This window comes from Maniola jurtina, chromosome 14 (genome assembly GCF_905333055.1).
Source record: "Maniola jurtina chromosome 14, ilManJurt1.1, whole genome shotgun sequence".
Taxonomy (NCBI): domain Eukaryota; kingdom Metazoa; phylum Arthropoda; class Insecta; order Lepidoptera; family Nymphalidae; genus Maniola; species Maniola jurtina.
The window spans coordinates 9,792,313-10,279,899 of record NC_060042.1 but is presented as its reverse complement, the minus strand read 5'-3'; the positions used below and the strand labels follow the sequence as shown (position 1 = coordinate 10,279,899).

At 36.6% G+C, this 487,587-nt stretch overlaps 14 protein-coding genes and 3 long non-coding RNA genes across 29 annotated transcripts; 7 read left to right on the top strand and 10 right to left on the bottom strand.

Annotated features, from left to right (window-relative positions):
• The first annotated feature begins 346 nt into the window (after nucleotides 1-346).
• Nucleotides 347-3,348, top strand: LOC123871656. The gene is made up of 5 exons (XM_045915571.1): nucleotides 347-571; nucleotides 1,628-1,794; nucleotides 1,907-1,927; nucleotides 2,653-2,819; nucleotides 3,149-3,348. The coding sequence occupies exons 1-5, from the start codon at nucleotides 400-402 to the stop codon at nucleotides 3,342-3,344; spliced, it is 723 nt and encodes a 240-aa protein (XP_045771527.1). The 5' UTR covers nucleotides 347-399; the 3' UTR covers nucleotides 3,345-3,348.
• A 130-nt stretch (nucleotides 3,349-3,478) lies between these two features.
• Nucleotides 3,479-9,013, bottom strand: LOC123871658. The gene is made up of 4 exons (XM_045915572.1): nucleotides 8,774-9,013; nucleotides 8,508-8,692; nucleotides 4,967-5,130; nucleotides 3,479-3,675 (listed from the first exon to the last, which is right to left on the bottom strand). The coding sequence occupies exons 1-4, from the start codon at nucleotides 8,943-8,945 to the stop codon at nucleotides 3,480-3,482; spliced, it is 717 nt and encodes a 238-aa protein (XP_045771528.1). The 5' UTR covers nucleotides 8,946-9,013; the 3' UTR covers nucleotide 3,479.
• A 1,268-nt stretch (nucleotides 9,014-10,281) lies between these two features.
• On the bottom strand, nucleotides 10,282-15,313 carry LOC123871655. Its single transcript, XM_045915570.1, has 5 exons — nucleotides 14,997-15,313; nucleotides 13,282-13,469; nucleotides 11,303-11,469; nucleotides 10,588-10,806; nucleotides 10,282-10,318 (listed from the first exon to the last, which is right to left on the bottom strand). Exons 1-4 carry the CDS (start codon nucleotides 15,166-15,168, stop codon nucleotides 10,611-10,613), a joined length of 723 nt encoding a protein of 240 aa, XP_045771526.1. The 5' UTR covers nucleotides 15,169-15,313; the 3' UTR covers nucleotides 10,282-10,318; nucleotides 10,588-10,610.
• Nucleotides 15,314-42,628: 27,315 nt separating this feature from the next.
• Nucleotides 42,629-219,184, top strand: LOC123872202 (voltage-dependent T-type calcium channel subunit alpha-1G-like). 5 transcript variants are annotated; one of them, XM_045916386.1, is made up of 37 exons: nucleotides 42,629-42,773; nucleotides 62,733-62,849; nucleotides 135,328-135,734; nucleotides 181,626-181,737; nucleotides 182,412-182,545; nucleotides 183,026-183,123; nucleotides 194,190-194,361; nucleotides 197,629-197,905; nucleotides 198,217-198,309; nucleotides 198,464-198,696; nucleotides 199,082-199,196; nucleotides 199,856-199,951; nucleotides 200,569-200,722; nucleotides 201,488-201,684; nucleotides 201,766-201,949; nucleotides 202,029-202,239; nucleotides 202,361-202,570; nucleotides 203,503-203,620; nucleotides 205,864-206,019; nucleotides 206,143-206,277; nucleotides 206,574-206,744; nucleotides 207,559-207,765; nucleotides 208,034-208,329; nucleotides 208,427-208,587; nucleotides 208,739-208,878; nucleotides 209,293-209,401; nucleotides 209,525-209,667; nucleotides 210,121-210,269; nucleotides 210,645-210,837; nucleotides 211,125-211,274; nucleotides 211,390-211,551; nucleotides 211,647-211,865; nucleotides 214,793-214,985; nucleotides 215,069-215,638; nucleotides 215,737-215,966; nucleotides 216,186-216,350; nucleotides 216,519-219,184. In XM_045916386.1, exons 3-37 carry the CDS (start codon nucleotides 135,505-135,507, stop codon nucleotides 216,957-216,959), a joined length of 6,624 nt encoding a protein of 2,207 aa, XP_045772342.1. In that variant the 5' UTR covers nucleotides 42,629-42,773; nucleotides 62,733-62,849; nucleotides 135,328-135,504; the 3' UTR covers nucleotides 216,960-219,184. The 5 variants fall into 5 exon arrangements, with proteins under 5 accessions (XP_045772342.1, XP_045772339.1, XP_045772341.1 ...); XM_045916383.1 differs by having other exon boundaries at nucleotides 216,186-219,184; XM_045916385.1 differs by lacking the exons at nucleotides 42,629-42,773; nucleotides 62,733-62,849; nucleotides 203,503-203,620 and adding exons at nucleotides 200,948-200,986; nucleotides 205,077-205,242 and having other exon boundaries at nucleotides 135,620-135,734; nucleotides 216,186-219,184.
• On the bottom strand, nucleotides 48,310-59,984 carry LOC123872204. The gene is made up of 3 exons (XR_006797426.1): nucleotides 59,972-59,984; nucleotides 55,149-55,157; nucleotides 48,310-48,357 (listed from the first exon to the last, which is right to left on the bottom strand). It is a non-coding gene; the product is annotated as an uncharacterized LOC123872204 (long non-coding RNA).
• LOC123872203 lies at nucleotides 118,837-121,144 on the bottom strand. The gene has a single exon (XM_045916389.1). It carries the CDS (start codon nucleotides 121,059-121,061, stop codon nucleotides 119,139-119,141), a length of 1,923 nt encoding a protein of 640 aa, XP_045772345.1. The 5' UTR covers nucleotides 121,062-121,144; the 3' UTR covers nucleotides 118,837-119,138.
• LOC123872205 lies at nucleotides 139,302-147,888 on the bottom strand. The gene is made up of 3 exons (XR_006797427.1): nucleotides 147,810-147,888; nucleotides 139,499-139,501; nucleotides 139,302-139,311 (listed from the first exon to the last, which is right to left on the bottom strand). It is a non-coding gene; the product is annotated as an uncharacterized LOC123872205 (long non-coding RNA).
• A 21,068-nt stretch (nucleotides 219,185-240,252) lies between the features above and the next one.
• Nucleotides 240,253-248,817, top strand: LOC123872206. Its single transcript, XR_006797428.1, has 3 exons — nucleotides 240,253-240,303; nucleotides 245,774-245,782; nucleotides 248,807-248,817. It is a non-coding gene; the product is annotated as an uncharacterized LOC123872206 (long non-coding RNA).
• Nucleotides 248,818-272,438: 23,621 nt separating this feature from the next.
• On the top strand, nucleotides 272,439-279,467 carry LOC123872192 (luc7-like protein 3). Its single transcript, XM_045916367.1, has 9 exons — nucleotides 272,439-272,767; nucleotides 273,385-273,580; nucleotides 274,091-274,188; nucleotides 274,726-274,877; nucleotides 275,444-275,581; nucleotides 275,790-276,026; nucleotides 276,611-276,849; nucleotides 277,159-277,241; nucleotides 279,074-279,467. The coding sequence occupies exons 1-8, from the start codon at nucleotides 272,663-272,665 to the stop codon at nucleotides 277,203-277,205; spliced, it is 1,212 nt and encodes a 403-aa protein (XP_045772323.1). The 5' UTR covers nucleotides 272,439-272,662; the 3' UTR covers nucleotides 277,206-277,241; nucleotides 279,074-279,467.
• A 1,039-nt stretch (nucleotides 279,468-280,506) lies between these two features.
• Nucleotides 280,507-281,967, top strand: LOC123872193 (charged multivesicular body protein 6-A). The gene is made up of 2 exons (XM_045916368.1): nucleotides 280,507-281,010; nucleotides 281,584-281,967. The coding sequence occupies exons 1-2, from the start codon at nucleotides 280,708-280,710 to the stop codon at nucleotides 281,899-281,901; spliced, it is 621 nt and encodes a 206-aa protein (XP_045772324.1). The 5' UTR covers nucleotides 280,507-280,707; the 3' UTR covers nucleotides 281,902-281,967.
• Nucleotides 281,968-286,127: 4,160 nt separating this feature from the next.
• Nucleotides 286,128-308,153, bottom strand: LOC123872190 (zinc finger protein 271-like). 5 transcript variants are annotated; one of them, XM_045916363.1, is made up of 23 exons: nucleotides 307,688-308,153; nucleotides 307,388-307,609; nucleotides 305,409-305,556; nucleotides 304,894-305,018; nucleotides 303,820-303,894; nucleotides 300,809-300,964; nucleotides 300,170-300,376; nucleotides 299,717-299,875; nucleotides 299,188-299,324; nucleotides 298,473-298,570; nucleotides 297,882-298,020; nucleotides 297,485-297,636; nucleotides 295,027-295,194; nucleotides 294,102-294,329; nucleotides 292,825-293,005; nucleotides 291,960-292,104; nucleotides 291,804-291,826; nucleotides 291,004-291,171; nucleotides 289,034-289,201; nucleotides 288,537-288,691; nucleotides 287,928-288,075; nucleotides 287,512-287,581; nucleotides 286,128-287,017 (listed from the first exon to the last, which is right to left on the bottom strand). In XM_045916363.1, the coding sequence occupies exons 1-23, from the start codon at nucleotides 307,745-307,747 to the stop codon at nucleotides 286,889-286,891; spliced, it is 3,261 nt and encodes a 1,086-aa protein (XP_045772319.1). In that variant the 5' UTR covers nucleotides 307,748-308,153; the 3' UTR covers nucleotides 286,128-286,888. The 5 variants fall into 5 exon arrangements, with proteins under 5 accessions (XP_045772319.1, XP_045772318.1, XP_045772320.1 ...); XM_045916362.1 differs by lacking the exon at nucleotides 291,804-291,826 and having other exon boundaries at nucleotides 291,937-292,104; nucleotides 307,688-308,152; XM_045916364.1 differs by lacking the exon at nucleotides 291,804-291,826 and having other exon boundaries at nucleotides 291,937-292,104; nucleotides 304,942-305,018; nucleotides 307,688-308,152.
• A 3,237-nt stretch (nucleotides 308,154-311,390) lies between these two features.
• LOC123872212 (extracellular serine/threonine protein CG31145) lies at nucleotides 311,391-399,737 on the top strand. 2 transcript variants are annotated; one of them, XM_045916396.1, is made up of 12 exons: nucleotides 311,391-311,611; nucleotides 343,200-343,232; nucleotides 372,548-372,889; nucleotides 379,388-379,630; nucleotides 385,223-385,347; nucleotides 387,583-387,661; nucleotides 393,829-393,921; nucleotides 395,661-395,904; nucleotides 396,307-396,387; nucleotides 396,676-396,788; nucleotides 397,154-397,294; nucleotides 397,813-399,737. In XM_045916396.1, exons 3-12 carry the CDS (start codon nucleotides 372,681-372,683, stop codon nucleotides 398,000-398,002), a joined length of 1,518 nt encoding a protein of 505 aa, XP_045772352.1. In that variant the 5' UTR covers nucleotides 311,391-311,611; nucleotides 343,200-343,232; nucleotides 372,548-372,680; the 3' UTR covers nucleotides 398,003-399,737. The 2 variants fall into 2 exon arrangements, with proteins under 2 accessions (XP_045772352.1, XP_045772351.1); XM_045916395.1 differs by lacking the exon at nucleotides 311,391-311,611 and adding an exon at nucleotides 336,935-337,049.
• A 16,749-nt stretch (nucleotides 399,738-416,486) lies between these two features.
• LOC123872211 lies at nucleotides 416,487-418,459 on the bottom strand. The gene has a single exon (XM_045916394.1). It carries the CDS (start codon nucleotides 418,307-418,309, stop codon nucleotides 416,510-416,512), a length of 1,800 nt encoding a protein of 599 aa, XP_045772350.1. The 5' UTR covers nucleotides 418,310-418,459; the 3' UTR covers nucleotides 416,487-416,509.
• A 1,636-nt stretch (nucleotides 418,460-420,095) lies between these two features.
• LOC123872213 lies at nucleotides 420,096-429,560 on the bottom strand. Of its 2 annotated transcripts, none has more exons than XM_045916397.1 (4): nucleotides 429,393-429,560; nucleotides 423,381-423,501; nucleotides 422,503-422,602; nucleotides 420,096-421,950 (listed from the first exon to the last, which is right to left on the bottom strand). In XM_045916397.1, the coding sequence occupies exons 1-4, from the start codon at nucleotides 429,432-429,434 to the stop codon at nucleotides 421,776-421,778; spliced, it is 438 nt and encodes a 145-aa protein (XP_045772353.1). In that variant the 5' UTR covers nucleotides 429,435-429,560; the 3' UTR covers nucleotides 420,096-421,775. The 2 variants fall into 2 exon arrangements, with proteins under 2 accessions (XP_045772353.1, XP_045772354.1); XM_045916398.1 differs by having other exon boundaries at nucleotides 420,096-421,893; nucleotides 429,393-429,555.
• Nucleotides 429,561-435,038: 5,478 nt separating this feature from the next.
• LOC123871601 lies at nucleotides 435,039-441,805 on the bottom strand. Of its 3 annotated transcripts, XM_045915492.1 has the most exons (4): nucleotides 441,706-441,805; nucleotides 437,499-437,622; nucleotides 436,302-436,556; nucleotides 435,284-435,348 (listed from the first exon to the last, which is right to left on the bottom strand). In XM_045915492.1, exons 1-3 carry the CDS (start codon nucleotides 441,742-441,744, stop codon nucleotides 436,303-436,305), a joined length of 417 nt encoding a protein of 138 aa, XP_045771448.1. In that variant the 5' UTR covers nucleotides 441,745-441,805; the 3' UTR covers nucleotides 435,284-435,348; nucleotide 436,302. The 3 variants fall into 3 exon arrangements, with proteins under 3 accessions (XP_045771446.1, XP_045771449.1, XP_045771448.1); XM_045915490.1 differs by lacking the exon at nucleotides 436,302-436,556 and having other exon boundaries at nucleotides 435,039-435,348; XM_045915493.1 differs by lacking the exons at nucleotides 436,302-436,556; nucleotides 441,706-441,805 and adding an exon at nucleotides 441,426-441,529 and having other exon boundaries at nucleotides 435,039-435,348.
• An 8,690-nt stretch (nucleotides 441,806-450,495) lies between these two features.
• LOC123871774 (pupal cuticle protein 20-like) lies at nucleotides 450,496-457,165 on the top strand. The gene is made up of 4 exons (XM_045915713.1): nucleotides 450,496-450,708; nucleotides 452,959-453,224; nucleotides 455,255-455,500; nucleotides 456,134-457,165. Exons 1-4 carry the CDS (start codon nucleotides 450,694-450,696, stop codon nucleotides 456,291-456,293), a joined length of 687 nt encoding a protein of 228 aa, XP_045771669.1. The 5' UTR covers nucleotides 450,496-450,693; the 3' UTR covers nucleotides 456,294-457,165.
• A 1,866-nt stretch (nucleotides 457,166-459,031) lies between these two features.
• On the bottom strand, nucleotides 459,032-463,379 carry LOC123871775 (pupal cuticle protein 20-like). Its single transcript, XM_045915714.1, has 4 exons — nucleotides 463,306-463,379; nucleotides 462,089-462,228; nucleotides 460,245-460,487; nucleotides 459,032-459,177 (listed from the first exon to the last, which is right to left on the bottom strand). The coding sequence occupies exons 1-4, from the start codon at nucleotides 463,318-463,320 to the stop codon at nucleotides 459,138-459,140; spliced, it is 438 nt and encodes a 145-aa protein (XP_045771670.1). The 5' UTR covers nucleotides 463,321-463,379; the 3' UTR covers nucleotides 459,032-459,137.
• Between the last annotated feature and the right edge of the window lie 24,208 nt (nucleotides 463,380-487,587).

Genomic DNA, 487,587 nt, shown 5'->3' with positions numbered 1-487,587 from the left:
AAATTTATAACACCCCCGACAATTAGTGAAGGTTACAGTAACTAGAAAAGAGCTGATAACTTTCAAACGGCTGAACTGATTTTCTTGGATTGTAGCTAAGAACACTCTTGATCAAGCCACCTTTCAAACAAAAAAAAACTAAATTAAAATCGGTTCATTAGTTTAGGAGCTACGATGCCACAGACAGATACACACGTCAATCTTATAACAGCCCTCTTTTGGGTCGGGGGTTAATAATTAATATTCTAAACGGGTAATCTGTACAGTTAAAGTGTGTTGACTTTCAAAGATCATCATATTGTATTGTTATTACTTAACGGCATATACACGTACCTTTCAAGGGCGTGTTGTAGATTTATTAAATAGTATCTGCTATAATTAAATTTTTAAGTATTAAATATGTCTGGTAAAAGTGATCTGTGTAAAATTTGGACTAGATTTGAGTCTAAAAAGCAAGATGGGAGTATTATTAAACTACGAATACAAAGTTGGCCGTTACAACCAGAAGATGATGTTTACGAATTTATGATAAAATATTTTGTTCCCGACGAGGCTATTCATAAAGCTGCAGGTAGGTTTATAGTATTTAATTGATATGAGTGAAATTATACAGGAACAATTTCATTTTTGTTTATAGTTGCCCTGGCATCGCAGTGTGCACAGGCCAGATAAACAGATAAAAATTAAGAAAATATTATTCGATAAATATTAATGCATCCTCCGAATAATATTTTCAAAATATATTTACTGTAGAGACATCGTCCAGTTGCAATTTATATATAAATACATAATTTTTAACTCTCATTTATTTACTTTTCCCATTTTATCCTATTTTTAAACAACAAACAATAAAATAACAAAAACAACAGAAAAAATAACAGAAACACAGAAAAAATAACAGAAACAACAGAAAAAATAACAGAACCACAGAAAAAATAACAAAAACAACAGAAAAAATAACAGAAACACAGAAAAAATAACAGAAACATAGAAAAAATAACAGAAACACAAAAAAATAACAGAAACAACAAAAAATAAAATAACATCAACAACAAAATCAATAAATAACAGAAACAAAAGAGAAATAAAATAACATAAACAACAAAAAACTAAAGTAACGGAAAAAAAAACATTGAATAAAAATATGATAAAACGGATCCATATAATACATAATATTATTACCTATGTAATTTTATTTGACTAACTGTTGAAAAGATTTTATTGAAAACTATTTTGTCAATACAATGGACGATTTTTAATTTATTTACGTGGTATTGCAGAAGTTAGTTAATACTTGTAGTTCTATTAATCAAAAAACCGGACAAGTGGGAGTCAGACTCGCGTACCGAGCGTTCAGTACTCAGGTATTTTTTTTTTGTGATGATGTACGCATTTTTTCCTTTACTTGTGCTATAAGACCTACCTACCTGCCCATGATTCTAGGTCAACGGGAAGCACCCTTCAGGTTTTCTTCACGACACGACAGATGGACAGACAGACATGCAGACAACAATGTGATCCTATAAGGGTTCCGTTTACCCTTTTAAGGTACGGAACTCTAAAAACAGTTTTTTTGTCGTACAAAATATATATTTGGTAAATTAATTGATATTGTGTATTGTTATAGGCATAGCAAAAAGTCAAGAAGCAATAAAGGAGTATCGGGAGCTAATGAACATACTTTTTAAAGTAGCTCCGCTCCATGCCACGGTTTGTTGCTTTGACACTGACACTACTACTGTAGAAAAAATTCTAGGTGCGTCAATAGTCCAGTTGATGAAGAACACTGATAAACTAGAGTCAAATTCAAATTCAAATTCAAATTCAAATTATTTTTATTCAATTAAACTTTTACAAGTGCTTTTGAATCGTCAAAATAATCTACCACTGGTTCGGAATGCTGTTCCTAGAGGATATAACAAAACATGTAAGTCATAGATTTAATTTTTTGAACGATCTTTGTAGCAAATAGATCGCTACTGAAAAATCAATCGTACTAGCTCTGTATTTATAAATACTTACCAAAATAGCTGGTTATAGCCTAGTACCTATTCGAGGAGTCTGGGGTCTAACTTTTCAAAGTTGTGTGCAATAGCAATTAAAAATATCACTTGCTTTGATAGCGAAGAAAACATTGTGAAGAAACTTGAAATATGCCTTAAACAATATTCTAAACGGTGTGTAAAGTCTGACTGCTCATTCTGAGAGACACCCGTACTCAGTAGTGGACCAACGATGGGTTGAGATGACGATGATGACCAAAACTTGGTATTACTTGAAAATTTCTTCATAATAAACAGAAATTAAAGTGTAAAAAACGTATCCAGTTAATGTACCTACCTTGATAATTGACAATCTATTTAATAACTAGCCGATGCCCGCTGCTTCGCCCGCGTGGATTTAGGTTTTTCGAAATCCCGTGGAAACTCTTTAATTTTCCGGGATGTAAAGTAGCCTATGTGCTAATCCAGGATATTATCTATCGCCATTCCAAATTTCAGGCAAATCCGTCTGGTAGTTTTTGTGTGAAGGAGTAACAAACATACACACACACACACACACACACAAACACACACACACATACAAACTTTCGGCTTTATAATATTAGTGTGATACTTAATTTCGTTAGATTAAAAAAAATATGTTTTCCAGATGGTCTTCAAGACCGCAGAAATGCAAGAATTATTGCACGCTGCAAAAGTATTAGAAGGTTATCTTGAAGGAAAGGCAGGTTATGAGACTTTTTACTTTGGCAGAGGGATCAGTGTACATCCAGATTACAGGAGATTGGGTATAGCAAACGAGCTTATAAAAGTGCGGTAGGTACCTACCTACCTTTTTTGCATTCAATATGCATACCTACCTAATATTATAAAAGTGAAAATGTGTCTTTCTGTCTGTTTTGTAGGTAGGTATAGTGATAGCTGTTATAGCCTTCTACTAGATTAAATATAAATAATATAATTATCAATCATTATTATAATATGCACCTGCCTAGTTGTCATCAATTTATATTAACTGGTTGTTTGTTGATATAATATTTTAAGGGAAGACTCTGCCTCCGAAACACAGTTCTCACTTCCTCAGGAGGCAGGGCCTCATTTTACTTGTTACTACTTTTTGTGTGTTAATAAAGATTTTTTTCCAGAAAATTGATTTGCATCGACAATAATATTCCAATGGCATGTGCTGGGATGTCAGCGAGGGGAACCCAAAAGGCAGCTGATAAAAACAACTGGAAGACATTATCAGAAGTGTCTTTAGAAGAACTGCAAGAGAAAACTGGGCTTAAACTAGAGAAGAATATAATAAGTCACAAACTCATGTATACTACAATAGATTAAAGTAGGGTTCCTATAAGTACGAAAAATCGATCAAACTTTATATAAATAAATAATATTTCTGAGAAAACAATTGGATCTTTTATTTCTTTACTCTAAAAATTGGTATAATTTTTAATAGCTTTTTACTTAATATTGCTAGTCTGTGGTCGTATACATTAACTTGAAACTTGGAACCTTCTTTTCGAACTTCAATCCTGTCAGTTTTTCCAATTCCTCTGGAGATATCTCAGTTAAGGTTTTCCAATTATTCTTTGCGGCTGCCTTTTGCGATTCTATGGCGGTCATCCAGGCGCAAGCCATGGGTACTTTATGCTCAATACAGATAAGTTTTCTGAAAAAAGAATGTTTATCACATGTATTATCACACTATCCACACTATAATATTACAAAGGCGAAAGTTTGTGAGTATGTGTGTGTGTATGTTTGTTACTCCTTCACGCAAAAACTACTAGACGGATTTGGCTGAAATTTGAAGTGGAGATAGATAATATCCTGGATTAGCACATAGGCTACTTTTTATTCCGGAAAATTAAAGAGTTCCCACGGGATTTCGAAAAATCTAAATCCACGCGGGCGAAGTCGCGGGCATCGGCTAGTGTATAAGTAAATACTAGATAGGTGTGCATGTTTTGCCGTGAGTTTTTACTGAAAAACTATTTACGTAAAAAATTGTTGAAAATTTTGTTTTCTGTTAATGTTGCATCAACTTTCATTTACGTTGTACCTTCATCTTATCGCTGAAGAGCGATTACATGATTATATATTTAGGTATTTCTCGATAATGATTTAAATATAATCTTTCTTCCTTCGTCCGCATGGACTATACAAATTTCAAACTCCTACTTTACCCCCTTAGAGCTGGATTTCAGCCCAATCCATCCAGTAGTTTGAGCTGTGCGTTGATAGATCAGTCAGTCAGTCAGTCAGCTTTTCATTTTATATACTTACTAGAAGATGCCCGCGGCTACGCCCGCGTGGATTTCGGTTTTTAAAATCCCGTAGGAACTCTTTGATTTTCCGGGATTAAAAGTAGCCTATGTGCTAATCCAGGATATTACCTATCTCCATTCCAAATTTCAGCCAAATCCATCCAGTAGTTATTGCGTGAAAGAGTAACAAACATACACACACACACACACACACACGCACACACACACACACACATACAAACTTTCGCCTTTATAATATAAGTGTGAAGTGTGAAGTGTGATTGGCATATCAAATATGTCTACATTTAAATTTTGATGACTCTATATCCTATTTCAGGGTTCCTGTCTCCTCCCAGTCTAATATAAGTGTGAAGTGTGAAGTGTGAAGTGTGATGTGATGTGAAGTGTGATTTAGATATTATTTAATAATTTTACTAGCTTTTTTTATGTTATCACGTTTATTTTAACTAACATCATTATATATTCGTCATCATCAAGTATGATCATGTAATAATTTTACCATACCACATAGGAAATATCCAAGCCGTGGGTCTGTGAGAAAGAAGTTTTCTTAAATAATGTCCTACTAATCTGAGATTTACAATGTTACATTCTAATCCCCAGCGATAGAATTATAAATCAAATGGGACAAATCGTACCTTAGGGAAAAATAAATCACTTGAAAGATCGTACCTCACTCTTACAAACTCATTCGCCAAGCCCAGTCCTCTATAGTCGGGGTGGACTGAGAGCCCTCTGTCACCGTAATAAGTCTCAAATGATTTGTCACCTACGTACTCTTCCAAGACTAGCAGAATGTGGAATAAATTCTTTATTTCCTTAGTCTTAAACTCCATCTGAACAAGTGTAAAATAAAAATTTGTAACACCCCCGCCAAGTGAAGGTTACAGTAACTAGAAAAGAACTGATAACTTTCAAACGGCTGAACCGATTTTCTTGGATTATAGCTAAGAACACTCTCTATCAAGCCACCTTTCAAACAAAAAAACTAAATTAAAATCGGTTCATTAGTTTAGGAGCTACGATGCCACAGACAGATACCAGATACACACGTCAAACTTATAACACCCCTCTTTTTGGGTCAGGGGTTAAAAACTAAAAGCGTCAATATGCAACGATGGACGCTACGGTTACCTTACCCAGTGCCTTAGAATAATAAAAATTAAATTAAAAATTTAAAAAACCCCCGACACATAAACCTCTAAAAAGTAAAAAAATAATAGGTAAGTATGTATGGGCCCTTTAAGAATAGTATAAATAGTAAAGTTTTATCCAAGCGCTCGTTGCGCCAGGGGACCGCTACCTATCGTAAACTATGAAAGTCATCTGTTGTAGAAAGAATAGTCTTTAGCGGTCCCCCGACGCAACGAACGCTTGGATAAAAACTTTACTATTTATACTATTCTTAAAGGGCCCATACATACTTACCTATTATTTTTTTACTTTTTAGAGGTTTATGTGTCGGGGGTTTTTTAAATTTTTAATTTAATTTTTATTTCACGCTTTTTAAACTTTTATTCATAAATTACCGTTTATTTGTGCCATTCTAAAACCCAATTTCTATAATAATATAAATCCAATAAGGCAGCTAATATCTCTTCAAAAGTAACATCAATGTTATGTTAATTATACGTTCCATGAAATATTTTTGACCGAACATCACTAAATCAAGAATTATCTGAATGACTCACATAGTTTAACACGACCAAAACGAAATATCTCTTTCTAACATGTCGTTGCTTTAAAAATGTACCCATTTTACGTAGTCGTATAATAGTTCACTTTTTTTAAGATATACGATTAAATTGAAATCGACTTTCATCCGATGAAATAAGGAATAAAGTGGTTTGTATGTCATTTTGTTTGTTATTGCATGTCAAATTTTTATTTGACATAACTTTCAAAAACCGGTCAAGTGCGAGTCTGCCTCACACATGAAGAGTTCCGTACAAGTTTTTTTTTATGTAATGACAATTCAGTTGTCGGATTTTTCTGTTTACTTGGGCCACAGGAGTAGAGTGCTTGGGCTATAAGATATTGCTACCTGCCTTTCATGATTCTACGTAAACGGGAAGTACCCAATTTATAAGTTTTGATTCTCTTGAAAGATGACACACAGACAGACAACGAAGTGGTGAAGGAAAACATCGTCAGGAAACCTGCATGCTTAAGAGTTGGCCATAATGCTCCCTCAAAGGTGCGTGAGGTCTGCCAATACGTGCTTGGCCAGTGTGGTAGCTTCTCATTCTGAGAGGAGACTTGTGCTCAGTAGTGAGCCGGCGATGGGTTGATCCTGATGATGATGAATTTAAACGTATTTTGTCAAAGTAAATAAGCTGAGTTCAAGCAGATAAAATATAAAGAAGGTGCGCCTAATGCATCATCCAAACCTGCGCGACAAAGCGACTACGATGCGGGAACCTCAGCCGCGCGGAGGGTCATCGCCTCCTACGATATTTAATGGTGCCATGCACACCTGCGCGACTACATCTTTTGTTTTCTACAGATACCTACTGAACCCTAAAAATAGTTTGACTATGGTTTGGGTTTGGGTTGATTGTTCGTGGCCTTTGGTTGACTGTTGGATATTATAATTGAATTGATGTTTTCTCGTTTAACTGTGATTATAATATTTTATAAATAAGAAACTCCGCGCCTACGATCCAAAGTATCGGAGTTTTCCAAAACATTATTTTCAAATAAATAATTATGTATCTAAGCAACGTCCATCTTGACAGCTTGACATTTGCCAATTGACATAATATTATGAACCTCTGTTACAATAGTGAAAGATCCCAGGGACACCAGCCGTCACGTATTTTCTGACGAACGAAATGTGGACGATTGAGTAGTGTTAGTATGTACTAAGAACGCATGCCTACAGACCTGCTAGCTTGCTTAGACGGCCAATTTTCAGGTATCAGGTAATCAAGGTACATAAAAACATTACTTACGTCATGTAAATTCTCCAATTTTTTTAATTTTTAGCTGATTTTTTTTATATTAATAATTAATTGACATAAGTAAACTATAAGAGAGTAAGAGAGAAGTCAATATATCCTAATACATGTCTTACTCAGTCTCATGCGCGTAGATAATGCCCTCGCGCTCAAACCCACAGAGGCATTAAAATTGAATTTAGGGGATAATTGGATCTGGATCGGTCGGTCTGTCTTCTTGTAAAAGGTTTTAAAATAGTTGTCTGGTGGACATATATAAAAATGGAGCATCAGAATTTACGTGCAGTTAAGTAATTACTTATTTTGGGAGCTTTAAAGCGTCTGCAAAGCAATACGGCCGACGCGGGAAGTGTCTGGGAGTATTGGCGACATATTTTTAAGGATATTGCCTAAAATATACGTAAAAATCAGTTTGGAGTATTTACGTGAGGTAAGTAATGGTTTTATGTACCTTGATTATCAGATACCTGAAAATTGGCCGTCTAAGCAAGCTAGCACGTAGGCTAGGCATGCTTTCTTAGTACTTACTAACACTACTCAATCGTACATATTTCCTGTGCCAGAAAATACGTAACCTCTGGGGGCCCTGGGATAAAAGTAATAAGAAAACCAGAAAAGAGCTGATAACTTCCAAACGGCTGAACCAATTTTTTTGGATTATAGCTAAGAACACTCTCGATCAAGCCACCTTTCAAACAAAAAAAACTAAATTAAAATCGGTTCATTCGTTTAGGCGCTACGAGGCCACAGACAGATACACAGATACACCGATACACAGATACACAGATACACAGATACACAGATACACAGATACACAGATACACAGATACACAGATACACAGATACACACGTCAAACTTATAACACCCCTCTTTTTGGGTCGGGGGTTAAAAACCCAGCCCAGTGCACTATAGTCGTTACTACGCTTACTTTATCTTTACGTTAAGTTGAAGGAAAAAGGAGGAATAGTCACGTTTAATATAGCTAACATGCTTTAAAAAATTACTGAGAGTATACAAATCTATTGTCAATAAGTACAGAAACTTAATTTACTGAAGGCTTCATGAAATGAGATTCTTCTTCATCTCAGTCATTTATTCTTGGCAGAATGGTTGCGGTTATGTATTTTCCTTCACTCCTGCTCATACAATCTTTCAGAGACTTCTGCTGGTGTACACAGAGAGACAGGCGTGCTCTTGAAACGGTCTTGCTTATATTATATTGGTTTTATTTTATTTGCAAACTCATACTTACACCTCGTACAATATTTTTAAGCTTTTCAGAATTTTTGTCGAGACCCATAATTGATAATCCAATAATTTCACCAACAGTATCCTGATCATCTAGACAACACATGACCGAAGATATATTTGGTCTTTCTAACATACTTCTTTTTATTTTCAGATTTTCTAATATTGCTTCTTCATTTTTAGGGATCCCTATAGTTAAGAAAATACTAATTATTATCAAGCACTTGTTAAGTGATTTATAATCCAGTTGTCAATAAAATTTTAACATACCAGCTGCAACTTGAAATGATTCTTCTTTCATATAGTTATTAAGTAAGAATTCGGTTGCATCATCTATCCGATCCAATGGAAGATCTTGAATTCTTAACTTAACGACACTGTCATCTTTCCGTTTCAATTCAAACCTCACCCAAGTTCTATAGGACTCATGTCTTTCAGACATATCGATATACCTAACTATCGATATAATATCGATATAAATAATTTTCACTGTGTCAATCAAGGATCTCTATGTATACCTACTTTAAAATCCACGTAGTTACTTCTACTTCAGTACGATTTGCACCAATATCTGCAATCACGGATACCGAATCTGTTTCTGCAGATTCAGGGACTATTTACACAGTCCAATTACTAATCGTTAGAGGATTATTTGATACTAGCTGATGCCGGCGACTTCGTTCGCGTGGATGTAGGTTTTTGAATAATCCCGTGGGAACTCTTTGATTTTCCGGTATAAAAAGGTAGCCTATGTGCTAATCCAGGGTATATATACTATCTCCATTCTAAATTTCAGTCCAATCCGTCCAGTAGTTTTTGCGTGAAGGAGTAACAAACATACACACACACACACACACACATACAAACTTTCGCCTTTATAATATTAGTGTGATTACAGCACTGCAGGTACTAATCAATAAGGGCTTCACCAACAATAACAAGAGAACACATGGGTTTTGATATTTGCTTTAACTTTTAGCATATATTATCGTCTCATAAGATTTCTTACAACAAGGGTTACAAGGATAATATTGGTCCACATTTGTACACTACCGTAAATATTCCACACGATACTTGCCTTGCCAAATACTGAAACTAAATAATCATCACAAAAAAATATCAATTCGTTATCATCACCTACTATTTGTACTTTGCTTATCACCATGTTTTATCTCATGAATTTGTAAAATAGATATCATAATGTTTGAATATTTCATAATGGCTTCTTAATCGTTTATATGGATGCTGTTACTATGCAGTGATGATAGTGTGCCCTTTAGTCCTTCTTTGTACATACATCTTTCGTTTACACCTATACTTAGGAAGAACGGAACCCTTATGGGATCACTTTGCTGTCTGTCTGTCTGTCCGTTTGTCGTGTCTGTCAAGAAAATCTATAGAGTACTTCCCGTTGAGCTAGAATCATGAAATTTGCCAGGTAAGTAGGTAGATCTTATAGCACAAGAAAAGAAAAATCTGAAAACGTATTCGTGATTAAATCACAAAAAAATGTGTTCATGAACAAATAATACCTAATTAGTATTTTCAATTTTCAAAGTAAGATAACTATACCAAATGGGGTATCATATGAAAAGGATTTACTTATACTTTCGAAAAGAGATTTTATTTATTTTTATGCGTTATAGTTTTTAATTTATTGTCCACAATGTCGGAAAAAATACTCGAGTACGGGACCCTCGGTGCGCGAGTCTGACTCGCACTTGGCCGGTTTTCTCTTATAGGACAGGAAGGAAAATTACATAGTCATAGATAACATTTGTTATCAACAAAATATAATATTTAAAAAGTATACCTATTTAAGGACTTCGTCTGTGATGGCGTTTGCTGGCGCGCGTGCTGTGCTTGTTTGGAGTGTTTTTTTTGTTAAGAGTGGCTGGTTTTTGTGTTAGTTGGTGTTTTTTGGTGGTGGGACTGACTGGGAAGCGCTCTAAAGGGGCGCTGCGCGTATGTCGGCGGGCGCCGGCACAGACGGAGTCCATACTTGTATAAACTCAATAACTTGAAAATATCACAAACTTGACATTGGCTAATCAGAGTAAAGCCAGATTTAAAGAAAAAAAAAAACCTATTTAAATATGATTTAATATTAATCTACTGTTTTATACATGAATTTAAAAGTTGGTAGATTCTTATCGAACGTGAAGCCAGTCTTCTCTTCCAGTTCCTCTCGGGGAACTTCTGACATGGTCTTCCAGTTGTTTTGTTCTGCTGCTTTTTGGCTACCGATTGCTGACATCCAGGCACACGTCATAGGGATGCCAGTATCAGTGCACAATAACTCTCTGAAAAAAGATACAGGTTTTGCTGTAGAATAGAATAGAACAATATTTTTGTTGAAATAAACTTTCACGAGTGCTTTTGAATCAGTTTGAATCGTCAAAATAATTTACCACTGGTTTTCATGAATGCCGTTCGTATCGAGAATAATCAGAACATAGAACAAATACTACATTTAATGCATTTTATATTTTACCTCAAGGATTATTTTGGTTCTCTATTCTTGTAGCAATAATTTAGGTCTCCAAATGAAAAAAACCGGCTAAGTGCGAGTCAGACTCGCGCGCCGAGGGTTCTCTGCTCGGGTATTTTCCCGACATTTTGCACAATAAATCAAAAACTATTATGCATAAAAATAAATAAAAATCTGTTTATTTTCAAGCTACGGAACCCGTTGGTAGGCCAGTCTGATTCACTTAGTGGGTTTTTTTACATTTGCTCTTAAATCTTAAGGTGCTTTTCCGTGTTCTTGAAGAATAAAATTAATATTTAAAGACGCACCTCACTCTTACAAGCTGAACAGCTATACCCAATCGTCTGTAGTCTGGGTGTACAATAACACCTCTGCCATAGTAAAAAATGTCATACTTTTTCATATCTTCACCATAACCGTCTAACACTTTTGCAGCGTACAGTAGTCTTTGCATTCTTTCTGACTTTATCTCCATCTGAAATATTTTACTAAGTCCATTATTTAATCCTCCCGGGCGAAGCCACTGACATGAGCTAGTTAAAAAACACAAAGATAAAACAGCTAAGTACATCATTATGATCTGTGTTATTCAAACGAAATAATTATTTAAGGGGGCGTCTCATTTGACGTGTACAGTGTGGTACTTTATTGACTTATTCATTGAATTCACATTGCTCAATTGCTTCAATTGGTCGCTGGCTGTTACCGTATCTCAAATGCAAAGCCACCAATCAAGCAAAATTGGTAATTTCAGTAGGTAGGTACATACACACACCTTTGAGAATATTATGGAGAACTCTTAGGCATGCAGATTTCCTCATGATGTTTTCCTTTACCGTTAATGCAAGTGATGTTTAATTGCCCGAAACACACAACTCTAACGATGATGGTCTAGTACAGCTTAAATGGAATCTAATTCTTCATACTATGGAGGTCCGGTTCCACCAACATTATAGAACAACTAGCTGATGCCCGCGACTTCGTTCGCGTAGATGTAGGTTTTTTAAAATTCCCGTGGGAACTCTTTGATTTTTCGGAATAAAAAGTAGCCTATGTGCTAATCCAGGGTATAATCTATCTCCATTCTGAATTTCAGCCCAATCCGTCCAGTAGTTTTTGCGTGAAGGAGTAACAAACATACACACACACATACAAACTTTCGCCTTTATAATATTAGTGTGATAGTGTGACAGCTGTACAGTAATGTATATTATGATCTTGAATCCAATGCAGAAAGATTTAGAAGCCAACGCATTACCCAATATTTACATCACTAATGGAAAGAATAAGGACTCTCAACAAAATATGGCGCAGTCTATTTTTTTGAATAGACAGGAGGTAGGTATGGCTTGTTGGATATTTGGCATTAACTCCAAAGAGATATAGTCATATGAGGTACATTTGCGTTTGCCGGATGCTTCCATTTCCGCAGTGTCCCCCACTTGGTTCATCTCCCTGATACGAGACGAGGCAAATGTAATCAACACATTGGAATGGACATGATATTATACAAGTACGCTGGAAGAGGTATGCCATACATAATGTCAATTCTGATGTTTTCCTTATAACTGAATTAAGAGCTGCATCTCTTTTTTTTCAATATTTGTAATAAAGGATAGAAAATGAATTTTAAAGAAGACTCTAAGTTTTAGTGCACTCTACAAATTTTAGCAATAAGCTCACGACTGCCACCTGTCACGACTCACGAGGTTTGATATTCTAAATTATATTAGGTTTGTCTTTCCTTTTTCCATTTACATTAGTAATAAAAAGAAGCAAATACAAAGAAGAAATGCTGATTAGCAGCATTAGAGGGCTGCGCTGGTATGACCTCTATTCACGCATTTTTTCACTCTGGATAGTGCTGAAGTCTCGCATTTTCAGAACGATTGAAAAATGTACTTCTTTTTTTCATATTTTATTACAGTGAGTCAGCCCTTGACTGCAATCTCACCTGGTGGTAAGTGATGATCCATTCTAAGATGTTAGCGAGCCTACTTGGTAGGGGTCTGGCAGGTTTTATTACGCATTCGGTTTCTACATACATCTGCCTCGCTTAGTGGCGCGCCTTTAAGGTGATAACTAGCTACGGCCATGACCTTCTCTACCAGCCCACCAGAGACTGTTTAGAAATTATAAATTCCCAAATCATTTGTAAGACCATGCATACCGCTCACCACAAAAAATCAACTAAAAGATGGGCGATCTTGCAGCATTAGCGGTTTTTGTGCCTCCTGAAATCCGATTGTGCATTATGTTTGAAAGGTTGATGAATCACAACACTTACGCCCTTTATCAAATCCTCAAATTTATCAGTGTTCCTCATTAGCTGGACAACTGAGAGCCCCAGAATTTTTCCGACAGTATTAGAGTCGTCGTCAACGCAGCATACTATGGCATGAATTGGTACTGCTTTGAAGACAAAGGTCATTAACTCTCTATACTCTTTTAGTGCTTCTTCATTTTTTGATACGCCTGAAACAAAAAAGCAGTAAGTATAGGTTGAAGATAATAATTAGTGACAATTATTAACAGGGCTCTCTCCGTCACTCGTTTCATACAATCGTAGTTCCAATTTCATTTGAATACTAAGCAACCAAAGTCCATGAAATTTTGCACACATATTTTAGAAACTAATATCTGTGTCTGTGGTGTTTTAGATTTTTCAAAAAATATGTAGTTTTAAAATTACAGGGGCTCAAAGATTTGTATGAAAATTTTTAAGACCGCGTAACTTTGAAACTGAACATTTTAACAGAAATCTGGAAAACCACAGACATAGATATTAGTTTCTAGAATATGTGTGCAAAATTTCATGGACTTTGGTTGCTTAATATTCAAATGAAATTGGAACTACGATTGTATGAAACGAGTGACGGAGAGAGCCCTCTTAATAGTAATTAGTACAATGTGAAATACGCGCTACAGCGTCCAGGTTAGATAGGATCATCCACCCCTTTCATACGCATATCCTCTTTCACGCAATCAATCCACCTTTTCTCTGGTCGTTCTCTACTCTTTTTTCTTTCCACATGTCTATTTAACATACCTGGCACGGTATGGGCATATTATGCGGAGGGAAAGAAATCATATTACTAGAAGACCTTTAATATGACTTCTTTCCCTCCGCATAATATGCCCCTCACCTTTTCTACCACTGGCGCTACTTTCAAACTTCCCCTTAGATAGGACTATAGGATTAAGTATCGGATTATAGGATTAAGTATCGGATAAAAATATTTACTAACAGAAATCTCAATGTACCTATAGATATTCTGGTACATAATTAAAAATTATCCTTCCTTCCTTCCTTTTATCCTTTTTATCTTTTTTTCCTTGGTTTTTTTAATATTCTTACCTAATTATGTGTTTAGCTCCTTAAATTCTATTAATTTTTTTACCATTTCAGCAACCTTGATAATTATAGACTGCAAGCATAAAAACTACTAACAGCTAACGTTGAGAATTATATTTTAGATACATTGTTTCAAGGTCAAACATTGAATGGAGCTAAAAATAACAAATCTTGAAAATTTATCTTTTACCTAAAAACTGTGTTAAATCTGCACTATCGTATATTTGCATGGGCACAAAATGTTTATATTCTAGCGATGCCTTTTTATATGCTTTTCACATGAACTCCTAAAAGATTTTTAATTTGACTCAATTGTGTTATTAGCATTTATTAATTCATATTGTTTAAGTATCAAAGCAATTTTATTTTTTAAACCTACCTCATCTTTTGTTTTTTTTTTATTTATAAATCTTGCCCTCTACTTCATCCGCGTGGTTTAAAAAAATCCGTGGGAACTCTTTGAGCATAAAAATTAGCCTATGTGTTTACTTTTGAGCTGCTGTTGTGTGTACTTTATAAGCTATCTCCATTCCCAGCCAAACCCAGTAGTTTTTGCGTCAAAGATTAACAAACATACACACACAATACAAACTTTCGCCTTTAATTATTATTATTATAGAATATGTTTAAAGTTTGATCCAATATACCTGAAGCTTTATGAACAGCCTCCTCTGGAACAAAATGCTCCATCAGAAATTCGTAAACATCATTTTCGGGTTCCACAGGCCGGTCTTCGAGACGTAGTTTAATAATACTGCCATCCGCTTTTTTTGACTCAAATCTGGTCCATATCTTACAAGAACCACTCGCATCCGACATTTTTACACTGGATATTTAAATATTTAAACTGTTAGACTAGAATATCTTGAAGAACTATAGATATTTACTCTCAATTTACTGTCAATTCAACGCTCCGAACTATACTCATATACCCATTGACCGCTTATGCAAAACTGGCTACCAAATACCAATGATATAATATCCCAACATGTGATCACACTGTTCTCTGTGTGCGAGAGTGTTTATGTATATTATCTGGCGTTGTGTGACAGTCGTCATTCGAGTATATATTATATCTGTGGCTTGTGAAGACATCGCTTGGCACTCACACAAAGATACTTACGACTACCACGAGTAGTTACTTTTTGTTGTTTAACTCTGTAATCAGCGTTGTATAAATTTTTGGAACAGTTTTAAGATTAACATAAGTCGTTAAATATATGTAGATAGATATAGGTACTAGGTAGTCACTAATTGTATTACAAAGTCGAAAGGAAAAAGTTATTTACTAGAGGATGCCCGCGACTTCGTCCGCGTGGATTTAGGTTTTTAAAGATTCCGTGGGAACTGTTTGATGTCAATTACAGAGACGCAAGCTACCATACTATTTCATACAAATCGGTTAAGCGGATGAGTTTTTGGGAATCCCGTGGGAACTCTTTGATTTTCCGGGATAAAAAGTAACCTATGTCCGTCCCCGGAATATAAGCTAACCCAGTACCTAGTCAGAATCGGTTAAACTGTTGGGCCGTGAAAAGATAGCAGACAGACCAATAGACAGACAGACAGACACTTTCGCATTTATAATATTAGCTATGATATTAGTATGGATACCTACTTACATCAAACCGCAACGAGCAATAAGATCGACGTGATATTTGCATGGGTAGGTATTGTTAAAGGTCTGGGAAGTGAAATAGGCTATTTTTACCCGGGATTTTTAAAAAACTAAACCCTCGCCGACGAAGTCACTGGCATCATCTATTTTATTTTATTAATTATTAGTATAGATTTTATTTAAAAAATAAAATCGATGGGCCTGTTTGCAAGGTTTGATTTGTATCGCAATTACACATTTGTGATAATTGTGCTAGTAATAAATGTATCCTGTCTAATTGCAAATTCTGTAATTTTTCAACGAGACCGCTCCTCACTATAGGTACCTACCTACATTTAATCCTTTTATGTAAATAAGGCGCAACTCACGGTCAAACTTAGCATTAACTGTAGCATTATCTGATACGGACCCATCTCAATTTATTGGGATTACTCTGACACTTTCCTACTTTGTGCTGTTCATTTTTCATAATTCCCTTAGATCCTTAATTTGGGATATGTTTAAAGCCTTCTCAATTAACTAAGTTTATTTCAAATCATTCTCAAATAGTGTCATTTAAAACATAAATTTCACAAGTGTAAATTAAAAATTGATAACACCCCCGACAAGTGAAGGTTACCGTAACTAGAAAAGAGCTGATAACTTTCAAACGGCTGAACCGATTTTCTTGGATTATAGCTAAGAACACTCTCTATCAAGCCACCTTTCAAACAAAAAAAAAACTAAATTAAAATCGGTTAATTAGTTTAGGAGCTACGATGCCACAGATAGATATACAGATACGCAGATACACACACCAAACTTATAACACCAGTCTTTTTGGATCGGGGGTTGAAAACATAAATTTCAAAACACTTTATTACTCTATATACACGATATAAGATAATCATAATATTTAATTATTTTAGTTTACACAAATAAAATTGTTATAATTTCAGCTAGTAAATAATCAACTCTAAAAGCCCTGATGACCCTGAAACCTTGAGAAAATAATTATGCTGATTATTTATACTGCAATGGCTTCCACAAATTTAAAGTAGGTACTTTGATTGTGGTGAATAATCCCAAAGGTAATATATTCAGAGTGGCCACAGCTTGCCTTTGATGAAAATTGTGGGTCTAAGAAGATCTATTGCGATAGTTAGAGGTATTATTACTAAAATAACTATTATAAAGACACGCGGGCATGTGCCCGTGACTTCGTCCGCGTTGAATTGTGCCTGTTTTCCTATGGAATTAAAAAGGGGGAAAGGGGGGATTAATGCTAATTTAGTGCCAAAATTAATCAAGCGATTGAGCCGTAAAAAAAAAGAAATCAAATACGTTTTGATTTTTAACCCCCGACCCAAAAAGAGGGGTGTTATAAGTTTGACGTGTGTATCTGTGTGTCTGTCTGTGGCATCGTAGCTCCTAAACGAATGAACCGATTTTAATTTAGTTTTTTTTTTGTTTTAAGTTCAAACAACAGGAAATCAAGTACAGATTTGGATTACATTAGTAGGTATCATTTATAGTTTTCGGCAATATGAAGAGGCTTTTGTTTTTCTAGTCACGTTGTACATCTAGGTATATTCTGAAAGTAAACGATAAATAGATAAACTTAGAAAATCTTGTTTGTAGGTAGGAAAAAGCTTTTCGAATGACCCAGTAACGGAATGGAATTTTCTAGTCTGTATTGCATTATGTAAATTGATTCTTTTTACGCTCGACTACCTTTATATGACAAGATTTACTTAACGACTGCTTGAAAAAAATGCAAAATTTTATTCTGAAGTAGAGTCTATATGTATGTAGGTACTTAAGCGACGGGTCTGCCCGCGAAATTCAAATTTAATGTAGTTTTTCGCAATTTGTAAACTAATACGACAAAGTAGGCTTATCGCATTCTATTTGCGACAATAACAGTATCATCCCCACCTATTTATATAAAAATCTTAACTTGATAAGGTCCAGTTTAAAAAATTTGCTCTTGTATCGACTAATATGTGAGTTACAGTCGATACCAGAGCTAATTTCTTAAACTGGACCTTTTTCATTCCATTCCATTCAAACAAAAAAACGAATTAAAATCGGTTCATTAGTTTAGGTGCTACGATGCCACAGACAGATACACAGATACACACGTCAAACTTATAACAGCCCTCTTTTTGTGTCGGGGGTTAAAAACAAGTTGTAGCTAAAGTTTGGTCAAAGCTATGTGGGTGCGAAAACTTATAAAAGGATATTAAACTACTATACATTCATGAAAAGTTAATCGTTCGGAGCAAACAGTGCCATCGTTTAGTTCTGGGAATATAGTTTGTGAAAATTTTGTAACTTTGCGTAATGATACGAGATTTACGGTATCACACTAATATTATAAAGGCGAAAGTTTGTGTGTGTGCGTATGTTTGTTACTCCTTCACGCAAAAAGCACTGGACGGATTTGGCTTAAAGTTCGGAATAGAGATAGATAATATCCTGGATTAGCACATAGGCTACTTTTTCTCCCGGAAAACCAAAGAGTTCCCACGGGATTTTGAAAGACCTAAATCCACGCGGACGAAGTCGCGAGCGTCAGCTAGTTTGCGAATTTGCATCCATTTTTAGTGATATTTCCTCTTGTCTCATTATATTTGCAATATTAATCTCATATAGTATATCTCACCCACAAAATTGACTTACATTTACCCGATCATGCATTAAAATAAAGAACATCTCGATTCAGAAATTGCAGCGCTCTCAAATATAATATTTTGAAAAGTAAATTTTTTAAATAAACTCGATGTCAAGGTCAATAACTTCCTTCAGCGTCGCTATTGACCTTTGTCTGTACAAGGACCCTTTGGTATTCAAACCTGGCAATTCATTGGCGCCAAGTGATTTGACATTGTGTTTTGAAGAGTGTAAAGACAAAGGTACGTATATATTCAGTGATTTATAAAGTTAGGTACCTATAATAATATTATTTTCTTTATAATTTTTAGACTGTACAGCATCTGCATTTTAGGCTAATTAATATCTATGTATGTATCTGTATCTGTGTATCTGTCTGTGGCATCGTAGCTCCTAAACTAATGAACTGATTTTAATTTAGTTTTTTTTTGTTTGAACGGTGGCTTGATCGAGAGTGTTCTTAGCTATAATCCAAGAAAATCGGTTCAGCCGTTTGAAAGTTATCAGCTCTTTTCTAGTTTCTGTAACCTTCACTTGTCGGGGGTGTTATAAATTTTTAATTTACACTTGAAAATTACAGTCAAAGAGAATTCTTTTTAACTTCGTAAAGTCAAGCTACTTACTGAAATTTTGCTACCAAAATATCGTAACACAAACCGTCCAAGGTAAAGTAACCAGAAAGTTAAATATGGGTTTTGTTTGCCGCAACGTGACAAACTCTCTATGAATGTAAAGTAGCTTACTCTATGCTAAGATTTCGTGTAAACATTTACTTTCGACTTTGTTGGAAATTTACTTATTTTATTCTGTAATTTTATCCTCTACCAATGTTAGATGTCATAGCTAGGTCAAAATAGGTCAAAATAAATAAATGATTTATGTGCAATACGAGTTAATAATAAATAAACACCGAAGCCTCAAGAGATATTTAATAATCACTACCAAGGGTGTATTTCAATATTTAGGATAATACGTATAAATTAACGAAATAAAACTTGTCCTTTCGTTATTAATTTATTGAAAATCGGTTTTGACGTTGACTTATAAAATATAGAATAGGATAGAATAGAAATATTTTTATTCAGATAACTGTATGTTTATTTGACAAGTTTGTATGTCAATTATCAATTATTTATTTGTAATACACGGGCCATATACCCACAACACATGCGCCACACATGCGCAACACACGCGCTTTACACGCGCAATACACGCACAACACACGCGCAATCCACGCGCAACCCACACCCAATACACGTGTAATACACGTACCACACGACTGCAACACGCACTACACATGCGCAACACACGCGATACAAATGACCAACAAACGCGCAACACACGCTACAAACGCGCAATACACGCGCCACACACGCGCACTACAAGTGCAATACACGCGTCATAACATTTGAGTTCTAGTAATATTATATGCAGCAAAAATAAATTGATTACTAATGACTTTACACCAACCAAGGTGTCACGTTAGCTTCCTTGAAAAGTTACACTAGGGCCTTTGATCATCATACTCGTATACTCGTAATTAATGAAATGCCGGAACGATACCATTTCACAATTTTAAATTAACGAGTAAAATATACCGTATCACTCGTTATACGGTATATATTTTAGAGAAAAGCGAAACGTACAGTCGGAATATAAATCATTAAAAGTTTTAATTGAAATTGAACCGTCGAGAAGCTTTGTAGAGGTCCAAGTAGGAAATTACTTCTGAAAATAAAATTTGTCAGTTTCATATAAGCTTAAGTTATTAATTTGTTTATGAACAAGAAATGAACGAGTGTTATAAGTATTTTTTTTATTGAACTTTACTTTACTAAAGGTCTAGTAACCGTTCAAGCTTCACTTGATTCGACTTTCTAAAAGTCCTTTCTTAGACGGGGGGGGGGGGGGGGGGGGGTTGTTCGTTTTAGAGAAGATCTACATGCAAAAAACGTTTCTAGACCCAGCCGGGATGGGTAAAGTCGATTAAAAGTGAAAGATTTATCATATTGTACCCCTACATAATCGAAATCCCACTGACTCGTACGAAGCGATTTGCTTCCTCGTTTCTAATAGGCACTGCTAGAATATGAGATTCCCTACCGGCTTCAGTTTTACCCGCTGGCAATTATGTATTGGCGCTCCACCTTAGACTGCAACATTCCTGTACCTGTAACCTGTTTGGTGTGATTGCAGTCAAGCGCAAGCCTATATAGTTAAAACCGGCCCAGTGCGAGTCAGACTCACGCACTGAAGGTTCCGTACTCGGGTATTTCTTCCAACATTTTGCACGATAAATCAAAAACTATCATACATAAAAATAAATAAAAATCTGTTTTAGAATGTATACATAAAGCCCTTTCATGTGATACCCCATTTGGTATAGTTATCTTACTTTGAAAATTGAAACACATTTATATTTTTTTTTAATGATGTAACCACAAACTCGCGATTTTCAGATTTATTCTTGTACTTGTGCTGTAAGACCTACCTACCTACCAAATTTCATGATTCTAGGTCAACGGGAAGTACCCTATAGGTTTTTTGACAGACACGACGGACGGACGGACGGACAGACAGACAGACAGATAGACAGACAACAAAGTGATCCTATACGGGTTCCGTTTTTCCTTTTGAGGTGTGGAACCCTAAAAAAGCGACATGAAAACCATTTAATTGCAGTAAACGGAGTTAAAAATTTGATCAGCACTTTTTAATTGATGGCCAAACGAGACCGCCCCCGGTAGCCGCTGACGAGGCTTTGATAGGTTTTCCTTTTTGAAAGCTGTTGCAAAGTCAACTTATGAAATGTGCATCATACGCTGGCGTGTAGGCAGGCAGCTGCTTTTGAAGCTTTACATAATACTGACAAAGGCTTTTACTTTTTATTTGTCAAAGTTATTCATAGTAATTAACAGTAGGTACTTTATTAAAAAAGTCATTGTTTAAGGTTCTTTTAATCTACGTAAGTACCGAAAGAGTGCTTATTAAAGGTATTAAATTATTGATTGTACTTGTTTTATTCCGGTACAAGTTAGTCCTAGTCTGCGATCTTATTAGGTGGGGCTGGTGGTAAGTGATGATGCTGTTTAAGATGGAAACGGGCTAATTTGGAAGAAGCATGGCAGTTTTATTGAATTAAACCCATACTATAGTAGATCCTAACTGGCTCCTAATACATAGTAATAACAATGTACAGCCGAGTATAACCAACAGAATCCGAGCGTGATGAGTAAGTAAATAGCTGTTTTATTTCGTAGTTCTATAGCTTTTTCACAATTTTATCAGCGTGATTATAAGTTTTTACGAGAAGTTATGGAGTTTCTCATGACGTTTTCCTTCACCGTTGAATTAAGTGGTATTTTAATTCCTTAAATTGCATGTAACTTCGAAAAGTTAGAAGTGCATACCCGGACTCGAAGTCCGAACGCCAAATAGAAGGCTGAAGTGTTAAATACTAGGCTATAACCGCTTTTTCCTTGCTTTATTTTTCACTCCTTAACGTTAAATAACTTGTTTGGGGAACCAAACAGTAGTTCAAACAATTCACAAAATTTCCCTCGCGTCCCATTCACCTCTATAGTGATTTACTCGTTTCTGTTCACAATCTGATCATGTAGTTCACTCACGACTTGAAAGTAAGTTGAACCAACTTGATTTATTGAAAAGACTCCCACAAAATATGTAGGACCAACGCTTGGAAGAAAATATTATTATATTAATAATACTACGTACTCCAAAAATATTTGTCTTTTGTAGATCTAAAAGTTCCCGGGCCCTATTTCTTAGAAATAAGACATAATAACGCATTTTATGTCGAAAATGGTTAAAAAATTAAAAATGGTTTTAAATGTGGACGTGATAATATGTATATATCTGAGAAAAAGCATGATGTTATGTATGTATAGCCATAGATGTGGGCAAAGCCGTGGGTACAGCTAGTATATTTTAGTTATTTTATTGCGGAGGTTAGTTTGGAACCAACAGACAAGTATACATAATGTTAGTGAATACGCGACGGTACATTTAGCATTTTAATTTTCCGTGGAAACCGACCAAGTAGGCAATAGATCTGTAATAATACCCTAAGGGTTTCTTAAGAAATTTTCCCTAAACATGGGTTGATGATTTCTGAGGAACAGATTATTTATTGTATGAATTGGACATCGGCCCAATAAGCGTTCCATACAGCCTATTCATACAACCTCTAGACACATTTTAATGGATTAAAAGACCCTGAAAATTATAATTATGGCCTATTCAAATTATTCAAACCTTTTCATATCGCTTCGAAGTATACTTGCGTTAATATAATGGCAGAAACATATTAACACGCCTGGCCACTAATGTTAAAGTTGGCGTTATGAAAGATTGACTGATAAACCAATAGCGTGGCAGAATAGCAACATCAATTCGTACCACCAAATAGATCGATAAATTACCTCTTGCCACCTCTTGCACTGATTCGTCATCATCATCATTATCAACCACAGACATGGATTTACATTTACATCACTGTGGTCAGGCACCACGCTGGCTAAGTGCGGATTGGCAGACTTAACATTCGTTTGAGAATATTATAACTCAAAATTTAAAAAACCCCCGACACAAAAACCTCAATAAGAAAACTAGAAAAGAGCTGATAACTTTCAAACGGCTGAACCGATTTTTTTCGATTGTAGCTAAGAACACTCTCTATCAAGCCACCTTTCAAACAAAAAAAACTAAATTAAAATCGATTCATTCGTTTAGGAGCTACGATACCATAGACAGATACACAGATACACAGACACACAGATACACACGTCAAACTTATAACACCCCTCTTTTTGGGTCGGGGGTTAAAAAGACAACTCTCAAGCACGTTTCCTCAAAATGCTCAGATTCAAGAGGTTCAATATACATCTGAGTTATTTTACTTTACAGCAACATACACCAGACGGCTGACACCACGTCGCCACGTCAAGGTACGAGTGGTAATAATTTTTTGTCCTTTTGCCACGAAAGTTGATTATCACGTTGCTAGTTGCTACTACTGCAATCGTGATTGGCTTGATATACTTGCTGCAACATCAATATAGCAAAAGTGTGCCATCCATCACCAGACCAAGAAGAAATACCAATTTATTATAATACTAGCTGACGCCCGCGACTGCGTCCGCGTGGATTTAGGTTTTTCGAGATCCCGTGGGAACTCTTTGATTTTCCGGGATAAAAAGGATAAAATCCAGGATATTATCTATCTCCATTCTGAATTTCAGCCAAATCCGTTCAGTGGTTTTTGCGTGAAGGAGTAACAATCATACAAATACACACACATACACACAAACTTTCGCCTTTATAATATTAGTGTGATGATAAGTAGATAAGTTTTCTTTCAGTTTTTCCAGTCAGTACATTCTTGCTCCAAAGGAAGAATTTGATTCGATTAAACTCATCTAGCGCGTGGCATGTCAAGTGTGTTTCCGGCCTTATCTTCGCAGAAATACTTCATTGTATTATCGAGGAGCCACGCTCTCAGTGATGTGGGTAAGATCTCTCTAGAATAGATACAGTCGTGCGGAATAAAATATATTGTAAGCCCGAAGTATTCTTTGGAATATATTATTAACCCCCGACCCAAAAAGAGGGGTGTTGTAAGTTTGACGTAGGTATCTGTGTATCTGTCTGTGGCATCGTAGCTCCTAAACTAATGAACCGATTTTAATTTAGTTTTTTTTTTGTTTGAAAGGTGGCTTGATCGAGAGTGTTTTTAGCTATAATCCAAGAGAGCCGTTTGAAAGTTATCAGCTCTTTTCTAGTTACTGTAACCTTCACTTGTCGGGGGTGTTACACATTTTTAATATACACTTGTGAAATTTATGTTTTAAATGACACTATTTGATTTACCACCGTTATTTCATACAAAGAAGGAAAATAAATCATGTCACACTGAATCCATGACTCCGCATGATGACTACGCATCTCGAATTTTCTGTGAAATCATCCATCTCTAAATATGGCTATGCATTCAATATCTAGGATATTGAACTAGCAATAAACCAAAGACGGATTAGTCTCACAAAGCAACGGGCGACAGTTACAACGGCTTTGTGTAACAGCTGCAACTGTTGTGAGACCGCTTCCCATTCATCCAGTATGACACAAACCATTGCTTTGGATTTATACCCAATGCACCTCCAATTACTTACCTTTATCACGGTACACCATAACAGATTAGCTATGTTACAGTAGGACCATAGAATATTTTACAGTCCCTTACAGGTAGAGAAGAGGTTAACTTCACAAAAACGTTTCAATAAATCTTTTGGTCTTGTGACTTCGCAATTAAGTGCAATACAGCTTGCATAGCACTGCAACCTAAAATTTAAAAAGCGCCTCTCTTTCTATCCCGTGAACTTTTATCTCTTTCTCTCATAAAAGATAAAAGAAAGTACCTTCAAAAGGCGCGTCACCCTAGTTAGCAGTAGAACCACAAGTTATACTTTTACTGAACCAATATCAAAAAGATATTTCGAAATACCTACTATATTTTTCCACTATACCACTCGTGACTAGAGTTTCAAAATGAATAATGTATTTTCAATACGTTTTAAACTGCGAAAGCTAATTTAACGTCCACAAAGTTGAAAAGTTTAGAATTCTACCGACTTAAGCAAAGCTTTATTGATATAAGAACTCCGAGTAGTTTCGGTAAGTTAGCTAAAAATCGCTTTAAACTAAAGTTGCGACCAAGCTTGTTTAAAAATTAATCTAACTTGCCTCATAAATTGTGAATAGCAAATTGTTCCTTTTATGTATCTTGTGTATCTGTGTATCTGTCTGTGCATCGTAGCTCCTAAACTAATGAACCAATTTTAATTTAGTTTTTTGTTTAAAAGGTGGCTTGATCGAGAGTGTTCTTAGCTATAATGCAAGAAAATCGGTTCAGCCGTTTGAAAGTTATCAGCTCTTTTCTAGTTACTGTAACCTTCACTTGTCGGGGGTGTTATAAATTTTTAATTTACAATTGTATACTATAAAAAAAACCAGACCACGTTTCTCTGTTTTCTCATTTTCACTAAGTATATCCTTTATGGTACAGAAAGTCGTATTAAATACATTTCAAAGGATTCCCAAAGCTTTTGTACAGAAAATTGTCGTTCTGTTACTACAAAATCGACACGATTTCATTCAGCTTTGATCTTCAAAAGCAATTAGTAATATTTGATAGCCCTTTTAAGGTTTCATCTCTATGTTACTAAGATAAATGCAAAATAATAATTTTAATTAAGAAAATAATTGCCATTTCTTTCACATTACACATTCTTATTACCGGATTAACTTAGGAGCTGACCTGCTGGCGAACAAAATTGTGCAAAATAAAATTCACAGGAGAAGCAAAAACCGAATGAAAGCCGTTTAAACTTTACTGTTACTCTAAAATGTACATTTTTGATCGAACGTCGATCGAAAAGATCGAACTTTGGACTTATTTTTAGGCCGTTTTTCTTGGAAATCAGTTCAATTTTGTATTCAGTGATTGATGAAGATGATTTCGATATTCAAGAATGTTGAACTCAATTTCAGTACAGTTTTAGGCCCTTTGGTATAAAATAAGTCCAGATTTACTTTCAGTGGGTCCAAAACAACAGATTAAAGAAAAAAGTACCTATTTTAATCAGAAGTACTTAGCAAAGGTTGCCTGGTAGAAATTGCTCCAAGCAATAACGCCGCCTTTGCACACAATTGTTTTTTCTGTTTTCTTCTTTCAGAGTTATGATCCTTAACATGTGTTTTTGTGTGCAATAAAGTGTTCTATCTATCTATCTATCTATCTACTTACACCGTTTTATTCGCCATTCCCTTATGTATCGCGTATTTTATCGACTTTGAATCGAGAAAACGTTTCGTTTTGAATGAATTCACTTTGGTTGGGCTTTAACGTGCGGTCAGCATTTTAGTTTTATGTTTGTTTTAAAGGCAAAGTTACGACATACTCTTTAGAAGTTTTTTTTACCATGCACTCGTAATTAAAATTGAAATCATACTTTGCCTTTATTAAAAGTTTTCGACGTAAAGTTGTCTCATTATTAGAATAAGGTAAAGTTATTACAATTTCAACTTTTCACAAGCAGTCAGAAGAATTTTAAAATTTCAACTGTAGTATGCTGTCACTGTAATATTATGATAAAGTTCTGGAATTAGTATTCGTGCCACGTATTTCAGAATCGCGTTGCTCGCTTTTGCCATCAGGCAAATACGAATTAAATACACTAGTATGTATGCATACATAAAGTAGAGTTACGTCTGGTTTCGGCCTCGCCTAGTTACCATACCACCAGGATTATCATCCAACCCCACCATCATCATCATCCTCAGAAGCTATCGCCAGCCCACTATTGAGCTTTTCCTTTTATAATATGTTTAGATGTAGTTATATGTATTGTTAAATAATATTGTCATCGTTGTCGGCTCAAACGATAGATAGATGTCTAAAGCTGGGCATGTCACTTCCAAAGATTTCCACAGAATTTGCCGTGTGTGCCTTTTATGTCCAGGGGCTTCCAGTACCTCTCTTCAAATTTTCCTCGTCCAAATTGGGCTATTCTTGTCATGCAAATGATGGCCATAATATTTTTGTGTAAGAGCCTCCATATAAAGAGCAATACCTATAAAGATTTCTGGTTTTATTATATGTTTAAATGTCTGAGACAATATAAAACTTTACGGTTGGGGTTTCCTTTTTCCACCCTGCGCGATCTGAAAATATATTTACTGTCAGGTTTTTACGACAACTCGGCACTTCAGTGACTAATTTCAAAAGAACTGGGCGGACATATTGTTCTGGAAATCACTTTCCTTTGTACACGTTTTGTACTTGTGGTGGCCTCAATTTCATTTCAAATAAACCTGATTTCGGAAGTTTAGCTGAACAGATTTAGGGCCTACAGGAACGTATCATATCCATTAAAATTGCTTACTAACAGGAAATTTTAGAGTTCTGTTGTGGCCGCGGATCGAAATACTTAGTTATTATTTGGTTACTACCGCTCCAGTGATATTCGGTAGAGTTGGATCCCGGGCAGCACTTCTAACTTTTCGGAGTTATGTGCGTTTCAAGCAAATAAATATCAATTGCTTTAACGATGAAAGACAACATCGTGAGGAAACTTCCATGCCTGAGAATTCTTCGTGATGTCAAAGGTGTGTGAAGCCTACTAATCCGCACTTGGCCAGCGAGGTGAACTTTGTCCTAAAATTTTCTCATTCTGAGAGGTGTCCTGTAGGCTGATGATATGTTGATCATGATGAATACCATTGATCAGGACTTCCTAAGTGAGAGCATACACTTTTACATAAATACTTGAATGCTAGATTCGGTATTCCCGAAGTTTCTTATTTGGATGATAATTTAGCATGACAAAGTGGATAACTCCTCCCATAACTTCTAACTTCCTTATTTTTTACGATCATAAAAGTTTTTACATTTGCCTTTAGGAAAATAAAATAGATTGTAACCACGTACAGAATTTTTATAAGTATATTTACTCCAAGTTACTTTTTACCTTACTTTATTTTCACATGAACTAGCTTTAGTACGTGTGAAAATTAGGGTAAGCTAAAGTGTTTTGGGTCAACTAAGTGCAGTATGCAATTTTACTGTATATGTTACTTATATTATGCTTTTAAACTGCTAAGGTTTTAAGGAAAAACTGTGCCCGGGTTAGAACTCCCAGTATTTTTTTTCGATTTCCTATATAAGAAGCTGAAATCTACTATTTAATCTTCTCAAGTTAACAGGGCTCTCTCTGTCACTTACTCCATACAATCGTAGTTCCAATTTCATTTGAATATTAAGCAACCAAAGTCCATGAAATGCAGACATATTCTAAAAACTAATATATGTGCCTGAGGTGTTTTAGATTTTTCTAAAAATATGTAGTTTTAAAATTACAGGGGCTCAAAGATTTGTATGTGAATTTTTAAGACCGCGTTACTTTGAAACCGAATAGATATTAGTTTCTAGAACATGTATGCATTTCATGGACTTTGGTTGCTTAATATTCAAATGAAATTGGAACTACGTTTGTATGGAGCGAATGACGGAGAGACTCCTCTTAATCTTCAATTATAGTTCAATATCAATTAGTAGTTATCTTCAATTCACCGTACACGTCTCGAAGTCGAATCTGCATTAGTGCAATTAGATTAACAGTAATTGCCAGTTTGCTCAAGATGCCAGGTAAACATTGAACTGTGTCATACAGTATACTCCTAGTATGTATTACTAGTATGAAACTTCTGTAAACAAGTAAGTAAACCTAACTTGGACAGAGTCAACAAATGACTGGAGCCAAATGCTAGAGACGGCAATGGCAACATTTCGAAGCCACGTTGTCAGGCCTTGTCTGGGTTCGCACGCTATGCAAGCTATCTCTGAACCAAATATGATGTCCACAACTTTATCCACGCGGTCTTAAGATTTTTAAGTATCTCGTGGGAATTCTTTGATTTACCAGGTCAAAAAATAGCTTATATCCTCCCTTGGGATGCAAACTATCTCTACCAAATTTCATCAAAATCGGTTAATCGGATGGGCCTTGAAAAGCTACCTGACGACAGAGATGTTGTAGAACAAGTCTACAACATCTATTCTTATCGTTTTGCGACAAAGTACCTAAACAATTTCAAATACAACTCCGTTCACGCTTGACTATCCAGGATATCTTGTCATTTCTTGTTACCACTGAAGTAAATACGAGCGTAATGACGTGGGCTAAGATAAACATGTATTTGGTAAATACCTATTGTAGGAACGTGTGTTTATAATAATACTAGGTGACTAGGCCGTGCTTACGCGTAAACAAAACACAGGTGCCTGCTCTCATGCTCTCCTTTGTAGGGATTTTTCCCTCAATCAGCCCCCCAATTGTCAGAGAAAAAGTATTCATCGTTATCGTAATTGACAACAAATTGATAGGTTGAATTCGCTTTTTGTGTATTGTTTATGTACTAGCTGCCACCCGCGACTTCGTCCGCGTGGATTTCGGTTTTAAAAATCCCGTAGGAACTAGTTACATATGTTACATATACCATCGATATTCTTATGGAAGGCCAGGCATCGTCACAGGAACTAAGATGTCTAGTATATTCATACTACGCTACGTGTAGAAATCTGCTGAGCCTAACGTGATGAAGAGGGGACACGAGTATAAAACCTCAGGATTTAGTTAATAAGTTTGTCAATTAATTTTAGTCTACGTAATTGTAACTTAGATAAGATAGTTTTAAGAATAAAGTTTATTTAGTAAAAAGCCTCCATTTTCTTCAGTCAACCCTGGACGCTGCTGTAATACGTAACTAACTCTTTGATTTTCCGGGATAAAAGATGTTTATGTGTTAATCTAGGGTATAATTTATATCCATTCCAAATATCAGCTGAATCTGTTCAGTAGTTTTTGCGTGAAAGAGTAACAAATATACATACACACAAACTTTTGCCTTTATAATATTAGTGTGATTTATTCGATTGTGTTTAGTCACACCGTGGTAAGATATGAAACACTCATGCAGATGTATCTATCTAGTCTGTGAACACAAGAACTAGTTTGGATTTCAGAACAACCCAAAGTAGTTCACCAATAAACTTCACAGACTGTAAAATATAGGTTCCTATTCTACATTGTGTTTATTCAACCCTTAAAAATACATATTTAGAGAATTCGGCCCCCAAAATTGCCTACATTCCAATATGAATAAAATTAAATATGATCATGAAATTCGACAGGAAAATTTCTTCACAAAGAGCAGTGAGCGTTTCCATATGAGAATTTCAGTTGAAATTAGATTCCATTCCAATCGTTAGCAGCATCGAGTGAATACAAAATACAAAATTAGATTCGGAAGTTCATTGAAGAGTTCGTTGCAAACAAAACAATTATCGAAATTGGAAAATATTTGTAAGGAGAATCAGCTCTCTTGAATTCTTACTCTATATTTATAGAGATTTTATCCTGAATAAACACTTCAATTGATAGTAATAATTAATTAATCTTTTATTAGCTGATGCCTACAACTTAATCCACGTGAATTAAGTTTTTAAAAATCCCGTGAAAACTCGTTAATTTTTCGAGATAAAAAGTAACCTTTGTCACTCTCCAGGTCCTTTACAATGCCCTTGCAAAGAATCCTGTCAATTAAAGCACAAACCAACAAACACACACACTTACGCATTTATAACATGGGTTGTATAAGGTACTGATTTCTCTTGCATCTTTTTCTATAGAATAAAAGTTCTAATACATATTTTTATAATAAACACGTGGGTGGATATGCAAGTTAACAAATTGTTACTTAAACTCTAAAGATGTAAGTATAGGTATTCCACAGAACATATCAATTACCTACCCTTTATTTAACTTCGCTTTAAACTTGTTCGTTCGCGGAACATGCAACAGCTGACTAACTTTTCTCCCTTCACGTACATATTTTTATACAGAACTAAAGTTATCCTGGAAATTACAAAATTCAGCCTATTATGCAAGGGTCTACCCTTTATTTTATCTTGAGGAAAATCCGTCATGGATACCATTGGCCACGGGAAAGCACAATGGTTATGTCGGACTCCTATCGACGAGAACGAAGTTTCATCCCACCGCTGACGATGAAGCACAAGGGACCGACAACGCCTCGTTACTCTGGAAGCGGATGTCCATCGCAGCAGACAACCACTGCAACACTACGTTTCCCTAAACACCGTTAGAAGCATGCCGGAACCACAGAACGCCAACGAACCCGAGGACCACACTGTGAACGACGGACCGCACCCTGTTCATCATCCACAGGTCCTCTCGAAGACTGGGTTCGCGGGGAGGGCAATTCCCTCTCCACGTTTCCCATCCTCACGGGTCAAGTTTGGTGACGGGCGAAGGAGATCCTCGCCCGTCACCAAACTTGACCGGTGAGAAACAAATGGGGCAGTCAGTGATTGGATGGTTGATGGAACATTCATCACCAACCACCCAAACACAGCCACATCCTCCGCTCCTGGGTGCTATGCCCCATGGGTGCATCCTACTGCGCCCTCTGCTCGGGGCACTCAGAGGGACGCGCGGACAACACCCCCGCCCTGTCAGGGCAATTAGCCATGGTCAACAGTATTTCATTACTTAGTAACCATTTTGTTAACCATGTTACTATGGTATACCGGCCCGTTAGTTCGTTCGTAACCTATGCGTTCGCGCGTCGTTCATCCGGGGGAGTTGAAACATTATACAGTTCTTGTTTGAAGGCTTCTGACGTAGTATATATTATTCCCTATATTCGCTATATTGTTCCCAACCATCGCGCATCGCGTCCATTCAAAGGGAACGAGAGAAAAGTTTTTAAGCGGCCATTTAACAACCCCCAGAAGAATATAAACCGTGTTCTATGCAAACGGGAGAGTCGTAAGCCATTGTCAACCACTCGACTGCGACACGATTTTGTGTTCATTATCTCACAAAATTGCAAAATGTTGTATAGGTAGTCAAATCACAAGAAATAGAGATCTTGAGGTATATGAGTTTTATGTACAAATTAAATATACCCACAATAGCTAGAGCATTTCTTCATTTTGTCAAACTATATTATGAAAATATAGCACATTTTTCAAAGTGATTTATGCTCAGTAACTCTGATGTATAAATAGGTAGATATGCTAACAAAATTATTAAGTTGTAAGTAAGTAAGTAACGTAACGTAAGTGAAAAAATTCCAAAATAAAAATAAAACACTTACTATATTTTTCCCTTACCTTTTCCAAATAAAATAATTCGTTAAAGAGAATAAATAGTCGTAAGGTCTAAAGTGGTTCATCGGTGTTGGTAATGTATTATGTACAAGTAGCACTAGTGCATAAACCTGAATAGCAGAGTACAGTGAATATGACAAGAGTTCTAGACATTTTCAAACTGCCTAATTTGTTCGGATGGTCATCTAAAGTGAAAAGTGCATAATTTTGTATGGTTTTTAGGTCCATTTGCTTACTCGTATTTTGTATGTGGTATTTTTAATGACGAATCAAGCTTTTACTTGAATATTAATGAATATAGAAAAGTAAAAGGGTAGGTATACAAAATAATAGTGGTTCTTGTTGGAAATCAACCTGAGAGATTTGGAAGTTCTACATCTCAATGTGGAAAGATTTAAGCCTAATGCGGCTAATTCTGTTCTACACAATTTGTAAACTAAACTAAACTAAACAAGTTTCAATCTAGAACTATCCTTTTTCGCAAAGAGCATTATGAAAGGGATAGCAATACATTTAGACCTGTCATTTGATAGGTAAGGAATTATGTACTACGGAAGTAGCCATATTATCTGTGTTAACAAATAATTTTATGTTAGTTCTGTAAGAGTACAGAAGTAAAACAAAGACTATTTAGCACAAAGAAGCATTTCCCATGTAACTTAATTTATTATTACTTTGTAACTAAAATTTTGGTACATGCAAAATATAAATAAATAAATAATTTAAGAAAAGCTAATAAAATATGTAATAAACCATTATTGTGGAACCTCCTGTTCTCTTTAAATTCATAATACGGAAAACTTTTCGTTTACTCAGCTCTTAAACTGAAATATCTTAACTTTGATTAAAGAAACCGTCTACTTCGATGGAACTCCAACGTTTTTATGGTTTTGTTTTTAATAACGTTGATTACAAGTACTCCATTAAAACTAAGAGAAATGGCAAGAACTTCGCCGTTCTAGTTTGATGCTAGTTTTAATTGTTAAATGCCTCTTAAGAACCTACCCTAATGAAAACAGAGTAATTAAAAGATGAAAGCGACTTATGCGATCATAGATAGAGCCGGAAGTTTGAAGGAAAATACCGATTTCAGTTTGGGTTCCCCAATTTGATATGTTCATTCAATTAAATAAATCTTATTCAGGCATTTATTTATAATTATTTTATATACCTAATTGACTCGTTGATCCAGTTGTTAGCATGTTCGACTACAGATGACGAGGTGCTGGGTTCGATTCCCGGGTCAAGCCAAAAAATAGGTATGGAATCCGGGCTAGAGCCCAGAGTTAAGAAGTTTAGTTTAGGAAGTGCCTCGCAGAAAACGTAAAGCCGTACATTATGTAGGTGTGAGTAAATAAAAATGTGTGTGAGGTATGTGTGAGGTCTGTGTGTGAATAATTTTTTTTCGCAATCTACGTCTGCCTACGTACCTATTGAATTAACGGACCTCTATCAGAGTGCGCCTCTATTCCAATTTACAAACTAAAATCGTATTCCAGAAACTGTCAAAAACAGATACAGGACAAGGCTAGGGTACAACGCGAATGAAAAAAATCTTATTTAGAATCAGCGATTTGAAAATCTACAAGATTAAAAGTGGCTTATAATAGGTAATCTGAAGTTGTTGATATTATAAAACTTTTTTCTACATTTCGTAATAAAAAACATAGATGTGTATATGTGTGTAAACCTGGCCATTTTTTAACCCTCGACCCAGAAAGAGGGGTGTTATAAGTTTGACGTGTGTATCTGTGTATCTGTCTGTGGCATTGTAGCTCTTAAACTAATGAACCGATTTTAATTTCGTTTTTTTTGTTTGAAAGGTGGCTTGATCGAGAGTATTCTTAGTAATAATCCAAGTAAATCAGTTTAGCCGTTTGAAAGTTATCAGCTCTTTTCTAGTTACATTAACCTTCACTTGTCGGGGGTGTTATAAATTTTTAATTTACACTTGTCCATGCCTAATATCCCAGATCAATATTTGGAATCGCCAAACTGATAGTACAGATGGTTGTCTAAAACACATAACAGTCTAGCTTTTCAACGACTGACTGATAATAATGTTACTTCAGTTAGAGCGAGTAGAGCTCACACGAAACCGCAAGGCTGATTCATTCCCTATCCACGTTCACGGCTCGTAACCACTATGTGAGCACCGAGTATTAGCTTATCGCAACTTGTCTGCTACCTACTGTCTCGCACCGTACAACTACCTACGTGTGGATGCGAACTGAAGCAGAACACTCAACAGACTTCAGAGCTTCGAACTTCGAACAAATGAGATAACGTGATAAAGTTATGATTATTATGGGTATACGTTTTACTGAGACGGCTCATGGGGATGCGGGTTGCGGTAGCGACGGGGTAGCGTGTGCCTGAGGGTTGCGGGTAATAGCAGCGCTTGGGCCGGTGTACCCTGGTAACATGGTTAACAATTTTTCTTCATGGGATATTGTTGACCATGGCTAATTGACCTGGAAGGGAGGGTGTTGTCTGCGAGCAGAGGGCGTAGTATACGCACCCATGGGGCATAGCCCCAAGAGCGAAGGGTGTGGCTGTGTGGGGTGGTTGGTGATGACTATAAATGAGTGTTACATCACCCATCCAATCACTGGCTGCCCCACCGGTTTCTCGCCTGTCACATCACACATATTACTATCAAAATGTGTCTAAAATGAATGCATTTTTTTCTTTCTTTAGGACTTGGCTGAGCCACATTTGTAAAAAATGTATGATTCTTTCACAATACTTGAAAATGTTAGAATATGCGAGAGAAAAGGAAACTTAGGTAAACACAGCGCCTTAAAGGGAGTTTTCACCTAACAATTTGTACTAATATGAATGTTTGTCGAATAGATAGCTATAGATATATTAGTGTTGTAGCTAAAGGTGGTTGTGTGTCTATCCTTGTTGAACCACAATACTATTTACTCTCTCTGGCAGAACAAACGGACCACAAACTAAATAAATTTACACTTGCACCTACAAACGATTTTCCAATCAGCAAAAGCGCGAGCTTACCAACAGAATACAAATGTGGTAGGAATATTAAATTCCAACGATTTTATCCGTCGAAGGCTTATAAATTATATTGAATTCGTTTCAGAGAGTCTTTGGGTTTTGTTGTGATAATTGTGATTTTTTGGCCATTTCTAGGTTCGTGTTTGTAAATCTATTATTATATAAACTTTTGGATATAATTTTCATCCCTTTTTAGGGTTCCTTACCCGATGGGTGCCAAGGGGACCCTATGACTAAGCCTCCTCTACTTGTCCGTCTTTCCGTCAAAAAAAATATGTACAGAGTTACAAAAAAAGATACCTATTTACTGTACAAAAAAAAAGTTAAAAAATATACTTAATAATTAAATTAAAAATTTAGTGCATCACTATAATTATTTAGAAGTTTTGTTTTTAACCCCCGACCCAAAAAGTGGGGTGTTGTAAGTTTGACGTGTGTATCTGTGTATCTTTCTGTGGTATCGTAGCTCCTAAACTAATGAACCGATTTTAATTTAGTTTTTTTTTTTGTTTGAAAGGTGGCTTGATCGAAAGTGTTCTTAGCTATAATCCAAGAAAATCGGTTCAGCCATTTGAAAGTTATCAGCTCTTTTCTAGTTATTACTGTAACCTTCACTTGTCGGGGGTGTTATAAATTTTTAATTTACACTTGTTCAGTTTTAGAAGACCCGGGAATCGCTCAACCGAATCGCACGAGGCATAGCGATTACGATTCTGGGGGTTGTTCGTCCGATCGATAACGTTTGAAACGAGCTGCTGGCCGGGTGAGGTACTCACACAATGAGAACATACGTTTCAATTAATGACACGATACGAATTAAGGTCATAGCTCATTAGACCCACCCAGCACCGCCTCGCCTCGAGTGGTAAGTATTCTTTGTATAGAGTACAATGAGTATACTCTCACTACATCAACTCCAGAGGGCCTCGCCCGCGGGCTGACCAGGCGTGGACGGTGAGTGGACCCCGCGGTCACCACCCATTGCTCGCACGCTTGTCTTGCGTTGCCCCGTACGGGCAACAAGTGGACCACGCGCTGCCCACGAATGATTCACATTAGGGATATTCGAGACTTAGTCCTAAGCGCTTAGACTAATCAAAAATTTGTGGACCACGCGACGTTCACTCGTTGACCGCGCGGGGTTCAGTGGTGACAAGGCGGCGTCCACCCCTGGGACCACCTGTCGACAACGAATGAACGCCGAACGAAGAGGCTGTGCTGGTCGAGTGCCGGGTGGCTCTAATGAGCTATGACCTTAAAGCCTGTCGACACTCGTAATTCAGTTCGTAATGTAATTCATTAATCAGAAAAGTGGTTTTCTAAGTCTATAAAACCCATATTTAATACAATATTATAAATGTCAAAGTGTGTCTGTATATCTGCCCATCTGCTGAGAAGAGAGAACTAAAAACTTCCTCCTCTCTGGAAGTCGGTTAAAAAGGAAACTATATTTTGAGCACCAAGTCTATTTCTTTAGTTATTTACTAAAATATGACCGTTACAAACGACGAGTCAGGTCCCATTTAAGATATCTCCTTTGGGAGCGGGCTGTAAAATTTAATTTAGAAAATCAGTTCTTATAACAACAAGGAGCATCCCCAAAGGGCTGTCGCGTCGGTCGGTCTATACTTCACCTCTGTGAAGCATTATTAGATTCGATGGATACTATAGTTACTTGAGCAACCACAGAAATCAGCCTGATTTAAAACTGTGTAAGGTCTGAATAACAAAAATATGCGACAATTTGGCATGCTGATGTGGCGGTTGATTCAAAAAGAGGGCGCTTCTCACTAGTACCACAGTTATACGATGTACACTGTACTCATACCAAGACATCGATCAACAGACCTCATACGAACCTAGGCCAGTCGCCAGTCACGTCGCTTTCTTACTAGATGGCAGTACGAGTACGTAAAAGCTGAAGCTCAAGTAGAACACGCAAATCTGAATCGCACTAACGGAGCGTTTAGGAATCTGCACTATATATTTTAGAAGTTTGAAGATACAACCGTCGTCGGCCTGCTTTGTGGGAGATCTCCCTTTGGTACGGTCGAGCCTGCACACCGCCCCCATACCTCAGCTCGTACATTGCAAATGGAAACACTAATTTGGGAGTCACCAACACGTCGTCCATAAAAATCGGCCCATAATTTAGGCGCTACGACGCGCTACAGCGCTACGTGGAACGCACAGGATATGATACTAACATACATACATACATAGACTTCTAAAATCATAACCCTTCCTTTTGGCTTTGCCGTAGTTGGGTGGAAAACTATGCAGGGGAATTTTGCGTTACCCAGCCCGACCCAGCTTGCCTGGTGTACGCTATCCAAGCAGCATGCGGTAGTTTATTTTTTGCCATACAAATTCAAATTCAAATTCAAATTATTTTTATTCAATTAAACTTTTACAAGTGCTTTTGAATCGTCAAAATAATCTACCACTGGTTCGGAATGCTGTTCCTACCGAGAAAAACCAGCAAGAAACTCGGCGGTTGCTCTTTTCAAATGTACAATTTACAATAATATGCCACATACAACATGGTGCTGTGGAATTTGAGTATTAAGGTGAGTACGACAGTCTGCCGACGATAATATTTTACCTTCTATATAGCAATATGGTATGCCTCAAAACCACATTGTCTAGCTTTGGTGTAAATAAAGTTGTACAGTTATGTGCTCACAACTTAATGAATTTATTTAGCATAGCATACCTACTCCTGTAATTATTTGATCAGAGAGATATGTAGTATGTAATATAAGTAGGTAATCAGAAGTGCTAATGAACTAAGACCTAACATTCAATCTTATTACATAAAGGTGAACGCACACTTATCCGAGCTGAACGCGTCGAACGAAACGAATTTTAGAATTCTGTACATTAAATCTCGTTCGACGCGATCGGCACGGACAAGTATGCGTTCACCATAAACAGAATCCATTGATGTAGGTACCTACCTAATTACGTGCACCAACTAATCGGCATCAGCCCAAGTACAATTAGTACCAATAATAATCTGTGCTAATACTTCAAAGATGAAGACATGAGAAAGCGTAGGCCTACTGAGTACTAACAATAATCTGTGCTAATACTTCAAAGATGAAGCGTAGGCCCGTTGATTAATTACGAGTATAATTGTTTTGCAGAAATATGACTATCTATACTAGACTATAATAAGAATATAATATTATTATCCTATAATATTATCCTATAAAATTATTATCCTATATAATAGCTAACATACCTAGGTCCAGCAGTGGAAGTCCATCGGTTGAGATGATGACTTTCTTGTTTTACAACCGTACAAATAGCGTACAATCTATAGAGTCGTCGAAATGAGAAAAAAATATCTGAAAAGAGTGGTCTATTATATCACATAATACTCGTATCTTCTATTGCGGAAAACTTCGCTATACCCGAGGGACGACAAAATATTTTCCATTCAACAAGTTATTCGGGAAAAATTACGGCCACAAAGTTGGCGTTAATATCTTTTTAAGCAAGAAACATACAGAAGTCAGGGCCGAGGGCGGTAGTGGAATTAAGTTACAGTCAGCAACAAAGCCATAACTTTGCACCCGTCCATTAATCGCTTGTACTGGTGGGTGCAACCCCAGCTTTGTTGCCGACTGTACCTACTTAATTTTTTTCTACCCGAATATAACGGAAAAGCTAAAAGAAAGGGTTGCGATTTAGCAGTCTATGTATGTATGTATGTATGTATTTTTCTTTGTATTTATGTATGTTCTACCGTAGCGCCTAAACTACTCAGCCAATTTTGATAAATGAGTTATCAATCAATTCGTTGTTATAGTTCGGGTTCTCCTACGGATCTCCTCATTTCTGAGGAAACAACCACAGATATGCTAAGGATAAGCTCTAGCTAGGAGATACTTGTAGGTGAATATTCACCACTTTTGGTGAAACTTCAGAGTCTTTATCACCGCCGCAAAGTTGCTGGCTTATCGGTGTTTTATAGGATATATTTCGGAGAATGTGCTCAGGAGCTATTCAATCTTGTCACTCCTTCATCATTTTACTACTGTACCTCAAGACGCTGGACGAGTCTCCATCCCTATGTATGTCGTCAACATTCCTTCCACGCCCACGAAACGCTTTGCGTCATCATTTCTTATACGCATGGCTAGGGTTCGGAATAGTGTTCCGAGATCAGTGTTTCCTACCAATTGTAGGTAATCCGGTTATCTTTGAAACAAGTGTGAATAGCCACCTTTTAGGCAAACGCATCCCTTTCTAGGCCACATCATCACTTCCCATCAGGTGTGATTGTGGTCGAGCGTGCGCGTATAGTAAATAAAAAAGCATTTTCAACTTCTGTGTGTTTAGTGTATTAGAGGTATTATGGCCCGGGGACAACCTGAACATTTTAATGGCCGCGTAGAAGTGGAATCACACGAGCAATCTGGTTTTTAATATCTTTTACGGTCTACGGGCGAGCGCAAACTAACTTCACAGACTTACTTAACGTAAAACTTGTACAATTATAATTGCAAAATGTACAACAGTCCATTTATTAATGGACTGTTTTATTTGGACTGAACTTATTTATTTGGACTAGCAACTGAATACTGCGTTTTTCGGTGGTTAAATTTTAACGGTAATCGTAACGTAACGTTGATATTGTGCAACTGGACATAAAATCCATTTTTAACCCCCGACCCAAAAAGAGGGGTGTTGTAAATTTGACGTGTGTATCTGTGTATCTATCTGTGGCATCGTAGTTCCTAAACGAATGAACCGATTTTAATTTAGTTTTTTTTGTTTGAAAGGTGGCTTGATCGAAAGTGTTCTTAGCTATAATCTAAGAAAATCGGTTCAGCCGTTTGAAAGTTATCAGCTCTTTTCTAGTTACTGTACCTTCACTTGTCGGGGAGGTTATACATTTTTAATTTTCACTTGTTGAAAACTGTGAAAGGTGGTCTACCTATTATGATTGCTATCTTGGAAATATTTATGTTTCGATACTCGGTTCAAAAAAATATTTTTTATTATATTTTAATAAAAATTTGTTCGTAGTCTGAAGTCTGAGCCTTCGCTTAAAGGTATTTCTCTCGTAGCCAGTTGTACCGTATGTGAAATATTTCACGTAATTTGGGACCTCACATTTTCACTTATTCATACTTAAAATTTGCCCAGACATTCAGATAAGGAATGTTTTTCTCTTTACTTATTCAAGCTCAGAACGCACACTGCCATAATGCTGGGTAATTTAAGACACATGATTTACAATTCCTGTCGCAGACGGTCGACAGTACCAAATACATACAAGGGGAAACCAGAACGCTAGCAAAAACTTAGGGCTATTATTATAAGTAGGTACCTAAAAACAATCTAATGCTAATAACCATTTGCCTCGTCTTGTAGTTTTTTGGTTCAGTACTTTCAAACCCGCAATGTATAGCGTGCAAAACTCAGGTCAATGCTCTCACCTACGACGCGGCATTGACTCCGAGTGGCCTATTTACGTAACGTTCTTTGACTCAGTCAGATGATTTATTTACAATTTTGAACTTTTAAAAATGAACTTTTAAAAATACAAGGTTTTTAGGGTTCCGTACCTCAAAAGGAAAAGTAAGATAACTATACCAAGTGGGATATCATATGAAAGGGCTTTACTAGCACATTCTAAAACATATTTTTATTTATTTTTATGTATAATAGTTTTTGATTTATCGTGCAAAATGTTGGAAAAAATACCCGAGTACGCGCGAAAACCCTCAGTGCGCGAGTCTGACTCGCACTTGGCCGGTTCTTCTTTTTTTTCGCGTTATTTTTGGTGGCACCTTATCAGTAATTATCAGTACTATCAGCTGTCTTCATTTTTGCTAGCGTTCTGGTTACACTTTGTATGATCGGTCGTTAGACTGGTATGCGTGACTCATTTCGAACCCGTCCGAAGTTCTTTTTCAATGGGACTTCGAGCGGCGTCGATTTGCAAAGCCCGCTGTGAGGGCAAAGAAGTTGCTCCATAGATCATCTCCCGACGGTTCTTAATGGACTCAACGGGCAACAACAGATCGATCGTCCAGAGCTCCCTCCAGGGCGGCAGTCGTCGACCCTACTCACGTTACCTGCGTCCCGTCCTTCGCTTTCATCCACTGTGCCCATTGCTAGTCAAAGGGACACACGGAGAAACTTCCCCCCTGTCAGGTCATTAGCCATAGCCAACAATATCCCCGAAGAGAAATTATTAGCCATGTTAACAGGGTGCACCAGCCCGAATACTGCTCTGTCCCCCGGACGCATCCAAAAGGGACCAGCAGCACCCAAGCACACTGGAAGGTTACCTGGCTGGCACCCCATCCAAGTTTGGGCTGGCTTTAATATAGGTATTTTATTTGCGGCCAGATGTTGTGCTTAGGTGAAATATTACCGGCAATTTGTGTCCTCATTTTTTCTCTAAGTCTTATTTTCAACATACGAAAAATTTTCTGTCTACGTCGAAGTATGTTCACGAAGATGTCTAAAAAGATTAATTTAAGGATCTCTAAGCTTCATTAGTTATATTAATTACTTATATAAATATGCGTTTCAAAAAATTACATGCTACATGTTTTAATGGTAAAGGAATCAATCGTGAGGAAACCTGCATACCTATCTAAGAATTTTCCATAATGTTCTAAAAGGTGTTTGAAGTCTAACAATCCGCACTTGGCAAGTTTGGTGGACTATGACCAATACTCTTCTCATTCTGAGAGGAGAACCGATAATGATGTAGAGTTCGATGAGTTGAGATTGAGATAATAAAATTTGACTGCCGAGTCATGGACATTTGTGAACCTGTATTCTGTTTCTTTCCCCATAAGGGTAAAAATACATGTTGCCCGCCCAACAAGGTGACGCATTCGTTTGTTGATTCTTTTTTTGAAATTTAGGTTTCCACTCCAATCCAAAACTCCATAAAGAAGCTTCACATCAAAAGCTTCGCTTCAAAAATCTCTTTACGCATAAATAACGCTGGGCGGGCGGCAACCGCCAATACACACATTCGTATAATCTCGATACCTAATCCGCGCTTATTGATAAAGCCCTGAAAAGTTCACTCGAAGCGCGCAAAACGCATAGCTAATCGCGACGCGCGGGAATCAATTCAATTTGTCCATCAATATGAGCTACTTAGCTTACCTGTAGCAGGTATACGGGCTGAGGCAGGGCGGGCGGGAAAACTGGGAACAGTGCAACCGCTGGCTCGGCGACACGCGGACGCCGCGCGCTCTCCCTACACTGACGCGAAACTAGTGAACGTTTTTTCCAAACCCAGTGCCACTTCTGAAACTATTTCGTGCTCTTTGTTTTATGCCGGGAATATTATTTCAGAGGATATTTTATTAGGTATGTATGATAATTTTTTTTTTGTAATTCCTGTGGGCGCTGCGCGTACAAGCGCTTTTTAAGCTCGAATAATTTCATACGAGTAGTATTTTTTTTTAATAGAAAACAATACTTTCACAGAATTTTTATTAATTGCCGCAACGTAAGAAAACCTCTGATTTTCTTGCAAATAAGAAAAAAATATTTTTAAATTCAAATTTCTTAAATTAAAGGTATGGAAACTCAAACCTCTGAAGGATTTCTAAAGATCTGTTAGGTGAAAAAGCGCGGGCATACTTGTACTTGCAAAGCGCAATTAATTTCAGGCAGGCAGTCGGAAAAATCGCGCGTATTTCTTTTTCAGAGTAAAAAAGATGTTTACAATTATTTAAAGTATGTAGGAAGGTAATTTACAGCCGCAACGTGCAAAGAATTCCAGATTCGTTTCTTGGTGAATAAAAATTTTGGTGAAAAAATTAATTCTGGTTTAAAAAGTATTCACGTTTCATAAAGTTAAATTTTTGTGGAAATTCGAAAGCGGAACAGTCCTTAGTGGTGACTTTTGTTGCATATAATTTTAACAATTTGACTTATGTATTATAAAAAATCTTTTGATTTTCATTGCAGACACGGTTTTGTTTCGAAAAAAATTCGAAATACAAAAATTGTGATTTGTTCGAAAATATGAATAATGAATGCTGGCTTGAAAGCATTCATACTTTTGGACCAATTACAATTTTTGTGACCAACATTTTCATTGCTTATACTTAATATTACTTATGTTAGATAAACGCAAATTTTTTCTACAAATAAAGGTAAAATGTGGCACTTTTGTATAATATAATGGACTCTGTAAATGGATTTTAAAATATGTCGAATCGTTAAAAACAAATGTACCGTGAAAAGAATTCCATTTCTGCTTGTAGGTAAATAAAAATGTAACGTTTTAATTCAGGCTTGTAAAATAATCACCGCCAACAAAAGGGGCTTACGTGGATTTAACTTGTTGCATACAGCGCTAATGGTACGCTATTTTGTAAATTACGGTTTAATTTATTTAAAGAGTCCAGTGCTAACTTATGAATGTGCACATTTATGGTTCCATTTAACGAGTTATAGAGGAATATGATAAAATAAATGAAATAGTATTTTAAATTTTTATGATAGTGCTTTACGAACTCGTCTTAGAAATTTCTAAATATTTTTTAATATAACGTAACTGCAGTCGATATAATTTCATTCTGGGTCAATATAATAGTTCACCTATACTATACATTGGCTGTGTACACTGTTTTTTTCACAGGGTGGACAAGAGCTTTCAAAGATAACTCGAACACTCGCGCCCTTTTGGATTGCATTGCATTTGCTTAAGATGTTCTTATTCATCACATTCACTACACATTTTATAAATTAAAGCCTCCCCCGCGCTTATTTCGGGTTTTTTTCTGTTAACCTCAGAAACTACTTGATCGAACTGTTAATTTCAGTAACCGTATTTTAATACGGTTTTCACCAATAGAAGCAGAGATTATCTAAGAAATTAAAGGCTTATAATTAATGAAATTAAGGTACCTACTGGTATGATGATAATTATTGTGAATTAAGTCGGAAAATATCATTCCATCTGATGGCTCCCGTGGCGTGCGCTGTTAAAGTTAAAACGAAAAACAATGTATAGTGGACTAGACTTTCCTCTAACGTGCGAAGCCGGGGCAGGTCGCTAGTATGCAATTATAGTTCAAAGGATAATCAAGAGATCCTCATTGTTTTCCGTTCAACTGTTTCTGACAATACTTGTCGGAAACTTGATACTAAGCGTTTTACAATATCATAGCCGATCTGCTAAATCTACATAAAAGCCAAACCCTAACTTGAGAACAAAGGGCTCCTTATAGGAGAATTCCTAATCCGAGTTTGGCTCGGTCCCAAAACTAAGTTGAGATTAGATGTGACCACGGCCCGGGTAATTTTGTATATTAATTTTTTTTGCTCGATATTACCATGGGAATGATGCTATATTCGTTAATAAAGCTTGGGAGCATTAGGTTAAGGACTCACACAGAGTAATAGCGTGCGTAGAATGTGATTAGTGATTACTATCCATGTTATAAATGCAAAGTATGTTTGTTCGTTTGTTGGTTATGACGTGTCCTTTAATGACGCCGAAAAGCAATGGGTCGGCGTTTTTCACATGTTTATACGCGTAGTTAAAGGTCTGGAGAGTAACATAGGTAACATAATTTTTATCCCGGAAAATCAAAGAATTCCCACGGGATTTTAAAAACCTAAATCCATGCGGATAAAGTCGTGTAGATCTATCTAGATCTTGTCTAGAGACCCACTTCTTAAAACTAGCTTAACTATCTATTTTGGCTGAAAGGGCGCTCGCTGCCTCAGCTTGACACGGCAGTCATTCGACTGCAGAGCGGTGGTTAAATAAGTAGGTACCTACTACAATTGAAAATGAAAAATGAAAATGAAAAATCTTTATTTAGACTAATTAAATTAGAAATCCATAAAAACCACTGTTATTACATAGCTTCAAGTTTTCATTTCTGTTAGCTGTCCCTACTGACTGCCAATTTTTTTTTGTATAATTCCATTATTCGAAATATTACACAGAGTTTGAATAATTTCCACTTTTTTAACTTCGTAACATTGTTATCCAGTTTGAACAGTTAATTAGTACTGAATAGCGACGTAAATGAAAATGTAGTTATTAAGACGGTTACGATGACGCGACAGTGGGAAAATTTTCCAAGAATTTCTCAAATTAACGTTAAGGTATTCTGTAGTTCTCCATTTTATTATTTTTTCACAAAAAATGAAAATTTAAACGAAATTGGTAACAAAATATTTTGTACTAACAAAACAATCTCGTTTATTTCTAGGTCCAATTTTTTGTATTAGTTTTATATTATATTTTCGGTGGTTTAGCTTCGTTTTTTCAGGTCAAAAACTATCGATTGACCTAAGTATTACAGACTTTTTAAAGAGTTGGTAGGTAGTCAAACCCATTAATGCAAAGCCGGGGATCATTGAAGGTTTTCTATGAAAAAATATTTTACTATCACCCAGTGAAGCAGCAATGTAAAACCAACCAAACTCGGTGGCTATCATTCAGTGTTAGACACTGAGTTAGCAAATCACCTAGCTGGAGATCTCTTGTCCGCAATTATCCCTTACAAGACTAATTTTGAGAACGAGAAATGGGGTCCTCTTTGTGATTTCCAAAAGTCCGTTAGTTTTCTTCGTCTAATGGTGGGCTTGAATTTTCTCTCATTTACTAGTCGCATCGCCGGTCCACATCTGCACACGGGTCTCCTCTCAAAATGAGAAGGGTTTAATCCATAGTCCACCACGCTGGCCAAGTGTATATTCTCCTGTATAAACATTCCCAATTACATATAACATAAAATAAAATCACACAGGACGCTGGCAGAGGTTCAAATAATGTGGAAAGACGTTTTCATTAGTTGGCAGATTCTTTCCTTTTCTTTCTATTAATTTTGCCTTCCTAAGATTTATTGCGGTTAATAATTCTCACGTTTTCTTTCTAGCGTTTTTTCTTCCTAGAAAAGAATATACTTGCAAGTATTAGGAGAAAATTTGAATACACTTTTGTTCATAATTATCATAACGAACATATACACGAAACAATGTATTCAATGAGCCGGCGGATGATGTTGATGAAATAACGTACCTAAGGGATAAAAAGGCTGACGCCTGAATGTGGTTGCAGTTGGCACTCTTTGAGAAACGCAGGCTAAGAGCCCGCGAGGGCCATACCGTCGTTATTTTATAAAAGCTGAAAGTTCTCTGCGTGTTCCCAAGTCAGGGAAGAGTCAGCAACTATGAAGTTGTGATAATGGTGGTTTTGGAGGTAACAGGTATAAAAAATCTTACGTCAAAATATAAAGTGCAATTTTTTTATATTTTCTTCAGAATAGTACTAGAAATTACGTCAATCATTGCCAGACACTTGGAGTCGTGGCAACCCAGACACCCTTAAAGTTTCCTGTTATCTCCCAAAGCAATCCAAACTTCATAGTCGCTGATCGTTCTTCGTTGTGTTGGGGGCAAAGAGAAACTTTCAGCTTTTATAAAATAACGAAGGTCTCGCACTCGCTGGCTCTCTCTCTCTCTCTATTATGTTAAGCATTAGCCTTCCACTAGCCAGCACGTCCTTCGATTTCCTTCCGTGTTTTTTCAGTAGCTGTATAGGTACTAAATTCAACTTCAATTTCAGTAATACAAATTCGGTTGTAAGTAAGCAATAATGGTTTCGTATAATACGAACGGTTTAAGTCTCGTAAAATTTTGTTTCGTGCCGATGTGATGCACTAGCGTGCTATAACCCATAAACGTTAGGGGCGGTGTTGTCACGTCCTTCCGCCATAAACCCCATTAAATTTATGTGTTTTATTGACAACATGAAAGTTGCTGCATGAAATCCACAGCTCTACGAAAATTACCATCATATTTGTGTATGCTTAGTACCTATATGCTCTGTATTATATTAAGTAATATTAAATATTAAAACAGGTTAGTACTTACTTAAGTTGGAATAATAAACAGGCCTTAGGGAGTAAAATTCCTAAGCTCTATCCTAGAACACAATAGCTAGGTCAAACTTAATAAGTAGTTAAGTTGTTTAACCATTTAATTTCCGACTGTAAACTCACCGTGTTACTGAAACACAAACTAGATAAGTAGGTAGTTTTGTTTGCTCAAATTTGGTTACATATTTTATCAAACTCAACGTCAAAGCATTTACTCACAAGTTTATAAATTAAAAATTTATAACACTCCCGACAAGTGAAGGATACAGTAACTAGAAAAGAGCTGATTACATTCAAATGACTAAATCGATTTTCTTGAGCTAAGAACACTCTCGATCAAGCCACCTTTCATAAAAAAAAACTAAATTAAAATTGGTTTATTAGTTTAGGAGCTACGATGCCTCAGACAGATACACAGATACACACGTCAAACTTACAATATCCCTCTTTTTGGGTCGGGAATTAAAAATGAGTATCATTGTACAAATTTTGATTGTCATTTGTTGAATTTGTGAAATATATTGTAATGGTGATAATTAATTGCGTACGTAAACTTAAAACTAAAGCTGCCAACAAGTGTAAATTAAAAATTTATAACACCCCCGACGATCCAAAGTATTTGAGTTTTCCAAAACATCATTTTCAAATAAATAATTATGTATTTAGGCAACGTCCATCTTGACAGCTTGACATTTGTCAATTGACATAATATTATGAACCTAACGGTTATCTTACCTTCTTTTCTACAAGAAAACTAGAAAAGAGCTGATAACTCTTAAACGGCTGAACCAATTTTTTTTAGATTATAGCTAAGAACACTCTCGATCAAGCCACCTTTCAAACAAAAAAAAACTAAATTAAAATCGGTTCATTCGTTTAGGCGCTACGATGCCACAGACAGATACACAGATACACAGATACACAGACACACAGATACACAGATACACGCGTCAAACTTATAACACCCCTCTTTTTGGGTCGGGGGTTAAAAAATATTCCAAACGTGCCCTGGTCTAGAAAAAGCCTACAACAAACGCAGTCGGCTATTGTTAGGTACCATTTCAAAATATCACTTAAACTTATTGGAAACTAGCTGATGCCCGCGGCTTTGTTTGCGTGGATATAGGTTTTTAAAAAATCCCGTGGGAACTCATTAATTTACCGGAATTATAAGGATTATTTACATTGTAAAAGGATTTTTCACTAAGTTTACGTAAACTATGATTAGGTTTGATGCATAGTAAAGTGAACGAAGACTATTTTTAGCCGTTCCTGTAATCGCATATGTTTTACTTCCTACAGAAGCACAAGTAATTCTGTAACCAAATTACCGTCCGTGTGCCAAAACAAATTGCTTCAAACCTCTACAAAACATTGATAAAACTAACCAAACTATATTGCTCTAATCGTGATTTGAGTGAATTGTTGGCTTTGAAATCAATTTTAATATAGATTTACGTTATCCTGTTTTAGACAAGCAAAATATGATTATTGATTAGCTAAATGCATACTTGATAATAAAGTCTAATGCACTTTGAATGCATCTACTGCGTTCAGAAGTATCTATGATTGCTTCATACCTAGTCTACTGTCTATTTATAACGATATACCTAGGCGGTCCCATAATGAATTGGCCTAGCTATGAAATAGTCAACAAAATGAAATGAAACCAATTTTATTTTTATATGTAATCTCCACTAATATAAACACACTTTTGACATCTGAGAATTAACACCTCTAAACCTTCATAAAAGTGACTTCAATCTTTGTCTTCAAAATGACTAAAAACGGCCGCCTGCAACTCTTCATCGTTTGAAAATTTCCTTCCTCTTAAGCCCCGCTTTAAATTTGGGAACAAATAATAGTCTGATGGGGCCAGGCCTGGACTATACGGTGGATGTTCCAGTTCCGTGAACCCGCATTCACAAACTGCAGCCTTCGGAACACCGGCAGTGTGAACGGGTGCGTTGTCGTGGAGCAACAGGACGCTTTAAGACAACTTGCCTCTGCGCTTCTCCTTAATCGTGTCTCGCAGTTTATATAGTAATGAAGCATAATATTCGCCGTTTACGATTATATTACGTTTTTTAAATTCTACCATCAAAATCCCTTGAGAATCCCAATAGATTGTACACAAGACATTTTTGTTGGATTTTTGCACCTTTGCCTTACTAGATGGCTTTTCACCCTTGTAACACCATTCCATTGACTCGCGCTTGCTTTCTGGATCATGATATAAGACCATAGTTTCATCACCAGTAACTAGCCGCTCGATTACATTCTTTGGTTTTCGTCACAAAGACCTAAAAACTCGGCTGCACAGCGCACTCGCTCCTGTCTTTGGACAGCTGAAAGAAGTTTCGGAACTCATCTTGCACTAACTTTTTTCATACGAAGATGGTCATGGATTGCACGATGGATGGTACTTTTAGAGAGCCTAAGTCTAGCTGCAATTACTCTAATCTTCAAACGTCGGTCACTTAAAACCTCCTCTTCGATTACAGCAATAGTTTCAGGAGAGAGCACTTCCACCGGTCGACCGTCATGGCCGAAGTCTTCGACCGTTTCTCTCCCGAAGCGAAACTCTTTCACCCAGTTTTTTACTGTGCTATACGAGGGGAAAGACTCCTTGTACACATCATCTAATCATTCTTTTATTTGGGCGGGAGATAAGTCTTCTTTAAACAGAAACTTGTGACGCTTCGATATTCGGTTTTCGACATTTCCAAAAAACACGCGAATCTTGATGTTCAAACCACTGCTGAGCTGAGACTACGCTTTTCATGTCGATGCATGTTAGTATATAAAGTAACACGATAAACGTACTGTCCGATGTAACATAACATGTATCGATATGTTGCTTAGAACTATATCAGGCCAATTCATTTTGGGACCGCCCACGTATATTTATAAAAACACGATTTAGAACTTATGAGGTATCAATTGGACTTTGAGAAAATAATTTTAATACAACAATGTTCCACCTAATTTAAATTTCGTATGCGTGGCTATAGATATCAGCTAAGCGTTTTAGAAATTTCGTTGAAACTCGAAATTCTTTACATGTGTTTTTGTGTGCAATAAAGTGTTCTATCTATCTATCTAACTATCTATCCTTTCTTAAAGCAGACTTTGCAGGATGCGACTGCGACGCGCGACAATATTTGGGCGATTATAATAATCATATTATAAATTCTAAACACATGCGGACGCAGTCGTGGAAAAAGCTAGAAGCAAATAGAAGTAACATATGGATTTTGCAAGCATAAAACAATGCTTACTAAAAAGAATATAATATTCCAATATGTTATTGGATTTATCGATATTCGTACCACACAATATGAACAAGGTTTTGAGGTCAAGAGTGAAAAAACCGGCCAAGTTCAAGTCAGACTCGCGCACCAAAGGTTCTGTACTCGGGTATTTTTTCCGATATTTTGCACGATAAATCAAAAACGACTACGCTTAAAAATAAATAAAAATCTGTTTAGAATGTACAAGTAAAGCCCTTTCATATGATACCCCACTTGGTATAGTTATCTTACTTTGAAATCTAACTACAAATTCACGGTGTTTGGATTTTTTCCTTTACTTGTGCTATACCTAAGAGCTACCTATTTGCTAAATTTCATGATTCTAGGTCAACGGGAAGTACCTACCCTATAGGTTTTCTTGACAGACACGACAGACGGACAGATGGACAAACGGAAAGACAGACAACAAGGGGTCCGTTTTGCCTTTTGAGGTACGGAACCCTAAAAATGTATCTGTCGTAGGCTGATTGAAAAAAGTATGGCTTATTGGAAAAAAAGCTCTCTCTGATGAACTCGGTTATATTCGACCTTAATATAACGAAGCTATTATTCCCGAAGGAATAAATAAAATATAGAGCGCAACGTTACGGGGATATTAAATACCAACTAATATGCCTACTTACAATTCTTGTTTTTTTTTTTTTAATTAAAGGCTAAAGGGTAACGTGCAGTTCTTGCCGGTTCAGATTTATCTATCTGTGTATATTACTTGTCTTCGCTTTAACATTTTATTTGATCTGCCGCATAAAATGTATCCGTGATTAATTTTGGGCGCGAATTAAAAACTATACTTTTACCGTTTACCACGTTGCAACATAAGTACTTACTTACATGTTACATAATCATTTGGATAATTTCTACATCTATATTAAAATGTACCTTAGGTACGCATCTCAACCCAACTGTTACAAAATAACTAAATCAGACAACAAGCGTAAATTAAAAATTTATAACACCCCCGACAAGTGAAGGTTACAGTTACTAATGATAACTTTCAAACGTTTGAACCGATTTTCTTGGATTATAGCTAACACTATAGGACACTCTCGATCAAGCCACCTTTCAAAAAAAAAATTTAACTTAATATCGGTTCATTCGTTTAGGAGCTACGATGCCACAGACATACACAGACACACACGTCAAACTTATAACACCTCTCTTTTTGGGTTGGGGGTTAAAAATTGAGAAAATTTGTGAAACCTTTACTTGATTCTTCACGGTTTTAATCTAGATTCAAATCCGCCGAGATTTTCTTACCTACGAATTGATCAACTGACAAAGCAGTTATATCTACAGTGGATATTTTTCACACTCATTTGTAATATAGCTTAAAATTTTAAAAACCCCCGACACCTAAACCTTTATAAGAAAACTAGAAAAGAGCTGATAACTTTCAAACGGCTGAACCGATTTTCTTTGATTATAGCTAAGAACACTCTCGATCAAACCACCTTTCGAACAAAAAAAACTAAATTAAGATCGGTTCATTAGTTTAGGAGCTACGATGCCACAGACAGATACACAGATACACAAACTTATAACGCCCCTCTTTTTGGGTCGTGGGTTAAAAAAGTAATGTATCATACTACACTTTTTTCAAGGTTTGTTCCAGAGAGATTATCCTCGGCTCTACAGTGCGAACCAGGTTTTCAGGTCAAGAGTGAGAAAGTATTACGATACTAGTTTTAATGTAGATAACTTAGTTTTTGTTTTAGTTCACCACCATGGACGACTTTATCATCCCATAGGCACCAGGGATAATAATATCTCATTCATCCTTATTATTGAATACTAATTACTAGCAACTTCCCTTGACTTCACTCACTTTCCTTAACTGGTTTTTCTTTGGATAAAGGAATCTTCTCGGAGACATATTTTAGTATCTGTAGTAAACTTGAATGAAGTTCCGAAAGTCCTTTCACTTTCAAACGGTGAGATAGTGTTAGACTTTACTTAATCCATACTTATAAATATGAAAGTGTTTGTCTGGATAGGTCTCTCTTTCCGTTTGTCTGCCAGTTTTGAAGATCCTTCCCTTTGATTAAAGCTACGGAGTTTACTTACTCCCGGAGTCTATTTACGGAGTCCCGGGGACGGACAAGGGCTATTTTTGTCTTGGAAAATCAAAGAGTTCCCACGGGATTTAAATAAATCCCTATATCCACGTAGACGAAGTATTGAAAATTATCTAGGTATTTGGTACAGAGATAGCTTGCTGCACCCTGGAGACAGATACATATCTAATAGACTACCTACCTTATGTCCCTGAAAATCACTTAGCCAAGATTTTTTAACCCCCGACCCAAAAAGAGGGGTGTTATGAGTTTGACGTGTGTATCTGTGTATCTGTCTGTGGCATCGTAGCTCCTAAACGAATGAACCAATTTTAATTTTGTTTTTTTTTTGTTTGAAAGGTGGCTTGATCGAGAGTGTTCTTAGCTATAATTGAAGAAAATCGGTTCAGCCGTTTGAAAGGTATCAGCTCTTTTCTAGTTTTCTTATAGAGGTTTTTGGGTCGCGGATTTTTAAAATTTTGAGTTATTTGTTAAAGTTGTATCCACGCAAACGAAGTTTTCATTTCATCTAGTGATTAAATAAAAAAAATATTTGTATAAATTCTTACTTGTTATAAATTTTAGTAAAACAAAATTATATGATGTGAAGTATATCATACGGCATTCATAAATACTTTAATCGTTATGATTTATCCTCTGTACAAAGCCACGAACAAGGTTTTGAGGTCAAGAGGTAGAAATGTATCCACTCTGAACGCGGGTTTAGATCGGCTGTATCCAGGCTCCAGATTGATGAAGTGAGCAGGAACATATTTTTATGGCTGACTGTAATGTTACATCTATTGCTTTAAAATGTCAGCCACTGTATTTTATTAGAGTGCCAATCTTAATAAAACATGTTAATAGTGATGTTGGTCTAAAAATAAATAAACTATTCGAAACATTTTTATCGCATATCTTTCTTTGAATACGTACTATAAAAGAAAAATCTGTCTGACATAATAAAGGGGCGAAACCGCTCGCTGAGTCGAAACTTGACAAGTTCATAACTAAAATCCAACTGAACTTATCTTTATCTTTTTAACCCCGACCAAAAAAGAAGGGTATTATAAGTTTGACATGTGTATCTGTGGCATCGTAGTTCCTCAACTAATGAACCGATTTTAATTTAATTTTTTTTTTGTTTGAAAGGTGACTTGATCGAGAGTGTTCTTAGCTATAATCCAAGAAAATCGGTTCAACCGTTTCAAAGTAATCAGCTCTTTTCTAGTTACTGTAACCTTCTACTAGTAGTACTGTAAGTTATAAATTTTTAATTTACACTTGTAAATGTATGTCACCCAGACCATAATAGCCAAGATAATAGCGATACGATTGACATCTCATTCATCAAAATAGGTTCATTAGTTTAGTCGCTAATGTGGAACTCTGGAGTTTTATGATGAAATTTTTTTTCGATGAAGGCACACTTTTAATAACAAGTGTAAATTAAAAATTTTCAACACCCCCGACAAATCATTTTCAAATAAATAATTATGTATATCTAGGCAACGTCCATCTTGACAGCTTGACATTTGTCAATTGACACTTGAATATTATGAACCTAAGGGTTATCTAACCTTCTTTTCTACAAGAAAACTAGAAAAGAGCTGATAACTTTTAAACGGCTGAACCGATTTTCTTGGATTATAGCTAAGAACACTCTCGATCAAGCCACCTTTCAAACAAAAAAAAGTAAATTAAAATCGGTTCATTCGTTTAGGCGCTACGATGCCACAGACAGATACACAGATACACAGATACACAGATACACACGTCAAACTTATAACACCCCTCTTTTTGGGTCGGGGGTTAAAAATAAACACACTTTATAAACTAAATTCCCTTACCTACTTAACAGGGTAACACAAATTGTATGGCACCTATAAAACCTCACGTAACGCGAAAGCCATTTCTCTAAGCGTGACTGCCGTGGAGCCGCGAAAATTGGAAAAATATATTCACTTATAAAGAACCCTTGCGAGTGAGATCGCTCCATAGATCAGGGGGAAAGGATTCAGAAAAGCCATCTAGGTCTACAAATGATGCGGAATTGAGTTCGGGAGGTGGGATTTACGATTTTGTAAGGATTTGCCATCTTTCTGCAGATTTAATGTCTTCTTCTTCGACTTAGCGTTTTCCATGTAGGTGGGGTCCGTTTTCCTATATTTTGCCGCCCACTTTGCCGATTTACAGAGTTTATTGGCTCTCAGGTCTGCTTTCATGACCTCCAGCTGGTGCTTTCTTGGGCAGCCTCGGGATTTAGCTTTAGGAGCGGCATTGTTGAGACATCTATTACCGACGTAACTTTGTGGGTTCCGTGCTACATGACCATCTGAGAGTTATGTTTCTACGGATTTTTTTTTTAACGGTGAACTAATTTATATATAACAAAGAAATTACAATAACTAACTAAAATATTACAACAAAACTTAAAGCTAGCCTTATCTAATTACTTACTATTACGGATTTTATCTATGACATGAATTTCATCTCTAAATTATTATGATTACGTTCCTTTGCTCTTTTACATTTAAATAAGTAAACATGAATAATTTATGTTAATGTGCAAAAAAGTTAAATAATTTCCTGGGTTTAGTTAGGCAAAACGTTTTGTAAGCGTAAATTCTTGCATTTCGCATCTCAATTGCGGCTCATTTGTCGACATAGTGTAGCCTATTTGGATGCCTTGATAAATAGAGTAATCTAACTCACGAGGGTTCTTTGTGAGTGAATATACCTACTTTATCGTTTCTGCTCCAACGGTAGTCACTATTAGAGCAATTGCCTTGGAGTTATGTTGGACCTAATGCAATAATTTATCATCCTTAAGTCATAGTTGACATGAGCCTTGGTGGAAACGTATTCTTTACTACCCTTTCGGATACACTATGAAGCTTGAAACCATCGACTTCTATAGACTGGAAACGCGAAACTAGGGCCGCCATTTTCATAAGCATCAAGCATAAGTTCATTAACTGCGCTACGATTTTGAATCTGTTTTCCGAACTAACTACTAAATAAATAAAAGTTTATTTAGCTCAATTCCAAAAAATACAAGAATAAGAATTAAGATACATTTAAACTTAAATATTAATTAAACTTAAAACTAGAGAATACTAAAACTATTATTGTGTCTGTGAGCTAAAAGGGCTTTGCCTCAGCAAGATGCTGCAGTATTTGACTACTGCAGCGCTGATTTTCAGGCAGAGCCCTGGTGTCACGACCTGACAACGAAACAGTGCATCTGCATATTAGATGTAAAAAACAACTAAAAAAAAAAAAAAGAATTAGTAGGGTAGAAAAGATATTATATATATTTTATTAAACAAATATAAATATGAGTAGGGTCGACATGTCTTCAGCAAGGAATACGATTATTTTAATTTTTTTTTTTACTAGTAGGTATCATAACATACCTACTCATATCTCCAAAAATGTAGAGCTCAAGATCAAACCCCGAATTTCCCAAATAAGAGGCCTACATTTTAAACATAAGTAGTTTAAGATGTACGCCTCCCTGGCGCAGTGGTAAGCACTGTGGTCTTATTAGTGGGAGGTCCCGGGTTCTATTCCCGGCAGGGGTTTGGAATTTTATGATTTCTAAATCTCTGGTCTGGTCTAGTGGGAGGCTTCGGCTGTGGCTAGTAACCACCGAACCGGCAAAGCTGTGCCGCCAAGCCATTTAGCGATCCGATACGATGCCGTATAGAAACCAAAGGGATATGGTTTTAATAAAAACTGCTATAGCCCTGGTTAGCCCGCTTCCATTTTAGACCGCATCATCAATTACCACCAGGTGAGATTGCAATCAAGGGCTAAATTGTAACTAATTTAAAAAAAAGTTAGTATTTGACATTATTTTGGTAATAGTATAAGTTTCTTGTCTAAATATGGGTCTCTCTTTGGGAGAATAAACGAAACAATATGCAGACGACTACTGTTTCAGAGATTATACTGATATTGATATACCCTTTGTTAAAGCTTATGAAAAGCTAACAGCAAGCGAACGACAATAAGATACAAACAAACGAATGTTTAGCGAGCAAATAAGGCATGAAATCAGTGTTGGAATTTTTCAGCGTTGTTTATAAAAACTTTTTCTATTTTCTTTTTAGGGTTTTATGCCAATGGGACCCTATTACTCCGCTGTCCGACCGTCCGTCCATCTCATATTATATATTATATCATAATTATATATCGTCATATGACAATGTTACGATAAAACTTAGAGCCTAGGCTTAGGTATGTACGAGTAATTACTGTACAAATCATGCCCGCGTGGAATGGTCTCAAAAACACCGTCTGCATTTCCGCGCTGGATAGCCAGGCTGATCCTTTGCGCGAAAAAGCCTGTAGTATTAAAATTCAAAATATGTTTTATTTTAATATCACATCACATAAGCTGATCATGTATCAAGTGCGAAAATGTCACAAACAATCATAAAAAGCACATTCATACATTGATAAATGAGGGGAAACCCTCAATTATTGATGTAAAAAATACGTCGGGGGTAGATTATCGGGAATATTTCCAAATCATTACTCCGTTGACATGGTCCCGTTTAATGGCTGGTGTCAATGACGGTACAAAATTTTACGTGTAAAATGTAACGCCATTTTGTTTCATTATTATTTAATTTTAATTACATCTCTCCTCTCTCCTATTTCATCCTATTTTTAGGGTTCCGTACCTCAAAAGGAACAACGGAACCCTTATATCATCACTTTGTTGTCTGACTGTCTATCTGTCTGTTATTTATTTTTATGCGTAATAGTTTTTGATTTATCTATCGTACAAAATGTCTGGAAAAATACCCGAGTACCTACAGAACCCACAGTGCGCGAGTCTGACTCGCACTTGGCCGGGTTTTTTTATTTATTCCGATACACGTTAGGCATGACGCGATCTGACCTGATGGTAAGTGATGATACAGTCTAATATGGAAGCGGGCTAACTTGGAAGTGGCATGGCAGTGTCATTAAACATATAATACACCGTATCAGTTTCTACACGGCATCGTACCGGAACCAGACCAGATGATATTTAATAAAATATAAATTCCCAAAGACATCCCACTCAGAAAACCACAGCACTCTTGTAACCATAGCGCCAGGAAAGGTCATCATTTTTCATTGCTGGGTTCGCGGTCCTTTCTTTTAATCATTTTATGGAAAGGGGTTTTCTTTTGATATTGCAGATGGCCTCTCAGATCCTTCCACCAACGAAACTTTATTTTTTGATTTTTGATTTTGCCTATACTACCCCTAAAGAGTATTTTGTAAAGCGCAAAGCTAGACGCTCATGAAGGAAGTTCTGAATGAAACGAGCAAAGGGCAAATAGGTGAAGCTGAATGAAGGATCAACGGAGCGAGTATTTTGTCGCATCCCATTTGCAAATACACTTAATCCAACCCGACCGAAGAGACATCAGATGCATGACTTATATCGTTACACGCTAGTGCAGCAGTCGAATACCGCTGCGTTGTGCCAAAACCGATATCCAAACATTATGTTATACTCAAACCGTAAAAAAATTAATAACCGTACGCCACATGGTTCCAATATCCGATTTGACGATCCTAACGGCATTATAATAGCTGGCACGCAGCGATTTTAATAAAATATCGCCAGTCACCATGACTTTCCGAACGTAAATAAAGAGACTACTTCCCCTGATTTATTATTTCCCTTCGTACACAAAAGTGTTCCAGAAAACCTTTTTTAACTGATATTAGATGTTTTTGTGCTATTCTCTTCGCATTTAACTCGTGGGGACAGATGTTAATTAGATTACATAATGTTATGTGGAGCATTTTTGAGAAAGATTCCTTGTCTATAATAAGTTTGCAAAGACAGCTTGCATCCCGTATATGAAAACAGGCTACTTTTATATCGTAAAATCGATAAATTCTGTTGGTATTTTAAAAGATCTAAATCCACGATGAATCACGGGCAATCATCTGGTAAAAGTGTGTACCTATTTAAGTCACAATTCATTTCAAACAACTTTCCAATCATACCTATTTCAATAATGGGTAAGTCAAGAGCACGCAATCTTATCCCAAAATAAAATACTCTATTAATAAACACTTCTTATTCTTATTCTTATTCAAGTATAAATTAAAAATTTCTAACACCCCCGACAACTAGAAAATACCTAGCTGATAACTTTCAAACGGCTGAACCGATTTTCTTGGATTATAGCTAAGAACACTCTCGATCAGGCCAACTTTCAAACAAAAAAAAAACTAAATTAAAATCGGTTCATTAGTTTAGGAGCTACGATGCCACAGACAGATACACAGATACACATATCAAACTTATAACACCCCTCTTTTTGGGTCGGGGGTAATAAAATATATCCTACAATAGGTACATATTCGTTATGTTAAAGAGGAATTTCCCGTAGCCCTAATGAGGGCATAAATTCTATACGAATGATTTGCGGACTCCCAAAGGTGAAATGAATTTGCCCAATACTTTTAGAATAAAGCTTTTGAGGGTCATATAAAAATAATAAAAGCTCATTTTATATTGAACCAGATAATGCCCGGGACTTTTTCCACGTGAATAAATATTTTCAAAAATCTCGTGAGAACTTTGAATCCCCGGGATAAAAAGTAGCTTACGTCACATATCCAATCTTTAGCAATAGCCTTGCAAAATATCATGTTGATTCGTTCGGTAGAGCGTCATTGTAGAAAAAACCAATAAAACAAACACTTTCACATTTATAATTCCTATTAGATTATGCCCGCGAATTCGTAAGCGTGAATTTTGATTTTTCATCCAATCATCAGGGGCAGATTTCCTCGAAATCTTTTTCTATAGGCATAATGCTGAGAGTTTCCTACGGTAGTGGAGCGGAGCGCAAATGGTGTGATGGCACACACACACACATACACACCCACACATACTCACGCACACACACACAGGCAATCACTCGCCCATACATACATATGCCACACACACACACACTGATAACTAATGAATGCTTTAAATGTCACATAAATACCTAACCCACAACAATCGCGTCCAGTGAAATCGATACTGGTGTAACAATATCGATTGACAGCATCTATTGAATTAAACTGAACACAGATATGATTTAACCGGATCCACGCACATGAAACATCCGAGAATGCAATGATAAATCCTCACTCCGCAAAACAAATACAGATTGGATAAACTATAACGGAGTGGCGTTAATGGACAACGCGATAACTAAAAGCACAGTTTTGCGATACATACGTAAAACTGTGCTAAAAGCTTGTGTGCGCGTCACTATCACTATATCACTGGTCAACTAGTACAATCAAGGCTATAATTTTTAACCCCCAACCCAAAAAGAGGGATGTTATAAGTTTGACGTGTGTATCTGTGTATCTGTCTGTGGCATCGTAGCTCCTAAACTAATGAACCGATTTTAATTTAATTTGTTTTTGTTTGAAAGATGGATTGATCGAAAGTGTTTTTAGCTATAATCCAAGAAAATCGGTTCAGCCGTTTGAAAGTTATCAGCTCTTTTCTAGTTACTGTAACCTTCACTTGTCGCGGGTGTTATAATTTTTTTAAATTTACACTTGTTTTAGATAGAACTATATTTACAAGGCTAACTCGAGGTCCATGTAGATTACTTACCTACATGGACCTCAAGTTAGCCATATAAATATAGCTCTCAGGAATCTCTTCAGATTCGTTAACGCCTGACTCACTAAAAAGTTGTCGTTCCATGGTTTAGTGGAGCGTTTTCTCTCATCAGATACTTTCTTCTTATTAGAGTCATATTGTATGATACCGCATTTTGTAGATGAGAACTCTTTAGTAGTAAATTATATCAAACAAAGACAAAACCGCCCCTTTTTTTGCAAAAGGGTTTATTTTTGGAGCTTACACTGATCCGTTTTTAACAAGTCACAAAGTAGAAGTCACTTTTGTCAAACGGACCTTAGTGGGATATCGTCTGACCGGATTCTGAATCGGTATCCTAATTTCTCGACCGGATATTATCCGGATATGATCAGAAGGGATATTTGGGATTTTTAGGTCTCTATATATGACCCATATCAATAACGCTATTCATGTAAGTATCTGGATATTTTTCATGAAGACATTTTTTCTTTTTATTTACTTAGGCTGACAGAATATGATATTTTGTGGCCGATGTTACTTATTCGAGTATATTATATCAATAATCATACCAACTGTAACGTTACGTTATTTCTTTGGTGAATAAAGTTTAGAAACAAAACGTTTAAGGGTTTGAACCATTTGTCTTACAATAAGTTCCACTTAATTTGAGTGCGTTGAACATATTCTTAGTACATTTACTAAGATCGTGTTTGTTGAATTTGATTTAAACTACTATTCTAGTTAATATACATACACACATACTTATATAATAGAGTAGTTGGAATATAGAGAGGAAAACCGTGTCAGCAGGCAAGTTGATGGGGAAATTGTATTTGCAATTGTAGCTACAATAGAATCTATTATATCTTTCAGAGGTTGTTTTCAGGGGCTTACTATTTACCTACAGGTAGGGCAAAAAGGAAACTACTATCGGTACTTAGATTACTTGCACATACAAGTGTAAATTAAAAATTTATAACACGTGAAGGTTACAGTAACTAGAAAAGAGCTGATAACTTTCAAACTTACTTGATAACTTTCAGAGCCTCGATAGCTCAACGGTTGAGGAGCGGACTGAATTCCGAAAGGTCGGCGGTTCAAACCCCACCCGTTGCACTATTGTCGTACCCACTCCTGGCACAAGCTTTACGCTTAATTGGAGGGAAAAGGGGAGTATTAGTCATGATTAGCATAGCTAATATTCTTATTTAAAAAAAAAAAAAACGGCTGAACCGATTTTCTTGGATTATAGCTAAGAACACTCTCGATCAAGCCACCTTTCAAACAAAAAAAAACTTAAAATCGGTTCATTAGTTTAGGAGCTACGATGCCACAGACAGATACACAGATACACACGTCAAACTTATAACACCCCTCTTTTTGGGTCGGGGGTTAAAAACTAGTGGAAATATTAAATGAGCTCTAGGTATCCATATCAATATTAATATTATACTCGTAAATGTGTCTGTCTGTCTGCTTGTCACGATTTATCCGTAAAACCGATTTGACGTTTGGTACAGACATACTTAACTTGCATCCCGAGGCCGTATGTTAAAATTAATGATTTTCTATGGGATTAAAAAAAATCTAAGGACTCTCTTTGACTACATCATCAGTCATCACTACTTACCAACATACTCAAGCAAACAGAAATAGAAGAAATATTTTTTGATAACTAGCATATAAAAAACATTCGGAATGCCTTTCTACCAAAATAATTAGTATGTTGTCGATAAAAAAGCATCATAAGTAAAAGCCCTAATTACACAGGTTGTTAGAGATCTTTTATTTAGATTAAAATCTTCGTCGAGAGATTACACAGCATGTTCCTTTTGGGTAAATAATTGATTTTCCCATTATGGCGCAAACAATTCCGTGCCAAAGAGAATATTTTACGCTGGCTTGCCCAAATTGAGATAAAGTAGTGGTTTTGTGGGTACATTATAAATTCCTATTATGAATATATTTTATAATAACTCGTAATTTTAATGAGGACTGTCCTTTTGCTTTTAAATGTATTCAATCATCGTATTCGTTATCTCCAAGTCAGGGTACACCCTGATATGAAATAGATCCTGGAAGTAGCCAATCCGCGATGGACAATGGACACACCTAGTCCACCGTAGATTGGCCACTTGGCCAACGCTGTGGCAAACATCAAAGACCTTTGAGATTGTTATGGAGCACATTATAATAGTAGCCCTTGTAAATGTTATCAAGTTTTCTTTCACCTTTGGACAAACCAACAAGTCAACAAACCAATAAACTAAAAAACAAACACACTTTCGCATTTATGATAGGTATGGGTAGTCAAATATGTTATCAAAGTTCGTTGTCCCTTGTACATTATGGACTTCCGAAAAGTGATGCTTCCTTATATTCAATGTTAATTGTTGTCTTTCTTTTCGTTCCAGATAACCCCGCATATCGTAGTTTTACAAACTACGTAGGTTTAAATTATACTGCTCTAAAAAGTGGAAAGTGCTCGGAGTGATCAAGATTTTCATAGTTTTTCAGCTCTCCTAGTAGAGGTAAGTTGCCTAAAGGTCCCTGACGGACTTAATTCATATCCATACTAATATTACTCGTATAAATGCGAAAGTGTGTCTGTCTGTCTGTCTGCTACCTTTTCACGGCCCAACACGGTTCCCACGGGAATCTCAAAAACCCATCCGCTTAAACGATTTGTATGAAATTTGGTACCGAGGTAGCTTACGTCCCTGTAATTGATATATGCAACTTTTTATCCCGGAAAATCAAACATTTCCCACGGGATCTTTAAAAACCTAAACCCATGCGGACGAAGTCGCGGGCATCCTCTAGTTATAATATAATCCCGATAGTCTGTGTACTGGTTTTAAGTTTTGACAAACTTTACTATAATAGCCCTTGTAAGTTTAAGTGTGCTAGCTAAAACGAAAGTTTCACTTTAAAATGCTTTTAAAACTTCGTAAAAAAGTACTTCATTTTTCATAGAAAAAAATGTAGGAAAGTATGAAAATCTTCACAAACTTGTAACTATTAAAATTGGATCATGAAACTTGAAAGAATAGTCTACTGAAATTCTTAAACCAATTTTAGACTTGTATTTAAATTTTAAAATTAGAGTAAGGATGGGTCCACACCTAAGCTTTTTTCTAATCAGGATTCATATTGCGAGCCACGATGATCAGTAATTTGCAAGCATGATCGCCGATCTGTATGCTCAAACGCATTAAAGTGTCTACACGTATTAGATTTTAGATACCTACGCGTATTGTGATCACCGACACGATTGGATAGCCGGATGATCGGGCTTAAGAAAGATTGATTCCTGATTGAAATAGGCTATTGCTGCAATCTTCGGCCGAAGCTGAAGATTTAATAACCCTAACTTAACCCTTCAATTAAAGATTGGCTGAAGGTGAATAAAATAATGAGTTAATATTGACTGTTGTTTTAACGCTTCCCTTTTTACCGCACTTTACTTCTTCCATTGCGCTTTCGTAACAGTTCGTTTAATTTTCGGGGGTAGTGGCCGAAGCCGAAGGCTTGTTTGGACCTACTTACCTTAAGCGACGAATACGATGATACGTGATCGTTATGGTTGAGCGAGACCGCTGCAGCGCTGGTGCAAGCAAGATTTTTACATGCATTATCGCAAAAAATCTGAACAATCCTTTTACGGAAGAAATACAATTTCTATTTTTTAATAACATTTACTTTCTTTGCACAGCTAATGGCTCTCAGGCGTGCCAAAAAAAAATAACTATTATTTCTCTCTACAATTACACAAACATATTTTTATCCACCCTACTCAGCAATATTATCTCGATTGCGTGACAAGGTAAGGGCTTAGACACACACAAGGCATCCAACGCGGCGAGGTTCTTTGAAGTTGTAATACCAAGACTGTATGAAGACGTTCACACTGTGAAGAGCATTTTACAAGAAAAACGTCACTAACGTACCTAGGCAACAATTTGTCATATTTACAATATAATCCATACTTCTGTCTCTCTGTGAGTGTGTGTGTGTCTGTCTGCTTATCTACCTGTTCACGACCAATCTATTTAACCTATTTCGACGTTTTGCAACATAGATAGCTTGCATGCCGAATAAGGACATAGACTACTTTTTATCCCGAAAAGTTTAAAGATAGTTTGAAGAGTTTTTGTTTACGGAAACGAAATTTGGTACCTAGAAACGGAGATAAACTAATTTTAATTCCTGAAAATTAAAGAATTTCCACGGGAATTTTAAAAACTTAAATTCAAGCGAAGTCGCGGGTATTATCTAGTTGGTTATAATCTATTGCTGGTTCAATAGTATGAAATAATGGAACGAGAAGGTGTATTGTAAATGTAATCGCTACGGAAGCAAGAGATAAGGCTCGGCGATAGCTCCGACCTAGTTACACTGCCGACGACAATTGTGGAGCTTTCTTTAGATGAAAGGACCGCATCGAATGAGAAGCGACTGCAAGATTTCTCTTTTAAAATATGTTTAAAATGGTTTGACAGACTTTACAAGTGTAAATTAAAAATTGATAACACCCCTGACAAGTGAAGGTTACAGTAACTAGAAAAGAGCTGATAACTTTCAAACGGCTGAACCGATTTTCTTGGATTATAGCTAAGAACACTCTCGATCAAACCACCTTTCAAACAAAAAAAAAAAAATTAAATTAAAATCGGTTCATTAGTATAGGAGCTAAGATGCCACAGACATATGCCTACACAGATACACAGATACTGCATTACATTTTCGGGCGTTGTTGCCCCAGTTGTCGGGGGTGTTATAAATTTTTAATTTACACTTGTATCAACAAGACTTGGCTTCTGCTTGGATATACTATTTAGTGTACTCAGTGTTAATAGGTGCATATTATTTCCTGATTTTATTTGTTGAATGAAAAATACGAACGCCAAAGTAAAACATTGCGTGACTAACTAACTCGGAACTGGGCACGTAAATAAAAGAATACCTTCGTGTGATAGCCATACGATTTTCCTAAAATCAAAATTTTATACAGCCTACTTAACTGTTAAAATAATAGCACCTCTCTAAATATAAAATTTTATATTGGGGTACATTAACACGAGGGGTTTGTTAACATACAATTAAGTATATAGGGTTGGAATGAGGTTGGAATGGGGAGTTGTATTGTCAACTGTGTGATGGCGACAGAAGATAAGGCACAATGATAGCGCGACCTAGTTTTAAAATACTGATGACAATTATTATTATTGTAAGCCGATTGCATATTACATCATGACCTCAAATACCGCTATTTTCAGGTATTTAGGGGGTTACATATTATGGGATTTTCAAATATCCCACTCGAGTGAACCCGAGGGGGGGGGGGGGGGTCAGTTAGTATTTACGTAATCTATAATCTAATTAAAAATAATCCTGGAGGTCAGAAAACGTCAACCACTTTCTTTGAATTTGAGCCAAATTGTGATTTTTGTTAAAGATACCACAGCTCTATATTGTATTGTACTAATTTGCAGGAATGTGATAGCGTTATTCCCAATTTCAGGTCTTAAAATACGAAGTTTCGACGTGTGACTCAAGCGGCTCATGATGTGATGTGCGACCAGCATTGAATAAACTGAAAATGCCATATTTAAAGCGAGAAACCGAGAAACGGTTGTAAGAACTTTCTTGCAAAACTTCTCTCCAATTCGCTCCAAGTTCGAGTTTGTGCCTCAAAACTCGATGTTAATGCAAAACTTGCGTAACTAATGTTAAGCCTTGAGGCCCTCCTTTACTAACAAGAACAGTATATTAAGCTGAAAACCCACTATTTACGGGTTACTGTAACCATTGTAATCATTATCATCAAACCCATTAGCGGCTCACTACTGAGCACGGGGTCTCCTCTCAGAATGAAAAGGGGTTGGCCATTTCTTAGTAGGTATATTTGGATTTCTGTGGCCATACCTCCTCGCTGGCCAAGTGCGGATTGGTAGACTTCACACACCTTTGAAAATATTATGGAAAACATGGACATTTCTTATTTCTTTATGTATGCCTTACTAGTAAAGCATTATTCGCTACTTTTTGGTTTATTTATTTAAGCCACCATTTGTAATATTATTTATCCTGCACTAAAAATAATACGGCCACTGAAAATCAGCGTTGGGGCACCTGTACAGAAATCCTAATTGGTATCTCAAATATGCGCCATTCGAGGTTTGTGTCTGAGATGCCTAGAGCCTCAACACAAGCTAAGTGGCCTAACTATTTCAGGTATTGGTCGCATTAATAATATTTAAGACTAGCCGATGCCCGCGACTTCGCCCGCGTGGATTTAGGTTTTTCGTAATTCCGTGGGAACTCTTTGATTTTCCGGGATAAAAAGTAGCCTATGTGCTAATCCACGATATTATCTATCTCCATTCCAAATTTCAGTCAAATCCGTCTAGTAGTTTTTGCATGAAGGAGTAACAAACATACACACACATATACACAAACTTTCGCCTTTATAATATTAGTGTGACAACATTTTTAAATATTATTTTTGTAAATGTTAAGTTGATTTTTGAGCAGAAGCTACCTCAATGAAGGTTTTTCTTTTTTTCATTTTAAAACTCGCACATGAGTACCCGGCTCTACTTGAGAGCAACAAGTATATTACCCGTCTTCTATTTCCGGGAGAAAACTAGACTCAAGTGATATGAAATTGCGATTCCGGAGAACACTGTTATTATAGAGTTTCTATTTCCGCAAGAAAACTAAAGCTAAATGATACGACAATTCTAAATTCCAATATTTTTTATCCCTTTCCAATTTGGCTCTATTTCCTGATAGTCTATTAAAAAATGACCATAAGGTTGCCTTTACACCAGAGATTATGCGTAGCGAAGGATGTGTACGAAATACGATATCATAATATTATGTGTACGATATCAACCAATAGGATCGTCGGATTTTCATAGCATTGCTTTGCTTACCTTTGGTGGAAAAGAATTCGAAGCATACTCTGCTACTAAGTTAAAGGCAGAAAATTAGAGCCTACTAATATTATAGCGAAAGTTTGTAGGTATGTATGGATGGATGTTTGTTACGCTTTCACGCATAAACTACTGGACGGTTTTGGCTGTTGGAATGGAGGTTACATAGGTTACTTTTTGTCCGGGAAAATCAATGAGTCCCCACGGGATTTTTAAAAATCTATATTCACAGGAATGAAGTGGCGGGCATCAGCTAGTTCTGAATGACGCAAAAAATACCCTGGCATAGAAATCTACTTCAGAGACTATCTACTAATCTAAAACAGACCCTGGTCTTAATTACTGGTGTACAATACCGTGTATTTACTAACGAAATGCTAAGGAACAATTCACTCTTCCTTAAGTTTGTTAACGGTCGGTAAATTTTAAGCAGATGTTGTGTACAGGTAATGCTCCAAACAGTTGACTCCTCGTAAATCCTCGGAGTTACTAAGACTAGATGATGCCTGAGACTTCGTCCTCGTGGATTTGGATTTTTAAAGATTATTCTCTTTGATTTTCCAGGATAGAAAGTAGCCATGTCCGTCCCCGGGATGTGAGCTAACTTTGCACCGAAATTCATCAAAATCAGTTAACCAAAAGCTGGCAGACAGGCAGACAGACACACTTTCGCATTTATAATATTATTAGTGTATTAGTATTTATTAGTTATACTAGCTGATGCCCGCTACTTTGCCCGCGTGGATTTACCTTTTTCAAAATCCCGCGGGAACTCTTTGATTTTCCGGGATAAAAAGTAGCCTGTGTTAATCCAGGGTATAATCTATCTCCATTCCAAATTTCAGCCAAATCCGCACAGTAGTTTTTGCGTGATTTAGTAACAAACTCCAAACATCCAAAAATCCAAACATCCACACTTTCACATATTTTATAATATTAGTAGGATTAGGATTAGTATGGAAGTATGGATGTGAAAGCATAGAAGTAAAATTTTCTCAATGTACAGCGAGCGGTCATTTCTTTTACGGTTATTTATGCAAAAATGTGGAAATAAATTTACTAAGAAAAATGTTCTTGAATATTATGTAGTTTTCTTGAAACCAAGTGCATGCTTGTTGGTCCAACGATGGATTAAAAAGTGATGCTTGAGTATGTATGTTATTGCTTAAGAACTTCCGTCGCTTACCAGGGTACTACATTTATGAAAATACTTCATTTAGTTCAGTTTAGTGTTGCGATCGCTTTCAGTTTGAAAGATGAAAGAAATCTTTTACTCCCCTTTTCCCATCATCCCGCTTTTGAAAAAAATTCAAAAATATTGCCTGTAAGTATAACAGCTATACCAAATAGGCAGAATTTTAAAATCAGTTTAGTAAATCAAAAGATTAGCAAACAAACAGACAAATACTATCACAATTTTATCTCTAGGTACTCAGTGATCACAATGTTTACCTACTTTTTTAAATATTTTTAATGTAATGTAGATTTGATAACGAAACAAATATCCCTGAACTCAGAACCGTAGAAATTGTCAGTCCATCAATTTTATCCTGCCCAAAAAATCCCCGTAAGAACTTCGAAACTTATTATGAAGTCAGCAGATTATGCTACTTAATACCTTTCAAAAATATCGACAACTTGACGGCTTCTTTTTAACTTTTTCTTGACATTAGATAAATATTCCTTAGGCGAAACATTATTATGCAGTACGGCAAAGGGCACTCAGTTTGAAAAAAACAGCCATGTCCGAGTCAAACTCGCGCACCGAGGGTAGGTATCTGCTCGGGGTTTTCCAACATTTTGCACGATAAATCAAAACTGTTATGCGTAAAAATAAATAAAAATCTGTTTTAGAATGCACAGATAAAATCCTTTCATATGATATGCCACTTGGTATAGCTATCTTACTTTGAAAATTGAAACACATTTTCATTTTTTTTTTCGTGATCTGACCAAAAATTGACCTACCTGCCAAATTTCATGATTCTAGGTCAACGGGAACTACCCTATAGGTTTTCTTAACAGACACGACAGACAGAAGACAGACAGATAAAAAAGTGATAAGGGTTCCGTTTTTCAGTCGCAAGGTGAAATTGGCCACCGTGGCCGAATTTCAAATTCGAAATTCGGTCATAGAATATTATTATACCCAGTAATTTTATTATAATACAAGCTGATGCCCGCGACTTTGTATGTGTGGATTTAGGGTTTAAAAATCTTGCAGGAACTCTTTAATTTTGCAGGATAAGTTGCATATCTGCTAATCCAGGGTATAATCTATCTCCATTCCAGACAGCCAAATTAGCCCAGTAGTTTTTGCGTGAAAGAGTAACAAACATACACACATACATCCACGCACACGTGTGTAAGTGTGATAAGTGTGGTATTTAAAAACATACTTATAGTTTTCACGCGATATGTACTAAAGTACATTTTGCTTGCACGATACAGCATACAAAATTACCAGCCAAAGTTCCCACAGGAATAGCGCACCGCTTTAGCATGCCATTACTCTAAAAAAATATGCAAGCTAATATTTCTAAAAGCAGCTGAAGTAGCAATTCTAAATAGCTTTAAAAATAAAATGAAATTTTATAATAATGTACCTACTTACATAATAGCTTTCCGTACGTGCTTTAAAGCCTGAGGCAAACACAACGCGACGACGTGTTTTACGCAATCCTTAATTTTAATACAAGAATACAATGAACTGTATGAATCAATGTTAGCCAACTTAGTGCTTAGACTTATTAATAGATGTTCTTTATTTATTTAAATATTTATTTATTTATTTATTTAAACAACTTTATTGTTATAAAAATACAAAGACAGAATATATTATGAAACACTTAATTATATTATTGCATTTTTGATAATTCAGCGCTTGTAATTCAATTTTAGTGCCTTTAGTATAGCGTTTTACGGTCTAGTTAACCGTTGCTCTACGCTGTGTTCGAATGTTATTTTATTTATTTATTTAAGGTACGCTTTCTTCGTACGTACTTGTAAGTAGTTTTCTTGGCAAAGCTCCTTATAAACCGGGCTCGTATATTACTCCGTCGACAAATTAAAAAGGAATTCTTGAGTATGTTACCCCTTAACAATTTCCTACTTTTGTTAGAGTAGGTACTTGACTTGACTTTTTATGAAAAAGATTATCCCACCAAAAACATTTCATGTAAAAAGGTAGCCAAGACTCACAAGTTCATAATGTTTTCACTGTTAAAAAGTTATGAGATCTCTAGTAGAGCCAAGCCCCTAGCTGACCTTAGATTTGTGCTGGCCATGGGAGCTATCCCAAGCCCAAAGTATATAGCTTTTAAATGTTCTTGACTATATGACATTTATAACAATAAATAACAAATCACTCTACTTACAAGCTCTGATTCTACAAACCCTACATCTTGGTAAAAAAGGACGGCTTGGCCGTTTAATGTTCGTAAAACTAATACATGACATAACATATTTTAAGGCCATAAGGAATAGTTTGTTCGACAATTACTAATTTGTATTGTACTTCGTGATGGTCGCAGAAGCTATTCCGGGCTTAAATGTTAATTCAGATAAAAAATCCACGAACTGTAAACGGCCAAGCCGTACTTTTTTACCAAGATATAGGGTTTGTAGAATCAGAGCTTGTAAGTAGAGTGATTTGTTATTTATTGTTATAAATGTCATATAGTCAAGAACATTTAAAAGCTATATACTTTGGGCTTGGGATAGCTCCCATGGCCAGCACAAATCTAAGGTCAGCTAGGGGCTTGGCTCTACTAGAGATCTCATAACTTTTTAACAGTGAAAACATTATGAACTTGTGAGTCTTGGCTACCTTTTTACATGAAATGTTTTTGGTGGGATTTCATTTCTTTTTGGCAGGTGCCCTAGATTTTTTTTGGATCTATTTCTTGTAGGTACATCATTTACATGGCCCACTCTCTATCGTTACCTCTTTTTTTAAAAGCTTTTATTCAACTTGCAATGTACTCGTATGTAAATATGTTTGTTCGATTGGAATCTTGCAACTCAATTTTGAAGCAGATATACCAAACTTCAGTCTTTTAGGACTTCAGGAAACACAGATACTTGGTACGTTTGATAAATCTGCCACGGACATCTTATCTTGAAAACTTTAGTATTCGAGTAACAGATTTTACAGATATGCATCTCATATACAAGGGGATGAAGGGGGACCCGATTTCTTAATTTATCTGTTGTTCATAATTCTTGAAATTCCTGCTTAATGCCAAATTTCAGTCTTCTAGGACTTCAGAAAGTACCCTAGAATTTGTGACTAGAAGTTTTGACTGTCAATAAATCTGAAACTATAAAAGCTAGACAATTGATACTCAGTGCGTTTAATAAATCTGCCAAGGACATCTTATCCTGAAAATATCAGCATTCTAGCAACAGAATTTACAGATTTGCTTTTCCCATAAGAGGCGTAATGGGGGGGCAATTTCAAATTTCTTAATTTTCCTGTAGTTTGTATGCAATTTCTAGTCTACATACCAAATTTCAGTCTTCTAGCACTTCGGGAAGTACCCTAGAATTACAGACTAGAAGTGTTGACTGTCAATAAATCTGAAACTATAAAAGCTAGACAATTGATACTCAGTGCGTTTAATAAATCTGCCATGGACATCTTATCCTGAAAATATCAGCATTCTAGCGACAGAGTTTACAGATTTGCTTTTCCCATAAGAGGCGTAGAGGGGGGGCAATTTCCAATTTCTTAATTTTCCTGTAGTTTGTATGCAATTTCTAGTCTACATACCAAATTTCAGTCTTCTAGGACTTCGGGAAGTACCTTAGAGGTTTTGAGTAGAGGTTTTGATGATCATCAGTGAGGGACGAAATCGGCGTATTTTAGGTATCAATAAATCTGTAACTATAAAAGCTAGATATTTGATACTTGGTATATTTGGTAAATTTGCTGAGGACACCTTATATTGAAAATTTCAGCTTTCTAACGTCATCCAGACCGAAGTTATGACGGGTCGAAAATACGGCGAAACACTTCGAGAAAAAGGTACGTAGCGCCCCGGCCGCCGTTTGGCTCGTCTTGGCGGGGGCACTGCCGTGCCCCCTGATTAAATACGTTAGCAAGGAAAAAGTAGAAAAAGTGACGTAAAGATTTTTCTTTAATAAAAGTCGTTTCTCTGTTAAAAAAGTGCTTTGGTTTAGCAATAAGTGCTTCTTAAGAAAATTAAAGTAGTAAAAAAAATTGTTTACAGAGACTACAATTTAATTTAACAAAGATCGTTGTAACTAAGGAATTCACTTCCGAAATCAAATTCCGGAAACTCAACACTACAGATTATGGAATCCCAAAATACTGCTCTGAACGGAATAAACAAAGCACTAACATTCACTTTTGATTGATTGACATTACACGTGAGTGTAGGTTTGCATCTACTGACCTTTACTAATATTCTACGCTGGACTTTCGATTGCCGACCTATTTTCGAAGCACCACGATTTTCACCACTTTAAAGGTTATGTCAGGAGTGAGCGTCATGTGAGCATACTCGGATTTAAATGTTAATGATGAAACATCAATCAACATTGTGTCAAGACGAATACCATTTTTTGATTCCCGATACGCTGGGTGAGGCCTTATCAAGCTAAATACTGATAAGATACCGTAAAAAAACTGCTATTTAAAAAAAAAATCCTTTATTTTAAAGTTCACAATATATTGCAAATAAAACATCTAACTGACGTAGAGGTCAACGAACGTTCGGTAAATAGGTCACTCGAAGTCAATGCCACGAAGTGGGGAATTGACCCGAGTTTTACACGCTATATAATGCGGGTTTGAAAAATACTAAATCACTAAACGACAAGATAAAGTTACATCCTGTATAACCATTTCAGTGGTTTTGTGCAAACATAGGTATTATATGGAAAGGCAAAAACTATCCCAATCCTGCAAGTATTAGTACTTAAGCAGCATAACCAGAATTTCGTACGGAAACGCCATATAAACGCATGCAAAGGAGCGTGGCCTAGTGTTTAAAAGACGACACCATAGTCGGTGGAGCATTACGAATCGGTACAAAAAATAACTGCCGTTTTGCATGGCACACCATTTCCAGCGTGTGTAATATATCCATTTCAGCGTTTGCATCTCATACCGATCTCCAGAGCCACAGATATCTCTGGTTGAACCTATTTTCGGAACAGACAAACAGATTCAACCAAGATCAAAACAAGTTTAGGATCAGAATTTCGCTTCGGGCATCTTGCTAATATGCTTCCGGACACATATAAGTAGGTTTGTACATTACAAGATAAAGTTCAAAACTAAAACCTGATTACTCCGCATTATAAACGCTGAAATGTACTTATACATTAAAATAGTTTTTCTGTCGCTGGGTGTATTTTAATATTGTATTTACTATATTTATATATTTTATCAACGTGGAATTTTTTCCTCTTTAATTTAACTCAACACTCGATACGATAGTAAAAAAAACTCTTCTCAACTTTCCGTGACTTCGTCCGCGTGGATTTAAGTACCTGCGTATTAAAAAACTCGTAGGAAATCTTTGATTTTTCAGGATTAGAAGTAGAATGAGTTTTAAATTACTTTTTTTTTTTAAATATTACAATAAAACTAAAAAAAAAAAAAAATTATTGGTTTTTTCAGAACTACGTAAGAGTTTCGAAAGCTATTAAGCAAAGTTAATACATCGGGTTTAGTTTAATTACCTATCGAGCCTATCGCACCCTTATCCGTAATTTGATCGGGGGTGAGTGCTGACCATGACTCTTCTAAACGTTACGACTTGAGTACATAATAAGGTTTTATTTTCAGAAGGGCCAATTAGGGTTACATTTACCGAGTTCAATAAAGAAAGTTGTCAATTTAAAGCGTACGTTTATATACTAGAATAGCTACCTTGCACCAGAAAGCCCAGCGTTGGAAAATCCACACTAGATGGGTAGACGACATCAAACGAGTAGCAGAGAGCCGCTGGATTCAGGCGGCGCGGCGCAGGACCGTAGCGTGTAGAAGTCCCTACAAGAAACCTATGTCCAGCAGTGGACGTCTGTCTGTCGACAATAATGATGAATAATCCCAATATGAGTGTCAGTATCGTTACCATTAGAAGTTGAATCATTGTAAGTTATAAAGAACTAGATGCTGCCCGCGACTTCGTCGTGTGGATTACGGTTTGTTAAAAAATCTCGTGGGAACTCTTTGCTTTCACATAACGTGGGAACTCTTTGCTTTTTCGGGATAAAAAGTAGCCTATATCAATTTCCGGAACGCAAGCTACCTCTGCACCAAACATATAAATCGGTTATATGGATCTTGTATTTCTGGGGTAAAAAGTAGCCTATATTTCGTCCCAAGGATGTAGCTAAAACTGTGCCATCAAATCTGCATACACGCATGCATCAAAATCAGTTAAACTGTTGGGCCGTGAAAAGCTACAGAAGCAGACAGACAAACAGACAGACACTTTCGCATTTTTAATATTAGTATACATATGTTTATTTTTTAATAGGTAGAGAGATATTACAGTTATAAATACGCTAGACTCACTCAAATTTTTTTCATATAGGCATAGCTACGAGTCCAGCTACGAGTAGCTATTACAATTCCTCCAAAAATAGAGCACATTATTGTGCTATTCATTTTTTCATTAGTCTAAAGATATCTATTAATTCCAACATAACGTACCCGATGTAGGTAAGTCTTATATTATGGAGCACTCTTGTAAATATAAAATGGAATTTTTCATTCACATTTGCATTTTATATTCATTGAGTCGGATCGGCGATGTGTACGCTCAGGATTATAACCATTTTTGCTGTGACGTCAATGTTTTTAATGAGATCAACATTACAATCAACTTTTTTACATAGGTATCTGCGTTACTTTTAATAATGATATTTTTTAAATTTAATTTCACGTTGATAATGAAAAAAGAAAAAAACTGTAACTGTAACAAAATAGAAATCATCATAATAGCACAGAATCATTATTATCATCATCCCATAGCGAGCTCCCCAGGTCTCTCTACTACTACTATTGTCATTCAGTATGAGAAGAGTATGATGGCAATAGTCCACCACGCTGGGCAAGTGCGGATTGGCAGACTTCACAGACCTTTAAGAACATGGAGAACTCTCAAGCATACAGGTTTCTTCACGATGTTTTCCTTCGTCGTTAAATCAAGTGTTATATTATTAACACACTCGTGGGTATTTACGTTCGGTGTTTGCTTTAGCATTTCCTGACATGTTGTCTTCTACTTCTGTTGAGGAATCTAAATTTTTAATGGGTCTTACCAATGCCGCCGAATTTTTATACTGTACATTTTGAGTACAGAAATGTATTGCTAGTAAGCCTCTTTTGACTCGAGCGGGTCTCACGGGTAATTTCGTAGTACCTTTCCGTCAACATGTTGACCCATTCATTTATGACCTTACTAAGCTACTACACAGAATATTGGTAAAGGTTTAATAGACTTTTCTACATGCTGGTGGTCTCTTTTTTACTATCCCCTCATAAATACATTACTCTCAGTCCTCTATATTTCACAAGGTCTACAAAGACGCAGGGGTTTCTTATCGGAAACCCATTCAGAGTAATTTCTAGCCTATAATTCATCCGGCAACCCGGTATAAGTACCTGATGCCGGATGATATCCGGTCTATAAAATTATATTATTATATAAAAAAGTAGACGTATTGCCTATGCGTCTGATTGCGTGAAACATAATATGTACTACCTCAAAGTCATTTCGGCGTCAAGAAAGAGGAGTATGATACGACTAACAGTTCAAATTATTGTTTTAATATTAGGAAATGCAAAAATTATCGTAAAATAAATCAAGGCAAGGAGTGAATTAGACCAGTGGTTCCCAAAGTTGACTGGGCTACGACTCATCTGATTTAAGTTTACACACTCGGGACCCACCTCTAGGAAATTTAAGCGTTAGCAATATTAATAAAGGACTTTTGAAATAACAAACTGTTTTAATACAATCTTTTATTACTTAATTATATAAATTTAATGGGAAGGAATTGTTTGAAATGAAATTGTTTCCTATGTTTCGCCATTACAGTTTTGACATCAACTTCAACTTTAGTTACTTTTAATCGCAGTGAGTTTGATAAGTCCAATTTATTTCGGTATTTAGTTTTAATTCGGACGGTTGGTACTATAGGCAGGGCCCACTCAATATTCGCTCGCGACCCACCAGTGGGTCGCGACCCATAGTTTGGGAAACCCTGAATTAGACACCTTCTAGGCGGCAAGCGGGTTCCAATCTAGACCTCTTCATTGCCTATCTTGCAATAAAAAAGCTAAAGACCAAGGGATTACAAATCACGCGTAAGTGGTCTGTTATTGAATTATAAGTATGCTCTATGAGCGAGAACAGATTTCTTACTCCATATGATATGAACGTAAAATGTCTAGGTTGAAAAGTCATGAATCTGGTATTCTGCCCAGTCCATCGTTTGTAGCCAGATTTTTATGCACTTTTCCTCAGAACCAAAATAATATAATTTATGCACTAAATGGCAGAGGATGTTTATAAAACTCTTGTTTACAAGATCGACTTGCAAATTGCTGAAACTTTTTATCGTTCGGCACGTGACGTTATCAATGAGATAAACATGTTTTTGATTACCTTCCTAGCGCAGCGATGGTATGTACATGGTAGGTCTAGATTTTGATTCTTGCTGGGTGTAATTTCGAGAATTATATTAATAACTAGCTGATGCCCGCAGCTTCGCCCGCGTGGATTTAGGGTCTGAAATCCCGTGGGAAAGTTGTCACAAAGTTCCTCTATCGATTAAAAAAAAAATTACGCAAATCGGTTCAGAAATCTCGGAGATTTCGGTGTACATAGGAAGAAAAACACAACTCCCTTTTTGAAAGTCGGTTAAAAAAGTAGCCTATTTTACTCCCTGATCAATCCTCTACTTGTCTGTGAAAACCCCGTCAAAATCGGTCCAGCCGTTCCGAAGATTAGCCTTTTCAAACAGACAGACAGACAGACAGACAGACAGACAGACAGACAGACAGACAAAAATTTTAAAAACGTGTGATTCAGTGTTGGTATCGTTCAAATAACCATTTGAGCTTAATATGAGGTAGTTATTTCGAAATTACAGACAGACACTCCAATTTTATTTATTAGTATAGATATCTAAATTGGATCTGCTGACGGTGGGTCGCTTTGGTCATAGTTATTTACCACCCTAAAGATGTGCCGTCTAGCGATGTAGCATTCTGGGACTGATTAGGGGAATACCCTTCCAGGGTAATCTCCCTAGTTTATTTGATCTTGGACTAATATCAATACTGCTGATGATAATAATCAATCAATCAGCCTGTTTACGTCTACTGTTGGATATAGACTTTCACAAGAGCGCGCCATCACACTTGTTCCTCCACCTTCCTTATCCACCCACTTCCCGCAATCTTCTTAAGGTCGTCAGTCCAGCGGATTGGGGGCCGTCCCACACTGATCTTGCTGATAGTCTCTACTCTAGAATACGTCTGCCTCAGTAGTCATCAGTTCTGCGACAGACAAGGCCTGCCCACTGCCTCTTCAGCTTGCTAATTCGTTGAGCTATGACGTCGGTTACTTTCTTTCTCGTATGGATTTCCTCGTTACAGATTTTTTCACTCAGAGAGACACCCCACTATAGCCCGCTACATATCACGGCGACTTTGCAGTTGTGGACAAGGCCAACTGTCAGTGTCCACGTTTCAGCCCCATGCGTCCCCCCCTCTCTCGTCTGGCTTTACAAAGATTAGCCAATGTCAAGTTTGTAGTTATTTGTAACGAGTTAGTTAAACTATACAAGTATGGACCCCGTCTGTGCCGGCTCTCGCCGACATACGCACGGCACCCCCTTAAAGCGCTTTCCAGTCAGTTTCAACAAAAAAAACACTCCAAAAAGGCAGAGCACGCCGCCCGCTAACACCGACACAGACGAAATCCGCCCCATGCGTCATCATTGGGTATCGATGGATTGAAGACTTGACGAAATTTTCCAAATGCTGCCCAGCCCAGCAGCTGTGTATTCTTCGGTCAGCTTCTTTCTCGAAGTTGTTTCTCCCAAGTTGTATTACATGACCCAGGTAAAGGCAGGGGCGAGCTTTGAACATTGATAAAGATAAAAATGCAAAAATCTGAGATCAGATATCTCAAGGTTGTGAAATTGAATATATGTCATGGCAGCATTCCAGCTATGTCGTATCCTTGGACGAGGCGAAATACAATGGGTTACTGGGTTAATAAACAAATTAACGAAGAAAACATACCTAATGCCAATTTTGCGCTTGTTTTAAACTAGTTGACCCGCCCCTGCTCTGTTCACGAGGAATTTCTGAAAAATCCTTTCTTAAGTCGGACTTTGTAGAGATCCTACATCCTACAAGTTTCTAAAAGTTTAATATTTTGCTCAAACCTAAGGCTCCTTTTGTACACAAATTAACATATTATATTGTATTCCGAGATATTACTAGCTGATGTTTTGGTGGTTGTTTGCATGAATTAAGGTTTTTTGGTTAGAAAGAAGTCCATGGCATTATCCAGCTCTTTAACTATAATATCTATGCAAAAATCAAGTAAATCCATTGTTTCGTAGCAAAGTTATTGAAGGACAAACCATCTGAAAGATAGGAAGTTATTTTTTTGGCCAGAATATCTCACTTTTTTTTATCGTGAATGCGCTGGGAGAGGTTTCACACGAACTGAAGGTTATTGTTATGTCTCAAGCCAAGGCGAAATGCATAACCGTGTTCCAAATTCGTGACCGAACACTTTCAAGCTTATTTAGTAAAAATATTGACAGTAACTTATGGTGAAGATATTGCCAAAAATCCAATACATAAAACCCCTTATCTAAAGTGTTATAAATCCACACATAAAAACTCTACTATTTGTATATATGTATAAACATCACAAATTTGTATATAGGTATAAACATCACAAATTTTTATTGCAAAAACAGCGAACCAACTATCATGGGACATTCGCAGTTTGAATGTATAAAATCCATTTATGATGAAAAGAATTCCATCATACCTACATTACCCTCCCGTAGTTGGGTAAAAAGAACTAATACCATAAAGGCTAGCCATACATACATATCTATGCATACAAACCTACTTAGAATAGTAATAATGTCTTTCCGATCGATTTTCAGCCACGACGGCCAATCTCCACAGAGATCGATCGAAACACGGAAATCCTACACGATCGGAGAGAGATCAGGCGCAGGACCGGTGGCTTTAAGTACTCTCCGAAGCACGGGAATGACACGCCACTGACCTGACCCTTTTCTAAATAGAAAACCCCTATACCTGAATTTTATACCTACACTAGCTGAAGCCCGCAGCTTCGCCCGCGTGGATTGGTCAGATCCCCTGCAGCATCAGGATTGAGGAGTTGGACTCCAAATTTTTTATGAAACAATGTCGCAAAGTTCCTCTATCGATTAAAAAAGAAATGACGCAAATCGGTCCAGAAATCTCGGAGATTTCGGTGTACATAGGTAGAAAAACACAACTCCCTTTTTGAAAGTCGGTTAAAAAAGTAGCCTATGTTACTCCCTGGTCAATTCTCTACTTGTCTGTGAAAATCCCGTCAAAATCGGTTCAGCCGTTCCCAAGATTAGCCTTTTCAAACAGACAGACAGACAGACAGACAGACAGACAGACAGACAAAAATTTTAAAAACGTGTGATTCGGTTATAGTATCGTTCAAATAACCATATGACCTTAATATGCGGTAGTTATTTCGAAATTACAGACAGACACACCAATTTTATTTATTAGTATAGATATCGACCCGAGAATCGAACCCAGAACCGTCGTCCGCAGTCGAACATGATAACCACTAACCCAACGAGGCAATTGGAATGCTTTGTATATTATGTTACGAATGGTATTCAGAGGCGTAGCGTAGCTTATAAAAGATGGAGCAGGTTTTTCGTAGCAAATGTATTTTCCGAACTCTCTGGCGGATTCACAAGTAAATTCTGATAGTAGATCTGTATAAAGCAAGAAATTTAGTGGGATGAATGCTTGGTTCTATTTATACGCTGGTAGTAGTATATTTTATCATACTTTACCTATACTTGATGAATATAATCTATCAAATTTTTGTGAATACGTGATTTCTGTATCACTATTCATTCCTCATCAACAAATGCCAGTCTTTTGCGTTAAAATGCTAGTATTTTTCAGTCTGAAACTTTGCTTGGGTAAAACTTTTTGAATTATTACGAACTGAATTAATGATATTACGTACCTACCTTCCACAGATATAATATAACGTTCATATTAGGTGGCGCATAAAATGCGTGCTCGCTGATGAATACGACAGTAGATACAGAGTTCAGGAAAGTAGGAGATAGTGCTCTACAAATGTGACCCAAATGCAGTCGTTTTAAATCTTCACTTTAACTTCATATTTATGTACATATAAAGTACTTATCTAATTATTTTTAGAAATATCAACTTACTAGTACCACTATATCGCATAAACGTTATAATCTATTAATAATAATTATCAACCAATCGAACAACAGAGCAGCAGAGCGACTGCGACTACATAATACTGTGTGCAGGCGCATGTCTTCATTATTATGAAATGTATCGCATCACAATCAAAAGCAGAACAAAACGTGCGAAAATAACGCAATTGCAGCGTTGTTGCCGCGCCTTTATAACGGCTGCAAATACGCGTAGTTTCCCTACTATGTATACCTAACGGCATAACGCATACTTGAATAGGTTCTTGCAGTAGTGGAGCGAAGGGAGAGGTGTTGAGTGAGAGGTGACGCTAGAGCTCAGTGATTCTTCAATTTTTCCTACCGCAGGAGCCTACTCAGTTATGCGCTACACCTTTAACGTCTACTCAGTTACAGGTGATTAAGATGCGCTTTTAGTGCCAATTTATCGAGTTTAACCCTGGCATTATAACTCTTAACTCCAAATTCTATTAAGATGAAGTAGGCGCCTAAATACACGAGCGGGCTGTTTGATCACCCCAAGTCAACGCTCACCGCTTCCCTTCAAGATGAACGACAGTTTAATCGGCTCTCTGACGATTTCCCGAAATGATTCCGTTCATTGTTAGAATAATTAATTAAATTTTGTATAAACTTGTCAGGTTTCTACAAAGGGATCAAATTCAGTACAAAACTTCAAGACGAGAAAAATTTCTTTATCTTTTTTGTTTTGAGCAAGTTTTTTAGAGAATTTGCGTCTCTGTGAACCAGTGGTGTTTTTTTATGTTTAATTTTTAAAAGACTGTATTAGCGCGGTTACAGTCTTGCAGCCAAAATGTAAATAAATTAAATACAGTCACAAGTGGGTTTTTTTTGAATAGGTGCATGCCCCTTTTTTATTTTTATTTTTTATTCAGTAGAGTGTTCAGTTCAGCCGGTAGGGTGCTAACTAGCATAAATGCCTTACACATAAGTACAGCTGGAACCCAGAATCGGGTGGCGGGCGAATTGGAATTTGGAATTTCGGAATAGGATATTCTTCCTAATTGTATCTACTTACTGTCCGTAATAGTACTAGGTGTTGTACTAAATTATGTTAAAATTCATATTTCCCAATCTGAAAACGTTTATTTCCACAACAAATAAAGCTAGGTCAGTGATAAAATGTTTCATAATAAAATTAGCCAACGAAAACTCCGAATAATATAATTTGTAAATTCACTTTGGATATTTAGGGGAGGGCAATAACGCAGAATTTATTGTATCATTCCGTAACAACTTGTTCGCTTCCACAAATCTGAATCTGCTTTAACCGTTTTAGCACCGATTATGATGTTCTTGGAATATCCAATGCATGCGGCAATGTTTCTTTAATAAATCTTTTTTTTCATTTCTGTATACTACATCCAGAACAATTTACTTGATATTAACATGAAAGAAAACTAATTTATAAAATATAAAATAAATAGCAGAGGGTAGAGTTGTATAATATAATCGGCGGCAATGTATAAAGCACAGTGTCGTCTTAAAATGAGTAAGGCTTAGGTCATAGACCACCTGGCCTATTGCAGATTGGTAGACTTCACACACCTTAGCGGACATTATGGAGAACTCTCAGGCAAGCAGATTCCCTCACCATGTTTTTCCTTCACCGATAAAGCAAATGATAACATGACATATTATATAACTCCGAAAAATTAGAGTTATTCCCGGGACCAACCCCTGACCCGCCAAAAAAGGAGACCTAGAGAGTAAATTATTTTGACGATTCAAAAGCACTTGTAAAAAGTTTAATTGAACATTTTGAATTTGAATATTTTGAATTTGAATTAGACCGAAGTTACTAGGCTCACACTGATTCACATAGAACCGTGAGTCGATGCATTGGAAATCATAGGTAGGTACTTACAGACTTTTGTTTCTATTTTGTACAGATCTGACTAAATATAACTAAACTTGTGTTGGTTCCGAAAATAATCCTCACCTATCGAGAGAGCTCTAGAGATTGGAATGAGATTCGCAATATTCCTGCGTGTAATGTCAGTCAATCAAAATTGACTGGTATCCATTTCTATTTCGGCATCCATTATTTCTGTAAATCATTTATGCGGAATGTCTGTTTTCGTCATATTATTCTGATAATAATACACGAGTACTCACAAAAATAGCTCTTATAATAATAATCTAATCGAGTTTGTTTTACCTATATTTTTTACTCGATTGTGAGAAACCTAAGAGACTTGACCTGACTAACACTGGAATTCATAGTCAAGATAGGGGCTCCTTTAGAGGCCGATTCAAACGGCATGTGTCATATTCAACCTTTATGCAATGCATTTTAGGTTTGCACATGCAATCTATGTTGTGTATGACAAATTCCGTGCGAATTGTCTTTTAAAGAAGCCCCTATCTTAACTATGAATTCTGGTGTAAATGACTAACAACCTACTCGTAAAACGTTGGGATTAGTAAAATTCCAGTTAAGTAGGTTTCTTTTATAATAAAGAAAAGTGCCTTGAAAATTCTACCTCTAAGGGGGTTAAATCGGGGTTAAAAGTTTGTATGAAAATTAAAAATCCGTCAAAAGTCCAAAAGCATCGTTGACCCAAGTTGGTAACTAGATGTGTGACCAAATTGAGAAGTCTGGCCGTCTGCCACGTATACATAGCATATTATCGTAAACCACGCGGTTATTATCACTAACATCTGTCATTATCACAATATCATAATTTTTTGAGTTGAGTTGATATTAAACCTGTCAACTAGAGAACTGAAAATTTCCCCATTACATAATTGTACCCATATAGAATCTACCATTGGCATAGACAGTTGTTACATCATTAGTAACTAATACCACCACACCATCTATTTCTGCTAGAACATTTATTAGGAGAGGAAGTAATTTAGTCTTAACTGTCAGCTTGATGCTAAACAACTAACAAGGTATGTGCTGGACTGTCTTATGTGGAGAATTAATGGTGTGAGTCGTCTTTGAGATACTACAGTATGTAAGGTTATCGCACTGTTTGGATAATGGATGACCTTGTTGTGGTAATAGCTAAAGGCTACGTACCTTCATCTTAAGTGCTACATTTTAAGCCTTAATCCTAAGTGTGTGTTACGAAATTATTCATATACTAATTTTAGTTAAGTATATATTCCAAATTAATTTTTTCTCCCAAACATCATTTTTATTTCATCAGCCATTACATTTACAATGTATTGTTAAATCGAAGTTATCATTTAGTTATTGATGAATTTATTAAATGTATTATAGAAGCAGGCGTTATTTTGCGAAAGTCCATGATATATAAGGAACCAAAAGCTTAATTTGCTATAATCCGCCAAACCAACGAAATCTGTATGGTACGCAGCACCACACAAATTCCAACAGCAATCGGCGCGCGTTTCGCCCCGACACCGGAGCATCCTCAGGAGTTAATTAAGTAAACTGTTACTAAGATCATTGGTAAAAAGTTTGTCCAACTTCATTGATGGGCACTCTCCAGCAGTCAATAAAATTTTATTGGACGAAATTTTAATAAAACACGAACTTTATTCCATGAATATTTCAGTTATAATTTTAAGACCCGTAAGCCGAGGAAAATTCTAACTGCAAGGGGTACTGAAGAGTAAAATAATCGTTGCAATTTTAAATTGTAGTAGACAAGTTGTTGAGTAGTTAAAACTGTGGAAAATCTTCAACTTTTTTCCCGACTACCAGCAAATTCAAAAGGGAGGGTTTTGATTTTAGCATTCTATGTAGGTATGTATGAATGTTTGAATTTATGTATGTTCCACCGTAGCGCCTAAACTACTGAGTTGATTTTGATGATTGAGATGTCAATTGATTCTCTATTATGGTCCGGGTGATATAAGCTAGATTTTATAGTAGCTATATTTATGAACAAATTGAATTAAATTATGAAAAAAACCAGTCAAGTGCAAGTCAGACTTGCACACGAAGGGTTCCGTATCCAAGGCATACCTAACTTTTATATAGAACATCTAGCTATTGTGATTTAATAAATTACATTTGCCGTGGTTTTTTTTTTGTGTGATATAACCACAAAGCGGTTATCGGATTTTTTATTTTTTCCTTTACTTGTGCTATAAAAACATACCTACCTGCTTTTCATGATTCTAGGTCAACGGGAAGTACCCCATAGGTTTTCCATGTCAAATTAAAGAGGAGAAAATACTGAGTTACATGCATACCTAGTGACAGAAAAACAATTTTTATATTTCAGCGTTTATTAGGAGTAATTTGAACTTCATCTTGCAACTGCTTTTAAATTGTCTAGTTAAATTATTTTAAGTATAATAAAAATACATAGAACCAGACCAGAAAGTAATTAAAAATGGTTTCATACGTTCTGTAGAAAATTGTAGTAGGTATTGTAGAAACCTGTGTGCTAGGTACAATAAAACAGACGCAATGTTTTTGTGTCATTCTCTGGTATTTTTCAAGGCTCTATGCACATGTTATGTTTTTATTTTAAAAATACATTTTATAAGCATTAAATTTACTGATACAAAAGCGCATATTCTTCTGAAAAAATATTTTCTCTTAAATTCTCCAGTCACCATTGCTTCATTAGGCTCTTTTCCATGTTCACCGTTATCTTTGTCTTTCTTCTTTTGCTTCTAATGTTCTTTTAATATTTTTTTTCAATTAGTTTCATCACGATACCAAAAAACTAAGAAGTCAGCATTTTTGAATTATTCTTTCAAAATATATCTTTTTTTATAGGTTCAGAAATACAGAATTTAATTAAAGTTATATCAAAATACAACAAGACAGAAATGTTCAGCGAAATTGCTCAAAGCTCATAAACATAATAAACATAATCTCATAAACTCATTAAAATGTTTTCTATGTTTTGTGATTATTCTCACAGTAATATTTTTCAGCTCTGTAATTAACTGTTTTTCAAGTCTTCATGTTATAGCAGGGTGTTACGTTTGCTTTGAGGACATATTAGTGTAAATAATTTTTCATGTTATTTTTAATACCACTGTAGCACCTAATGACAAAATAATTGGCTATTCACGTTGTTACTGCTATGCTATCGAGTGAAATAGTTTGATTTAGTAAGTATTTTAAATAAATTCAAATAATGTCTGGACTCGACGCCATAGACTTGATTCACCTAGGTGAATATATATATACTTATTAAGTAGTATATTACAATAACCTTTAATATTTGAGAATAATTAACTGAGAGTTCTAATAAAATCAAAAGACCATTTTGTGCGAGTGAAAAAAAAATATATTCATACCTATTCTACTCAATGAGTTCTAAACAAAAATAACCCACATGCTAGGATAAGACAAAAAATCCAGCTTTTTTATGTATGGCAGAACCCTAAAAAATAATTTAATTGAATACTTATCTAATTCACTATTCGGGTATGGATTAATGTTCTAAATTCACCAAATACTAAACAGATTGGTAACTCATTTCGTTTACGAGCTATAGACCTGTGACACGCAGACAGACAGGCAGACAGCAGAGCGAACAGAGAGAATAGGGCTCCGTTTATACCGTTTGGGTACGGTACGGAACCCTAAAAATGAAAAATACGACTAAGTACGTTTGATCATGTAATTTCATCCCTACACCCGAAGGTGGATTTATAGCAAACTAGCTGATACCCGCGACTTCGTCCGCGTGGATTTAGGTTTTTTGAAATTCCGTGGGAACTCTTTGATTGTCCGGGATAAAAAGTAGCCTATGTGCTAATCCAGGGTATAATCTATCTCCATTCTAAATTTCAGCCCAATCCGTCCAGTAGTTCAGTAGTTTTTGCGTGAAGGAGTAACAAACATACACACACACACACACACACACACACACACACACATACAAACTTTATAATATTAGTGTGATACAGTGGAGATTTCCAAGTGGAGAATTATTATATTTTTAAAATGTGTCGCTCGGCCTCGGAGTCAGGAACACGTGTTGGGCGTTCACCGCGGAAGCTGTGCCGATAAGAGCACCCATTTCTACATAGAACTTGTTCATGTGTTGTGAACGTCCGCCTATTAACGCTGTAGTAGGAGATAATAATATTTTTCGCCGGAAAATGTAGCTAATATTTTTTAATACCTTTTGCATTTGGTTGAAATTCAAATCTAGTATATAGTTGGAGTTCTTACTTCTATGCTTCTAAAATAGCTGCGGCAGTATTTTCATTCAAGGCGCACTAAACGGGTCTAACAGCGAAATTCGAATTTAATTTGGCTCCTGAATTTTAATTATAAAATTAACACCCCTCTTTTTGGGTCGGGGGTTAAAAACAGGACAAATGAGGAAATTGTGCGTATTAAAGTAAGAATAGTCCTTTCAGCAGACTACGCAAATTACATTTTATATAACTTATAATGAAAGTAAGTTTCCAACATGGTTCCAACCTTCGACCGAACAGTACTTACTACAACTTGCTGTTTAACGATTATTTGCATCGTTAAATCGCGTTACGGCACTTGAACCCTTATCGAGAATTAAGCTTGAACATAAAAATCTATAGGTGCCGTAACAGCTTGTTTGATAGTGCCAATTAACTATAACATAGTTGCTATACCAATGGCCTTATGATAAATGCGACTTTTTTTTCCTCTCGTCTGGCTTTACAAAGATTAGCCAATGTCAAGTTTGTAGTTATTTACAAGTTAGGGAAACTATATGTATAAGTATGGACCTCGTCTGCGCCGGGGCTCGCCGACGCACGCGCGGCGCCCCTCCACAGCGCCTCCCATCCCAGTCAGTTCCACCACCAAAAAACTTCAGTGAAACACAAAAACCGGCTACTTTTAACAAAAAAAAAAAACACTCCAAAAAGGCACTTAATGCGACTTAATTCATAATAGAAAGTATCTAGCATAATTTGACTGTTTTTAAAACTTGGCATCCGTGTTTTGTGCCATACCTTCAGGGCAAGAGTGAATCGGTATTTTCTAGTCAAGCGCGCTCCACCTTAGGCCTCATCATCATGATGTTTGTCATTAAGTGCAAGCCTATCCTACAATGAAAAAAAAAAAGACCGGAGACAAAAATTTTAACCTTAGACTCGTAATTATTTCACTGAGAATTCTAAGATTCTTATGAGTTTTGAAAATGTTTGATCATTTACTCCAGTGTTCATTCGCTGATTTATTCCACTTACAGGCACTTTAACTATACTTCCAACAGAAGAGCCATTAAAGCCTTTTGAGTCCAGGCTTTTCAAGAATTCACGACTTTTGTTTTAGTATTGTGAAATATCAGATACCTACTAGAGATATATTTGACGAACTTTGTGTTTCTTAAAATGAAACATCAAGTGAAATTTCACTGTATAATGAAAATTCTAAATATTCTTATATCTTTGTTCCAGGTAAAACAACTTGTGCCATAATATAAACTAATACTAAATTAATTACAGTCGTATTTCAAAAAAAATTGCCACCACGAAATACCAAATTTTTATAATTAATTTTTTTATAATAATCAAAGAGAAACAGACCAAATTTATATGAGAAAGAGCAGGAAAAGCAGGAAACCCAATAAAATTAATCAAAACAAGTAATTTGATGAAATATTATTATTAATTTAGCTTAGCTACATAAAAGCCCTTATTGTTTTAATACGGAACAAAGGCCTTTTATACAATATCAAAGCTTTGGAGTTGAGCTCGATTATTATTATTTAACATAATATTAATCAACAGAACGACATTAATTCATATAGGAAATCATATTAGAATTTACTGTATTGTATTATTGAAATGCTATTAGTTAATTAAATGAAGCAGATCGGCGAACTCCATATTTGAAATATGCATAAATGCTACGTTCAGACCGCTATAATAATAATATATTTATTATCCGTATAATATTATCATAACATGTTAACATAGATCAATACTATATCTGTGAAGAGTATTGACAGTCAATAATTCACAGAAAATTATATCGAGTACGGGTTTTAGCGCAATTTTCATTCGTGTTCTTAAATTAAAAAATTCATTAAAGCTTATTATATTAGTTTTTTTAATTGCCAAATATTGTTGTCCAATCAGAAATAATATATTACGTTTGAAACATAATTTTAATTTAAAAATCTTCCCACAAAAGCAAAATTTAAAACCTCTCTTGGAAAGGAACTCAATTTTGTTATGGTATTAAAGCCCTGCTACGAAAATATGAATTAATAATTTCAAGCACAACAAGCGGTCCCATTAATATAGGTGGTTTAATTCTTCTTCTCAATCGTACACTCTTGGCAGAGTGATATGAATTCTCCTTCATTGCTGCTCATGCGATTGTCCTGCAGCAGCCTGTAAGCGCAGTGTGGGACGACCTCCAGCTTGCTGGACCGACGACCTCAAGAAGGTAACGGGGAGCGGATGGATGAGGAAGGCGGAGGACCGTGTTTGGTGGCGGTCTTGCAAAGGGGTATGTCCAGCAGTGGACGCTTACAGGCTGATGGAATGGAACTTCTGTTGGTGGCATTACGTGCACACATAGAGACAGGCGTGCGAACACGTAGACGTGTGCCCTCCACTCAACATTGTGCCACGAGGTGGTCAATTATAACTCTTTATCATTTTATTTTAATAAAGAATATTAGCCATTCTAATCATGACTAATACTCCTCTTTCCCCTCCACTTAAGCGTAAAGCTTGTGCCAGGAGTGGGTACGACAATGGTGCAACGGATGGGGTTTGAACCGCCGATCTTTCGGAATTCAGTCCGCTCCTCAACCGTTGAGCTATCGAAGCTCTAAAATATGTGCCCTAAGAACTTGAAAATTCGCAATCGTACAAGCTACAAAAGTCTTTTTCAGTTCTTTGATTCTTAATTACTCGAAATCAATTAATGGATATAATAATGTAGGCGGAAGTCATCGATGGAGGAAAAAAATGTACAACGTAAGTCTTTCCTAATGGAGGATTGATTTCTTTCGATGACTCAAAACAAAAGAATTTCCCTCCGTTGAGTCAATGCTTTTTCCATCACTAATTGGAATCCATTCTTTTGATTGATGATTGGTTTTCATCGTAAATAACTCTCACCGAATATTGCTTTATTTACATAGATATATGTATATTTATGTTTTATTCAGATACAAATTAGCCCTTGACTGCAATCTCACCTGGTCCTAAAGTGATGATGTAGCCTAAGATGGAAGCGGACTAGCCTGGAAGTTTTGATAACCCCCCACACCCCTTTGGGTTCTTCACATCTAGGATAGAAAATATGCAAGAGATCAAAAACAGCGATTGATAAATATAATACCTAAATACTAGATGCTATCCGCGATATTTCACGCTGACTAAGGTTCTTTTAAAATTCCGTGAAAACTCTTTGATTTTCCGGGATAAAAAGTAGCTTATGTCCGTCTGTATGACGCAAGCTATCTGTTTACAAAATTATATCTAATAAATAGCTTAAACGGACGAACCGTGACAAAGTTACAAACAGACACACGAATAATAAGTACCTAGACGTCTCTCAATGAGTACCTACAGTGCAGACTCTGTTGGGGGATTGCCAGTTGACATTGTCGAAAATGGAAACATCGCTATCAGTCGTTATCTTAGTTCGCAAAAAGTACGAAAAATGATAACTAAACAAAATCAAAAAAAACAGGTCCTACTCACGAGGAATCGCGCGGGTCATTATTTCGCCCTCCAAAGTCATTAAAGTTGTTCAGGTTGTAATGAGACTCAATTCAAGGGATGGAAACCAACGTGATTGCATTTTTACGACACGGTTTTTTTTTTGTTCGGACCGTTGAAAAACCTGCAGCTATCTTTTCACCGTTTCGCATAAACTGCAAATAATATTTTCATTCATTTTTATCTTCGAAATATGAAGGTTAGAGACAGGTGGTATCTTCATTAGTTGATTATTATAATTTGATTGATTTTATCTGTCTTATTCATAGTCTTATTAAATAAACTTTTTTCCTTATGAATAAAGGAACCGTGATTTGTCGATACTCTTATTACACTCTTATTACAGTAACACTTCAAAAACTGTCATCAACTATGGAAGTAGGCCAGAAAGCAGGGATTTGCCCTGTACTCTAGAAAAAAAAAAACTGTTTCGAATCAATAAATAATAATTTATAAGTGCAAGTGTCTGTTATGATCATGGCACACTTCATACCTCATGGTGATTTGATTGAACTAAAAAAAATCTAGAATTATATTCTATGGCTATGTTCTATGCTCTTGAATTAGTTACGCTTGAGGATATCGTCCAATCAAAAGTATCTTCAGTTAATCTACCAGATATTCGATATAATTGTCTTGTATTTTAGCTTTGGTTTCCTGATATCGTTATAATCCAAGGCCAAGGGTATCATAAAATTTAAAGCAGATCTGTGTTTCTTTACATTGAGAATATCAGCACTTGAGTCAAAACATCAGAGTATGACTATAAATTTTGTAATTTGTAAACGATTATGTATTTATGGAAATTAATTTAGTTCTGGTCATTGTAAATGTCTATATATTTCATATATCTTTGAAGGTCTTATTTTTCAATGCTGAGGGTTATGACTCTTTTCATTTATAGCATAAGTAATGGCTTTCCTGAATAAGAGCTTACATTTTGACTTTTCAATGCATGCCAACGTGAATTTAGAGATTCTTTATTGATTTCTTTCATTTATTTGCTTAACTTGCTGATGCTGCAATATGCATCACCCTCCTCCCACTGCTAATCATGTAGAAAAAGCCAGCCACCATCCAAAAGCACCATCACCACGCAGCACCACACAAATTCACCAAATTACACTCGACAGACGTTTCGCTCAGGAAGAGACCTTACAATGCACAATGGAAAGCAATTGCATAATGTTGCAACATACAGATTTGTCTGTTTCAGCCTTTCTAATAATATCATAGACTTCCGCAAAGAACCGCCGGCTTCTATACAATATTTGCACTTTTTGTTGATTGTGCTGGTAAAGCAACGTTGACCTAAATCGGTAACTCGACGGGTGACCACGGTTGGACTTTGGAGGTCCAAATTCACTTTCATGCCGCGAGCACATTGTGGCACGGAGAAAAAGGGAGACAAGATTACAGAAACACGTATACGTATACAAGCTCTCATATTTAAGCCAGTTATGACGTATTCTTATTTCTGCTTTCTGAGAGATGCTTATTATATTTTTCCAGCCTCTCAGTGACGAGTGGACTCGTAAGGCCAATTATTTTACGAGATTATCCTATATCATTGGCCCACTTGAGACGAAATTCGAGTACTTACAAGTGTTTCTTACAGTATACCAAACAAGAAAAGTTTAATATAAAGTCAATACCTACGAATTTACGGGGGTTGTGTGCGCACCCTACCCAACTCATATAATACTTCATACTAATATTATAAAGGCTTAAGTCTGGGTATGTATGTTTGTTACTTTTTAATGCTAAAACTACTATTTCGATATGGATTTGGCTGTTTAGAATGGAGATAGCCTAAACTTACTTACATAGGCTAGGTACTTTTATCCCGGAAAATCGAAGAATTCCCCCGGGATTAAAAACTTATCCACGTGGACGAAGTCGCGGGTATCATCTAGTGATATAAATAAAGTCCTAAGTTCAATTCTAGGTAGTGTCAGGATAAAGTAAATTTTATTTTAATACCTAAATGCGCGAAATAATTTTTTTTTGCGGAAAATAGCAACATTGACTACAACCGCTTGCGCTGCTTGATAAGATGTCATATTACTAGGGCGTGTGTGCGCTTTTTTAACCCCCAACCCAAAAATAGGGGTGTTATAAGTTTGACGTGTGTATCTGTGTATCTGTATGTGGCATCGTAGCTCCTAAACTGATGAACCGATTTTTATTTAGTTTTTTTTTTGTTTGAAAGGTGCCTTATTCGAGAGTGTTCTTAGCTATAATCCAAGAAAATCGGTTCAGCCGTTTGAAAGTTATCAGCTCTTTTCTAGTTACTGTAACCTTCACTTGTCGGAGGTGTTATAAATTTTTAATCTACACTTATTTACATAGAACGGTCTAAAGAAAATTATACTGCAGCGTACAACAGCGATGAAGTATGGCCTAAGTATTATAAAAGCTTTAACGCGACTCCTTCGTGTTCATAAAATAAAACAGCATTATGTTAAAACATATCTAACCAACATTGTTTTAAAATTAATCTTTTACCGCCACAGTATTCAACACAGTAGGACAGAAATAAACTAAAAAAAGAACAGCATAAAGCAACATGTGCATGCAAAAAGTTTAAAAATAATGTAGCGTATTTGCAAGCGTAGACCGACGCGGCTGTTCTAAAAATAGGACTGGCCCGCAACAGTCAATACTGCTGAATACATTGATCAAGTGATCAATTGAAATAAGCGATAATATATTGATGCATGCGTATGGGATAACGAGCCTACTTCATAGCGACCCATTATTTTTCTACCAGTATGCTACTGGACTGCATCGCGGGGACCTTATGACAGAATTATTATAGGGAAGATCTCAGAGCCTATTCACCCTGACACCCCTGACACAGAGGCAAAATGAATCGAAGCAACAATCAAAAATTTTAAATAACATAATATTGACCATTATGTCTTCTCCATAAAGTAATGTATAAAAGAAAACACGCACATTGCGCGCATTCTGTTGAATACGGGGTTTTTTCAATGTTTTTTTACGTTGGGTAAAAGTTAATATGCTAATATTGTCACTTTGACTTAGCGTCAGTGTAATTCGATCCTGGAACGCATGCATTGTTTCTCATATGAGTGCGCAAGCATTTTCTAATGTCACAAGTGCGTAATGACGGGTAGAGCCACCATATTAGTACTGAAAGTTTGCAAGCGTTCCAGTTAAAGGCAGAAATCAGGCCACAGCCCTTAGCAAGCGTCTTTTATGCGCGAGCATTGCGTTCCCATTGTGCGTTGTGATGCGCCATTAAATAGGTAATAGTAAATATGAAAATCAGGTCGGAAATCTTGTAGCGCGGTTTTCGGATTGTGCTCTCATAGTTTATCAGTTCTCCATCATTTCGGCCTGCGGTCAGCTACTGCTGAACATAGGCCATTCCCAAAGAGCGCCACGACACCCGATCTCCATCGGCCACCGCTTTCCTCATCGAGCCACTTCCCGTCATTCTTTTATACACCGTAAATCCATCTTTCTGGAGGGTGGCATATACTTACTTACTTTAGCGGTCTCCACTCAAGACCTTTCCAGCTCCAGCGGCCATCTCTCCTATGACAAACATAGCCTGACCATTGCCACTTCTAACTTGCTGATGATATAGGCTAGTTCAATCTTTTCCTTTAGAAAAACTTCTAACATAGCCCTCTCCATAGCAATCAAATCTTCTTTGACGACATTATTTTGTTCGAAAGCTGTCTGGCCTTGTTCTTTCTTACCGTTTTCCTTCGAACTACAAGACCTCGCTAGATTAGACCTTACCATTCTTAACGTTTAGGTTTATCTACTAAACCGCAACTAGAAATGTAAAACAAAAACTTAGCAACGAATAGTTTTTTTTTTTCTCCAGAAAATCCTCTGATATATAAATTTCGTAACGAACAGTAAGCTAATCCAGAATGTTCCTAAAAATACCTCCAAGAATTGTAAGTTATTTCAAGGTCAAGTATAGTTGCAAGGTAGTAGCTAAAACTGGGGTCAAGATCGGTAGCTACATAAGAATTATAGCTTGAGCTGGCGCGGTTACTCTAATATTCTACAATGTTTCATATTCCAAACATACTACTTAAATTATCATTATAAATTCGAAAGTATGTCTGTTAGTTTCTTTGTTCATTGTGGAAATAAGTTTCATCACTACCTGCAGGTTAAAAAAAAATTAATAGAAGAGTAAGAAAACCTATTTCTATTTCTTATAGTAAACTTTCTTTCTTACTTCTAAATCGTTAAATGCATCTACTACTGGCTGGAATGCCTTTCAAATGAAAAGATTGAGAATTCCTTCACGATTAAAAAAACACGCGAGTAAATTCGTGAACTTAAGAGGGGTCTCTCCATCACTCGCTCCATACAAACGTAGTTCGTCTCTCATTGGAATACTAACCAATACTGAAATTGGGACTACGATTTTATGGAGTAAGTGACGGAGAGAGCCCTGTTAAAGCTAGCATAAGTAGGTACTACAAAGTTCAGTTCTCTTTCGATTTCACAACATTGTAATTAATAATACAATTTTAGTTCAATATTAACTACTCGCTTTATGCTTCCAAGTTTATTGTAACCTAACTTCCAATTTCTAAAGTTTGTAATTTAGAAGGCAAGTTTCGATATTCACAACTACCAATTACTCCTAAACCCTAATCGAGTAGGTACCGTTGGAATCGATTTCAGTTGTAGAGCTCGATATAATAGGCGAATAAAACTTAGATCCCTGGCCGCTGACTTGAGTCAGGTCAACATTCTCATAATATATTAATATATAAGAATGCAAATGAATAATATTTAATATCTAGTAATGATAATTTTAATAATTTTAATCCTATTCTTATTGTATCTTTAATATTTACCATTTTATTGTACCTAAAATTGTATTTGCAATACCCTGACAGGGTCTCATGTATTTAGCTTTTAGCTTTAAGCACCCACCATCAATTAATGTAAATGTACATGAAAGCAAATAAATAAATCTGAATCTGAATCTGAGTTGTTAATAAAGTTGCCTTATCGACAGATATTGGATATAGAGAGAGCCAGCGTGTGCAAGGCTTTCGTTATTTCATGAAAGCTGAAAGTTTCTCTGCGTATTGTCCCCAACACAGGGAGGAACGATCATTGACTATGACGTTTGGACCATGGTGGCTTTGGAAGAAAACAGGTAGGTAATAAAGGTTTACGTCAAAGTATAAAGTGATGATCCAAACTCCATAGTCGCTGATCGCTTCTCCCTGTATTGGGGCCAGTACGAAGAGAAACTTTCAGCTTTTATAAAATAACGATGGGCTAGCCCTCACTAGCTCTTAGTCCGAAAAGGACTTTAACAGCTATTTCTCCGCCACGCTCCATACAAACGTAGTTTGGTTCCCATTTGAAAATTGTAGACATTTTTTAGAAACTAATACCTAACTGTCAGTATCAGATTTTTATAAAAATAATTAGTAGTTTTAAAATAACACGAGTTTAAGTATAATATTTAATTATGTAAGAAACTGTGTAACTTTGAAACGAATTAAAGTTAGATCTATCTAGTGAAAGCTGATAGTGGGAAATATACATGTCATATTGAGAGTTTACAAAAAAATCGGTTCATGTTTGAAGGATTATTATAGGCACCTTAACACAGACAAAATTTGAATTTAGAACCACTTAATTTTTTTTAAATCAGTTAAAAACCATTCTCAACAGCGTCCAGCGTTAAAAATCTGATTTTCTCTTGCTTGATTCCACTTTAATTTTTCTTGGACAATCTCTATTATATCAAATTACTGAGATGAGCCATTAATATCTCCAGTGAAAAGTTTTCTTCATTATAATGAACTGAGAGAAAAAATTGTCCACTTGGCTTTTTTTCTTTATAAAAAGTAATCACGCAAATTAAATTAGTGAGAGTGGTACCTGGTATCTCCTAATTGCGTGTATAAAATTAATTTAAGATGTTTCCTCCAGGCTGTTTTCCATCATGGCTGCTTATGGTTGATTCCTTAGATGTAGAGCCTGTTATATCTTGAAGCTAACGCGCGTGATGTCACTGATGCCCCAAGTAACTCTATGATTTTAGATAAAAATAAAATATAATAGTAATATTCATACAAATGTTCTGGCTACTATAAAGTATGGACTGGTAATTTTTACTACTCATACATTTCGGTGCATTTAGAAGATGAAAACTTTAAATCTTGATAAGAGAATTCAGACTCAGGACAAAATGTATAAAACATTGTTGGAAAGCATAAAAGAGATTACTCAGTTATATGAGTTGTCATAAAAGTAATGCTATGTAATGTGGCTTCCCGATTTTTAAGCCATTACTTAGTGTTCTATTTATATAAGAGGATTCAAGAAATTGAGGTTTTTTTCTACTTAGTATTTGAAATTTTGGAGAAAGACTAGCTGCTTTAGTTCTCCCTACTAACATTTAAACCTATTTATTCTTTTTTAATGCTTTTAAGGTTGGAACTGGCATCTAACGACAAAGTTAACGTAGTGGAATAGACAACGTGACGATTGTAATTATCTCACAAACAAATTGAAAGCGTCAGACTATATAGTGTCTTTAGAAAGCTCCAGGCAAAAGTACTATAAAACTCCAGATAAATATTCGTATATTCGTGAATTCAAATATTACTACCTATTACCACAGTAATTTTTAGTACATCGTTAAACTGTGCTATTACCGTTCACGGGATACAGCCCGCTGACAAGTAGACGGACGGACGGACTGCGGAGTCCCGTTGGCAACTTTCGGGTACTTTTAACAGGGCTCCTCCGTCACTCGCTTCATACAATCGTAGTTCCAATTTCATTTGAATATTAAGCAACCAAAGTCCATGAAATTTTGCAGACATATTCTAAGACTAATATCTGTGTCTGTGGTGTTTTAGATTTTTCTAAAAATATGTAGTTTTAAAATTACAGGGGCTCAAAGATTTGTATGAAAATTTTTAAGACCGCGTAACTTTGAAACCGAATATTTTAATAGAAATCTGGAAAACCACAGACATAGATATTAGTTTCTAGAATATGTCTGCAAAATTTCATGGACTTTGGTTGCTTAATATTCAAATGAAATTGAAACTACGATTGTATGAAACGTGTGACGGAGAGACCCCTCTTAACGCTAGCCCAAAAAGTAAAACATTACAATAAGTACCAAGGTATTTGCTATGTACTTAATAGAAAATCTATGTCTTAACGCTGGCCAATTCACACATATTCGCTAAAACAGCTCACGAAGCGTTCCGAACTTATGAGATCATATACCTCCTTATTATTATAGCCACAAATAGAGAAACAAGAAACTTCATGACTAACTACGCCCATCTATATGAATACCTATGTTCCATTACCATTCTATTTGGTTGCACTTCAGCCGGCCGTTAAGGTACAGTAAACCAAATTCGAGATTATAATTTCAAAAATGTGCACGGCAAAACAATCCCTATTGTGTTAGCATGAATCCTAAAATTGAATCATTTTAATATTGACTTAGAACTGTGTTCTACTGGAATAGTTTTTGTATCAAGGAGGGCACTGGGCGCTATACTGTAGAATATTCTTATAAAATAATTGGCATCTTATATCTTCAGAGGCCTGGGTGAAGCTGTCACAACTTCACAGGTAATGGTCTCCTTCAGATAGTTCTTGTTGGTTTTGAAAACTGTATTATATCCATTATATTGTAGGTCTACGTATTGATGTATTTTTATTAGTGGATTGGAGCACAAGTTACTCTAGGTATTAATTTATTTAGACACAAACTAGCTTCCTTGTTTCTGGTTTGCACCGGTTGGGTATAATACGCCCTTCAGATCTCCATTTTCCCCTCCACTTATATCTTAGGTACAGGAGTGAATAGGTATCTTCTAGGCAAGCACGCTCTATCTTAAGGATCACCACTTACCGAGAGGTGTGTTTGATGTCAACCATTGGGCAATCAAAAAAGATAATTATGTAGGAATGCCTAACTTCTTTCTGCTCTATATACCTGTGCACTATTTTTAACCTAGGTATATTTTTAAACTTTCAAAACTCCGGAATCCAATCTATAAATAATTTGATGCACCGGCCTTTTGGGAGCACGAATAGTTTAATGTTTCAGAGGCGTATAACTTTCGGCTTAATGCCCGCGAGGAATGCTATCGAGTTAGTTGTGAATTATTGTAACGCCACATCTGTGAATAATATTATCATTAGTATTTGGTTGGATAGGCAACATAAACTTCAATTGTGGTTTCTCCTCTAAATTGACAGTAAACTGACTTGTTTATAGTGAAAATTAAGATGGCGTTTTGCTTTTGTCAGGTCTTGCCCATGGGTCTTGCCACTATCATCATTAAATCTTATGTCCATCCAAAGAGCAGACCCAACTCTTTTCCAAGCTGATCTATTCCTTCCTCCACTTCAATCTATTGGATGCCTTATCTTTAACTCACCTCACGTGACGTCAAACTTTTTAGTCTCATGTAATAGTAGGTTAGTCCACATAAGAGTCATATCACATTGGCTTACCAAAGCATTTCACGAAAGTTTCCCATGAAAACCCATAAAAGTCGGCAAACCCGAAAATACACTCGGTCAACGTTTACAGGGCCACTTGGCGTATAATTGCTGCGTGCCAGCTTGCTTACTTTTGTATGATTTCATACAAATACCGAAGGATCTTGGCATAATTTTGAAGCAGCGCTTACACTCTTGGCCGGCACTTGGCGAAGGCGTTGGGCCACTGGACTTGGCAGAGCCCAGGAAGATTTGCGACGATTGTAACCGTGAAAAGTTTAATAAAAATCAGGCAGTCATCTGTAAAAAAATTTAACACAGTGTACATAAAAATGTTAAGCGGAAAACAGACGCATAAATACTAGTCTGCGCCTTTTCCACTGTTTATCTTCGTCGGCCGTTACCATGATTCATGGTGAATCCGCCTCGCGCCAAGCTTTCGAAACAAAATGTGCACTCGATAAATCAAGCATTATAACAATCGATGCTACATCAGTTTAACTTGGTGTGGATATATTGTGGGCAGAAAAGTTATTGGACGTGTCAAAGTGAACAAAAGAAAAACGACGGTATACAGTTTAATCTCGAGCTAAACTCAAAACTGAAGGCGCATCACGTCAAGAACTTCGGAAAGTTTTTGCGAAGCGTCGCGTGGAGCGAACTTGTATTTTTTGACCATGTCACGGTTTCAAGCTTCGGCCTTAGGCCCTTTTCACACACACTTGGGTGTCATTATTGCACGTAACGTGTACGTTTTACGGGTTTAGTAAAGTTTTTGTTGGTTGGTTTAAAATATATTGAGCATAGCTTGGGCCCCGATAATCGCGGCAGAGTCGTGTAGAATTGCTTGAGTGACAGCGCTAACACACTTCAGCCGAGGCAAAAGTGTAATATGGAAGAAACTACGCTGATCAGCTGATCGATTGCTGTAGAATGACAGCTTACAATGTCGCGATCGCAGTTACCTATGATGCCTCTGATTGATTGAAGCTCTCTCACTATTGGTTACTAAGCATTGTTGCAACAAGAATACCATAAATTCAGCCAATCACAACAATTGAGATTATAACGATTGTTGATACGTTTTCCGCAATCGATCAGTTGCATTGCGGACAAAACAAAGCCTAGCGAGACTGCAGCGCTTAAAAAAAATTCTGTTTTGCAGAATTCTGTTTTTACCGTGAGATGCAGAATGTGATTTGACGATCTTCTTTGTGCCACAAAGGAAATTACTGTACCCATGCATAGCCACATCCCTAGCACTATCGTCCAGAGCATTTCTTACTTGACAGCATCTAAAGAATCATGCTATATGCTGTTTCAATCATGATGTAGCGCTTTTCTTGTGCTCAAACTTAAAATATGTAGCAACTTTCCAATTAAAGTCTTGGTTTACGGTTTTCAGGTGTGCCTCTGTGAGCAAATTACTGGATACCAAGGCCACCGTTTAGAGGCTATGCCATAAAGCTTTTACAAGCTCGTTCGAGTCTTATGTCAGCAGTAATATACCACCGGTTCTTACAAAATTACTTCTTTATAAGACCTCGTTTACACAAAAGAATTTTGACGCGCTTCAAAAACCTGATGAAACATAAGACAATTTCGAATGAACATTTTGCTCTCGAGGTTCCACCAAGTTTAGGCGCGTATGCGTAACATGTGTCTGTGAACCCACTAATGACTTACTTAAGTTGACTTAAGTTACTTAATGACTTACTTAACTTGGTCTTAAACTTAGTTGATCTTTGCTCTGGTGAATGAAAAAGTTACATGATTTAAGCTATGAAAATAAAAATTAATCTTTTTATGGGTTACATACATGCAAAGTGGGGGGTTTCTGAGCTGCTCGTGAGCGATATGCTCGGTCACTATGCCCGCCTGGTGTAGACGCGGCTGAAGAAGAATCTTATTGTAAAACATAGACATTCTTGAAAATATAATGTAGAGGAATGTAATTAAGAGTTCTGGAAAATACTATTTTATTACGTAAGTAAGTACATAAAGCAGAAATTACTTAAATTTTACAAAAAAAATTGTTTCTACTACAGATGTACAAAGACAAACACTCAATACTAAACGATTCCGTTTGTATGAAGTATGACTACTAAAGATATTGTTAGTATGCTAGATAAACAAGAGGATTTTTTGTAAGCATATATAAAGGAGGCATTAAAAAATAGAGGTACGATATGAAATAATTTTAGTCCACAAACAATCGTAAAACATGAAAAGCCAGTTAGGAATAGTTTGTAAACTTTCATAATGGTCATGTTTAAAAAAAATTAGTGTTCGAAGCGCTCTTACTCTTTATTTTTTAACCCCCGACCCAAAAAGAGGGGTGTTAGAAGTTTGAAGTGTGTATCTGTGTATCTGTCTATCTGTATGTCTGTGTATCTGTGTATCTGTCTGTGGCACCGTAGCGCCTAAACTAATGAACCGATTTTAATTTAGTTTTCTTTTTGAAAGGTGGCTTGATCGAGAGTGTTCTTAGCTATAATCCAAGAAAATCGGTTCAGCCTTTTGAAAGTTATCAGCTCTTTTCTAATTACTGTAACCTTCACTTGTCGGGGGTGTTATAAATTTTTAATTTACACTTGTAACAATGATGATGTGCCTATTTTTTTTAAACTTCGATAAAAAAAATATGACAATACCTACTTAAGTCTCTTTTTAGAAAAAGTTTCCAGACTGCTAAAAAATTTGGGTCGACAACGCTCCACACAAAATAAATCATCGCTCCCCTATTTTAGAGCAGTGCCGTAAAAAGTCGAATATCATTTTGTCTTTTTTCCAAGAAGGCTTTTGGTACCAAATCTGTGGAAAAAATGGCCAAGTGCGTAAGGATCTGAACTGAGGGTTCCGTACGTGGAAGAGTAAAAAAGAATTTTCAACACATAACTATCCTATTTTGTGCTTTGAAATTCAACCTTTTGGAAAATCGCGAACGGTATTCTGTGCCCCAAAATTCTCTTTAGCGTTTTGTCAGCGCAGAAATATTTCAATAACACTGCAACGGAATTCGACGCGCGATTTTCGGTTAAGTTTGTCGCTAGCCTAATAATAAATCTTTGGCATCTGAGTAAAATATTATGTTGCTTATGTTAGATAGGTACGTACTATGTATATTTACGAGTAACTATTTCCACAAGATGTGACCCTACCCTATTTTAGAAACTTCTTTTGGCAAGACATATCGACGCCAGCCAACAGACAACTTAAAAGTTCCGTTAAAGCCCTTCGTAGTCTATCACTCGACAGAAAAATAGTCCTTGAGTTGGGTAGCACCTTTGTGCTCCTGGAGAGGTGTGTAATGATCTTATTTGGTTCTAGCTGGGTCGGGCAAACAGTTTAATCCAGTAGCCCAACCACCAGGCGATGCGTAAAACATTTTAGTCGGTAAATAAGAGAGACATAACCTCCGTGCCTTCCGTGGCAAATTGTGATAATGAAAAGCACGGGAATATATTATTTTATTATATTCCCGGGCGCAATGGTATGAAAGAGTTTCCTCACGAAAATAAGCAGCCTACCATTACGGAACCCTAAAAGCTGATTTTCAGCCCGGCTAAGCCGCCTTTTAAAATATAAATGACGGAGTAATGACAGGATGAAGCCGTAGAAATATTCATGTTGAGATGGTTAGGGTTGGTGTGACCTAGTTACCTACGACATTTATATTGAACGAATGCGTCGAATATGCGACATGGATTTGCACTGAATAGGCATCATACTACAGAATTAATTAAAAAGATCTTGATATTGTCGCCATACAGATGTGCATTGAAACATCAGTACGAGTTATACTAATTAGCATGAAATATGTTGTTTCAATTAATTATTTAGTAGACAATGCCTGCGGTTTCTATCCTCCTGGATTTACGTTTTTTAAAAATCCCGAACGAACTCTTAGATATTCCAGGATAAAAAGTTGCTTCCACTACTATAATTATTATCCAGAGCTTTAGCTGTATCCTTGCAAAGCCATATCATCACAACCAGCCATCGCCAGCTCACTACTGAGCATGGATCTCTTGTTAGAATAATAAGGGTTTAGCCATACTCCACAACGTTTCACAGTCATATTTTTAATTACTTGCAAAATAACGCACATAACTCCGAAAAGTTAGAGGTGCGTGACCGGAATCGAACCCCGGGACTCCCAGATAGGAGGCTGAAGTGTTAACGAGTGTAAGCGACGGGCCTACCCGCGAAATTCAAAAATTTGGTTTTTCACAATTTGTAAACTAATACGACAACATAGGCTTATGGTATTTTAATTGCGACAATAGTAGTATCATCCTCACAGGTTTATATAAAAATCTTCACTTGAAAGGGTTCAGTTTAAGAAACTAGCTCTAGTATCGACTATTCTCACAAATTAGTCGATACTAGAGCTAATTTCTTAAACTAAACCTTTTCAAGTAAAGATTTTTATATAAACCTGTGAGGATGATACTGCCATAATGCCACATGCCCCTTAATTGTTTACGCATCTCTTACAAAACAATCCTCATAAATAAACCCACAATCAACAATTAGATCTTAAAAGGCAAAACCGAGCAGATTATTTGCCAAACATGTGGGAATTACTGGGGAATGGAGATTCAATAAACATTGGAAGTTCTGGTTGTTAAGAGTTTGCTTTCTCATTCACATGACTGCATGTCGGCACTTTGCCAAATGCACAAGTATTTGGGAAATTTAATCGCAAAGTTTAGTCACATCCACTCGTAAATCTTAACAAAAGTTGATTGTTTAATGGATTGGACTGAAACTGTATAAAGATTGTGCACATTTTTAGTAAGTAGAATTCTCATAGCATAAGGTTAACCACACATTGGATGCGATTGGTATGGTCCGTAAACTTATGAATAAATTAGTCGTAAAAACTGGATTAGTTTTTTTCCATTAAAACAGTGCCCACACTCCATTATTTCGGATAAACATAGACGTGGTTTAGTTCTAATTGAAAATATTATTCAATCAAACTCAAAGAAATTTAGTAATATTTTCTAGAAATGAATATAATATGTGTGTTTTCGGTTTTTAGATTTTTGTAAATTTTCAAAATTATACAACTTAAACATAAAAATGTTAAGGCCGTGCATCTTTAAAACCACTCATTTTTAAGGCTATCAGCTGGCAATTTGTAAACACAGATATTTGTTTTCAAACCTTGTTTCAAACGTATCAAGACATTGAGTTTGATTGATTGATGTTGAAACCATAATACGTATGTTTGGAAAGCGCTGAGAAGCGCGCTAGGGAAACTTATCATAATGACCTGGGTTTTTATTCTAAGATAATAACGGTAAGGTGGCAACCCTATAAACATTACTAGGTAAATAGTGTGAACCAGAAAACGCTAAAAAATCACATGCCGAAGTTAATTAATAGTTACTGCTCTCACTATTATATTACTAAACCGGCAATAATTTATTGCGCAAATAGTGGATTTCTTCAGAAATAGCACGGATTGGATGCGGGCAGACTTTGATGTTAGTTTATGCAACATTCGCGGTTTAAACTTGCGTTTGCAACTTTTTAATGTAAGCTTACCTACTCAACTTGCATTTTATGCAACGTCGGGAAAGATATTTATTTATTAACCCCCGATCCAAAAAAAGGGGTGTTATAAGTTTGACGTGTGCATCTATGTATCTGTCTGTGGCAACGTAGCTCCTAAACTAATGAACCGATTTTAATTTAGTTTTTTTTTTTTTGTTTGAAAGGTGGCTTGATCGAGAGTGTTCTTAGCTATAATCCAAGAAAATCGGTTCAGCCGTTTGAAACTTATCACCTCTTTTCTAGTTACTTTAACCTTCACTTGTCGGGGGTGTTATAAATTTTTAATTTACACTTGTCCAGATATAAAATCTTATTTTAGTATAGAAGCAGGCCTTATTTTGCGGAAGTCCATGATATACAAGGATCCAAAAGCTTAATTTGCTATAATCCGCTATACCAAACAAATCTGTATGGTGCAACATGCAGCATGCGACATGCACCGCCCGCCCTTCCACTGATAAACATGCAGGAAAAGCCAGCCACCAAGCAAGCCATACACACCACCACCACCCAGCACCACAAAAATCCCAAAACCACTCGACGCACGTTTCGCCCCGACTTTAGTTCCATTGCATATAATTCGTTCACAGATTGCACGTGTAGAAAAATTTCCCATATAAATTCCGTTACAACAAAACCATCAGTTTAGTGAACTAGTCATTTTATGGATACTGTGTGGTATCCTAACAATATCAATGCAAAGTAGATGGAATGTATCAAAGCAATTCCTTCAAGCGGTTATATTTATTTTAAACCAGTTTTATTTCTGAATTCCGTTCCACCAAACCAAGTCGTTTCATTGATACTGCGTACATATTTACAATTCAAACGCCTGGGAATGCAAATTTGGATTTCGTGTTTGTAGAATTTCTTCCTGTACCTACGAATCGTATTTATAATTTAATCTGTTATATTTCAGAAGGAATTATATCTGCCCAATGAATGAATGAATTGTATAGTAGGAATCTCAGTTAAAATGTATTAGATATATCAAAGAAATTAAATTTACTAAAGGGGAAACAAAGACTGAAAGAAGACGGAAAGTTTTCAATAAGCTTAAGTTACCTATTAGCCAAGTGGAAACTTTCTTTTGTATTTAACCAAGAACAAAGTAGCCAAAGTATGTTCGTTATAACTTTCGAATAGTTTAGCTAGTGTGAGCTTTGAGTGTAAGTAACACCTACTGTATATTATTTTTAATATGAAAATAAACCGGCCAAGTGCGAGTCAGACTCGCGCATCGTGGGTTCCGTATTCGGGTATTTTTATAGTTTATAGTTATCTTACTTTTAAAATTAAAACACATTTTAATTATTTTTTTCTGTGATGTAACCACAAATATACGGTTTTCAGATTTATTCCTTTACTGGTGCTATAAGACTTACCTACCTGCCAAATTTTATGATTCTAGGTCAACGGGAAGTACCCTATAGGTTTTCTTGACAGACACGACGGACAGACAGACAGACAACAAAGTGATCCTATAAGGGTTCCGATTTTCCTTTTGAGGAACGGAACCCTAAAAAGTATCTATGTAAAGTACTTTTTTTTTTTTTAATTTACAGACTAACGCTTGGCTGCAATCAGACCTGCTAGCAAGTGATGATGCAGCTGGCCTAGAAGTTGCCTATTCACTCTTGACTTGAAGTTATATTTAAAGTAGAAGGGAAAACTGGCCCCGGAAGAGCGTTACATGTCCTAGCAGTTCGAATTAGAAACGAGGAAGCAAATCGCTTTGTATGTGTTCGAGGAATTTCAGCTACGTACAGATGCAGACCTTGACGATACCTTGCAGTAGGCACGACTTACGTAAATAATTAAAAACTAAAGTAGTATTTATAAGTATTTATAAATATTTATAATTTATCAATAAACATTTAGATACATATCTACTTTATAGTTAACTAGGTAATTAGGTACTTAGATATTTTTTACAAGTAACTTTTGATAAATACTTAATACTATAAGAACTTTTGTCCTCCAATCACGCCGCAACGGAGAAACGGAACGACGTGATTTTTACATGGATGACAAAAAATACTTTTTATTCCGGGAAAACAAACTTTTCCTGCGGGATTGCCAATTTTCATGCCATTGTCCCTCAATCACGTACTAATATATCCATGTGATTTTTCGCGAGAATATATTATAAAAGTTAAAGACCTGGTTAGTGACGTGAACTTCTTTTAATTCTGAACTTCCGTGCGACTTTTAAAAAATTCACGCAAACCAAGTCCTCTAGTTTTGCCATAAAAAGTAAGATCCCAACCAAATATTGCATATAAAATCAAAAGAAACTCTGAACAAACAGTAAAACCTGCACCGCAGAAGACGCGTAGCGCCACAAACATGTACCCGGCAGCCCGCTCGTCCACTGAGCGCTGTAAACCATCTAACAATGCCCAGATGAATCAGAAATAGCAGGCCAATGTAAACAATGCGGACAAAGCGATCGCCGCTGAAACAGACCCAACTCTTGACCTTCTGGGTTCTGTGCCGGTTTATAATGTACTCCGCTTTATTAATAACTCCCGCTTTCTTACAACTTTTATGCTGTAAAACCTCTGTAGGTATTAATTTTTATTTAGTTCTGGGATGGGACTCTTTATTCTGTTGACTAAAGGCTTAAAGTTTGTTCAAATTCTCTAAACTAGATTAATAGGTCTAAATCTAATTAATTAGTATCCTTTTTCGCAGGGAGTATCGTGAAAAGAATAGTTTTACATGTAATTTTTGTATCATACTCGTACATATTCCAAATTAATTTGTATTATGCCGCATCATTGCATTTTATTACTTCGGCGTAAATTTGCCATTATACACAGGTTTAATTATTACGTGAATAAAAAGAGCTTATATTTTGCCAATTATAATTTATTGGCGGTCAAGAACTCAGCAGGTTGATTCCAAAAAAGTTGCTTCAATCTAATTACAATCTAGATTGCATTGATTGGAAGGTTTTCTTTGCTGCAATGATGCATTTTAGGATATAGCAACAGAGTGTCTGCCAAGCAGATGTGATTGCCCCACGAGTATAGCCAAATTATCTCTTAGGGATGATTTATGCTAGACCGTGCCGGGCTCGAGGCGTGTCACGTTCGAGACACGTCCGACGCGTAGACGATGCACGGATTGTAATTTTATGAAGAAACGTAACACGGACGAGGCTCAGAAGTCTCGGACACGGCACCGTCTGATGTGACCTCATACAAATTTTCAATTGTGTGTCACGGACGTGACACGGCTCGGGCCCGGCACGGCATAGCATAAATCATCCCTTAATCTGTGTTCTTTAAAGTACACCAACCGAATAAGCTAAGCAAAAAGCTTTCTTATTATCTGAAACATATTATCTGAATGTGTTTATAAGTACCTACGTGTCTAACATACACGCAGGCAATAAAATTGAATGGTCTCTGTAATACCGTGTGAGAATTTGTAAGGGTATCGAAGGTAATGGGAATCGTAATGTTTTACTGCCACTTGGATGTACTTAGCCGACCTCATCACGTAGCAGCTACGAATTGTTCCAACATCTACACTAATATTAAAGTGGCTAACGACAAGGAGGGGTTACGATTTTCAGCAGCCTTGCACAATGCCACACGAATTTGTCTATTAAAAGACTCGAAAAAACTGGTTATTCCACTAATCCCCATTGACAATCCCCATCAATGGGGATTTGTGAACTTTTCTGTCACAAATCCCCATTGACAAACCCCATCAATGGGGATTTTTTAACTTTTCTTCCACATAACTCCATTGACACTCTCTAGAACTCCTTATGGAGATTTATAATTCTTACATTATATAGGTTGCTTGTATTTTATTTTTAAAAGCAATGAAGAACTGTGTAAAAAGTTCACATATCCCCATTAGGAGATCTAGAGTGTCAATGGGAATTCACAAATCACCTTTAAGGAGCTCTAGAGAGTCAGTGGGGATTTGTAGAAGACAAGTTTACAAATCCTAATTGATGGGGATTGTCAATGGGGATTAGTGGAATAACCTGAGAAAGAGAAAATGGCGTCGCACGGATTATGCTTGGTCTGCACTCTGCTACAGTGGGGGCTACCTTTTTCAAATACTTCAAGTAATCCGAGGTTTTGTTCACGTGTGATTGTAAATATGAATGGACCTCTGGGCTTAACGCGATCGATTGCGCACACAAGTTGATTATTCGTTCACTAAATCCGTTGTGATTGCGACCGACAGCCGACCGCAAACAAAGAGAGCACGAAATGGAAATTCACGATATCGTTATTTAAGCCTGTTGATTGAATATTTCACGAAAACATATTTCTTCAAAACACAATATGGCCTGCTTATCATTCATAGCCTCTCCTTAAATTGAACGTAACCCGTCTCTCGATTGATTCGCAAAAATCTCGCAAAATTCATGAGATTTTTATCGTTTCATATTTTTTATACGCGTCACATTTGCCTTCCTATGGTTTACAATCGTTGATTTAAACACATCATCGTACTAATATTAAAATGCGAAAGTGTGTTTGCTTGTCTGTCCTTCACGCCCTAACTAAGCAACCAATCGACTTGATTTTTTTAATTAGAAGGAGAAAAGGACGTAGTGTAACATAGGCTACTATTTATCGCGGAAAATCAAAGAGTTTCCACGGGATTTTTAAAAAACTAAATCCACGCGGACGAAGTCGTGGGCATCAGATAGTTTTATTATAAACTAGCTGGCTTTGGCTTTGCTCAGGTGGAAGAACAATAACATCCCACCTTGCGAACTTGTTAATAAAAACAATTTGCTAATCATTTCATTTCATTTCACTGGCTTCACACGCGACTAATTTTCCATTACTGTATGAATAATTTATTCACCAAATCAACCGTGGTTGTCGTCGACAGCCTCGTTAACGAGCAAAAGATTAGCCGACAAATCACGATTTGATTTGGCTCGTACCTGTTGAATGCCTATATTTTAGGACCAGGGATTTTGCGACGGTTGACAAAAATGTTTGTGGTACTTTTTTGGATAAGGCTATAAAGATTAAAATTTACAAAAAAAAAATAGGCAATGTCTTAACTTTTGTCCCAAATAGAAGATGTCTTCAACTTTGTACCTTTAGCTAAAATGAGTTGCATAGATTGGCCGTGGGATGCTAGCAGATAGACGGACGGACATACTTCCGAATTTATAATACATATTAGTATGGATAATATCAAGATAGTAAAGTGGATACTAAAAACCACCTAATTCCAAGCTCATATCGTTATTTGTATAAGTAGGTATAATATGATTCCGATTTTTTGACTGATTAGTTCACTCTGCTGATGTCCAATGTGCTAGAAATCAAAATCTCCATAATTCTACTGATACGGAGAATCCAGTTTCCAGATATCAAATAATTGAGCCGTTCAATAATTCTTGTTACAAAGGAAAATATTGACGCTAACGCTATGAAAATAAACGTACCGCCATTGTTATGGGAAACTGTTATGTTAAATGTTAGTTTTACCGTCCACTGTGTAAACTGTACGTAGATACTGTGAAAGTCTTTACCTATATTGTGTAAACTGCGGGTTTATCACTATAAAAAATCCTAATGATTACAATGGTATACCTACCTAAAAAACAAGACTGTGGAACATGACATGGCCGATAATAATTTTATAAGGCTGAAAACCGCATTAAAATTAGTTCAGTAATAGTCAGAAGTAGAGTCTAGATGAGATAAAAATAAAAATATGGATGTAACTACCATCCAAAATGCCAATTTCTTCTGTTCAACTAAGTTCCACTCTTCTCTTTTTTACGTCCGTACATTTTTCACTTATAAAAAGTTGCAAAGTTGCAAGATATTATGCCATTTGCTTAATGCCATAAAATTTAGTGGAGCAGCTGTAAAAATGAAATTTAATTTACGTTGTTTAATTTCATGAAAAGTCTTGAAATGTTGTAGCATCAAAGTTGCAGCTTGGCAACTTTGTTACCGGCAATATTACTACAAGTGTAAATTAAAAATTTATAACTCCCCCGACAAGTGAAGGTTACAGTAACTAGAAAAGAGCTGATAACTTTCAAACGGCTGAACCGATTTTCTTGGATTATAGCTAAGAACACTGTCGATCAAGCCACCTTTCAAACAAAAAACTAAATTAAAATCGGTTCATTAGTTTAGGAGCTACGATGCCACAGACAGATACACAGGTACACACGTCAAACTTATAACACCCCTCTTTTTGGGTCGAGGGTTAATAACAAGTTAACAATAAATCAGAAAAATCCCTTACACAATCAACTGTCGCCGATACTGTGCAAATATTAAGAATCAAAATCAAAAACTTAAGTTACTAATTAAATAAGAGTTAAGAGTAAGAGTAATTAAGTAGATAGAGATAAGAGTAAGAGTAAGTAAATAAGAGTAATTAAGTAAGAGAACCAGAGTAACTGACAAAGCTCAACTGGTAATAACTAACTAACTGCAATAGGCAGGACACATAGTTTGAAAAACTGGTAAACGGTGATCTCGCACTGAAAAGTGCAGCATTGAAATACCTGCCAATATGTGGACAGACGAGATCAACCGAGTAGCAGGGAGCCGCTGGAATCAGGCGGCGCAAGACGCTAAGTCCCTATACCTACAAGAAATCTTGTCCAGCAACGGACGCTTATTGTTGACGATGATGATGATTCAAAGCACAGAATATTATGTGCTAGTACCTAGGTACTAGGTACCATTGATGTAAGAGGAATTCACGAGATTTTATATCTCCATGCTACGACTCACTCGGTATATCACGAAGCTCACCAAACAATTAATGATCCTTTGCCATTAGCATTTAGCACGTCTGGTATCGCAGACGTCGGACAAAAATAACGCTAACCTATTGTGCTGGTATACAGTACAGGTCGTTATACACATACCGACATAATATGTAGGTATATTATATAGGTGTTAGTTCGTAGGCGGACCATTCAAGACACGCGTTTCAGTCATCACGTCCGGACACCGTTTACTGACTTTTATTTATAGGTATGTTGCTATCCCAGACGCGATTTATACAGAAGTTACGAGTATACGAGTGTGAGCGCCACGTGTCCTATGTACAGCCTATGTGACGAATCTGACAAACATCTTTCTATCTTAATCCTATCGCCACTTCTGAGCCGAGTGTCCTCTCAGAATGAGAAGGGTATTGGCCAAAGCAACCACGCTGGTCAAATGCAGATTAGCAGACTTCCCATATCTTTGAAAACATTATGGAGAACTCTCAGGCATGCCGGTTTCCCCAAGCACGCATGATATGACGCTATGATATTAACGCACATAACTCCGAGTTGGATGCCCGGAATCGAACCCCCGACCCGCCGAATAAGAGGTAAAGAATAAAATAGATAAAGTATCCAGTTTGATATGAAATGAAAGTTCCTTTAACTCAGACTGTATAATTTATTATAGTTAGCTATATAGAAAGAACCCGCCAAGTGTGAGTCAGACTCGCGTACCGAGAGTTCTGTACTTGGGTATTATTCCGACATTTTGCACGATAAATCAATAGTTATCTTACTTTGAAAATTGAAACACACGAATGGTCGGACAGACAGACAGACAAAAGTTTTAAGAACGTGTGATTCAGTTATTCCGTTTTTCATTTTGAGGCACGGAACCGGTAACTCTACTGTTAATCTGTTGTTTACTAATAGGTAATAATTTAAATATAACTTAGTGTTAGTAGTCGAGTTTCTAATTTTCGTTTATCTAGTTTGTTTTGTTTTGTGTACCTAACCATAACTTTATTCCAATATCTTTCTTCACCTGAGACCTGACCTTAATTCAAAGGACTTGTTTCGAAAATATCTACTCAGAAAATACATAATATTTACTAGTAAGTACTTAGTGTAAGTTCTTAAACCTTTAGTTAAAGTTGTTTGACCTTTGAGTACTCTTGACTTCACTTCTGAAACCTTTCCCAAGAAAATGTCAAGTGGACACATATTTTTCACGAGGATTTTCCCGCACAGCGAGTATTTTTCCAGTTCAAAAGCCTGTCGTTATGTAGAATGTAAATATAGGATGGCTTGATGTCTGGTTGAGTAGGTAGGTAGGTACAGTCAGGAACAAAGCTGGGTTTGAACCTATGGACGGGTGGCATAGCTTTGTTACTGACTGTACAATTAATTTATACCTTAGGGTTCCGTACCTCAAAAAGAAAAACGGAATCCTTATAGGATCACTTTGTTGTCTGTCTGTCTGTCTGTCCGTCCGTCCATCCGTCGTGTCTATCAAGAAAACCTAAAGGGTACTTCCCGTTGACCTAGAATCATTAAATTGGGCAGGTAGGTAGATCTTATAGCACAATTAGTACAGGAATAAATCTGAAAACCGCGAATTTGTGGTTACATCATTAAAAAAAATAAAAATGTGTGTCAAACTTATACCAAGTGGGATATCATATGAAAGGGCTTTACCTGTACATTCTAAAACAGATTTTTATTTATTTTTATGTATAATAGTTTTTGATTTATCGTGCAAAATGTTGGAAAAAATACCTGAGTACGGAACCCTCAGTGCGCGAGTTTGACTAGCACTTGGCCGGTTTTTTTTCGCTGAGAAATGTTTTTACGTATTTGTGTAAATATTATAGATATATTTCTGCTTCTAATTAAGTTGGAAGATCTAGAAATACGCGGAGTACCATATTGTATAAGTAATTGAATTAAAAAGCAAAGGAACTAGCGTGGCTTCATTACAACCCTAGTGTGTATCTGTAACCCATTTGCCACGGTTGACCTTTACCGGGAATGTTCTTGACGAGCGTCCGCTTCGGCGCTAGTATGCCTATTAGTCACCAGTCCAAAACAAGTGGCAAGTGGTCCATAATATGTCTAGACCAAACTATGTGAGACGAGTCGTAGCTTGCAAATTGCTTGCTATAAACTTAAACTAAGAGAATTAGAATATTATTATACAATGCTAAACCCCATATCAAATCCGATGATTACTGAAGCTTTATTTTATTTTATTGAAATGGCGCACAAAATAGTTTGTACCTATAAAGTGTTTAAATGTAAGTAAAAATAATAGATCAGGATCTAAGTAACAACGTAGAATGGATATAAACGCAAGTTACCATACTTATAGCTACTACTTCGGGTTAACATATAATTATGATAGTTTTCATCCCGAAGAGCAATAGTGTTCAATCGAGATGCGGTACCAAAATGTTTGTAGATAATAACTCCATAAATCCGTCAATTATGGACCAATACTCACAATTTATTTTTACATATCGGGATAATTTCATGTCCGTGAAGATCTGATGAATAGAACGAAACTCCTCAAATGGGTAACAGCAAATGAATCCCGATCAATGAAGTTTCGCTTGTGCACGTTCTGCTATATGTTCTGCGCTGTTTACTACCGCCACTTAGGTCAAAGGCTGACCAAAATACAGTGATGCAATACAATAGACGCAAAATGGCAGTGACTTAGAAAAACTGACTTCCTTTCATTTGACTGACTCTTTTTTTTTCATGGAGATAGTTCTGACTGACGTCTACAGTCAGAACAATCTCAACAAAAAAAAAAGATTCCGACGAATTTAGCACCTATTCCTTTTTTGAAGTCGGTTAAAAATAGGGCTAATTTTCTCCTAGATTCTATGACTACAATCCTTCGCATCCTTCCCTTGTTACGTAGACATTATTAGATGGCCCAATAGGAAGCAACGCGAATTTAACGGACAAATGAAATATGATTAATCATCTCTGCACGTAACAGACTGGCTGTAATGGAATTGTTAGTTTGTCACACGTATCATTAATATTCGCGGCATCTATTTACACGGCCTCGTTAACATGATGAATAGTTCAAAATATGTGTACATTACAACACTAGATCTGAATTTTATTTTCATTTTTAGGGTTCCGTACCTCAAAGGAAAAACGGAACCTTATTGGATCACTTTGTTGTCTGTCTGTCTGTCTGTCCATCCGTCCCTTGTGTCTATCTATCATCTATCATTCTGAAAGGTAACCTGTGCTCAGTATCAGTTATCGGTTCTACCTATAATAATATATTTTTGTAGTTGTCTTCCAGACATTCGCAGTCGTGTAGTTGTAATAGTATATTTTGTAGACAGTCATGATATCTTATTCAGTTTGATAATCTTTTGAATCTTTTTGAGATTAATTAAGATAAGATAAAGATAAATTTACAACCCTATACGTGATTACACATTAATTTGGTTGTGGTTAGGGTTTTCTATGGTTAAAGTGATTTAATAAAGTCATTTAACCAACCGTGCTTCTTTTAAAACACATTTGCTCCACGAGCCTTTATAGCGGCAATTCTGCGGTTGAAACGGCTGCAACCATAAACCCATATCGGAGCCCAAGTACCACAGTAATGTTAATTGGCATACGTTTATAGTGTTTGCTGAGGCACTTCATCTAATAAGATAAATATTGCGTAAGCTAATATTTCTATAGGTATTTACATTTAAATATAGGTAAATATATTAAATTATAAATAAATATGTTTTTTGAACACATACAGGTATTTACATATATTAGGTTAAATTACAAATTGTAGGTGATTTTATATTATAACAAGTGTAAATAAAAAATTTGGTTAGGGGTTACAGTAACTAGAAAAGAGCTGATAACTTTCAAACGGCTGAACCGATTTTCTTGGATTATAGCTAAGAACACTCTCGATCAAGCCACTTTATAAACAAAAAAAACTAAAATAAAATTGGTTCATTAGTTTAGGAGCTACGATGCCACAGACAGATGTACACAGATACACACGTCAAACTTATAACACCCCTCTTTTTGGGTCGGGGGTTAAAAAACAAAACTCCTATTGTGAAGTAAATAAATAGATGATTTTTTAGATCTAGTTCCGCAACCGATTTTAATTCATGAAATTCATGAAATAGGTACTCACTTATTTGTAAGTTTTACGAAATCAATACATACTAACTACGATTATTCCAATGTCTGACCTTTTCACGGGCCATCCGTTTAACGCCTTACACGAAAATTGGTACAGAGATAGCTTTTTGCATGCCGGACTCGGAGACAGATGGTTACTTTTTATCTCAGAAAACCAAAGAATTATCATGGGATTTTTAAAAACTCTCTAAAGTTATAGCAGAAACATTTTCCCTTAATTCTAAAAACCGATCAACTTTTATATTATTCCAAGGTTTCTGGATAAACGAGCTCGTTCTTCTGAACGACAAAACATTAAGAAATCTAAATCCAAAAACTTTGAGTTATTTCAACAAAATTTCTGCAGAATACATTCGACCGAGAAACTTTTATGGCGGTAATTCCAACGCAATGAGACTCCTGCAACGATATACATATTCCACTAGATGCGGCGCTTCATAATATCAACATATTCCAACGAACATCGATGTCCACACTTCTTTCAATCGTAATCCGCTTTACACGCAATACGTTTGTAAAAATGAAACATACGTGAGAATTATACAGGGTGTAACCAGAACGCTAGCAAAAACGAAGACCTGTCTTCGTTTTTGATAGTAATGATGAGTACTGATAAAATAACAAAAAAAACTGCGATTTTTTTTAAATCCTGCAATTAAAAAGTTCACAAAATGTTACAATTAAAATACAACTGACGCTAAAGGGCAACGAACGTTCCGTAAATAGATCACTCGAAGTCAATGTCGCGTCGCAGGTGGGGCATTGACCAGAGTTTTGCACGCTGTACAACACGGGTTTGAAAAATACTAAATTACTAAAACTACAAGATTAATTAATACTAAATTACTAAGGCAAATGGTTATTGGCATTGGATTGTGTTAAGGTACGAGTAGTATAATAAGGTCGCTATGTTTGTGCTAGCGTTCTGGTAACATCCTGTGTTAATATTCACGATATCATATTTTAATAAGTAAGGGTAGCTTTAGTACCTATTACTCTGTTCTAACTTATCTGTGTTTGTAGAAACGGATTGCGTCTAAAGTGGGCTACGATTAACAGGGGCGCGGACATGTCTATTGGAACATATTGTTACTATGAAGCGCCACATCTAGCAGAACATATCGCTGGACTCCTGCTATAAACTCACATCGAGTCATGAGCACGCACCCATGTAATATTAATTGACATACCTTCACCGTGTTTACTGAAGCACTTCCATTAATGAAATGCCTGAATGGATGCTGTGACAAACAGGGAAATGTTCATCTAATTACTATACTTGTGTGTGAGTTATTCATTACTAACTCACGTATGTCCTATCTGGGAAAACTTAGCGAAATAAGAATTACAATTTTATTGAAACACTTTGGGTACCTAATTGAAGATTTACTTAGATATTTTAAATATGTAAACTTTTTAGGAATTTTCACGCGTGTACTGTTTACGACAGAATTGTATTGGGTACTCTGTACTCTGATCCCTCTTCGTAACTCTGAATCTCATTCTGAGGTTACTGAGTTTCAAGCATAACACATTGCTCGATGCGATAAGTGAATCTGCGTTTTCTTATCAGTATTGTAGCTTTGAGAAAGCTTTTATTCTAAACATAGTAATCGTAGTAGGTATATGTAATGTACGTACATGTTCATGTAAAGTTAGGGATACCTACATCCAGGTATAATGTTAATTAACCTTACCATCACGGTGTTTGCAAAGGCACTCCCGTTAATGAAATACCGTATGAATAGCTATTATAACAGAGGCTGAAATGTTTTCATATCATTGCGCTACATTCTCTATCAAGCGCATAGTGTTATCACGTAGGTACCTATACAAAATAATCCATCCATCCATCCATCAGCCTGTATGCGTCCACTGCTGGACATAGGCCTTTCCAAGAGCGCGCCACCAAACACGGTCCTCCGCCTTCCTCATCCACCCGCTCCCCGCCACCTTCTTCAGGTCATCGGTCAAAATAATATAAGTTTATTTTTGTACAATATAATATAAGTTTATTTTTAAAATGAAAACTATCTCCCTGAGACCGTCAAGGTGTCATGAGCTACACCTCGATTTCAACGACCCAATGGTGGAAGATTTGCTTTAAAAAAAATATTTTAATTTACTTCAGATTACTTCTAATGGGTGGTATTATTTACCATTAATAATATAAAACGTGTTTGTTTGTTGGTTTGCTGCAACAGAACAACGGATTAACGTGGTTTTTTGTTTCAGTTTTCACCCGGAAAATTAAAGAGTTCCCACCTAATTTTAAACCCACGCGGACGAAAATGCGGGCATCAGATAGTAGGTACTAAAATTAACTTTTGAAAATGAAGCATTTTTCTAGGTTTTCAAGTTTTTTTTGGTAAATTGGTTTTAAAATTTCAAAAGAAAATATCTGAAAATTTTAAGATAGATTTCTTTTTCAGGAGGAAATATTATGTGATGAGCCTACAATCTAAGTCATTTCCAACGCCATTAACTTATTTATATCCTTTCGACCGACGACCCCTTTATGGCGGTAATTCCAAACGTAATAACTCCTTCCTCCATAAACTTACTTCAAGTTGCGAGTATATACTGTACGCTTAGTATGAAATTTTACTTCTCACAAACGTTGATTCTATCAACAAAGACCTCAAAGTAAAATGAACCTAATTTTTGATCTGGTACCGGCAAAGCCGTGCCACCAAGCGATTTGGCGTTCCGGTACGATGCCGTGGAAACCAAAGGAGTATGGGTTTAATGAAAACTGCATACCCCTTCCAGGTTAGCCCGCTTCCATCTTAGACCGCATCATCACTTACCACCAGGTGAGATTGCAGTCAAGGGCTAACTTGTATCTGAATAAAAAAAAAGTAATTAGTAAATTGGTTTAAGGTCATAGCACACATATCAACTCGCAAAGGGATCGTCGCCATATCAACTGGAGCCGTCCTCCATTTGATACGTTCTTCCGGTGGGTTCCGGTGGGTTCTTTGTATGAAACTCCATACTGCAACGCACTAATCGGAATCGTAGCGTAATCGCCTCGCCTCGGGACAAGGTCACGAACCACGGTGCGGTGCGTGGTCAACTTGCAGCGGCTACGGCTAGTTGCCTCTACGCTTACGCCTCTCCATAAGTCTCTTCGTCCACGCTTGCCTGTGTGAGGTCGGCGAGCTGTATGCGCGGCGTCATCTAAAAGTATCCGAGTCAACATACTGAAGCTGCTGATCCGCTTTTACATTAGGTTGACGCCTGGTTGATGGCGTGGCGAAAGACGATACGCTGACGTTCCCTTTTGTTGATGCGTGGATGATAAATTAAAGATATTTCTTCTAAAAATGAATTTATTGGCGCGCAGACCGTTTGGGTTTTTAACCAAGAGAAGAGAACAAAAAAAGATTATAAAAACGTAAAATGACAATCTAGAAATATACAAAATTGAGGGTTGTTAAATAAAATATGTTGTATGAACTGACATTGCAAACAGATAACAAATTTATGATTTTAGATAAGTAAGATTTGAATTTAATACATGAAATATATATTAGTTATGTAGTTAATTAATTTAAATTCAAAATATATACAATACAAAAATACATTAGGATAAACAATTATTTATGGTCTTTGTCAACATTATTAAAATATTCGCAACAAAGTGCATTTGCCGAGAATAAGCTGTAGGCGCTTCAACATCCTCCCCTCCGTGGAAAGTGCAGCTTTCAACTTTCTGGATCATCACAGGTAAGTAGTGGACAAAGTTTTACGTATGGTCTTCTGAAGGTGCCTTTGGATGTAGTTACTTCAGCGACGCGTGATACTCCATCTGATCCAGGAAATAATCGGGAAACTCTTCCAAGCTTCCAGCATAGTGGAGGTAAGTTGTCCTCTATTAGAAGTACTAGATCTCCTTCTTTTAGTTTTGCAGAATTTGTTCTCCATTTTGATCGCTGCTGAAGTTCTGAGATGTATTCTTTTTGCCATCGCTGCCAAAAGTGCTGGCGAATTTGTTCGAGTCTTTCATAGCGTCGAAGTCGATTTGGATTGTAATCTTGTAGCGGAGGTGATGGCAACGAAGTAAGTGGACGCCCTATCAGAAAGTGCCCCGGAGTTAAGGAGAGGTAGTCGGTAGGGTTGGATGTGAGGGGGCATAAAGGTCTACTATTTAAAATAGCTTCAACTTGAGTGAATAAAGTTCCTAATTCTTCGAAATTTAGATGGGTGTTACCCATGACGCGACGGATGTGGTATTTAGCGGATTTGACGCCAGCCTCAAAAATGCCACCAAAGTGGGGACTATACGTGGGTGAGAATATGAATTTAATTTGTTCTTCAGTTGCAGAGTCAATGATAGTTTGTTTATTGACCTTTAAAAAGTTGCCTATTTCCTTGGCTGCCGCGACAAAATTTCCCGCGTTATCGCAAAAAATTTCTGTAGGTTTTCCGCGTCTGGACGAAAATCGGCGTAGCGCTTGTAAAAAACCTTCTTTGGTTAGGTCACTGACAGCTTCTAAATGTAAACATTTGAATCTTAGGCATACGAATAAACACAAATATGCTTTGATGACTCTGGACCCACGACCCTTCTTATTAGAGATATAGAATGGACCAGCAAAGTCTATTCCCACAGTTTTGAATGGAAAGTCAGGTGTAATTCTTTGGATGGGTAAGTTACCCATTATGGGATAGATAGCCTTCCCTTGATGGCGCTTGCATGTTACGCAGTTGTGAAATGTGTTTCTAGCAAGGCGTCTGCCGTTAACTGGCCATAATGATTCACGGATTGATGCAAGCAATAGCTGTGGTCCAGCATGCATATGACGAAGGTGGTACTGTTCGAAAATTAATTTAGTAAGATGATGACTTGAGTGTAGCAAAATAGGATGTTTTTTGTTGAAATCATAGTTAGAATTGTCAATTCTGCCACCAACTCGTATTAATTTTGCATCCTTATCAAAGAAAGGTGTCAATGATATAATATTAGAATTATTGCTAATTGGCTTTCCACTTGCTAATAATTTAAATTCCTTTGGAAAAGATTGTTTTTGAGCTATGGCACAAAGATTTGAAAATGCATCATTTAATTCTTCTAAGGATAAACTGCCTGTGAGTTTGTTTGTTTTGTGTCGTAGATTATGAATAAACCGTTTTATGTATGCAAAAGTTCTTTGTAATTTTGATAATTTTGAGTAACGTTCAAATTCTATAATAGAATCTGGAATGTCTACTACCGCAGCTGAAAGGCTTTTAGTTTCTGGTAGGTTCTCCTCAACGCGTTGCGATGGAAGAACAGGCCATTCTGATTCTGGGTTTTGTAAGAACTCGGGACCATGCCACCACATCTGCCTAGATACTATATCCATAGGAGTAACGCCCCTAGAAATATAGTCTGCAGGATTAAGTGCAGTGGGCACGTAGCGCCATGAAAATATATCTGTTGTTTCGGATATCTCCACGACCCTATTCGCCACGAATGTTTTTAATTTTCGACAGTTAGTATTAAGCCATCCAAGAACCACTGTGGAGTCACACCAGTGCACCTGACGCGAAACCGAGCATCGAAGAGATTCGACGACGGTCTTAGATAATTTAGCCGCCAGGAGAGCTCCACTGAGCTCTAAACGAGGTATTGTAGTTGGTTTCATTGGAGATACTTTAGATTTAGAGCATAATAAGTTTACGCTGATACCTTCATTGTTGATGGATCGTATGTAAATGCAAGCCCCGTACGCACTTTGTGAAGCGTCGCTGAATGAATGAAGTTCTATTGTTGTAGGATTGTCACAAAGTACGTTTCGAGGAACTTCGAAATTTGCAAGACTTGGCAATGTATTGGAAAATTCATCCCAAGCATGTTGTATGTCTCTGGGTACGGGATCATCCCAATCAAGTTTTTGAAGCCACAGAGACTGCAATAGCATTTTAGGTAAAATGACACATGGACTTATCAAACCCAATGGATCAAAAATTTTGAATGTAAAGGACAAGATTAAACGTTTGGTTACCTTTGATGATTCATCAGGGATCTGGAATGATATCTGAAGTTTGTCATTCCCCGGAGTCCACCCAAGTCCTAAAGTGGAAGTGGAGGAACTAATGCTTAATTTTTCTTCTGGATTTATGGCATTCAAAATTGATTTGGAATTAGATCGATATTTCCGAAGGTTGAAGCATCCAGACTTAAGAGTATTGGATACCGAATTTTGAATGTGTCTCAGTTCGTCCTCGGTGTTAGCTCCGGTAATGAGATCATCGACATAGAAATCATTTTTAATTATTGTTTCAATTGATTTGTCTGTACACTCGTGTCCTAATTGCCACAGACAACGTGTGCTTAAGAAACTTGAACTTGCTAGACCGTAAGTTACGGTTTTTAGACGCAATATTTTGATTGGTTCCGATTCATGCTCTCGCCATAGAATTAATTGGAGATTTTGATTATCATCATGTAACGCAATTTGTCGATACATTTTTTCGATATCAGCTGTTAGTAAAAATTTATATTGTCTGGCTCGAATTAGAATAGCAAAGAGTGAATCCTGGATATTTGGCCCCACCATTAGAATGTCATTGAGCGCGTAGCCTGAAGGGGTAGGGGCAGATCCGTCATAGACGACTCTAATTTTCGTCGACTCGCTTGTCTCTTTGAATACAGCATGATGACACAAAAAATAGGATAGTTCAGGTGGTTTAGTTATAGGAAGAACTTCTAAATGACCAAGTGCAGCATATTCGCGAATAAATTCGACGTATTGTTCTTTAATCTGCGGATTTCTCCTAAAACGCTTTTCTAAATTTAGAAATCGCTGCTTAGCCATGGAATAGGAGTCACCTAAACAATCTGGTGTATCAATTAGTGGAAGTTGAACACAAAACCTTCCACTTGACAATCGAGTGGTATTGGATACAAAATGTTGTTCACAGGCCTTTTCTGTTTTGGTAAGGCATGTTTTATTTGGAATCTCTTCAATGTTCCAGAATTTTGGTAATAGTTTATGTACACTTTCTGTTTCTTCATTTTGTTTTAGTATTGACTTATTGCATTGAATTTTGTTGGACATATTGACATTTGTATAAATTGGACCGGCAATTATCCAGCCAAATTTTGTGTTTCTTAATTTTGGAAAACTTGGACCTAAGGTAAGTGTATCATTACCTAGGACATCCCAGAAGAGGTCTGCACCAATGAAGACATCGATGGACGAAGGAATGTCGAAATTAGGATCTGCAAGTTTCAAATTATTTGGAATTTTAAAACCTTGTAAATTCATAGGAGCAGCAGGAATCGAACCTGTCAACTCTTTGAGTATATAGCAAGTCAAAGCAACGTTATAATCTTGGTGTATTGAACTAATATGTGCAATGCAACTCTCAGTGATGAAATTTGAAGAGTTGTTGCCAATACCTATAACGTTAATTTTATTAATAGGCTGTGACTCGAGACCTAGAATGTCTTTCAAACGATTGGTTAAAAAAGATGATTGACTTCCGCAATCTAGTAAAGCACGGACTTTTAGTGATTTGTTTATTTTAGGATTGGTAACTTCGACTATGGCTGTAGACAATATGACTTGATTGACTGGTTGTCTAGAAAAATTGACTATTTTTCGGTAGTGTTTGTAGAATCATTGCTATTGTAATTAGACGGTGCTGTTTGATCACACAAAAAACTATTATGGAATTTCTGGCACTTTCGGCAAGGACCAAGCCTGCAGTTACGCTGATTATGGCCTAATCTGAGGCAATTTACGCACAGTTTTAGTCGCTGTACGTCAGCCTTTCTTTGTTCTATACTTTTAGCCTTGAACTTAGCGCAATCATATATTCTGTGGTCACCTTTGCATATAACGCAACCTTTAGTATTGTTATTTGGAGTTAGTGAAGTAAAAGATTTTGTTTGATTGCTAGTGATAGAATTCTGACCTGTAGCAGGGCGTGAAGAGGTGGATGATGTCTTAGACCTCTCCAATCTATTGCGATTAAGTGTTTCTAAAATGTCTGCGCGATCGGTTAAAAATTTATTAAATTGTGTAAGTGTGGGTATATCATCCAAAGAATTACGCATCTCTTCCCACTTAGTAAGTGTACGTGGATCTAATTTGGAGCAAATCATATGAATTATCATTAAGTCCCAATGTTCAGTAGCTTGACCCAAACTAGACAATGCACGTAAGTTCTTAGTAACTGTGTCCACCACAAAGCGTAATGAACGATCAGTCTCGCGTGTAATAGTTTCGATTTTAAAAAGAGCATTTAAATGATGATTAATAAGTTGTCGCTTGTTATCGTACCTATCGCACACTAAGCGCCACGCGTCATTATAGTTAGAAGCAGAAACCTCAAGATTCGCGATGACACGAGCGGCGTCACCTTCTAAGTATGATACCAAATAATGAAATTTATGAATAGGCTTGATGCGCTCGTTGTTGTGTATAAGGGATAAAAATGTGTCGCGGAATTCAAGCCACCGAAAATAGGCACCATCGAATTTATTAATTTGCAATTGCGGTAACTTAAACTCAGCTTCGTAGTATTCGCGATGGCACTGAGACAAGGACGAGTTGCTATGATCGTGACTGTCTTTATGACTATTTGATTCGTTAATAATAGTTTGAGCTATAGCCATACATGTCGCACAGTCCTGCTCAATGGCATCTCGTTCGTTGATTTCAAAAGCTATATTTTCCGAATTTAAAACATCGATTGAATCTTGCAACTGCTCGTATTGAACCGAAAGTAAACGAAATTTCTCTAATTTAATTGTTAATTCGGATATTTGAATTGCCGTTAAAACTTCTTTTTTAGAAATATTATCGACATAGTTTTTAAATTTTGTAATACGGCCCTTAATTGACGTTCTTTTTGTTAATAGGCTCTTTAAATCGCCTTTGTTGTCGTTAACGTTAGTCATTTTGTATAATATTTGTTACTCGAATGATTCCAAAACTAATAACTAAAATAATAAAATTCTCACGCTCCTTGTATAGTCCCTTTGGTGTCACCTGTGAACCGGCAAGCACAGCTCAGCTCCGTGGAACGCGCTGTGTAGCTCGCGGACGCCACGCCACGTCGCGTCGTGAGTAGGTATAGGTACCCAGCCAAGCTGAAATCGTCGGCACACTGACCTTGAGTACTTATTTCAGTACAATAAGCAAAGGAGTTTTGATAGGTACTAATCTGGCTAGTTACGTTAGGTATAAAATATAAATGTTAAAACTGCAATGATGAACTAACAAACAAATTATTGAATATTTTTACTAGTTAGGTAATGATAAATATGTATAGCGAGTTTAATTTTATAATATCTAATTGTTTAGAACACTAAATATCTATAAAGAGCCTCCGGCGCGAAAAAAAATAACGACAATAAAATATGATGCAATAGTTACTATGATGACGTAGGTACTTTGATTTAAAACTGTTTTATTTCACTAATTAAGGTATTATTTCACTCTAATCGCAGTGTATTTTAACAGTAGCCTTTAAGTAAGAAAGGATTTGAACGATATTTTATAGGAATGAGTATCTAGGAATGAGATATTGATGAGACAAAAGAGGTTATGTGTAGGAAAAGTAGGGCACTTATCTGAATAGGCCGGCACGGATGCGAATGCTGATCGGTGCTGACTTCAGCGCAGATGTCCTCCAATTCCAGAAATACGATCACCTTCCCGGCTTGAGCTGCTCTGACCAGACGATTGTAATGCGTTGCTGGATCGTCGAGTAACCGCCAAGTTGCAATTGCGTATTTCTTGATTATTGTTGGTCGTCTCCTTTTGTTTGTAGTTTACAGGTTCGTATTGTTACATTACGGTCGCCAATTGTTGATGCGTGGATGATAAATTAAAGATATTTCTTCTAAAAATGAATTTATTGGCGCGCAGACCGTTTGGGTTTTTAACCAAGAGAAGAGAACAAAAAAAGATTATAAAAACGTAAAATGACAATCTAGAAATATACAAAATTGAGGGTTGTTAAATAAAATATGTTGTATGAACTGACATTGCAAACAGATAACAAATTTATGATTTTAGATAAGTAAGATTTGAATTTAATACATGAAATATATATTAGTTATGTAGTTAATTAATTTAAATTCAAAATATATACAATACAAAAATACATTAGGATAAACAATTATTTATGGTCTTTGTCAACATTATTAAAATATTCGCAACAAAGTGCATTTGCCGAGAATAAGCTGTAGGCGCTTCAACACTGACGTTCCCTTTCCGAGTTGATATGTGTACTGTCACCTTTAACAGGGCTCTCTCCGTCACTTGCTTCATACAATCGTAGTTCCAATTTCATTTGAATATTAAGCAACCAAAGTCCATGAAATTTTGCAGACATATTCTAGAAACTCATATCTGTGTCTGTGGTGTTTCAGATTTTCCTAAAAATATGTAGTTTCAAAATTACAGGGGCTCAAAGATTTGTATGTAAATTTTTAAGACCGCGTAACTTTGAAACCGAATATTTTAACAGAAATCTGGAAAACCACAGACATAGATATTAGTTTCTAGAATATGTCTGCAAAATTTCATGGACTTTGGTTGCTTAGTATTCAAATAAAATTGGAACTACGATTGTATGAAACGAGTGACGGAGAGAGCCTTCTTAAAGTCAAAAATTTATTAGCACTGATTTTAATTTCGAAATTGGAGTATGTATTGGGAAACTTGAGTTTTAAAACAAGGCTATTAAAGTCCATCCTACTTTAACGCTGAAGCGTTCCAATGGTCGAATTCTACCAACATTGTCGAGACGCAAAATCTTGTACTAAGCACACTGGCTATACAGTAACGTTAATTGCCATACCTGGTGTTTGTAAAGCCATGAGATTCTGTAAGAATGGCTGCTGTAACAAGCCATGACAAGTTTAATACTTCAAATACGTAAATAATAAACCCCTTTGCAAAAAAAAGGGTGGTTTTGATTTTATTTTGGCTATAATTTACTACAACAGTGTTTTCAATGGGTAAAATGTGCTACTGGGCATAAAATTTCTTGATACACTTCTTCAAGACAATCTCTCCAATCTTATTTTTAACCCCCGACCCAAAAAGAGGGGTGTTATAAGTTTGACGTGTGTATCTATGTATCTGTGTATCTGTGTATCTGTCTGTGGCATCGTAGCGCCTCAACGAATGAACCGATTTAAATTTAGTTTTTTTTTGTTTGAAAGGTAGCTTGATCGAGAGTGTTCTTAGCTATCATCCAAGAAAATCGGTTCAGCCGCTTGAAAGTTATCAGCTTGATTCTAGTTACTGTAACCTTCACTTGTCGGGGTGTTATAAATTTTTATTTACACTTGTCTATAATCTCTTTATTGTTGCCAAGCGAAATCAATCTTGCAGTAAAAAAAGAGATGAACACGTTGTCGTTTGTATGGACTCCCGCAAAGTAACGGCTGCTTCAATTTATCCCACATTATTGATGCGTGCGGCTTTATGAAATATTTGTAGTGACAATCGATTCAACGGAACAAATGGCCTGACTACCGCTAACACTAACCGCTTTTGTCTAACATTGTGATATATCTGCGTACGGTTTCACGCGGTTAAGTTGTTTATAGGCAGTAAAGCTGGTCGCAAACGTTGAATTGAGCTTTAACTAAGCTATTATGGAAGCGAATAGAGATTATTTGTGGAGATTTCTAATATAATACCTAAATTAGTTAATTGTGCAAAGTAATCGATATTTGATTTCTTACAAGTCTTACCACAAAACATTGATACTTAAGATCATCCATCCGCTTAGTTATGAAGAGTGTAACTATGTGATTATTCAACGAATTTATATCTCTTCAAACAGCCTCCCTCGTGCCCAATTTGTAATGCTACGAAATGTTCACTACATTCCGTAGTTATAAAATTTTTATGCAGGGTTACCACACGTTTTGTTACAAGCGGACAATATACTGTCCAAATTTATAAAGAAACCAAAATAAAAAAACCATTACTAAAGGTTTACTAATGGTTTTTTATTTTAGTTAGATCTAGTTAGATCATGCCCGCGTTCATCAAAAATCTCGTGCAAAAAAGCAGAGTTCCTCTTTGCTTATTTGGGATGAGAAATAGTTTAAATATCACATTCCGGGTCTTTTGCTAGCATTAATTAAATGTACAACAAAACTTTAGTCCACAAGCGCAAAATGCATTGACTGGCTGTTTCCTCAACAAGTTGAAACTCTAAAACTACTGGCGGTTTTCTTCTCTTTAAGTTTAAACTTCGCGTTTCAACGGTTTCTATTTCTAACTTTCTTCAAGATTAGCATCTGGTCTACGTTTAACATACGTTTAAATTGTTTTAAGAAGCAAATTGTAGTGTAACTATTATTATTCACCAGCTGATGCCTGCGACTTCGTTTGCGTGGATTTAAATTTTAGTTTTAGATTTTTTTTAATACTATAAGAGCTAGTTTTTTCAGAATGATCAGGGTCTCTCCAGCTCTTTAATTATGTTGATGCAAGAATTCACGTCGTGCCGTGTTCAGTAGCGGCGTGATAGTAGGACAAACCAACAAACAAATAAACAAACAAACATATACTTTCACAGTTTTTATGGGCATGGGTAAACAATTTTATTCATCCATTAGCACTACCACCATGCACTAGCGACCATCCGTAACTTCGCTCAGCGAATTTTAAATCCTCTATATTCTTTACCTCATAGGAATTTCTTTTTCAAGAAAAGAAACATTACAAAGTTAACCTTTGTGAAAAATTCAGCTTTCTAAGTCCAAGGGTTTGGGCTGAGCGTTGATAGGTCAGACAGTCAGGATTTTTTTTAATATATTAGATCTGCTTAAATTAGCAACATACATAGTAGTAAATGTCTCGATTTTGTTACTTACATCGTAGAAGCCCTACGCATACATAAAAGCGCCATACACGAGAGGTCTTCTTTATGCGCACTGAAGGGAATTATGATGCTATGAACACCGTACTTCGCATGTCTGTGAGCATCTTTATTGCAGCTTTACATGCCAGAATGGGACGTTAACATAAATTTTTTCCGTTCCTCAAGGCAGCCATAATTTGTAATGTTTTCTTCAGCAGACAAAAAACAAAATAAAGATGGTAAACGAGGCACTTAACAGGGCTCTCTCCGTCACTTACTCCATACAATCGTAGTTCCAATTTCATTTGAATATTAAGCAACCAAAGTCACTGAAATTTTGCAGACATATTCTAAAAATTAATATCTGTGCCTGTGGTGTTTAAGAGTTTTAAAATTACAGGGGCTCAGAGATTTGTATGTTAATTTTTAAGACCGCGCAACTTTGAAACCGAATATTTTAACAGAAATCTGGAAAACCACAGGCATTGATATTAGTTTCTAGAATAGGTCTGCAAAATTTCATGGACTTTGGTTGTTTAATATTCAAATGGAATTGGAACTACGTTTGTATGGAGCGAGTGACGGAGAGACCCCTCTTATATAGGAAATCCGCTTGGAGCAGCCGGTTCAACAAGAGATGCTGACCACATGATATAAGTAAAGCGTTTTCATTTCAGCTAATGCCGACGACCGTTTTAATTAAAGATCGATTCTTATACAACATGTTTTGGGTATACCTACTCAGTGCGTGCAAATCAAGTAGAATCTGAAACGAGTCGTGTCATGATACACCTCGTATTATTTGCTTATATCTACAAAAAACAGATCTCACACTGGTTTTCGTAATTAATCCTTGGTCCATGACCTGCCTAAATGTCCATGATCTCCAGAAAAAAAAAAGTTTCAGATTCAAAGTCAGATTTGCGCATGCGAATCGTGTATCGCTTCTCTACATAATATAAGGCACTTCTTTTACAATACTGCGCTATCCCAAAAAATTTTGAGATACGCACGCATGCTTACAATTTTTAACCCCCGACCCAAAAAAGAGGGGTGTTATAAGTTTGACGTGTGTATCTGTGTATCTGTCTATGGCATCGTAGTCCTAAACTAATGAACCGATTTTAATTTAGTTTTTTTTTTGTTTGAAAAGTGGCTTGATCGTGAGTGTTTTTAGCTATAATCCAAGAAAATCGGTTCAGCCGTTTGAAAGTTATCAACTCTTTTCGAGTTACTGTAACCTTCACTTGTCGGAAATGTTATAAATTTTTAATTTACACTTGTAACCATGCTACAGTTAAATTATATGAATATGTGTATGAAAACGTGACCGAAATTCACGAACAAGTCAAACAGGCGTCAACAAGTCTCATAGGAATAAAACGTAAGAGCCTATTATCACATTCTTCCAGACTCGTGCTCTTGATATTATTCGTGTTAAACATGATCGTAATATTTGTTACGAATTCCTATTCGCCCCTTGACACTAGACTTAATATTTTTCAGGATTTTCAGAGACTCTCCTATAAAAGTTATGTTTAGATATTATGGATTTTTTTAGGGAAAGGGTTGGTACAATAGGTAGTTAATATTTGTCAGTCAGTACCTAAATATTTGTGGTTTTCGGGAGCTTTTGATTGCAACTTTCAATACCTGGGATAAAAAATAGTTTGGATCACTTCTGTCATACCTAGTCCTCTACTTGCTTGAAAAAAAAAATTGGTTGTCTGTAAAGTCGGTTTACTGACGATAGTTGAACGTGACAACAAAGGCCGATTGTGCTTCTTTGTCGCTCGTTCCGCGCTCTCGCTTGCACTTCAAGCCTTACATGGAACGCCTCAGAGCGAGGTAACACCGCATGAGTCATGATTTTTTGTGCGTGCAGCCGGCTCTATCGAATTATAAGACGTTGTCACGTCAAAAATCTCTCTTTTCATCAAAAAAGGTTAAGCCGTTTCAGGCATGAGCAATCAGACAGGCAGAAACATTATTTATTCATGGGTTTCTGGGTTTGATACTATATGAACTTATAGGTATGTCTAACCATCCAAATATAGAACAGATATTTATAAATCATAGACAGACAAATCAATTTTGTTAATTTCTAGATGAATGCTTGTAGGCCCTAGGCAACAAGTATTGTATTTAAATAAACATTTCATACAAATTTTGTTTATTTGAAACACATTCATGTGAAAATTTAACGAATCAATCCTGTTTCCACTAAATTGTTTCCAGAACAGGAATTTAATATTTTAGTTTGCTATTTTCAATCAAATTCCATATGAAACCCCGATATTTTATACAACGAATACCTAGGTCACGCGAGAGGATGCATAAAACATACCTGCTGGATATCACTACCCATATTATAAATGCGAAAATATATTTCACTTCTCATGCTCGTAAAGTTCTTCTTTATGCAGGGTGTAAGCGGACTAAAACTCATTTTTATGCTCTCGTGCATAAAAGTATTGGATGGCAATTTCTATAGTACATGACCTTGGCCTTAACTGTGACTCTCTTGAGGTATTATGCTCTTCTGGTATTTATCCGTGTAAGCTACAGCTGGTGTCATGTCAAAAGGCCGATGTGGGTAACTATAACGAAATTTTACATGCTATTGTTTAAATGCCTAACCTACATAATTTTGCATCACCTTTTCTCTAATTCGATGCGTAAGCAACCTACATAATACATAAAGTTTCGCATTTATAGTTTTAGCAGAATATTCAACAACTTTTAAAATGTAGAGCATTTTATACTCAACCATGAATACTTCCACTTGGCGACGATATTACTCCAAAACGATGTCAAATACGGCCGTTATGGCGCACGATATTTCAGGTGACTGTCGTATTTGTCGGCGTAGGAAGCATAAAACGTAGAATTCGCGTACCTACTGAAACGCGATAAAATATGCTCCTTATGTACAGCGGGTTCTGTTTATTTTATTCTTGGTGATGTTTTTTTAAAGCTTTAACTGGAGTGATGTGGTCGAGTTGCGATAGGACATGTCATTCAATTGTGCAGGTCTGTACTCTTTTTGAGGAAATTTCGAAAAGAGTTATCGAGTCAACCGGGGACCCGAAAGCTGGCAGCTACCTTGGGCAAAGAATAAGTTTGGCCATCCAAAGGGTTAATCTTCATCTTAGACCATCAAACACAATGAAATCATTGCGTTTGATGGTTAGTATCCAAATTAAAACCAAACTACGTTTGTATGAAAAACGACGCGCAGAGCGCAAGGGAATCTTCACTTATAAAATGGCATTGTACCAAAATACTAATTCACTTAGTACTCCTTCTCCATACCCTGACCTTAGTAAATATAGGGTAGAACCCGAAACCTTGTTTTTAGTTTTCCCACTGTACTTGCAATACTAAAGTTTTTAGTAAGCATCTCGTTAAAATTCTTCCTTTCCAAAAGTTTAACCGCTTCATTTTAAACAGTTCAGATTTTTACGCAAAGTAAAAAAAATGTTTTGCACTTTTCTGGTCTAAAATTAAAACAGGTCAGGGGTCAGACTCAGATTGCTTTGCATACCTAGTTTTAGGTACTAGTCCGACCGCCGGGATTAGGGAGAAACAAGTTGAGCTAAAAACTAGAAACGAGTTGGCGAGGAATGAGAAGTGAGTGTATAGTTGGAATAATTTTGCCGCTGGGCTATGAGCAAGTAAGGGCGATTACGAGACATACATTATTATTAATCCCTACACAAATCGCGCGATTGTTTTGATTGCCATGAAAGCGTCGCTGAGCGAGTTTTTTCATTGAAACTTAAGTAGCTCTTGTTGCTGTAGCAAACGAGCGGCCGACAGTGTGCATATGTATAATATTATATGTATAATACTAGCTGACGCCCTCAACTTCGTTCCCGTAGATGTAGGTTTTTAAAAATTTCGTATAATCTATCTTCAAATCCAAACAGCCAAATCCGTCCAGTAGTTTTTGTGTTAAAGAGTAACAAACATCCTTACATACGTACAAACTTTTGCATTTATAATAGGATATTAATATATTTATCTCTTTCATTGACACGGAATCAGATATCGATTGTACGTTTCTTGAGCGAGAAAATAGTTGATAGCTAGAACTTCCTCAACGGTGGTGGGACAAGTGCCTCGACTGTCTCTCAGTACTCACCGAAAATTCTGCAATGAGATAATGCATAAAACATAACAAGATAAATGGAGACTTCAAGTAACGACCGGATTTTATAGAGCCTCGGGATGTCATATCTCCATGTTTAATGCTGCCTTTAGCACTGATGTGAAAAATATTACAGCCATATCAGACTGTTCATGCCGTTTTCCCGTATTTCGGGGTTCGAAAACGAAATTGGATGAGCATAAAATAACGTAGGTTATATTCAAACATATGCCATAGAACCGATGGAAAACATGGCGACTGTAATAAAATTGACGAGCACAAAAAACGTGCAAATAAAAATATAAACAAGAAAAAGTTGTTGTTATTTTAGTTAGAATCTAAACTTTCTTTATCTATGCGAAAAATTATATTATACATAACCTGACTTTATAGCTTATTTCGCAACGGCATCGGTTGAGTAAAAAGTATGTAAAATACAAATAGGAACGGTGTCCTAACCCCTTGTTCAAACAATAGTTAAGTTTTGATAAAAATAATTTAATTTAAGTAATTTATTGATAAACTCAAACTATTATTTGTTATACACATAATCTAATTATACATTATATTATAGAAGACTGTATTATGCGAACAATATAATAATATAATAGGCTCTTGATTCTAAAGGTAACAAGATTGTATCAAACAGGAAACAGGGGTTCCGGAAGGGTGCTCCTCGCCTCAACCTTTATCGCTTATGTAGCACAGTACTTGTAGATATATCTTAACTAAACTAACCTTTGATTTTTTACGATATTATCTGGAATTGTTATAACATAAATATAAAAATATTCGAATGTTTTAATATCGGTCGTAAAAATATTTGAAATGGCTTTTATACTATAAAATGTGTAATTAAAATATATTTATAATCATTGATCATTTTTATAAAAGTATACTAATAAACAAATATTAAAAATATCATAATTATAAAAGTAGGTATAGTCAAACTGGCGCCAAAATTTAATGTTAGTTACATTAAAATAATTTGGCGCCTACTTACGCATTAATTTTACGACAGAACTACATACATAGATGATGCCCGCGAGTTCTTTGGAATAGAGTAAGATATTTGCAAAAACCGTGGAAACTTTCGTCCTGAAAATTTTCTGGGACAAAGGTAGTCATGTCCTTCTCCGGGATACAAGCTATCTCAATAGGTACCAATTACCAAATTTCACTAAAATCTGTTAAACGAATGGACCCTGAAAAACTATAGCTATAGACAGACAAGCACACCTTCTCATTTATAATATTAGTATGGATATTAGACGGTAGGTATAGATTATGTAAAAAGAAGTTGAGTTACTGAATCGTTAATCGTTGTTATTTACTATAGGATACAAGTCTGAAACGTTGTTACAAAAATTCAGAGCATAGTATCAGTTTTAGCAAAACGTATTCGTAAATTCATATTAAAAAGGAATTTTCAAAAAGAGACTGTCCAAGAGACCATAAATTCAAAATATTATTATATTGTGTTGAACTCAGAAGTCATTACACTAATATTGGTTCGAATATTCCATATAAATATTATTGAACAATCAATTCCGTTCTTCAAAGAGACCCATTACGTGTCGCTACTCAAGTTTAAGTGCCAAGAAATTCCATAAATATTTTACCGCTTCCTTTGCATCAGAAGCATAGTATAGTTCTTGTTTTTTAGAGTTCCGTACCCGCCCGTCCGTCCGTTTGTCTGTCTGTCTGCAGATTGTATCTCGTGAACCGTAATTGGTAGAGAATTGAAATTTTTTCAGAATAATATGCATTTCTATTGCCGCTACAACAACAAATAATAAAAAAATTAAATGGCCGCCGTGAAAATTAAAAATGTTATTTCTTGTACGATTGTACGAAACCCTCCGTGCTAGAGTCTGATTTGCACTTGACTAATTTTTTTTGGGGTTCCGTACCCCAAAAGGAAAAATGGAACCCTTTTGTTCCATGTGTGTGTGGAAATATGAAAAATGTGTTTCAATTTTCAAAGTGCTCGTAAGAAACCAAGTGAGGTGGTATCATATGAAAGGGCTCTACCTGTACATTCTAAAACAGATTTTTATTTATTTTTATGCTTAATAGTTTTTAATTTATCGTGCAAAATGTCGAAATAATGCCCGAGTACGGAACCCTCGGTGCGCGAGTCCGACTCACACTTGGCCGGTTCTTTAATATTGCTATCTACGAGTACGGGTATAAATCAAAGCGTAAAATTCATTTTAGAAACGAGAGTTTTATTTTCTTTGTCCAAGCTTTTAACATTAAATGAAGTTTTTTAAAAACGCTTGAGTGTTGGCCTTCCTGGCTGCAGCATCAGGTCAAGGTCATCAGACTAAAGTGTTGTCATTAAAACTACATTTAAAACTATGAGTCCAACGAGTCTCAACAAGCAACGATATAGCTCGAGAATTCAATTATTATAAATTGTAATAATAGGGGGTCCTGTCAACACTTTTGTAACTATAATATTATATAAATCAAAAAATCTTCTGATATAAGTCTATATATCTGATCCAAGTATATCTGATGATATGAATCTATTAAGTTAGTCTACTGTTTCATGGGTTATTTTATATTCCATAGAATAGAACACACAGTAACGTAGATTTAATAAAAACTTACGTTTTAAAATAATTTTCGCCAAAAATATGCGTCAGTCTAGTTGTAAATTTTCATACAAAAAGCGATAACTTCACTCTCCCTGTAAATATAGTCAGTCCAATTTTCATTATTTCTAGAAATACTCGTAAGTTTTAATTTTAAAGAAGTATTGCTTCTGTTAAAAGTTACTAGCCCCTAAATATCCATATTTTTGGACCTAAAAACTTTCTTGAGTATTTTTTTTGTAATTTAACTACAAAAAAAACAAAACATACCAAGATTTTTGAATCTAACATGATTTTCTTTTGTTGCAGATTCAATACTTCCACACATTCCACAATCATGGAGTCCGCTTCCAGATCGCTGACTGAACAGTCTACGCACTCTTTACCTATCCAAAGTGACACTTATCTGTACAGTTGAAGAACTTCCGAAGATGGTGAAATAGTAGTGTAGTGTTAAGTGATAAAATGAGCTTATAAGTTAAGTGGATGTCGGGAGAAAGGGAGATGCCTTACTACGGGTATCGCGAGGGTGGGTCGGACTCGAGTGGGGGTTGCTCAGAGTCAGATGGGGGGGAATCGGACTCCGAGGGTGGGTTGAGCACGGAGAGCTCGGGAGGCCAGGGCCTGCCGTTCCCTGGCTTTACTCCGGTCGCCCTCAGGTACTTGACGCAAGACACGCGTCCCAGGAGTTGGTGCCTCAAGCTCATCACGAATCCATATCCTTTTTAAATAGATTTTAGGAAAAAACAATATAAGAAATATTTTAAGAATTATAACAATATAAGAAATATTTGAAGAACGAAACTTTAAGACTTATTACAGTCCTTCATCAAAGGGTCCAAATATCACGGGTTATGCTCAGAGGCCGTAGTGTAAGTATTTTTTGAAGTTAATTAACGTGACATAATATGAATTGGGGTAGATTTTATGTTCTATCAGTTTGTATGGATATGGACGAACCTTCGGACAAAAAGCTCGCGTATTTAAGCGTCTAGATCCTTATTGACTGATACTGAGTTAATTGATTTTTATCACGAAATATACCTACTGCTTATCATAACAATGAGCTGGAAAAAAATTAGTGTTCTTCTAGCTATTCTATTACTTTCAGCAAATGCTGGAGAAAGATCTTCATACTTTAAAGTATTGTATTGCGTGGCACCATGATGTTATTATAAATATATATTTTTCTTTCTTTATTTCGAAAATATTATAGCTATATGATAGGAGTAACAAGTGTAAATTAAAAATTTATAACACCCCCGACGATCCAAAGTAAGTATTTGAGTTTTCCAAAACATCATTTTCAAATAAATAATTATGTATTTAGGCAACGTCCATCTTGACAGCTTGACATTTGTCTATTGACATAATATTATGAACCTAACGGTTATCTAACCTTCTTTTCTACAAGAAAACTAGAAAAGAGCTGATAACTCTTAAACGGCTGAACCAATTTTTTTTTAGATTATAGCTAAGAACACTCTCGATCAAGCCACCTTTCAAACAAAAAAAACTAAATTAAAATCGGTTCATTCGTTTAGGCGCTACGATGCCACAGACAGATACACAGATACACAGATACACAGACACACAGATACACAGATACACACGTCAAACTTATAACACCCCTCTTTTTGGGTCGGGGGTTAAAAATACAACGCAACAACAAGTTTGTATTTTGACACCTCATAGTTCACGCATCGCAAAGCCGCCTTGATGTAGCGAAGGCTGCTTTTATCGCACCTATGCTTTTGTGAAAATATCAAAAGGAGATGTTATTTTGTAATGTCAGGTACTCTCTTTAGACATACCTGCTCGTAATATTATGCCATGTTAGGTACTCTCTTCAGATAATCACATAAAGCCGCATTAAAAGTTATATGACGATAGGTAACTACTAACTAGGTGTATATTGTATCATCATCATCGTCAACCGATAGACCTTATAATTAGCCTTATAATTCTCTTGTATTATCTCTTCGTTTGATGTCGTCTGTCCACCAAGTGGGTGGAGGGGTAGGTATGTTGTTAACATAAGAGTGCCCTCGTATAATATATCACACATTTTCCGGAAGACGATTTTCCCAGGATGTTTATTTTTCCTCTCCAAAGCTATGCTCGTTTCGTCTATGTGGTAAACAAGCAGATTGGTCAAGTTCTCATCCTTTGATAAAATTATTTCTCCATCCAGATTCCCGAACTGTGTCTAGAGTTGTCATATCTAGAGATAGTAATGTTGCACAAAACAGCCTATCTGACTAGTGAATGCATGATCATGATATTTGACATTAAATAAAAATTTATTCATTGATATTATTATGAAGCAACTATTATGGTAATTCGTCTTTGGTATCGTGGGATGGAACGGTTTGGTATTACAACAAAAGAGAAATAACAAGATAGACAGATTAATGTCAATCATTTAGTGTAGAAAAGAAAAGAGTAGGTGCCTGCTGAGTTTCTTGTCGGATCTTCCCTGTAGAGTCTGCTTTCTTAACTGGTGGTAGTTTTAACTCTGCATATTATACTTGAAATAACGAATTATGAATTATGAATCTTTTTTTATGCCTAATCTGCAACTCTACGGTGTAAATAACTCAATGGTTTTGAATACTTCCGTAAAACTTTATCTAATCAAATTGGCTCCCTTTGATGGTAAATATAGATAGGAGATGGCTTTGGGAGACATGACAGATGATCAAACAAAGTTTTGGACACTTCATTATTTTTCTTTCATGAGTATAAAAACAACGTAACCTTCGAAGTTTATCCTTAAAACTCATTAGTCATTCCGTTTTGGCTGTCTCCCTCGCAGCCCTTAATTGGGTTTTAACTAATTAGCTGGTTTAGCTTCTCAGTTATTTAGGCTTTCAACAATTTCCGGACGAAATTTCGATGAATTCGTCAGGAAGCACGGCAGCAACCCCAAGCATAAACCGCTTTCTGACAGCTATGCCGTGACTTTTTCATCGACAAAACGTTACGAATTTTGTGAGAAAGGATATTTGTCGCACTGATCTAATAATATTAAAAATACAATATGCTTGGACACAATTGAAAGCCCCATATACCTACCTATATTATTATAGATGCCACAACTGATCAACACCTCTGCGTAACGGAAACAGTTCTAGAGTTTTATACTGATGTACATTTTACTCTAACTTTACGGTTTTTCGATTTATCGACGTTTCGAGGCTTGAAAACTCGTACTAAACGCGTTACCTCTACTGATCTATGGCTGAGTAATTGCATGTTAGGGTTTACTGATGTGGATTTGGTAAACTTCACACATGTTTGAGGACATTATGGAGAACTCTTAGACATGCACAATGCTTTCCGTCATAGTTAAAGTAAGGGATGGACATCTTAACCACTAGGCTATCAATGCTTCTCTCTCTCTGACGTTATAGTGTTTCTCAAAATCTATTAACGTTGTCGAGACGTGAAAACTCATACTAGACGTACCTACTGATGTTTGGCTGAGCAATTGCGTGTAAGGGTTTACCGACGCGGATTTGAGCGGATGTGCCCGACCATTGGGGATCTACCGACCGTCTTTACTTAGAATATCTTGTTAGCAACGGGTTTTCGTGGACTTTGTTGTGGCGGATTTAGACGGATACATGCAAGGCCGTTATGGTTTGTTTCTTTGAAGATACTGTGCTTCTGTTGCATGAAATTCTGTAGAACGATGATAGGTGTTTCAGATATTTTTGTTTAAGGACTTAATATCACTGAAATCAGATAAGTACAGCTACGCAAAAGTTACATACTTAAGAAATAAAAATGCTCTCGAAATAAACCTTGGGACATAATTGATATTATTTCAAATGTTTTAGACAGACAGACAAACGAACGGCCTAAGTTCAAGTCCAAGTAGTATCTACCAACTTTAAAATAAACTCAGCCACGTGTTGTATGAATTTCATGGAAACACTTAATCGATTGAGAAATCTTATTAAGATTATATGAAGCATAGTTTCATTGAAGATAGTTACCTCGTCATTTCTTAGGTACAGGTATTTTGCTTTTTGAAATTTAAGTGATATTCCGAGGTAGGTATATAAATTGATTCTATTTTAATTATTTTAAAGGCAAATATTTACACGGCAAACATGGTTACGTGATGTTATTAAAATAATTGATTCCACGTTAAAACGTTGTGAAATTAAACATGGCGTGAATTTTATTAAATTAAGTGCAAAATATTTATGTAGGTAATAAACAGTAAAATCAAACGTGACAGGAGAGCATGCAAAAATGACTTCAAAACTAGATTTATGATATCTATACCCCATTATCAGCTTATTTACGTTCACTGCTGGACCACGAGAGAACATAATTACTCACAGGCCTTCGCCTTGCTTATCCGTCCACTCCTAAATACCTGCTTAGGATCCAAATGTCTGAAGGTCACGCTGTACCTACTTATTGGTACACGGTCTCCACTTTAGTACCCATCTGCCACAGGGACCGCCTGCGACAGACCTGCACCTGATGCCCACTTCCAGTTCATAAGCATGTTAATCTCTTTCAATATGTCGACTTTTAGTTTCTTACGGAATTTCTATGAAAGATAAAAAGATATCTATTTAGACTAATATTGGCTACTTTTTAGTTTTTCCCGGAAAATCAAAGAGTTTCTGCGCGATTTTTTAAACCAAATCGACGCAGGCAAAGTCGCAGTATATAATATTATAAATAATAATGTGTAAAGTATGTTCTAAACAGAATAGTCAAGTTCATACGAGTCACTATGAACTAGTTCAAACAAAAATGTAACAGAAACATCGAACAAAATCGCGAACCGTAGATAACTATGAAAGCCAACGGGCGTATAAATTATGAAAAACGAATCTGGTTAGTTTCATTCTAACAACATGTGTACAATGAAAGCATATTTCACGTGGTGCAAGATGTGAGGTTACAGCGATTAAGTTTGCTTTGCCATAAAACATTATTCCAGAAAAAAAACAATTAAGTAGTCATTAATTATAATTACTGATTCGGGATTTCATATTAGTTCTACTTAATGAAACTTTTTGCTCTTTAATTAACTCTGCATTTCTTTTGTCATAGCTCTATATCACAGATTCTTTTGTTTTTTGTGCGTAGGTACACGTGCGAAACTACATGAATCGTATTTTCAAATTATGAATTCCATGACAAGTTAAGACTATAGTATTAATAGTAGAGTGTTGTAATGTACTTAGTATGGATATCGTGGTAAATAACGATGCAATCTAAGAGAAAAGCGTGATTATCAGATGTGGCAGAAATATTGCAGTTTATCAAACTCCATATTCTGTCCCTAAGCGGTATCGTACTGGAACGCAAAAGCGCTTAATGATAGGCCGTGAATACACCTGTAAGTTTCACTCACGGAAAAGCTAACATGATTAATTTACGACAAACTTACTAATGTAAACACTCTTATACACTCACAGTAGTCAATTTGTTGTCAATTAATTACGTAAGCTACTTCCGTTAGTAAAACTTACAGTAATCGCGGCCATAATATGGCTATGCCGGTAGCTTGATGCTACATATATTTTTTTAAATAAAATAGCCAGCAAACGGGCAGGTGGGTCACCTGGTGTTAAGTGATTACCGCCGCCCATAAACATTTGCAGCACCAGAGGAACCGCCGATGCGTTGCCGCCCTTTCAGGAATTTGTTGGTCCGCCCCTTGAATAACTCCATTAACATTAAAAAAATCTCCAAAACCGACTTCAACGCATGCTTAAATTTTAATATTCCTACACCACAATACCAATCTAAAAATATACTGTGCTTACATTCTTGGTGCAGACAGCTGTTTTAATCGAAAAGTACTGGGAAGTAAATGTAAATCTCGGATATCTATGCATGAAACACACTTGCAAATATCATTGCAATATTATGTATTCAAAGAATAGTTAATTAGTCGCTAGACGATACTACTTCGTCCGTGTGGATTTAGTTTTTTTTTTCAATCGCGTTAGGAAGTCTTTGGTTTCTTGAGATAAAAGTTGCCTATATTCGTCTGTAGCATGCAAGCCATCCTTGTATCAAACACCAAAGGTCAAAATCGGGTAAACGGATACTTTCATATTTATCGAATCGATTACTATAGTAGATTGTCACACTAATATTATAAAGGAGAAAGTTTCTATGTGTGTGTATGTTTGTTACTCCTTCACGCAAAAACTACTGAACGGATTGGGCTGAAATTTAGAATGGAGATAGATTATACCCTGGATTAGCACATAGGCTACTTTTTATCCCGGAAAATCAAAGAGTTCCCACGGGAGTTTTGAAAAACCTACATCCACGCGAACGAAGTCGCGGGTATCAGCTAGTAATACAATAAATACGAAAGATCGGTTTCGGCTTGAAAATGTAACAAAATTTATTAGTATACATGAAGTAGGTATGTGATTGTGTGGTATGCAAATCAATATTTCTTCTTCATCTTGATGCCAATCTTCGTAAAAAAATTGATATAATAGTTATTATGTACTGACTATGTCTAGTTGGGTATCCATAACACTGTCACAAAATCAGCAAACTATGTGGAATTTCAATTAGTTGCCCTATGCGTTATTTTATTATATATAGGGGTTCTGCCAACCAACTTCTAGGTAGTCTACGTCATAATCTCTATGGTTCTAGCTAATATTATATCTAATCGCGTTGCAAGGAACCACGTCTGGTCACGAAGATTACACATGCATACAAGTTTTGCTGAAGAGCGCTCGTAACCGCTAAACACATTTGTTTATTCTACAAAGTAAAAATACATGCTGACGAAATTGCACTGACTATGCGATCGATACACGTTAACAAACGACGATAACGTTAGATAAGGATTAAGACGGAAAAACTCTGGTTATGGTCAAACGCGACGTTGGGAAACTCTACTAGGAGACTGATGACTATAAAAGAGCCAATGAAAACCACTGAACACATACGGTCAAGTTAGGGCGATCGCCCACCGCGACTTTTTGCAGCGATACAGCCTTTTGATGACCACCCTGGCGCAGTGGTGAGCGCTATCTCATTGGAGAGAGGTCCCCAGTTCGAAATTTGGAATTTTATAATTTCTAAGTTTTCTCTGATCTAATCAGACTTCGGCCAAGCGATTTAGCGTTTCGGTACGATGCCGTGTACTAACCATAGGGTTTAAGCTGCCATACTCCATCCAGGTTAGCCCGCTTCCATCTTAGACTGTATCATCACTTACTACCAGGTGAAATTGCAGTCAAGGACTCTGTTTTGAATAAAATAGCCACAAAAAGGTCGCGATACAGTAGCGATGCGTTGCTGGCCTGTGAACCTTTGCCCACGACTCAGTATCGCTACTGTCGCAATTCAGAATCTCGTTCAAGATACGCGCGGCTGTATTGATTCAAAAAACCAGCCTTGCAAGACTTATATCAGAGATTAGTAGTACTGCCTATGTCCAGATGTAGATCTCTACCAATTGAGACAAACGACGGCATCAAAATATGGTATTGATTGGAAACTGAGAAGTGGTATAGATAGATGTAGGTATATTCCACAAATTGGAAAAATGTGATCTAAATTATATAGCAGAGGAAAGTAAACTTTTAGGTATTAATCACCTAGTGGATTAGGATGCAGAACTATATGTAGATATTAGAGCTTGGTAGATATTAAAATTACAAATATAAGCAAAAATGTAGTAGGTAACAAGAAAATACCGACCCTACTTTTGAAAATATGTCAGTAGGACACCAATACAAAGAAAACACAACAGATGTTAGATAAATTCATTGTACATTTCTTAACTTCCGTGGAGCGATTCGGGTAGGCACCGAACAATTACTAAGACAATAGCTACTGAAATCGCTTAGCTGCATACTACGGACGTGAAAAGAACAATGCAGGTATTTTTTCTTGTTTTGTTTCAGCGTTTTCAATTTAGCTTTCTTCTGATATAAATCTTGAATGTTTTGCCTAGATTTATGCAGTTTAGAATATTGTAAGTAAATATTGATTATAATGGTTTGTAGTAAAGACTAAAATATGACGTACCTATATATTTGTAGAAGGTAAAATAGCTAATGCTAATGGCAAACTAGCTGATGGCCGTGACCTTGTTTACGTGGATTTAGGTTTTCAAAATCCTGTGAAAGTTCTTTGATTTTCCAAAAAAAACGTAGCCTATGTTACTCTCTAAGTCTTTAAGTACATATATCTACTTATATAAAAAATCACGCAGCGATCCGTTGCTCCGATGCAGCGTAATTTACCGTAATCAAGCATACTCTCGCATCACACTAATATTATAAAGGCGAAAGTTTGTATGTGTGTGTGTGTGTGTATGTTTGTTACTCCTTCACGCAAAAACTACTGGACGGATTGGGCTGAGAATGGAGATAGATTATACTCTGGATTAGCAGATAGGCTACTTTTTATCCCGGAAAATCAAAGAGTTCCCACGGGATTTTTAAAAAACTACATCCACGCGAACGAAGTCGCGGGCATTAGCTAGTTTATAATAAGGTAGGTAGGTGTTAGGTATGTAGGCGAACATAGCAAAAAGCCAAAAAGTACATGACGTGCTGCTAGGTACTAGGTAACTGTTAGGTATAGATTGATTATATTGGTAAGGTTTCCTATACTCTTGATAAGTGGAAATCTATTGTAGTGTTATAATAAAGCTTAACAATTTTAAGCTTTTATAAAATATTAGTACTCGTACATACAGCTTAATAATTAAGCTATATATAGGTACATGAAGTATTAAGTAAATACCAAACTTAACCAAATCGTAATTAAGTAAATACTAAACCAAATCAAATAGTAATTAAGCTAAAAACACGTTTAATAATAGCTTTTACAAGTGAAGTTCGATGTTTTTAATGGTCCTACCAATAACAAATTCTGATGCACAGTTGTTCTAAGTCGTTAAACCGCTGCACATTAAAGATGTTTAAGTGCAAAACTCTGCGAATAAAATATAAAAGTTATAAGTTGAAATGGCCATTGAGTTCAAGCAGTTTCAAGTTATAAAAATATTTGTAGTATCCACCAGATGAGGCACGGTTTAGTTTTATTTATTTTAGATTATGTCGCGTCCTACTACTAAGTACCACAGTTATTATGGTTGTCATCAGAAGACTCGACTTCACTTCACTCATTCTGTTGGCGCTGGTCCTTTAACTTTTTTTTTTAATATAAAAGATTCATAAAGATTTATAAAGGTTTTTTGTATATAAAGATTTACTACTACTATCAGCCTCAAACAAAACCATTCAGGCAGTTGTAAAGAATTATTATTATTATTTATAATCCATATCCATACTACCTAATATTATAAATGCAAAAGTGTGTCTGTCTGTCTGTTTATCTACTAGCTTTTCACTGCCCATCCGTCAACCGATTTTAACAAAATTTGGTACAGGTACAGCTTACATCCCAGTGATGGATATATTATGACTTTCATCCCGGAATAACACAGAATTGAACTATACCAGGTTTTTAAAAAATCAAAAAAGGGTTTTGCTGGCAAAGATGTAGATACGTCCAATAGGTACATACTCGTAGGTTTGTAAGTAAAGTTTCATGAAACTTTTTAATTGGAATAACGCCAGAAAGCGATAGTTTATTTATTATTACGGTTTTATAGACCCAGCGCAGATGCGTGGTGTTAAAATATATCTACGGCATTTCTAAAATTTTCTGGATGCCATTGTTGCTGAGTAATTAATCAGAGCTGTCATCTCTGTTAATTAGAGGTGGGCGATTTTACATCACCATCATTTCACATGATTATAGCAGCAAATGATTTTAAGTGTATCAAAGAATCACTTTCCTTGAAAAATAGCTTGTAAATCACTGTGAAGAGAAATTATAATTTCACCAAATGAAAATGATTTCAAAGTAGCAACATCTAATGCTGCTCTGGTTACTACGCATATTTTTTATTTATTTATTCGTTGACTTGCTAATTATAAAATCAAAATGCCTAGTATCTACCTATCGAAATAACACTAGAATTATTCATAGTCAATATTATATAGGGGCTTCTTTAGAGGACCATGCAGATGACAAGTGCCATATTCAACCTTTATGCAAGGTTGTATATTATAATATGACACACATCAACTGAATGGCCCCCTAAAAAAGCCTCTATCATGACTATGAATTCCTGTGTTTTACTTGACAATAACGGCCGCGCCGCCCTAAAAGCCAGTGTTAGCATAATCCGCCAATCCTAGTGTAGCCATCTTGACAATTTATTCAGAAGAAAACCATCTCTTTTTCTATGTAATTCAATTCAAACATCTCTAATGGGGTGTTATCGTTGTTCTACGGCCCTAGAATAAATTTTAGGTGTGTTTATTATATTTCGTTTTAGACTTAGAGCTTCTTTTTTAGGATTCCGTACCTCCGAAGGAAAAACGGAACCCTGATAGGATCACTTTGTTGTCTGTCTGTCTGTCCGTCCGTCCGTCCGTCGTGTCTGTCAAGAAAAGAGGGTACTTCCCGTTAACCTAGAATCATGAAATTTGGCAGGTAGGTAGGTCTTATAGCACAAGTAAAGGAATAAATCTGAAAACCGCGAATTTGTGGTCACATCATTTAAAAAAATTAAAATGTGTTTCGATTTTCAAAGTAAGATAACTACACCAAGTGGGATATTATATGAATGGCTTTACGTATACATCCTAAAAGAGATTTTTATTTATTTTTGTGTATGATATTTTTTGATTTATCGTGCAAAATGTTGGAAAAAATGCCTGAAAAAGGAACCCTCAGTGCGCGAGTCTGCAGCAATGCGCAGGGCTGCAATTGCTTGTATAGTATAATGGCATATTGTAGTAAATTGAACACATAGAAAAGAGCAACCGCCGAATTTCTTGCTGGTTCTACTCGGTAGGAACAGCATTCCGGACCAGTGGTAAGTTGACGATTCAAAAACTCTTGTAAAAGTTTACTTGAGTAAAAAATATATATTCTATTCTATTCTTTAATAATAATAAATCGTGCATGTCAATAGCAGGGAGAGATACTTTAGCTGTGGGCTTTGGGATAAATGCCTAAAACATTAGCTTTGTAGATTATTTACCTATATTTTCATAGTTCCCTTTACAAAACACACACCAGTCATAAAAGAAAGTAAAAATACTAGCTTATTTTTTTCCCAGATATTTTTTTGACCAGACGAATCCTATAGTAATTAAACTTTATCGTCTCGTGTTTCTGTGTTGGCATTAGGCCAATATCTTAGAAGGCTGTATCATCTAGAATCTACATCAAACATCGTCTTGTATCGAAACCACAATATGTCGTTAGTTATCTACGTATATTATACCTACTATGTATACATCTATACTAATATTATAAAGAGGTAGTTTGTAAGTTTGTTTGCAGGAAGTAATCTCTGGAACTACTGAAACAATTTTGAAATATTTTTCACCAGTAGAAAGGTACATTATTCCTGAGTGAAATCCATATCCATACTTAATATCATAAATGCGAAAGTGTGTCTGTCTGTCTGCTAGCTTTCCACGGCCCAACAGTTTAACAGATTTTGATGAATTTTGATACAGAGTTAGCTTATAATCTGGGGACCGGCATAAATATATGCTATTTTTTATTCTGGAAAAGCAAAGTGTTCCCACGGGATATCGAAAACCTAAATCCACGCGGATGAAGTCGCGGGCCTCATCTAGTAGGTATATTATAATAAAGTTAGCTAGACCAGCTGGAATTAAGTAACTGTAACACAAAATGCCTCACAAGTTTTATGCTAATCTTAGCTAAAAACCGGTCAAGTAAGAGTCGGAAACATATAGTAAGGGGTCCGTCGTACAAGAAATAATACTTTTTAATTTTTTAATTATCAAGCGGCTATTTTGAATTTTTTGCACCTTCGGGTACAAAGCCCTAAAAAACACTTCAAAACAGTAACTTAAAAATTATAATGGGATGTATTAAATTGGATTGAATCCAAATAAGCCATCCTTGCCTACAATTGTTTCCCCCGCCGCGAGCCAAATCGGCTACCGGTCTGCAAATTCGCAATTTTATGCAAATGCAAAATGCATGAATCAGACAACCTTGCGATCGTCGATTTGTCAACAAGAAAATAGCTACGTCGTTTAGTATTTTATGAACTCTGCAATATTTTCACTCACTTACAGTTACAAAGTTTTCTGTTCGATTCCGAAGCTATTTACTGTTTAAAAAAGCTTATTTACACTATAAATTAAAAGCCGTCATGCCTGTTATGTTTGAAGCATGAAGCATGAAACATGAAAATGAAATGCTCAACTGGCATTGAGAGCTGTCTGCGCCTTATCTGAAGAGATGTTCGTTACGAACATTCATTTCTCTATAAGTACAGAAATTACATGATCCATCCATCCATCAGCCTGTATGCGTCCACTGCTGGACATAGGCCTTTCCAAGAGCGCGCCACCAAACACGGTCCTCCGCCTTCCTCATCCACCCGCTCCCCGCCACCTTCTTCAGGTCATCGGTCCAGCGGGCAGGAGGTCGTCCCACACTGCGCTTACCGGTACGCGGTCTCCACTCCAGAACACGTCTGCCCCATCGGCCGTCGGTTCTACGACAGACATGACCTGCCCATTGCCACTTCAGCTTGCTAATCCTTTGAGCTATGTCGGTCGCTTTTGTTCTTCTGCGAATTTCCTCGTTCCGGATTTTATCCCTGAGGGTGATACCCAACATAGCTCGCTCCATAGCGCGCTGAGCGACCTTTAGTTTGTGGACGAGGCCAACTGTCAGTGTCCAATTACATGATGCACTAGATTTATTTAGTGAAATGGTCCAATTGAGTTGTCGTTTAACATCTCGCGGGAGTTAGCCATATCCCTGAGGGATAAGTTATTTTGTAAGCTAAAGGCTAAAGACTAAGACATTGTATCAACAATAGGGAAATTAATACTGGCTTGTCAAATAAATTATTGTATGCCCTGAGACATTGTAATTACAAGTGTAAATTAAAAATTTATAACACTCCCGACAAGTGAAGGTTACAGTAACTAAATTTAGAGCTGATAACTTTCAAAGGGCTGAACCGATTTTCTTGGATTATTGCTAAGAACACTCTCGATCAAGCCACCTTTCAAACAAAAAAAAGTAAATTAAAATCGGTTCATTAGTTTAGGAGCTACGGTGCCACAGACAGATACACAGATTCACAGACACACACGTCAAACTTATAACACCCCTCTTTTTGGGTCGGGGGTTAAAAACTATGAACCACCAGCTACAGCGTCATGTAAAGTAAAACACATAAATAACCGAGCTTTATGATTACTGCATGCCAATGACTTTGGATCTGTTTGTTTATATCAGCTGATGTCACTTCCGGCGCCCGGCCGCTGTTTGGCCGCGATATCCGAACATCTGACAGATATTGCTACTGCATCAATATTGCGATTGCGAATTTTTATCACATTGCAAAACTTTAACAAATAAACTTTTATATGTATATTTTTTTTATCTCGGTACCTACAGTTCGACTTTGCCGATGACTTCAGCCACGCTGAATAATGAATTACATAGCTACATAACTATATAGCTTAGAAAAATCGTGAAAAATGGTACAAATGTTAATGTAAGAGATATTAATATCTTGTATAAGTACCCACATTTTCTTCCTTTAAATCCAAAGATAGAATAGATTATAAAGTAAGTAACTAACTATTGGACTTTGTGCGCATAGAATTTTCATAGTTTTTTATATATTTTCCCGCGGAACTATGGTGTATTTCCCGGATAAGTCTTTATCCGTCTCCAGGAGGAAAGCTAATCGTTTCAGTGTTAACGCAGAGAAAAAATTAGGAGTATGGATTTCAGCAACATTCTTCATGGAATTATATGTTTTTTTTTGCCCTACAAGTTACAACGTAGAGTTCATCTTCACCAGTGTCCGGTCTTTCTTTCATTATCTACTTGAAGAGCGTGGTTCTGACGAACCAGAGCATCGAGTAGATAGATCATCTAATTACATCTTGTTCTGTCGGTGACCATTTTAGCGATTATGTAGAACTTGCACGAATTGGACTGCTTCAGTTAGTCAGACTGTTAGTAAGCAGCTTCTTCCCCTTCTGCTCTCAGTGCTGCCTGGTTAGTAGTCAATTTCTCTAAGCTGAGCATGATGCGTAATGTCCCAGTGTCGCGTAGGCAGCTGTACCTACTTGAAAATTAGGGAAAACGGATTGATTAATCTTTGATATCCTACATCTTCATAGGTCTATGTCAAGAGAAATGAAGAACAATAAATATTTTAATAAATATCTTAAAATAACAAAACTAGTTTATATTTCTTAACATTATAATATGGATATTTTTAACTCTCCAAAATATTCGTTTTAATTAATACTATCCGATTTGCATTTCACAAAAAACTTGAAATGAGTGTGAAAATCTGTTTCCATTCTAAAACTTTTCAGGCAAAATTACTCCGCGCAAGTTTTTTTAAGCGCGGGACGGTCCTTTTAAATTCAAAGGCGATCTCAAAAAAAGAGGTTTACTGTTTGAATTAAAAAAGTCCTCGTAAAATTCAAGCATTTCAATTCTACGGTACGAGCTTATAAATCACACTATTATAAAGGCAACAGTTTGTGTGTGTGTGTGTGTGTGTGTGTGTGAGTGTGTGTGTGTGTGTGCATGTTTGTTACTCCTTTACGCAAAAACTACTGGACGGATTTCGCTGAAATTTGGAATGGAGATAGATATAATATCCTGGATTAACACATAGGCTACTTTTTATCCCGGAAAATCAAAAAGTTCCCACGGAATTTCGAAAGACCTAAATCCACGCGGGCGAAGTCGCGGGCATCGGCTAGTTTAAAATAAACAGAATAATTTTGAATGTTTTATAGAAGCAGGCGTTGTTTTGCGGAAGTCCATGATATACAAGGAACCAAAAGCTTAATTTGTTATAATCCGCTAAACTAAACCCGACAAATCTGTATGGTGCAACATGTAACATGCGAACAATTTTACGCTACCATAAAGACAGATAGATACACTACTACTATTTTACTCGTAAATAGTAGGTTGATCAACAAAAGCCATCTCATACGAGATATTTAGCCTCCCGAGCGAGGCTATAGAATTGAGTATGAATGAGTTTTCACTCGACTTTTCACTTCACAATACAAATGAAACAGTAACACGTGACCGCGTTCTGCTGGTAAGCTCACTCTTATACCTCATCTTATCTGGGCATTACGTGTGATCTAGCCATACATTGATATATCACCTACTACGCAGGTATAAGGTCAAAGGCCTTTTAACAAGACGCCAAATATGTAGACCGATATATTACCCATTGCGCTGGTCTACAACACGATTGATCTGCCAAAAAAAAAAACTAAAATAAAAAAAAACACGTTTGAAAATGGCGCAGTACAGTGATCATATTTTTTTTCGTATTTATAGCCAATGTCACTCGGGATGATGTAAGGATTCTAATGATACCCCATAGGTACCTACATCCAAATTTGTTAAATCATTTAGAAGTAATGATGGAATAAAGAAACTCACATGCATACACCCTGAAAACATTGACCATCATAATCATTGTCGACCGGTAGACGTCCACCGCTGGACATAGGTCTCACACACCACGGTGTGGCGCAGCCCCAATCGCCATCCCCCCCACCTTGACCTTATACCTGCTGGGGACCTTGGGACCCCAATATCTATCGGTGGTTCAAATTATGTGCGCTGCCCATTGCTTCTTCAGCTTCACAACGCATTGAGCTACGTCAGTTACTCTGGACGATCTCCTCATTTCTGATTTGAAAACATTAAATCCTTTCTTCTGGCAGTCGTGTTTTTAAAAAGCTTCGTTTTACTAAAAATTTCATTTCACGTCGAATGCGTCAACCCTGGAGTGTGAAAAACTGCATCCACTCCAAAGTTTTGGAATGAAATGTTGCCACATTGAACGCACGAAATCCTTTCATATTCTCAAAGGCAAACTGTGAAAGAGATTTTATGCCTATCACCCAGTATTTTTTTTGTAAACACAGGGCACATTTAGGTATTATAGGTTGGTAGCTCACCAGATGGAATCAGTTGGATGCTATCAGTCCAGACCATTTAGAAATTATAAAATTTCAAACCGCTGGGAACCCGGGACCTCTCACTAATAAGAATACAGCGCTTGCCACTGCGCCAAAAATAAAAGCCCCTCATGCTTTCAAGTTAGACAAGCTATACCTACAGATGATTTTTTATTTATTTTTTATTTGTACCAGAAAGTTGTAACAATATAAATTAAAAGAAAGAAAAAGTGGACAGGGAAGCACTTATCTCTATAAGAGATCTCTACCAGTGACCCTTGGCAGTGCGAGAGGTTGTAAAGGGAGTAGAATAGGTACAGCAAAGATAGACAGTAATTATGAAAAAAAAATTAGTAGATATTATGTTATAATATATACTTACAAATATTTATATATTAAAATAGACTTACAAAAACATATATGAGGATGTGCGAGTTGTAGGTATGCCATGTTGAGTTTTATTAGTATTTCAGTAAAGAGGTAAAAGATATCGACCAAATAAGATAACTAGCAAGTAGCAACACGTATAACGCGTTGTAAATATTATGTTTATATTATGCTAACTAGCTGATGCCCGTAACTTCGTTCGCGTGGTTTTAGTTTTTTTTTAATCCCGTTGGAATTTATTAAAATATTTTGTTAGTATAGGGTTATAGAGAGAACGGCGGATGGATCGCTTTTTTCTACTCATATTATTTTGTTTAGTTAAGAATTTCTTCTTTTTATTTCATAAAAAGTTATAATGCAGATGACATGTGTATCTATAGCTAAGCCGCAAAAATAACGGAAAAAAGTTATTAGGAAGTTTTATCACAAATTCAACACGAGCGAAGCGGGGCGGGTCAGCTAGTGTTCAATAAAATTACATAGAAGTATCCGTCGCTTAATAACAATTTTGCAAAGCGAATATTTGCCAGTAAATATGTTATACTATCGAATTTCTGAGTGGCATTTAATAGCTCATAGCACTGCTTAAAATATTTGCTAATAATAAATTAGAGAGTAGTATATTAAATGGCGTTTCTATGGCACACAGTGATGGCATACATATAAATCGTGAACGAGGAACGTAGAGATTTTATGTGGAACTAATAAGATATTTATCCTTGGCTTTGGCCGCGGAAATTCGGGTCAAGTTGTAGGTAATTAGGTTAGACCAATTTTTACACGACTACCCAAAAAAAGGAGTGTAATATTTTCAGGTTTCGTGTATGTAGAATTTTTACATCATCGCTAGGAAACTAGGCATGTAACCTTTTCTACAACGTTATTATTTTCTATAGTCTATACTAATATACGTAATATAAAGAGGAAACCTTTGTATTTTTGTATTTTTGTATGTTTGTATTGAATAGGCTCAAAAACTTCTGGACCGATTTCAAAATTTCTTTTACCATTACTTAGAGGGATTCTTCCGAATCCGTATAGGCTATATTTTATCCCGGAAAATAGAAAAGATAAATGTCCACCCGTGCGAAGCCGGGGCGGGTCGCTAGTGTATAATATACGTATGACCTAAAGGCCCTCTCACAATAATTGTGCACCACGGTGTGATTAGTATTTTGAAAAAGTCCTATGAGCAACGCCGGGCGTGTTAACTAGTTAAAGGAATAACCAATGCTTTGCATACGCTCTCAGCACACGGAACGTAAACTTCCCACCAAATGAGCTGGAAAGTTTTGGAATCGCGACCAATTCCATAAATACTTCGATATTCGTTAATTGAGTTCATGGCATTCTATTAAGCTTTGTAATTGCGTGCTGCACGTATTGTGTCATGGTTCTAATCATTCGGAAGTAGTATGAAACAGTGGGTTTAAATAAAAAGAGCAAATCAGTACAATCGCACTAATTTATTTTATCACTTCACTCAACACACTAATAATTACTCTCATATATTTGTTACTAATACACTTATTTACTTATTACACATTTATTACACACTTATTACATTTATTTACACAAACCGGCAGTATTTCAGCTTATAATGCGTACGATACAATAATAATCCTAAAAATGAGCTCGCATGGCTTTATATGGCGTTATCCCCACCGAAGGCATTCGGCAGTTGTTGCTGAGTGGCGTTCGGCTGTCAATGGCGCTGGCGTTGGCGTTCAATGGCCGCTAGGCTATGATTGGCCGGCGTTTGGCTCGGCTTGACTCGGATAGTCTGGTTGGCGTTGGCGCGTTGCGATTGGCTGAGGCGGTGTGGCGTTACATTCGGCCGTCCTGAAACAATGAATTGCTCCCGCAATGGGAAAATGCTTGGTTAGCTTTCTGGTAGGCAATAGCTCAATAAGGTCTTCGGTTTCAAGTTATTTATCGGAACAGTTAGCACTGTTGGATATAAGAACCGTAGGCGCTGTGATATGGCTTTAAAGAGTCTGCTCAGGCATGTACAAGCTTTGTAGCCTCGAAATCCCTTAACACTGCGGGTTCTCTTAATGCCTACCAGCTTGGTTACGAAAATGAACCTGAGTAAATGCTATCAGTGTTTACTTTTGTCGCAATGCTTGTGGGAACTTGCCACTAAATAACTAAATTCCTTTGTTATAATTAAATGAAATATTAATTTTGTCAGTTACATTATCTAGTTAGCTTTATCCTATCGCTTGCTATCCTTTACCGAGCATTTGCCTTGTTACGCATAACCTCCCCGAGTTTACTAATTTAAATCAATAGCAACATGGCATCGTGACCTAGGTAAATACCAAATTATGGATAGCACATTCTTTGAGAGTATTGTCAGTAGTCCAAATAATATCAAGTAAGCAGTTTGTCCAATCATTTTATTCGCAGTCTCGCTAGGGCCTGTGGCACAACGCGTTTAACATGGTCTGGTTAGTGCTTGGCTTGGCTTGACTAGGCACTTGGCTCGTGGTAGTATCATGGAGGTCAAAACATACCTAACTATTAATCAGTCGACACTCGAAAACTCTAAAATGTCTACTAGTAAAAGCATTCTTATAGTCACTTTATAAGTTTGCTAGGATGTTCAAATAAGCCAAATTATGTATAATATTCTACGAAACTGATCGTTTTCGGCTAGTAACAAATTTTGCAAAAGCATCTGTAATAATCAAATTGTACCTATACTACTGATGAGCGATATCCTTTCGCTGTCTTACAAAATGGTTTTACAAAATGTGGTCAGTATGAATTCTACAAAATTCTAATCCAATGCTATTGGTCTGTGATCTAAACTGCAATCTTATCTACTTTAAAACCAAGACGAAACAAAAGAACATTATTTAATTTATAAATTATTATCGTTTTTCAGTTGTACTATTTTTCCACGTTTTACTTTAGAAACATTTTTGAAAGAAAAACCGTCAACAGACTGGCTTGTAGAAAGGAAGTGAATAGCTTCTCGTGAAGCTGTGAATGCTATTACTCTGACTTGAAAAGGAATCTCACTTAAATCCTTGCAGGGAGATCTCTCAACGAGCAACGAGATGAAAGTACTCCTATCGAAAGTAAAACTTGGCTTTCGAAAGTAAAAATTGGCTACCGAAAGTAAAACTTGGCTATCGAAAGTAAAACTTCGAAAGTAAAACTTGGCTACCGAAAGTAAAACTTGGCTACCGAAAGTAAAACTTGGCTACCGAAAGTAAAACTTGGCTACCGAAAGTAAAACTTGGCTACCGAAAGTAAAACTTGGCTACCGAAAGTAAAACTTGGCTACCGAAAGTAAAACTTGGCTACCGAAAGTAAAACTTGGCTACCGAAAGTAAAACTTGGCTACCGAAAGTAAAACTTGGCTACCGAAAGTAAAACTTGGCTACCGAAAGTAAGACCTGGCTGTAAAAAGTAAGACCTCACTACAGAAATTAAGACCTGGCTGCATAAAGTAAGACTTGGCTGCAGAAAGTAAGACCTGGCTGCAGAAAGTAAGACTTGGCGGCAGAAAGTAAGACTTGGCGGCAGAAAGTAAGACTTGGCGGCAGAAAGTACCTAAGACTTGGCGGCAGAAAGTAAGACTTGGCGGCAGAAAGTAAGACTTGGCTGCAGAAAGTAAGACTTGGCTACTGTCTTCACTTCGGCATCTATGTAATTCCGAAAACAGTTCACGATTGAATTTAGGTAATACAGGATCATCAGTTAAATAACAGTTTTCTATTCCATTCCTATTCCCTACTATGTAAGCTACATAACCAGGCAGGCATACTAACACCAACTGAACTCAAGATATTATGTAAAATGTCAGTCTAGTCGGCTTAGTGAAAATTCTTACGGTACGTCCGGTCCACCTGACTAACAATGAACGGCACAAAGCTAAATCATGGCTATAATTAAAAGTGCCACTTGAACTCTCTACTTACATTATGATTGGACCGACAATCTAAAGGTAGAATGATAAAATTGACTCGATTGAAAGCTTGTTGGCAAAAGTACGTAACGTACATGCTGCCTACAAGCACTACTTTTTTTCTAAATGACAAAAGCTTTATCAAAATCATAAGGATGTCTAACTGGTAATAATTATTATTACGTTTCCTCCAAGTGCCCGATTCTGCCTACATTACACTACCTATTTGTATTTACTCATACGCTGTGCCACTGGCTTGTATATTATACGAGACAGTCCCAAAGCCGTGAGTAAGATCTACTTACTATGCTCTCAATCATTCAAAGAATGTGATTTAAACTACAAGTTACAACACGTACAGACTTCGTAAACACTAACTTTTAGTAAAAATAAAAGAACAGTCATACCATACAGCATAAACGCTTAACAGCGCTTATGTGACCCCAAATAGGCGACAATGCGGCGGCTTATAGATACCCATTGGCTGCAACCCTGCATCGTTTGCGCGCCACGATGAGGTGCCTCGCAGTGACGCGCTCGGCATCAGGCACACAGCGCACAGCAAAGCATCAGTGGTGACCTTCGTAGGCGATGACGTTTGCACTTCACGAACTCACCAAAAATTCCGAGAAAAGAAAGATAAGCACAATATTATTGTTTGACTACAAGTAGCTCCTAGTCGATTCATAAAGTACGTCTGCCCCAATTATGAAGATCTATATTCATATTACATAACAATCATAACCACATGAAAATCAATTTCACAAGAAACTCAAAAGTGAACATCATAAAATAATTCGATTTTACATTCAAATTGCGATCGCCATGCTATATGCAAAACTGAGTTTGAGCACACTGAAAGTGTTCATCAACCGATTCTGACGTAAATGATATTATTGTACCCTCAAAAATAATTTATAGGTACCCCACACGTACCCCGTGTTGTCTGTATGACTGCAGCGGGAATATCACTGACGACGCGAAAAAAATAACCTTAAAGGTTTATAGAACCTTATACTATGACTGAGCCTTGTGCAAATAAAAACACTAATAGCGTCAAAGCTTGTTTCTTAAAAACTTCTGGTTGAAATTTGCGGGTAGTCTGAGAACTATTGTTACCATCCGATATACTAGATTTTTTTTTTAATTAATTGCTGCAAAAGTAGGGATTAGGCGTTTAATCAGTATGTATTTGTGTCAGTTCATAACCTCTCAACAACTTTAACCGATTTTGATAAATGATACGTCATTCGTCTTGATGGCGTGTGTGTCAATGGATACATAAAATTCTTTAAACAATCAATGTGGTGGATTTCATACGATTCAATGTAAGAGCCGAAAAAATATGCAGCGCAAACAGCAGTCGGGAGTTTTTATTTTTTTACTATTTAACTTATTGAATTACTTGTTAACTTTTTCGTACCGGTAGCACTCTAGAATTAAACTGCGAATTCAAATTGCGGGTATCTCGGCGAGATGCAACGTGAAAAGTGGATGGTTGAGCGGGTTTTTACCTAATTCGATAAAAAGTTGACTAAATAAATTGGTTGAAATTTTAGCATTAGTATTTACCGCCTTTATTTCATCAGTTATATATATACAGCACGTGTATTTTTGTTAGGAAAACTGTAAATAAAACAATACACACGAATATCACATTCACAAAAATTAAAACTAAAACTCGTCGAGCTAGCTACCTTGCCTTACCCAAAACTAGAACAATTTTTGGTAGAAAAACCCTTACCTATGAAGGAGCTAAACTGTACAACAAAATACCTGCACACATAAAAAAATGTACACTCATTCAATCCATTTAAAACTGAATAATTAGCTGCTCACATTATGAGTAATGCGAATTACTTCAGCAAATGCGCTGAATGAGTAATTCATTAAATGGCGAATATTGTAAACTTTATTTTCTCATGTAAATGACCTTTTTTTATGAGAATACGTCTTTAAACCTAAACCTTTATTATACCACAATCACGTCAGATATGCCACAAATTATAGTTATATTTTTAGCTTCAGCTATCACTCAAACCATTCACTCTATCCGCGAGCGTATAATGACCACCTATCATAACCCGCGTGCCCTAATACTAATTTCATAACCTCAAACCGGGTGTTAGCAATATTAACCTTTCACGGTCATCTCATCAGTAGAGGTTACAAACACGATCAACCCCATTACACTATGCATCAATATCATTAAAAACGGGATTAAAATTTGAAATGGAATAATGGATGGATCATACCTCAGTTATTACGCGTAGAAGTTGAGGGTAGGTTGCCATCGGGCGTAGACACCATGCACGCTGCAGATGAATGTACTTCCGGTTCAAAACTCTTCTAAGGACCTTCCGGGCCCCAGAAGTGGACGATCTTCATTGTCGCTTGATTTTTACACGGTGATTTGTTTCCCTCTTGCGGAGGAACAAAGTAGCCGGCATGTATTTGCCGAATCGTTAATTGGCGCGATTATGCATCATAACTTTCTTTATTAATCCCACTTCTGAGATGAAACAGTGGGTTTAAATAAAAAGAGCAAATCAGTACAATCGCACTAATTTATTTTATCACTTCACTCAACACACTAATAATTACTCTCATATATTTGTTACTAATACACTTATTTACTTATTACACATTTATTACACACTTATTACATTTATTTACACAAACCGGCAGTATTTCAGCTTATAATGCGTACGATACAATAATAATCCTAAAAATGAGCTCGCATGGCTTTATATGGCGTTATCCCCACCGAAGGCATTCGGCAGTTGTTGCTGAGTGGCGTTCGGCTGTCAATGGCGCTGGCGTTGGCGTTCAATGGCCGCTAGGCTATGATTGGCCGGCGTTTGGCTCGGCTTGACTCGGATAGTCTGGTTGGCGTTGGCGCGTTGCGATTGGCTGAGGCGGTGTGGCGTTACAAGTACGAGTACTTATGTAATAGGGGAGGTAGGGTGTTGTAGGACTTAGAATTTACGTCTAATCATTGTTTAGAGTTAGGTATGATTTGTTTTACGACATGCATGGGCGTTCGTTTAAACGATTTTGACAAAATTTTGTAAACAGATCCTCGCATACCAGTGACAGACATAGCCTACTTTTAGCCACAGAAAATTTATTTTTAAAAACCTAAATTGTCTTGGACGAAGTCGCGGGAATTATTTATATTTTGTACGGGGATAGCTTGTATCTAGTACCAGCAATGACTTGCTTAGAAAGTCATTGAGTACCAGGAACTTATCCCATATAAGTTCCTACTTTTTAACCTGGAAAATCAAAGAGTTCCCACGGGATTTATAAAAACCTTAATCCACATGGACGAAATCGCGGGTATGATCTAGTTAAAAAGTATTTTTGTCACAGAATAAGAAATTTTTCTCAAGTATCGGGGCGTCAATTCTCTCTCCTTAACCTAAAAAAATAAGAACCTCTTTACCTATGCGAAATAAAAAATAGACAAGACCGTTGGCCCAGTTTTGTTTACCCTCTTCCATCTAATGACCTGTGAAATCCGCCACCCACCTTCGGACCTTTTCGAGCCGTGAAAAAATAACTACGCAACCTTTTATCTTTCTTTGAGCTCAGAGGAGGTGTTTTATTATGTATCTGGCTAAGAGTTCATAAAATATTTGGTAGCCTATTGCCTGATTTAACAATGAATGTTTAGATAGTGTGTAAGATTAGTAGCAACTTGTAAATAACTCCCAAACAAAGCCCTTCTTTCAACTTACTACATTGCTTCTCTACCAGAATTCTTTAGATACGTTGGCACATAGACTCTTAGTTCAAGTTAAGATGGGATAGACATCTTCTAGGCAAGTGTGCTTCATCTTAGGCTGGATCATTACTTACCATTAGGTCTGATTGCAGTCAATTACTATAGTAAATATATTAATATATTTAAAAAAAATTTATACACCTCGTTGCTATATCGGTGGCTGGTATTGTACAGTAAACAACACTCATTTATTCACATCACAAAGAATGAATTGAAAATTCTTATCTCTGATGAAATTTCTATAAAGATCTGTCGCGCAGAAAGACATAAATCAAGTTCTTACTGCGCGGCGCAAAGCGACTTTCCTGTGGCGTTCTACAAAACAAAGTCGCCTTTTAAGTGTTTTGCTGTCACTTCGTCTTCACGGATAGAAATACATTACAATACAATTTCACGCAGGATTTTGACGTCACCTTCAAGGTCAAACAAAATGCTGAGCTCTAAGACTGCCTCTATAACTCAAATTCGTTGTATGAACGACGCGACACGCGACGTGAAGATAGCAAAATCAAAACCCATAGGATATCAACTTCTCGTTTATCTAGAACATAATATCTAGAATCACGAAGTTTGGCAGGTAGCAATGTCTTATAACACAAGTAAAGAAAAAAATCTGAAAACCGTAAAATTGTGGTTACATCACAAAAAATGTAAGTCTTATTTCTTGTACGATTGTACGGAACCCCTCGTATGCGAGTCCGACTCACACTTGACCGGTTTTTTGGAAAAGAAGAGGAACGATTGCTCAGGAGGGAAGTGGAAGTGAGGAAATATTGCGGGACACATCTGTCACACAAAAACTCGTAAATCAACTCAATCTCGGAGCACGTATAACGAGTTTCCTCAGGCTTTTCCTTAAGAGGGCTCTCTCCGTCACTCGTTTCATACAATCGTAGTTGCAATTTCATTTGAATATTAAGCAACCAAAGTCCATGAAATTTTGCAGACATATTCTAAAAACTAATATCTATGTCTGTGGTTTTCCAGATTTCTGTTAAAATATTTGGTTTCAAAGTTACGCGGTCTTAAAAATTTTCATACAAGTCTTTGAGCCCCTGTAATTTTAAAACTACATATTTTTAGAAAAATCTAAAACACCACAGACACAGATATTAGTTTCTAGAATATGTCTGCAAAATATCATGGACTTTGGTTGCTTAATATTCAAAAGAAATTGGAACTACGATTGTATGAAATGAGTGAAAACGAGTGACGGAGAGAGCCCTGTTAAGCATCACCGTGAGCTTTTAAGTGTATGTAAAACATGATGGCATCTTATGCTATTTTGTGGCAATCTCTGTTGTTATACAAAGTCGCAAAAATGTTATATTATTATCGATCTAATAACGCTGGGCTAGTAGATATTTTGGATTTTATTCTGTTTTTAAGTTTCAAAATTGACTCAAACAGGAATTGAATCCTTGATTTCCTTCCATTGCAGTGAGTATATACTAAGCTTACTTCATTGATTAGGACACATTATTGAGTGCCATCCTCGAAGTAAACTTTGTCAGTCAATGCGAAAAGGCTTTATGTCTATAGCCACTTTTTTAATTTTTAACCCCCGACCTAAAAAGAAGGGTGTTATAAGTTTGACGAGTGTATCTGAGTATGTGAACACTATTCACAAATGTAAATTAAAAATTTATAACACCCCCGACAAGTGAAGGTTACAGTAACTAGAAAAGAGCCGATAACTTTCAAACGGCTGAACCGATTTTCTTAGATTATAGCTAAGAACACTCTCGATCAAGTCACCTTTAAAACAAAAAAAACAAAATTAAAATCGGTTTATTAGTTTAGGAGCTACGATGCCACAGACAGATACACAGATACACACGTCAAACTTATAACACCCCTCTTTTTGGGTCGGGGGTTGAAAAAACCGCGTCCTTAGCTAAGGCCATAAGTCATATCAAACCAATTTACTAAGGAGGTTTACATGGCATATCGTCCAACCATAATAGAAATGTATAGAGATAGTCATATAAAGGAACAAGTAAAGTCTAGCTTTGTAAACTTTCAACAGATATTAAATCCATTTCGATTATTCCTTTGGAATCCCGCTTATTTCAATAAACAATCTTTAAGTATATTGTACGGGCGTCTGGAGCGAAATCACAAAAGGTTGAATTCGAACGATGACAGCCGATCCTTTGTTCCCGCAAGCTGCTGAGCCCGGCTCCGATTGTTTCAGTCTACGAGGCGACTTTTGTGTTCCTCTTTCAAAAGGGCTCTCTCCGTCACTTACTCCATACAATCGTAGTCCCAATTTCATTTGAATATTAAGCAACCAAAGTCTATGAAAATTTGCATGCATATTTTAGAAACTAATATCTGTGCCTGTGATGATTTAGATTTTTCTAAAAATATGTAGTTTTAAAATTACAAGAGCTCAAAGATTTGTACGTGAATTTTTAAACTTTGAAACCGAATATTTTAACGGAAATCTGGAAAACCACAGGCATAGATATACGTCCCTTAGTTCCCGTCTACGATTAGTTCCCGGAACGTTTCTACAAAATTCCATTGAGTATAGTATGATTGGTTAGTATTGAAATGAGAGACGAACTACGTTTGTATGGAGCGAGTGACGGAGAGACCCCTCTTAACTCTTTCTATTGTTACGGATCAAAAATCCTTTCGATGATGCATTACATTATTAGATACGTTATTTTAATTTCGCTTTTTGGTATGCTTATTATATTTCGGTATATTTATTAAGGTTATCGGCATTGGACCCCAAATTGGTTGGAATTGTTTACCCCAAAAGAGTATATTGTGATACCTATAAAAGAATATAAAAAGTTCTCATAAAAGCTATAAAGTAAAAGTAGGTTTGTTATTTAGTGAAAATAAAACTTGCTAAGCAAATTGCCTGTGAATAAAGCAGAGTATAAAAATATACTATATTATTTCCATTATATTACGCGGTTATGCATATCGGCGCAATAATGAGACACGTAATTCATAGATCGAATGACGAGTAGAATCCTCAATGACGCATCGTACGTCGTCGACGTTTCCGAACCCCACCGCCACGATAGTATTTAAAAGCGAAGCGGTCCAGCGGAGCGGCATTCTATTATCGACAGTCGAAGTGATAACACGTTGAATTTCTCTACTTGTTTAATTTATTCGGTTTAGTTTGACAGTTAATTGTAACTTTGGTTTAAATGTTGAGTTTCTTAACTTCTTTCAATTTGTTCGTTTTAGTTTGACGGTTAAATGTAATTTCGGTTAAAATATTGTAAATTGAATCTTATTGTAAATCGAATCTTTGAAAAGAGCAACCGCTGAGTTTCTTGCTGGTTCTTCTCGGTGGGAAAGGCGTTCCGAACCAGTGGTAGATTCATTTAATGATTCAAAAGTATTTGTAAAAGTTTATTAGGATAAAAGTAATATTAAAGATGGTTAAAGATTGATAATAAACTGTGATGAATAATAACAACGGCGCGAGTTTTATTGGAGCAAGTTCTCCTACTCTTACATCAGAAGAAGGGATGAATCAACGCCAATTACCATCATCGCCTCGCTAATAGCAACGGCATTTCTGGATAATACTTTAGAGACATAGATTGAGAAATAATGAATAGATTTTAGCCGTTTATTTTCAAACTTCAACCCTGATGTGAAAGAAATGAATATGATTTAAAATACAACGAAGTGCGACTGAAAGCAGCTAGCGCTCATTTAGGAGCAGTAAAATCGTGGGAATGTTTGCTTAAAACCACGACACGGAGTACAGTACCAGTTTTAGAACAATCAATCCAAGGAGTATAACCTGAGTGAATTGGCATACGTATGATGTTGGATAAGTGAAATAATGGCTGAAGGTATCCAAAGTCTGGAACGTGATACAAACCTAAGATTTCAAAGATAGTTGCCGACAGAAGATGACGTGCCTGGCGTGGTGTGAGCTGTTTTATTTGTCATCATTTCATTTATTATTATCATAATCTTTATTTATTTTTCCAGTGGTAGGCCGCTATTAGAAGCAGATGTGTTTTGTAAAGCTTCACAGGTGTATTTCTTTGAAAACATTTACTTTACTATTTCGTGGTCCCAAGATGATAGTAGACGGGTTTAAGCAATTTATCGGACTCTTGTTGTGTTTCTGGATAGTTCCGTTTTTTTTTTTTTGTCTTCAAAATCGTTTTTGATTATTCGTAGATTTCGCTGTTAATGGCGAACCGTTGAATATTCTTAAATTTCACAGCAGTCACTTTGAGAGGTCATAATAGCATAGTAGTTTTGTTTTTTAAGTGATCCTTAATACCGTACTAGATCAAGGGCTTGTTTTATGGTGGGAGACACTGATCGGCAGTGTTCCTTCTTTTCAACGTTTTCTGTTTTACGGTGGAATACTATTACCAAGGACCAAGCTACTGACTGGATGTTGTGTCATATAGAATCGGTTGTTTTCTTCGTAATACAGGTTTATCGAATAACTTTGACAAACTCTGTGGTGAGCTGACGGGTCTGTGCGAGGTGACTCAACGGCTTTGGTGATTTGCTGATCATTTTCCATTTCCGTTAAAAGTATTGGCTCCGTTAGGAAGTGTTGTTGGGAAAACTAAATTGTCTTTCTTGGCCGTTGGTTATGAATATCTTTTGTAGGATTTAATCTCAGAGATTTTTAATTTTTTTTTAAGTTGATATTTTAATAGTTGTTCCGCGTGTTTCTCAGACCACTGCCGCATTTGGCGGATTAAACATTTGTGGGTACATGGATTGTTCGATTAGGTATTTGGAGCTCGAATCCAAGCTATCTTAAAGACTTACTGGAACATTTTCGTATTGGCCATTTCTTTCGAGTTTCTCGTTCGGTTCAGACTTATTCTAATTACAAGTTTCGCACTTAAACGTTTCCGTGTGTTGTGCGTGCCAATGCCAAATATCAACGATACGTAGAACCGGTATCCCAGTTTCCTTTTTGTCTTAAATGATAGTAGTGAATAAATTTTTAAGGTTTCATTTTTCAACCAAGATACGAGTCTTGTAGTCATAAATTTGTTGAATGTTCATAAGTTTGGTTCATTAAGAAGGCCATTATTGTAAAGAATTTTCTACTAAGTAATTTACTTGGACGATTGACAGACAATTTAAATCAGTTTTAATAACACCATCCCATATTAAGATCAAGCTCAAGCTTTACGAGAAAGTTAAAAATGTCTAATCAAACCTTCAGTGGAATACATCAAATCACACCATAGAGCGATCCTAAAAGAGATGAAAGTACTGACTTAATCACGGCATATCTGAGGTACTTATTGTCTACTGACGAGAAAAGGTTGTCATGGGCAGAATGGCCGAACATGTTCTCAAATTATGTAATTCACCCAAGAAATCAATGAGACCACATCGGTGACGACTGACTGACAGACCTCACTTGTTCCTGAAGTGCAATCTAAATTTTAATTTCAAGGCGATCGACGTGGTTTCATAATTTAACTGTTTTGACGTGTTCCTATTATCAACTAATTATGAAATTCGCCCAATCGGCGATGAGTTGATGACTGACTAACAGACCTCGCTTGTTCCTGTAGTGCAATCCAAATTTTAATTTCAAGGTGTTGACGCGATTTTATAATTTAAGTGCTTCCATGTGTTCCTATTATCTACCAAATAGTACAGACCTCATAAAGAGATGTGTTTGCGAATCCACTTTTTCTCTTCTTATTGTTACAAATTTTTGGTACCAACCAAATACGAACAGATAATAACATTACAATTGTCGTGATTCGATTAAATTTACTGTTTAATAATTCCATAATTATTCAAAGTTTTGAGTAAATCGTGTTTGTCCATAGTCAATATTATTTTCAAGTGGCAACTTTAACAATATTGGCAATATCATTTTTTATGTTGGCAGTCTTGTGATATGTTTGAATCGACCAATAGCAAGTGGCGCGGGTATTTTTATGATAAAATGGCGTGAAGTGGTAGGGAGATTTTTGGGGTAGACACGCTAACCAGCGGCAGAGCGGCATTCATTACGTGTGGTGTTTCGACAGAGTGAAGTAGTGAAAGGACTTCTTGAGTCAGTACTGTGAAAGTGATTTTAAGTTGCAGTTGTAATTGGTGAGTTCGTTCCAATTTGTACAGATAATGTGAATTTACATACGTGTGGATATTGTTGGTTAGAAATGTTGATTAGACGGTTGAGATAGTAGTTACGATGGAGCCAATCTAGTGTAGGGTACCGTCGCCCAGTTACTTGTTGTTATTATAATCAGAGTTCTACAGGTCGGTGATACATATCAGATCTAGTTATAGAATCCCGTGGTGTTTTATGAATTCGTAACGCTGGGTGTTGTATATATCAAAACCGATTCATTATTCTGCGGCTCTGGTCAGAGACACTTCTCAGTAGACACGGTCTGTCGTACTTACTGTAGGTTTTAGAGTTGTGGTTACCTTATGTGGTTTCCGTTGGTTGAGGTCATAGTACTAGTTGTGGTAGCTAGGCTAGATGGTCGGTTTGGGACCGGTATAGGGGTGGAAGAGCCGGTCTAGGTAGAGTTGGGGTTTTGTATTTATCAAACAATGATAAAAAAAAAAAAAAAAATGGGATAGTAATGATAAAAAAAAAAAAGAGGATAAATATTTAAAAAAAAAAGGGTAATACCGCAAAAAAAAAAAAAAAACAAACAAAAAGATAAACAATGCAAAAAAAAAAAAGAAAGAAAGAAAAAAAAACTGATAATAATATTGTATAAAATGTTAACGTAAAAGCTGAAGTAAGAATATCCTCTGAATATGAATATTACTGAACAATAGACGTGAACTTCATCGAAGTAAACCAATGGGACCAGAAGAAAAGTTTGCCACGATTAACGAACGTTTGGAAAGCGTACCAAAATTTGAAGTACAAAGTAATGTGGCCGTATCGGCTATGAGTAAACGTAATAGTACGGCAAAGTGAGGATTTGACGCGCAGACTGACGTGCTTTTATAAGTTAAGTACTTTTCCATTATTTAAGTGTAAACGGCAAGGCCAATATGAGCGCTGAGGCTCTGAGGCTGAACCAATATTAGCGCTGAGGCTTGAGGTTCCGCCGTCATCACTTTTTACTATCTTTCCGAAGGTGTAAACGTCAAGGCCAAAATGAGCGCTGAGGCTCTGAGGCTGAACCAAAATTAACGCTGAGGTTATGAGGTTCTGGCGTCATCACTTGGGGTTTCAATTATCCTTAAAGTCCATTTGATGTGTGAACCAAAATTAGCGCTGAGGCTATGAGGTTGTAACGTCATTTGTGCTTTAAGATAATTGAAATGTGAAAAAAAAAAAAAAAAAAAAAAAAAAGAAGCAAAAAAATGGTTACTGAACTGAAATTAGCGCTGAGGCTATGAGGTTCTGATGATCACTTATGTGTTTTCAATTGTCTTGTAATTCATGTGTCAACGTCAAGGCTAAAATGAGCGCCGAGGCTCTGAGGCTGAACCAAAATTAGCGCTGAGGCTATGAGGTTCTGACGTTATCACTTATGTGTTCCAAGATAATTGAAATGTGTTTACGTGAAGGCTATGAGTTAACGTGAAAGCTAATATGGGTGTCGAGGCCCTGAGGCTATGAGATTCTTAACGTGATAAGAGTGTTGAGGAACCATTTTTGATTTCGAAATTATAAGGGTTTATGTGTGTGTGATGTTGGTTTACTAATTTATGCACTTTATTGCAGAGAAAAAGGACGAGAGTAGGCGCAGGGACGCGCCTATGATCAGTATGGCCGTATCGGCGCAATAATGAGACACGTAATTCATAGATCGAATGACGAGTAGAATCCTCAATGACGCATCGTACGTCGTCGACGTTTCCGAACCCCACCGCCACGATAGTATTTAAAAGCGAAGCGGTCCAGCGGAGCGGCATTCTATTATCGACAGTCGAAGTGATAACACGTTGAATTTCTCTACTTGTTTAATTTATTCGGTTTAGTTTGACAGTTAATTGTAACTTTGGTTTAAATGTTGAGTTTCTTAACTTCTTTCAATTTGTTCGTTTTAGTTTGACGGTTAAATGTAATTTCGGTTAAAATATTGTAAATTGAATCTTATTGTAAATCGAATCTTTGAAAAGAGCAACCGCTGAGTTTCTTGCTGGTTCTTCTCGGTGGGAAAGGCGTTCCGAACCAGTGGTAGATTCATTTAATGATTCAAAAGTATTTGTAAAAGTTTATTAGGATAAAAGTAATATTAAAGATGGTTAAAGATTGATAATAAACTGTGATGAATAATAACAACGGCGCGAGTTTTATTGGAGCAAGTTCTCCTACTCTTACATGCAAACATTAAGCTAAGTTCACACAATACAGAAAAACGTTGAAAATATTATACTTACTCACAAAATGAAAAATAAAGCAAACATTTTTGGGTAAACTGTAGAGAGAGCTTTAATAATAGTAGGTATAATTTTACAATGTTGCTTCACTCTATCAGATTAAAATCTGCGAAATACATTATTGTACTGCAGAGTACTTAGGTTCAGTTTTAAAGTATGTGAATAAATACCTACGGTTGGCAAACCTGTAGTCTCGTTCCGTAGATATTTTTTTATTCTATAACCGTCTATTGAAAAAAAAACGCAAAGATCGTTAGCGCTTCCAAATAAAACCACTTATTGATATTTTATCTCCAACATTTCATTTGAAAAGGTTTCATTTAAGGATGTCAGACCATTTATATCGAGTGAAATATTAACGAGGGGAGTTGATGATTTAAAAACAGTCGTTACTCGTTATCTTTTGCCGTTTGTAGAAAAGCTTTGCTCTTATTTTCTATCTTCTCTTCAGATAATAATTTCTAGGTCCTTATATTTTTTTCCTTTATTTTATTTTCATAATTTAATTTTAATGATAAAATATTTTTTAAACTATAAGTATTACCTATACGCTTGTAGGTACTTCACTGCAATCACATCAAATGTATCTATGTGATTATGCAACAGCCGAAGGTGAATGCGCTTACCTAGGTATCTGTTTCTCTACTCTATAAGCCTTTCTCTCTACTATATACCTACTAGCTGTGCCCCGCGGTGTTACCCGCGGTAAATAAGTTTGTAATTTTTCAAAATCCCACGGGAACCATGGATTTTTGCGAGATAAAAAGTAGCCTTTATCCTAATCCAGGGCATAATCTATCTCCATTCCAAATTTCAGCCAAATCCGTCTAGTAGTTTTCACGTGAAGGAGTAACAAACATACACACACGCAAACAAACTTTCGCCTTTATAATATTAGTGTGATGTGTTATCTCCTTTAATATTCTAAAAAACTCAAATAATGCTTGGTGAATTAGGCCTTCAAATGCATAAGACCATCGGCATGATACTTCGTAATTTGAATACGAATCAAACTTTTACCGGCAACTAAAATGTTTGCTTTATTTATTTACTAGGGGACGCCCGCGGCTTCGCCCGCATGGATTTTGATTTTCTTTAATCCCGTAGGAACTCTTAGACTTTCCGGGATAAAAAGTAGCCTATGTCCTTCCCCGGGATGTACCCCAAGTCTGTACCTTTCATTGAAATCGGTTCAGCGGTTGGGCCGTGAAAACGTAGCAGACAGACAGACAGACACACTTTCGAATTTATAATATTAGTATGGATTTAAAACTTTTAAGAAAACTACTAAAAGCATAGGAATTACTTAGAAAAAAAATAAGCAATAAAAAAATTACGAAGTAGTACTTTACATTTTAAATGGGGTAATTCTCTTCTTAGTTAGTAAATGGGCTTTTAAAATCTACTTCATCTACTGATATTTTCATGTAAAATCCTCAAAATGGACCATTATAGAGACGAAATTGCGAAAAAGAAGCGATTTTTTGCTAAAAACGGTAGTAGCATAACACCATACTAAAATAAAAGTAGGCACTTTTAAATTAGATTGTGAGCCCTTGCACGTTACGGACTAAGCCGAGATCGCGATTACGGTTATCAAGGTCGCTATCATGAAAAGGAAAATCCAAAGTGAAAGTTTAAGGTGAAAAGGTTCGAGGTACTAACGTAAATTGATTATGAGGAGGACGGAATTGTGCGCTAAACAAAAGATAAACCTTTTATATGAAAAGTAAACGTGAATTTAACTTAAGTACAATTTACAAGTGCTTACAACCTTTATATCTTTACTAGATGATGGCCGCGAATTCCTCCGCATTGATTTGGTTATTTAAAAAAGCCGGCCAAGTGCGAGTCAGACTCGCGCACTGAGGGTTCCGTACTCGGGTATTTTTTCCAACATTTTGCACGATAAGTCAAAAATTATTATACACAAAAATAAATAAAAATCTGTTTTAGAATGTTCAGGTAAAGTGATACCCCACTTGGTATAGTTATCTTACTTTGAAAATAGAAACTTATTTTTTTTTAAATGATGTGACCGCAAATTCGCGGTTCTCAGATTTACTCTTGAACATGTGCTAAAAGCCAACCTACCTATAGGTTTCTTGACAGACAGACAGACAACAAAGTGATCCTATAAGGGTTCCGCTTTTCCTTTTTAGGTAGGAAACCCTAAAAATCACGTAGGAACATGGTAGGAACTTTTTAATTTTCCTGGATAAAAAGTAGCATAATATAACTTTCTAGGTCTTCAAGTATATTAGGTATACATGTATAAATTACGTTGCTTCGCGCGTTGCTCTATTCTAGCGTGATTGAAGGACAAACTAACAGACAAACACTATTTCGCATTTCGAATAAAGAAGGAAAACCCTACTCGAATATTAGGTACCTATGGCTTAGATCTCTAGCAAAAAAATAAAAAAAATAGCTGTATCCAGACTTCATCATCCTCTGGAAAGTTCTTTAGTCAGGCTCATACCCTTTATTTTTGAATAAGTACAAATTAAAAATGCTACAACATTTACTAACATTGAATGTAATAAAATAATGAAAAAAATACGATTAGTAATCAAATATTTGTGAGAGTTCCTCAAAAGATACTGTGAAATATGAGACTGCTTTCTAATATTGGTAGTTTTTTTTTTTTTAATTTGGAGCTCCTCGAGGGCATATTAAATTCATATCGTAATTATGTAAAACATAAAGGGATTGGTATACCTTCTTAAGAATATGGAAATAAATACAAAATAATACCAATAATTAGAAGGGCGCCTATCCTTTCGAAAAGAAAGGAAAGGTTTGAATAGAAAACCTGACAAAAACTGGAATTTCACAGAGAAGTTTTTAGGCCTGCTTACCTATTGTTTATTATATTTATGAGAAAAGTTAGTAAGTTATTTCTGTTCTATGGATAATGAGCTCTATTATACCGTCCTAATATTTTCTACTAATATTTAAAATTCTGTATTCGTAATATGGTTTTTTATTGACTAATTTTAAAGCATGTTACTTACGTCCTGATTTAAATACTATACTATAATATTAATAATCAAACTCAACCCATTATAAAACGTTATATAAACCCAACCCAGATGGGCTAATTTATAGACAAAACCGTTTTTTTCATGTTTAATTTATACTCTAACTAATAACTCTTCCAAGATAAAACTGACTAAAGCCGAACAAGAAATTTTCATCAGCCATAATCCTTAAAGCCTCTAGCACACACGACGCTTGTTGCATCGGCGATCAGTTTGCTACTGCATCGCGTTTTGACAACTTTCTGAATTCAATGGTTGTCTTGGGATCGCACGTTATAGCAATTGTTTCGATTCTGCGTCGTGTTTTGACGACTTCCTACGTTCGATAGCTATACTAAAATCGCGCGTTATAGTGTTTGCAAATGAAAATCGACTTGATCGCTGTGACTGAAGATTGTATGTGTGCGGCATACAGCATGCAAACGCGGCATCGAGCTTCCAACTAAAGCAACTAAAACGGCGATTGCTAAAGTTACTAGTGTAAATTAAAAATTTATAACACCCCCGACAAGTGAAGGTTACAGTAACTAGAAAATAGCTGATAACTTTCAAACGGCTGAATCGATTTTCTTGAATTATAGCTAAGAACACTCTCGATCAAGCCAACTTTCAAACAAAAAAAAACTAAATTAAAATCGGTTCATTAGTTTAGGCGCTATGGTGCCACAGACAGATACACCCGTCAAACTTATAACACCCCTCTTTTTGGGTCGGGGGTTAAAAACGGTGATTGCTGAAGTTACTAGTAAAAGCAAGTCTGCTATGGCCCTTTCTCGACAACAATTTGGCCTCCATTTTCATTATATTTTTCCACCCAATCGATCTTCGGCAAGACAGTAATTACGGTAGATATTATCGAGTTGTTTGTTCTCCGCGTAGCCGGAATTATTGTTTGCTCGGAAAATAAATTTTGCGGAATGTTTTTCATCCCTTGTGATGTAATAGCCAATAAACTCGGAAGGCTATAGGCGAAGATGGAGCTATTTGATATGGGACGACTAGCTTTTCTCGTCACTTTGTCTGTCTGTGTGGTGTGCGTTTAGATTTTTGAAGGTCCCATTGGAATTTCTCAAAATTATTTCTTCGTGGAGGTCTAGCCGTGGATAGCCGGCTATCCACTAAGAAACAGACGACATGGACAGCCGACAGTCCTGTCCAAGTCGCAGGGAGCCGCTGGATTCAGGCGGCGCAACACCGTGGTGTGTGGAAGTCCCTACAATAGACCTATGCCCAGCTGTGGACGTCTATCAGTTGATAATGATGATGATGATGGAGGTCTAGCTCATCGACCCTCATCCTGAATTTCAAAATGGCTCTCTCATTGTAAGATCGTGAAAATTAGATTCCAAATTAGGTTTTAATAATGTAAACTGTTCATAAAAAACTAATTGCTATTGGATTGGGATCCTACTTCACCTAATACCTACTTACATGGTATTTTCAATATTTCAAAAGATTTCTATCCCTACTAATACTACAAAACTTAGGTAATACCCTTTTCAATAGATATATTGAGACATTTCCTATTTTCTATATAAAAGTTTTCAAACGAACATAAACATGTTTACAACTTGTGTATTACAGTCGTTATCTTCCCGCATCCCAATTTGCTTTTAAATTGAAAATTTGCTATCTAAGAGATACATTGTTTAACTTTTGCCGTTATAGGTAAATTGAAATAGGTCGAATACTGTGTTACTAATTTGCCAATACCAAAATTAATTAGTACAATTTATATGGAAATAAAGTTCTTGGCCGCTGGGGCAGACGTGTTCTGGAGTGGAGACCGCGTATCAGCAAGCGCAGTGTGGGACAACCTCCGACCTGCTGGACTGACGACCAAGTGGGTGGATGAGGAAGGCGGAGGATCGTGTGTGGTGGCTCGCTCTCGGGAAGGCCTATGTCCAGTAGTGGACGCAAACAGGCTGATTGATTGAAAGTTTTTCGTAGGATAGTGGGCTCACTCTAAGCCTTGCTTTGGGTTAATTTTCCAGCAGAGTATATTCTGGAAAAATCTTTACTTATTTGACTAAAAACCACTGAGGTCTGTTCTTGTTTTAAGGAAAAGATCCATACTGCTCAACGATTTGTCCTTCCAGTACCCACAGAAAAAGAGATATACGTACTTAAGTAACTATTACCTACTCTACCTCTACCAAGTTAGTCGCAAATTGCAACATTAATTTTTTAAATCAGATGAGATTACAATGAAATCCATGCACTAATACAAACCTACTAATTACTAACATTATAAATGCGAAAGTGTTTCAGTCTGTAGATAACTTTCTCCTGGCCCATCATGCTTAACCGATTAAAAAAAAATCCATGCACCCGGAGAGGGCATACCTACGGTACTTTTTGTCCCGGGAAATCTAACAGCTCGTTCACACAGGCTGCATAAGCGTGGCGTAAGTGTAGACGTAGCGCGTACCATTGCGTTGTAATGTATGGAACTGTATGAAACATGACATACCGCTTATGTGGCGTGAACGTTCACGTAGACGTAATGCGTGCAGTTATGTCTACGGATTCAACGGCGCGTCACTACGCACGTGTCACGTGTACGTGCTGCATACGCAATTGGTGTGTCGGCTTTAGTTGTAACGGGATTTTTAAATACCTAAATCCACGCTTACGATGTCGTAGGCATTATCTAATCACACTAATATTATAAAGGAGAAAGTTTGTATGTGTGTGTGTGTGTATGTTTGTTACTCCTTCACGCAAAAACTACTGGACAGATTTGGCTGAAATTTAGAATGGAGATAGATAATATCCTGGATTAGCACATAGGCTACTTTTAATCCCGGAAAATCAAAGAGTTCCCACGGGATTTCAAAAAACCTAAATCCACGCCTGCGAAGTCGCGGGCATCGGCTAGTACCTAATAATCTTATAAGCATTTGAGTTTTGTCAATATGTTTGATAACCCCTTTCAAAACTCGATAATATTTGCTTCATAACATTATCATCAAATCATGATCAGAGTTCACAACACTTCACAACTAAGGTGGTTATCGTCGGCGGCTAATAGCCGATACAACCCTCGAAGTTGCTAACATCAGCAAGCTAATCCTCTGATGTACGGAAACTTAGCCAAACTTAACACAGATAAGAAACATTCGCAGATGAAGACAGATTAGCTGTTAGTTACCCATTTAGATTATTATTTATCGGATCTAAAGCACTCCAACAACTTTATGAGGGTAATATTAGAATGGTTTTCCGATACCATAGCAGAAATTACATAGATATAAAAATAGTTATACCTACATTATAGCCTCAATCAAGATTATAGAAAACCTATGAGAAGTCTACGGTCTTAAAAATGTCTGGATATTGAATGTGAGTGATATCCATCATACTTAAATATAAATAACTATTGACTAACGTGATTATTCGAAGTAAACAATAGACATATTTATATTGTATGTGCGTTCAAAGTTACATATTCATAGTACGGAACCCTCTCCACGCGAGTTCAACTCGCACTTGACCTGTTTTTTAAATCGTCATTTGTTATGGGATTTTCGGGACTTGCGGGAAGGTTCCTGATATAGTATCATCAACATACGATAGGTACCGCGCAAGTCCACTAGGCAGCTTACTAATAAATTTTTACCAAGGGAACTGTTATCAACATATTTTCCACTAGCTGATGCCCGCAGCTTCGCCCGCGTGGATTGGTCAGATCCCCTGCAGCATCAGGATTGAGGAGTTGGACTCCAAATTTTTTATAAAACAATGTCGCAAAGTTCCTCTATCGATTAAAAAAGAAATGACGCAAATCGGTTCAGAAATCTCGGAGATTTCGGTGTACATAGGTAGAAAAACACAACTCCCTTTTTAAAAGTCGGTAGCCTATGTTACGCCCTGGTCAATCCTCTACTTGCCTGTGAAAGTCCCGTCAAAATCGGTTCAGCCGTTCCAAAGATTAGCCTTTTCAAATAGACAGACAGACAGACAGACAAAAATTTTAAAAACGTGTGATTCAGTTATGGTATCGTTCAAATAACCATATGAGCTTAATATGAGGTAGTTATTTCGAAATTACAGACAGACACTCCAATTTTATTTATTAGTATAGATTAGTAGGTACTTGTTTTTTCTTTTTTTTTATAATTGCTAGGTACACGCAATTATGGTCCAAGTCATTTTGTTCTTTAACAAGCTCGCTCTATTGTCCACGCTCTAGCATGAACATGCATTCATTACTGAATGCGGACTAATTAGTATTTCATGTTGCGAATTGTGTTACAATTTTCAATTAGCTGTTCTGGTGGTATTATTAGTGTTTGATTAAGAGTCGATGTTAGCGGCATATCTTCTATGCATATATATTATAAAAATACTGGTCTTGGCTGACTGACTGATGTATGAACCTACCTACAGTCTAAACGGCTAGGGTTAAAAGCTTGTAATTTCGACAGTAGTTCCTTTTATGACATAAGCACTCATTATGAAGGGATTTTTGGAAATGTCATCCCAAAGGAGATTAAATGAGAGGATGAGAGGATGAAAATTTTGTATGATATTCCGTCACATTTCAAGTTGTATACCTAACCTATAAAAATTTGTATTAAATGTTTCGGTTAGAAGTGAAGAAATTCGAAGATCAATGAAAGTTCCACCTTTTCATCAATTTTTAAAAATTCCACTCGGTCGAATCCGGGGTGGGTGAGTTAGTTTATACATATAAACCGACTGACTGGCATATGGTTGGGTCTAGAAACTTGAGATTTTGTATGTATACTTCTCTCTACATCGTGGACCCGCAAAAGGAAAGAATAATTACTGTCTGAAATTCCAACGGGAACTTGAATAAACCTGAATCCACGTAAATTCCTTACTATATATTTACTTCACATTGGATTCAGATATACTACACACACACACACAGGTTATATAGGTGGTTAGGTACTATATTCCATACTAAGGAATATTACTTACTAAACTAGAAATTTAATTGTATGTACAGACTACAGAATAAGTACGTACCTTATAGGATTGTAGTTTATTGAATCGAAACAAAATCATAATACACAACAAAGTATCCATTAGTATTAAGCAAACCAGAACATTTTGAATTTTCCGCTAAACAAAACTCAATTCAAACAGATATTTACATACAAAATGTTGGGTAATAGCTGTACCTACTTGTTATAGTTTGCCCAGTAATACTTGCCTAATACCTCATCAATTCCGTCCATTGTGGTTAATTGAAAATGACGATTCTATGCGAAATTGTAAATTACAGCTGTGTTCGTTAACCATTTTGAACTGATTAATATCTCGAGAATAACTGTTCCCCTGCGCCATATCCTTCATTATAATGCATACATTTTGAGATCTCATGCGCCTTTATAGCCAACTGCAAGAGTACAATTTTAGTCCTTAATCTAAGGGCACACCGCACTTTAGATTTATATAATAGAATAGATTTTTATTCAAATAAACTTTTACAAGTGCTTTTGAATCGTCAAATAATTTACCACTGGTAAGGTTACAAACAGTTATGACTGTTATACATAGAGCTAAACTGGCGAGTGACATCTCAAAATGTTCGCACTATAAATTGGCTGTTACCAATCACTGGATCAATGTATGTCGGCCTTTATGCTTCACCAACATTTCAATCTATCGCCGTTTCACACCGTAGTCCGCCACTGGCCAAGTGTAGATCAGCAGACTTCACTCGCCTATGAGGACATTGTAGAGAATTCACTGGCTTGCAGGTTTTCTCACGTCGTTAGCCTTAAAGCAAATGATATGTTTAATTTCTAAAATACGAGCATACCTCCTTCCGAATAGAAGCCCAAAGTCTTTAACACTGAGCTATCACTTTCTGTTATTTTAGAAAAATCATGTCTAATTTTTCTTTTTTCCTTAGTATTTTTGAATGTTAGTAAATACTTTCAATGAACTTTAAAAATTACAGTCAAGGATGAATTGCAATATTGTATGATGCTACTTAGAGATTATTACACTAATCAAGTGATCCAATGGGTCTCTAATGATGATACAAGTAATTATTCACTACTGCACCATAATATCATAATTAATTAACAGACCACAACAACAACTCTAATTAGTTTGCTTACATAATTTAAACAATTAGCTGCGCCTATCGGAGTAAGTAATGCAAATATGTAAATTTACTTGTGTATTCTGTAATATATATAATAGATACCCTACTACTTACACAATATGTTTAATCTCATAGAAGATTATGTTTTTGCTAATCTATTTCCCTTTCATCTTCTAATAGGTGTTTATATGTTAAAGAGCTTGTTAAAGAAGTAGGGTAACCAACGGGTAATGTTTTCTTTGGATATTTACAGAAAGGAGCCCATTTCTCGTTCCCAAGAATAGTGTTGTAGGGTAGAATTGAAGGCAAAAGGGCTTCAGTTCGCCAAAGACGCAAATGGTTGGAGGTTATAAGGGATATAAGGGAGCAACCGCTGAGTTTCTTGCTGGTTCTTCTAGGTAGGAACGGCATTCCGAACCAGTGGTAAATTATTTGGATGATTCAAAACGCTGTATTTATTTGTATAAAAATATACTCTATTCCATTCTATTCTACTGGACTGGTCTTAGCTACCTAAAGTTAAAAAGCTTTTCGAATGACTTTCACCAAACTTCATTTCCAAGAAGGCTTCAATGATGATGATGACGAAGGTTTTCAATTCGCTTTTTGACCCCTGGTCACATATAAAATACTCTTTATAAAAATGCACCAAAATCTTATATGGTTGTAACTCGTAGGTAGGTATGGCGATATGTCGAACTGAAATTACAATAGAGTTATGAAAAGCCGTTAATCAATAACCAATAATCCGTTGAGATTAATCGAAAACCAATTCTCTCTACAATTTTAATTACTACGTTCATAATTAAATCACTTAGCAGCGTACATCGAAAACGGACATGTTCAGGCCAATTGGCCGAATGTACTTACTGTCTGTTTTCAGGTTTCCTGTAAATGAAAATTGAGTTAATTATGTTTTCTACTTAAGTACAACACTAACAAAAGCCCGTTGAATGTTTCTCAGAAACCATTAATTGTACTTTGCACGAAACTGATATCAAAAAGTAGAAATAAACCGGTCAAGTGTGAGTCGGGCTCAAACATGAAGGGTTCCGTACCATTCGTAAACTATGTACTTTTTAATTTTTTATTTGCTGTTATAGCGGCAATCAAAATACACACTCGAGTGAAAATTTCAACTCTCTACCAATATACCACCAAATACTCTGTACCAAATAAATTTCATTTCATTTCATTTCAATAGGTACCGTACCGTGATAACGGTTCATGAGATACAGCTCGCTGACAGTAAGACAGACGGACAGCGGAGACTTAGTAATAGGATTCCGTTGGTACCGCTCGAGTACGGAACCCTAAAAACATAATATAGCAATTAACTTCAGATTATAACTCTCTAGAAGAGTTTGCTCTTCATACAAATTTTGAAATTTTGTGTGTACAAGTTATGAATTTATACGTTGAGGTGAAAAGAAAAATCGGAATTTTCTACAAAAATAATAAAGCATCATTCATTTTTCCCAAATTGGATCACACAATTAGGAAACATGTTTTAAAATAACCTAAACAGAAATCATACGTAGAAACGGGAATTCCTGATATTATAGAAAATACGAGTAACAATGAATATATTATTATCTACCACAGTTTCTGTGATAAAAGATTATTTATTCTTGCGAAGAAATAACTAGTTCACATAAAGTTGTGCACGCATTATGGTTTATGCTGATTTTGTTTTTCTCTTTGAATGTTATATTCTTCATTCTTATATTTCCTTTGAAGAAATATGTGATTTGTTTTGTTGCTTTGTTCTTAGGTAAAGTTTTTTTACCAATTTATTTCACGAATAGAATAATCATGATCACCATTCTGGCGAATCAACATTTTGCGGTAAATGATGTCCTTCCTTGGTGTCTTGTTTTTAACCCCCGACCCAAAAAGAGGGGTGTTATAAGTTTGACGTAATGTATCTGTGTGTCTGTCTGTGGCATCGTGGCTCCTAAACTAATGAACCGATTTCAATTTAGTTTTTTTTTTTATTTGAAAGGTCGATCAAGCCGATCGAGAGTGTTTTTAGCTATAATCCAAGAAAATCGGTTCAGCCGTTTGAAAGTTATCAGCTCTACTAGCTCTATCTCTAGTTACCTTCACTTGTCGGGGGTGTTATAAATTTTTAATTTACACTTGTTAGCCATTTGTATATCATAAAAATTAAGCGCACCAGTTTACTTCAGTTGATCTGATCACCGGATAAGAGAACTTCCTCCATTGACTTACGATATTAATCTATGACTTCCTTGCGGAAATAATCTACGATTTTTGTATTACGGTGCTTGGAAAGCTGTTGAATTGTTTGCACACCACATAACAACCATTGGAACCTATTGAAACGAAAATCCGCAGTTCGAAAGCCTATATACTCGTACCTATGCACCAACTTGATCAAAAAAAATCCACTTTAACCCGAACTTGACCCACGTTTACCCAGTCAGCTACCCAAGTACAATTAATGCAACATAGATCTCTCTTGTGGATTTAGCATCGATAAAGCGTTGTCGCACTAATTGTGCTAGGGCTGCATGAACAAGGAAAAGCTAGTAGGTATATTTCTTATTAGATGATGCCCGCAACTTGTAACGACCCTACATTTTACACCAAAGTGTTATAAAATAATATTTAAAAAAAAAAAAAAAAAAAATTGTATTAAGATTTTTACTTCAATTTTATCAAAATCAGGTCAGTGAATACTCGTAGAGATGAATTTACATATACGAACATAAAATAAATTTTTGAATTTTCGAAAAGAGGCAAACACCGTTTCGCATGTCGGTGATGCAGAGACGCGATCGACCGCGGTCGAATTGCGTTGGCGAGTGATGTGTGCGCGGGCGTCGTAGCGCTCGGAGCAGAGTCGAAATCAGAACGTGAACGAAGTAGCTCGCACAGCGGGACCGCGTGCATTTGCGTCGGCGGGCGGTGCCTGCGCGGACGTCGTAATGCGCGGAGATAATTAATTTGTTTAAATTCTGTACTGGGGCGATAAAGTTTATATTAAAGAATACTGAGTTGACTCGGACCAAGTTAGTGTTTGGAGAGAAACATTCTAAGCAAACACTCGAATAGAAGGGACCACTTTAATTACACAGATATATTTGTTATATAGGGGCGATACCTCCTAAGATCTAAAAGCGATTTATGTTTGAACTGTTGACGACGTGGCTGCTCAGGCGGGGAGAACCGCGTGTCCTCCAGATGTTCGGTGATCTTTGCTTGAGATGGCTTTCGGTGATATTAACTAACTATCTGACATATGACAGAGCGCGTTGGAAGAAATTTATGCGAGGGAGAACCCTGGTGCCTTTGATGCTTTGTCAATCCTAACTGAGGAGAGCCCTAGTGTCTTAGGCGCTTTGTGAATCCTTTGCTGAGATGATTCTAATGTGCTTTAATAACAGACTGACCACAGAGGGCAGGTAATGCTGCTGTTCTGTTTGTATTCTGACATTTGTTGGAATACTTAACCGCCTTGTGGTGGTTACCCAATATTAATAACATACCCATACAAAATTACGCTAATGCATATATACTGAAGGTTGGGTTAAGGCCTGTGGATATTCCCGCAGTGAGTCTGACCCGTCCTTGAAACCTATTACAGGTCTGTAGTGGGAGGGCACCACTATAAAAATGCTATTTCAGCTTCGGCTGCAACGTGGGATCATAAGTGGCACGCACCACTTCCTAAAGTATGCTTGCATACGCTGCGCTGTTTATTTGGATGATGACGTGTGTGGGGGGGGAGCTACTGTTCATTGGTATTTTATGTGCCATATTGATCTCTTGATTTATCGAGGGTCCCAGTATGACGATGGGATACCAAGGGAAGGCAGAAGCTCACCGTACGTGGCGTGGTGGAGCTACGTACCATCATTCACTCTAAACCCTTTTTACGCCAATTGGGGTGAATGGTGCCGCTACACAACTTCTTCCTTTACGAAGGAAGGAGCACACATATACACACACACGTCTAATAAATAGGGCTCTTTATAATGTGTTGTCTTGTAAGGCTGTCTCATGATCCTTTCATATTTTAATGCGTTCCTAAGCGGGAACACACATTTTAATTCTCAAACTAGCACTTGTCTCACCATACCAAATGCTAAATAAATATTCATACACAAACAACACACCTTCAATACTCGAACTAAGTTCGCATTTGCAATAGTCTTACCAGACCGAATGCATGGGAGATGTTATACGCAATCACACATTTTCAATACTTGAACTCTGTAAAGTCGTTTAAGTCTGATGAACTCATTATTTCCGATGCTCTAAAAGTTCTTGGTTTATTATGGACACAACATTACAAGGGGTCCTACCGCTATACGATACACGTGCCACTTTAAAGAAATTGTTTTAAAATATATCCTTTAGAAAGATCCGAAGGAAAAATAGGGTAGAGTTTTTTAGGACCCCGTTAGTTCAGTTACAAACTTCATCCGCGTGGATGAAAACGATGAAAACCTAAAAAGTTTTTAAAAATCCCGTCAGAAAAAATTTCATACAAATCTGCCTAATATTCAAATGAAATTGGAACTACAATTGTATGAAACAAGTGACGGAGAGAGCCCTCTTAAAATCAGTTGTTAAACGGATGAGCCGTGGAAAGCTAGCAAACAGATAGACACACTTTCGCACTTATAATATTACTAACTGATGCTTTCCACTTTGTTCGCGTGGATGCAAGTTTTTTTAAATCCCGTGGGAACTCTTTTATTTTCCGGGATAAAAAGTGACCTATGTGAACATCCAGGGTATAATCTATCTCCATTTTTTTCAGCCAAATCCGTCCAATAGTTTTCGCGTGAGAGTAACAAACATACATACACACGCACACACATACAAACTTTCGCCTTTATAATATTAGTGTTATGTGATGTAAGTATGGATTTATTAATATGGTTTTTCATACAGACGTACTTAATTTCTGATTTCCTTAACCAAAACATACATGGTTCGAGAGGATATCAATGCTGGTGATCCTGCTGAACTGCGTGACGCTTGGTATGTACCAGCCCTGCGTCGACGACCAGTGCATTACCAACAGGTGCAAGATATTACAGGTAATAATATTGATTTACTTAAAAAAACATTCATAGTTCGAGAGGATATCAATATTTGGCAATTGGCATGCCTCAATGTTCTGGACATTGAGGCATGCCAATTGCCAAAAGTTTGCATGCTACAATAATTTAAAATGTATTCTATAAACACTTTAATTTTCAGCAAGCCCCAGCTAATTAATTTACCAGAAAGCGATATGCAGCGCGAGTTTAAATCCAAACTTATCGGCTTTTCCGTGTATCGTTAAATTGTGTTTCCACGTTATAAAGTTTGTTTAATTATTTACTTTAACGTTACTAAATAGCATTATATAATCACGAAAGTTTTCGTGATATTAGTCAATAGCCAAAACAATGGTACGTATGCCTAACAAACCTGAGCCCATAAGCAAAAGTTTATTGTTTCCTACCCCGTTGAAATGAACTTTTACGATCGTCAAACTATTTACTTTACTTAACTACTTTAGTGAAAATAATCAAATCCAAGGAATCATAAGCTTAATCTGCTATGATCCGCAGAAACAGACTTTGCATATTGAACCATGCATCTGTTTCAGCAGATTATAGCAAATTAATCTTATTATTCCTTGGATATCATGGACTTCACAAAGTAATGCCTGCTTATGATTAATATTTTAATATTAAGTAAGTATTTGAATTTTTCCATGTTTTAGGTATTCGACGACATAATATTCGCGTTTTTCACCCTGGAGATGACGATCAAAATGGTCGCCATGGGAGTTTACGGCCACGGAACCTACCTCGCAGACTCGTGGAACAGACTGGATTTCTTTATTGTTATGGCTGGGTAAGTGGCTCTGCTACGTAATCCTTATTGCTGAAGGCTGTGACACCTTCCATTAGTCACATATTGCTTGATCTTCTGTTCGGGGGTAGGGAATTCGATCCCGGGCAAGCACCCCTGACTTTTCAGTGTTACATGCGTTTTTATCAATAAAATATAATTTGCTTTGACGATGAAAGTAAACATCGTGAGGAAACCTGCAAGTTTGAGAATTCTCCATGATGTTCTCAAAGGTGTGTGAAGTCTACCAATCCCTTAGCTAAACTCTTCTCACTCTGAGAGGATACCCGTTCTTAGTAGTGAGCCAGCGATGGGTTGATGGCAATGATGATAAGCAAGTTGAATAATATTAAATTATGTATATTTTGAGGTAAACAATCACCCATTTCAGGATCAACAAAATGTATCGATTTTCAATTTGTATGACTCCTATCGTAAACCGACAGATTTATGTAGCGTCATTAAACCTCATAAAATTTTCAGGGCACTAGAATACGCTTTGAACGTGGAAAATATAAATTTATCGGCGATAAGAACGATTCGAGTACTCAGACCCTTGCGAGCCATCAACAGGATACCTAGTAAGTATAACTTATATCCTTTAAGACTGGTCCAGACTCATGGGATGTGTAATGTAATGGAACGCGAATCGAAAACCACACGAACTCCGTTCAAACGAGCACTGCAAGGTCCTTTGGGTGCATCAGAGTTAACTAGAGTGAGAGACCTCTCGGCCTGAATCAACGATATGTCAAATATTAGGCTATTGGTGACGTTAAATAAGAAAAATAGACTACCTAGGCTCAAATGTAGTAACATTTGACGCCTGCCGGTGACGTCGAATTCTTGACGTTTTATTACAAGTTCCCTAACTGTCGTTACTGTAATAATATTATAGACGTCTATAGGTATATAACGTGAGTGCTGCGTCTTTGAGCTGCTCATTCTGAATTCCTCATAGTGAGCGTGGCAAAGCAGACTGTGTGGCCTTTGATCAGAAACAGATACCGCCACGTCACAGCGTCGCTCGATTTGCACAGCACAGAACGAGGCGTACAACTCGATCCACGTATACCCTTGTGGACCATTCAGCTCGTAGGTGTCGAACCTCCTTAAAAACCGACTTTCAATAGATAAAAGTTTCGTTTCTTTTTTTTTTCACATTACACGTCGTGTCTGGGCCTACCTTTAGACTGGGATTTTTTAATCCAATATCGGCTTTATAATTTTAGACAAATATTTTTATATTTAAAAGTAGATTCAGTATATTTTTACCGAGCACCTATGATTATACTACAGTGAAAACCTTTTATAGCAATATCATCTTTAACGATATACCTATCGATTATATCGTCCAAAATGCAAGTCTCAGTTATTTGTAGCTTGAAGATAGAACACCAATTATTATACTTCTAGTTATTGTGACCTAATAAGCCTTTAAAATTGTTATTACAAAAGATTTTGACCGTAGGTATATATAAAACCAAGCACGTTTTAGTTTCAAGCCAGCCAAGTTCTAGTGGAGAGCGGTTATGTGACAAAGCTGAACGGATGCATGTTGAGATCGAGCGATAGAAACCTGTTGGTCAAAGCCTCTTCATTGGAGATACTCGTATGTAGAGTCCTTGACATTGTTGCGCTTCCACATTGTGCAAGAACTCTTGACTTAAGGTCAGAGCACATATATCAACTCGGAAAAGGATTGTCACCGTATCGTCTTTCGTCTCGCCGTCAACCAGGCGTCAACCTAATGTACATTAGGTTAAGTGGATCAAGCTTCGGTATGTTGACTCGGCTACGGCTAGGCGACGCCTTGCTTACAGGCAGGCTGCAAGGGGGGTAAGATTGGCAAGCGTGGACGATGAGATGTGCTTGGGTGTGAAGAGATTAAAGCGCGAGAACGACGAGCCGTAGCCGCGGAAAATGCAAGTTGACCACGCACCGTACCGCGGTTCTTGAGCTTGTCCTGAACCGAGGCAATTACGATGCGATTCCGATTATTGTGAGTTGCAGTAAGGAGTTGATACGGTAACGATCTCTTTGCGAGTTGATATGTGTGGTATGACCTTCAGGACGTACGTTGATGGGTTCCAATCAAGTTGCTATCTTCCGTTACGACCAGTGGAAAGAATTTCGTTATATTATTCAACTAGATGATACCCGCGACTTTGTCCGCGTGGATATAGGTTCTTATAATCCGCGGGAATTCTTTGATTGCCCGGGATACAATTTACCGGGATACTAAGGTTTAAGTCAGGATATCTCCATTCCAAATTTCAACCAAACCGTCCAGTAGTTTTTGCGTGAAAGAATAACAAACACACACACACACACACACACACACACACACACACACACACACACACACACACACTGAACCTTTACTTTGACACTGAACCAAGTTCAATTTTCTGCAAAAGCAAAACCAGCATCTAGATACGTGGCTAAGCCGGAAAAATACTTTGAACCGCCCAAGATAAACTAACATCTAAAACGGAGACAATCCCGATGAAATCGAGACATATTAACGTAGACCGTTTTATAGATTATATCAATAGTGTGTGAAAGTAGGTATTGGTTGCTGTAAAACAACTTTTAGTACAGCTTTTATGTAGAATATAAATACTAGAGCATAGGTACCTTGATAAATCCTAACAATGCTCTTACTTAGAAGAAGCTCGTTTGCAGTGTCACAATTTCTTACAAAGAAACAATGCTTGTCTTTTAAATTAACACCAGACGTCGCAGTCGAGGGGTGGAAGATTTTATAATATAATAGCCTCGCTTGATGTAATGAAGACTACTACTCGCTAGTGTATGGGAAAAGACGGGCGGGGCTTTCAAGCAGTTCTTTCTATGTGAAGGAACGCGGAGAATATATGCACAAAAGCAAAATCATAATATGGAAACTTACTCATTCGTCATCAATATGAAAATTGATATCAATACATGCGAATGCGCATCTATACATTTTATGATAGCAACTGATACCTCTACTTGAAAAGTTTTTTTAACAAGTTTTTAGCCCTTTTAGCCCACCTAGTTGTGTGAAGCCGAGACGCAGCATGTTTTTCAAACAAGCCTTATTTTGCTGCGGCCATGGCAATTCGAAGTTCGAACTCGCCTGCTTTGAGTCTTCTCCGTGTTTTGTTTTCATTACATTTTAATCATACTAATTTCAACAGTAGGTCGAAGTAAATAAAGCTGAGTTCAAGTTATTATACCTTAAAAAGTAGGCATAGTAGGTCGCCGGCTTATCGGTGTTTTTAACCCCCGACCCAAAAAGAGGGGTGTTATAAGTTTGACGTGTGTATCTGTGTATCTGTCTGTGGCATCGTAGCGCCTAAACGAATGAACCGATTTTAATTTAGTTTTTTTGTTTGAAAAGTGACTTGATCAAGAGTGTTCTTAGCTATCATCCAAGAAAATCGGTTCAGCCGTTTGAAAATTATCAGCTTTTTTCTAGTTACTGTAACCTTCACTTGTCGGGGGTGTTATAAATTTTTAATTTACACTTGTATAGGATATATTTCGGAGAGTGTGCACAGGAACTTTTCGATCTTGTCCCCCCTTCACCATTTTACTAACGAACCGCAAGACGTCGGGCGAGTTTCCATCCTTATGTCGTTGAAATTCCATCTACACGCACGAAACGTTTTGCGTCTTCATTCCTCATACGCATGGCTAAAGTTTGGAATACTCTTCCGCGATCTGTGTTGCCTACCAATTACAATCCAGGTATCTTTAAAACAAGAGTGAATAGGCACCTTCTAGGTAAACGCGTCCCATCTTAGACCACATCATCACTTTCCATCAGGTGTGATTGTGGTCAAGCGCTTACCTATAGTGAATAAAAAAAATAAGAAAAATACTGTAGTATGCGTTGTGCCTAAGATACGTTTTCATGTCAATGTCAAAGCCTATCTTTTTTACAGAAAATAAAAAAACGTGTTTTATCCATCAGATTTTCTTTACAAAAGTACAATGCTGCGGTGATTTTGCTTAAGGCTACAAAGGACATCCGAGCTTCATCGCAGATTCGCAGTCACATTATCCAATAACAAAAGCCATTATCGGCCGTTCCACGGTCGGACGGGCGCAAAACCGCAGCAAACATAGTTATCGTCACCCGACGTCCAATTTCAGCTTTAAAGAAAATCCCTGCCGAGGCACTTACAAAAATTAGTCCTGAGGCCTTAGTATAAGATTTTACACCTCACCAAAGTTGATAGAATTCGATTGTCGGAATTCCACAAACTCGTACGAAGCTATTAATTTCTTTGTTTCTAATACGAACTGCTAGAATATGGAATGCCCTTTCGGATTCCGTTTTGCCCGTCAGCTACAATTTTGAGACCTTCAAAATAAAAGCAAATAGGCATAATCCAGGCAAGCTCGCTCCACATTAAGGCTGCATCAAGTTCATTTTCATCATCATCCTCAGCATACTACTGGCAAGGACCTCCTCTCAGTATGAGAAGACATTAGGCCATAGTCAGCATGCTAGCTGAGTGCGGGTTGGCAGACTTCACACACCTTTTGAGAACATTATGGCGAACTCTCAGGCATGCAGATTTCCTCGCGATGTTTTCCTTCACAGTTAAAGTAAGTGACATTAATTGCGTAAAAACAACAACTCCGAAAAGGAAGAGGTGCTGCCTCGAACTGAACCTCTGACCTCCCGAATAGGATCTTAATATTGCTTTGTTTTACTGCTCAAGTTTATCCATATGTCTACAGCCAGCTCTTCAAGTGGAAACGTTGCGAAATTAAAATCTGTAGTATGCTTTTCAGTGTAAATCAAGGATCTTTAAGTCTATTATATGATTTGACGTTATTTTATTTCGACACTCGAATTGTATCAACGTTAGAGAGTAAAACTCATGCTAAGCACACTGAACAAAAATTGAGAGCGTGGGAGGCCGATCGATGAGCAACAAGTGAACCTCCACACGGAATAATGGATGGTGGAGCCCGCTCTGTAGGCAAATTTACATTTTACCTCGGGCACAAAGACGGCCATGTTTTTCTTCGGTTTAAATTCTGTTAGTTGCGCCATTCGATTACCATATTTCGATACATCCAATACGTACGTTTATTATTTATTGGAAAATTAGATCCTAAGTCATAACTGTCAGGTACGTTTGCGGTTTGATGGATTTCTTACTTTATTGAATGCAAAATAATGTTCTATTGAAATACCTCTTGTACAAGGGTTATATAGGATCTACGTTACGAGCTAGATATCTATACTAATATTATAAAGAGGAAACCTTTGTATTTTTGTATGTTTGTATTGAATAGGCTCAAAAACTACTGGACCGATTTCAAAATTTCTTTTACCATTACTTAGAGGGATTCTTCCGAATCCGTATAGGCTATATTTTATCCCGGAAAATAGAAAAAATAAATGTCCACCCGTGCGAAGCCGCCTGCCCCGGGTCGCTAGTCTTAGATATAATCATTTGTACAATTTTAAGATACGATTTAAATATCAATGAATAGATATAAAATATAAAAGCACAGTCTCTTCATTGTTCACTATACAAATGGATGTTTCCCTTGATTGCGAACTTTATTTGACGCAAAACAAAAGCGATGTTTAATTAAAAAAAAACATTTGCATAATTACATGAATTAAGCCAAGGTGAGGGGGAAAAACTTTTATTCAAACAAGAATGGAACGGGTTTGTATAGGTATGAAAAGTTGACAGGGACAAAAACACAACTAGAAACTAGCTGATGCCCGCGACTTCGTTCGCGTGGATGTAGGTTTTTAAAAATCCCGTGGAAACTCTTTGATTTTCCGGGATGAAAAGTAGCCTATGTGCTAATCCAGGGTATAATCTATCTCCATTCTAAATTTCAGCCCAACCCGTCCAGTAGTTTTTCCCTAAAGGAGTAACAAACACACACACACACACATGCACAAAAACTTTCGCCTTTATAATATTAGTGTGAAGTGTGATCCAAAGTGTGATTAAGAGATAAAACTAAAAATATAACAACATATAACAATTTACTCTTGCTACCTTCGTTACAAATATCACATTATAAACATAGTTCAAAACATCAGCGCAAAGGTTAGATTCAAAAAGTTGTAGTGACATCCCGCAAAATTGGGTTAAGTTCAGCAGTCCCCAACAGCCCTAGTATGACATCATGCCAATAATTTCCCACGGGACTGACTCGTCTGTCAGTTTTGACCTTGACATACGACAGTTTTTCAAGTCTAGTCACACGTCAGGTAATGTCAATAATATATTAATGTTTACAATAAACGTTAGCTTAAGTGACAGTAGGCTGGGAAATTCTCACGTCTTGCATTTACATGTATAAATCCCACTGTGACACTTGGGTAGGCAGATAATGTCGCCCTTTCACGCTATGACAGCGCGCGGGACTTGGTCATGCTAAGGGTACAGTCGTGCTTTTACTCCATTACATCAGTAAGTAATAACACTGGACCTGCATGTAAAAGAGACAGACAGACATAATTAGACAGACAGACGTAATATCTCTACTCTAACTCGAACAAGAGAGCATGGTAAAGTTTCACTCAACCCGATCTAGGGCTAGGTAACAATATAGGGTCGCACGAGCCAGCCACAAATTAGATCAAGCCCCTAACTTGGTCAGACATACATGGCACTTATTTGTTCTCGTAAAATTGTTTACATTACCACATTTGATATACGAACTACTCTAACACAAACAAGAGATGAACGCTAAAGTTTCATTCGTGTCATTTGGAGCTCGCTAACAATAGGGTTGTACGAGCCAGCCACAAATTAGATCGTGCCCCCAACTTGGTTAGAATACGTCGCACTTATTTGTTTCAATACTGATTAATTCTCTAGTTTACTGCTTTAAAGTTAAGATCAGTTCTATTCAATCAAGACTAATAAAATTATTTAAAAAAATAACAATTTATTACAAGGATATAATTTTCTCTCGCCACAAACAACATCAAAAAATATGTATTTGAAAAATAACAAGCCGTGGTATTGTTTAAATTAGCACAATTAGCAAGACGTGTACCCCTCCAACTCAAACAAGACTTACTCGCTAAAGTTTCACTCGACCCCATCTGGGGCTTGCTAACAATAGGGCAGCATGAGCTAGCCGCAAATTAAATTGTGCCCCCAACTTGGTTAGACATACTAGTACGTTGCGTCACTGTTATTTGTTCTAACGTTGATTAATTCTCTAGTTTACTGTTACAGATTTGTGTAGCAGCTATGCATTCTATTTCTATTCAATTCACGGTGTACAAAATATAAAAAATTGTATATCTTGAAGTTAGTATAATATCATTTTTCAATAAAAAATCCACTTGAAATTATTCTAACTAAGTAAATTTAAACTGGAGCATTTTGATTGTATGTAAAATAAACGACAAGTTTAGTAAGATTGAGGATATCTATTTATGAAATAATACATATTTTTCAACAGTCAATAATAAAATTAGACAATATAAAGGAACAAATAAGTTTTACTTGAACAAGGGATGTTCATGAAAGTTTCACGTAACCCCATCGGGATTGCAAACAACAGCTCAGTACGAACCAACCGCAAATTAAATATTCTGCATGCTGGTTTGACATTTATCACATTGTTCTTTTATGTTCTGGAGTTCTATTCTTTCATTTAATTGGTAAATAGCGAGCGTATTGTATTGTATATTGTAACTCGGTGGTTGGGCCAAGATTGGGCCACTAGATAATTAAATACACACGTGACTATCTGCAGCACCAAAGAAACTGCCTAAGCATTGCCAACCTCGCTTCTTGAAAAGCTCTATGGCGTAGTTTTGAAGGACTACCAGCAGGTGAAAGCTGGTTCCAAAGTTTCCACATGCACAGCGAAAATGAGCTGGCATAACACAAGACGAAAGAGTATGTACCCAAGGAGTTACGATTAATTTTTTTTCGGCAGAGTCACGATCTCAGAATGAAGAAGTGGTATTAAAACTACTCCTCAGAAAGAGTCTATAGAATGCACAAACGGATCTAACGTCTCTTTTATGCTTTATGGATATGTACCTAAGCTAATTTGGAGTTGTCCAGAAGTCCAAGTATCCGTTTTTGTACCAGTATAATGAAATAAGATAGTACAATTAATTATAAAAAATTATGATCTGAATGGTTTTGTAAAGTTCGTTTACAGTTTCAAATTTTCAGTAAAATTTAAACAAAAAGTTTACAACAAACCCATGTGGAGCGCAAACAACAAGGCAACAAATAATATGGGAGCAACCGCGAAATAAATCCCAACTTAGGTGTACCTACTCGTTAGGCACGTTAGGTACTAATTTGTTCAAACATTTGTTGTTTTAGTAACCAACACGTTGTTATACTATGTAACAGTCTGGTTTCTATTGAGATAACGTGATCCAAAAAAGCAGCTTGTTTTAATAATCCTACTTGACCAATAAAGTAATTGTCACTAAGATAATATTATTAGCTCCCAGTTTCCAAAACGGACCAGTCAATGAATCATTTCAAAATTGGATTTCTTTTTGGGTCACATAAAAACTTTTTCCGATTGTACTGGACAATCGGTAATCGAGAGAACTTAAAGAAGTTTACCAAAGTGTAGAAAACAACAACACAAAGGCTGGGGCTTGAACTATTCAAAGGTTAAAGGAATCAAATTATATAAATCACGTTACCCGGCCGCTCTTTCGCTTGTTAGGTTCCGACAATAGACGCTCACTGAACAAGATCGTGCGACGACAGTATATCCTACAAGTGTTGTTTCGACCTTATGATACGCATAAGTTAGTGAATTTAGGTCTTAAACGAAACGGTCTTATACGATAAATCACGTTGATTAAAAGCTAAAAATGTGGAGAGTAACTTATTATCTCGGAAAACCGATAAGTTCCCACGGGATTTTTAAAACCTAAATCCACGCAAATGAAGTTGCCAGCATTCTTTTCTATACCTACTAATATTAAGTACATTTTGTAAAGTTTGTAAGTAATCTCTGGAACTACCGAACCGATTTTGAAAATTCTTTCACCAGTGTAATATTATCCCAGAGTGACATAGGCTATATTTTTATTTTTAATTAGAGATCCCTTCGAAATTGTTATAAGCTACCCGTGTGAAGCTTGGGTGGCTCGCTATAGTACCTAACTAATATTCTGCTTTCCCCTCCAATTAAGCTCAATATTCAAAATTTTTCAAAAGTGAGCATGAAAATAGTCCATGGATGTGAACTTTTTGGATTTGACGCAAGCTGTTGAGTTATTGTGGCAAAGTCATATGTCTGTTCAGGACTTTAGGCTCCCACAAAAGATGCTAACTACAGTTCCTAACTAACTAAACAAAACCTCACGCAAACAACGAGACAGTACGACCCGACCCATTCACAAATTAAATCTTGCCCCGTGTTGGTTGGACACACGTCGGCTTTAGTTTCTGCAAACACTGATTTATTTCGTAATTTAGCCAGATACCTTATTTGCAATGGGCGCCTTTTTGTACTATACTTATTTCTATGAATAGTGGAGGAGCAGAAATGTAATTAACCGCAGTGCGTTAGGTTAAGATCTTTTTTGCTGTACCTATATAATATTAAGTTTGATGATATAACCACCTTTCAATGTACAATACTTATAAGCTGACAAAGGAAAATGAAATTAACAACTTTGTCAGTAAATAAACTACAAGGCGAAACTGAAACATCTTACAGTCACTACATAGAAGCCAAAATCCTACGAAGGACTAGGGTTGGGAAAACAGTTTTTTTTTAAATAGATTTTTTTAGTTCTAAAACACTTGTTTGAAATTATGCCAACCAATTTTAAAAACTAGTAGTAGTAGGACTCCTTGCACCAAAATTCTTTAAGACTGCCTTTTTGGTAAACGATAAAGTGAGATGGAACGTCACATAAATCCAAAAATTAGATCATTTTCCCGATTTTCCCGCGAATTTTTCGACATTGGCCAAAAAGCGTAAAATCAAGCGTCCCTCAATCCATGAATATTCTAAAATCCAGTCCAGGTGTAAAATTGGGTGAGTCGTTCGTATGCATATGGGGAAAATATTATTGTCTTTTTTTATAATATTATTGTTTTTTTTAATATTTCTATTTAACTTTGTGCAAGTTGCCCTCACTTTTATAGAATTTTACTAACATTATTTTACACACATTATCACAGGCTAATATAAAATGTGGAAAGACCTAATGAAGCACAAAGTCTATTTAGATACTTCACGTAACACCGATCCCCTCTCATACGGTTAGCTGGGAACAAATTAATTGAACATAATCAGTTTAGTTCAGCTTGATACTAAAACTTGCCCGCAAATCTGCAAATAGATCGTAGAGAGCTAACACACTGGGACGCCACGGCGACGTCGCCGGCTACGTTTCCAAACAATTCGTATTGAAATGTATAACAGTTTCACTTGGCGGTCTGGTGACGTCACCAATTTGAAAGCATAGCACGACCGACTGGCCCCTACGTGGAGACTGGAAACTCTGGCGACTTGGCGACGTGTAGCCAAGTAGCCAGAGTCCTCCCTCACGTCCGCGTGTTCGCTACTGTTGTGTTGTTATGCTACTTATTTGGGAACCTCATTTGGCTAGTGTAAGTAGTCAGAGGTAGCCGTGGCTACGTAGCCAGCGACGTCGCCACGGCGTCCCAGTCTGTTATGGCTCTTTTTATAACACAATCACTTAAAATAAGTAAAAGTCAAGATAGAGCTTGTCATACTGCTGGCACTGACAAAGTTTATCTCTTTGGTAAAGGAAAATTTAAAGTTAAGCTTAATAATATTATCCTCCATACTAATATTATAAATGTGAAAGTGTGTCTGTCTGTCTGTCTGTCTGTCTGCTACCTTTTCACGGCCCAACAGTTTAACCGATTCTGACAAAATTTGGTACAGGGTTAGCTTATATCCTGGGGACGTACATAGGCTACTTTTTATCCTGGAAAATCAAACAGTTCCCACGGGATCTATATAAATCTAAATCCACGCGGACGAAGTTGCGGGCATCCTCTAGTACTTAAATAATTTCACTTTCCAGTGGGTGATATCAAATCTAATATAAGTTACGTTATTTATTCTTTAGCCGTTTCCGTTATTATTTCAGTTAATATACTTTCATAATATCAGGCACATTATATTCTAGTGATTTCCCTCGGGATTTCCAAAATACCTGCCTTATTCCTTGTCTACATTATAAAGGGCAACCTCTGTACAAAGCTTCAGTTTTAGGTCCAAGGTTTTGGGCTGGTATATATGCTATTCTCAATGAAGTCATGAATCTTTTTTGTTCATACGCCCATTAAGTACCTGAGAAGAACAATGTTGCAACTTGCATTGCAAGCAATCAAGTCAAGCGGTCTTTCCGCGCTCCACACTGCAAAAGTTCTGCTTAGATGCCCCTCAAAGGTTAATTACCAAAGTGGTGAGCTGGCTTTTCCATTGTTGATTGAATTTTCACAAGAGGATCGTCACAAAAAAATATAACTTTTTATGTCGTCGAACTGTTATACGAGTAGGTACATACCCAGTGGTTTCATGAGATAAACTATTGCGATACAGTAAACTAACTCTTTTGATTAACAGGCCAGAGTTCATATAAAAATGCCTATGGACCTTTCAAATGAATTTTTTTTCACAGGTATGCGTATCCTCGTGATGCTTCTATTGGACACTTTACCTATGTTGGGAAACGTTCTGCTACTGTGTTTCTTTGTTTTCTTCATATTCGGCATCGTGGGAGTCCAGCTGTGGGAAGGTATTTTGAGGCAGCGGTGTGAACTGGTACTAGCACCGAATGTATTACGGCCCAAGTAAGTTAATGCTCCATTATGCACGACTTCTAGTTTACTGTTATTAAGCTTTTATGTTATACATAATAATAATTATTGTATCAAAGTTTGTATTAGTTTAAGTTTGGATGGTCGAATGATTTTGTTAAATGATTGCGTTAAGTACTAACTAACGTCTTTTATGCAGATCGATTTAGTGGCTTAGCCGTGTAAAGATTAACAAATACAGCAGATACACTTTCACATTTATTGTAGAACTTTAGTGTGGGCTTACTTTATTATAAGTAGTTTATAAGTTTATACATGTAACAAGAAACAATAATAGTTTACCCAGCCTATACCTCAAATAACTATTTATCCAACATCATAAGACCATCTAAACCTACGCTGGTAACTAATCATGGATGAAAAATATTTTTGGTATGAATGTATTTACCTAAGTTGTTTTATGGAAAAACTAAGGTTTAAATTGTTGCTTAGAGTTTGAATAAGGGATTACTAAGTCACTTCAAGATACAGAAATAGAATATGAATTCCCAGTGTCCTGGATAAAATAGCAATGAAATGACTATTTTATTTTGTACCATTTGAGAGCGCTCGACTTAGAGGCACGTCCCATTGCTAACTTTGACTGCATGCAATATTTAACGCTTTCGTCACAAAGAGCACACCCAGGGCTGCTCCGTTATTTAATAGTATAATTTATTGATACCAACTCTTTCTCACAGACATCACAGATGCGCATGCTCGATAAAAGCTTATACTTTACACGTTCGTTAATATTGCATTCCGTCATACGTAACAGTCAGTTGAATTAACACAAGCATGAAGATTCCTTTGGAGCTGCTGGTTGTAACGATTAGATCAATCATGATACATGTACTCGTAGTTCTAACATCCATTCGAATTTACTACATTACATGTTCCACTAACAAAAAATTATACATAACACTGAATTTGGCGCAAAGCATAACTGTCACACAACATTTGAACAATGTATGTACAAATAAGTATTGTGTATATGTGTGAGTAGCGCGTTCTACACAATTTCCTTAGGGAATCTAAAATGTATATCACAGATCAAAGATTGATTACGTTTGTGACAAAAGACTGATTAGAAACAAGTTACTTTCCTAAAAGTTTTAAACCTTCCAAAGTTTAGCATGACTTTGTTGGGAGTAGTCGCTGAAAGAATATCACATAGCATATTTAGGTACATCAGTACATGACACCCCGTCAATCTCCTCAATTTGTTTTACAGAGACCTGTCCGAATGGTACCGAGTGCGCGTGAGAGTGAACTCGTAAGAATTTGGGATCAAAATAAGTGTTATTGAAAATATTGAAATCTGTTGTAACGTGTACCTCTATACATCTGCCGTCCAGATGTGTTTTATCTGCTTTCCTTTACGAACTGGCAGTTTTATATTCAATACTAGGGTTTGACTCATTTTCAAACACAATCACTGAATTCATCAACATTTCACTAACATTTTAAACAGAACTGCCAGTTTGTTATTAGTGACTACAAATGTGAATAGATCTATCGGTTCTCTCTGAATTGTTTTACGCTATCTTTAGGTCTATATTATCTTGGTTTTTTTTTTGGTTTTTTTTTTCCTCTATTTTTAAGTGCACTGTATATTTACACTACATGTATTATAATAAAATAATTTCACCACCTTTTTACACACATTTTTCATATATTTTTCGTATTTGGTATTCTTACAATTCTGCGTTTATATTTACTCGATAAAGTGATTTTAGTTTAAGTCAGTATCTCTTACACTTTACATTTCAAATAATAACTATGATACTTTAGTAAAGTTGCAAGTTGATATTCGATACAATTTCTCACAAAGGGTAAAACCACAATAACGACGCTTATGACTGTCATCAAAGGGACAATATCCATTACCTAAACGGTTCGGGTTCCCGACACAGTTGTACCGCTTACGCCGTTAACGGATAATGGCCAGAAGGGCATTGGCATTAATCTTCTCAATCCACTAATGTTCACCTGACTCTCCCGGTATTCCTTTATAGGCTCTTATACCAACGCGATAGCTAATTATTTTCACCACCTTAACCCCTTCGCTTTCATTGTCTGCATGCGGTCTGAAATGTGCCATTAAATGTTTAGTATAATCGCATGAATTACAATAATACCCAGCATCATTAACTGCTTTAAGTAGAGCTTTATGTAGACCTCATTTCTAACGAAAATTGCTGAGCATTTCCTTTATTGATTTAGGAAGGTCGCCCACGGAGACTTTTTGCATAGATTCAGTACCGATACCTACAGTCATAAAAAGACAGCGATTCAGATGCGATACTGCCTCCGATCGTAAGTATAGCCTCGCTCACGTAATCGATTTTGTATCGCCACTATAGTGATACAGCATCGATACAGACGCGATCCACCATTGATACAGTCGTGAGATATAGTGAGTGCCTCTGAACGCCTGTGTACGGTACAGTTACAGATTGGGTCGCGACCGCGTTGGTTGCGTTGTTTTTGTTGTTGTTTTGCGTGCCGCGTGCAGCTACAGCATGGGCAAAGGGAATATTGGGTTGCTAAATGAATACAGTCGCGCGTTTGGATCGATGCTGAATCGATTTTATGCGATTGTATCGCTGCTCTCGCCTGTTGCAAATGTGACTAGAGGCCAAAATAGCGATGCAGACACGCGTTAACGAAACGCGCTACTGAATCGCTGCAAAAAGTTACCGTGACCTGCCTAGTGAAGCCACACGATGCGTTGCGCTGGCGGTGCGGCGATTGAGCGGTGCCGCTGCATCATCCTACATAGAAATCACTGTACCATGCCACACCATGGCTTGGTACTAGAAAGACGAGGTGGAGAGGGGTGGTGCATTGCAACACCATACTTTTTGCTGGAGTGGCAGCGCAATGCCCGTGTGGCACCCAATATTTACTCAAATCCACAGCGGTACGGTGGAAACGCATCGTGTGGCCTCAGTCTAATTGATACTCTCCATTCTACATTTCATATCATAAACCATAATTTGGACTAGCGATTACCGATATTTAATTAATGCGACCACTGAGCATCGTTTCACTAACCGGATGAATTTACAGAGCTGAAATAATATTTCGCATCGTTAGCGGAATCACTGCAAATTGTTTCATTTATAAATAAAACTTTATTAAACAGTCATTTCAGTTTTAATAATAAAGCCGGTGTGATTATTTGTGGGCATAGCAATCTATGGAGTAGCCATTGGTGTTATTATAAATTTTTTAGATCTCTTTCATTGCATACAGCATCTCGTTTCACTACGAGTTTTCGAAAGAGCTGGACTACATTTGCACGACACCTGAAGACAGTGGAATGCACCTGTGTGGAGACTTCCCGCCATATCGTTACGGGCCGCTCGTGTGTAACGAGACCGCCAGGCCATTTTCATACAACCATCCGACCAACAGTTCATGTGTCAACTGGAATCAGTATTACACAAATTGCACGCAACGGGGATCTAATCCATTTCAAGGGACGATATCTTTCGATAACATCGGTCTTGCATGGGTTGCAATATTTTTGGTAAGATTTTCTATTCATATAAATAGCACATGTTCATTTGATTATAAAATAACTTCCGCCGCCTATGTAACATTTGAAACACATAAGGAACTGACTGACATGAGCTCTTGAGGTGTATCCGCCTTTTGAATGATAATACGGTAGTTTTGAGGGAACATTCCAGGTGAAAGAGTAGTTCTAACAAGATTCACTGCTAAACTGGAAACTTAAATAAAGATAAAGATTAATTTCTAATATAAAGATATAAAATAAAGATTAATTTATAATATAATCAATATAGGTAGACATTTCTACAGTACAATATTTTTCAGGTTATATCCCTGGAAGGATGGACAGACATAATGTATTACGTACAAGATGCACACAGTTTTTGGGACTGGATATACTTTGTTCTACTCATTGTGGTAAGTTTTTAATCTGTGCGCTCAACTCATATTATGCGCTGTCAAAGCTAAACCAACACCCTTAGATTGACACCACACACATAATTGCATTTATATTTACTAGTTTACAAATCAAAGTTTAACCTAACTGAAATATGACTTCTTTTGTCTACAGATCGGATCTTTCTTTATGATCAACCTTTGCCTAGTCGTCATAGCGACTCAATTCAGTGAAACAAAGAAACGCGAAATGGAGAGAATGCGAGTAGAAAGAGCTCGATTTACATCAACTTCAACCCTCGCTTCATCGACAAACAATAGCGAACCTGCTACTTGCTATGCTGAAATTGTCAAATATGTCGCTCATTTATGGAGGAGATTCAAACGGCGTATGGCTAAGAAAATCAGGTATGAACAAAGTTGGCTATTTGGTCTTACTCGTGCGATGAACAACTGACTGATATTAATTTAATAACTAGAAATATTGTAACTCATATTATATCTGTTAGGTACCATAAGTAAAAAAATAATCTCATCTTTCTTGAAATTCTTGCTATTCATTTATACCTTCGATGAATATCGAAAGCTTGATAGAGCGGTAACAAAATACGGAGCGGCTAAAATGTGATATCAAGCTAAACTTATCCAATAACGAATCAACAGTTTTTGTTGGACACTTTGTGGCTCCTGAACCACAAAGTGTCCAACAAAAACCCTTAACTCAAGCAATTTCCTGAAATTGCTACGCATACTTTATGTATAAAAGATAAAATCTTGTTTGTCTCCATTGTAGAGTATACAAATATCAACGAGCACAACTTCAATGGCGAACTAGTAAAGAAACTCTACAACTACCCGCAAATCGTCCCAAACAACATCATCCATGTTGTCCGCGAGTGCATGCTCAGGTACCCACATACTTTAATTATTTTATCACCCATTTCAAGATTTTTTATCCCTTTAACCTTTGCGTAGACACCTATATTCTTCAATTTTCACTTTTGAGACTCCAGTGTAACTTCTCAAGTCTTGCAAATCTGTACGGGAACAATTAGTATGGACGGGAAAGTTACGAAAATATTTGACATTTCTTTCTGATTTGCAAACTTTTTTAATTATTTATTTTTATCAAAAAAAAACTGTACAATCGAAAGAAAAAGTTGAAAGTGGACAGGGAAGCACTTAACTCTACAAGAGATCTCTACCAGTGACCCTTGGCAGTGGGAGATTAGGGGTGTGGATAGAGGGAAAGGGAGATGGAGTGGTGGGTGGAATTTATTAAGTAGCAAGTGCAGGTGAGACGTACTTATGTGATTAGTAAATGAAAATCAGCATACAAATGAACACGCTGTAATGTGATAAGTGCAAATGTGTGAACTTGCACAAATATACTTAACACAAGATACCTTTAAACATGTTGACTAATCACTTGTACATGTACTTCATAAAATGGAAATAAGATCTCACGCACAGTTAACGTTAACTTACTAAATACCCTACTTAATACCCTCAGGGCTATTATTAAAGGGACATAACCAAAACATTTACGTGTTTTATTTTTAACCAGGGCAACGGAAAAGGAGTGACAGAGGAAGGGAGTGACGAACCCCTCAGTAGACCGAGCTTGATGCGCGTCCCCTCCCTCTCGGCCGCAGACCTCGAGGTAATTCAATATACGAAACGTCAAATAATTGAATCTATTTTCATGCTATTTTCCTGTATTCAAATGAAATTCAACCACGCTAAAGACACGGTTGGGTTTTTTTTTGTGTCCCAAATTATTTAATAAAGATTATAATGTAACCCCTATAGCGTTATTGTTAAAACTTAGGCCTTCTTTTCGGTGGAGTCTAGGTACACAGCTCTAACTTTTCGTAGCTACTCGTATGTGCGTTTTAAGCAATTAAATATCAGTTGCTTTAACGATGAAAGAAAACATTGTGAGGAAACTTGCATATCTAAGAGTTTTCCACAGTATTTTCAAAGGTGTGTGAACTCTGCCAATCCGTCCTTGGTCCTATACAGTTGACATGATATTGACTGTTTTGAATTAATTCATATTCAAGATCGTGTTTAACATAATCAATTATTATTTGTTGAGACATCGCATTTCATGATGCTAATTCTAATAAAAACTTTGATCATTGCAAAAGTTGTTGTTGGTGATTTCTTAAAATTAACCAATATTTCAAAAAGCTTTCGTCAAATGACAGTAATGTTTAGGATAAAGGTGTAGGTAGCTTCTACGCTACGCTAAAAATCATGTTTTTTATTTCTCAGAATGCATCTAACCTGTCTCTCTTATCTCCACCATCGCTCACTCGAAGACGGTCTTCAGTTATGTTTAGCGACACAGTACTTCTACACGTACCGAATGCTCAACACTTGGCACATCCTCACAACGTCTGCTCTTCAGAGAAGATGACACAAACCGGTGAGTTCAATGAGAAACATATAAAAAGTAAAGATTAAAGAAGCCCATAAAAATATATATTTAATAATCATCATAAAAATGACATTATTTACACAATACAATATCTCACGCTTTGCAATCAACCCTTTCGTAAACTATTTATACGTATTCTTCCAATACTTAAACTCAATTTCTTAAATGTAACACGTCTTTTAAACTTTATAACAACTATAACAATATTTATAGATTCATTGTGTCAACGTGACTGGCTTAAGTGCCAAAGTGGTGAGTCTAGAGACGTAGGTCTAGACACGCTGTTAGACAGGCATGAGTTACCTAAACTTCACCTTCCCTTCTACTTTTAGCAATGTTAAAAACGTTATAGCAGAGTTAGAACTAGATATACCTAACCAAAACTAACAAAGTAACTTTGTTAATGATATTGATGTAAAATATTGTTTTATATAAATGTGCAAATATAAAAATCTAAGTCTAAAAATCGCCAAAATTACTGTTTAGAAATTAGGTGAAACTTTGTTGTTGCTTCTCCTTCAATCTACCTTATAGAATATTTAACGCTTCTCTTAATTCTTATGTATATGTTTATTATTTTGTTATTTTATTTACAACGTAGCGTCATTAAAAGTATCATAAGGATAAGGATATCATATTATCACTTCACCATTTGCACTTAAATTAAGTCTAATGATACTTTTGATAACCTTAGAATTATACAAATCCAAATAGACAAAATTGCACAGTAGTGACACTTATTTGGTGGCATAGAGTTCGACCTGCCGACAGGAGAGACGGCCGAAGAAAGAGCGGCAGCTGGTGGAACCATGTCTTGTCAAGAACTCTTGGCCTTATCGGGAGCATTGTCAGCCGCTTTACCAACAGGCCAAGTTGCTTTGGACTCTTTTTTTGAAGAACTCACTAAAGGAATAAGTAAAAGGGCAGGCGAAGACAAGATGGACACTAAGGTACTTAAGAAAAACATTAATAAAGAATACAACGAATTTAAATATAAAGCAGTATTTAAAGATTTAGAAGTTTGATTACAGATTGTTGAAATAGATGATTTTTCCTGTTGTGCTGAGTTAATAGCAGCAGAGGCAGCGGCAGCTGAAAAGAAAAAGAGTCGGTTTTCAAGTGCATGTTTATTACTTTGGCGAGAGACGTCAAAATGTTTTTCTCTAATGCGAAAGCATATAAAAACTGTAGCCAATCATAAGTACTTTCAACAAGGTACGGTTAATAACCTTCATCTATTTATAATATATGTTACTAGGTGGTTTTAACTAAAGCAAACTTATTAATGTTTTAGGTATTTTACTCGCTATTTTGATAAACACTTTATCCATGGGCATCGAATATCATAATCAACCCGAAGAACTAACAGTGATTGTCGAAATCAGTAATGTTGTCTTTTCTGCAATATTTGCTGTAGAAATGATTCTTAAAGTCATATCTGAAGGACCATTTAAGTATATTTCTAATGGATTCAATGTTTTTGATGGTGTGATTGTCATTTTAAGGTACACTGTTTAATACTATAATCAATTAATTATTATTCAAATAAATATTATTAGTAATATTTTATCTAGGTATACAAGTTAGTTTAGCTTAATTTATTAATTATACACTTTTTTGGCACAGTGCATTTGAACTAGCACAAAGTATGGGCAATGAACAAGACTTAGCAGGAAGTTCTGGCCTATCAGTTCTTCGTACATTTCGACTTTTGCGCATTTTGAAATTAGTGCGATTTATGCCCAATTTAAGACGACAACTCTTCGTGATGTTGAGGACGATGGACAACGTTGCAGTGTTCTTTTCTCTGCTCGTTCTTTTTATCTTCATATTCAGGTAATTGTCAATTTGTTTTTAATTTTGATACAAGCACTGATACAAAACAGGATCAATCAATAAAAGGGTATTACGACCTAGAAAAAGTGAAATAAAAATTGGTATAATTCCAAGTATTAATATTATGAAATAAAATGCATGCAATAAAAATGGGATTTAATTAAATTGCTAAAATATTATCATGCAAATAAAGTTTTATCTACCTATTTATTTACTCCAGTTTTAAAAAAATTATTTATATTTTTTGTTAGATTAAACTACAAATTTACCGACCGTCTATTTTTTATTTCCAATATTTGTGACTTATGTTTATTTATAATAATAGAATCCATTTATATTAGTTTCTTTCAAATCATCATCTGTGTTTACTACGTTTTTTTCCGCTAAAATGAAATTATTTTGAATTACATGGCAGTATACCTACAATATTTCTTGATCTACTACTGAACCTTCATTTACGTTTTTTTTAACTTATTAGAATAAAATTTTACCTGCAATCTTCAAACGACTATTTCGTAGGCAATGAAAGTTTATTATAACACCTCATTCTATAATGAAATAGATTCTACTTTCATACCCGCATTCCTTAACCCCAAGCACTGTCTAACTGTGTGATGTCTCCTATTTTCATTTCGGTCTAATCCTTCTTATGAGTTTAGTGACTTCTACCTCTGACATTTAACCTACACACACTACCACTGTCCACACTCTGTACAACTTTTTCTTCTACTTAATCTTGTCTTCTATAGATTTTCACGCTTCCTGCTTTTTGTTCACTAAGTTAATTGACACCTGCACTTTATCACGTTTCATTTTAGATTTAACTTACACTTATGTATTTTATACAGTATATTAATCTATCCTCCTGTTATATCGAAAGGACTGTAGTAACCGCACTTTTATCTAATCGTATATTGCGTGGTAACGTTCAGCATCCTCGGTATGAACATCTTCGGGTGCAAATTCTGCAAGAAAGATGAAGAGGGCGATCTAGAGTGCGACAGAAAAAACTTTGATACGCTCTTGTGGGCCTTTGTCACGGTGTTTCAGGTATTGAACATTTTGAATTAAAGTTCCTAACAGACAATCCAAAAACAGACAAAACTTGCAACATACCTAACCGCTTACCTACGGGACCGTTTCCAGTAAACACTCACGACAGAATGACAATTCTTCCATTTTCAAAAGAGAAGATTGTCCTTGTGACGGCTTTTCGACTAACCACGCGAGTACACAACTGACTTTTCACTCTGCTGCAAGATTGTTATTTAAATTTTATATTACTTATTTGATACTAAGTGATAAAATACATACTTGCAGCTCAGTGTGATGTCAACAGGCGTTCAGACGCGTAACCGCTATCCTAGAACCCGCGTAGAACAGAATAGCTTCATTCGTAACGGATTGCTCCAGGATCATCTAGAATCACGATTCACCATTGTTGTGCCGTACAGTACTTCCATTAACAAATTGTCGAAAGCACATTAGTCTGAGAGCTTGGTTAAACTTTAGGGTAGATTGAGGTTGATCGAACTGAATCGCGGATAACCCCTCGTCAGTTCCTCTAATTTCACTGTTACAGCTATACCTACAAGTAAAACAATTCTCTATCACTTTGCATGCTGCTTCTATTATTTAGGACTGTATGAAACAAGTCATTTTGATGATTTCCTGTTGTACTATTTTAAGTTATCTTGCTATCTCTAAAATTTATTCAGCAATTTTACTTGTTTCGACAGGTAATCCTGCATTTTTCCTTGTTTCAATGATAACCTTATTTCCATTTCTTCTTCCTATAATTTTATGTATTGAAAATAATAAATTTTAAAAATCTATTATCTTTTCAAAAACTTTACTTTATATTTTATGCATCAAGGCATTTTAATGCATCTAAATGAATGAATCGATATTATTTTTACAATCAATAAATCTTAAAATATTTGAATGGAATACTTTTCATTATATTTTAATGCACTTTCGTTTGCCTATTTTTCTTGTTTATTTTTTGTTCAATTGCATTTAATATTCAAAAATAATGAGGCAGTATATAAAGATGAATGCTAATTAAATTGATATTTAATGGGGAACTTGCACTAAATAATATTTAAAACAATTTATTTAATTTAGATTTATTAACATAATCCGTTGGTTTTGGCGTGCCAACGGCGATAACACTGCTTAACTAATTAACTACTTCGCGATTTATTTAATCGTCCAATACTTCATAGAAGGAAGTTTAATTTACTTAGATATTTTTGTCATCTTATTATGAATTTGTACACTTACACGTAAAAATCTGTTTTTCTTTATACAAATGGTCAGGTTAGTAAAATAAATACGATAAGTAAGTTATGCTGTAAATTAAGCTTCTCTTCTTGGAGTCGTCAGCGGGTTGCAGTGTTAACGTCGCATACACAACGTTATATCGTCAAGGCGACTCGGTCGCAGCATTTGCGCATAGCATTTTGTTTTTCTTTCATTTTCTCATCGGGCTCACAACGCGCAGTATTCTGGGCATGTACCTATTCGGTGGTAAGTTTTGCAAGTTCGTCGAAGATAACGGATCCGAGCGGGACTGCACCTGCCCGGAAATCGTTTCACACCACCCCAAGTGTGAATGCGACAGGAAACATTTTAATAATATTCTCTGGGCCACGGTCACTGTTTTCCAGGTAAGTCCTCAGACACTAATATAAAATTACATTGTCAATTTATTTGCGATCCCGTTCAAATTTGCTTTTAGAAAATTTAGATGGTGCGAATTTCTCGTAATAAGCGAATTAATTCTAAGCTGAATAAATCTATCTGGAGTTGTAAGCAACGTTGAAATCTATAATTGAATCATTAAGCCTGCAAGCGAGAAATTCGTGAAGGTAGATCTTTACCGCGCGTTAGTTTGACGTTATATGCACTTATACGATCAGTAGTTAGTGCATTATGCTTATAGGTAGTTTAGTGTAGACAATGCTGAACCCTTTTTGCTTGTGTACTCCAACCGCCGTCTGTGTTACCTTTCATTACGATGTTAATTGTTGTGTACACTAACACGACAGCATAAAACTTCTAAACACTAACACGTTACTAAAAGTTATTTTGTTTGGTTTGGTTTCTTAACATTTATACCTACAAATTTTCTACAACGTTGAGGCACGACTTTTACACAATACAACAGCACACCTTGCTTATTATGATTTATTAAGGAAATTTATGATACTTCAAAAATACATGTTGTGGTAGAAATTATTCAGTCTCATGAATTTGATAACGTGATATAAATGTGTTAAAATTTGCAGGTTCTAACTCAGGAAGATTGGAATGTTGTTTTGTTTAACGGTATGGAAAAAACGAGCCACTGGGCTGCGTTATACTTTGTCACGTTAATGACATTTGGCAACTATGTCTTGTTCAATTTGCTAGTTGCTATTTTAGTGGAAGGATTCAGTTCGGAGGTATGTACTTCAAGGAGACAAAATACAAAACTTACAGACACATTATCACAGTCTTACACATGTTAGGTATATGCTTCCCTATATGTTCGAACCTCACCTAGGCTCACCTTTTTAATATGACAGAGAAATGAAAGAAGGGAGCGGGAACAACGCGAACTAGCCAAATCGAAGTTATCAAGTGAGTGTTTCTCCGACAACAACGAATTGCAATACGATGACTCCAATTCCGGATCACACTCCAGCGACAGTTTTTCACAGGTAAAAAAAAAATTGGTTGTCTGTAAAGTCGGTAAACGATAGTTGAACGTGACAACAAAGGCCGATTGTGCTTCTTTGTCGCTCGTTCCGCGCTCTCGCTTGCACTTCAAGCCTTACATGGAACGCCTCAGAGCGAGGTAACGCCGCATGAGTCATGTTTTTTCGTGCGTGCAGCCGGTTCTATCGAATTATAAGACGTTGTCACGTCAAAAACGAAACTTGTTTAAGTCTCTTATCTTTAGTCCGTAGTCCGTATGATCCATAATAATATATGGAATTAAAAAAATTTTTTTTAGAATGAAATCAAAAACTTCTGGAAGTCTGCGGATGATGTTAGGAAAGCCAAAGATGATGTTAATGGACAAAAAGATAAAGCGTCACGATCTCGTCGTAAAACAAAAAACTCTTCTCATCATCCCTCTCTTTGCAAAGACTGCGCTCAATCCAATAAATGCAACATACAAAAAGTAAGTATTAAATACCAATTACTTGTAATAGTAATATTTATAAGTAGCATTTGCACTCTTGACGGTATTTTTTGCTATTGTGATATAGGCTTGCGCTTAGCGAAAATCATGCTCGTCATAAACAATGATGAAGTCTAGATTGAAACGCGCTTGCTTAAAATTCGCTCTTGCTTTGAAGATATTTAGGTTATACGTGGCCAAAAATACATGCCACAGCTTTGGCGGTTCGTATTAGAAAAGTTGAGCAAAAATGTTTCAATGATCTGGTCTTTTGCTCAAACCTCTTTGCTCAAGCTTCAAATTATCTGAATCAGGAGAAAACGTCGTTCATTTCGTTCACCAATCCAGGTGTGCCGGAGGGACTTTGTAGAGTTAATAAAAATCCAATAATCGAAAAGTTCAGTCCCAAAAGATTTCATAAAGCTTGATTGCAGGATGCTACTCCTTTCTATTGGAAATCTTTTGTATTCCTAAAAGACTTAATGATTTAACGTTATTAGTCTTTATCATTTTTAGACATTTTCGACGAAGAAGAGGTACAAACTAAGATTTTGTATAGTAAAGAATTCCACTATTTCTTACTCATTATTATATTATCTGGTGTTTTTTCCAGACCTCACACATATTTTGTTTATTTTTTAATGATAAATCTATGTTTTTTTAGTATAATATACCTACTATCAAAATAGTTAGTAGTGGTATTAAGATGCCAAGATTTAAAAAATTAAAACGTAAACATTGAAAGGACATGCACAAGAACAACTTATCTCTTTAAGAGATTGCTACCAAAAGCTCTAAAATTTTATCTTTTTAGGAATCAAAAATGCTTGCTTCGGGTACTACGGGAGCATCGGACAATAATAGCACTGTGGTGCCAATGATAACTCACACAGCAGCTACTCCGCAAGACTCGCCGTCGACAACATTAGAGCCTGGTGCAACTTTCAGAGATTTTAATGTAGCTTTGGCTTTAGAGAGATCTACCATGCTGTCAAGTTTAGATTCCATCGACCGAACATCTGTACGTACACCTAAATTAATGATTGACAATGTTGCTTTTTTATTGAAAATGTTACATTCAAACTTAAAGCTAGCCTTATCTAATAATTGTACAAATTATACCCGCGTGAAAGAATACTGGCTGCATTTGCCAGGCTGATCCGTAGCGCAAAAAATGGGCCAGCTCTTCTGTCACAAGAAGAGGCTTTTATCTAGGTCTCAAAAAAAATGTTGTTGCTTTAAATTTATTCTTATATTTCATATTACTAAAACTGCCAGTAAATTTTCAGTGTCCCAGTATACCAGGATTACTCAAACCACCGAACAGCTACACGTTAACACTGCATAACGCAGCTGCACAACTAGGTGCTGAAAAAGCGCGACTTCCCCCTATGAAACTTGCTCCTCCTCCCCTAACCTTAGCTCCACCTCCATCTAGATCCACGTCCCCCGGTTCCACTACACCTACAACTCCTAGATCATTACCGTCGCCAATGTTTCCAGAGAAAAATCTTCAGGTTACGATTGCTAAGGATGAGAATTGTTTAAATGTTAGCGACAAGTCCAGCTTGCTTAGTTCTCAAAAGTTAGTATCCAAAATTACGTATTACTTAAATTATACTACCTACTATATTAAAAATCTTCAATTCATTTATATAAAAACATATAAATTTTATCTGCAGAAGCCTAACCATAACTACACCAATAATAAATGGAGAAGATAAATGCAAAGTGCAACGTGGTTATAGTTGGAGACCCAGTCTAGTGCGTAAAAAGCAACGAACGGGCTCTGATTCTGATACAGTAGTACTTAATAATGGACGAGATCACTTAGCTTGTAATGGTAAGTATAATACTGAAATAAGTAATTAGGAAATTGTACTAAAAAAACTCAAGGTCCTTATCGCACCACGAATTACCAACTTTATTTTAGTGCTACAAATATATTAAAGCATAACGTATCATTTTTTTTAACAAATAATAACTTTACTTAGGTTCTAGCTTCAGAAAAAACGAATTACTGCTGTCATCGTCAATGGTGATCAAAAACGACACACAATCTGAATTACCAAACAATAGATCAAAAGTAGAGAGAAGAAGAGTTTCTGCTCACACCACTCCTATCCTGCCAGACGTAAGAATATCAATGATAATTTTCTTAATTTTCAAATCCAATGCATTATCATTATCAACCAATAGTCGCTCACAGTTTGACATATTATGTCTCTTGTAGGGACTTCTACACGCGATAGCCTTGCGCCACCTAGATTTTGGGGCTCCCTGGGACTCGTTTGATGACGTTTGTCCACCAGTGGCAAGTCTTCCAACGTTGCGCTTTTCGGTGCAAGATCGCCATTTTAGCAGCTTAGGACCCTAATGTCTATCGATTTTTCGAACTATGTGCCCTGCCCATAATATGTCATTCTCCTACGGATCAATTCTGATTTGATTACGTAGAGAAACTCCAAGCATGGCTTGCTATCGCTCGCTGTGTGCATGTAGCCAGTGATGAAATTCAATGCAATCACCAACTATTATTTTGTTGAAGGTATCATGGAAAGCGCCAGAAGCGGGTTTCTCATCCGACTCCACAGTAAGATTAGATGCGGGCAAATCTCCACCTCACAGGCTTTCACTTACTAATGAGTATATTACAGGTATATTAAATTAAATAAAGGTTTTTATTTATGTATTTTTATTTTGGTTATTATAATGGTTAATGGTATATGGTAATGATTTTTGCGTAACAAATAAATGTTGTACACATATGTTTATTTTAGTGACATCGATATCAGAAGTGAAAGCCAGTAATTTGACTCCTACAACTCCACAAGTTCCTCAGATATCTCCGAGACTATCTAGACAGGATTCTTTACGACCTAACAGCCAAACATTGCCTTTTATCAAACAAATCAATGAGGAGGTAAATAAATCTTTGTAATTTCTCAGACTTAATGAATGAACTTTGTATGCTTTGTATAATAATGAATAACTTTTTAAATAATAATCATTGATGAGTAATTTTATAATTTGTTTCTAATTCAGAGTGTAATCTAGAAATTGATTCGCTTATGATTTTTTCGATCCAGTAATTTTGTAAGTTGTCATTCAACATTTACTTACAAAAAGGATGGACTGTAAATAAACTTTACCCAAGTATAAAATTACAAAGGTTAGAATCTCTTTCTACCTTTCCAGAATAACAATCATTATAATAGTGATATTTAACCGAGATTTGCCAACAGTTTTGCAAAAAGGGATAATTACTCGCACATGGGTCAGCTTAGTTTATTTGTAGTTTCACTAATTTTGCGTTACCTCGCCCTTCGTCGCTACACGTAAAATATAACTTCATTTGATACAATCTTGTTTTTAGGTGGCAATAAACAACAATGTCTGTATATTCTCATCGAGATTCGATAGGAGGCGGTTCAGATTTAAAGACCTTTTTCGATTTATGGAGCCAACGGGGTGCCTTAAGGAGAAAGAAGATTATTCTCTTTACATATTTGCACCAGATAACAAGTAAGGGATGAAACATCGAAATATTTGTTTTCGCACTTTATTTATTTGGTCTTCAAGCGGTATATTTACACGGCAAGATACTAAGAGATAAAATAAATATATAGGGTGGAGAATTGATATTGAATGTGTATTATTGGCATTTGTGGGACGTCTCAATGGTCTCGGAGAGGAATTTCAATTAACATATTAGAGAAGATTGCGAATTCTCGAGGGATATAATACCGGTATCGTTGCTGCAAAATGCACATTGTTTATTGGCTTTTGGGTGTAATGGTCTGTAACATCCATTTAATTCAAGTAGTTTATACCTACAGCTTACATAATCATAGTGCTGATTTTATCTGATGAAATAATTCAATTTGTTTGTATTAACAGAATAAGAAGATTATGTACATGGATGGTAACAAGAAGTTGGTTTGACAATATAGTCCTATTGTTCATAGCTTTAAATTGTATAACATTAGCCATGGAGAGGCCCAACATTCCGCCGGACTCAAAAGAGAGATCTTTTTTGTCTACTGCTAATTATGTTTTCACCGTGGTATTTGCTGCGGAAATGTTTATAAAGGTAACAAATTTTATTATTTATCAAAAGAATAGAATAAAATAAATTTTTATTCAAACAATTGCTATTGAATCGTCAAAAAAATTAGCACTGTTTCGAACCCAATTAAATGAGTTATCAAAATTATATAAATTTCTGCTACTCATATATTTCTGATTTGAATTTTTTAACTAAAATTTCAGTAGACAATAGACAGTATTCAAGAAGCTTCTTTCCATCTTTAGAATATCTTTTAACGAAATTCTGCAGATATGTTTTGTATTTCGACATAATATTTTTGATGATTTTAGGTTGTAGCCTCTGGAATGTTCTATGGTCCCGACGCATACTTTACTTCGGGATGGAACATCATGGATGGATCACTCGTCATTATATCAATTATTGATCTATTAATGTCATTAGTTTCGGAATCTAGTCCAAGGATATTTGGAATATTGAGGGTAACTTTTTCTAAGTTTTTAATTTTTGAATATATTAGATACCTATGGGTATATAATAAAAATTTACTTGTGTACTAATATAGATGTTAGTGTTTTCAAATATTGATTGTTTCAGGTGTTTAGATTGTTACGCTCTCTCAGACCTCTAAGAGTAATAAATCGAGCTCCAGGATTAAAGTTAGTAGTACAAACGTTGTTATCATCACTGAGACCAATTGGAAATATAGTCTTAATATGCTGTACGTTTTTTATCATTTTTGGCATATTGGGGGTGCAGGTTTGTCTAAATTTGTTCAATTGTTTTATGTACTTACTTCTATTTTATTTTCCTAATTTTAAATTATTTTCATTGTTTTTTGTTTTTTGTTGCAGTTATTTAAAGGGGCATTCTTCTATTGCGAAGGTACAAACCTCAAGAGTGTCAAAAATAAATCAGATTGCCTGGCCATAGATGGTAATGTGTGGGTTAATAGAAAATACAATTTTGACGACCTAGGCAAAGCACTGATGTCATTATTCGTACTGAGTTCTAGAGATGGCTGGGTAAACATTATGTATACAGGACTTGATGCAGTTGGTGTTGATCAGCAGGTACTTTTACATTTCTTCTCAAGCTTGATCTTGTTTAAATTTTGCGAATTTAAAAAATAAGTATTTAGAACAAAAATGCGTGAGTTTCATCGGTATCCAAGGTTCGTTTTTTAACCCCCGACCCAAAAAGAGGGGTGTTATAAGTTTGACGTGTGTATCTGTGTATCTGTGTATCTGTGTATCTGTGTATCTGTGTATCTGTGTATCTGTCTGTGGCCTCGTAGCGCCTAAACGAATGAACCGATTTTAATTTAGTTTTTTTTGTTTGAAAGGTGGCTTGATCGAGAGTGTTCTTAGCTATAATCCAAAAAAATTGGTTCAGCCGTTTGGAAGTTATCAGCTCTTTTCTGGTTTTCTTATTACTTTTATCCCAGGACCACCAGAGGTTACGTATTTTCTGACACAGGAAATATGTACGATTGAGTAGTGTTAGTAAGTACTAAGAAAGCATGCCTAGCCTACGTGCTAGCTTGCTTAGACGGCCAATTTTCAGGTATCTGATAATCAAGGTACATAAAAACATTACTTACCTCACGTAAATTCTCCAAACTGATTTTTACGTATATTTTAGGCAATATCCTTTAAAATGTGTCGCCAATACTCCCAGACACTTCCCACGTCGGCCGTATTGCTTTGCAGACGCTTTAAAGCTCCCAAAATAAGTAATTAATTAACTGCACGTAAATTCTGATGCTCCATTTTTATATATGTCCACCAGACAACTATTTTAAAACCTTTTACAAGAAGACAGACCGATCCAGAGGGCCAATCATCCCCTAAATTCAATTTTAATGCCTCTGTGGGTTTGAGCGCGAGGGCATCATTATCTACGCGCATGAGACTGAGTAAGACATGTATTAGGATATATTGACTTCTCTCTCACTCTCTTATAGTTTACTTATGTCAATTAATTATTCATATTTTAAAAAAAATCAGCTAAAAATTAAAAAAATTGGAGAATTTACGCGAGGTAAGTAATGTTTTTATGTACCTTGATTACCTGATACCTGAAAATTGGCCGTCTAAGCAAGCTAGCAGGTCTGTAGGCATGCGTTCTTAGTACATACTAACACTACTCAATCGTCCACATTTCATTCGTCAGAAAATACGTGACGGCTGGTGGCCCTGGGATCTTTCACTATTGTAACAGAGGTTCATAATATTATGTCAATTGGCAAATGTCAAGCTGTCAAGATGGATGTTGCCTAGATACATAATTATTTATTTGAAAATAATATTTTGGAAAACTCCGATACTTTGGATCGTAGGCGCGGAGTTTCTAATTTATAAAATATTATAATCACAGTTAAACGAGAAAACATCAATTCAATTATAATATCCAACAGTCAACCAAAGGCCACGAACAATCAACCCAAACCCAAACCATAGTCAAACTATTTTTAGGGTTCAGTAGGTATCTGTAGAAAAAAAAACGTGTTGTAGCCTCGACTGTTGTAGACGCGTAGGTGTGCATGGCACCATTAAATATCGTAGGAGGCGATGACCCTCCGCGCGGCTGAGGTTCCCGCATCGTAGTCGCTTTGTCGCGCAGGTTTGGATGATTGGCGCACCTTCTTTTTATTTAATCTGCTTGAACTCAGCTTATTTACTTTGACAAAATACGTTTAAAATTCATCATCATCAGGATCAACCCATCGCCGGCTCACTACTGAGCACAAGTCTCCTCTCAGAATGAGAAGCTACCACACTGGCCAAGCACGTATTGGCACACCTCACGCACCTTTGAGGGAGCATTATGGCCAACTCTCAAGCATGCAGATTTCCTGACGGTGTTTTCCTTCACCACTTCGTTGTCTGTCTGTGTGTCATCTTTCAAGAGAATCAAAACTTATAAATTGGGTACTTCCCGTTTACGTAGAATCATGAAAGGCAGGTAGCAATATCTTATAGCCCAAGCACTCTACTCCTGTGGCCCAAGTAAAGAGAAAAATCCGACAACTGAATTGTCATTACATAAAAAAAAACTTGTACGGAACTCTTCATGTGTGAGGCAGACTCGCACTTGACCGGTTTTTGAAAGTTATGTCAAATAAAAATTTGACATGCAATAACAAACAAAATGAAATACAAGCCACTTTATTCCTTATTTCATCGGGTGAAAGTCGATTTCAATTTAATCGTAGGTATATCTTGAAAAGCGAACTATTATACGACTACGTAAAATGGGAACATTTTTAAAGCAACGACATGTTAGAAACCGATATTTCGTTTTGGTCGTGTTAAACTATGTGAGTCATTCAGATAATTCTTGATTTAGTGATGTTCGGTCAAAAATATTTCATGGAACGTATAATTAACATAACATTGATGTTACTTTTGAAGAGATATTAGCTGCCTTATTGGATTTATATTATTATAGAAATTGGGTTTTAGAATGGCACAAATAAACGGTAATTTATGAATAAAGTTTAAAAAGCGTGAAATAAAAATTAAATTAAAAATTTAAAAAACCCCCGACACGTAAACCTCTAAAAAGTAAAAAAATAATAGGTAAATATGTATGGGCCCTTTAAGAATAGTATAAATAGTAAAGTTTTTATCCAAGCGTTCGTTGCGTCGGGGGACCGCTAAAGACTATTCTTTCTACAACAGATGACTTTCATAGTTTATGATAGGTAGCGGTCCCCTGGCGCAACGAGCGCTTGGATAAAACTTTACTATTTATACTATTCTTAAAGGGCCCATACATATTTACCTATTATTTTTTTACTTTTTAGAGGTTTACGTGTCGGGGGTTTTTTAAATTTTTAATTTAATTTTTATGTATCATACTTCCTATAGAAATTTCGTGTAATATAATATACTTTTCACGAATCATTTCATGCAACACGCTAGTGTGGTGTCGATGTTACGTAACTAGTGACAGGAAAAACTAAAAGTAATGATAAATCTTTTTTTATTTCCAGCCAGTCACCAACTATTCAGAATGGCGTCTTTTGTATTTTATCGCGTTTATCCTTCTGGTGGGGTTCTTCGTGCTAAACATGTTTGTGGGAGTGGTGGTAGAAAACTTCCACCGTTGTCGAGAGGAACAAGAGAAGGAAGAAAGAGTGAGGCGCGCTGCAAAAAGAGCACTGCAGATGGAAAAGAAAAGACGAAGTAAGTCAAAAACTAGCGAGCATTAAAAATAATCGATCAGAGATTTCAATTAGTTTACTCCTTGTAATTGTTTCTTTTTACAGAAATGCATCAAAGACCCTACTATGCCGATTATTCTCAGACTCGTCTTTTCGTACATAACGTGGTAACATCTAAATACTTTGACTTAGCAATAGCAGGCGTAATCGGATTAAACGTCGTAACAATGGCTATCGAGTATTACAGAATGCCTCCAGCTTTACAATATGCCTTGAAGATATTCAATTATTTTTTCACCGCAGTTTTCATACTTGAAGCAATCATGAAACTTGTAGCACTGGGTTTTAAAATCTACCTAAAAGACAAATGGAATCAACTAGATGTAATAATTGTCATACTATCGATAGTTGGGATAGTATTAGAAGAGCTTGAGACCAATATAATCCCGATAAATCCAACTATAATGAGGGTAATGAGAGTTCTAAGGATCGCAAGAGTATTGAAGCTGCTAAAGATGGCGAAAGGCATTAGAGCCTTGTTAGATACTGTAATGCAAGCTTTACCGCAGGTCGGCAACTTGGGTCTCCTATTTTTTCTTTTGTTCTTTATTTTTGCTGCTCTAGGTGTTGAATTGTTTGGGCGGCTTGAATGCTCTGATGAGATTCCCTGTCAAGGTAAATACAATAACTGTTTTTGTAAATAATCTGGATTTGTTGATTTTATTATTACTGTTTGATAAATATATAGTTGGTAATAATACCTTTTATTACAGGTCTCGGTGAACATGCCCATTTTGCTAACTTTGGAATGGCTTTCTTAACATTATTCCGAGTGGCAACAGGCGATAACTGGAACGGCATAATGAAAGACACGCTGAGGGAAGACTGTGATAGCACGGTGGATTGCGTGAGAAACTGTTGCGTGTCCACAATCATTGCGCCAATATTTTTTGTTGTGTTCGTGCTTATGGCACAATTTGTGCTAGTCAACGTTGTGGTGGCGGTGAGTTTCATATCATCCCGATACTTCACTTATCCTAACGAAAATGATATTACTGAGAAATACAAATTGCTAGCAACAGCGATTATATTTTAATAACAATATTCAGTGAACATGAGTTGACAAAATACTTTATGTATACGTAAAATATTCATTTCTAATTGTTTTAATTTATTTTAAATGCATATTACTTTCATTAACCTAATTTTGTTTTGTGTATAGGTATTGATGAAACACCTCGAGGAATCGCACAAACAAATGGAAGATGAAATGGACATGGATGTTGAGCTAGAACGCGAGTTAGAAAGAGAAGCAGATGACGAAGAAGACCGAGCCCTCTGTCGGGCTTTAGAGCAGTGTAATTCACCTCCACGTCCTTTAAACAAGGTACCGTCGCTGCCAGCAAATTTCACTTATAGTGAACCGAAGCACCAACCGTTACCTTCACCCGCACGCAGACGACGCACATTACACTCACATCACGCTTTGTTACCGGCCGCTTTACCACAAAGGAGAGCTTCCTTATCCCCTCATGCATTTGGACGTCGTCAGCAGGATTCTTCGACGTCGGAAGTTCCAGCTGCTTTGTACGAAGAGGATGCCCGCTTTATCGATGCAGACGATGTCGATGAATTAGAACCGGGAAGTCCTCCGCGACGGGACTCCTTCGCTCAAAACAGAAGACAGCGGGTCGATAAAAGAAACTCCCTACGAGGAGAAGAAGCGAGGTTATTGCGACCCGCACCAGTCCTACTTACAGTTCCTTCAACTAGACAGAGCATACGGCGTAGTGGCGCGAAAAGGAGATCGTCAACGGAGTCGGCTGCGACAAGTGACAATAGTCACGCATCATTCCGGTCACAGTTGACACCAGATATAAGTGATCAACCAATAACTGAAGAAGAAAAAATAAGAATAGTTATCGCAGAAAGACGAAAAGTTGACGCGACAAGGCCGGAGTCCGAAGACGTGGAACTATCAGAGCGCGGCTCCTAGTCCAGGCAGGGCCGGCCGCAACAACACCATGAAGTTTACATCTAAATCTTAACATGGAAAATAGATGTACCCCCTTCCAAAAGATTCCCTATCTCTTCCAAGAAGGTGTGTTTAAGGGAACGCTCAAAGATTGAACTCGGTTCTTGAACAGTGACACGGTGAACGTTTATGTTAATGAATTTTGGTGATTTGTGTCTTGGAATGTTTAAAACTTTGATAACTCATTTCAAACCGATTGAATGACAGTGTTTGGTGTAATGTTTGAGGCAAATTTCCTTTTACCACAGTAAACCCTTTATTTTCTCTTTGCGGCCGGTTCAACTACTTTACGAAGAGACTTTAATAAATTTAAGATTTATTTTTTAAAATTAGTTAGATAGTTGTTAGAACTAGTCAATTTGTGGTGGTGGGACGTTTTCTACGAGTGCTAAAGTTCACTTCATGACTTGATTAAGTAATTTATTCGTACGGTGCTTGCTGTTAATATTTGATCTGTTATGTATTTTACGTTAAGTGTAATTGAGAACCTCAACGAAGAATCAATTTGTGTGTGTGATAATAAATGTAATTTCCGTTGATGTTTGTAAAATTTATTTTAGGTAGGTAACTACTAAAATGTTAGGTTTAGTTAGTTTAGTTTATGTCCTAAGAATGGGTTTCGAATCATTGAAGTTACGAGTGGTTTAAAAGTCAACGCGACGATTTAAAAAGCCTATCTGTTGTAAAATTGTTTTAGTATTAATGTTTACTTTTTAGCATACCAACTTCTAGTAAATGACTGTTTAGGCTCGTAGTGAACTCTTTCTAGTTAGATCTATGTCAATCTATTAGTATTAAAAACAGAACCAAAAGTTCGCGAATTGAGTATTACCCTCTTATAAGACGAAGAATATTTTCTGAATATAAATGAATCCTATTTTCATACAAAATCATGTACTTATTTAGATGTTTACTGGCAATACGCACATGTTTTAGAGAGTAGAATATTATGTTCGACTTGTACATTACAAAATTGAATAAAACTACTCCGACATAGTAGTCTGAATAACGTAAGATTCGACTAATATTAGTGTTGCTATCTATAGCAATTTCTATTATCAGGGGTGCCAAATTTACATTTTAAATTTAACTTATTTAAGTTATCTTGTTAACCGAAACACGTTTATCTTATTTCAGAGCTCGCTATCATACTTATTTATTAGTAAAAGCCAATTATTCGAAAGACACCACCTGTGTTTCTTCTCTCATATTAATTTATTTCGTTCTTGTTATTGTAAAATGTAATTAGTTAGGGAAGTCAGCAATAAATTTTATACTTCAACTGTGCCTTTCCTATTTCTAATGTATTATTATTAGCTTGTGAAATCAATGGAAGATAGACTCAAAACTTTGTGTATATTGTAGAATATGACATTATAGATGAGTATTCAATGTTAAGTACCTATTTATCTTTCTTAATTTTTTAAAATTGTACGAAATTGTAAAGAAATTAAACTTCTAAAAATCCGACTTTAGCATTCCGAATTTCACGGTCACTTCGACATTTTCCTCAAATAATAATAGGTTATTATTCTTATTGCTTGTTACCACGATTTAAAAGTACACGTCATTAGCTTTTGCACTATAAAAACTTTAAAAAAATATATTGTAATAATTCATAGATATTGTAACACAGATATTGAGTTAATAAAAATGAATTATTCTTTTGTTTAAGTAAATAAAGTTTATCTGAATAAAAAAAACTTTGTATTTTTAGGTACATTTCTTGAATGGTATATTTTTTAAAGGATTGTGTGTACTTTTATCGTGTTAATGCAGCATCTTAGTACAAAAACTATTATTAATCATTTCTACCTATTACCTAAAGTCTTCCACCATCACCTGGTAATCTTCTGTCTTAACACGTACCATAGATTCACTATAACAACAATATTGTGGATAGTAGTTTTAATTTTAACCAAAATACCAAAAAATATAAACATGAAAATATTGTCATGCAAAAAAATGAATTGATTAAATGGAATTTAGTAAAACTAAGAATAGTTTTTTCGTGATAAAAGCACGTGATAAAATATTTAATTGTTTTTCGGTACTGACTGTATGTTAATTTAAGTGGTATGAACAATGTTCATTATTTGAGTACACCTGTTAAAATTTAGCTGGTGATCTGTCAAGTTACGAGAGTTACGAAATGTTAGGTTGAAAATAAATATAAAAATCGAATGCCTATGTGTTTTTATTCCCTTCCATTAACCAAAACCACTCAAAGTCAAAGTCAAAGTCAAAATCATTTATTCAAAGTAGGTACAATTGTACTCCTTTTGATGGCCGAAGCTCTCACTCACTCTCACTCTTGGAATAATAATGCGGTAGGCTCGTAGATTCCAGAATCCTCTTTATAGGTAGACGACAAGAACAATTTCGACTCCATAAATTTTTATTATCAGATGTAGTGATGATAATAAAATTAATCGGGACGAACGACTGACAACTTAGGTCCAGAACAAACAGACGGAGGAGTCTTGGAATGGAGAGTCGAGTCTTGGAATGGAAACATTCATTGTCCATCTGTCTATGTCTCTATCAAGACCCCCTTTTTTGGCACGCGTATCAAGTTATCAAATAGGTACTTATATCTACGATCCCTTGAAGCTTTAAAAAATCTATGTACAAGCTTGATGATGCTCGCAACTTCGTCAGTGTGTGAATTTTTTTTAAAACCCCGTAGGAACTATGATTTTCTGGAATAAAAAGTAGCCTAAGTATACCCGTCTTCAAGATGGAAGCTATCTCTGTACTAAACAGATAATGCTCGCAATATGTGGCGTGGATTTAGATTTTTAATAAGCCCGTGGAAACTCTTTGGCCAGGAGAAAAACTAGCTCATATCCTTCTTAGGGATGCAAGCTATATTCTCTCCTTTCATCAAAATCGGTTAGACGGATGGGATGTGAAAAGCTAGAAGACAGACAGACAGACAGACAGATTTTGCATTAATAATATAATAATATTAGCATGAAGTATGAATAAATAAAATTACGAGTCAAGATTCAAGATTTGATTGTTTATATCTCTTAAATTAATTATGAGAGATCCCTAAAACAGATTTACGCGGTCATAAAAATGTAACCGTTTGTTTGGTATTCATTAAGAAAGGGGCGTTATTTAGGTCAATGAGAGATCGTTTACTGGAACAAAGCAATCCGACTCACTTTTTTATTTAAACATTTGCTTTAATGTTAATATTTAAATTTTCCGCTTCGCTAGCCAGTATCGTTTTTAACTCGGTTTTTGCTTTTTATTCGCTGGGCACATTCTACTATGAAATGAAATGCTTATGATATATCAAAGACTCTACCAGCGCGGTTCGGAAAAAAGATTCTACTGAGAAGAACCGGCAAGAAACTTACGTCGTATTCGACGTATGTAAATAGGTATGCAATACACAAGCAATTTATCTATTATACTAGTACCTCGTAGGCTACTGAATGCAAAGCCAACCGTGACCATGATCTTAGACCTCCGTTTAAATTTTCAGCCAAGATGAAGATTGCCCGGGCCTCGACTATGTGTGATTATCCGTTGAGGAATAATTAACACAGGCACAGATGTAATTTTCACTTCATCAGATCGTAGTAGTAATAAACTATGAAGGCTCATAATTATAAAATCCTTAATAGCTGATAAAAAATCTGAAAGCTCGACGATTCCCACCCATTGCACTATCATTGTACCTGAGAATCTATCTAGAAGACTTGGAAGATATGTTTAGTCTTTACCTGCCCGTGCAAAAAAATATCATATTTTGTCATCTAATCATTTATCTGCCACTAGGCACCGCCCACGGCTTCGCTTCCGTGGGAATTTCGGAAAATCCGACCTTATTCTTCTTGTCTACATTTCAAAGGGAACCTCTTAAAATTTTCAACTTCCTGGATCCAAGGGACGATGATAAGTCAATCAGTGAGTGAATCAGGACTTTTCTTTTTACTTATTATATCGAAATTATTTTTATAGGTATCTAATATATGAGCATAATAATTTAAATTTAATTAACAGTAGCGTGTGTTTTTTAAAGTTCATTTGTTATACTTTATAATATAGTAATGCATACAAATTGGAATTCATTTTGAGGCGGAATGACCTCGCATGGCTGCAGGCGGGCTATGACATCGGGGAACAAATTACAGTTATGAAAATATTCCGCGGATGGTAGGTATGGGATGAAAACTGTTTGTTTTCATGCGCCAGACTCATTATAATAATTTTATTATAATACCTCTCAGAGCTGGGCGCGTTTGGAACCCTCGTAGCTTAAGATTAAGTTTACGTAATTAAGGGCCCATTTTGCCGGTAGGGTGGTAACTAGCCACGACCGAAGCTTCCCACCAGATCAGACCAGAAATTTAGAAATTCCAAACCCCTTCTGGGAATTGAACCCGGGACCTTTCACTAATAAGACCACATGTCTTTATGAATGTAAGTAACATGAGTGTGCTAGCAAAACTGATGATATCTCAGTACTATGGGTAACTGTCACGTATAACGGATTATTTAAGCCTCATCTTTCAGCCTGAATAAATTACACGAGGTAATGTATGCATAATAAAGTAGCTCTTTGGGACAAATTCGGAATGAAAGATAATATATTTGTTCACCAAAGCCGCAATTTTGCGAACCGAGCGTGATCTTGTCATTGCCTCTTTATATTTAGTTGTACAGTTCAATGTCTGCCTGTTTATTTTATTAACCCCCGACCCAAAAAGAGGGGTGTTATAAGTTTGACGTGTGTATCTGTGTATCTGTCTGTGGCATCGTAGCTCTTAAACGAATGTACCGATTTTAATTTAGTTTTTTTTGTTTGAAAGGTTGCTTGATTGAGAGTGTTCTTAGCTACCTAATCCAAGAAAATCGGTTCAGCCGTTTAAAAGTTATCAGCTCTTTTCTAGTTGCTGTATGTAACCTTCACTTGTCGGGGGTGTTATAAATTTTTAATTTACACTTGTAACTTGAGGGCCTATCAATTTATGAAATAAATAAAAATGTCTTCTAGCATAATTTTCTGCCGGAGATTGACAACGATTTGGGCTGGTTGTATTTTAATCTGTGCCGCCCTGAACAGTGCCTTTAAGTTTACATCGAACCACTGGTGTGGGAGATTTTTCTTTGGCCCATTGAGCTACTATTAAACCTAAGGTTAGCCGTACTTTGAATGCGTTTTCGTACGAATTTGACTCGTGCGAATACGTACGATTAATCCTGAGCCTAAGGCTTCAGCCATTCTTTCTTTGTACTTCCGATATACCTAGTTCTTTAAAAATATGAAATGTAGACCCGATTTTTTTAATAATAATTACGTCATATCTTTCTACGAAATTAGAAAAGTTCTCAACGGTTGAGGAGGTCGTACCCATTCCTGGCACAAGCTTCACGCTTAATTGAAGGGGAAAGGGGAGTATTAGTCATGATTAGCATCTTTATAAAAAAAATACTTTTCATAAGAATATGTGTAAGCTTAGACCAAAAGGGGCGTTATAATTTAACTATTTTTATAAGTTATTAAATGTTCCTTCATATTAAGCTTGCGCAAGGACATAAGCCACAACGCGTAGAGGCTTATCAAGAGTTTTAATCTTTAAATAACCTAACTGCAATATTAATTTGACCGGGCGCAATTGCTATTGCAACCACTCAATCAAATTGGCGACCTAAACACAAAAGTATTTAATAGTCGTTGAGTCTCGAGTCGGAGCGAGACTGGCTTAAAAACCGTCAAGCAGCCGTATTTATACAAATCGATTCAAGATGGCTGCTCGGAAGAGATCGTGTGACGTCGAATGAGTCAAATATCTGTTTTATTATTTTAAATTTTAAATAGTTTTTTTGAAAAAGCTAACAGTCGGCCATCCAAATTGGGTCGTTCGACCTCGAGCGACGAAAATAAATACTAGGCCAGGTTGTCCAGAATACTAATAGGGGCACGGCTGTTCGTAATACTACGGGACCAGGGTTGTCCCGACACATTTTATTCTAGGACCAGGGTTGTCCCTTAAAGGGTGTTGAATGAGTGGACCAGGATTGTCCCAACACATTTTACTCTAGGACCAGGGTTGTCCCTTAAAGGGTGTTGAATGAGTGGACCAGGGTTGTCCCTTAAAGGGCTGTTGAATGAATGGACCAGGGTTGTCCCAACCAATTTTATTCTAGGACCAGGGTTGTCCCTTAACTTCGAATTATATTCATTTGTGAACTATATTTTGTATGCTTAAGTGGATTTTTGCGTTAATTCCATCCCACTTTCTGAACTGTAAGCTTAGACCAAAAGGGGCGTTATAATTTAACTATTTTTATAAGTTATTAAATGTTCCTTCATATTAAGCTTGCGCAAGGACATAAGCCACAACGCGTAGAGGCTTATCAAGAGTTTTAATCTTTAAATAACCTAACTGCAATATTAATTTGACCGGGCGCAATTGCTATTGCAACCACTCAATCAAATTGGCGACCTAAACACAAAAGTATTTAATAGTCGTTGAGTCTCGAGTCGGAGCGAGACTGGCTTAAAAACCGTCAAGCAGCCGTATTTATACAAATCGATTCAAGATGGCTGCTCGGAAGAGATCGTGTGACGTCGAATGAGTCAAATATCTGTTTTATTATTTTAAATTTTAAATAGTTTTTTTGAAAAAGCTAACATATGTAATAAGATTTCAATATGAACAGTCATTACGTGTAGGATTACGAGTATTCGTATTATAAGTACCTAAGTAGGAATGTTACGCCACATAAAGGTTATCGTGTATCCCATATTATAACGATCCCGTTCATAAATAGTAAACCAATTATGGGAATGTCATTAGAAGGTAATACTACGAACCTTTTCTCTGAGCATAACTCGAAATGGGCGCATTAATGGAAAAGGGACAGCCATAACGGTGAATAAGAAGTTGGTTAACGAGGTAAACCCTATGCTAGGTGCCTTGTGAAGTATATACCGTATCAAAAACAGTTTTTTAAGATTTGTTGGTTATTTTGTACGACTTTTATAAATTGGTAGGTAACGGGCCGTTGAGTTCTGAAGAATGCTCATTGCTAACTTTAACCGCCTGTCATATTGTAATTGGATGTAAGATGTAAGAAACAATGACGGCTCAAGTCAATCTGCAACCAAAAGTACCTATTCCTAACGCCTGCCTATAGAATTCTTAATTTGTATTTTGTATATTGTTCATGTAATTATGATATTTTGCCTAACCACAAGCATAGATAGTTAGGATTACCTAAATAACGATGTTATATGAAACGAATTTTTCACAAATCCTAAAGAAAACGTTTACGAGACTCACTGTAGAGTAACTCTGAAAATCTTTTAAAGTGACCGAAACGAACGAATTTTTTGAATAGCTTGCAGAGTTCGATATCTTATAGAACAAAACTTTCTTGGATAGAGTTTGCTAGTAAAACGTATCTAATCTCAATCTTGTTTGAGACTGAGTCTTTTCAAGAGCTTTGTAAATATTCAGTTCAGATTGAATATAGAATTTAAAACAACTTTGAACTCCTTTGCCCTTAAGACATCCATCGCTTTGGAACTTTGAACACGAAAATCGCTTTAGAAAACTGTATTTAGGTACGGGTGTTGTTAGATAGAAACAGGAGTTTACTTTGCGGAAGTTTATGACACAAAGGAACAACAAGCTTAATTTGCTATAATCCGACCAAACAGACTTTGTAGAACTTGCAGCATGGAACATGCATCACCCGCCCTTATAAACATTTATACCGGCCAAGTGCGAGTCAGACTCGCGCGCTGAGGGTTCCGTACTCGGCTATTTTTTTCCGACGTTTTGCACGGTAAATCTAAAACTATTATAAATAAATAAAAATCTGTTTTAGAATGTACAGGTAAAGCCCTTTCATATGATACCCCACTTGTTTAGTTATCTTACTTTGAAAATTGAAAAACAGTTTTAATTTTTATTTTAATGATGTTACCACAAATTCGCGGTTTTCAGATTTATTCCTGTACTTGTGCTTTAACACCTACCTTCCTGCCAAATTACATGATTCTAGGTCAACGGGAAGTACCCTATAAGTTTTCTTGACAGACACGACGGACGGACGGACGGATGGACGGATGGACAGACAATAAAGTGATCCTATAAGGGTTCCGTTTTTCCTTTTGAGGTACGGAACCCTAAAAATGCAGTTAAAGCAAACAACCAAGCAAGTATTATATACGCATTATCCATCAACACACAACACCACACAAATCGTCTAAAACACACTCAAAGTATGTTTCACTCCGACACCGGAACATTGTCAGAGGATGTAGACTCCACAATAATTCACAATTGCAAATTCATGATTGTTTCAGTCACAATTGCAAAGCAAAGCTCGTGTTATTTGACAATGACGTCATAGAACATTCAAAATTACCATAAATAATTAAAAACTACCATAAATATTACACTTAGTATTAGTATACTTAGTATTAGTATGAGTATGAGTATTAGTATATGGCAATATCTTGCGAGCTATGGAGAGGGCTTTGTTAGTTTCCTTGAAGGATATGGATTCGAAACAAATACAAACTACCAGAAAGTTGAATTGGCTTTTCCGAAGACTATTTTACATTTTACGGAAAACAAACCATTTCACCGCGGTTAATGGTTAAGAAAGGCTATCTCAGTTTACGCGCAAAGGATCAGCCTGGCTGTCCAGCGCGGCAATGGAGCTAGTATTCTTAGCACCAAATTACACGCAGGTATGATTTGTACAGTAATCAGATAAGGCTAGCTTAACATTTTCAATACCTAATGACTTAAATCACTTTTTTGTTCTAACCAATCGCCTGTTCGTATTGACACTTACTGGGTCTGAATAAATTAACAACTTTACTGGGTAGCACTTTAAAGTTTAAATTAAGTATACCTACGTATTTTTTCAGATTTACATAAATCAACTAAAAGAACTTATACGTACCTTGGGGTTTACCTTATTAAGTAAACTATTGTGTTTTATTTTTAACCGACTTCCAAAAAGGAGGTGGTTCTCAATTCAGCCCGTATTTTTTATCTAAGTATTATTTAGAGTGTTTTGTGATGACAAACAGTTAAATAAAAAAGAAATGGGAAATTTGATTATAAATACGCCTCTGTTAATAATGATAGGTAAAATATTCTAGGGTATTCATTTCCATTTTCCGGTTAATTAATCAAAGCTTTTAACTAACAAAATAAAATAAGGCACTTATCCGACAGCCGACGATTAGCGAGCAACGGGTTGTAACGAGTAGCAACGAGTTTCGAGCAACGAGAAGCGAGTGTGTACTTGGGATAGTATTGTTGCGCTATGAACAAAGAGGCTATGAATGAGTGCGCTAGTGCAACGGGCAATTATTACTCGCGCCGGTCGTTCGAAACATAGGCAACCCGGGTAGGATCCTGGCGCAAACTGCGCGAGTATTTTGATCGCCTAGTGAAGGTTCCAGAGCTAGTCTTTTCTTTGAAAGCTCTTATCGCTGCGACAAACAACAGGAGAGAGATTTCTCGCCGACAGAGTGCACAGTCAGCTGTCAACTATTAAGAGGGGTCTCTCCGTCACTCGCTGTTAATATATTTATCTCTTGTGACAAGGAATCATAAATCGATTATACGCTTCTTGAGCGAGAAAATATTCTAAATAGCTAGTCAGCGGAGGGACAAGTGCCTAAATACCTGGTGCATAATATGCTCTACCCTACTGTTTAATAAATCCCCTTTGTGAATGCAGTTTGTTTGAGTCCATTTCATCTATTTTTCCCGCGTGTTGCAACTTGCTGTCTAGGTACAAACGAACCGCTGCTGCTGTTGACTGTACTCAGCTGTATTTGTAGACTTTCGTTTTGTTGACTGTACTGTACTGTATTTGTAGAGTTCATAGTTTTGTTTCGTCCCGCTGATGGAATTTTCAAATAAGCTCCCAAAGCGTATTCAGTTGTGAAAGTTTGAACGGTGCGTGAAAATGTGTATTTTTTTTTGTTTTTTTTTTTTTGCTGTCGGGCTGGAATTTGGTGGACGCCAATGACTCGTTGCGTTATTTGCTTGGTTGATTGTTAAACTCTGTGCTTAAAGTAAATAAACAGTTTACTGAAGTAATTAAGTGGTTTTAAAAGTCTATTAGTAGTTAGTAGAAACTTTAGTAGTTAGTGTATTGACTGCGACCACATTATAAACATGCTCGAGACGCCGAAAAATCGGTCAAGTGCGAGTCCAACTCACATAGGAAGGGTTCCGTACAATAATACAAGAAATAATGCTCTTTTTTATTTTTTTTTCATGACGGCCATTTTGAATTTTTTATTATTTGTTATTATAACAAATAGCAATAAAAATACACATTCTGTGAAAATTTCAACTCTCTATCTATTACGGTTCACGAGATACAGCCCGCTGACAGACAAACAGACGGACGGACGGACGGACGGATGACAGCGGAGACTTAGTAATAAGGTCCCGTTGGCATCCTTTGGGTTTGAAACCCAAAAAAAAGGTCCATATTCACATGAGATCGAAACTGCGATGCAGTATATTTACTCTTATCTCGAGCAGAATTCTGAAGAGTGTTAGTATTCTCTGAACAAAGTGATGGCTTAAATTGAAGGTGACTACCGTCTCCTGGAGATACCATAAAAAAAAATCACGCCACTCACTCTACCACATGGTCGTGTGGAAATGAGTTATTTAGCCAAAACGAGTGTTGGAGTGGGCTTTGTGGCGCTCGTACACTGAAACTATTGAGTCTACAAAAAAAAAATGACCACACAAATTGTAGGAAATTGTATCTAGTTTAATTGTTATATAGCAATTTTTGTCGTAAAATGAATGGGAAAGAAGTTATCGTGAAAAAACTGTTTTTGGGCGCCATTTTTCCAAGATGGCGGCGCGAGCGGCAAAGGTACGAGGTGGCAAAATAAAAATTCGGAAAGAGCACATCAAAATTTATAAAACCACCAATTTGCATAACATTCTGAAAACTTTCCAGATAAGCCCCTTTTTGACGCCCAAATTACTGGGCTATATGCAAAAAGTTCTTTGCTTGATCTATCAGTTGATGATGATTAAAATAATAATGGAAACATTATTTACTAAAACTAACCCCCTGGGAATTGAACTTATTGACTCACTTTGCCAAAGAGATTTTTAGGAATGCATAAGTCGCTTTTATAAAGTTCAACAAAGCTTAGTAAAGCAACGTAACAGCATCAAATGGCGCTTTATTTATTCGACAAGCTCTATACGGCAATAATTTAATACTCTTATCTTGTTTGTATTTATTCCGTGGAAATCCTCATAGAATTTACACAAGTGCTAACAGTTCCATTCCTGTATGAACGGTTCAAGATTACCTTAGTGTCAATACTCAATAGTAGACAATTTCAAACTTAGATAGATAGATAGATAGATAGATAGAAACTCTTTATTGCACACAAAAACACATATAAGGATAACAACACAGTAAAAAGAAAACAGAAAAAAACAATTGTGTGCAAAGGCGGCCTTATTGCTTGGAGCAATCTCTACCAGGCAACCTTTGTTGCTTAGTTAGAGACGTGACCAATTTCAAGAGAATTTCAACCCTTGTAGTAATAATTTATGACACAAAACTTGAATTTTGGATGGTTTGTAAAGTCGAATGCTGAATACATAATGAGAAAACATAATTCATCTATAGATAAACGTTCCTAATTATTAAATCTGTTTTTATTTATGAGGGTGCTAACCGAAGAAAAATTTATTGTACTTCTTATTTTTATCTCTAAAGTATATTTCTGCGTTTTGTGGCAAAGCATTGTACTAGGCACTACTAGTACTATTTACTAAATCCACGCGAACGAAGTCACGCGAATGAGCTTGTTATTATGTAATGGTCAAACTTTTATTTCTTGAAGCAAAAAAATGAAGTCCTCTTTCGAAGCCAGAAAGATTTATTAGTTTGCGAAAGTTTTCATAATTTACTTACTCTGTGAAAGCTTTTGAAGGATCCTTCGGGTATTATTAAAATCTTTCTGAACTATTATTGGATTAGTTGGCTTTGTGACATCTATACCATTTAAATAGTACCAACTGATCTAATTAAAAAACATTTTATAAGAAAATTTAAAAAAACGTTTATTTAAAAATTGTGCCACACTTAAATAGTTTTATCACGTCCCTTCCACCACTTGGGTATATTAAACTAAGAAGCCAAAGCAGCAGAAGAGACGGAATAAGAGCCGGAGCAGTGTAGGTATTTAAATATGTGTGGCACAACCACGGCCACTACACATTTTTTACTATTTTTTTAGGAGTGTTTTTTTTTTGTTTTCTTCAATGTTTGTTCGCCATACGAGCGTTGGGCATTGCACGTTGCTTACTTACTCGTTTAGGCTCATATCCTATCATCACTTTTTTAAGAACTTCTATCATCAGTATCATCATGATCAACCCATCGCCAGCCCACTACTGACCACGCGTCTCCTCTCAGAATGAAAAGGGTTTGACCAAAGTCGCTGATCAAGTGCGGATTGATAGATTCCACACACATTTGAGAACATTATGAAGAACCCTCAAGTATTCAGCTTTCCTCAAGATGTCTGCTTAACTGTTAAAGCAAGTGATATTTAAACCTTCAAACGCACATAATGTCGAAAATTTAGAGATGCGTGCCCGGGATCCTCCGGGATCCGGGATGCGGGACCCGCGGGGCCTCGACATCACGAATGGACGATGGACGTCTTAACGACTGGAACCTAGTGACTAGGATTCTTCTATACCTATACCTATTCTAAATTCTGTGGGTATTTTTTTTTTTAAATAAAAATAGCGAGCAAACGAGCAGGCGACCCACCTGATGTTAAGTGATACCTAACCGCCGCCCATGACCATTTGCAGTACCTACCAGAGAAGCAGTGGAAATCAGGATCTGGCCCAACGCGGCGGTCGAAGTTCACCAGGCACCCAGATGGTGAGGGTGAAATTGCTTGTGGTGGCGTGCGGTCCGGTTGTAGAAAAAGGAGGGTGGTGGAAGGGTTTGACCTCAAACAACCCTTCAACATATTATTATGAGATTTTATCATGGATCGAAATATCTCGAGCAGTTTGATCAAGTTAGAAGTTATAATTTCCGGATCAGGGGAGCAACCGATGCCGGGACCGTGTAATCGATTCCGCCCGAACATCTGATACGCGCTTCTAATTTGGGATTTTGCCGACTTGATGAGATTTTCGTTACTGCCTCTGAATCGTTTAACTTCTAATCAACCTAAAGACTAGCAAATTAAGTACACTTAATTTAATATGAATGACTAGCTGATACCCGCGACTTCGTCCGCGTGGATTTAGGTTTTTCGAAATCCCGTGGGAACTCTTTGATTTTCCGGGATAAAAAGTAGCCTATGTGCCAAATCCATCCCGAGGTTTTTCTGGTGAAGGAGTAACAAACACACACACACACACACACACACACACACACACACACACACACACACACACACACACACACACACACACACACACACACACACACACGCACACACAAACTTTCGTCTTTATAATATTAAGTGTGATGTGATTCTGAGATAAGTTATTAAAAATTTTTAACTATCGCAATATTACGCTGCGTTTACACATTCGCCATGGCAGCAGATTGCCCATGTCGGGTATAATCTCGCCACTATACAGTTGCGAGAGAGGACCGAAGGCGAATGTATGAGCCGTGCCAATACAATACTATAAAAATTAAAATACTTACGCATTAATTTATGAATGGTTCCGTCCTGGACGATAGCAGGAGAGATTGACCACGCGGGGCACATTATAAACGAAGCGTATAATAGCATCGTACCATATCGTCGCTCCGCGCCTATTCCTATCTCTTCCATCGCTGTCGTCGAAGTCGCAGCCTTCAAAGTAGCTTTCGTCCCGGCCACTCGTCTCGCTTTCCTTTATATATATAGTTATGTGAATACATCTTTATGTAGCTCTAAAAATAGTGTTTTTGATGGTAGTAATAGTATTAGTAGTATTTAAAAATTTAATTTTAATTTAATAGATCCTTAATAATTTCAAAATTCGTGGATATTATGATATATTTAAGTTGCTTAAATATACTAACATTGTTGACCATCATAAATAGTGTCATCTACGTAGGTATATGTACTAATATTATAAAAAGAAAGTTTGCTTTGTTTATTTGTAACTGAAACTGAAACTAGCTGAAACTATTGAACCGATTTTAATAATAATTCTTTCACCATTAAATAGTTACTTTATCCAGAAGTAACATAATATGTGTATTTATTTAAATTCATCTGAGCGTAGCTGGACAGATCATTTAGTCTTATCTTATAATAAACCCATTAATAAATCAAAGAAAATATATCTTCCATTCAATAAATTATATATTATTTAAGCCAATTTGAAAATCCTAAATTGATTCATTCGAGAATCGGTCTAGTCCTAGTCGGATTATAATAGGTAGGCAACTAATAGGTAGGTTTCTCGTTAGTCAGCCAATTACCATTATATGGCTCTTATACGACTCCAGTTTATTATCCTATCGCTATTCGCAGAGGCTCTCTGGAGATTAATAAATTACAAATTATATAGGTGCATGACCTTTGAAAACCAGTGTCTATTAAAAAATTTTGTAATCTCAAAGCTGTCAAAGTCATTCTCCACATGATAGCTTATTCATATTCTTAATAGCTCCATAGCTTGTTCATTATCTTAAGTTTAATTATTATAATGCGAAAGTGTATCTGTCAGTCTGTCTGCTAGCTTTTCACGGCCCAACAGCTTAACCGATTTTTAAGGGTACAGACTCAGAGTTAGCTTACATCCCCAGTAATGGACATAGATTACTTTTTATCTCGGAAAATCAAAGGCCTATCCATTCATCTATACTATCCACATCCATACTTTTACCTATTAATAAATAAATATAATAAATTTATATTATAAATGCGAAAGTGTGTCTGTCTCTTTGTCTGCCTGATGGCTTTTCAAGGCCCAACAGTTTAACAGATTTTGATGAGTACATACAGTGTAAGCTTACATAGCAGGGACGGACATAAGCTACATTTTATACGGGAAAAATAAAGATTTCCCACTGGATTTTTAAAAAAAAATACACGCACGCGGACCAAGTCGTGGGCATCATCTTGTAAAATATATATCTAAGTTATGTACCGTTGCCAGTTGCAACAATTTTTTTCTTTCTTTCTATTATAAAAAATAGAACATTAAAGGAAGGGTTCACTGGTGCGTATGAACCATAGATATGTAATGAACGCAACGCATACACGAAACATACAAACTCAAGTCGCACAGCATCTACGTAATATAATATCATCCCTACTCAACGTTTAGAGAGTGTACATTTATAATGACGTGTTTCTTCCGCACCAAAAAAGCTCCCTTAAGATAAAGACATCACACAGCTTCCTCAACAAATAAACTGGAGATATCCCGTTAAGTTTTGCCACAGTAGTTTATTGCTGTCGTTAACATGTCAACTCGCCGCCGACGTAGACAGACGTGAGTCGTAATTTCCGTCCGACTTGTCTTATTGACGCTTTAATATCAGAAATGAGAAAACCAATAAAAATATCCGATTACTGGGGAAAACACAATATATTGATACTTATTGGTTTATCGCTCAGATGCGATCACTACTAATACCTACTAGAAGTAGGTATTAGTAGGAAAGCGATATCGCACTGACTGAGGTTGACTAATCAACCAATCAGTGCGATATCGCTTTCTCACGGCTTTTCGTCTACAAAATGTTACCAAAACCACGAGAGAGACGAGTCGCACTATAGTTATGCTAAGGCTGATGTTTGGTGGATTATAGCAAATTAAGCTTTTATATCATCCTTGTATAAGGCTGCTGTTTACAGCAAACTAATATATACTAATTTTACGTAAATAATGGTACTGATTCTGAGCACAACTAAATTTTAGAGTATTCACATTCTCTTCTTACTAATGTAATATGAAAAGGACAGACACAGTTTGACAGTTTTAAATTTAATTTAGAGCTGTCAAACCTTTTGACTTTAGCTGCCAGTCGCAAGGTTATTGTTGAAATTAGTAATATGCACTAAAATTTCCAGTCTTTTAATATAAAATTCATGTTCAGACCTTTTTTAGCAATATTAAAAAGAAAAAGATGCAGATACTCGAAATTTAGTGTAATAATAACGAAAGACAACAGGATCGGCGCCATTATAATAATATAATATTGTTATTGGATATAGCTTGATAATAGTGTTACTTAAGAATCATTATTATGAAAATGACTTTTTTGTGAACATTTTAAACTTGCTTCAAACCACAATCAGTAAACTTACAATTTACAAGTAGTAATGATTTGTTTTAAAAATTACAATGTTTAAAGATAATGTAAAAGCTAATGTTTTATAGTCCTCTGGACTCAAACCATTTCTTTTCTCTTTCGACGTAATATTTATCGACTGACTGTACCTATTCCTATTGAAAATCTCGTGCATGCTTAGCGGTCGTCGAGATATAAAATGTATTATTCTGTCTATTGATTCTATCCCAGATTACATGGTCTACTAGTTTTCACATTCTATTCAATATTGTTGTACCCATACGTAATCATCTATCGTTATTTATTCACAAGTCTGTAGCATTTATTAGAGGTCTAAGAACAGGATTGTGGAATATTAGGTCTGCCGTTGCCATTATCCAAATTGGAGTTTGGTTGGGACCTGAATAGGCTTGAAACCTTTATCGTGTACTGGTAATGACGGTTTAAAGATGTAGAAGGACTTATTTCGTAGGAAAGGTTTCGACGGTTAGGTCTTCGGAAAGAATTTGTGAGAGTAATGATTTTTTTATTCGATATTTTATTTTGTTGAAGGCACAGAATATTTAATAATATCTTAGGTAGTGGCACAAAGAGCTCCCTTCGCAAAGACGCTTAAACAAAACAATATTTAAAAGCACTTGTAAAAGTTTAATTGAATAAAAATATTTTGAATTTGATATAGCGACTCTTGTTGCGATGTAATAAAGTGCAATTCAGCTCTCACAGCACTGCCACACAAGTTTAAATAAACACCTCTCTTTCTGTCACGTAAGCTCTTGTCTCTTGTATCTCTCTCTTTTTCTTTTTCGAAGGGGATCGGAGTCGCCGGTGGCTCGCGCCGTTTCTGGGGTAACCAAAGGAGACCGGCCTAAAAGAAGTACGAGACAGATTGAAAACGTATTTTTTTAACCAAGAATATGATTGTAAGACATAGCAAAATCTAAGCTCTAACTTTTAATAGCGGAACTTTTAGATTAACGAAACTAATAGATTATGTTTTTCGTTATAAGAACTACAATGATTGTGTTATAAGGGAACAAGGTAACAAGTGTAAATTAAAAATTTTCAACACCCCCGACAAATCATTTTCAAATAAATAATTATGTATATCTAGGCAACGTCCATCTTGACAGCTTGACATTTGTCAATTGACACTTGAATATTATGAACCTAAGGGTTATCTAACCTTCTTTTCTACAAGAAAACTAGAAAATAGCTGATAACTTTTAAACGGCTGAACCAATTCTTTTGGATTATAGCTAAGAACACTCTCGATCAAGCCACCTTTCATACAAAAAAAAGTAAATTCAAATCGGTTCATTCGTTTAGGCACTACGATGCCACAGACAGATACACAGATACACAGATACACAGATACACAGATACACAGATACACAGACACACAGATACACAGATACACACGTCAAACTTATAACACCCCTCTTTTTGGGTCGGGGGTTAAAAACGCCGTAGACATTGACATGGGTTCCTAATGTAACTTTGTCCGGAAAATACTAAAATGATTTCCCGAAAAAATTGCCATTGTTATTATCGTCTACCCCCTATCTCTCTGTTACTGGAATTTCTTTGAAACATTTTCCGTACATCGTTCATGCCGACATTGTGAGCTGGATATTTGAGACGTGTTATGTAATCTTTTACTGGTTCACTCTATGAAAGAAAATTCAAATTTCTCACGTAGGAAACGAGTAAGTAATACTTAGTTTAACTTATTACTAACCAGTTTTGTCACGCCGGTTTTTATTTAATGATTTTTTTTTAAATGCACGTACGAAAACGTAGCAGACAAACAGAACACTCTTTCGCATTTAAAATATTAGTATGGATTTTAGGACGCATTTTCAATATAAAATTTTATTTTCTGATATATTCATAACCTTCACCTGCGAGTTTGAACATAGAATGTATAGCATCTCGCCGGGGCGAGTGTCTCGAGACGGTGTGAAGAGGAGCAAACACCTTTGAAGTGCCCACGTACACTTTATACATCAAAAGTCGAAACTGCTTGACATGGAGTATTAATTCTCAAACTTCTACTACAAAAGAATTTAGCGATGAAAAAATTTTAGATATATTTTCAAAAAACGAAGTTAAATTATTATCCACAACCACCCAATTTTATTCAAAGATGCCATGGGTCGACAATAAAATGAGATCAGTTGACATCGATTAATAGTTCCTAGGTGCTTTAAATCCATACAATTAATGGATTGACGATTGTCAAGAACAGTCGATCATTCATGGATTGACCATCGATCCCTCGTCGATCATAGGTAGGTAAATCGATTGTTTTATCTTTGTTCGATTGTTTTGATTATTTTATCGACCACTCCAAACTACCATCATGTACAATGGTCGTCGGATGGCCTGTTATGGGACATTAATCCTCACACATCAACTACAAACGAATTTATCGCTAAGAAATTTTTGATCAATCTATTTTCGAATACAAAGATTAGACTTGTCCTTAAAAGTTTCAACTTTTAGAATTCCAAAACCATTAGGCTTTCAGCTTACAAAGGAAAGAAACAAAGACTTTATTCAAATAGCCTTTCATATTGTGTTTTAAATCTTTAGATGTAAGAGTGAAACAAATGACAGCGTAACACAATAAAGTTTCCCCTAGCTTCAAATAGCGCAACGTAGCAAATCATAGCACATTTTCACGTAGCGAAACGTATAGGGCTACAGCGTAGAACATATTGTAAAGCGTGTTGTAACGTAGTTAAACGCTACGAATAGATAGATAGAACTACGTAGCAAAGCGTAGCTCAAATTCAAATTCAAAGTGTTTTATTCAATTAAACTTTTACAAGTGCTTTTGAATCGTCAAAAAATCTACCACTGGTTCGGAATGCCGTTCCCACCGAGAAGAACCAGCGAGAAACTCGGCGGTTGCTCTTTTCAAGTACATATTCAATTTACAATCATATGCCATACTGTATACAAGCAATTGCAGTGCTGGAGCGAGTCAAATCCAAGCTTTTTTGTCATTTAGATAATGTCAATGTCCGAGTAACGCGGGCAAACACCACCTGTGCGAAATTGGTAGAGGGTTTACCATCACCTGATCAGTCTAGCCAATGAAGGATAATGTAAAAGGATGGGTTATCCACAATATCTATTTCATCATTATCATTATCAACTGTCATTGCGCCGCCTGGATCCAGCGGCTCCCTGCTACTCGTTTGATATCGTCTATCTACCTAGTGCCTTCCAGCGCTGCGCTTTCCGCTGCGGTCGCCATTCCAGCATCTTGGGACTCCAACGTCTAACAGTTTTTAGAAAAAAAATTACATTATACTTTCTAGAGGAACCAAATTATTTTGGAACTAAAATGGTGTACAATTCTGCTAAGTGTATAATAATGCATATTAATATTACTATAAATGCAAAAGTGTGTCCGTCCGTCTGTCTGTGTATCTGTCTGTCTGTGTGTCTGTCTGTCTGTCTACTAGTCTTTCACGGCCCACACATTCAAACGATTTGGACGTTTGGTACACAGATAGCTTGCATAACGGGAACGGCGATAGGCTACTTTTTATCCCGAAAAATTAAAGAAATCTCCTGAGAATTCTATGAAACCTAATTGCACGCGGACAAAGTCACCGGCATCATTTAGTTATTTATAAGATGTTAAATAAATTAAGTTACACCTAAAAAAGACTAGATTTAAAAGGGCTAAGCCTTTTGAGTTAGTGTAGTTAAGTGTTAGTGCAGTTTAAATAACACAAGAAAGAACAAAGTGTTTTAGTGCTAGTACAATTTAATGAACACAAGAACAAAGCATCTTAAAATAAAAACTAAATTAAAGTAAGATATGTCAATGGACCGACTCTTAGATATAAGTACTTTTATAAGTTTAGGTTAACATAATATTAGCTTTACTCGTTGGCTAGATTGTAATCCTAGTAAAGTACTGCTGCCAGTACTTTATGATTATAAAAAAAAAAACCTAAAAAAAGTGGATTGTTGGCAATATCTATTTTAATAACACAATAAATAAATGTAGCGCTGCGTCGAAAGTCGAAACCTGTTGCTTATCGACTCCATCGCTTTGACAGGCAGCGTGCACTTGAGTGACTGCTTTGTTACAAGCTCCCGTATCGAGGCAATCTCGTAGATTGGCACGATCACCTATTTTCAACTCCTCACAAAATAAGGAGGAACAAAAGAAGGAAATACTTTTGTTTGTTTGAATAAGGGCGTATGTGCACTCACCCTCATGTAAAGTGGTGATAAAAAAAGAATACCTGGCTGAGTTTTTTGTGGGCTCTTCTCAGACTTGGGCGCGTTTGGAATCCTCATAGCTTTAGTTTTAAGGGGCATGAGACCTGCCTGCCCGCGAAATTAAAGTATCGACTATTCTCACAAATTAGTCGATACTTTAATTTATTTCTTAAACTGGACCTTTTCAAGTAAAGATATTTATATATAAACCTGTGAGGATGATTTTGCCCCTGTCGCAAATAAAATAACCATAAGCCTACGTTGTCGTATTAGTTTACAAATTGCGAAAAACCAAATTAAATTTGAATTTCGCGGGCAGGCCGGTCTCATGACCCTTAAGTTAACGCAATTATCACCACTACGAGTTTGACAATCAGAACGTGTACAATGCAATATAGTATCCAATTTAATGACTTTGACTTTGATCCTTATTCGGTTCGTTTCCATGATTCATCGAAGTGGCTTTCATACAAATACATACTCATTCGATTCGTATTTTGGAGATTCGTCAAATTAGGGATGAGTGCACGCCCTATGGTATGGATACGGGTACAAAATAAAAAACCGGTCAAGTGTGCGACGGACTTGCACAGGCAGTGTGTTCGTATCATAGTACAAGAAATAACAATTTTTAATTTTTATTAATTTTCATTGCAGCAATATTGAAATCGAAACGTCAAAATTGGTCAAATGGGTGCGCCGTGAAGAGTTAATATACAGCTAGACACACTTTACACATAATATTAGTATGGATAGTATGGATACATACATATGCATGCATCCATTTTCCTTCGAAGCGAATTCACAGACTTTCATGGTAGAATTCTCAACACGTTTCCCATTGAGGCAGTGATCCTAGGTTCCTCATTACTGGATATCACGCGCTTCAATGGAGGAGCTTATGACTGTTACATAAAAGACATGTTGAGAACAAGATGCGGTATTGTACCTACCTACTTTACTTATCTTTACTATACGTTTTATTTTTTGTGAGTATACCAAATGGAACATAGGAAACTGTATAATTGGGTGATATTATCTTTTTCTACTTAAATATAAAAAAGGAATAGGTGACTCACTGACTGTATGACTGATCTAACAAGCTCAAACCATTGGACGGATCGGACTGACAAGTGTAAATTAAAAATTTATAACACCCCCGACAAGTGAAGGTTACAGTAACTCGAAAAGAGCTGATTAATTATTTCGGCTGAACCGATTTTCTTGGATTATAGCTAAGAACACTTTCGATCAAGCCACCTTTCAAACAAAAAAAAAACTAAATTAAAATCGGTTCATTTGTTTAGGAGCTACGATGCCACAGACAGATACACGCGTCAAACTTATAACACCCCTCTTTTTGGGTCGGGGGTTAAAAAGCATAGGTACAGATAACTATTAGGTATACGGTAGGTATCCGTAACGAAAGGATTTTTAAAAATTCAACTCCCTAAAAGGTAAAATAGAGGTTTGAAAGTATTGAACTTTTGAAGTTACATGCCTGAAAATTGGAATTTTTAGGCTTTCTGTTGAAAATGAAGGAATACCTACATGTTCCAAGATATTCAAAAATTCTATGGGAAACTAAATAGAAAATTTAAAAGTACTCTCACATGCAGGTGCATACTACAAGATGTCATGTACCTACTAAGCTTCACGGGATTTTTAAGAACCCAAGTCCACGCGGATGAAGTCGCGGGCAATAGCCATATTAATATTGTAAAAGCGAAAGTGTCTATCTTTTCAAGGCTCTAATTCTGAACCGATCTTGATGGAATTTGGCACAGAGATTGTATCCGAACTGTTGTACTGTAGAGTGTAGACGAACATAGAATACTGTACTTACGAGTATATGTATAGGCAGACCGATTTTCATGTCCATTTTAGAATTCTATTATGAAGAAATAATATTCATTTTAGAATTACCTCATTGAATAATTGAGTTGTTGAGTATGAAGAATATTTGCCTGTCTACGTATAATGTACTTACAACAACGCTATATAATTAAAACGGTTTACAGTAACGAAATGCTCACTTTTTATCTTTTATTTTCAACTTTTACGTAAACGAGTAATTAAATTCAATCCTCATTAAAACGTCTTGAGAAGCAAGAAGAAAATCCCTGCTAAAAACAAATTAATGAAGGTGAAGGAGTTCCTTTAAAAAACATTTCAACCTTTTAATGGTGATTGTGAGTTTAGCCTCTGATTCAATTAGGCCGCCGTAGGTCGTAGCACAAATCACTGTTAATTAATTGTCAGTATTAAATGTTAAACTTTTATCTCTCTCCTTTTAATTTAACGTACTTAGAGCCCTGTTTTCATCCCCAAATAAATGTTTAAGTTATTGCTGTTGGTCAGCTGTTAATCTTTTTTAAATACGCGCCTCGGATTTGCACTGGGAGCCCACCTATTTCATAGGCAAAATTTTACTATTCGGGAAAACATGAAAATATATGGGATATACTAGTATATGTAATGTATTATGGTTAAGAATCTACCTTTTAAAAAGCTATTATACTAATCGCAATCGATTTGCTGCTACCCGTCGAGGAGTTCCTTCTATTTCCGACACTGGTCATCAAATCTTCACCAAACTTACATGGTACTAACCTGACAACCTTTTTAAAGAAAAAAGAATTGCGAAAATCGGTATGACGGAGTTATGGAGTAAAAGGTACCGTATCCCGAAGAATCCCTAATTTTTTTCAGGATAAAAACTACCCTATATGTTTTAAATTCGAGTATCGGCTATCACTGTACGAAACATTTAAATCCGTTCAGTAGTTTTCGCGTGATGCGCGCATATACAGATAGACAGACAGAATTCAGAAACACAGAAAAAAATTGTTTTGGGGTCCGTATGGATAGTAATGTTTCCTCCGATTAAAATTTTCAAAATGTATTTAATGTAAATCGTCAAGTTACAGTTTTATTTTAAGTATACATAGACACAAGTGTAAATTAAAAATTTTCAACACCCCCGACCATTTTCAAATAAATAATTATGTATATCTAGGCAACGTCCATCTTGACAGCTTGACATTTGTCAATTGACACTTGAATATTATGAACCTAAGGGTTATCTAACCTTCTTTTCTACAAGAAAACTAGAAAATAGCTGATAACTTTTAAACGGCTGAACCAATTTTTTTGGATTATAGCTAAGAACACTCTCGATCAAGCCACCTTTCAAACAAAAAAAAGTAAATTAAAATCGGTTCATTCGTTTAGGCGCTACGATGCCACAGACAGATACACAGATACACAGATACACAGATACACACGTCAAACTTATAACACCCCTCTTTTTTGGTCGGGGGTTAACAAAATGGCGTGACCGATAAACTCCATCTTTTATCGAGTCCCCTGTTTGCAAGATTACTCAAATCACTAAGGTTCTTTTTCAAATCACTTGTGGTTTAAACAAAGGCTGGGGATCAGCGATTAGCTGCGACGGCAGCAAACATAAGCTTCTTAAAACCTTAATCCTGACTTAATCCTTGGAGACTCGACGGAAAATCTGGCCTGAAATTGTTATTGAAAAGATAAGTAGTGTAAAAGAAATTCTGCCAGCGATGTTTTATTGATATTCCTTGATGTTACTTTTATTCTTGTTTTTTTTTATTCTATGAACGTAATTTTTTAGCTCTTATTTCTACCTACTCATAAATATATTTGGTAAATAAACATTTGTATCTTATGCTCATTTCAATTCAACTTAATAAATTTATTTGCATAGGTACCACCGACTGTATGAAAACAGAAAAAAGTATAGTATTGAACATACCTGGATTAAAATGTGTTCATAAACAAATTGTTAGTATTTTCAATTTCAGAATAAGATACTTAACTATACCCAGTGGAGTATCATATGAAACATTACATTCTTAAACAGATTTTTATTTATTCTTGGTTTAGTTTTAATAGTTTTTGATTTATCGTGCAAAATGTAAAAAAAAATACCTGAGTACGGAACCCTCCGTGCGCGAGACTGAATGACTGACTGACTGAGTTTTGTTTCGAGTGTTAATATTCTGGACAGAATATGAAGAATATTAAACATCTTTCTATATGAAAATTTCAATGAAGAACTCACGAGTACGAAATCTGGCTTTATGAATGACTTCGCAACCGCTGTTTCTGAGCACCCTAAAAGTAATAAACATTATTACAAGTATCAAAATGCGAAACACAACAAATTTGAATTAAGGGAAGGTAGAGAAAGCTTGAGGGCAATTCATAATATTTTCGGTTATGAAATCAGATCAATTTTCTTTATAAAAATCTGTTTTCCATGTCATATAAAAATAACAGGCAACATTATTTTGTTAACGCATAAAATAAACTATTGTTATTGCAATTTTATAATAAGAAAACCCATGACACCTTTAACTGTACATAAACGGTCGATTTAGGAAAAAATCCTGTATACATTGACGTATCCAGTGGTATATGAAAATTAATGAACTGCATCAATACATGTCACACATGCTTTGGGCTATGATGACCATTATTAGTATATAAACAAATTAGTTATTTCGTGGACATCCTTACAGCCATTGCAATTGGTTGATAAGTGGTAACGATCAGATTTATTAAAACTGGAGCAAATCAGCAAACACGCCCGAGCTTAACTCCTCCGCCTTTCCAAACAGAGTAGAGGGTTGCTACGTAAACACACAAAAGGCTTCGTTAGACTGCAGATGGTAATTTAAGCACCAAATTGTTTCCGAGACCGTTTAGAGTGAAAACGGTCTCGGTAGTAAGTACGACCTACCACACGTACTACTTAATGATTTAGTTACAGTGGTCCGTCCCGTAGTTAACTGCAACCACTCGTAAAAAGTTCTCGTTTCTTTTTAACCCCCGACCCAAAAAGAGGGGTGTTATAAGTTTGACGTGTTTATCTGTGTATCTGTCTGTGGCATCGTAGCTCCTAAACTAATGAACTGATTTTAATTTGGTTTTTTTTGTTTGAAAGGTGGCTTGATCGAGTGTGTTCTTAGTTATAATCCAAGAAAATCGGTTCAGCCGTTTGAAAGTTATCATCTCAATTCTAGTTACTGTAACCTTCACTTGTCGGGGGTGTTATAAAATTTTAATTTACACTTGTTTTAATTCATTAGTAAAGACTAACGCTTGGCTACAATCATACTTGCTGGCAAGTGGTAAGTGATGATGTAGCCTAAGATGGAGAGCACTTGCCTAGAAAATGCTCATTCACTCTTGACTTGAAGGATATTAGGTAAAATTGGAGGGGATAACTGATGCCGGAGAGGCGTTCACTATCCTAGCGGTTCGAATTAGAAACGAGAAGGCAAATCGCGACCGTCTGTATTAGGTTAAAGATTAGCTAGTAGTGAATCTATTCAAGAGTTATAACTTTCCATTTCATGTAACATGCTTAAAGAATGTTTAAAAAGATTCATCATAAAATGTTTTCATCTTCAAGATATTTTCCTTACACAGTTAATAACTCGGAAATTTGGTTGCGCCTCGGGGGTATGAAAATATGAATTCGCGGTTTCATGTCAGGAGTTAGCTACTTGTAGAGCTTTTGAGTTAAAGTTCATCGGTGTATCAAAAGCATTTGCCATTTTAGTAAGGTAAATTCAATATTATATAGCTTACCAAGAACAAAAATAAACTAATAAACCAACGAACTCTATCTAAATGTAAATACATATTTATACATACTCGTATTATACCGAATAACCCTTGAACCTAGAAAGCTGAAATTTTGCACACAGATTCTCTTCATTACGTAGAAAATTATAAGTCTGGATTCTTCGAAATTTTCACGGAATAGCATATTTCTGCTGAGCAAAGCTAGTTTAATGATATAATATGTAAGTACACTTGGATGAGTTTAATTCATCCAAGAATGAACATAATGTAGGTATGAGTCAAAAGTCTAACACATGCTACGTAATTTTACTACGGGAAAGACTCACTGGACCAATAAAGAATAGTAAATAAATAATTAACTCATTTTTCTGGTTTCCGTTTTGTGTTGTAGTTGTTGAAACGATTCAACTGTGAGGTTATAATATCTCGCAGTTGAATTGTTTACAACCAGTAAAGAATTCAGACGAGTTTCTAGTGCATGCTATGAAATAAATATTTTATTGCCTACATGTTGCTTGTATAAACATTGTGAAGAATATTTTATCTTTTCAATAGAAAACTATACATCAAGCTGCAACTTCGTGCGACTCAACGAAATATCCTGGACACCTGGGATGATACGTGGTTTTCATTTTAATATGAGAGACCAAGCGAGGTAAAATGAAATTGTATGCATAAAAATATATATTTTATAACTTATTGTTGTCAGTTTTGCTCTTGCAGACAGGCAAGAATATGCAGTTTTGAAAAGAATGTGCTAACCGTGAAAGGATATGACAGGAAATTTACGGTGTTAGTGTGTTAGTCACACTTATCACACTAATATTATAAAGGCGAAAGTTTGTATGTGTGTGTGTGTGCGTGTGTGTGTGTGTGTGTGTGTGTGTGTGTGTGTGTGTGTGTGTGTGTATGTTTGTTACTCCTTCACGCAAAAACTACTGGACGGATTTGGCTGAAATTCGCAATAGAGATAGATAATATCCTGGATTAGCACATAGGCTACTTTTTATCCCGGAAAATCAAAGAGTTCCCACGGGATTTCGAAAAATCTAAATCCACGCGGGCGAAGTCGCGGGCATCGGCTAGTAGTAAATAAATAATTAAGTCATTTTTCTGGTTTCCATTTTGTGTTGTAGATCAACAGGTAAACAATTCAACTGTGAGGTTATAATACCTCGCAGTTGAATTGTTTACAACCAGTAAAGAATTCAGACGAGTTTCTAGTGCATACTATAAAATAAATATTTTATTGCCTACATGTTGCTTGTATAAACACTGTGAAGAATATTTTATCTTTTCAATAGAAAACTATACATCAAGCTGCAACTTCGTGCGACTCAACGAAATAACCTGGACACCTGGGATGATACGTGGTTTTCATTTTAATATGAGAGACCAAGCGAGGTAAAATGAAATTGTATGCATAAAAATATATATTTTATACCTTATTGTTGTCAGTTTTGCTCTTGCAGACAGGCAAGAATATGCAGTTTTGAAAGGAATGTGCTAACGTGAAAAGATATGACAGGAAAACGGTGTTAGTTGTACCTACTATAAAGTGCTAGTTACTAGGCAAGTACGCTAAAAAAGAGTTTGCCTGATGAATTGTTTTTCTTTGTCTACAAAAACGACAAACACTAAAAAGTAAAAAATAACTTTTGTTTAGCTACACGTGTAATGCACCTAGGTATGAAGTCGAGCGAGCATATTAAAACAAAATTAGAAATCCAAGAGTGAAGCTCGCCCGACTTCATACCTAGGTGCATTACACGTGTAGCTAAACAAAAGTTATTTTTTACTTTTTAGTGTTTGTCGTTTTTGAAGTCGGTTTTATTTTTCTTTTGAAAATTTTTTATTTCACAATTTTTAGTGGCCCCATTGTACTATAATATGCTGTGCCCAGTTAAAACCCTACTGTTTACTAAGCTATTACACTGATCGCGAGCAATTTGCTCCTATCCATTGAGGAGTTCTGTTCTTCATCTCCGAAGATATTCATCAGATCTTCACCAAATTTATATGGGACCACCTGCACAGTATACCCTTTCAAACAAAAAAAAAATTTTCCAAATCGGTCAAGGGGTCTTTGAGTAATCGGGGAACATACATAAAAAATAAAAAAAAAAATAAAAAAAAAAAAAAAAAGATCCCGACGAATTGAGAACCTCCTCCTTTTTTGGAAGTCGGTTAAAAATCAGCTTCAGATGGATGGTTTCAAAGTCTAAAATGGGCATGGGTAGAAACATGTTTTGTGTTTTATAACAGGATGAAAGGTCATACAATTATACAACTATTCTTATTACACGAAGTTGCAACTTTGTCAGATACAATGAAACTATTTTACTAATAAATAATCGAACAAGAAAATTAATTATTGGATATCTTCGTAAAGTTACGTTATTGCAGTTTGTTGAAGTGGCAATATATTACCCAAATAATAAAAGAATATTGCACTGAATATGATAATAATATCATAGCCTAAAGACCGACCACACAATTAGATTAGTTGCACTTGCAACTTTACCAGGTACGAGACAAATAAATGGCTTTGATATGAAGTACCTACTTAGGTTAAGTCTGTGTTAACTAATTTTTGTATTAACTGAACGAGATTTTTGTTACGTGTCTGTATAATGTGTCTTCATTGCAAATTGTTGTAATCGTAGATTATACCAACTTTGTTGCAATGACAGATAAACTAATTAAATTAGTTGCAACTGAGCCAGGTACGAGGTACCCTATAACCTAAATGAATGAAGCTTAATTAAGTTTGCATAAAGCTACTTATTGTAATTGTATTGATAAGTACCTACTATGTATGTATGTAGTATTCGTATTTGATGTGATTTTAGTTGCAACTTTGTCAGGTAGGATAAAACGGTCGGTCTCAGCATCTGTGCTCGGTCTGAGAATCTAATATCTCCTGTTATATTACGCCATTTTTAATATCAAAGATCGAGACTCGAGAGCAAGGCACAGAGTTCAGACATTACCTACTCGTAGTAAGATAAAGCTTCAATATATTCAAAAAATTCAAATTCAAAAATTGTTTATTTTCGGTAACTTTGTTAACAATCATCTGCAAAAAAATATTTTTGGAGTTATCGCCAAAAAAGGTAAGTATGTATTTTCCAAAACGGATGTTTTTAAAAATACCTAATGCTACGAAACGTAGAACCAAACTAAAAGCTTGGGTCCTAAGTATCTAGCATATTTTCTTTTTAAAAATGGGACAGCATCTTTTTGTAATCAATAATTTTCCGATACCTATCAAAATCAAGATAAAATCCCGGCGCTCGTTTTCACGTTTTCTTTTATTACACGATAGGCTTTCACATGACGAAAATCATGACTTGGAAAGCAACGATGAAGGCTACATTGGGGCACGCTTGCCTAGAAGCCTGTTCACTCGTCTTTAAGTTAGGTAAACCTACTTAAGTTATTACATGGCAGGAAACACGGGCGCCGAAAGGGCTTTCCAAACCTTAGCAGTTGAGCAAAAACGTTTCGTGCGAGTAGATTGGATGTCAACCACATTGGATGCCAACGCTCACAGTTTCTTTGTGTTCATGTAATGTTTCCTTGATATAATATGGTTATCTTATTATTTATGATAATTGACGAGGTGATTAAAAGCTCTGTTTGTAAGCATAGTGGACATTTCGTTCATTAGAGTAGAAACAGATTTCCTTGCAAAAACAAAAGTAAATTAGACGGAGCCTTGGCTAATGGCGGCCATTATGCAGATGAGGTCAGAGATATCACGGTAACGACTATTTTCGTAATTTCATAACGTTGGGCTCTTTTCGCACTGCATCTGGCGCGAATCCGAGAAAATTCAGATCTATGAAACTTAGATGTCCATTTTACACTGTGTCCGTTTTTAAAACCTTTTTAAGACCCAAAAAGAGGGGTGTTATAAGTTTGACGTGTGTATTTGTGTATCTGTCTGTGGCATCGTAGCTCCTAAACTAATAAACCGATTTTAATTTAGTTTTTTTTGTTTGAAAGATGGCTTGATCGAGAGTGTTCTTAGCTATAATCCAAGAAAATCGGTTCAGCCGTTTAAAAGTTATCAGCTCTTTTCGAGTTACTGTAACCTTCACTTGTCGGGCGTATTATAAATTTTTAATTTACACTTGTTGACTCTTGATTCTTGAGACTGGCACAAAGCGCAAACGTTCATACAAGTACCCAATACTGTGGTTGATTTAGTCCGAATTAGATATATTCTCGGCTACGGATACGCCAAATAGGCTACTTCTGATGGACAATTGTCGGATTCGGATCGGATGCAGTGCGAAAAGAGCCTTACGACGGAAAACTTTTTAGACGGGAATGTTTTCATTTAGAAGTTACGTACAGAAACTTCTATACCTACCTCTGCATTATATCGAAGGTAATAAGGAAAAATCATCTCCCATTTACAACGCCTAAACAAACGACTGTGTTAAACCTTTTATAAAGAAGATGAAGTAGAAAAAAACCTGATTAAGTAGATACCTTTTTTCATAAAATATTACCACAATAAAAAATAGGTAATGTACCTAAGTATGTAAATACATAACCTTTATATAAGGATGGACAGTTGTAGTTAATAGCTCGCAGTAAATAGGTACTTGCGCGGAGCACCTGAGTAGATAATAATTTATGCTTTCGGTCCTACGCCTGTCCTGTCTCCGGTCGTGTCAGATTTCCTGACCGTTCGGACTATAAGAGCAAGGGAATAGAGCATGTAGTTTTTTTTATTCCGATACAAGTTAGCCCTTGGGATCTCACGTTGGGAGTCTGAGATAGAAGCAGGATAACTTGGCGAGCAAAATGTATCGTTATTTTTTTTTAACTGGCCTGTTTCAGGTTAGCTGGTAGCCCGCTTCCCTTTAGCCTGCAAGCCTGCATCTTCACTAGTCAAAGCAAATACCTACTCTGTTGTAGTTAAAGGCTAGCTTATGATTGAATTAAAAAAAGATGTAGATGTGCAAGCTTCAGATAAATTGTTTCTAAAAGCTTTAACAGGGCTCTCTCCGTCACTTATACTCCATATTAGTTAGATATTAGTTTCTAGAATATGTCTTCAAAATTTCATGGACTTTGTTTGCTTAATATTTAAATGAAATTGGAACTAAGTTTGTATGGAGCGAGTGACGGAAAGACCCCTCTTAAGACTATTAAGACTCCACCCTTCATAGAAGCAAGTATCGGAAAATTGGGTACGTACTATTTAAATTCCTCAGCATTAGGTACTTTACACGAATGTACACGATGACATTTTTCCCATTTTCGAACCTTATTTTATTTTCTACTTTAAAAGCGTGTCATCATATTATTCTTTTTTCGCTCCGAGAGAAGCAATTGCCGGAAAATTGGGTAATGCTTTAAATTCCGCAACATTTATTCGCAAGAATGTATCTATAAAGGATGGTCTTTCCCACGAAATATTAAGAGTACCTAGGTATTATTAAAAGTCCAATAGTGTAATAAATATTATTATTATAATTCGCGGGCATAGATTATATTAACACATCAATAATCACTTTCCGTTTACATTAATAAATAGAACTTACAATTTACATAATACCTAGTCCCTTTCTATTTTTCTAAAGAACCAGAGCATTCTGTATGCACGAGACCAAAACGCCGTTCAACAGGTAGGTACGTCATTGTACAGTACACGGCCAAACGAAAAGCTGTACTCCCACAAAGGATTTTGCTTGTATGAAGTGTTCCGTTTGAACTTTTGCTTGGCATGTTTATGCACAAAACAGTGCATAGAAATGTACCAGACAATGAAAGTAGGCAAAACCTACCTACTCTGCTTAACCTACTTACCTGGTATTAAGCTAGAATATTTTTCAGTATGACAGTATCATATTGTAAAGTAAAGCGGTGATAATGTAGTGGTTATAATGTCGAGAGGGTTCGGAGTTCGATCCCAGACACGCACCTCTATCATTTCGGAGTTCCTTATATGTGTTTAAGCAACACAGTATCACTTGATTTAACGTTGAAGGAAAACACCGCGAGTAAACCAACACACCTGGAGATTTCTCCACATTGTTCTGAAAGGTATGTGAATTCTGCCAATTCATACTTGGCCACCGTGGTCGTCTATGGCCTAAACCCTTCTCAATCTGAGAGGAGACCCACCGCGCTCAGCAGTGGGTTGACGATGTGTTAATGATGATGATGATGACAAAATTTAGTTGTCCTTTCAGAATGAGAAGGGTTTTGGTTATAACCCACCACGCTGGTCAAGTACGGATTGTCAGACGGTTGGCAGAAAACTCTCAGTCATACAAGTTTCCTCATGATGATTTTCTTCATCGTTAAATCAAGTGATATTTACCTAATTGCTTAAAAGGAACATCTCTCGAAAAGTTAGAGGTGCGTGCCCAAGATCGAACCCCTGACCCCCCGAATAGGAAGCAGACGTCTTAACCACTGGGCTATCGCCGCTCGTCACGCTATTCATTCTTAATCAAAATAAATCTCTTTTCACACTGTTCACTAATTCGAGGGTACCTCAGTAATTATTTATAGTCCTACGCACTGAATGTAGGAGCCATTATTATTAGTCTCTACGGGGCAGAACCAAACCTCAATTTGGATAATGGCTTGGGCCGCCTAATGTCTGAATACGTCCTTAATGATTTATGAATAGGCTACGACTTTGACGTGAAGTCCTTTAAAGGGTTAACGGACATGGGTGACTGTAATTTACTTGAGCGGTGTTTCTTTTTTTAGGGTTCCATACTGAAGGATGCCAACGAAACCCTATTACTAAGCCTCCGCTGTCTATCCATTCGTCCGTCCGTCCGTCCGTCCGTCTGTCTGTCAGAGGGCTATATCTATCTCGTGAACCATTATAGATTGAGAGTTGAAATTTTCACAGAATGTGTAGTAATAAAAATGTCAAAATGGCCGCCATGAAAATTTAATGAAATTAAAAAGACTGGTCAGTCGCTCTTCTTCATTGCTTCTCCACGACAACGCCCGAGCTCACACTTCACGACAGACCTACTACAACCTATTTCAAGAAGATAAAATTAATTATTAGAACTTGGCCCGATGCACTGCCGTGTGTTATGAATGATTTACTTATTAATGAATTATTAACTTCATTTTTGCCTTCATTTTCCTGATATCGTTAAACCAAAATATGCGAGCTATGCCAGTAACAAAACCCCTACAAAACAAACTTTTAAGCTCGAGTAATTTTGCGCTTTAAAGCAACCAGAGCGTGGAACGAAACCACTTCGCCCAAGCACTCTTCATCTAGCCGAATGTTGAACTACTCAACAAGCAATCCATTACCATCGAGGATGGCCCGAGAAAATATTGTTTCAACGAAATCTTTACTCGTGTATCTACTACGCTAATCTACAAAGTAAGAGGACCATACGAGGGTAACAAAATAGGTTTTTTTTACTTGACGACGGGAGCGCTTAATAGATTGCAGTAGCATTAATTGAACTAAAATAGATCGATAAATCGCTTACTGTACAGGTACAAGGTCAGCGACCGGTGAAATGAACTGTAAGGTCCGCAATGAATGCGAATACACTCAAACAACGTCGAAAGATGGATATAGGCCAAACACCAAACAAGCGAATGCTCGCTGTATTCCCACTTCGTCATTCTCTTTGAGTAATTGATTTATTTATTTACTAGCTTGCGCCCGCAATTTGTCTGTGAACTCCACGAATTTCAAAATCCTATTTTACCCCATTAGGGGGTTGAATTTACAAAAATCTGTTCTTAGATATCTACGTCATAATATCTACCTATCTGCAAGCTAAATTTCAGCCCGATTCGTCCCGTAGTTTGGGCTGTGCGTTGATAGATTAGTCAGTCACCTTTCTATAGGTACTTATACTGAGGTTTGATAAACAAAGACCAAACATTATTCTGCCTATATTTATCCAAAGATAATTTGAAGGAGTGGGGATAGATCGAGAATTGGCTTGTGTGGTCTAAATCAACGTAAACCAACCTGACCATTGAGAAATGTTGATCAAGAAATCCAACTAACTAGTCAACGAAAAGAAAGTAAAAGTCCTAGCAATCGTTAACGTTTAAAATCGAGCGTGGACTGCAGTCTGCAATCAAACGATTTGCACTTGGTTTGCACCAATCACGTAGAGTTTTCCAGCGGTTAAATTGTTATAAACTGCAAATAGAAGTCACCGGGGCAAGAGAGAAAATGCTACGGTAAAATTCGACCGTTTTCAATTTCAAGTGGACTTTACTTTGAAATTATAAAACCTGATTTTAAAATATAAATATTTTCTGCTGTGAATGACCCAAATAAAACTATTCAAATATATTTTATTCAAACTTTATATTTCTTTAAGTATGTACGAGTACGGTCTACATAAAAGTTACCGATTAACTTATAACAAGTGTAAATTAAAAATTTATAACACCCCCGACGATCCAAAGTATTTGAGTTTTCCAAAACATCATTTTCAAATAAATAATTATGTATTTAGGCAACGTCCATCTTGACAGCTTGACATTTGTCTATTGACATAATATTAAAAACCTAACGGTTATCTAACTTTCTTTTCTACAAGAAAACTAGAAAAGAGCTGATAACTCTTAAACAGCTGAACTAATTTTTTTAGATTATAGCTAAGAACACTCTCGATCAAGCCACCTTTCAAACAAAAAAAACTAAATTAAAATCGGTTCATTCGTTTAGGCGCTACGATGCCACAGACAGATACACAGATACACAGATACACAGACACACAGATACACAGATACACACGTCAAACTTATAACACCCCTCTTTTTGGGTCGGGGGTTAAGAGGGCTGTCTCCGTCACTCGTTTCATACAATCGTAGTTCCAATTTCATTTGAATATTAAGCAACCAAAGTCCATGAAATTTTGCAGACATATTCTAGAAACTAATATCTGTGTCTGTGGTGTTTTAGATTTTTTTTAAAATATGTAGTTTTAAAATTACAGGGGCTCAACGATTTGTATGTAATCTTTTAAGACCGCGTAACTTTGAAACCGAATATTTTAACAGAAATCTGGAAAACCACAGACATAGATATTAGTTTCTAGAATATGTCTGCAAAATTTCATGGACTTTGGTTGCTTAATATTCAAATGAAATTGGAACTACGATTGTATGAAACGAGGGAAAACGAATGACGGAGAGAGCCCTGTTAAAAACCTTCCAAACTAAAGCTTTACAAAAATATAGTCACCACAATAAAATGTCATCACTCCGTAACAGCACATGTTCACGAAGTAACCTACTCACACATCTTACTACTATACAGTTAATTTAAAAAAAAAAAAAAACAATTTTCGAGATTTCAGGAAGACACCGCCAACTAAGAACTTCTAGAAAACTCAATACTAAACTATTTTGACCCGAACCGGGAATGAACGCAGGACCTCATATTTTATTCTATACTAGGTATTCTATACTAGATGATACTCGCGACTTCGTCCGCGTGGATTTATAATAATAATAATACGCCGTGTGGCACCGGCAGAGGAGAATGTTGCCACCCCTTCTCATCCCGCGGGTGTCGTAAGAGGCGACTAAGGGATTCGGGGAACTGATATTGTCATCTAAGTTCCCCGAAATTTGGCACGCTGGCCATAGAAACAGCCTCCTTGGGGACATGAGTGGACCCCGAGTGATGTAACTACCACTCACCCCCCCCCCCCCCCCTTTTTATGATGATGGAACACAACATAAGGAATGCGCGAATAGGGCCGCTACCTGGGGGTCGCCAGGGCGCGCCTGGAGCTGGCGCTGGGCGTAGCAGCATACGGGCCGCCAGTACCACCAGTCGACCGGCACTACCACCTAGCCGGTCGACACATCCATCATCCCCACCAGATGGCTTGGCTCCGACAGGGCCCACCAGGGCCCAATCTTCGGCGCCCGCCGCTGGTGGTGTACGCCGCATGCGCTGGACTTCTCTCATGAACGAGAATGTCATGCGTGCGTACTACAGGGCGACAGGAGGGGAAACCGGACGGACTGGCTACCGAGCGGCAATGTACCGCGAGTTCCTGCTGCTCGAGCCGAATCTAACTGTCACGGAACAAAACCTGGCAGATCGAGCTCGGTATATTCAGCGTTCTAACATCTTCAACGCTGCCGAGCTCGAACGATTGCGACGTGAGGCTGTTCCAGAAGTGTCAGCACCTACCACAGTGCAAATCGTCTCCCAGGCGGAGCCTGTCCGCGAGGAGGCAACTACCACCTTACAAGATGTGCCTGTGGAGGAAGACACTGGGGAAACAGTCTCCCTGGATATAGAGCGGATGAGAAGGATTCTAGAAGAGGCGATCTCTGAAATCCGAAACGCTCCTCTAGAGAATCGTCCGCGGCTCTCCCGACTTACGCTCAATGTAGCGACGCGGGATGTCATTGAGGCTATTAACAAAATGCTGCCACAACATCTAGAGAGCAGCACTGGCCTGGGTGATACGGCTTCTATTATCTTCGGTGCGGCGCTAGCCGTGCACCGATTCATCGATGCCAAGACTCCGGGACCGGGGCGTGCTGCTGCCACAAGGCGCAGCGCGGAACCGGCCTGGAAGAAGAGAATAGAACACCGTATCACTCTTGCCAGAGTCCTCATTGGCAGACTGCAAAGCTTCAGGTCAGGCAACACTAGGCCAAGGATTGTGCGCTCTGTTAGAGTTGCGCTGAACGGGTGTGGGGTCAGGTTGGACCAGCCCGATATTGCGCAAAAGCTAACAGAGCGCATCGACGACCTGAAGCAGAAAATCGCTGCATGGGGGAACCGCATCCGACGATACTCGGCAAGAGTTGAGCGATTTCAGCAAAATCGTCTCTTCTCGAGTGATCAGAAAAGGTTCTACAAAAGACTGGAGTGCCCAGCAGTCTGCTCTACCTCTCAGCGACCGGACCCGGCCGACCTAGTCGCTTTCTGGCGGGGGGTGTGGTCGAGGGAGGTGGAGCATGAAGAGGGCCCTTGGATTGCGGCGGTAGAGGAAGCATGTGCCAGAATAGAGCCGATGAACCCGGTCGCCATCTCTGCGGAGGATGTAGCTGGTGCAGTAAGGCGGGCTCCGAACTGGAAAAGCCCGGGACCCGACGGACTGCATCACTACTGGCTAAAAGGTTTTTCGGTTTGCCATGCGACCTTGGCTCGACAATTCCAAGAGGCTCTCGAGCAGAGGGCACTCCCGAGCCTTTTCACTACCGGGATCACTCACCTAGCTCCAAAGTCCACCGATGCCACCGACCCGGCTAAGTATCGTCCCATTACGTGTCTTACTACCATCTATAAGGCACTGACATCCGTTCTGAGCCTCAAGATCTCCCGTCACATAGACGAGAATAACATCATGTCTGGGGCTCAGAACGGATGTCGGGGCGGTAGTCGTGGTACTAAGGAGCTCCTTCTCATCGACTCCGTTGCGGGCCAACTGGTCAAACGCAACCGTCGGAATTTCTCCGCCGCCTGGATCGACTACAAAAAGGCATTCGACTCGGTGCCCCATTCATGGCTCTTGAGGGTCCTTGAGCTGTACAAAGTTGACAGTGCAGTTCGAGACTTCCTTGAGACATGCATGGGGCAATGGAGCACGATCCTGTGTCTCCATGGTGAGCGGTTGGCGGCTGCCGATGACCGGATAAGGATAGGACGGGGTATCTTCCAGGGTGATTGTCTGAGCCCGCTATGGTTTTGCCTGTCTCTGAACCCACTTAGCACCCTGCTGGAGGGCTCGGGCACAGGCTTTCAGTTCCGGAGAGGAGGGACAAAAGTACCTCACCTTCTGTACATGGATGACCTCAAACTGCTGGCACCCAATGCCACCCGCCTGAAGGAGCTGCTGAGCATCACCACTGAGTTCAGCAACTCTATCAAGATGGAGCTTGGGCTGGACAAGTGTGCGGTCATGCATGTGGAGAGGGGACAGGTTACTCATTCGGCCGAGATTAGTCTCGAGCCGTCCAACATTAAATCCCTCTCTGAAGCTGAGTCATACCGGTATCTGGGCATGTCACAATCCCTAGGGGTAAAAGAGGCGGACATGAAACAGTCTGTTTGCGAGGCCTTTTTTGGCCGTCTGACGAAAATCTGTAAAAGTTTTTTGTCAGGCGCCAATAAGGTCCGAGCTTATAACGGCTGGGTTATGCCCGTCCTCATGTACACCTTTGGCGTGCTCAGTTGGACTCAGACCGAACTTGACGCCCTGGATAGAAAAGTCCGCGCGACTATGACTCTCTATCGCATGCACCACCCAAAATCGTCTGTGATGAGGTTGTATGTCCCCCGGAAATGTGGTGGTCGAGGTGTATTAAGCGCCAAGACCATGCATAACCGGGAGATATCCAACCTCAGAACCTACTTTGAGACGATGAGGGGGTCCCCCATGCATAGAGAAGTCATAGAATGTGATAAAGGCCTCACTCCACTATCCTTAGCCAAAACCGAGTGGCAGAAACCGGTGGTACTTAGCACCTCTGACCGGGAGACCGTATGGAAGGAGAAGGAGTTGCACGGACGCTTTTTTAAAGCTCTTAATGAGCCACACGTAGATAAAAAAGCGTCCGTGCAATGGTTGCGCTTTGGTGACCTCTTCGGGGAAACCGAAGGTTTTGTCTGTGCGATACAAGATCAGGTGGTTAAGACGCGGAACTACCGAAAGTACATTCTGAAGGATGGCACTCACGACATCTGTCGAGCTTGTCGCCATCCCGGTGAGTCACTCAGACATGTGCTTTCGGGATGTTCAGCGCTTGCCAACACTGAGTATCTGCACAGACACAACCAAGCAGCCAAAATCCTTCACCAAGAGCTTGCTCTGAAGTACGGTCTCCTGGATGAGAGGTTGCCGTATTACAAGTACACACCGGTGCCGGTACTCGAGCGCGACGGAGTCCGGCTCTATTGGGACCGGTCCATCATCACGGACAGGACTATTCTAGCGAATAAGCCTGACATCGTGCTGGTGGACCGGGCACAGTCGAGGGTGTTTTTGGTGGACATCACCATTCCATATGACGAGAACCTCGTGAGAGCTGAGACGGAGAAAAAACGCAAGTATCTTGATCTGGCTCACGAGGTTTCCGACATGTGGCATGTGGAGTCCACCGAAATCATCCCAATCGTCATATCTGCAAACGGGTTGATCCCAGTCAGCCTCGCTCACCATCTGAGGCGACTGGGGTTCCGTGGCAGTTCGCTCGCAGCCAGGATGCAAAAAGCGGTCTTGCTAGACTCGGCTAGGATAGTCCGCCGCTTTCTCAGCCTGTCGCCCTGACCCCCGGCCGTTTGGTCTCCCCTGCCGGGGCGTAATCCTCCGCCCGGTACAAATATTTATTTATGTAAATGTGTATGTAGGTTTATTTATTTTTATGTATGTAAGTATATTATATTCCCTTTGGCTTTTATATATATCTATTTTGTAACCGGGCGTGAGAGTAAGTTATATAATAATAATAATAATAATAATAATTGCCGTGTGGCACCGGCAGAGGAGAATGTTGCCACCCCTTCTCATCCCGCGGGTGTCGTAAGAGGCGACTAAGGGATTCGGGGAACTGATATTGTCATCCAAGTTCCCCGAAATTTGGCACGCTGGCCATAGAAACAGCCTCCTCGGGGACATGAGTGGACCCCGAGTGATGTAACTACCACTCACCCCCCCCCCTTTTTATGATGATGGAACACAACATAAGGAATGCGCGAATAGGGCCGCTACCTGGGGGTCGCCAGGGCGCGCCTGGAGCTGGCGCTGGGCGTAGCAGCATACGGGCCGCCAGTACCACCAGTCGACCGGCACTACCACCTAGCCGGTCGACACATCCATCATCCCCACCAGATGGCTTGGCTCCGACAGGGCCCACCAGGGCCCAATCTTCGGCGCCCGCCGCTGGTGGTGTACGCCGCATGCGCTGGACTTCTCTCATGAACGAGAATGTCATGCGTGCGTACTACAGGGCGACAGGAGGGGAAACCGGACGGACTGGCTACCGAGCGGCAATGTACCGCGAGTTCCTGCTGCTCGAGCCGAATCTAACTGTCACGGAACAAAACCTGGCAGATCGAGCTCGGTATATTCAGCGTTCTAACATCTTCAACGCTGCCGAGCTCGAACGATTGCGACGTGAGGCTGTTCCAGAAGTGTCAGCACCTACCACAGTGCAAATCGTCTCCCAGGCGGAGCCTGTCCGCGAGGAGGCAACTACCACCTTACAAGATTTGCCTGTGGAGGAAGACACTGGGGAAACAGTCTCCCTGGATATAGAGCGGATGAGAAGGATTCTAGAAGAGGCGATCTCTGAAATCCGAAACGCTCCTCTAGAGAATCGTCCGCGGCTCTCCCGACTTACGCTCAATGTAGCGACGCGGGATGTCATTGAGGCTATTAACAAAATGCTGCCACAACATCTAGAGAGCAGCACTGGCCTGGGTGATACGGCTTCTATTATCTTCGGTGCGGCGCTAGCCGTGCACCGATTCATCGGTGCCAAGACTCCGGGACCGGGGCGTGCTGCTGCCACAAGGCGCAGCGCGGAACCGGCCTGGAAGAAGAGAATAGAGCACCGTATCACTCTTGCCAGAGTCCTCATTGGCAGACTGCAAAGCTTCAGGTCAGGCAACACTAGGCCAAGGATTGTGCGCTCTGTTAGAGTTGCGCTGAACGGGTGTGGGGTCAGGTTGGACCAGCCCGATATTGCGCAAAAGCTAACAGAGCGCATCGACGACCTGAAGCAGAAAATCGCTGCATGGGGGAACCGCATCCGACGATACTCGGCAAGAGTCGAGCGATTTCAGCAAAATCGTCTCTTCTCGAGTGATCAGAAAAGGTTCTACAAAAGACTGGAGTGCCCAGCAGTCTGCTCTACCTCTCAGCGACCGGACCCGGCCGACCTAGTCGCTTTCTGGCGGGGGGTGTGGTCGAGAGAGGTGGAGCATGAAGAGGGCCCTTGGATTGCGGCGGTAGAGGAAGCATGTGCCAGAATAGAGCCGATGAACCCGGTCGCCATCTCTGCGGAGGATGTAGCTGGTGCAGTAAGGCGGGCTCCGAACTGGAAAAGCCCGGGACCCGACGGACTGCATCACTACTGGCTAAAAGGTTTTTCGGTTTGCCATGCGACCTTGGCTCGACAATTCCAAGAGGCTCTCGAGCAGAGGGCACTCCCGAGCCTTTTCACTACCGGGATCACTCACCTAGCTCCAAAGTCCACCGATGCCACCGACCCGGCTAAGTATCGTCCCATTACGTGTCTTACTACCATCTATAAGACACTGACATCCGTTCTGAGCCTCAAGATCTCCCGTCACATAGACGAGAATAACATCATGTCTGGGGCTCAGAACGGATGTCGGGGCGGTGGTCGTGGTACTAAGGAGCTCCTTCTCATCGACTCCGTTGCGGGCCAACTGGTCAAACGCAACCGTCGGAATTTCTCCGCCGCCTGGATCGACTACAAAAAGGCATTCGACTCGGTGCCCCATTCATGGCTCTTGAGGGTCCTTGAGCTGTACAAAGTTGACAGTGCAGTTCGAGACTTCCTTGAGACATGCATGGGGCAATGGAGCACGATCCTGTGTCTCCATGGTGAGCGGTTGGCGGCTGCCGATGACCGGATAAGGATAGGACGGGGTATCTTCCAGGGTGATTGTCTGAGCCCGCTATGGTTTTGCCTGTCTCTGAACCCACTTAGCACCCTGCTGGAGGGCTCGGGCACAGGCTTTCAGTTCCGGAGAGGAGGGACAAAAGTACCTCACCTTCTGTACATGGATGACCTCAAACTGCTGGCACCCAATGCCACCCGCCTGAAGGAGCTGCTGAGCATCACCACTGAGTTCAGCAACTCTATCAAGATGGAGCTTGGGCTGGACAAGTGTGCGGTCATGCATGTGGAGAGGGGACAGGTTACTCATTCGGCCGAGATTAGTCTCGAGCCGTCCAACATTAAATCCCTCTCTGAAGCTGAGTCATACCGGTATCTGGGCATGTCACAATCCCTAGGGGTAAAAGAGGCGGACATGAAACAGTCTGTTTGCGAGGCCTTTTTTGGCCGTCTGACGAAAATCTGTAAAAGTTATTTGTCAGGCGCCAATAAGGTCCGAGCTTATAACGGCTGGGTTATGCCCGTCCTCATGTACACCTTTGGCGTGCTCAGTTGGACTCAGACCGAACTTGACGCCCTGGATAGAAAAGTCCGCGCGACTATGACTCTCTATCGCATGCACCACCCAAAATCGTCTGTGATGAGGTTGTATATCCCCCGGAAATGTGGTGGTCGAGGCGTATTAAGCGCCAAGACCATGCATAACCGGGAGATATCCAACCTCAGAACCTACTTTGAGACGATGAGGGGGTCCCCCATGCATAGAGAAGTCATAGAATGTGATAAAGGCCTCACTCCACTATCCTTAGCCAAAACCGAGTGGCAGAAACCGGTGATACTTAGCACCTCTGACCGGGAGACCGTATGGAAGGAGAAGGAGTTGCACGGACGCTTTTTTAAAGCTCTTAATGAGCCACACGTAGATAAAAAAGCGTCCGTGCAATGGTTGCGCTTTGGTGACCTCTTCGGGGAAACCGAAGGTTTTGTCTGTGCGATACAAGATCAGGTGGTTAAGACGCGGAACTACCGAAAGTACATTCTGAAGGATGGCACTCACGACATCTGTCGAGCTTGTCGCCATCCCGGCGAGTCACTCAGACATGTGCTTTCGGGATGTTCAGCGCTTGCCAACACTGAGTATCTGCACAGACACAACCAAGCAGCCAAAATCCTTCACCAAGAGCTTGCTCTGAAGTACGGTCTCCTGGATGAGAGGTTGCCGTATTACAAGTACACGCCGGTGCCGGTACTCGAGCGCGACGGAGTCCGGCTCTATTGGGACCGGTCCATCATCACGGACAGGACTATTCTAGCGAATAAGCCTGACATCGTGCTGGTGGACCGGGCACAGTCGAGGGTGTTTTTGGTGGACATCACCATTCCATATGACGAGAACCTCGTGAGAGCTGAGACGGAGAAAAAACGCAAGTATCTTGATCTGGCTCACGAGGTTTCCGACATGTGGCATGTGGAGTCCACCGAAATCATCCCAATCGTCATATCTGCAAACGGGTTGATCCCAGTCAGCCTCGCTCACCATCTGAGGCGACTGGGGTTCCGTGGCAGTTCGCTCGCAGCCAGGATGCAAAAAGCGGTCTTGCTAGACTCGGCAAGGATAGTCCGCCGCTTTCTCAGCCTGTCGCCCTGACCCCCGGCCGTTTGGTCTCCCCTGCCGGGGCGTAATCCTCCGCCCGGTACAAATATTTATTTATGTAAATGTGTATGTAGGTTTATTTATTTTTATGTATGTAAGTATATTATATTCCCTTTGGCTTTTATATATATCTATTTTGTAACCGGGCGTGAGAGTAAGTTATATAATAATAATAATAATAAAAGCTTTATTTGATTCCTTACATTAATTATTTCTTAACTCTATAAAACTATTATAACTATGTTTAAAAAGTATTATTTTTTTCTTACATTTATTTTTCTAAACCTAGTTAATCCTATGATATTTACATTTATTTCTATTAATAAACATGCTTGCTCTTTATTTTTACATGTAAGGACCGCCTGTAGCGGTGTAAGCCTCCTCCATTTCTTTCCATGTGCATCTATCTCTAGCTAAAGTACTCCATGTCCTTCCCGCAATTTTTGCGATGTCATCATCCCATCTTTTTATTGGCCTTCCAGGCCTTCGTTTCCAATTCAAAGGATACCAGTTAGTCACGGTTTTCGTCCACCTTTCATCCTGGCACCTTTGAATATGGCCTGCCCATCTCCATTTAAGTCTTAGAATTTGTTTGATGGCATCTCTTGCTCTAGTTTGTCGCCTTATTTCAGAGCATTTCACACGGTCCTTCAGTTTTAACCCAACTAAGCTTCGCTCTAATCCTCTCTGACATGTTCTTATTTTTTTAATCGTTTTGATGGAGAGAGGCCAAGACTGGCATGCGTAAGTAAGACATGGAAGTAAACAAGTCTCTAAAGCTTTAGTTTTAATTTTTGTTGGAAGGTTTCCCTTGAAACCCCGCGTGGATTTAGTTTTTTAAAAATCCGTGGGAACTCTTTGCTTTTCCGGGATAAAAAGTTGCCTATGTCAATTAACGGAACGCAATCTACCTCTGTACCAAGTTTCATATAAATCGGTTTAACTGAGTCTTTGAGAATCCCGGGGGAACTCGTCGATTTTCCGAGATAAAAAGTAGCCTATAGCCGTTCCCGGGATGTAAGCTAACTCTGTACCAAATTATCGGTTAAACTGTTGGGCCGTGAAAAGCTAGCTGACTGACAGACAGACAGACACACTTTATTTCGCATTTGTAATATTCGTATAGTATGGATGATAATATAATATCGATATATTATCATCACAGTGGCTCCTTTTCAGCCAAAAATTTTATTTATTCCATTGAAACAAATTTTAGCTAACTTAATAAAACTAAAAGAATAATTTTCCAGTAGGTTTCCAATGGAGAAAACTTAATTTTCACGTTCTGATTCTCCAGTGTATTCCAACTTTCTATTCAAATTAAGTTACTGATAGAAATTCTCACTCACTTTTGATACAAAAGCAAAACTTATTTCTATTCAAACTAACCCGAGGAACTAAATTGAAATTAAGTTAATGAACAATCTCTATTTATTCCTCATTTCTTGTGGTTTGTCGGATTTTTTTATGAACTTTGGTTTTATAAGATCGCACATAGCCACATCTATTGAATTTTGAAAACTGGTAACCTTAGCTATAATTTGCAGGATTCAATGGGTACCTACCAACGGGATCCTATTAGGTACTAAGCTTCCGATGTCCGTCAGTCTAGTGTAGTCAGTTTAAAGTTTGAAATTTTCACTTTTTTTTCAATTTCTATTGGTGTTATTTAGGTTTACTATAACAACAAATAATAAAAATTTCAAATTATTTCTTGTATGATAGGTACGGAACTTTTCGTGTGCAACTCGAACTTGACCGGTTTTATTGAAATAAACGAGCTTGCTTTTGCTTTTTGCGACTATGGCGATTCTTCTGCATCGTGGTACATAAGATCACATTCAATATTTTAATTGTTTATTATAGCTCCTATAGGTAGCTGTATACTTACCTACTCATTCTAGAGTGTAGACGTGGTGTAGATGGTGGAGAACTAACCACACTGATATTAATTATTACTGTAAATATTATTAAGTAGGTATAGAAAAAATAAATTGAAATTTTCAATAACTTTAGATTTAAAAACCCCCCCGACACTAAAACCTCTGTAAGAAAACTAGAAAAGAGCTGACAACTTTCAAACGGCTGAACCGATTTTCTTCGATTATAGCTAAGAACACTCTCGATAAAGCCACCTTTCAAACAAAAAAACTAAATTAAAATCGGTCCATTCGTTTAGGAGCTACGATGGCACAGACATACACAGATACACACGTGAAACTTATAACACCCCTCTTTTTGGGTCGGGGGTTAATTAAATAAGTACTACCATAAACATAAATATGCGCTCAAATTGAAAACCAACCGTTCCACATCGCGGTCCCAGATAGCGGTTAAATCGATATTGCAACAGGTTTCGCCAAAGCGCTTTTACAGCACCTATCTATGCCAGAATATTACTATACTTTTATATCCTATTTTACTAAATACATTTTAGCCTTATTGCAATTTGCAATTAAGAAGATAATATGGAAAAATCATTAATATTTACATAACATATAATATGTATCGGAAATGGCAGACGAATTGCAAGAGGCCGCTGGATTCAGGTGGTGCAAGAGAGTGTCGTGTGGAAGTCGTTACAAGAAACCTATGTTCAGCAATGGACATCTATCCGTTGATAATATTGATGATGAAGTTAGTAGATACTACTAGCTGGCCTGTAGCAGCAGAAAGATCTGAGCTTTCTGTGCCAAAGATCACCCAAATACTTTACCCGTGCAATAATGTGTGCAATAGTTAACCCCCGACCCAAAAAGAGGGGTGTTATAAGTTTGACGTGTGTATCTGTGTATCTGTCTGTGGCATCGTAGCTCCTAAACTAATGAACCTATTTTAATTTAGTTTTTTTTGTTTGAAAGGTGGCTTGATCTATAATCCAAGAAAATCGGTTCAGCCGTTTGAAAGTTATCTGCTCTTTTCTAGTTACTGTAACCTTCACTTGTCGGGGGTGTTATAAATTCTTAATTTACACTTGTAACGCATGCTGTGACTGACTGACAGACAACGCACTTATCTGAGCGTTCTGGACCCGCCGTTGTGCCTATACCGATTCCAGGATCTTGATATGCATAAGTATAAGTTCTCTGTATAACGTAGACCCACATAGAGAAAGGGTTTTGAAAAATGGCAACGGAATTTCTAAAACCTAAATCCACGCAGACGAAGTCGCAGGAATCAGCTAGTATCTAGATACATTGTTTTTTTCATGTGCTGTAATAAGTACTAGGGTAATAAATTACAGGGTAGGTACCTACAACATGCCTTATTTTTCTCAGTAGGTATAGCGTAGAGGCATTAGGTAACAGTTTTTCTCCCATTTTTCCGCCCTACAGAGAAATGAATGGGGCTGAAAAAATCAATTAGAACGCTCAATCTTTATTTTGCGAGTTGCGACAGTGGGGTTTTATATGAATCCCAAGAAGTAATTATACCTACCTATATGATCTACAGGATATTTTTAGACTGGAACCACTGGAACCACCACAATGGTGTTTTTTGGGTTCCGTACACTAAGGGTGTCCACGGGACTCTATTACTAAGCCTACACTATCCGTCCGTCCGTCCGTTTGTCAGCGGGCTGTATCTCGTGAACCGTAATAGGTAGAGTTAAATTTTTTAGCTATAGGTAACAACAAATACTAAAAAATTCAAAATGACCACAATAATTAAACTTTGAAAAAATATATATCACAGGTATTTCTTATACAACGGTACGGAACCCTTCGTGTGCGAGTCAAACTCGCACTTGACCGATTTTCTTTTCTTCTTCACTAGTTTTTCTACTCACAAGGGATAATAGAAAATTTTAGTGTTTTTATGAGTTTCAAGAACAATACACATCAAAAACTGCAGAACCGACGTGATTCGTACTATACGACTCTCGAAATATTGCGGACGGAGTGCTTTGAGTAATTTAGCTACGGCCCTTTTGTCACTTGTTTAAAAAAAGTTTCATCACTGTTGGCTTAAGGCTTTAAGTATATTGTTCAATCCGGGCAAAGTCGGGGCGGGCAGCTAGGCAAGTAAGTTTAATATGTATAGAAGTAGATAGATATAAATGCCTTAGATATGCTCTGCAAATGTAAACAGATATATAGCTGCTATTACTATTTACTCTGCCTACATTTCCTATTACACTGGTTCTGGTAATAGGCGGGTTTACAAAGCAAACATACAATGGTCTTTTGAGCTTGATGTAGGTAGGTTTTACTGGCGAACCGCAGTCTGGTTCTAGCCTCCAGGTACTGCAGTGTTGTTACTAATTAATACTACCTAATATTCACCATGTACTACGAGTAGGTACCTATATCATGAAAATACATATATTGTATTTATACTAGATGATGCCCGCAGCTTCGCCCGCGTGGATCGGTCAGATCCCGTTCACCGGATGCTGCAGCATCAGAATTAAGGAGTTGGAATTCAAAATTTTTATGGAACAATGTCGTAAAGTTTCTCTATCGATTAAAAGAAAAATACGCAAATCGGTTCAGAAATCTCGGAGATATTTATCAGTGCATAGGTGGACTCCTCCATTTTTAAAGTCGGTTAAAAAAGTAGCCTATGTCACTCCTTGGTTAATCCTCTATTTGTCTGTGAAAGTCCTATCAAAATAGGTTCAGCCATTCCGAAGATTAGCCTGTTCAAACAGACAGACACTTCAATTTTCCAACATTTTTTAATTTTATTAAAAAGGTACCTACTACCTACCTACTTAGATAGGTACTTTACAAAAGTTTTTTAATAAACGCCGATTTGAATCTTTGAAGTTTCAAAGATATTGAAATAACTTCAGCAAATGAATAAATCTTTCTTTGTTTGAGACGTTAACCTACTAGGTAGGTACAGGTACTCTGATCCAAGAACCTAGGTCATACTAATTTTATTTATTGATGACTAGAAGACAGCTAGATAATGCCCTGCGTCTGTATGGATTTAGATTATTTAAAAAAAATCCTCTATTTTACGTAGGTACCTACTTAATAAAATGTATCCTTATATGTCTTCAGAATGCAAGCTATCTCTGTACTAAATAATTGACCAGCGAACCGAGGTCTTCTACTTGAGTGAAATTGCACTCTTCCGTCCGTCCGTCCGTCTATCAGAGCCTTATAACCTCTGAATTGCTAAACGTAATTACTTCTAAACATAATATGTAAACTGTTGACCTTCAGCCGAATATTGCATTAAAAAATCTTTCAGAGGGGGCTGCACTTTAAAGCCCCCCATTTTGTATGAAATGGGGGCTTCTTCGTTTTATAGTTTGCGAACAAAATAAAAATCATCAGTTTTTCTTACAACACTGAAAAGCGGGCATTTTCAAGACAACAGACAGCAGCCTTCCGGCTCAAGTGCTCATCCTACCTTTTCAGTACAATTCTAACAGAAACCCTTCCAGAAAATATGTCTGACAACTAATTTCCTGTTTATATATTATTCACGTAAGGTAGGGTACCATTTCTATAATGGAACTAAATTATTATTCATAAACAGAGCGAAGACGAGCATTAAAATTAAACGTAAGACAGATTGGAATTATCCCTTCCAAGAAAGGACAAGCGTGAATATTCTAAGTAAGGTTAACCCAACTAAAATATAGATAAGAGAACGGCTAAACTTCAAAGCTTAAAGTTGACCTTAGAGATGTTTTAGAGCGGTCCAACTTAGCAACGTACCCATAGATATATGTAGCGCTAGGAATATAAAGTTAATGAACTTCGAATAACCAGTGGCGGATTAACCCTTAATCAAATTAAGCAATTGCCTAGGGCATCAACGTCTGAGGGGGCACCAGAAGAAGCACAAAAAAAATCCGTGCTTATGGCATCACGTCTCACTCTCACGTCACCAAAAACCACACCAAAAAAAGTTTCTAGGACTAGTTAATTTGAAAATTTGCGCGTTTTAAGTTGACATAGAGTCCGACCTAGAGTCATAACCCAACTTCAGCTTACCGACTCGCTGCCCGCTTGTGCATTCGAAATTCGAATGCCTCCGGAAGCCGCAAGGCGCATTTCAATAAATAAATAAATTATGCTTTGGTTTTTATTGTTGTTGCACCTACTCCACTTTTAAAGTACGTTACATCTCATCATCTTATTTTACAAGAAACTAATGTTTTAGGCGGTAAAGGTTTTTCAGACCAATTCTAGTTGACATACGGATAGGGGGGCCCACAGGCATGGATTGCTTAGGGCATCATGTAGTCTTAATCCGTCACTGCGAATAACCCAAGTAGAAATCCAATTTTGACGACCTCCTTCGGTTCAGTGGTTTGCACTGTGGTCTTACAAGTTTTAGATTCGATTTCCAACTGGGCTTTTTATCTTTTTGCTGATTTGAAATATACTACCTACTCTCAATTTCACATCGCTCAAATTCATTAAATTTTAGAAAAATTGATTTTATTGCCTCTACAAATTAGCTTTTGAAAATAAGGCACAATTACATGCGGAGAAGAGCCGACGAAACAGCCATTATGGCCCAGTTTTCTGCCACTTTTCATCGGATAAGTGTGGGCGTTATACGAGATGCTTGAAATAATATTCAATTCAATTCAATTTATTTATTTGTTGATACAGGTCATACTCTTAGAACTATTAAAAGTTTAATATGAATAACGTGAAACCATGAAACATTTTATCAACCTATTTCTTTGGTCTAGTACTTAGACAGTATTTAATCTGTCTTCTAAGTTGCCGTTCCAGTATAGATCAGTCTTCATTTGTATACGAGGCTATACTTAGTTTACGACAAATGTTCTGCAACTGCAATCGAATATTGAAAATTCAAACGTAGATAAGGTGTCTAACTTAAAAATTGTGGGTCTATAACTTTACAATTACAATACCTACTCTTTGACTTTACAAGTCCTACTTAATTATAAAATAATCCATACCTAGTAGGTACTGTCCCTACATCGCAATTAGTTTTCGTTAAAAAACTTTTCCTTTGTGTAGCTACTGTTGCTCGAAAGTTTTTTTTTTCTCTCTCGTCTGGCTTTACAAAGATTAGCCAATGTCAAGTTTGTAGTTATTTGTAACAAGTTAGTTAAACTATACAATTATGGACCCCGTCTGTTTCGGCGCTCGCCGACATACGCACGGCACCCTCTTAGAGCGCTTTCCAGGCAGTTTTAACAAAAAAAAACACTCCAAAAAAAGGCAGAGCACGCCCGCCAGCCAACACCAACATAGACGAAGTCCCGCTCGAAAGTTTACCATTGGATTCAATTTTACTGTCAAATAAAAAGTTAAAATTCCACTAACCGAATACCGTCAAGTCGAACAAAAGTTCTTGTCTCATGAGAGCATTCGGTTAAGGCCCTGTTGAACCCTTCCGAAATCAATTCCGGGTTATTTCCTGACTGGTATAAAATCGAGTAAATTCTAAACACATTATTATCAACAAACAATAATTTTAATAAGTACATTCAACTTTTATCAGTTAGCCAGCCTAATTAATAGTCCCTAAGCTAATAACAAATTATATCAAGCCAAATGCGAATGCTTATTATGAAACGCTTTATCATGACGTGCAAGCTATTATCTCTAACAAAGGATCTTGTTCACAATTACGAGACTAGAATTTTAATGAGTCTAGCTCAAAATGGGGAAGTGTACCTAATTGCAATTAAACACTCTTAAAGCGGATTGGCAGACTTCATACCCCCTTTTGAGAATATTATGGAGAACTCTCAGGCATGCAGTTTTCCTCGCGATGTTTTCCGCCATCTTTAAAGCTAGTTTTTTTTAATTCAGATACAAGTTAGCCCTTGACTGCAATCTCATCTGGTGGTAAGTGATGATGCAGTCTACGATGGAATCGAGCTAACCTGACTAGAAGGGTTTGGACTGGGCATTGATGAGTTAATCAATAAGTCAGGATTTGTTATTTTTAGATTTAATTTAAGTATAATATTACCAAGGCTGGTACCCCGTACAATCAAATTCAAAGGACTTTGGGGATCCATGACTCCCAATCTGATTAAATAAAAAATAATAAGAACTCTTTTAACACGACGTCATAAAAGTCACATATTCATTTAAAAAAGTGTACTGTCACTGTAATTTTTCAGTCACCTGAGCAAAATATGGAGCAAAGAGCATAAGCATTAAAGTAATCATGAACTTTTAGACTCATTTTTAAATAAGGGAAATGGAAATTACCCGCTCGGCGTGCCACACCAAGTGTATCATCAATCAATTACATTATAATCTGATATTTCTCCTATGATTTATCATTTTTCAAGAACATGCACAGCCATGACAGAGTGAACAGCTAGCAACAGCCACTAGCAGTGATAATATTGTTACTTTGATTACTATCAGCAAAGGAATATTATGACGAACCAACTAAAAAGAGCCGACTTTTGGATATTATAATGTAATTACTAACCAATCTTTCTTTGAACAAAACCACACGCTTAAAACTCAAATGCGGTCGGATTATAAATACGGGGGCATGGCGGCGGCCCTGCAAATATTGAAACTCGTTTTAAATCCGGGACCTTAGCAAACAGCGCTAAGGGGCAGATCAGCATAATATAAAAGAGCTTTTTTTGTAAAATATAATGCGACAACCGAACCACATTAATAATGAGCCTTACGCTGACCATACACGATCAAAACCGTCAAGTTTGCAGCGGACTTTAAGCTGCGTCCAGTAAACTACACGGTCGAGTTTACATCCAGTCGAGTCCAGCGAACTGCACAATCAAGTTTACACCCAGTTGAATCCAGTAAACTACACAACCGAGTTTACACCCAGTTGCGTCCAGTAAACTATACGATCAAGTTTACACCCAGTTGCGTCCAGAAAACTATACGATCAAGTTTACACCCAGTTGAGTCCAGTAAACTACACAACCTAGTTTACACCCAGTTGCGTCCGGTAAACTACACTATCAAGTTTACACCCAGTTGCTACTGCAAACCTGACTATAAACTTGATCGTGACTCCCTTTGGATACGGAACTTTAGAAACAAAGAAAAGTTTAGCAAAATACGTACTAGGTAACGATTCTTGGAAGATTAAGAGGGCTTACCAATTAAGAAGTAATAAGAGGCTGTAATTTCCCGCCGTCGTCGTTAGGTCGTCGATAAAGCTCGCTGAATCTGGCTTTTGTTTCAAATTAAACCACAGTTTAAGTAATGACTCCAAGAAACTTTATCGATTCCCGCCTCTAGGAATTACTAAATCAATGTCATGTTCAGTGATAAATTCTGAACTGAACTTCTCTAAATTACTCCTCATTTCAAATATACCTACGTATAATAATTTATTGCATATATTAATAAAGAATATGAAAAAGATTTTACGTTTTTAAAAAATAATATATTACTAAGCCTCCGCTTTCCGTCCGTCCGTTTCTCCATCCGTCTGTCTGTCAGCGCCCTGTATATCGTAGAAGTACCGTAATTGGTGGAGAGTTGAAATTTTCACAGAATGTGTTTTTCTATTGCCTCTATAGTCTATAACAAAAAATTTTAAATGGCTGCCATGAAAATTAAAAAAAAAAAGTGTTTTTTTGTGCGCTGGTACGGAACCCTTCGCTGCGAGTCCGACTCGCACCTGACCGATTTTTTCAAACATGTTCTCTATTAATTTTTCCTTGGCAAGCTCCTCAGTCTTCTATAACTTATCCTAAGTTCCTATTTTCGTGACATCGAAACCAAGCTCGATTGAGTTAAGAGTCGTAATTTCCGGTTTTACCGCACACGATCCGTATTCGTATAATAGATTCCAATCCCTGATATTCTCTTTACACCCCTTTTCTCCCCCTATCTATGAGGCGAAGGGTAGGGAGTTAGTTTGTAGAAAACTGTTAATAAAAGACTAGATAGATGATTCCCACAATGCATAGCTTAGAAGTAATTAAATGTCACTTTCTTTTACGGTGAAGGAAACCTGTCAAGGCAGAATTACTAAATTGTACTTGCCAGATGTCTGCCCGTACCTATTATAGGGTAGGATAGCGAAAAGTTGACCGGTCACAGAGAACTTACGCCGCTTTAAGCTCCATGACACATCTGAATGCTTACTTCTCTGCTTCTCAGACAACGAGCAAACAGTTGAGCATTTCCTAAATGAGTGCTCACAATTAGCTTATGTAGGTTGGATCTTCAGTTCGGCGTTAATGTAGAAATAATACCTCAAACTTGTATTTCTTCTTATGTGGTAAATGTTCAGTTCAGGGCCAAAATTCGCCGCTTTTTGCATCCGTGTTCATGAGAGCAATAGCAAAGACCAATAAATAACTTACATAGGTAGGTTACCTATTTATCATCGATTTTCAAAATATACAAACATATTTTAAGGACCTGGAACTATCAACAGGTTTCCGAGAGGAGAAAACTGTTAGTGAAAACAATATTGATAATACTGCTTATGTATTTGGAATAGACTTATTAAAATGCACTGATATTACATCTGAAGTTCTGAGGAGTGCCGAGGTCATTCTTATGTTGGCTGGTGTCTTGAGATCAGTCACTAATATTTCAGAGCCATCTGGATTCCACATGCCGAATGTTGCTTCAAGGGTTGACTGTTCATATGTCAGAATTTTACATGGTGTGCCTGAAAATTTGGACCATAATGATAAATTATTGTCTAAATAATTGTCCCCCCTTCACCATTTTACCACCGAACCGCAAGACGTCGGGCGAGTTTCCATCCTTATGTCGTCGACATTCCATCTACACGCACGAAACGTTTTGCGTCTTCATTCCTCATACGCATGGCTAAGGTTTGGAATACTCTTCCGCGATCAGTGTTTCCTACCAATTACAATCCGGGTATCTTTAAAACAAGAGTGAATAGGCACCTTCTAGGTAAACGCGTCCCATCTTAGACCACATCATCACTTTCCATCAGGTGTGATTGTGGTCAAGCGCTTACCTATAGTGAATAAAAAAAAAAAAATCCTTAGACAAAATACTAATAATAAATGCGAAAGTGTCTATCTTCCAGAACTTACCTTTTCAAGGCTCATTTATTTTTTTAAATGATTTTGACAAAATTCAGTACCTACAGCCTGGAAATCAAAATTCAGTAAGCGTTAAGTGTTAAATGCATAGGTCCGTTTGTTGTCTTCAAACTGTTAAACTGCGGAACCAGTCTTGATGAAATTTTTCACAGAACCTCTATTTTGGTAATGGACATCTTTTACCGCCACAATATAACATTATTTAGTTCCATGGAAGAGTGGAACTAAGATATAATCAATTTGTATTAAAAAAAATTAGTCTGATAATCCGCACTTGATCATCAGTGGGATGATGTAGATGGAAAAATATTGAGAAACCCTTAATTTCCAGGTGGACAAAGTTAAAGGTAATATCAAGGCAAGTATTCGTTCATAAAACCCCCGATAATTAAATACAAATTCTATGAGTTCTCCAGTAAGTTTTTTAACACAAATAAAATACAACTAAAAGTAGATACAGTTCTAAGTATATTCCAAAAAAATTACCTTTCAAATTCATCACTGCTTGAAGGAATGACTCTCGTAACTCGCACCTTGCTTCTTGTTCTGATGTTAATTCACTATCAGAGTTAATTTTCGCCATTATTATACTGAAACAAAATACGGAGGATTTTATTACTTCCTACTTCCTACTGCTTATCTGAAAAAGAAATTTATCCAGGATATATTGCTTGTTTTATACAATTATAGTAGGAGTTTAATTTGTTTACAAACTATGTGTATTGTGAAATACAAACAAAAATTCGAAAAAATAACCTCAAACTCAATTTTTTTAAATATTCGACTTCATTCACGGCTCTAGGTTCAAGAAATTTGAATAACCACAGATCAGTAATCCTGTGAATAACTCACAGATTGTCAGATAAACGAATGGTGAATGATTCCAGTCCAGTTTTCACGGAACCGGAGTGCAACCGGAAATCGTGTAGTCCTACCCTAACTTTATTAATTTTTCTGTAATCTCTGTCTTGGTTCCTCTTGGATCTCTATTCTCTCTAGTTCTAATCTATATTTTTGGAATTTAGAAAAATAAAAAATGGCGGATGTAACTTGGTAGGTTGGTGGTTCTATTTGGTGAATTTCTGTTGAAATAATAAAATTAGGTTTTTGTTGTTAACCATACATTAAAACCATTTTTTACCCTTCATATATTGACTACGATAGTGTTTGAACAATAACTACTCGATTGTGTAAATACATCGGTACCTATTTTATACAATGGCGGTGTTGGCGGCGGCACAGTTGCTAGATGAGTTGATGGGCAGACACCGTAACACTAATCCAAATGAAAAGATAAGGAAACCCAATTGGGAAGACCCAGAAGTAAGTTAAGACTCTTAATTTCTAGCTTTATTCCTATGTAACTTATAACCTATTAAGGTGTTGATCATCAGAATTCTGGTGTTCAACGTTCATCGTTCAATGCTTGCCAGGCTTGGAACTCTACATAGGTACCTTAAAGTGACTGCAGCGGTTAATATATAGCAACTATTTGATTCATTTCTTTGAAAGACAAGTACTTAAGTCTCCATAATTGGTAATTGTTTGATTCTGAGAAATCTGAACTTTTACTTTATCCTGCTTCAAGTTTTCCTCATCAGGACTCAACCCGTCACCGGCCCACTACTGAGCGTGAGTCTCGTCTCAGAATAAGAAGAGTTTAGCCATTGTCCACCACACTGGCCAAATGTGGAATGGCAGATTTCATACACCTTTGAGAACATTATGGAGAACTCTCAGCAGCTTTCCTCCACCATTAAAGCCAGTGATATTTAATTGCTTAAAACTCTAAACTAATTCTATATAATATGCTTGCATGTGATTCTGAAAAATTGACTTGATGATGAGATGAGTTGTCTGCTCAGGGTTGTGTTCCAGACCCTCCCAAGAGAAGGCCAGTCTTCACCGCAAATTTCTTACACAAACAATATTTTTTACAGTATTGTAAATACTACATGGTCAAATTCTGTCCTCATGACTTATTTGTTAATACACGGGCTGATCTGGGGGCCTGTCCTAAAGTCCACGATGATGAAGTTAAGGATCTATTTGAAAAAGCAGAGTCTTCGTATATGAAAGCTCAATATGTTGAAGAGTTTCTTCGATTTTGCCGTCACATGATCAATGATGTAGAAAGTAAGTACTTCACAACAAAATATGAATAGCCTTTATTTCAGAGTTCACAATGTTTTAGCAACTATTAACTAAGGTATTTACATCAAAAAAATCTCTCAAGTTTGAGTGGTTCGCAAAGGTTTCCTCAAACTCTCACCAATTCTTGCGATCCTGTGTCACCATTCTCCAGAATGGACTAGCTGTTAGTTTCAGCTTATCCTCCCAACATCTTTGTAGCTGACCCTTGTTTCCATTCCCATCTTGTGGGTACCACACTCTTATGGTTACTTGGTCAAAGACTGAAATTTACTCATCAGGTCATAGGTTCAAACCTTATTTATTATTAGATGTTGATTCCTTGGTAGAAGGAAAACAAGATCTTACATATTATTTTTAACATTATTTCTGGGTGAATTTGGCCGAAATTTAGCATGCAGATATAACTATTATGGAATAGATATCCGCTAAGAAAGTGTCTGTGAAGCACTAAACTTGTTACATTTGCCCTATAATAATGAATTTGTTTTTCAGGAAAAATTCAAAAAGGTAAGCAAAGGCTGGAACTTATGAATTCCAAACCAGAGGGTCCACCAATGACTCAAGCTCAAACTGAAAAAAATCAGGAGCAGGTAAGCCATTTTTCAAACATTAACTGTGTTGTCTGCTATGAGTGGTCTTTTGACTGCTGGCGCTTACTGTATAGAATGTCTGTCCTAATTGTGAAAATACATCAATTAAATGCAATGTCCAATCCTATAGATTATTGTTAAGCTGTGAGTCCCAGTTATCTGATGATACCTGTAATCCTGAGTCCAAAATTGATATCTCATTCTCTTTGGACCTTTCACAACTTCCAGAATTCAGATAAACTTTTGATGTTATGACAATCTTTGTATAGGGACGTGTCTTTGTGACATTGGCACATTGGGTAAGTGTTGCTGAGGAATAATGTTGGCTTTCACTTTGGGTCAGTATTCAATCTTACTTAGCAACATTGTTATTTTAAAAGAAAGGCCATACAATTCTTGACAAAAAAACAACATTGCTTATCATCAACCAATTACAGATAGATTGAATATTGAAACCCAATGTTAGGCTGCATTATCATTCATCATAATGTACCACCAGGTGAGATTGCAATCAAAACCAACTTGTTATCTCTACAGGTACAACTGCTATCGGAAAAGATCACTGCGTTGTTACAAGAAGCAGAGGAGGCGGGCAGTTGTGGGAACATTGAACAGGCCCAAGGGCTCATGAAGCTCTGTGATAGACTGAAAGAGGAAAAAGATACGCTTTTGAAACAGCAGGAAAATAGGTAAAGTTTTATTTAACAATTTTTATAAAATTGTTAATTTTTTTAATTGTTATTTTAAAAAGTGCCATAAGTCTACGTTGTCGTATTAGTTTACAAATTGCGAAAAACCAAGTAAAATTTGAATTTCGCGGGCAGACCCGTCGCTTCCACCTTAAAGACAGCTACTACACTCCATAGATAAACGGCAAGCATCAAACTTTATAGTTCATACTACCCACGTAATTGAACCTAAAACTTCTAAATTAAAAGTACTGACTTATGTAGAAAAAATTAAAAACTGCCATGCTAAAAACGCGCGGCCATACATTTTTGAAAACTCCATGGAAATTCTTATTGAATAAAAAGCATTCTAAAACCACTCCAGAATTTAAACTATACCATTTTGAAAAAATAAAAATTTTTTTTTTTGTGATATTACCACTTGTGCTATAAGACCTATCTACCTGCTTTTCATAATTCTAGGTCAACAGGAAGTACTCTATAGGTTTTCTTGACAGACAACAGATGGACAGACAGACAACAAAGAAGTCCTCTATAAATACTAATGTTAACTTTAACTTTTCCAGCCACTGGTCAATGACAGCAGAGCTAGCAGCCGCTCAGGAGAAGCAAATGGAGGTGTGCCCCGTGTGTGGCGCCTTCCTGATTGTTGGTGATGCTCAGCAGAGAATTGATGATCACTTGTCTGGGAAACAACATGTTGGGTGAGGATATATTATAGGTTACAAACTAGCGACCTGCCCTGGCTTTGCACTATATACTGATGTGGTATCAGTGTCGTTATTTTGTTATATTTCAAAAGAATAAGACCACATTTCCAGTGAAAGCTTTCAGTCTGCTTGATTTCTTTCAAAATCTGAAATAATTATCGTCATATTTCAACAAATTAAACACTTTACTTTGTGTTTACAGATACTTTAAATTACGTCAAGCCTACGAAGAGATGCACGAAGCCCGCGAGAAGGAACAGCAAGAGAAAGAGCGAAAACGACGTGAAGAGAGAGAAAGAGATCGCAGCAACCGCGGTGGCGGCCTCGGTTCAGATAGGCGCGATAGAGAGAGAATGGAGAGAGACCGCGAGCGGGACAGGGACAAGGACAAGGATAGGGGCGACAGGGACAACAAGGATAAAGAGAAGGAGCGTCATCGGTAAGTATAGAGAGTGCAACAACCGCGGTGACAGCCTCTGTTCAGATAAGTCAGACATAGAGAGAGGTGGAAAGAAATAACGAGCAGGATAGGGACAAGGATAGGCGAGACAGGGAGGATTGTATGGAATAATTGATTTCTCTCAGCAACTCGATTTCATCTTTCTCATCCAGACATTTAAGGGGGAAGGGGGGGATGCTAACATCCTAGGGGCAGAGACTTGAGGATATACTTCTAAGAGCATAAGGAACACATAATTAGTATGTTATTTATTTAGAGGTTAATGGGATCGATTCTCTTTTCAGAGTATTTGCATCTTTTTCTTTTTGATATTGCTAACAAAGGATGGAACATGAATTTTAAAAAAGACACAAAATAGTGCACACTACAAATTAAAACAATAGGCTCGCGACTGGCAGCTAAAGTGACGAGGTTTGCCAGTTCTAAATTAAATCACGTTTGGCTGTTCTTTTCTTATTACCTTTGGTAAGAAAGAGATGTGAATACTTTAAATTTTAGTTGCGCTCAGAATCAGTACCAATGTCTGTTAAGCTATACATAATCCCTTACTATAATGGTTATAGGTCAAGCCGCGAGGGGCGTGACAAGGACCGCGAAAGGGAGCGTGACCGTGACCGCGACAAGGAGCGTGACACCAAGGAACGTGACACCAAGGAGCGTGACACCAAGGAGCGTGACACCAAGGAGCGTGACACCAAGGAGCGTGACACCAAGGAGCGTGACACCAAGGAGCGTGACCGGGATCGCGACCGTGACCGGGACCGCGATCGCGATCGCGATCGCAAGCACCGCAGGGAGAGAAGTGAGTACAACTTGTATTGCGTGAGTTCGCTCGGGTCAGTTTTTTTGAAATTACAAATACAAACTTTTACCGCCTAATTTAAACCCCTAGGCTGAGGGCATTAGTGTCAAAATTTCAAGTTTATAACCCAGCTGTTTAGGATGTGGTGTGTTTGTGTCAAACAAGGTTATCTCTAGTAGTGCTGTATCGTAGGAATTCAGAATAAAACTTAACAATGTATTTTTTTTAATAATAAAATATTGCCGGCCTTTCAGTAATTTGTTGATCCGCCCCTTGAATAACCCCATGTTGTAATATTTTTTTTTTAAGGATCTTCGCACGAGCGCTCTCGCCGGCGCTCCCGCGACCGCCACTAGTGATTGACTGAGGTATCACAAAAGCCCCTCGAAACGGTAAGCACACATTAACATTGCACAAGTGTTACAACATACACACACATGCAACGCAATCACACTAACCCCCAGTGTAAAGGCATTACTTAACCGCTTCATACACAGACTACTCCAAAAAATGTTGATACAATGATAAAGTAATTTTTGAACACTGTTATTTTACAGCTTTAGTAACATACCAAAATAAAACTTCGGTTTATGGCAAACATATGGGGAGTAAAGCCCCGTTGCACTCTCGATTCGGTAGTTGTCGTCACACCGACGGACTTGGCAGGTATTTGATACGTCATTATGAATAGCCGCTGGAAGCCGACAAGGAAAGGCTTTTTGGTCAATCGCATATACATCTTATCATTTATTTTTTTTATGACAAAAGGGGAATGCCCAGTTGAGAAAGGAGTTTTGGCCTAGGTACGTCGATCAATGAGAGATTCTGGTATTCACATTGATATCATAGATAAAGAAACAAGCATTTTTTGTACCTTTGTAAAGTATGTATAAAAAAGTTCAAGCTACAATAAAACTTTTTAGGTGATCATTATAGGTCTGAAAATAAACAATGTTGATTGAGTTTCTCTTTTATTTTGGCTGAAAAGTTACGTACAGATATGCACTAGTTGCAGCAATAATTTTAGTTATTAAAAAAGTAATTTTATAGTATTTATCACATTGATGACAGAATCTTGGCCAAAAATGGGCAATTGTCTTTGAGATGTAAAAGAACCTGGCGATTGACCAAGGGGAATAAAGATGAGCCGTCCGCATAAACGTCGTCTCGTTTGAGGTATTTTTTATGTATGTTTCGTCATTGACAATCTCGAGTTGCCACAGTCGGGACGTTGGTGCAGATTGAATGCCAGGTATTTGTTAGGCTTCGGTACCGAATGCTAGGCTCAATAAAATAAAACCTGTCTAGTTTGGATCAGACTCGCACGCAGAGGGTTCCGTACCATCTTACAAGATATAACGTACTTTTTTTTTGCATGGCGGTCATTTTGAAATTCGCCATCCTTGTTTTTTATTATTTGTTGTTACAACCATTACACACTGAATATTTCAGCTATTATTATGAGTTACAGACAGGCCGACGGACACCGAAAGTTAGTGATAGGCAGTGGCGTGCAACTCATAGAGGTATAGAAGTACTGCCTACCCTAGTTGTAATAAAGTAACCAGAAAATAAGTTCATACCTTAATGCTTACCCTGGCTTTAAACGCTATGCATGCCACTGAACTGATAGGGTTGGCACCCTTGGGGTACGGAACCTTAAAAATATCGTTTTTGTCAGTTCTTGATTTCAGTAATTGAAATTAAAGACAAATCGCGTAATCAAAGTAAATCAAGTTTTAATAGGAACCTAAAAAGATATCGTCGGTGTCTTATATATTGTCATCACGTAATTCAAAGAGAAAAGGCGAAGCGAAAGAAGCGTTTCCCATATGCTTCTTTTTTCACAAAGCAGCTGCTGTTTTTACATCTACTGTGCATTTCCAGGTACCCTCACTATGGCAACAAGTTGGCGATTATTCTGTTACCTACGTTTATTCCTAATTTTTTTTAATTAATATCTGTCTGCTTGCATCGCAAGAAGTTAGTTTTTAATAAATAGTCTTCAATATTTTTATACATACTTGATGCCATACAAATTATTGACAAAATTGCCCTTACTCCCAAATGGAATAAAAATATAATGATTGATTTCAAATATCTGTTAATATAATTTTATAATTTTCAAGTTTTCACTGTGTTTTAGCTCTTTCAATCATTGTATTTTATTTCATGAACAAAAATAGTAACGTTCCCGTTTTTAGCAAATGGATGGACTTTTCAGTTGCAAAACCATAGACGAAGACCATCGATGGGGCGACTCGACCACAGACAATGAGGTACTTTTGAAATTAAGAGAACAGCGGCTAACGAAGAGGCGAAAGCATCGTCCATTAATACCGTCTCTTGGACATCGGTTTCGAGGTGACCTAGCATTATTTACGTGTATAACGATTTTTCATGATTCCACATGACTTAGGCAAATGCATGTATGCGTTATATAATAAACTTGTTATACCTAATTCGACTTAGAATGTAAGTTCTTGTAAAATGTAGCTACGTGTCAGCATATAATTTATCCCTAGGGAGTTATTTTCTGTAAAACAGATTCGTCTAAGGAGTGACCTTCAGGTATTTATCGATCTTTTATTTCGCTAAATAAAGTTGTGGTTAATTAATTTGTTGTGTATGAACTATTAGGGATATTACTATAATAAAAACAATATTAATAATGATAGAAACATTTTGTTTTATTTTTATTATTCATCCTTAGATGTATCCCTAAACTAGATTCACTAACTCAGTATCCAACACTGAATGTTCGCTAAGCTCATTTGACATTTATTTTTAATCCATCGAAGGTTTTTTACGAAAAAATATTTTAATATCATTCAGTGAAGCAGCAATGTAGAACCAACCAAATAAGCTTGGTGGCCATCATTCAGTGTTAGACACTTAGTAACGAATCAGCCTCAGCCTGTGACAATAACTACATAGAATCCGTTTTATTGACAAGGATTCGAATTTTTGAAAAAAATTAACAACCGTCGAGTTTCTTGCTGGTTCTCGATAGGTAAGGCATTCCGAACTAGTGGTAGTTGCATATTAGGTACAGTTGAAAAGTACTTGTTTATTTAAATAAAAATGATCTATCTCCATTCCGGGGTGCAAGCTATCTCTGAATAGATGAGGCGTGAAAAGATAACCGATAGATTAACTTTCATAAAAATATAGAGAAGAAAATCCAAACTCCAATGTTGGAAGCATCACACTCTAATATTATAAAGGCGAAAGTTTGTATGTGTGTGTGTGTGTATGTTTGTTACTCCTTCACGCAAAAACTACTGGACGGATTTGGCTGAAATTTGGAATAAAGATAGATAATATGCTGGATTAGCACATAGATTTCGAAAAACCTAAATCCACGCGGGCGAAGTCGCGGGCATCGGCTAGTTTATAATAATAATTACGACAAAGCGTAACTACTTAAATGTATAAATTACGACCTTAACGGCAAAAACCATTGATAAAACGTACAATTAAGATATTTGATTTAGAATTCCATTTAGAAATTACTGTATGTTTTTAAAACTGCCCATCCTCCATTCAAGTTTGCCCGGGTACCATCTTTGTCCTCATCCTCGTGAATGGCGGAATCTCTATTTTCGAGATGGTCACACTGGTTGTCAAAATGTCAAGTTCAACTTTTTTAATTTTTCAAGTTGTCATTTTTGTAAAGAAAATAAAGAAAAGCCAATCCATATTCCATAATTTTTATTAATTTACTCTGAATGGTTCAACAATAAAATAAAATTAATGCTAATGACTATCATAAGCGCCACGCAGTGTAAATAGTGTGATCTACATATAAAACACATTTTATGTTTAAGTGCTCTTCGTCTGATTAGGGTAAGCAAAATGGGTGGATGGTTTAGCAAAAGTAAAAAGCCTGTAAGTAGGGTAACTGAGCAAGATAAGGCAGTATTACAACTCAAACAACAAAGAGACAAGTTGAAACAGTATCAGAAGAGAATAGAACTCAATCTTGAAAGAGACAGGCAGTTGGCGAAAAAACTTTTATCGGAAGACAAACGCGATAAGGCCAAGTTACTTTTGAAAAAGAAGAGGTATCAGGAAAATCTCCTGCATAACGCTGATATACAGTTAGAGAAGTTAGAACAACTTACACATGATTTGGAGTTCACACAAATTGAAGTCCAGGTAAAGTTACATTTAGTTTTATACATAATATAAATCTAATTATTTTCTTCGAGACTAGGAATAGTTATAGTTATTCATTTTGGTGATATTAGTTTCAGCAAATATTTTAATTTATTGTAGTAACCTTGTGCCAATCTTTTTAGGGCTATTCAAACAGCTTTCAGTTCTTTGCTCCAGGAGTAATCCAACAGGGTGTTTTCCTGTAGATAAGATAAGATAATTTATTTGCCAGAAAGTTGGTACAATAAGATGGAAATTTATAATTTAGAAGCCTTAACTTTCTACTAAATTATTAGTGTGCAAATATTTAAGATAACAAAATAAATTAAATTAAATTAATGTCAAACAAAATTAGGAGTCAAAACAAAATTAGTACAACATGAAGCATGCTTCTGAGTTCTGACAGCAGAACCATATCTTTCGTAGCATTAGTTTTAAGTTAACGTAACTAATTATCACCCCTACATCATTGTTTGACAGTCAGAAAGTGTACAATATTACCCAATTTGAATAAAAGACTGACTCCCTGTAGTTGCCCAACAAGCAGTTTTTTAAAACGGTTCATATTTTCAGGTGCTTGATGGCTTGAAGACTGGAAACGCAGCTTTAAAGAAAGTACACGACATTCTCAACATTGATGAAATAGAAAAGATACTAGATGAAACAAAGGAGGGTATTGAGAAACAGAGAGAAATAGATGAACTCATATCCGGACAATTGACTGAAGAGGATGATGAGGCTATTGAAGCTGAGCTTGAATCAATCCTTGATGTCGAAGATCAACTGCCCGAGGTTCCTACTGATAAATTGCCTGATGTTGTTGAGGAAAAGACACCAGAGAGACCTCAAAGAGTGAAATCTAGTTCAAAGAAAATTGCTGTTGAGGCTTAAATATTTATTTTTTTACCATATTATTTAATAGTGTATATGTACCTAATATAATATATTTTATTATCACGTTTTGTATTTATTTACTAACTTATATAGAAACTCCAAGCATAGATTGCATTTAGTGTTTCAAATTCAATTATAATAAAAACTCAATTTTTACCAGGAGCATATATTATGTATAAATTGTAATTTCCAAAATAATTTTCTTATGGTCTCCGTGTACATAATTTGTTTGAACCACAGAATAAATGTCTTCATAATATAATACTACCTTATTGATACAGAAAACTCTCTTCAAGGACATACAAATAAAAATAATGACTCTTGTTAGAACACAATAAAGTGCAATTCAGCTCGCACACTACTGTGGTCTAATGTTTAACAAACACCTTTCTGTCCTGTTGATTGAAGGGGATCGGTAGGAGCCTCCGGGAGCTCGCGCCGTCATCTCGGGTCACATCACCGAGTCTGGTCTAGATGAACTTAAGCAGACTTTAGAATTACTGAACTTAATTTTATTTCTATTAGCATAGTGGAATTATACTTTCATAGAAGGAACTTCTCAGACCAATTATTTCTGGCACGGGTACAAAGACCACCTACTTTTGATAGTAGTACTTTTAATTCCTATTTGTTCTCAGAAAATATTTAGTAGTTACAATAAAAAATTAGCTGTGCGCAGAACTCGTTACATTTTGTACCACTCTGCAAGTTCTGACTTCTGATACTCACAGAGCAAATGCAACAGCTGTTATTAGGGTTCTGTACTTCAAAAGGGAAAAAGGAATATAAAAATCTGGCCAAGTGCGAGTCAGACTCGTGCACTGAGGGTTCCGTACTCGGGTATTTTTTCTAACATTTTGCACGATAAATTAAAAACTATTATGCACAAAAATCTGTTTTAGAATGTACAGGTAAAGTTCTTTCATATGATACCCCACTTGGTATAGCTATCTTACATTGAAAATTTAAACACATTTTAATTATTTTTTTTTAATGATGTAACCACAAATTCGCGGTTTTCAGATTTATTTCTGTACTTGTGCTATAAGACCTACCTACGTGCCAAATTTCATGATTCTAGGTCAACGGGAAGTACCCTATAGATTTCTTGACAGACACGACGGACGGACGGACAGACAGACAACAAAGTGATCCTATAAGGTTTTCTTTTGAGGTACAGAACCCTAAAAACTGGCCCAGTGAGAGTCAGGCCTCGCTCCTGACCGTTTTTTTTATATTCTGGATAAAATGCGGCACGGCGCGGCGGCAAAAATTGAATTTAATGAATTATTATTGATTGCAAATCAATACTAAATTATGCAACTGTTCACAAGTTTTACAAGACTTACTATTACGATAACTCCCAATAATAATAAGCATAATGCCATGGCCAAGGAAATGATGGAATAAATAAAAAAGAGAACTTTCATTTATGTTTTAATCTCATCCATATCAAATTACCGAACATAATTTAAGTTTTAGTACAATTCTATTGTCTAATTAATTTAAATTCTACAAACAGAATAGTGGCACCATTACAGTATTATTGTAAAGCATATTTGTGAATAAATAATTTAAAGGTATGGCAAAATATACCATTGTTATATTATATTTATTTAAGGTACATGAGATGGGTCTGCCAGCGAAATTCAATTTGGTTTTTCGCAAGTTGTAAATTAATACGACAAAGTAGGCTTATGACATTCTAATTCCGACAATGGCAGTATCATCTACACAGGATTGCATAAAATCTTTACTTGAAAGTGTTCAGTTTAAGAAATTAGTCAAAATAATGAGTTACTCACAAATTAGTCGATACTATAGCTAATTTCTTAAACTGGGCCCTTTCAAGTGGATTTTTACATAAACCTGTGAGGATGATACTGCCATTGGCGCAATTAAAATGGAATAAGCCTACTTTGTCGAATTAGTTTACAAATTGCAAAAAATCAAATTAAATTTGAATTTCGCGGGCAGACCCATCGCATGCACCTCCGGGAGAATGATGATTACTCCAAAAGTTTATACTTCAGTAGGATCATCATTCTCGTGTGATGATATGACGTTTGTTAATGTGATCCAAATAAAATTTTATTTAGTTTTATTGTTACATAATTATTAAAAACTATTAGAATGGTGTGAAGTCACCAAGGACTTTCTATAAAACAAAGAAAAAAGAACACCATATGATTCAAAACCATTTTTATCTAAGTTTCATAAACACTTCTCGTCATTCAGGCAAAAGAACATAAATGATATATTTAGCCTTAGTTATACTACATACATCTATATTAAACGTTTACTATGTACAGGTATATACGCTATAGACTTATAGATTTAGTCTTGAAGTGATTATAACACCACTTCATACTGGTGGGTGGTTGGCCAAGCTCAGCGTACGACCACCAGTGTAACATCTATACAATTTTAACCTATGCTATAAGAATTATCACACTTGTACTGTACATAAATGGCAAAGAATAACTACAAAATAGAACTATTAGTTTCAAACTTACAAAAATAAATAAGTTAACATGTTGTGAGGAAATATTAGGATATTTTAAGAATATTATTAAGTTTTCGCTCCCTGGTCCCTCTTTCGTTAAAATCAAAACATATTTTTATTATGTGGTGCAATATTTAAGCAACATACAAATTGTAGATTTTTACTCTACCTACACTAATATTGTGTGCCATAAGAAATGAAAAAACATTTCGAATTTTTTTACAGATTGTTCTTGAGGAATGTATGATTTTTAAATAAGTACCAAATATATTTCTTTTTCTTCTTGGGTTCGTGTTAAGTAGTATGTTTATATATGTCTATTATTATATGTTAATTTCGTCTTGACAAATTGAAAAAACCGTACATCGTAAATTTAAAAAAAAAACAATGATACCAGTGTTAATATTAAAATAAACTACAATTCCTTTTACAATCTTTTTCATCAAATTAATTTTCATTGCAATCAAAAGAAACATATTCACAGAAAAAATATTTATCTAAAAGAAAAGAAAATAGAACCTAAAACCAATATCACTATAATAAATCACATAATAGCTGTGTTCATTAACATACATTATTATCAGACTATTCAGTATAAATAAACATGATTTCACGCAAATATACACTATGTTACATATTTATATAATCTATTTATCCATCCATTACTATCAGAGATTATTGAAAAATATAAATTGCATCTTGCATTCGATTTGTTCACAATAATTATACTACAATAATTATTATTATAGTTACTGTTTATTGCTTATATTTGTACTCTTTTTTGTGCATTTCATACATTATTTACGTAGGGACAAGACCGCGCCGCAACAAGCAGTCTATTAGAATTACAAAAATTGAACACTAGAATTCACAAGGATAGATTTGGTAATGTGGTAGGCATCTAAGCCGTGCGGTGTTCGTCAGCCGTTGCTATGCCACATAGCAACGGTCGCTAAGGCACCTAGGAACGGTCGCTATGCTCGGAGCGCAAGGGATTGAAGCCGACTCCCGTCGCCTGCGCCTCTCGCCAGTCTGACCTGCGCCTAGTAACGGCATGCACGCGTCCCGCGATTGTACACGGGCATTTTCATTCTTATTATAGTTTTCTCGTGGAATCCTCTTTATGTGTTTCATTTTAAAAAAACCTGACTACAGTAAATAATTTCTACTGAGAGTGCTTGATAGTTTTTGCCAGAGCCTTCATTCTTGCAGTATCAAGATACAATTAATAATGAGTCGTTTTTAGGGTTCCGTACCTCAAAAGGAAAAACGTAACCCTTATAGGATCACTTTATCTGTCTGTCTCTGTCCATCTGCCGTGTCTGTCAAGAAGACCTATAGGGTACTTCCCGTTGATCCAGAATCATGACATTGGTAGGTCGGTAGGTATTTGTAGCACAAGTAAAGGAAAAAATCCGAAATCCGTGAATTTGTGGTTACATCACTAAAAAAAAAAATTAAAATGTATTCATGAACAATAATAATTAGTATTTTCAATTTTCTAAGTAAGATAACTATACCAAGTGGGGTATCCATATGAAAGGGACTTTACATGTACATTCTAAAACAGATTAATTTATTTTTATGCCTAAGTTTTTGATTTATCGTGCAAAATGTCGGAAAAAACCCCGAGTACGGAACCCTCGGTGCGCGAGTCTGACTCGCACTTGGCCGGTTTTTATTTGATTGTGGTCACCGATTTAGTGACGTGGCACACTTAACTATCAGTCTCTAACTCTTTTAGTCTCTTGTGCATTTATGTAAGGGGTAGATAAGTGCTGCATTCAGGTAAACACAAATATAAACAATAAACTCAGTAATAATGCATAAATTTTGAAAAAGGGCTAACCATTTTTGCACTATGTGTCAAAAGTACTGTTTACCCTTATAATTTAAGGTAAGACTGTAAAGTAAAGTACTTTTTGACATGGCAGTTAACACACAGCAAAAATGGTGAGTCCTCAAAATTTATGCATTATAGCTACAATGTCACCAACAATATGTAGACATCCATAGTGGGAATCTTGAGGCAAACTATGTTGGTTACTCAGGTTCTTCTACAGATCTCCTTGCACAGCTCTTCATCTCCCGTTGAATTTTCTTATGAGGCCCATAGTTAGCAATCAGCTCTTGTATGAAGTTCATATCCAGTAAACCCCATAAATGTGTTCTGCACTTTATGAGCTTGGTATGAAGAGAAGTCAAGAGTGGACTGTCAGGTCTCTATAAAGAGTGTGAGCGTCCGTGGTGGGCGTGTGCTAGTAGTTTTAATATAAGTACCCACACAACAAGCACAACCATTTCTTCCTTCATATTGTGTTGAGAACTGCACAAATATAAACAGGAAGGAAACACACAGTAAAGTCCATAATGCCTTCTACACAGTATGAGCTTGGTATGAAGAGAGGTCTTCTACACAGTGGACTATCAGCTCTCTATGAAGAGTATGAGCGGGTCCGCGTCCGTGGTGGGCGTGTGCTAGTAGTTCACAGTGACGGGATGGTGCGCGATGGTGGCGCCCGCGTGATGCTGTGCGCTGGCCGTGTGCGTGAATGTGCCGGACGCGACGCTCGCTGCGCTCGTCACCGCGCCCGCTCGCACTGGTTGCTGGAAATGGTGCATTTATATAGTGGCAGTAACTTGGTACAGGCCAAAAAGCTTAGCTTGTTTTAATTACTATTAATTACAACACTTTTATTCTTTATACACACAAAATTCTTTTGCGCAGAAAAGCGCAACCTAACCGCGACTAAGATCGAATGTACACCAATTAAATACAGACCTTATTGCTTGAACGTACAATTTTAAATACAAGAACAGACTCGGAATGTCTCTCATAAATCAAGTACACAAAGCATGGCGCGTATGTGTTAATCCAGGGTATAAGTATCTCCATTCCAAATTTCAGCCAAATCTGTTCAGTAGTTTTTGCGTGAACGAGTAACAAACATCCATACATACACGCATTCAATCTTTCGCGTTTATAATATTAGTAGGATCTATGCCAGCAATTTTCTCGCTTTAGGCTTGACCGATTTTAATGCACTGGACATATTATGTATATATTGTTGATCAGTATAGATGATGACAATACTACTAACCTGGGTTGTTATTTGCATTACAGTACTCAGCTGTGTTTGTGTTCCAGTGGTGTCAATGGCTGTTGTTGCCCTGAAATAAAAAGTGATAAAAATAAAACTTATGTTGCGATTGCTTTTGTCATGATAGTATATTTTTTCAAATAAATATATTTTATTTAAAACTAAAGAAACCGGTCAATTGCGAGTCTAACTCGCACACGAAGTACGAATACCAATGTACCTACAAGAATATGTCTTTTGAATTTTTTTTTCAATTTACATGGCACCCATTTAAAAAAAATATCATTTGTTGTTGTAGTGGCAATAGTTATTCACGGCAATACCTACTACGGTTCACGAGATGCAGCCCGCTAATAGACAGACGGACCGACGGCGGAGGTTTAGTAGGAGTGTAGGATCCCGTTGGACAAACCAACCTGATATCATGTTTCCTCTCGGGAATGTCGGTGTTGTCTTTCTCGCACTTGGCGTAGTCACCGCAATCCTCATTTTCGGGCACCGGTTCCGCATGGGACACAGGCGCGCCCGTTTCCGTGTGCGTTCGCCGGTGGGACACCAAGTGACCTATAACGTAGACAATCATATCGTAACTCAGGGCTTTGGCCATGCACCCACCCATATTGTACTAGATGATACCCGCGACTTATATATTATATATTTTTTTTTTTAAAGAATATTAGCCATTTTAATCATGACTAACATGACCTCCAACTAAGCGTAAAGCTTTTGCTAGGAGTGGGTACGACAATAGTGCAACGGCTGGGGTTTGAACCGCCGACCTTTCGGAATTCAGTCCACTCCTATAACCGTTGAGCTATTGAGGCTTAACATAATATTCAAAAAATCCCGCAGGAACCATAAAACCAGTTGGCTAACCTGGGCGGAGTATGGCAGTTTTTTTATTAAAGCCATGTCTCTTTGGTTTCTACACGTCATCGTACCGGAACGCTAAATCGCTTGACCGGTAGGGTGATAACTAGCCACGGCCGAAGCCTCCCACCAGATGAAAACGTTGAACAATTTACCTTTGCACATGAACTCCTTAGCGCAGATTTCGCAGCGGAACTGTTTCGTGTTGCCGCTCTTGTGCGACCGCTCGTGGAACAGCAGGTTGCCTTTCAAGGGGAACGATTTTCCGCATTCGCCGCAACTGAATGGACGTTCGCCGCAACTGTGGGACCTGAATAATACAAAACAAGCAATTTAAAAAGTAAAAAAAAAACCCCCAACTGTGGTTTGCACTTCATCTTTTTCAGCTGGAACATTGCTCATAAAATCCACCATTTTGATTTTTCTAAGAATTTTATGTAAAGATACTGACAATCGCGTCATCAAGACGAATCTAATGATGTATCATTTATCAGAATCGGTTGTGCCGTTGAGAAGTTACAAGCGGACATAGGAACGGATATAGATACAGGTCAAACCAATAACCCTTCTTTGGGCTACGCCGCAGTCGGACAAAAATAAGTTTGCAACGGATTTGGTTCAATGTATGGACAAATGTGTTTCCACAACTTACCTCATATGTTGAACGAGATGCTCCTTCCTCGTGAAATGCTTGGAGCACACTTTACACGCGTGCGGTGTGTCACCTGTATGTTGTTTCAAGTGATTCGTGAGGTGCTCTTTGCGAGTGAAGGTCTTTTGGCAAAACTCGCACCGATGCGGCGATTCGCCTGTGTGTATCCTGTTGAGAATAGATGTAGCATATTAGGCCACATTGCACGAAATGAATGCATTACAAACTAAAAACAAACTATAGTTAAATCTAAAACTACAATTTGAGATTGATTAAGGCCAATTCACACTGGAACGGCAGCGGCCGGCAGCGCCGCGACGAGGCCCCCGACACGAGTTTAATTTCTACATTCGGTGTAGAGCGGGGAGTCGCCGCGCACAGTACCACTGACAAGAAGCGCGTGGACGCGCGGCCGCGCGAGCTTAACTGGTATTTTAGTTATGTAGATAGTTTTAAAATACTTTCACACTGAAAGTGATCGCTGCGCCGCTGCCGTTCCGGTGTGAATCGGCCCTAAGGGCGAGGAAATCGCAACGAGTCCGAACTATCGTCGGCGATAGTATCGCCCTGTATCGAATTTGGTGGCACGGCGAGACTATCGACGCGATTCTCTCGTCCGTGGAGATGACGCCTAAGAACATTATTAGTACAACATTCGAAAATATGAATAAATGGGGCGAGCGGTACTACTATACTATAGCGCGTCGTATGCTGCAATACACTTTGTAAATGTTCAGTTTGGGTAAGACGCTGCACGCTGTATCACGAAATGAGCTATATATCTTTATAAAACAGCTTACATGCATGAGAATTACGTTAATGTTTTGTCACAAATTCGATTGGATTTGCTTTTTAAATATAAATGAACAATGAAACTTACAGATAATATTAAACAATCCCCATTTTGAAGATTAAGGGCCCGTTTCACAACTGCCAATAAACTTTATATCATGGATAAATTTTTCATTTCGACAGATACCCAATACAAAAACTGTCATAACATCAAATTTATTTGCTAGATAAAAATCTGGCAGTTGTGAAACAGAAACCAAACCAGTTATAAAAACTGACCTTCCAAGTCGATTCCAATTCGTAGTTTTAGGAATCATTTTTAAACAAATTTTATACAGCTATTCTTTTATCTTATCGAATATTAATTTCATATTATCGAAGGCCAGTTTCACACTGTATTTCTCCCACACGAGAAAATGTTTGTTAGACCCCTGACAGTTTTAACTGAACACTTGTATGTAGCCGCCATAGGATCATCCATTTTGTCAAAGCTCAGCTTTTGCACCCTTTGTTATCAGTGCTGAGCTATGAAAATGAAGCGATCTTAGGCTAAGCGCGCGAAATAAAATTGCAATACGAAAATTATTCCTACACGCGCCGCGATTTATTATCGCATAACAAAATATCGTACCGCCTACGGAACAATTTATTTTCATAGTGCGCGCTTAGCCTTATTGGAGGAATTCACAAAAAACCCAGCATACCAAAACATAGCTTTAAGGCCGGACCGCATTACAGCGGCGCTACGCGGCGCGCTGCTTCGCGTTAAAATAACCTCTACAGTCCGTTCAATATAATTTGTCCCTGACGTTTTGTTGGCACCATTGCAAATCACACAATACTAAACCCGAAGTTCTAAGGAATAAAGCAACCGCCGAGTTTCTTGCTGGTTCTTCTCGGTAGGAAAGGCATTCCGAACCAGTGGTATGCTTTTGACGATTCAAAAGTACTTGTAAATGTCTCATTGAATAAAAATATTTTGAATTTGAAACAAAGCAATAGTGCCAACAGGACAGGAGAAAACGAGTTAAAGTGAACGGTCCGTATGCTGCGACGCGCTGTGCAGCACCGCTCTAGTGCGACATGCACCATACGAAATGATTAGGAATATTTTGGCGCTTGGTGCCGCCCTGCGCAGCGTTGCTGTCCGGCCTTTAAATTTAAAAAAAACCACTCACCGAACATGATTGGTCAAATGCTCCCTTCTGGAGAATGTCTTGGTGCAGAAGGGGCATTTGTGTGGAGTTTCCCCCGTGTGGAGGTGGACGTGGTTAGTGAGGTGTTCCTTTCTTGAGAAGGACTTTGAACAGAACGTGCATTTGAATGGCGTCTCCCCAGTGTGTTGCCTGCACCAAGACAACAATAACATTGTTATTATCTTGTACTGGTAAGTACTATGAAAATGGGGATTGGACAAATTTTATGATCAAATTGATAAATTTTATATTCAAATAGGCAAATTTTCTAGTCAATTTGACAAATTCAAACTAGTTTTCATTTCGTAGTGAGTTACGAACTTGATTACCCTTGATTAGTAACCAGTTACAAAAAAAAACATTAATCTTATTTCATAGCTGATTACAAAAAATTAGTTACCAACGCGAAAATTCAAAGCCTATTTCAATGTTTCCTCTGAGGTGATTTTGGTGGCAAACAGTATTGGTTGGAAACTAATAGTCAAATTATTATATGGACTGCTAATGGGTATCTGGGACCCTCAAGTCATCCCAGAATGCAACGCACGCGAGAGACGGTAATGGTCCACTGCTTTGTATAGATATTATGTATGGAGTGGAGTCATAGCAACCATTACATAATACGCTCGCCATAGATATGACAATGACAAAATGATATTTTTCGCGCGTCAAATGCTCAAATTCTACCTGTTATTCCATTGAAACGTCCTCTTCAAATTAATACTCGAACTTAATTTGACGCTCTTGCGGTCGAGAGATACATACATACACTTGCAACATACCAAACATGGGTCACAAGGTGCTCTTTCCTGGCGTTGCACTATGTGCAGGTGTGTGGCGTGTCCCCTGCGTGTTGCCTGATGTGCTGGTTGAAAAGCTCTTTCCATTGGGGTCTTAATACAAATTGCTACATACCGAACGTGGGTTACAAGATGCTCCTTCCGTGTGAAGCTCTTGCTGCAGTATGTGCAGGTGTGTGGCGTGTCCCCCGTGTGTTGCCGGATGTGTTGGTTGAGGTGCTCCTTGCGGGAGAAGGCTCGCGGACAATACGTGCACTTGTGGGGAGTCTCCCCCGTATGCTGTCTGCACAACAAAGTACATTCCGATTTTAATACTTGCAAAGCTTGTTAGCACTTATATACAGATTCGGGGAAGAGAAAATGTTAGCTTGGGGGAGTCCAAATCGGAATGCACAATGCTGCGCTATTTGCTAGGGCATGGAAACTTCCCACAGATGCAGATTGGACTTTCACAAAATATAAAATACTTGGGTTGAGGGTTAATGAAATCTTACCTTGACAATAATTTTTAATTTCATGCAATGGACATGCCTCTACGTTTATTATAGATTTTATTTTCGACTAGCTAGTAGCACAGCATTGTCATATTGTTATTAATTTTTAACTTATAGAATGAAATGATACATTTACATGCACATGCGAGTCTGTAAGAACTAAGAACGCATTAGTACGTTATTAATATTAGAGCAATTATTATTTTGATAATGCTGTATTGTTTGTATGGTGTAAGCTGTTTTAGAAAGAGATCGAGTTACTATGCCATATTTATATTTTGTCATTATGGAGAAAAAAAATAGAATAAACATTATTGAATAATATTAATGATAGCACGAATCACAAATCTAAAATTAGTATACCAAATGTAGAAATGCTACTTAAGTGAATACTTAAGCACACCTCAAATAATTTTACGACGCTGTTTGATTTTTGTTACATGAAAAAAAAAGTTAAAAACCGTCAATTCATATTTTTAGAAGCTCTTATTTGATAACACTGAACTCACCTAATATGATTAGTGAGATGTTCCTTCCTTGTGAACGATTTGGAGCAGTATGTACACCGGTGCGGGGATTCCCCTGTGTGTTGACGCACGTGATTGGTCAGATGCTCCTTTCTCGTGAACGACTTCGTGCAGTATGAACACTTGTGAGGGGACTCCCCGGTGTGTTGACGGACGTGGTTTACTAAAACGGAAAATTGGTTATGAATAAATGGACATTTATAGAAAATTGTTCAATTACAATCAGATTTTAAAAGGTGTTTTCACACTGAAACGGCGTCTCGCCAGTATGGTGTCGTACATGGTTCACAAGATGTTCGCGGCGCGTGAAGCAGACTTCGAGCAGAAGTTGCATCGATGAGGCGAAAAGTCCTTACTAAAGTCCAGCAGTAATTGACACTTACCAAGATGATCCTTCGTGGTGAATGCTTTAGGGCAGTATCCACACTGGAACGGCGTCTCCCCAGTGTGCTGCCGTACATGATTCACAAGATGTTCGCGGCGCGTGAAGGACTTCGAGCAGAAGTTGCATCGATGAGGACTTCTAGAGTCCAGCAGTAATTGACACTTACCAAGATGATCCTTCCTGGTGAATGCTTTAGGGCAGTATCCACAGTGGAACGGCGTCTCCCCAGTGTGCTGCCGTACATGATTCACAAGATGTTCGCGGCGCGTGAAGGACTTCGACCAGAAATTGCATAGATGAGGCGAAAAGTCCTTACTAGAGTCCAGCAGTAATTGACACTTACCAAGATGATCCTTCCTGGTGAATGCTTTAGGGCAGTATCCACACTGGAACGGCGTCTCACCAGTGTGCTGCCGTACATGATTCACAAGATGTTCGCGGCGCGTGAAGGACTTCGAGCAGAAGTTGCATCGATGAGGCGAAAAGTCCTTACTAGAGTCCAGCAGTAATTGACACTTACCAAGATGATCCTTCCTGGTGAATGCTTTAGGGCAGTATCCACACTGGAACGGCGTCTCCCCAGTGTGCTGCCGTACATGATTCACAAGATGTTCGCGGCGCGTGAAGGACTTCGAGCAGAAGTTGCATCGATGAGGCGAAAAGTCCTTACTAGAGTCCAGCAGTAATTGACACTTACCAAGATGATCCTTTCTGGTGAATGCTTTAGGGCAGTATCCACACTGGAACGGCGTCTCCCCAGTGTGCTGCCGTACATGATTCACAAGATGTTCGCGGCGCGTGAAGGACTTCGAGCAGAAATTGCATAGATGAGGCAAAAAGTCCTTACAAGAGTCCAGCAGTAATTGACACTTACCAAGATGATCCTTCCTGGTGAATGCTTTAGGGCAGTATCCACACTGGAACGGCGTCTCCCCAGTGTGCTGCCGTACATGATTCACAAGATGTTCGCGGCGCGTGAAGGACTTCGAACAGAAGTTGCATCGATGCGGCGATTCTCCAGTGTGTTGACGCACGTGGTTGAGTAAATGTTCCTTGCGAGTGAAGGTCTTCGAACAGAAGTCGCAGCGGTGTGGGGTTTCACCTGGGAACAAAATATGTGGGCATTAAAATACAATCATGATTTATAGTCTGCGAAAAATTGAAGATGCAAGATTTTTCTGTGCAACAACATTATCGAGAAAGAGCCTGTGAGGGCCAGACCTTCTTTAGTTTATAAAAGCTGACAATTTCTCTGCGCATTGCCCCCAACACAGGTACGAATGATTACCAAAAATGAAGTTTGGATCATCGTGGCATAACAGAGGTGAATAAAATCTTTCGTCATAGTATAAAGTGTAAAGTTAAGTTTTGCGCTGACAATGCTTCAATGCGTAGAGAAGCTTTCAGCTTTTATATAAAAAAACGAAGGTCTGGCTCTCACGGACTCTTGGTCCATTACAGGTTGGTTAACAAGACTTGGCACGTTCAAGTACTCACACAAACGCAATTTTATGATAGTGTGTTCTAAAAAAAACAATAGATTTAACGAGCTTAAATTAAATTAAATCAAAAATTAAATCAAACGAGTATCAATTTTATTTAACGAAGTTGTACCCAAGCTTTTTTCGGGGACGAAGTCGCGGGCATCAGCTAGTCATTTGTAAAGGAAAGGAAAATGAAACACATCATGAATGGATGAATTGAGATACAAATCCAAGCCTGCCACCATAGTGTTTAAATGAATTAGCATTTCGTAATCGCCAATACAAAAAATGTATTGTAAATGAATCAGTACTAACCCGTATGCCACAATATGTGATTGGTGAAGTGTTCCTTCCTCGTGAAGGACTTGCCACACAGTTCGCATCGGAACGGCGTATCGTTTGTATGGGATCGCATATGGTTCACTAAATGCTCCTTCCTAGTATACTTCTTCCCGCAAATTTGACAATGGTGCGGCGTTTCACCTATTTATGTGGGGCAGAAAATATACAGTTAACAATCAATGATGCAACTATGTTACGCGCTGCAGCGTTTGCGTGTTAAAGGTTTCCACCAGTGACTTGTCATGGTTGTTACTTGTTAGTAAGAACGTTTCCACATTATCTCATCCAACATCGGATACCAAGATACCGAATGAGGGTAAATGAGTTTTAACTTTCAAGTAAAATGTAAAGGCGTTTATACATGGACCACCGCACAACTTGATTTGCGGCTACGATACAAAACGTACTACATCGCGCTGTACCGTTAGTATGCGTTGGCGCATCTCGAAAACATTGACAGATTACGAATTTCGTTTGTTGTTTCGATATTCGAAATATATAAAAGTTTTCGAAATGTGTGTGTGTTCGAAACTCATATTAGGTCCGCGGATAGACGGCCTATCGTTCGTACGTTTTACTACTGGTGACCATTCCACCAACGACTTTACGGTGTGTCGGTACACTCAACGTTCGTACTTGTTTAGTACAGTGGCTAATATCGTCACTGCAAAAATACGTAACAACATAGCGACTTCGACGACAGCTTAAAAGTCGTAAAAACGTGAGTTGTGCTGTGAGATGTTCTTGCAATTTGCATACGTTAATGGTTTATATCAATTATAGAATTAGGAGTCGTTACCGTATTTTGGCGTGTCGTGAAATGGTCCGTGCAAAACGCTCTTAGTATCCGACATTGAACAGAGCAATGAGAAAGACAGACATTTTGGCCTTTCGGGAAATGGCTAATACCGAATCAGTCGGTTCAGATTGGATTTAATAGATTTTATGGAAACGCTATTAAGGTCTTTCTTGGCACGAAAACAATTGCCATTGAAGATATTTGGGTATTCATCTATTTAAAGATTCAATAATCAAATTTTTTTGCTTATGTTCTCTTCTGACAGTGTCTAGAAGATGCCGTTTCAGATTGAAACAAAGAGGTAAGACCATTTCTTAAAACTTATACTCAAAATTACATTTATAACTATTTTAGAGAGAGTTTTGACGCTTGATATAATACCAAAATACTCTTTCAATAAATAGTTTTCGTGCAAATCCTATATAATATATTTTTGCATGATATTTATAGGGCTTATAATATTGTGTAATTTTATAAATATACAGTAAATAGTTGAATCATTCAATTGTCCTATTTTCTGCACCACTGGTACTAACCCCTGGTATTGGTGCAGGCTTGGGTGTTCCGTACAATTTGTTGGCACACAAACAAAATATGTACTGATGTAACTGTTCAAATATTAATCCTTTTATGTACTATACAAAATAGTATAATATGCATTAAAAAACAATGAATTGTTCTAATCACATCTACCATGCTGAATCAAAATAATATAACATACTCGTAATAGGATTGACTAATAACACTAAATGAAATAAAGTAATAGAAGTTGTAAAGAAATAAACTTATCGAAATAATGCTATACCATTAGAAGATACTAAGCAGAACTAGATCACAATACAAAAAGTAACTGATAGAAGCGATAAAACGTGTCTCAACATTCCTTTTTTTTACTTATCAAATAAAAAGAGTTTGATTCATTTGAATCTGGTTGAATTTTCACTTCATGGCTTGCATGTTCTTAAAGTGCAATGTTTTGACTTTTGAATAAACTCGTCACTGGACATAGTGATGAGTATTTTAATCTAATTTTTATTTCGAACTAGCGCAGATGCTTTTAAAACAGTATCGTAGGCTTAGTACGAATTTGGATTATTCATGCGTTGTCTCACCCGTGTACTTGCGCATGTAGTTCACCACGTGCCCTTTGCGAGTGAACGGCTACGCTAGTGCACTCACCCGTGTGCCACATGACGTGGTTCATGAAGTACTCCTTGCGCATGAAAGTTTACTTGCAGAACTCACAACGATGCAGCGACTCGCCCGTGTACTTGCGCATGTAGTTCACCACGTGCCCTTAACGTGTCCGCGGCTCCGCTAGTGCACTCACCCGTGTGCCACATGACGTGGTTCATGAAGTACTCCTTGCGCGTGAAAGTTTACTTGCAGAACTCACAACGATGCAGCGACTCGCCCGTGTACTTGCGCATGTAGTTCACCACGTACCCTTAACTTGTCCGCGGCTCCGCTAGTGCACTCACCCGTGTGCCACATGACGTGGTTCATGAAGTACTCCTTGCACGTGAAAGTTTACTTGCAGAACTCGCAACGATGCAGTGTCTCGCCCGTGTACTTGCGCACGTAGTTTACCACGTGCCCTTAACAAGTGAGCGGCTCCGCTAGTGCACTCACCCGTGTGCCACATGACGTGGTTCATGAAGTGCTCTTTGCGCGTGAAGCTCTTCTTGCAGATCTCGCAGCGGTGCGGCGTCTCGCCCGTGTGCTTGCGCACGTGGTTCACCATGTGCTCCTTTCGGGTGAACGTCTTTGAACAGTACTGGCACCTGGGAATTATTAATGAAATGACTGATTAAAACACATACGCACAGCTCAAACTACTGGACAGATCAGGCTGGCTGGATCAATTTGGCATGCAGATAGCTATTATGACGTAGACATCTGTTAAGAAAGGAATTTGAATATTCAACCCCAAAGGAGGTAAAATAGGGGGTTTGAAATTTGCATAGTCCATGCGGACGAAGTTCGTAATGTATGAACCCATTTATAATATAAGATATAATAGTGTTACCTGTAAGGAGTTTCTCCAGTGTGACTGCGAACGTGGTTATCAAGATGTTCCTTGCGTGAGAACGTCTTGTGACACGTGGAACAGGCGTATGGTTTGTCTTGAGCCAGTCTCTTCGCCTGACGTTCGGCCGGGTCACCCGCTATAGGAAAAAGTTCTCACTTTAGACTCAAGTTCAAAGGAACTTACACCCATTACGCAAGGTCGACTAGTCGCCAGGCAATTCGTAGTCAGCGACCGTTAGACCGACGAGCGTAATTTTTATGGAAGTCACCGTCTATACGCACTTTTAGGTGTTTATGAAAACAAAACACCCCGTTTATTTACTTTATTGTTCACACTTGGGTCGCAGGTTGATAGCTCTTGTCGCTGCGGCAAACTAATGGAGAGAGAGTTGTCGCTTGCAGTGTGATCAGTCAGTGATCACTGATCAATTATAAATATATAATATTATTTATATCTTTTATTTAAAGGAATTATACATCGATTGTACGTTTCTTGAGCGAGAAAAATAGTCGACAGCTAGTCGCTTCCGCGACGGGCGAGATATCTGCCTTACAGTATACTCTACCGTCGTAACTTGATTGTACTTACCGAGGTGGCATTTGCCGTGTTTCGATAGTTCAACCGCATTGGCAAAAGCAGATCCGCAGACTTGACATGTGTATGGCTTGTTCTCGCCGTGATATCGTCTGGAAAAAAATACAAGTGTTTTTTTTTTTTTAAATCCAAATACAAGTTAGCCCTTGACTGCAATCTCACCTGGTGATAAGTGATGATACAGTCTAAGATGGAACGCGCTTGCCTAGAAGATGCCTATTCACTCCTGACTTGAGTGTTTTATATAGTAAGGCAGTTACAATTTTATAACACGAAATAAAGAATTCTAGATAGAAAATTCTTCCATTTTATGGTCCTTCAAACCGGATAAACCACATCATAGATACTATTCCATACCTATAAACAATAAGCCGGAGCGAAACTGGAATATCTTTTGTTGGTCCTTCGAGCCAGATCATAGACAATAAAGATATATCTTCTATTTAATACACATCGTGCATTGTAAGGTCTACATTTCCTGAGGATGCTCCAGTGTGCGTCGAGTGTGTTTTGGGGGATTTGTGAGGTGTTGCATGATGGTCGTGCGTATTGCTTGCTTGCTAGCTGTGGCTGGCTTTTCCTGCATGTTTAGCAGTGAGAGGGCGGGCGGTGCATGCTGAATGTTACACCATACAGGTGGATTATAGCAGATTAAGGTTCCTTGTATATCATGGTCTTCCGCAAAGTAACGCAAACTTCTTATACATACCTGTGAACAATAAGTTGGTATCGGAACTGGAATATCTTCCCACAGATGTCGCACGCGTGGTGTCCGGGGGAGGACTCAGCCTCCGACATCGCTGCGCTTGGACCCGGCACCTCCACTTCCACCACGTCGTTTATCACCTGTTGAATAAGCATCATCCATACTAATCCATATTAATATTATAAATGCGAAAGTGTGTCTGTCTGTCTGCTACGTTTTCACGGCTCAACCGCTGAAAAGATTTAAATGAAATTTGGTACAGAGTGGTTATGACATCCGCTTCCTATTTGGAAGGTCGGGGTTTCGATCCTGGGCATGCACCTCTAACTTTTCGGAGTTGTGTGTTTTAGGGAATTAAATATCACTTTGTTTGAAAAGAAAACATTGTGAGGAAACCTACATCTTGAGTTTTTCATAATGTTCTCAAAGATGTGTGAAGTCTACCAATCTGCACCTGGCCAGTGTGGTAGTATATGGCCAAATAGTAATACTAATGCATTATAACAACCTGCAAAGCTGCAAACAATCTCACCTTGGCTTGCTGCTGTCCTTCAGTGCTGAGTTTTCCGAACACTTCATGGTACGCAAGAAGTTGGGACAGGTCCTCGACATTCACTTTATACATGGTGTGAAGATCATGTTCAGAGCCAGTTGATATCTTTACCACTGCCCCTTCCATACCCATTGCGCTCTAAACAAAGAGAAAAATTTAAAGTGGTGATAAAAATAAAAAATACCCGGCTGAGTTTGTTGTAGGCTCTTCTCAGACTTGGACGCTTTTGGAACCCTCGTAGCTTTAGTTTTAAGTTAACGTAATTAATTATCACCACTACATCTTTGTTTGACAATCAAAAAGTGTACAATTTAAATGTACCCAATTTAAAAGTTTTTTTCTATAGTTAAGGTTAATAACTTTATCTACTACCTCCACGGGAACAATATTTCAGAACAGCTAGTAATCCTATAAACATATTAAACGACATACCTTTAAATCAATTCCCTTGATGTCCTTAATATCAGCGGGTATAGCAAACTGGGCCGACTCTATTTTGGAGGCGCTCTTCTCGTCTTTGACGAGTAGGGGGTCAACTGCGCTGGTCTCTATGGACGTGGTGCCGTCTGGGTTCTGCGTCACCAGGATATTGGCCGGCTCGCCTGTGGCTTGCTCGATGCGGACTACACTGTCTATGACCTATGTAGGACATAGATAGAAATAAATCTTTATTATAACGCAGTAAAGCAAGGAATAATATTTTTTTTGAAAATTTGTAATTTTTGAACATTTACTTTGAAAACGTCCATCCATTATGAAAAATTAACAAAGCGTTAAGTGTCTTATAACATTGGACAGCGGGGAAAAAATTAAATGGTCAGATTTTCAGTGAGAAGAAACCCAGGATTAAGATTTTCAAAATAAAGCTCCTCACAAATAGATAATGCGAAATTTTCGAAATGTTTCAAATTGATCGTCGTACGCCAGTTGGGGTCGCTCACTTCACCCCGCACTTACCGCACGATTGCTCTGTCCAGATGGCTTCGTCGAACCTCTCTATGTAATAGAGAGGTTCGAATAGGTATTTTCGAATTCCGTGAAACTTTATGAAGATAGGAAGAACAACATTACCTGATGATGTCCAACAATCTGTTGCAACTGATGAACAGTGAGAGTGTGGTCTGAGGGCATCTTTATCGCCTCGTGCAGTTCTTCCTTGTCGACCAGTTTCCCGCCGCCCGGCTCCACCACCGTCACTATGCCATCCTCGCTCACCGTCAGTTGGATCTAAATACCATGGAATATGTTACTTGTACAGTACTAGCATTTTTATAACTCGGCAAAATCCTAAAGCCGACTAAAACCCAATGGAATGTAGACCTTATGGCTTGAGGTTAAGATTTTAAACACAAGAACAACAGATACTTGTGCTCTCTCTCATAATTCCCGTGTACAAAACATACACGTGCCGACCAATAGCGGACGGACGCGCGCTATGATTGGCTGAGATAATTTGGCGCCATTCAAAAATAAAGATTTCGGCGCATGTACATCGGCGTAACTTATAAAAGTGATAATACTGTAAGCTCGTTGTGAGACTGAGATCTATAGAGCGCACTTTCACTTTGCTTAGACTAAAGTCACTGTTAAAACGAGACAGCGTTATACCCCTACAGTAAATCTGTCTCGTTTTAACTGAAACTTAAGTCTAAGCAAAGTCAAAGTGCGCTCTATAGATTTCAACCTGAGAATATCAATGTCGATAGATAAGACCATCGGCTGACTAATTATGCTAATAAGGTATTGTTACTGTGTCATATTTTCGCAACAGGTGTTACAATATGACAGATTCTCTTATCACAATTGCTAAACTAAACTCGAAATATCAGGACTGAATGTATGGCGGAGAGCATTATTATGCCTTTCATAATGCTCTCCGCAAAAAAGGACAGCATTAGATTTAGACCTATCCATTTAATTCACAGTGTACACAATATGCAGCTAATTATGCTATTGGTTGTACAAACTATCTTGGTTTAATGATAATAATAGATTTTGTACTTTCCTAAATTGTAGTCATTTCCGTGAACAAAATATAAGGTAACTGTAAACTCAATTAGTAAATTAATATTCTAAATTACCATACAGTGAATCACTGTTTAAAATCACTACATATGTCACAATGTTTGAACAGGTTTGAAGAGTCGCTGTTTACTTTTCAATTTATGTTGGAATTAGGAGTGGCGGACTAAGCGTGGGACAGAGGGGCCAATCCGCCATGGGCCTCGGGTCTAAAGGGGCCTCAAAATCTTAAGAAATCTCTACTAATCAATTCCCAAATCAGGCCGAAAGTTTCCCGTGAGCCATTTTGTATCTTTGTAGGAGAGTCGTAATGATCTTTTCGTAAAATTAAAAAAAAAAAACACCCTCACTTTGATCGTGCTATACGAGTACGACGCCTAAATGAATTACCTAGGTATTTTCTGTTTGCTTTCGAATCTAGAATGGATTTATTCAACAAAACTTCGAAGTTGACGCTTGATTTCATATTCTCTTTCGTTAGGCAATATATAGGTAAGATCCGGTCTTGTATTTAAGTAAAAATCTAGCTCACTTTGCTCGCGATATAACTCGGGCCTCATTCAGCGATACTGTTCCGGGCCTCTGATTTCCTAGTCCGCCACTGGCTTTAGACCTAAACTAAGCCTATTTGTCTCAGATTTTATTATCATCAAACATACCAGTTGTATTAATTAAATCGATACAAAACCAAACTGGTCTCAAGTCGTTTTCTCGTTGTTTAAGCACTTTCTGAGAAGCCTACTTTTTTTTTGAAACACAAGTATTATGAGAATGTAGAAACGAGCGAATAATGTTAATCTTATTCTTTTAATGCTCTTAGAATTTATGACTACCAAATAAACTACATAATATGCAATGGAAATCAGAATAACACAAAAAATACGTCCTGAAATTGATCAATTAAGTAACAGGGCATACTCGAACACCTACAATAACCTACTACGGAACCAAATAAAAGTAAAGGAAACACGAAAACATTGCTACGATCGACTCACCTCGCTGACCTGATGGTTGACAGTATTATGCCGCACAAATAGAGAAATGTTATATTTCAGATCATTGTCATACCATCATCACCACTACATAGTATTAAACCTGCCACATGCTCCAATAATTTTATTCAATAAAGCCACAAAGAAGCTAAGGTGAGTCAGTTGCTAGTTCTTCATTATATTGGTAGTACAAGTAGATGTTCTACATTATATTGATGACACAGATGTTCAGGTATTCGAGTAACACAGAAAGCAGGGAACATAGAAATCTTGTCCAGTACAAAAATTTCTGGTCATCTCATAGAACATCATATAAATAATTCCAGCGCAATTTGATAACACATCCATATATTTTTTTCAGCTTTGTGTTCCTATAAATATATTAGTCTAGGCCACCAAGTACAGCAATAGCAGATGGCAATTTTGAATATCGATGGTTAGACCCATTACGCACGGTCGACCAGTCACCGGTAGCTCAGTCGACATTGATCGTACTGAATCTGTAAATTATATTGAAGTAGCCGTGGCAGTCACTGCTTTGTGCGCAAACACACGGCGATAAAAATTACAGATCCTAACGGTCACCGCCGACTAGTCGACTGCGTAATGGGTCTTAAGAATCAATAACGGCCAGGACCGGACTATCAATAGCGGCGGACTAGGCAACCGCCTAGGGCGTTGGAGCTTTGGAGGAGCGGCATGGCGATAGGGTACAAGACAGGCGTTAATTGGCTTCTCTTCTGTGTGTAGAGCATAAAAGTAAAATATAGCTTATATGAATGTCACAATTGTATAAATATATCCGCGCCCTGAGTAACTTACAACCGTTTCTGTAAAAATAAAATTTATCGGCTCGCTTCGCTCGCGAATCTAGTCCTATGTGCTGTTATTTTGTTGCGTATTTTTTGTCTTATGGGAGCACCAGCAAGTCTTGGGCTTCAAGTTATCTTTGGCCAGAATGTGAAATAGCCGTTATAGACTCTTAAACGCCGCTATAATGCCTTCCTATTAAGGCGAGTTCAGCCAAGTAATCGCAAGTACAAGGATTAAAAAAAAATTGAAACAAACCTGTTGGTTAGCGTGTTCTGGCCGAGCTGCCGCCATCAGCTGTTGCTGCATAATGTGTTGCTGGGAATGATGTCCCTGGACATATAAAAAATGTTTCTTAGTTTTTTTTTCCCTTTTATGTTAAATGTATTTGTCCTTTTCTTACTGATGTGGAAAGGAAGAGATGTACTAAACATAAAGGTTTTAGATTGGCATGCCCAAATCAGTGATATTGTTTTTTTGAAGGTAAAACTGTAAAATGGGGCATCTAACTCTAATAATAATATAAACTAATAAGAATCAAATAAAGTTTTAACATTAATGACATGACAGAGAGGAGGGAACAGTACAAATAGAAAAGGACAGAAAACTGTACTGAAATTTTTTCATACTAATTTTTGGTGCAATTTATGTATAAAGTAAATTTTATTTAAAACATTGAAGATCATACATTCATGCAAGTAGGTAAGTATTGTTTATTATATTTAGTATAGCTACCTAAAAAAATGATTATGAAACCAATCTACATACATTAGTTTTTATGTTACAATATATAAAAAGTATTGAAACACTGTTATGTTTTGGTCCACAAAACTGTTATTTTCTAGCTATAACTGAGTTCTAAAATAGACATTGGATATTAGGTTATATTTCTACCATACAGCCCAACAAATACCCAGCCTAACAGATTTTTCAATATTTGAATTTTAAAAAGTTGCATCGAGAGGTTGAGACTTTTTTGTATATGAAAATTGATGAAACACAATTTGATTTCTTTTTTGTTTCCCAAAGATTAACTATGATATAGATATGCTTGTTTTATGTTTTCAAGCATGCATGGGATTGAAAATATATGCCAAAAATTTATGAAAAAAAAAATTTCATAATAAGTATATTGACAAGTTTTATGGATCCTTTATGGAAATTTATTTTTTATCAGTTTCACCACATCACACTTTACCAAGAGAACTTATGTCGTATGTGAGTGAAAACATCCATCATGCACCAATACTAACCCATGATGAGTCTATATCTCTACACAACAGCCAAATGAATGCATTCCCGCTACTAATGGAGTGTTACCACATGATTTACCATATCAATGTTATGGTGTTGTACAAAGTCGACCCGATTATTGGGTACCTGCTGGGAAGATTGGCTTGCTACAAGTTGGGCGCTGGCTGACGCCTCCTGCTGTTGGCTGTGGCCCACCATAGCATCTGTAAAGGGTTAAATGTGAGCATTTCCTTATTTCTTCTTCCCAAACATGTTCCTAGTATTAGTATGCTGCTGATTTCTAAAAAGCTGATAACTGCAAAAAATAGTTTTTTTTGAGTTACAGCCAAAAATCATGGGAATTTAGAAAAAATTATGTGCATGTACATTGTACATTGTAAAATTTCGCTATACTTATATTGTAAAGTGGTAAAGTTTGTAAACTTGTATGTACAGATCTCTCTGGAAATAGTAGAAACCTATATTATTCCTGAGTGACATATGGGCTATATTTTATTTTCAAAAAGTTAAGCCCCTACGAAATTATAAGAAGCTTGCTGTGTGAAGCCGGGCGGTTTGCTAGTCTTTACATATATAATATTTAAAAAGCTTACCATGTCCTTGTGTAGCCTGTGTAGCAATGATCTGTGACACAGGAATCTGTTGGCCAGCTGCAGACACTGTGACCTGCGGCTGTCCTGTGTGCCCCAGTATAATGTTGGGGTCTCCATTCAATATACTAGCATGCGCCTGACCAATGTCCTGCGAAACTTAAACTATTGAAAAGACATACAATGTGACTACAATCTCTCTAAATTGACAGGTCTAAGGTTGAAATCTATTGAGCATACTTTGACTTTGCTTACACTTAAGTTTCAGTTAAAGCAAGACAGATTTATGCCTGCAGTATAACGCTGTCTTGTTTTAACAGTGTCTTTAGTCTGAGCAAAGTCCAAGTGCGATCTATAGATCTCAGCCTAAATCTAGTGCTATCCTTTTCAGCAGGGTGCATTATATAAAAGGGATAGCAAATACATTTGGAACTGTTATTTCAGTTTATTTTGAAGATTGTGTAGAACAGAAATATTAGCTACATAGTTGTCATATCATATGGAAGTTATATGGCATACTATAGAAATAAACATATGAAAACTTTGTCTATACTGCCTGGATTAAAATAGTGCACCATTAAATATAATTAGGCTACATGTGCATGTAAAATCTATTACTTAATAGGATTGCTTAATTTTCAAAGCTTATTTAATTTTAGCTTTGAAAGGATTCATCATTCAACTACCCAAGCTGTGAAAATTTAGAAATTCTTTGGGTATATGGCACCAAAATTATCTCATTATGTATGCTCTTACATATTGATGGAAAGTTTTAAGTGGTGATAATACAGTATGTTTTTTTTTTTTCAAAATCCATCTTACAGAATACATATTAAAAATCCATCCTGACAAAAATTATTATTGCTGTGTAAAACCTCATTTAGGCTAAAAGGACTATGTACACAATATTCAATCATGTTCAATGTGTTCAATAAAAATTTCAAACAATAAATTAAAAAGCTAGGTCCCTGACAATGCTGCAAATTAAATTTTACTTCATGCAATTATAAATCAGAGCAATAAAATAAATCAAATTATTTGGCCACATTTTACATTATAATGGTTGTTTTATGCTTATTAGCATGTGCTCATATTTTACATAATGTTCATTGGATTTAAAACAAAAAATAAATATAGCTTGCCAGAAGAATGGCATACTGAAATATTATATTTTTGTATAAATAACAAATGACAACAATATGACCTGTGATATCCATTGTTAATGAACCTAATGTATAGAACAGCTCAGTCTCATGTGATGAAACACAGCAAGTCTATTTTTTTGCTGATTTTAGTTAAATATACATAGATTTGAAATCAAGTTAAAATCCTATCTAATGATGCTCTATTTAATGGTTATTCAGGTTTTTGTATCTTGGTGGGAATCTGCCTCAAATAAATAAACATCTACTTTCCAGTTTTTTTCTATTTTTAATTATTAATCTTTATAAAAAGCAAAAACTAGTTTAACTGCAGAAAATAGATCACATAAGTTCCAGATTATTCAAAAATCTTTTCCTTTCAAGTAAACTCAATACTATAAGCCAGGATAGTTAAAAACATAATGGAGTAACTACTTAGTCTGTGAATATACTTAATCAAAACAAGCATTTTCTCAAAATCTTGCCCAAGACTTACTGCATTAATGGCAAGAAAGGCAGAGCATTTCTAAGCAAATATTGTACTCTACAATGCTGTCACACCAAATATGATATTGGCTATTACTTATAAGGAAAGGCTACAATTTACATTAAACCCTTCTTGTTTGGAATGGCTAATCTAAGGATCTAATCATAGTACATAGGGGTTGTTGTTAATGAATAATAATAATTTGTTTAAAGTAAATGGACAAATAATTCCAATAAGGACCAAGCATGTATCAGAATCTGTTTCTAGTTTCTACACACTTAAATATGGGTGATAAATGATGGTGTTTCTCATGAACTTTGACTGGATGGATAAAGAAATGTTTTAAAGATTACCTGAACTGGTTTCCCATTTTCAATCCTTGTACTGGGCAAACCGTAAACGGAAACCTGCGGCAATGGACCGGGAAAGAGGTTTGTAAACACCCAATACTTGGCTACGCTCGACAAAGCAACGTTCACAGCTGCAGAGTTGACTCGCAAGTCAGTAGCAGATGTTGTAGGAGTCAAGTTAGCTTGTTGTTGTTGCTGTGCAGACTGCACCCTCGCATTCTGAGACTGTAATTACCACGCAAAAAACGCTTTAGTCACTGCCTAATTGGATGGAATCCACGAAAAAAAACAACAAATACGAACCTCCGAATTGCTTGGAGGCTGGCCACCACCCGTATTCATACTGTGGTGATCCGGATTCATTTTAAGTCCTTTCCTACCTCTATTTCATTCACCTTTCCCAAATTATAAAATCAAAACACTTTTTAGAACTTCACGTATCGGCATTGTCATAATTTGACTGTCATCGAAATGGAGGCGCGGGGGACGCGACGGGCCGCCATTATAAAACTTAGCACACAACAACATTTTTTCAGTGGTCTTTGTTAAACTGTTTAATAAACCATAAACGTAGTCACAGATGTCTCAATAGCTTATAAATGTTTATATTTCAAAATCACACACGACGTTATACTGTTTTAAACATTTTACACCGTAGATTTCGTCATTTTTCACACATATTCACCATGGAAGAGGAATGAAAGTTTGCCATTTTCAATAGTGCCAACAATGCAAAAGCAATGTTCAGTGACGTGTCCTCTATATTTTAATGTTGACTTAAATTAATTAAATTCAATATCACTTATTTAAAAAAAACTAATTCTTTTTTATATCCATATTTAATTAATAAAAATCATTAACTGTAGAGCAACTAGAGCACTCATATTATAAGTCTTGATTTGATGTTATGGTTTCAATAGTTTTCGATAGATGGCTCTTCGCACGCTAGAAAAGCATCAGAAAAGAAGTTTAGGCAACCTTATAAAACAAAATTAACGAAATTGCTAGCCTAAAAGGGAAAGTGAAAAATATGGAAATAAAGGTAGTAGTAATATGTATTGCCACAAAATTATTACTACTATTACCTACTATTATTAAAACTGCGTATTCCTACTTTTTAACCCCCGACCCAAAAAGAGGGGTGTTATAAGTTTGACGTGTGTATCTGTGTATCTGTCTGTGGCACCGTAGCGCCTAAACTAACGAACCGATTTTAATTTAGTTTTTTTTTTTTGTTTGAAAGGTGGCTTGATCGAGAGTGTTCTTAGCTATAATCCAAGAAAATCGGTTCAGCCGTTTGAAAGTTATCAGCTCTTTTCTAGTTAATGTAACCTTCACTTGTCGGGGGTGTTATAAATTTTTAATTTACACTTGTTTAAGATTGTTGATTACAATTTACAAATGGACATAAAATATATTATGTAGGTAGCACACATTCATATTAATTTTATAAAAAAATCGTACTGTAGAGTCTGGAGACACGTGGTGGAGCTAGAAACTAAAAATCAGCCAAGTGCGAGTCAAACTCGCGTACTGAGGGTTCCGTACCTACTCGGATATTTTTTCCAAGATTTTGCACGATAAATCAAAAACTATTATGCATAAGAATAAATAAAAATCTGTTTTCGAATGTATCTATAGATGAAGCCATTTCATAATATGATGCCCCACTTGGTATAGTTTTCTTACTTTGAAAATTGAAACACATTTTTTTGTGATTTAACCACAAATTCACGGTTTTCGGATTTTTTCCTTTACTTGTGCTATATATAAGACCTACCTAGTTACTTGCCAAATAGATTCTAGGTCAACGGGAAATAACCTATAGGTTTTCTTGTTTTGGCTAAACTGGTCTAATTTTTTTATCTTTAGCTCCGCACTGACTATAGTTGGTCTGTTGGTCTAGACTAGGCCAGTAATGATAAGAGTTATTCAATAGCCTATCTTAGCCTAGCCTTCAGTCTTGTCTATAATAATATAATCACAGACCATAGTACAGTGTTTCTAGTATACCCACTAATTTATCTATATCCATACTAACAAATAAAATTGAAGTGACTGTCTGTTTGAACGAGCTAATCTTCGGACTGACTGAACCTATTTTGACGGGACTTTCACAGACAAGTAGAGGATTAACATAGGCTACTTTTTTAACCGACTTTAAAAATGATATGATAGAGGAACTTTACGTTGTTCTATAAAAAAATTGGATTCCAACTCCTCAATCCTGATGCTGCAGGGGATCTGACCAATCCACGCGGGTGAAGCTGCGGGCATCATCTAGTAATTAATAAATATATGTGAGTAGAATCTACTGACCATTGTTGTTGGAGATCACAGGCCATTCTAGTCCTGAGATGGGTAAAACGATCGGAAGCAAGTAGGAAAGTATTTGCCGCAAGGTCGTTCACCTGGACACCAAGCATTCGTTATAATGCATATCGGAGCCAAGACTTGTGTAACTCCACCAAAATTTGGTAGGTACCTAGTTACCTACCTATATTATAAACAAAATTTAAAAAAATATTAAAATCACCACTTTTGAAATCATTAGGTAGGTAGATACAAAATTTTTATGACCTCTCCCAGTCTATTATTCGAATGGGTGTAATACGAAAACTATCCTCGGCTCGAGCTTTAATTCGTTGCTATCTGTGGCTCCAAGGTGACCCCTATTTAATTGTAGGTACTTATGTTGATACCCATATAGGTAGGGACCTAATAATGATATAGACCTACCTAGCCTTTTGTAAATATTTATGTTTTAGGGACTGATACTTCAGACTTATAATTATTATACCCGTATCCCATTTTAGTTGGGGTCGGCTATAGTGATTTTTAGAGTTCCGTATTTTTCGCCAAGTTCTGTATTGGATTATTGTTTGATAGGACTATGACTTTAAAATACGGAGCCCTAAAATGTTCAAATAATGTCCCAAACCGAAAATCAAACCTGAAACTTCCTAGTTACTTACAAAAAAAAACTAGCTAGATATGTAAAGGTAGACCATGTAGGGTGTTATCTCGTTCGACGAATTTTTCGAGCAAAATATTTACAAAATGGAAAAAAAGCTGCCGAGCCTAAACGAGGCTTTGCATTTTTGATTGTAAAACCTAGCTCTGGTGTGTCGATCTATTGTTTCAACGCAATAGAGACAACACAATTTATATTCATGTAGGTACCTATACAGACAGAAATAGGTACGGGGAAATACTCAGTCTTGTGGTCTCGGTATTAGCACAGTTTTCTGTGGTATTAGGTATGGATGGTCTAATACTTATTAATCGAACTCTCACATAATATAAGTCAGAGTCTGGGTCCCGGCAGCAGCAATTTTGGAGTCTCTGGTCTGGTCTGGTGGGATACCATACCACCTCACTGGCAAGTACTTAAATATGTACTTAGTAGGTAAGGCACTTATGTATATGTACATAGAGTTCAACGACAGCTTCTCCAATTCTGATATTCCAGGTTTCAGTTAATGGTCATCCATCATCATCATCTTCTCAACCCAGAACCGGCCGGCCAACTATTGAGCACGGGGTTTCCTCTCAGAATGAGGAGTATTTAGATCATAGATAGTAGATAGATATAGGATATTATGTAATTACACACGGTGTTATGAACAAATATTTCTATGCTAACTGATGTCCGTCCCCGGGATGTAAACTAACTTTGTACCAAACATTAAAATCGGTTCAGCGGTTGAGCCATGAAAACGTAGCATACAGACAGACTTCCGCATTTATAATATTAGTATGATAATATATTTTATAGTACTCGTATATACCAGAATTAAAAACACTACTATGTAAGAACCATAGATATTGTACCCTGAGCTATTTATGGGTCTAAAATCTAAATTACCAAATTAATCTCCGTCCGTCCATACAGTTTATCCACGTGAACGTAGGAACTTGGGGCAAGGCAACTCGCTCCGTTCTACGGACTACGGAGTATGTATGGAGCAAGTTTTAACTCAGTAGTCAGTAATAACTGCGAGTCTGTTCGGGCTGCGCGCCTCCTTCCCCGTATGCCGCGTAAACATTTACGTGAACTTCGGAAAGTTTCAAATCACGACGAATTCTTTTAAAACTTTAGTGAAAGTGATTCGTCGTTAGTAAACTCGATTAATTGTAATATTAAAACGTAAAATTGAACGTTTTAATCAGCGAGTGTCATTTGTTTAGAATACGCGCTCGTTTCAAGCGGTCATCAATTCGCAGGTTTGTGTTTATGTTTACTTACCAGCATAATAATATTTTGTCATTCAAATCTGTCGAAGATTCCCGCAACGGCTTGGGGATTTGCCAATTTTCTTGTAGAGACAAAAGTCGTGATAAGTGCTTACTAGTTGGAGACAAGAAATTGTTGCGGTTATTTACCGCAAACTTTTATAAGCGTTGTCGTAAGCTCGGTTAGTTTTGAAATGTAATTTTATTTTAATGAAAGTTTACTTAATTGTTAAGGAAGTTAGGTAGGCATACCTAATGGAGATTTAAATAGTCTTACGCTCTGTTCTGCACGGTCTGCAATTAAGTACCTAGTTGCCTACTTCTGTAGTAGATATGTCTATTTTACAAGTGTAAATTAAAAATGTATAACACCCCCAACAAGTAAAGTTACAGTAACTAGAAAAGAGCTGATAACTTTCAAACGGCTGAATCGATTTTCTTGGATTATAGCTAAGAACACTCTCGATCAAGCCACCTTTCAAACAAAAAAAAACTAAATTAAAATCGGTTCATTAGATTAGGAGCTACGATGCCACAGAACCTACAGACGTGTGTAATGTGTATCTGACACATTACACACGTCTGTAGGTTCTATGTACATAGGTAGGATCTCATTTATGTAGGTAGGTATAATAAAGTATAAACTAACGTGAAGAACAGACGCGTCTACACAATTACGTAAAAATATGTTTGCGTTTGAACTTTGCGTTACCTACGGCCACGGTAATATATTACCGTGCTACGGCCTACCTGTTTGTTATCCTCACAGTTGATGTTTTGTTTTCTCCCTGCTTATCACAAACTTATCAACTGCTTATCAATTTTTAGGATTCCGTACCTCAAAAGGAAAAACGGAACCCTTAAAGCATCACTTTGTTGTCTTTCTGTCCGTCTATCGTGTCTGTCAAGAAAACCTATAGGGTACCTACCTACTTCCCGTTGACCTAGAATTATGAAATTTAGCAGGTAGGTAGAGGTCTTATAGCACAAACAAAAGAATAAATCCGAAAACCTAAATTTGCTAAAATTTTTATCGACTCGCGCTTCTCATGTTCATCCTAAAAGTACCTAAATATGTAGTTACCTAAATTTTTTTTTTCAAAACTTAAATAGGTAATGCCTCTGGGTAGCGGTAGTAGGTTTCTTACTTAGTTCTGTATTTTCCTTACAACTCTTATAGTTTATTTTTAAAACAGCTGTGACACACAGACAGATGGAGTTACAGTTAGATGGACACTCGAAACTATAAGGGTTCCTAGGTTTAATACGGAACCCAAAAATGATTACGTTATCAATGTTATAGCTACAGTATGAGTCTGCATAAAGTGCACATAATGTGAAATTGAGTCAGATAAGTACAGAATTGATTTAACAGTAGAACTGGCCAAGTGCGTGACAGAACATGCATGGGAAGGGTTCCGTCACAGATGATTACCGGAGAAGGTTCCATAGATAGTCATGCTACTTGCTTTTAACATTTTGACAGTCATTATTTCGTAAACGGTAGTTTTTCCAAAGACTGTCTAAGAAACTTAATAATCTCCAACGACGTATCACTAGAGCTAGGTAAAACCAAAACTTTTTCAGCGTTTGTTTCATGTTCAAGAGGTTAAAACCACCAAAATCGTGGTGTGTACCCGTTATCCACAATAGGTAGGTACCTATAACATGTTCAGGCAGTTCAAATAGGGTCAGGTTCAAAGGTCTAATGTGCAATTTTATTAAATAATCTAATATAAATTTTAATAAAAATAATAAATAATACGATCTATGTGTGTATGTATATTAGTGATTTATTAAGATTCCAGTCAGTTTATTTTTAAGTTCCTAACTGGCTGATGCCCGCGACTTCGTCCGCGTGGATTTAGTTTTTTTTAAATCCAGTAGGAATTCTTTGATTAATTATATTTTCGGGGATAAAAAGTAGCTTATGTAACTAACTCTCCAGTTTTTAACTATATCCATCCAGTCGATCCGTTGCTCCAATTGAAGGACAACAAACACACTTTCGCATTTATACTATGGTAGTGATGCCAAATATGATTTCTACAGCTTGTTACGAAAGGAAGGTTACGATATTTTTGCAGCTTAACACAGCTTAAGTTACCCTAATGGGAGTATTTGGCCGATTCATAAGCCGATATCAGATCGTTTCAGTTCATACTTTTACATAACCCAAAACTTGTAACAAGTAGGTACACTAGGCGCCTAACTAGTTAAATGGTTAATACTCTTAGTACCTAATGAATAAGAAATATATTGCTGAAATTATGATTCCTTTTGCCCACTATACAACTGGTTTGAAATGTGGTTGTAACTTGTAAACATGCTCTGTTTATAAATTGCATTATGCTGCGTATTTCGTGATTGGTCAATACCAATTGATTGTTCTAATTAATGTGAATTTTCCTTGTTATGCCATTCCGTTATCGCATTTCTGCGTTTTAACTTTCATTGTACCCTAATACCTACCAATTCTTAGGTAGGTACCTACTTAGAAATTCCATAAAATTTTCCAATCTTTACTTAAAGTTATGACCCAGTGTAAAATTACCTATCTGGTTTGTACAGCTGTATACAGAATCTTCTAGAAAATATTTTACACTAAATAAATAAATAAATTATTAGGCGGGCATATTATGCTATTTTATTATTTCCACTTGAATAAATACAAATGAAAAACGCGCGTGCTTAGAATTACATATATTATTTACTTTCGTTTTTCAATTAGGTAAATAGGTATTCGTACCTACCACACTCCTATATCTACGAGGGTTTTTCCTTAGTTTTTTTCTACTAAGTTAGGTACTTATAATTTTTACAAGTCCTCCGACATTAAACTTTCAAAATGTATACCGAATGTACCAAATCGAGTGCCCTAATGCAATTTGATAAAGTGTAACATTATGGCCAACGCACGATTTATGCTAATTTCTACTCCTACATAAATTATTTTACTGAGCGAACGACCGATGTTGACCTGGATATCCTTGTTAATTGTAAAAAAAAAACACCTCTACCTAAGATTAATCCCATCAATCTATAATTTTGTGAGATCATTAGCAAAAGCAACTCGATAAAGATGAAGTAGTACAGTGCTATGGGTGATAGGTTATTTTCCTGCCTTAAATTAATTATTATCTTTTAATGATAAATAAAAATATGGCAATGGGCAGTGCAAGAATGCATAGAATTGTGATCTCATAGCGGAATACGTAATGTTGGATGACCACCTACAGGTTAGCCCGCTTCCATCTTAGACTGCATCATCACTTACCACCAGGTGGGATTAGAGGCAATCGCTAACTTGCATCTGAATAAAAAAATCTACCAGTAGGTTGAGCATAGATGCTGGTCTCTAGCTTGCTGTGAGGGTTGCTGTGAGCCGCTTCACACTTGACACAAGCGCCACAATATCGATATCCATACTTAATAATAATAATAATGCAAAAGTGTGTCTATCTGTCTGCAAGCTTTTCACGGTCCATCCGTTTAACGATTTTGACGAAATTTAAGAGATAGCATGCATTTATGGGACGGACATACTCGTAGGAAGCTCGTAGGTTACCTTACCTACCTAGTCTTTATATGATCAATTCATGGGCAATCATTTTGTGGCTACCTGCAACATGCCGTAGAATATGGTCATAAACCTATACCTATATCTATGGCGACCCTTGCAATGCAAGACCCTTCGTCCAACAGTTGATGTCTGTGAGTTGAAAAAAACGAACGAACTTCCAAACTTTTCTCCTATCATGAATCTATACATATATCTACTCTATACTAATACTACTAATAAATAAAATTGAAGTGACTGTCTTTTTGAACGGCTAATCTTCGGAATGGCTGAACCTATTTTTTGACGGGACTTTCACAGACAAGTAGAGGATTAACCAAGGAGTAACGTAGGCTACTTCTTTAATCGACTTTAAAAATGGAAGAGTTTTGTTTTTTTTCTGATATCTCCGAGATTTCTGAACCGATTTGCGTAATTTTTGTTTAAATCCATAGAGGAACTTTCGATATTGTTGGATTCAACTCCTCAATCCTGATGCTGCAGGGGATCTAACCAATCCATGCGCGCGAAGCTGCGGGCATGATCTAGTGATTGAATATAGGCTGTACCTACTTCCGCTTTAATAGTATCAATTATCTTAAAACATCAAACAATCACAATTATTCAAAGACCAATGCGCTAAGTAAACGGAAGTCCGGCTTGATTGAAATTCCGACTAATATCTATAGCTTCTGTTATAGCACTACGTACCAAAGAAACTTATACAACATTGTTCACTGTATGTCTATTCTGTGAACTTAGAAACTTCATTGTCTATTTAGTTCACTGAATCTTGGATCGGAAGAGCAAAGCTTCATGGAATTAATATTTTATCCCTGGATATCTTATAATCTCGAAAATTAATTTATGTTGATTACGTCGATTATTATGTTGACTTTTCATTTAAAAAATCAGGTCTGCAGGGTAACTCCCTGTATTAAAATAAGTATGAAAATTTCTTTATGAAATAATCTTTATCAATTTATCTTTCCTGTACGATATACCCATTATTTATTAGTAGGCACCAACTGATTTTATTATATCCCTATTAATATTATAGAAACTTTATTGATTCTACCTAAGTACGCTTTTTTATTCGCTTTGAAAGATTAATACAACCATATTTTTTGTATCCCAGTTTTTAATTCAATAAAAAGTAAATATATTATACACAAATTGCATAAAATACCTATGATTAATAATTAATTTACTTTGTTTCTCTTTGTATTTACTATTCAGTAGGAATATTTTACATACGTAGTAAATATTTACGAGATGTTTGCCTAATTAAATATCAGTTCGCAAATATTTTCAAATAGACATCAACTTTATCTGCATCAACATCAGCAGGTTGTTTGCTTCGGAAGAAATTCTGACTCATGTCTGTGAATCAGCCTTTTAGTAAGAAATAGAAACGTATTCGGTATTACCTATTTCTATAGACCTAAAGCTGTGATAGCCTAAACTTCCGTCTCTTATTAGCTAGGTCTTGGATTGATCACAGGCTTTAACTTTACGGAGTCATAGTTTTAAGCAATTAAAATTTAATTGGTTAAAATTTTATTTAATAAATTAAATATATATTTATTAAATTTTTGTTTTAAAGGCTTGTTGATTCAAATTTATTAGTTCCACCTGTTGCTTGAAGCTAAATAATAAACCGTGAATGGATGCCACTGATTTGCAATTCAATAATTTGCGATTTGCAACGGATTTGCATTTTACTTACCTACGCAGGTGCCACCTATGTGTATAACATAATTATTATAAAACTAGCTGATGCCTGCGACTTCATCCACGTGGATTTAGGTTACTAAAGATCTCGTGGAAACTTTGATTTCCGGGATGAAAAGTAACCTATATCGCTCTCCTTGTCAATGCAAAAAATCACGTCGATTCGTTGCTCCATTGCTATGTGATTGAAGGACAAACCAACAAACAAACATACTTTCGCATTTATAATATGGGTTGTGATGTTTGTCTGTTTGTGTGACTCTTCGTTACTTATGCATACGCGACCATTCTTTCGATTGAGAAGGTACAGTTATTTTTGCGTGAGTATAGTATGATTAGCGTCGGTTATTTTGGTGCATATACGTAAGTAGGTAAGTACGAATTACCTTGCTAATTAGTAATTACTGAAAACAGTGTAAAGTTGAATAATTATTGTATAATCAAAAGTTATTATCTTAGACGTAGAACGTAAGTACGTGTATCTATTTACCTATTAATTAAGTAGCAGGTTAAAGTAGCATGGGTTATTATGAACGAAGAAATAATAACTAATTCCTAGATATCTACATAATATTATGTAGTTTTGTTGGTTTTGGTGCAAGTACATAGAGATTGCTAGAGATATCAAAACTTTTGCCCTACAAATTATCCTAATCTCTGTTTAGCGGAACTCCGAGTTCCAATCACACATAACGACCGCAAGAACCTTGCCCTGATTTTCTCAAAAAGTTGCTATAAGTTTTATTACAAGTCCTTGACATAGAGAAATTAAGTAGGTACAAACAACACTTCAGGTAAAACTCGGATCGAATCTCAATTCATACTTATTAATTATTATATAATATAATATTATAAATGCGAAAGTGTGTCTGTCTGTCTGTCTGCTAGCTTTTCATGGCTCAACAGTTTAATCGATTTTGATATTTGGTTAGCTTACAACCTGGGGAAGGACATAGGCTACTTTTTATCTTGCGAAATCATTTAGTTCCCACGGGATTCTTAAAAACCCTGAATCCACGTGAACAAAGTCGCGGGCATCATCTAGTATCAAATATTATTATAATAAGTGAATTGATCCTGTGATCAGTCTCTAAATGATTCTCTGTTTACATAGTATTCGAAACAAAGTCGCTTCCCTCCGTCTGTCTCTCTGTATGGAGTCTTTTTCCTAAATCTGTGCTTATTGCTTAGACCTTTTAAACTACACATCGGATTTTAATACAGTTTTCATCAATAGCACCAATAGGTAGAGTAGGTAATTCAAGAGGAATTTGTTAAAATATGACGATAATTTTATTGTTCAAGATGTCGGAAGAAATCAATAGCCGACTGAGAGCTTTCATCGAAAATCAGCCACAGTATCAACATTGCACCCGTGTGAAGCCGGGGCGGGTCGCTAGTTAATCATAAAAAAAAAACTAATATCCTAATTGCTGGGTAACCATTGCCGATGTTTTTGATTTCAATTCGATAACCAAAATCGATGATACGGTTTTCAAGTATAAAATCGCTTGGTTAGCAGAGGCTACAGGCGTAGCGTTTTCTCACTAGTCAATCACGTAATCACGCCATCTCTTTTCACTCTTAGAAGTTGGTTTAAATAGAGAAGGAACGCATAGTTATTTTCATCATCATTAATAGATTCTACCGCTGGACATAGCCACTGGACTTCCACATGCCAAGGGTTGAATCTAGCGGTTCCCTGAGTCTTCTATGTCGTCTGTCAACCTAGTGCACCTGCGTTTTCCAGTGCAAGGTCGCTATTTTAAGGCCGATTCACACCAATTGCGCACACGTGACAGTGCGTAGTGATGCGCGTAAACCCCTACAGTGACGTTTTCGCCAGCGCGGTTGGTAAGCGTCGCGGGCCACGAGCTTTGCATCTCTTGGATCGTTACATAGTCGCGCGGATGGCCCGCGCTGACGGCAATTCGGCCACCGCGCTTACCACCCGCGCGCTTACCACCCGCGCGGACGGTAAGCGTCACTGTAAAACCAGCCTAACACATCGGGTTACGCATACGTCCACGCTTTACGCAAGCGGTGTGCCATGATTCATACAGTTCCATACAGTACATTACAACGCAATGGTACGCGCTATATCTACGCAGCCTGTGTGAACGAGCGATAAGTAGGTGGTGGTAAGCAACTTGGTACCCTAACGTCCCGCCTATTGTAACTTCAGCTTCGTATATAATAAATATTTTGGTTATGAACTAATCAAACTGATTATAGCTATCAAAATATCGATACGCTACGTTATCGAAATGGCAACGTGTTTTAGTTATGTACCTACATTTCACTATAGACTCTTGAGGCAGACTCGAATGTTTACTTTGTGAAGAACCAACCTTGATGGCATGTAACCAAACCATATGTATAAATAGCCCAAAAATAACCTTATTTTCGTGTAAGTTGGTCATGCAGACACTCTAGTGGTTTAGTTGAGTTTACCTACCCACCACTAACTAGAGTGTATCCTAATCCTAATACTTAATTATACGTTTTGATGTTTGTTACTCCTTCACGCCTCAATGACTGAACCAATTTGGCTGAAATTCAGAATAGAGATAGCTCATATCCTGAATTAACTCTAGCTACATTCATATTAGAATATTCCAAAGTTCCCCACGAATAAATTGAACCGAATTCAACGTGGATGAACTGTAGCTACTCGTATATCTTGCTACTTATAGCTTGCATTCCGGAGACATTGTAGCTACTTTTATCCCGGAAGGAAAAACATAGAGTTCCCACGGGATTTTTCGAGAACCTAATTCCACAAGATGAATTTACAGGCGTGAATCTAAGTACCTACATAGTTACTTAAATATAGGCATAATAATTAGATCCAATAACACTGTCTATGGCAAGTAGTTTCGCTTTCTAAGAAAATTGTGGTGTGACGAGCTTCCATATAATTAGCCCGTAATAGTGTCGGATGACACGGTATAATGAGTTCGGGACTTGGTATAAAACGTAATTACATATATGAAATTCGTGTCATATTCCTTGCCCATAACACAGCATTTTTTCCGTTGCTTTTTATCGTCTGTAATTATTGTGTACTAGCTGATGCCCGCAGCTTCGCCCGCGTGGATTGGTCAGATCCCTTGCAGCATCAGGATTGAAGAGTTAGACTCCAAATTTTTTATGAAACAATGTCGCGAAGTTCCTCTATCGATTAAAAAAGAAATGACGCAAATCGGTTCAGAAATCTCGGAGATTTCGGTGTACATAGGTAGAAAAACACAACTCCCTTTTTGAAAGTCGGTTAAAAAAGTAGCCTATTTTACTCCCTGGTCAATTCTCTACTTGTCTGTGAAAACCCCGTCAAAATCCGTCCAGCCGTTCCGAAGATTAGCCTTTTCAAACAGACAGACAGACAGACAGACAGACAGACAGACAGACAGACAGATAGACAAAAATTTTAAAAACGTGTGATTCAGTGTTGGTATCGTTCAAATAACCATATGAGCTTAATATGAGGTAGTTATTTCGAAATTACAGACAGACACTCCAATTTTATTTATTAGTATAGATAGCTGATGCCCGCAGCTTCGCCCGCGTGGATTGGTCAGATCCCTTGCAGCATCAGGATTGAAGAGTTAGACTCCAAATTTTTTATGAAACAATGTCGCGAAGTTCCTCTATCGATTAAAAAAGAAATGACGCAAATCGGTTCAGAAATCTCGGAGATTTCGGTGTACATAGGTAGAAAAACACAACTCCCTTTTTGAAAGTCGGTTAAAAAAGTAGCCTATTTTACTCCCTGGTCAATTCTCTACTTGTCTGTGAAAACCCCGTCAAAATCCGTCCAGCCGTTCCGAAGATTAGCCTTTTCAAACAGACAGACAGACAGACAGACAGACAGACAGACAGACAGACAGACAGACAAAAATTTTAAAAACGTGTGATTCAGTGTTGGTATCGTTCAAATAACCATATGAGCTTAATATGAGGTAGTTATTTCGAAATTACAGACAGACACTCCAATTTTATTTATTAGTATAGATTTCATTTCCACTTGATGTACCATCATCGCTTCACTTCGATTTTACGCTAAGTAATTTTTGATAGATAAGATTTGTAGAGCACCTATCTGAATTAAAAGTTTTTTTTTTTTACAAGATTAGAATTCGAGTTAGTGCATATTTTGGGAGCAATTTTCCATTTAAAAATTCCGTTTTCCGCGTTCTAAATTAGGAAATTTGTAGAGTTGATGTAGAATATTAGGTATAGCTACTACTTAATTATTATCTAAAGTTAACATACATAGATGACATAGTTTTATTTTATGAGTTGGAGCTTTGTTAAAAATGTAAATAAATGGCCGATAATGGAAAATCTGCATCAATCTTTGCTACAATCTCAACTGTTGTGATTAGTTCAAATGATTGTATTTTTGTTGCAACAAACCATTTCATCCAATACCGATATTGCGGTTGTCACATTGTAGCTGTCATTTTACTGCAATTGACCCTGTATTCAGTTTGTATCTCATAATAATATAGCTTTTTACGGGTTTTTTATAAATTGCCTTTGCCTATTCTAGTTTGAAAACCTGTAATATTGTTAACCTTTCCATGGCATTAACTCGAATGTACCCGTTGCAAGCAAAAAACTCAAAAGAACATCCTCAATTAATTCAATTCATTTCTCTATAAATAAAAAAGTTTATTAGAGCAAAAAGCCGTTGTTGTATAATGTACAACAACGGTTTTGCTAAATAAAAACAGTGATGTTGCATCGACTTTGAATTGGTTCTAAATTTTGTGGTCACGGTCAACTGCGCAAATTACTATTGTGACAGCGAAATATTAAGAATACCTATTACTGAAATTGCATAGCGGTATTTCTTTGCGATTTTTAACCCTACGTTATATCACCGTTAATAATACCGTTAAGAATGACATAATTTTTGAATGAGTCTAAAGTTTCCATTCATTTTCTTTGATTTTTTTTTAATTTATTTATTCGAAATAATTTTACATGTCTTTTACATTTTGTAGCTCGCCAAATTGGTGGGCCAGTTTGTTGGCGAGGTTTGTGTACCTAAACTGGCCTGTCCATTTCTTCCATAGGTAGGTTTGATCGTATACTATACTAAGTTTGTAATTACTTTACTGCATCCACTCGCATTTTACTTTCTCTATGGTTCTACCTAGGACATGCCTAGGACAGTATTATTTGGATTTCTGTGCCTAGGACATATCGAATGAAAGTGTTATACAGGTAGATAGAGATACTTACGGAGGCAGTACAGACAGGTATGATAATTTACTGTCAACAAAGATATTTAAAAGCAGACAGACATCAAGGGCAAGATAATTAATTCGTTGCTTTATGATAAAAACAAGCAGATGTCCAAGATTTCGTTCACTGAAGTTACCAAAGAAAAAAAATCGTACAGGTATATATTATATCGCTCTGTGTAATTATATAACCATATTGATTTCCAATTAATTAATACCTACATCAACTCCAAGTATCCGCGCCGTTACGAATTATTCAATCAGAAAAATAACCAAAGGAACATGCAATCACTCGTAATTCTCCACGCGCTTTGAAAAAAACCACCATTGCAAATGAATTGTCTACCGAGTTTACGTATGAAGAATAATTAATTGGATTGGAATAGTTTTTGCCACAACCACTGAACTCATTATTGTATCGCGTGGATTAAATGGGTAACAAGTCCCATTCTTCGGGTGATTTTCTCAACTTTGACCCCTATTTTTAAAGAGTTAAAGATTATATAACTTGCAGAAATAAGTTTGTTATGGTCCGTATTTGTTTTCCTATTATGTTGCTGTGACTGCATTTACATAACAATGAGTTTGTATGTTAGTCACTCGGTTAATAAGATGTTTTAGGTCAGGAATATCAATGCGGGTTTTCTATGACTACAGGTGCAGAATGAAGAAGTAGATAGGTATATTAACTTCCTTTTGGTGGAGTGGTGAGCGATGTGATCTTATAAGTGAGAACACGCGGCTACCAATCCCGGCGGGGTCAGTTCGAGAATTCACTATTTCTTATCTGGTCTAACGGGAGGTTTCGGGCGTGGCTAGTTGCCACTACCAGCAAAGTCGTACTGCCAAGCAATACAGGTACGATGCCGGATAGACATAGATTAGGGATAGAATGTTTTAATAAAACTGTCATATCCCTCCCAGGTCAGATTGCACCATCACTTGCTATCAGAAGATCGCAATCAAGAGTTAACTTCTATCGGAATAAAAGAAAATCTGCCTGTATTGCAAAAAATATTTTATAAGAAGGTTGCTCTTATGCTAATCATGAACGCTTTTGTTGGTTCACTCAGACGATGCAAATTAGGCAGGTCAGATGAGGTCAGGTGACATTGCTGGGTTCATAAAAGGCGTGCCTATACTTGTTGATAATCATATAGGTATATATTCTATGCTGCTATTATGTAATAGGTTCTATTAGAACTTCTAAGCCTCTAGGTATTTTATTTATGTTGAAATCCGGTTTCAATATTATTGAACCTAATATACCTAGTTAGTAGATATAGGTACAACTTTTAAGAAAATTGTTATTGACTAGCATGATCCTTTTTAAACCTTCAGTAAAGTTACCTTGCTCTAGTTGTTTAAAAATTGGCAAAAACTCGTGAATTAAAAAAAAAATTTCGCTGTCGAGCAATGGTCATCATTTTGCGAGTAAAACATGGTTTTTACAGACGACCCAAAAAAGAAGTGTAATGTTTTTAGGGTACATGTATGATGTAAGTATGTGAGTTTCATTATTCCACGATGACTTCTAAATGCCTGAACATAGCATGAACAGATTTAGATGTAAGGGGAACTTATCGTTAGAATTTTTACATCATCCCAAGTGACACTGGCTATAAATTTTTTGATATTTTTTAATTTTTAGTTTGTTTTCTGGTAGGGTTATTATTAGTTTAAATGCGTTAATAATTTTTTTTAAATCATACAACTTGTACTCTTTATAATGATTCTAAGTTTTTTTTCCTTGTTAGAAGTCCTTGAGTAGAATCTAGTTTTAAGCATAAATGATCTCTACCTACCTATGTATTAAAAAAAAAATCAGTTTAAAAAAAACATTTTCTTAGCTAAACTTGATAGGTACCTACTTACTACAGATTTTTTATATCGGCTAAGAGATTAGATTACTAATGAATCATTTAAAAGCATTTGAAGCTCGTTATCTCGAAGTCTTTTGAAAGGCACCCCGTTCAATCGCTAAATTCTATAATAAGCAACAAATAACTTCTCACGACCATGTAGGAACGATAGCCATCGTCTAATAACATGCGAAACAATCAAACGGGTTTTTTGATCGAGATTTGCTTTAAAAACGTTGAGAAGCATTGCGTAAGAATTTACTGTGCGTTTTGTAAATTACCTGTTTTTTTTTTTTGGTTAAAGCCTGTTTATCTTGTTAAAGATCCAAGGCGTGGTCCCCTTTTTAGCAAAGATTCGCAAATGTGGTCTTTAGTATAAAATCAAAATACTACCTTCTTGGGAAGGCCAACTTTATAGACGAATGATAGGTAGTTTAGGTCATAAAGTTTAACGGATAATCTACATAGTAATTTATTAAGACGTTGGCCTTATACGAGAGTCGAGGGTTCGGTCCCGGGAACGTACCTACTACTAACTTTTCGGGACTATCACGTGCTTTAACGGTGAAAGAATAGGTACGTCCTGGAAAACCAGCATGCCTGAGGGTTAATTCTCCGTAATGTTCTCAAAGATGTGTGAAGTTGCCAATTCGTAATTGGCCAGCGAGGGGGATTATGGACAAAATCGGTAATGGGTTGGTGATGATGATAAACAGGTTACATCACAAATCATTATGTACCTAGTTCATCTTCTAGATATCTTGATCTAAATGGAGATCGCAGGGCATGTCTGTAGGACTACAGCTGACCGATGGACTCGTTTGCTGCTGGAATGGAGGCCACGTATGACGTACCGGAAGGAGGAACGTTGGAAGGCAGCCATCCCGTTGGTCAGATGACATTACCAAGCTGGCGGGAGAAACTTGGAGGAGGCTCGCCCAACACCGAGAGGAATGGCGTGCACGTGAGGAGGCCTATGTCCAACAATGGATTCATAGGGGCTAAGAAAGAAGAAGAAGACATCTTCTAGGCTGCACCATCACTTGCCACTTGCCAGCCGCTAATGATATGACACGTACCCTTAATTAGGTATCTTACTTATATATTGGCATTCTGTTTAAGTCATTTATGTTTCATTCAAATAATTTATGCTGACAATAATGTTAGTGAGATAATAATAATGTTAGAGAGCTTATTTCCGTCTAGATAGTAGATACATCGCGTAGCCATAATGTATGTAATTCAATAGAATTTATTTAATGTATTGTTTTATTTAATGTCGGAAAAAACAAGAGTCGTACCGTCGAGTCGTGTGCGTAGTAAGAGTTCGTTCACATTGGACGGCACCGGTTCTTCTTTTCCTATAATTCAATAATATTTTCATTAAAAAAGAAAATATATTATATGTAAAATATTACACCTAACAACTAATAAATAAAATATTTGCAAAAAAACTTACTACTAATAAATTAATTTACTAACACAAAATACTTGGACAGAAAACCGGTAATCTATAAATTACAAAAAATCGAAATCCCATTAAACAAAAAAAAAACGGCCGTAGCGAGGGTTCTGTACTTGGGTAATTTTTTCCGACATTTCGCACGATAAATCAAAAACTGTTATGCATAAAAATAAATAAAAATCTGTTTTAGAATATACAGGTAAAGTCCTTTCATATGATACCCCACTTAGTATAGTTATCTTACGTTGAAAATTGAAACACATTTTTTTTAATGATGATGTAACCACAGATTCCCGGTTTTTGGATTTATTCCTTTACTTGTGCTATAAAGACCTACCTACCTGCCCATGATTCTAGGTCAACGGGAAGGTTTTCTTGTCAGACACGATGGACGGACGGACAGACAGATAGACAGACGGACAGACAGATAGACAGACAACAAAGTGATCCTGTAAGGGTTCCGTTTTTCCTTTCGAGGTACGGAACCCTAATAAGAAGAAGATCTCTTTAGTTAAATATAGGTGGGTACCTTCCTCATAGAACGCGTTATCTAAAACAATGATACAAATAGACTGAACCATAAAATTTCGTGTGAGTTTGTTTACACTTTTAACGTGTGTTTGATATGTTCAAGCGCTAACTTAAAATATGTGCTCATATTTAGATAACACATTTTTATTTTGCTCTTGTATATTTGTGTTTGTCAATCCTACTATGTTTGATTTGTTATAACGCCATAATTTACTTATTATAATGATACAAATTACCTTTTAACTAAAAAGCCTCTAACATTCAGAAAAAAGACAAACAACAAGGTAAACATCTAATTGACACGTGCAATTGATAATGGAATTAATGTCGTGAAACTAGTGTCGTGCCACTAATTTCGGAATGTATATTCCTCTAAAAACATAGACTGTTAAAACTTAACATGGTCAAACCTTTTGATTAACTTTGACTGATGTCGGGTGCGAATGGAAACAGTCTCCTATATAAATCAGTCCCTGCATAGGTGCTCGCTATTTGTCAGCGCGGACACGGGGTCATTTGGAGACAATTGATTCATCGAGACGTGGCAAATGCTGCCGTCGCGCGTTGGTTTGTCGACCTATCTCCCGTGTACATCTGCATCACGAAGTAGGTATTGTATGAATACTAGTTGATGGCCACGACTTTGTCCGCGATGTATTTTTAGGGTTCCGTGCATTAAAAGGAAACACGGAACCCTTATAGGATAACTTTGTTGTCTGTCTGTCTACCTACCTACATGCAAGGAAACCGTTAATGATACTAGTTTCAACCGAAATCATAATAGTTTCAAGTAAAATAGCGGCCTTTCCTTTTACATAATATAGTTGACAAATTTTATTTTAACATACATACCATACCATACACGCACATTTAAAAAAAATTATAGTGCCTATCTTTTATCTATAGAATAGATAGACTAAGCCCGTAAGTAGATAGGTAGAGTTATACGTATTTCTAAACCCACTTGAAAAGGTCAGCTGTTTGAAACTATCTTTAACAAGCTCTAAGTATTATCAAATACCAAACAGGTATAAAGTATAAACTATGAAAGTGAAAGCAATACTTAACCAAGTAAACCTACCTACTTATCTGCCGGTAAAATAACCTTGACTGACTCGTGCTTTTTGTTACATCACTGATTCTTTTAATAGCTCTTTAAACTTTAATCTTATAAAAAGTTAACCTTTAATGGATGATTATTAAAATACAATAATAGAAATAGGTACAATACAAAAGTAGAATTTAGAGGGACTAAGGCGTCGACTAAGGTCTTCAATGAGTTATCCTACCTGTGATGACGTATGGAGCGGAAACGTGGACACTGACAGTTTGCCTCGTCCACAAACTAAAAGTCGCTCAGCGCGCTATGGAGCGAGTTACGTTAGGTATCAGGGATAAAATCCGGAACGAGGAAATTCGCAGAAGAACAAACGCGACCGACATAGCTCAAAGGATTAGCAAGCTGAAGTGGCAATGGGCAGACCATGTATGTCGCAGAACCGACGGCCGATGGGGCAGACGTGTTCTGGAGTGGAGACCGCGTACCGGTAAGCGCAGTGTGGGACGACCTCCAGCCCGCTGGACCGATGACCTGAAGAAGCGATGGCGGGGAGCGGGTGGATGAGGACCATGTTTGGTGGATGATGATGATGGCGATTGAAAAATTCGGCTTTGCGTGTTCTGTGGAACTTATGGGTCATCTCTTGATACGCGATGACTTGTATTGTCGGGGTCCATTTACATTTTACACTAATGATTGCAATTATTATTTAGTCTCACATTACTCTATTGTTTATTTCAAATGTATGACAACTCTTGCCCATGGCCTTCGTTGCGTCGGTAAACGAAACCATATCATTACACACAGTAATTAGATTTGAATATAGTCTCAGCTTCTTAAGTGACCATGGAATTGTGTCATATTGTCCGTTACTGGTTACTACTTTGTATTATAACGTTGCCTACGGTTGCTGCTTACGGTACTAGTATTTTTCCCGCGATTGCTCTCAATTATTCAACAGCCTTGAATGATTTGATGGACGTTTAAAATTAATCTGCTCCGTTTTCTTAACAAAAAATACCGCCATAGTTATTTTAACACATGTGGTGAAGCATTATTGCTTGCTTGGTTGCTTGCATTTCCTGCATGTTTAACAGGGCTCTCTCCGTCACTCGTTTCATACAATCGTAGTTCCAATTTCATTTGAATATTAAGCAACCAAAGTCCATGAAATTTTGCAGACGTATTCTAGAAACTAATATCTGTGTCTGTGGTGTTTTAGATTTTTCTAAAAATACTTAGTTTTAAAATTACAGGGGCTCAAAGATTTGTATGTTTTTAAGACCGCGTAACTTTGAAACCGAATATTTTAACAGAAATCTGGAAAACCACAGACATAGATATTAGTTTCTAGAATATGTCTGCAAAATTTCATGGACTTTGGTTGCTTAATATTCAAATGAAATTGGAACTACGTATGTATGAAACGAGTGACGGAGAGAGCCCTCTTCGACGGTGGATACCTACATATTTTGATATTAATTAGGTAATTATTATGCTTGTTGTTTCTTATGATCATAGACTTGCGCAAAGTAACGCTTGCTTCTATCCAACATTTCTTCTTATTATATTTGTAAGTAGTAGATTTAAAGAAAGAAAAAGTAAGTACTTTATAGGTAATGATTTCAGGCTTAAGCTTTCTATTGGCGAAAGAATTTTCAAAACCAGTTCAGTAGTTCCAGAGATTACTGCCTACTAACAAACTTACAAAAACTTTACCTCTTTGCAATATTAGAATAGATTTTGAATTATGCCATGAGCGCAGTCCCGTCGTGACAACGATTCATGTAACTGGGTCGAAATATCGATAATTCAAAACCACCACATGAATCGTGGTATATAGTATAATACCGGTTATTTACATTATAATACTTGGCAGGTTGCATTTTGATTTATTTCAAAAATAATTAATAATTTAATCTACGCATACAGAGTTGAAACCAGCTGAAACATTCAGGAAATGTCAGGAATAGTAACATCAACACTGAACAATTTGAACATGCATTTAGTTTCAATACATATTGCCAAATCGATTAGTTTTCTTCACTACTAGTAATATCTATTTATTGTTGCTCGAAGTAGTTCACAGCTGCATTATATTCATTTACACTCGAATGCGCTACCAATAAATGAATTTTAAAAATAGTCTGAGTAAATATGTATCATCAAACTTGCTAATTCTGTTGTACACAATCTCTAAAGTAAATTTTTACATGTCTGGAAGTAGTGCTGTTTTAATCCTCAGTAAATAAATACTATAACCACTTAGTATAGTCCTAATAATTTAATGTAGTTCAGAGATTCGTAGCATAACTGCTACGAAACATTGGCGCTAATCATCGATTTTGGAGCGAAATACCATGGGGTATTTGAATTTCTATGGCGCTAATCACCAATGGTGTTCATAGTCTATCTCTCTGTCTGTCTAGGTATCTGTTGAGTACAAGATGAAGAAGGTATATGAGAGACCCTACAGGGCCCCGCTTATTACTTTTATAATTTTTCTTTGTCACATCAACCGAAAAGTTAGAACTAAAAATCCATATTTTGACAAAACGATACTGAAACAAAATCTTTTTATACATAAATAACACTTTTTAATATTTTTGTGATGTGTCCACAAATTCATAGTTTTTTTTTTTTTTTTGTTGACGCTGGGGAATGCATTTACGCATCCCCCCCGGAGGGAGGGTATGTGGGACTCGCCGGCCGAGAGGCGACCGGAATACCCACTAAACCCCAGCGGCGCTACTGCGCGTCGCCTGGCGACTGGGTCACGGGAACGGCCGAAGCAAACAACCGCGACCCAGCCAGCGACGTCTGCCAAGGCAGACCCTCCACCGGGGACCTACTCGGTCCCCATCGACGCACCTCCGGGACGCACCAACAAAGTGCGTCCCCCGACCTTGGGACGCGCACGTCGCCCGCGTCCCATCCTCCGCTTCATCCACTGTGCCCTCTGCTAGTCAGAGGGACACGCGGAGAAACCTCCCCCCCTGCCAGGTCATTAGCCATAGCCAACAATATCTCCGAAGAGAAATTATTAGCCATGTTACCGGGGCGCACCGGCCCGAACACTGCTCTTCCCCTCGGACGCATCCAAAAGGGACCAGCAGCATCCAGGCACACTGGGAGGTTACCTGGCTGGCGCCCCACAAATTCATAGTTTACGGATTTTCCCTTTATTTGTGCTGTTGCTGCCTGTCAAAAATGATTCTAGGTCAATGGCAAGTACCCTTTAGGTTTTATTCCCTTGATGTGTCTTGACAGATACGCCAGACAGACAGACAGACAGATCCTATAAGGGTTCTTTTTGCTTTGAGGCATATAATCCTAAAAAAGTTTTCTTAAAAATAAAAATATTAATAACATTGAACAAACCACACAACACAACCATAATGAAAACGGAAATGAGGTAGGTATAATATTACACAAATGTATAATTTACTTTGATAAGAAATTAGAGCGCCTTGTTAGAACACAAGGTCATATTTTGACGTGACTTTCATGGTCAAAGTGTATGAATGCTGTGATTTTATATAATTATCTACTTACACAAAAACTAGCTGTTCACTGTCCACTGCAGTAACTTATTGTACCTATTTAACAAAATGGAAAGATGCAGTGCGCGTCATGAAAGTTGAGAAATAGACATTTAGAAATTAGAATTGTCATTTTAGTTTAGTTTAGATTTTAGAGATTATTTGTACGGTCTACAACAGAATTAGCCCCATGGTAACGATTATGGACCCCTAAACACGAAGAAATAGGTCTTAACGCAAAGCTTACTTACATAGTGCACATATTAATGACATTATGTTCATGCAATACATAATGAACACGCAATTTCTCCAATCAGTGAGTATATTTGTCTGCCAATCCGCCCTTTGTAATAGACTATGGCCAAATCCCTTCTAATTCTGAGAGGAGACCCGTGCTCTGTAGTGAGCCGGTCATGCGATGATGATGATGATGAGTATATTTGCTCAGTTTGCCTCTGTTGTGTGTCCTGATGACACAGTGGCCAATCAATTTTATTAATGCATCCAGTAGTTTTTTTTTTTTTTTTTTTTTTTTTTTGTTGACGCTGGGGAATGCATTTACGCATCCCCCCCGGAGGGAGGGTATGTGGGACTCGCCGGCCGAGAGGCGACCGGAATACCCACTAAACCCCAGCGGCGCTACTGCGCGTCGCCTGGCGACTGGGTCACGGGAACGGCCGAAGCAAACAACCGCGACCCAGCCAGCGACGTCTGCCAAGGCAGACCCTCCACCGGGGACCTGCTCGGTCCCCATCGACGCACCTCCGGGACGCACCAACGAAATGCGTCCCCCGACCTTGGGACGCGCACGTCGCCCGCGTCCCATCCTCCGCTTCATCCACTGTGCCCTCTGCTAGTCAGAGGGACACGCGGAGAAACCTCCCCCCCTGCCAGGTCATTAGCCATAGCCAACAATATCTCCGAAGAGAAATTATTAGCCATGTTACCGGGGCGCACCGGCCCGAACACTGCTCTTCCCCTCGGACGCATCCAAAAGGGACCAGCAGCATCCAGGCACACTGGGAGGTTACCTGGCTGGCGCCCCATGCATCCAGTAGTGCGTGTGTACTTCAGGGCTGGCAGTATTACCTACTCTGTGGTATTACGCCTGGTTTATATTTAGATTATTATTTATATTATTGGTATAATTGCTATATATTGGTATATTTAGATGATTTTATTTGTACAAGCCGACTTTTAGAATGCTTTCGTCGATTTAAAGTTTTTTAAGACAACCCAAAACTCTTTTTCTTTTAATTTTTTAAAATTAACTTATATTTACATGAACAGAGTATTGGTCGTAAGTTTAACTGCCTAACTTGCAACGGGACCTTAGTAGGTACGTCTAAACATAACTAAGGTTCCGTTGCATGTTATGCAGTTAACAGTCCCAAGTTAGTAGTTACCGTACGATTACCGTTAAACTTTGACCACCAAAATATATACAGAATACAAAGCAAAGTGCGTTTTACATTTTAAATACAAGTTGTATTCGTAGGTGCAGAGGATAAATTCTGACTTGTGCAACCCATTTTTCTTTTATTGAATGACGATCGAAATTTAACCGTAACCATAATGTACCTAAGTATTAACTTTCGAAATTATTATAGGTACCTACAGATATGAATACCTACCTACCTACGCAATGTTTATGGTCCATGGGTTTTCCTAGTTAGATGTGACGCAAAGGACAAATTAGAAGAAAATGTTTGAGCAATAATTATTTTTTATGACTCAACCTTGAGTTGGGATAGTATTAATAAAGTCTAATCTTTTAAAAAGAAAATATGTAAAAAACTACCTATGTTGTTATGTGTTATGTAGGTACCTACGAAAATAATGTAAATGACAATCTTTGCAGGATAAGATTATAGAAAAGGTATAATATGATGGTATCTATGACGTCTAAATTTGCCATGCCATGGCGACCCGTCGAGAACTATAGGTACCTACTAGGTATGCAAGAAAGGTCCAAAAAAGGGAAAAGGCTAAAAAGGAAGGGAATAAAGGAGAAGGAAAGAAGGGAAGTAAGATATGGAAAGAAGGGAAGAAGGATGAAAGGTGCAGGAAGAAGGCAAGGAAAAGATGGAACAGCGAAGAGAAAAGATGGATTGTCAAACGAGCCACTGCACAGTCCAAATGACGATTACAACCAGTCTGCCAAGACTGTAACTAAGAAGAATAATATAATAATTATCATTTTTAAAAGGATAAGAGTCAACCATTATGCCGCATCGCACCGATTGGAACCAGCTCTACAACTTTCGCGATTCGTCCCCAATGCAAGTGAACTATTGCGTCACTATCGGCCGGCTGATATTACAGTAACAAAAGAAATTGCAATCGGTTATAGAATATTGCAAAACTAAGGCTTATTAAATAATTTTGTTTTAATAAAGAACCTTAATTACCTAATGAATTGACTTAGCATTTACATATTTTGATCATTTTTGATGTCTGGATAATAAAATTGGTGCAATGTACTATAGCTATTGACAGATCCAGGTGATGTATCTAATGTATGTACTTCAAAGATATTATACTGTATATTTTCTTTTATTAAATCAAATTATTATTATTCACAAGTAAAAGTTAAAAATTACTCGTACATTTAAAAAAATTTGTAAATATTATATACCTAACTAAAACATAATGTCTTTTTAATAGCAAATTGATATAGCATGATATGTGTATATTACGAAATCAAATTGTAAAGCAAGCTCATTTTATTATACTTTTGATTGATATATTATGAACCTAGCTGAGAGGCGATTAATAGCAATACTAAAATTTCTCTAAAATACAAAAACCGGTTTTAGTGGTTAGATATCAAATTCTGCTCTGATTTGATACCGGACTAATACATAACGAGTTAATTTGAATAATTTGCGAATTGTATCCACTTGGGTATTTGCATTTTATTAATTACGATCCTTGAATACCACTAGATTTAACGAGGTTGCCTTCTAATGCATCTAATCTACTCTTTCACTTTTAACCTTCAGATAAACCTTAAAATGTATCATGTATTTATCATTTTTTTTAACATGATACTGATATGCATTTCCTAGCATTTCATAACGTTGAGGTCAAGTTGTCACTTTTAATATTCTATGTGACTAGTTACAAGGTTTTAAAAAAAAATTGATGAAAAAATTAGATCACACAAGTAGATAACATTTGAGAAATGAGTAAAGTTTAGTATTTATTAATTTTTATTTTTAAAATTTCACATATTAAAATTATTTACTTGCTCTTATTTCAGTTGAATATTACAGAGATTATTGATATTAAAATAAAGAATAGATAAAATAATGAAGAAGAGAAGATTAAAATAAAGAAGTGTCCAACTTTATTGGTTAAGTTTGCAAAAATTGAAACTTGTAGGTAATAAAATATGCACTAAGTTATTGGAACTTGCATTCAATGATACGACGTATATGCTACAGGTAATGTTTTTCCAAAAACTTATTAAGGCTCGTAGACTCTTACGAATATGGTAAATTAGTAAATCATTTTTATGGTATTCAAGTAGGCATCTATTACCTAGGCTAAAAGGTTACAGATTACAGAAGCATTTTGCAGACATGTAAAACGATTTCGTGTGGCTAATAGTTGTCTTGTGCAAAGTTTATTGACTTGAGGCTGCACTTGATAAGCTAAAGTTGACTGCCTACTTCGGTTCTTAGTAGGTTTCCTATTCAAAATCTAATATTTACTTTGTCATATTATTAACTAGCTGATACCCGCGACTTCGTTCGCGTGGATGTAGGTTTTTTAAAATTCCCGTGGGAACTCTTTGATTTTCCGGGATAAAAGTAGCCTATGTGCTAATCCAGGGTATAATCTATCTCCATTATAAATTTCAGCCCAATCCGTCCAGTAGTTTTTGCGTGAAGGAGTAACAAACATACACACACACACACACACACACACACACACACACACAAACAAACTTTCTCCTTTATAATATTATAAGTGAGATTACACTTTACGAATATTAAGCTCCATTCACATCATCCATCGGCACCGGATGATCTAAAATTCTAAACTATTCCGGGATCGGACGCCTGACTGGAGCCACTAACCTCTCTTCGAAGGCGGACTTCTTAACCTCTTCACATGACACTCTCCTTTAGAAAGCGTTAATTTTAAAATATAAGTATGACTTTTTTTCTAATACAGAAAATACCGGCAAAAACTTGGCGATTCAGAGTCTGTGATGAACTTCTTACTTGAACTCAAAATATTGTCGATTTAAGTAAAGTCTATTAAGTTCCCATAAGTCTTCACGCAGGTTGGTAGTGAGTGACTCTGCCACCGATTCGGAATGTTTCTAGAATTATATAAAAGTTCCACTAGATGCGGTTCATAGTAACAACATTTTCCAACGAACATCGGTTTCAACGTTATGACTTACTAGCTGATGCCCGTGATTTTGTTCGCGTGGATGTAATTTTTAAAAATCCCGTGGGAACTCTTTCATTTTCCGGGATAAAAAGTAGCCTATGTGCTAATCCAGAGTATAATCTATCTCCATTCTAAATTTCAGCCCAATCCGTCCAGTAGTTTTTGCGTGAAGGAGTAACAAACATACACACACACACACACACACACACATACAAACAAACTTTCGTCTTTATAATATTAGTGTGAAGTGTGATGATAAAGTGCCACATCTATGGAACATACTCGTAACATATTATCGCTGGAAGATACGCGTACATATGCTACTCCGGCAAATCGGCAAGATAACTGGGAATAAAGTTATTTGAGCAATGTAAGCAGTTACCGTAATCACAATCAGTTTCACACCAGTAATGCGTTGGGATATGGAGTCAAGAATGCCAGGCCAGCTGACGTCGCTGGCACGGCGCCAACCAGGCCGTCAATGCTTTCTGTATTTTTGAGATCTTTCTTACTTTAGAAAATTTAAGGAAAGAATTTTTGGAAATAGTAAATGCTCTGTGTAAAAATAGAGATTAATAGTATCCATTCTCTTATTTTAATTAACCCCCGACCCAAAAATAGCGGTGTTATAAGTTTGACGTGTGTATCTGTCTATCTATCTGTGGCATCGTAGCTCCTAAACTAAGGAACCGATTTTTATTTAGTTTTTTTGTTTGAAAGGTGGCTTGATCGAGAGTGTTCTTAGCTATAATTCAAGAAAATCGGTTCAGCCGTTTGAAAGTTATCAACTCTTTTCTAGTTACTGTAATCTTCACTTGTCGGGGGTGTTATAAATTTTTAATTTACACTTGTAAATAAAGAGTACGTAGTCTCTAATAGTTAATACGGCTAGCGCAGTGTTTTGCTCTGGGGCGTTACTTGACTTGACTTCTTTCCTCAAGATTCGATGGTTATGTGCACTTTTTCAGACTACTTTACCCCACATTCGGTAACAATAGTTTTTTTTATTCGATATTTCTTTTAAATAAAGAATCTCTTATATTTAACTACTAGAGGATGCTCGCGACTTCGTCCGCGTGTAATTAAGTTTACGAAGATCCCGGGGGAACTGTTTGATTTTCTGGGATAAAAAGTTGCCCATAGGCAACTTTTTATCCCAGAAAATCAAACAGTTCCAAGGTAGCTTGCGTCCATGTTATTGACATATCAATAACATGGACGCAAGCTACCTTGGTACCAAACATACAAATCGGTTAAGCGGATGGGTCTTTAGGAATCCCCTGGGAACTTCTTGATTTTCCGGGATAAAAAGTAGCGCTCCTACGTCCGTCCCTAGGATATAAGCTAACTCTGTACCAAATTTCGTCAGAATCGGTTAAACTGTTGGGCCGTCAAAAGGTAGCAAACAGACAGACAGACACACTTTCGCATTTATAATATTACTAGCTGATACCCGCGACTTCGTTCGCGTGGATGTAGGTTTTTTAAAATTCCCGTGGGAACTCTTTGATTTTCCGGGATAAAAAGTAGCCTATGTGCTAATCCAAAGTATAATCTATCTCTATTCTAAATTTCAGCCCAATCCGTCCAGTAGTTTTTGCGTGAAAGAGTAACAAACATACACACACACACACACACACACATACAAACTTTCTCCTTTATAATATTATAGTGTGAAGTATGGATACGGCTGGCGCAGTGTTTTGCTTGGAGACGTAACTTCAAGTGTTCCTGCTTCCCTCAAGACTCGAAGGTCACGAGCGCTTTTCCAGGCAACCTTGCCCCTCGGACGGCGACATTCGCTCTCGTTATAGCACGCGCGAAGCGTGGGCGCGCGCGAACGCTCAAAACAACTCACGCGCCGATCTCTTTACAATTTTGAAATTTCGCCCGAATTCTCTCTTATTACACTAGCGCTCCGTTATGTGGTTGTGATTGCTGTGACTGTGATTGAATAGTGACACGTGATTGTTATGCGGTACATACAGTTCTGCATTGTGATGTTGTACAGGTAATATGATGAGTTTGTGACCTAGAGATCTACGATAAGTTTTCAGCGCCTAATGTAATCGCCTTTGGATTGAAAAATTCTCGGCCGTCGCATATCCGTGCTTTTAGTACGTGTTCTTAATTAATTATTGAATATTATTTGGCGGTATGTTATCATATTTACGATGAAAAAACCAATCAAAATCTATTAAAAAATCTTTGAATATCTAAAAATTATCATTAATTTTAATTAGGTACTTACAAAATTTGATAACATATCTAGTAGCTATTCAACGATTTTCTGGCATCATGTCTTTTTTCGGTAATTTCGCTGGTTCGTGTTTTTTTGAGTTATTCACTTCCATTCGGTAACGTAAACGCAAACATCACAGGTTTCTCTATCGACTTTCTGATTTGACTCCCACGACCAAAAAGAGCGATATCGTGCAAATGCGAAACTGTCGCAATATTCTGCTATCGACTGTTAGGGAAGCTACGATAGTCTAGTGGTTAAGATGTCAGCCACTATTTGGGAGGTCCGGGGTTCAATTCCGCGCTCGCACATCTAACTTTTCAGATTTATGTGCACTTGGTCAATGTGATGAACTATGGGCCAACCCTTCTCATAAAATTCGAGTTCCATGGGATTTTTAAAAACCTAAATCCACACGGAATAAGTCCGTGACTTGTTCCGTGTACCATCCACGATCCATCCGCCACTTTGGAATAATGGAATGGAATGATTGGAATATGGAATAATGTGGATTGGATCTATACAATCCACATTATTCCATCAACTATTCATTATTATAAATTAAATGGTGTACTTATAGACTATAGAAGCAGGCGTTATTTTGCGGAAGTCCATGATATAAGGAACAAAAGCTTAATTTGCTATAATCCGCTAAACCAGACAAATCTATATGTTACCACGCAGCACCACACAGATCCCAAAACCACTCGACGTACGTTTCTTCGTAATTGAAAAGACTTTACAATTAGGCATTGTAAGGTTTACATCTCCTGAGGATGTTCCGGTGTCACGGCGAAACGTACGTCGAGTGGTTTTGGGATCTGTGTGGTGCTGCGTGGTACCATGCCTGAATCCAGTGGCAGACTAGACCGTCGGAGTTCCGGGGCGGGAAATTAGATTACAGAACAGTCGTGTTTCCAAAAATCTCAGTCATAATAATTACTAGTCAAATTGCAAAAATGCGAATTAATAAAATAATGCGACCCCTTCAAAACGAATATAAAGCATTGCATAATGACCTCTATGCAGATGGGAATAAGGATCGTTTGCGATGGTTTTTACAATATTATGTGTCTTTCGACCGGTACTTCATGGAGCATGCGGGTCTTTTAAACCTGTCTCCGACCTTGGCACATGGATAACTGGCCGTAAACCGGTACTAATGGCGCTGATGTAAACAGAATGTTAATTGTACGTGACATTTCTATGTTACGACTTACAAGATATCTACCTCAGCATAATTTCCAAGAATGTGGGCACTAGACACTATAATTCATAGACATTAAAAAAAACTTAGTAAATGCGAGTCGAACTCATGCACGAAGGGTTCCATACCCATCTTACAAGAAATAACACTTTATAAATTTTTTAATTTACATGGCGGCCATTTCGAGTTTTTTATTATTTATTTTTATAGCGGCAATAGAAATACAATGTGAAACTTTCAACTCTCTACATATTCACGAGATACAGCCCGTTGACCGACAGGCAGACGGACAGCGGAAGTAATAGGGTCCCTTTGGCACTCTTCGGGTACTGAACCCTAAAAAACGGTGTCTCGTGGGTAAGACTTGGGCCTCCTAGTCGGGGGCCAGGGGTTTGATTCTGGCCCGCACCTCTAACTTATCGGAGTTTTATCACTTGCTTTAACGGTGAAGGACAACATCGTGAGGAAACCTGCATGCCTGAGAGTTCTTCATAATGTTCTTGGCACAAGGCCAGCTTAGAGGACTATGGCCTAAACACTTTTAATTCTGAGATAAGACTCAGGAGAGCTCTACTCTTACCTTTGTGTGAATAGTGGCGTAGCGTAGCTACCAATGAAAGACACACAGGACTTCTAGTAATAAACTAAGCTGATTCCGAGCTTCATGGAAAGACGCATATTTGCGTTGCTAACCGGATTTACTTACATCCCTACCTATTTTAATAAAATATTATATCAACAAAATATTATATGAATCTAAAAGACATTGAAATGGCAAGATTGTGAAAAGTGTTAGAATTATGCAAATCGGGCAAGCCTGGATTTCAAAGGCGACTCTATGAGAGTAGCGGCCGAAAATGCCATGAGTCATATTGGGTAATACAACAATGCGGAAGGAGAATAGATTATCTCCATATCCAACTCAACTTTGATGCGCCACATTACCTTGTATTGTGACTAATTGTTCCATTTAACTGTATCAAAACATCAATAAGTATAACAGCTTTTCACAAGGGTTGTACGTATTGGTAATAAAATATTCGCTGATTTGAATAAGCTGCTGCTTAGCGGCTCGTTTGTTTAGTATAAATTGGTGTGAATCCCTTCCCTCTTGATCTGCCATAGTGGTCTGTGGCCACTGGCCATAGCAGTGGTCGTATCGGGAAGTGGTCGTATTGAAAAGTGGTCATATCTGGACGTATGTAGTGATCGCAAAATGATCATCGGTCGTCACAAATTGAAATGATTTGGACATAATTCAAATGGCGCACCCCTTCTTAGGCTACTGCGTAAGTCTTATATCTCATAAGAGAGAGAAACGAGATAACAGTTTATTACACAATAGAAAGAGAGGCGTCATTGCGGAGTGAACCTTCTGTATCTGCTTAAACACAATGTGCAGGAATTCGTTGCTAGCCGTTAGGGATGTGTGTCTTTCATAGGTAGGTAAGTAATTTTGCTCCAGTAGAGGCTTTAATACCTAGATATGAAAGTGAAAGAAAATTTTTTTACTACTACACATCCTTGCACTTTGCACAACCCTGATAAAAAACAGCCTAATAAAATGTCCCTATCAATTAAAAAAAAATAACATTTCAAGTTTCTAAGGAGTTAATGATACCCTTCATTTATAATTTACTACTTCTATAATAAATTGGATGTTTTATTTAATGTAGCAACCGTAGCTCCGTCAATTAGGGGGAAGTTTTGTCCGTTACCAGAGTTTCTGTTTGATTTGGCGTTTTTGCTCTAATGACCGACACTGGCACCGCCCTACCTCTTTAATGGTCCTGATGCCTGGTATTTATTCCTATTTATTGACATTTTAGTATTGGTTATTAATATTATCGTTACGACCCAATTTTATACCGCGGTCATGATTTATTTTTAAAGAGGTATCATATACTAGAGGTCGCGATGTCTAGCAAAACGGCCAACGAACAGTCGCATTCAGTAAATTAGCACTCTAACTACTTTGTCTGCCAATAATACGACTATCTTTATTATATGACGGATTTTTAAGGGAATTCCATCATCTATGAATTCCATCGATCACTTTTCGAGTTTTGCGGACATAAACATACGAAAGCTGATTTTTTATAAGTAAAAAGATTTAAGTACTTACTTAAAAATTTATATTAAATAATTATATACGTATTAGTTCGTATAATAGTATTATTACATCTTAATATAATTAGGTGGGCGCGTTTATTTGACCTCTGATTTATGAGGTATGCATCTAGATGCTAGGTCTTATAACTCGATGTTTGTGCTTGTATGGTTCATAAAAGCTCTAGCAATGTTACGTTTTAGGTAGGTATTATTAAATTTTCCGTGGTAATGGCCCCAGCTATAAATATAATGATTCTCTTTAAATATGTACTAATTGGCTATAAAATTATCTGAGAACAGCATTCGTACATTAGCTCACAGTTTTCTTATAGTTAGTAGGTACCTGCCCAGATAATTTTACTTACATGGAGCTACTTAAATTCAACAGTTTTTGTCTTGAATATAATCAAGATATCCATAATTCTATTAATATAATAAATGCGAGTTCTGTTTGTCTGTCTTTTACCTTTTAGGGCCTAAACCGTAGAACCGATCTCTTTTGGCACCACTATTATTATAGTGATCCTAGAGGTGAAAAACATCTAATGACAAACCCTAGATGACTACTTGCTCATGCAGCCACTGGCATGCCAATCACTGAGGAAGGCTAAAGACCTGTGGTGTGGTAGCTCTCTTTGGGAAAGAAAAACAAGACAGGAATATCAACATCTACGCAATGACACCGCTAATCAATGCGTATGCAACAATACAATAACAATCTGTTTGTGTAATTCAATTGATCCATTGGAAAGTTACGAGGGTAAGCAGAATCGCATACAAATCCAATCGTATACGCGTTTACACTGTCATAACTCATAACGTCTCAATCATCAGCGTAAGAGCATCCAGTATCTAATATCTGGACCGATCTGAACAAAATTTTTTCGAACTGTTTGATTCGTTTTTGCTTCCGACTTGAGTCCAGTGTTATACTACATACAAACTGACAAACAAACACACTTTCTCATTTATAATCTAGGTAGTGAATAGTGATACCAGTTAAAGTTTTTTGGACAATTTTGATTTTTCTTTGAATCCTGCCGCAGCGTTCATAATAATTAATTAGTACCGTATCGTACTACTCAATCAATCAATCTATCAGCATATTTGCGTCCACTGCTGGGCATAGGCCTTCCCAAGAGCGCGCCACCAGATACGATTCCTTCGCCTTCCTTTCCTTAGGAGAACCAGCGTGACCGACATAGCTCAACGAATCAGCCAGCTGAAGTGGCAGTAGGCAGATGGCCTGCGCTGGGGCAGACGTGTTCTGGAGTGGAGATCGCGTATCAGTAAGCGCAGTATGGGACGACCTCCGACCCGCTGCCTGGTCTGACGACCTTAAGAAGGCGGAGGATCGCGTCGTAATTACTCACAATGGTTAAATTTTAATCCCATACCTTACAACATTCAAGAATTTTTAATCATGTTATGATTGCTCTGTTACCTAACTAAGCATTGACCCTTTCCGATCTGCCTCTATATAATTTAGGTTTATTGCAAGTTTTAATGTTGCCTGTACAAAGACCATAAAGTGAAGAGAATCTGCTATTATCAGTTTAATTGGAACGTTCTCGAAATAGGGTATTAATTAAAGAAATAGACAGATAGAGCGATGCCTTAGAGTTTAGGAGTCATAAAGCCAAATCAAATTGTAGATAATATAGGAATGATTAAATGAATAGAGCAGAATATAGGAATTTTCATTCGACGGACGTTATGCTAAACTTTTTTGTGATAAGAATTAAAAAGGTCATTGTCTTGATTCTTCTACTTACCTTGTTCGGTTGCTATCGCCGAAATATGTGCATTTTTGTTAGATTTCAGTGTCGAATTCATAATATTTCTAGCTAAAAATCAGATAATAATTTTATTCATGTGGACAGTAAAAGAAAAGTATGAATCTACTGTAGTTTGTAGCAACAAAAAATACGAGAAGAAAACGAGACAAAATATTGCTTCATTTTAACTCCAATGTGTTTCTTAAAGGTTATCATACCCATAATATACATGCGAAGTGTGTTTGTTTGTTGGTTTATTGGTTTGTCCTCCAATCGCGTCGCAATGGAGCGACAGATAAACGTGATCTTTTGCATAGATATATCTAGTTAAAGATCTGGGAGAGTGGCATGGGCTTCTTTTTATCCCCGGAAAACCAGAGAATTTCCAGTGGTTTTTTAAAACTTTAATCCACTGGGACGAAATCGCGGCGATCAGTTAGTTGTCTTATAAGGAAAATAAACTACTTTATTTATTTTCCTATAGGAAATTACGTGTTGATATAATTATTTTATTGTGGCGACGGAGTAAACTATTTGATTATGAATATATTTTTTAAATAAAGCAGTGCCAATATCTAGGCCCTGTTTGATTACGAGTGGAGGTGCCCATGAGAAAAAGAAAAAATCTTAGAAATAACTAGGTACCCCATAGTTCCTTCTAAAAATAATTTTATTGGCCTCTGCACGAAAATCATGAATGGCGTTTGGTGCTATATTGAAGCGTTATAATCTCTTGGCACGCTTTTGGAATAATAGTATGAATAAACACCAGTATGTAAAATAAACACCATGAATCACAAAATCACTTTTCCTGTTTTTCAGAAATCTGGGTGCAGCGCTTCTCTACTGCTTCAGGTATCCAATTTATATTACGAGTATATATTACTTTAAAAAAGTCATAACAGTGCTAATTCAGTTGTAAAAAATCTTTGTGAGATTACATTAATTACATTGGCCACACAGGCTGCGTACCTATGTGTCGCGTAAGCGTAGACTTAGCGCGTAGCATTGCGTTGTAAATTGTAATGTATGGGACATGGCATACCGCTTGCGTGGCGTGAACGTTCGCGTAGACGTAATGCGTACAGTTATGTCCACGGATTACGTGTCCCGTGTACGTACTTGGTGTGAATTGGCTTTAAGACAGGCTTTGTCATTTTAGTTTGATTTACACATTATATAGGTTGGATAAGCAATATAAAGCAGTGATATCCTAATGGTTAAGACCGCGTCAGGAGTAGGAATAGGAGATTCCAGAGGTCGAGTGTTCGATCCCGCGTATGTAACACTACTTTTTCGGAGCTATGTGCGTTTTAAGCATTTAAATATCACTTGCTTTAACGATGAAGGAAAACATTATGCCTGAGAGTTCTCTAAAACGTTCTCAAAGGTTTGTGAAGTCTGCCTATCCACACTTGACCAGCATGGTGGACTATGGCGGCTATACCCATTCTGAGTGAACCGGGGATGACTTGATAATGATGATGATGTATGTAGAAATACATCCATACTAATATTATAAATGCGAAAGTGTGTCTGTCTGTCTGTCTGTCTGTCTGTCTGCTACGCTTTCACGGCTTAACCGCTGAACCGATTTTAATGAAATTTTGTACAGACTTAGGATACATTCCGGGGAAGGACATAGGCTACTTTTTATCCTGGAAAAACAAACAGTTCCCGCGGGATTCCTACATACTCATCCGCTTGATAGATTTGTATGAAATTTGGTACCGAGGTAACTTGCGTCCCTGTAATTGACATAGGCAACTTTTTAGCCCGGAAAATCAAACAGTTCCCACGGGATCTTTAAAAACCTAAATCCATGCGGACGAAGTCGCGGGCATCCTCTAGTAACTCATAAATACCATATCATTGATTTCTTATCGTGCAATTTGATTAGAGTGAAATAAATCGAAGCACTTTTTCACATCCTCATTAAATGGTAGGGGCCGCGAACAATGATTTGTGGGTCGATCCCACGGCAGTCCCGGTTAAGTAACCGTGTGACAGCAAGACGAGAACGTATAGTCTAGGTGAAGAGAAAAGAAAAACCATTTCTTCGTATACTTACAAGATACTCGTAACATAATCGTAACTCCCTGTTCCGAAGTTTACTATTTTACTTCAAAATTGATTATATAGGGAAAATTCTTCTTAGCCTAGCATGTTCTCTGTTTTGAAAATGATCTGCTTATATTATGTAGATATTCCTAAGAAGATATGGTAGGATATATGCTACAAGGTTCTTCCTGTTTTAGATATAGTTAAAGATTTGGACAGCTACTTTTATCCTCGCGAAATCAAAAAGCTCCCTCAGGATTTTTAAACATCACACTAATTTTGTAAAGGAGAAAGTTTGTATGTATTTATGTAGGTATGTGTGTGTGTATGTTTGTTACTCTTTCACGCAAAAACTACTGTACCGTTTTGGCTGAAATTTAGAACGGAGATAGACTATACCCTGGATTAACACATAGGCTACTTTTTATCCCGTAAGAAACCCTGGTTCTGGATTTCAAAAAACCTATATCCACGCGAACGAAGTCGCGGGCATCAGCTAGTTAAGTATACACGCCAACGTAGTCGTAATCGTCATCCAGTTATCAATAAACAAATTTCATTTCTGAGAGAAGGTCTAATATTTTATTACCTGATGGTAGAATTTATTTGTCCAGCTTTTATAATAAGCTTTAATTTTGAAGATAAACAGCATTAGGTGTTGTTATATTTTCCAAGATAGCGGCAATTATTCGAGGTCTTGCAGCTTATATTTTGGAATGAAAGGTCGAGAGGAAAGGAGATGAGGTCGGAAAACAGAATCCGAAATATGTATCTTTATTGTATTTTATCAATTTACAATACTATACATTCGGTTGCGAACTAAAACAAAATAACTAGAACACTTGTTGCTTGCTGACTTAAGAGGGCTCTCTCCGTCACTCGTTTCATACAATCGTAGTTCCAATTTCATTTCTGTTAAAATATTCGGTTTCAAAGTTACGCGGTCTTAAAAAATTTCATACAAATCTTTGAACCCCTGTAATTTTAAAACTACATATTTTTAGAAAAATCTAAAAACCCACAGACACAGATATTAGTTTCTAGAATATGTCTGCAAAATTTCATGGACTTTGGTTGCTTAATATTCAAATGAAATTGGAACTACGATTGTATGAAACGAGTGACGGAGAGAGCCCTGTTAACTTTTAATATCTGTCAATTAATCACACAACTGGTTGGAGCTACATATTAAACTCATTAAGCAGTTAACCAGCCATTTTGATGGAAAAGTGGTAGTAAGCAGTACCGCTTGTTCTAACAAATTGCCCTACTGTTAGAACTTAGAAAGTAGATGATTACACGTATGAGTGCACTTGGCTCAATGCCTTCACTGTCACTGAAAGTGCTTTCTATGGTAAATATATGGGACGTCTTTCCAAAGAAATCGCAATCTGCAAATAACAGATGGGTAAACCCCAAATAGTTATTACCTACTTACTCGTAAGTCATGTTTAGAGATTCCCAATGGCTCGTGGCTCGAACAATATTTTTATCATCCCTTATTATATTCTAAGAATCTTAGTCTTTAAATTCTTAATCTTTAATCTAGCTAGGATAGCCAGTCCTTGATCTTGCAACACTCAAAATTATATTAAAAACTAAGTTAAAAAAAAATCTAAGATATGTATAGTTATTGATGTAAATTGTCTATGTTCTTTTATTTACTGTGGAACATAGTTATAGTTTTACATGTTCTAGATAGTAACACAGTTATAGTTTTCCATGCCCTCCACGGTCTTCTTCAATGGACTTCAGGAGTTAGTTGGTGGGCCAGATCTGCTTCTAGCAACTGGCAACCCTAAACGACGAGCTTATGTTAACATAATATTTGAGCGTATCGTATTCATAATAAAACAATACCCATAAAATATTCTTTATTAATGATAGTAATTAATCCATCAAACTTCATAGTAAAAAAGTGAGCTGAATGTAAACTCGTAACATCGCGTGCTCCTGCGCATCGTTCCGCTTCCTATGCGTTAACACTAACAGTAACAGCTGTGCGAATGTGTGTTGATAATGTCGAATTAATAATTATATTAACCGTTGTATGTTATAACCACGTTATAGATCGGATGAGTGTAGTTTATTGTGAATAAATAAAATGTGTTAAGTAACGTATACCTAGTAACGCTTTCACTGCAAAGGACCGTGAAAATGTAGAGCAGATTTTTTAGCGTATTCGTAGCGATCTCCATGCAAACGGAATTTGATTTAGGATGTTAACTAATCAAATTTAATTACATTTTGTAATTTATCAATTGTGCCGATCATTTGTCAGATTTCCGTAAAATAACTGTAGTTTAAAAGCAACCCTGATAACAGGCTGCAATTTTTTGAAGCACGCTCGAAGGTGTCAAAAGATGCGTAAATCCGCGACGATATCTATTTACTCTGTGTCGCTACGCTCATATTGTGCCAGGGTCACACCACAGTACACACAAGCGTACGAATTTGTCTTCACTTTTTACAAGTGTAAATTAAAAATTTATAACACCCCCGACAAGTGAAGGTTACAGTAGTTAACTAGAAAAGAGCTGATAACTTTCTGAACCGATTTTCTTGGATTATAGCTAAGAACACACTCGATCAAGCCACCTTTCGAACAAAAGAAACTAAATTAAAATCGGTTCATTAGTTTAGGAGCTACGATGGCACAGACAGATACACACTACAGATACACACGTCAAACTTATAACACCTCTCTTTTTGGGTCGGGGGTTAAAAATACAATTATTTATGAGCTTTGCCGATCTGGAGTTTTGTAATATAATATCTTTGTTTCAAAGTTGCACAGGCTAAAAGTTTTGTATGAAAATCATAACTGTAACTTAGAAAATTGAAAGCATCAAGGTTTTTCATTTATCTAGAAATATTTCTGCTGCGGCACCCGGTCTTGATGCTGTCTCCTTGATCATAACACGGGGCCAACATGTCACATTGCTTCCCACTTTCGTTCCCAGGGAAATCTCGTCAATCCATTTGAGTAATGGTTTTGTCTCAGCCAAAGATATTTTAGCTGGGCCTGATCTCTCTCAAGGTGAGTTAAGGTATCGCGCCATAAAGGTCATCCCATAAAAAAATTAGACTGAGAGAGAAATCTTAAAACTATGCAAGTTTTGAAACCATCGTTGACTTCTCTCGTAAACCTCGGTTATCGAAACTAATCAAATTCATGCAGCGTATTATTTCTTGCCCACCGACCGACGACGACCGTATAAACTTCGATTTCACGGTGACAAATAAAACTGTAAAATTTATAGCCCTTACTATTCTGCATTTTGCTTTATGATTTTATAGCAATTTTATTTTTTCAAGAAATGTGTTATTGCACAAAATAGCTGCATGTGTAAAGACTTTCAGACTAGCAGATGATACTATCTTATACTTACGTAGGAAATTTTAGCAGCAGCATGCAAATTTAAAACAAGATGCTGAAATAAAAACATTTATTTTTATGATTTATAAAAAGTAGCTACCTACCTATCTTAGTAAAATTAAAATTGGTTTCGCTTTATTCCAGTTATACCTTCTTCTTCAGAAATCCATACCTACTTAATAAGTAGGTAATAAGTGCGAATTGGTGCTAATTCTTTTGCACACAAATCTCTAAACTAAATTGTCATTTTTGAAAGAAGTGCCATTCTTTTAGCAGGGAAAGGAAAGAATACTATGAGTAGGGGTGAGCCTACTCATAGAAATTAATATAAGTCGATTTACCTTTTGAAAAAATCACTTTACTGAGAATTATATAAAAGTTAAAGTTAGTAATTTAGCATAAATACTCTAGAATTTAGGTAGTCATAATCATAGTCATTTAATATTCATAATACATATACATTATACGTCAATCACAATTCATTTTTTTTAAAATAAGTATTAACATTTTACAATAATTTTTCTTAAAAATATAAAATAAACATTAATAATAATCAATTTTGTCTTGAATCTTCCCATGACAAATTATTTGTATAACGATTTTTGCGTCAATAATTTTGCGAAGCGTAATAATTTATTATCGTACAATAAACACGGCATTATCGAAGCAGTACGACCCAATATTTGATTTAGGTATTGTTTCACATAAATGATCGCACGTCACTTATAGCTGCGAATGTCTGACGTGGGTGAGCCCATTAGTGTATTGTAGGTAGGTATATATTTTGTTGTACATGCTTCATATTTTGAGCATAGGTAGAACTTATCACCAAGTTATAGATGAAAGTGGAGTTCGCACTCCTAATGCCTATTTAGTAGGTAATAGGTTGTTGGTAATCATTTTTTTTATTCAGATACAACTTAGCCCTTGACTGCAATCTCACCTGGTGGTAAGTGATGATGCATCTAAGATGAAAGCGGGCTAACCTGGAAGGGGTATTGCAGTTTTTATTACACTCACACCCCTTTGGTTTCTACACGGCATCATACCGAAACGCTAAATCGCTTGGCGGCACGGCTTTGCCGGTAGGGTGGCAACTAGCCACGGGCGAAGCCTCCCACCAGACCAGACCAGAAACTTAGAAATTATAAAATTCCAAACGCCTGCCGGTAATCGAACCCGGGAACTGTCACTAATAAGACCACAGCGCTGCACCAGGAAGTGCACATGGAACGTCTTGTTTTATAGCGAAAATTTAACTTTGCGCTTGAGAATTATATCATAGTAGAAATTAGTACTATATCGAAAATAGTAATCGATATTTTTGATCATTGTTAGGGCGTCATAAAGGTATGAATAGTGATACGCCGTAGCGAGGCGTTGACACCTGTAAGCGTCCGTGCCAAATTATATGATCTATTGGACCTACACGTCTTATAATGTACTTACTTACCTTACATTAATTGTTACGGTAATAATTGTGTCACAATCTATTCATTTGATATATAATAATTATGTCACTGCTTAGTAATAGTTATAAATAGGTACTTGTAGTGAATTTTCCTGTGTCGAAAATAATGTGTAACGTTAGGTAGGTTAGATACTCAGACTTACCATATTTTAGAAAAAAAACACCTATTAGGTACGTAATGATAATCTTGATATAAGCATTCATAAAATACAATAGATCCAAATTGTGCAACTTGTCAAAGTTTGAGATTTCAATATTTTTAATTAGATGATGCCCGCCACCTCGCCCAAAAGGATTTGGGTATTTTGGAAATCCCGTGGGAATAGTAGAAGTAGTCTAGATGTCACTCTAGGTCTTTGACTATGCAAAAAATGACGTCAATATCCATGCAAAAAATGACGTCAATTTGTTTTTCCGGTTGCTCCGGATTGAGAGGGGCAAATCAATAAAAACAGACTTTCTCATTCGAAATAGAGACAGAATAGCATTAATTATAATATTACTTGAATATTACTTCTATTATGATTAAGTATATTTATTCCAAATAATACTATAATAAGGTAAAAAAATTAAAAGAAACTATAGTTACAGTTAAGCAACCACAAAAATTCGTGATATCGACCTTGTGAATTTGGCAACATCGAATATCAGGGCCCTATCCGATACCATACTTTTATTTTTATTCGTAGCTGAATTTGATGACATAAATATTTTAACACCTTTTTATACAAGAACCAAGAAGATCTGAATATTTTTTTAATGAATATTAACTATGATAATCATGAGTAATACTCCCCTTTCCCCTCCAAAGCGCAAAGCTTGTGCCAGGAGGGGGTACGACAATAGTGCAACGGGTAGGGTTTGAACCGCTGACCTTTCGGAATTCAGTCCGCTTTACAACCGTTGAGCTATCGAGGTTCTAAGGACGAGTTTGACGTCACGTTCGATCGATCTTCGATAATTCGATAGATAATTCATTTTCTTACAGTGGTCCTATCTCATGATAAGCATTTACGACGCGAATGGGGCGACGACACCTGTGGCCGTGCGTGCCAAATTCCAAAAATACATTATACCCATTTGGATATAATATCTCTTCTTTCTAAAATAATTTTTATCATAAGTGGTTCTTTTAATGTCAATAGGTCCTAGGTATTTGCTCGTCGATTATTAATTAACCTTGGTAATTAGGTATCCTTATGTTTTTGACTATGTTATGATTTTGCTTCGGGATAAGAGAGCTTGTGGCGCTCTTTAGAATGTCTGTAGGTACCCATTGACCTCCGTGTCAACATTCATAATAGAGAGAGAGACAGGGAGGGCCAGTCCTACGCCATTTTATAAAAGCTGTGAGTTTGAGTATTGTGCCCAACACAGCGAAGAACGACCAGCGACTATGAAGTATGTCAAAGTGGCTTTAGGAGATAACAGGTAAAAAGGTGTAAAAAATCTTACGTCAAAGTATAAAGTGTAATTTTTTTATATTTTCTTATAGTATTAGAAGTCACGTCCTGCATGTTTTTTTCCTGGTTAGATAAATGCGCTTTTTATTGTAATCCATCACTCTATAACGAGATCAAGAACAGTGTAATACAATTTTATAGTTTTTAATAAATATAAAATATAAGATTATTTTATCGTCGCTACCTACTTGTAAATATTTAAATTGTAAATGTATACTGTGAATTACATTCTTACATATTACGTATAATGGATATATTATTAGCTTTAATAATATGTCCGCGACTGTCTCCGAGTTACATATATAGCAAATAACACTCAGGGATAATGTAAGCTCTATCTATCAGTGAAAGAATTTTTAAAGTCAGAAGAGTAGGTAGTTTAGGAGATTAACTGACTCCTACATCCAAACATACAAACTTTACCTCTTTATAATATTATTGTATTTAATTATATATTTCAAGTACTTATACTTTTTTTTTGGTACCTACCTATCGTATTTCGATTCTGTAATGAGATTTTGTCTGATAATGTGTAGGTCAATTACAGTCAACATCACTACGATACATTTTGGATGAATGCCAATGCGTAAAATTTATATTATTAGTTTCATGTTTATGTTATAAAAAAAGACACATACCTACAGTTAGGACCAAATAAGCTGTTTACAAGACATCAAATAGCTGCAGGATGGTTGGAGAGTTTATCTTTATGATAAAAGAGTGGCTTTAGGATCTACCTAATCAAATAATTCCGCATAGTTTTGTACAAACGCTACCATATTTTATTTATATCTAGTTTTCTAATAAGGTAACTTTTTATTGAAAAAAAAATAATAAAGTTTGCCATTGTTATTACATTCATTGAATTATTCATTTATATGTATTTTTATATAATTATTATGTGCAGGTAATATGTTTTTATAAGTTATATTAGTCCATATAAAAAATGTCAGTAAAAATCGTCCAAGTTTTAACTACCTATACATATTTTTTTGCGTTTCATTGTTTCTTTAATAATTACCATTATGATACTCGTACTACCAGTCAAAATACTTACTATTCCAACACCAACAAGTAGGTATTTTAAAGGTGATAAAATTTTATTACCTTGTTCTGTTCTTAAAATATTAAATCGGTGGTTTTACAATTTTCTTCCCGAAAAAATTTTGACTTCAGTGATAGTTACTCTTCATTGAGAGCTTTAGTTTAGTATCGCCATCGATACCTAAGAATGTTTCACAAGTAAGTATTTATCAATTCATCTAAAAAGAAAGTCCTGATTCACTGACTGACTCATCATCGCTCAGTCCGAACCCTTGGACTTAAAAAGCTGAAAATCGCTTCATAAGGTAGGCAAAGAAGAAGGCTATATTTTATAAAATTCCCACGGAATGAAGAGTAAAAGGGTTTATTTTTCGCCGAGCGAAGCCGCGGGCGCTTGTTAGAGATAGTTACAAGCAACTAGCTGATCACTACGATACATTTTGCGTGGATTTAGGTTCTTAAAAATTATGTGGGAACTCTTTAATTTCTGGAATAAAAAGTAGCCTATGTCAATCTCCAAGTCTTCACCTATAACCATGCAAAAAATCACGTCGATCCGTTGCTCTGTTGCGACGTGATTGTAGAACAAACCAACACACAAACACACTTTCGCATTTATAATACATATTATATAGGTTTGCGATTGGCAAAGTTCTGTTGAAATGTAACCGTACCTGTTTGCGGAATAGGAAGGCTTGTTCACGCGGGTTGGGTGGAGGTGTCCGAAGTGTCCACCGCTGAAACCGGATTTGTATGATATTCGTAATTGATACCGTAGCGCGTGCATGTAATCTTGTGCCATACAAGAAATGTGTGTGACGTGTGTGTTTGTTCGTGTCATAATAGCTCCAGAACGAATTAACCGAATTTGTAAATTGTAAAGTTACGGTTTGATTTGTCTTTTGTTTAGAGACGTTGACTTCATTCAATTGACAATTTTCTACTTTTGAACAAAACTGAAAATAACTAATATGGTGACATCACTGACATAGGAATAAAGTTACATATAGAGTAAGAGCCTGTAAGGGCAAGACCTTCGTTATTTTATAAAAGCTAAAAGTTTCTCCGCGCCATAGATATATTGTATACTTAATGAAAATGCGAATGACGAGTCAAAGTCAGCCTTGCTGCTGATGACATGAGCCTGGTGCTTTTTCAGTCTGAAATATCTTTAGCCGGTCTTCTATTCACTGGATGACCCGCTGAGGACATTCCATGCATTTCTTGCTCGCATAAGTAGACGTGGTAGCTCCACGACCGACTTTAGGTATAACTTTCCAAAAGTATTTAACTGAATCTCTCAAAACTGTGGAAATTACCTAACAAAGTCCCGATTTACTATTTGACTTATTTGAAACTTGGAAGTGAAAACTTTCATCGGAAAAGCAAAACGAATAGGTAAATAAAGCTTCTTGTGTTCTTACTTTTTACAACTCTATTTCTATGCATTTAATTTTCAGTATCTAATTAACTACCTATTCAGAAATCAACTGAGCTTATTGAGTTATGACTTATGTGCAATCTTGCGCATCTTACAAATGAAACGACCCATAAATAAGTAAGTACAGAATATTATGTTAACACGCCATTAAAGGTTTGCGCAAATACCTACTAGCTAGTTATTTTGTAATGAGCTAAAGTAACTTTTGGTTTATACAGGGTGGTCAAAAAGTCGTGGATCAAACGCAATAGGGAGATAGAGGAGGTCATTTCCAGCAAAAAAAAAATTTTACAGCATGGCCATATTTAAATTGCCCTAAAAGTTATGAATATTTTTGGGTTTTTTAACAAAATACCAAATTCTCTTACAATTACACTAATTAAAAAAAATGTGATAAAAAACAATAAAACAAACGATGTTGTGTCATTACTAGATAATGTATCAGCACTACAAACCTTCTATTGAGGCTCTGGCTGCCAAATTAGAAGAGCAATTAATTTTTTTCCAAAACTTTTAAAGCGTTACCAAAAATTAAGTGTCACTTTAAAAGCGCACTGTGAAAAAAAAAAATGTACTAAGTACGAAAAAATTACCCTGTATTAGAAAAACTTGCTGATTTAATGCCAATTCAAATGAGGTATAATACATTACTCTTTGTTTCGTAATTCTGGTATTATAATCGTTTTTTCATGTCAAGGTGCAAATTTCAGTAGATTAGTTTAATTCAAAATAATTTTGAAGATTATCATGCTGCTAGTTAAACTGCTAGTTTTTTGTACGTTGGAATGCTAGAAACATCACTGTGCTTGTCACACTTAAAATTTGTGAAAATAACAGAAACTCTTCACTACCACCACGTGCCAGAACTACCCAGAACGCCCGTCTTGCAAGTAGTTCATCTTTTCTAGGAAACAAAAGGATAAAGAAACTATCCTTATTTCAACAATGCAAATAGGAAGGATAATTAGTTTGAAAGAGAGGCATAGTTTCTTTATCCTTTTGTTTCCTAGAAAAGATGAACTACTTGCAAGACGGGCGTTCTGGGTAGTTCTGGCACGTGGTGGTAGTGAAGTTTCTGTTATTTTCACAAATTTTAAGTGTGACAAGCACAGTGATGTTTCTAGCATTCCAACGTACAAAAAACTAGCAGTTTAACTAGCAGCATGATAATCTTCAAAATTATTTTGAATTAAACTAATCTACTGAAATTTGCACCTTGACATGAAAAAACGATTATAATACCAGAATTACGAAACAAAGAGTAATGTATTATACCTCATTTGAATTGGCATTAAATCAGCAAGTTTTTCTAATACAGGGTCATTTTTCCGTAGTACATTTTTTTTCACAGTGCGCTTTTAAAGTGACACTTAATTTTTGGTAACGCTTTAAAAGTTTTGGAAAAAAATTAATTGCTCTTCTAATTTGGCAGCCAGAGCCTCAATAGAAGGTTTGTAGTGCTGATACATTATCTAGTAATGACACAACATCGTTTGTTTTATTGTTTTTTATCACATTTTCTTTTAATTAGTGTAATTGTAAGAGAATTTGGTATTTTGTTAAAAAACCCAAAAATATTCATAACTTTTAGGGCAATTTAAATATGGCCATGCTGTAGAATTTTTTTTTGCTGGAAATGACCTCCTCTATCTTCCTATTGCGTTTGATCCACGACTTTTTGACCACCCTGTATATTTTCATCTCCGAAGGCGTAGGTATTTTATTTCATAACTACATTTTATTGGCTAGGTCCTAGGATATTGCTCAAAGGACCACTTTTGTATGCTTCTGTTCTTTGCGTTTGATACAGTGACGTCCAGCACAGGATACCTATCCTGAAGACCACGGAAAGACGACGTGATCAGATTCTGTTCGGATCAGCATTGACATGGTGGTGACATCAGACAGGGTAACCAGAAAGTCTTAGATAAAACATTCACAAAAATCTGACTAATCAAAAACCAATCAAACCATAACCAATAATCTATTCGACCATTCCATCCACCTACCTTTAACAATTTTTAACTGACTTCAAAAAAGGAGGAGGTTCTCAATTCGTCAGAATCTTTTTTTTTATGTATGTTCACCGATTACTCAAAGCACCTGGATCGATTTGGAAATTTTTTTTTTTGTTTGAAAGGGTATATACTTTGCAGGTGGTCCCATATAAATTTGGTGAAGATCTGATGAATATCTTCGGAGATGGAAAACAGAACTCCTCAATTATTTTTAAATCTGCACAGTAGTCCTAACGGAACTTTAGCTTATTTTAAACAATAACTAACTTTAAAAATAAAGCTTAGTTTAGAGTTAAGCACCGAAACCATTTAATTTGAACAGTTTCACGCTGCACGGAGACGTAATTATTCAAGAAATATATAAGTATATTATACTGACATTCGTTACGGGCACGTACGTTCTAAGGTCGTCAATAGATATCTGAATAGGCAGTATTTTAGAGACACTGAGCCGCAAAAACTCTCCATAGTCACGTATTATATTATTTTAAACGTATAGATTTATTGCGATTTCAATGATATGATTTATACCTATTTTCATTTTTCGTTTTCTGTAATTTGAATTAAATTATTTAGAAAGATTTAAATAAAGCAAGTTAGTAAATATCTCTTACTTACTGCTGCTAATTCTGTTATAAATAATCAAGTCAATAAACAGGTCCCTTAAGAATTAGATCCTTCTAGACTTAGATTTGTCATTTTAGTTTATTTAGAATCTGTCTAAAATTAATCATCTTTGTACTTAAGGTTGAAGACAATCACGAACTAAGTTAAAAGTTTTAAAAGCGAAGAATTCAATTCCGCAGAAAATAATATGAAAATGATATTTTAGATAGGCACCACATTTTATCTGCTTGTTTTTAATATAATAATTAGTGTGAGAACGGGCGATTTCTCTAAATTCCCTTTGCATGACAGTAATGAAGATTAAATCAGACAAAAAAAGACGCAAATCTGACCAGAAATCTCCGCTAAATTGGTGTCTACGCACAGAAAAGTACAAAGGTACCGAATTGAAAACGTCTTCCAGGTACGAGTATTTTTTTAAAGAAAGCTTACGCTAATCAAATTTAAAATAGGAAGGTACATCTATTTACTTTTTTTATAGACCACTAACTGATAGCTGATGCTTGCGACTTCGTCCACGTGGATTTAAACCTTTAAAAACCCCATAGGAAATCTTTGATATTCCGGGATAAAAAGTAGCGTAGGTATCTCACTCTCCATGTCTTTAACCTATATCCAAGCAAAAATCACGTCGATCAACGGCTGCAATTGATTCCCCCGTTGCGACATGATTGAAGGAAAAACCTACAAACCAACAAACAAACACACTTTCGCAACATGGGTAGTGAATACTGATGGGTAGTGATAAAGTACGTTTTCTATAAAAAAGAAAAGACAGTTCCACAAACATCACGTAAACAAACCAAATTGAATACAATTCAGAGAATGCTCTAGGAACGACGCGCGTGTCTGCGCAAACATACGAGTACTACGTATCTATTTGTTGCAAAAGTGTGAGAGCGGGATTATTTTGTGAATTTAAATTGCACGATCTCATTTCGGGTGTTTTCTCTAAATTCCCTTCGCGTGACATAGATAAAGATCACTGCTTTACATGACCATGTCCGTGAAAATGGAACTGATGCTAGTTTGTATGCAGCGGGCGCCGGTTCGCATGCCTTATTAACTGTCTGGCACAAATGTTGATAGTACAGACCATTTGAATCCGGAAACCCTAATGATTCGCGGGATTTCACTTTCCCATTTTATTTTTCTTGGATTTTTTATGCGTGCTTGATACATAGATAGTGATGATCTCCATATGAAATCAAAAATCAATCAAATCATTATTTTAAACTGCCACAGTTTACTCTGCAGACTAATGCCATGTGAAATTAATTTAAAAGTGGCGTATTAAAACGACTTTACTGTAGTTACGTCATTCTACTATTTGATATTTTCATCGTTGTAGCAAAATATTAAAAAAAAAGAACTAACATGTATCGCTACTTAGTGCCAACTCGTTTCAAAATAGAATTTCAATGCATATTTTATGTTCAATGCAAATACAGAATACTAGAACAGGTTGACTTGTTACAATATAACTATTGCGAGATAATAATTAGATTGGCTTATAAAATAGTCTTAAGTTAAATGTTACAAGCGTTAATAATAAAATAATAGGTACAATGTCACAATAAATCAGGCTCTAACTTGTGGTCAATCTTATTGCGAAAATAACCTTTATGTAATTTTGTTATCAAGGAATTTGGAGCGTTAAAAGATATGACTTTGGACAACGTCACTTTTTTGTCACACAATTGTACCTACAGCGTGGTCCATGTATGACTATAGTATAGTATAGTAGCATAGAATAGATATATATTACAAACGCTAGTAGCTAGTAGACCCTATTTCCGCAATTTGTGTATTATTATTTTACATGGTAATATCTTGGCCAATGGCCTCTAAATCTGTAAAGTTTCTTATTTGACAGCTACTTTTTTGAGCCTTTGCATGGATTATAGAAAGTAGAACTCTCAACTCAGAACACTATTACGTTGGCTGTGGGATGACCTCTAAATATTTACTTTTTAACTTCGCTAAATTAATTTTGCATCAAAATTTATTCAAGTGCAGGTTCCGATTATAAATTTAAAAAAATGTATTTTTAAATGAATTGCATTCAATTTATGATTCTAATTACACAAAATGAAACCTAGCTTTACCAAGCGTACTTGGACTTCTAAATCAGTCACTCAAAGACGGGAATGAGCTAACGTTGAAAGAACCTCATTTCCGGCCACGACTTTTTCAATACATTTCATTTAAATACTTTCTTCAAGTGCTCTGAGTGGTGACTGAGTGGTTTTAATTTCTCACATTGGCTGCTCATATGAGATGAGACATAGGAATGCTTTTATTCTAGTTGTGTTAGTGTTTGCGACATTTTATTCTCTTAGAAAATTATGATTAGTTATTTCGCCAAGTTTGTCACGTTTGAGTCAGTTCTGTTTTGTTTCTTATTAGGCATTTTTCTCTACTTAGTTGATAGTTGTGGATATTCGTAGTTACCTTTAGTTGTGTAGTTAAGAAACATTTAATGGGTCATGAATTATTATTAAGTAAAATAAATATTAAGGGAGACATAAAGTACTTTTTAGTTTGTAATTTGATGACAGGCTGTTTCCTTAAGATTTACTTAAGAAGAAGAATAAGTACCTAATAATTTGTCCTTGCAACTTGCATAATTTTATTGGTTGTTATTAGTTACTTGTGACTTGCTATATCTACATTCGTCAGCCCATTTTTACAATTTATATGTGCACTCTTTATGTTTTACACTTAATAATGTTTATAAAATTTATGATCAAGCAGTTTAATAGCAAAACTTTATAAACTTTTATATAGGTATCTTCCGTCCCACATAAAACATTTTAAAAATTCTGTGTGGGTGCAACATAATGTGAAATATTGGAATATCCAACCGTTATCTAACGTTTTATTCCAGTTATTTCAAATATTATATCAGTACCTAAGCTTATCTCATTCATAGAATATTAGAGTATTTGAGGTTCAATCTTAAAAACAATGTGGCTCATTCTGTTCTACAAAATCTCTAAACTTAAATCTCAGGTCTAAATATAGTGATATCCCTTACGTAATGCTTCTTGAAAAGGTTAGCACTGTTAAGACTTATCAATATTTAGTTTAATGTTGAGATTATGTACAACAGAATTAACCACAATATTATCAACAAGTTTGACATGGTAGGTATACTTAGGGATGCATATATTTTTTGAACAGGTTTCAACATTTATACGTCCATGGTTTCAACTTGATTCGAATCTTACGGTGAATTTTTTTAGTTAGGTCCGTTAGGTCTGGAGGGTTAGGTAGTTAGGTCATTGAACTGATATATTCTTCGAACGTCGCACATGTTTTTTGATTACAGTAATAATATAAAATTAAAGGTAGGTAATTCGGATTTTATATCTTAAATCCTATTGATGCATGGGTACTGCCCAACAAAATGTGAAGACGTATCTTAGACTGTGAATACCTATTTTAGATACCAATTACCGAGTAGGTAGTTCGAACGAAATCTTTATTATGAGAAGAACGTAACTTGGTTCATTATGGTTTTACCATTCACTTGGACTTTAACATTTTTTTACTAGTCTTCATAGCTTGTTATTTCTTTGTAACACAACAGCACTCTACTTTTTAATTCATTAATCAGAGGCAGTTCCCGAAATTAGTCTATTCAAATGCTTACTTAATAATCTGAGACAGTTGAAGTATGATTTATAGAGAGTGGCTTATTAATCTCCGACCCAAAAAGAGGGGTCTTATAAGTTTGACGTGTGTATCTGTGTATCTGTCTGTGGCATCGTAGCTCTTCAATTTAGTTTTTCGTTTGAAAGGTGGCTTGATCGAGAGTGTTCTCAGCTATAATCCAAGAAAATCGGTTCAGCCGTTTGAAAGTTATCAGCTCTTTTCTAGTTACTGTAACCTTCAATTGTCGGGAGTGTTATAAATTTTTAATTTACACTTGTGATTTATTTATTCGGTGTAGAGTCCTTTTCACGCTGACCGTTATTATAGCACATATTATGTCATTAAAACAATCCAGTCCAATGCCGGATAAAGCACGGCAATTTAGTCATTAACTATCTTGTAGGCAGGTAATTTGTGCCTTTCCGGTCTATCATTTGAACCAATTTAGTTGTTACACTAATAATTCTGTTAATAATTACAATTGACCACGTTATTATATTTTATTATGATTTATATCATTTATTTGTATTATTCATTTTTTGAGAATTTTTAATCATTGGAAATGAGGATTGTTTTTATACTTATTTTTCTTTAGCATTTTCCGGGTGTTCAAGGATGCTTATTGTTTTAGTAAATATTGGTGTTAATCAAGAGTGATTGCTAAGGGCGGAAATTATTTGTCGGGTTAAATTATACACAATAAAAAATGTTATAGTGAAAAAATATCCTTATTAATTTTGGTAAATATACTTATTAATAAGTACAATAGATTACATACTATAGGTATTATGAGAAACACGTTAAACAATGTAAAAAACAAACATGCAGCACATAATACAATTTTAGTTAGGTACTTTACAATATGTAAGAGATCCTTTTACGCATATGAATATAAAATTCAGTAAAAATGTGGTTTTATAATCGAAAAACGTGTCTTCATAATTAATTTAGAATTCTTTTTAGGGTTCCATACCTCAAAAAGAAAAACGGAACCCTTATACTATGATCACTTTGTTGTCTGTCTGTCTGTCAAGAAAACCTATAGGGTACTTCCTGTTGACCTAAAATCATGATTTTTTTTAGGTAGGTAGTCTTTTTCAAAGTAAGACAAATATTCCAAGTGGGATATCATATGAAAGGGCTTTACCTGTATATTCTAAAACAGATTTTTATTTATTTTTATGAATAATAGTTTTTGATTTATCTTGCAAAATGTCGGAAAAAATACCTGATACGAAACCTTCGGTGCGCGAGTTCGACTCGCACTTGGCCGGTTTTTTTTCATTAAACCATAAATATAAAGAGCATTAAGTGGCGGTAATAACTTTGAATACGAAGATTGACGTCATATTACCTAAAATGGAAATATTTTTATTTATACATTTTAATTAAAGGCTTATATTGTTGTCTAATTTAATGATCAAGTCTCTTACACGGGCTGCTTACTTCTATGTACTTAGATCTTTTTTTTTTTATTCATTTACAAAAATGCCTTTAAATATTTACCTCTACAAACTTTTATAAATACATACCTATAACAAATTATATTGTTTGATCGTGTGACTTCATGACTTTTGAGTTTGAGTTTTAAATCTTGGGGTTTCGTGTAAAATAACAAATTAGTACAAAAGATTATTTTATTCATGTCATAATTAAACAGAATTATTATATTCAACATAACAACAAAGTCTCTTCGTGTATTAAATAATGCTATTCATCCATTGTTATTTTAAACGGAAAGATAGCATAGATACGAGTATAAAGGTGTACATTATGCGAAAAAATGTCCTATTTCACAGTGATTTCCATGTTATTGTTTAGATTTTCTTTATCTGCGTCTATTATTACATATGCGCTTTTACATAAGTTTGCATCAGTGTGACTTACTTTTCTTTTAATTTCAATTCTTGAAACCGTGTCAACTCAGAATTCCATTGCCAAATAAATTTCGATTTCAGCCGAGTGTAAAAATATGTGTACAATGTACATGATAGCTTTAATTTTCGACAGGTAATATTTTGTGGTCCAGCTAAACTTTAGAGTTTAGACTATTTTGTACTTTCGTTATTTTATTTACGCACTAGGTGATACCTCCAACTTCATCCGCGTATATTCAGGTTTTTTCAAAACTCTGGAACTTTTTGTTTTCCTGGGATAAAACGTATCATATTATGTCATCATAATCGTTAATTTTTCAGTATTCAGGCTTTAAAAGGTAACGCAAAGACACACTTTCGCATTAATAAAATTACCACTTACCTATGCATGTAAGAATGATTTCAAGTAGCGACGAATTAATAAAATTAAGGGCATTACACCTATCATGCAATATATGGACAAAAACGGGTTGCGGTTACGTTTTTGTTGTTTGCACAATGTGCAGTTCACCTGTCGTTACCCGTATGCACCCATGCATTAATGTCATTGAGCGCCACTAGCAAGTTTCATCACAAAACCCAAGGTCCAACACAATATACTTAAATGTCTTTGGTCCAACATTAAAATTGTGCAAGCGGTTCTTACAACTTTGGTATTGAAGTTGCTAACATAATAATTGAGTTATCGCTTATCAGGTATCTGCCTGCACCAGATCTTAAATGTAATGCAACTGTATCAGTGCTATTGTTTTGTAAGTGTTTAGATCAAAGGATAAAAAAAATTATGAAAATCATAGCAGCTTTACAATTTGCTAGCTTCATGCTGCAATATAAACAATATTTTAAAATTATAAGTAAATTAAATTAGTTATTAAAAAGAAGGTAAGTAATCCTGTTTAGTTAAAGATTTTTAAATTCCAAATAATCTCTTCCTCTCGTCTACTTGCCAATTCGTTGCGCAAATGTAGAGCGAATGAGCTCACAGATGTTACACTCTACCTGAAAATTACAAAGGATAATATCGCATACAATACAAAAGATACGAGATATAACCACACTACTCGTATTGCTAGAGGAACATAAGCGCAAGGAGCACGCAATGATCGCTTTAGTCATTGAAGAGATAAACAATGGTAGAACAACAGCTATTCTATAGATAACATCTTGATCGCATCCATTAGCTTAATTTACGAGTAGGTAGAGGTAGGTAGCTAATTTTCTGCATTTAGGAATGTTTATGTTGAAATGCGTCTAAAAAACTAGATTCAATACAATTAGTAATAACATTTATAAGATTAATTAAAATCTTACTTTAACCTCGGATTACGTAATAGTAAGTACACCTTTAAATCACAAAGTGTTGTTCTGCCAAACACGTGCCAGATGTCAACATCAGAATTACCAATTCAATACCAATTACTACTACCCGCGAACTGCCGATAAATAGCGATAGATATAGTAAAATGGTTTTTCTGTTTCAGTGTATTTTAACATTGCACTATATTTATATTTATGAACTCTAACTTTTTTTCCCTCTCGCACTTGATGTCCTACATGATACAGTAGCAAAAAAATATTTTTTGGAGACCCCACTTTTTTGGATATAACATACGTCCGCGTCAGGTCAATTTTTTTCGTATTAAAATATAGCCTATATTACCCGGACCATAATAACGAATTGATTGACACCTCATTCATCAAAATTGGCCCCGTAATTTAGGCGCTATGGTGAAACACACAGAATCTGATGCAAACATACATACATAGACTGCTAAAATCAGAACCCTGCCTTTTGGCTTTGCCGCAGTTAGGTAATAAAACCGAGACAGTTAGTTCGCGATATTATGTACTTGTATACTAACTGTACTTGTGTAATTAAATAAAGCAGTCATTAATCCATTCATTCGTGTATGCTATTATTACTCACTGACTATAGCCACTAGTGACCATGCATCCGGAACCGGTGTCATCATCATTATTAGCATGCGAACCATTTTGAATTTAATGTTCTTTTGTTATTTTATTGCCTAAGTAAAACACCGTTTGTTGTTTGGACAGATAAGTCCAACTCAATGGATTTGATCGTATGTTTTTCATGTAAAATAAACACACCAATATATGTCAATTACAGGAATTTGAAGAACCCTAAATCCACGCGGACGAATTCTCAGGTCCCATATACATTTTTACCCCCCAAAAAAGGCCCCATATTATACATAATGTTCAAATAATTATATTTTGTTTACCTACTTAGGCTAACTTCATATAATAATGTATGTCTGTATGTCTACGCTATAAACTAGATACAAAGACTAGAGTAGTCATTATTTTTCACTTTTCTATAACAATCGTGGCGCCATCCAATTTTTCCATGGCACTAATTAACCTCTTTCAAGTTAACTACGAACTTATATAAATTAACGAGGGTACCGTATGCGCAAATTGGATAATTGAAGTCTTTTTGTTCGACGCTATCATACTCGTGTGCGAATCTGAAGTGTCTCACTGCTGTAGATAGGTATCTATGCATGCGAATTTGAACACCTACTACTACGTGTTTTTATTATCTCGATTGTTTTCACTTGTAGTTCACGAAATTAAATTTTTAATCCGGCGGGGTAAGAATCTTGAAGACAGTAGTTTCTGTGTTTCCTATCAATTACAATCCCGGGTACCTTTAAGACAAGTGAGGATAGGCATCTTCTAGGCAAACGCGTGCCACCTTCGGCCACATCATCACTTTCCATCAGGTGTGATTTTAGTCAAGCGCTTGCCTAGGTACTTTAGTCTCAAGAGATTTAATAAGGGATCAAAGTTTGTTATGAAAATTCATAACTTTTCAAGTTATTTCTATGACAAGTGTAAATTAAAAATTTATAACACCTCCGACAAGTGAAGGTTACAGTAACTAGAAAAGACCGAAAAGACCTGATAACTTTCAAACGGCTGAACTGATTTTCTTGGACTATTCCGCGCCTACGATCTAAAGTATCTGAGTTTTCCAAAACATCATTTTCAAATAAATAATTATGTATTTAGGCAACGTCCATCTCGACAGCTTGACATTTGTCAATTGACATAATATTATGAACCTAACGGTTATCTAACCTTCTTTTGTACAAGAAAACTAAAAAGAGCTGATAACTCTTAAACGGCTGAACCAATTTTTTTGGATTATAGCTAAGAACACTCTCGATCAAGCCACCTTTCAAACAAAAAAAAGTAAATTAAAATCGGTTCATTCGTTTAGGCGCTACGATGCCACAGACAGATACACAGATACACAGATACACACGTCAAACTTATAACACCCCTCTTTTTGGGTCGGGGGTTAAAAATTAGTACTTGCGTTTTCAAAGATTATGCAATTTTAATAAAGAAGTATATTATGTTTCAGAATTTTTGAAAAATCCACCCGCAATAGGTTTTCAGATATACATCTCGGAGCAAAGCAGGGACGTGTCAGTCAACTTGTTATTTTCAAATTCAATAGGGCCGATTATGATTATCTGATTGAGCAGTATTTACCTGAACTTAAAACACTTGAAGCACTTAGAAAAAAAATATAAATACTTAATAATCACACAAAGTAAATACAAACATTTAGAAGAGTCAACCTATCGTGACCTAGTCTAGATTATTGACAGTCAAGTCCGATTCACACCAATTTCGTACACGTGATACGTGCGTAGTTAAACCCCTAACACACCGGGTTACGCATACGTCCACGCTTTACGCAAGCGGTGTGCCATGTCTCATACAGTTCCATACATTACAACGCAATTTACGCTTACGCAATGCTTACGCAACCGGTGTGAACGAGTTATTTTGACTGTAAATTCAACTAATAATTTTAATTTGTTTTCTGCACACCTAGGTATACCCTTGGTAGGACTTCAGATTTATAACAGAGCTTTTTGTTGTCACATATGTTTCGGATCGCGAACAGATAAATCAAATTCGTTTTTTTTTTCGATCGCAAACTGATGTTACAACAATGTTTATTCTATTTTTCTTGTACAGGTTGCATTTTAGGAACGTGATGTGAAATTCCGGTATTGATTACTTTTTTGTATTCTTTTTCGACGTAGATTTTCTATCGATGAAAATGGTCGTCTACGTAGTTCTACGGCAACTATTCAAAGCAATTATATTATCATCAGATGATACGTCTGTTTTTCTGTTCGCTTTTAAAAATATGGATCGCTCGTTAAGTATGTATCTAACCATTTATAATCATTCCCGCTTTTCAACTCTCAGAAAACCACTTAGATTAGGATAAAAACATATTTACATCAGAAAGAAAGGTGGTTGGCTAGCAAGTTCCATTATCAAATCTATACTATAGTTTTTGTTCACGGCTTCGCTCATGTCTAATTTAGGTTATTCTTTAACGCGGCTGTGGCTTCTACTTATAAGGTTTTGTTCAAAGAAAAAATATATGATAGTCAAGTCTTTAGAACTGTGAAGTTTTAATAATGCGTGCCGATTGCAGTGCATTAATAATAATCACTGACCAGACAAACGATTACAAGTGTAGTGAACATTATACACTTTACAGATGTTGATATTTGAATTCAAAACGTGATGTTACTAGAATACAGCAAACCAAAATAATTTAAAAGTAGAACCTTATTCAAAAGGAGAATATCTACTGAGCACTGAGTAGATACTTTGCAAGTTAACGTTAACTGTGCATAAATATGCCAAAATTTATAGAGATAGGTACCTAACATAGCTACGTACTACTGTCAAATCAGGACAGTTTTTCGTCCATACTAAACTAGCGGCACGCTATGATGGCCGGTTTGACGTTTGTCCGCTCATGAAGTTCCGTATTAATTGATAACGACTTTGAAGGAAATAATTGTATTACTTTATTGACGATAGTGATGTGCAGAGATTCATAAATTTTATCGAATGTAGTTTTAGGTTTAGGACTCAAAATTTATTTATTAAATTGATTTCTTAAATGTATACAAGTGTAGAAAAATCAGTTTGCACCATTTAAGGGGTGAATGTACTTGTGAATATGAACAATTTTCACTATGTGGACAAACCTCTGAAATCGCAAAAAAATATCAATAAATTTTTAAAAATGGAATCTAATACGATCGTCACATAGGATCGCTGGCTAGCACAACTACTACCTCCGGCAAACTCGCGTCAATGCTCAATGCAAAACAAAGCAGTTTCGAATTGACGTTGCTTCGAAAAGTATAAACTGTCAGTGCAATGCGATTGTGATATAGTTTTGACCTGGCTTTGGATTTCAAATATTGATACTGCATTACTGTTGACCCTTGCTCGTTAATTTGGACTCTGTTCAAGCCCTTTGTTGTGGATTTCGTCGATATGACCGAACGTACGCAGAGAACTGTTCTAAATAGTCAGACACGTGAGTTCGTAATACGCCTTCGTAACTATTTCGATCGTGAAGCTCAAAATGGAGGGCCAATTTTACCTATAACGTCAGTGGTTGAACGCGTAGCTGATGCGCTTAGTATTGGACAACGAACTGTTAGACGGATAACTAAAAAAAAATATGGCGAGACTGGCACAGAAGAAAATAAACTTCACACACCAAAAAAGAGAAAACGAGCAAAACCAGTCGTAGGCATCGATAGCTTTGATGCCGATGCTATCCGAAGACATGTTTACGGCTACTATTTACAGAAGGAGTATCCAACAAGAAAAAAGTTGGTGCATTCACTGAAGGAAGCTGGATTATTCTTCGGTGGGGAAAGTTCTTTAACGAAGATTTTGAAGACCATTGGATTTCGATACAAAAAATGTAACAAACGCAAAATATTGATGGAAAGATTTGATATAGCGATGGCAAGGTATACTTTTTTACGGCAAGTGAAAGAAATCAAAAATTGGCAAAATGTTGTGTTCTTGGATGAAACATGGCTTAATGCTAACCATACTGTAGGCCGTTCTTGGAACGATGACACAGCAGCATCTACTTCCAAAGTTCCTGTAGGAAAAGGATCGCGACTTATAATTTGTCACGCCGGAACCATCAACGGGTTTGTCGAAGGTTCTCTCATGGCTTTTGCGTCAAAAACCACTGGAGACTATCATGAAGATATGAATGGAGAAAAGTTTACTGAATGGTTTACCTCAATGTTGTGTAGCCTCCCTGAACCATCTATTATAATTATGGACAACGCCCCATACCACTCGATGCAAATTGACAAGCCACCTGCCCAATCCCAAAAGAAAGCTGATATCGTCGCATGGCTTCGTAAAAATGGCGTAGATGCAAACATGAATATGTTAAAAGCGGAATTAGTACGTCTTTTAAAAGAAAACAAACCAACCAAGATCCGATACGTCATTGACGAAATAGCATTAGAACATGGGCATAGAGTTATACGGTTACCGCCTTACCATTGTGAGTATAATGCGATTGAGTTGGTGTGGGCTCAAATTAAGGGATATGCTGCAAGACACAATACAGAACCCCCATTTACCACAAAAAAATGCTAAAATTATTAGAAGAAGCTTGTGAACATGTGACTAAAGGAGACTGGGAAAAGGTTGTGAATAGAACTGTTAAATTAATAAGGGAAGATTATGAAAGAGATGTGAAAATAGATAATATTATAGAAAACGAACATATAATTATTAATGTATGTGATGATAGCAGTGACGACAGTGAAAATAGTAGTATGGACGAATCTGATTAATTATGGCCTTTTGTGGCACCTTTTTTGGTATCTTTTGTATTCATATGTTTCTTGTGTGCATATAAAGTATGTATATTCATTTTCGTTCAAATATTCAGTTCGTTCAAATAAATTAAATAAACATATACATTTTTGTTTTATTAAACCTATTTAATCAGGTACAAAAACAAAACTTAATTGTTTTTTGTTCGAGAATAAATTGACATTCCACATCACTATTGTAATGTGTCAAACCGGCCATCATAGCGTGCCGCTAGTGTAAATGTCAGGTTCAACCGTTGAACTATTGTTGTACCTCAAACTTAGACGGTAGGCCTCAAACTTTACGCTTATCTGGAGGGAATGGGGATTAGTTATATTAAGTAAAACTTTTTTACTATAAAGAAAATATATTGTTCATATCCTCATCTGAACCTTTTCAGTTCTGAATATTTTTTGCGCACAAACATGACTCTTTTAGCGCGTATTTTTTTACCTCAGAATGTTCCAATATTTTTATATGGCCGTGTTTACATCTAACGCCGACAGTGCTTTGGGTAAAATTCTATTCAATGGTTAATATTTCAGTCTTTTTCATCTATCTGCTTTTTCCATGGCTCTTTTACCACGTGTTTTTTACCCTCACAAGCATTCTCACAAGTCAGTGATCTAAAACTTGTAATACATAGCAGTGTTTTTTCTTTCGATTTAAGTTTCTGGATTCTACATAAGCTCTTTTAAACCTGTAGTTTAGAATTATTCAAACATTTACACATATTTGATGTATAATAAATAATTTAACTTTTAATTTAAAGTGAAATTTTGTAATTCTTATATTTTTTCCAAATTATTTCAATTTGGTCGTGCTTTCGTCATTAGCGCCCTCAATACTGCTTAGAAAAACTGTTTGTATTATAATATTACTAACTAAAATTCCAAAATACCACCGACATTGTAGGGTCCTTTAATTCCGCTACCCTACTCCATAAGAATGCATTCCAAATATTATTATTCCCTAACTGAAATTATATGAATCTTTATCAACAGTATTGCGTCTTGGGTTAGCAGACTTTGACCTATTCTCTGCTGTAGTATGTTTTCCTAAGTCTTCATTTTACAATGTTGCAAACTTACTCGTGTCGGTTTAATATGCATGCGCTGAACTATTGTTTTTGATTGCAACTAATTCAGGTGTTCAGAACCTGTAGTTAGCCGCAGGCATAATCTCGTCCGTCAACCAGTTTTCGGAGTGCCTGCCGATGTTTGAAACCGGAACTTTTGACCATTAAAGTAATTTGTGATAGGAGTCGAAACTAAAAGCTTGTATCTGTCGTAAACGTTCACTTAGGACTCAATAACTTCATCAATATAGATAGATAAACTCTTTATTACATCCTTTTTAACCCCCACCAAAAAAAGGGGTGTTTTAAGTTTGACGTGTGTATCTGCGTATCTGTGTATCTGTCTGTGGCATCGTAGCAAACGAAAGAACCGATTTTAATTTAGCTTTTTTTTTTGTTTGAAAGGTGGCTTGTTGAGTGTTTTTAGATATAATCGAAGAAAATCGGTTCAGCCGTTTGAAAGTTATCAGCTCTTTTCTAGTTTTCTTATAGAGGTTTTTGTGTCGGGGGTTTTTTAAATTTTGAGTTATAAACATAGATATATAATTACATATACAAGAGATTAAACTGTAGAAAGATGAGTGTAAAGGTGGTCTTATTGCTAAATCAATCTCTTACAACTTTATAGTTATGTATAAAAATTATTATTCAATGTCTAAGAAATCTTTCACATGAAAAAGGCTAGGTCTATACTGTATGTTATATAGGAAATTTTAATATACCTACTTAATTATTTCCATAAATAATGATGACTAAAACAGGAAAACAGAATTTAGCGGGATATACATATTACCTACTTGTAGCAGGGACAGGAAAATTTGGTACATTAGAACAGGTTCCTAATAAGTAATTTTATTATAAAATGAACATAAAAAGATCAATGACCCGGTCAAGATATGAGGTTTACGTATGGGGTTCCGCACAAAATTTAATAAACAAGTGTAAATTAAAAATTTATAACACCCCCGACAAGTGAAGGCTACAGTAACTAGAATAGAGCTGATAACTTTCAAACGGCTGAGCCGATTTTCTTGGATTATAGCTAAGAACACTCTCGATCAAGCCACCTTTCAAAAAAAAACTACATTAAAATAGGTTTATTAGTTTAGGAGCTACGATGCCACAAACAGATACACAGATACACACGTCAAACTTATAACACTTTTTGGATCGGGGGTTAAAAACAAGGGAAAGGCTTTGTCCAGGTTTTAAAGATACAAAATGTTTGAAACCTCTGCACTTACTTATTTACTGCTAGATACAGCAGATATTTAACACTTGGTATTGCGCAGAATCATAGCGAATAGCGATTCAATTTCTTTATGTCATCAGTAAACAATATCTTCAGCCACAATTATTTGGTCCGCGCGGAAACGTATTTTATTAGAATATACAGTTCTTAGTTTATAAGTAGCGCATCTAGGTTATCATAATAAGCAAAATATCTAGAAAAAATAAGCGTGAAAAAGTAATAATTTTATGCCTGCAGTAAGCATATTTTTGGATTAATACATAATAATTTATTGATTTTTAGTTTTGTACCTATAACCTACATTTTTTCACACTTAAAGTAGATTTTCAGCGTTTTCAATGCTGCGATGAAAGTTTGCTGAGAGGGCTCTCTCCGTCACTCGTTTCATACAAACGTAGTTCCAATTTCATTTGAATATTAAGCAACCGAAGTCCATGAAATTTTGCAGACATATTCTAGAAACTAATATCTATGTCTGTGGTTTTCCTGATCTCTGTTAAAATATTCGGTTTCAAAGTTACGCGGTCTTAAAAATTCACATACAAATCTTTGAGCCCCTGTAATTTTAAACCTACATATTTTACACACTCAGACCCAATATTTTTACTATCATTTTGCCTACGATGCCTGGAAGAGATCGCTTCTTAGCGATAAGGCCCCCTGTTACACAGTTTTTCTTCGTCTTGTATTATAGTTTTAAGCTGTTATTTATACATATTTGGTCTACAATAAAGTATATTTTGATTTCCATTTCATTTCATTCCATGTTCCCTAGATGTCCTGCAATTCCGCTAACAAAATGTAAGGTCGCAAGTCGTTGTACTCACTTTTGCATAATCGCTTCACCTCGTGATCGTGAGCAAACGTTTGTGAACTCTGCAGCAGCGGTTCAAACGACATTAGCCGTTTCCTTGGTATTTTATGAACTGGTTGCTTATAAAAATTTCACGTTTCTGGCATTTAATTGAGCATATTTAGAGCTATCTTCTAGGCTATTTTGATAGTAGATGAATAAGTTGGCTTTCTGTCTATTTCTTTTCTTTTTTAGGGTTCCGTACACAAGGGTGCCAACGGAACCTTATTATTAATCCTCCGCTGCTTTATTTTAAGGTTTCAAGGGGCGGTAATTTATACGACAATAATACAAGTGTAAATTAAAAATTTATAACACCCCCGACGATCCAAAGTATTTGAGTTTTCCAAAACATCATTTTCAAATAAATAATTATGTATTTAGGCAACGTCCATCTTGACAGCTTGACATTTGTCTATTGACATAATATTAAGAACCTAACGGTTATCTAACCTTCTTTTCTACAAGAAAACTAGAAAAGAGCTGATAACTCTTAAACGGCTGAACCAATTTTTTTAGATTATAGCTAAGAACACTCTCGATCAAGCCACCTTTCAAACAAAAAAAAACTAAATTAAAATCGGTTCATTCGTTTAGGCGCTACGATGCCACAGACAGATACACAGATACACAGATACACAGACACACAGATACATACGTCAAACTTATAACACCCCTCTTTTTGGGTCGGGGGTTAAAAATGATGAGGATTTTGGATACTTTACTTACTAGGTACACTACAAAAACAACAATATAAATCTGATATCTAATCTCGTGTCCGATACTGATATTTTGGGCTCGCTTATCGCGCCTACGTTTACCATCAATCACCTGTGGTTGACTGATAAGCAGGGTTGGCATTGTTTAAAAAATATATGTTTAAAATAAAATAAAATAGTTTAAAACACGTTTTTAATTCTGTTTTATAAGAATGCTTTGTTTTTAAGTGTCTTTAGGGTCTTGCACCCGAGAGGTGCCCACCCTATTACTAAGCCACCACTGTCCGTCCGTCTGTCAGAGGGCTGTATCTCGCGCACCGTAATAGGTAGAGAGTTGAAATTTTCACAGAATGTGCCCAACATTGATGTAACATCAAATAATAAAAATTCCAAAATGGCTGCAAAGGTAACATTTTTTGTGCGATGATATGGAATCCTTCGTGTGCATTTGACCGATTTTTACCAACCCTGCCCTGCTATGTTACCGACTGATAAGGTGTATTGTTGCAGGGCGAACGGGTGGGTGGTACGGTGGCGGCGGTGGCGTACATGCGCGCGCGCGACTAAGCGCTCGCCGACCCCCGAGAATGCGCGCGCGGCTGCGGGCAGTGCGTCTGCGCAGCGCCGCTCGACCGCGCGCACCATGCTCAACATGAAGCTAAAGGAGCGCCTCGCGCTAGCCCTCAGCGCCTTCCTCGTCCTCTTCACACTGATGCTCGTAGTCGACCTACAGATGGACTATGGCATATCCGGCCACAGAATCCCCTTGCACGGGAGGGTCAAAATTGGGGACGACACGGACAAAGGACGGTCCGCGTATATTGAATTTCGGAAACGATTCCTTCAGAAAAGGTGAGAGTGATGTGGCTTTTGTTTACGTTTATTGTAGTGATTTGTGAATGGATTGTTTAATGGAGAAATTCTACGGTATGTATTTTTTATTTTTATTTTTAAAAATTCATTTAATTTTGTCAAAAAATGTTATCTTTCAGTATGAGTTATCATCAAATAACCCTACTAAATGTTAATGTATCATCTATCATGTATCATGTATATATTTTTGATTTAATAGAATATTTTACTACTTATATTACAAGTTACAACTTTATAATAATTGTGTGATATTCTCGCAATAAGTAATTTCTTGTTTTGAATTGTTTATCTTATCAGAAATAGGATGAACTTTGATATCGCCCACAATATGATAAAATAATTAAGAATGGCATTTCTCTGAGGAATACCTACTAAATACTTACATTTTACTTAATGGTAAATCGTTAATTATAATGGACGAAAACAAACGACTTTGAAATGTTTGTACAATATTCTTAGCACTGGATTTTGATATTTCTCGTCCAATTAAATTCGTATTATTTATTGCGAATAATAAACCTGATATTGGAATCTGGTCTTGAATTGTTTCTGTTTAGTTAATAGTGGGCACTATCGTCTCGTTATCACATGTTTGCGTGTTTGACAGCGTCTCCCGAGATAACAATACTTCTATCTTCTTTATTAAATATTTATATATAGTATTTATAAGGAGAAACTGACTGCTTGATGTATCAAGGTACAACTCAAACTTCTGAGTCTAGACACTTGATATTTTGCATGTGTGTTTTCACGCCACTAGGAAATAAGTCTGAGAAACTCCAAGTCCAAAATGCAATAAGCTCGAGTTTTTTAATTTAATTTAGATAGAGAGATATTTAATTTCACTAAACGGATTATCACACTTACCTATTTAGGTACTCCATTAGTTCGACTAAAGTCTTATGTTTATAACCCCCGACCCATAAAGAGGGGTGTTGTAAGTTTGACGTATGTATCTGTGTGTTTGTGTATCTGTCTGTGGCATCGTAGCTCCTAAACTAATGAACCGATTTTAATTTAGATTTTTTGTTTGAAAGGTGGCTTGATCGAGAGTGTTCTTAGCTATAATTCAAGAAAATTGGTTTAGCCGTTTGAAAGTTATCAGCTCTTTTCTAGTTACTGTAACCTTCACTTGTGGGGAGTGTTATAAATTTTTAATTTACACTTGTACTCATATGTTTGACGTTTAAATCTCTATGACAAAACACATAACCTAAATCTACACGGACGATGATAATACAGCTACTCTACCTATACTTACTCTACATAGTTGGAATTCTCATAAAAATTATTCCATTAGGCTGTGTAATCATAGGTAATCATTTTGTAAATATTATTTGAATTTAACTACAATCTTTTGGCTACATGGCATCGTTAATGTATTTGACTTAGCAGTCGATGATTGCGGGCCGGCTAAAGTAGGTATATTTCTTTCTTTCCCGAAAAAGCCTTTCTTAATCAATCAAAGCGAAAATTGGACCAGGGACTTCTTTAATAGTTTTTCTGCTGTATCAAACAAAAGAGTTTCTCAAGTAGGTATCTAGATATACATACCTACATCGTCATCACAAAAAAAAAGTTTCTTTAAAGTATAGACCAATCTATCAGTCAGTCAGTCAATAAATGCGTCGAAACTTGAAAGTACGAATAGGTACATAATAATTGTACTTGTGATAATGAACTTTGTCAATTTACTTTATAAACATCGCTTTGATCCTTTTAATTTTTAGGATCCCCTACATAGTTAGATTCCTTATTATTTTCGTCCAGTTTCTCTGTCCGTCTTAGATGTATCACATAAACATTTTATTTAGAATTTTTAGTATTAAAGCTGTAAAATTAACATTTGGATCTCATTAATTGGTGTTTTAAAAACATTATGAGGAAAAATCTCATAACAGTTTTTTTCAAACTACCAACCGTTTAACTCGACCTAAACCATTAGGTATTTATATTGTATGATTGAAAAATCTGAAAATTCAAGGATATCAACACGTATTTAGAAGGTTCAATTACTAATTAGCCATAGCCAGTATGTCAATAAGTATGTTTTTGATTATTTTCCTTTTCGGCAAACGGTTTTTATAAGCATAACTACGGAACCCTACCTTATATTATGCCTGTTCTGGTTACTGACACACACTTGTCCAGATATTTAAATTTAAGAAATATCGACCTCATGGTTGAATACCTATACTTTTATCAATAAGGAAAACCAATTTAAAAAAATATCTTGAACACTTTTTATACTTTATTCATAATTCATTAACTTTTTCGCGCAACGCGTCCGCGTTCATTTAGGATCTCAAAATCTTTTCTGACGCATATTTCCTACATGCAGATTCTGAAGTATTTCGACCCATTGAACCTTACGTGGATAATAATATATCACTTAGCCAGTTTCTCCTTAATCCGTTTTATATAAATAAGTATATATGTATAATATAATGTAGGTAATTTATAGCTAAGCTGCTTAGGTAGTTACTTCTCAAAAAGCACCGTAAGTCAAATTAGTAAAAGGAATAGGTGGCTATATAGTACATAATAGAGTGCTAATAATAAAAAGTAATTTTTTGACCCCAACTCCATTTTAATCTCTAACACAATTTTTTCAAAAGGGTTAAGGAGTTAAACAAAAATAACGTCATAGAAATAATAGACCTACGAGTTTAGCTCTAACTACTAATTTTGGCAATTTTATCCTTATCTGACATATTTTACTAGTATGTCACATAATCTGATGTATTATCTGAAATTATATCTGTAACATTTTATTTTATCTACTGCAAACATAGCCCAGTTTCTATAATATAATTTACTTTGATATAGGAAAGGGTGTAGGCCTTGTATATTGTCCAGAGATTGGAACACCTTGCATTCCGGTCTGAAGGCGGCAATTAAGTAGACATAATCAATGTAATATCAAATCAATACGTGAAATTTGAAAGAATATATCCAAGGACTAGCTAGACGCTAATTCTGCATCAGTCTATTGCGTTAATCATGACCATGACAGATTAATGATTGATGGAGCAGAAAATGGCAAACTTGTCGTCCTACCTACTCGTAGGCATGGACTTAGAAGAATCGAATAGGTCAATACTTTTGACTTTCAGTTCGTTAATCCAAGTTCATGGATTGAACTGATGCCAGACTGATTATGTCAAAGGGTGCCGCATGGTTGAAATAGGTAGGTTAGGTAACTATTATCTATAAGCGACTTATTATTTTGTGCTTATTAGGTAGATACTTTACTATTTTATGATTGGGATTCTAAACTTACTACGCATATGATATCAAACATAATAAATAAGTCAAAGGTTGTTAGTAATTCCCGTTATAGGCATGTACCTACTAGCTTACCTATAATATATTTAAACATTCATTAGGTACTGAGGAATGATTGTAAAATACCTAACAATATTACGAGTCCAATTATTAGTTTTGCACTTTACTCTTAGTTCAACAGTAGGTATTTGTACTGACTTGCTACATGTATCAAAACTAAAATATGGTAAGACCTACTAGACCAAATAATTATTTAAAAAAATACTTTTTGGAACTTCCTAATCCACAAAAATCTAAAAATCATCTTTTACATTTCCACCAACGTTGATGATTAATAAAAAATCAATCAATTATTATTAGAACCAAAGTATGTTAATTTTATTATCTTTATGTTTTTGTTGTTTTGTATGCGATAAAGACTTTCTATCTATCTCAAATACAATATTAGACAGTAATAGGAACGTATCTGATGTTTACTCAGGACGTAGGATTTAATTGATACGCCTACCTACCTACATCCATTTTATGTTAAATGTCAGTGACACACATAACAAAAGCTTTAGATGTACTTAGTATATGCTTTGTTTATGTTAACGCATCAAGACGTTATGTTCATTTTCACAGTGTTTACAGAACATCTGCCCACAGCTTTATATTCATGTTATAAAAGTGACAGCTTTTGTAGTAGAACAATTTGAGCGAACAATACAATAATTAATTTGTCACCTCGGCAAGGCAAACACGTAGAAAACGAAATATGAGTTTGCCACTCAATGCTTTTATGGCATAGAACAATGGCCGTGTAGTGTGCGCCTACAATCTAAATGTCATTTATCTTTACAATGGACGCTAAACAAAAATCTCAAGAATTATAAATGCTCGCCAAGGACGGACTTTATTGTTTGAATAAACAATTTTTCCAAATGATTATGAACATATTATGCATATTTTTTAATTAATGTTATCATTTAAATTTAAAGCATGAATCACTTTACATTTCTGCACTTTTATACGGTCGGTCGGGCAATGGGTGGCTTGGCTTCCCATGGATTAGGGAATCTAGGGAATCTGGATTAGGAAATAGGGCCAGGAACTTAACTAGCACTGTTTTTATATTGATTTTAATTACTTACCACTTAACTTTGAATTGAACTTTTTTATCGTTTGTAACTGTACCAACTTTATCATTTGTAACTTATTACTTCATTATCTAAACTCATATTATGTTTGTATAACGAAATAATACACAAATGTTCGGGCGAAAGACTGGCTAGTGGCTTCCCAGTTCCCTAGCACAGGGAATCCTAGCGTAGGAGCCAGGCACTTAGTTTGTTACTGTTTTTATCATTTTAAGTTTAACTAACTACATATTTTTGTGAATCTCTTCATAGTTTATTCTTAACATTTTAAAGTTACTTTTATACATGCATCAATGTAAATTAATTATAAATTAACAGTATCGATCCACCCAATTAAACATTTCTATATTGAATTTATTGTAGTTCCGTCTTGTCACTTGTGGGGCAGAACCCTGTCCTAATGGGGACCCTGAAATGCCGAAAGTTATATAACCTACCTATAGTCGCAGACTCGATTACGGGCGGACCGACCAATCCACTAAGTTTTTAGTAAAATCCCAAAATATTATAATAATTATGTTAGGTACATAATTATTATCAACTTACCTAAATTAAAGAAAAGCCTAAAAGGGGCCCCCAAACTTTATTTCCAGGGACCCCTGCATGGCCTAACTAAGGTGATTTATATGTAACGAATAAAGATGGTGGATTAGTATTTTTCCATTATTTAACACGGTTAGCTAACGTTGCATAATAAGATGCATCTTATAATCCACACTCTGGAAACTATAGATTAATTAACTAATCTTGGTTTAGGTTAAAAGGTTCTAATGGGAACACCTACCTACTCATGTTTACGCGAGCAAACACTATAATATTACAAAATTACTATCTTCGTTATTGATAGAGCCGGGATTGAGAATATTCTGCACAAAATAAATAAATAAAAATAAACTCTTTGATAAACGTTATCTTACCAATACCGCAACTTTGATTAACATTATTTTAATATCATTGTATACAAAACCTACCTACCTAACTGCTTTACTATAGCAGATTATTTCGTATCTAACTTAAAAGACTTTTAGAAATTACCTAATACTTAGTAAATTACTAAATTAGGACTTTTACTCGTAGGTACACACTTCAAGAAAAATATTTTAATTTTACGTTTAAAATATTAAACTACCCACTTAACATAACTGTATAACAAATAGTAACAAAGTAAATAGAACACTTGATCTAGGCAAATATTTGAAAGGGACTTCTGAAATTTAATTGGCGTAAACCTACTGAAGTCTTCTGAAGAATTTGATGAGAATCTTTTATAAAAAAACCGGTCAAGTGCGAGTCGGACTCGCACACGAAGGTTCCGTACCATCGTAAAAAATGCACTTAACTCTTTTATGTAAAACACTTCAAGTTAACGACGGATCGCGCCATCTATAATATGTGATTTAGTGAATTAATTTTTCCGTGAACTTTTTCATTTTTTTTTTGTGATGTAACCACAAATTCACGGTTTACTTGTGCTATAAGTCCTTTGTGCCAAATTACATGATTCTAGGTCAAAGGGAAGTACTCTATAGGTTTTCTTGACAGATACGACGGACAGACGGACAGACAGACAGAAGACAACAAAGTGATCCTATAAGGGTTACTTTTTTCCTTTTGAGGACCCTAAAAACCTTAAAAAAACGATTGATACAATTTTTTAGACGTTGGGGCAAGGAATGTGTAGTGGGAGTTATAAAATCGAAGTTTAGATTATAACAAGTGTAAATTAAAAATTTATAACACCCCCGACAAGTGAAGGTTACAGTAACTAGAAAAAAGCTGATAACTTTCAAACGGCTGAACCGATTTTCTTGGATGATAGCTAAGAACACTCTCGATCAAGCCACCTTTCAAACAAAAAAAACTGAATTAAAATCGGTTCATTCGTTTAGGCGCTACGATGCCACAGACAGATACACAGATACACACGTCAAACTTATAACACCCCTCTTTTTGGGTCGGGGGTTAAAAATGTCATTTAACGGAATTCCCCATAATAAGCTGATTTCTTTCGTGGGATTCCCGCAGCATTTAAAATTCATTTTGTTCTCAGCAATGGCAGCAATAGCTCAAAGGAATACGAGCAGTCGGCACCGAGTGAAACCAGCGGTGGTGACGCCGAACCCAGAACACCGTCAACACCTACAGATCGTTTCGAGGACTTACAAAGGATACTGGTACTTCAGTTGCAAGGAAAAGCCGATGAAAATCCTGTTGTAGTGCCTCCGCATCGAGATTTAAATGTCTTGCGACCGGAAAACCCTACAATAGGAGAAATGGAGGATTTGGAACCAAGGTAACTATTGCGACTAGTAAGCTTAAGTCTTTTGATAGCATCAACTTTTACATGTCAGCTGCCCCAAAACCAAACCCAGTAAGTGTTTCAAATTAAAGGGGTTCGAATATTTTAGTATGGAGCCTGGCCTATCTAGTTTTCCGCCATTTTTCTTATTTCTAAAATAGCGGCCATGCATAAAACCTGTATTAATGAATAGCTGGCATCAATACAAACAAGTATTGTATGAGACAAAAACTTCCAAAGTGTCACGTTTCAAAAATCAAATTTAAATATTTTTTATTCAATTAAACTTTTACAAGTATTTTTGAATCATCAAATGCATCTGCCACTGGTTCGTAATGTCTTTCCTACCGAGAAGAACCAGCAAGAAACTCGGCGGTTGCTCTTCTCAAAGATTTGATATACAATATTATGCCTATTAGTAGTAAACTACCTATACCTGGCCTAATTTGCTATATTCCGCTGAAAAAGGCAAATCTGTATGGTACAACATGCAGCATGCGACATGCACCACGCGCACTCCCACTGCTAAGTATACAGACTTGCCATTTTCAGCGGATTATAGCAAATTAAGCTTTTGATTCATTATATATATATCATGGACTTCCGCAAAGTGCCTAACGCCTGTTTCTATACAACACTGGATATTAAAAACGTTTTAAAATGCTTACTTTAAATATTATTAAACAATAAAACTGATCACACCAAATAATAATATGAATTTTAATTGAAAATGCTAAAGCGAATATTTGAAAGGGATTTTTCAGTAGGTACCTTCACTAATTGGCTTAAACCTGCTGAAGCCTCAAGTATCTCAAGAGCAGATACTTCTTGCGTTTAGCAATTATTAAGTAGTTTGTTATTTATCATGCCTGTTGTTTGCCTTGCTCTTATTACCTTAGCACAATTTGGGCCGACTTGAGTTTTATTGACATAGGACTTAGTAGTAAAGATTGTGGGCGTTATGAAATCGAAGCTGATATTTTTGAAAATTAATTACTTATTAAAACATATTTTCTTATGTAAAAATTAAAATACTATATCTATCCACGGAGAAAAGTTAATATTGTATATCAAATCTTTGAAAAGAGCAACTGCGGATTTCTTGCTGGTTCTTCTCAGTAGGAAAGGCATTCCGAACCAGTGGTAGATGCACTAATTGACGTTTAAAAAGTACTTGTAAAAATTTAATTGAATTAAAATATTTTGAGTTTTTTTTGAATTTTGGCTCTCTCTGTTACGTAATGACAAAAGTATAATAATAACAAATGACAAAACAAAAATAAGGGCGCTAATCGTTTGTGATTGGTTGATCACTCGAAATGGTTAACTTTTAATCTTTGTCATTAGTATAAGATTACGAGAGAGAGAGAGAGAGAGAGAGAGAGAGAGAGAGAGAGAGGGAGAGAGAGGGAGAGGGAGAGAGAGAGAGAGAGAGAGAGAGAGAGAGAGAGAGAGCTTCTCCTGCTTGAGGTCTTTTGACTTTAATGCTCAAGTGTTAGAGGCGCCGGGATAACCTAACCCGTAGGTCAAACTGGTATTGTGTGGCACAGCTTTCAATAATAAACGTTTTTTCTTCTTCTTCTTTCCTTATATTAAATTCTCTCCGTGGAAAGAGTATTTCGTTCGTATATTATAACTCGTGTGCCTGAAAACACTATTGAGCACGTAACTTATCTTAGAATGAAAAGAGTTTAGCCAAAGTCCCATAGTCCACGAAGCTAGCGGAAATGCAGATTGGAATATTTCACACACCTTTGAAAACACTATGGAGACTCCGGCTTGCTTCATTTGCATTAAAGCAAGCCCTTAAACTGTGATAGCCTAGTGGTTAAAGACTTCAACCTCCCATTTGGAGAGGCCGGGATCGAATCTCTAACTTTTTGGAGTCAGGTGCGTATTAACCAATTGAATATCACTTGATTTTATATCACTACAGATTATTATTATTATAAATAGGTAGGTGCATAGGTACTCAATAAATTCAATTTCAACAGAAAGTTTTATCATCTTGTTCCACTAGGTGGCCACTGAGTGGAATATTCCAAAATCCAAAATACACAGAAGCTGATATTAGAACCGCTAAGAAATATTAATTAAAATTGTTCCGCGTAAAACGACTCCAAAAGGACATTACAAGGAAAATTTCGGAAAGTTGTCGACAGCTGACATCCACAAGTAGAATTTATGGAGCGCGGCAAGTCGCCGAATTAAACTGTTAGTTACTTCGTTATTGCTGTAATTAAACTTTTTGATAAAATGAATATTGCAGTTTGGGAGAGGACTGTCCTGTTCGATAAAACTTTCAAGCTCTTGAAATGTGTAATAAGCCTTTGGCAATCATTACATTTTGAGATATACGAAAAATGTAGTCCGAAAGTGTTGATTTGATTATAAATGTTTCGATATGATGAGGATAATTACCTCCTCACGATATATTGCATTCAAAATTTTTTATTTTTTTATATAGAACGAATGTAAAGTATTAAAAAAGAATGGTTAGGTTTTGTTACAATTATAATAAACTCAATCGAGCTCTGAAGCATTTTATAATCTTTTAAAATCAATTCTGAATTTTATTTCATTTAAATTTTTATTTTTATTCGATGATATAATAAGTAAAATTTAAAAATGATACCTAGCGAGTATGCGAAACTAAAAATAGAATATCCTACCATATTCATTATTGTAAGAATATGAGATTATGTTCGTACTTCCTAAAAGCTGGAGCTTTTCATCCACGAATAACCGTCGCCGAGCGCTGAAGTATGCATCAAAACCAAACAGGTTGGTCGCTCAGTGGTTGACGTAATTTCACCCAAGTAAATATTAGACCAAATCTCATAGGACCACGGAAAATGGAATGAAAAAACATTACATGCTTGTTCGCTATTATTCTTTTCAGTGAAAGTCTCATAAAACTCCATCACAATAACGTAACTACGGTACCTCGAATACCTACTAATTTGTAACGTGAAAAAAAAAAAATTACGAAATGAGGATTTCATTCCATTGGTGCTCATTTAGATCTGAATCAAGGATTGGATATCATTGACGTCCATGGGGTTTATGAACTGTAAACTCTGTTCTTGTCTCTTGTCAAATTGACCATTTTATCCCATAGGTATATGATATATCTATTATTATAATAATATGGCCTATGGGATAACATGGTCAATTATAATAATAATAATATTATAATAATAGATATACCTATGGGATAAAATGGCGCAGCCTGAGTGTTTTGGTATTTTGGATTATTTAAATATCGTCGGCACTTGATCTCTGGTCTCTAGTAATGATATTTTTGGCAATAATTTAGCGTATATGAGAATAATATAACAATTGTATTTTCGTATTCTGTTAATGCATTTTTAATTTTTTTGCACCTTGTCATAATTTTCCTAAAGTTTATAAGTTTGCCATCTCGTGCCTTAGCTACGATAACATAACGGGGACTTAGGGGGGCTTAGACTCTAGTCATCATTTTATTATTATGGTCAGCTTAAAATGCTACGATCAAATATTTAAGCCTTATTAATTATAATCAGTTATATGTATATCTATTATCTACATATCTTATTAAGGATAAATAATCGTTAGGGAATTCCACATTACCTCTGCTTTGGGTTTTGCCAATACTAAAAACACGTTGCGGATCAAAGAATATACAGGGATAAATTTTCGATATTTCTGTAAAAAGGATCATAATATCGCTTACGATGAACTGATTCTATAACGTAGCGGACAGGGCGACCTTTTTTATCTTGTAAAGCGAATTTCACCAGCTTTGCTAGGCATCTTATTTAAAATCCTGTTACGGGCCGTGTCGAGATAGGCGCGGGCCTTTGACAATAAAACTAAATGGAATGAATGTATGAAGCCTTCCTCAAACTTTGTTCAAGATATGACGGGATGTAATAGCTAAATTCATGTATGATACAAAAAGGGTTGCTTTTGATACATGAATAAATTTTATCGATATTATCTTGCCTCTTCTAAGGAGATTTGAAATAGAATGCAGGGAGCATTTTCAGAGGTCCTATCCTTTACTGCAAATTAGGCAAAGATTTTGATGAATGATTGGATACAATCTTGTAGGATTACCTACTCTTTATCCTTGTTAAACCGCACTTAGCCAGGCTTGGTAAAGTAAGTATAGTCTAATCGTTCTATTTTGAGAAGAGACCCGTGCTGACTAGTGAGCCACTGCAGATGATGGTGATGATAATGATGGAGCTAAAAAATAGCGATTTTATAATATGTTTCATAACTTAAGGATAAAAATTGGGTTTGTTATTACTGAATCAAACCGGTTTTATAATTAGTTTCTGTCCGTCTTAACTCTTATCAGAGTTTGTTACGTCATTTACATTATTAGATAAACTATTTTAGTCAAATCCACTTGGATTTAGATTTTAAAATCCTAATTGCCCAAATTCCTTTGATAGTGCGCTCTAAGTTGCAAAGAGATTAAAAAGATAAATCTAAGTTTCCCAGTTGTGGTATACAGCAATAGTACCTAACTTTTATTTTTTACTACTATTTTATCAGCTTGCACTTATTGGGTTCAGTCGTGGTCCTTTCATTAAAAACTGAAGTTTAAATGTTGATGTCTTTGGCATAGGATAGCTTTTATTGCTTTGATAGCAAATTTCGGTAATTTAGGACCAATTTAGTTCTAAACATCGAAACACAACAAATTCACGTGCATTCGTATTCAGGAAAAATTTGTGTGCCTCGCGATATAGGCAGTCCTTAATCCCCATCGCAATACGAGATTCCAGCACTAAATCGCGCCCAAAAAATGTAAACTATTCCCGGATCGAGCAAACGTCGCTGTACAATCTATCAAGTTAGCAATTCAGAATTCTAAACGCTCGTTTGTACTAAATCGAATCGAGCGTTTTGAACATTCGACACGAACACAATTCGCACCGAAAGAGAGTCAATAAATTTTATAGCAGACGGCTTGATTTCTAAATGCAGGTTATCGGGGCATGCCACAAATCGAGACGCTACACGTAGAGACTCCTTAGTATTCAGTTCTGTCCTGCGTCGCGTCGCCTGGAGTCTCACCAGTCTCCGGTAACCACATCACGTCCACTTATGTGTTCCACGCAGCCAAAACCAACACGCCGCCGGAAAATCTTCCATGTAAATCTCGACATTAACGATCAGGTTTAAGAATATGTGCGGGAAATTTAAAGTGGCTTATAGATATTCCGAATCCGCTGCCCCGTTGAACTCTTCGCTTCATTTTTACACGACTGCCCAAAAAATGAGGGTAATATTTTCAGATTTCATGTTGTGAGTTTCTTTATTCCACCATAACTTTTAAACGCCTGAACAGATTTAGATGTATGGGATACCGTTAAAATTCTTATTCTATAAGTTAGCTTTAAATTAAAAAAAAAATCACCATTTTCAAATGTGAAAAAGATCTTCAATTATTTGTTTAGATTGCTTGCAAAATAGGCGGCACTTTTACCGAAAGCTCCTTTACAAAATTTTACTATAAATCTTGCCAACCCGTTGGAGAAGTTAGTTATTAGAACTGAGTTATTATAAATTGTTCTTTTCTTCCAGTGTAAATGCATCGAATCTAGAAAAATTCCAGCTGAAAATAGCTCAACATGAGCTGTATGAAGATGAAGAACCTCTAGTCGAAGCTATACTACATGACATGGCCACTGCACCTATATTACATGCGGGTATGTATGGAAAATTAACAATAGTAGAATAGAATAGAATAGAATTTGTTTTATTTGTTGAGGTAATCATTCATCCAAGGTTTAAAGATTTGAAAACACGCCATTGTATATTTATAAATATCAAGATAATCATTATTTTTAACCCCCGACCCAAAATAGAGGAGTGTTATAAGTTTGACGTGTATATCTGTGTATCTGTCTGTGGCATCGTAGCTCCTAAACTAATGAACCGATTTTAATTTAGTTTTTTTGTTTGAAAGGTGGCTTGATCGAGTGTTCTTCGCTATAATCCAAGAAAATCGGTTCAGCCGTTTGAAAGTTATCAGCTCTTTTCTAGTTACTCTAACCTTCACTTGTCGGAGTGTTATAAATTTTTAATTTACACTTGTTCTTTTATTCTCTTCATAATAGCTAATCAAATATTAGGTATTACAATTTGATAAGTTATAAATATCTATGCAAAATGTCTGAGTAGCAATCACCAAGTAAAACGAGTTAGCCTGTCTATGTTAAAATTATATCTTTACTAATCTATAAACGGCACTGATCCTGAATACCAAAGTCCACCCACTTCGTCTTAATTATTTAGGGAATGAAACAATCCTTTTTTTTCTTTTCTTTTATATTTTTTTCACTTATTGTATAAAATAAAAATTTGCTGCAATTTCCTTACGTATAACTAAAAAATTAAATTGTTCGCGTTCGACGCATTTAAATATCTGTATCTCTCCTGTGTACTTAAGAAAACTAGAAAAATTAAGTTTGTCAGATTTATTTTATTGTACTTGTAATTTTGTACCTACACAATAAATATTTACTGAACAGACTGAAATTGTGATCTATAAGAGCGCTCTTTGACTTTGCTCAAACTTAAGCCATGGTTAAAACGAGACAGCACTATATTGCTGGCATAAATCTGTCTCGTTTAATCTGAAACTTAAGTCTGAGCAAAGCCAAGGTAGGCTTGATAGACCTCAGCTTGAGACGGACTGGCAAATTGCACTTGATACTGTACAAGTGTAAATTAAAAATGTATAACACCCACGACAAGTGAAGGTTACAGTAACTAGAAAAGAGCTGATAACTTTCAAACGGCTGAACCGATTTTCTTGAATTATAGCTAAGAACACTCTCGATCAAGCCACCTTTCAAACAAGAAAAACTAAATTAAAATCGGTTCATTCGTTTAGGAGCTATGATACCACAGACAGATACACAGATATACACGTCAAACTTATAACACCGCTCTTTTTGGGTCGGGGATTAAAAATCTGTTTTGTAGAACTGACCTATTCAACAGTATTTGACTAGTGTGATGCTGTATAAAGCTATAGTAAAGTGTAAGCTTTTATACATTTTCCAATCTCTTCAAATATTTTAACACCTTTGATACGCGATATCCAACTATACTTTCGAAATTCATACACACGTAATTTCCCTCACAAAAGGCGTATTTCAGATTTCATCAAGCACAATACACCGTCCACCTGCGTGTATAGTGTATACAAAAGCTCAAGCAGGCAACGAATGTATATTAAATGAAGTTGGGTCTGCAATCAGTAGGGTGAACCCGGACAATAGTGGCACACCAATCTCACCCTTTACTTTCAATTGGAATTTAATATTTAAACCACTTAAATGGATTTCATTGTTAAAACCTCTATCATAGTCAGCCCTATTTTTAGCTGACCGGGCGGCTAATTGTGCTTTAATAAAACAGGCCTATTGAGTATTCTTAGACAACTTTCGAGTATAGCCTTATTTGTAAATTCATTTGTTGTGAAGGTCGGACTTTATAATTAATTGTTATTTATCGATTGCATGGTTTTTATAGACCTACTTGAATTTTCCTTTGGTGTAAGCCGTAATTTAACTGAACCCGTGATAATTTATTGCGTTTTAAGTTATTAAATATAAAGTAAAACATCGTGAGGAAACTTGCATACCGGAGACTTATTCATAATGTTTTCAAGGTGTGGAAAATTTTGCAATTTCTCTACTATAATACAATGGAAAATTACAATTTTATTGATTGCTTAGGGTAGACATAAAAGTACCTACTCGAAGGCAGTACACTAATACGTAGTAAAAAACACGTACCTAATCATATTATCTGTGAAAAAAATCAATTATGATTTCATTTATTGTGTTTGCGACTTGCGACAGTCAATTATTACAGGTATTGCTTTTACAGTTAAATGCAAATATTATAAGTATTTGTTTTTTTTTAAACAGAACAGAAAGAAGGAGGTACTCAACTAAAGCTTATTATCGACTACCCCAACGGTGTTCAAGCCTTGTTTAAACCAATGAGGTAAGTGAACTACAAAAATCATTGAATTCATACCTAATCTAGTTTTAGTCAATACTTAGTGTTATAACTGAGAAAGTTTGATTCCGCTTAACCGATTTTGACTTCTGGTACAGATTCTCGTAGCTTGCATACCGGGAACGGACATAGCTACTTTTTATCCCTCAAAATCAAAGAATTTCTACGGAATTAAAAAAAGCTTATTTCACGCGGACGTAGTCGCAAGCATCATTTAAGTGCGTAAATAAGTAAATTATACCTATTGTAATATTTCCAAAAAAACTTAATACTTAAAAAAAGGTTTACGCATGAGTAATTATTGTTTTTTTTTTTTAATTTTAAACTGACATGGATGATAAAAAATTTGAACGCACTGTTCCATGCAGGTTAACGTTAACCTATTTGTTTCTATTATATAACTTGTGCGGCAAGCCCAGGACATTGTGCCACAAGTTTATACAAGTACACAAGTTTCGAGTGCTCCTTTCTGAACGACTTGTGGAACTTCTGTCACCTTGTTCCGAGTATGTGTTGGTTCTATTCACCGAACTTCGAGAAGGTTCTTTCGCATGATCGGCTTAGACTTAGAGGCTTGCCACCCTGCACTGAACTTAGAGAGTCATTGTCGTGAGTGAGGAGTTTTTCAAAGTTCCCCACTGAAGCATTGTTGTCGTAATATTGTTGGAACTGGAACTACAAGTGTGAAGTAACTTGGGTACTTACTAGGGAAACTTTAATCGCATTGAAACAGAAAAATAGAAATAATAAATCAGGTGCAAATAAACATTTTATTTATTCATATTTTATAATTTTCTAAATATTGTACCTACCTACTTAGTAGTCATTGATTTTTTTTCTGTATTTCATCCACTTATTTGTCTTGATATTTCTATTCTTCCACTTCTCAAGTTATAATATATATGTAGTTCTACATAGTTTCTACAGTGTGTCTATAAAATGCAGAATTCCATTGATTTTTTATTGGTTAGTATTCAAGTAGGTAGTAATCAAATATCGTTTGTATAGAACGCGTTACGGATACACTCCCTTTACCATCAGGTGACCAGTTTGCTCGTTTGATTACTAATAGTTAAGAACCTAAAAAAAAAACCGTGATATACGGTTACAGAATATGGAACGACAAGAGCAATTTTTATGTTGATAAGGGAACCCCAAAAACGAATCTTTGCAATACTCAAAATGTATTTATAATGAAGGCAACGTTGTTGGAATCGCCGCAGCAAAATAAATGAGCTTGAACTCGATATGACCGTTATACTTGTACCTTATTGATCAGTCAAGGTCTTGAATCTTAATGAATATTCATCACGGTTTAATAGCAATCGGCTGTGATCCGCGAGTTTGCCGACATCGAATTAAAATGCGTAAAATTATCACATTAAAACGAAAATAATAATATTGTGTTGTTTGCTCGATTCCATCCCTAAGGTGGTTAAATAGGGCAAAACAGTTTGTATAAAAGTCCGTAAGTTTTCAAGTTATAGTTGACTATCCACGAAATTGGAATTTGGGCTTTTCAAAATGAAAAAAGCGGCCAAGTGCGAGTCAGACTCGCGCACCGAGTGTTCCGTACTCAGGTATACCTAGTTACCTTAATTTTAAAATTTAAAATAATAATGAACACATTTAAATTTTTTTGTGATGTAATCACAAATTCAAGGTTTTCGGATTTTTCCTTTACTTGTGTACTCGTATAAGACCTACCTACCTGCCAAATTTCATTATTCTAGGTCAACGAGAAGTAGACCCTATAGGTTTCCCTGACAAACACGACAGAGGGACAGACGGACAGACGGAAAGATAGACAGACAGACAACGAAGTAATTCTATAAGGGTTCCTTTTTTCCTTTTAAGGTACGGAACCCTAAAAATGAAAAAAAAACAGGATTTTTGGAAATTCCCCTCACTGATTTTCAAAATTTTCACTCTGGTGAAACCGGGACGGGTCAGCCAGTAGTAGGTAGTAGTTCCTACTATGTAAAAAGAGTACATAGCTACACAACAAAACATTGTAAGGATTCGAATGTTGTAGTGTACGTATTCGTGCAGTCATAATAACTTAATGATCTAGGATATTTATTACCTAGAGACAAACTGACAGGTAAGAAAATTATGTAAAAGCTTGTTAAAATACCAATAAAAACGTCCTCTGGCTTTTACATTTAATTTTCGGTTTGATGTTGATTGAAAGGACGATATTTAAGAATACTCTGAAGATTACGTGACCTTCCCAAATGGTAGGGATCAGATGTCAGGACCTTTCAACGCTAAAATGTTTTAAGGATAACTGATCAATCTCTACATTAGTAGGTACTTGTGACTAATCCCACTTCTAATTAACCGACTACACAAAGCTTCGATATTGAAACCATCAAACTTTAGTTTTATGTTCACGTAGTTAATTTTCACCATTACGTCGATTCAATAGTTAAATTCAGCAATAGACATTCAAAAATTGTATAGATATACCCCTTGGATAAATAACTTCAGATTTTGAAAGAACCCCAGTGGTTCTCTGCAATTCGTTTGATATCGCCTGTCCATCTGATGAGTGATTCTAGATTGAATCATAGATTGGTACTAGCTGTGCCCGCGACTTCGTTCGCGTGGAATAGCTCTCAGCGCGCTTTATATAGCCACGGACGCTCAGGCGCGAGGCGTGTAGTACGTACTCTGTACGTTAAAAATGTTCGCCGTGATTCTTTAAATTGACATAACTTTTTTACTTATGAACCGATTGACATGAAATAAACACTAAATGTTAAGTGAAGCTTACTACAATATATTAGTGAAAACCGTATCTAAATCGAATAAGCCGTTTCTGATATTAGCGTGCACAAACACACAGACAAACAGACAAAAAAAAATTAATTACAATTTCGGGTTCGGCATCGATATAATAACAACCCCTGCTACTTTTTTTTTTATATATTTCCATTGTACAGACACCACTTTTCTACAATTTTATTATATGTATAGATTTATGGGTTGGTCAAAAATAAAGCATCCAATTTACTTGCCGCTACGAACTGCTACTTTCAAAGATTTATAAGAAAAAATAATATGCTCAGGGGTGATTGCAGTGACATCCTCACTATCCGCTAAGGGACGATAAATTGCAGTCGATACTAACCCTTGCCCGTGATAGGTTTATAGGTCAAGAGTTTATCGGGGTGTGTGATTACTTAGGGCTGTACTTGGGGTTTCTTTCTTCATACCATTGTGTTGCAAGCTCGTTTCCAATTAATCTTCTTGGTTGACAACTCATTTGAACGCGGTTTTTATTGTTTGAGAAAGAAAAAAGTATGGGTCTACTGAGCGGAGCCTTGAAATCTTTTTTTTAGATTTCAAGAAGCAGTCCAACAGTAAATAAAATCAACCAGCGAGTGTCTTCACGGACCTTACCACTAAAAAAGTTATGTCGAATCTTTTTTTAGACTCATTTAATTTGCTTATCATGGAGTCATTTTTTTTATCTGCCTATTAGTACATTCTTATTTACAATATATTTAATAATAATAATTAATTATAACTAATTTGCTAATGCCCACGATTTCGTTACAAATTTCAAACATCTTCAAATTGAATTTTCAAAAGTCTTTTTAACCCCAGACCGAAAAAGAGGGGTGTTATAAGTTTGAAGTTTGTATCTGTGTATCTGTCTGTGGCATCGTAGCTCCTAAACTAATGAACCGATTTTAATTTAGTTTTTTTTTGTTTGAAAGGTGGCTTGATCGAGAGTGTTCTTAGCTATAATCCAAGAAAATCGGCTCAGCCGTTTGAAAGTTACCAGTTCTTTTCTAGTTACTGTAACCTTCACTTGTCGGGGGTGTTATAAATTTTTAATTCACACTTGTATAATATTTAGATGTATACAGATGAAATTGAATAGTGTGGAGACATTTTAAAGACGGTTCGTCTTATCACAAATGTCACACACTAATGGATGCAAATGAAGGATATTGACGTACGATCACTTTATTGAAGTCGAGATTGTATAAAATGTGTCAGTGCATGCAATATTATCTTAGTTGATAAGTAAGTCATGATTATATTGGTGAGGCGAGCTAATGTCTGACTATAATCTTTTATCTCCATGTATGCTCGCTTTTCTTATATATTTATTTGAGAATTCAAGTTTTAAGTAGGTAGGTATTAACCCGTGCGAAGCCAGAGCGTGTAGCTTAAAACATACTAGAACCCACTAGAACCTTGGATGAATAAATACTCAGGATGGTATGCTCCGAAAAGTCAAATGAAGCAGAGGTAACTGTCAGTTGATGAGTATATGTGCGTTATGGAATGATACCAATTGTGCTTCATTCGTTTGTACGGCGGGGTCCCCGGTTGACTAGAACTTACAAATCCTGAAATCCAGATTTACAGTAAATCTACAAATTATTTGACGTTGAACACAAAAGGTGATAATATAAAAGGAAGATCGAATGGAGTTCTATAAATCGGATGACACCTGTGGCTATATTTCACGTAAATCGCTGCTATCTAACCAGCTTCACGATTTAAGTGCCCTTTTAAACGTTTCGCTTCCGACCTGTTGATAAAGTGCACCGTTGAAAGTCAGAACACTATTACGTTATTTGGCGACACTTTTGCTATTGTGTTGGAAAATCGTCTAAATCATGCTCATTTTTCTTGTCTGTTTTGTCACTTTCTAACCTTCTTCTAGCCTAATAAGTATTTTTACCCGACTGCGGCAAAGCGAAAAAGAAGGGTTATGATTTTAGCAGTCTATGTATGTATGTATGTTTGTATCTAAATTCTGTGTGTTCCACCGTAGTGCCTAAACTACTGGAACGGTTTTGATGAATGAGGTGTCAAATTGATTCTTTGTAAAGGACCAGGTGACATAGGCTATGTTTTTTACGAAATAAAGAAATGTTTGCTGTTAGAATACAAAAGTATGATACCTATTTCTTGAAGGAAAAAAATTGAGCACGAGTAATAAACACATTTTTAAACTTCATCCTTAATTAAGAATGATAAGGGGGTTCGATTCCATTACAAATTCTACCCCAATGACACCACAGCCAGAGTTACCGTATTACAAAATTCAACAGGACAGTGAGATCTTGTATTTTCGGTAAGGACATTTGATACCGTTCTGTATTTTACTGTGTATAAATACTTTAACTTGAATAATATTCGAATAACGCCTACGATTTTCGGTATATCCATATCATTTATATTTATTTCTAATATAAACTGATGCAAAATCTTTTTATATGTCAATGGATTCTCTACACATATCGGTATACCGTCACTTTATCTTGCCCTGTCTTGTAAGTAAAAAGTTAATTATCATAGATTTATTCGAAAGAAGTCTTATCTAAAAAAATGTTTGTGCAGTTCACAAGCAGTAGATAAGAAACCTTCAGAAAATATATTGTTTCCGTAAAGTGCTTTTGGATTTTCATTTATTGTCTGTACACCTATCTCAAATAAATCGATCATAGTCTATTTTTTCAGATATTGAAAACTGCTGCGTAAAGGAAGATCTTTATCGAATTTTTAATATTAATCGTGTCAATATCACGAGATTAGCAGCGATGAAGTCGTTAAGCACGTTTCATAGATTATCACGTCTGATACGACAGTTTCTTATATACGGCCACATAACGACGTGCCCTATCTCATTATCTTTTACTTGTTCAGTGCACTTTTGAACGATTATTTTTTATAACTTTAAATCTTTAGATATACGATCGCACTGTTATCCATTTTACTATCACTTATCGATCTTATTATCATGATTATCAAGAGAAATAAGATACTGAGAGGATTACCTATATATCTTCCAAAAGATAGCTGTTCTTCCTTTACCCACCTACCCAGTTAAGAAGTCTGCAGACTTTTTATCTATTCGCACGAATAAATAATATCTATAACAACTCCTATTGTAAAAAATATTACCAATAATAAGAACCAATTTGTTAATTCATATTAATAAATCTTTGGATTCCACCCACACCAAAATCAGTTGATACGAGTATTTCTTTCCTCGGAATCAATATTTTTTGAACAGATCAGATATTTGTAATACGTTGAGAGTAAGTTGTAATTATCATTGAGAGCTTTGTATGTTAAAAAGTACACAATTTTTAATATAAAATCTTCTGTTTTGTTGACAGATTTGCGAGGGATGTACAAACATTGCCGAACCACTTCTATTTTTCGGATTACGAGCGGCATAATGCTGAAATTGCAGCGTTTCATCTCGACAGGTAAGTTCTTACCAAAGAATTTTATTATTTTAAAAACTAAATGTAACATTTAAAAAGGCATTTATATATTTACTTTTTAAATATTACTTAATCTTAACTTTTCTTAATATTGAATTATAAATGTAACTGATGATTCCATAAAAATATTAACAGTCAATTAAAATTTTAAACTCGCTTCGTAAAACCATAAATATCTAGAAATTAAGCGTAAATAAAAATCCACATAACATGTTATTCAAGTCTTAACGCTCGAGAAATCTCTGAATTGCTTCAAATAAATCACAAAGTTACGAAACATCAGGTTACCGATTGTTACGGTGTTTAGCACATAATTAATAAGTAATGTTCTACTACACGACGCGATGTAATAACACACTACAGTCCAGGAGCCTGTGGGCATTTTTGAGGGGGTTGATAAGAATTTAAACCTTTATGGTGGTGGTTTTATTTACTTGGTTAAAGCTTCAGCCAACTACCGCGACTTATCCGCGTGGAGTTAGATTTAAAAAAGAAACAAAAAGCTCTTTGTGCTCAAGAATAAAAAGTGACCTCTAGAAATCTTTAGACCTTTTGTAATTATGCAAAAAATTACGCGATCCGACGCGGCGCGTCTGCAAATTTTAGCTGTAACAGACGCGTGTTTCTGTTCGTCGTCAACTGTCATTGAATCAAGACTAATTCATACATCGTCGCATGAAACTGATGATTTAAATTTTAAATTAGAGTACCTTTTCTTTTTGCTTTTTTCCGAAAATAACTTTAAATATAAACCTTACACCATTGATCTACGTGACACCATCTTCTTCTTCTTCTTCTCTCTGGGCTGGTTTCCGCACTTAAAAACCATACGTGACACCATAATCATATTACATGTATAGGAGGATAGGACGCCACGAAAATTAAAAAAATTCGCAAACCCGCCGCGACAGGCGCGTCTGGCAGGTCTAATTTTATCATACGCAGGTAAAGACCTTACAAACTTTCAGTTTTTACAAAGCACCTCCTCAAAAATTCCATCAAGCTCTCAAGACTCTCAGGCTACTGAGCTGACAAACGCGGGTCCAATTATAAACAGCCATCTTAAACTAATTAGGGTTGTCCCATATCAGCCATGATTACGCATTTAATGAGCTAGCTTATTAACTTACAGAAGCAATTAAGACACTGATAAAGGACTACTTAAAATGGAACCTAATTGTTTTTGAAGTAGGTATCCTTTTCGTTTTGTTTGTACTGGTGGTTCATTTAAATTTGAAACCATAATATAGTTAAGTAACAAAGTATACCTACTAATTAATACCTACTACAAAATACCTAGGTTTTCTTGGTAACAAAAGTAACTCGGACTTCTAGTGAAACGAATATTTCATAAATTCGTCTTAGTTCCATGATAAATGTTAAATAAAATAAAAATAAAAATAGTAAATATTTAGCTGTTAGGTATTGCACATTGTACCTATATACCTATCTTATTTGATAGGTATATAATATAGGTATAATACTTAATCATTTTATTTTTTTATATTATTCCTCTGTAATATTATCACTGACGTTGCAAATTAACTGAACACACTTGCAATAAAATATAAGTAGCGATCGTTGCATTAAACATAATACTTTATTGCCCACACTGTGTCTGAGTACGTAGGAATTAATCTATGAATCATACAAATCCTACGTTCTACGTGACACAAGGTTAAATGGTCCGGATGTAAAGTATTACAATGCTCTTAAATCAGGATACTGGGCTTCCGTCGAGCGATGCCGGTCGTGGGCCGAGTCGTGAACATGACTACCGAGATCTATGATGTTACCGAGGGCGACATCTTGAAGACGTTCTTCGTGTCGCCGGCGAACAATTTTTGCTTCCACGGCAAATGCTCCTACTATTGCGACACGGGACACGCGATTTGTGGCAACCCTGATATGCTGGAAGGAAGCTTTGCTGCTTTTTTGCCGACCGCTGATTTGGCTGAGCGAAAGGTGAGATTAAATACTCGACGAGCATACTCCGTAGATTTTGTTAGAGTTTCAGTCATCATCATCATCATTAGCAACCGATAGACGTTCACTGCTGGGCATAAGTCTCTTGTAGGGACTTCCACACGCCACGGTCTTTTGATGTCGTCACCACTCATCTGTCCACCTAGTAGGAGGGTCTGCCAATGCTTCGATGCGAAGTCACTATTCCTAAAGGTTCCTTGTGAATGTATTCATATAATCCATTAGTATTACAATTTCTACGAGCCGCATTGGTCATCTGCCGTCATAGCACTGTTGACTATCTGTAAACAATTTCTAGTATTTAATAATAATTAGGTACTCTACTTAGATAGAAGCTATTCACACAATGATTTTCTTTCTTAAAAAGTTGATATGTTCCAGGTCTGGAGACATCCTTGGAGAAGATCTTATCATAAAAGAAGAAAAGCTCAGTGGGAGCTACAATCTGATTACTGTGACACGGTAAGTTTTAATTTATGCCCACAAGTAAGTACCTACGTACCTAAAGTTCTTATAAGCACTATAATCTGGTCTACCACACCACGTGTGCTTAGACTGAATTTTCATTTACTTATTTGAAAATATAGGTCCAATTTTAAACAAGTTTTTTTTAAAGACTAGGTTTTTTCCACACACACTAGCCTTTGATCACTCTATATTCTAGACCGCTTAAAATGTTCTTTTAATACCAATTATGACGATCACAACAGTTTAAGTTCAAAAAAATTAAGAATCTGTTTTTTTTTTCAGGTACGTTCTACTCCTCCATATGACTCAGGTCGTCGCTTGCTGGACCTGATGGACATGTCCATATTCGATTTCCTCACTGGAAACATGGACAGACATCACTACGAGACGTTCAAGTTAGTACAAAATATTGATGCAAATCATTTTCTCTCCACCTCTTCTTTTACATGGAGTCTGAGAGTAGTTCCAATCATCTTGACTGGGGGTCGTAACTCTTTTCATTATACAACAAGTTCTCATGTCTCATGTATCCTTCCGCATACGACTCGACTTTGATTACACAACAATTTTGATTCTTAGATTAGCGAGTATCATCCAAAATATTATGTTAATGATAAAAAACTCAATGAATTGAGAATCCATTTGGAAGTCGGTTTAAAAGCGATTTGTATCACTGAACACTTCAATAATAATGTATCTACGTGTTCTAATTATTATTATTACTGGGCACTTTAATAATGTGTCTACATTTCTGTTACAGAATGTTTGGGAACGATACATTCACGCTACATTTGGATCAAGGGCGTGCTTTCGGGAAAGCCTTCCACGATGAGTTGAGCATCCTTGCGCCGTTGCTGCAGTGCTGTGTTGTCAGGCATACTACACTTGCCGTATTATTAAAGTACGTATAATTGAACTGTATTGCTTATTAAATTAACGGAAGTAAATTTTAAAATAAATTAATCTCACTAATAATATTATAAAGGAGAAAGTTTGTGTGTGTGTGTGTGTGTGTGTGTGTTTCTTACTCCTTCACGCAAAAACTACTGGATTTGATTAATGGGTTAATGGGTTGAAATTTAGAATGGAGATAGATTGTACCCTGGATTAGCACATTTTTATCCCGGAAAATCAAAGAGTTCCCACGGGAATTTTAAAAAACCTACATCCACGCGAACGAAGTCGCGGGTATCAGCTAGTATTATATAAAAATTATAAATCAAAAATATCATTTAAACCACTGGCACTGTAATGAGGTAAGATGCCCAGAACTCTAGCTGAGTTACCTCACTGAATGACCAGACTAATATGCTGACCGAAGTAACTGCCAGCCCTCCGGTAATAAATGTTGAATTTATGCCGCAAAACATTTTATTTAATTAATTTATAATAAACTTACCAACTGTTTCTCTTTCTTAGATTCCACAATGGCGTACCACTTTCAAAAGTTCTTCATGAATCATTGAAACATGATCCCGTAGCGCCTATTCTCTGGGAGCCTCATCTCACAGCAATAGACAGACGGATAGTAACAGTGTTAGACGCCATAAGAAAATGTATAGAAAAATCGGACAACCCATTGCAAAACGAAGTGAGTGACTTTGTATGACCATAGCAAAAGTTAGCAAATCGTGATGGAACTTTTCAGGATCGATGAAGATCGTGATAACAATGTGATATGCAGTGTTATAGGGTGTCCTGCTATAAGGGAAGGTGCAATGCCTAACAATGACTTACTAGTCCAACTCTCTTGTATTCCTGCCTTAGATAAGAGAGATGTCAATGCAACGGTTGCAAGTCTTTGGTTCAGAAAGACTATTAGAATTAAGATTTTGTGCCAAAGATTGTCCAAATGAAATCTTGAAATGTATTCAGCATAATTATAACCATTCCACTGAATTATAAGGGAGCCATGATGTATGCCAAAAAATTGAAAAAAAAAATGTTTGTACAAATCAGTTTGACCGTCAATAAATTGGGTTTTAAGTGTGTGTTTTTATTCATAAGTTAGTTTTAATTTGTGCTGTGTATATTTTGAAAGTCTCGTACCTATAGTTATCAGCTTTGGCATGTTTCAGCACCGTGAGAAGTGTATGTTTCTAAATTCATATTATCTGTAGCTTATGTGCGTTGTCTTTGTTTTCTTTTATGTCACAGCTGGATTGTGGACTTATATTCGAATCACGCGCACTATCTGTGTCAATAGAAATTTCACTCTTGGTGCTTGTCACAAAACTATTATCACTTCCAATAAGCTGCATGCAGCTTTAGCATTTTCTCAGCCAAAGTTTAAATTGAAACTCTTATAAATAAAGTTTTAAGACTTTTTTTACAACACCTTAGTTATTCAACAAGGTCTTTATAGTAACTCGCATCTTCTTTATCTATCATTTCAGTGATATTATTATCTTATTAGTACTAACATCGCTGAAGATAAAATTATTTGCAGACTATAGCTAATAATAATCATTTAAATATATCAGTGTTTTAATAACTTCCGCTGAAATATTCACGTTAATAAAGTTAATAGTTAACATTACAATTTTTTTTTTTTCAAAATAGATATTGTAATATTTTTACCTTGGGTAAATGCTAAAAATGCATTGACAATTTAGGACTGATAATTTTCTATAGAAAGTGCAAACGAATGTGTACATAATTAGTAAAATGCAATTATATTTAGTTTTAATATTTAAGTTTAAGGCGCAATCCGTTTTTCGTTGTGAATCTGTTACCATAGCTCGAAGCTCAAGAAGACACATATCATATAGATGAGCAGTAATAACTGCAAGTGATATTTATATGTAAAAACCTTCATTATCCTCGTCTATTGATTTAATTTTATTAGTTTTAACATTAATGCAATCATTTTTGTTCGTGTTTCTGGGGTTTTTACTTTTTTTTTTTGTATGTATATAGAATATCTTTTCTATTTTCGTATACACTCTTTAAGTATAAGTTAAAAAATGAAGTTTCTCGAATCTGATCTCAGAAAGAATCGCGTACCTATCATTTTTGAATTATTTATTACAGATCTTTTATTTCATATAAAAATACCTGTTCATATTTATATACCTAGTTAATCTTTATCCTTGTAAACCTACAATTTAAATAACTTTGGTAATATTTACTTAAACTTTTGTTTTTAATGTGTTAAGCGTAGTTTCGGCTGGGCTAGGGCTGGGCAGTAGAACTGAGGCTTATGTATTGCAACATTCGAGAATAGATTACCTACTTGCCAAAGATGTACCTTGATTGATTGTGTTAAAAATGTTGTGTAGGATAATTTGACGCTACTGTAACGCGTGTTTCTGTTGATTGTTAATAAACTATGAGAAATTGAGTACTGTTGTTTTATTTATTTTCGCATTGTATTTTCTCTGAACTATACGGTTAATAGGGCACGTCCGGGCCTAATAGTCCCTGGCGCTAAGACTTCGAGGTCGCGAGTGGCTAGAGTGTGACCCTAGCCGGCACAAGCTGCCGTGCCTACATTCAGGTGCATAAGGGCAGGAAAGTACATCGTTCAGGAGGAACTCAATGGACGTCGTGCGAGAGAGGCACCGGCGTTTCCTGGAGCTTCTCTATATGTGCTGAGGAGGGCCGCCGAGGGGATTTTAATGGGTAGGAATCCCACATAACCCGAGCGGGTATCTTAAGAAGATTTCCTCCTCAAAAAAAAGGACCCGGTCCGGGTCATTTTTTCCGGCGATGGAGATTACAGTTTGACACCCACCCAGGCTCCTAATTATATTTTCTTTTATCTCCATATATCTTCATAACTTAGGGCTCTGAGGAATATTTTCATATCATCAAAACCACATAAATATCGCCGTAAATCAATAATTTCATTGTCAGGTTTCCAAAAGAAATTTAAAAAAAAAACAAATCCTATTTCAGGCTGAAATATAACAAGTGTAAATTAAAAATTTTCAACACCCCCGACAAATCATTTTCAAATAAATAATTATGTATATCTAGGCAACGTCCATCTTGACAGCTTGACATTTGTCAATTGACATAATATTATGAACCTAACGGTTATGTAACCTTCTTTTCTACAAGAAAACTAGAAAAGAGCTGATAACTCTTAAACGGCTGAACCAATTTTTTTGGATTATAGCTAAGAACACTCTCGATCAAGCCACCTTTCAAACAAAAAAAACTAAATTAAAATCGGTTCATTCGTTTAGGCGCTACGATGCCACAGACAGATACACAGATACACAGATACACAGATACACAGATACACAGACACACAGATACACAGATACACACGTCAAACTTATAACACCCCTCTTTTTGGGTCGGGGGTTAAAAAACAAAGGGGTTCGCGGGTTACGCGTCTCCTTGACGTAATCTCATAAAGGTCATATAAAACTGAAGAAACACAAAGATATGGCGACCCCTCATAAAAACGAATATGAATTGCCGAATATTTGCTATCAACTTTTATGTTCCGTTGCATATTCATAAAATTATTTTGTTTCCTTTTATTACTTATGTTGAATTTATATGATTATTTATTTAAGGTACCTACCATTTTGCATGCATTTCGAGTGTAAAAAGCCTAGGTAAATTTATTATGGAGAATAACAAAAATTAGAATTGAGTGCTTCCCTTTTTCTATAAATTACGATAATTACACTTTTAACTCTATCAAAATAAGGTAGAGATAAGACCTGATTAAAATTGTAAAAGCCCGAAAAGTTTTAACTTAAAAACTTTACGTTTATCTGAAAAACTTTTTCAGAATCGTTGCAGGTAAGTACCTACTCGTAATTACAGTATGGGTAAAAAAAAAGATAGATATAGGATCACTGTCGTGAATTTATTTCAATAAACCATGCATTGACCCAAAAGCTATATTTTTTTATTTGTAAGTATCTAAGTAAGGTACCGTTAGATTCATTAGGCACGTAGGTATAGGTAGAAAGTGAAATGAAGTAAAAGGTTTTGAATAAAATAAAAACTACTTAGGTATTAGTTATTCGCTAGGCATCTAGACTTAGGCTTTAGGTTTGAAGTAAAAAAAAAACTGTTGTGGTGTTTATGTAGAATAAGTACCTAATATATAGTAATGAGGAAACTTCTAAACATCTTTATTTTTTAATAAACAGGCACGGAACAAAACGAAAGTAAAATTAATACCAATTTCTTTGTTAGCGTATTTTAATAATCCGTCCTCTTACAGAATAAGCAAATCGGATTTTCTAATTAAGAACAAACATCACTGACTCAAGAATTTCTTTGCATTAAAACGCTATATTAAAGGGAATATTTTAATATAATTGAAAGGCGCCATCCAAATTCGAGCGAAGCAAATTATATCGTGAAACTCGACGACAGTTGTTTTGAGTTACTAACAATAATTACTCGCAAATTGAAATAACAAACACTAAAATAATAATGGTCAATAAAATAAGTAAGACTTCGTCACAGAACATTATTATTTAAGCTACTGGTTTTCGTATCGCCTTCCATCAATTAAGTTGGTCATTATTATTAAAGGAGATCACACAGGGCCGTAATAACTGCTAAAGACGAATTTTCTGTTCTAAAAATGGGGCCGAATAGCTCAAAGGATTAGCAAGCTGAAGTGGCAATAGGCAGGTCATGTCTGCTGCAGAACTGATGGCCGATGGGGCAGACGTGTTCTGGAGTGGAAACCGCGTACCGGTAAGCGCAGTGTGGGACGACCTCCAAGCCCGCTGGACCGATGACCTGAAGAAGGTGGCGGGGAGCGGGTGGATGAGGAAGGCGGAGGACCGTGTTTGGTGGCCCGCTCTTGGAAAGGCCTATGTCCAGCAGTGGACGCATACAGGCTGATGGAATGAAATGGAATGCAAAAAATGGGAGCAATGCCAGTGCGTGTGTAAAAGTGAAGCTTACGATGACCTTGACTGACGATGGGTCTATCTTTAATGCGCCGGCATTTTTCAGTAGGCACTGATAATGCGAATGATAAGATCATCATCACGCGAAACCATTTTTCAGTAGACACCAGGCACTGAAAATGTAAGGCGCGCCGTTGAATTGTTTGAAATAAAGAGGTGATGTCTGCGGTAAACTCTGCTGACCTGATTAGTTTTTCTTCGATGAATCCGATGCAGCCGAATTTTGGTGCTTGACATCACACGCATTTTCATCTAAATATATTTATTAACTAGCTGATGCCCGCAGCTTCGCCCGCGTGGATTGGTCAGATCCCCTGCAGCATCAGGATTGAGGAGTTGGACTCCAAATTTTTTATGAAACAATGTCGCAAAGTTCCTCTATCGATTAAAAAAGAAATGACGCAAATCGGTTCAGAAATCTCGGAGATTTCGGTGTACATAGGTAGAAAAACACAACTCCCTTTTTGAAAGTCGGTTAAAAAAGTAGCCTATTTTACGCCCTGGTCAATCCTCTACTTGCCTGTGAAAGTCCCGTCAAAATCGGTTCAGCCGTTCCAAAGTTTAGCCTTTTCAAACAGACAGACAGACAGACAGACAGACAGACAGACAAAAATTTTAAAAACGTGTGATTCAGTTATAGTATCGTTCAAATAACCATATGAGCTTAATATGAGGTAGTTATTTCGAAATTACAGACAGACACTCCAATTTTATTTATTAGTATAGATTTATATTGGACGGATCGGGCATGCAAAAAGCTATTATGACGTAGACGTAGACCCCTAAAGGGGTAAATAGGGGTTGCAAAATTGTGTGGGCCACGCAGATGAAGTTGCGGGAATAAGCTGATTATTACCTATAGATAAATTGCCTTTTGCGGCCCTAGCGGATCTTACGCAGGTCGTCACGTGGTATACGGATACCTTACTGATTTTCCCTAATATACTCTAAACAAAACCATGGCCCGCTCTGACGGCAACGCGACGTTTGATCGGCCTGATTTATTTATTCAATAGAGTAGCGCTATTGACCTTTTGTTTGAATGATTTATCGCGTGACCGAATGGGAGTCACACGCACAACAGTTTATTGATAACACCTTTTCTGGACAAAATTTTGGCTTTGACGTAGCGATGTGTTATATTGTTCATCCATCAAACCATTAGCGGCAGACAGATGTGAATATGGGCAAAACTTATTGAAATTAGGATTTATTAAACCTCATATTTTTATCCGACTACGGCAAAGCCAAAAAAAGGAAGGGTTTATGATTTTAGCAATCCGTTAATGTTTGTATCAGATTGTGTGTGTTATACCAATAGGCCATAGTGCCTAAATCACTAGGCCGATTTTGATGAATGAGATATCAATCAATTGTGGAACTCTGTATAAGTCTCAGGAAGTCCAGTAGTGGACGTTTAACGACCGAAAATGATGGTGATTATGATAACTGGGACAGCACAAGCTTAAACAAGATGTGGTATATAAGTATGTTTATTAGTGAAAAGTTATGATGTCGATCTTACAAAATTTTGCAAATTATATGCGAAAGCCTACTATGATATAATTATTATTAATGGTCTAACTATGAAGTGCTGTATGAAAAATAATTCAAAAAAATGACTAATCTGAGCTCCTTTGATTACGGCTTGATTACGGATCACCTTCTTGTTGAACCTACTTGACAGTTCCTATATGACATTTAGTTACATCTTTGTGCCTATCCAATACATATAGGCAGTTCGAAGTGCTTGTAGTTCAAAGAGGCGGTGCTGTTTACCTTTCATTGGCGAATAGCATCGATTCAATCTGTTTGCAAATGCCCATCTCTACGGTTCCGACAATTTCATTAGTGAGAATGGCGAGATTAATAGATTACTTGTCAATAATGATCCAATATTACTGGTAGCACCCTACTCCTAACTTTACACATCACGTCGGATGTTGTTAGTGTGCCTCTGGGCATACTTTAAAATGTTATTTGATTTGAATCTCCACTTTAGGTCGCGTCGCGCTGCAAATCTGTTTCAACTTTAGGGGTGGCCCTTCCAACATTAATGGTTTCAAGTGGTTTCAACCAAGCGAAATGGCATACACCGGGAGTAACTCCCGGTTTTTAATAAGCTATTTATTAACTATTTGTTAAGCTAAAAAGTACAGTAAAGATAAAGTAAAGTAAAGTGGTATAGGTATATTATGGCATATATTTATTATACTTCCACGGTTAATGTTTAAGAAACCTTAATAGGTTTCTTAAACATTAACTACTGTACTGACGTATCAATACATGATTCATCGTTAATATTTTACGTTAATACCTACGAGTATATTATTACTTATTTATATAAGGATTTATTATGATTTATGAGGATGGCTTTTAATGGAAATAAACTTATTAGTAATGCAGTCGACGAAGACAGTACATAAATCATTGTTTTGTATACATTTCCATTTTATCGTGTAAGTAACCGAAAAGTAATTTTTGACACCTTAATTATAGGGGCACGTGAAAATTTGGGTAAACCTCCTAGTAAGTAATAAGCAAAGGAATTATCGAGAAGAAAGTGTTGTTGGTTTAAATAATATCAAAGCGTCAAAGACAAGTTAACTCAAAATTAATTAAACGAAACTTTGGGATCATACCTATTTTATAATTTTCCTGCTATATGTAACTACTTTTATGTAATTAAAATTAAGTATACTGAAAATATAAAAGTTATGGAACCTAAGTATTAACCTAAGCCTAACTTTTTCAAACTACAAAATACAAATTGTCATCGACGACGCTAAGGCGAATACAAAACCTAAACTTGTTTAGAATTTTGGACTCAAAACAATCTCACGTACCTACCGATATTCAACGATGTTCCGTAGACATGTAAGACTTTTAGTTTCCCGTTCATTTTTGTACTTACTAGCTTATGCTCGCGACTACGTCCGCGTGGACCACACAAATTTCAACCCCTATTTACACCCCTTAGGGGTTGAATTTTCAAAAATTCTTTGTTAGCGGATGTCTACTATACGTCATAAATCATAATAGCTATCTGCATTCCTTCCAGCCTGTTCCGTTCAATAGAGCTGTGCGTTGATAGATCAGTCACTCAGTCACCTTTTCCTTTTTACATAATTTTAGATATTTGCATTGAGGTGCAATGAGCTTCTACCTACGACTAACTATCCCATTACTATTCAGTGTATGGTTTTCGCGCTGTCGTTCGAAATTCGTGGAGATTGTGTGAATATACAAATTTGCAGACAGAAGCATAGAATAAATAACAAGCCCCGAACGCGTTGTTGATATTGCGTGCCGTCCGCACGTGCCACGACGAAATGGGTGGAACCAATACTCGAAAATAAGACGTACCTATTTTCAAATTATCTATACTTACTTTTATCAAGAGAAAACCATGGACGGTAAAATAACTGAATACTTAGCGGTTTTTTTAAAGCAATATCATAACATAACCATTAACCACATTATAACCATAATCATTTTGTATACTTACCTACATTATTATGTGTAGGTATAATGTATATTTTAATTTAAAACCCCATTATAAGATGGACGCAAGAAATCAACCTTTGAATTAGCCCATGTAAGAAGATGCCAATTCCATCTTAGCCAACCCTGTGTTATGACGCAGTCCGATTGTTTCATTTTGAAGAAAAAAAATTAGGTTTATAAGATGAATACAAGGAGGACAAGGAGTGTGGAAAGTATTTGGGTAGGTACAAGTTATCAGGATGTATACCTACGTAAAATAGTTAATTATAAAACAGTTGGATTTACTGCTATAAGCCCTAAAAATATTCATATAGTCTATTTTCCGGGCTCAGGACAATGCTAAATTGTTTATTAGAGCAAGTTTATTACAATTTTACAAAGACAGTTCAGTTTTAAAGCGCTATGCATCAAAAAAGAATAGCTTCTATTTGAAAAATTAACCAAACAACTTTATCTAAGGAAACACAAGATCGTCCGACTTAACTACCGGGTCCCTATTGGCGGCCGTTCATCCACTTTAATTGTGCACATGTTTTTGCTGCCAGTTCAGTTACGGTTTACTTATCTGGGATATTTATTTCTTAACGAGGCTACTTTCCTGATGCCTAAAATCAGGTCAACCAATTAAGCCCAACTGTAGAACTTAGAAAATAGAAGTGTTCTTATGCAGGTATCAATAATAATAATTATTATCGTCTCAAAAAACTATGCTACGAGTATAAAGCTACGGCCAACGTTAAAAAGACGTATTCACCTATTAAATGTTTCTAAATGACTTTTTTCTGGCCACAATTATCATGAATTCTACGACTATCTAATTATTTCGTCAATCGTAGACGCTATAAGCGTAGACTTGCGTCTACGCTTTATAGTTTACGTCATGTTGCTACAGGGATAAGAATACACTTGCGAGTAATCTAATCCATTCAAATCCATACTTCCATACTAATATTATAAATGCGAAAGTGTGTCTGTCTGTCTATCTGTCTGCTACCTTTTCACGGCCCAACAGTGTAACCGATTCTGACGTTAGCTTATATCCCGGGGACGGACATAGGCTACCTTTTATCCCGGTAAATCAAAAAGTTCCCGCGGGATTCCTAAAGACTCATCCACTTAACTGATTTGTATGAAATTTGGTACCGAAGTAGCTTGCGTCCCTGTAATCGAAATATGCACGGCATCCACGACTTCGTCCGCGTGGATTTAGGTTTTTAAAAATCCCTTATTTTCCGGGATAAAAGTAGTCTATGTCACTCTCCACGTCTTTAACCTACCCGTACAAAATATCACGTCAATCCGTTGCTCCATTGCGACGTGGTTGAATGATAGACAGACAAACACACTTTCGCATTTATAATATTACTAGCTGATGCCCGCGACTTCATCCGCGTGGATTTTGGTTTTTCAATATCCCTTTACTTAATACTTCTTTGATTTTCCGGGATAAAAGTAGCCTATGTACTAATCCAAGATATTACCTATCTCCATTTCCAGCCAAATTCGTCCAGTGGTTTTTGCGTGAAGGAGTAAAAACATACACACACACACACACATACAGAAACAAACTTTCGCCTTTATAATATTAGAAAGTAAGTAAATAAGTATAGTAAGTATGAGTATGATAGTAGTGATGTGACCACAGTAACACAATCGTCTTGCTCTATATCGTCGACATCTCTATGCCCCTGCAGTTACGTTACTGTCGATAATAATATTAACACCTACATTAGGATAATTATCACGCAAACAATTTGCTACAATTAATTGAATTACAGTGATACCTGAAATAGCCATTATCACACCGTTTGACTGACGGACGCGAGCAATTAGGCTGATGTGCTCCCGAATATATCTAATGAATCAATCTGCACTCTACTTAATAATTACAGACGGTAGGAAATAGAAACTTACTCCTACTAAATATATAATAACATGGGAGCATTATTACATCGCACACTGCTGCAATGGGACGCTAGAGCCGCACCGCATGCAAGCCTCTATCAGTTCCAAAAACCGGCCAAGTGCGAGTCAGACTCGCGCACCGAGGGTTCCGTACTCGGGTATTTTTTCCGACATTTTGCACGATAAATCGAAAACTATTATGCATAAAAATACGTCAAATAACAATTTGTTTTAGAATATACAGGTAAAGCCCTTTCTTAAGATACCCCACTTGGTATAGTTTTCTTACTTTGAAAATGGAAACGCATTTTAATATATTTTTTGTGATGTAAGCACAAATTAACGGTTTTCGGATTTATTCCTTTACTTGTGCTATAAAGTGTACCTACCTGCAAAATTTCATGATTCTAGGTCAACGGGAAGTACCCTATAGGATATCTTGACAGACACGACGGACGGACGGACGGACAGACAGACAACAAAGTGATCCTATAATGGTTCCGTTTTTCTTTTGAGGTACGGAACCCTAAAAATGCGTAAAGGAAATGCGAATGACATGAGATAGGTAAGTATGCAAAGAATACCTACATCGAGACACCACCGCGACTCATCCACATCGACAAGACCGCGAGACATCTCCTGAAGTCAAGCCTTTTTCTTCGAAGCGACTGTTGCAGCTGGCTCATACCTCTGACATTATTTGTATTTAGAGTATCTACTGATCGATGAGTAGCGTAAATCTCTGACGATTCTTGGCACTTCTAGGCGACAGTATGCGAACAATTTTAAGACGTCGCCAAACGTAAATAAGCTAGACAGTGTGCGATCATCTTTTATAAAAGCTCACCAAAGTAGAACTCACCAAAAAGTTTTCTGGAGTTTTTTTAACTCGCTTCGGCTGTGCCTCGGCTTTGCACGGATAAGTACTCCGGTATTAAGTATTTATTCATTTTATAGGAAACATTTCCGAAATACGTACAGTACAGATTTTTATAAAAATTCTTTATTGTAGTAAATGCTACAGTGATTATTATTATACTATATATAGCTCAATTACCACTCACTCACTCACTCACTCATTGACATAATTGTTCTCCTAGAAAGAGACGGAAAATGATATAATGATGTAGGGGAGATGTGTTCGGTTTCGGGAACCCTCTGGGGAAAAATTATGACATTTCAGAAAAACAAGATGGCGGCCGAGGTGATTTTTGCAGCTCCGTTGTTTTCCAACCGATTTCGTTGAATTTTGCAAACTTTGAAGAAAGTAGTAAACGATTAATGGGCAATGTCGAAAAAATTGAAAAAACAAGATGGCGGCCGAACCGTAGCTATTTGAAAATTTTGAATTTTCGACCCCGAACCGCGGCGCCACAGATCCGAGACGGGGTAGTCAAGAATAATTATTTTTTCACGTTTCGCCCACGATTATCCTGTATTTTGACAGAACGGGAGTGGTTTTTAAAAATTCAAGATGGCGGCTGTCATGGCGGCCGTTTTGTTCGAGGTACGAAAAAACGCAATTTTAAAAGTTAAATATCTCAAAGTTGGCAACATCGGAGCGATTCGGTTTCTATGAAGCGATTGTACGTATAGGCTTGAGGTATAGATTGGAGGAAAAAAATTACCCCATTTTTCGGGAAATTTCAAGATTTTCGGGAAAATGTAAAAAATCGAAATACGGACTTTTCGCAAAATCCGAGTATGAGCGATTACGTGTTTTGCTCGTACAAATGACATTTGGGTATTTTTGTCACCGGAGACTGGCAACACTGGAATTTATCAAAGTAAAAGTGATTTTCGACACGGTCTTTTTCACGGTATCCCCTTTCGCGTGGGTGCGAGCGAGAGGAAAGATTGAAACGTCATCGGGAGCGGTATATCCTGTAGTTTATAGGAAAATTATGAAACCGTATAAAATCTTTCTGTGAAACAAGTTGGCGGCCATTTTGTATTTTTTTTCATTTTTCGAAATTTTGATCACGTTTTTGAGGCAGTTGGCAACATTTTGGAAAGTCAATATGTATGAATCGATTGTGTATCTCGGCTGGCAGTATAGAAATATGCAACCGGTGTTGCCACTTTTGGGGAGATTTTCGAGATTTTCAACTAAGAAACTCCTGTAAAATTTTGTATGAAAAATTTTTTTTTCACTGATGCAGTCGTATAGAAAACAAAAAGTTAGTAAGCCAAAATTATGGAGAGAGCTGATGATTGAGGATATCGGAGACGGATGAAGGGCCCGCTTAAGGTATTGAAGATAGGTGGGGGGTGCTCGAGCAAATGTCATTCATGACGACATCCAATTGCCAAAAAGCTGAAAAAAAATTCAAAATGGCGAAAAAAAGATGGCCGCCATACAAATTTCGGCGGCGTCCAACTTGGAGGGTATAAAAGATGGAGGTGTGGTTTCTTGGCAAAAGAGGATCAGGATCCCAAGGTCTACTCGATGAATAGAAAAAAAATTCAAAATGGCGGAATTTATTTTTCCATACATTTTGTATGGCGAATATTGAATGTCTTATTCTCCTAGAAAGAGACAAGAAACGATACGATGATGTTCGGAAGATATGTTTGGGTGCGGGATGGGAGTCGGGAAAAATTATGACATTTCAGAAAAACAAGATGGCGGCCGACGTAATTTTTGCAACTCTTTTGTTTTCCAACCGATTTCGTTGAAACTCGCAATCTTTGAAGAAAGTACCAAACGATTAATAGAAAAAGTGGAAAATTTTGGAAAAACAAGATGGCCGCCATACAAATTTCGTCGGTGTCCATCTCGGAAGGTATAAAAGATAGAAGAGTGGTTTCTTGGCAAAAGATGATCAGGATCGGAAGGTCTACTCAGTGAAACAAACTCTGCATGCTCGCGGACCACTTTAGTGGTCCGCGCACCCACGCACCCTACTAAAATATTATCCTAATTTACAAAAAATAATATGGATATCGTTTTCGGGGTTTTCCAGGGTGCTGATTTTGATAATGACATTTATTTTTAAATCTAAGATGGCGGACATGCACTTTTTAAGAAAAAAATCGATATGGGTATCGTTTTATGGTGTTTTTGGGGTGAATTTTGTATCTTAATAAAAAAAATCGGTTTAATACAACTCATAAACCTAACCACGTCACGCGAGCTGCTTTAGCAGCTCGCGCACCGAGCAAAACATAAGGGAAAAATTATGACATTTCAGAAAAACAAGATGGCGGCCTATATGATTTTTGCAACTCTTTTGTTTTCCAACCGATTTCGTTGAAACTCGCAATCTTTAAAGAATATAGTAAACGATTAATAGAAAAAGTGGAAAATTTTGGAAAAACAAGATGGCCGCCGTACAAATTTCGTCGGTGTCTATCTCGGAGGCTATAAAAGATGGAAGAGTGGTTTCTTGGCAAAAGATGATCAGGGTCCGAAGGTCTACTCGGTGAAACAAACTCTGCATGCTCGCGGACCACTTTAGTGGTCCGCGCACCCACGCACCCTACTAAATTATTATCCTAATTTACAAAAAAATAATATGGATATCGTTTTTAGGGTTTTCCAGGGTGCTGATTTTGATAATGACATTTATTTTGAAATCCAAGATGGCGGACATGCACTTTTTAAGAAAAAAATTGATATGGGTGTCGTTTTGTGGGTTTTTGTGGTGAATTGTGTATCTTAATAAATAAATTGGGTTACTAAATATAAAAAAGTTAACATACCCACGTCACGCGAGCTGCTTTAGCAGCTCGCGCACCGAGCAAAACACTAGTTATACTATATATAGCTCAATTACCACTCACTGACTCACTCACTCATTGACATAATTGTTCTCCTAGAAAGAAACGGAAATTGATATAATGATGTAGGGAAAATGTGTTCGGGTGGGGGATTCGACTGGGGAAAAATTATGACATTTCAGAAAAACAAGATGGCGGCCGGTGTGATTTTTGCAGCTCCTTTGTTTTTTAAGGGACTCCGTTCAAATTCGCAACTATTAAAGAATGTAGTAAACGGTTAACAAAAAATGTGGAAAAAATTGGAAAAACAAGATGGCGGCCGAGCCGTAGCGTTTTAAAATTTTTGATTTTTCGACCCCGAACCGCGGCGCCACAGATCCGAAACGGGGTAATCGAGGATAATTATTTTTTCTGGTTTCGCCCACGATTATCCTGTATTTTGACAGAACGGGAGTGGTTTTTAAAAATTCAAGATGGCGGCTGTCATGGAGGCCGTTTTGTTCGAGGTACAAAAAAACGCAATTTTAAAAGTTAAATATCTCAAAGTTGGCAACATCGGAGCGATTCGGTTTCTATGAAGCGATTGTACGTATAGACTCGGGGTATAGATTGGAGGAAAAAAATTACCCCACTTTTAGGGAAATTTCAAGATTTTCGGGAAATTATAAAAAATCGAAATACGCACTTTTAGCAAAATCCGAGTATGAGCGATTACGTGTTTTGCTCGTACAAATGACATTTGGGTATTTTTGTCGCCGGAGACTGGCAACACTGGAATTTATCAAAGAAAAAGTGATTTTCGACACGGTCTTTTTCACGGTATCCCCTTTCGCGTGGGTGCGAGCGAGAGGAAAGATTGAAACGTCATCGGGCGCGGTATATCCTGTAGTTAATAGGAAAATTATGAAACCGTGTAAAATCTTTCTGTGAAACGAGTTGGCGGCCATTTTGTATTTTTTTTTATTTTTCGAAATTTTGACCACGTTTTTGAGGCAGTTGGCAACATTTTGGAAAGTCAATATGTATGAATCGATTGTGTATCTCGGCTGGCAGTATAGAAATATGCAACCGGTGTTGCCACTTTTGGGGAGATTTTCGAGATTTTCAACTAAGAAACTCCTGTAAAATTTTGTATGAAAAATTTTTTTTTCACTGATGGTATCGTATAGAAAACAAAAAGTTAGTAAGCCAAAATTATGGAGAGAGCTGATGATTGAGGATATCGGAGACGGGTGGAGGGCCCGCTTGAGGTATTGAAGATAGGTGGGGGGTGCTCGAGCAAATGTCATTCATGACGTCATCCAATTGCCAAAAAGCTGAAAAAAAATTCAAAATGGCGAAGAAAAGATGGCCGCCATACAAATTTCGCTGGTGTCCAGCTCGGAAGGTATAAAAGATGGAAGTGAGGTTTCTTGGCAAGAGATGATCAGAATCCGAAGGTCTACTCGATGAATAGAAAAAAAATTCAAAATGGCGGAATTTATTTTTCCATACATTTTGTATGGCGATTATGAATGTCTCATTCTCCTAGAAAGAGACAGAAAACGATACATTGATGTTTGGGAGATATGTTCGGATGCGCGATATGAGTAGGGGAAAATTATGAAATTTCAGAAAAACAAGATGGCGGCCTATATGATTTTTGCAACTCTATTGTTTTTCGACCGATTTCGTTGAAACTCGCAATCTTGGAAGAAAGTAATAAACGATTAATGGAAATAGTGGAAAAATTTGGAAAAACAAGATGGCCGCCACACAAACTTCATCGGTGTCTATCTCGGAGGGTATAAAAGATGGCAGAGTGGTTTCTCGGCAAAAGATGATCAGGATCCGAAGGTCTACTCGGTGGGACAAACTCTGCATGCTCGCGGACCACCTTAGTGGTCCGCGCACCCACGCACCCTACTTTATTAACCTCAACTACCCCGTTTTTACAAAAAATGATATGGATGTCGTTTTCAGAGTTTTCCAGGGTGCTGATTTTGATAACGACATTTATTTTTAAATCCAAGATGGCGGACATGCACTTTTTAAGAAAAAAATCGATATGGGTGTCGTTTTACGGGGTTTTCGGGGTGAATTGTGTATCTTAATAAATAAATTCAACCTAACCACGTCACGTGAGCTGCTTTAGCAGCTCGCGCACCGAGCAAAACACTAGTTATTATATATTTCTCTTAAGTTTAAATCATTGCTGAAATTTTTATTCCTTACTTTATTAGATAATTCAAATAAATTCTATTCCTATTTTCAAAGGTAAGTTATCAACTTTGAATGTTTATAGATGAACGAATAAATATCATATGAATAGGAAACCGATATCTTACGGATGCTACATTTACATTATTTTACAAATACAAATAGAAGATACATTCCTTAAACGTGTCATGATACTTTGAATAACAAATTAGCCAACTTCCTGCCAAACATGAGCCGATTGTTTAATGAAGATGATGTTCGTAGGCTTTACCAAAATATGCTTCACTAACCCCCGACCCAAAACGAGGGGTGTTATAAGTTTGATGAGTGTAACCGTGTATATGTCTGTGGCAGCGTAGCTTCTAAACTAATGAACCAATTTTAATTTAGTTTTTTTTTTTTGTTTGAAAGGTAGCTTGATCGAGAGTATTCTTAGCTATAATCCAAGAAAATCGATTCAGCCGTTTGAAAGTTATCAGCTCTTTTCTAGTTACTGTAGGTAACCATCACTTGTCGGGGGTGTTATAAATTTTTAATTTACACTTGTTTATCTATAACACTTTCTTAGACCATAATATAGGTACTCTTATTTATATTATTATAAAGTAATCAGGGTCAGATGTTAGATAGTATTTCGTACACAATAATATTCTCTTCTTTGCGCAATCAATAATGTTCCTTCTTCTCTCTACGAGTTCCTACCTACTTATTAGGTTTTATATTAGTGATTCGTTTGTCTGTATTTTGGTTACGGTCACGTTAAATTTCTGTGTTTTCAACAAGATGTCTGTTCGAAAAACTATAAAGACGTCAATCGTTTCGTTGCCGTGTGCAAATTCGTCGCTGTACTGAGGCGTTAAAGGCAGAAATTGTTGCCCATTCCTCATTTATAACATGGGGCAGCGTGCCGAGTGAACAATACGACCACACCGCGCGTGTTTCCGTCAAATGCCGAATGACGTTCGCTTGAATTGTTGTGCCAGTGACTCGTATTCGAACAACGGCCATAAATCGTGAAAAACAATAGGCCAGTAGCGTCTAGCGCCGCGCTATTCGACACTCATAAATCTGTAAAGTTCGCTAGCAGACCGTGTTGTATGGACAAATTTTAGGCGATCTCTGAATTTTTTGCCGATACTGTGCAAATACCTGCTTCGCTAGTTCAGCTTGGGTCATAAAGGTCCTGACACATAAGTACAAAGCGCAACGGAAACTGCACAGATGGACGTCACACGGAATGCGCACGTACGCGTGTACGATTTGTAATATTATAAGCAAACGTATAAAGTACGTCATAATACAAAACGTGACGCGACGGCAACCGCATTGCACGACGCTCGTACAAACGCTTCATTGTGAAAGATTTCTTATCACCTAGCTGTACCTATATTATGATGACGCTAATTGGTCTGCGTGAATTTAGGTTTTTTAAAAAATCCCGTGGGCACTTTGATTTTTTTTTTTGATAAAAATTAAGCCTCCGTTTCCCAAAAGTATTAGATAATTTTATTTTGTAGCTCGTTACGAAAAAATTGTTACCAACGTGCATAGAAAAAAACCAATGTATCAAATTTAATTCTGTGTAAAATACTGTCTGTCGAAATTGGTTTAATGGATGAACATGAAAAGGTAACAGACAGATAGACCAACAGACATGTAGACCAACATATAGATAGATAGACACACTTTTGCATTTATAATAGGTATTCGTATAGATTTCAATTTTCCAAATCTAGGAGCGGCTTTCAACTCGTTTTAATCGCGCCTTGTGTGTTCTAGCCTTTAAAGGTTTTATTTGAGACTATTTGATCGTAATCGACAATGCTGTACCTACAGTCCGTAGTAGTTGTATACCGCTGGAGGTAACGATGGGATAGTTGTAGAACTGTTATAGAACCATCCCATTATTACCCACTTATCATCAGGTGAGATATCCACCAACTCTCCAACATTTAGGTACTTTTGACTCCTAAGATAAATTTATTGACATAAAAAACAATGTAGTCTGAATATAACACACAAATGAATAACGAAGGATGCTGGATCACGAAACACTGTAATAACTTAAACTGGAAAATTGAATTGAGGGTTTTTCTAGGTAATAAATAATTGCTAGGTACGGTTCGATTTGTTGATTTATGGTTATTAAAGATACGTCGCCCAGATAACACGCACCACGAATTTCATTTGCATGGAAATGTGTCTCTCTGCTACATGTAATAGGCATTTCGTATGGGAAATGTAATGAGAGGCCCAATCCAGAAACTGCTGATTTAAAATGACCTTTTATCATACGTGTTCAGTATTCAAAATATGAAAAAAATTACACTAAATATGATAGAGATCAAGTAAGTTCGGGTGTAGGAGGTATTCTTTGAAACTACACCTAACTATCATCCGATTTCAAAAATTCTTTTTAGATTTAGAGAAGATTTAAAGGACAGAATTACAAAGATATAACCTTAGGTGCTACGTGTAGGTAGGTATAATTAAATATATAACCACAGATTAGACATAGAGTGCTGTACTTACAACCTAAAATACCTAGGTACATTATTTAGTATTACTTCAATGCAAACGTAGTTAAAGATAAAACAAAATGAGAATACTTATATTCCCGAAAATGTAGAAAAATTTAGAACATTTGCGTGATATGCATTGTTTATAAATATCTTGAGTATAAATCGCATTGGTTTCGATTTAAATTTACATATTTATTTTATTTGAATCTAAGCTTATCAGCTTCTGCAATATGAATGCTGCAAGATTCTTCAATAACATAAATAAAATAAAATACCTATGTACCTACTATTTTTACAATGCCTTCTTAGGAAGTACATCTAGAATTTATATTACTAAATACAAACTATATACGGGACTTAGTACTACTGCCAAAAAAATATCTTGTTTCTCTTCTTAATTTTTATCACTCTTTTACATTTTTTCGGTCTCTTGTATCGATTCAAAATGATCTCTAGAGAAAACACAAAAAAACTTATGCAATACATGATGAAGAGGCCGTAGAAACATGAACTTAGTGTCTTTAAGCCCAATGGTTCGAACGTATTAGTGTCATTTACCTTCCTGTGCAGTAACCATTCGTTTCTTATGTCCATCCATATTTTGAGGACTAATCCTGACTCTACCGACCGACCGACGAGGCGATTAACTTCGGGCGCAGCGGGCCATCGAGCTCGCATGTGAATACATGCCGGCACACTTGTTACACGTTCCTCTAATATATGAAGGTCTCTTCTATAATACAGTAACTGCGTTGTGTCTACTGCCAGTAAAAATTTCCTCCCAGCTGCCATTTCCTTCAAATAATGCGGAATTTCGCTCAATTTTATAGAGTTGTATTTATTTTCAATAGATGTATTCCTATACAATTCAATGAACGTCGGCATTCCACCAAGTTCATCAAAAACTTTCATAGCTTCAGCCAGTGTTTCAATGGGTGGCTCTAAGATCGTTTTCCGTAGTCCATCTATAAGTTTACCTTGGTATGATATGCGAACGACTAGACAAAACCAAATCCAAAAAATTAATAAGCTATTAATTATCCTATATTTAGAGTTGATGTGAACTTGTTGACCAAGAAATATTCCAATCATTTGAAACAAATTTCCTTTATTAGACTTCTCTTTTAGTTTTCCAATTTTTTTAACTACTCTCATTATTACGTTGATAATAAGGATTGCTAAAATAATTATAGGCGTAGACATGTTTAAGAAAGGCATTATAGCTTTTACCCACTCATATATTTCTCGGCGTTTAGGTATGCACCACACAACTTTCACAGTGTAGTAAACGTAAGATATCTGGGATCTAACGTATCTCATTGAAACTATAATAATTGAGGGTGCCATAATATCGGCTTTGTTATACACCAAGTTGTTAAAAGAACCAACTCTTGTACCGTTTAAGCAAGTACTAACCACGCCATAATCGACAGATGACACTATCTCCATTGTAGAATTTACCTTTTCTATTATTAATTTCAGTAGATTGCCATCAATACCACCAACAGCTGTAACAGTATCATTTTCTTTTTTCAATTTCACATAGGGAATGTTCTCCAGAAGTGTTACTCTGATAGGGCAGCCATTGAAATTTCGAAACTTTTCCATAAAATACTTCGTTGTATTGGGCCGTAAACTTACAGGAATATAGTTGTTACAAATACCATTCTCATAGGGAAAGTATGTCTTTAGTGACACAGTATCGTCAGCATCATAACCCACAATTACGATATCACCAACATCATTATCCCAAGCTGTTTTAGTGAATTCAGTAGAAATCGTAGAAATAGTTGATAGCTCACGATTCGCAATCACCAAGATTACTTTAATAGGAACTACGATTACATGATTTATCATTTTTAGAAAATATTCAAACTCATCTGGCTCTACGGCAAAGAAAACTGTCTGTTTATACAGAACGTTCGTATGAAAATCTGTATAATTGAAACCAACATCCTTATTCATTGCAATCGTAACAACAGTTCCTTCATAAAGTTCCAAGAAATCTGTTATTTCTTTACCATCACAACGCTCCCAAACTATTGAAGTCAAATGATACTTGTTGAAAGCGCTATTTGCAACAGATACAGCTTTTTTAATTAATTCAGAAGTTTCTGAAAGTTTTATATAACTAGCAAAAACTACAATTAAAATAGTTTTCATTTTTATGTCTTTAACTTAGTACGTCTTATTGAACAGAGAAATGATTTTGTTCTGTTTTATAACACTTATCAACACTGACGATATTAAGTACAATAATTACAAAAATCAACAAAACAGTAGGTACTAATGCTATGTTCGACAGATTGATTGCTACTTACCACTTCGTAGATTATATACAAGTACCTATTTTACTTAGTTACTAAAAAAAACCGGCCAAGTACGACTCAGACTCGCGCACCGAGGGTTCCGTGCTGGGGTAATTTTTCCGACATTTTGCACGATAAATTAAAAACTATTATGCATAAAAATAAATAAAAATCTGTTTTAGAATATACAGGTAAAGCCCTTTCATATGATACCCCACTTGGTATAGTTATCTTACTTTGAAAATTTAAACACCTACCTACCTGCCAATTTTTTTGATTCTAGGTCAACGGGAAGTACCCTAAAGATTTTCTTGACAGACACGGCGGACGGACGGACAGACAGACAGACAGACAGACAACAAAGTGATCCTATAAGGGTTGCGTTTTTCCTTTTGAGGCACGGAACCCTGAAAATATCGAAATCAATGAATCACAGCTATAACGCGTGTATAGAATGCAAATATTGAACTTGACGAATCACTTTTGTTTTTCCATAGGAAAGTGCTATAATGCTACAGCGATTATAATTATTATTATACAAATGAAAACTTGCATCAGCATTAGCATTATCAACCGATAGACTACCTAACAGACAAGGACATTTTGAGTTGTTAACAGGGCTCTCTCCGTCACTCGTTTCATACAATCATAGTTCCAATTTCATTTGAATATTAAGCAACCAAAGTCCATGAAATTTTGCAGACATATTCTAGAAACTAATATCTGTGTCTGTGGTGTTTTAGATTTTTCTAAAAATATGTAGTTTTAAAATTACAGGGGCTCAAAGATTTGTATGAAAATTTTTAAGACCGCGTAACTTTGAAACCGAATATTTTAACAGAAATCTGGAAAACCACAGACATAAATATTAGTTTCTAGAATATGTCTGCAAAATTTCATGGACTTTGGTTGCTTAATATTCAAATGAAATTGGAACTACGATTGTATGAAACGAGTGACGGAGAGAGCCCTCTTAACAATAATTGATTTGAGTTTTTATTATGTTGACATTTTTTTAATAATTTATTTTACTTTTGCTTGTGTAAAGTCTATGTATGTCTTTCTTAAGTTAATATTTAGTCTTGACTTTTATTTTTATACAAAAATTTAAGATAATATTCAAACACCAGATAAAATCGTAAAATGTATAAGGCTCATCAGACATTATTTAAACATATTGTACCTTCATTTTATTGAATAAATCATTCATTCATAGACGTCCACAGCTGGGCGTTAGGTCTCTTGTAGGGACTTCCACTGCAATCTGGATCCAGCAACTCTCTGCGACTCTTTTAATGTCGTCTTTCCATCTAGTGGGGGGTCTTCCACTGCTGCATTTTTCGGTGCGAGGTCGACAATCTAGCACTTTGAGACCCCAACGTCTATCAGTTTTTCGAATGTGCTGATGGACACTTTAGCTTCGCGACCCGTTGAGCCATTGCTCAACGATTACTCTGGTCTCCTCATATCTGATTTGATAACGTAGAGAAACTCCAAGCATAGCTTCCTCCGTCACCCGCTGAATGACTGAGCTTGTTATATTAGGCCCATAGTTAGTGACCATATTAAATTATTTTACTTTAAAAAAAATTTGCTTTTATGAATTAAATTATTTTGCTTGAATAAAAAAAAACTTGCGATCATATTAAATTATTTTATTAAAACAGATCGAAAATAGGTGGTAGATAAAAGTTACAAAATGCAATCTTATCTTAAAATAAGTCAATTATAAAAAATTGAATGACAGGTATATATTACACTTACATTTTCGAAGAAGCCGTAGACAGAGGAATCTTTTGGTAAGTGCGGGACCAAGGAGAGACCCGAACTGGGCCTACATAGTTAGGGCCCTAAGGTCGTCGTTGTGGACGTGATTTACCACGAGATCAAAGATGTCGGACTACTGTGTCTCTCTTTATATACTATGCTATTACAAGGTGTAACCAACGCTAGCAACGAAGACATGAGATAGTACTACTGATGATTATTGATAAGATGCCAAACAAAAATTACGGATTTTTTTTATAAAATTCTGTATTTATTCAAAGTTAATATATTGCAAATAAAACATCTGACTGACGCTAGAGGTCAACGAACGTTCCGTAAATAGGTCACTCAAAGTCAATGGTGCGTCGTAGGAGGGGCATAGACTCGAGTTTTGCACGCTATACAATGCGGGTTTGAAAAATACTAAATCACTGAAACTACAAGATTAGAGCAAAAGAGTATTGGCATTAGATTGTGTAAGTAGTATAATAGTAACGCTAAGCTTTTGCTAGCGTTCTGGTTACACCCTGTATAATCATAGTCGTACGACGGGTTTGATTACAATTACGCTTTCTTTATAGCAAATCGTATACATAAGGTAAAACAGTGCAACACAGTAGATTGTGGAAGCAGAGCGTTTGTAGAATTAGTACTTTAACTTAAAACATTATTATACTCAGTATAAAAAGAAATAACAGCAATATAAATTGTACTTGGTTTATAGAATTGTGAATTATGAGGTAATTTTCACAGTGCTTATATTATTTTGTACACTTCCTGACTAATTGTGCAAAATACAAGTAATTAGGTAAATAAATATACCTAGTAACAAAATAAAATAAAATGTAACAAAACGATTTTAAAGATAAAACTGCTCACCGGTCTCGAAATAAAATATAAAAGTGATGATTATTATTATATTAATAAAGTATTATCATTAAACTGATAGAAAACGTACGCATCTTTTGTAATAACTTTCGGCAGTTAAAATAGCTTATGGTAATAATTTCTTCTTTTTTGTGAAAAAGGGGAATGTTTATAAGGCACGGTCATAATAGTAGGTAATCCTGAATATCTTTAGTAAAATATTTCTGTTTTAGCTTAGGTACTATTGTATAAGATTATCTTATTCTAAACATATAGGTAAAGCCTTTACCAAAATATTAATAACCATATCAAAAAGCAGATCTAAATCCTTACTTTACATAAATAATTATAGCTAATGTATTTAATATAATGTAGGTACTGGATACTGTGTAAGTAATAAATTACATAGCCTATTGTTCCAAGAGACGATTGTCAAACATTTACTTAATTGTATAAACATCGACGCAGGTATATGTATAGATTTTTTGATCCGTATAGAGTATTTCTGAGCTGTAGGTACCGTTCCGCAAACAATTTTTAAAATATTTTGATTAGGTATTAATACTCGTATCTTTGTTTTTGCATTCGCCTCATGTACTTTGTAGTTTCGTAATATACGTTCTCGAATCACTTAAATTCTAAAAACTCTATCTTAAATCTTTGAAGAAACTTCTAAAAAGCGCCATCTATCCGCCACGCTGAGTCAACACGGCGTCGAACAGTAAAATAGCTCCGTTGATGATTGCCAAGGAAGCTTTCGCTAGATTCTTGTTGGTCCAATCCGATTTGGAAGCGTGCTGATATCTGAAAACAGAGTATATTCTATTTTGAAGAGTCTCCGATATGGTAGGGTGCTGATATCTGAAAACAGAGAATGTTCTATTTTGAAGAGTCTAAGGGCCGGTTTTACCACCACCAGATAAACTTTGCCAGATAACTTTGGGAATATGTCAAAATGACATGATTATTCAATTGAATAATTTGTTAAAATTTTTCTCAGCGAAAGCGTAATTAAATAAAAGCTCTGGATCTCGAACCTAAATCTGCGCGAACCAGCTTACTTATCTATTTGGTGGTAAGAAGGATGATAGCAGAGGCGTCTATGATATCGATCAGAAAGAATTGTATCTATGCTTACCTACATACAAACACTCCACTGTCACAGAGTCGATTAGGGCCTCATCATCATCTTAACCTATCACGTTGGCCAAGTGCTGATTGGCAAATTAGAACATTATGGCGAATTCTGGGGTATAGGTTTCCTCACGATAATTTCCTTCATCGTTGAAGAGAAAATAGTTTAAAACGCACATAACTACGAGAAGTTAGAACCCCGGACCCCCAACGAAAGCGAAGCGAAACGATGCGAAGGCTTCTTACTGCCTACGACTGTACTGTATAAAAAATGTTTACTTATCAATGATGACAGCTCCGCTGGCGACGAACAAGGCCACACCCACTAGCGAATAGAAGACATCGATGCGTTTGTGGGACGGTGTCTGCATTACGTAACCTGGAAGTAATCAAGGAAATGGTTTCAATTTCAGCTTTGCGTAGGACTTTAATAAACATACTGCAGAATAACAGCGAGCAAATGGGTATACGGGTCACTTTATGTAAGCATTGTTACTTAAAATTTCAATTAAATTACAAATTTACCGCTGCGCATGGACATTTGCAGCATCAGAGCAACTTCGGATAGCCTCAAATCGTATAGTTTTGAATGTAGGTAGGAACCGGTTTTACATAGTGGGTGGTGGAAAAGTATACCAGACGTGTAGGGGGCAAAGATTTAATTTGTTTCTGTAGCCGTTGGGAAAAATGGTGTTATACCCCGTTTTACGCTTCGGAGTGCACGTGGGCCTGCGCCTGATCTCTCTCCCGTTGTGTCGGATTGCCGTCCTATCAGACTATGAGGTTAAAGATATAAGATTACACCTGTATTTGCATATACACTTATATGCCCGTAGTCGCCGTTGAAATTGGCTGCCGTGAGCCATGGCAGAAATTCAGCCAGGAGACTCTATTATCTAGTTTAATAAGGTTAACTGAGTTTAATGTGACCGGTACCGTCTCCTTCAGACCATCATGATGGGCAAAATTGGGGGAAAGAGAAGCGTCAGTAGAAAAAGAAAGTCGTGGCTTAGAAACATCCGAGAATGGACTGGGATAGCCAACGTAGCACTACTTTTCCGTTTGGCAAAAACAAGAAATTATATGACGAGATGACGGCCAACATCTAATGGTGAAGAGGCACCAGAGAAGAAGAAGAAGAACTGAGTTTAACGTACCAGCAGCTGCTCCTGCAAATATGATGAGGAATCCGACGAATGTTCCGGTGACAAGCATGCCAACATCTGCTTCAGCATTATAGCTGTGGTAGTGCAGCGCCACGCAGGAACAGGTGAGCGCCTGGAAAAGAATAGAATAGAATTAGTTTTATTTACTGATCCAACACATATTTAACACAATAAATATTTACACAAATAACATCTTAAAATTTAAGATAAGTCTAGTATGTATCGCGCTACGAAAAAGCCCGAACTCGGCTAAATGTTGTGTGTACAAAATCCAAAACGCCGCATCACAACGCAAGAAACAGGAGATAAAACCAAATTAAAATGATAAGGTCTTTAGGATTTTAACACATCCATTCAACCGACGTGGTTCGGTTCAGTTGATGTAGTAGCGTCTTGGATGAATTATAGCGTTGACTAATCGACGGATACTTCGATCAAACAATCGATCCATCATTGATTGATGGTGGATCAATGGGCGACTGGTGATTGATCTACCATTGTGATTCATCACCGATCGACCGGAACAGAATGATGGCGGCGTAGGACTCGAGAAACTCTCTCATCGATCGATTGACGATTATAACGAATCGATGTCAACATGGATCTCATTCTACTTATTTACAGATCGACATCAACTTATGGGCATGGTAGCATTCTTTCTCTGGCTGATTTTATTAAATTGTTCCCACGTAACATTATTATGACACATACCTACCTACCTACCACTTAATAAGATTACTTTAATGAGGAAAAAATATTACTAGTTATAAAATGTCAACTAACTTTGCATAATACATATTAATATTTTCTATACTTCTGCAGGTATCGAGAATAGGTAAGTAGGTACTTACTTCTTATAATGTATGCAAGGTACTTATTTTTATTGTTGTACGTACTAAGGTATCACCTACTGTTTATTATAACAACAAACTAGGCTATGGTTTTGTATTACAAGCAAATTATTGCACATGCATAATTCAGAAGACATTTGAAGAAATACAAGTATACCTAGGTACCTGCCTAGACATAACCTAAGTGCCTACTTAGCGTTTGGAGCGATGTGTTAAGTATTCGGTCGTAAGACTTTAAAATTTATGCATGTACCAGCTACCTGATAAACGTTCATTTATATGTAGTAGGGATAATTACTAGCTGATGCCCGCGACTTCGTCCGCGTGGGCTAAGGTTTTTACAATCCCGTGCGAACTCTTTGTTTTCCGGGATAAAAAGAAGCCTATGTCACTCTCCAGGTTTTTAACTATATTCATGCAAAAAATCATGCCAATCCGTGGCTCCGTTACGGCGTGATTGAAAGTCAAACAGACAAACACACTATCGCATTTATAATATTAGTATCTATTAAGGTGCATGACAGGGGTCTGTTCGCGAAATTCAAATGTAATTTGGTTTTTCGCAATTTGTAAACTAATACGACAAAGTAGGCTTATGGCATTTTACGAGTAATTGCGCCAATGGCAGTATCGTCCTCACAGGTTTATATAAAAATCTTTACTTCAAAGGGGTCCAGTTTAAGAAATTAGTAATAGTATCGACTAATTTGTAACTCATGTCAAACTCATTATTTTGACTTGATATGATTTATAATTAAACAAAAAAGATTTTTATTTATTTTTCATTTTTTATTTATCAATTTACGAGGATATGGCAAGTAGGATGTTTCTGGCGTAAAGCATGACGCAATATTTCATATCAAGAGTCCATAAAATGTGGTGATGTCATTACGTGGTCGCGATTGCAATGCAGTGCTACACACGAGGTTATCAAGGCGATGGACCTTGCCTCAATTACTGGCTTACATCGAGAGAACACAGTCTCAGGTTATATTCGGTTTTGAGCATTACATTACAAAGGTGCAGCTCCAAGCCGGAGGAATATTCGTTTTTGTAATGGTGATATCAAGACGGTTAATTTTTTGGTCATTTCTGTCTTTAACAGGGCTCCCTCCGTCAGTCGCTTCATACAATCGTAGTTCCAATTTCATTTGAATATTAAGCAACCAAAGTCCATCAAATTTTGCAGACATATTCTAGAAATTAATATCTGTGTCTGTGGTGTTTTAGATTTTTCTAAAAATATGTAGTTTTAAAATTACAGGGGCTCAAAGATTTGTATGTAAATTTTAAGATCGCGTAACTTTGAAACCGAATATTGAACAGAAATCTGGAAAACCACAGACATAGATATTAGTTTCTAGAATATGTCTGCAAAATTTCATGGACTTTGGTTGCTTAATATTCAAATGAAATTGGAACTACGTTTGTATGACGCGAGTGACGGAGAGAGCCCTGTTAATTCGGCATCATTCACTCGAAATGAAACATCTGAACATAAAATGAATCTAAAGTGACAAATAAAATGTGACAATCACTCGAGTGAATATTTATTCAGTATAATCGGTCTGATATCAACTTTACACTGACTTGTGGCATGTTTTCATTGCCGCTCTGCAATGCTTGAAATTGTATAAGGTAGGTATTTATGCATTACAAAAGTGTGCAAGGTTGACTTAGATACCTACTCGAAAAAATGTACTAACCTTGAGTCCGAGCTATTAGTTGCAACATTACAAGCATTATCTATACTAATAAATAAAATTGGAGTGTCTGTCTGTAATTTCAAAATAACTACCACATATTAAGGTCATATGGTTATTTGAACGATACCATAACTGAATCACACGTTTTTAAAATTTTTGTCTGTCTGTCTGTCTGTCTGTCTGTCTGTCCGTCTGTCTGTCTGTCTGTCTGTCTGTTTGAAAAGGCTAATCTTCGGAAAGGCTGAACCGATTTTATCGGTATTTTCACATACAAGTAGAGGATTGACCAGGGTGTAACATAGGCTACTTTTTTAACCGACTTTCAAGAAGGGAGTTGTGTTTTTCTACCTATGTACACCGAAATCGCCGAGATTTCAGAACCGATTTGCGTCATTTCTTTTTTAATCGATAGAGGAACTTTGCGACATTGTTTCATAAAAAATTTGGATTCCAACTCCTCAATCCTGATGCTGCAGGGGATCTGACCAAGCCACGCGGGCGAAGCTGCGGGCATCAGCTAGTAATTCAATAAAGGTAGAGCTTGTCTATTTTGTTCTTTAACTGAATGCCAGAAGCCTTGCCAGGAGCATTTGCTTGTAACAAATAATCAAGTCAGCACCTACGCATTTAGTAGGTACGCACCTTAAAGCATCTTAATATTGAAGTTACGCATACCTATTTTAAGTTAATGATAACTAGACGTGTGTAAACATTGACTATGAGGCCAGCTACCGTATTAGCCTTGACAAACGATCATTTACGACCTCCGCACGACTTTTGCATTTTAATTGAACAACATTGCGTCTTCAATAGAAAGCGTTAGAGAAACTAACGACATTTTGTTTTCTAATTTATGTTTATAAGGATTTCCGAGAGCCGCATAACAGGCCGATTAGCGATCCAGATAGATAGGCCTAATTTCCTAGTGGACTGTAAGTTGTAACTGTAAGTAAGCTAGTAAGTGCTAAATACCAGTACTAAGTACTAAAGAAAGGGGGATAGGAAGGACTGGCTTGACTGTTTGTGAAATTAGGTGCATCTGGCGATACTAAATAGGTATAGGTAGATAGGTACTAGGTAGGTATAGGTAGGTATAATGTCAGATAATATTTTTAAACGAGTCGAATGTTATAACAGTACCTACCTAAAATATTTTAACAGAGTATAGGGTACAGCTATCACTTATCGGTGTTGTTGTAAATGAATTTTTACTTCAAAAGTCCTTGAAAGTGTCGAAATACCTACTAATATGTACACTACAACGTTCCAATGATTTATTTTTAATATTTCCTCATAATTCTAATTAGCAATCTTAAAATATAGGTAGACGGAAAACTTTATCAAAACAAAGGCGGCTTTATTATTATTCTTAATTTTGATTTAATTAGGTAAAGTTGTGTTAGCGGAAAAGTTGGATGTAAACTGACGTACCTAGGTACCTATCGTAGGTGTATAGGTACCTACCATTTTTATCAGAATAAAAAAAATTGGGCTTGGAATATAACAATCATCGGTTTTTGAAAAAGAAAACTAAGAAATAATGAAAGAAAGATATCGATAAGTGGGTACCCAGAATAAGCAAAAATAAACAATGGGTGAGTATATTTTCTTGTACTTAAAAACATTTCAAAAAACAAAAAAAACACTTTTAGAACATCATACCTACCAGATTCTTTAACTAAATAAACGTAATTTATTTTATTAGGGTGATCGATATTAATTAACTAAGTAGGTACCACCTACTTAATTATAAATTTTGTTTGTTTAATATAATGCAAATCCAAAAGTTAATGTCCTCTTATCAAAACAACTGGAAATATTCTTTACATATTGCGTGACTGCTGATTATAATGGGTAAATTAATAGGCACCTACAATGAAGTCATAATTTTTACATAAAAAAACATAATGAATCACTGTATATGCGTGGGTATAGGTAATAGGTAGTAGGTACTAGGTATGCATATTTATATTGTGTAAGTGCTACGAGTAGGTATAACAACAATATAAACTAGAGATGGCAATGAGTAGGGGTACCTATGCCACGCTTGTCGTAGGGGTGATGGCCGAAAAGTCCTTGGTTGAAATCGATAGAGTCATAGAACACACTTTGAGTTAAGTTTCAGCAGTTAAAATGTTAAAACGAGACAGATTTATGCGCTGTCTCGTTTGAACGCAAAGTCGAAGCCAAAGTCAAAGTCAAAGGGGCACCCTCCGGCACGATATGGACGGACGATATAAAGAGGGCGTAAGGCGGCTGGGACCTGGGTAAGGAACGCTGAGGACAGGGTGTTGCGGCTCTCACTACGGAAGGCCTATGTCCAACAGTGGACTCCGCAAGCTGATATTATATGATAGGCTATAAGTATCTATGTAAAATAAATGCCTAATATTTTATTGTAGATGGGGTAGCAATACATATGTATAGTAAAATAAAGAATGTAACGGAAATTCCAAATGCCTTTTTTTTTTCAGAAAGATCAGTTTCAGCTCTCAAATTATATTCTTACTAATCCTAAAAGGTAAAGCAAACTTTCCTTAAAAATCATAAAAATCGACATTGGGAGATACGAATCTGGCCTTACGTGCCTAACTTACTTATGCTTATAAATAATCACTAACTTTACCCCTGGAAATAATAATCGTTAAATCGTCTGAATCGTAGTAGTATAACGAGTATATCGTTAGCCGACTCGAATGGGGAAGGAATATTACGCATTTTATTCCCAAGAAAATATTATAAACAATAACAAGGTAACCAGTTGGTATACCATTTTCACACAACGCACATTAATATTACAACATACCAAGCGCCGCCAAGCGGTTTAAAGCGCCCCCGAAACGATCAATCGCGATTGTCAATTTTTACGTGATTGATGCTCATTGTCAATGCCAAATGATCGTTTAGCAAGACAATTGAAGCAATTGTCAATTGCAACTACGGTATTAAAGGACATTGATGGAAATTTTGATTGATGGCAATTGACGCGCTGTGTATTGACGTTCAATGAGAATCGTTTTTATAATCATCCAGCTCTGTTTTTAAAGATTTCTTGGTAAATGTTCATTAGTGAAGCGATATTTTAATTTATAACATTTCTTGGACCAATGTCTAGTTTTTTTTTTTTCGTTTTTTGTGGGTAGAAAATGCAAGAAATAACTATATCTGCGTTTGAAATCATATTTCGAGCGACTTGACTTTCTTCATTGCAGTTCAATATCAGACTGAAGCAAGCGCAAATGATACACCCTCATTTGGAGCTTCAATCGCTCATCATTTGAAATCTTCAATCACGTAAGCATTGTCAATTGCAAATGATCGTTTCGGGCATCCTTAACAGACGCATAATACCAAGCGGTAGACCTTTTATCTTTCAATCATTCATGCCTACAGGCTATAAGCTTAAGATTAAGTTTGGATTAAGGATAGATATTTCCCAAACTCACCAGTTCCAAAAATTTGATGATGGATAATCTGCTGATTGCCATTTTTTTGCCTGTATTTATTAAATTCTCACTGGTTTGTTTACACTGAGACGCGAGCGGCGTTGTACGGGCGCGACGTGTAGACTGTTCACTGTGCTAGTACGGCTGACGGCACGCGAGAAACGAAATCGAACGCGGGCGGTGAATGACGAAGGGAGTATGAGATCATAGCTCGTGGGACCATAATAACGAATAAATCGAGACTGAGCCTTGAGGTATTGTCAAAAGTGTTATTCTCGAAGCAGAAGTTGTCTTTCCCCTACAGTTAACATTATGAGGGGATGCTCCCTTTCAAACCGGTGTAGGGGAGTTTTACAAGTTACAATTTACATTTAATAACAGTTTTACATATAATAATGTTACGTATAAACTTGTAATAGTAAAGCCAGAAGCAGAGAAAAAAAATAAAAACCCGTTAAGTGCGAGCAAATATATCTTTTTTTAATTTTCCCTTAAAATTGAGGAAATGGGGCGCTTTCAAATTGGAGATTGAATTCTACGTATTGAATTATACCTATGTCAAAAACTGAAACTTGTGTATAATTTCAGTTAATTCAAGGCCAAGGTCCCCAAAAAATACAACAATAACCTTGACCCAGTCATACTGTCTCTATAAGGAGAGTCATTATGGGGTCTCTACGGGAAGCGATTTCCTTCTATCTTTGAGCATGACATCAAACTTGTCGAACGGGTCTGTGAAGCCGGCCCCGTGAACGCATTCTCTACGCATGCTAGGTACATCACGACTCACGAGGTATCACTGTCAAAATTATTGTAGAGTTTGTTTTTTAGTAAACGCTTCACGCTCATAACATTGTCAAGGATTAGCTTTTTAGCTTTTTCCCGCAATTTCATCCGTGTGATATAATTTATAGTCTATACTCTATAGCAGCCAGTGTGTCCTTCACGTCCTCACCTATAGTGCTGAAACGTGGACACTGACAAATGGCCTTGTTCACAAATTCAAAGTTGCTCAGCGAGCTATAGAGAGGGCTGTGTTAGGAGTTTCCCTGAGGGATAAGATCCGAAATGAGGAAGGAGATCCGCAGGAGAACCAAGGTCACTGACATTACAAACTATTAGCAAGCTGAAGTGGCAGTTGGCAGGCCGTTGGAGCCGGAAACCGCGTGCAAGCGTAATATGTGGGACGCCCTCCAGCACTATGCACCGACGATATAAAGCGGCTGGCGGGAAGTGGCTGGATGAGGAAGGCTGAGGACCGGTGTGGTGGCGCTCTATAGGGGAGGCCTATGTCCGACAGTGGACATCCACAGGCTGAGGATGAATGGATGATGACTCTATACGAGGATAATATAAGTACGTAACTATCTATCAAAGAAAGAATTTTCAGGATCGGATCATTTTAGTTCCGGAGATTACGCCTTATATCCAAACTCACTCTTTATATTACTAATATTAGTATAGATATGCCTAGGTAAGTACCTAATTAGACGTGATCAATCTGCTAGATTTTATCAAAATCGTGAGAACCAGATTGACTGATTCCTTCACTGGTGCATTTAATTAAGCTGGTTCACTTAATACAATGCATCAATGTGGACTAGAGTTTACGCGTTTAGAAGCGCAGTTTACGTTAAAACTATTTTTAAATATCAATAAAACCAACTCGCTCAAGGTTCATGACTCGGGTTCAGTTTTATTGTTCGCTTTACAGGTGTTTTATTTACAGAATCAAGCGTCTGTTATTTGAGCATCGATGTATTTGAGTGATTCAGCATCAGTGATTTGTGATTTATTTCACAAGGCTCTATTGGTTCTCAACGTTTTAATCTCGAACCGCTGTGAACATTATAAAAAATAATAATCAACAGCATAAATATTAATTTATTTATTTAGTTATATCGTCGGGATGTTGAGCAACATAAATAATACAAGTAATAATCCTATTTCGTTCAATGCTTTTACTAAAGGTTTAATTTAAATACTTTTCCGCTTGAGCACGTTTTACTAACGCAAAAAATTAAGTAGGTATCTAGGTAAGTAGGTAGTTAGACTATTTAGATACTAACAGCTGTAGGCCTTGGCCTTTAGTTTGGCATCTTGTGATTTCCTTGGGAACTTATTTACCTTCATGTTAATTAGGATAGATACTTATCTACTAAGTAAACAATAGGGTTTGCCAGTTCCCTCGGAAAATGTTTAGACATTCTTTCAATCTTTTATCGTAGTTATTTATATTTCACTAGATGATGCCCGCGACATCGTCCGTGTGGAAATACTTAGTTAAAAAGTAGCGTATCTATACTTACCTAATAATAACATGGCCGTCCCCGGCAGATGGGCCGTGAAAAGCTAGCAGACAGACACATTTTCGCATTTATAATAAGTACTTAAGTAAGTACCTACCTATTATATTATGAAAGTATGGATTCTACATTTTAGACAAAACGTATCTACCTACTTCATACGTTTACATTATGGCTTCAACTGTATGAAAAACTTTTAAAATCACACTAATATTATAAAGGAGAAAGTTTGTATGTGTGTGTGTGTGTGTGTGTGTATGTTTGTTACTCCTTCACGCAAAAACTACTGGACGGATTGGGCTGAAATTTAGAATGGCAATATATTATACCCTGGATTAGCACATAGGCTACTTTTTATCCCGGAAAATCAAAGAGTTCCCACGGGAATTTAAAAAACCTACATCCACGCGAACGAAGTCGCGGGTATAAGCTAGTAAGTAGATAACTAAGGTAACTAACGAAGACTGTGATACTTAAATATCTACAAGTTCTTAAATTCTTATTAGAGCAACGTTTACTTCAATGGTTAGAAGCTTAGAATCAAAAGGCTTTCAATTAGGTGATAGAGTGTTATTGCGATTTAAAAAAAACTTATGATTTTCAAATCAGTACAACTTAGTGACGTGCCTATGAACAAACGTATGACATCACAAATGATTTCACTCCTAAGTTATTATGTATTTACTTCCCTACTAGTTGAATCATAGTTATTAATAAATAGTTTAGTAAATACTACGCAGGTACTTGATATTTGATGATTTCGACCACCCAAAAAATTAAAATTACAACATTTGTGTTGGAGACTCGAGAGACAAAATATTATGAGTAGGACCTACTTATAAACCCATTAGGAAAGAGAAGTTTACTATAAAATACAAAAATATATTTAGTCCTATTGGAATGTATTATTTATTTATTTGTACCAGAAAGTTGTAACAATAAAAATAAAGAAAAAAGTGGACAGGGAAGTTATCTCTACCTATAAGAGATCTCTACCAGTGACCCTTGGCAGTGCGAGAGGTTGTAAAGGGAGTAGAATAGGTACAGCAAAGATAGACAGTAATTGTGAAAAAAAGCTTAGTAGATATTATGTTATAATATATGATATACTAGTATTTATATATTAAAACAGGCTTACAAAAACATACGTATACTTTAATACATAAATATATACTTATAGTAAAAAATATTAATAATATTAATGAGTCATAACAGACTAGTTCGTAAAAATGAATGACTCGTTTTTTCTTATAAACCCTCTAAAGAACTTAATACCTAATAGCACAGTTTTACGATGTACCTACCTACTTACCTACAATATCATTCCAAGAATTTTACTTATTAAAAAATAAATAAACTAGGTCATCGCAAATTTTAAATGATATGAAGGAAAAAATATATTTATTGCTTGTTATATTTTAATATCTACCAACAATGTACGTAAGTATCAATTTAGACCAGGGGCGGTGGTGAAATATTATATAATTTACAAAAACAGCATTGTAATGGAATGGTGAATATTTTGTTTCAGCTTTGGGTGCGCCGCCGCGCCAAATAAATATTGGTTAGGAGCGGGCTCAATGGAAAAAGCTTGACGATTTTCTAAAAAAAAACCGGCCAAGTGCGAGTCAGACTCGCGCACCTAGGGTTCCGTACTCGCGTATTTTTTCCGAAATTTCCACGATAAATCAAAAACTATTATGCTTAAAAATAAGAAAAAATCTGTTTTAGAATGTACAAATGTGAATGTACATGTGTGTGTAAAGCCCTTTCTAAAGGCATTTTTACAAACATTTTTAAAGGTAACCATAAAATCTGACTTTGATTAAAATTTGTAGATTTAACAACGCCTATAATCATGAATTTTCAATTCGCGGACACCCAACAATACAGTTTTGAGCGTAAATTAACTCATTCGTCTTACGCAATCCTCTAATCATAATGTCCTTCGCACGTTGGACTCACACGAATGAAATAAGATGTTACTAGATTCATTAACACGGTAAACTATTTTTAGTGTGCCTGCAAACACGTCAGAGTGCCTTATTTACACTTCATAATTATTCTCTAATTACCGTACATTCAATTTTCAAACTCTAACGAAGAAAAATTCAGTTTCGTTATTTAAGTAAGACTAAGCATACCTAGAGAATGCCTATGTATTTGGATGGGTGCCTATCCAAAACCCTGTATTTAGACGGCTACATATCAAAATTTGATGTGAAGTGTACCTAACTCACTCTAAACACAGGGTTGGATATTATGTAGCCATCCAAATAGGTACTATCATGTAAAGGATTATTTAAATGATAAGAAAGCTTGGGAATCAGTTGCTTAACATCTTCTATAGTTTTAATAAGTTGGTATTTTTTGAAGTGGTAATAATAAAAACATACACACATACATACATACATGGACTGCTAAAATCATAACCGTTCTTTTTGGCTTTGGCGCAGTCGGGTAAAAAAATACCCGGCCGAGTTTGTTGTGGGCTCTTCTAAGACCTGGGCGCGTTTGGAACTCTCATAGCTTTAGTTTTAAGTTTACGTAGTTAATTTTAATATTATGTCATCGTACAAATCTAACAATTCTGACTTCAGTTGAGTTTTGATTTGAGTTTACGTAGGTAGGTCCTTAAATAACGAAATTAAATTTTTCTTCGTTTGAGTTGGAAAATTGAAATCGTGAAATCCCTATTTTACATCTATAACAATTTACTATAACTCGCATTTGATTTGAATTGTTGGGAACAAGCAAAAATATAGTGTTAAAGTTTTTAGAAAAGTTTTCTTTTGAAAACTTCCAAAAAGTTGTTTGCAAAATTAAACCAAGCTTGTACGAACTTTTCATAAGCTCCATCTATTAAAACATGTGCATACTACATCGTAAGATTCTTATGTTGCCGCTGCTTAAGTTTTGAAACCATTTAGTTCAACGCTTGTTCGGTAGATGTCTTTAATAGCGAGATTATAAGTAGAATGTAAGTTCAAACGTAATTTTAACAAGTGTAAATTAAAAATTTTCAACACCCCCGACAAATCATTTTCAAATAAATAATTATGTAGGTATATCTAGGCAACGTCCATCTTGACAACTTGACATTTGTCAATTGACACTTGAATATTATGAACCTTAGCGGTACCGCTTCATAAAGCACGTAGTGAATACATTAAAACGAACACAAAAAATAATATTTTTATTTAGCAATAAATAGGCGTAAGTACTTATATTTTTAATAATTCAATACAATAAGCAACAATACAATACAATGATTCACACGAGCGTTAAAAAGCGTTGACGTGAGAACAGATACTTGGGAATGCATTTGTTCTATTTGAACGCTTCTTTAACGGGCGTTCAAAAAGCTCTCGTGCGAATGAGGCCTTAGGGACTGCATCGTTTAGACTTAGAACGGACACTTTCTTCATCTTTGTGGACGGAACACAGGGCTAACAAGGCGTCGATAGTGAAAAGTGCAGCGGCGACTAGCGCACAGATAGCGGCCGCGTGTGCGTTGTTGCGTCGAGGGCAGTCTGGGACGTCTCTCCAAGAGTGGAGTGTGAGGCCGCCACAGGCAGCGAACAGCACTCCACCAGTGGCTGACCACCAGGCGTCGACGTAAGCGTCCGCCGCCGCCGACACCGCTTCAGCTTTGGGAAAAATTTACTTTTTTACCCGACTGCGGCAAAGCCAAAAGTCATTTTTATGAATGACGTGTCAATTGATTCGTTGTAAAGGTCCGGGTGACATACATCATTCACATTAGCTGTAACATGAAAATGCAACTCCTCAATATATCGAAGTAGGTTGCCTGCACAACTGAGTTGGAAGAAAGGTGATGCAAATTATTATGTAGGTTAGGTAATTAAGCAATACAATTAAGACAATAGGATGTAAGATTTCTTCATTTTAATTTAATATTAAATTCATATCCCTATCATTTTCTACATGGTATCGTACCAGAATGCTAAAATGCTTGGCGATACGGTACGGCTTTGCCGGCAAGGTGGTAACTAACTATGGCCTACACTTTCCACCAAACCAGATCAGAGACTGCTCTTATCAGGAATTGAACCCGGGGCTTTCCACTTATATTAGACCAAAACACTTACTTCTGCGCCAAGGCGATCGTCAAAAGTTCGGCTTTTATGCTTTTGAAGACAATATCATCTCATATTAGTATCAAATGTTTCATGACGTTGTAAATGAAATTCGTAAAGAGGCGGGGCCATGCCTTCATCGCATTGCCATATGAAATATTATTTCTATTTAGGTGCTGGCTGTTTGGGATTTGGGTTTTTCATTTAGGTATCGAGCATGTGATGGTATTAGACCTAGTCAATTTCCTACTAAACCAGACATTAACCCAATTACCTGTTTAGAAATTATTCGTAATATGCTATGATACGTTCATACTCAACGATGCAATCCAATCCACGCAACAAAATTATTCTATTACTTTTATAAAGCTGCATTTATACTCATAAAAAGCTTTTAGCTTGCATTGCCACTTTAAAAATGATAAAAATGGACCTAGACCCTTGTCGACAAATGACAAAAATAGTATTTGCATTGTAGTCTACAATTAAAAAAAAGAAATCACCTTAAACACTAGCTTCATCGTCAAACTGTTCACTGTCCAAATACGCCAAGCTCAGATCGAACAGCATCACCAACGCGTTGAGAACAGCCAGCGATCCGGTTACAAGAGCAATAGTGTGGTTGCCTGTTCTGGGATAAATGCTGGACTTTGTTCTCGCGCTAAGGATCAGTCCACCGCTTATCGAGAACAAGACAACACCGACCATCCCAAAGAACATGTCTTGGACGAGATCCAGTGGTGCGATAATTATTTCCCCTATAAAAATGGTAGACACAATTTAGGATCCTACCTGATTTTTTAACCCCCGACCCAAAACGAGGGGTGTTATAAGTTTGACGTGTATGCATCTGTGTATCTGTCTGTGGCATCGTAGCTCCTAAACTATTTAACCGATTTTAATTTAGTTTGTTTTTGTTTGAAAGGTGGCTTGATCGAGAGTGTTCTTAGCTATAATCCAAGAAAATCGGTTCAGCCGTTTGAAAGTTATCAGCTCTTTTCTAGTTACTGTAACCTTCACTTATCGGGCGTGTTATAAATTTTTAATTTACACTTGTTAAATATCAATAACGTTTTATTGTGTTCACTAATTTATGAGTATAAATGCGGCTTTTGACTCTTTATACTAGATTGCATCAGATTTCAGAACCAAAATTCACTCCTGAGGCTAGATCCATTTTAAGGATCATTTTGGTGTATCTATCTAATCTCAATCGCAAAAGCCAGTCGGGTACCATTAGCTAACTAAGTAGGACCACTTTTAAACGAAAAGGTAAGTAACTAATTTAGATTTCTGTGGTTGGGGCGCATCTTATGTCAAAATCTACCATCATGAAAGACGATATAGGCTTCCAAGACGTAGTTTTTAAATCTATAGATGAATCAAGTAGTTTGGAGGCAAGGATAAGGTACCTAATTTAGAGTTCTGTGGTTTAGGCTTAGGACGCTTATTGCGTCAATGTCTATCATCATAACAGACTCAGGCTTTCAGACCTAGTTATTACGATAATCCAAACTTTATATGGGCCAAGTATACTGTCTAATACCTATGCAGGAAGCACTGAATTTTGTTTAATGAAGAAGTGATTATTATTAGAATTAATGCGTTTGACGTGTTAGTGAAATAACAGCACTGATCATGTAATTATTGTGGTTCATATCACGTCAGGAGTTTGCATCTATATTCTCAGTCATGCTCACCAACTATCTCTCCAGAGAGTACAACGACGTAACCGACGTAGGTTCCGGAACAGAGCATCAGAGTAGAGATATCTGTCAAGTCATAGCTGTAGTTGTGTAGAGTGAGGCAGGCTATTGCTAACATCTGAAACAAACTTTTAGAATGAGAAAGGTTTGGGTTACACTTGGCAGACTTCACACACCTTTGAGAACTTTATGGAGAACTCTCAGGCATGCAGATTTCCTCACGACGTTTAGCTTCTGATATTAATTGCTTAAAACATACAAAACTGAGAAAAAGATAGCGGTGCGTGCGCGGGATCGAACCCTCGACTTATCTAATAGGAGGACAATGTCCAGTCACTAGGCTATCACGGATCATTCAAGGAGGAGACCTGTGCTCAGTAGTGGGCTGGTGATGGGCTAATCATGATGATGATTCATAAAACAAAGTTATAAGCATAGACATTAGGTAGATACGAGATGAAGCTTGTGGATTTTTTTTAAATCCCTTGGGGACTCTTTCCTTTTCCGGGATAAAAATACCTATTCTATATCCATCTCCAAGATACAAGCTATCTCTGTAATAAATAGACGATGCCCGCAACTATACAATATTATGTCCACGTTTAGGGTTTTTCAAAATCCCGTGGCAACTCGTTGATTTTACGGGACCAAAAGTAGACTATGCGTTTTCTTTTTTTCTTCTACTTTAAAATAGTAATTGTTGAACTTTTAAGTTTTTAGAAGAATCCGCTGATGTAGCGGGCAGATGCTAATAAACATACAGATACCTACTAGTTAAACATTTACATGTGATGACTTTATTGAGCCAATCAATACATTACATACTAAATAGATGGTATAGTCTATTCAAAACGACCGCAACGATGCACTGACATGGCTACTGATCGTTTAATTAATTTAGAACTGGTACCAGCGATATAAATGTTCCACTAGATAGGGCGCTTCATAGTAATAACATGATCCAACAAACATCGGTGTCTGCACTCCATTCAATCGAATTCGCCGGTTGTAAAAATTAAACTTGCGCGATAGCTCTGTATTATTATTCACGTAGGTAGCTTTAGTACGGGCCTATCATGGTCACTACTGAGCAGGGAGATCTCCTTTCATCTTCGTGAGTTTATGAGGGTTTAGACCAAACTCCGCCACGTTGGTCCAGTGCGGATTGGCAGCTTAAGTACCTATAGTTTGCTCTAACTGATCTATGTAGTATGTTTGAAGAAATGGACAGTCTAAAGTGGATTTCGTTGGAACATGTTGTTACTAGACGCGCCGCATCTAGTGCATCATTCATATCGCTGACCGGTACTACTATGTGCAATTGATAAATTATGATGATAGAAAAGCGGTTGTGAAAGCCGCGCTGATTAGATGATATCAGAGGGCGTTTGAAATAACATCACAGGGCGGTTAATTTAAAATAATAGCTGGAGTAATAAAACAAGACCTTTTAATTGTACTATTAGTTTAATGCTTATTTTTGATCATGGTTGAACTTCTTAGGGTTGTGATATACTGGACTGAATTTATAAAGTTAATTTACATACAATGAGTACACGATTAAGAAATATTACACCCGGAAAGAGACTGAACAAAGTAGTGTACCCGGTATCCCGTTGACCTAGAATCATGAAATTTGGCAGGTAGGTAGGTCTTATAGCACAAGTACCTAAAGGAATAAATCCGAAACCCGTGAAATTGTGATTACATCACAATAAAAAAATAAAAGTATTTCAAAAGTAAGATAACTAAGTATATACCAAGTGGGATAGGTACAAAATAAAATGCTTTACCTGTACATTCTAACACAGATTTTTATTTATTTTTATGCATAATAGTTTTTGATTTATCGTGCAAAATGTCGAAAAAATACCGAGTACGGAACCCTCGGTGCGCGTGTCCAACTCGCACTTGGCCGGTTTTTTTAAGAGGGAAAGTACTCTTTGTGTCAGAGATTTTCAGAAAGTACCTACCTTTTAACAGAAAAAAAATAAAACGATGGGCTTCCACCTTTGACTCACAGCAAGATTACTATAGATTCAACTTATAATAACAATTGTGTTGGTCGCAATGTAATAATCAAGTGTCGTAACAGGGGCAGGAGTCGTGACGGATCTCTAACAATATACTGTACCTATGGACTAAGAGCCAGCAAGTATCACACCTTCGTTATTTATAAAAGCTGAAAGTTTCTGAGTATTGTCCCTAACACAGGAACGATCAGCTACTATGAAGCTTGAATCATGGTGACTATGGGAGATAACAGGTTACAAATACCTATGTTAACCATCTTACGTCAAAGTAAAGTCTAATTTTCAAGGGCCTCTGGCAGGGGGTTGCCACGACACTAAGTGCGTGGCATTGGCAATGCGTGACGTGATTTCTAATACAATTCCGAAGAAAAAAAAAATTCATACCTTGACGGCATTTTTTACACCTTTGTTACTTGTTATCTCCCAAAGCCACCATGATCTAAACTTCATAGTCGCTGATCGTTCCTCCCTGTGTTGGGGACAATATACAGAGAAACTGTTAGCCACTTTCAGCTTTATAAAATAACAAAGGTCTGGCACTCGCTGGCTCTCTCTACTACATTTGAACAAGATGGAACATCTACCTTACCTTACTCAGTTCTATTTCCGCGAGTGAACAAATTTAGCTCAAGTAAGTACCAACCTAAATAAATAATTTGCGTGGTATCATCAATAATATTAAGTAATTGGTACACTTGTCAACGTCACTTATTTAACCATATATCACGTTATTTATGGAGGAGACTTTTGTGAAAGTATGCCGAACGACAAATTGAAAATAGATGATAGATTATTTGCAAATTATAATCGCGTTATGTCATATAAATTATTAACGTTATGGAGAAGAGGTTTTTGCGCTTAAGAGGGCTCTCTCCGTCACTCGCTTCACACAAACGTAGTTCCAATTTCATTTTAATATTAAGCAACCAAAGTCCATAAAATTTTGCAGACATATTCTAGAAACTAATATCTATGTCTGTAGTTTTCCAGATTTCTGTTAAAATATTCGGTTTCAAAGTTACGCGGTCTTAAAAATTTACATACAAGTCTTTGAGCCCCTGTAATTTTAAAACTACATATTTTTAGAAAAATCTAAAACACCACAGACACAGGTATTAGTTTCTAGAATATGTCTGCAAAATTTCATGGACTTTGGTTGCTTAATATTCAAATGAAATTGGAACTACGATTGTATGAAGCGAGTGACGGAGAGAGCCCAGCTGTTAAATAAATTAGTACATTTAAGTAGTTCAGCAATAATATGTTTTTGTGAATACTGAAATATTTCCGCAATCATGCTAATAGAATGATGAAAAAGAGTAGGGTAAATATGCAAAATTGACGAAGTATAATGTAATGAAAACAGAGAGCGATGATACGAGTATAGCCTACGATCCATTCGGGTTATTTGCTTTGACAGTGAAGGAAAACACCTTGAGAAAACCTGCATGCCTGAGAGTTCTCCGTAATGTTCTCAAAGGTGGTGAAGTGCCAAATCACACGAGGCCAGCGTGGCGGACTATAGCCTAAACACATCTCGTGGAAGAACCTAATGGACACAGAATGGAGGATGTTTTTAGTCCATAAGTCACTAAACATCAGGCATGCCTAGAGCCTACTGGGTTCTCCTCCGCCAAAGAGAAAAAAATCTTGCTAAATTTCTTTGATGACATACCTAAGTACGATTTATTGGAGTTTCTCTAAAATCCCAAGCCCAAACCGTATCACACTTATAATTACAATTTTATTGTATTTTATTGTATTGAAAATACTAATTACAAAGGCGAAAGTTTCAAGTATGAGTGTGTGTGTATATTTGTTAGTTTTTCGCGTAAAAACTACAGGGCGGATTTGGCTGAAATTTGGAATGGAGATATGCAAATCATACCTTGGACTAACACATAGGTTTTCTTTTATCCCTTGGCTCGACTTTTTGTCCCGTAAAAATTCATGGTATCCGCGAGATTTTTTTAAACATACATCCTCGCGGAGAAAGTCGCGGGCATCAAGTAGTATAATAATGTTCGAAAGCGCAATAGGTAGACTGTCCCTGGTGGCCAGGTAGACATAAAGAAGTGAAGTGTGGAAACAGCATATACTGGCAATCTAGTGCTTCATCAAAATTTCAAATTCAAAACTGTTTGTTTGGAACAAGCTTTTTATCTCACCAATTCCATTAATTTGATGACGCATGTAGGGATTAACATTTTAGAAAGATTTACTTTAGAAATACAAAATTTATTTTTCTATTAACTTTATACCAAGCTTTATACATGACATCCAAAATTCAAAACATAAACAATGTCATATGTCATCTTCAAGGAGCATACTACTCATGTCATAAAAAGCATAAACAACATAAAATGTGAATAAAACTTTTTAAAGCTTTTTGAAAAAGTTTTTATTAATGCTTCGCACAGGTGGTTTACCTCATGTTTACCTATTCATATTATGAATGTATATTGTGTAACCTCGTAAAATGTAATGTTCTGAATGATAATGAAACCAGCAAAAATGCCCTAATTTTTTTACCTAGATATTAAATAATATTCTTTATTAGCTTCATATTGAATATTTTTTTTACTGTAAATAATTATACCAATTATTAAAGGAACATAAAGTATTAATTAATTAATGTGATTAACTATCATTTAATAAGCTTTCTCGGCTCTATCGCTGCAATCATGGACCATAAAAGTTTTTACATTGAAAAAGCTACAAACATAAACTAAGTGGCTCTGTAGGCTAAAACTATTAGGGTTTTCTAAAAGTTTAATTACCTAATTAAAAACTTATCACGTACTGCATCAAGACAACTATGGCGCCGCCGCCGGCGAGAAACCTAAATCTAGATAGAATGTTGCTGGTCACCCACTGATATGCACCCTACGCTGGAAGAGGTGTGCCAGTCGGGCGAGTATATTAAAAGAAATTAGAAATCAAAACATGTAAATACATCTGTGTTACACCAGCGAACTAGGAACACCTGTAAGGCTAGATGTAAGTGTTGTTGAAATAATAAATAAATAAAAATGAAGCTCGCCCGACTTCATACATACGTACACGCGTAGAAAAACATTTTTTTTTTACTTGTTAGTGTTTGTGGTTATTGAAGTCGGTTTTTATTTCTTTTTGAAGTTTATTTATTTCACAACTTTTAGTGGCCCACTGTAATAAAATATGTTATACCTGGTTAAAAACCTATTGTTTATTAAGCCGTTACAATGATCGCGAGCAATTCACTCTAATCCGTTGAGGAGATAGAGATCTCCGAAAATAGTTATCAGATCTTCACCAAACTAAAATGGCGGTCCCATTTTAGTTTGGTGAAGATCTCGGAAGTATTAGCTACCAACCAAAAAAAAAATTACTTATCAAAATCGGTTCATATTTGGACCTCCTCCTTTTTTGAAGTAGATTAAAAATGGCAGTTATTTTTTGTGCCGATTCGAAATGCTCCAACCAGCGAACTGGGAATCAAAATTGATACTTTGTGTCAAATGTTGTCAATGACAAAATGACAATGTTTTCTGTCAACATTACTAACATGTAGCATGTAGTCTCCAGGTTTAGTTCCCAATACGCTGACATGGTTAACTTATAGTGGTAGTTACCACTACTAACATATTGTATCATGGAATCTTCAATACGCTGACATGACGCGCACTGCTGCTATCAGTGCAAACATAGCGAGAATCAAGTTGCTTTAAAAACAGGTCGGCAATCGGAGGTCCAGCGTACATGTATCAGTATGTACAGAGGTCAGTTTGGTCACTAGTTATGGGTTTTTATACCACCTTCTAAGTACTTACAGGCCTTTTAAAATAATAATAATTGAAGTTAATTTTGTACCGAATTCCCTTACCTACTAGAAAAATTGTTTTTTTGATGATGCAGTCAGGGAGTTCTTGTTTACGTCACTAGCGCGGTTCCGGTGTGTAGATTTTTTTAACCGACTACCAAAAAAGGAGAAGGTTCTCAATTCGTCGGGATCTTTTTTTTTTTAAATGTATATTCCCCGATTACTCAAAGACCCCTGGACCTTTTTTTTGTTTGAAAGGGTATACTGTGCAGGTGGTCCCATATACATATATTTGGTGAAGATCTGATGAATATCTTCGGAGATGGAGAACAGAACTCCTCAATGGATAAGAGCAAATTGCTCGCGATCAGTGTAATAGCTTAGTAAACAGTAGGGTTTTAACTGGGCATAGCATATTATAAGTACAGTGGGGCCACTAAAAATTGTGAAATAATTCATACCTAGGTACATTATACGTGTAGCTAAGCAAAAATTATTTTCTACTTTTTAGTGTTTTTGTTTTTTGAAGTCGGTTTTTTATAGAACCACTCTCGAGTTGACATAAGCACGTTGTACTTTCAGTGATTTAGTATTTTTCGAACTCGCAATGTATAACCACCTTTTATTATTTTTTAACCCCCGACCCAAAAAGAGGGGTGTTATAAGTTTGACGTGTGTATCTGTGTATCTGTGTATATGTGTATCTGTGTATCTGTGTATCTGTGTATCTGTGTATCTGTGTATCTGTCTGTGGCATCGTAGCGCCTAAACGAATGAACCGATTTTAATTTACTTTTTTTTGTTTGAAAGGTGGCTTGATCGAGAGTGTTCTTAGCTATAATTTAAAAAAATTGGTTCAGCCGTTTAAGAGTTATCGGCTCTTTTCTAGTTTTCTTGTAGAAAAGAAGGTTAGATAATCGTTAGGTTCATAATATTATGTCAATAGACAAATGTCCAGCTGTCAAGATGGACGTTGCCTAAATACATAATTATTTATTTGAAAATGATGTTTTGGAAAACTTAAATACTTTGGATCGTCGGGGGTGTTATAAATTTTTAATTTACACTTGTCTTCTTTTTCGTCGTTTCGTTTGATAAAAAGAAATCTAGAACTATCTTAAAAATATTTACAAACTGCCTACCTAAAAGATGCCTACCTACTTATTTTTACGAGTATCTCATTTTAGCACTTGTATAACTTTTGAATAGATCCATGCTTTTGACGTATGTTAATTTTAACTGGGTAAAGCTTTTGTTCGAGTTATTAAAGTTTCAACTAGTTTCGTATTTTATGTAGTTAATGAGTTTCACGGAGCAGTAAAAGAAGATTAAAAGCTAAATGGCCATAAACAGCGCGTCTGAAGATTTATTAACGTGAAGGTTAGGATCTATTAGATCTATAAAGTTTATATGAAATGAGAATTGCCAAGAAGTGAATGGGCTACTAAGCATTTTGATAATACTTCTACTAACTAAAACTTCGACGCTACTGACGTTGTCATTAAAATCTAACTTTTAATTTAACTACGAAAATGTATACAGATTTAATATTATTATACTGCAAAGTATTATTTTACATTTAATAACCCTTTAGGAGCTCTTTAAAAATGTAATGAAATCGAGTGACAGACCTTGGTTTATAAATTCCATTTTAAAATAATTTGACCTGCCGCTTTAGCACCGTCTGCGCTTTTGAAAGTCGTTCAATGATATTTTCTTATTGGTCTACTTTATAATATGTTTAAATGTAGGTGTATCTGAGGGTTGCTGACCATAATTAAAAGTATTTTTTTTTAAACAGAGGATATTCCTTCTTTAAATCAATAATAATCATTATTGATCTCTAATGAGTGATAACTTCCACGGAACACGTCAGTATCTCTTAAATGCTTCTACTCTTAAAATAGATGATAGGTTCCTCCTAAAAAAAAATTCAAAAGAAATTAAAACCGACTTTCATTTGGAATTTTTTTATTTCACAATTTTTAGTGGCCCCACTGTACTATAATATGCTATGCCCAGTTAAAACCCTACTGTTTACTAAGCTTTAACACCGATCGCAAATAATTTGCTCTTATCCGTTGAGGAGTTCTGTTCTCCATCTCCGAAGATTTTCATCAGATCTTCACCAAATTTATATGGGACCATCTGCATAGACCCTTTTGAACAAAAACCCAATTTCCAAATCGGCCCAGGGCTTTGAGTAATCGGGGAACATACATTAAAAAAAAATTAAAAAAAAGACTCCGACGACTTGAGAACCTCCTTTTTTTTTAAGTCGATTAAAAATTGTTAATTTGATAGTAAATACATTTCTGGACATTTCACTACTTACGTTACTTGATTTATAATCAACCTCGAAGCACGAGTACCTAGAACGGAGGAGAATTAGATTTTTAATTTTCCATTTTCTTGTTAGATTATTTCGCCCATAAAGAGATTGGATGATCGCTAAGCGTTTAAAAATTTGCATACCAAAAGTGATTTCTACTAAACTTCGTATATAAAGAGCTTTGCAGCTAGGTAGTTAATAATTGATATACTTACCTACATAATTGATTATTATTATTATAGTAAATGCAGGCAGAAATGGGCTAAAATTGTTATTTTGTCGGATTGATTTAGATAAGAAAATGGTTGATAAAAATCAAAATAATATGGTTCGTTGCTCCTGTTTCGTTCTCAGCAGAAATACGTTATAAACTAATTTCGAATGTTTCAATCTATTTGAGCAAATTCCCGGTTCTCCAAGGGTTCCATGTAAATGTGGAATTCAATCAATTTTTTGGGGACTACAGGCCCCACAGCTACCTTTGGGCGTTTGGAAGTAGCAACCAATCAAATTCGAATGAAAAACGACTTTAAATAGCAAAAGAAAATAAGTTTATTTTGGATATCTTTTATTTATAAAAGTTTATCTACATAATGTAAGTTTAGATATTGAAATACTTTTACTGTTGAAGAGGGCCTACCGAGTACCGAGAGAGAGCCTCAAACCTTGTGCTGCACGCAATAACGCACGCACTCTCTTGCATCTTCTCCCTCGTTTCTGACGCAAGTGGCTCCTTACAATTCTGCAGATTTACTAGAATTAAGCATTAAGTTATTAAGTGATAGCGCACACGTACGCGCATACATGCGCTGTTGCATGCTGCTTTGGCAGTCTATAAGACCCATACCTCTACGTAAGTTGAAAGCGCACCAGTGCAGTTAGACCAAAGAAGAAAATTGCGAATGCATAACACCATCACTCCCTTATAATTGGATTCACAATAATGTCTGTTTTCCTGATTAGGTCCCCCATTGTTCGGCACATTCCGAGCCCATCGTGAGAGAGTTTAGGCGTGATCGTGTTTCGTGAAATATTAGGATCATGACGGAATAGCGCCAGCCGAGGCCGACACTTGTTATAACACCACTAGTAAACATCCGTGTCTTTAGTTGCTGTAACTGTTCGTTTAACCGTACATCAACTGCCTTTATAACCCCCGAAAAGAGGGGTGTTATAAGTTTGACGTGTGTATCTGTGTATCTGTCTGTGGCATCGTAGCTCCTAAACTAATGAACCGACTTTAATTTAGTTTTTTTTTTGTTTGAAAGGTGGCTTGATCGAGAGTGTTCTTAGCAATAATAATAATCCAAGAAAATCGGTACAGCCGTTTGAAAGCTAGCAGCTCTTTTCTAGTTACTGTAACCTTCACTAATTGTCGGGGGTGTTATAAATTTTTAATTTATATTTGTTTTAAAACTAGCTGATGCCCGCGACTCATTCCTGTGGATATAGGTTTTTAAAAATCCTGTGGGAACTCATTGATTTTCCGGGATAAAAAGTAGCTTATGTCACTTTAAGTAAACTCTCTTTCGCAATTATAATGAGGAGTGCCCTGAACAGCTATTTGACCTCATTCCACCCTCCTTTTTCTACAGCCGCACCGCACGCCACCGTAAGCAATTTCACCCCCTGCACCATCTGGGAGCCTGGTGCACTTCGACCGCCCGTTGTGCCAGATCCTTATTACCACGCAAATGCAAGCCGTGGAACCCTTCGACGGTGTTCCCACTAGATTACAATATGGGTTAATTTCAAGGGGTAGACCAACTTTCTGAAAGGCCGACAACGCATTGAGAGTTCCTCTGGTGCTGCAACTATTCATGGGCCGGGGCAGTGGTAATCACTTAACATTAGGTAGGTTGCCTGCTCATTTGCTCACTATTTTTTTTTAAATCTTAGAACTTGAGACTGGATAGATCTAAATAGAGAGGGCGTGTCGTAAGATGCTGTAATCAAATGTTACAATATAAGCAGATACTAATGAAGCCATTGTATTGTACAAAACAGACATTGAAACTTGAAAGGTTAGGATTTTTATTAGATAAAGATTTACAACAAAAATAATGTAACTTTTTAGCCTAGCCTTATATCTAATTACTATCCAAATCTTGCCCGCGTGGAATGGTGCCAAGAATGCTGACTGCATTTCCGCGCTGAACAGCCAGGCTGATCCGTTGCGCAAAAAATCCAGCCCATTTTACCCCGGACATCAACTTTTATCCCGGAAAATCAAAGGGATTTTAAAAAAAACCTAAATCTAACCTAAAATTATTTATATCCTGTTCATGTAGGTATTCCTATCAAGTAAATGACAGAATGCACTAAATGCCGCGTAGCTGAAGTTCGCGTCCGTGACCGAAGAGAATGCTGGCGTACCTTTCATGTCATCTTATTTACCTTCATTGAAATGGCTCGTAGTTAGGAACTTGCATTGGACATTGTAACTTTCAATAATAAATTGTAAATTTTAACTTAGTTTTCACACGCCTTTGAGAAGCTGTACCGTAGCAAAGCTGTACCCGCCAAGCAATTTTCCAGTACGAAGCTATGTAAAAACCAAACGAGTATGGATTTATTGAAAAAACTGCCATACCCCTTCCAGGTTAGCCCACTTCCATCTTAGACTGCATCATCACTTACCACCAGGTGAGATTGCAGTCAAGAGCTAACTTGTATCTGAAACAAAAATAAAAAAAGAGCTGAATGGGGAATGCTCTGACATGCAGGTTCTCTCACGATGTTTGTTTCTACCGTTAAAATTGTTAAAAAGATGGCAATCGTGCAGTGGCGTGCACAGGATCTAGGCTAGGGTAGGCATAAGGTAGGTAGTTGCCTAATTACTAGCGGTCACGATGAAAAATGAACATTGAACTATTTCAGTCAGGGTAAGCAGCGCTTTTATGCCTCTATGACCTGCACGCCGCTGCAATCGTGGTAGGACACTGCGCACACCCGCACAGCCCCCGCGCTTACCGGGTGCGGGATAGCGCGGATGACGTACGGGTGTGTGACTCGCCTCGTACCCATTGCCATCTCGAAGATTATATCGAAGCCTGAATCTCCCGTACATGCGAGTCCGAAGTCTTAACCGTCAGACTATCACATCACGAGAAGTAATATTATTAGGTACATTTTAATAACATGGTACGTATGCCATCGTAATTCGCTTATCGCCATGTATAACCTTTCGTCGGTGTTAGTGTTGCCCGAGGGCAAAACCTATCACCCGGTGTAACACCATAATATTCTAATCATGTCCGCAAACGTCATGTTTGCTTGGAACCGAACACTTGCGTACACTAAATAAATTATATTTCTGACAAGGTATACCTAATATGGGCACTCGATACTAATTAATACTTAATGTCATTTAACGTCATTTGATCGTGTGCACTTTTTGGAGTTATGTGCGTTTTTAACCCCTCAAAAAGAGGGGTGTTATAAGTTTGGCGTGTGTATCTGTGTATTTGTGTATGTCTGTGGCATCGCAGCTCCTAAGCTAATGAACCAATTTTAATTTAGTTTTTTTTTTGTTTGAAAGGTGGCTTGATCGAGAGTGTTTTTAGCTATAATCCAAGAAAATCGGTTCAGCTGTTTGAAAGTTATCAGCTCTTTTCTAGTTACTGTAACCTTCACTTATCGGGGGTGTTATAAATTTTTAATTTACACCTGTAAACAATTCAATATCACCTGCTTTAACGTGAAGGAAAACATAATGAGGAAACCCGCTTGCCTCAGAGTTCCCCAAAATGTTCTCCGCACTTGGCCAATACGACGCTCTAGCCCTTCTCATTCTGAGAGGAGACCAGCTGTACTTAGTAGTGGGCAGATGTATTGATGATGAGGACTATGATGTATACTTAGTATATTTTTAAAATTTGTTCACAGATCGCAAAAGATTCTTATTAGCGTGAGTGATTAAATTAATTAATTATTATTAACATGACCAATATTCCTTTTGTTTCCTCTCGCTTTACGAGTGATACAACGATAGGGTGAGTTTCGAACTTACAACCCTCAGAACTTCAATCCGCCTTTTTACTATTGAGTCTTAGTCTATATTATTATACTTACAAAAGGTATAAGTAGTCCTAGTATTAACTCTATGAAGTTTTACATCCAAGTATTTTTTCAGGGCATATTGAATTGGCCTTTACTTTATGAGGCATCCAATAATAGTGAAGATTCAATCGAAGTTATTTAAACGTGACGCTATGTTGTTTGAAAGGGTTTATGTTTCGATACTAGGTTGAGCATAGAAATATTACTATGGTAAAAGATTTTTCAAAATTCAACCCCTAAGGGGATAAAACAGGGGTTTAAAATTTCACGTCCACGCGGACAAAGTCGCGGGCATACGCTAGTTCTTATGTAAGAAAGTAAAGCTTCGAATTTATTTATAATAGAGAATGCCCAGGACTTCGTCCGCATGGATTTAGGTTTTTAAAGATCCCTTGGGAACTGTTTGATTTTCCGGGATAAAATTTGGGATTCCGGGATTGCCTATGTCAATTACAGGGACGTAAGCTACCTCGGTACCTTTCATACAAATCGGTTAAGCGGATGGGTGTTTGGGAATCCCGTGGGAACTCTTTGATTTTCCGGGATAAAAAGTAGCCTATGTCCGTCCCCGGGATATAAGCTGACTCTGTACCAAACGTCAGAATCGGTTAAACTGTTGTGCCGTGAAAAGGTAGCAGACAGACAGACAGACACAGACACACATTCGCATTTATAATATTAGTATGTATTTCTGCAAAATTTTTAGCTATTGTGGAAAGTTAAGGTTGCCTCACTTGTAAAATTGTGTTTTTTTAGGAATTCCGTGAAGTTTAAAATAGTCCCGAGGCGGACCCTAAGCTCGGATGCACCGATATAACTCCACGCACAAGGTGAAGCAAGCGCGAAAGGGCAAATCGGAGCAATATAAAACGAGGCACATCTTCGCCAACTGTATTCTGCAAACAACTGAACGAAGAGTGCCTGCCTTGTACAAAATAAACAGAATCACATTAGCACAACATGTCTTCTATAACGGTGAGTGAAAAGCAATTAGCCAAACACTTAACTGTTTTAAACAGTACCTAATTCCTAAACGGAAATGTTCGTTTCCATGCATTCGGGCGGTCTAGTTTCATTTTTCAGTGATTTCCTCCTAAAAATTAAAAACTAATAACTTGCCAAAAAGCAACAAAACCAAATTAAAAATAGGTAGGTGTTAATTTTAGATTATTTATATTTTTTATAAGTACAGTAACACCAAACATAATTTTTAAAATAGTAAAATCTATATTTTTTTACACATTTGCTGCGATAAGAGCTTTTTACTGAAGACTAGGTTTCAGCTTACATTTCATGGACCTCATCACCTTTTTCAGTTTGGTTTGAGAAATTTTAAGATATTTCCAAGGTTTACAGTTTTTGAGAACTAATGACAATAAGCACTATGGAACATCGGGACCGGTGACAACGTGTCGTTAAAAACCTAAATCCATGAGGACGAAGTCGCTGGCATTAGCTAGTTATAAATAGAGTAGGACGATGCCGACAGGTGTGATTTTATTCTAACCAGTAACACCCACGTAGAGTCGCGAGTTGCAGCTAGTCAAACAACTTCCGTTTAAGTATGACTCATTATAAAGATAATTTTCAAGAAGCTAAGAAGTCATAATCGTATTTACTTCATTATTATGGCATATCACGACTTTGGGAAATCTATCAGCGATGATATTAAAGTCAAAGTGGTTAAATTCAAAATAGGTATTCCGTTACGTAGTTCCCTACTGTTCACGACAATACTATTGTTTAAAATACGAATTCGGAATTATCGACAGAGCATCGTTTAGTCTAGTAATATTACAAATACGAAAGTGTGTTTGTTCGTTGGTTTGTCCTTCAATCACGTCGCAACGGAGCTACGAATTGACGTGATTTTTCGCATGGGTACACTTAAAGACCTAGAGAGTGACGTAGGTTACTTTCCACGGGATTTTCAGACATTAGTTAGTTAGTATAGCATTCAAATAAAATATTATTTTAGCATTTTGGAAAAGTCTAAAAGTTTTGTCGATGAAACAGCCAAGAAAGTATAGTGCGTCACACTGGTGTTCAGGTTGTAAAAAACCGGCCAAGTGCGAGTCGGCCTCGCACACGAAGGGTTCCGTACCATCGTACAAGAAATAACACTTTTTATGATTTTGCATGAATTAATCCGATTATGATATAATAGAATATGTCATAAAACAATAATTATCATGTCATCTACCAATAATCTGGACTGCCTATATGTAGGTAAATCTCTATTCTCTACTCATCTCCACTTTGGTGGACACAGGACCTTACAACTATTTAATATTATTATATGTATAGATGACAAACCCGCAGCTACTTGTATTACGTCATGAACGTGAAGAGTCGCTAAAACTTTAATTTCCTCGTCGTTCCCATTCCGTCCATAAACACAAGTTCTTAACTACTTGATTAATTGTGGATTATAGCCTCAATAAATATTTAAGTGCGTGAAATCTTCCTACCGCAACTCTATTACACACATTTCATTATGAATGAAGAAACTGTGATAAATTAGTTTCATAAAATGTCCTGTTTGCTCAAAGTTTAAAGGTGCCCTTAAAGTTGAAGGTAGTCTGGCAAGGGGTAGTGTCTGGCAATGCATGACGTAATTTCTAATACTATTCTGAAGAAAATATAAAAAAATTACACTTTATACTTTGATGAAAGGTTACACCTTTGTGACCTGTCATCTATCAACCAAAGCTACGATGATCCAAACTTCATAGTCGCTGATCGTTCGTACCTGTGTAGGAGTTAGTGCGCTTAGAAACTTTCAGCTTTTATGAAATAACGAAAGTCTGGCCCTCACGGGCTCTTAGTCCAAGAAAGGTAAGAGGATGCACTGGGTGCATGCTATCCTATGAGTAGTATTATCGCATCTAACCCTACTCCATCTAACCTGAGGAATCAGAAACCATATAATATATCAACTTTATGACGATCAATATAAGTCAAAAAATCCAGTGAACTAATCGCGACTCCACGTGAACGCCTTCGTTCGCCTGGATATACATTTTTAAAATTCCGTAGAAACTTTTTCATTTCAAGATCTTATAAGAAGATCGACTTTAGCTATTTCTGTGCCTTTCTTCAAGATAACTTCAGCGGTTGACTGTGTAAAACAAACAGATATACAGACAGACATACTTTCATATTTAAAATATAGTATGCATAGAGTAAGTAAACATGGCCAATAATAATAATTTATGTTTACAGTTAACATTGCTATCAGCGTTAATAGCGCTGGCATCATGTGGTCGCTTGGAACCGCAGTACCTACCTCCGAGGCTGGGAGGAGGTAACGGAGGACTGGGAGGAGCAGGTGGAGCTGGAGGAGGAGGAGGAGGAGGAAATGCAGGACTTGGGGGAGGATCTTTTGGCGGCGGAAGCAGCAGTTTTGGAGGCGGTGGTTCTTCAGGAGCAAACATTCCTATCCTTCGTTATGAAAATGAAAACAACGGCGACGGGACCTATAAATTCAGGTGAAAATCTTTTGTACTTTGTATGTAAGAGCTGGTTAAGGATTTATTCATAGTGTTCTATCAGTCGAGCACAAAACAACATAGGTACTGTACGCAATACCCAACACAAGGATTTAAATAGTATTTATTTACTGGGGGCAGTTACAGACCATTGAGAAGGCAATCTTGGACTATTCCCACATCTGACTGCAATATCTTTGAACCGACTGGTGAGTCCATCAGATTCTATGTAATATTAATGTTAATCACCTACGTCCTACAGTCATCAAAAACCAGGCAAAGCTATCCCGGTTCTTAAAATTATACAATTTACTTACAGTATGATGACTTACAGTACATACATACACTATACAGTATGTAGTACAGATGATACATACCTACTAGGTCAGTAAATATACTGAGCAATTAAATTTAAAAAATAATAGCTTCTTTTATGTGTACGTAAATTGCTACCACTCGATTTAAACGTAACATTTTTTTACCTTATCTAAACTTCTGGAGTTCCAATTTACTGAATGAAACGGAATTTTCTAGGGTTCCCATCATGATATTAATTATTTCGCCACTCCTTCGATCACAATAGGGCATTGTGCATCAAGTACAAACATTTGAAAGTTGAATGTCGTGGTTTGTCCCTTTGCTTGTTAGACGATCACGCTGCGGGCATTTAAGTGACCCAATTAAAGTCCGCTCTACAGACAGTTTGATCTACGACCATAAATATATCTGTAATTCGCTCTTGTATATTACAAATATCCAAAGGTAAACGGTTAATTGAGGAGCTCGCGAACGAAACGGTGTTATTGAAAAAAAAAAATATAGGAAAAGCAAAAAAACTGAATGAAAGCTTCTGAAACTTAACATTAAAATAATCGTTTTGATCGAAATCACGAACTTTGGACTCAATTTTTGCAGTGTTAGCTACAACTTAAAGCTGTTGTGGTGTTAGGCCATTTTGTTTGGAAATGAGTTAACGTTTTAATTCAGTAGATTAAAAACGGGTTAAGGAAAAAAATATGTAATTTAATCAAATGTATTTTGTTTGCCAGCTCTTCAATTATTGTCACATATAGCATGTTCAAAAGGGGTTTATTCAGAAAGAATCAAGGTGGCTTTTCGGCGCTTTTAATTGACTTTGTTATTTTTTCTCTTTCTTGCTCTACCTAATTACATAGTTAGGTATTTAATTTTTTCCAATCACAAACTTTTAAAAAGTTTCATAGCTTGCTGTCGTCCGATTCACGAATAATTATTTTGTACCTAAAGATGTGTAAATTAAGATATTTCTAATTATGAGCGTTACAGTCAAATGAAAGATTAATGTCCACGAATCAGTCTGATCTTTTGACCCGCTTAGCCCTGCGAGAACATTTAGGGATTACGATATTAGATATAGCCTGTTGGTCACGAGCCAATATATTGCATTTCGTAACAGTTATGAAACATCAGGTAGTTACTCGCGAGATTGTATATTTTACTTATTCTAAAACTGTTCTTAACGCCATCATTAATAATATTATTCTAGGCGTCATTTGGAACTAATTTCCTCTAACTCAGTTTTCAAGCCCTGTCATTCAGAAATCTAAAATGAATAGTTTTCTAAGCGAAACATTTTGCTCTTCACTAAATAAGTAGCTTAGGGATTCAAGAAGTCACCGAGCTTCGCGCGCCTTGCAAAGTGCGGCCGGTATAAGACTCCCTTGTTTGTATCTATCGGTGCTGTCGAAAAGATGATAGGTAGATAGAAGACTATATTGCACTCAAAACAAAGAAAAACCAACAAAAAACATGAAACTATAAACTAAAAACAATTGTATACAAAGGCGACCTTATTTGCTTAAAGCCTTATTTTTTATTCACAATAAGCTCACGCTTGACTACAATCAGACTGCAATGATGTGGCCTAAGATGGAACGAGTTTGCCTAAAAGGTGGCTATTCATATTCACTCTGGTTTTAAAGATACCCGGATGTAAATGATATAAACTAAAACTGATTCAATTTCTTAAAAAAGCTGTTTCTTTCTTCCAGCTACGAAACCGGCAACGGCATCTCAGCCCAAGAAAGCGGCGCTCCTCGTGCACCTGGCCCAGAAGGCCCCGCCGTCACCGCAGAAGGAGCCTTCTCCTACCGTTCTCCCGACGGCCAGCAAATCTCCCTGACTTACACCGCCGATGAGAACGGCTTCCACCCAGTTGGCGCGCATCTACCAACTCCTCCTCCCATTCCTGATGCCATTCTGCAATCACTTGAGTTCAACAGACGCAACCCATCTTCGTAAGTTTTCGAAATATTTGTGTTGTGTATAATTCTAGTGTTATAATGTACTATACCATAGCTGCGAACAGCTAATTCGCTATTAAAATGACATTAAACATTATCGTTCAGTGTCTTTCCTCCTGCAGCCTCACGAGGTTTTGCTTGTCAGATAGCGTGATCTTTATGGACGCACCAAAAAGCAGTCTCGAGCGAAGGATTCTATGCCTCGATTGTAGCGTGAGGCTGCTAACTTAGAAAGCTACAGTCAGAGCTCCTGAATGATCATGCATCTACATCAATATTACATGTAATTCAAGTTCTTTACAAAACGCAAGTAACTATGCCTCTCTTTGTCGAGAGTTATATTTTTGTTCTGTTTGCCGTGGAGACCTTGGGGCTATGGAGTCTTAGTGCTAAAAAAAAATTACGAGACATTTCACCGCGACTAATAGCCTCATCGAGTGACAGAAGGGCTGGCTCTTTTTTTTGCGCAACGGATCAGCCTGGCTGTCTAACGCGGAAATACAGCCAGAATTCGTGGCAACATTCCACGCGGGCATCATTTGTATTAAGATAAGGCTAGCTATAAGTTTTATTGTAATAATTTGAATAAAAAAAAAGGTTCTTTACATTCAGCAATTATCATTTCAGTGGAGAGGGATCATATAACGAGGGAGCGTTCGGAGGATCAGGCGGCGGCGGCGGCAGCGGTGGCGGCAGCGGCGGCGGCAGCGGCGGCGGCAGTGGCGGTGGAAGATTCGGCGGCGGAGGCTCTGGTGGCAGCGGAGGCGCAGGCGGTTATCACTATTGATCTCAATCAACCACGATTTAACTAAGATCCGCTGCTGAACCGTTGTTGAAATGTGGGTTGTTTTAATTTTAAGGTTATATTATACAACCGCAAATACTTCATGCACTTTATCATCACCTAGAAATCTATTGACTTTAATGGCTACGCAAGTATTCTGAAGGATTTCATTTTATTCAACTTTATCTTGAGATAATATGGATGAGTCTTGATTATTAAGTCGGTGAGAAAACCTTTTACACATCCAAACTCCCAAATCCTTTATCGTAGGTTCTTACTACGGACTGCTGAGTGCTGAGCATTAGCAAATTTCCACACTCCAGTTTTGTATCCAGTGGCTCCCTGCGACTCCTTTGATATCCTCTGAACTCAAAACCCTCTTATCCCTCCCGAATGCATACATGTACCCATCTGTAAGTCCTCCTTGACATCTCCGATCTACCAGATTTATATACCTTTTTCTGTTTCACATTTTTTGTTATTTTTAATGTTTTTTTTTTTATAACGGCTCTTTGGTTATGATATCCATTAATCGTTATTTAAACTTAAGCTACTTATGGGTTGTCGATATAGAACAATTTTAACACGTTTCAGTTTCTTTTTCTTAGTAATTAACTAATGATATAGATGTAATGAAGGCTTTATTATACTCTGTAATTTTGCATAGCTGTTAACTAGACAATGTTATAATTACTGATTCATTTTATCATTGCATAGATTTATTTTTTTAATTTAAGATTATTTATGAGGTCAACGACCTCATATTTACAAGGACTGTGATACCACGAAACAGGCAAGCACTCGATGTATATTTATTTAAGCATATGCTAAACCTATGTAAATAGGCATGTGAATAAATGTGAATGATTAAAAAACTACTTTGCTATAATTTTACATCCACCTTACCTATAAGAAAACTTGTAAAACTGTAGAAAAAATTGAAAACCATCACTTTTTTGCAGGTTATATAAAATTTGAAAATGGGGCTACTTCTGTTGTACCCTTGTTGTATTTAACTAAATTGACAGATCTAAATTTAGTGTCTAGGTCTAGTCTCAGCATACGTTATACTGCCTAGTAAAGTAATTTTGGAAGAAAGCAATAAGGCAGGGATAGCAATTAATTAAATTGAGACCTCTAATTTTAGTTTGGTTTAAGGGTTGCTTGTGTACCAATTGGCTGGAAAGTTAATCCCTTCTACGCTATTTTTAGCAACAAGTGACATCAGATTAGAGAGAATAGAGCCCTAAAAACTCAAGGTGCCCACCTAAACACAATAATGTAGGCAATAAGCTTGAATTCCCATGGCTTGAATTGAGTACTTACTGATAAGAGGTTCTGTTTTGTATTGTCTCCTAGCACACAAGTTATGTGTCGTATTAAAAAATAAACACTTTTCTTTCATTTACAAAATACGTGAAACATGGATACGTAGGCATAATATTCAAGTAGATATTATACTAGCTTAACTTAGGTTAGCTTAGCTTAAGCTATAGGTTGCCCCAAAAAATATTGGTTTTCGGTGGCTAGCCTCTGACATGTTTTTTTACCTGCACAGATATTTCATTTTTAGGACCACATCTATGCACTGATCTTTCAATTACAGATGAACTTTCAAGTTTCTTTGAAATTACCATTGCTTTAGTTTCACCAACGTTGATGATAAGCGTTTTGATTCTCCAGCTCCAGCAGTTAATGTAGTCTGTTGGCAGAATAAGAAATTAATACTATATTTTTGGTGCATCAGATGTTGTTTGCGTATACTTATTCCGTTTATAGTAATAACTAGCCGAGGCCCGCGACTTCGCTCGTGTGGATTTAGATTTTTCGAAATCCCGTGGGAACTCTTTGATTTTCCGGGATAAAAAGTAGCCTATGTGCTAATCCAGGATATTATCTATCTTCATTCCAAATTTCAGCCAAATTTGTCAAGTAGTTTTTGCGTGAAGGAGTAACAAACATACACACACACACACACACACACAAACTTTCGCCTTTATAATATTAGTGTGATTGCTTGTTGGATATTTCTTTAGAGTATAGATTGAAATAGAGACAGTATGCCGCCCTATCGAACAGCTCTAGTGACTGAACGTCAGTCTGAGAGCTTACCTTCAATTTTCATGGCAGCTTCCTGGTTCCAATAGAGATTTCCAAGTCGTCGGAGATCTTTACCTTCCAAACCATTCTTACTGAGTATGTGCACCCATATGAGATTGATGTTTGACACAGTCAAATGCCTTTTTATATTCTATGCAGCAGAAATGCATTCTGTTGCATTTCAATAGCTCTCTCTGCATTGCATTAAAAGTAAATACGGCCCTACTCCAGATCTATTCAATTATAAATTAAGGAAAACCTTTGTAGTAAGTATGGCTCAGCAGGCTGATAGTTCGACAGTCCGAGCAGGTCTCGTGAGTGAAAATCCCTTGGTGAGGGAAAAGTCCTTGGTCACTTGGACTTTTGGAGATTGTAACTTTGAATGAAAAAGATCTTTTGAGATGTTTCTATAGTGATAAATCTTATTAAACAGTTGTTGCATGATATTAAATGGTGTTTAGTTTAATTTATTTGTACGATTAAAAATTGGCGACCATGATGAATAAAAAAAAGGCTTTGCCATTGAAATTTAACTTCATCAAAGGGTTTGTGCAAGTTTAGATATTTGAATGCCTTAATATAAATGCAAAACATACATTTTAGTAGTAATAACTTTATTCACAAGTTATACACAGTTGCATAAATAATAATCACATCAATTCAACACATTTACGAGTAAGTTGCCACATATCACAGCGCTAGCTTCGCTGAGGTGCTCACGACCGTCAGCTTAGAGATCTTTTGAGCCTAGTAGTAGTTTCGTTGACCGTTGTAAGAGCCTTCGTTTCTGAAAAAAATTAGGAATAACAACAAGTGTAAATTAAAAATTTATAACACCCCCGACAAGTGAAGGTTACAGTAACTAGAAAAGAGCTGATAACTTTCAAACGGCTGAACCGATTTTCTTGGATTATAGCTAAGAACACTCTCGATCAAGCCACCTTTCAAGCAAAAAAAACTAAATTAAAATCGGTTCATTAGTTTAGGCACTACGGTGCCACAGACAGATACACAGATACACAGACACACAGATACACACGTCAAACTTATAACACCCCTCTTTTTGGGTCGGGGGTTAAAAATTAGAAAATTCATAAAGATGCGTGAGCCATGAACTACATGTGACACCCAAATTATAGGTCGAAATATATCAGTTCTAAATGTTTGACTTTACTTGAAATGTTTAATTTTATTGCCGGGTTTGGTCTGTGAATGCCCTACTAGGCGTGTTCTATTCAACGTTTCGCGGGTCTTGCGGGCGTTTGCAATCTCCTTAGATACTAGTAGAATGTTCCATAATGCTCCTACTATTATTTGTACGAGGAAATGTTTCAGTTATGCAAATCCTATTTGTTACGTCAAGGCAAAGATTTTCAAGGAAGGCGCGCTTGCACCCGCGCATAGTAATGAAATACTTTATCAATTACATAATAGTATGAATTAAATTCAAACTGCAGGTCTTTATTGCGTTTCTAATTCCACTAGCCGAATTTTTCTGATAACAATTAAAAAAGCTTCTTTGATAAAAATTAAGCTTTTGTACATTTTACACCCATAGCACAGACAATAGTTTCTGCTTTTCGCAGGAAGGACGGATGGTGTTGGGTGCAACAGCATATATCAATCGGCCATATTGAGCTATACATGTTATTTGCTTTTTAAAACTAGCCTATGTTACTCGCTGATAATGTAGCTTTCTATATATTTAGGTGAACGAATTTTTAAAATCGGTTCCGTAAGACTCTGATTTATCGTGCAAAATGTCGGAAAAAATACCCGAGTACCGAACCCTCGGTGCGCGAGCCTGACTCGCACTTGGTCGGTTTTTTTAGTTACAAGCAAATTGGAACTTACGACGGATGCTGTCTGTTGTACTCAAGAGAGCGGAGGATGGCCTCTGGGATCGGTGGCGGTGTGGGGATGTGGGAGCCTTGCGGGTGGAAGCCGTTCTCGTCGGCGGTGTACGTGAGGGAGATCTGCTGGCCGTCGGGCGCGCGGTACGAGAAGCCTCCTTCAGCCGTCACTGCGGGGCCTTCGGGCCCAGCCGCGCGCGGCGCGCCGCTCTCGTGCGCTGAGATACCCGTTGGTGTGTCGTAACTGAAAAGAAAGACAATAACCTACTTTAATAGCTGTTTTTAATCCCCGACCCAAAAAGAGGGGTGTTATAAGTTTGACGTGTGAATCTGTGTATCTGTCTGTGGCATCGTAGCTCCTAAACTAAAAACCGATTTTAATTAAGTTTTTTTTTTGTCTGAAAGGTGGCTTGATCAAGAGTGTTATTAGCTATAATCCAAGAAAATCAGTTCGACCGTTTGAAAGTTACCAGCTCTTTTCTAGTTACTGTAACCTTCACTTGTCTGGGGTGTTATAAATTTTTAATTTACACTTGTATTTATTGAAGTACGCTTGCAACATACAATTTTTTTATGTGCAAAAAATAACATACACATAATAAATAATACGCGCTGATTTATTTTTCTTAAAAGAGAGCAAACGAGCAGCCGGGTCACCTGATGTTAAGTGATTATCGCCGCCCATGAATATTTGCAGAGGAACCAATGCGTTGCAATGCGAGAATGTACAATATTTTCAAGGCCTAATAATAAAAGCAAGTAAAGGATTATTCACGTTAGACCGTGCCAAGTCCGAGCTGTGCCACGTCCGAGACATACAGATTGGAAATTTATACGAAGCCACATCAGACCGTGTCTTCCGAGTCTTGTCCGTGTTACGTTTCTTCATATAAAATTGGATCCGTGGATCGTCGTCTGCGTGGTACCTGCGGCTCGGGCCCGGCACATTCTAGCATGAATCATCCTCAAGTACACTACTTTCACAGACTAGTATTTTGTATATCAATTAATTCAAAATATATACGCTCAGTTTTAGTCCAACCACGTGTCACAATTTAACAACGCTGCGGGCCATTATTTCAAACTAAATTGAAACCCGACCTGAACAAAATAAATATTGCCTGGAACTATATCCGCTTACTATCCTATATACATACATATTATGCATAAGTAACCATTAACATATTTTACCAAATACAGTGTATGGGTAAGTAACTGCTTAATAGTACCTTACGAGAAACACAAGAATCATAGGTACTCCCTAATAATAAATAATCAGACCTAAGGACCATCGATTGTGAGAATTTTTAATAAACAAGTGTAAATTAAAAATCTATAACACCCACGACAAGTGAAGGTTACATTAACTAGAAAAGAGCTGGTAACTTTCAAACGGCTGAACCGATTTTCTTGGATTATAGCTAAGAACACTCACGATCAAGCCACCTTTCAAACAAAAAAAACTAAATTAAAATCGGTTCATTAGTTTAGGAGCTACGATGCCACAGACGGATACACAGATACACACGTGAAACTTATAACACCCCTCTTTTTGGGTCGGGGGTTAAAAAAGACGACCCGTTAGATGGTTTAGCAACAAAGCTACTATGTTTATTAATATGGGATATAGACGTGTTCACCGTTAGAGATTATCAAGAATCAAGATTAACACTGTACCTAGGTAATACCTACTTTTTTTTTGAACTATAAACAAACGTTTAAATATTGAACCTATTACTACGACGAGTAATTTTTAGAATGTCAGTATTCCAATGATCGAAATTGCACTAGAGGCACACCCACAAGATTGGTCCATTATTCATAAACTACAATTTAATATCTAACCTGAAGCGGTAACTCCCATCGCCGTTGTTCACGTTTTCGAAACGGAAAGGCGCGGCATTGCCTCCTCCGTTGTAACCCTGCACCAAATGATCTAGTCGAGCGCCAGATGCCAAAGCCACTGTCATGGAAACCAGGATGATCTGAAACGTAACCACACAAAACATAAACAACTCATCCGGTAACATAAGGGCTGGCTCATTTTTACGCAAAGAACCAGCCTGGCTGTCCAGCGTGGAAATGCAGCCAGTATTCTTGGCACCATTCCATGCGGGCATTATTTGTCAAGTAATTAGATAAAGCAGCATTATTGTAAAAAAATTAATAGTAAAACAGACATAAGTATACACAGGTCGAGAGGCGGAGGGACGCCCGCACACCCGCACGTCACCCGCGCTATCCCGCACCGAGTTTGCGCGGAGGCTATGCGGGTGTGCGGAACATCCCCACCCCGATCGCCATCTCGACTTGTCGCGTACCATAGATATAACAATAAATAAAATGTTTTCTAGCTGAATACTCTGAAACCTGGTAAAGAAAAATAAGCAGATTATTCCTGCCAGACGTCCGCTAGGCGTCTCGTAACTAAGGAAGGTTGGTGTATCGCACTGGGATACCCAAGTGTGAACAGGTCACGGTGGACTTGTGCAATAACTCCACCGTTAGCTCAGACACCGAGCAAACAGTTGAGCATATCCTGAACGAGTACCCGCGCTTCAGCGCACGTAAGTTTCAGGTTGATCCAGAAAAGTTCCGACATGCATCAGAGTTTTCTGTGATAGACAACTTTTGAATTGATAATATTTATTCATCATCAAAATATTCATCCGCCATGCGAGCCAAGTCCAAATTAGCAGACTTCACAAATTTCTGAGAATTCTCAAGCATACAGATTTCCTTACGATGTTTTCCTTCATCATTAAGGCATGTGATAAGTTGCTTAAAACACACATAACTCCAAAAAAATATATAGAGGTGTTGGTTCAGGACCAACTCCCAACTTCTCGAGTGGGAAGGTGGACATCTGCCTGGGCTATCAAGACTTATTGAGAAGTGAGAACACACATGTAGGTATCACCAAAAATTAACACATTATCTAGATTCTAGACACACTAGGTTCAAAGAGCACTGCAAATTACACTACTAAGTACTAACTATTCATAGTATTTGAAACTGTATGAATTTATTGCCTTTAATAACGTCTATGTTGAGTAGCTTACCAGTTTCGACGTCATATTTTAGGTAGGATTAGAGTATGTACGGTTAGATGGTATATGATGCTATGAACTCTGGCGATGGAATACATAGTATACAGGGATGTTCACGTTTTATATCAGATGAATATGCCCTTTCGGCAGGTTGCCTCACCTTGCGTGCATTGTTGAACTGTTTAGGAATGCTGTGGTCCAAAATTAGACTTTTAGCGATAAATGTTTTAGAGAAAAACATATTTACTTATCGTATGCGGCTGACGGACGTGGTTGACCGCTGCGATTTATAGGTGCATATTTGGATAATACAATGTACACTGGACTGCGCAAACTATCGGACGTAAGTTTATATAACTTTGAGCGCTGGGACGTCCGATAGATATCTCGCAAACCGCGTCCCAAACGACGTTGTAGGTACAACTATCTGTCGGTCGTGACTGTCTGCCGCATCTTACGGACCAATCGTTGTTTCTGCCTTTATACTTATTTTCTTATAATTGTCTAGTTATTGATTATGTGTGGATTTTCTGAAGACTGCCTTAAATTTTTTTTTTCTTGGCATCTTCCTAGAATTCATTATTAAATTATATTATAATAACTAGATGATTCCCACAACTTCATCCTCGTAGACTTAGGTTTTTAAAAATACCGCAAATACTCTTCTGGATGCATGCATAGATAATGCCCGTGACTTTCACGTGGATTTAGATTGTTAAAAATCCTGTGGAACTCCTTGATTTTCCGGCATAAAAATTAGCCTATGCCGGTCCCTGGGATGCAAGCTAAAGAAAAATTTGCAGACAGGCAGACACATTTTCGCATAATATGAGTAAAAAGGCATGGATATTGCAATAAAACTTAATGGCCTTATCTAGTGAAGTCTTTAAATCAAGAAATAAGTCTAAAATCGTTAGAACCTGCCTTCTTTTAGATTACTGCACTGTCACGCTATCGCTTATGCCTTGAATATTTTTTTCTCAGGGTGCATTGGATGCCCCGCCGCGCTCTGCTCTCCACGCCCACTCTACAAGGTGACGATCGCGATGTTAACCACCACGATAAATGCCGTTTTTATTTGTTTCAGAAAACCTTCGGAATACCTACTAAATGTATTTAGATCCTGTTTATCTATTTTAGGGTTCCGTACCTCTAAAGGAAAAAAGAACCCTTATAAAGAATCACTCCGTCTGTCTCTCTCAAAACTTTACCCTACTTTCCGTTGACCCTAGAATCATGAAATTGGAAGGAAGCAATGTCTTGTCGCACAAGTACTTACCTACCCCAGACCCTAGAATCATGAAAGGAAGGTAGCAATGTCTTATAGCAAAATAAATAAATAGCTTGTGAAGGGAAAAAATCGAAAGCCGTGAATTTGTAGGCTACATCACAAAAAAATTAAAATGTGTTCACGAACAAATAATTTACATACCACATCATAATATATCGCGCTGTCCGTCATTAACTTGCACGAGGTCACGAGTAAGAGATAGGTGTGGGATTAAAAAGTGTTTTATTTGTGTACGACGGTACGGAACGCTTTGTATGCGAGACCGACTCACACTTGACCGGTTTTTAACAACACACGGGTTGACAAATAAAATGCTTTTTACTCAATGAATGTCATAAGAAATTAAATAAACCATAAAGCAGGACGTGCCTTAAGTTTAGATACCTCTACATGAACAAGACAAGGTAACCGGAACGTTAAAATTTATTTTTATTTTTATTCCATGTCATGTCAGCATATGACTCTGAAGTCATCTGATGGTAAGTAACGATGCATTGAGAACGAGCAAGCTTGGTATTGGTGTCGCAGTTTTTTACCCTAAGCTTAGCAATGGCGCTAATCGGTTTTAATGCAGCTGGAACTGGAACGCTTAGCGCTTAGGCCAAGAGCAGTAACTAGCCATGGCCGAAGCCTCCATCAGGCCAGACTTGAAAAACTCCATATTCGCATTTCTAAATTTATCTAGCTGGGAGTCAAACTTAGGGACTTATATGCACATAGCATAAGGTCTTGTGCATGCTAGAACATTTAAAAAAAACAACTTATGTTTTACCTATGGACAAAAATAACCAAACGGATAAAATCTATATTACTATAGATAAGTATGTAGGTATATCTTTACCATGTCTAATATTTTAAAGGCTTGTTTACACTGACAAAAGCCGTAGATAAAATCAGTGCGAATTGATGGAGATTTATAAACAAGGAAATTACAAGTGTTTGTATAACTGGAACACGTGCTCAGTTGCCCATATACAGATAGTATCAGCTCAAACAATAAATCATTATTATGAATGTCTGCTGATCAACGCTACGCATTCGGAATTTTGAGCAAATGTAGAGCAACATTACACTCAATATGCACTCAATACACGTGTAAGCTATGTAGCTCACACAGGGAAGAATTTCCGCACGATTGCCGCTGTGGCTAAGTTTCCTTCTTCCTCGCACATTCTAACATTTTCAATGATTGTGAAAGATACGTATACTTTTAACAAATGTGGTTCGGCTAAGTCCTAAACAATAAAATTATGTATTCTATCGTCTTTCAAAAGACCTAATAGGAGACATCTAAGAAATAAATCTAAGCAATTGAAAATTTGGTAGGTATTTCCAATAACATCGAACTCCGTGCTTAATTTCACTCTAGATACCTACCCACTTTGTTTGTTGAATTATAGATTAAATAAATCTGCGCGGTTTTATTTCGCCATGTAGGCTCGCTCTTAATCAAAATATACTCCTCTGAAAACATCGTGATGTGGTTCTACTGGTCAGATTTAACAGAAATGTCAAAAGATCGCAGGGTCAAATATTTGAGGATTACGGTTTAAACGCTCCTATTATTTAAAACTAGATCCCTACAGCAACGTTTTACTGGTTACTATCGTTTGTACCTTTGCAACTTTGTAAGCATACTTAAACCACAGCAGTACGAAATACATGACATGATATAAAATACGTACTTTGGCCTCGTATTCTCTAATATAATATGATTTAATCTTTTTAATTAAGTTGTTATCATATCAGCCTACTTAAACGACCTCTGGATAGGTCATTCCGAGCAAAATCGTCCTCTATAAAGCTATCAAAATTAGTATGACCACGGATATAACCATCAATTTATAAGCAAAAGATGGTAAAAGTAAAGTTGTAGACAGCTCGCATTTGTCCAAAATGCCCCGTTTAGTGCGTACCTAGTAGGTACATAGAAGTCGTATATCATATAATAGATTCCTTATGAATTGATCTGTTTACAAAATCCTCTGTGACTGACCAGCCTTGATATAAAGACCGCAATAAAGAACTGGGAAGTCACTTGATGATTGATTCCCAGTGATACAAGGCACGTGCACCTCAGGTCTTAGGTTTATAATCCTGCTAAGCTTCGAAGGAGAGCTGCGAAATGAGGAGGTCACAAATAAATCGCCATGACGCTAAAAACTATTGGTACGCCTTCAAATAACAGTAAAATAAAATAAATATTTGAAAAGGTCATTAAAATAAACAATAGATGTTTCTGAAAATGAAGATCAGTACAAAATATTTCGAATCAATCATACTGAATCTTACATAAAAGATAATCCTAGCATTCCAGCGTGAGAATCAAATGTAGGTAATCCTAATAAACTATGTAAAATATTGCAATCTATAACTTGTAGAATTAGGCATACTACTAGCATCATTAATAACACAGCTGAAGTAACGGCTAATGATAGCATATTGAAAAGATACCACCGAGATGTTACATTAAAAGAGCGCGCAATATCCTGCTAAATTGGCACAACCTGACCTGAAATTTTGACCCATTGAAAAATGAAAAATGAAAAATCTTTATTTATAACTCTTTACAATTCCTTAACAGTAAAATACGATAACAACTGCATTAGTTTCAAAACTGTGTTGCAGTTGTTAACGCCCACCTCCATTATAGCACTACTTATCTTGCTTTTATTTGTGTGATACATAGTAACTTTTACAGTAATATAACAAAAGTAAAAGAAATAGATTATTTATATTTATATCATCATCCTAATAGACCGATAGCCGTCCGTCCACTGCTGGATAAAATCTCTTGTAGGGACTTCCACACGCCACGGGTTTGCGCTGCTTGAATCCAGCGGCTACCTGCGACTCGCTTGTCGTCCGTCCACCTGGTCATAAATCCACCTTGGTCATATAAGTTTATATAAAGACTAGATGATGCCCGCAGCTTCGCCCCCGTGGATTGGTCAGATCCCCTGCAGGATCAGGATTGAGGAGTTGGAATCCAAATTTTTATGGAACAATGTCGCAAAGTTCCCTTATAACGAATAAAAAAAATATACTTACGCAAATCGGTTCAGAAATCTCGGAGATATCAGTGTACATAGGTAGAAAAACAAAACTCCATTTTACAAAGTCGGTTTAAATAGTAACCTATGTTACTCCTTGGTTAATCCTCTACTTGTCTGTGAAAGTCCCGTCAAAATAGGTTTAGGCTTTCCGGAGATTAGCCCGTTCAAACAGACACGACACTTCAATTTTATATATTAGTAGGTATGGATGTTTATTAATTCCAAGCTCACGTATTTGAAATCATTAGGTCAGAGCAGAAAGCTACATTGTGACGATAGCAATACTCTCACTAATACACTCTTACTAATAAGTGAAATGCACAGTTGCAGCAAAAGTAAGTAAAAAAAAAAACTTACTACAGATTTAGCCGTTCATATATTCGGAGTACGTTATAAGGCACTCGTTTTCGGTGAAGGAAAATATCGCGAGAAAATACATGCCTTTATATTTGCCAATCCACATTTGGCCCGCGGCATAAACCCTCCTCATTCTGAGTGGAGACCTGTGCTCTGTAGTGGGCCGGCAATGGGTTGATCATGATGGTAGATTTAGTCAATCACAACAATTGCTATTATTAACTTTTGTACTAAGGAAGGCTGCTGGACAATGTATGAAGTTTGCAGCTCCAACAATTTGGCATCTCTCTGCGTGAAACTTTACAAGTTACCTCTAAAGGACAGAGTGACACTTCATGGGAACTGACATTTTGGTAAGTAACAAAACGCCCGGCATAACGGACCACCAGCGGCTTATACTGGGAGATTGCATGACTTATTACCATAATGCTTACAAGATCAAAACTGTGCTCATTATGCCTGTCTTTTGTGAGAAATTACTTGTGTAATTTAATTATAATAAATACTTAAGTTATTTACTTACCTACTAGCCAATTCGCGCCGACTTTGCTCGGCTGGAATTCCTGAAAATTCTCAGGCATCCTATAGTATAATAATAATTTAATAATGTAGTCTCAACTATTTTTGGACCATGACGGCAGTTCTGCACAGAGATTAGCCATCTGCGGGAGAGATATTTACTATTTTTGGCCCAACCCGGGTATTACTCCCAGGACCGAACCTCGTCATCCGTAACTTGCTAACCACTAGACCAAAGAGGCAGTCAAACTGGCGACTGATTTGTATACTTTGTTTAGACAATAAAACATTTAATATGCGCCATAAATTCCATGTAAGTGGGATTCTCTAAATTCTAAAACATAATCGTTTTTGGCACGGATAACGCATAAATGTTATTAGGAATTCAGCTCTCGAATGATTCTGCAAGTATTCGCGGCCAGTTAGAGGTAAACGGTCGGTCGCGAGTATTTTTAGGGCTCCGTTCCAGAAAAGACCCTATGACTATAGCTTCCGCTGTCCGTCCGTCCGTCCGTCTGTCTGTCAATGGTCTTTATCTCGTGAACCGTAAATAGGGAGTGATGTTTTCACAGAATGTGTATTTCCACCGCCTAGAAATTAAAAAAAAATTAAAAAGTGTTATTTCTTATACAATGTTACGGAACCCTTCCTGTGCGAATAGGGGTTGCACTTGACCAATTTTTTGAACCTTTGTGTATGTCCTACATCGTTGAACCCCTTTGTTTTTAAACTACCATATTCACGTCAACTTCCGTGATCACTCGCCAAACATAAATCTAATTCTTTTATTAATGACTAAGACCCTTATTGTTCTGTTTGTTATTACATTTCACTCTTCAATAACATAAATCCATACAAATCTTATATCCATACTAATATCTTAAGCCGTGGGAACTCTTTTTATTTTCCAGGGTAAAAGCAGTCTGTCCTTGTTTGACGCTCTCCAGGTCTTTAACTATATCCATGCAAAAAAATCACGCCCATCCGTTGCCCGTGATTCAAGAGAGAACCAACAAACAAACACACATTCGTATTTATAATATAATATATACTTAGTATTTGTTACATAGTTTAGCTGTCAAATAAGAATTAAAAAAAATTATGTAGAACATAGTAAAGACGGCAAAGTTTTACTACCTATATAACATAGTAAACTTTAAGCTCTGCATTATATCGGTTGTAACAGATACCCACCTTCGTAGCAGTTTAAACAAATCACTTCGCTACACTTTGAAAGTTTGATGCGTTGTCCGGCAATCTGCCAAAACTGTACCGTAAAATAAAATTAGTAGTGTTGTACCAACAGTTTATTAACAATCATCAATAAACTTCATATAGAATCGCTTTAAAAAAAAGTTTTGATATAGCTTCTGGCGCAACTTTTTTGATAGGTAGTACTATACATACGAGTACATTGATTTTGGAAGCGCCACCCAGTTCTATAGATACATTGGTTGTAGAAGCATTCCTATGAAAATTGTAACGCAAAACGATTTAAAGTCTTTGGTACAATGCCTTGTAGAAGTCAATTGATATACTTTGAACTATTTGAATATATAATAGGAATATATACCTGAAAGCTCCTTACCTAGCTTGTAAAACACTGTGGGCTATTTACGGTGGACTGTAGTTGCTATTTCAATAGGACAGTAAAAAAATTATTCTAGATCCTACTTATATGACCTAACATGATTGAGATGTTTATTATGCTTTTCAATGTGTTTTCCTTTAATGGAACTATACCTACCTAAACAAACAGTGCATATAATATTATGTAGCCATATATTGATCATCTAATTTATTTATTTTTTATCTAATTATGGCAAATTGCAACATGATAAATCTTTAAAGAGCCTTTCTTTCAGTCATAAATAAGATCATACAATGAATAAATATCTGTTATGGAATAGAGGAAGGCAAAAAGACAGCGAATGTCAATCATTGAGCCTTTATATCGACAGGGCGTTATGGTGATGGGGGTAGGCCGTAGGGGGTACTTTATGGTCCTCTGTAGTTTCAACCTTGATATTAATACATTATGTATTTCCCGTTCCTGTATGTGCGATAGCGAGTACAGTATAGTACTGTCATTGCTTGTTGCTTGCAAATTATATTCTATTATTGCTGAATAATTAATACTAGCTGATGCCCGCGATTTCGTTCGCGTGGATGTAGTTTTTTAAAAATCCCGTGGGAACTCTTTGATTTTCGGGGATAAAAAGTAGCCTATGTGCTAATCCAGAGTACAATCTATCTCCATTCTAAACAGCCCAATCCGTCCAGTAGTTTTTGCGTGAAGGAGTAACAAACATACATACATACACACACACACACACACACAGATACAAACTTTCGCCTTTATAATATTATAGTGTGATTATCTTGCTTTAATGTTAAAAGAAAACATGATCTGGAAACCTGCACGTCTGAGACTTTTCCTTAATGTTCTCAAAGGTGTATGACGTCTACCAATCTGCACTTAGTCAACTGGTAGACTATGGCCTAAGCCCTTCTCGGCGATGGATTGAGATGATGATATTGCGTAATAGGTATCTACCATGGAATCCTGATTGACAACATGATTAATTGTGGTCGTAGATCACAATCAAAATGAAATGAGCATTTACGAGCAAAAAATATTATCATAAAAATCTCGCTTAGTCGCGTTCAAATGAATCCACGGAAGTCCAAAACTCAGAATAATCCCGTTTAAATCAGGTAAGTATGAAACATTGCGTACCGGTTCGCAGTTGAGGAACTGGTGAATAAAACGTTGTATAATTGCACGAAACTTTTACAGGAGGTGTGAAAAACTGAATGAAAGCTGAAAGCTCACTGCAATTCACTGAAAGGTTTTGATGAAATCACGAAACACACGCACACGCACGAAACGTTTTGCGTCTTCATTCCTCATACGCATGGCTAAGGTTTGGAATACTCTTCCGCGATCTGTGTTTCCTACCAATTACAATCCGGGTATCTTTAAAACAAGAGTGAATAGGCACCTTCTAGGTAAACGCGTCCCATCTTAGACCACATCATCACTTTCCATCAGGTGTGATTGTGGTCAAGCGCTTACCTATAGTGAATAAAAAAAAAAAAAAGAACTTTGGACTCAGTTTGAAGTCATTTTGATGCAGTGATTTTGATTGAAAAAAGTTCTGATTTGTATTTCTGGGCTGAAAACGTCCAGATTAATGAAAAAAGTGTTTAGATCAGAAGTGTAATTGCACCATTTTGTTTACCAGTCCCTGAATTTGTAAACGAAACTAAACAATTGTAAACATCACTAGCTAGCTCCTCGTGTAAAGTCGTAACTCAAGACGTAGTAGCCAAAGCGGCGGCAATGGAAGTTTTCGCGTCCGTCAAATTTATATCGATGGAACATCAAACGATTGAAATTGATGATCGATTTAAATTGATATTGATGTGAGTATAAACCTTCGCGTGTTATTGTGTTGCTCGGCTTATGTATGAAGAATCATGTTATGTGCATCGATATATGCATTCATTTTATAGGTCACATCACTCACCGTCCAGTGTCAGTCCATGTTCCCCTAAACACATTGTTTAGAGAAAAATAAGTCCATTGATCAAACCTGGGCACTTCTAGACTTCTAAACTTCAGTCTAGAAGTAGTAATGTAAGGGAGAATCCGCGACAAAATAGTATTATACCTACTTACTAAAAAACTCACGGCATACTGTAATCTCTAGTCAATACTTTAAAAAAAATAGGTAAGTACTTAATAAATTATGTAGACTGTAGAATACGGTGATTCATAGTGTGCGCTAAAATCAATATTTTGATAGGTGTTATCCAACTGGTAAATATTCTGCCGACACGCTGTCCAGACTCCAGATCCCGCCAGTACAGTTCTGTAAAAAAACTTATATCGAACTAGCCGATGCCCGCGATTTTGTTCGCGTGGATGAAGATTGTCCAAAATCCCGTGGGATATCTTTGATTTCCCGGGATAAAAGTAGCCTATCATAGCCTATGGTAGCCATGGACTCTTCAGGTCTTTAACTCTATATCCATGCAAATAACCAGGTTTTCCACCATTCATGTCTCAGGTCTGTCCACCTCGTGGCCCGTGGGATGCAGATGTACCCAGACTGCGCCTTCCTGGTGTAAGGTCGCCATTCCAGCACTTTGTGACCGCAACGTCTATCGATTTTTTGAACTACTAGCTGATGCCCGCGACTTCGTCCGCGTGGATTTAGGGTTTTCGAAATCCCGTGGGAACTCTTTGGTTATCCGGGATAAAAAGTAGCCTATGTGCTAATCCAGGATATTATCTATCTCCATTCTAAATTTCAGCCAAATCCGTCCAGTAGTTTTTGCGTGAAGGAGTAACAAACATACACACACACGCACACACACACACACACACACACACACACACACACACACACACACACACACACACACACACACACACACACACACACACACACACACACACATACAAACTTTCGCCTTTATAATATTAGTGTGATGTGCCCTGCCCATAGATGCCAATTGCATGACATAAATAAATTGTAATATTATTAAATACTAGACGTTAAAGATTTTTTTTACCGATCGTATTACAAATTCTGCCAAGATACGCTACGCTACTACAGTTATCAATTCTTGGAAGAGTATGTATCGATACACAATACAGCTTGCCTCTTGTTAAAAACAAATCGTAAATAATTATGAGGATCGTAGCGGTTTTCTTATATTAACGACTGCGTATTATGTACGTGCCTTCTATAAGTATAATGTGTTTGAAGTTTTGAACACCGTATACAAGAGTTAGGGTGGATGTTCACCAGAGATGTCCAGGAAAATGCACAGTGAACCAAAAATTAATATGCAGCCTATAAGAATTGATTATCGTATGGCATTATTTACGATAAAATGATTAACAGAGCTCTCTCCGTCACTTACTCCATACAATCGTAGTTCCCATTTCATTTGAATATTAAGCAACCAAAGTCCATGAAATTTTGCAGACATAGTCTAGAAACTAATATCTGTGTCTGTGGTGTTTTAGATTTTTCTAAAAATATGTAGTTTTAAAATTACAGGGGCTCAAAGATTTGTATTTTTCTTTAAAAAAAGGCCCAACTTTGTGCTCGTTTTTCTAGACAACGAAGCAATTTAATGAAATTTGGAAAAACCACAGACCTAGAAAATTTAATGAATATTATGTAGTAAAAAAATTATCGTTATATATTTTATATTGTTATAATTATGTGGGAACTACGAAAACCAGAAATTACACCCAGAAATCTTGAAAATTTCGTGCTGTCTCGATTTGTGCAAGCGGGGTGGTGAAGTGCGGGGGACGACACGTGAAACTGACAGAAACGGACAGTCTAAACACACGGGCCACATTTAGACTGCACCCGACTCCAAACTTGTCGATAGGTCTAACTAAATACATTTCAACTTGCGTTAGACGTATGCGTTACCTACTCAGACGTTGCCTGTAGATAAAAATATGTCTCATGTTTGCTGGCAATAGCGCATGCATCAAACCCTGCAAGTTGCAACTCTCTTGCAACCTATTCCTCACGCAATACGCACAGCTTTAATATTATAATTTTTGACAATGTATACTATATGTAATGCCATATCACAGGTCACTCTCTGATTTATTGCTAACAATTTACTTCCAAATGCAAAGAAATCTAAGTGTGTTGAATTCACACTGCCCAATACCAGGACCTTAAATGACATAAATTCATTGATAAATAATCATATGTTGAAAATAAAGGAGAACCCCGTGTTTCTCGGTATAATGTTAGATGCAAAGCTTCTATGGAACACCCACATATCAACACTTGATGGTAAACTCAGCTCTGCTGCTTACACTGTTAGAAAAATTCGACAGGTACTGACGTGGAAACTGCAAAAATTGTATATTTTGCCTATTTTCACTGTATTATGTCTTACGGACTCTTGCTATGAGATAAAGCGGTAGATATTGAGAAAAAAATGTATTACAGAAAAGGACAGGACGTGCAATTTATAATTTAAAACCGCGCGCTGCCATACAATAAAAATATAAGGAAATAAGTACCTTATCTATTATCTTATAGTAGCTTCTAAATATATTTACAACTAGCTAATGCCCGCAGCTTCGCTCGCGTGGATTTAGGTTTTTAAAAATCCCGATCCTTTCATTTCCCAGAACAAAAGTTGCCTCTCCGTAATAGCCCGTCCCCGGGATGCAACTTGTTTCTGTATCACGTAAGAATATTTAAACGGATTATCCTTTTCAAATCCCGAGGGATCACCAGGATTTAGGAATGCAATTTCTTACAGCATCAGGGTTGAGGTCAACGACAAAGTGTTTACTTGGTATAGATACCTTCAATATCAATTAATAATCGACACTTTTTAAATCCCATTAGCTTTAGTAGTCAGGTCCCCTGCAACATCAGGATTGAGGAGTTGGAATCCAAATTTTTTATTGAACAATGTCGCAAACTTTCTTTATCGATTAAAAAAACTACCCAAAATTACGCAGTTAGGTTACCTGCCAAATTTCATGGTTTTGAGTCAACGGGAAGTACCCTAGAGGTTTTCTTGACACACACGACAGACAGAGAGATAGACAACAAAGTGATCCTATAAGAGTTCCATTTTTCATTTTGAGGTACGAAACCCTAGAAAACGTAGGAACGGCATTCCGAACCAGTGGTAAATTTTTCTGACCATCCAAAAACACTTTGAAGTTTACCTAAAAGTTTACAGGAATAAAAATTTATCATTGTATTCCATTCCATTTCATTCTATTCCATTCTGTTCAAAGATAAATAGATAATAAAAATATTTGTCACCGAAACAATAATTTACGATACATCGACCAATATCAATTTTACTGATGACAATCTGACTATTACCAAAGTGAACGACTACTATAATATCTATTATATACGACTAACATAATATGTATTATAAATTGTGTGCCGTTTGCATTCTCACTAGGTTCTCATTAAGTTTGTTTTATTTGGTTAAACTTTCTGGCATTTATATTGTTATGACGTTTAATTGGCAAACAGTCTGTTTATTGGCTGAAACTCAAAAATTCAGCCAATCACAACAAAGAAAATATTGTAATAATGATTGATGCAGCTTTCTGTAATTGAAAACAAAATATTTGACATTAACTTGAATGTGACAGTGTTTTCCGAATAGGGTTGCCAGAGGCCCCGTATTTTACTGGTTACCCCGTATGTCAGGATAGAGAAACCGGTAATTATGAAAATAAAATACGGGGCAAATAAAACTAAATATTTTTAGGGTTCCGTAACTCAAAAGCAAAAAGAACTCTTATAGGATCACTTCGTTGTCTATCAGTCTGTCTGTCTTTCCGTCTGTCCGTCTGTCCATCTGTCCTTCTATCCGTCTGTCATGTGTTCATGAACAAATATTAGTATTTTCAATTTTCAAAGTAAGATAACTACATATATCAAGTGGGTTATCATATGAAAGGGCTTTACCTGTTCATTCTAAAACAGATTTTTATTTATTTTTATGCATATTTTTTTTAATGCATAACAGTTTTTGATTTCTCGTGTAAAATGTCGAAAAAAATACCCGAATCGGAACCCTCGGTGCGTGAGTCTGACTCGCACTTGGCTGGCGAAACCGAACACTGACGTTATGTCCAGTAGAAAGAATATTTTCCTTTTGCGGCAATGCGTAGCCGAAACCCACTCGATATTGATCATGGTCGTAGCCAAGGCGGCGGGGCTTGGTTTGAGGATGTTAGCCTTTTTTTATACAAGTTAGCCCGTGACTTTAATCTTTTCTAGTGGTAAGTGATGATGCAGTCTAATTTCTTGGCCGTTAGGGCCATACTAACCATATAACTAGCCATGACCGAAGCCTCCCACCAGACCAGAAATTTAGAAATGGCGACTGCGCCTGGGAAGCCGTCAAAAACCTAAGCCTAAAATAATACTTACACTATTTCTTGCATTTGCTTACCAATTTTTTTTTGGAAATATATCAAACATTTCGCGCTCACTTCACTCGCGCTTTGAATTTGTATTACTTGGTGTAAGCCCCGCAATTTCGTTTGCATGAATTTAGAGTTTTAAAAATTCCGTGGGGGATTTTCCGGGCTAAAAAGTTTATGTCTGGGATGCAAGTTACCTCTGAATAGTAAGTACCAAAATTTTGGTAAAGAAGATGGGCCGTGAAAGGGTAACAAATAGATAGGCAAATAGATATACTGTCGTATTTGTAATATTAGTATGGATAGGGAGCTTTAAAAATAAAATCTTGCTATGGCTAAACTCGTTTCCCTTTCACTTTAATTCTTTCTGTAATTGAACCAAAAACACTTACGCTCACTGCGCTCGCTCTTTTTTATTGTTGTATTTTATCTCACTGTCAAATTGAAAGGCGAAATTCCACTAACCAGGTAATTAGCCCATAAAGTTGAGCGAATGTTATTTTCCTCATGACAGGATTCAGTTCCGGCCCTGATAAAACCTCTCCCGAAATCGATTCCTGGCTACGGCCATAGTATTGATACTGTGAAGGTGGAATTACAAGTTAAATGTAAATTTAAGTTAAAATGCAAAGATTGTATGCATGAAATGTATAACATTTTGCTTTACAAAACTAGAGTTTTTAAAAGCTATTTAAATAAATAAATCTTTTATTTAAAATCACATTGCAAACACAGTTCACCAATCAAGACACGGCAACATACAGAGAAAAAATACAAAACTTACAAATAAACTGAAATATCTAAATAGGCTTTCCATGCATTTCAGAGAGAACCACCGCCTATTTCTTCAAATACTTCAAATTTTTAAATTTCTTCAAATCTAAACCCCGTATTTTTGATGGTGGTAGCCTGTAAATCAAAAAGAGGCAGGTGGCAACCCTACTTGCCACATGACATTACAGAATGAAAAATTGTTTTCATTACTCGGTAAGCCTACTGCCATAGTTTCACAGAAAGTGTGACGGTAGTTGTGACCTCTGATTGGTCGACTCTCTTTCACTATTTGCTAAAATTGATGATTGCAACAACAATTTTTTCTTTTTTGTAATCAAAAACAGAACACGGACGTCATACAGGTTGACTAATTGCAATCATTTCTGACCGGCTAACATTGTTCCGCTAGTGGCTCAAACTCACTGTCGCAGCAAGAACATGGTAAATTCAGCCAATCACAGCAATTAAAATTGGTTATCACAAATGCACCGATCTAGGAACCGAGAATACACGAACCAGGGCAGATAGAGATGAGAACAATAATATCATACGTAGGAAATCGACGGGGGATCGTTGACAATGATCCTCTTAAATCTTACTTTTTTCACCACCGTCATGTCATCGCCGTAATGTATCGTTGTTAGAGAAGAGTCGTCGACGATAGTTATCACGCCATCCATACTCCTCCATTCAAATATTCAAGCAATGACGCTTTAAACCGCACGACTATTAATAAATTATCATCACGACAGAGTGGGAACGCGGCCTTATTGTCACATCTCTGGTGGACGACCCTCCTTAAACCTCGAATACTCTTCAAATACTCGGAAAGTCGGAACATTGTAATGAACCATACAAGCGATATTTTATAACTGCTTGTCGTTTGTAAATTAAATTACTAAATAATAAAAACCATGTGTCATGTAACGTTACGCCAACGTGTAGGCATACAAAATTCTTTCGATTTCGATTAAGTAATACCTACAAGTCGTTTTCTTCAAACAGATCTCTGGACGTAATTAGCCAAGTACAGATTTGGGTAAGTTATCCTCACCGAATCACTACTAAGTACTAAGCAAGGTTCTCCTCCGACATGATAAGATTATTAGGACATAGCATAGTCTACGACCTGCGGATTGGCAGACTTCACACACCTTTGAGAATATTACGGAGAATTCTCAGGCATGCAGGTTTCCTCACGTTATTTTCCTTGAGCGTCAGTTCCATGCCCTAAATACGTAGTCTGAAACACGAACTTGGAGTCTAACTACCTAGATACCGCAAGCCATCAGTCCAGGCGTACCAAACAGCTAAGCGCCTAATTTTTTCTATTATTCCTCTGTCAATATTATTACTCCTCTTTCCAAATACGAAAAATCGAAGTCTATTGGCTCACTGGCGTTTGGAACTACTTAGTGATTCAAACTCCTAATTTACTCCATTATAAAGCGGATGTCTACATCATAACAGCTGCATGCCTTTCAGCCCGATCCGTTCAGTAGCTTGAGCTGTGAGTTGATAGATAAGTCACTGGTCAGTTACCTTTTCCTTTTACATATAACATTTACATTTACTTTTACATGCGGTATCTAGCTATTCCAAGTCCGTGGTATGAAAATTCCAGTGGTATTAAGGGATGATACTAAGCCGAGTGTGGGTAAACACAGGCACAACAAGCTTACAAACATAATAATATAGGTACGCTTCCGTACGCTTATCATCGAGGTAGTCAGATTAATGGCGATGGGTTTTGGCCGGCCTCCAGTTAAACATTCGAAGCGATTTAAAGCATACAAACACGTATGAAATTTATGGAACCCAGACCGCCTTTTTAATATTTAGCCCTCACTTTATTCAATGTATAAACCATTTCTCGTACGGATTGTTTGCGTTCTCTGAACTTACTATCATAATATCAACACAATAATAAAATTATGTACCTAGATGGTCTTAGATAGACCATGTAGACCATTAGACTCTTTCTATGTAATTGTAGGGGATACTCTCCTGAACTAATAATCCCATTCTGAAAATTCTTCCACTGATAGATAGCCTTTATCGAAAAAAAAGATTCCGACGAATTGAGAACCTCCTCCTTTTTTGAAGTCGGTTAAAAAGGGCTATGGGCTATAAATTATATCACGTGGACGAAGTCGTGGGTATACCTACAACTTTTAAGAAATGCGCATAGACATATTGTGTGTTTTTTCAAACATTTGTTACTACATAGCGAAAAATCGTAGGTCTATGCTACATATAATAGAATTATTAATCTTAACAAAATCTTCGTTAGGTATCTCCAGAAAATCATCATTATATTTATTGGGCAGGGTTGCAACCCTCAGCAATGAGGATTACGAATCTGAGAAAGTGAAAAGCATCTAACAATAAATATTTACTCATAGACACTATTATTGCAGCCCGACAAATCCGCAACTATATGTATATGAAAATACCCAGGTAGTCTGTCCTTAAAACATCAAAGCGACTTTATCGACTGAAGAGCTCGTATAATTTACTAGTATAAAGGCCACAATATTTATAAGGGAATAAACAAACAATAATCCTCCGGATTGTTTACATAGAATGAACTTTTCTTAGCTTATCGGGACAATCTTCGCGTTTGTAACAGAATTCTATCAATTCTATACTCCGGTATCAATTCACGACGATCATGTTCTTACTGCTAAGCGTAACTACTGTGTAGCTCACTGAATTCATGGAATTTATAGACTACATTGTTGTATGTATGAAGGCATAGCGACGCTGTAATGTTTTATAAAATAAATGTAGTCATAAAACCTCACCGCTAAAAAAGGTGAATACAATCTGGAAACTCGTTTTTCACATAAGAAGTTGAATTAATATCAGAACTTTAGATGACCTCAATAAATTGTATTTTTTTATATCCGTCGTACCTCTACCTAAGTCTCTACCAATCTAAGTTTCTACTTTAATACCTAGTAACAATTTCTAAGCACCATAATTAGTAATTACCAATATCAAGGTGGCCCAAAGTAACTCTTAGGCTGAAATCCTAATCCTATCTGAATCCTCAGAATGAGAAGGGTTTAACAAAAGTCTATACGATGCTGGTCATGTGCGAGAATCACACACCTTTGAGAACATTCAGAACTCTCAGAGATGCAGGTTTCCTAACGATGTTTACCCTAGTTAAAGAAAGTGATATTTAATTGTTTAAAACGGATGTACGTATAGAAGCAAGTGATATTTAATTTTCTTCTTGTAGCAAAGTGGAGTCGAAAAGCAGTATCTAGGAAATAATTTGAATGTCATAATATTTTTGTTAATTATATTCACTACAGTCATCTGGGATCTTCATTCAATGAGATGAGGAAGATGAAAGCCAAATGCGCCCGTGACATTGTCAAGGCCGCGGCGGCGTAATGCCTCATTCTACGGTAGGTACTCATCCTATCGTGCAACTGCCACACTAGGTGTTAATTTTGTAACAGAACACTTTACTACGGAATTTTGTCACAACATAAATAACAAGTTCTACATATTTATATATGACGTGAATATACCTACTATAGGGTATATACTACTATAGGGGTGATTTTTCAATCGTCAAATAACTTTTATCGAGGAATAGATTTGACATTTTCTCTATAGGAAAACCGTCAAAATATCAAATTAGATAAAGTGTATTTGACGGTTGAAAAATCGGCCCTATCCTAAACAAAAGTGTTGTACATACCTTTACAACTTCACGAAAGTAAACGCACCTCCTAATTCCGTATCGATGATCCTACCGTGCTCAATGTTGTCATGCGCCTAATCTTTCAACTCTATGAACGAAATTTAAGCTTTATAAACATTGGAAATCACCGAAATTCGTTTCCTGTGAAAAAACATTATGAAAACAATGTGAAAAAGCAATTTTGTTTCTTACTAAATGATGCCCGCGACTTCGGCCGAGTTGATTTTCCGGGATAAAAAGTTGTCTATGTCAGTTTCCGGGATGCAAGCTTTCTCTGTACGAAATTTCATATAAATCGGTTAAACGAATGGGCCTTTAAGAATCCCGTGAGGCTCTTTGATTTTTCGGAATAAAAAATAGCCTATGTCCTTCCCCGAGATGTAAGCTAACTCTGTACAAAACATCAAAATCAGTAAACTGTGACAGACAGACAGATACACTTTTGCACTTATAATATTAGTATGGAAGTAATAATACTGGATAAAATTATATTATCATCATGATCAACCCATATCATATTTAGCACTCACGGATCTTCTCTCAGAACGAGAAGAGCTATGTTCGGTTAAGTTCAGTACAACCGTTTTTTTTTTTACTAGCTTAATTCATCCGTAGTCCTCTAGTGTAGTCACGCAGTGCATCGAAAATTACATAAGCGTCAAGCGAATGCGTTCCGTTGCGCAAACGCCGTGTCCGGGTACCGTAACAGCCGCGGACAATCCGGAATGCCGAACGACGCCGAATTGACGCGTTGCCTCATCGCCGTCACATATACCATGTACCCAACTAAATTAATATGAGGTTCACTAGAGGCTATAGTAATAAACTAGCAATAACAAAAGCCTGAGAAAAACTATTATAGTCAATGCAAATACGACAAAATTTTTCTTTTAAAGTTTAATCTAGCAAAAGAAGATTATCTTCCAATCTCATGTTATAGGCCCTATAATATAAGGTAAAGATTCAATGCGTATTTTTTTTTTTCAGATACAAATTAGCCCTTGACTGCAATCTCACTTAGCTGTAAGTGAAGATGCGGTCTAAAATCGAAGCGGGTTAACTTGGAAGTGTAGGTAAAACATAAAAAATATTGAATCGACATTCGGCAGGGCTTTATTACCTAGGGTATATGAAGTTCTCGTCACCAAAATGATTAGGCACTTAAACTTTTTATGGTATTTATTTTCTGTTGACGATGGACGTTTTCTTTATATTAATAAATTATTCAACCCATCGCGCCGGCTCGGCTCACTACTGAGTTCGGGTCTCTCAAAATGAGAAGAGTTTGGCCAAAATCTAGCCAAAATTGGCAAAATCTAAACCTACTTAATCAACTGCAATTATTTATTTTATCTAACGACTTTACCATAACAATTGAGCCGCTACGTAAATATGGATTTACCGATAAATTACTATAAGTTATGGGATCGCTACGCTGGTGCTTCCCGAGTACCGTTAATAGATTCTTTAGCTCGTATAATGGTCAAATTAGTCATCGTCCGTCATGGTATTAACATTGCGCTATTATTTAAGAACTGTTATATAAAATCGGCCGTGATTTTTACGTAGGTACATAGAGTTCTTCAGAGGTTCTTCTAAAGAGCGGTTATCATGAATGCAGCCTGCTATTTACCAGCAAGATCCGTTACGAGGAAATCCTTAGGATTAGGATCAGAGCGACCGACATAATTCAACGAATTAGCCAGCTGAAGTGACAGTGAGCAGGCCACGTCTGCCGCAGAACTGATAGCCGCAGACGTGTTTCGGTGTGGAGACCACTTATCAGCAAGTGCAGTGTAGGACGACCACCAACGCTGGACTGACGGACGACCTTAAGAAGATAGCGGGAAGTGGGTGAATGAGAAAGGTGGAGGATCGTGTGTAGTGGCGAGCTCTTGGGAAGGCCTATGTTCAGCAGTGGACGCAAACAGGCTGATTGATTGATTTACCAAAATATTAACGATCGCAATCACATCCGTTGATACTTGTTCACTCAGATGTTGCCTAAGTTACCTTTACTGAGTGATCCTGTGTCTAAAAATACCAATACATATATTCTTGCCCCCGCCAGGAAGCCATCTCTTCCATCCAATTTACGCCCCAACGAAAATACCCCGCAACTTAACCTAATTACTTTATGCAACTTCCTCTTGCACGTGCATATCGATTTATTTCTTGGTATTTTGAAACACATGCTATAAATGCATTTTATTTCATTTTATTTCATTTCATTTTATTTCATTTCATTTTATTTTATATTTTATTTTTTTGGCACAATACACAATATACAAAACTTTGACTATAATATTATTATTTTAATTACTTCAATTATTTTAATTTTACATTATTTTATTTTATTTTAATTTTAATTTACGTAATTTAATTTAATTTGTATAAAATTATGGACAATTTATACTGTCTGAAATAAAATATTTTTATTATTATTATTTATTTAAATGGATGGTACCTACCTACCCAAGGAGCGCCTGGTAGGCTATTTCGGCATGATATGATCAAGCGGGATCTTTCCGTGTTCACTGAGCCAGCAGGGATTAGTCGGGCTGATGACAAGACGCCTGATCGATTGACGCTGGTTCCCTGGAATCGGGGACGGACCCCTAAATGTGGGACGCAACGCACATTGACACATTGGCCCATTGTCAAATCAGGGAGACAACAACAAGGCCACTCAAGACTGGGAGCAGCAGTAACAATCTAAATTGGTAAGCAGCGCTAGTAGGTATGCCTCTCTTGAGAGTTACTCCTTTGTGCTCTTTTTGTCAACGGCCGTGGAGACGCTTTCAATATTTCTTTTTTTTAATTGAAAAGTTCAGATAATTATAAGTGTAGTAGTAGGACCGCTGTTTATTTTAATTTAATTACTAAAACCCAAATCAAGTAAGAGATTTTAATATTCTACCTACAATATACTTATATTTTCATTGCCAATTTGCAATGATTTCTATTACAGTATTGATTGCATAAAGATCAGATTAAATATGCTTGGCTCGGCTAAAGCTCTTAAAAGCTAAAAACAAAAGTTTTAGCACGTAATCGAGTATGAGGATATGACTATCAAAGCGTTACATGAAGGCACCCGAGGCAAACTTTAAACGATATTTTAAACAAAGGTGTTAAAATATCTTGTAATCGGCGGAAACCCATGGTTCTATAACTCTTTAATCATCGATTTACATAATAAAATCTCGACTGATCGTTGTAAATTACGCTGTTTCCGGAGACGACTCTCCGGTGAGGCGGAAAAAACATTTCGTGTGCAAGATGGTTCCTAATGATGGCACGCGATCATCGGAAGCTGTGTATCGTAATAGTTTTATTATAGCCATATTATAAATCATTATTAATGCTTAAAAAAAACACAACTATGTAGCTCGCGCGCACACATTGAGTTTGAATCACACTTCACACTAATATTATAAAGGCGAAAGTTTGTATGTGTGTGTGTGTGTGTGTTTGTGTATGTTTGTTACTCCTTCACGCATAAACTACTGGACGGATTTGGCTGAAATTCGAAATGGAGATAGATGATATCCTGGATTAGCACATAGGCTACTTTTTATCCCGGAAAACCAAAGAGTTCCCACGGGATTTCGAAAAACCTAAATCCACGCGGACGAAGTCGCGGGCGTCAGCTAGTGTAGTAATATATGAATAATTTAATAAGTATATCACGGGCTTTAAACCAATAAGCCGGGCGTATAAACCAAAATGCAAATCTCATTTTGTGCTATTCGATTCCAGTATTAGCGAGAGACAGCCTCTATTATAGTAAGCAACTTTATAGTATAACTTATTACGATTTTTGACGTACGTACATAATATTATTGTTACAACTACAACTTATCTATCTAGTTGTACGGATTGTATTCATCTGCAGATACGCCTCTATGCTTGAATTAAAGTGCACAATATTTTCTTAACAGGGCTCTCTCCGTCACTCGTTTCATACAATCGTAGTTCCAATTCCAGTATTGCAGCTGTCATTGATGTTTTACAAGTTGTCGTCGTCCACTATTCGACGGAGCTCTCCTGCAAAGATCTTTGCAGATCACGAGCTAACATTGCTACTGTATAAACAACTAAGTACCTCGAATTGTAATAACCTATTTTTTACATTTTTATCGATGCAATGGTTCTGCATTTCTGTAGTGACATAACCATTGGACCCAAAAAACCGACCCATACAAAAAATACAATGTACAAAAAATTGCACTAAAAATATTTTCCTCCCACGACATCTCGGCCAAATTATATTTTTCGTAGCGTAACATCATTTGTGTATAAATCACACTTTCTAAAACATTGTTCGCACAGAAACAATGCTGCGTGAGAGGAGAGCACGCAGTGACGACCTCCCTTGTGCACTCAGAGCGCTGTGGCTGTGGTCTTATAAGTGAAAGGTGCCAGGTTCGATTCCGGGCAGGGAGAATTTGGGAATTTATAATTTGTAGTCTCTGGTCTGGCCTGGTTGCAGGCTACGACCGTAGTCAGTTACCACCCTACAAGCAAAGCCGTGCCGACAACTGGTTTCGTAGCGTTCCGGTGCGATGAATTATTATAGAAACCGATAAAGGTTTTAATAAAACTGCCATATCCCTTCCAAGCTAGCCTGCTTCCATCTTAGACAACATAATCACTTACCACTAGGTGAGATTGCAGTCGAAGACTAACTAGTAATAGAATTTAAAATATCCTACTTATATATTTTTAAGAATTGCAAGATTGCAGCAATCACGGCCACATGAGTCAGGGCCGATCATGGGACACAACATTGGATCACACTAATCGTCTTCGGAAAAACGTCTTATCACACTAGCGTTTATTTATTACCTATTTCTTGAAATATAACGTCCAGCCTATTAGATAAAACATCAGCATCATTACTTTACCACCAGGTGAGATTGCAGTTATAGGCTAACTAGTAATGGAATTTAAAATATCTCATATATTGTTAAGAATTGCAAGATTGCAGCAATCACGGCCACAGATCATGAGTCAGGGCCAAGCGTGGGGCACAACATTGGATCACACTAAAATCGTCTTCGCAAAAGCGGCATATCACACTAGCGTTTATTTATTACCGATTTCTTGAAATATAACGCCCAGCCTGTTAGATAAAACTCAAATTATATTTAAGACTTTTTATGATAAAAACTGTATTCTTAAGTGAGTTCTACGGGTTACCTGAGTTTGAATTAAATAGCGAATGAATAACTTGAGATTTAGTGTTGAAAGTTATCTTCTCCTATTCTTTTTTACTGACAACTACTACTGAAACTGGAGTAAAACAAAGACTAATTTCAACTACATTCTATTTGTTAACTTCTTGAACACACACTTAAGTAACAATTTAGTGTTAACTAGCGACCACCCGCGGCCTCACTCCCCTGTGAGTTTCATTCCTTGTCTACATTATAAAAGGACTATGCACAACTTTTAGGTCAAAGCGTTCGGGATCGGCGACAATGATTTCATTTCAGTTACAATTTTACTTAAGCTTCTTGTTGTACTTAAATATACAATTCATAGTTCTTAGGAAACCTGAAAGGAAAAGAGCAAACACGCACTTTGATAGCACTTTGAATGATGATGATTGAAACACGATTTACTCACGCGCACGGTCGTAACGCGTCAGTGTTACAGACAGTAAAACAAGTTTTTATTACCAATTTGCGGTTAGCTCCATGGCCATGAGTCATTGATATAGAAAGAAATCTTTCCTGATTCGGTTCTGAAGAGGAAACGAGAGACTAACTATTTTTAATAAGACAAAAAATAATCGGCTGCACCTTGATGATTCATATAACGAGAACGTAACTCTTCAGAATATTTAGTCCTCTTGACTAAGCGACAATATAGGACTATTTTATTCCCACTAGTTCAACTCTTAAAAGAATTTAGACGCAGTTGAATTAGTGGGAAAAAAGTCTCACTATAGTTCAACGGTTGAACTAATAGGAACGAGTCCAAATCAATATCGTCAGTTACGATTGGTATTTAACAGATCTTTTACCTAAAACCTAGAATACTTATTACGCTCTTTCCCGCTAAAGGATCCTAAGAGAAAATAAAATATGATTGATACTTTGTTTCCCCTCGTTGTACGCCTTTCCGTCTTAATAAATAAACGATTCATGCACTGTCCAGGCCACACTTTTTTTTTATTGCTAAATAAGCCGATACACAAGGGGCATTACTAATAAGTTTGTCGAAACGACTCTTTTTACTTTTAAGTAAAAATTTAAAAGAATAGAAGCGGGAGGAGCTGGGGTGACTTGGTGAATTTCCATGATATACCTAGGTTTAGTCTAGGTACTAGAATAAACAAGCCAATAAAAAGTTTGTTATTCGCTTGTTTATTTGTTTTGACTGCTATCAACCTGCAATAAGTTCTGCACTTGGAAAAATAGGTTATCTTTACTTAAAAAACTGAAAATAAAAGATAAAATAAGTTATCGCGAACTTCAACATCTTGCAAACAAAACAATCAAAAGCAAAGAAGGAAATATAGCAATTAAAAGTTTTAACAAGCAACCGTGAAAATCACGCGTGCCTTCCACGCACGACTATGAGTTTGTAAACACAGGCA

What these genes read in the sequence shown, in the direction of transcription:
- LOC123872211 (XM_045916394.1), bottom strand. Translation starts at nt 418,309, where the DNA reads ATGAAAACTATTTTAATTGTAGTTTTTGCTAGTTATATAAAACTTTCA.
- LOC123872213 (XM_045916397.1), bottom strand. Translation starts at nt 429,434, where the DNA reads ATGGCAATCAGCAGATTATCCATCATCAAATTTTTGGAACTG. An exon ending in TCATCAAATTTTTGGAACTG is followed by an intron (nt 423,502 to 429,392) that starts GTGAGTTTGGGA and finishes ATTCTTTTCCAG; the next exon opens with GCGCTCACCTGTTCCTGCGT. An exon ending in ATTTGCAGGAGCAGCTGCTG is followed by an intron (nt 422,603 to 423,380) that starts GTACGTTAAACT and finishes GATTACTTCCAG; the next exon opens with GTTACGTAATGCAGACACCG.
- LOC123871658 (XM_045915572.1), bottom strand. Translation starts at nt 8,945, where the DNA reads ATGTCTGAAAGACATGAGTCCTATAGAACTTGGGTGAGGTTTGAATTG. An exon ending in ATCATTTCAAGTTGCAGCTG is followed by an intron (nt 8,693 to 8,773) that starts GTATGTTAAAAT and finishes TCTTAACTATAG; the next exon opens with GGATCCCTAAAAATGAAGAA. An exon ending in AATGAGTTTGTAAGAGTGAG is followed by an intron (nt 3,676 to 4,966) that starts GTACGATCTTTC and finishes TTCTTTTTTCAG; the next exon opens with AAAACTTATCTGTATTGAGC.
- LOC123872193 (XM_045916368.1), top strand. Translation starts at nt 280,708, where the DNA reads ATGGGTGGATGGTTTAGCAAAAGTAAAAAGCCTGTAAGTAGGGTAACT. An exon ending in TCACACAAATTGAAGTCCAG is followed by an intron (nt 281,011 to 281,583) that starts GTAAAGTTACAT and finishes TCATATTTTCAG; the next exon opens with GTGCTTGATGGCTTGAAGAC.
- LOC123872190 (XM_045916363.1), bottom strand. Translation starts at nt 307,747, where the DNA reads ATGAATCCGGATCACCACAGTATGAATACGGGTGGTGGCCAGCCTCCA. An exon ending in AGATTGTTGGACATCATCAG is followed by an intron (nt 300,377 to 300,808) that starts GTAATGTTGTTC and finishes TGTCCTACATAG; the next exon opens with GTCATAGACAGTGTAGTCCG. An exon ending in ACTGGAGAAACTCCTTACAG is followed by an intron (nt 297,637 to 297,881) that starts GTAACACTATTA and finishes AATAATTCCCAG; the next exon opens with GTGCCAGTACTGTTCAAAGA.
- LOC123871655 (XM_045915570.1), bottom strand. Translation starts at nt 15,168, where the DNA reads ATGTCGGATGCGAGTGGTTCTTGTAAGATATGGACCAGATTTGAGTCA. An exon ending in GGCTGTTCATAAAGCTTCAG is followed by an intron (nt 13,470 to 14,996) that starts GTATATTGGATC and finishes TTTTTGTTTCAG; the next exon opens with GCGTATCAAAAAATGAAGAA. An exon ending in GTTCAGCTTGTAAGAGTGAG is followed by an intron (nt 10,807 to 11,302) that starts GTGCGTCTTTAA and finishes ATCTTTTTTCAG; the next exon opens with AGAGTTATTGTGCACTGATA.
- LOC123871775 (XM_045915714.1), bottom strand. An exon ending in GATGGGAGTTACCGCTTCAG is followed by an intron (nt 460,488 to 462,088) that starts GTTAGATATTAA and finishes CTTTCTTTTCAG; the next exon opens with TTACGACACACCAACGGGTA. An exon ending in TACAACAGACAGCATCCGTC is followed by an intron (nt 459,178 to 460,244) that starts GTAAGTTCCAAT and finishes AATTTTTTTCAG; the next exon opens with AAACGAAGGCTCTTACAACG.
- LOC123871656 (XM_045915571.1), top strand. Translation starts at nt 400, where the DNA reads ATGTCTGGTAAAAGTGATCTGTGTAAAATTTGGACTAGATTTGAGTCT. An exon ending in GGCTATTCATAAAGCTGCAG is followed by an intron (nt 572 to 1,627) that starts GTAGGTTTATAG and finishes GTATTGTTATAG; the next exon opens with GCATAGCAAAAAGTCAAGAA. An exon ending in AACGAGCTTATAAAAGTGCG is followed by an intron (nt 2,820 to 3,148) that starts GTAGGTACCTAC and finishes ATTTTTTTCCAG; the next exon opens with AAAATTGATTTGCATCGACA.
- LOC123872202 (XM_045916383.1), top strand. Translation starts at nt 135,505, where the DNA reads ATGTCGGGAGAAAGGGAGATGCCTTACTACGGGTATCGCGAGGGTGGG. An exon ending in ACTTTGTTCTACTCATTGTG is followed by an intron (nt 198,310 to 198,463) that starts GTAAGTTTTTAA and finishes TTTTGTCTACAG; the next exon opens with ATCGGATCTTTCTTTATGAT. An exon ending in AAGACAAGATGGACACTAAG is followed by an intron (nt 201,685 to 201,765) that starts GTACTTAAGAAA and finishes GTTTGATTACAG; the next exon opens with ATTGTTGAAATAGATGATTT.
- LOC123872212 (XM_045916395.1), top strand. Translation starts at nt 337,012, where the DNA reads ATGCGGTACATACAGTTCTGCATTGTGATGTTGTACAG. An exon ending in TGCATTGTGATGTTGTACAG is followed by an intron (nt 337,050 to 343,199) that starts GTAATATGATGA and finishes CCTGTTTTTCAG; the next exon opens with AAATCTGGGTGCAGCGCTTC. An exon ending in GCGCTTCTCTACTGCTTCAG is followed by an intron (nt 343,233 to 372,547) that starts GTATCCAATTTA and finishes GTATTGTTGCAG; the next exon opens with GGCGAACGGGTGGGTGGTAC.
- LOC123871601 (XM_045915490.1), bottom strand. Translation starts at nt 441,744, where the DNA reads ATGTTAATCCCTACATGCGTCATCAAATTAATGGAATTG. An exon ending in TCATCAAATTAATGGAATTG is followed by an intron (nt 437,623 to 441,705) that starts GTGAGATAAAAA and finishes AGTTTGTTTCAG; the next exon opens with ATGTTAGCAATAGCCTGCCT. An exon ending in ACTCTCTGGAGAGATAGTTG is followed by an intron (nt 435,349 to 437,498) that starts GTGAGCATGACT and finishes TTTTTCCCAAAG; the next exon opens with CTGAAGCGGTGTCGGCGGCG.
- LOC123872192 (XM_045916367.1), top strand. Translation starts at nt 272,663, where the DNA reads ATGGCGGTGTTGGCGGCGGCACAGTTGCTAGATGAGTTGATGGGCAGA. An exon ending in CCAATTGGGAAGACCCAGAA is followed by an intron (nt 272,768 to 273,384) that starts GTAAGTTAAGAC and finishes TATTTTTTACAG; the next exon opens with TATTGTAAATACTACATGGT. An exon ending in CATGATCAATGATGTAGAAA is followed by an intron (nt 273,581 to 274,090) that starts GTAAGTACTTCA and finishes TTTGTTTTTCAG; the next exon opens with GAAAAATTCAAAAAGGTAAG.
- LOC123871774 (XM_045915713.1), top strand. An exon ending in GACGGGACCTATAAATTCAG is followed by an intron (nt 453,225 to 455,254) that starts GTGAAAATCTTT and finishes TCTTTCTTCCAG; the next exon opens with CTACGAAACCGGCAACGGCA. An exon ending in AACAGACGCAACCCATCTTC is followed by an intron (nt 455,501 to 456,133) that starts GTAAGTTTTCGA and finishes TTATCATTTCAG; the next exon opens with TGGAGAGGGATCATATAACG.
- LOC123872203 (XM_045916389.1), bottom strand. Translation starts at nt 121,061, where the DNA reads ATGAAACCAACTACAATACCTCGTTTAGAGCTCAGTGGAGCTCTCCTG.